This window comes from Thermobia domestica, chromosome 7, assembly GCF_964235325.1.
Source record: "Thermobia domestica chromosome 7, izTheDome1.hap1.1, whole genome shotgun sequence".
Lineage (NCBI taxonomy): Eukaryota > Metazoa > Arthropoda > Insecta > Zygentoma > Lepismatidae > Thermobia > Thermobia domestica.
This window is the reverse complement of record NC_137460.1, coordinates 133,553,901-134,075,801: the sequence shown is the minus strand read 5'-3', so window position 1 is coordinate 134,075,801 and position 521,901 is coordinate 133,553,901. Positions and strand designations below refer to the sequence as shown.

The following is a 521,901-nucleotide window of genomic DNA, read 5'->3' as shown; positions in this document are numbered from 1 at the left end:
CTATTCATCTCTTACCTTCTACCTCTTACTTTCGACTTTCGTCTTCCTCAGTGACTTGAGAAGTGACTGATACAATTTAATCGATTTCCTTATAATAATTATGAATAGACTTCAGTTTTCTCTATCTATTAAAAAACTATCCTTTAGAAATTGAATTATTATAATTATTATTGCTGTCAGGTTCTATTACTCTTTTAACTGTTAGAGGAAAGGTTCATTTTTTACAGTCTCACTTAATTCATAATGGTATTTGGTTATCATATTTAATGATGTTTAGTAAACTAATGAAGAAGCGGACCTGGTTTTGTGGAGCCTCCAATTCATGTTGGCCTTCAGTGATCATGTAGTAATCCTCAGCCACGTAATTTATCAGAAGTACAATGTTCTTATGGATTATTTGTTGTATTGTTATAACGTAGGGAGTGATACAAAACTGTGTTTTCTGAATGAAAGTTTTGGGAGTTCCTATTGCAGTGCTTCCAACCTTATGTACCTGGCACCCTCCTTCGTAAACCCTACATGCTTCACGCTCCTACCCCCATCAATCATTTATGGTCTTTGTCTCACCCTTTCATCAATTTCAGGTGCAGCATTGTGCTCTCAAATCATCGGTATTACTAATAATAATAACAATAATATTAATAATCTATGTTGCATATAAGACAGTAGAAGTGAGTTACTCATTATCGACCAAACCTTAATGCTATAGTTAGCAAGAATACTCTTTTTGACAAAAGGAAGGGATAAGGAAGGATTTTTGGAAATATGTATCCTTAGGGGCGTAAATAGTGTATATCGCATATCACTGACGGAAGGCAGACGTTACTTAGCACGTAACTTACCATCATACTTAACTGAACATATTTCTCACCGTTTCTGAAAATTCCGCACCTAAACAAGGAGCTATTTATATAACATTAAATTTTCCAACTTTAGTTTATTTTATTTCTGCTTAGAAAATGCCAAACGTAAGATGTGTTTAAATTGGAGATATGAAATTTGAAATTTAAACTCAATTAAAAGTAAACTAATACATGCTCAACGTTTCTGAAACTTCTGCTCCTAAGAAGGGAATGGGTAATAGTTTCTACCTATTAAATTGTTTTCACTATTTAGTCAGAAAATGCCGACTATAACAGATTTGCTTAAGTTTGAGGCGCAAGAGTTGGCATTTGACTTCTTAACTAAAAATAATTGAATGAATGTTACCGAAAGTTTCTCACTGAAAAAGAGAGAAAAGATATGATTTCTATAATATTAAAATTTACCACTAAAATGTCATAAAATGTGAAAATCTCTGAATTTTGTAATGTGATATTCGGTATATAAACTCTGAACTAAAAAGAATAGATACTATTTCAGAGCTTTCAAAATATACCTTTTAAACAGAAGGAGGGGGATTATTTTTATTGATTTCTCGACATTCAAATCGATGTTCCCTGTCTCATGATCACAGAATGTTCCAAGTGTCGAACTGTTCGAGGAAAATTACTGAACATATTTAGAACTATTCTACAACATGGCTTCATCATGTCACTTTCACTGAAATGCGTATCCAAAAAGAGATGGTGAAAAGCTCTAAAATATCTGCTAAAAACAAACAAACTTACAAGTCTATTATGTTATGAAGATGAAATACTTGATATAAAAAACAAGTAGGCACACAACATAGCGTTTCTGGAAATTCCACTTCTGTCTCATCATCAGGGAAAATGACTGATTATTTGAAATGAATTTTTGAACATAGTACTTGGCTGATCTGTTTTCTGTCGTGTCAGTGTCATTAAAATTCGTACCCGAAAAGGGAAGGGGAGTTAATATAAAAGCCGAAAATTAAATATCTTCCTAGGCAGAAAGATGAAAATAGATATATAAACTTTCGTTTAACGAAGTCGCCATGTCGATATACCCCAGTGTTTGCAAAAATTCTGCTTCTGAAAGGGGTTACAGGGCCAAATCTAAAATTTTTAACTTGCTATTTTATATTCGGTGCCTTCCATTTCAACTCAGGCAAAAATAAATAAATAAATAAATAAATAAATAAAATTGTACCATCACCATCTCAGATATTGTTGAAACTTTTTTATAGCAACTAATCATGTTTATAAGAGACCCATATTTTTTTGTTTTGTCGAAAAAAATTTTCCCGCCAAGTAATGGGCCACCAAAGACGGGGATTACAATTTATAAATTGTAAAAGACATGGAAAATGGTCAACTTCGGAGCTCCACCATTCAGCTATGGAGACAGGTAGAGTTATAATTCTTGTTGTGTTATGTACATAGGGATATAAATAAACTATATTTTATTGTAGTTAGGTTTGCGCATGCGTACCTTTTTTTACATAAATTAACAAATGAACGTCAACTTATCTGAAAAGTCAAAGTTTGCGAATTTTTTTCGAGGACTTCCGGTTCGAATTTTAAAATTCAGTTTTCACGGTTGGTAAGACCTGGTTACCCGCTTTCCGAAAAAAGTTTTGTATCGCTTCTGTGTGCAACCGTTTTGTCGCAAAAAATTCGAGAAATTGGAAAATTCTCAAAAATCGCCATTTTTGGGCGCCATTTTCTCGAAAACACCATCCTTTAAAATTCTGAAATTTTGTCAGATGGTTTAACTTTATATGAATAATAAACACACCGAATACCATTCTCGACCAATGCTTCATGAATTAACCTTTTGAAGTTAGCGAAGTTTCGTTAACTTTGATATCACAGTTAGCAACACTGGAAACAATAAAAATGCAATGATTTTATGATGTTTGTGGTTCACATTAATTAAATGAAGAATAAAAGGTTTTCCTGGCTGTTTTTTTTATTATTTTGATCAAAAAAGCGCTCTGGAATGGTAAAATGAGCCCCTTCCCTTACTCGTTCGTTTTCTTAAATCGAAGTAATCTGAAATGGGAATTACGATTACGAAACACAAAAATTTTAAGTTCACTTACTTAAAGTGGTCTTCAGAAGCAAAATTTCACTGATTTTTTTTCACATGGACCAATCATTTGCTTGCTTGGTGTCTTCTTCGCTAATAGCAGTAGTACACTCACAACTCGTCCAGAGGTGGATCCAAGGAGTCGATCGCCCCCCCAGAAGAAACTTTCTTATTTTTTATATAAATAAAACCCATTCCAGAGTTTGGAGCTCTTAAAAGTAGCTGTAAGTAGCAGTATTACATCCCTCCCCCCCAGAAGTTCGTCCTGGATCCGCTCCTGCGTAGCGTATTGTCGATAATCACAAAACACTTATTTTCACTTCTCTTACGCTCTTCTGGAAACCTGTACCCTGCTGAAAGTCCATGTGGAAGCATAAACAGCACTTCAACTGTACGTAATTCATGATTTATTCATAATTCTGCTACGCACCACTGGTTATCATAAGTATATGCAAGGGCACCGATCCTGGGGGGGGGACCGGAGCCCCCAAAGCTGATGTGGGCCCTCTATTGTATTTATGAATATACAATATTTGGCCTAATTTGAATGCAATTTGTCTTAAAATCCTCATATATATACCTTCTGCATCCCAATCCCCCCCTCAATCTACAGAGAAATCGGCGCCTTTGCGCATATATATGTAACCTTTTTGCAGACTTCTTAAATCTACACTTTGAATTGCAGAAGCTCGATTTTGGGGGAAGCATGAAGTTAGTTTATGGTCACCCGTTACTGCCATAGAAACTTCGCCATTTTCCGAAAGCCAAAGGTGACTTCGTTGAATACCAGTTACCGGTCGCATACTTTCCCATTCTTGCTTTTTTTTTTTTCTTCCGGAAGTTGTCGAATTCAGTTCCAGGCAACAAAACAAGAGTAATACCCGGAGTTTATACTTGCACTATACTCACGAATTCTTCTGCGGTTTTAATACTGTGTATCTGTTTTTGCCTAAGGTTATGCTGCGTTGCCACATTCTTTACCCCCTTCCCCCCAATACTGTCGCAGAGACCCTAGCATGGCCGGTTTCACTGCAAAACCACTCTTTATCGGACCTGTCTGCATCTCGAAATTCTGAAAGCGATTTTTTAAAGTAGGGATGCAGCACCATCAGAAATCACTGACACGGTTTGGGAAATTGTAGATACTTATTTCCACGTATTCGAACCTTTTTCTATAACCTATATTTTCGCTTTTCTTAGAGTATTTTTAGAATCTTGTCTATGGCTATGAGTACATGAGCCGAATCGTGTGTTTTGTCGTCGCTTATTGCAACAAAACTGTCAGTTGTTCCATATTCCGGTGATATAACTGAATTTCACTTTGCAGAATAACAGTCCAGTTTTCAACGAAGTCCACATGAAGTAAAATAGAATTTGTATCTTGAAATTTTATACAATGCTTTCGGTAGCAATTAATTCTCTTTGGATTTTCTTGATGTAGTCATGAATTACAATTCTTACAGTTAAACCAGCAATGTACGATACGAAAACGGAAAGTGGCACAGTTTTTTTTTTATTTTTTTATTTTTTATAAAAAGATCATTGTTTTCCCATGTGACGTACGTAACACTTTCATTTTCAGCAGGATTATAGACTCCACACTTATTCCTTTCATTCCAGGATATTCACTACATTCTTGAAGAAGACAGCTGTCATTTTCAGCGGATCATACCACTAAAGGAAATAGGTCACTCATGACAGCTTCAATACAGGTTGCACCTTTGATTTGTTGCAACGCAGTAGCAGATAACTTAAAATTTGCACAATACACACACACACACACACACACACACACACACTTCCCTAGCAGGTTGCGGACTGACCCACTTTAGTCGAATACTATAAAATTCCGAGTGACCCATTCTTATGCTGAGATTGTTCTGTTTAAAAGAAAGTCCGTAAATTTCTTTGATGGAGCGCGTAAGAAATTGTTTGGATTTTTTAAAAAGTTTTTGTCCTTATTCGATCACTGTAATGACATCACACTTAATTGAGACTTTGTCTGGATCATTCCAAGTCATCACTGAGGTAATAGTTCAGGCTTTTTATAGATCATCAGAATTTATTGGATGGCCATTTTAAGTAAACTTAAAATTTGTGTGTTTCGTAATCGTAATTTCTATTTCAGATTACTTCGATTTAAGAAAACGGATGAGTAAGGGGGGCTCATTTTACCATTTTAGAGAGTTTTTTGATCAAAATAATAAACAAACAGTCAGGAAAACCTTGTATTCTTCATTTAATTAATGTGAACCACAAACATCATCAAATCATTGCACTTTTATTGTTTCCAGTGTTGCTAACTGTGATATCAAAGTTAACGAAACGTCGCTAACTTCAAAAGGCTGTAGTTAATTCATGAAGCATTGGTCGAGAATGGTATTTGGTGTGCTTATTATTCATGTAAAGCTAACCATCTGACAAAATTTCAGAATTTTAAAGGATGGTGTTTTCGAGAAAATGGCGCCCAAAAATGGCGATTTTTGAGAATTTTCCAATTTCTCGAATTTTTTGCGACAAAACGGCTGCACACAGAAGCGATACAATTTTTTTTTCGGAAAGCGGGTAACTAGGTCTTACTAACCGTGAGAACAGAATTTTAAAATTGGAACCGGAAGTGCTCGAAAAAAATTCGCAAACTTCGACTTTTCAGATAAATTAACGTTCATTTGTTAATATATGTAACGCATGCGCAAACCAAACTATAATAAAATATAGTTTATTTATATCCCTATGACATACCACAACAAGAATTATAACTCTACCTGTCTCCATAGCTGAATGGTGGGGCTCCGAAGTTGACCATTTTCCATGTCTTTTAGAATTTATAAATTGTACTCCACGTCTTTGATGGCCCATTACTTGGCGGGAAAATTTTTTTCGACAAAACAAAAAATATGGGTCTCTTAAAAACATGTCTAGTTGCTATAAAAAAAAGTTTCAACAATATCTGAGATGGTGATGGTACATGCTCTGCCTAAATTGAGATGGAAGGCACCATTCATAAAATGGCCGACGTGACAAAATGTTTAAAACGTCTGAAATTATTTTATAAACATAATTAATATATGGGACATGGAATCGTATAAAACACATTTTCGAACATAAGTCGAGTTAGGGGTTTTCTTTCACTTTTGTTCAAGGAAATTGCATAACGGGGTAAAGGGCGATGAGTAGAAATATTCATATTCCATTTTTGACCTTCGAAGTACTTACACTCTAAGTGCATACACTTAGTACCCTAAGTACACTCATGTCCTAAATTATTGTCGCATTTCTATACATGTGTTGTTGTAGGGATATAATTTGATAACGAATTCTCCCGGCATTTCTTATAATGTTAGTATGTGTATAATCATTAAAGACATGTATGTGGAAAATTTATTGTCAAAAGAGCAGTAAATAAGAACAATAAAACGGAAATAAAATTTTCGTGTCCATTTTGCAACATTTTGTTTTACTCACTCTAATTTTCGTATTTATAACGCTTTCCCTATGAAATTTACCACAAATATACATTTTCCAATTATACTCATAGTATTAATATTAAAAGTACTGTAGTGCCGGACTGTACTCTAATTACTTAAGTGTTGCCTATTTGCGTACGTAACATTCAACATACTTAGTTTTGTACTAATAGTCTCATTACTATGTCACTTTTTGTATGTATAAGCACCTTCATTACTCGTATGCAGCTTACCTCTTAACGAATGTAGTTTTATTCTCGAACTGTAATTGAAGTACCCGTAATGTACGCTTTATTAAAATTAAACTTGTGGTATTATGCTAAATACTAACATTTCACCATTAATATTAATATACGTCTGAAGGACATTTATCCTTTATACTTACACTTCCAGAACAGCAAGAAGCAGTTTTTTTTCTTTGAAGACCATTAATTTCCAAGGTCGAACCTCATCAGTTTAAGTGCTTCGTACTATGTAATATTCATATACGAAATTGATTTATATGTAATAAATATTAATTATTTATCTTTGTAATTGTTTGGTAGGAATTATAATATTTCTATTTTTACATAAATTTAGACTCATTTTTTGTGTGTAATTACCACTTTTAAGTACACATGGTATGTATAAAGAATTTGTAATAAATTAATTTAGTATTTAAATGTATTGCTTGGACGTAATTCTCTTTACAGCACAGTAATTCTCTTTACGTGGATGGAAAAGAGGAAAAATCTTGTATGGAAAAGAGGAAAGACGAGGACGACCAGTGCGCAGAGAGACGGGATGAAAAAAGAAAGAATGATTCATTTTTACTTTCTTTGGCATAACTGAATGAGGTCAACGAGGGTTTTATGTTAATTTCTTTTTGTTTCGTATTGTCTGAGAGGAAACTTACATCTCAGAAATGTCTGAAGTAATTAATTTATATGGAATCATGTCATTGTATCAGCATAGTCGCTAAGTTATATACATTAAGAAAAAGATGATATAATAGTAAGGAAAGTTGATTGTGTATTCTTTAACAGGTCTTTGTAAAGGGAGGGTATTTCTGTTCTTGTGTGTATGTGCGTGTGTGTGATTGACTTTCAGAACTCTCGCAAAAAAGAATCGTTCAATTGAGTATTTTTCTTCGTCTTTTAGGAAGCATAATATGTTATATATGAGGCTAAGCAGTTGGTATGCTATGATTAAAAATACAATACATTCCTTATTAACTATTTTTGAATTTACGTAAACAAATTTATTTCGGAGTGAGTTAAATGGAAACAAATTTATTTCGTTGACGAAAACCTACGTATGTTTTTTTACTTAGGAGTTTTTTGACCCATGGTTATATCTTTTGGATAAAGGGAAGGTATTATTAAAGTACACATTTATAATTTGGTGGAACGAGAATATATTAGAAAACTGGAGACCTCTGGGCATGTTTTGTACTACAAATACACTCTGAATGAACAAAAGCATTTCGTTTCATAAGTGACTTTTTAGGACAGTACTTTTTAGTGTTTACAAAGTTTCGTTACCAAACATTTTATAAGTAAAGACATGTATTGTAAGTAAATACTCTTGCATGCGTAATATGGTACACGTAACAGATAAAATTCTGAATATGGAATTAGATTTTTATCTACCTGTATACATAGGTGCATTAGGTTGAAGGAAATGAATAGCAAATAATAAATTGTCTTATATTTTTGAAGTTGATTGCTTGACTGAAGGATATTTCTTTTAACACTGAAAACCCACAATTATTTCAAACTGAGAGTTCAATAGCGTAAAGGTAAAGGAGATAAATGTATTAACACGTAATGCACGTTAGTCCAACTTGGGCATCATCTAAACACTGTAGGTAGCGACATTAATATTGCGTTTATTTCTATCAGGATTAGCTTTATATACAAATTGAAACATTCGAAATATAATAAGGATACAACTTGGAACACTAAAGTTTGGTTAAATTATTTTAGAGCGTAAGGTAGAAGGCAAGCAACACAATTTGCGACAACTATTAGGCAACTGTATACTATGGGATTCAGTGAGAACGACAAACCGAGAAGTCTTGTGTATATAATACTCATAATAAGTATGATTATCTAATTTTGACACCTAGAAGATTAAGCAATTAACATTTCACACTTGTTTTGAGAGTTGCAGATGCTATTCACAGGCACTCTGATATGATTTCAGTTGAGAAGTCTGCTTAAGTATTAAATGTGTTAAACTATTTTCTTTGTGCTATGGAATTAAGAATAGAATATGTTTGGTAAATTAGGAAATATTCCGAACCATTGTTATGCTATTGGATTGAAATACTGAACTTAACTATTTTCATTAAATTATTTAGTTATTGTTTCACTGGTTCTTTCAATGATTACAATTTTCGATCAAGGCTACATGAGAAAGATTCTGTTATTTATAGTGGAATTAGAGCTATTACAATAATTTGTAACCGAGGAAAGTATGTCTATTGGAACATTTCCCTAAATAGGAAGAGGTGGACTTAATTCCAAGCAAATGAGAAGTGGCTTGTTTTAAGATGCTTTAACGGCACTACACACCATCTACAAAAAGATGCAATAAGTATCTAAGTAGCTCTATGAAGAGATTGGTTTGGTTGCATTATAAATATAACGAAAGCTTTACGCAATATACTTAACATTTATGCTACGTAAAAATAAGTTATTTTGTTATAATATTGCATCGAATATTTTTTGTAAGTTTGTGACTTTTGCGACAAAATTTGCATTAGAAAGCGTGCTGCAATCTATTTGTATTTGTATAATTATGTTAGCTATACTTCAAACAAAATTAACGAGACTTAGAACTAATAAATGACTGCTTATTATTTTATTTAAGAAAACATATTGTATTCACATTGTTTTGTTTGAAATGTATGAGAACTATATATAATTGTGTTCTTATACTTGGTATGGACGAACCTTCGGGTCTATTATGATCATAGGGCTTATGAGAAAGAAGTAAAGAACAGCAAGCGAAACGAAAATGGCGCCAACTGTGTGTAGATCAGTAATTCACAACTTCTAATGCAAATTGGCTACTGGTGTGCAACTGACAGAATGTGAGAGTCTTGCAGATGCTCGCTTCCTGCTAACTTTCCTTAGCACTGACATCTTTCAAAGCACTGAAATTCTGCAAGTGAAGCGCAAACTTATGGTGTGTGGGATGTGATAAACTCTGCAACGAAGCAGGAATGGAACAGGTGCGCACATACCCAAAACAGATGAAAGATGGACAAGATTTATCATACATTGGATTTTGTAGAGATAAGAAGCGAAGAAGGCACTCGAATACGAAGTGGATAGATATAACCAGTCGTTTAGCACAAATTATACAAAGAGAAAAGATCAGCTGGCGCATACATGCAGAAGAAAATAATGGAGACCTTTGTTCAGCGGATAACTGATAGTACTTGAATAATTATGAAAGTTACATATTTTATGTTTAAGCTGAATGTTATAATTTTTCTACAGCGGTAGAGAAATGTTCTATAAGTTGGTAGCAGTGACAAACGTTTAAAACACAGACGTTTGATGGTTCAAATGATTTATTTTATACGTCCTAATAGCTTTTGTCTTACATACCTCCTTTGTATTTACGTTTCTTTATTATAAACATGATCATGCAAAGCGTTTTGTTTATACAGTTAGTTATAATTATTTGATTATATTAGATATTGTATTGAATATTATTTTAGTTACAAGAAGATAGTTGAAACGTTTTGTGTAGCTAGGCGATTATGAAACATTAGAGTATAGTGTTAGAACATGTTTTTAAATTACATGAGAAGGGTGAAACAGAATCATGATGAAAATTAGTAGACGAAGATTATGTAAGGAAATAGATTCGTCAATTTAGAGAAAAAATTGAAATCATATTGTCATTAAACTAAAATATTTGATAAAGAATTTTTAACAATTATTCTCTATAATTTTATCTGACATATCCAGTTAAAAATGTGCAAGCTACCCAGAAGTAACAAAGGTAGACACGTATTTGAATACATTTAGTGGTATTTTGATACATTCTTTTAAGATATGCCTGAATATTATTTTCAACGATATAAGTTGGTCTTGATTATATAGCTGGAAAGCATTCATAGTGACATGTATTTCATGTATTTTGGCTATGTGTCTTGTTTTTCTAGGTTCTAATATGTGATATAAGCTATTCAACATTTCATGAACTTATCTCCTTCATCCACTTGTTGTGTGTATCGAATTTGTCTTAGAATTTCAAAAAGAAGAAACATGAATTGTAAGCATATCAGACATAACTGCGTTTCGGCACATTGTATGAAGTCAAATGAGATTCAACAGACATGAATCCTATGAACTTTTAACTTTCAACATCTGAATTATCACTGCTAAAAATTTACAAATAATTGATTTGCTCAATTCTGATTTATTATGATGTAATATGTTCTTCATACTAATAACTAGTTCGTTCATAAGTTAAGAATTTAGTGACTTAAATGTGGAACCGATGTAAGAAATTTAATATCTTACGTGATAAGAAAATGCAAAATAACATTAACCTTACAATATTACAAACGAAATAATTACAGAAATGAAAACAAACATCAAATAAGAAGTAAATCGGCAACAAAATGGCAAACATATACTAATTTAATTAGATTCAAATTTAACGATGAGATACAAGGATGCTGCAGAGGCCTTCTTCACATAACAAAATTGTAACTCAACGTCAATCAATGTTAATAGTGTTAATATAAATAATTATAAACTCAATTCGTACTTTATTTATGAATTTCCGTATGGCCAAACATTGTCTTAAATTATATAAAATGAAAAATTTGAAATAATTGTATAAGTAATCAAAGTTAAAAGTTCATAGAATTCATGTTAGTTGAATCACATTTGACTTCATATGTGTCAAAACGCTAGTTAGGTCTGATATGCTTAATATTCATGTTTCTTTCCTTTGAAATTCTAGTACAAATTCCTTACATACAAAAAGTGGATGAACGAGATAAGTTCATGAAATGCTGAAAACCTTGTATCACATAGGAAAGCAAGACACATAGCCAAAAGACTTGTCACTATCAATGCTTTTCAGCTATATAATCAACAACAATAGGTTTCGTTGAAAATAATATTAAAGTATATCTTTAAAAATGTACCAAATCACCACTAACTGTATTCAAATAAGTGTCTACCTTCGTTACTTGCGAATAGCTTGCACAGTTTTAACTGGATATGTCAGATAAAATTATAGAGAATAATTGTTAAAAATTTTTTATCAAATATTTTAGTTTAATGACTAAACATGATTTCAATTTTTTCTCTAAATTGACGAATCTATTTCCCTTCATAATCTTCGACTACCAATTTTCATCATGATTCTGTTCCGCCCTTCTCATGTAATTTAAAAACATGTTCTAACACTATAGTCTAAGTTTTTCATAATCGCCTAGCTACACAAAACGTTTCAACTATCTTCTCATAACTGAAATAACATACAGTACAGTATCAAATATTACCAAAAAATTATAACTAACGGTATAAACAAAATGCTTTGTATGTTCACGTTTATAATAAAGAAACGTAAATACAAAGGCGGTATGGGAGACAAAAGCTATTAGGACGTATAAAAAAAATCATTTAAAACATCCACCGTCTATACTTTAAACGTTTGTCAGTGCTACCAACTGATAGAACATTTCCCTCCGCTGTAGAAAAATTATAACATTCAGCTTAAACATAAAATATGTAACTTTCATACGTATTCAAGTACTATCAGTTATCCGCTGAACAAAGGTCTACATCATTTTCTTCTACATGTTTCCATCAGTTGGTCTTTTCCATGGCGCATCCAGTTCCATTCCTGCTTCACTGCAGAGTTTACCACATTCCACATAACATACGTCTGCGCTTCACTTGCGGATTTCCAGTCCTTTGAAAGATTTCAGTGCAAAGGAAAATTAGCAACAATGAGCATCTGCAAGACTCCCATTCTGTCAGTTGCACACCTGTAGCTAACTTGATTGCTGATCTCCACAGTAGGGCCATTTTCGTTTCCCTTCTATTCTTCATTTCCTTCTTAGAAGTCTTATTATCTCACAAGTAAACCTTACGTTTGGGTGAATCGAGTTGCTGACTGAGACACATATGAGAAAGTAGTACTAAATGTGGTCAGTATTTCAGTGAAGTTGTAGGTGCGAAGCTCCAGGGGTTTAGGAGATACAGCTACCAGAACATCACATGGAAGTACAGAATAGTCTTCATACAGTTGGAGATAAAAGCTCTGTAAGACCTCTTGTAACGACAAAAGGTGAATAACAAATATATGGGTACATATTAGGACTAGGGGGAAGTCATATAGTAAAGGTATACCTGACGGCGGCCTTCTTGAAATCCGCCATTTTGAATTAAGGTTAAGTTTCTAAAATAGGAATAGGGTCATGTGATACATGATTTAAGGCGCAAATTTAATCAGAAGAACAATGGTGACATTAATTTTGATTTACGCGCAATTGGTAAAAAGTTACAGGGAAATTAGGGACAAGAGCGAGCGAGAAATAGATGTGAACAGGATACAAGAAAAACAACGAAATGGCGTGCAAGTACAGCATCAAACAACTAACATTGTAACGCCACCATTGTATTTCTGATTAACTTCTAGCCCGAAGTCATCTATTGCATTACTCTATTCCCATTTAATTTTGTGCTGGTTAATGATAAAGCAAAAATGGTTATACCGTTGGATTTATGGTAAAATTTGCTATTAATAAGGTGTCACTGTTATGCGTTTTGTTTAAAACTTTTGTCTGATTCAAAATGGCGGACTTGAACATGGCCGCCATCAAGGCAACTCTTACCATAGACCTAATATTTATCCACCTGCTTTTTATTTAATTATTATCATTAACACAAAATTTACAAGGTGGGGTAAAGGACTAATACATATGCTGCAACAATATTGAATTTCCCTGTAACTTTTTACCAATTGCGCGTAAATCAAAATCAATGTCACCATTGTTCTTCTGATTAAATTTGCGCCTTAAATCATGTATCACATGACCCTATTCCTATTTTAGAAACTTAACCTTAATTCAAAATGGCGGATTTCAAGATGGCCGCCGTCAGGTATACCTTTACTATATGACTTCCCCCTAGTCCTAATATGTACCCATATATTTGTTATTCACCTTTTGTCGTTACAAGAGGTCTTACAGAGCTTTTATCTCCAACTGTATGAAGACTATTCTGTACTTCCATGTGATGTTCTGGTAGCTGTATCTCCTAAACCCCTGGAGCTTCGCACCTAGAACTTCACTGAAATACTGACCACATTTAGTACTACTTTCTCATATGTGTCTCAGTCAGCAACTCGATTCACCCAAACGTAAGGTTTACTTGTCAGTAGACCCGAAAGTTCGTCCATACCAAGTATAAGAACACAATTATATAGTTCTCACACATTTCAAGAAAGCAATTTGAATACAATGCTTTCTTAAATAAAATAATAAGCAGCCATTTATTAGGCCTGTTTCGTTAATTTTGTTTGAAGTATAGCTAACATAATTATACAAATACAAATAGATTGCAGCACGCTTTCTAATGCAAAATTTGTCGCAGAAATCACAAACGTACAAAACATATTTGATCAAACATTATGTAAAAAATACTTTATTTTTACGTAGCATAAATGTTAAGTATATTGCGTAAAGCTTTCGTTATATCTAAGATGCAACCAATCCTAACTCTTCATGAAGTTACTTAGATACTTAATACATATTTTTGTAGATGGTGTGTAGTGCAGTTAAAGGGTATGCTTTACCCAATCCTATCTTAAAACAAGCCACCTTTCGGTTGCTTGGAATAAAGTCGACCTTTTCCTATTTCGGGAAATTTTCCAATAGACGTACTTCCATTAGTTACAAATCACTGTAATAGCTCAAATTCCACTATAAGTAACAGCTTCTGACTCATGTAGCCTAGATCGATAATTTTAATCATTCAAAGAACCAGTGAAACAGTAAATGAACATTTTTTTGAAAATACTTAAGTTCAGTATTTCATTCCAATAGCATAAAAAGGGTGGGAATATTTCCTAGTTTACCTAATTCTTAATTCCATAGCTCAAAGAAAATAGTTTAACACATTTAATACTTAAGCACACTTCTTAACTAAAATCATATTAGAGTACCTGTGAATATCATATGCAACCCTCAAAACAGTTGTGAAATGTTAATTGCTTAATCTTCTAGGTGTCAAAATTAGAAAATCATATTACTATTATATACACAAGACACCTCGGTCTCTCATTCACACTATATCCCATAGTATACAGTGGGCTGATAGTTGTCGCAAATTGTGTTGCTGCTTGCCTTCTACCTGACGCTCTAAAATAATTTAACCAAACTTTAGTGTTCCAAGTTGTATCCTTATTATATTTCGAATGTTTCAATTTGTATATAAAGCTAATCTTGATAGAAATAAACGCAATATTAAAGTCGCTACCTAGAGTGTTTAGATGATGCCCAAGTTGGACTAACGTGCATACATGTCATTATACATATCTGCTTTACTAATCTACTATTTCCATACACATATGTCGCTATTAAACTCTCAGCATGAAATAATTCTGGGTTTTCAGTGTTAAAAGAAATATCCTTCTGTCAGGCAATCAACTTCAATAATGAAATGAAATGACATGAAATCTTTGAGTTTTACGTCCCACGATTATGCGGTTAGGCCAAAGTTGAGTTGAGTTGATTTTGAGTTTAACGTCCCGTTCAGCAGCGAGGCTATATAAGACGTGGACCTACTGATTAACGTGGAATCCGAACCACATGGGTTAGGCTAAAGGAGAAGGTGATTATGAGAAATGAATGAAATGATGGAATGAAGAAAGTGGAATGAAATTGGAGGACCCCGACAAAACCAACGCACACGTTTGTTTTTCCATCACCAATTTCACCTGGCCGGGACTGGGATCGAACCCGGAACCACAAGCACCAGAGGTGAACGCTCTACCACTGAGCCACCGCGGCCCCAACTGCAATAATATAAGATAACTTATTATTTTAGATTCATTTCCTTCAACCTAATGTACCTATAAATACAGATAGATGAAAATCTAATTCCATATTCAGTATTTTATCCGTTATATGTACTGTATTACGCTTGCAAGAGTATTTACTACAATTCGTTTCTTTCCTTATAAACTGTCTGGTAACGAAATTTCGTAAACAGTAAATAGTACTGTCCATAAAAAGCCACTTCTGAAATGAAATGCTTTCGTTTATTCAGAGTGTATTTGTAGTACAAAACATTATGCCCAAAATTCTCCACTTTCGTCATCTATTCTCGGTCCACCAAATTTTAAATGCATACATTATTAATCCATTCACGTTATCCAAAAGATATAATCACGGACAACAAACTCATAAATACAAACATATATGTAGGTATTCGTCAACTAAATAAATTTGTTTCCATTTAACTCACTCCGAAATCAATTTGTTTCCGTAAACTCAAAAATAGTTAATAAGAAATGTGTTGTATTTTTAATCATAGCATACCAACTGCTTAGCCTCATATATATCATATTATGCTTCCTAAAAGACGAAGAAAAATACTCAATTGAACGATTCTTTTTTACGAGAGTTCTGAAAGTCAATCACACACGCACATACACACAAGATTAGAAATACCCTCCCTTTACAGAGACCTGTTATAGAATACAGTCAACTTTCCTTACTATTATATTATCTTTTCTTAATATATATAACTAAGTTACTATATTGATACAATGACATGATTTCATATAAATTAATTACTGCAGATATTTCTGAGATGTAAGTTTTCTCTCAGACAATACAAAACAAAAAGAAATTAACATAAAACCCTCGTCGACCTTACTCACTTATGCCAAAGAAAGTAAAAATGAATCATTCTTTCTTTTTTCATCCCGTCTTTCTGCGCGCTGTTCGTCTAAAGAACTCATTTAAGCTTTTCTTCCTCTTTTCCATCCAAGTAAAGAGAATTACTGTGCTGTAAAGAGAATTACGTCGAAGCAATACAATTAAATATTAAATTAATTTATTACAAATTCTTTATACATACCATATGTACTTAAAAGTAGTAATTATAAGCAAAAATTAATGCTGAACTTATGTAAAAATATAAATATGATAATTGCTACCAAACAATTACAAAAGATAAATAATTAATATTTATTACATATAAATAAATTCCGTATATGAATATAAGATAGTACGAAGCATTTAAACAAATGAGGTTTGAACTTGTAAATTAATGTTCTTCAAAAGAGAAAATCTGCTTCTTGCTGTTCTGGAAGTGTGAGTATAAAGGGTAAATGACGTATGGCAAGATAGCCCCCCCCCCCCCACACACACACACCTTAGAAAATTGAACCAATGACTAGATCATTCGTTTGTACTACGTTTGTACCGTTTGTACCGAAAATATTTTCGTTTGTACCATTTTCGTTATAGGGTTACTTGAGAGGTCGACTGGGGGGGCTATCTTGGCGCCAAGATAGCCCTCCCGGACCACAGCACAAAAAATTGGAATTCACCATTCGAAAGCAAATCGTTTGTACCGTTTGTACCGAAAAAAGTTTCTTTGTACCCTGATAGTTTTCGAGAAACAGGGATGTGATTTGGGGGCTATCTTATACGCAAGATAGGCCCCCTAATGTCTACTTTTTCCATGTCCATTAATAAGTATTATGTGTTTATCCATGTGAATTGATGTGTATTTAGAATTCTGGTTGTGCATATCAAATAAAAAAGTGAATTTTTCAGTAATAACTCAACGTCAGAATTGAGTCGGCGAGTGGGAAAACAGTGTGAGTCCAAAATAAACCATTTTTAAGTAAAGGCAAAAATAACACTAATGATATAGATCTAGAACTACAAGTTGTAATGCAGAGCAGTGCAATTTGCAAGACCTTGCACGTTATAACAGAATGTTATAATGTCGACTGTACATTTGTGGCGTTAACAAACGAAAGTTTTTTTTCAAATATCTGAAAATGCGTTTTGTGGACTAGTAGTGGTTTTCCACTCACCGATTCAATTAATTTTTCTCTATTTCTGCCTTTTTTCTTAAGTAAATAAGTATTATTCAGCAATGGCCTATTTGCTTTCGTCTATTGTCTATGAAAGCGACAAACTTCTCGAGCCGTTAATGTGACAGATGTAAACAGCTAATTTTTTTCAGTTGTTGTTGTTGTTGATTTAATTTAGCGTCCTTTTCAGCAGCGAGGCTACATGAGACGTGGACCTACTGATTAACGTGGAATCCGAACCACATGAGCTCCCGCCTAATTTTTTCAGTTGGTGTAAAGCTGAAACGTGGAAGGGCGCAGTTTAGGTGAGCAAACATTTCATCTTTTAGCTTTCTTTGTTTAAGATTATTTCTGTAAATCCAGTTTCTTTCTGAATTTGTACACACTTCGTTATTCTTTTTACGGTATTTATTTACGGAAAAGGGCACAAATAGAGAAAATTTAATTGAATTGTGAGCGGAAAAACACTGCTAGTGCACCAAACGCATTTTGAGATATTTGAAGAAAGGACTTTCCTTTGTTAATGCCACAAATGTACAGTCGACATTATAGCATTCTGTTATAACGTGCAAGGTCTTCCAAATTGTACTGCTCTTCATTACAAACTGTAGTTCTACATCTTTAGTGCTATTTTCGCCTTTTACTCAAAATGGCTTATTTTGAACTCACACTGTTTTCCCAATCGCCGATTGAATTTTAACGTTGCGTTATTCCCAACAAGTGCTTTTTTTATTTGTATATGCACAACAAGAGTTCCAAATACACATAAATTCACATGAATAGACACATAATACTTATTAATGGGCATGGAAAAAGTACATATTACGGGGCCTATCTTGCGTACAAGATAGCCTCCCAAATGCCATCCAAACTTTCTTGAAAATTATCAGGGTACAAACAAAATATTTTTCGGTACAAACGGTACAAACTATTTGCTTTCGAATGGTGTATTCCAATTTTTTGTGCTGTGATACGGGGGCTATTCTGGCGCCAAGATAGCCCCCCGCCCAAAATATCTTTCCCTGTTTCTCGAAAATTATCAGGGTACAAACAGAACTTTTTTCGGTACAAACTATTTGCTTTCGAATGGTGTATTCCAATTTTTTGTGCTGTGATACGGAGGGCTATTTTGGCGCCATGATAGCCCCCGCCCAAAATATCTTCCCCTGTTTCTCGAAAATTATCAGGGTACAAACAACACTTTTTTCGGTACAAACGGTACAAACGATTTGCTTTCGAATGGTGTATTCCAATTTTTTGTGCTGTGATGCGGGGGGGGCTATTTTGGCGCCAAGATAGCCCCCCGCCCCAAATATCATCCCCTATTTCTCGAAAACTATCAGGGTACAAACAAGACTTTTTTCGGTACAAACGGTACAAACGATTTGCTTTTGAATGGTGTATTTCAAATTTTTGTCCTGTGATACGGGGGGCTATCTTGGCGCCAAGATAGCCCCCCAAATGTCATCCCTTGTTTCTCGAAAACTATCAGGGTACAAACAAAACTTTTTTCGGTACAAACAGTACAAACGATTTGCTTTTGAATGGTGTATTTCAAATTATTGTGGTGTGATACGGGGGGGCTATCTTGGCGCCAAGATAGCCCTCTCAAATGTCATCCCCTGTTTCTCGAAAACTTTCAGGGTACAAACAAAACTTTTTTGGTACAAACGGTACAAACGATTTGCTTTCGAATGGTGTATTTCAAATTATTGTGCTGTGATACGGGGGGCTATCTTGGCGCCAAAATAGCCCTCTCTAATGTCATCCCCTGTTTCTCGAAAACTTTCAGGGTACAAACAAAACTTTTTTCGGTACAAACGGTACAAACGATTTGCTTTCGAATGGTGTATTTCAATTTTTCGTGCTGTGATACGGGGGGTATCTTGGCGCCAAGATATCCCCCCCAGTTGACCTCTCAGGTAACCCTATAAGGAAAATGGTACAAACGAAAATATTTTCGGTACAAACGGTACAAACGTAGTACAAATGAATGACCTAGTCATTGTTTCAATTTTCTAAAGTGTGGGGGGGGGGCTATCTTGCCATACGTCGGTAAATGTCCTTCAGCCATATAGTAATATTAATGGTGAAAGGTTAGTAATTAGCGTAATACCACAAGTTTAAATCAATTAAAACGTTCCTTACGGGTACTTTTGAACTTCAATTACACTTCGACAATAAAACTACATACTTTAAAGGTAAGTTGCATACGAGTAATGAAAGTGCATATCTATAAAAACTATAAAAGATATTTGTATTTAGTAGTAAATATAACAATCTTGGCGCATTTTAAACATTCCTTTATCGTAAACATATATGTCAGAATTCTTTAAAAATATGTATAATTTTATAAAAAAAATACAAAACAAAGCTTACAAATAAAGGTATTATCCACAAAACATATTTTTTTCTTTCTCACTATCAAAGTTTGATTACGATTTTGTGTAATTATACATATATGTGCTATTTACATTCATATAATTTTATTTTTCTGTTTTCCTGTCCATGTCCCTCTGAGCATGTTCTGGACACAAGTAATGAATGGTTACTTTTCTTCAAGCACACTTTTCTTCAAGCATTGGCTACTTATCAAAAGCATCAAATTGCCAATAAAGACGTGTATTTCAGTCTCATGAAGGGTAAGTTTAAAAAAGAAGGAATGTCACAAAAGTGTATTTTCGAGGAAACTGCTATTTAATACCGCGTAAGAGGAATAGGGTTAGTTACATCTTTTGCCCCTTTTTACATGGACATTTTTACATCTACGTATATATGACATATACAGTCAAATAGTACCAAGAGTCACGAATAGATAGGACAAAGCACCCGAAAAAGTACATATATGGACATTCCTTGTTTTTTGCCCTTACCCTTCTTGCATCACTGTCACATACACATCTCCTTATAACACTGTCAATATAAATATTGATACAATCAAATATAAATCTCAAAATATTTGCATTTAAAAGCAATTCCAAGCATTCAAGTTGCGGCAACGCAGAGCTAGCCTCAGCTTTAGGTTCTGGACAACGAAGCGGAATATTGTGAGTACGAGTACAAATATTACGAGTAGGAGTGTTTTTTTTTATTTGAAACTGTCTTTTGTTATATAGTAATTTACTTCACAAATGTATTTACTACCGTTCATCAACAGGTATCAGTGATCCCTGCCGCCCGAAATTCTCAGTCACACCCTCTGAATTTTTCAATATTTTTGTGTCCGAAAAATGCACTTCTTCGATTTCAAAATGTTCTTCACCAACACTATCGCCATCTAGAAAACATTCCTAATCAAAACTGGCATTTTGCAAACTCATTGACCATCTGGTCAACACTCAAACTATGATGAAAAATGTTTCGACGTTTTGGTGTCAGCAATAGTCGACGGTCTACAGATATAGCCCATGAAACTCTCAAACATAATAAAATGAGATCCTTCGATTTTACGTTCGACCACACGCTAAACGCGCAGAATGATCTGTCATAGAAAGGTACACAGACACCCGTTGTGTTAGCATCTCGAACTACTTTGTGGCAATGAAAACAAAACCGCTGGGCTATAATAGTATCCAGCGCATGTATTGCAGGGTTAAAAGTTACATACATACAAAAAGTGACATAGTAATGAGTATATTAGCACAAAACTAATTATGTTCAATGTTACGTACGCAAAAAAGCAACACTAAAGTAATGAGACTTCTGTCCGGTACAGCATTATCATAAATAAACGTAATTACATATCAGTAATTGTTCATAAAGTACCGGTAAAAAAGCCAAAATAAGTCATGTTAAATTACAATTGAACCTTTGTACTTCAAACATATTGCTTCAACGAGAGTCCTTAGAGTAATTAAAGTATGCATTACTTGAACGACAGTACTTAGATTAATTAACGTTTAAGTACTTATAGTACTAAGTGTATGAACTTATATTGTAAATAATTTGAAGGTCATAAAAGGATGTATGCAGATAACTCTACTGTGATCAAACGTAACTTTCAAATATTTCTCATAAACTTATTCTACCAGTACGAAGAACGTGCTTGTATATAATTATATAAATAATAATAGCGATATTCTTACCAATTTATATTTGTTTCCAGCAAGACTCCTATAGCAATATTATATGTTACCAGTTTTGTCCTTAATGAAACCATAGTTCTTACTCAATAGTTAGATTTGTGTTTAAATGAGATTTAATTTAATGTTTGTTAAAACATTCGTAATATTTGTAATTTTGAATTTAGTTCTGTCGGAGGCTCGCGCCTACAGATCGGGAACCACTGCTCTAGGGACTAGCTAGAAACTTGTAATTTAGACCTACATAGGATTTGTGACGTTGGGTACTACAAAGAAAAGATTTTTGAAAATTCACTAAGAGAGGGGAAAATGGGATGGGAGATTTTTAATAAGGTAGCTTTACCTTCGAAACCTATACTCTTGGAGACTTGAAATTTGGTATTTTCATTTCTCATTTACAATAATTAGATACGTGTTTCGGCATTCTTTTCATATCTTACAAGGTACATCCGCGAAGTGATGCTTCGGGATTCGTGTAAAATTGATTCAAATGCAAAGTTCTCAGTAGTCCAATGTGTATTGAGCTAATTATTGCGTCCTATGCGGGTAATTTACATATTTATGGGCCTTCATATTTTCAGAATTCATATATTACTATAATGCTATTACGAACATTGCTTTTAGTTTCGTCTTGTATAGGTGGACATGAATGTGGACATGCGCAAAACAAATTGGATCAACTACTGCTTCTAGTGCACATGCTATTCACCCTGGCCGCCATATTCAGTTCACTTTTGGTTTTTCGAATGGGAATAGGTGCAAGTGATGCATCAAATTCATGTACAATTTTCTAAGAAATTCATTGGTGTAGTTAGTTTCACCGTAGCTTGTATCGTTTGCAAGGTATTGCATGTTAAATGTCAGGCACTTCACGAATATTAGATCAAATAGAAAGTTTTGCGGTGCTCCGTGTGTATATGTAATCTTTTATGCGATTTATCGTTGACGAAATATTCTTTGAATATACATACATACAGACACACAGACGTCAATACGGAAATGGTAGGTCATCACCCAAATCTGGCAGTATCTGCATTTAGATTAGGCATTTTGACCTAATAGAGTATCTCCTTGTTATAACATGGAAGTAATAACAATCACTCATACAAATGTAACAAGATTATGATACTAATGTAAAGAGTTTGCTTATATCTACAGTAAGTATCCTGTTGTAATTGTTTTGTTTTATCAACATTAAAAACACAAGCGTAGAATCTGCAATTTCTATTCACGAAATGCCTAGAAAGATTTAACATGCAACCTTCCAAACGGTACAAGCTACGGTAAAACTCACTGCGCCAATTAATTTCTGAGAAAATTGTACTTGAATTTGATGTATCTCTTGCACCTATTCCCATTTGAAAGACTGAAAGTTAAATCCAATATGGCGGTCGGGTTGAGTAACATGTGCCAGAGAAGCAGTACTTGATGTAATTTGTTATGCATATGCCCTCATTCATGTCCACTTACATCTATAGAAAATAATAGCAATTTTGAGTCCAAGTGATATAGTAGTATATGATTGAATTGCGGATATATGAAGGCCCATAAATATGCAAATCACCCGTATGGGCCGCTAAAATTAGTTTAGTATACATTGGGAAAACTTTGCATTTGCATCAATTTTACACAACAATCCCGAGCAGACTTTTCGAATATACCTTGTTAGTAATAAATCAGAAGGAAAAAGGTGAGAATATAAATTATTACCCGTATAATAACATGTCGGTATCTCGGCATCTATGAAAGTTAGGAACGTGAAATTCAGTTTTAGGACTTCTCATTTAAAACGAACTGTCGCAAAGACAGTAAAGAAGACCATCCAATATTTTTCTTAAATTAAAATTGAAACCAAAAGTTGCAGTAGATCTCTACCGCTTAGTGTTATAGTAGATGGATTAGAGTGGTAATGGCATATATTCTAAGGATGTTTAATCGAATGAAAAAAAACGTGTCGCGCTATCCATTACCGTATGTCATGTACAGTCTTCTTCAAGAAAACCTCGCCACTCATCTGTTTTTGAAAAGGCCTGTAGACTTACCTACAGTTAGAATGAAATTAAGCAAATGTGGATTTTCTTTGGTCGATTAAGACGTTTATTTAGAGCCACAGCATTATAATTTCCCATTGCGGTTCCAAGGATATGATCTTTCAAAGCAGGGTGGTTTGTCAAGATTTATTTAACAAGACTGTATAACGATGAACGTTAAGACCGGAAGTAGTTGATTTCTAATCTTCGCGTTTTGATTACAGGATTAAAGAAGAGATGGTATCTATTCAAAGAACGCTATCTCAATTTAAGGAGAAAAGCTCTTCTTGCTATCTCGTATAGGTTTTTTGCTCTATGTAGGTTAAATTGAAACCAGAAGTCATAGTGGATTACTATCATTTCTGAATTTATTAGAATGTTAAGGATAAACGAAATGTATTCTTAAAATCCTCGGCCTATTGTTTGTAAACACCTTCTCGCTATCTATTACAGTTTTTGCTCTACATTAATGAAAAATAAAACGAAAATGGGCGATTTCTATCGTTTTTCGTTTTATCAAAGTGTTAAGGATAGGAATGAAAGGTGTTCTTAGAATGTTTAGTCGTTTCCCGGAAACTGCTCCTCACTATATATTACTGATTTTGCCCATTCAATGTTAAAGCGGGAAGTAGTTTATTTCTGCCACTTACGATTTTAATACAGTATTAAGGATGGAAATGAAAGGTATTCTTGGGATGATTAATTGACTGTCGGAAACCATTTTTCTGCAATGTATTCTACTTTTTGGTCTACTGGGATAAAGGGTAAAAGCAAAAATGGTTGATTTCTACCAGGCCTAGTTTATGATTCTCCTCTATTAACGAGAACGCTTTCGACATAATCAATCTAACTATCAATTCCAAAAAACAGAATTCAAAAATTCTGTTTCCTTCAAGAGTTATCGTGCGGAGTAACGGACGGACGGACTAACTGTACAATATTATTATAAATCTTACTGCGTAATTCTAATAATTTGATGCATATTTCAGTGCTTTTGTTTGTGATCTAGAAGGGAAGAAAATGGTTTGGAAAAGATTGATTGATTGATTTTAAGTTTTACGTCCGCAGCGAGGCTATGTGAGACGTGGACCTACTAATTAACGTGGAATCCGAAACACATGAGCTCCCGCCGGGAATCGAACCCGGATCTCCCACGCCAAGGTTTGGAAAAGAAAAAAGGTGCAGATTACAATTATTGTTATTATACTAAGATCTTCATAACTCGCTATCCTGTAAAGTTGGAGACATGAAACGTGGTATTTAAACTTAAATTGGTATGGTTGCAGATTTATAAGGCTTTATGCAGAATCGTTCTGAAGCTTGATTAGTGGCGTACTAAACGGTTCTTCTGACATGTGTTTCATGTAGTAGTCAGGCTTTTAGTATGACACTAATCTTACGTCGAAACGACTCTACATAAGGCGGATAAAGTGCAAGGCTATATGCCGAATAAGTGCGGTGAACATAAATTCAGTATACTTTCAGGTATCTGAGGTGCGAGGCCGTAGGCCGACCTCCAACTGAACGAATTTGAGAGTCTGAGAGCAAAGCCCAGTACCAGCCGAAGGCTAGTATTGAATGAACTCTAGTGAAAACACTAAGGAGGCACACGCAATATTTTCTCAATTAATAAAGAAATCGGAATTCATAGTAGATTTATACCATTCCAGTGTTAGTAGAGAGATTGGATTGGTGACATAATTATATTCTTGAGATTACTAATTGATTGCAGAAAATCTCGTCTTGCGATCTAACTCGAAAACGGTGAGAGCAAAAAACTCAGAGTTACTGCAAAAAACTAGCACAAAACATCTGCATAGGGAAAAAGTATCAATGCTTAGTTGGAGGGGGAAGGAAAAGATGACGACAAGGACATAAATCCATAAACCGCAATTGAAATGGCAGTTAGTGATTGTCCGGGACTCAGGGTTTCGAAATTTCCTTCAGGCCATTTTCCCAAGCGTGCTTAATGTGGGTACTAGGATTTAGGCAGTACTATATTCAACGATCGTTTATTTAACCCCCACCCCGTCCGGGGAAAACCTGAAATAAACATTACCTCCAATCGTGCTCAATGTGAATTACCAGTAATTTCACAGTACTGATTTTCACCTCTAGTATAATGAAATTCCTCCACGAACACATTTGTAATCAGCAATGTGAGTAGTTACGTCTCGACTAATATACACTTACAGGTAGAGCTTTATTTTCTCATTTTTTCGACAGTTGATCAATTTAATACTGTATTATAATTTAAAATAACTATCATATTTCTTTCGTAAATAAGTATATATCTCCAAATTCGTAAACATTTCACTCCGCAGGAATCACTTCAGCGCGTACAAGCAAAACAACAGGTCTGGCGCCTCAGAAATGACAAAGGAGGAAAAAGAATGACAAAGATAAGGAGAGGGAAGGAGCCAAAAGCAACACAGCATTGTCTTATTGCTGTCAGTGTTGACAACGTAGTTTTGGTCGTCATTTACACCGCTAGACCTAAAACTGTGCCATATACGTTGTACCACAGTAGCGCTACAGAGGGAATGTGCATGAGCTTTTACTTGACCACCGAACGAGTGCGAGCGGCCGGTTTTGGAACCAAACTACAAACAACAGTGTTTCTAACCGGATTACTTATAACTAATCTATCACAGCTATTTTTGTCCTGTTCGTAATAAACCACTTGAGTCATATCTTCAAGTTAAGACAAACACAGCTTCAAAAGTTGTAGAAATTATTTCTAGAACCCTTTAAGGGACTGCAAAAAAAGTACATACATCCTTCATATTAATTTAGCAATAACTTGCGAATAAACTAACCTCAGTGTTGTACAAAGAAACACTAAGAACTTCGCAGAATTCGAGTGTAAGGAATTTTTACTTCTCCTCCAAGTTTGTTGTACTTCTCCTCAACAATACCTCCAAGTTCGTTGTTGTGAATCAAAGTTATACTTTGGCAACTGTGCTTTCATTGTTTAAAGCAAGTTATAGTTTTCAGATAAAAAGTCTTCCAAATTGCTACCAAGTTGGACCATGTGATCTCCGATCGATTGTCTAAGCAGTGTCTTGAGTAACAAAATTCTTTTGCATTGATATTATTTTCGGATGTGCTGCAAAAGTCCGGTTTGAGAGAAACTGAAAATCTTTCACCTCCACACTCCTAACCGCCTCCGAAGGAGACTTGGATCCGCCCCTGATTGAGATCATAGATAAATATAACCTGTCATTTGATTTGCCTTTTGATTTCTAACCTGTCATTATTTAACATGGTTTGGTAATTTAAAAAATCCAGTATTTCTGTCATATTTTGAAAACTTTATTTAAAAGAAATATACCCAGTGTTACATTGAAGGCGATAAGGGAGAGATTAAAGTTTAAAGTGGGGTGCCTGACAATTGAAGGTTCCCTGGCTTCGAAGGAATTGAACTCCAGTGAAATTCAGGGGAAAAAAATGAATTACGTATTAAAAAAGAAATACAAAATACATTTTCAGGTAACTCTTACAGACATTATATTATTATAAAATTAATGCTACTTCTGAAACTGGTTTGAGTGAATAGATATGTATTTAAATAACAAAATCACTTGTATAAGTTTTTCAAAGTATCAATGTTGAAGAACGAAGTTTGCCTTCCACTGTTATATCATTGCTCAAAAATACCGGTGATGAAACAATTTGCCGGAAATCACGCGGTCACTTCTTTTACTAATTCATGAAGAAGAAGATGAGTGCCAATGTCAGATACCTAAGTTCAGTATTAACAAAAAAAATTTGCAACCGTGCGTAGCACATTTTAATACTTAGAGTTGAAATAAAAATACAGCGGTTTAAAGATGATTGTCTTTGGCTTTGAATTCCATATGTGGACAACAATGTAGGGCTTTTCAGATAGAGTTAGGGGATGGGCATATGTCATTATCAACAATACATCTGCATTACCGCAGGAATAACCATTCATGCATTCAACAACTATATAATTTATGGTGTTCTTTATTAAGCGAAACATTAGGCTATTTATTATATGTAAATTACAGCTTTAAGAAATCGTTGGATACACTGCAGAGTGACGCTCTCTGCTCCCCTGTCCCACCGCGGTTACCTTGAAACTGATGTAAACACAACACCAGCGCCCTCCGCGAAAAACCGCACTAATATCCTGGTCAGGTAATACAAATGAATAAGTTTCTTACCAGTGTCAATCATTGTTGCATCCACAGTACATTCTACACATACGTTTTCTCCCATTTGTTGGTCTTGACAAGCAGAAGTATCAGAGTTTACGAGTTCACAACCATAAACTTTTTGTGTACGTGGTATGCTTTCAGGTCTTCGAATGACTCTGGGAGAGAAGAAGAAGGATGATGATTGTACGACCGTATACAGTAGCTAGAAGCACCCAGTTGTCATAATAAATAAAAATTACAAATATAGAACCTTCGGAACGCAGTCATGATATATAATCTGTATTATATAAGTTCTCAATAATTAATTGGGTTATTGTAATTTGATCTATTATTGCATACAGTGGGGAATAATCATTTCTTTATTATGTTGTCTTGATCTCCAGGTTTCGCTGTATCTTCATTTTTCACATCTAACAAATTTTATCATACCTAAAATTAATATAATCATTGGCTTGAGAAAGATGAAGTATATGACTTCCACCACACTTAGTACACTTGCACCAACAAACAAACTGAGAACACCTCCAACAGACACTGTAAAGAAATATTAAACAATTACACTGAAAAATATATTATACTAAATATATTGAAAATACGTTGGGCATACGCATAGTCGTTACCAACATTTTCTAAAACCGTAATCCTTATTTATATGTGAAACAACATATATTATCTCAATCTACAGATCTTTCTTTAAGTTTTCCACATAGTCTCCGTATTCTTGCATACATCTTCCCCATCGTTCCGCAAGTTTGAAAATACCCTTGCGATAGAACTCCGTTCCAGCTGCCCGGAGACACTGACACACTGCTTGCCGAATACCCAGTGTCTCGTAGCGATAGCCTAGCATATGTTCCTTTACAAAACTCAAAAGATGGTAGTCGGAGAGTGCCATGTCGGGGCTATAGGGAGCATGTGGAACTTTTCCCATCCAAACCTCATGATCTACTACATAGTGGCACGTGCAGTATGCGAACGCGAATTATTCTGTTGAAGGGTAATCTTATTTCAAGGATGTTTATCACGAAAGGCACGACGGATATTCCAAGGTATCTGGATCTACCGGGCAAAGTTTATGGTTTGTCCAGGCTCAAGAAAGTCAACAAGAATGTAACCCGGATCATTCCTAAAGACGCTCCCCATAAATTTCCCTAAAGATTGCTCTGTCTTCGCTTTTTTCTTCGACGGTGGCGAATTCAAGCGGTAACATTCCAACTTCTGTCCTTTTGTTTCATGTTCATAATGATGGAACCAACTTTCATCTTTAGTCACAATATTCGTCAAAAAGTCATCATCTTCATGTCGAAATCTCTGAAGAAGGGTTTGGGGAATGGTTAGTCTCTGACGTTTGTGGTCCTAGGTGGGACACAACGTGGGACACAACGGACAAAAACGTGCCAATAACCTGAGCTGTGAATTATTTTTGCACCGCACTATGTCCAACACCAAGTTTTACAGCGATTTGTTCACAGTGAAATGCCTATCAGCTCTAACCAGCTACTCAACCCTTACCTTGTTGCGGTCTGTGGAGGCAGTTTGAAGGCGCCCGATGAGAGTCTCATCTTCAATACTCGTGATTCCATCTTCAAAATGTTTCACCCAACTCCTAACACTGCTGCCATATATGCACTTATGTCGATTGGCACGCTGCAGTCTACGATGAGTTTCAGAAGCAGATTGGTCTTCTTTAACTAAAAATTCAATCACAGAACTTTGTCAAAACGAAACATCGCCGTCCACCATTTTGGAAATCCTGCCTATGGTCACGTACTAACAACAAACAGCGTCAATGTCTGGAAAGAAAAAAGAAAGGTTTGTAGATTGAGATGTTATACTTGGCTTCACTTCAAGGAAACATTACGGTTGTGAAAACATGTTGCTCACCTCCTTCAGTATGCCCCTCGTAGCTTACTCTTCTCAAAATAATGTTAAACGTTTAACATTTGCAGAAAATTCTTCAAATTCAATCTGAAAATATATAATGTTTACATACTTATCCCTTCAAACTATATCATGCTTGTGCGTAACTACACAATTGAGTAGCTTGTCCGTAAATTTTTCTGTCTGTACTTATCACAGGGAATGAACAGTGAGTAATGGATTTAGAATTAATTCTGGGTTTCATTAATAGTGAATATTTTCGTCTTTATTCCTGAATTGTTATCAGACATTATATATATATATATATATATATATATATATATATATATATATATATATATATATATATATATATAGGGTGTTCATTTCTTATGTAGCCAAAATCCACTGGTGAAGTCTATAAAGTTAATTCAAGATATACTGATAGGTACCTAGTATCACTTATGCTGACTCTAAAAGGGATACCTCTCTTTCTTAACAGAGTGCTATTCAAGAAAAAATACATATTAAATAAGAAAAAAATTAGGTGATTGCAAAGCAGTCTATCCTCTCTATACCTCATACAGACAAGCGTAATAGCTATACTAGAAACACAAACATGTTATTCTAGATGTATATGCAAGAAAGGGAAATACAATGTTTAAGCTAAATATGAGAATAAATTTCCTTAAAGAAATAGACGTACAATGTATAAAGTATATACATAAAAATAAAAATAAAAAGTTAAACACGTTATCACTAAATGGACATTGTCGAAGCCTATAATTCTACCATAAAATGTCCTTATTCAAATTTACATATGTGTATATTGTGTGTACTTGTGTATTTTAACAAACTATTAACACCAATAAAATGTAATCACGTGGTACAAACTCTAACTTGGACGAGATGCTACGTAACAAAAAGCTTCCAGACTGCTTTCCTTCATTCCGTGTTCGTCTCTTTCTTTCCAACTACGCTGGGTAGTGTAATCGACTACGGATGTCATCTTTCATAAATGACGGACTAAAATACAGTTGCCGATGATTGAGAAATATATTACCTATTTTTTATAAATTACCTGTAATGTCTACTAGACTTCGAAGCACCTTCACTCTTGTTCTTGTTTTCGATACACTGTACATGAACGTTGCTTCAAACTGTTCTCCAACTTTCGCAGGGTCCTTATTTGATCTGAGAATGTAATGGTGATAATGATAATGACAATAATGAAATAATAATAATAATAATAATAATAATAATAATAATAATAATAATAATAATAATAATAATAATAATAATAATAATATAGAACCTAAAGAGTAAATATAATATACTTAATTGGATATAGATACTAACATTACAAAAAACCGGCTGTTTTTGATTTGTTTTTATATACCCAATAAGCTGTTAAAAGAACTTTCAAAATTATCTTCAAACTTCCAATGTAGTCATAATAAATATGGTTTTCGTGCTACATTAGACATTCCATTGTTTAGCTTTTATGTATGCGGTCTCTGGCTGGCTACGTTAGTTGCCCGGTGATTGCCGAAGACTTTTAGACTCAAAAGTTTAAAGGAAATATAGCGGACAGAGTTTGTAAACAATAAAAGTACCAAAATAATAAGAATGGTGATTTATCCTAACTTAGAGGAAATTGACTCCTATGCACTCACTGAACGAAATATGTCCTTAATTTAGGGATGGCCGATTCTTCAGTAAACAACAACTTGTCAATAGTTGTCTCTTTACTTCAACAAAGAGTTGTGTACGCTATTCAATCGTGTCGTAATATGTGCGAAATTTGGATGCAAATCTGTGACATGAGGTTTTACTATTTTTCTTCGCAAGAACCAGTCGAATACTCTGAAGAACATGGTATTACTATAAATTGCAAAACAGAAAATAGTAAGAGTCGTACCAAGTGATTATTTTAAGAGAAGAGAGACATCCTCTGCGGAAAATCCCACAGCAATCGGAACAGTAATTTGAACTCTTGAAAAATATAGTTAGAAAACGGAGTATATATTACACACAGGCGCAACAATTATCCAAAAGTAAAACCTTGCCTTATAGACATGATCACTGAAATATCAAGTAAACGAAATTTATGTTATTCGCACCAGAAAAGAGAATATCGCTATGGAAAACCATTTCAATTTAGTATCAAATAAAACAGTAGTCCAGCACATTCAGATCTATGATCATAGAGTTAGGATTGCGGTGAAGGAACCACTTCTTCAAGCAGGGAAAGTTACAGGATACTCCTGACCCAAAAAATAAAATAAAAGAATGAGTGGAACGATAAACAGTGGAAGAGGGCTTTCTTAATCGACGAATCAAAATCCAATTTTTCGCGTTCCATTTCTAGAGGTATACGCATCATCGTCCTGAAAAGTGCTTTCATCCCGACTGTGTAATTCTTACAGCAAAGCACGGGCTAAACAGCTTCACTGTTTAGGAATGCTCTAAATACCACCACGTCGACACTTTAGTTCCAATTAATAGAACAGTGGACAGAAATGTGCTCAAGAACGTTTAATTTAGGCATAGAATTCCATGCTAAACGCCGCTTAAGGGTGTAGCTTCATGCTACAGCAATATTACCATTACAAACATTATAATTCCAAACTAGGCAGTAATCTGCAGTACAAGGAAGGTGTGACATCATCAACAATTCGACTCGATCTGCCCCCACACTCTCTGAATTTGTAGAATCATCGAGATCTTGTAAGATGAAATTCACAGAAAAGTCCTTAAATAAATTCCAACAAATACTTAAGGTTTTTTGAAGGCTCATCTGAGATACTGGACTCTCATAGGTTTGCTAGAGTTCGATTAATTAATCAATCAAAAGCCTGAAGTTTCTGATGCATTTGTCAAGGATAAATGTAGGCATTTCATTGAACGTGAACATACTGAATAAAATTGTCTCAATCGAAACAGGACCATATACAAGAGTGGTTCAATAATTATTGATCCTAACTTATAAGCAGTATTAGTTTTCCAAAAAGTCTCCTTTCATAGTAGTGTACGTATCCCACCTATGCTGTAAAGCCACTATGCCTGCTTCAAGGAAAGTTTGTGGTTCGGTAGTGAGCAATTACTCCACAGCTTCAATAACAGCTGCATTTGAGTGAAACGTCTTCCGCTTGAGGTGCTCCTTCAACTTTGGAAACAGATGAAAGTCACTAGAGGTGAGGTCGGGTGAGTAGGGAGGATGTTCCAACACATCAAAACCAGCAGCATGGATTGCGGCACCAGTAAAGTGGCTTTTGTGGACCAGAGCATTATCTTGGTGGAACAGCACTGTTCGCCGCAACATTCCGCACAGTTTTTCCTTTATTGCTTCGCGTAACGTAGGGATTAGGGCTGCACAATAGGCGCCCGTGATAGTGTGTCCTACCTCCAGGTAGTCAATAAGGAACACACCCTTCGCATTCGAAAAAATGTGTTCATAACCTTGCGTGCTGATGCTTGCACCTTGAACTTGCGTGGGGGAGGCGAACTGTTTTGCCCCCACTCCCTGGTCTGTCCTTTGGAATCGGGATCATAATGGTGGAGCCACGTTTCATCCACTGTTACAAATCTATCGCAGAACTGTTTCAGGTTTGCCCCCATAACCTCCTAACCAGCCCTTGAACATCGAACTCTCTTTCTGATTTTCAGGAGATAACATTTTGGATACCCATCGCGCTGACACCTTCCTGAATCAGAAGTGTTCATGCAGAATGGTTTCCACTGAAACTACAGAGTGGTTCATGCTGACTGCTAATTGTTGCACCGTGATTCGTTTGTCTGCTATAATCGTATCATGCACACCGTGAATGTATTATGGGGTGCATGCTGTTGTTGGAAGACCAGCACCTGGGGCCGGTTGACAGCATTCCCTGCACCAGTGGAAGTCGCGGCACCAGTTATTTACCACCTAGTAGGAAGGAGCCCTATCACCCAACACACTGATTATATCCTCATGAATCTCCTTTGGGTTTAACCCATTTTTCTGAAGGTACTTGATGACAGCTCGCTGTTCGGTTTTCTCCATTTGTAAAGCTAGGTGGTACCTCTCACACCTGAAACGACAAAAAAGAATATTAACATAGCAGCTATGGTTCTGAAATTTAGCATATGGGCATTTAAGTATTTTAAATATGCCGGGGACAAAAATTATTGAACATCCCTCGTAATTCGATTTATGTGAACGATAGTGTTTCTTTTACAGAATAATTCCAACAAAGTCGGTTTTGTATGGATACATGTCCTCTTTGAGTGAGACAAATCAATATTATGTGCAGATTTTAGTAATTATTGTATATATATTGCAATTCGTACTATTAAATACATTTGCATTATGTTAGCCTCATCAAATGACAAAAGCGATTTCAAATTCTTGTCTTGCCTCAGCACCGCAAAAGTAATTATTTATATCGACACGAATATGAGTGCTGTGGTTTGCAGCTTAGGAAAACTTTTCATATTCATTGTAGTTGTTAAAACTTAGCTGATTGATATGAATTATTGGGGAAATTGTAAGCACTTCTGTTTTAACCGTGGTTCTCTTAGTAACGTGAATACCTTTCTTGGATCGTACAGTTCTCTCATTCTGCACAGCCGATTGCTATCCTCAAACTAGATACTATTGCTGCACAAAAAGAAAGCTAATATCTCACTCTTTTAATACACAGGTGCATGCATACAATACTTTAAAACGAAGGGTTCATTTGAAAGAAGTTCCATGACATAGAGTATCCTAGGGCCAATGAAACTGATAGTATGACGCTGTATATACATATGCACTACATATTTCTTTATTTGTTTCTATATTTACATTTACCAGAAATAAAGATGTATGTTATCTCTTAGATACACATTGCTTAAATCGTGTATTTCAACCATTCTTAAATTAGGTATAGCAATTATTGATTCGAATTAAAATATTTTATACACGCATTAGATAAAAATTAGTACTGACAACTGTAAATAATACTTTTCCTTTATAGATACGTATATGCGTAATTAGTCATTGAAATTAGTAAGATGTAATAAATCATGCATACAATACAAATGAAACTAAATAAAAATATAAATGAATGAAGAATACAGAATTGGGGAGCGAGCATAATATAGCCAACCAGCTTTCACTCACAGTTAACACGTTAGCTGCGATGTGGGTCCGATTGCACCCACTAGAGTGGTCTAATAAAATGTGTTCCTACGTCCGATCGGATCCACAATTTCTAGTTCATCGAGTTGTCGTTAGAGTATTTGTATTTTAATGTCCCCCAAGTGTTATTGAACTGTAATGTTTCTATCGCACACAATATAGTTGATATTTATGCTGAAGGTGTGTTGTTAGATGTTGCTGATTAACGCCGCTAGAGATGCTGAATATCAATTGACAAATATTTGCTGTTTATATAGGGCGATCGAACCTGCGTGTTGGTTTTTGAATTACATACTCTAATTTGTTCTGATAAGATGACAGTATTGTGGTGAACCGTCAATTCGATGAAGTTTTAGGAAGTTCTAGATCACTCTGTTACAAATAACATCAAGTTCTCCGCAATTTTCTTTATGCATTGCACAAGGAAACTACTTATTTGCACCAAAGACAACAGGAACTCATCCACACTAGCTTCTTCATATAATGTGCAAATGATTATCAAATTGAGTTGCCAGTTAAACTATAGTTTATCACCTTGCCCTAAAACAAAAAAATACAGAGGTATTTCCGATCGAATCCCCAACTTTCATGCCTAGAGGTTCAACAAATCGGCTTAGATTATGTTTCAAAATTAACATTATGTTATAAAGTATGAACAAAACAAAAATAATGTAAGCAACTGAGTTTGCCATTCTAGCGGTGAACAATAAAATTCATCTTTGGCAGTTAACGTGTTAATATGTTTTCTATTGTAGAACATTTATATTTTAGATTCCTCCTGTTTAATATAAATTTTGTACTATGCTTTCTAAGAAGAAATTGATTATTAGTCTCAAGTTCCTTTACATAAAAGTTCAATGTTCAACCCTAGGTATAAGTAATGTTCAACTTTTGTTTATACCATCTTGGACGTAGTCTGCAATTCAACTATCGACACATTTCCTTCTACTTGATAGAATTGACTTTTACGAGGGTCGGCTGATAAGGTCACGGCCCGACTCCGAATGTACTACCCTGATATAATTAATGTCATGTGAAAAGTTGATCTTTTATGTGTTTAAGTTCCAAATTTCACGTTTCAACCGTGAACGGTTTTTAATATACAGTTAATTGAATGAACCATGTCAAATTCGCCAAAGAGGAGTTGCGAGGTGTAGTGAAGTTCTTCTTCCTGCAACAGAAGTCGCCCAAGGAAATCCACGGTTTAACGCTACACACATTCGGTCGATAGTGTCCTTCATACTTCACTGCGAAGAAATGGTGTGTGAACTTCGAGTGTGGTGAATTTTCAACAGAAAATGGTGACAGAAGTGGCAGTGCCAACCCCGAAAAAAGTGGTCTAGATTCATGACCTGATTTTGAGCAGCAGATGGATTTCGCTTCAGAAGATAGCTGACAAAGAGCACATATCCAAAGAACGTGTTGGGTCAATAATCTATGAACAATTGGACATGCGCGAGCTTTATACGAAACGGATCCCGAAATATTAGAATGCAGATCAGAAACGCGAACGTGTGAGATTATCGCAGGTGATTTTACGGCATTTTTGCGAACTCCAAGGACGATTTTGTGAATCGGCTTGTTACCGAGGATGAAACACGGTTGCATTACTTTGATCCGGAAACCAAACAGCAGTCATGCAAGTGGCACCACTCAGGATTTCCAAGGCCCAAAAAATTCAAAGCACAAAAGTCCGAAGGAAAGTTGCTTGCCTCAATATTCTGGGATAAGGATAGTGTTTTGCTCTCAGACTACCTTCCAAAGATCCAAACCATAAGTGCAGATTATTTCTGCAATCTGCTGGCTAAGGTAAAGGACGCTATCAAAGAAAAGCGCCGGGGAAAGTTGACACAAGGTGTCTTGTTCTTGCAGGACAATGCTCCCGTCCACAAGGCTGGCAGAACAATGGATTTTCCGATGGACCTAGGGTTGCAGTGGATTAACCACCCACCTTACTCGCCAGACCCGCCTTCTGATTATCTGTTTTCAAAACTCAAAACAGCACTGAAAGGACAGAAATTTCACAGTGATGAAGAGGTGATAACAGCTGCGGAACAGTTATTTGCAGACCTTGAGAAATCTTTTTTTTTTTTTTGGAAGGGTTGGAGAAGTTGCAGTATCGAAGTGCCAAGTGTGTTGACCTTCGGGGGGACTATGTTGAACAGCCTCACACTTTCATGCCTTCAGCTCAAGTCCTTCTGGGTCGGGACAAGAACTTATCAGCCCACCCTGATAAAAAAAGATAAAGCATTGACTGTCAACATGCGTTTATGTTAGCGACATGAGTACATATATGTTTATAGAATAAAGCATAGAATGTGTAAGGTCGTAATTTGAAATGAAAATTAGCTTTTTCAATTATTTTCACCCGTAAACATTTTTAAATACAGTTCTTAATATATTTAAAAAAAATGATAAGTACTAAGAGAAGAAGGCGCAGAATTCAACCTCAATAAACAGGAATTAGCATCAAATCAAAAACAATTTTTCTTTAAGTTTTCAACAATTATCAAAACTCGTGCAAGTAATGCTATATACACTCTATTGCGTTGGTTTATTATTCAACCAGACCACTTGTTACAGGATTTAAGCTGTTGTTATTTACAGAAGTAGTCATAGATAATATGGTCATTTGTAATCAAATACACTAATTTTCAATAGTGTGTACAATATTCGCCACAACAACAGTTCATTGCTTAGTAGTTTCGTTAGTGGTGTCTGAATGATGAAGAAATCGAATGTGTGTAGCCTTTTAGACAGATAAATGCCAATTAACTTTTTATTGAATATTTCAGTTTTCCAATTTGGAATATATAATGAAATTTTATTTATTTTCCAACACTTGCATGTTTATTCTTGCGTTTAACCTAATAGAATAGTGAAAGTACTTACTCGAGTATATATCTGTCAATTTATATTCCAGTTTTATAGTAGTGGTCGAATGGATAATCTTGCGTTATAGGACAAAAATAATGAGTTCAGGGTTTGGAAAATTAGGATGTTTAGTTTGTTATCTTTTCTAATCTTATGTAATAATTTCCTAAATAGAAACGGCATAATATATGTATACTATATTAAAATTATTATTATTAGTTGTAGTAGTACAATAGTACAAGTAATACTAGTACTTACACTGTCCCAAATTTGTTTGTTGCAATGATTTGTGAGCAAAGTAATTTACAATTACAGTATAGGCCTTTTCTTGTTTCATCCTTAGAAACCAATATTTCCAGTTGTTCTGTAAAAAAAATGCAATACAAGTTTTGTTACGAGTAAAGTATCGTAATTTTTATACAGATGATGTATAGAGTTACAAACGTTAATACACTTTCACTATTACATTTGTTACTTTCCAACTAGATATATATTTCTTCTATAATATTTATGTTAATATAAATGTTCAAAAAATAAAAGTTCTGGATAATAATAAAGTAATGTATATGATTCATATGATAATAAAAAAAATAAAAAAATATTCTGAATAAATTATTTTTCTACCGAAACATTGTAAGTTATCTTATATATAAGTTCTAACGTTTTCGCTGCCTGAATAAGTTCAACACTGCTGCTCCATGACCTTTGGCACGTATATATGTACACATATACGTGCCAAAAGTTATGGAGCAGCAGTGTAGAACTTATTCAGGCAGCGAAAACGTTTCAGTGTTTTCAATTGAACTTTCGTGCGTGCAGTGAGTAAAATACCGTGTTTAATAGTGACTGCAACCCGAAAGAAATTATCGAAGTTTTAGCTCCGGATGGAAAGTTGGTGCTAGATGAATGTGGTATGCGATTTCTATGCCGCCACCATTAGAACAGAGTCAAGCATAGACCGTGAATAAAACGTTGACAGCATTTGAACCTATCAGGAAGAAAGTAGTGACAGCCGCTTGTGCTGAATGACCGCAACCAGCGATATATTGGCAGATTCATCCAGATACCGAATAGTGTACGCACTGACAGCATAAGTCTTGCAGGACGTCCAAGCATCGTTCGGGCTTGGAAACACATATATCGTGCCTTAGATAACTTCCAGCATAGTTAGAGTAGTTGAATTGATTGCGTTCCTTTATCAGAGGAGTAACATGAGACTTAGAGCTGCAACTAACATGGCTCCGAACCCGATGAATTGACGCTAGAAATCGAACCCGTGCCTTCCACGTCAAAAGCGTGTACGCAAGTCTCTTAGCCACGAGGGAGCTCTTGTTTTCAGTTTCGATGCGTGAATGATAGGATGTAGGAATGAGGCAGACCCAACCAAGTCATTGATCAAAGTTGTCAAGTAGGCACTCTCCAAGCAGCTGATAGCAACATAGTGATATTGGGTGTATTTACATGGCATGCATTGTGACTGCTGATGCCCCTGAACCAGAAATTGATTTATTTTCTCAATATCCACCTGCTTGGTATCTATCTACAGTACATTATTGACTTTCTGTACACTGCCAACAATGACACTTGCTCCGACAACGAAACACGATGACAATGCCCGATGTCAACGAGCTACACTGAAGAAGTTTTTGTGGTTACCTGCATATTGTTCGTAAGAACCAAGTGATGTTCCTGCACTTCTTCATGCTCAATGAAAGCCGAAACGTTATTAGATATGTATCTCGTAGCTTTATATATACATCTGTTAGGGAATTATTTTTCTTTGAAGATAACTTTACGAAACGAAAAGTGTAGCATTTCGTTCAATGAACGTTGTCCATTTCTCCGGCATTTTTTCCCTCATGGCTATGAAACTTCTGTGGTTTCTATTCAACAAATGATGTATAACACGTTGTTTTCACAAGCTTCTTTTAAAGCTAATTTAATATAACTCACAGATAGCTCTGCAAAAACCGAAATAGATAAACAATCTGAATTGCGAGTTCCGGGCTATACGAGATATGAATTTAAAACTTTTAGGAATGTACTCTTAATTCAAACCATATAGCATAATTTAATGCGAATATTTAATATGCTTTAATTCACAAATGTGTCTTAGCAATAAAATAAGGGCTATAACATTAGCTTAAATCCTTGTATTCCATAATAGAACCATTAAGTTGAGATAAAAAATAATAATATTTTTATACAGTACCGCCACTCACGATATTAACTTGTATTTTTTCACATTAACAACCTATTACCAACTACAAAGTTTTGCCGCTTTTACAATTTGAAGTTAAATACTTGCAATTTTTGCCCTATCCTAGTCAGTGTGGGCTTTACCGCAAACTGACACACAATCATTTACAAATGTGACACACACAGTCAACGTCTTCCGAATAAAATCAGAAAAATAAACACACTGCTTAACAAGACTGCACTTATTTAATATAAAAACACATTTACACGTGACGTTTCGATGTTCTAGCCAAGATCCTCATCAGACGTACACTCGCAAACTGTAAGGATTTCCTCACTTGGACCACGATTTTTCTCACATTTTGCACTTAGGTTATCCACTTATCTTTACTTGTTATCACCCACTTCAGATATGACTTTAGTTTGTTACGTCTCAGCATATATATGTTTGCCAACCTAGCATTTACTACCTGAATTTCCACTATGGAACAATATGGAATTTTATGTTGAATTTCGAATGTGGATTATTGAAAACTATAAAACCATTTACCTTTCAATTGTTCAATACATTCAAGTCCTTTTTCATCGCATAATTTCTGGTGACCTACGAAAAAACAGCACAATATTAATATGGGAAGCATTTCATAAATTAATGTCAAAAATCAAGGAACAAAAACAATATTATTTCTGGATTTGTATGAAATTCATACAATTACAGAAAAGTGTTTTAGCTTTGTGCTAACAATTTCGGCACTCTTATTAACTCAAGAAATATCGCAATGCCACCAGCGGGTGTGGCGATATGTTAATCCTGTATGTTGGATATTTTACTTTATTTAGTTCCTCAAGTCTGCTGGATTCCCTTACGAACTTTCGAAAAATCGTAGACTACACGCAGATGGTAACAGACCAACGCTTATTTCAGCATCGTTAACTCATAATACCGTGCCGTATATATGAGGAAATTTCTAAGAAGTATCTCTAAATGACACTGCACAAGTTATCGTTTTATATGTTATTCGCTCCTTGTGCTCTCCGTTGAATTCGAAGGACGACTGGATGTCTTGCATTGGTGACTTACAATGTTAGATGCGTTGCTCCTACATAAGAATATATTATCGTTACAACAAAAGGTTTTTATGATATTAATCTGCATTGATTGTTAGCCTTTTTTCACTGTGTTGCGAACATCAGTTTGCGATTATAGCGCCAACTAGTAACATCCTTATAGGTTCATGTAAAACGTCACATTCATGTATGCAGTCATTCCGAAGTAATGAATAACGATAAAGAAAGATGTACATCTTTTTTACATGCTCCTATCTTGGTACAACTTCTAACTGTTCATCTTTCTTTTCAGGATACGCAACGACGAGGCGTTTTCCTTATTTATTTGATGTGAATATTGCCTAATAGCAACATTTGCTGTTGCAGCAAACCTTTGTACATACAATATTATTATTTATTAATCCAATTGGTTATTTTGATGTACCAAAGAACGCATTTCTTCCATTACTTCTGGGAAATGCCCAGACTTTTATATGTACCATGCCTAATATTCGATTGCCCAGCTACTAAAGAAGTGCTCGTTTTCTTTTTTTGTTTCAACACGGGATTATTCAGTGTTTATATAATTGACTGTACTAATACCGGTGTCATGAATTGCATAAATGTAGCACGTTTCAAACACTGTAATTTTCATAAACATGTACTACTCTCTCACACACACAAAGACTGTTTTGCAAGTTTAAGTACTTTCCGACTACCGAAAATTGAAACCGTTCATGTTTACGCATGCTGCTATCTTGAGATCAAATTTGTACAATAATGCTAAAATACTTTCTCTACTGTAACATAAAGTTTTGACTGATAACATACTTGACTAAACACACAAATCACGACACACTTACTTGATATATATTTTTTAAATTTTATTAATAATAATGTGAGTTAAGGTTGTGTAAAGCTGTATGTTTCTATTAAGTTGTGATTAGTTAATATTGTCAACTGACGCAGCCACTCGCGGTGTCAACTAGAACAGTCTTTCTCAAATGCGATTTAATTTGTTATTAAATATTTTATGTTTGAGAGGTGAATGTGACACATTAGGTGAGACAACATGACACACCAGTAGGAAACCACTGGCGTATGTGAATGTCAAAATGCATAATAATGGCATTATTATAACAAAATACTGATAATTACGAATATTCTTTATTCCACCTCACAGAACTATTATTTCGAGGATTGGTGAAGTGCTGTGATATAAAATTATACATATTTAGACATGTAAAAGCCATCACCTATGACCACAATAAACTATACTGTTTTCTGGAGAGTAAGTCAAAACCCCATCATGATGCGAAACATTATAGCAAACTGAATGTAAATGGAAAGAATGAAACAATATGTGAATAGTGTAAGATGTTAGAAATAAGCAATCTGGTTTACTGTGTAAATTCGAGAACGTGTATAATGCGTATCATAAGGTGGCTATATTGTTGCAGATATTCTACCAAAGGCACACTCTAACTACAGACAGATGCATATGAAATACGTTAAACGCACTTGGATTCTGACCTAAAATGTGCGTTATCCCCACTATGGCTACTTGATTGACATACACATCTTTGATGCACAAGTGGAGTCGAGTTCTAGTGGAAGCTCATGTGGTTCATATCCAACGTTAAGCTTTAGATCCACTTCTCAAATAGCCTCGCTGATGATCAGAAGATAAACTCAAGACCAATCCATAATTCGGCTATTCGTGGAATTGGTTCCGTTATGCACTCCAGATATCAACTGTCGATTCAGAAAGTACCCAACATCAATGGAACTCAATACTAGTTCGGAAACTAGATTTAAAAAGGCAACATCAATTTATGTAATTTCTGTGAAAGTTGGAGGAATTTCATATGTACAATTGACTTGATTATGTGTGCAGCATGGAGTTTCTTGTTCTGCATTCTTTGTAATAGTGACAAAACAGATATTATATTTGTCCCGTTTCAACGATTCGCAACAAGAGGATGATTGCAGAAGTGATGACAGGGCAAACGAAATAAATTTGCACCCCAATAACCATATGGAACATTTGATTCTGCTTTGTCTCTGATCACTTCTGTTCCTTTCTACATCTTTGTTCTTTCTGTTTTCCCACTTTTGGTGTAATTCTCCGTCAGTTTAAATTCGGTGTGTTATTCAGCTGCTATGTGCAAGTTGAACATCCACTCCCACGATTCATATTAATTGCAACGGAAATAACCGTATCTGTAATGTTTCTACACGAAACAATTTTTTAATTATTTTCCCGAATTACCGGAATAAGTAACCTGCTTTCTCTCCCTATATTCTAGGCACATATAAACATGGGTGCCAAGTAGTCCCATCACGTACTTACTTCCGCACCTCGAATAATGTACTTTGGTATCATTTTACCTTTCTTACCGCCCTTGCAAACTTCCTGGTACGGTCGATAAAAATGTTTTTCGTTTGCTACAACACATCACTCATTTTTACCAACTTAGAATTTTTTGTAACTAAAATTAAGTTTCTGGATTTTCTAAACTTTGAAATGAAAATAGAGACAATATGCTGAGGGCGAGTGAAGATTCACCGCACTCCCATCACAACTAATCCCGCCTGGCAAGAATTTGCTCATAATAAACAATGTGTGTCAGGAAGATTTACACACGTGAAGGTATAAATTAAGTACTAGTTAAACATAGCTCCACTTAAGTAAAGAGCGAGAACTTTAAGTTTACAAATTCGCTTAGTGTCAAAATCGGAACAAATTTGTTCACACGTGTTAGACAATGTGCTCCACATATTGTTCATGCTGAGTAATGTACTTTTGCACATGCTCTTCTACCAGCAGATATGGGAGGAAATTTACACACAAGTAGAGGGGATACGTTGTTTCAGATGACAAAGATTCCGCGTTTTCAAAACTTGAGCCATAGGCTTAATATGTCCCCATAGAAATCACGTGCCTCTAGGTGTGTTGATGGGGCATCCCATTCGAATGGCCCACGTCGATAAACCCAGCCCCTGGGATCTCACAAGATGCCAAAATGGGAAGAGTTCCATTGTGTTGATATAACCGAGGAATTAGTCATCTTCGGATATCGCAACTGTCTGTTTCATTTCCTGTAACAACGGAAGTATCCTTCCTGAGTTAAAGTTTTTGAAATGAAAAAGGGATCAATTAGTTGTGCTCCCCATATGAACTCCACATCATAATCTTCTCGTCACTGATCATTTTGGAGGGATCAGCCCACGCTGGGCTCTCAGGTGACCAATAGCGCACGTTATCCTCCTTCACATTTACGTAAATGAAGTTTCTGCATAGCAAAGATAATGTTTAGCTCTCATTGCTTGATAGCCTACTCACGAAATTGCGCTCGGCGATATGATTCATTCTCGGACAGATGTTGCTGCTTTTGCACCTTACAAGGTGCCATTAATATCTAAGTAAGACCCTGTGCAATAAACTGTGAATCACCTCACAGTCCATTGATAAACGACGAGAGTTTTACTGGAATGACATCAAGTCCGAGGCCAGAATTACCGTAGTTGTTGCTCCGTCCATAACTGCCTGCAGACTTTTGCTACGAAGTCTGTCAAGATGTGAGTCGTACTCTTTAAATTTGCTAATAATCGCGACACCACAACACGTGACGCAAGGTCAAATTTTGTATCACAGTGGTTGAAATCAGCAGCCAATGCACGGATATTCCTTCCTCCCCACAGTTCGATTTCCTAAATGTTACATACGCGTTAACGGCATGGTTTCATATCTGCAAGAAAGAAGTAAACATAACTTTCAGTTTCTTATACATTTCTATCAAATTAAATAACAAAATCTGATTGTAAATGTGATGTCCCGTAAAATGTAGCCCACGGTCATATATCAAACTCTTCACCATTCGTTCATAATAAAAATTTCGAACACAAGATGACGGAAAGAAGATTATGGCCATCGAAGTAACAGTTTCCCGAAAGTGTTCCACTGGGCCTAATGTCTTTCTCAAATCTTGCCTTTAATTTAACTACATCCGCGTGGATCTTGAAAAGGGTGGTGAGGCTCATTTCAAATACCCTGTATATGGACCCAAACTAAATTAAAACTTTCAAATGCAGTCAAAACAATTTACTGAAGGACATATATGCAATTCATTCAATTACGAAAACTTCAGTTCAGAATTTAAAGAAATCAGATATTGGCAATTACATAATACGTACTACTAATTCATACATAGCTGTAGTAACTGCTTCATTGAAATCGAAAACTTCAAAATTTTTTGATTCATTGTTGCAAGCAAAACAGTTGATCAGACGAGCTCCAACATTAATGGATTACCATACTAAACTTCACCACTCTGAGGTTATAAATGTGTCCCATAGATGCTCAAATTTACTGTACATATTATTTCCCTCTGATTGGGAATATTGGACTTCTTTTGAAATATACGCAGTCAAATTTTAGAAAAAATCCACTATACATCTCTGATGTAATACACATTTAAATGTGACTACTCATGAAAGTAAATATCTGCTACAAGCGGCCAAACGGATTTGCTGAGAAGGACAAACAGTCTCTTATGAGTTTCACCTCTCTGAGCTAATATCAGTTGTTGGGTTTGATTTCGGTTTCACTGTCCTGCCTAAACACCTACAAAGCAGAGTTTCATATATTTGATGTTTCAAAGTGCTCTACCCGAAAAGGAATGAAACATCAGTATGAAGCTATTGTCTTCTTATTCTTTTCTGAATGAAACTAGAATTGAAGAGAATTTTCACTTACTTCAACCAAATAAATACAATAAGGAATTAAACAAAAATGAACTGATTGCAGATAAAACGAAGGGATGATTATTTTGATTATTAAGTAACCAAGTTTATAATTACAAGTAAGTATAGCTGAACTTCTATTAAGATAATTTTCATGGAAAATTAATGAAGTTTCTTAATATTGCATTTATCTCTAAACTAAACTAAGAACAACAAAAAAGACTTATAAAAGCTGAGACTTATCCTTACTACCTAACCGAGAAAGATTTAAAGCAACCCTAATTCTGCAATAAATAAAACTATGTTAGGCAGCGATTACATTTAGTGTTCACATTAACATGTAAACACAACTATTTTCACTTTGAACTCTAAACATTAAAATTCTCTTCATTTACGACATAAATAATACTGTCATAATATTTTACAATAATATGGGTAATTAAATTTTAAGTCATTTAACGGGAGTTCCAATTCAGAACAAAAAATTGGCAAATCTATTACATGAATTAGTGTATCGACATATAGTGTTGAGGGATTTATGACATGCTAGACATATGAATCGTTCTTTTCTAAAGCAACACATGTCAGAAAACAAAACAAATTGAGAAAAATGAGAAAACTATACTACACATTATCGTTTATCCAAAAAGTCTATTTATTTATAATATACCAAACGTAGACAATGGCTTGTCAGGTGTAGATATCTCACAAAATGTGTATTTACGCATACAAACACAATAGTGTCGTCAGCTTTGTCTGACAAAACTTCAGTTGTGTCGTTTTAGAAGAAAAACAAAGAATATTATTGAATACAACTATATGAATGTTTGCCAAATGAAATTTTGATATTAATTTAATTAGTCAATCAGATAATTCAAAAAATGGAACAGATACGGTAATGTTGTGGATCAACGACGCACAACTCGTTCGTATACTTTATGTTTTTTTTTACGATATGACATCTTTTGTTCAAGTATAACAATATTCTGTATATGTATTATTAAGTCTATTATGTTGTAGTAAATTCTCTATTCAACGTTTGCATACATGTAATGAAATATTACTGAAGTAATGTATTTACAAAAATTATTAACATCGTTAGGATTATTTATTTATTTAAAGTAATATTACATAATTATTACAATATATGAATGTATCTTAATACTTTTGAAAATATCAATAATATAAGGTAATTTTATGTATGTCCTGAGGGTATTATGTTTCCATTGTAGGTGCAATTACCTGTTTCATATCCGACAATAGCATCCGTGCAATTGCATATTTGCATCTTTTTCTCAACCCTGCACTGTGCAATGCAAGCAGAATAACTGTAGTACTTAAAAGCCCACATCTCCTCATTCTCCTCTGGGAATCTGCATTTACGAGATTCAATAGGAAGAGACCGAATATTTTCGTCTACTTCTAGTTCATTTAATATTTGCCAGCTGTTAAATTTCTTTGGATGGGATATAGTTTCTCCATAAAAAATTGATCCTATTCCTCCCTTTAAAGGTACATCATACGGCGACAGCGCATACAACTTTAAGAAGAAAACATATCTTTAAGATGCAACATAGGAACCTATCAATCATAAAATTAAAAATTATTTAGAATCACTGTTATTACACTTATGTTGCCTGGAAACATATTATAATCCATTTATCAACAATAACATATGTGGAAACCAAAGTGAATGACTTGCTTCAAAATAACCAGTTCAAAAGCATCTGAATTTAAAAAAATGTGTAAATTCGAAGTCTAAAATGAATCGGTAATTTGTCTTAGAACTTACAATTTTAAATGGAGATTTATATTTTGAAAACTTAACATATTCTGTGAGGAAATGTATGCGTTATTATTCACAAGTTGAAGCACTTTATCAAACCTTGAATTTTAAAACCAGAGAAGATGCTATTGCTGATTCGGGCACTCCTAGTGAAGCTCCTTGGACATATGCATAAAAAATACATATCCGTATGTTACCAGTGTAATTGAAACTATGAACAGATGGCATATGGAGATAAACAAGTGTTTCAATAGTTTCAAACAGTAATGAAAACTTAGTTACACATAACCTAATAACCTTAGGTTCATAACTCGCACTAACCTTCAGAATTAAGGTCTTGAGTAATAACACATACATGTTTGAGAATTTGTAAATTCGGGAGACATTTGGGAAAATGTGCAACACGTTTTAGTACACAAGACATTTATAAAATTTGAGAACCTCTTGTGAGTATGAGAGTTAGTTATCTGTACAGTATGTACACTCATGTCCAAAATGGTTTGTCGCATATCTATAACTGTTTTCTTGTAACCATATAATTTGATAATGATTTTTCAGGATACTTTTAATATTGATACTATGTGTATAATCGGGAGATGTATGTTTGTAGTAAATTTCATAGCAAAAGAACTATAAATACCAAAATTTCGAATGAGTAAAACAAACCGTTGTTAAATTGACAATAAATATTTATTTTCGTTTTATTGTTTTTATTTATTGCTCTTTTGGCGTGAAGTTTGCCATAAATATATGTTTACCGATTGTACACATACTAACATTATAAGAAATACCGGGCGAATTCGTTAGCAAATTATATTCCTATAGCAACATATTTTAGACATGCGACAATAATTTTGGATATAAGTGTACCTCTCAATATTTTACATGCACATATGTTGATATATTATTAGTATTAAATACCATTAGTAGTTATGGAGATAGAAAACGATTTCGGCAACATTTGTATGCAAAAATTGTATAAATTGTTGAGGGACAGAGAGAAGTAAGGAATTGTAAGAGAGAATTTGAGATAAGCGAGGAAACTCTATTAGTGTAAGTGTAAAATGGGTTGCATAGCAAACACTTAGAGCGGAACAAACTATATAACGGAGGCACCAATCATGGATTTTTTTTCAAGCTTCTGTGGAAATACAACAGTCTTAAAGGTCTAACAGTCAAAGACAACACACACAATATTTCATGAAAGCTGTAAAAGCAAAACGAAGGTTTTACTGATACAAGTTTTTGTGATAAATTTATACATTTCTGTGGCTTGAGTGTAAAAGGACCAATGTCACTCTTTGAGAAAAATGAAATACTCTTCAATTTTAACGTCTATAAATGGATATTGTCTTGCGCAAGAAGAGCAAATGTCAACAGGAAATAGCTTGGAACACATACCATTCATATTAACATTTCGACATGACAATATCCATTTATAGGCGTTCAATTTGACGTACATCTTATCTGTGCTGGAAAGCGATATTGGCTCTTTTACACCCAAGCCACAGGTTTGTTCCCTTCTCCTTCCGGGTGAGAGACAAGATTTTTGTTTCATAACAACCATAATAAAGATGAGAAGCTGGTATTTGATTGAGAAGTAACGAAAATTTTGAAAGAAAATTCATATCATTGAGCGCCATAGACTGATAACGTGAAAGCATTATTGCCATATATTTCACGTTGTAACATCAAGGAGTTTATTACAAATAATATAATTTGAACATATGATATAATTCTTGTTCTTCATTAATTCATGCAACACTTACATATATTTCTGTCTTTCTATTGTACCACGCAATGCAAGAATTCTAAACATGTTCATAGGCCTTCCAGATGCCATTCTATCAACCATGCAGCGAATGCATCAAATCACCGACACTAATCACCATGGAGAAAGTAAAACATTGGGCTTGAAACTTGTTAGATATAATATTGTTGTCAATATTATAAATAATGGGTTTCATTACTAAGTATATTTTAAAGTTTTTAACATGGGGGAAAGCGTTGTATCTGTGAACACTTTTAGAGTCTTCGAAATTTTGGTGCTAATATTCAGCACTTTTCCCCCAATTGTTGTCGTACATTTGAAGTGCCATGTCTTTGCTATCAGATAGGATGATATTTAAACGTGCTACATAATTACAGTAGCTTTTATAGGATATAATAAGAAAACGTCAGTTTTGTTCACAGGTACATTATGGTCATGTGGCATGGAACAAACCCTCCTGTATTTTTGAACATATTGATAATTACAACGTTTCTGAGGCAATTATATAAAAAGAAGCCACAAATATTTATAGTTATAATTTGAAATAAAAGGTTTAGCTGTAAAAAGCTCACCAAAATTAAATGTTTATTAATTAAATTAAAAATTGAAGAGAAGTTCTAACAAAAACTTGTCAACAATAAAGTTGAGCATATACAACTCTTTTAACATAACCTTATATATTATACAATAAGCGAATGTTTAGAAACTACTTAAAATTATAATTAACAACTTTATATCCTAACCTAACCTGCATCCTTTAACAACTTTATATCCTAACGATGCATTAATGTTCATAGGTTCAAGAGGGCCACCATTACAAAAAGAAGATCTTCACTAGCTTAAATATTGAACAGAAGTTAAAACTAAAAATATTACTGTATTCACCAGTGATTCTACCCCAAGTTGAACAAATAAATATCACAAGTTGCGAAAACCGAATAACACCAAACTCAAAAGGTAACAACAAAAATCTTAGTTTTGGGATTGAAGAAATTAAAAGGAAAATTACTCGGCACAACACTCAGTAAACAACAGCCAAACTCGTTTGTAGTGCTTTTTAAATTACTCTTTCAAACGAATTTTAATCACTGCCCCTAGGTAGCTCTGAATTCGAGAAAAGCGCAGGTGTTCAAACGTACATTGTTTCCAAGGTACAACACCTTTCCCTATTGTATAAAAACCTCACAAAATTGGTGAAATTATCAAACTACTTAAGGGCTGAGTTATTGGTATTATAACCCACAGGTTTGTGAATTTTCTCCTATTTGTTTTTAACATGAAAAGGATGTACAGATTCACTGATTATTATGTCACATATACATTGTTTGATAGCTTGTTGCCAGGCAGCCTGTTCTTAAAATAAAGGTACTGTACCAAGCTGAACGGGAAAAAGGAGGAAGTTAGAAAAGGAACCCATAATCTTCTATTGGGTTGGGATTTTATTAATACAATTTATGTCGGCCAAACTGTGCCTCAGGGCATTTGCAATTCGCATACTATGGGCCATAGAGCAATGGAAACGAAAGAAAGAGCACAGTCGTAAGAGTGAAAAACTCAAGAAAGTAAAGAAAATCAGTTCTTTTTATTTCCACCGCGTGGCTGCCGGAACAAGCTAAGAAAAGCCTAAAATATACTTTGGCTAAATCGGGAGCTAATGGTAGAAAACGGGGAGAAAGAGAAAGAAAAAGATGAAACAGTCTCCAACTGCTGGGCGTAGTTAGATACTCACTGTTGGCAATGAAAGCATTGGTTCATTTGTACTCATCAGGTATGGATAAAGAAAAAGATAGTTTATAAGGCGGCATGACACTACCCGAATGTTACTTAGACATTTATTCGCATAAACATTTATTCACATCACCGCAAGACCATACTTAGTAATTCTTCGTCAACGGTCTTGAAAATTATGATCCAGTCGGTCTTGTTAGTTTCGTCTTTTTTTAGCGGATTTCCTTCTTATCTTTGGTATTGATGTAATGAACTTAGGTAATACTATTTAGGGTGTAAACAGTGCGACCTAGGGTTTCATATAGTCCAACTACCATTTGGATCTTTTCTTATTGCAATAATTAAGAATAACCTTTCATTATGAAGTCTGTACATGACTTGAACCTAGGCCTTACCTTTTAATTTGTGTAATATTTTTGAAACTTTATTTCTCTTTCTTTGTTTCATAATAAAATCACTTTGTCACTAAATTGTATGATCACTTCAAGTCTGTTTATACCATATGTTTTTGGAGGTCTAGAGTAAAAGGCTTTAAGACTATAAAACTACACCAATATCGTATTGGTATACCAACACTATACCAGTACGTCGCATTTCTGACGTCAACCGCTCCTAGAAAGCTAACTAATACTCTTTGTTCACAGGAGTACAAGTTATTGCGAATTTCGAACTCGCAGTTAATGACTGTATTCTTCGCTGAAGCAGACACGAGTTTTTATTCAACTCGGTCTGCTCAAAGGAATTGGAAGACGAAGTGAAGAAAAGTCGCAGTGTTAGACTACTGGTACAAAGGTATGAAAGGCATATCGAAGAGATTTTCTAACTCGGAGCCGTCTATAGGAGGATAGCTTACAATTTTTGAATCAATGCCATCCTTTCTGGTAAAAATCATAAAGTGACGGGAGCTCCGAAACCGGTGGAACTCTATAACATCACAGAATTTGATGGACTAGCCGCAAGTAATAAATAATGCAGTCCTGAGACAAGCAAGTATAACGTAACAATGTTGATAGGAAAAAGTGAGTTCTTATACTCACACATATGTGTAAATTATTCATTTCAGTTAAAATGGGCTGAATATATTTCTATTTCAATTTCGCACTCTACCTACGTACATATACAGAACGGATATTCCAAATGATAATTAAGAAATTTTCAGATTCGCAGTAATGTACTCGGATTCTGATGATTTTTGGACGCTTTAGAAAATACTTTTCCCTTCTTTCTTTGACCGCATATAAATATTTTGTTAATCTATTTACTCTTCAATACTCATCCCTTTTTTTGAATTTTCAAAATCTTCTAGCTATTTATAACTGAAGCGTTCATTTTCAAAACGTCTCTTTCCCATTTTTAATTCAAAATTGAGGCAAGAGTTAACACTAGAAATGACATGATCTTTTTGTAACTAATCATGACGAGGGAAGCCTTGGTGGCTAACATGCTTTTTATGGCAATACAGAGGATCATTTGTGAATTAATTATTCTGTTTTATTATGATATTCTAGACACATCTAAAAATAATTTGTTTTACATTTATGTTTTTCAGATTGTAGTTTATACATATCTACAAACGATATGTGTCGCTACTTTTAATTGTAAAAACATGAAGATTATATTTGAAAATCACTTCATGCTGAAAATTAGACGACCCGCCGACAGTCCGCAATTTAGAAAGGTGGGCAAACGAATTTTGTACATGGGCCATTCACAAGTAATTATTATTTAGTTCTCTTGGAACTGCACAGTACACAAAATATCAACATTTTCTCATTTATAACTGGGTTCCTCAGTTCCTCTGGTGGTTGCCTTATTTTTTACAAGCTCAATTCTCCGTTTCCTCTGTCCATTAAAAACAATGCATTCAATATATATTATTGAAAATACCATATTGTAAACACTTTTACTAAACACTGATTTAGAGGAACCTAAAGCAACCACACCTATATACTATTCACTTCCTCTGACACATCCCACAAATTCTGCTGATTTTGCTGTGTTCTTTGCAGACATTTTTCTTGCAGGTATCGTATCCTTACTGCTGCATTCTTGACTTTCTTGGATCACAATGTGACATCTTCTATGCTTCTTTACTTCTGGTTGATTGTCAGTTTCATCTGAGTGTTCCTGAGAATCGTGGCATAGCTCAATTGCCAGTTTGGTATCCTTGTGTAGCCCAACAATACTACGCCGACCAACAATATGAGGTTTGATTAATGCCTCTGCCACCGAAATCAAGAACAAGCGCCTTCCAAATCACGTATGCTGCTATTCCACAGGCATCTAGAAGGTTCATGAAATAAGCAAAGAGCTGTCTATTTGCCTTTCTCTTCCAAGTGTAATTTTGAATCAGCTGGTCGAAGGAATCAACTCCCTCTTTTGATTCGTTGTAGTATATGATAATGTCTGGCCTATTCTTCTCCTTGGGGTAGATCGTTTTGTCATGATGCAAACCGGATGAAAGTACGACAGCAGAGTTTTTCTTCGGCACATACGACACAAGCGTAAATACCTCATCGAATCCAAATAGTGATGTCAGTTGTTCTCGACTTCTATTTGGAAGAAACTAAACTGGACCAAACCTTTTGTTCTTCTTAACTGTTCCAAAAATGATAAGCCCATTCTTTAGTAGAGTTTTACCATGTTCAAAGTCCGTGAGGTAGTTATCAAGCGTAACGTTCTTGTGTATTGTGTAATACGGTTCTACAAGAGAAAGCACTACACTACTTGCTAAATTTTCGGACATTTTCTCGTTTGTGTTTCCTAAATACGGGACTGTATTCAACGGATAAAAGGTCTCTCAATCGCAAAGCCACCACATTTTCATCCCATATTTGGCCGGTTTTGAAGGCATATATTGGCGAAACGGGCATCTTTCTTTAAAGGAAACCAGTTGCTCATCAACAGTGATAGTTGCTCCCGGTAAATAGTTTTTTAATGTTGTTATTATTATTTCCCACCCGTCTCGAATTGGGGCCATTTTGTTCTCTTCCCTTCTCACAACACGAGTGTTCTTATCGTCAATACGTATGAAAATACGAAGTTGCTTGAAGCGATTTAGCCCCATCGTAGCTCTGAAAATAGACGGTCCATACATTTTATCCCTTAATGCTTCTACGTTCAAAAATTTGATTTAAGGTATCCAGCAGTTAAAAGAAGACTGAAAAAGGCTCTAATCTCTATAGCGTCAGTTGGCTTCACTTTTCCTTTCAGATTGCACTTCGCAAATTCTCGATTGGCTCTTAGTTCGTGTGTACAACAATCTCACCTACTATGTCATCAAGCAAGAATAATTGAAATGCGTCCACACGTGAGTTAAATTCAATATCTGGTGGTAAAACAACACTATGTATTTTAATTTTCATAATATAATGGGCTTTCGTCTTTCCAGAGGCGGAAGCTTTTCCTTCGAAACTGAAGCATCCTTTCCTGTGAATGTTTTTGAAGGTGGCGCAGGGGCCGAGTAACCAGCATCTTCAATATTATCCTCTTCCTCCAATGCAATGCTTTCATGATCGCTATCACTTACTTCTCCTTCGGAGAAAGTACCAGCCGCACTATCAATTTTTTACAACTTTTTTATACGCAAGAGTGCACACTGATCTGCCTAATCAGCTGAATGCATTCAAGATGTTTTTGCACCTGCAAATTTAAAGTTTCTGGTTAAAAGTTAATTCCTGTAACATTAGGAGGAATATTTAGAAAATGAAACGACCGAAACGTGCAAGAGAAATAGCGGGTGAGATGATATTTTTTGTTTTCTGAATTTTATTCATTGTCTGGGTTTAAATAAATTACATTATGCGATTTTCAAGTTTTGAAAGACGAAAACAAGAGTGTAATTACACGTCAAATTTTTACATCCCTAAACGTTAGACAAGATCTTTGCACTGCTGTTGACTGAGTTCAGAAATAGGTAAGGCGATTCTTCAAGTGGTCTAGTTTGTTTAAAAGATGACAGTGTACCAAACTGCAAAAAGTAGAATAAAAGCCATGCCTTTGCAATGAATACACAATCGGGAATAAAACATACTTTAGTATGTACAGAGCGATTGATATCATGAGACAGTTACAATGTGATCTTATTTAACGATAGACATACCAAGGAGAAATCAAGTGAAGAAACAATATTACCTTCCATTGTTGTATTAATGGTTTCTAGGGTGTTCAAAAAATGCAATCGAAGAAACAATTATTGCATTTAATATCGAGATGGAGAAATTTCAGCAAGAGTGTGATTTAAACGACGACTTTCGGTTATTAGTTTCCAAAGCGTTGTCCTAACCGAGACTTGGCTTCTTAAATCTTCATTCGGGAAGCGAAAAGCATCTCGGTTTATTATTATTCCTTGCATTCAAACATTTTACATTCTCTCTCGCTCTCTCTCTCTCTCTCTCCTGCCTTCATTTTATAAGAGTACCTACCAAACGAGGAGAATTCGGCAAAAAGTGCAAGAATATTGGAGGCGTTATAGACGGTGCTGTGGTGATGCCAACGTCTTCAATTTAAAACCACTGTAAAGTACACTAATACTTTTCAATTTAGTTTGTTCTTACACGCTGAATGATATATTCTCTTTGGTGAATTTACTCATGTCGGGATGCAATAAACATGCACACATTAACTGAACCGACGGAGATAGATTTTATTGAAATAACACCAGGAAACGTAACCCACATTCGAGTATGTTTCTGTTTATTTTTACTTGAGGCGCCTACTATGAAAATCCGCGAAATACATTTTTACCGGAATTGAGTTATATATCGCTTGTTATATGTTTGATCTAAAATGTCATAAACAGCGCATCTCGCTTTTACTTTGTTAGCTCGTCTCTTTGTTTCTTTGATTGCGGTTTTCGAACACTCTGAAAATTAATAATAGAATAACGGAACAAATTCTTGTTAGCTTTAATATTTAAATGACATATTGATAATACATATTTTAGAAAAAGTAAAAAATACTATGGTTTTGAACACAGAAGAAATTTTTCCAAAACACAGGTGGGAAACAAATTACCTCGTACAACCTAATTCTTTTAGTAGAGATATTAGAACCGAAATCTAACAAGACTGAACGAAAAGGTGAAACGAATAATGTAAAGATTTTCGTATAAAGTATTGTACGGCGTAAAACGAAATTAAAGTTTGAAGAACGTTGATTTTTCCTTTTTATGTCTAAGGATAAATGAGATCACATTGTAACTGTCTAATGATGTCAATCCTTTTGTAAATACTAAACGTTGTGTTATTTCAGATTGTTTATTTGTTACAGAGGCATGGATTTTATTCTACTTTTTTGTACTTATTTACACTGACATGTAATGTACCATTACAGTTGAAAGTAATGGCAATTTTTTTTTACACACCCTGTACCTAGTAATTTTTTTTAATTCAATTTCGGTTTAGTTACACAATTTATTTACTCTCTCTACTTCGAATTAAATATAATGAACCCAAAGGTTTCGTTAGTAACCATATTCCCACTGTATAATATATTTATTTATATTTTGATTAAGTGTAAATCCCATTTCCGGATATATATCTTGAATAGTTACAAGGTTTACCATTCTGACGTCATACCGAAACATAGTTCTGTCATTGGATATAAATTTTCTTAATTTCAGACCAATGTAGAATTTAGTCAGGTACCTAATTTTTCCCTCACCCCCTCTCAGTAGTCCATAGTCACTTTCAGATCCGGTTATATCTGGATTTACCAAATTTCCATTCGCTTTGTAATTTCCGCGGCTAAAGTTTTCGTTCTGATTGGAGGAATTTTCCTACCTCTGGCTTTTTCGGCGCAATGTTATTAGAATAATCGAAGACACACAAGCAGGAGCAGCTTGTGATTTTCTTGCCAAATATTTTTCGGGAAGGATTTCCAATTTCCAAGGACAACTAAGGTAACATATAATGTAATCCAATAGTTAAAGATTTACAACGGAATAGGAGCCCGGAAAATCCACGAATTTTGGTAAAGAAACAATAAGTTAGTGAAGCATCCAGTTCTGTTTTTCTAGGAAGCCATGTTTGCTGCCCAGCTATAATAGCAGAAGTGAAAGAGTGACTTTATTTTTTTTTGTTATTCCAAATTCAATTAGGGATTAGGGACATTACGACCTGATTAGTGCATGTTGGTCGTGTATACAGTAAATGTGATTTATCATTATTTATTTCGTAATTGCATGTATGTAGTAGGTTTGATAGTACTGTAAATAATCATAATGGCAGCTTAATTTAGTTCAAAAGGGCTCCTATCCCCTTTTCTAAATTGAACCAGTTCTAGCGGGGGAATGGGTTAGTTATTGTTCGTTTTAGGGCCTTTTCCCCTTTCAGGGGAAGGGTCCCTCCATAAACCTCGTTAAGGTGCCCCCAGGGCATCAATTTTTGGCAATCATTATGTAAACAATTGGTCAGGTCAATTAGACCTAGTGTTACCTTTCTCATTTTTGACCCCCTTTAACTTAAATAGAGCCGACTGTATATATCGACGAGGGAGTAATGTATTTTAAATCTAATGTGTTAGGTTATTTTCGTCAACATGCATGTAACTAAATGGTGCATGTTTATTTTAGTTAGTTGTCTTTATGTATAGTACTAACAGTGGTGTATGTAGTTAGTAGTTTTGTGTGAGTGTGTGAATTTTCGATTTGGACAGTGTATAAATATGCTTTAATTTAGTACCATTTTGCTAACAGAAATAAACCAGAGTAAATATTAAATTTTTGATTAATGAGTACAAGTATAGATTTCAGTACACGGTAAATTATGCCTCCACTACAGCGCCACAGCGTCCGGTTTCGGTACTCAATTGTTTGTTGACAATACGACATCGCATAACTTAGTGATCTAGGTTGTTGGATTTTAGTCATTTATTCTCAAATTACTTCCCGTGGACATGGTTTTCGGTTCGGATGAGTATACCTTCGTATAAAATAGCATGAGATCTTACTGTACTGAAAATTTCAGCTTGCTAGGTCCAGTAGTTAATGAATAATCCGCTGAAATAAAGAACACCTATTTTCTTAATAGAAGTAAAGTCCATATGCTGTTACTGTTCGTTTAAAAATGTAGTATTAAATTCTCTTTTCCCGTGGCTGTAAAAAATTCCATTGTTGCTTCAGTTTTATCAACAAATCAGAAATAGATTAATCATTGACGATTTAACTTTCCGTAAATACATGTATGAATTTTTTTTTTTAAACCTGCAAGGTAAATACAATTTGGGTGCTTCGAAATAAAGAGTACGTGGTTCGATGAATGTGATCGTGTGGTGGTTTGAGCGTGATAGATTGTGATAGTTATATATATATATATTTATTACTGCGTAATGTAAATATGTGTATGGCCTGCGTGTAAAATGTACGAAATAGGGTGTTTATAAAATATTACTTCGTGCGAAAATTAGTAGATAATGAATGAATGTAATGATATGTTAATAATATGATATATAATATGAATGAAATGATGACCCCTATATTTAAATGGATAGGCCTAGTGAATTTTATATAGTGAAAATATGAATATGTTTACGAAGAAAGAAAGAGAAAAAAAAAATCTCTCGCGTTTTGACTTCCACACCAGTGCATTCATCCAACCGAGTTTGCTACTTGGATAGTAAATTATAGTTGGGAATTGTGTGTTACTTTGCATTTATGTACCTCCTAACAACAGCCCCAGATCTTAAGCCTTTCAATAGATAGAGTAGCATCATGTGGGAATTACTTCTAAAGGTTGACAGAAATGATAATTAAGAAAACCAACTGCTATATCCTGTGATCATCGAAAAGTACAGGTTTCGGTCATTTGTACCTTTAGCATTCATTGCCTCTCCGAGATTTTTTTTTTTTTTGTTGCTTACCTTATTTATTTATTGTGCAGTGTTCATATAACTCAGTTCGGACTATCCGATTAAATTAACTGCTACTAAATTAATATTCATGGATAGCGTACCCGGACGTCGACCCCTAGTCCCCTTAAGTATTTTTCATGTCTTTTCTTAGTTTAATTAGATGAGGGAAATTAACGACGTCCCAGACGGTGGCATGTCTGCGCTGGGTAGCCATCGGTGATGTTTCGGTAATTGAAATCACCGATCCAAAATTCAGTTTATTTATTTAATTTTTTTTTATTTTTGGCGAATTACTAATTAGGGATACCTTAGCTATTACTCTAATTTCATCCCTATTCTGGAATCTTCTAGTTTCCAAGAGGTCGGATGATTTTTTTTTTTTCTTGAAATTCTAAATTAGCGCCTTCTCTAACCTTCCGGACGATTTCCGGGAACCTGCTGGTTTGGGCCGGATACAGGGATCGGATTTCAATCTTACAACCAAACTCTTGTGGGATTGGGATCTGATGGACACAGAACTTGCATCCTTGGCAGCAGGGCGTTCCTTGAGTCTACGTATTTGAGTAGACCACCCTTTTGGCATGTTAAGAATATTTTGGCTATGGATTTTGTTGAGAGCGAAATTCGATTTCTGTCTTTGTAGCGTTAGTTATTTCCCACTTAAGTCTTTGGCGCCACTATTTCTTCGTCTTCCTTCTTCTCTATCTCTCTCTGTCTTCATTACTTCGAGATTTTTTTTTTTTTAAATTTCAACCTCCCCCCCCCCCCCGGTTTCTGAAACTCATGAAAACGTACAATATTTCATATCACCTATTTCGATCGTATGTACTAACTGAGACATCGAGGGATGCAATTCGTGGAGGTATTGCAGCACATCTCGGGACCATTTTCGCGATATTCAATCCACCACTGGAGAAATTGACGGGAAGGTACACTATGCTTTCGGATTCCTAGAAACATTCGTTATTCATGGATCATACAAATTATATCCATTGACAACTGATTTCTGGTTTTTATTTCTATTGATTGGTCATATAGTGTGTATGTATTAATAGTTTGGGCCCACTAGTTTCGAATAACATTGATTTTTTTTCCTGTATATACATCTATATATGTACTTACATAGTGTTAAAAGTTACGTGCCTGCTCTATTTGTTGCATTTTCCACCTCTTATGTCAACTCATTAAATAACACCAGCTATTTTGTTTTTTGTATATATACGCGGATCTTTAGTAAACTGAAAATGATTATTGATTATCGGGTTTATACATATAAATTACAATGTTGCAACCTTATGAGGGAAAAAAGGTGAATTTTTGATAGTCAGGGTTTTTGTTTTGTCTTTGAGCCAATAAAATATAAATATTTATAAAATATGAATATTTGTCGAATATGAACGGTTATGTAGAATTTAAACGTCGACAAAATACTACGATGGATATTAAAGTGAAATTTATTGTATTGAATAATATGAATATATATATATACGAGTATGTATGTAATGGGCTCGGTATTTACCCTGGTTTTGTTTAGGTTGCCATAGGTTTTTGACACCCGACCTTTACCAACTATTTGTGACATATAGTGTTACCGCGTATATTGTAATAAATTACATTTTGTTGAGTGATTACTGATGTCTGTAACTATTAAAGTTGAATATAATGTTAAATACCGCATGTAAGTAAAACGAGTAGCAGGTCGTAAGATAAGTAAAATAACCCTAATCCTCATCCAAATTTATTCGCAAGATCAAAGTGAAATTAATAACCTACAAAACAGTGTGCCCCACCAACGAATCTTCTATCAGTAGACTCTGAAACAAATCCTTCCCCTACGATCGGAAATTTAACTATTCAGTGACTAGAATCTTTTGACTACAAGATCTATACTATAAAGAAAATTACTGGTCTTAAATTTAATGAAGAGAAATTTAGTTGATAACTTAATGTGAATACCGGAATATGGAAATATGTTCTCAATATCTGTGACTGGATTCAAAATTTTTTTAACCTTGATAAACTTTGAAATTTTATATTGAGTGCGTCGAGTGACGAAATGAGAAATATAAATATATATATGATATGAAGCAACTATTTGTCTATAGTTAAAACAAAAATAATTAAACACTCTCATGGACACAAACCACAGTGCAAAAGAGAGTTGGAAAAAGGAGCTATTATCGATGTGAGAACAAAGACTCATAAAATCGTCGAAATGTCTCCTCTTGGGACAGAGACCTAATAAAATGCTATTAAAGTATTTTTTTTTTTTTAAGAATGATTAACCAATTATATATATATATATATATATATATATTTTTTTTTTAATTTATTTTTTCTTTCGTTTTCCGCAATGATATATATATATTCATTACACTGAATCCTAAATGAATTGATCTGTGAATCTCCTTAATTTTGTTTTTTTCATTTTTTTTTTGTCAAATTCTCTTTCATGTAATTCAACTTTTAATATATATATAGGAAGAGAAATGTGTTATTTGATCTTGTTGCAAGTAGCGAATTTCTGTGCATGTTAATGAAACATTCTTTCCATGTATTAAATTTTTCCATGTTATGTCCAACTAATTTTTCTTCTATTGAAATGTAATAAATGTATATAGTAATGTAGTTAGGTTAGTTTAATTTAACTAAATACAACCCGAAGTATACATTGTCCTGTATGAATGTGTGTGTGAGTGAAACGTAGGTTTAGTATTAAGTGCATCCATTATTTTGACATATATGTGTGATTTATTATAATTAATGGTAGTTATCAATTAAACTCATTGAAAGTTAATACTAACTTAAGTTGGCTCTATGAAGGAAGTAAAAAGGACTGAAGTAGCCTGAACGAATGATCAGCATGGGAGAACTGTGAAAGTCGAAATCTTCTACGAATATGTAATACTCTGATTTTTTTTTTTTTTTCTTTGTGGTCGATTCTAACATGCCATCAACTTCGTCCTCTATTTTTCAAGTATTGGATATTAGTCTAGAACTTCTGGAAATATTGAATAAACTGTAAACTTAAACTTTCTCGTCTATCTCAGATCTAGATCGGGATAATTTGGTAGTTGGGGTTAAATGGATCTAGATCGGGGATGTATGGGTTAACATGTGTCTACCCTTGATCACCTGAATACCAAATATTAACCCAATAGCTATTGGAATTCGATAATTATTCACTTTCTTTACCATATTTTTCAAAATATGCAGTAACAGTTTCCTTTTTATTACCTTCTTACTTTACCTCTTTCCTCTTCTATTTTCCTTTTCCTTTTTTTTTCATCTTCTTCTTCTATATTTTTATTTTTTAATAAAACTGAAAAGGGGGGTCGTGACTGGGAATCCTAGAGATAATAAACACGGTCATGTATTTAGTTATTTTATTTCATTCTCTTTAGAAGTCCGATAAAAAAGTTTTCTCGTTTCAATCGAATCTAGTATGTTCAAAATTAAGAAACGGCTAATATATTCCAACGTAATTAGACATAAGCTGATAGCTTCATGAACATCCCCACCAGGGGTGAAGGATTCCCACTTACGACTTATTCTTTTCTTCAAACAGTTTTAGACTGACAAGCAGTGACAGGATTCGTTGTTATGGAAACGTTTGTTTCTATGGCAACGGCCCCTCCTCCCTTTTTTTCAGTTTTAGAGTGGCGACACGTGACAAGACTGTTGCCATGGTAACGCATGTTTACTGTGGTAACGGATCTGAAAATGCTTATTGAATAATACCAGTTATCATGCCAATCAGTTTGAATTGGTGAACCGCGACAAGAATGTTTGTCATGGCAACGCTTGTTCCCATGGCAACGGATCTCAGTTTAAATGGCGACCGATAGATTTGAAATTTTTTTTAAGAATGTCAAAGAGTGAGGTTGAAGGCATGTTGAATTGATTACAACATTGAAATTAATAAGAGAAATTTTATAGTCAAATGAAATAAGTAAAGTCGTTGGCTACTTTGTCATTTTTGTTTCCTTTTCAAAGGGGGAGAAAGAGAAGGAGTGTCCAAATTTTTCTAAAATTAGAATTAAACGCTAGAAGGGTTTCAAGGAAGGAAAGAGAATGGGAGTCCTTTAAGTCATGAATAATACTTGTCTGGATAGCAAATAAGTATTTTATAGTATATGTGTATTTTTGCTATATATATCTTGTCTTTTGTAAAGTGTAAAGTGTCTCAAAACTATGGCAACAAAAAAGGTTGTGGTGTCACAGGGCGAGTGTGAAATCACGTGCACTCAATGCACATTAAATGAAAAAGAGAAAAGATCTCGCGCCCCGCGAAGATTAATTAGATGCACCGGTTGTGGACAAAAATGGATCCACTTTGCTTGTTCCAATTTAGAGGACACTGCTGAAAATGCAGAAAAGGTGCAAACCGGCGAAATAGAAAAATATTGTGAGGACTGTGAAAAGGACCGAAGCCAAATATCTCCAGCGGAGATATCTGACCTCGACGATGAGGAAAAAGATGAAAATCACAGTGATTCTCGGGATCAGACGGCAAACCCGAAGGAAGGAATGTCATCTGGAGGGTCTGACACGTCTGCATTAATTCGCCAGATGATGGAAATGATGCATGAAAAATTTTCTAACATGGAACAAAATAATACAGAAATGAGGCGTGAGATAAATCAGAATAGTGAAAACTTAAGGCGTGAGATAAATGAGAAGTTTGATACCTCGAAACGAGAGACCGACGCTCGATTCGAGGTATTAAACAATAAATTTGATCAGATTTGTTTAGACTTTGCCTCTTCGATTAGTAAATTGAAAGAGCAAACGTCTACTGAATTGGAGCAGGTTAGATACCAGGCCCAACAGTCTACCGAGCAGCTCAGAGACGAAACAAATGAGAAACTAAACGAAATAGATGTAAGGTTTGAGGGTACAAACAAAAGATTTGGTGACATCGAACGAAAGGTTGAACAGCAGCAGGCTGAAATAAGTAAATTGAATGTTGTAATATCCGACCTATCAATAGAAACTAAACTAGAGTCGGTTGATCAAAGAATTAGTCGAATTCAAACTGAGGTAGACAGTATTAAGGGGAAGATTACTAAACTGGAAATCGTCAAGTCTGACATCTCCTATCCTTTTCCTGATAGCGATTCTATAGGGAAAAATTTCCCAGAAACGAGTAACGTCCTCCCGGGAAAGAGTCAAGTGTTGCCTGATGCACGGGACACAACCATGTATTGTCCCCCGCATCAGCCAACCTCGAAATCATGGTTGAGTAATTTCGATGTACCGATGCAGTCGAGTGTTGTGACTACAACAGTCACTAGCGTAAATGCTCACTCTACTTTTGGAATGGTACAATCTTACAGCGTGCTGCCAGGAGGGGAAAGGAGATGTGCCGGACCGTCAGTTGCTGCAGTGGTGGGTCCTAAATTCGAACCTTACATGGTCAATACTAACTATAAAACCTCTCTTGGTCATATGGGAGCGTTCAGTTCAGTGACCACTTCGTCGGTGGCAAATCCGGTGACAACCCCAACTGCTCAGGATAATGCGTTGATTCCACTGGATTATTTTCCTGCCCCGTATAGTATGAGCTCTAAAGTTTCCCTCCGGGATATTGAACGTTTTCCCACTTTCGATGGGAACATTACTAACGGGTTACCTCGAGTTTTCCTGCGAAGATTGCAGCAATATCTAGACATGTACAAACTTACTGATGGGGAACGCCTACAAATAGTTGAAAAATGTTTGATCGCCGCTTCGGGCGCATGGTTTGCCTCGGTTAAATACCAAATCCGGACGTTTAGTGATTTTTTGATTCTTTTCAAAGAAGAATATTGTAATGAGCACATCGAACGACTCCAAAAAAGAAACTTACAATCACTCCGGTATGATCGCTCCAAGTATGGATCCCTCTTGGACTATGCTTGGAAAATTATCGAACTATATTATCAGATAGCTGAACATCCCTCTCAGGCTGAACTTGTAGATATTATAGTTAACGCTCTTCCACCCGATGAGTCCCGGGCCATAGCGTCCCACTTGTGCCAAACGGTGCGAGAAGTCACCTCACGTTTAGCTGCCTTGTGCGGTAAGGAAGTTGGTGGTCCACCAAAACGATACTTCGCCCGACAGGCAAAGATGCTAAAACCGACGAAGACGAAGGTAACGGCAAGTTGCCAGACAGATTTCCTGAGTTATACCCAAGCTGGATCTCGTTATCCTAGTGGGTATGGCTCAGAAAACAACAATAATGGCCGGCGACTGTTTAGGAATCGGCCCATGTTCAACAATCGCCGGAGTTATCGTCCCTATGACCGTACCAACATGGCATCGAACCCGGATAGGGGCGATAACACCAGGAGGAATTTTAACAGGACGTACGGAAGAAGGGAGAACGGTAATAGTCAGGGTAATAACAATAATAGTAACAATAATGTAAATCGACCCCAGAATTCAGTCCCTTCGCAAGTGCGTGGTAACGGTGAGCCTAGAACAATATTAAATGGGAGTGATCGTCGGGAAACTGCATCCTAATGTCATTTGATATGCTACTCGGCGAGTGAAGCCTCACGAGTTGTCTCTGTTGATGTCACAGTTAGAACTTCTGTCCGTTCTATTGCTATATGAACACTACTGAAAAAAAAAAAAAAAAGTATCGGAACTCACAATTTTCGAAATTTAAAGATTTTCAATTGTACAGAAGATACACGTAATGAATTACTCGCGCAATACCCCAAGTAGATATAATATACTGTCCTAGTGTGACTGGTAATGTTTGAATGAGACGAATGAGTGTGTTAATTTAACAAGCATCAGTAGTTAGTATTCCCAATTAGAAAAATTTTGTTATTCTAACAAAATTTTGTTAATGGGCCGGGGAAAACTGTAATGTACCATTACAGTTGAAAGTAATGGCAATTTTTTTTTACACACCCTGTACCTAGTAATTTTTTTTAATTCAATTTCGGTTTAGTTACACAATTTATTTACTCTCTCTACTTCGAATTAAATATAATGAACCCAAAGGTTTCGTTAGTAACCATATTCCCACTGTATAATATATTTATTTATATTTTGATTAAGTGTAAATCCCATTTCCGGATATATATCTTGAATAGTTACAAGGTTTACCATTCTGACGTCATACCGAAACATAGTTCTGTCATTGGATATAAATTTTCTTAATTTCAGACCAATGTAGAATTTAGTCAGGTACCTAATTTTTCCCTCACCCCCTCTCAGTAGTCCATAGTCACTTTCAGATCCGGTTATATCTGGATTTACCAAATTTCCATTCGCTTTGTAATTTCCGCGGCTAAAGTTTTCGTTCTGATTGGAGGAATTTTCCTACCTCTGGCTTTTTCGGCGCAATGTTATTAGAATAATCGAAGACACACAAGCAGGAGCAGCTTGTGATTTTCTTGCCAAATATTTTTCGGGAAGGATTTCCAATTTCCAAGGACAACTAAGGTAACATATAATGTAATCCAATAGTTAAAGATTTACAACGGAATAGGAGCCCGGAAAATCCACGAATTTTGGTAAAGAAACAATAAGTTAGTGAAGCATCCAGTTCTGTTTTTCTAGGAAGCCATGTTTGCTGCCCAGCTATAATAGCAGAAGTGAAAGAGTGACTTTATTTTTTTTTGTTATTCCAAATTCAATTAGGGATTAGGGACATTACGACCTGATTAGTGCATGTTGGTCGTGTATACAGTAAATGTGATTTATCATTATTTATTTCGTAATTGCATGTATGTAGTAGGTTTGATAGTACTGTAAATAATCATAATGGCAGCTTAATTTAGTTCAAAAGGGCTCCTATCCCCTTTTCTAAATTGAACCAGTTCTAGCGGGGGAATGGGTTAGTTATTGTTCGTTTTAGGGCCTTTTCCCCTTTCAGGGGAAGGGTCCCTCCATAAACCTCGTTAAGGTGCCCCCAGGGCATCAATTTTTGGCAATCATTATGTAAACAATTGGTCAGGTCAATTAGACCTAGTGTTACCTTTCTCATTTTTGACCCCCTTTAACTTAAATAGAGCCGACTGTATATATCGACGAGGGAGTAATGTATTTTAAATCTAATGTGTTAGGTTATTTTCGTCAACATGCATGTAACTAAATGGTGCATGTTTATTTTAGTTAGTTGTCTTTATGTATAGTACTAACAGTGGTGTATGTAGTTAGTAGTTTTGTGTGAGTGTGTGAATTTTCGATTTGGACAGTGTATAAATATGCTTTAATTTAGTACCATTTTGCTAACAGAAATAAACCAGAGTAAATATTAAATTTTTGATTAATGAGTACAAGTATAGATTTCAGTACACGGTAAATTATGCCTCCACTACAGCGCCACAGCGTCCGGTTTCGGTACTCAATTGTTTGTTGACAATACGACATCGCATAACTTAGTGATCTAGGTTGTTGGATTTTAGTCATTTATTCTCAAATTACTTCCCGTGGACATGGTTTTCGGTTCGGATGAGTATACCTTCGTATAAAATAGCATGAGATCTTACTGTACTGAAAATTTCAGCTTGCTAGGTCCAGTAGTTAATGAATAATCCGCTGAAATAAAGAACACCTATTTTCTTAATAGAAGTAAAGTCCATATGCTGTTACTGTTCGTTTAAAAATGTAGTATTAAATTCTCTTTTCCCGTGGCTGTAAAAAATTCCATTGTTGCTTCAGTTTTATCAACAAATCAGAAATAGATTAATCATTGACGATTTAACTTTCCGTAAATACATGTATGAATTTTTTTTTTTAAACCTGCAAGGTAAATACAATTTGGGTGCTTCGAAATAAAGAGTACGTGGTTCGATGAATGTGATCGTGTGGTGGTTTGAGCGTGATAGATTGTGATAGTTATATATATATATATTTATTACTGCGTAATGTAAATATGTGTATGGCCTGCGTGTAAAATGTACGAAATAGGGTGTTTATAAAATATTACTTCGTGCGAAAATTAGTAGATAATGAATGAATGTAATGATATGTTAATAATATGATATATAATATGAATGAAATGATGACCCCTATATTTAAATGGATAGGCCTAGTGAATTTTATATAGTGAAAATATGAATATGTTTACGAAGAAAGAAAGAGAAAAAAAAAATCTCTCGCGTTTTGACTTCCACACCAGTGCATTCATCCAACCGAGTTTGCTACTTGGATAGTAAATTATAGTTGGGAATTGTGTGTTACTTTGCATTTATGTACCTCCTAACAACAGCCCCAGATCTTAAGCCTTTCAATAGATAGAGTAGCATCATGTGGGAATTACTTCTAAAGGTTGACAGAAATGATAATTAAGAAAACCAACTGCTATATCCTGTGATCATCGAAAAGTACAGGTTTCGGTCATTTGTACCTTTAGCATTCATTGCCTCTCCGAGATTTTTTTTTTTTTTTGTTGCTTACCTTATTTATTTATTGTGCAGTGTTCATATAACTCAGTTCGGACTATCCGATTAAATTAACTGCTACTAAATTAATATTCATGGATAGCGTACCCGGACGTCGACCCCTAGTCCCCTTAAGTATTTTTCATGTCTTTTCTTAGTTTAATTAGATGAGGGAAATTAACGACGTCCCAGACGGTGGCATGTCTGCGCTGGGTAGCCATCGGTGATGTTTCGGTAATTGAAATCACCGATCCAAAATTCAGTTTATTTATTTAATTTTTTTTTATTTTTGGCGAATTACTAATTAGGGATACCTTAGCTATTACTCTAATTTCATCCCTATTCTGGAATCTTCTAGTTTCCAAGAGGTCGGATGATTTTTTTTTTTTCTTGAAATTCTAAATTAGCGCCTTCTCTAACCTTCCGGACGATTTCCGGGAACCTGCTGGTTTGGGCCGGATACAGGGATCGGATTTCAATCTTACAACCAAACTCTTGTGGGATTGGGATCTGATGGACACAGAACTTGCATCCTTGGCAGCAGGGCGTTCCTTGAGTCTACGTATTTGAGTAGACCACCCTTTTGGCATGTTAAGAATATTTTGGCTATGGATTTTGTTGAGAGCGAAATTCGATTTCTGTCTTTGTAGCGTTAGTTATTTCCCACTTAAGTCTTTGGCGCCACTATTTCTTCGTCTTCCTTCTTCTCTATCTCTCTCTGTCTTCATTACTTCGAGATTTTTTTTTTTTTAAATTTCAACCTCCCCCCCCCCCCCGGTTTCTGAAACTCATGAAAACGTACAATATTTCATATCACCTATTTCGATCGTATGTACTAACTGAGACATCGAGGGATGCAATTCGTGGAGGTATTGCAGCACATCTCGGGACCATTTTCGCGATATTCAATCCACCACTGGAGAAATTGACGGGAAGGTACACTATGCTTTCGGATTCCTAGAAACATTCGTTATTCATGGATCATACAAATTATATCCATTGACAACTGATTTCTGGTTTTTATTTCTATTGATTGGTCATATAGTGTGTATGTATTAATAGTTTGGGCCCACTAGTTTCGAATAACATTGATTTTTTTTCCTGTATATACATCTATATATGTACTTACATAGTGTTAAAAGTTACGTGCCTGCTCTATTTGTTGCATTTTCCACCTCTTATGTCAACTCATTAAATAACACCAGCTATTTTGTTTTTTGTATATATACGCGGATCTTTAGTAAACTGAAAATGATTATTGATTATCGGGTTTATACATATAAATTACAATGTTGCAACCTTATGAGGGAAAAAAGGTGAATTTTTGATAGTCAGGGTTTTTGTTTTGTCTTTGAGCCAATAAAATATAAATATTTATAAAATATGAATATTTGTCGAATATGAACGGTTATGTAGAATTTAAACGTCGACAAAATACTACGATGGATATTAAAGTGAAATTTATTGTATTGAATAATATGAATATATATATATACGAGTATGTATGTAATGGGCTCGGTATTTACCCTGGTTTTGTTTAGGTTGCCATAGGTTTTTGACACCCGACCTTTACCAACTATTTGTGACATATAGTGTTACCGCGTATATTGTAATAAATTACATTTTGTTGAGTGATTACTGATGTCTGTAACTATTAAAGTTGAATATAATGTTAAATACCGCATGTAAGTAAAACGAGTAGCAGGTCGTAAGATAAGTAAAATAACCCTAATCCTCATCCAAATTTATTCGCAAGATCAAAGTGAAATTAATAACCTACAAAACAGTGTGCCCCACCAACGAATCTTCTATCAGTAGACTCTGAAACAAATCCTTCCCCTACGATCGGAAATTTAACTATTCAGTGACTAGAATCTTTTGACTACAAGATCTATACTATAAAGAAAATTACTGGTCTTAAATTTAATGAAGAGAAATTTAGTTGATAACTTAATGTGAATACCGGAATATGGAAATATGTTCTCAATATCTGTGACTGGATTCAAAATTTTTTTAACCTTGATAAACTTTGAAATTTTATATTGAGTGCGTCGAGTGACGAAATGAGAAATATAAATATATATATGATATGAAGCAACTATTTGTCTATAGTTAAAACAAAAATAATTAAACACTCTCATGGACACAAACCACAGTGCAAAAGAGAGTTGGAAAAAGGAGCTATTATCGATGTGAGAACAAAGACTCATAAAATCGTCGAAATGTCTCCTCTTGGGACAGAGACCTAATAAAATGCTATTAAAGTATTTTTTTTTTTTAAGAATGATTAACCAATTATATATATATATATATATATATATATTTTTTTTTTTAATTTATTTTTTCTTTCGTTTTCCGCAATGATATATATATATTCATTACACTGAATCCTAAATGAATTGATCTGTGAATCTCCTTAATTTTGTTTTTTTCATTTTTTTTTTGTCAAATTCTCTTTCATGTAATTCAACTTTTAATATATATATAGGAAGAGAAATGTGTTATTTGATCTTGTTGCAAGTAGCGAATTTCTGTGCATGTTAATGAAACATTCTTTCCATGTATTAAATTTTTCCATGTTATGTCCAACTAATTTTTCTTCTATTGAAATGTAATAAATGTATATAGTAATGTAGTTAGGTTAGTTTAATTTAACTAAATACAACCCGAAGTATACATTGTCCTGTATGAATGTGTGTGTGAGTGAAACGTAGGTTTAGTATTAAGTGCATCCATTATTTTGACATATATGTGTGATTTATTATAATTAATGGTAGTTATCAATTAAACTCATTGAAAGTTAATACTAACTTAAGTTGGCTCTATGAAGGAAGTAAAAAGGACTGAAGTAGCCTGAACGAATGATCAGCATGGGAGAACTGTGAAAGTCAAAATCTTCTACGAATATGTAATACTCTGATTTTTTTTTTTTTTTTCTTTGTGGTCGATTCTAACATGCCATCAACTTCGTCCTCTATTTTTCAAGTATTGGATATTAGTCTAGAACTTCTGGAAATATTGAATAAACTGTAAACTTAAACTTTCTCGTCTATCTCAGATCTAGATCGGGATAATTTGGTAGTTGGGGTTAAATGGATCTAGATCGGGGATGTATGGGTTAACATGTGTCTACCCTTGATCACCTGAATACCAAATATTAACCCAATAGCTATTGGAATTCGATAATTATTCACTTTCTTTACCATATTTTTCAAAATATGCAGTAACAGTTTCCTTTTTATTACCTTCTTACTTTACCTCTTTCCTCTTCTATTTTCCTTTTCCTTTTTTTTTCATCTTCTTCTTCTATATTTTTATTTTTTAATAAAACTGAAAAGGGGGGTCGTGACTGGGAATCCTAGAGATAATAAACACGGTCATGTATTTAGTTATTTTATTTCATTCTCTTTAGAAGTCCGATAAAAAAGTTTTCTCGTTTCAATCGAATCTAGTATGTTCAAAATTAAGAAACGGCTAATATATTCCAACGTAATTAGACATAAGCTGATAGCTTCATGAACATCCCCACCAGGGGTGAAGGATTCCCACTTACGACTTATTCTTTTCTTCAAACAGTTTTAGACTGACAAGCAGTGACAGGATTCGTTGTTATGGAAACGTTTGTTTCTATGGCAACGGCCCCTCCTCCCTTTTTTCAGTTTTAGACATGTATTGTACAAACCAGATCACTTTTAGAATCGCCTTATCTAGTTCTGATCCCAGGAACATGAGCGCAAACTTGGTTGTCTAATGTTGAAGGATGTAATAATTGGAAATGTCAATCCACTTTTGTTGGCGCCTATACAATTAATTGCCACATTTGTGTGTGTCACTTCCTAAGGAAAAAAAATAATACTAGAATATGTGTAAAATGATACTAGCCTTCGACTAAAGTCATTCACTTTTCCATTCCAAGATGGCGACCGAGGCCCAATTACTCTCCTAATCGATTACGATTTTCTTATCTGATCGTCATTTTATTTTATGTAAGTACCCGTGCAGAAACCTTATCCAGTTATAACGTACACTCAGAGACCTTCACTACCAAACTGATTCTTGTTGACTATTGTCAATTGCAATTCTACTCTCCATTGTACTCTCCAATCGAAAAAGTAACTTGTCTCCAAATACATGACCAAGTGTCCAAGTTTTGTTTCTCAGGTCAGCAGAATATATTGTTGGTAGGGGTTCGTTATTAAATGTTTTGCCAATGATAAGAAACGTTGCAAGTCAACGATCTAGAGTGATTCCGTTCAATACTCATATCCCGAGTGCACTGTTTATGTCATTCACGACTATGTCTGTATAATGTCCAATTGGAGCACATCAGAGCATCATTCATAATTTTGTGTTCTGCGTAATACACTTTAAAGGAAAGTATTCGATAACACTTTGGCTACTGCAATCTGGTTTCTGAATATACGCCAGGCTTGGTCCATACATTTGTTACATTAAAGTGCCTGGTATCCCACTACACGTAAAATGAAGCATTTGAGTTACACAATTCCAACACATTGAATTTATTAGGAGATAATATGTTCCTCTTAGTAATGTGTGATTATTTTGAACAAATGCGTAACATACACTGTGTGTTATTTTATGCATGATATTTTTGCGGTAACATATATAATATTAAATGAACGACATATTACATTGATCACGATTAATAATAGAAGACTAAGAAGAAATAATCGTAAGAAGTATAAATTTCCAAAACAAATAAGGCTTGATGAGATATTCAGTACGAAAACATCTTGCAAGAGCAGGGGTGTTGAAGATGTCATCTAAACTAGAATAATTAGTCGAAGACGAAAGTTGGTGTGATGTCAATGTATGCATATATTATAGACTGGCTCATTGTTGAAGAAGATCACTTCCATCACCAGGCTTCGAACTTTGGTCGCAGTTAATAAGAACGTATCTTGAGTGTGGTTTATCGTTTCGCAACTATGAAGCCTGACCGTAGAGGATATTATGTCGATTGCTCTAGGAAAGCATTTTGAACAGACACGAAAGTTTGTGGAAATATCTCTCTCTGACAGAACAGTTACATATTAGATGCTGTTACACAGCACGCATTATTACGACGAACAATTCTAAATCGATTATAAATGGGGGCAAATTTGCACAGCACACATTGCTGGATCTTACGCTTACAAAGTAGCATGCATTTAGGCGACTAAAATGGTTTCGGAAACGCCTTGCGTACAATATGATTGCTAAGGATAATCTTTTTGGACGAATCTCGCTTTAGTTTACAAGATAATAATATCTTCATCCACATGTACTACTACCGTGGTACAAGGCTGGGCGATGCATGCATTTTACACTGTGAATTCGTTCTAATACTGGATGTTATGATATGGAGTGCTCTTGGATTAGTAGCTGGTGGTACTTCCAGTGAAGTGTACCGTAATGAAAAATTAGATCCCATTGTACTCCCATAAGCGCAGCTCCAATTGTGGATTAGATTCTAGCAGGTAACGTTTGTCTTCATTTGACAGTATTGCCCTTCACTTCCTAGCAGGAAAGAATGTTACTCTGCTTCTTTGAGCTACTGTTCCACCATCTCTCGCCGATTGAACACGACATGTCGAGGATTGCACATGAAAACTTGAGAAATGCATAACCAAATATAGTTATTGAGCAATTTCATTGTGTAAAAAAATACATCGTTTTCCATACTCAGGGAGGAAATGCAAGGGTTCATGTTAACGATAGCTCTCAATATTGTAACAATTATGACTACCCATGATTGTTTCACAGGCTACTAACCGAATTCAGATTTGCTGAAGTGTTGGCAGGTTGCCGCATTTCGCACACTGGTACGATTTACAATTTGCAATTTGTCTTTGCCTACCAAGTTTGTTGCTGCGACTTGCTTCCTTCTTGGTATTACGTGTTTGTTATTTCAAACAGTGTAATAGTGAGATGTGTCGTTTATTATAAGGAACATTTTGTTTATATTTGATAATAATGTTTCAGGATTAGTTACGTGGTTACATATGCTAATAATTACAGAGGAATAGTATACTAACTCTAGAGGAATCAGGCAGCTATTGTACGAAGAGATCAGAGGGAAGCAAGAATAAATAAGGGAATAAGACAAGGACGTGACTTTCACCTTTCTTGTTCAACGTGTATATAGAAGGGGCTGTGAAAAAATGATTTGATAAAAACAAGAAAGGCGTAAAAGTAAATTGGCAGATCTTCAGCACAACAAGGTTTAACAACACTATCCATAGCTTTTGATTGCATATTGTGAGGAAAGGAACACTAACCAAATCAAAACACACACAATAATGTGTTGCAGTTTCGGATATCTATATATCCTTCATCAAAAAATATAGACACATTATAGCTATAGTGTCTGATGAAGGATATATAGATATCCGAATATGCAACACAGGATAGTTTAAAATGCAGTGTGTCTTGAAACTTCGGTCAGTGTTTATTTTGTTACAATAACTTTTCCTGATGACATAGCACTGAGACAGGAGAACCAACAATATTTTCAGAAAGCACTTTCAAACTTGAAAAATCACCTGGAAAATAAAATGCAAAACGAATAAAACATGAAGATAACCAAAGTGATAAAATGCACAAGAGTAGGTCAGAAAGTGACAAAAGTGTGGTTCGAGAGAGAAAAAATCGAAACTGTTATGATTTTCCCCTATTTATGAAGTCTAATATCCTCCGAAGTGAAACAGATGTAATTTACAGAATGGCGGAAGCTAAACAAGCATTCAAAAGGAAAAGAGGATTGCAAATATCAATAACTGTGTCACTGAACTTTTTCCTATACGATTTATTAACTTCCTGGTATGGAGAGTGTCGCGTTGCTTATCAAAAACGTGGAAATTGAGAAAAACTGAAATATCCGAGCTCGAAGGATTAAAATGTGGTGTTGGTGAAGAATGCACGCATATCATGGAAGGAAAGGCAAAGGAATGAAGATGTACTAAAGGAATATAATGAAGAACCACAAGTAATGTAGGTAATAGGAAAAACAAGAAGCACCATGCTTGGCCACCTTATTCGGCACTCCGATTTGATCAAAATGTTGATAGAGGGAAAGAGAAAAGGAAAACCAGAAAGAGGAAGAACAAGGCTAGAATATCTAGATGCAGTTACGAACAAGATACCTTAACGAAGTATAAAAGAGCTCTCCCAGTGCAGAGAAAAGATTTCAAATTTTCATATTGTAAACCAAAGTTTTCAGATGAGAAAGAAGATGCGTATCTAGTGTCTAGTTGCTGGGATCAGCATTTCATTTAGTTAGCAGTAATATTTATTCCTTTACGGTGCATAACACAATTCCGAAGCTCGTCTGGCATGTATCCGGACTAAAACAACATCTGCTTTCAATTTTAGAAAGTGACTTCCTTCTCTCCAAGTATATTCTTCCATAGCGTGAATTTTAATTAACCCTTGTATGCATATGCAGGGCCTCTCAGACCCTGTGGGGTTTGATTTTCAAAGTTATTGCAAACCTATTCAATCAATAAGCCTTGCTCATCGTGTATTCTTTTAACATTCTTTTATGCATTCATGAGTAGCTTTAGAATATTTTTTGCATTATCTGGAAAACAGTAGTATTTGATTTAAATTAGTAACCCCTTAAATGCATATGCAGGGCCTGGGAGGCAATAATGATATAATGGTATGCAAATTATTTGACATACTTTTGTAAATAAAATTGGCCTTAAACGAATATGTTATTTAGTTTTATTACTTTTTTATTATTATGATACTTATTTGCAATTAATTCTATTTATAATTGCTTACTTTATGCTCAGTAGATAGCGCTGCAATACATATGCAAGCTTTTATCATTCGTTTGTATATAAGATTGTTTATATAATCTATCAGCCATTTCTTAGAGCTTTTTTCTAACTTATTTACTTTGTTCGAACAATTACAGCAAAAGAGTTGATACAATAAAGTTCTAATATATATATATATATATATATATATATATATATATATATATATATATATATATATATATATATATATCTTCCACTGTTGCTTTTATATTGTGACTAGGTGCAATTTGCAATGGCCAGCTACATTGATGTGCAATTTGTGTTAGTTTCAGCGCAAAATGACAACAACGGCTAGTGGAAGATGAACTACGAAGAGAGTGTGTGAGGATGATTTTGTCCGTTTTGTGAGTGATTGTCTTGATAGTGTACTGTCGAACAGTAATAGTGAGGAATCTGAGGATGAAGAATCCAATAATACAGTTCATCAAGGAAGTGTAAGTGTAACTGTAAGTGATGAAGATTTCGATGCGTCATCACGCTCTGAAAGCACCAGTGGGAGTGGAGCTATTAGTGATTCCGATACACATTTTAGTCCAAACGACACAATTTGGAAAAAGAAAACACCACCATCACGGACTCCAGCACATAATATAATGAAGTTTTCCCCAGGTGTTTCAAAGGGAGTGAAAAGAATACGAACAAAAGATGCGTTTGACTGTTTCATTTCAAAGGAAATCTTGAATGGAATTTTATACTATAGAAAACTACAGGAAAGAAGGGTTGCAACATTGAAACGAAAAGAGTGGAAAAATGATAATATGGACTAAATGAATGCTTTTCTTGGCATTTTGCTACTAGTAGGAGTAGGAAAAAAAAGTTGAGATGTGCCAATCATTGAACTGTTCATCTCTATGAAGTCAAACCAATGTTCAAGGGCATTATGTCTGTCAACAGGTTTGAAGACATAAAGAAAGCCTTACGATTGACCATAAACATACAAGGCAAATCCTTCTTGAAAATGATATACTGGCACCTATTCGTTTTGTGTAGGAAATATTTCTGTGAAACTGTACAAAAGTGATTGTTCCGTGTGAAGAACTTACTGCAGATCAACAGCTAGTGCCACTTCGAGGTAGGTGTGGCTTCATTGACACGTATAGTGACACGCTTCGAAAATCTTTAAAGTACGTAATAAAAATATTTTGGTTATGCGGCGCTCAATCATCATATGCCGTTGATGGTTTCGTATACACAGAAAGAAAAACAAAAGAAATCTGCTCAAGAGAAATCTGGGAAGAATGTGGTAAAACACCTCTGCAAAACCGTTTATGGAACTTCACGAAATATTACTATGGATAATGTCTTTGATAGTGTTGATCTGGCAGAGTATATGCTACAACAATGACTTACGGTTATGGGAACACTAAGGCGAAACAAATGCGACATTCCAGTTGAAATGAGAGCCTTATCTCTTTGAGGAGTAGGTTCATCAATGTTTGCATTCAAGCAAAATCTCACTAAGTGCCGAAGAAAAACAAGACAGTGATTTTGATAACCACCATGCATGATAAGGCAGTTGATGAAAATAGCCCCAAAAGAAAGCCAGTGATTATAAACTATTACAACAAAACTAAATGTGGAGTTGATGTTAGGTTAAGACGTTAGAGACTATACATGCAAAAGACAAACTAAAAGGTGATCCTTTGCTCTCTGGTCAAATATGATGGATGTGGCAGGTAAATAGCCACATTGTTTTCAGGATGCAGAATCCAAATTTCTATGAAAACAAGAAAGACAATCGTCCATTATTCTTGGAGGAACTGGCAGAAAATTTAATGAGAAACCAGGTGATTCTAAGATCACAAATACCCAACTTGCCACTAGCAATAATTAGTGTTTTGAATATATCCGGAACTGAAAAGGAATAAGCAGGTGAAAAAATAAGATAATATGAATTTTGTCCATACAGTATTCATAGGAAGAGAGCTTTGGTATGCTGCTAATATGGCAAAAGCATTTGCATAAAATGATTTGCAATTCATGCATTTTGTAGATACATTTTTTCTCAAAACTGCTGAACAATGATTTCATTTGCATAGAAGAATGCCAGAAATTATATAAATATTGCTCTTTTGATGATTATAGTACCATTTCACACAGGTGTGTTTAGAATTTTAAAATAAACTAGAAAATTATGAAGTCTATGAGTAAACTGACTAAAGTATATTTGAAGAAAATATTTTGTTATAGTGTTTTTTTGTATTTTCTACTAATTGGAATAAATATATAATAATTGTAAACGTTGGTATAAAACATATACTTTTGAAAATGACCATTGTTGTTCTATTGTGTAATAAATTAAGCTATCATAGGGCTGCAAGTAGCAATTTGCATCAAATTCAAAATAGAACCCTTTAAATATCATACAGGGACTCTGAGGCCCTGCATATCCATTAGCGTATATTTACTGAACCATGCGGACAAGGGTTAAACATATTATTATATCATATATTCTTTGTATATAGAAGTAGAAAGAAAAGTATTGCATATGAATGATCTATTATTTAATCGTTCCGGTTATGAAAACAACACAACGTAAAAGCCCTGGTATCTTCAAAGTAAAACGAACAAAATATAAAATAATATAAAAGAATGACTTATCTGTGTACGCAGAACTATCTGGGTCTGTAGAATATAGTAAAATGTTCTTCCTTTCTAGACACGACACTAAGATAAATACACAATGCACTGTAAAAACACTGAATATAAAATGTCCGCATATAAGAGATATCGCCAGCCATATTGCTAGCACACCAGACAGAAAAAAACTCTTGGCGCGATTACGTTCTTACATTATGAAAAGCTACAATACAGCATATTGCGCTTATAAAAAACTTAAGATGAATAAAATGAGAGTAAATATGAAATTAAGAAATAAAAGAATCAAAATAAGTGTAAATACAAAGGTAGTATATATCTGTGACATAAATGGTCCGACAAAGGAAATAATAATTAAAAATATAATTTTAACGTTCAAGAACCCTTGCAAACAAAAATACATTAATATTAAATAAGTATAGTATTATGTTGGGTTCAGTTTGTAAGGAAATGAATCACTAACAAAAGTCAATTCCAGTACGATTTACAGAAACTAAATTGTTTCATCAGTAGTTCTTTCTGGTCCATTATCCTCTGATTCGCATTGATTGCCTGTCTGGTTCATCTCATCTGGGTATGCGGAATCCTTGCTAACAATCTCCTACTAAATGGTATTGTTGACTTGTTGTCGTACATGTTCCATTCGTCTTCGTTTAGTGCTTGGGCTTGGCTTCCACTTTTTCAGATAATCAACGTTTTCTATCCCATAACTTGTTCCGTCCTTTAGATCTAAAAGTCCCAGAATTGTTTCATTTTTTTGCAATAGTAAGGACCTTGAAAGATATCACAGACTTTCGAAACTTTAAAATTAAGTATACTACTAAGATTGTGTCGTTTAACGAACAGAAGATTCTATTCATTAATGGTGTCTCCATGCAATTGCTGTAGATTATATTTCTCAATGTTCCTTTTGATTAGATTGGTGTGCTTGGTAAGTGCTAGGATCAACGTCTGGTTCCAATCTACGCCATGTTCAGTGTTCGTTTGTAGGTAAATTTGAAGCTTTTCCATAAGTGGAATTTGAGTACCAATATTTAGAAGTAATTCTGAAGGGATAAAACTAAAGATTCTTACACAGAGCAATTTAGCAATTTAGTGATGTTTTCTATTTCTTTGGACCAATTTTCGTGAACGTTATGACAATATAATCGGATGATTCTTTCGATGTCCGCATGCATTCTCTCCACAAGATTAGCTTCGGGATGATATCTGGTGACATATTTGACTTTAACTTCATATTCACATAGTCTTCGTAGGTACAGTCTACTAGTAAATTGTGATCCATTATCTAATACGATGGCTTCTGGCCTCCTTAGATGTTTCATATAATTCTTCAAGCATCTCAATACAGCTTTGGTAGTAGAGTACCTTAAAGGCTAGGTAGTTAGGTACGGATTGTATCCGTGCAATATTGTGAGCTCATACCTCTCATTTTTTGCTTGCCAGTACGGTCCCATAAAATCAATGAATGCTAACTTACGTTTGCAATTCATCTCTATAGTATGATGGAGTTTATGGAGTGGCCTCCGATTTTCCTTTGTTACATACGAGTAACAGTCTTCCAAATAGTTGTTGATGTCACATCTGAAGTTTTTCCATTTACATGATTGTGAGAGCATTACAAATGTCTTAGAAAATATGAAATGTCCAAAATGATCGTGATAATGTTCTAGAAAAATTTTCACTCAAGAGCAGGGGAGGCATATCTTCCAAACTTTTTCGTTATGATAATCTTTGACCAACAATATTTTATTTTCTACTTAGCAGAATTTGTCCCAGCTTCTGTTCCTTAATCACTGTGATGGTTGACCTTCCTGATACTTTATGATGATTGACAGTTCTGGATCTTCTCTGTACTTATTACAAGTTACCTCTCCTCGCTATCCGGTACTCAGATAGCATTGATTTGGAGAAGTGAACCCGTGCGATTTCTTTTTCAGTTGATGGAAAGGTTCTTGAAAGTTCATCAGATGCGGTATTTTCTTTACTTTACAATATTTAATTTCATAATCTATTCCTTTCAATTCAATCGCCCATCTATGGAGTCGAGCGTTCCAGCTACATACTTGTTTGAGCCATATCAAGTTTTTGTGACCTACTATTATTTTGAATTTAACTCCTATAAGATTATGTCGCCACTTCCTGATTGCTACTACTACTGCTAGGCATGCAATTTCTGAAATAGTAATTTCTTTCGTGTGCAGACAAAGTGTGGCTATAATACTCGATCACTTGCTTCCTTCCACCTACTTTTTGGAATAATATGCACACAACTCCGTGTTTTAACCCATCACTTTAGACGCAAAACATCTGTCCAAGCTTTGGGTACGTTAACAAAACATCGTCAGTGATTAATTTCTTTAATTGATTAAAGATTTCTTGGTACTTGCTCGTCCACTTCCAAGTCTGTTGTTTTTATAGATCATTTAGCGGTTTAGCAATAATTGCTTCGTTAGGGATGAATTTAGCGTACCAGATAATGAATCTGAGGAACTGTTGGATTTCCTTTGTCTTGGTCGGAACAGGGTATTTCAAAATTGGTTTGATAGACTCCATATCCTTGCTTATCTTTTTAGGTTTATTATAAGTCCCAGGAATTTAATCGGTGTTTTGCAGAATTTACATTTGTCGAGACTTAATGTCATATTGGATTCTTTGATTTTTTGGAATACTTCGCGCAGTATATTAAGGTGTTCCCCGAACGTTTTACCTAAAATACAAAGATCATCAATGTAACTTACAATTTTGGACCTTAGTCATTTTCCCAATAAAATTTGAAGGCACGCTTGGAGAGGTGTTGTTCCATTTTTTATTCCAAAAGGAACGGAGCGAACCTGAAAGTGTTGTCCGCTGAAAGAAAATGCTGTATAAGGTCTGGATGATTCTTTAAGTCCAACTTGCCAGTAATATCCTACGAAGCCTACGGTCAATACATAGAGATTATCCTGAAACGTACTAGTAAGTCATGTATCTTCTCTGATTTATCTTGTTGCAAAGGAATGTATGGATGGACCCAACTATACTCTATGCATATACTCAATTTTTCAGTACGTTTTGGAATTGCCAACATGAGGTGAGATGGACGCTTCGAAGACTCCATGACCTAGAATCGTCTCAACTTGTTTTTTTAAATCTTCACTTTAAGCGACAGATATAAGATATTGTTTCGATTAATTGGATCTTTCACATTGAATCTCAAGTCGTATTCAAATACTGTACATCTGCCAGGCTTATCTGAGATCAGGTCTCTATACTCGTACAATAGCTGATATAGCTGCTTTCTTCCCTCTTCTTTCAGTTGAGTGGATTGATATAGAAATTTTTCTATCAAATTATCATTCATCTCGGTTTCGGAAGATCCATTCCGTTCTATGTGATAATTATATTCGATTTGAGCTATCGATGCATCAATGTTCAATGGTCTATTTTTGTGACTCCTTTTTCAGATTCCTGTGTTCGATTCTGATCTGATATATAGAGAACTTTACCTATATTCTGTATACTAACATTACGGGCGTTGAAATCTTCTTCACTCTCGTCAATAATACCATACGAATGACTTGTCATAGGATCCATTATAATTTGGACGTTCGAATTAGTGAATTACACTGTTCTCTCCTGTAAGTTTAAGATGGTTTCCATTTGTGTTAAGAAGTCTATTCTTCAGATGAGTTGCTCATTCAATGAATCCACAATAACCATTGGTACATAGACTTCGATATCTCGAATCGTGATTGGAATTGCAGTTTTTCCTTTCACTTTTCGCTTGGTTGTACCCGTGAAGTCTAATAAAGTCATCTGATTACAATGCTCAAGTGTAGGTACATGAATATCTTTTGATATTTATTTCGATGCATCGAGGATCAGAATTGATGTATCGGCTAGAGTGTACAACTATGTATTTAGAGAAATACCATTCACGGGAAGTTGAATGTATACAGTAGCTTTTGATTTTAAAACTATTATGGATGGGTCTTCATCCTTCGATTGGTTAAAAGTAGATTCACAATTAGTTTCGTTACTTTCTTCTCTATCCTATATACAAGTTTTGACTTAAATTCTTGGGCCTTTTTCTCTTGCGTATTGTGCGTCTTTGGCCCTTAAGACCACAACTTATGACTTTAAATTAATTTCATAATGGTTCTAATTGCCAGGATGTCTTCGCACAATATAAGCTTCATTACTTCCAGGAACGCCATCCTCCGTGTATTTTCTTCATTCTGCATGCGTTGCCTTGTGTTCGCTCTTCCCCGTCGACTAGGTACGCCTCCTAGACTTGTATCTTTGTTCCTCTCAGTTTCAAGACCCTGGGTATCCCGCTTTCCGCCGAATTGCGTATGTTCCTGCCATTGCATATAGTTTTCGGAGCTTCTTTCCGTTTTCTCGTTATGTCTCCTTTCTTGTCTAGGTGCTTTTCTTCTCCAACAGTCTTTTCTGTTGTTAGGTCGTCCCCGAGAGTTCCCAGATCTAGAGGTGTTTGCGGTTGAAGATCGAATATTCTTCATTGTGTAGTTTCCATTCGAGTTATTGGTTCCGTGGTCTCTCGAAAAATTATTGCTGGCTTGAAGATTATCGTTATTCGGTCCTATATAATATTTGTCAAGGTGAGTTGAAAAATTTTTGATATTGCTTATATCTTCAACGAAGCCTTTTAAATTTGTGTATGGGATCCTAAGAAGGGCTCGTTGATGCTTATATGGTAATAGACGACGTAGGTCTGCAAGAAGCGTGGGGTAAGATAATTGGTGTTGAAGTTTCTTCATACTCCTGAATTTATCGATACAAAAATCCATCAATGACTTGTCCACTTTAGGATCGTATTTCTTGTTACGCAAAGCATCTAACTGTTGTGCAGTAGCCATTTTACTTTGAAATTGGTTGTCGAAAGCGACAACAAACTCTTATATCCATCATATCGAACAAAGAAACGTAAATCTGAGACTTTAATTGAGACTGTATGCTGTTTGACCTTTATGCGGTGAGATGTTGGTACGCTTTGAGCTCTTGACTCATACTTTGATTCTTCCTCAGTATCGCTGGATGAGGTAGTTGATGGTGAAAACTACCTTCTTCTAGAATGAACTCTACTATGGACAGTTTCTTTTCAGTGTTTAGAACTTAATCTTATTTCTTCTCTCATTCCTTTTTAGTAACTGCTCGGTTCGATCTTTACTATGGTAACGTCATATGGATTTGAAGTGAGTTTTTCTTGATGTGTGTCACGGACTGTCTGGTAATGTAATATCTCTTTGGCTTGCAAACTCTTGATATACTGTTGCATTTCACTTATGTCGTTATGAAGGTTTCTGTTCTCGAATTCTCCTTTAATTCGTAGTTTTTCCACTTCTTTCTTTATTGCAGCTACATCATTATTTATTTCTTCTTGGTAGTTGTTGAGACATCCTAAAGTGAGTTTATTTTGTTTCTTGCAGTCGTCTCTCAAATCAAGATGGGACTGAATTTAACTCTGTTTTACATTTTCAACTTCTACCTATAGCTGATCGGCATTTTTATGACAACTCTTGCAAACTTCATTTATTCCTTGGTTGAAATCGTCCATTTCCGACTTCAGTTCGTCCATAATATACATAATTTGTTCAATACTCGTTTCCTGTGTCTCCACTTCTAGTGAAATATCTTCCATTTCATTCCCGATGGCTGTTATTTGTTGCTCTATGGTGTTTGTCTGCTGTTCTATCTTGCCTTCCATCTTGTTTTCGATGGCTGCTGTCTGTTGTTACATCTTGGCTTTCATCTCCTTTTCAATGACTTTTGTTTGTTGTTCCATCTGGGCTTCCATCTTGTCTTCAATGGCTGCTGTCTGTTGTTCCATCTTGGCTTCTATCTGTTCAATGACTGCTGTCTGTTGTTCCATCTTGGCTTACATGTTATTTTCAATGGTTGTTGTCTGCTGCTGTATGATATTCGACTGTTGTTCTATTTTGGCTTCCATTTTGCATTCAATAGACACTGTCTGTTGTTCCATCTTATCTTCCAGTTGGTTCAGCTCTTGATCCATTCTTGCCGGCAGTCCTTGGGTTTATTCGGCTAACGATTGGATACTATTTTGTCATAATTGCCCCATGTTCTTTGCCGCGTTGTTACAGGCACACAGATTAAATTCACAACACAGCAATGACAGTCAATCACAAGAACACTTGATCTAATACGTAAGATAGCAAAATTTTCTGAATTACCGTTTCCAATGTGCAAACTTACAGTTCCGAATAAAATATGAAGTGAATAATTATCTTGAAAGATATTTGTTTAAGATACCAAGAAATACACAAATAGCAATAAAACTACATAATAGAGTTTGTTTTAGTTTTCAAAAAATGTAAAATGAAATATATAAATTTATGAGTAACACCATGCTTTTATAATGCGGCAAATGTTCTGCTTTCAAAACACTAGAATTATTTTAACTGTATATGGAAAGAAAATAATTTGTTTGCACTTCTTTATTAACTAAAATAAATAATGTTATATTTTAATACTCCACGTTCTGTATTTTTTAAAGCAAATTTCGAAAGAAAACTCATGTTACTATTGTTCTCGCTTGAAAACAAAAGGTTTTATGAAGAACTGAGAAATACGATACGTCTTGGTTGATTATAGTTGGAAATGTTTCAGGACGAAAAAAAAAACACTGGTGACGCATGACCTGTTACATCATGATTCCGTTATAAATACAATGGAAAGTCACTGTTTTCTTTTCTTTTCTTTTTTTTTTTGGAACGGATCAATTATTGTTGTTTATAAAAACAAGAAGTCACTGGGTCTAATATCAATAGTTTCAATCACTGATAGCTATGAGTTGAGTTGATTTTAGTTTAGCGCCCCTTTTCAGCAGCGAAGCTATATGAGACGTGGACCTACTTATTAACGTGGGATCCGAACCACATGAGCTCCCGCCGGGAATCGAACCCTTGTCTCCCATGCCAAAGGCGCGTATGCTAACCGCTTAGCAACGAGGGAGCTCCAGTGATAGTTATGTCAATGTTGTGACTACAATGGCGATTACCAATCATACACTATCAATCATACAATATTTGTTCTTTCTTCACACCTTCTAACTCAATTCGTTTTCATGATCACTCGCGGTAGCAAATTATATAACATGTATTATTTGTATATTGAATGTACAAAGAAAAGCATTTCTTATGAATGTATTATTATTTAATCATTCCGGTTATAAAAACAACACAACGTAAAAGCCCTGGTATCTTCCAGGAACAACGAACAAAATATAAAATAATATAAAAGAATGACTTACCTGTGTATGCAGAACTATCTGGGTATGTTGAAAATAGTATAATGTTCCTCCTTTTTAGACACGACACTAAGATAAATACACAATCCATTGTAAAAACACTGAATATAAAATGTCCAAACATACGAGATACCTCCACTCATATTGTTTGCACACCAGACCAGTGTTTGCACAACAGTCCTTTGGTGCGATTACGTTCTTACATTATGAAAAAATAATAGAGCACATTGCGTTTATGAAAAATTAAAGATGAATAAAATAAGAATAGATATGAAATTAAGAAATAAAAGAATACAAACGTCATATATATAATAATATATATCATATATATAATATATATATGATATAATAATAATAATAATAATGATAATAATAATAATAATAATAATATATCTGTGACATTATTATTATTATTAACTAGACAAATGTATAGTTATTAATCTACATAGGTGTATGACTTTTTTTCACATTCCCTTAATAATTAGATAACGCGACTTCGAAAACTTACCTTTAAACGAGATTGAGTTACTGTTATATATACCTTGGCTTCTGCGTAGTTTTCTATACTTAACACATTCGTATCTTCTGAAGAACTGAAATAACAAATGTATGTGTTAATAAAAATGTCTTATATCTACACATGTTTCTACTTTTCCTTGTTAAATATATAATCGAGCCCACAAACATTTGTATGCTTTCTAATTCAAGATTTATTTATATATATTAATTATTCCTTACATCGATTTTCAGTAAATTCTCAGTTTTAAGAGAACTTTACATTAGAAGGAACCTAAGGTGGAAACAATTTTACTTACAACTAGCATCATTTACCCGATTCGCATACTCAAATTAAGATACAATAATTATATGTTCCGTTAGTACCTCACTTTTTACTACTACCAAAGCGCTATCGAATGTGGGTCATTTTCGAGCAAGTTTCTATTTCTTCCCTCTAGACCCCAGGCTGTGTGGCTGAATTTGGATTTAAACTACATCAGAAGTGTCATTGTTAATAACAATAGCTCCGGAAACTATGCATTCGACACTAATATTGTTAATGTTCCATGAGTTTATAAATCCCCTCCTCCCCCATATTGCGAAGCACGGCTTCGGAAAATGTCAGTGTTCGCCTCAGCGACCACGAAAACTACGGATTCGAAAACAACAATGGACACTGTCGATCAGACTTAAATTTCCCTCCCATCCGCCTCCTCCAACTCTAAGCAACACCGTCAAATAATATGATAAACAACATTCCATATCAAAGCCTCATCAATGTTGGAAATTTGAAAATTTGATTGACATCTGTTGGGTGGTCCAAGAGTTATTAAGTCACAAACATATCATTTTTCATCAAACTTTCATTTATATATATATATATATATATATATATATATATATATATATATATATATATATATATATATGGATTTTTAACGTATCTTTCCTTCCTCCTATTCCTCCCGTACGTAGCTAGGAAAAAGTGAAATGATAAAATTTGTTGCGGGCCCGAACCTCAACTCTGTTGAAAATTTGACAGAGATCGGTTTGGTGGCTCAAGAGATTAAGAGTGACAAACACAGTCAATTTCGATTTTATAATATAGATTTCCAACTATTAATAATATAGATATAATATTATATAATATAAATATAATATAGATATAATATAGATTATTTATAATATAGATAATGAAGAGCTACTCCATTTGATTTGACTCAATTTTAAATCAGTTTCTCCACTGTCACAAAACTGTTAATATTTTCACGAAAGTGACGTTACAAGTAACTTGATCAAAGCTCTGCTGGCATTTTTGGTTCAAATATCTCAATCTTGTATTTACACTCATTTGTCTTCATTACAATAAGTGAAGACCAACCTTGCGATGCTGTGGAAAACAAATCTGTGGTTACTATAAACATGGTTTGCAAACTATGGTCTTATCACCTGGCCTTTGGGGAATGTAAAGTCCACTAAATACTGTAGTTATCAAATGTGCATATGTTGTCAGTTTTGTAAATCCATAAAATTAAACAGGACGTGGTTTGCTGACATGAAACGAGAATTTGTGGGAACCTTCGGGGACCAAAATTAGCTCGACTTTGAAGAACTTCGTACCAATTTCCTTCCAAAAATTTTAATTACTGAAGACTGCTTTATTAATTTCTAATTTACTTAAAAGGTAAAAAAGATTTAAATGTAGTGTTCGACCTAGATGCTTCTAATAGTTACTGCATAGAAACTATGGAATGTGTTTAGTGTTTAGTGGTACACTTTCGGGGGTTTCCAAATAGCGTAAAAACATTCTTTAAAGAAATGAAAAGAGTAATGAGAACTCGTTATTATTGCACACAGAAATCAATTCCTAAGCTTAAAATGTGTTTCATGTATCCACAATTTATTTTACTGTATGTCTTTTTTTCGTTAAATAAGCAAATAGAAAGTAGCATATTATGGTGGAATGCTTTTGTACTGGATGAAGCAGTCACTGTAAAAAGTTTATACTTAGATATTGTACTTCGAGTACAAACATATTGGTAAGGAATTATGGTGGAAAGTAATCTTTCCAATTCGTTTTTACGCGAAAAGGTTTTGAGTAAAAATGAAATTAAATCTCTCAGTTTTACTCCCACTGACGCCGTGTAAGCTAATGTACACAGTGATGATAAGAAATGAATGAAACGATGGGAATACGAAACTGAGAGGAAAGGGAAAAACCCTGAAAAATCTTTCGCATACGGTGTTTGTCCACCACAAATTCCACTTCTCCTTGAATTAGAAACAGGAACCCCACACACGAAATGTGATGGCTCTACAATTGAGTAATGGCAACCATTGAGTTACCGGTATATAACAACCATAAGTACGACACTAGAACTTTAATCTGCAGAGCACAACGTTTTCTCACTTTATAGCCCTGGCGATCAACACATGTGTGGACTCTGACAACATGCATACTTCGATAATTGGAAAATTGTGAGGTTTGTAGACGGAACTACACCTGGTTTCCTATTTTATGACATCGGATAAATCAAAATTCTGTCAGGTGCTCCTGAGATTTCCTATAAAATGAAAATCGGATACATCTGAATATTCCTACTCTTCAGGACCAGGTACGACAGTGCAACATGTGAGACTATGAACCTTCTTACTAGTCATTTTACTAGTGTAACGCGAGCATTGTCGCGCTGAATATGAGGTCGCATTTGTGAACGTACTGGTCGAATCTATGTATTCTATTATATGAGAGAATTACATTAATGATCAGAATTTATTATAATGTTCTTTTCCAGGTGTTCCATGTGCATTACATCTTAAATGGTTCAGATGATTGTTAGAATAGTTTAGCTTGTAAATGACATAATTTGAAATGCTTTCGCGCAGACGATCCTTTGGGAAAGATAATGTATGGACATAGCCTTCTTTCAGGGTTTGAACGATATAAAGCATTTGAACGATATAAACGATATAATGTTTTTAGAATTTTGTTGAAGATCTCATAACCTTCACTTTCGTAGAGTTGAAGCAAGACTTTATTAATAACGATTGGGTTAGGTTTCAGGTACGGTGTCATTTCTTTCAAGTCAAACAGTTGCAATGTATTAATGTCTCCAGTTTGAGACTGTCTCCTGCACTAGTTTCCATGATATACTGCACTTCATATCAAGCTCTGTCTGTTTGATGTGCCATTTTCCTCAATCATCTCAATCAAACTACTGTGAAGTGGTTAATCTCTTCCAATGGATGGCGTTCCGCTTTATTGTTAACCAACCAGGACAGGTTTTGCTTTCGAGTTTTTCTGTACAAGCATAAACAGAAATATTCTTATTTGACTGGTACACGTTTTAATGAGATCCACTTTCCCCTTATCCGCACAATAACTGTTGTCAAATTTGAAAAAGAACTTTTGAAGCTATTTAAATCATATTATAAATTAAGTGAAATGCAAAATATGAAATTCTATAACAAACCATGCTTGGTTGCGTAATAAAAGCAAATATCTTAATGTTTCGAATTCAAAATAACATGTTAATTTATTATTACTGCAGAATTTTTATCTAATAACATCAATATTTCTTCACATTCTATGTGTAATATGCACACACGGAATCTCCAACTTCATTTAAGCAATTACCTTTCATTACCTATCTAGCTAAGTGCACTACCTCTTTCGCGTGGAAGTTGAGATTCCCTTATTATCAGATCAACGGTGATGAATTGATGTATGTATAAGTTATATCTATTAATTGAGGGAAATCTTATATTTCGTAAGTTTGCTAGTGTAGTCAGTGCGGAACCGTTAATAAAACCTAAACGGCACAAAACCTAAAATTGTAACCATTATACCAAACTATATGTCTTTGGCATTTTAGGTACAGCCAATGTGTTTAGTCCTTGTGCCGTTTAGGTCTTGTCCCGTTTAGATTTTGTTCCGCATTCCGTCTTTAGTGTTGTCAACTGAGCGTTTCAAGACTTACTCTCTTTCTTCTTGCAACGATAAAGTCTGTATAATGTTCGTGTATATCCATCCTAATGGCGGAAATGTTTCAAGTATCCTTTAAAATAGGAAGAATAATAGAGAAAAGAAAATATAGCTAGATTATTCTGATTAATAATAATTTATATGTTGCTTGTTCCAAGTATTTAGATGGGTTCCTGTCATTTACCTGTTGTTATGACAACGAATATATATTGCCTTCCATCACTATGGATGCGATAGTGTAAATAAGTATTTGTCTAGTGTAGATACCGATGATATATCGAATTAGATCAGTGTAAGAAGAAGACGAGTGCAATCTAACTGCCCACTATATGCAAAATGCTTATGATAGAGTACATACTAAGTCAGAAATATTATTATTATTTGTGTTCTTTATGGTGCGTATCCGTAGCTAAAAACTAAAATATCGGATAAATTATCCTTCGGAACTAGGAGGGGTACGAATCCCACGGTAGCATGACCACAGTTTACAGATTGTATAATACCTGCTCTGTCTACATCATACAACGAGATACTTTGTATCGTTTAATAATTACCTGTACCTTGGGCAGAAAGTGCTCATACTCAAGCAATATACTTGATATAATGTTAATTTAAAATAACAAAAGAAGAATGATTTTAATATATGTAAAGAAATATGCATTATTGTATAATTCGTTGCTATGTAGTTGTTATAGTTACCTAATCAACATGTATGCTTGCAAGACAGTTTGAGTGAAAATACGTTAAAAGAGTATTAACTAATAAACCATTTAATACCGATCATCGACTTGTAATTTCGATAGAAAAGGTGAGAATAATAGTGTATATAATTATTGAAGATATTTTTCATGTGTAAACAATTACTACCACTCAAGATTTACTTATATCATTAGCCGAACCAGGTTGACGACTACCTTTGGTGAGTCGTTGTAAAATTTTTGGTTTACCTCACCCGGGAACTTTGTAAATTCATATCCTGAAGTACAAAGTAAGGGGGAATTTACTTCAGTAATAAGGTTCATGACTACGAACTTTACTATACTTAGAAGTGGTACAATAATCACAAGAAAAATGATGATCGGTGAGGTAATGGAGAAAGAAACTGGTGACAGTGGTAACGAAGAACAAAGTACAGCTCCTGTTGTACCTGAAGTGTAGACCTTTGAAGACAAAATCTTAATGGCTCTACAGCGACAAGAACAAAATCAGGCTCAGATGTCCAATGAACTAAAACAGACGATGGAGCGGAAATCCGAAGAATCTAGCAAACAGTATGAGGAATTAAAACAGACGGTGGAGCGAAAATCCGAGGAATCCGGCAAACAGTATCAGGAATTAAGTAAACGATTGGAGCAGACATCCGAAGAGACGAAACAATCTATTATCCAGGCGATGAGTGACATCACCTCACAGTTCGATGAAAAGCTTAGAAGGGTATCTGAAGATTGCCAGGATAATTACAACCATGTTATTCAAGAGGTCAATGGTGTAAAAAAGGATTTGGAAGTAATAGAATCTTCTGTACGGCAACAAAAGATTCAGGTCACGAATAATTCTACCAAAATACGTGCGAATACTCAGTTGATATCTGCATTACAAGAGGAAATCAGGATGCTACAGATTAAGGACAACGCATACCACAACAACATGGTTAATGATCATTTGGAGTTCCCTTGTTCACAGGAGATGACCTCGCATTCACCCGTAGCAGATCAATGTGGACCTCACATTATCTCATCTTCTAGTAATCCATCCGATGAGGACATTATTTTGGAAGGAATCCATCCAAGGAATACAGATGGGCGGAAAAGAGACGGTGGAACTACACATCACGCAGTAGGTAGGAATAGTCACTCAACACGAACACGGAAAGATGAAAGAAAGGTAACGTTAAGTGTAAAGATGAGTGAAATACGTGCTATGAGTAAGTTCAGTGGTAAATGTAACGAAAATGCTACTTCTTTCCTAGAAAAATTTCAGGATGAGTGCAATATAATGTGTATAGATAAATCGCAATATATGAAACTAATCCCTCATTTATTACTCCCACCATGTTCTTTATGGTTTAAAGCAGTACGAGATCACGTCAATACATATGAGGAATTTAAAGCTGCGCTGATTGCAAATTACGAAAATGACTTTTTGCTTGCAAACAGAGATGCCACGATTAGAAATCAACCTTTCAATCCTCGTTTGCACAAATCTGTTGTTGATTTTGTTGTAAATACATATAACGAATTAAAAGTCGTAAATCCGTTGCAATCGGAATCTAGAGTAATTGCATCAATTCGAAATTTGCTACCGTTTAAACTACAACAGATCCTGTTTTCTACCCAGTGTATGAGTTTTAATCATTTATTAATGCTTGTACAATGTTATGAAACTCAATACCACGCTCAGAATCATCAAGCAGGATTAGGCAAAATTAAAAACAATTCAGATCACTTTGTACCTGTTCGTAATCTAAATATCCGTAATGCGAACGATACGGAACACAACCTAAATCGAGTGAATTTAAGCAATCCGAACGAGCAAAATAGGCAAAGATATGATAGGAATCCACCTAACCTAACCAACCGTGACAATAATTATGTCAGATCACTTAATCGAAGTAGACACAAAAACAGTCGAAATACATGGCGAAATTCTAGAAATGTTATGAATCCTATGTATAGACATAACCATAGCTCAAGAGATGGCACTTCGTATCAAAATCAAGATAATGACGCAATTCATGTACAAAATAATGCGGAACCTAATCACGATTGTGCAGTACAACGTACTTTATTAGAATCATATGCAAGTGCGAATGTAAACTGACTGCAGTTGATGAAGTAAGAGTTAAACCCATATCAGCTACTGATTCTTATGAATATGTTTGTGTAAAAATAGATTTATTTTCTTCCTTTTGTTCGTCTGAACGTAGGTTACGTTTAATTTTTGATATTTACTTAATTTAATTTTCTTTAATTCTCATTAACCAATTATAATTTTCAAATGATTTTAATTCTGCCTTGTTAATGTGAAGAATTATAATTTGATTCATAATTGATTAAACAAAAAAAGGTTATTTACATTATATTAATCAGTGTTGAAACTTTGTTGTCAAAGATGAATATTAATGGAATGAAAGATTTATTATAAATGTATATATATATATATATGACATTTAATGAAGATACATACGAGGGGCGATCAAAATGTAAAGGACATAAGTAATGTAACATCATTATTGTAAACGGACCAGTGGTTCTTAAATATAAAAGCCAAGCTCGCTTGTAACTTTTATATTCAGTCCCATCGTCGGGCGACATTTTTATACAACGAGATACTTTGTATCGTTTAATAATTACCTGTACCTTGGGCAGAAAGTGCTCATACTCAAGCAATATACTTGATATAATGTTAATTTAAAATAACAAAAGAAGAATGTTTTTAATATATGTAAAGAAATATGCATTATTGTATAATTCGTTGCTATGTAGTTGTTATAGTTACCTAATCAACATGTATGTTTGCAAGACAGTTTGAGTGAAAATACGTTAAAAGAGTATTAACTAATAAACCATTTAATACCGATCATCGACTTGTAATTTCGATAGAAAAGGTGAGAATAATAGTGTATATAATTATTGAAGATTTTTTTATGTGTAAACAATTACTACCACTCAAGATTTACTTATATCATTAGCCGAACCAGGTTGACGACTACCTTTGGTGAGTCGTTGTAATCAGTCTGATTAGAACTAAAGTAACACCTATACTACTGAGACGAATTATTCGTTCTATTGTTTGCTCCATTAAACTTATATATTACCAATTTAGATTTCAATCTTAGTAATGCTGTGTTTTATTCTTATTCCATACTATGGTGCGTTTTTGGTATGTCCGACAAAAAATCTGATTTTTTAATATTTGATTTAGTTCTGTTAATTGACTGTCGAAAATATTTTGAGATATTTATTCATAATAGAAACTCACAGAGTAGTTCATATTTCCAGTAAGTAAGTATCCTACCTTTATGCCTAAATCATTAAAAGGCATTGACAAACTCCCAGTGCCCACTGAATAACAATGCAGTAGTGTATTCTGCAGAGCTTCACAACTAAATTGCTGGCTACAATTTATATTCTTTTGGTTTAAAACCTTACAAAAACTTGCGTCAGTGAACCTTTGTTTGTGAAAATATAACCTTAAACAATAGGATAATGTAGATATGATTCTTTTATATGAATTATGTTTAATGACGGAAACGTGACAAAATACATTACTTTCTATTCTTGAAAATGGGCTAGGAAAACTTCATATCAAAATAATATGTGGAGATACATGTCAACATACATTACACTGTAGAAAACTCTGTTAAAGACAGGCGTACGTCTTCGGGACTCTAGTCTTGTCCTTACGTATCCATCTCTTGCACTTACACCACAAACACAAGACGATGCTTCTGTCACCAATTTTACACATCGTTCTACAGCTTGACTAAGGCATGAAATATTCAGTATTTCAATATTTGTGGTATCACCTTGAATGACTCTATGAATATTCGCAGCATTGAGATCTACAATAAGTGTGTGTGTGGGGGGGCGTTATAGCCAAATCTGTCCATTTTATGAGTTCTGTGTAGTCTTCAGCTTCAAAATTGACTAATGGAATGTCGTCATTTCTGATTCCAGGCATTTGCGAGGTTTTTGCGAGGACTCGTCGAAACCCCAGTTCTCTGATATGTTTCTTCTTATCTGTCATCATAGAGAGGAGAATGTTTTCATGATGTGCAAAGTATCCATTTCTTTGAAGTACAGGATCAATGACAGCCTTGTACTTTTCAGCAAGGAAGCGCGATAACTGAATTATTTTGAAGAAATGTCTTCACCCATCTGTGCAAAAACTTTCTGTTTTATTCTGAACCAATCTGGCGCATACACTTTTACAACATACTGAGAGAGCACTTTTAATTCTTCTGAAGGGTTTGGTGTAGCTACATACAATCGAATAATTATGTTTGCTGTAGAAACCCACCTGACGTGCGAAATGTTTCCTGGATAGCGTTTTGCCAAAGAATCAGGAAAATGTCCATTTGAAACAGCTCTGCAAATCTCATACAAATATTTCTGATCCGTACTGAGATCATTATAATTTCCGAAAGCTGAAAGATGGCTCTCAAATACATCATATTCCACAACTGGTTGGTTTTCACAATTTAATAATGATCTTCCAATCTGTCCAGAAAATGCATGAGGACCTGTTGTCTCACCATCAATTGATTCTAGCAAATGTCTTAAAGGGAGCTCAATTACGTGCAGCAGACAAACCAAGCGTTGCAAAAGTCTCTAAACAGACTCTTCTAAAGGTCGTATTATTCCACCCTTTCTGCCAGTATTTGTAGCAGTCCTTGTATTTGTAGCACAAAAATTTGAAATATTTTCACTCTACGTATTGTAAAATGCTTTGGCAGAATAAAAACACATACTCTCCATTTCAATTATTTTTAGTTCCTGTTTCTAAGACAATTATTTGGCAGGATATCAACCATTCCTCTAGTCTTCTTGCTCGCCAACCTAAAAGTTGGACAATTTTGCGGAAGGAAAAGGTGGCACCCAAAGATAATAGATTTCAACGACAATAAATATTGATTTTTAAAATACTTACTAAGGAGCAATAATCTCCCACTATTAGAATAGCGATGTGCAAACTTCAATTTTTCACTCTACCATAATGTACATACAATGACGTGGTAGAAACTTCTTCAAATGTTCTGCATAAATCCATTCAGCACACAAAAAGAGCAGCTTCACAGGCAAATATATGGAGACATTGGAATTCTAAATTAAATTTGCATCCCTATATTAAATGTCTGTGTTCATTGTGGCTGGCAGAAGGTGATTACAGAATGTCAACCCTTATGGTCTGCTGTTGGTAAGGCATCGTGCTCCTGTCTAGAACTCGTATAGTGCAGTTGTAAGAAACAGTATTCATCAAATAGCAAGTTTGCAAAGCATTCTCTCCCTTGTACAGCCTCATGTGCACGCGATGCTCAGTGCTCTAGGAATAACTGATGTTCTATCTTTCCAATTGTACAAAGTAAGGTATTAAATGTTACATGGGAGCAAAGTGATCTGCTGACGTCTGTCTCTGAATATTGTACTTGATAAAAACAAAGTGATATCACTTCTATTTTTAAATAATATTTACATGTAACTAAATAAGAAAACTGTTAGCATAATGTGTTGTAATTTCAGATCCACATACAGTTCTCCGTTTATATTAAGCGTTAAAGTAATCACTATTTAGCATAAGTACGCTGAAGTCAAGATATAAATATCTTAAACTGAAAACATTTTGTTGTTGAAGAACTGATCTAATTATGTATTCCATTTTTATTTTCTATTTATATTTTCCTTGTTCTTCTGGAAGTTTTTCTTTTAAAGTGTTCATAATTGAAGATTTCTGAGATACGAGTATTCTGATTTGCGAGTCCATTGTGTCTTAAAATGCAAGAATGTGAACTAAAATGGATGTAAAAAATGAAAGTACTCAAATTTCTTCATGAAGATATTATTTTACCAATATGACTCTGGTATAATGATTTGCAGTGCTTCTGATTCCGGAAAAAACGATGTATGGATCAAGTATGTCCGATCAATAGTGTCTGCATTATGCACATTTGAAGTATTTGAAATGTCTGCACATTCCGAGGTTTAAATTATTTTTGCGACTGATGTGTTCTAAACATTGAATATGTCATTAAGTAATAAAGTCATAATAACCTGTTTGGTCTTGTTGGAAAGACTGTTTTATAAGCGATAATATATGTAATTAGGAGGCCGCGGTGGCTCAGTGGTAGAGCGTTCACCTCCGATGCTTGGGGTCCCGGGTTCGATCCCAGCCCTCGCCAAGTGAACTTTGTGGTGGAGCGTGGCTTTTATCGGCTTTTCTCGGGGTTCTCCCGTTTCCTCATACTTTCTTCATTCCACCATTTCATTCATTGCTCATCATCACCGTCTCCTTTAGCTTAACCGGCATAAACTTGGGACGTAAAACTCAAAGATTTGATTTCATTTTATATGCAATTAGTGCTTCCATCAATGTGAGTCCGTTGTGTGTTGAAATGCAAAAGTGTGAACTAAAAATCATGCAAAAAAATAAAATATTACAATTTCTCCATGAAGATATTATCTTACGAATATAACTCTCATATAATGATTTGTAGCATTAACCCAAGCTACAAAATTACGATCGCTAACATCTCATGTTTCGTTACCTAAATACCAAGAGTATCAACAGAGCTTCAAAAGCCTTGATGCTGAATCCTCGATGAGACATCATTAGTTATAGCTGCTGTTTCAATATACTTAGTTGTTCTCTACCCTTACACATTGCGAAATCACAGAGTCATTACATGACTCGCATGTTGCGCAGTTTCATACTGCCTCGGGTTTTCCTTCGAACGATAAAAAATTTAAATAGCTTCTAAACTTAATTATATTTGCCACCCACATTCTCATATAAAATTTGAACAATTAGATTTCACATTTCTTGGAAAACTTCATTAATTCTAAATACCCTTACTTCTACATTCTCTTAATTATCAATTTAATTTCAATATCTATTTAACACCAATGACTGCAATAAAGGAAAAATATTCACCGAAAAAAAGAAAAGTACTAGCTTTCCTTCTCTGGGTTTCTAACTACAAAATTTTACAGCAGTACGAACGCGCCTTAGCCCACTTTTTCTAAAGTTAACTGATTTACCGAACGTACTTCATTAAAACTTGCTTAACTATTTATTACTAGGTTTCACTTTTTTTACTCGCACATTGAGAAAAATGTATCTGGCGTACGTAAAAATATAGGTTACATCTGTAAAACCTGTAGTTTTTGGACTTAACGTACACTAAACGTATAACTGAAAAAATTATATTTTCTATTACTTCCGTATAAGTGTTTCGAAAAAACATACATCCTGTACGAACGAAAGACCTGTATATAGGCGGTCAGGATCTCACATACAGATGGACGTATGTAACTTCTAGTTGACGTACGCAACATATGTTTACGTATGTAATGCACTGAAGATGATAGATATCAGACATCATGCAACGACATAGTTTAATATTTAAAAGGGAAAGAGAGGAAAATGTATGTAGCATATGGATAAGGTATGCTAAGTACTGATCTTTGTACTAAACATAAGGTTCCCGTATATTTGTACAATGTACAGCTGGCCGGATAGCGGATTTTTCTCAGTGAGCTTAGCTCGTTTTCCTGTTAATCTAGAGCGTTATGAACACGAACACAGAAACATTGAGGACAGTCAAAATTCCAAAGTATAACCTATGGGAAATTGAACCCAGAACCTCGTATACCAAAGGGGCACTGCTAGCCCAGGGATCAGCGGGAAAGGCACCCACTCGACTACTCTGACGAATGATAGTGCAGTCAAAAACAGATTTGAGGTGGACATTTGGAATATAAAGATGGGGCCTTCTGGAATTTGTTCATGGTCTATTAATCATTAACCTCAAGAAAATCTCAAAAAAAAAAAAAAAAGTTTCAACAACATTGTCACTGTGCACGTGATGTGTTGAATAACGGATCCGTTCCCGATTTCTGATTGTAAGGACTGTTTCTTGCCTTTGAAAAATTTCCCAAAGCAAATTCCTCAAATTTCAAACTCAACCCGTTATAAGGTACCTTTATGGAGAGATTCAAATTTTTATCTTATTAAGAAATAGTTAATAGCTATGGACAGTTCTTCGCCCATGAAAATTCCCATACTACATTAATTAAATTTCGAACGCTTCCCATACTCAAGTCATTACGTTAAGGAGGTACCATCATGAGTTTCACGTCTCTATCTCATTAGGAAATACCTAATGAAGGACGAGAGAGTAAATGAACCGATCTCTCCTTGGGTACGGAAAGTTTTTCGGCCATAAAAAAACCCATAGCACATTCCTTAAATTTCGGACACTTTCCACACTTAGGTGATTATAAAGTACCTTTATGCAAAGTTTCACGTCTTATCTCATTGGCATGTATCTAGTCAATGTGATGAGTGAGTGAACAGATTTCTGTTTGGCTAGGGACAGTTTTCAGCCATAAAAAAATTCCATTGCACATTCCTCACATTTCGGACTTTTTACACACTCAAGTCACTATAAGGTACCTTTATCTAGAGATTCGAACTTCTTTTTATTTTTAAACTAGCTAAACATGTGAAGAATGGGCGAATAAACTGACACCTGTTGCAAGAAATGACATCTAACTATCAACGAAGAAGAAACACAAGCAAGAGTGCTTTTGCCACTTAAAAAAAGTTCCAGAATTCACAGGAACCCAACACTTTTCTGAGTCACTATAGATGGATATCTTACACATCCTACAGCGACTTCACCTATTTAGGCATGGTCTTCGATTCCAAGCTCACCTGGAACACCCGCTTGAAGACGGTAACAGATAAGGCTAAAAAGAGATTAAATCTCTTACACCGAATAACTGGAACAACTTGGGGCCTGAAAGCCGGCGTCTTGCTTCACACATAGAAGGCGTTCCTCCGCCCCGTCCTCATTTACGGACATACTGCCTGGTGCAATGCTTCTGCTTCTTATTACGAAAAGCTCTGTGTACTGAAGAGACACATTATTCGTTTAGCCTATCGCCTTAAACCACGATATCCCACATGCCTCACCTATGAATACATCTCCTTTCTGAAAATTAAAGAATATCTTGCAGAACTCCGTATTAGATATGTCAATTCGCACATACGCACAGGTCATCCGCTCTTTTTAGACATCCTTCACTCCGACGCTCTCACCGATTCCACCTTTCGGTTAAAACTTTCACCATTACATATATTTATATCTCTATATATCAACAATACACACCTGACACCGGACAAACGAGAAATCTACAGCATTTATTTGATTGCCGATCAGATTCCTCATCTTTTTCCATTATTGCACAAAGATCCTCTCCATTAACAAGGGCTTAATGGTTACCACCCAGTGATGACAACAAGGGCCACCTGTGTTCGTCAGTCCCGAGTCGCCCCGGGACAGAAGATATAACCCTGCATCTGTCTGATTCACACATTTATGTTTGTGACGTTCTAGCACTTGATCACATTTCTCATCTTCATTACTTTACAATTTCTCTGGCCACATGCTGCACCTATTCCATATCTTTGATTGTCTTGCACTATATCATATGTATATATTTGCACTATATTATTATGCACTGTTACAGTTATTCTAGTTCTACATATTATGTTTATTAGCATAAATAAAAACGAATGTAAATTGATGATATAAAAAATAAACGATGATGAGTCCACAAGTCTTAATAGATGTTCCACTTCAGCTGATAATAAAGAATTTCCCTTATCCCATCCCCTACCTTTTCCTGCGCCTATTTTGTATTTAAAAATCACATGCCAAAGAGAGTGCATAACAAAAAAGAATGAACCGATTTCTAGCCTGGTTAAGGACAGTTTTTCGCCCATAAAAATTGCCGTAGCACATTCCTTAAATTTCGGACATTTTCCATGCACAAGTAATTATAAACTACGTTTATGCCGAGTTCCACGTGTCTATCGTATTGCGAAATACCTAATGAATGTGATTAATGAGTGAGTAAAAGGATTTCTGCTTAGCTAAAGACAGATTTTTGCCGACAAGAAAATCTCATAGCACATTTCTCACATTTCGGACTCTTTTCATACTCAAGTCATTATAAGGTACCTTTATGCGAAGTTTCGACTTTATACTTCATTGGGAAGTACCTAATCAATGTAATGAGTGAATAAATGAACTGATTTCTGGTTGGCTAAGAACATTTGTTCCGAAATAAAAGATTCCCATAACGCATTCCGCACATTTCGGAATTTTCCATCCTCAATTCATCATAAGATACCTTCATGCAGAGTTTTATGTCTCTATCTCATCTTGAAGTACCTAATCAATTTGTCGGCTCAATGAATGAACCGATTTCTTGTTTGACTAAGACACTTTTTCGCCCATAGAAATTCCCATAACACATTTCTCACATTTCTGACTTTTTCCATACTCAAGTTATTATAAGGTGCACTCACGTCCAAAATGATTGTCGCATATCTATAACTGGCTTCTCGTAAGAATATCATTTGATAATGATTTTGCAGGGTACTTTTAATACTGATACTATGTGTATAATCCAGAAAAGTATATTTGTGGTAAATTTCATGGGAAAAGAATTATAAATATGAAAATTAGAATGAGTAAAACAAAATGTTTTTAAAAGGAGAAGAAAAATTTTTATTTTCGTTTTATTGTTCTTAGTTGCTGCTCTTTGACATGAACTGTACCACATACATGCCTTTGCCGATTACACACATATTAATATTATAAGAAATACCGGACGAATTCGTTATCAAATTATATTACTACAACATATTTATAGACATGCAACAATAATTTTGGACATGAATGTTCCTTTGTGCAAAGCTTCACGTCTGTATCTCATTGGGAAGTACCTAATCTATTTGTTGAGTGAGTGAATAAACCGATTTCTTGCTGGACTAGGGATATTTTTTCACCATTAAAATCCCATAGCACATTCCTTACATTTCGGACCTTTTCTATACTTAAGTCGTTATATCTTACCTTATGGCTGAGTTTCACGTCTCTATCTCATTGCGAAATACTGCGCCTAATCAATTTAATAAGTGACTCACTGAATAAGTGAGCCTGTCTAGTGCATATTTTAGGCGCTCCAGTACTCAAATATGGTTGAAGCTAGGAATGTAAGATTTGGAATATATGCACATCTCTCGTTTATCTCCTCAAATTGTGAACCTCATATTTCTAACTTTAATAGAATTATTTTTAAAGAGCCACTAATTCGGCAATTTTACCCCAAAAGTCTTGTTCGTGTAAAATATGCTTACGGCAGTGCAGGCTAGTTCTTCTTTGCGGAACTTGGCTGCCATGCACTGCCGTGCATGTTCATCTAAAAGGACATTCTATATACGTAATCTTTAAAATCATGTATGGGAGTATAGTAGAAATAATGGTTACAAATTTGATAAATTTTCCTCTGTTAGGGTATGTTGTTGTTGTGTGTACGTGTTCTCTTGAAAATATTCGATTTTAATATCTATATTATAAAAGAGAACGTACAAATCCTTTGTTCCCTCATCACGCTAATACGGCTGAACCAATTTCTTTTATTTTTGGGGGGTTATTAGGATTTGGACCCTAGATGGTTTTTATCATATCACTTTAATTTTTAATTACCAGTGTCTTGAGATAATTGACCATTCAAGTGTCCATACGTACAAATCCTTTGTTATTAGTTCATCATAGGTAAAAATAAACGTATTTATATGCAACCCGCATGACCGTGTCACTCGGCGGGTTAACATAAATGACAGGCGCTATAATGTTAACATTTACTGCAATTTGAAAGCGAAAAAGTAAAAATTATCTAAGTAACAAAGTTTATTGCGTTCCGGGGTGACCGCAGCGAAGCGGGGTGAACGCTGCTAGTAGCATATATTTGATTGTACTTCTGCATCATCTCTTGTGATTAAACCTCATAATAACTGTTGGTATATTTTTACTTAATACTCACTAAATTGCACAATATGAAATTATACATTTACTTACTCTGCCTGTTTTGAATTTAAGATGTAACAAGATGGCTCTTCAGACGGAAATTTCGTTAAATATTTGCAGCAATCTTCCCTAATTCCATTAAATGAACAGTTTGAAAACTCTCTTTCGCAGTTACTGCAAAGGGGGGAAAATAGAATAAAATGAAACCATCAGAACAAATTATTAAATATAATATTGACATTTAATAAGACATTTAGAATTCATAACGGTTATAAGAGGCAAGAAAATTATTATGTGTTCTGGTTATTAAAATAAATTGGATTAAGTAGAAATGGGACATAAGGTAAAATCTTATGGAACTTTGCAGCAACCTTGGCATTTACAGTTTGCATATCTATGAAAAGTAATATTTATGTATGCTTTAGAGATGATATGGCGTATAAACATACAGTCAGTTTTGCGTTGAAGACAAGTGTGGTATAGAAACACAACGTCTGTTAGTGGAGAAATAATGCACTTTTTGACCATTATTTTCAATTATATAATTGGGATACGATTAGGAGACACAAAGTACAAAGCATGACAAAAGAGAAGTCATCATCTTTGCCACCAGGTGGTCTCTCCGGGACATCGACAATGATGAACGCACTGGAATGTGTTCAAAGCCTTCTGCAACTGTAGCAGATGGTGAGAAAGATATCACTGGAGTTGTATAACGCTTGTTCTTCTGTGCATAATTCCAGGCACAAATTATTACAATGTTGCCCTTGTATTTTTATTCAAATTTTGTAACTTAATAAGTAACTCATTCAACACCCGATTTAAGCCTTGAATGCCTTTTAGGGGTCCATCATTCTCTGCCGCTTAACAAAAACTAACAGCCGTTCCTAAAAATTAAAAAATGCTTTCTAAGGTACCATAAATTGAAATTGGCCAGTTAAACGCAAAACAGTTCATGTAAACAAATCTCTAGATAAAGCAAAAAATATATAATATCTCCACTCAATATCTCAGATATTTATCACAACAAAATTTGTATTACTTTGTATTTTATTCCCGGACACTTCATTGTTGAGGAAAAATTTATATCTGCTTTCGAGTTATTATTGGGCATAAAAATTGTGAAGTAAACGATACCTAACTTATAACAGCTTTGTTTGTTTTGTGAACTAACGAACTAAAATTCTGAAGGAAACCAAAGTTCCTAAGACACATCCCACCGAATAAAAATATGTGAAAATAAATACTGAAAAGCTATAAGCTCTTAGAAATATAGAAATTTATTAGATATTTAGAAATTTGCAATTGACTTTCACTCATCTGATTACCATATAGAGAAAATGATTTATTAACATTAAAATTTCTTTCAATATCAGAAACTTATTGCTTATGTTTCTAGTTCTATACAATGAGTGCTTAACGCCTTTCGTAAACAACTGTCAAATGAATATTTCAAACAGTTTCAAAGTGTACTATTTATGTGATCAGCTCTTCAAGTTTTCCTTTGAAACATATGTTGTACTCAACACAATTGCGGAGCTCCTTCATAGCTGAGCGGTTAGGGTACGCGCCTTTGGTGCAGAAGCCCCGGGTTCGATTCCCAGCGGAGTTCATGTGGTTTGGATTCCATGTTGTTCAGCAGGTCAACTTCACATATAGCCTCGCTGCTCAACGGGCCGTTAAACTCAAAATCAACTCAACACATTTGCACTTGTGCGCTAAAAACATGAATGTACAAAACAATTAAATTAAAAAATGAGAATGTTATTTAATGTCATTTCACAGAAGGTTGTTCTGTTAAACAATTTGACATTTCTAGTAACTTAGGTAGCTTAATTAACCGCAACAGAACCAGTGGTTATGCTTAATATCGTAAAATTGTCTGTCAGCTCTGAATCTCTATCACCAATAAAGAAGACTATGTTAAAGCACATAGTCTATTGCTATTTGAATTCTTCTCAAAAATCGTGAATAACTGCAACAACATAATCCCTCCAAAATGCAGTTCATGTACAAGAAAAAGTCAAAAATTATCTACACTTTTCATTCTACAGTTTGTTTACATGAAGCTAGGGTTATACTATGCACATCATTTTTCTACGTAATCTCCCTCTTTATCAATGCAATTGGCCTAACGGTCAACGAGCTTACGTATTCCTTCCAAATAAAAGGTTTTCGGTTGGTCTTGAAACCACTTTTGCACCGAAATTTACACGTCTAAATCTGTGGCAAATCGCCGACAACGCAAAGCAGATGAAAGTCAGATGAAGCTGGGTCTGGGCTGTCTTGTGTCAGTATTGAATTTTTTCTGTGTCGAAATTCAATGTTTCAACTGCATACAGTGGCGCTTTAAATCTGGCAAATAATGACGAATTCATGTTTCATCGCCTGTGAATATTTTGCTTTAAAATTCATCACCTTCGTTGTTGAAGGGAGTGAGTAAGCGTTGACAGTCCCTATCACGAGTGAGCTTGTGTTCTGCAGTAGGCTTTTTTGGTACCCTCCGTACATATACTTTATGAAAACCGAGCTCGTCGGGGACGATTTGATGGGCAGATCCATGACTGATGTTCAAAGCAGATGCTACCTCATCGATAGTGATTCGCCTGTTGGCCACAACCATCTCTCGAGCTTGCTGAATGTTGTCATCTCTAGTGTAGGTTGATGGCCGTCCTGCTCCCTCTTCATGCATTACACTTTTTCGACAAATTTTAAACTTCTCGTGCCACAAAAACAGTTTTATGTGATAGTGCACTTCTGCCATATTGCGATGATAGTCTGAAATGAATGTATGACCCTTTGACACCCTCTGACCAGAGGAATCGGTTCGCTGCTCGTTGGTCCTCTTTGGTGCAAATTTCTAATGGATATAATATATGTGCAACAGAAGAAAGAAAAATGGATCACACTTTCACAGCTTTATCACAACAGTATAACAATAAAATATGCAGACAGAAGACAAATAAAAGACAGAATACAAATTGCGCAATGACCAAAGAGTAGATAATTTTTGACTCACCCTCGTATTTGTAAACTTCCTAGAAACATTTGTAAAATGAATCGTATTAATCCCTGTTTCTTATGTCACACTGTCTATGTACGAAAGCGTTCATTCTGAAGTTTGAGTGAATGTATATTACTACTAGTGAACGAATACATGAAGTATGTCGCTTCCATATAGAAATACAATGTTCCCGTAAAGCTCTGCACCCCAAAGTTTGATTGGTTATATCTTTCGAACAAAGAACGATATAGATCTGAGACCGAAACAAATGTAAAAGTGTTCCATGTAGTTATTTTTGAGATCATGATCAGTGTCGGAATTTGTAATTTTTTTGTGTAGTAACGAAAGAAAATATTGAAAGTGTAAAACAAAATGTACAAAATGAAGTAAATCAATATTCAGTTGCCGCAAATTGATTTCCTGCGGATGGATATCAGTGTATTTGTGCAATATGCATCAACGCTTATCCGTTGGTGTGCGAATGTGACAAAGTTGTTGCAGTGTTGTCATGTAAAAAGGCTATTTAATGCAAGTTTGTAAAATTGATTTTTTGACAGAAACGCGGCCCCTACTAACACCGTTGTCGTAAAATTACTGCAATATTTTATTTTAGGTTAACTAATGATAAGTAATGAGAATTTTCTCATAATTGATAACCTCAAGTTTTATGCCAAAATTTGCGATAAAAAAATTGCTCACTTACAGCTGGCAATCCTGGAATCCTCGTTGAAGAAGAAGGGTACTTTGCAGCAAATGCTCAAAGTAGCTCCCACGTTCTTTTAGACACACTTCACCATGTTTCTTGACATCTTTTTAAGAGTGTTCCTGGTGATTGATTGAATTTCTGTTTTAATGTTCGTCTTCAGTTCCTCAATGAAGCTGGTGCTATTCTTGTACACCACATTCTACACGTTACGCGATAAGAAAAAAGTGAGGTCGTATTAAGTTCGGAGAACGGGAGGGCCGCAAACGTTTGGAGATGATGTGTTCACTACAAAATTCCTCTAACATTTGCTGCAAAGTACCTTTCTCTTTCTAGGGGGAGACACAGCTTATATATTACGTGCAAATCCTCATTCCTTACCATTAATTGACCTAAAACGCATATGTGCCAATAATTACACGATAACAGTGTTTGCAGGGGGCGCGTTTCTATCAACACACCAATTTTACGAACTTGCATTAAATAGTCTACATGGCAACACTACATCAACTTTGCAACATTTTCCCATCAATGCATAAACGTTGATACATACTGCACACAGAGATTCACCCTCAAGAAATAAGTTTTCTACAACTTTACATCAATTTTCTTTATTTTGTACATATTTTATTTTGCACTTTCGGTATTTCCTTTCGTTACTAAAAAATTATTAGAAAGTCCAACTTCGGTTATGATCTCGAAAATATCCCCATAGACCACGCTTGCATTTGTTTGAAGGCTGAGGTATTTATCGTTCTTGGTTCAAAAGATATACAAAATCAAATTTTGGTTTTCACAGCTTTACGGACACAGTGTAGATTATAATGACAGTATAGTGACTCTATTACGTTTATCTGGTAATATGCTTCATTTGTATTGGTCCTTCTGTTCATTCGTCTACTATTAAGTTTACCATTATATCAGTGGAAAGCAATACGCGTATTACCTAGTGGAAAATGCTCACATATTCATGTGTCTAATCTGAACTACATCCAAGGTCGTAGTTCTCCCTTTCTATCACATTCCGGCCTTCTTGCACATACTTTGCCCAGAGTCAATACAAATGTTTACCTTCCTCGTAAAATATATCATTTTTATAGTTTTCTATTATTCTACCTTCTCTAATGACGCGGGGTGAAGAAGTATCAGGACCCAAGACTTATGCTTCTTTACTACATGTAAATGTCGCATAATTGTGGGATTTGCACATCGGAGCATTATACTAGTAAAGCTATTGTTCCAGTAGATGGTGTGTGGTCAAGTCTCTTTTATCAAATAACTTTGGATCACATTGTGTACGAAGTCTACGCTGATTGTGTACGTAGTCTACGATGCTCTGTATGTGAGCGTTAGGAATCAATAGGCCGCAATTTATTGTTTGCGATTCAAATGGAGTCCTTTCGTTGAAGCACGCAAACCTTATGTAATACACGGTTTACTAATTTTGGCAAATACTAAAACATATGCCTAAAAAGACAGAAATATAGCTCTCGGAAGAGGACAGAACTTTGGAGTAAAAAGACCAGTCACACCCACAGAAAAGCTCTAGTCGTGCATGAAACAAGCGAAACTAAGGAATTTCTCAAATACTTTATTGAAAATATCCATGTATGCTAAATAGTTTTAAATTAGGTAAATTCACCTGAATATCATACTATATATGTTACAATGGTAACTTAAATACAGGCATATACATTATATATTAGGCATATATAGGAATAATTGAGGAAGTATTTCTATTGAGTGTCTTGCTGATTAATATAATGCCTCTTACGTAGTATAAACCAGTAAGAAACGGATTTCATCAGTATTTCAATCTTCTTAAAATTTAAAATATTAAATGCACTCAACTGCGCTTGAACCATGACGTAGTTCTGCCTAAAACAAGAAGAGCGCATTTTAAACACAATATGTTAAGATGTCTGTAGCAAATTATCATTGGAATTTCTGTGTATACTGCTGTTTGCAATACTTCAAGGAGATGAGTCATATGTGGAATTAGGTTTTGACACACTCTTGTACTGTTTGGCAGGTAATAAATTATAATAATTTCATAATACCTACACCATTCGTAAATCATTACTGGATGAATACTTCAATGTGAAAATCAGTTTGCTTGTAGTGGCATTGAACCAAAGTCAGGAAAATGTTTCACAAAACATTGTAGCACGCTCTTCTGTCGCCAAACCCACTAGGAAGAGTCCCAAGCCCGAGTTCAAAGAGAGGGAGAAACTATCTGATGGACAGTAACAGTAACTATCTGATGGACAGGGGTCATTAGAACTCGAAAAGTACAGAAGCAGATTGCTGCCTTTATGTGTAGTTGCACCAGCTGCTACCCTATATAGACATCAGAATGGGTACTTGACAAGATCTTAACGGGGAATGATAGCTTGAAAGTAGTATCTCAAAGTGGCTTTCAAGCAAATGATTGCCATTTTCCTTAGATCTGGTATAGTACGTGATACTTCTTCATCGGGTCATTGAGGTAAGTAGAATCATGAGAAGTGAATGAATTTCCACTTCTACCGCCATAGGTGAGTCATCCGCTATCTCCCGAATGGCAACTGAGTCATATACTTGAGTCCAGAAGATAAGATTATTTGGTACCCCCACACTTAATATAAGAGTATTGGTTTTATCAAACTCTACCTTGAGAAGTTACGACAAGTCTAGAAGCGATTGCTGCGTCCTCTTGGGTTAGGAATAAAATATTGTTCTCCCAATGCACCCATGATACAAATGTGCACTGAGATAGTGGGGGTCACCAGGTCCCCTCCCGAAAGAATTCCCAAGACAATCTAATTGGGTCTTATACTCCCAAATGAAAATGTTAGCCTACTCAAAAGTCAATATCAGTAATAGAACTGGTAATGTACTGTGTAATCTCTATTGTAGTAAGTAGAGATTGTTTCACATTTCTTGAAAATCCCTAACGGTGAAAAGAGCGGTGTTGTATTTTCATATTGATATCTACGCGTGTCACTGTGTCTTGAATATAGCTAATCAGCAACATTTACATGGGACGCTCAGACGCAAAATTGAAGTCTCTTTATGCCTGAACGCATATACATTCAGAATATTCCAAAATGACAATGTCTGATAATTCAGACAAATTACATAAGTCATTGGCTTTTGTAGTGTCCAGTGTACGTCTACCGTAAATAGAGGAAGTCTCGTATTACTTGGACAATCCGACCCAGGAAGATTTTGGAAAATGTACCAATTTCAGGTTTCCTTCCTAATGGAAGGGAGGACACTAACTGTGTTAGTCGTTGGTCTCAATCCGAAGACGATGTGACAGGTGATAGTGACTCCATGATGACATAAGTGTATAATACGACGTATTCATCATACATCTACGCAACATTCACTAATATTTGAACGATATATGTACGTATGGACGGAAATTACTAAACTCCCGGTTGGGCTGAGGGTTCCGAATTTTGATTCGACCGGCCAAAGTTGAGATCAAATCGTAAAATTCGATAGATGATATTTATATTGACTACATGTGAGCTTACTCTATAACACTCGGACGTTATATGTGTAGAGTACGGTTGGCTCCTTCTCTCGCTACTAGAGCAACTTCCGGCAGTAGGTATAACTGAAAGCATTCAGGACGTATACTGCTTCCTTAATGTGAGATAGGGCATTCTTTCCTAACGACAACAAAGTCGACGGATAATAGTTAAAAGTGCACTATTTGTATGAGGATAGCCCATGAAATAGACCGACAGGAAATGTCTCGTCCATGTAATCGATACAAACATGGCAGAGGACCAGTATACATCAAATGTCACGCTTCTTTACGTATGCACACAAGACGTTCACAATGCTTGCTAGAGGACCGTAATGAATAGTGTACCGATATATTATATATTACACATATTATTCTATGGAAGACAATGTGCAGACCATAAGGAAGCAGCGATATGCATCGTTCCTCAAGAAAGATGTAACCATTGAAGGATAGATATAGTATTGAAGTATGAAGTCCAGAATTTGCAGAAGGTAAAGTATACCCTTGACGTGTACAACTTTTATAAGTAATTGTTAATGTCAAGTTGTAGCAGCTAACAAGGAACCCAAAGTATCTATAGGAGCCCGATTTTCATTGAACTTTGTATATAGAGAGAGTACCTCGAGAAACTCGCACAGCCAAAATTGTAGCTGCAGAGTCCAAGACGTTGGGACACTAGGACTCGAGAAAGATCAAAAGTGGAACGTCAGTACATTAACGACATGGTGAGAAAATGCACGTTTTCCTTTAAAACCAATCATTGTAGCGACACGAAGTGAGCATACATGGATACGAGATGGTCGATATGATCATTTAAAAGTTATGAAAATAACATCCGCCATCTTGAAAGGGGCCATGTTGAAATTGGTGCGATTGGTGTAAATAAGAAGAGGGTATTTCGATGCATTAATGTGAATGTAAATAGACACAAAAACCTGTTGGTGAAGTTTGTTGTGAGATTACATTATTCCTGTGCTTCTGGTAGAGTGGTTTAGGTACAAGCTGAGCAAAGTAGATTATGGAGTGCTATGAGTGGAATCAGTAAACCAGAAAACCTAGCAAAATATAATTTTAGCACTACATTATTTATGTCACAGTCAACATGTAATTGGTGTGGATGTGCTGATATGACGGGTTCAATCTTCATAATAATGACATGGTTGACATTAACTTGTAACTTTTCATTAGACTTAAATTAATTCGAACAGAACTCAGAACGTCATATCAGTCCACGTATAGCGCTCCATACCCTGCATCTGCTCGAGTGTCATGGGATACACTTTGCTTATCTTGTACCTAAACCAATCTACCAGAAGCACAGGAATGATGTAATACTACAACAGACTTCACCAACAGGTTTTTGTGGCTATTTACGTTCACATTAATGCATCGCATCACCCTCTTCTCATTTACACCAATCGCACCATTTTCAACATGACCTGTTTCAAGATGGCGGATATTCTTTTCATAATTTTTAACTGATCATATCGATCATCTCCTATCCATGTTTGCTCACTTCGTGTCGCTACAATTATTAGTTTTAAAGAAGAACGTGATTTTTCTCACCATGTCCTTAACGTACTGACGTTCCATTTTTGATATTTTTCGAGTCCTAGTGTCCCAACGTCTTGGACTCTGCAGCTACAATTTTGGAGAGTTTCTTGAGATACTATCTCTAGATACAAAGTTTAATGAAAATCGGACTCTGATAGATACCTATTGTTCCTTGTAAGATCCTCTGCTGTATATTCGTCGGTCCTACAACACCCAATAAGTATTCATCTGAAACAAAACTATATAGGATCTAAAGTTGATTTATTGTCGTAGATATAATAATGCAAAGTTACTAGTATTACAACAGCTTACAGGTTTCCCCCCGTCGCAAGTAGGTTTAGAGACAAGTACGCTGCCATCGATTGTGCCATGTGAGACAGAAACCACTTTTTATGCACATTACAAGATTCTGACTGCACTTACTTAAGACAACATCGAAAATATTCTCTCCTAAATGAGTATATGTTAATTGTGGGAGACTACTTGAGCTTAGAGATGCCACTAACAGTCGGTTGTCTGTAAAATACGTTTAGATGCTTTCCACATAGATTTAGATTGCTCGGGCAAATGACATCAGGTCTATTAGGATAGACCGACTGATATTTCTAACCAATACACCTGCGGTCGGTCGCGGCATTCAGGGTGGAATAAAGCATTGATGGGCCATTATAACAACACGAGCTATGGACTGATATTCTATGGAACAAATCTTCGGTTTCGCACAATCATATTATAGCCGGTCGAAGTAACTCAGTTACAAAATGAGTATTTGGTGGAACCGCAATGGAATGGCAGATATCATTGTTCAAATATGTATAGTCGTATGAGAACCAGAGAAACGTAACTCCAAGAATGAAATTTTTATTTGCTTGGGTTATGAATATAATTCTGAAAGGCCTACTTGGAGTTACTTGAGTGTTATTGAAGTCGACTTTCTCATTTACTTGTCTGCTAAATAATAATGTACGTACCATCTTATTAGGACAACATCTGTTTAAAAAACAACTCTCTGTCTCTCTCTCGTGTAAAGCTACGATAATAGAATTGCGTTCATCTGGTTCTCATACGACATAATAGTAGATATGCAATAAAACGCCATTTAAAGAAGACAGTGTGAATTGGCTATTCTTGTTTATATGCTATATAGATCATTTATGTTCTCAATTCCTAAGTAAACACCACTTATTGTTATCACTGTTATTCCAGAAGTAAACTACAAAGTGCGATTATAGCAAGATAAGGGTTGTAAAAAATAAATAAAAGAAACGCATTTTCAAATAAAATATGTGTTTGTTTATAACACTTCAGGAGTTGCTGTTTTATTCTATTTTTGTTCTAGGCAAATATGAAAACTCTATAAAACCAAATACAAAACGGAATGGGGACTATAATCTGATTATAATAACGTTTGGTTTCGATATACGAAATAAAGAGCAACAAACTTTTAAATTTAAGCCCTCATATTTTATGTAATCTAACGAATCGAAAGTTGATTTTAAAAAGTGTATTTGCATTTCTTCTATAGTAATAATTTACAGCGCTGAAAATTATAAGAAAATTGTACTAAGAAACATTAGTATTTGAGTTGAGTTGATTTTGAGTTTAACGTCCGGTTCAGCACCGAGGCTGTATGAGACGTTCACCTACTGATTAACGTGGAATCCGAACCACATGAGCTCCTGCCGGGAATCAAACCTGGGTCGTCAATGTCAAAGACGCGTACGCTAGCCGCTTAGCCACAGAGGAGCTCACACACATTAGTATTTTTACAAACATCTACTTGTCAACGTTTAAAAGGTATGTATGTTGAAGGAAAACATAACTCATTCTAAGGCAAACGTACATTTCTGATATTTCTGAAAAAAATTAAATGATAAATATAAATCTAGAAACACATTATTTCTAGGCTGTTTTTTTAGAAATTAAATGTTTATAAAAAGGAACTTGTTGCCATGGGAGATAACAAAAATTTGAAAATATGACGATGAGAAGCACATCGCACACTGTTAAAAAGAAAGATAAATAAGATAATACGATATTGTTTGTTTCAGTGTCTGCTGAGAAACACAGGTTACTAAGGTTAGTTATGCCAGCTCGCTAGAAAGAGGATTGAGACAGGATGGATGTTTTAGATATTTCATGGATCTACCAGACTTATTTAAACGTACTTTCACAGGTGGAAAGGGGAAATAAAGAGTTTGGCGGTTTCTAGCTAACGAAATGCCAGTGAAACAAAATTCAAAACACAGGTACGAATAAGAAATAAAAATGTATACTTATTGGAAAAAAGTATCTTAATACTGTATTCTGTATATATAGTGACTTGCCACTGAATTATGCACATCTACATATTTTCGGCCCGTAACTCCATCTGCTTCTGGATGTCCTCTGAGGTATCGCAAGCTATGTATCCTCGACAGCGACCTGCAGCTGGTTCATGTTTAATGGGAGCTATCACCTCCATACAATCCTTTCCAAAACATTCCAAATATATTCTACTGGACTTAAATCTCGACTGTGGGAGCAGGCCTGCATTAACTGAAGTTCGCTATAATGTTAATCGAATCACTGAACTTTGCCCTATCAGAAACAAAGACATGACATGAACCATGGTCATCAGCATATATACTTGCTCCACAAGATGTCCTGATACATGGTGACATTCATAAATTCTCTTACGGTGACTATTGATCCCAACGATGCCTACTGACTACGACTCAGCCCATAATACAACCCCCACCAGGTTGCATTGCACCAAGCTGACATAGGGATCCATGACTTCATGTTGTTGTCACAACATTCGGACTCTCCTATGGCGGACGCGGAAGGCGCGTTGCAACGCGATACTCATCCCTCCAAGCTACACGTTTTTACTGTCCCATATTCAATGACTTTACCTTCGAGCCTGTGCAAGGCTTTCCGTCTAATATCCAGGTTAAGTTACATAAAACCTCATCAATGGGATATTCTGATTTTGAAATTTGGAAAGGAAACTTGGACTCAGGAGTCCCTGCACCGTGGACGGTATCTGTAAAGCCTTCCGGTAGGAATGTTCCGATCTTGCCTTACCTGCAGTTTGCAGCAGCTTCACCCAACAGAAACTTCGATGCAGAGGGATAGCCCGAACTCATTGTCATCACGTTTGAAATTGGCGATGGAGGCGACATGATATTTCAGAAGAGTAGTGGATTGTGATAGTGAAGTAAGTCTTCAAATCTAGTAACTTCTTCTAACTAGGCTATGCGGATGTTTCAATCTCTCATTTCTTTTACAGAAGCTTAGAGAACATTCAGAAACTAACTTGGTTCCTCCTTTTACCTGTATAGATAAAAATGTAATTGCTCGAAAATTCAATGATTTTTAATTCCTTAACAGCTGATCTTGGGTAATTACAATTTCTTGCTATACAGCGATTCTCAAATTTTTTGTAGTTCATTTTCTGTTACATGACGGGCATTGCATTATGTGCGTTAAAACTCTTCTCATAGAAGTATTATGCCCTGACGTAGGTTTGAATGAGCCAGCAAAAGAATGGAGAACCTTGACAAGTTGTCAATAACGAAGGTGTACCGTTATAAATTTTGACAGTGGGTACGGGACCCAGTCCAACTTTCGAGAAGGATAAATTTCCTTGAATTTTGAAAATTGCAGAAACTAGGAACTTCTTATATGAAATCTGGCTTATGTCCGTTGTAAGATTGTGTCGTTCATCTATTTTCATTTTATAAGTGAAATAGTTGCTAAAAATGTAAATTTGAAAGATTTTTGACATTTTATTCCCTCTGATTAGGCTTTATTACCTTCCATGTTTATATGCTTAAGTACAGAGGGTCCATTTCCTTTGCTGCAACATGGGTATTGATGATTAACCCTTAATTTTTGGTATAGGTTCATAATTCATCACTTAACTCTTTCATTTATGGATATTAAATTACCAAAATTTCAAAGTTTGAATGTTTTTCATTTATTGATCACTCTTAAATTTCAGATTTGTCAAAAATGTAAAATCCATAATTGTTCCCTACGTATTGGATATATATATATATATATATATATATATATATATATATATATATATATATAGATAGATAGATAGATAGATAGATAGATAGATAGATTGATAGATAGATAGATAGATATGTATCTATATATATTTGTAATTTAAGTAGTTTTATCTAAGTATAAAGAATAAGGTTGAAGGAATTATTATACAGCTGGAAACGTACAATACTTACATAAAATCTTTGCTGCAAACAGCAATGGCTATGCTCGCATGTCTTTTCTGATTTTCAACCATTTCAACCTCGTAAGTTACAGAGTTATTATAGTATTCATTCCATAGAGACATTGTTAATACAATTCCGCATGCTAGAAAACTGAACCATGTAATTATCCAAAGTATTCTACAAAAAGGAAAGTTCGTTAATATATTATTTCATATCCCAACCTACAGAGATACAATAACTGAAATTATGATGAGTTTAAATGAAGCAAGAAGTGATATCAATATACCAAATAGTATGATTGTTGCCAATGCCCAGTGTACTAAGTCACAAGATGTCGAATCCCGTAGAAGAGTAAATATATAATAGTCAACAAGGAAGGAGTACGGCAGTATACATTATTGTGTATACAAATGGAGTAATGACTCTCGTAGTAATTCACAACACAATTAGCAGGTATGTGTACAACGTGGTCCACCGTAAGCATAGCATAAAATGTAAAACTCGAACAACGGGTTGTAGGTGTAACAAACAATCTAATACGGAGGTCACCACTCCATCTGAGTGTTCAGATAGTTTTAGTGGCAATGATGATTCGTGCACAACATCATCTGATATATGAACTGTTATTATATGACTTCAAAATCGGTCATAATGCTGCAGCAGCCTCCCAAAACAGTTGTCGTGCAAAATAGGAAGGTGCAAAGACTAACAGTAGAGCAATTCGTTGGTTTTAGGTATTTCGTACAGGTTATAAAAATGACGAAAATCAGCCAAAGTCCTACTGCTTCAGAATTATCGATTCTAACTTATACTCAAAATCAACTCCTCATATCCCAGTTAACTGCAGTCTGTGATTTTCACAAACTCGGGAATACCTTCAGGATCTGCCTCATTGTACCACATGTCTTCAAGCCAGCTCAGGCTCTGAGAAGAAAGGTTTTGTACTGACAACCTTTACAAAGTTTCCCTGATGTACGTATCCTGAAACGGATTGTCGCATGCTACTGAAAATGGGAGTGCGAAATATGAATGTACTACAATAGTGGTTGGCAAGGAAAGATTTTCAGAACAGTCATTTGATAGAGAGGTTTCTAGCATGTCGTGTTATGTGTGTGGTAAGGGAACCGCTTCAATTTCTCTTCTAAGAGTCCTACAATCAATTCCGTCCTTTATTCCGAGTAGTTGGAGTAGAAGTATCCTGCACAACGCTAAAAAGCATGTGTTTGGGCCTAAAATCACACCTTGCTGCAATATTGCTGATTGCATAAAAATATATCCAAAATAGTTCCAGACCTAGGAATGTAAATCTATGCCCCAAAAATATCAGCTGTAAATTTTTTGTACGACTTTCATGATAGAAACCATCTAGTATGCAAAGAATATTTCCTAAAGATATTTTCTATTGGTGTGAAATAGGTTAACATTGTCACAGAAAAGAAGAAAATGCCCTCTCATGTATTATTCAGTTCTGACAGCAGAGGACTTAATACGCCGACAAACAAGATATTAGGTAATAGGTTAATGACTTTGAATGCTCATTTTGAGAAACTCCCAACCTGTGAATTACACTAAAGGCGCCGATGAAGTAAAAAAATATTTACCAAGCTACTTAAACAAACAGATGATAAACTAACTTTACAAGAAGAGTGTAATGTAAGTAATGAGAAACCAGTCAGTTACACATTTAATAACATTTTCGGACACATGTGGCGAACAAAACTGTAATATCAATTTTGTTTCGATGTGTAGTTACGCATGATGTGAAAGAAAGAGACATTTCACATCATAGCTAATAAGTTTTTAAAGCCAGGTCACACCTACATGGAATGTTATTGCGATCATTCTCGAATATAGAGAGCAAAGGAAATCGAGATATTCTTACATTGATATAAAATTCCACAAGTATTATTAAATGGGAATGGCAAGGGTAAAGAAGGCAGTCACTGTTGTGGAAATGTGTCTAAAAGATTTTCTTCCTTTTTCTAATCTCCCACAGACCGCACTTCTTAATCACCACAAGGAGAGCGAAGGCAGAACATATAAATGTCTCAATATACAGTACACTGGTTACGACACGAACGAGTTTGATATAATTAAATACCAGGGGACTTGCAATGTTGAAGATCCGTTCAATACCCTTGATTTGCATCTCAGAGGACCTGTAGTCAATGATGTTCTGATAGAACCGTCAAATTCTGGACCTAGCCCGATAAATCAGGCTAAGTATGAAGATCTCTTTTCAACCCTAGCGCTTATAGATCCAAACTATCATTCATTTTTAGGCACTTGAGAACATCAAAAATGTACCATTTGTTGATCCAGGAACTCCTCTTTTGACGATACTGATTACGAAGATGAAGATTAACGCAGTGGTATCGACATTATTTTCTATGATAACATCTTTACAGTATTCCAGAATACCATTCAGTGATTTTTAACACGAAAGACAATAATAGAAACAAAACGATTTTTGTTGCAAGAAATATTTTGTATTACTCTCCTTTGATATTATAATAATAATTTTGTGGTTTTGAAAATTGTTTAGTTTAATATTAAATCCACTGGTACAACTTTCTTTGTGTATGTAAGAACTTTATAACAATAAAGTTTGTTCGTAGTGCGAAGTATCCCCTTTTATAACATACAGCCTAATTTGAGTAGAATATTTCAATAATAAAAGGCAAAGGCTGATAAGTCGAACATTGCTCGTTTTTTATATAAAAATATTTATCTCAAAGACAAAATAGCAAAATATTGTAATATACCATTACAGGCAATGGAACTTTTGTTTGGGTTCAGATAATTTTTTAACTCACTGTAGTATGTGATTTTTAAAATATAACTTTTTCCGTGTAGGGTATTCACTCGTTCTTTATCCAACCAAAATTAATGTGGAAGCTTTGAATAATTTAGTAGGAACCATATTTTGGGGAATAATATCTTTATTTATACATGATTTTATTATGAGTCCCGTATATGGACATTTCAGATGGATAAGCATTGTCCTCTTAATGCTATACGAAAACATAGGCCCGCTATTGACAGAAATTCTTGAAATTATCCATCAGTCTGATTTTTTTGGCAGAATAATTTAATCCCCCTTCGTTCCACTGAGATGCCCATATCCTACCAAGATCCGGGTTTATCCTGTTTTTGGTATTTTTCATTCGCTTGATAACTTTCTGCCGCCCAAACACTCTATTCTGACTGAACTATTTTCCTACGCTCCCGTATTAAGGCACGAGAATTCTCATTCTAGATCCGGTCACGAAGCAAGGCATAAAACGTATCCTCGGCTCTTCCAGATTTTTGAGATATTTAGAAGAAAAAGCAGCATAACCAAGGTAAAATCGGTTTCGTTTTACAAATAAACTCATTGGAAACAGAAGGATGCCCTAACCAGTAAAATTCAACAGACTTAAAACAGTAAGATATAAAATCCGAATAGGGGACGCCATGTTGCTGCATAGAAATAGTGATGGAAAGGTTTTGCAGTGCTGTGCGTTAATTCTCAGCTTCAAATGAAGATTTGGTGATTAAAACGTTTTAAATTTCCTTTTCATCCCTCCCAGAATTCAGTTTAAGGTTATGTTAGGCCTGTTCAAGTATAGTTTGTGTACGTAGAAACTGTGACATTTTTTTATTATTACGAACATGGCGGTGTATGATCTCGTGGTAGTTAGGGTAATTATCATTATGGTAATGTAAACAAAAAAGGGGCTCTCATTTACTCCTAAGTTCATCAAGCCTCGAACCGAAATGGGTTAAACGATTTTTCATTAGGGTTCTTTTTCCTTCAGGAAAGGGACCCTCACAATTAGCATTGTTGATATCTCTTTTCAGTGACATTAATAGTACCTTGGAAAACATGATTTAGTGTGAAGAAGAACTACTTGGCCCGATCATTTCTCCTCCCTTTTCCAGTTCAAGGAGCCTATTGATGAAATTAGATAATCTTATTTGGTTCATATATAATTCAGTGGTATGATAATATATGTATTAGCATGTATAGTTATATGTATCAGTATTTCCTTTCTTGGGTATGTGGAATGTAAGGGCGTGTGATTAAGTGAGTAGTATAGATTTTAGAAATAAGGTGTAAGTGAAAGTATGAAATATTTATCTATGGACAGTGTATTGTTGTTTATTTATTTATCTTTTTGGTCTGTCATAAGAAGTACGTTACCCCGTAGTAAAGAATTTCGTAATAATTCGTACCATAATTACCTAATCCATGATTTATAATGAACAATAATAACGCAAAACATGATTAACAGTGAAAAGATTATTCACTTTTGCACGTTTTTTTTTTTTTTCATATTCATATCATAACAACCGATTTACCACAAAATTATATCGAAATTATAAGAGATATCAATTTACAAACTAGCAACGTCATACGCTCTCCTATTCACGACGTCTTCAATATGTGCAATTAAATATCCAAACTTGTGATCAATTAATTGGCTCTTATGTGGTATAAATATTTCTCTTTTAAAAATGTATCCAAAAATTCAACAAAATTTCAAATCATTCTCCTGAAAAGTAACATTTTTTACTTATTCCCTTTTAAGTTGTAAGTCAAGAACTGAATACTAGACTCGTTTAATGAACTAGTGATCACGAAAATGAAACGTTTGATTTGAGTTTAGTTTGGCAACCCTTTTATTCACGAGGCTATGTGAGACTAGACCTACAATTTTAAGTGGATCCAAACCACATGAAATCATGTCGGAAATTGAATTTAGTTCTACGGTGCTAAAGGCGCTATTGTTGTTCGCATACCCAAGAGTGAGATCTGAAGTGAAACATCACTGAACCCAATCATATGAACGTTTCCTTAAAATAGTATTGTCTAGTATTATCGGGTATCTTCGAACCAGAGATTTAATTGAGCCAACATTACCTAGATTTTGATATGGTACCGGTACATCTATGATCGATCTTTCATGATAATACTAGCTGGAAATATCGGTTTAGTGGTCTTCTTAGTTTTTCCAGTTGCAAGCTGATAAGATCCCTCTAGTGCTTTGCGAAAATTGTCGGCACGAATTTCGACAATTCTCACTGAGCATCCATGTAACAGCTTGCAAATACCACCTAGAAAGGTTAATTTCTTATTAAATTTTGTTGTGCAAAATTTGTTGCTTGTCCATTATAATTCTCTTTTACCAATGTTGGCATTTCGTTGAACTAATTATTCATATACTACGAGATCTTGCACATTTAAGAATAAAAATTGTTTGGGAAAATGTAATACCAAAAAAATTGAACCTTTACAAGAGAAAAATATGTATAGACGAGGAACCGATTTGAAATTTTGAGAGAAAACATATTTGTTGATATTGAAATTGAGTTTAATGTACCTTTAATACGTACTAAGGATCTTCGGATTCAGGAATAGAATACTGATCATCCCTAAGTAGCACCGAAAATTCCTAGAAGTAATGAAAAACTGAAGAATTTGACTACGTTGATCCAATTTCCCCTAATTCGCCGATTTTCCATCTCAATTCTGCAACCAGTTGTGTACACCAATTTACAAAACCTTGTTTATTCTGAACTACTGTAAATCAGCATACATTGGAATATAATTATCAGATAGCTAACAACAATATATTAAATACCTCAGCTGAAATCACAATATCTTCCCTGAAATATACTAAATGGATAACCAAATACAGAATCGAGAAAAGTCTCTCTAGAAACTTAACCCAGATCCAAGACTTAGTTGTACCAAAAGAAGGGAAAATTTTAATTGTATAGTGCTTGAAAAATTGACTTGTCGCCTAGTTAAAAAGCATATTGGAAAAACTCCTAATATATACTGAGATTGTGAGAGGGTTTTTTGTTAATATGGTACAAGTGCACAATAGCGGCATTTACAACACATCTGCCAAATAGCAAATATAACCTTTGTCCTTATCAGAATCGTATAGTCGCTAGTAGACAAATGTAGAAGTGTAATGTGCGTAGTTGATAAAGGGAAACTGAAAGATTAGATTCTAAATTTCGTTCCACCACAAGTTATTAGAAAGTGCACGGAATCCCATGTAAGATTCTCAACGAACCTTCAACAGATAGTGTAATGTCAACTGATTGTACCGATAGTTTGAATCTCATGCTTGCTGGAAAGACTTTGAAAGCCACTGAGATTTAATTATGCATCAAATGAGCCAACACCTACCTAATTGTACAGGCTGACGTAGATACACCTCCTATGAAGGAATTAATGCCTCACAATCCTTTATCCAATAGTGCATTATGAACCAGAGACGAACTGGTAGAGGAGAGTTTATTAGCCACCAGGAAACATTTTTAGATACAAATAAAGACCATGTTGCTACGAACCAAACGGTATTAACAAACATCAATGTTACTATCCAATGAAATTGGAACCTAACACTTAAAAACAGTCAAGAGGATTCTAATGACAAGACCTAAAATCTTGTCATCAAACTAACGATAAAATTTAGTACGGAAGGGATGAAGAGGAAGCCCTCAAGGATCCTAAATGATTCCGAATAATAATCAATATAATAGGGAACAAACATAATTTTCTTTCAAATTCATATGTGTTAACAATAAAAACGTTCTGTTTTTCAATCACAATATAATTGTCAAGTAATATTGCAAAATATACCATTAATATGTAATCAGTGTAATTAAACAGAATCAACAACACAACCAATACCTAAAATCTAAGGTAACTGAGGGGAATTAGTTAACTCTCAACATCATGTTGCATAACAATCTCTCGCTAGTACAAAAAAAAAGGGGTTCTTAGTTGTTCCAAAAACTAGTTCCCACGTTAGTAGCCAAAGTACAAAATAAAGTAAACTTTCTATAAAAGAATTACCTCGCCCTTTTCAGATCAATTTTCTATTGAAAGACTGTAACGAAGACTTCTTAAAGCATTCAAAATTGCCTCCAACACTAAGACAAAAAACTCGAACAGGAAGATATTCAATGAAAAGTATCGTCTCACTTTAACACCTTCTCACGGATAATTTGCAGTCATTTACATGAAAAAAGTATCAATGAGTTCTTTCTTTTATCGAAATATATACATATCTGTTATATTTATTCTTTTTCTGAAGGAGCATATAGAGAGCGAGATAAAAAAACTCTGAAAGAAACTACTTTTACCTTTCCCTAAGTCGATAAGAATGATTAGCTATAGAGGTCCTAAATTCGCATCAAAGGCGTGGAAAAAATATTGTAAAGAAATATATATCAAACATTGACAAACGTCGCTTAATAATACGCAAGTCAATGAGGTAGTCAATTTTCAGGGGATTTCTTATTTGTTTAAAGGGATATTGTCTATGTATGTGTTATTTCTACTTTTGTGATTTTATTTTCAGCATTAATTTATTTTAAATATGTGTTACTAATGTGTCTTATGTTTGTATGTCTTGCATGCTTGCCATCTTTAGGACGTTATCTATGGGTGTATACGTCGAAGGTAAACATATATAACTTGTTTAATTTACCACTGATCTTCTGAAGACAGCGACTTCAATTTTTACTCCGATGAGGAAATTCTCCGTATTCGAATGGACATCTAGGGCATCTAGGATTAGCAATGCGATAGAACATCTAGGTTGTAAAGTTTTCTCCTTAGACAAGTCACGTAAGTCGACGTGTATTCGCTTAGGTAAGAATAGGTGACATGAGGCGAGGTAATTTCAGGGGAAATTAGTAGACGTTTGGAACTAACAAGATCACCGACCTGGGCTTATGTCCCTTCATTCTGTCTCTGTCATCTCATATACGAGTAATCAGCAATACAATAAACAATCCTGCATGAACGTATCTACTGCTTTAATGTGTTCAAAACACGAAGTCGTCGTTGTGCTCCGCATTGATGTATTCGGGCGGGCTGTTGTGTCCTAGTTTCATCATTTTAAGTTTCTTTGAGTGCAATTCTAAAAGCTAAAAAGGTAAAGCTTAATTATTGTCCATTTCGTTCATAATTTTATAATCCGACAGGAAATACATAATAGGAAGCACACAATCAGATATCATTAACCTCCAGTCGGCCTTAGGTGTTTTCGTTCTATTTACGATTATGCTAAACACTTACTAACTTTCTATTAGCTTCATCTTTAAAAATACTGGCAGTAAATACAGTGAAACGCTTGTTGATATAATCATAATGAAATGTGAACGACCCAAACATGTTTTATGTAATTATTGTAATTATTACTGTGAAACATTTAAAGCAATATTTTATCGCCGTATCTCTCTGCGCCAGTCCAAACAAAGTTACATGCATTTATTATGCAAGGCTAGCGTGCATTGTTGCAGAAACTTAACTCAAAATTACCTAGTACATATATATTAGGATATCGTAAATAATAAATTGCATGCCAACAGTAAACGTGTAATTGTTCGTACCTGACCATTTTGTTCGATGATTCTTTCAACTGCTTGATTGCATCAAAAGATGAATAACTGATAAATTCAGTAATTGTGTCTCTACAAACAATATATGAGTAACAGGATGAACACCTAGAAAAAGCATTATACAAAGTTTTAAATTCAACTATAGCATTACTTCTTCAAAATCTATATCACTAATTTGTTGCAAATATTTTGTAGTTAATTACCGTTTGAACAGTTTATTTCTTAATGAAGTTTGTCTGAACTCACAATTTTACTTTAATAGTGTGCTTACAATTCATCCTATTGTTAGAATTTGTAGAATGTTCTTTCCCGCGTAAAAGTCATACCTAATTTTGCGGTAAAATCTAGCTTCTTATATTGGCAATTAGTTATCTACTGTTTCACTGACTTTCCTCATCTTTGTCGACGTTCTTGAATATTGAATTAATTTTATCAGATTGGAATGACCGATGGAAAAAGAGGTTGAATGATTTTCCAATAAGCATATAATTTAGTCGTTTAAAAATCAACCTTTCCCAGTACCCTTCAAAGAACATTATTGTTTGTCTTATTTTTAAAAGTCTTCACTTAAAATTTCATTTAATAGAATTTAAAACAAATGAATTACTTACAGAATATACTATTTGTGTAAACGCTCTTTGTGTTTTATCTTTTTTTTTTCATTCGACAAGTAATATCTAAATTTACTAAGTTATGACTTTACTCAACAGAACATAGAACACCAAATCTAGATACCATCAATATTATTAATTCCTGATGCAGTCTATTCTTTGGCATGAATATCTTGTTTCTTTGGTAAGATTATGTTATTATAAAATGCTCTCTCGCCAAATTATTAACATTAGTATGCTTTTGATTTTGCTTAATTTTTCTAAAGATATCGTGGCCTTCTACGGAGTTCGAACTATGGATTTTGAGTTTTACCACTTTCGTATTTTCCATTCAGGTAAACGTTCTATTATTTTAACACAACGAGTTTCTCTCCTTGTTAGTGTAATTTGTGTCTACTAAAGCTATTTTCAAAGGTTTATACTATCTGATTACTTTGAAACTAATGTTATATTACTTTTACTATGCTATAGTGTTGTAAAACATAATTTCATTATTGCAAAAAGTATCAAAAAATTCATGAAAGATTGTCAGAATGTTCATTTCGTATGATCCGAGACTCGGAAGTTATATTTTCGAGTCCTATATGAAGATGCATTGCATTACGTTGTGCAACATAAAGAAAACATTATAAAATACATCAGTCTGAAATAAACAAAGAAAGGCAGCTGTAAATTTAAACATGAATGCAGTTCTAGACATTACGTTAACGTACACCTCAAAAAAGCAGAGAACCGAAAAGAAAAGGTGCAATATTTCTTAGGTTTTGATTGGTGCTTCAACTCATTATTAAAGTCATTTGTATTAAAAATATACAAATATAGTTTACTTAAATTCTAATAAGGAATTCTTCACAAAACTCCTATTTTTGTTCCAATCGTCGGATACTACTAATTTAAGATATATATGGGTTATTTTAAGATAATGTAACATCTACAACAAAATTTTTATATACATACTGCATCATTACAGTTTACTTTCCATTCATGGCTGTGGCAAAATACCATAAAATAATTCCGGCGTAAAGGGAGTTCTTCAGGAACTAGAGTCATATTTCTGGGCTTACATTTTGAAAGACAATCTAGGTTTTCGTGAAACAAGAAGTGTATCATTCAGGTTGCATTAATACTACGTTGCTAGATTTCATCTTTTGATTAAATTATTGATAAAATCTCTTAAAAGATATCCTGAAATTACAAATTACCCACATCATAGGGTACAAAATTGCGCATGATTCAGATATAATTCCTAAATTTTGTTCTTAAATGAAATGAGACTGACAATATTACCTGACGTATTTTTCAGTAATTATTCTCTATATTACTGAATATTGTTTGATTCGAGAGATATACAAAGTAAAGAAAAACGTTATTGCCGTTAGTGATTGCCAAGGACAGATATTGTCAGCGTTATGAATTGATGTAATCTCTTTTAGCATCCAGGACCATTTTCCACCGTACCAGCAACTTTAAAATGCACTGAAAAAATTCGGTGATTTAGAACGCAAATAATTTCAGAGTCCGTGCTACAGGTATGAGTCGGTTTCAAAGATTTCCCACGGTTTAGTTGCCCAGGGATTGAAATGAATGGTAATATCCCGGAGCTTGTTTCTGACAAGATGCAAGTGTCCCCTGCGGATTCGTCTAAAATTGATTTAAATGCAAAGTTCTTCGCGGCCCAAAGTATATTGTACTAATTTTAGCGCCCATACGGGTAATTTGCATATTTATGGGCCTTCATATATCCGTACTTCATACACTACTATAACGCTTATTCACAAAATTGCTTTTAGTTTCTTTAGATGTAACAGATCATGAATGTGGACATATGCAAAACAAATTGAACGTACTGCTTCTCTGACACGTGTTATCCACACCATCCGCCATCTTGAATCCGCCATGAGTTCACTCACCACACCAATGAATTTCCGAGAAATTTTTATATGAATTTGATGTATCACGTGCACCTATTCCCATTTGAAAAACCGAAAGTTGAATCCAATATGGTGGATACAAGATGGGGGGCCGGTGTGGATAACACGTGACAGAGAAGCAGTACTTGATCCAATTTCTTTTGCATATGTCCACATTCCTGATCAGTTATATCTAAAGAAACTGAAAGCAGTTTGTGACCGAGCGTTATAGTAGTGTATGATTGAATTTCGGATATGTGAAGGCTCATAAATATGCAAATTACCCATATGGACCGCTAAAATTAGTACAATACATACTGAGCCATGGAGAACCTTACACATATACATTACACATATTAAAAAAGCTATCATCAAATTCTAACAATTCGCAGATGTTTGAGTGAGAATTTGCACTATGTGGCCTGTCAATTAAAAGCAAGAACTGATGTAACCACTTCTGAGTCAGAATAACAATTATTCAATAAAATTAAAATCATTTGTCTAATTGTGATGAAACACTGAAAACATTATCTAAAAGTATACTGCTTAAATCTTCTTTCTTTCGTCGAAGTACTATAATAGAGATAAAACTATCTATGTAGTTTGAAACAAATACTTTACATTCGTTGCTTTGAATAACGTAATTCTAAGACCACTTATTATATTCAATTTCCTGTTATCATTAATATCTCTGTTCTGAGCCCGAAATAGTTTTTCTAATCTTCAAAGAAATTGTACAAGTGGAAATTTAGTTTATTACTTCAATTATATAATTAATTGTTAACATAGTACCCTTCAAGAAAGAGCATACACTGAAACGGTGCTAAACCAGATTATATTGTTTATTTAAAATTGCCTCTTTTCCTAAACAAATTTTTTTCACTATCATGGGAAACATGTTTATCTTCGCTACTATGAAGTTAATTTTTAATATCACTTCCTTTGTCTGCATAAGAATCATTTTTGAATTCTTTCTAACACTACATGTTACTGTCTTTGTTCAAGTTAAACCGATACATGGCACAGTTTGTTTATGATTAATTGTTTAGATCATAATTGTGGGAGCAACAAAGACTTATAGTACTTGCGATATTTTCTCTTAACATTTTTTACCTACTTACAGCCAAAATTAAATAAATGATACAGTCATTCTTAGTTCAATTTAGCAAAAGTGTGACAGAAATATATCTTACTTCGAGCCGTTCAATTGCTTTGTTCGCTCCACGTTCCTGTAGGCGCAGATCAATGATAGCATTAGTTAGTCATCGTTTTCCTAACGCTTAAGTCACTTCAAATAAAATACCCACACCAAACTGTTTAAGAAGCGATCAAATTGTTACTATTTACTCTAAATAACTGCGACAGATTATGTGCGTTAAAATTATAAAACCAATTGTAGTATGGTTCCAGATCTTTCTTTCCCGATATAATTGTAAGTTTAACGGGTTACGCAATTCAAGATTTGTATTTAATGCTTTTATCGTTCAAACACCTAAAATGTGCTGATTTTCTCTTTAAGCTAAATATGTGGAAGAGTTCGACATGTGACAAAAGGGCCACAGATAGAGATAGTATTCAATCGACTTTCTATACGTTCATGGAATGTGCACATTCTTAAGTAGTATTATGCTCTTTCAGAATAAATTGCTATGAGGAATATACATTCTTGAAAGAAATAATGTTCCACTTTCGGGTACAATATACTCTTACATGGTTATCATCTAATTAAGAGAGATCTCGTTGGCAGGAAAAAAACACGGCTAGATTTTGAAACAACCCTTCATAGCGAAATCCAATGAATAACCCTTTCACAGGGAATGAACAATAACCTGCTCCTATCTTAACTAATTAAATCACTAACACTGGAGACAATTTGATGTTATTAACGTAAGCATTTGTGGAATTTGTTACCATATATCGTGAAATCCGTATTATGTACTTAATTCAACAATTTCATAAAGCCGAATGTGCCACTCTGTTTATAAGGATATCTATGTGCTATTATGACTAGTGTAAGATAGAGTTGATAGTAATTCAATTTTCCCACAATTGAAGTTCAGTGGGGGCAAACGGATATGAGTGTTTAAAACTCTATTAAAATGAAGAATTTTCTTAATTCTTATTCCACTTCCAAATCTCAATCTGTTGTGATATATTTCTTGTTCAAGCAGTTGTGTTTGTGTTTGTGTAAACCAACTCTTAAGGTATTAGTGAATACATCAAAGCTCTAATGAATTTTCAGAATCATATACTTCAAATTGAACTCTTAGAGTTCATGAAAGATATATAAGTAATATATCGTTTTGCTTCTATTTTCGAAAAGATATTTAGTATGAATGTCTTATAATTATTAATGATACAAACCTTAAAGGCTGTCTAACTCTTCTTCTATTTCTACTCATATGGAAAGTCATTCTTCGGTGTTGTTGCAGCCCCATTTCTCTTCTTACAAAAGGTAAAACGCTTCTGCGATTTCTTACTTTCAATACCTTTAACACATACAAAACAAACTCTTGCAAACACAAATATGCCAATTCAACACATGCTACTAGGCTCCCTCCGAAAATAAGACTTCCAGTGCCTCCAAATGACACTGCAAAAATTAATTAAAAGTGTAATATTTATCAATTGAATAAACATAATAATGGTTTGAAAATGTTTGTAATATTATTTACTTTATTTAATTATAAATTATTTATTCATTTGTTTTAAGATGAAGTGTAAAATTATGTATATATACTGTATATATCAAAATTGCTATTTTCCTAAGAATTCTTGAATTCTCACGAGATCGCCCGTGAAAGTAAATCATTAATAATTTTAGAGGTACATCATTCCTCTGTACAGCTGGCATTTAAACCGTTAATATGGCTTAAACTTTCTTTCTAACAATTATTCAGTCTATAGCTCATAGAAAATTTAAACTAAAATGCATCTTGAAAAAAGTATTGCAAACCTTGTTTCTTCCGATATCGTGACATATGAATATTTCGATGGCGCAATATAACTATATACTAATTGCAGCAAGAAGAAGATTGACGCCATAATGACTAATTAAACAAAGGTAAGAAATAACTATAGTTAAGCTAAAAATCAGTAATATTCTCCTCTGCAGACAGGTGTTATCCTTCTCTTATGTATCATTATAAAACAATTTAATTACTGAATTAAATAAGACTACATATTCCGAAGACACGGTCAAAGTGTGTGATATCTAAGGTATTGGTAGGTGAACATTCCTGGTAGTCGTATACCAAAATTCAAGAAAATGAAATGAAATCCTTAAGTTTTACGTCTCACGATTATGCCAGTTAGGTTAAAGGAGACGGTAATGATGAGAGATGAATGAAATGGGGGAATTAAGAAAGTAGGAGGAAACGGGAGAACTCCGAAGAAACCCACGAGCGCAGTGTTTGTCCACCACAAAGTCCACACGGCGCGAGCTGTGATCGAACCAGGGACCCCAAGCACTAAAGGTGAACGCTCTATAACTGAGCCACCGCGCCCCCACCATAATTCAAATTAAGCTTGAAAAATGTAGGAGGAAGGTACAGGAAATTGCAGGATTACGTTTTTGTACTATTACAGAAATCACTATCGTGAAGTTTTAAATACTATACATATTGATTTGCAAATACGTAAAATAAATATTACAGAGAATACCACATAGTAAAGTATAAATAATAATATAAAGTTAACAGCTTAACGTTCAAATGGTCAGACAAAACATATTTGTAAAAGGTTTTTGAAGTTTACACGTACATTCAAGAACGGGTGGAAATACTGCAAGCGGAATAATATGTTTTCTTAAATATTATACAAGCAGGAAGGCATGAATCGACGTTTGAGCGTGTAAACATGTATATCCCAACATGTGATTTATATTCTTATAATGTCTATGTCGTATATATTCGACATATTTTTTTCATATTCTTTGTAAAAGTCACAAATACATTTCATTTGTATAGGAAAAAGTTGTATTTATCTGAAAGTTGTAGATGTAGATAATTCATATTAGGAATGTTATGCTTAACCCTGTTAAGTCCACTACAACAAATTTGGATCTGGAATATTTCTAATTTTGCTGGAACTACACTTCATTATTTTGTTAATGCAAATAGCTATATTGCGGAGAATATATTGTAGGAATACAAAAAATGAAGAAAACATTTTGACCGATTCTTCACATAGTTAGAGAACATCAGTCATCTCGTATGGTGAAGTCATTTCGGACACGATACCATTTCTGTATAATAGCCCGACTCTGTCTCACTGTGGTGGGACACAAGACCGTAAAGAACATTTCACAGCAAAAGAGAAAGTTGTCGGACATTTATTTCAATGCCTTCATAGTTTCAGTTACGCATTTACAATCATATTTAGCATAGTCACACACCAATATCCTGTAAACTTTCGAAACAAAAATACATATTTGTTTCAAGCAATAGAACGATTGAAAACAAGGAGAAATATTGCCCGAACAACCATGTTCCGTTTGTCAATTAAGGCTTCAGATTAAGATACGCTGTCGAAGAAGTGCAGTATATCTTAACCTTTACTTCATGACACTTAGCTCATACTCGGGAAATATCTCCTTTGCCAACCCTATTTTCACCAACCTTTCTTCTTCTCAGGTACAAAAGGAAAACCCCGATTTCCAGCTCTAAGAATTTCATACATTAACATGTCTTCCTCTTCAGCACTTAGAAAAGTTTACCCTCTCACAGTTCTGATGTACTTGTTTTCTGTTGTCGAACGTGGCATCTGATAAGCATGGTTCCTTTATGATAGGACAGTCTTAACTCCTCGACAACACGAATAGCACCTTCAAGACGCGCCGAGTAGTAACTTCTGTTTGGCTGTATGCCAAATAATAACGTGGCACCATCCGAAATAATCGCAGATCATTCCATTTCACTTCTAAACATGCACCACTTCGCAAGATGAGACGCTATTGCTTGCATAACCAACGTACATTCTTACAAGAAAGGGACCATATGGTTGTCGCGCAAATCAGATGCAGACATATTCCATCTGATTGAGCATGAAAAGATATGGAGAACACGCCAATTTAAGGTGCTAAGGGCCATAGGGGGTGGAGCGAGGAAAGAGGAAACATTGAATGTCGGCAAAATTGAAGAAAGTCAGGAATGACGGGAAGAGTTAATTTCTTGCAAACAAGGAAAGAAAGTCAACCAAAAGAAAGAAACTAAACATAACAAGGGCATCAAGGACGAAGAAAGATCATAATCAGGGTTGCCATCCGAACCGCAGTGTTGCCAGAGCTGCATAACATTGATATGGAAGATATAGCACAGTATACCAATTTATGCACAAGGAAAAATATTAGTAACACAAAAGACAATTGAAAACACTCTGTACACGTGCGTAAGAAGGTTTAACGTAGTCGTGAGTGAATATTATACTCGCGTGAATACAAGTGAAGGAAAATAGGGAATAGTACGCAAGATTTGTAGTTTAATTGCAGTTGACGCGAAGATCACGAATGAATGCGTGTTCAACACACAAACATTTCTCACAGTGAGTACAGCGGATGATAGCAAGCTGGTCACACGCGTCTCTGCAGCATTCCTCTGTGAGTCCTTTTTAAAGCAATATGCGGAAAGTGTTTCAAACTGTCCAGGATGTTCATTGGAGTAGCCACATTTGAAAAACTCAAAGCGTATCATCTTTTCGTATCGCCTGGAGGAAAACTGGTAATGAACAAATGACTGAAGGCGGAGAAAGTTCTCAAGTTGCTACACATTAATACTGGAGAACACTAACGTATCTGTGATGAACTTCACCTTGTTTTTGAACGGACGAAAGGAGAACACATCAGCAGGTTGTATAAGGCCTGTATATTTCGGAGTAATCCGCTTCTTGTAGAACTGAACACCATCTGGTTGTTGTAAAGAGTATCATTCTTGTTTGGAGTCCAGGAGTCAACCAAAAGCAAAACACGATCCTTACCCTGATCATGCCACAAAACCTTCCAGGAAGATTTGCAAATCCCGTTTGGTCATATTCGTTGATCTGCTTGCATATGCTTTCAGATCGGGGAATTCATCGACCATGCGCGTTGGAAAGTTATCACTGGGTGTCAAAACAAGAACATACATGTGTGGAAGCAATGTACCGTCCATCCCAATCGTCGGCATAATCATATAGGAATGCGTCGTTGCGGTAACTGAACCTACGACACCAAAGATTGGGTTGCTTCCTTTAATGGCAAGGGTTCTGCCTGAATGCAACTCTTTAGCAAGTCTCAACTAATCTGTATTAGGGACCTGCTCTGGAGTCAACTCGTGCTCTACAATGAAAGACTTGATCTCGTTAACAAAGTCTGTGGCGGATGCGTGAACTGCGACGGATACGTGATACTGCGAACAGCAGTTTCAACGGCGACTCGTGTACTAACTTGATGTGTAATCTTGCGTGAAACCAGATTGTTTTTTCGTTTGAAGCGTGTGACCCATGATCTGGACACTGTCAGTGATAATATGTTATGTGGATCAATTTCTTTCTTAATATTCATGGCCCATATACGTATTGTGCGGTCGTGAATAATTGCATTGCATTGTCTCATTGCTATAAAATGCCCTAGTACAGCATTATTTAAGCGTTTCTGAAGGAGTGCCGGCCTTTACAAGGTGCTGTGAGTATCTTTTCAAATTTTTAAAGAATTTTTTAGTTTTTATTTTGCATTTCTGTGCCATAACGCTACTGAATTTTAGACGCGGAGACATATCGATCGCTAACCCAGGAGGACACAGCTGGGGGGCTCCGACCCTGTCGCCTGCTTGGTCCAGATCTTGTATGTATCGACCAAGTAGTTGTCCGGGAATTTTGTGAACTATTTATTTGGTGGAGATGGAGCATAAAATAACGACCCACTACTTTCATGGTGGGTTGGTGGACTTCGTTTTGGTTGGTACATTGTTTCTTCTGCTAACACTGTATCATCACCGATATCACTTTCAATGTCCTCAACATCTGTTCCAGCTTCACATCCATCACTAAAGTATTAAACTCATCTACAACACTTTCGTCGTTCCACAACTGTGTTTTAATCTGCTCTGTAACGATAAGTTTCTCCCGCCTTGGTGATTCTTGTGAAATGCCGAACACATCTGCTAACAACTTCACAACTACAGATTCTCGAATTTTGCACACATATGACGCGCCTAGTAAATCGCACTCGTTCCTGCTGGATAATTGACAGAATTGCTTCAATATATGACGACAACGTCTCAAAATCTTTGTGCTCTACCTACGTTCAAATCACTCGCTTCTCCTATTCCAATAGCAGATCAATATTGATCTAGTGTGGTCATTTTCTAATATTAACAAAACCACACGCAACATGTATACAAATCAGTTTTCAAAGTATCCCCGCACTCGGTCCAATGCCACTTCCTGACTGCCTTTTGGTGGCACACACAGAACATAATCTTCGCTCAACACTTGTACGTCTACAACAACAAACACTAGTTGTGTCTCGCGCCTTTAAGTCCCACACTCTCTGCTCATTTTCTACAAATGCGCCCCTATGTACGTAGTTGCCTGTGGCCCATAGCATGACAAATTACTTCCTACATCTCTTATTTTGTAGTTTCACGCCATTTGATTTTGTATTGTCTCATTAGATCCCTGCTTGGACAATCTCCAAGGAATTAGTACACATGTGAAAAACATGTGCACATTGTATTTTATGAACAAACAAACGTTCGGTCAGCTGTTATAGAGATTGCCATGGAAAGAACAGAAACAAAAAATGTCCCCGTGTTTTGGAGGTGCTGATACACTTCTGTCCCACCAAGTTTGGTGACATATATCCTACCTACGGCGAGGCAGCGTTTGCGATTTTTTGTCTACGAAATCAGCGCATGCGCAATATACACTGCATCGCCAATTACCCGGGTCTTCTTCAAGTCTATTTATTTGTCTAGTCAAGGGTACAATCAGGGGTTCATATCTTTAATTCCGAGACCACATCGGCACTTTCGGTGAGACTAGGACAGATGAGGCAAGCAGGTTTGGTGCGTGCTACCATATATCATCCTGACATTCGCTTTGTGCAACGACGGCTTATAAGGTACAATATGCAGGATGGCCGGCCGAAATTTTTCTCTATTAATATCCACACTGGACCGTTACTGTCCCGGATGGGTGAGTGGTTAAGCTCTTCGCTTTGTATTCAAGAGGTCCCGGGTTCGATTCCCGGTGGGAACACAAAAGGTTCGGATCCCTCCTTAAACTGTAGCTCCCGTTCTTTACAAGTCATTATTATCCCATGGAAGGCAATAGCAAACCACCATAGGTTCATCCAGACCAGGGACCTTCAGGTCAAAACCTGCCTTCGAGCAGAAGACCGATCATCATCATCATCATGGAACGATGTTATCATGTGTACCCCCTTCACTTTCATGTCTATACTTGTCCTCCCTCATATACATTATTCACTCACGACTATCGTTAAATCTTTTTTCGCACGTGTAGTCTTTTCAATTGTATTTTGTGTTACTAATATTTTTCCTTGTGCATGAATTGCTATACTGTGCTATATCTTCCATATCAATGTTATGCAGCTCTGGCAACACTGCGGTCCGGATGGCAACCCTGATTATGATCTTTCTTCGTCCTTGATGTCCTTGTTATGTTTAGTTTCTTTCTTTTGGTTGACTTTCTTTCCTTGTTTGCAAGAAATTAACTTTTCCCGTCATTCCTGACTTTCTTCAATTTTGCCGACATTCAATGTTTCCTCTTTCCTCGCTTCGCTCCCTATGGCCCTTAGCACCTTAAAATTTGACTGTTCTCCATATCTTTTCATTCTCAATCAGATGGCGTATGTGCTGAATCTGATTTGCGCGCAACCATATGGTCCCTTACTTGTTAGCTACATGTAGTTTATTACTTTGATCACCAATCAGTTTATTTACCCTTACATTTTTCTTTCTTCCCACAAAGACATCACCACTCGTGTATACAAAGGTGGTAAATTACACTATTCCTCTGATATTTACATCTAATGTATCGCCATCTACTGACCACCAGCTGAAATCACGACTGTCTAGCTTTAACAACAGCAGATTAACTATAACAACCTAAAACTAACTTGCTTCTTCGTCCTATTTCACCCATTTAACGGTATGTTCTAATACTTAAATGAATAATATATAACATGTATTTTATTATCTTTCAACGCAGTTATCGATAATACTGTTGTATAAACCAGTATTTAATTCCTCGTAAATCGGACTTTAACTTTTTTCTCCTCTCAAATTTGCCAAGTTGGGGTTAGTGAATTTAGCTTAATTGAACTCATATAAGAGAAACCACGGGAAGTACTTAATCACAATTAACTACGGATAAGGAATCATGATTAATAGTAGACTTCGTTATATTTTATTAGTTAAAGCGATGTTCATTCAACTTCTCAGTGTATTCCTCTCTGTAATTCCTTACATTCGTTACATTTTCCTTTCCATTTTCCAATGCATTTTATCTCAGAATGAATTCAAAAATTAGATAGATACAAGACACTTTGTTAGTAAATACTCAAACTTTTGTGAAGGTCAGATGGCGAATTTGGAGAAGTAATTCTAAGAAGTGCTAAATATTTAGGTTCCTGAATCTATTATTCCATGCGAGAAAATGAATAATTTTCACTGAGATGAACAATTTTTTAAATTTCTAAGAGATATGCCAAAATGTTGCTTCCAACATTACATTATTATCTCTAATAACTTTGCAGGTAATACATTACGATATTAAAATACCAATTGTTACCTAAGATTTCTAAACCTCCAAAAACAACATCACGCATCAGTCGTTCTCGTGGAAATCTGCCCAAGTAAAATGAAATTCCTGGAACTTCGAAACTGGAATAAAAAAAAATATTTAAGCTAATCTAGATTCTTAAAATAAGGAACCTTAATTTTTACAAACAAAACATATTGTCAATATTTTGAACACGTCTTCCTTATTTCATATCGTACTTTCATTAAAGAAGTGTACAATTATTTTAAATTGAAAGTCCAAATAAAAACTATTGTGTTTCTAACCACAAACATTCTGCGATATGAACAACTTGTTATGAGAGTATCAACCCTAATTCAACAACTTACACACAAAATATTCAAAAATTATATCGTCGTGATACCTTATGTCAAAAATCTTAGATGCCTCTAATTTCATCTGTTTTCTTAAACAGTTAGATGTAGGTTTAAGAGTGTCTGTGATTCTTTATTGACTAAAGAGATAAATAATACTCAAATTATAACGACGGTACCACTGATTTAGGAGTACAAGCAATGGGCAGGTTAGATTGAACGGTATTTGTGCACTCCATGAAACGGATAATGACCGATATATCCTTGTCCAAAATTTATCATGGAAATTCTGCAATAGCGAGACCTGAATTCCACGAGATATGTTGTCTTCACATCACAATCTGACATTTATATCATACATAAATTTGTGTAGAATGTTGATGATAATCAGTAAAACAAATTCAAAGTTGAAATACTTAGATTATAGTTCTGTTTCTCAATATTAGTGTTACGAATATTTAATTCTTAATTACAATACTGGGGTCCACAAAACCTCATAAAGTACTGTTTAGTTTTCTTTTTGGTTTCTAGCTTTATTTCATGGCTTAATCCCGACCTTTGCAGGAGTTAATAGCTTGGCGAAAATGACTCTTGAAGGTTTAGAATATCAACAAAGTATTCGGAAATGTAGTTGGCTTTTGCCGTGGCGGTGGTAACTTTGAAGAAGTAATCAGACTCACTCGAAAGGTGTTTAAACGAATTCGAGGACGTGGTTTGAAACTTCAGTCAGACAATACAAAATTACCATATATTTTAACGAAAGTACTTGGTCATGATATTTCACATGAAGACATACGTATTTCTAAAATGATTACTGCTTCTCTTAGCAGTTATGAGCGCCAGAAAACGAAAAAAAAACACGTAAAGAGTCTTCCTAGATTGGGTAGCTTTGTTAGGCGTTTTGACTAATTTCTCAAAAAGTAGTAAACATTTAAGTTCTTTGTTGAAACAAAATGCGCTCCATTTCGGTATACACAAAAACAGCAAGAGTCGTTTCGTAAACTTTGAAAAGTGATTATATCTTCTTCACATTTGATGCATTACAATGCCTAACACCTTACATTTTTTTCTTTCGACTCTTCAGCAAGTAGCGTGGCTGCTCTGATTAAAGCCTACAACACTTTCCTGATGATATATAGCTATCACCTATACGCTATTGTAGCCATAGTTTAAGTAAGAGCAAAAAATCCAGTCACCAATATGGACTTGAATTTTCTACCATATTATATTTACTTAGATTCTTTCCATTTTTCCATTCGAGTTCTCATTTTTACTAAACACTGATTGCAGGGGTCTCGTTTTTAAGGCAAATGAAGAATGTACGTAAATTAGTAAGGCGGCTGGCTCATGCTGAGCATTTGACTTTACAGTAACACATGGTTTAAGTTTATTCAATGTAGAGGCCGATGCTTTGTCTCGATTTCAACATACAAAAAGAAATATTTATGATAAACAGAAAGGTGAAGAGTATCCTTGTGTATAAAACACCAGTATAATAATATGTTTTTAAAAACCATCTCTTCGAAAAGAGTAACTGAAAAATTCGCTTTTTAAATACTTTTTGATTGGTTTAAAAGCGAAGAAAAAAGAAGAACTAATGTTAAAGGCCAAGCGTTTTATTCTTTGATTAAAATGGAATTTTATTTAGAAAACAAGAAACTTACACGGAACCTTTGCCATTATACTATCTCCTTATGCTTCTCCTATCTCATTATGCTATAAAGATTTTGAACCTGCCCACACATCGGCTATTAGTTCCAATCAAGAATTTTGTAAAACATATGATATTTCAGTGAAATCTGCCTGTTTTCCTAAAATGAATCAGTATATTTATCAAAATTGCAAAGAATGCATTATATGTCAAATACCTAAGATTAGGACCAGTTGAACACATTGCACACACATTGCAGACATATTCTCAGGTCCCTCCATTTTATCGCCTATTTAATAGACATAAATATTTAATAGTTGTTATTGATGCTGTAACCCGTTTCGCAATTTTTTTGTAAATATGTAGTCGTTGTTAGTGATGCAGCAACCCGATTCACTTGCTGATTAGTTGAACACTTGCTAGTATCACAGCTGCTTCTGTGAGTAATTTTCTTTATGAAAATGTTAGTTTGAAAAACGGGATTTTCAAATAATTGAAGAAAGACAGACGGCCTTGATTTGTCGGCAATTTCTTCAAGGAATTACATGTAATGATTGGAGTGAAAACGCCATTTGTAAATATACAAGTTCATTATGCTAAAAAAACCGCTTAAATTGCAATAAAGAACACTGTACTATTCTGCATTGCCATAAAGAACTCTGACGAATTTTGTATTGACACTTGCCATGTGATTACAGGTTCAGAAATGATTGAAAGTGTTTCTAATTTTTTTTGCTGACAACCACGAGAAAGAGAATAAGGAGAACGAAGTATACTCGTAATAACTTAATTGTATTTTATTCTCTCTCTATTTGTACTTTTATGCTACTTAGAATTGCTGGATAACTTTGAGGAAGCGTTTTTCCTTTTGTCTGTATCAGTTCACGTTTAGTTTCGTATTAATTTTGGCATCTTGTTATTCGTCACCGAAACGAAATAACTATGAATCATCTGAGAAACGGAAGGAAGAGGAGAAAGGAAAGTAGCAGTGAACGTATGCAGTATTAATCATGTGATGACAAGAAAATAAGATATGCCTATAGTTTTACACTGCACGTTTCTCAATATGAATCCTACAACACAAATGTGAGTGTGAAAAAGGATTCAGTTCTTTACAATTAGTTTTTACTTAATAGTGTGAACAATTTTTGATTATTGTTAATAAAAATAGTGATAGTGTTTTCGTATCAAGAAGGACACTTTCTGCGCGATTATTTGATTTTATATATAGACAATTTTTCAATTGCGTGCATTGTGTTTACGTGTTCTTGTAGGGAGATGGATACTGACTATGACAGAATAAGTTTTTTATATATTACAGAATGGATTTCTTATAGTTAAAGGATTGACTTTATGAAATATTTTATTCTTGATCTACGTATCTTTGTTTCTGCGAATGATGAATATGAAAATAGAAATAATTTATATATTTTTCCGTATATTTTAGTTAGGGAATCACGGTAATGTTGATGATTGACTATCATATTGATTTGAATAAGCTCTCTCAATAGCGAGTGGAAGAGGTATAACCTCTCATATTTTGAAGAACATTGTGTGATTTAGTTCCTCTATTATTTGCTCTTAGGAGACCCGAAATCAATATTCTTTTATTATTTGCCTTATATTTTCTTTCTTTCTATGGGTAGATAGTTTAAATTTACTTCTAACGCGTAGACATCATATTTGCTTCCTAAAAAGAAAATTTCATTACAGTTTTGATTCATCAAGCTTTATTATATATAGCTATATGCATTATGGTTTATTTTTTTATTTTTCTGATATTTTGCTATAACTTCTATTCTACGTAAAGCACAATAATGAACATCCTTGTTAAGGGACTAGGGTTTTTTATTCGATTTCGAACGTCCAAATCTTCCCTTAGCGCAATTACACATAGTGTTGTTCCTCCTTAAACATATAATTAAAAAGCAAAAATTACTGTGAATATATGGTCATAATTTCACACGATAATACCCAGCTCTCTCAAATCCTATCAGACTATTGAAACGCAAAGTGAGATTTAATTAGTTGGAAATAGTACAACAGACTACTTACTTGTAATGAGATCTACTTTTTATACAAGTACGTTAGTTAATTTGAACTTAATATTTTTCTTGTTCGCGTATGAATGTCTCAACCTGAAACAGCTCTTCTACTTAAGTCGGTAAACATTGGGGTTATGCTGCGACTAGAAGATCGCAAATTTTCAATAAAATCAAACCTGTAATGTTCTCCAATTTCAGTAACTTCTCACAGTTACTCATTAGGCATTTTTAATTGCAATATGTTGTATCAAATTTCCTAACCAGTTAGACCGTGAACAAATTTACTCCTCTAATAATACAAAGAGACATACTCTTAATATAAATCGGGCTGTTTGATTCAGTATTCACATTACTATAACAGCTTTCTTTAATTACAAGACCTTCCACCACACAAATCATGATACTATCGTTTCCAACATTTTCTCCGACAAAGTTACGTCTCTACTCTGAAACTTCGTTAACAAAACGGTAACTGAGACACGACGTTATATTTTTCCTACCCTCTTAATTTTTTTTGTGTAAGATCTATATCAGGAGAATAATCTAGTGGTCACAAAAACAGTTTACCAAGGTGATCATACGAAGAATTAATGCTACTTCTTTAGAAATCGCGTTGACATGTGTTTTTGTAAAATGAGGCTTCAGCTGGAATATGAGACGTGGACGAAAATACCATAGTAGCTTAATACGAGAGAATAGCGTGGCAAGAAAGAACACAAGGTAACACTAATGAAAAGTAGAAGAACGTTCTTAGCAAATGATAAGAAATCTGACCTTAAAACAGGGCATCCTTAAGTTATATTTACTTACTTATATATTTGTGTTCTACTCTTTCCTACCTAATAAAATGTATACATTCGCTTCACGAAATAAGACAAGAATGGCTACATTCACTTTAGGAGGAAGAGAACGTTAATTCACCATCCACTTTTCACACTTCGAAAATTTACGATTCTGGTAGCTGTATTCGCAAGTTTTAGAACAGGCAAACTAGATGGAGATAAAAGAAAGTTATCAAATGATTCAATTTGAAAAGGAGTTCCTAGACCCTTTTTCAGGACGAGGCTTCAATTGTTGAATACAACTCTGGAGCGTGAGGAAGTGCATAATATTTTGTCTCGATTTTCCTTGATTTTTATGTTTTTCCCACTCGTTATTTCATTCAACTAGTTTTCGTTCCACTACTTATTTTATAGTCATTTAATTTGGTTGTATATCCGCTTTATTTAGTTCAAAAAAATTAATTATTGGAACTTCAATTAGAAACTTGGTTTAATTTTCCATATACAATAAAACCAACTTAAAAGTAATTATATAACCGAAGTATACAAAATAGATTGAAAAGTGAACAGATCACAACTAATCGACTCGAAACATTAAGTCTCATTTTAAAGTAAGACTCGAAACATTTTGACACATTTAAAGGTACTATTACTATCAAATTTAGCAGAATACAAATAATGAAGTGCTACTCACTCAATTTTAGCAAACGTGTTGATAGCAATTACTTGTCCTTCACATCCTTGAAAACATTCGATGCTTTCATGACGTCTTTGGATTCCTGAAGGTAAAATAGGTGAAAAGATAACGCTATACAGAGCAACATCACAAATGTTTTAATCTTTTTGAAATGACGGTTTGCAATTAAAATTAAACACAAGATATCATAAACTACATTAGCATTAAAACTTTTAAAATGAATATAATGACCCTTCAAACACGAAATATTAGGAATACATGTACTGAATGCCTTAGGAAAAGAAACTAGCTGAAAATGTATCTTTATTTTATTTATTAGATAAACGCTCGCTTCTAAGAACTGACTAATATAAATTTTGATTTAAAATAACGAGACTAAAACTTTCAATTTAGTATAAATATATTATACATAACATTGAAAATAATAGTTTTATTCTATCCAAAAGTGTCAGTATTCTCATTTCTAGAAATCAGCGGAAACGTTTTCCAACAAATATTTTCCTTTCTTCAAATTATGTTAATTTCATTTAAGGTCGTACTTTAATAATCATCAGAGATAAGCGAATATAAACGAGAAAAGATAGCATTTCCTTCTTCAACTGTACCGAAGCAGTTTCCGTACTGCTTAGAAACAATATTATATTGAACGATTAACCAATGCGTATCATTGTACATAAAATATTTCTGGAAACATTTGTCTGTGATTTATTATTATTATTATTATTATTATTATTATTATTATTATTATTATTATGACAATACTTCCTTTTTATGTTGTATTAGATCAAATACGGAAGTTTCACAGTGTTTAAAATGTAACGAATATATTTTTATCTAGATATTTGTATCTCATAATTTTACTACATCGTTTCAACTATTACCAAATTCAAGTGTACTTAAATGAGAATTAGCGTCAGTGAACAAACTCACTGCATGATAAACCTACTAGATAATACATAATATAGATTTTCCACACATTTAAGACTAGCGTTCAATATTTATCGATTGGTTAATACTGTGCTCATAATACACGGTTGTGAACTTAAACCCAGATTATATTCTTCAGTTAGTAGGTAGTTTCTCACTATCTCAGTTAAGAGTAAAATTTTTGTAATTTAGGGAGAATATATCTTTTTGAGTAATCTCAATTTTAATTCTTTTCATTATATATTTGCTGTTTTATGATTTCATAAATGTTATATAAACTGCATGAATACGCCTACGCATTGAAGGAGAAACATACCGTCAAAAATCGAGGAATAAGAGAAGTGAAAAAAGCATACATAAAAACACAGATTTGGTTTCAATAGGAAAAGGTATTGTCATGACTCATCACACCAAATATTCTATTTGTAGAATACGTCAGGAAAAGCTATTTCAGAGAGCAGGAAAATAAACGTAAATAAAGTACAACTAAAAAGGAAAATTTTCACCCACTACTATTTCGTTTCCTCCACCATCTCAATAATTCACTTCCCCAAAGAAAAGGCCTTTAACCCGATATACAGCATAAAATTTTGAAATGAAACTTTCTTTCCTCTACCTCCGAAGTATAAATTGATACAGAAACTATTGCTGTTAGAGTATGGTATTTGTATTAGTTACTTCAACTCACACCAAAATTATATTTTTATAAATCTATTTTCTGTCTTTTTTTTCATTTTGTGTCCTTTGAAGACCCTAAGACTGTCGCATCCGTTATACTGGTAGCCATACCTGTAAGCTAGGGGCGAACCCCCTTTATTGATTTCAGCGCCATTGATTTATGTAACCTTTTTCAATGATTTAAAAACATAAAAATGTCATACTTCCCTAAATTTCGCAATATATCTGATGTGTAATACCGGTTTCTTCAAGCTAATTCATTTCTAAGAAAAGAGATCTCGGAGATATGCAATTACTTATTCAAGCAGTAAAATAGACAAATATACTAAATCAAAATAAAGCATCATTTACTAATGACAATGAGGAAAATAAAATTGCCTGATCATTGTACACATTGAAAAAAGGATTAAAGTCGACTGTACATTAGAAATTAATTAGAAAATTATCTAGTTCGTTTAGTTGCACTTCCTTCTCTGTGCGTAAAAGTAATGGATTTTTTACTTTTTCAATATTTTTAACCTATGGTTTTCTGCCTTTGATAACAATGAGAGTTACGTGTACCTACTGGTTTGATATCGTCACTTGTTTATATCAGCTTTAATTTGTTGTTTTGGATATCCTAGGTTTACTATATACGATACAATTTACAGTATCTACAGTATTATTTCAAGTATGTGATTGTCTCATTTCTAAGAAATGGAACTGTACCATCACTTTTCCTATGTTTTCTAATCTTTTTATATACTTCACAAGGCTGGAAACTGTTAAAAGGTAGTTCATTCATGCCGAATTTTTTTACATATTCATAACAGCATAATATTTCCGTTCGTAGTACCAGATTTTTTACGGAAATAATGTACAATTAAATGCTATTGTTTATTCCTCACCTACTTCAGATCTAACATTTAAAGAAGTTTTTATTAGGTTAGGCTAATAAACAAAAAAATTGTTTTTACCTGTGCCTGCGAAAGTACAATAGTGCCATAGAATATTTTTCTTTTTTAAATTATTATTATTTGGTCCAAAACTACAGAACAAAAATACATTTCTATTGACGTCATTAACTATATGTGAAAATATAATATTAAGCTTTAGTTCTAGTCATATTTACTTCTTATATCAAATATTAAATTTAAGCTTTATTTTTCATTACAAAGAAATTGTTACCTTGCCCTCGAGCAACACAAAGGTGTCCCTGAAGATCACAGTTCTTATATTTACCTGCAATAGAGATAAAAGCTATGTAGAATTTCACATACAAAAATTAAATGTCAATAAATTTTAAAAGAGAATAACTATTTCACAATATTCAGATCGATGCTAGAATTAAGATATATAAGATTATGGAATTATGGGATCATTAAGTATTTTTCTACTATTTTACAGGATCAGAGTTTAGTAAGCCATTTAGTAATAGTCTGTATGAGACGTAGTAAGAAGTATATGACCACCATTAAGTAGTTTGCTTTTTAATGACGTATTACTAATGACAATTTTCAGAAATGAATTCACTAGTACTAACAAAACTGTTACAAATAAGATGAATTGGTCAATAATTAAGTAATAGTCTTACAAACAGCCCTATATATTTAGGAACTTTCCCTTCAGTTTTTCATTGACATATCACAAGCATATACCATGTGAGGTTAACACATAATTTTTTGGCACTTACTGCAAACTGATTTCAATTTCATGTCTCTTTCGTAGACAAACAACCCAATGTCTTCGTCCTGTAATCCAGTCTGTTTGTATGGCTATTTTGAATGTATTTCCCGAGGAATTCTTGGAATACATACAACCATTTTTCTAATACTAACGTCAACAGACTCATTCCAGCATATCGTCTAATTAGAAATGTTTATGATAACATAATTTATCCATTTACACAAGCGATCTTGAGCAATCTGTAGAAAAAACAAACTAGTGGTCATAGTTTACACCTTCTGGAAGTTTAATGTGTACCACACACACCTCATCCAATGTGTCTACCTCTCCTTATGTTACATTGTACGTAGCAACTGTTTTTGGCTTCCTTCCGTCGCTAGTTTCTAGATCAAACTTTTCATCATGATGCTTTGTAGATACAGATATTACATTTTTGTTTCTTCGTGGTACATATGAGGCTATTCTGGTGTCTGAGTTGAATACAATAAAATTGACGTTTATCTCCCGAGTTTTAGCTGTAAGTTTCAGGGAAGGTTTCTTTTTCAGGCTCCAAATGAAAAGAGTTCTGTTTTCATAAAACGTTCACTGATTGGTGCGCTATCCATCCCTAATTACATTGTGACCAGTTTTCTCAATTGGCATCATCAGACGCATAACTGCTTTATGAGGTTCATTTGATATTTTAGACTTTAACTTGCTAAATCTCGCTGGGGGCTTCGCCCTTAAACCCCCGGTCATGGGTTTGCAATGAACTGTGTCAGTTCCTAGAAAACTACTCTTGAGGAATTTACTTCCTTTACATCAGACACCTGTCATCAACACTTACTATAATTCAACGCGTATTATTTCCTGAATTCACTTGAACAGAAAATACAAAATTTAATATAACGAACTAAATTCCTACGTGTACACTGACAATTATGCAAAAGGCTTATTATGTGCGCTTTACGCAAATTTATACATATTAAGGACAACAACAGTACTTACTTTCTGCTACATAATTGACTACTTTGTCTTGGAATCTCCTATATTTTGAACTTCGTGTTCTCCACAGACTCTCACGGTCTACCAATATGAATTTTGTTTCAGAATTTTTAAGCGTTTATTCATAGCATTTTCGTGAGCACTACGATTAGCAGTGTAATATTGTACAAGGTATTATAATACTAAAATTCGGGTTAACTGTATATACATATTACCTGCAGCAAAAGTAATTCATATTTGTTATATAAGAGCATAAAAAGTGTTTGCAGACTTCCTACATGTTTATTTTGTATTTTCAACGAAGACATCAACAAAATATTTAAAAGTATATAAAATTCCTCTACTCATAAACTACTCCCTAACTTCTATTCATAAATACCTCTAATGTTAAGTACAAAGAAGATAATGCTCATAAATGAACAATCTGCATAAAAATCTTACACCGAAAATAAATGTAAGATTTTGTTTTGAAACAGAAACCTTCATACTGTTCTACGTGCCAATGTTTGGCTAACGGGGTGCCATGCAATGCGAAATGAGAAAGCGGATGACTTTATGTGTATAGGTGTCTAAAAGTTGTCAATAGAAAGCAGCGATTTACAGTAGGGGTTAGCGTGTGTGATTCTGTAACCACTCACAGTAATCTGGTCGCTGTTCGTGGTTCGTGGTCCTACCAATAAGGATTCTCCTGAGACTGGAACTTACCTGGACAGGACGATGAAGGACCTCTCCAAGAAGAGGTTACAAATTGTTTCCAAATCGCTCGTCGCTCTCAATGATGAGACGAGCATTAGGCACCGAGAGGTTTAGGTGTCTCGTCTCGAAAACCTCACGGACGATCAGACGGTCATCCAGACCATAACTCACGCAAACATCACTCACTCAAACAACGAAAACACACTAGATTAAATAACACTATACTTATTTTTTAGAACATTATTATATGAAAAATAATAATATAAAAAAATAACGAGGAGGAAGGAACACAACAATGAACACAGCATATGTATGATAATTTGCATCACTAAAATCACACTTTGCCTTTCTAATTCACTGTAGCCATTTATATATATAAGATTATAATTCAGATTTCACTGCAAATGCTTCTCACACGCCATTAACGCACTTTGGGGAATAGCACTGGGTGAAAGGTTGTCGGGACAATTCCACGTATGAATCCAGTTACTGCACCAAAAAGTCCTGAAGCCTAAAGATGAGTCTTCAGCAAATTAAAAAGAAAGTAGATGGTGATGTTGGAGGGCGCGTGTATAATTTTTAGCGCACAAGGTTTGAGAACCTGGGACTTCACTAGTTGGGGGCGAGCCGTAAGAAAACGTCCTTCGCTGGATAATAGCTAATGCCCCTTAACACAAAATCATACTTGGTTCCCGACGCAACGTGCGTGGTTGCTGCGTACAATACCGGAGTCCAACTCCCTGAGCACCAAAGCTCCAGGTGCGTGCTGCAATGTCGACTGAAGAGTGTTGGCAGTTAATTCCAAAAAACACTCAGTTAAAGCACCTGTATGCACATGCAAGCAGAATACGGAAAATAATTTATGTTAATCTTAGTCAACTACCCACAATGGACGAGACACTGCGATAACTCGGGCGTGAGAAAGTACAGTTAAGGGATTGCAAAACCAACGCAACCGGCGTCACTCCGGTCACTTGAATACCTGTTCTGGTCTAGTCTGCTCTAATCTATTCTAATGTTTCGCAAGCGATTAAAGAAAGCACTTGAGTCAGTTCCCAGTAACTATAGAATATATACTATGCATATAAAAAGTCAGGGAGAAACACTGAAATGGTTCGTCACTAACTGAAATGTTCGCACCAAAATCAATGTTTTAAATATATATATGAAAAAGCAACGAAAGACTTCTTTGTTCAATTGTGTGGGGAAAGAGCAATTCCCACCGAAGAAAGAACTTATATGCGTCGCCGAATAAAGTACAAATTGAAAATAATAATCACTGTCTTTATGAAATATACAGAACTCCCACAAAAAATACTTCTATATCCTCGTGGCTGTTATAGATTTGGGGTCCGAAAGGGAACGACCTGTTTAGTGCACATGGAGGCAGGTTGAGATCCTCTGGCCGTATAATGAGATATGAATAAAAATAGGTTTTTCACCAAAAATTTAAAATCAGTTAGTTGGCAACACTGTGATATGGTGTGAGACTTACTTGCATAAATGATGAATGGTTTTGCAACTGAAAAAGGGCTATTTAAAATAGTTAAAAACTTGTTCACTAACTACCACATGATGAGGTTCCTGCATGAACAATATCTAATCCAAATGTTTCATGGAGTGAGAAGATCCTCTTGAATGTTTGTAATCGGATTTCCTTATCTTCCGTTTCTTCACACGTTGAAACCATGTTGTCTTCCTGTGTTGAATATCTTCCATGTTTCTCCAACGATGAGTTGATGAGGGGAGAAGGGGATTTTTAACACTGGTGTGAGAAACGAGGTATGGTTAAAACACCTGTATGATAACTTTTTTTACTCAAAGTGCGTAGAAAGCGTTTATAGTGTTTTTTAATTCTTACTTTTTAAAAAAAAGAAAACACTAATCAATACTTTTCACAAAATGTTTTAAATGTTCCGTTTTCATCACTTTATTTAATTATAATATGAAGTAAATATATACACTCAAAACCTATTCATGAAATTGTCGACTCAAAGAATTATCAAACATCTTAATAAAAGTTAGTAAATGTCTTGTTTTAAATATACTGATATCTGTATTTAAAATATTAAAATATGAATGATTATGCAAATAGCAAACATGTTAAACGTATTGAGATATTAAGATTATTGTCAAAGTTTCATTGAAGCATTCTGAGGCTGAAAACAAAACGGAAAAACAAAGTGAGACGGGATAATGTCCCTATGTGGTTAAAAGTGGTAATCAATTAAAACAAAAACTGTATTTTATGTTTCAACGTGAAAAATATGTTGTCAACATTAGATTGCAGCTCGTTTTACGTATATCGTGAACAATTTATTTTAGACCCGTTTATATTACAAAGAAAATTTCAATTAAGTGCTCCGATATGAATTAATTTTGAAATCGGCCGTGCAATAATAGAAAATGTACATTAACTACAACATTGTACACGACAATAATAATATGTAAAGCAATGTTTGATAAGAAGTCGGAAGCTTAATTTTGTAAACAGTTCACTAACGATCAGCAATACCTTTGGACATTTAACGAATCGTTTTATTTGGTTTGTGTCCGCCAGATCTTCTGGAGAAACACCTAGACCAATTGTTATATTCCGATTGTAGACGACTATTTCTTGCATTACATATTAGCACCAAAAATCCTGAAGAATCACTTCGTTGGTTTGTTTCCACAGTATGTTAGCAATGTTGTTTGGTTTTAAAGCGAACTTTTTTCTCACCAACGGAACACGACACTTGTGGCTACATGCTCGATTTGCACTCATGCTTCCAGAGTAACTAATAAGAGTCGTGTATACTACGATTAGTTCCAACGCTTACTTTGCCCATCTTGGAAAACTTATTGTTGGCAATGATCACCGACAGGTGCCAGGATATTCGAGTTTTAAGATGGAGAAGAATAAAGAAATGGCAACAGAGAAAGAGATCAAGTCTACATAAATTCGTTCTTCCCAAAGCAAACTCACTTCTCACTTCGAAGAGTTCTCAACGGACATCTCTCATTTCTCTTCATAGATTTTTCTTCCATATAATGTATTTTTGGAAATAATCTGGAAAATGGATACCAAACCCATGCAACAAGAGGAAGTTAGGAAAAATGAAAGTAAATATTCATATTATTTAGTCGTAAATTGATTAATGTCATTTAGGAAGGGAATCGGGCATTGTTCTCCCATATCATACCATAGGCCTTTTTTCTAGTCATCAGATGGATCCAGTGGTATAAATGAAATTTGACATTACTTTTAAGTAGGCAAGTGGAAATGTACAGCAGTATTTTAATGTCCAGCAGCAAAATTACTTGTACGATATTTATGTAATTCTCATAGGGTCGAGATATGGTCAAAGTTAATAATGGTGTACATATTAAGTTGAACATTATAGCTGTTGGCACTTAGGCTATTTTGGCCTGTTACTAATGTCCAATTTCTGAGTGCTCATAAAGGTAAAAAGTTCATTTACAATGTCGTAATTTATTAAAGAAATATGAAAAATGTTTTTTTTTGCAATTTCCTAATTTTAGAAAATTAAAAAAAAAAGAAAATGGGAAGAAAACCCGTTAAGTCCAAAAAGTAAAAGTGTAAAGGAGATAGCTTCACAAGGATTTCTCCTCATCCGATTCTCTTCAAACTTAGTACATATATATACTAGACTGAAAGTAAATCGACACGCATTTTTTGTTTCTTTCGAAAAATACGTTAAGGGATACAAAGGGTCCCTTTTCATAAAAAGAACCCTTTGACTAAAAGGGTCACATTAAAAAAACTAAACTCTGACGATGCAAAGATGGCTTCAAAGTAGCAAATACGGTTTTGTCTTTTTTGCAAGAAAAGGGTTATAGGGGCAATGGGGCAACCGTAATACATATGTTGTAGATATTGTTATCCTGAGATAAAGTCTCAAGGTCACAACCACAAATCACTAATCGTTTGGTCACTGCAGGGTACTTTCTTGAAAACAGCCGATTATAATGATGCTCTGGATTTCGGTAATATTGAGTAAACTAAGATATGTTGAAGATCTTCTCACGATCAGAAAAAGTCTTAATGTACACAATAATCGAACTATTACGTTTGGCCACTATAAGTCCAGATTTTTTTAAAAAACAAGCGGGTGTAACGATATTTTTTATTTCGATGTAAATGAAACTGTGATTTGTTGTAGATGTCATGATCCTGAGAAACATTGTCTAGGGCTTTCCACTGTTTTGCTTTGTACCGCAAGATGAACATCTGAATGTTGTCTATGTTGAAATTATGTTGGCCGCTACTCTCCCCATCCCTTTTCCTAGTTGTGGGATAGAACATTTCAGGGTTTCATACAATTCTACCAAAATTGCAGAGTATCCTTACCTTCTGCTGTTTTAAAAAGTGTGGCCTTGGATTCGGAAGTGGTCGTACCACCTTTATGTTTCAACAGTATAGTGTTTGTTATGGTAGAATGTCTGTACGAAGTTACCTTGAACTCTTAAGAGTCTTAAGAGTCATAAACATTGGTATGATGACCATCCATGTCATAACACAGCTGAATTCTACGCCACGTTCTCGCAGATGTTTTGCTTAGATACTCCTGAATCACGAACCCCATAAAGCATTTTCTGATGTCGTTAGATCGGAAGTCTTGGAGGCCACGCAAAGGGAGCTGGTGGTGGCACAACCTCTTCCAATCCAGCGGCCAGAAAGCTTTCTGATTTAGGTAATTACGCACGTGAATCGCAGAATTGAGCTAGTGCTCCATGCCAAGCCAATGTTACAGAACAAATGTGGGTAATACCTAAACCCGTCAGAAAACACCAATTACGGGTACGCCCACATCCGGACTATGCTGTACAACATATCACAGTTTCAGGCAATTACACCGAAATCCGCAATACTTCCTGTTCGTTTAAAAAAGTGTCCTTGTATTGGCCAAACGGTCTATGATGGGTGATTCTGCCTCTTGAGACTTTTTCTCAGGAACACAATATCTACAACATATCACAGTATCAGTTATTTTCATCGAAATGCAGAATATCACTATCTTCCCTGCTTTCAAAAAAGTGGCCCTGTAGTGGCCAAACGATCAGTGATTGGTGGTTATGCACATTAAAACTTTTTCTCAGGACCACAACATCTGCGGCATGTCACGGTTTTATTCATTTTTACCGAAATCTAGAATGTTGTCATCTTCTCTCTTTCCAAATGTAGCCCTGTAGTGGCCAAGCAGTAAGTGATTTGTGGTTGTGCCCCTTAAGACTTTTTCTCAGGAACACCATATCTACAACATATCTCGGTTTCAAGCAATTCCACCGGAAAGCAATTTCCATAAGAATTGTGAAGTCCTTTGTCATTTCGAAGCGGGCAATTACCCACTATAATACTTTTCTCGCAAAAACGACAAAAGCTGTATTTCCTACTTTGAAGCCATCTTTGCCTCGGCAAAGTTTATTTTTTTAATGTGTCCCCTTTAGTCGAGGGGATCTCCTTTTGAAAAGGAGCCCTCGCACCTGTTAACGTATGTTTTGAAAGAAAGAAAAAATACGTTTTGATTTATTTTCGGTCTAGTATACATGTGCCAAGTTTGAAGAGAAACCCTTGTGAAGCAATCTCCTTTACACTTTCACTTTTTGGACTTAACTGGTTTTTGCCCCAAAGCTTCCAATTGTACATTTTAGAAAATTGATATTTCTTACCTGTAAAAAGATTGTTTCATGTTGAAGACAATGGACTATAATCAAAGTCTTTAAAATAAACAGTATTGTTATAGTAGTTATTTTACTGCGAGTCTACGATTGTCTTTATACTAACAGGTTTAATGGGCCCTAGGGACTTACTTCGTTGTCTATGGCACCTAATTTTTTTGGTACATAATCATATCTTTGTTATGTTTATCGAATGGACTATGTTTGACTCGGACTTCGTTTCATGCACATTCCTTGTATGTATTCGTATGTTTATTCTAGTACTCAATGGCGTGTTTAAGGGAGGGTTGCGGGCTGAAGCTCCCCGAAAGTAAATTAAATAGCTTGCAGATATTTCACATTTCTAGAAATAAAGTTAGAAAAGCCCCCAAAAACAAAATCCTAATTACGCCACTGATAGTACTTATGATTTAAGAAAATTATCATACGTACCGTGATATTGGAAAACAAGTGGTGAACATTGACACATTTCCATGATAGGCTGATATTCTCTTTGAAGCTTACATGAATGTTGTGTGTAAACTGGACTAACATCTAGTGCCTTTTCTTGCTTAAAGTAACATTTACGTTGTTTTGGAGTAAGATTCCTTATCCTTGGAGAACTAACGGTAGTTATAATGTCTACTGCAAATAAAAGAAAATTTCCGGTTCCGGTTGCGCCTTGGTATAAGATGTTATTTAAGATTCCTTGTGGATATTCGTAGGAAGAACTCAAAAACACCTAGAATTACATAAAGAAAGACATAAAGATGTGTAATATATACTCAGTTATATATATATATATATATATATATATATATATATATATATATATATATATATATATATATATTAGAATTGTATTTATATTTAAGTCTTAAAACAAAATTTCGAAATAACAGATTTATGTTTCTGTCAAATAAATATAAATCTTTGAAAGATTTGGATATTCAGTTATGAAAAATGTTGTTTTCCGAAACCGCGTTGTGCTTTCTTGATTCTATATTTTGAATAGTTTGTAGGGAATTAAGTATGTATAGGTATATCCAGAATTTAAAGGAACCCACTGATGTCGTTACACAAAGTTTGATTTTGTGAATTTAGAAAATGGTAAGTCATTCCTCTCACATCAAGCTTAAATTGTAACCCAGTGAGTAACTTAGGTATCTTTTACGAGCAGATTAAATTTAATTATCAGTGTATGGTGCATGTGGTAGTTAAGTGGTCGGCACTCTTGACGCGCGTATTTTGCAGGCAGTTATCATCTTAGATACTTTCTGCCACAACATATTGCATATTTTATTGTAAATTATTTTTGTTTGTGTATTTGATGCGATAGTGGAGGAAGCAGGAAGCGTATTGTATATCCTTCCTGCTTCCTTCGCTATCGCATCAAGTACACAAACAAAAATAATTTATCATCTTTAGTAATTGAAGAAGTTCCTCGTTTTACATTGTCACAATCTGTTCAGTTCATTGCACAGACCCGATCTGCTGTTTCTCATGTAGTACGAAGTTTGCCTTAATACATAACATCAACAATACAATGCTATAATTTTAATTATTTTTAATAACAGTATATACGAATATACAGGGTGAGTAGTAATTAATTCCCAATTGAAATTATTTTACAACATACATAATTGTTTCGAACTTTTTAAATACTTAAATAAATTTCATGAAACAAAATTAATTTTATTTTTATAATAGAATTTATTACCTGATGCCATTGCGGGTATCAGTGCGGTATACGGTGCAACGTCAAACCTGACATCCCGGTATGAGACATGTGATTCCATAATTGAAGTAAAGAGATGGAGGACAAATGTGAAACCTCGTGCCCCGATAAAAACAAACTTATAATTAATTTTCATTGGAGTTACTGTACGCAGATTCCGTAGCAGGTATTAGAGTGTTCACCCCTCAACATAAACGACGAAGAATATTATACATGTAGTTCAGAAATTGTCAATTTGACATCTTTACAAATCACAAAGACAAGCATCCCCTTAAAATGATTTAACTCAACAAATAATCCGAACTGTTCTAAGGAAAATCTTGAATTTTCGTTCATATAAACCACCTTACTGTCATGAAGTCTCGTCGAAAGACTGTGATTATCAATTGAAGTATGATAAGATTATATTTGTTTAGTATTAGGACTCCTCCGATCTTTCGTTTATTATCTTGTGGTGAAATGAAGCCGTGTTTCATGTTGAGACCCTGGTTAAGTTGCACAATTGTTAATACTGGGAGGTAGAGGATCTGAACGTGATTTTTGAAAAAAGTGAATATTGCTCAAAGTCACAGTAAGCCCTGCATAACATATACGAGAGTTGTAGATCCAGACGTTATTCGTAACGCATCGAATGCAAAACAGTGCCTTACTATTTTTGTATTCACGTCTTGTATTCACAATTATAATGACCTCATGAAAGATATGACCCCTTTTATGCAAGATATGACCCCTTCTCATTTTGCACGTCCTAGACGTGCATAGCTCGACATGCATTTTCCAAGAAGCTGGTTTATGTGTCATGACCCTTTTGAATGACTAGGAAGGAGTCCTCGCTTAACAGCCTGCAACCTCTTCATCTGTGGATGGAAGGAATTTTAAGTTTATCGTACAAAATCAAACCTCTTAATAAACTGGAGTAGCAAATTCACATATTAATTTTTAACTTATCGCTGATGTGTCTTCAGAAGTATGCTGTATAGTCTTCGAAAACTATTGGATAACCGTAGGATTTCCGTGGAATTTGTACCAATGCATACTAATTCTATCATTGAAGAAAACAATGTTTTTTTTCTTAAATGGATATTGTTTAAGTGCTTAAAAAGTTATAGACAATTTTGAATAGGGGCCTATGGAACCTCTCAGCAAGGGGCATTACCATAATTCACACAAATTTTTGCATACACAATACATAATTTACGTTACTTATCCCTCTATTTCACAAACACTCGTAGATATAGTAATGAACAATCTCCTTTTCCCTAAAACCTCTTTGTAACATCTTTATAACGGAAAATTACTATTCTGAATTCAAACGTATTTAACGCTGAGAACACTCTCTACAATTCGAAAAATAAATCTGAATACAGTACACTATACAAAAAAATCATTTCAAATACTTCAACTGTTTTGACGTAATGTTGAGGGTAAGAAAGTCAATTTGAATGTGGTTAGAAAATAAAATATTGCCCCTTTCTAATTAAAAGCAAAATGCCGGAACATACTGAGATATTTGTTCACTTATTTCTCACATTTTCAGTTTCATTTTCTTAAATTGATGCGCTTGCTACATTGTTTTTTTTCACAAATTTTGAACTCACTCTTCTCCTTTAGGATACGCATGTACTGAAAATGATATTATTAACAACAGTAAAGGAAATAAATTAAAATGTTGAAAAATCTTCAACTGTTGGTCCGTGATAATGAGAAAGACATTGGCGCTTTGAATGTTGTAAAAATAGGAGAGGTAGACTCCTTTTTCCTAAAAAATAGAATCGATAACTTATTATAGGTTCAATTTATTTTAATTGAGGGACTTATAGACAGAAATATATCTCTGTAACCGAAAGTATTTTGGTGATCTCAAATTATTTACCCTTCACTTTGAATTTCCGGCGACAGGCTTCACAACTCACACACACAAAATAGCTTGAGCAAGGTGATTTGAATGGGAACACTTCCCCTTAATATCGTTATATTTTACAATTATATATTCATTCGTTTATAACAAATCGATATTGTACAGTTCATTGTCTACATTAAACGTTTTTAATCCCTTGTTACCTACGTCTTCCTTCTTACTCCTTTCCATTATTATCAAATGTTATTTTTGTTACTATTTCAACCCAGAAATTTTTATATGGTGTAACGAGATGACGGACAAATTATAGTCTATGTAGATGTAATTTTACTCATCGAGGTTTTGACTGTGGGATTTTATTCATAATAAGCCACATACAACCTCCTCTATTGGTACATCTACAGTGTCGGAGCACGCTGGGCAACCAGAATAGCCATTTTGGATGGTCACATCTTATACCAAACGTTTCTGGCAATATCAAACGAGAACGATGTGCAATGGGCAGGATGAACTCACATGAGACATGAATTATAGTTGACAATTGCTGTGTGTTTCTGTGCCACTTGCTCTTTCATATATTGGTTTTGGCCTCTTGTCAAACATCGTATATTACTTTTCCATTGATATCACGGTACACTTGATATCACGTGTAACGGTCATGTCCTAACTAGCTTAAACTTCTAATTCTCAATATAAGCAGAAAACGTATTGGTGGTAAGAGGCTAATTGTGATTGAGAACAACATACCAATAAGACACGTACAGCCCCTTTGAGCTGAAAAAATCGATGTTACAACTGTATAAGCATTCCTTTCCCTGACAAAATCTCACATAAACATTTTTAACAAGCACATACATGAAATATATTTTATTAATGATAGTGTAAGAAATTAATGATACCAAATCGATACAAACAGCACGTTCAACAAACTAAAGAGACTGCAATACAGATGGTTAAGAGATAGTTTCGGTTAAATGTATTATGCTAACAAGTGCCCAGAATGTTTAATTTTAATAACTAAAGTTAAAATAATAGTATTTTCCCTCTTCTATGTGATTCGTTACATTTTTCGCTACTTTCAGCAAAACCGTAATAAACTTGGAAAAGCATGTAATATTCTTTAAACAAAAAGTGTTTGGGAATGGGATTTGGGAGGAAATGGTTTCTGTTTCTGCTTAGATTTAATTTCTTCTTAGATGAACTATACACAAATCATATAATTATAAATTAAATTCAAACATACTCGAAGAGGTTTATAACGTAATAGAAATAATATAAATAATTATTATGTACAGGAATAATTTAATATAAATATTACAATATTTTGATGTTTTTATTAGTACATTTGACTACCAAATGATACAGAAATGATAGTATTGCTTACCCTCGACCCTGCTGGTGTATAAAAAAGAGCCATTGCGGGAGGTATATCAGTACTCTTAAGTGAATTGTTCTTTACCATTTCTTCCGCATATTCATAACCACTTCTGTAAAAGTTAAGGAAATACAATTTATAGTTGTGTCATAAAACGGATATTTGTATTAAAACCTACATTTTCACAAATAAAGGGACTACAAAACATTTTAGTATTTAAAAAGTTTTAAACGAGTTTTAAACGAGTTAGAAAATATGGTATGCTTTACCTGGTAATCGCCGTCAAAGCTGAATTATGAGATACACAAGAACCAAACAGAGTGTTCATAAAGTCTCCTGGAATGGTACTTTTGGTATCAAGATTCATGTATGATACTTTAGGAAGTCGTCTAACCTGCAATTAAAAAGGTTGATGAGAATTACAAATATTAGTTCGTGTCTAAGCTTGTTGAAAAGATGTCGGACTAAAAGAATTATTATTCTAATTTAACTTATTTGATGAATTGCTAAAATACTTTTGCAGGAAATAGTTGTAATCTTCTACTAGATTATTGTCTAGCATAGCTAGGAACTATTCATAAAAAATAATTTTGTATAAGGTTGTGGTAGGGTTCTTGTATGTTATGTAGTGCCCTCAGCAATAGTAAGAATTTCTAGTAATATTTTCTAAATTCATTGGTGTAAATTTTCTATTATAAGAGCTGGCAACATTGTAGCTTCCGGCTTCGGTGGAGCAAAAAGGGAAGTTGCTCGCTTGGAGGGAGACTGTTTGTTCGGTATGGCAGTATAAAGTAATGTCTGAATTTTGTGTCAAATAATTCGGGATTTTTCGCCCTGAACCGGCATCATCCAAAAAACAGGCTGAATCTAAATGATAGCTGAAGTCTTTCTTTCCCTGATTAACTTGTTAGTAGGCAGTTTAACATAAAATATTAATTATAGTGAGTGAACGAAAATTCTGCTCTTTGTCTGAGCCAGTTGTCACATATGAAGTGATAGTGCTAAACCATGTGTTTAACTGTTGCACAACTCTTTTCTTCAATAGTGTAAAAGTGCATATCAAAACCTAGTTGTCAGTGTTATTTAACATACGTTAGAACTTTTGAATAGTACTTTTGATGATGTCTTTTAGTTTATAGTGCCATGAACAACTAAAGATGATCGAGTAAATTCTTGAAGAAACCCCGACTCTACGTTCCATTCTTCTTAGTAGCTAAGCTCTTTACAGTTGAAACATCATCTCAGCACCAACTAATGATTATTTCATCTTTTGGTTTATTTGAAATCTAATCTTGACGCTATTAGTTATGGCATTCACTGAATCACTGTTACTCATCATGAAGAAGCCGCATTGTAAGGTGGTCGATGTTATATGTGTTTTCAAGCTAGTTTGACTTTTCTCCGAAAGGCAATACTATTTCTGGTGGAAGACGTAATAAGTTCCAACCTAGGAGCTGTCATATCGTCTGTGCTGTGTATTATTATGACCTACTTTACTATACTCACTCCTATCAAACTCAGCGCTTGTGTTTCCGTGTGCTATCAAGTGTAATACTGGAGCAATCATGGCGTAATTGGTCCCTTAAGGCCATAAGCAGTGATTTTAAGTTGTTCTAGAGTGGGAACATTACTTTTGGAATGTCTGGTGGCGCTCCAGCTGCGTACAGCCCTGGTCGCGGAGTCAAGTTCCGCTTTGGATCCTCTGCTTCAAGGAATTATCACTATACTCTGCAACAATCACCTATAGTTGTTTTATTAAGGATGTATATTAATTTCACCCTTGTACTTTCGTGCATAGTGAATATAGGTCATCATGTTCGTAACTACAATGTGCTTTGAGAATCCCACTGGGTAAGTCCTGCCCGTGATTGTGTGATTTGCACAGGATTCATGTACCTACAAAAGGGTCAATAGAGGCATTATTGTGTTGATACGAAGGTAGTCTTCAAGAATAGTTTTATTAATGTTCGGTGTCAACCTTCGTAGCGACTTTTGTTAAGTAAATGCTATCGCTCAGCCTTTGTACTGAGCTAGTGCCTTGAATGAAACGTATTCTTTTAGTGAAGCTTAGCTGTTTCGTGCAAGCTTTCTTGGCCCGTATGCAATGATGTTTGCTCGTTAGCATGTTGCATCTTGTTCGCCCCGACAATATGTTTATGCTGGCCTTATCTATCTTCTTGCACTGAGATTTTCTTTAATTTTATGTGTGGTGAATTCAAGTGCTGTTTATTAAGTAATATCCAACCAGTGCTAACTGTCACTCTCCTAGCCTGCGAGTTAATCAAGTAATAGTGTGATTACAAGTAAAATTTCGTAATATTATTCACAAAGTGTGAACGCAGCCTAAATTCCTCTAACTGGTGCTAGATGTCCCTCTCCGTGTACACCGGTTCCTAGTAGCAACCTTTTGCTACTTGGCTTCATAATATATTGCATGGGACATCGTGCCATTCATAAGCCTCGAGTGCTGTGCCGTTATATTTTCTTTGTGCCTGCTCGAGATAAAGTGCGTTATTCAAAAGGATATATTCAGTTTTCTTTTTGCACATCTTTTAGTGAAATGTTCTGCACTATCTTTATGTCTACCCAGTTCCTTTTGCATTCTACGAAGTATCCACTTTGTTTTAATATCACGAGCTACCCGATCGGTATTTTCCAGATCAATAAACCATTTATTATAAGTTTTACGTCCGCTAGTATGCAGCCTTACATATGCTTTCATACGACCTTTCATAAACAATTATGCTGTTCATATAATAGCGGAAGTTACACCAGCTGCGGTCATTTATACCTATTAACTCAATATTATGGAATAATATCTTGTAAGAATGGTAATGTGTATTGTATGACATCATACACAGGTAAGAGGACTCATTTCTGTTATAGTGTTTTTTTGAGTGCCTCAGTTTGTCTCTTTACTTATTGAATGCCCCTCGTACTTTTGGGAGAATATGGCATTTAATTTACTGGATTTTTCAAAATATGAGTCAGAGAATATATTGTATATTCCTAACATTGCGATTATAAGTTTTACTACTAGCACTTCAAGCTAGAGCCCTCTGTATACAATGATCATGAGATCTTTTATGCCTGTCCCATTATTAATGAGGGTATTCTTAGGTATTTGCGATTATTTAATTTTCTAATTCCTAAACAAAACATGCTGGAAATTTGATATCATTCTAAAATGATGATAATATTAATTCGATATTTATTACTTATTCTGCACATAAACACTCAAGTAAACAATGTATAGTTTCTGTGACATTGTGAGGTTTCTATAAAAAAAAGTGTATATAATAACTTTGGAATATCTTTTGGTATGAAAGGTTGGATTTAAAAAAAAGTAAAAGCAACAGTACACAGGTAAGGCATCCTTGCACTGAACATCTGCATTACTGTCACTTCAGATTCTATGATTCTACAGAATATGTGCACTAGTAGACCACATGTAGTTACAATACGTACAAGCAAGATAGCTTTACAACGAGGAATTATTTCCTAGACGTCAGATTGCATGAAAAAGGATTTCTTCCAGGAAATCATTGTTTCACAAAAAGTATAAGGAGACACCCCATTGTACTCGAGTACAAGGTACTTGTTGCACCCTACCACATTATGAAACTCAAGTAGGAAGTTTCTTGAAGCCATGTTTCTTCTGATGCTTCTCAAAGGCAACCTAACTGGCTCTCTATATTTATATCTGTGCATGTACCCTAGTGGACAAAACTTTGCCTTAATCGTGCTCGTAGAGAATCCCATCACGATTTATTTAAAGTAAGCACAAATTGCATAAGAATTGGTTGTGGACTATTTTTAAAATTTCTACTAGGGTGTTAAAGAGCAAGTCTATACAATTAACACCCACATTAGTTGCATTAATGGAGTATCATAATAGAATAGATATGGGTTCAAATTTCTAAATTTGCTGTCTAATACATTAACCCAAATACCGTAATATGGATTCGTAGTATGTACATTGTCTTATTTTAGAAGATTTACGTTTTCTGCCTGTCCTGTCTGTGTTGATAATAAAATCAATTGTCTCTTGCAATAATTCTAAATTCGGATGGGAACACAGATTTGATGACCTTCCCGAAACATTAAACAACGACATATTAAATGCACCATCTCTACAATTTTGATAGCAACTTGGAAATCGAGTCTTATTCTGATGGATCCATTGTTCAAGTCGGATATTTTCTCTTTCTCTACCCAAGATCTGGAGATGAAAACTTAACCTAATATTGCTGTCGCAATCGAGATAAATCGTAACTCAGTACGTTGGTGTAGAAATAGAAACTTTATGTACCGATATACTTCCGATGAAAATTCCGCTACTTATTACTGACATATTAAATACTACTTATTGACTGACTTATGACTGATATACTTACTGACTTGTTATTAATTATTAAATATAGATGCAAAATGTCTGACTTCTAAAAATACAAGGCCCGATAAAGTTGAAAATATACTCCATTTATCTCCTTAGTGGGTTATCATTTTAAGGTTTGTAATTTACAGGTAACACTTGAAAGCCACGCTGACATTATGAATCACTTGGAATCGTGAAAGACCACTACAAAACGAAAACCGATAATTTTTTAGGAAACTGAAAATTCTCATGCTTTTCATTCCATTCTTTAATATAACAGTATCATAGTTAATAGTTTGTTGTGCACAGGAATTTACAATTTATGAAAAGTGATCTTCAGTGTATTTATTTCTCCACAGTGCTCATCATTAAATGGCAGTATAATGCAAAAACACTATCCAATTTATTAGAGGTTGAGTTCCCTTGATGTGATTGGCAACTCGACGTGCATGATATAAACATAAACAAACGCAGACAGCGTTTCAATCAGCACGTGACCCGAAGAAGAGCACCAAAGATTGGCGAAAGAGCCAAATAAAGTCACCTTTATATAGAACTGTTGCTGCACATGCTGGTTCAAACGTTGTCTGCCTTTGTTTATGTTTATATAACGAACGTGGGGTTAGCGTTTACATCAAGGGGACATAATCTTCAATAATCTGGAGATTATTTTTGCATTATACTGCCATGGAATGATCCTGTATATAATTGTACCTATTTTTGTTCACCGTTTACTTTTAAGTAATGCATTCACTTTGTTTCGCAATATTGGTTTTCGTTTTGCCGCAATTAGTTTAAATGGTCAAAATACTTTTTGTCAGTAATAATCTTGATCAAGAGTAATATAACGATCCCTTTCTTTGTATATTAAAAGGAAAATTTTAATTCATTTTTGACACAAATAAACATGAATCCAACTATACATGTTCATCCACTTTAATTGATCCTCATGATCTTGTAATTGGTGGTGTGAAGTATTCCTTATATGTCTGGCCATATTTTAATGACATAGGCTCCTTGCATCAATATAAAATGAATATATTATTTCTCTTATCTAGTAGGTTCAAACATAAGACTGTCATTTCGCTCATTTTCAATGGTCATTACGCTGTACTCATGACCATTAGATTTCTAATCCAAACACTCATAACCATAGCACATTACGCTTGAATAGTTGTCTTAAACCAAAAATATGTTCTGTGACCAAAAATAGTGTGAAAGTCGGAAAGACAATTATCGAATACAGCTATGCTACTGTATAGCATTGTATTCGATTTATCTTTAACATCTTCGTGTACACACACACACACACACACATATATATATATATATATATATATATATATATATATATATATATATATATATATATATATATATAGTGCTTTTATGGTTCTAGTTCAAATTCAACTATATTTGTCTGTAAAAGACATAGGTGCGGAGTTTATAGACATTGGTGTGCAGTCTCGTGCTCTTCTTATGAAACGAAGTTGTAATACATTGTATTCTCATAATAATTCTCTGACTTACAGTTTTCAAGGTATATGCCTAATATATCGCTTGTAATTCTGCTCCCCTCCTTTATTTCGTCGATTACATTCAGATACCTTAATAACGTTGTCGTTAATGTTTTTTTGTATTAGTAGATCAACACCACATCAAAATTTAGTCGCTTGGGAAATTTTACGAGAAAACATGAACACTCGACCCATGTTCTTTCTCACCTAATAATTATTGTCCCCTCACAATTATGCCTACAAACCATTTATAAGGAAGTTGTTTCTTATATTAATGCTTTGATACTCATATTCTCTGTTAATACACTGCTGTCTACTTTGTTCTAAAAGTATCAAAGCAAAATTTTAAATACAAATCATCTTATTGTTTGTGCATTAGATCCGACTGTATTTAATATATGTATCCCGTTACACCGTCTTCCTGATCTATACTCGTTTCTCTATTTTCGCTTATTAATGGTGGTGCACGCCATCTTATTAAGGACCAAACATTATAGGAAAGAAAACCTGAAGTTTAGAATTCCACACATTCCTCAAAGAATGTATGCATTAATCTCACCTGCGAAATTTGTGATTTACCTCATAAATTCACAGTTGATTATATTAGATATTTCGTCTTACCTTGTTTTGAATATATGTCATATTCATTCTTCTAAGTTTTTTATCCTCAGCAAAATAACTGAAATTCTTCATTGTTGTTTCATTTACATTAGCTACCAATGTTATGAAATCTTTGTAGTATGGTTTATGTTTCTTGTCAAATTCTCCAAACAATCTTAAAATAAGTAAACGAATATTTGAATATTTATCAAGATTGAAAATTATCTGTGTACAATTTAAAATAGAGTTGTACTAATCAAGAAATACTTTGATAGCTAACATTAAATCTAAATTTTAATACTATTACACACATGTGAAACATAAAATAATTATCAATAAAATTGAATACTGAACAAAATAGATGGTGTTAACAAAACTTAATATATTTATGACTACACGCAAAATAAAAAAGAAAGGTTATTAGTAAACAAGAATAATATGGACAGTAACCAAAACGAGAGAAGTTGACCACAATCTTGTGTTACAGATTAATATTGCTATGTTATATACACTGTAATTAACTCACAGGGGTACGTTAACCGATCACGTAGTTACCACTACCAATTATAGCCTGTAATCGGTAATCAGCCAGTAATCATAGCGAAGTTAGCATGTAAGAACAACCGACTGTTAGCTTAACGAAACAGGGTACATCAACTTTCTAAGAGCGTATTTTGATGAATATAACATATTTGGAATTAGTTACAATTTTTTTTATTATTCTTTCAATCATATCTTTGAAAGAATAATAAAAAATAACGTCAAAAAATACAGTATTAAAGTAGGTAACAACTACTTACAAGTAAGGGACCATATGGTTGTCACGCAAATCAGATGCAGACATACGCCATCTGATTGAGCATGAAAAGATATGGAGAACACAGAAATTTAAGGTGCTAAGGGCCATAGGGAGCGGAGCGAGGAAAGAGGAAACATTCAATGTCGGCAAAATTCAAGAAAGTCAGGAATGACGGAAAAGTTAATTTCCTGCGAACAGGGAAAGAAAGTCAACCAAAATAACGAAACTAAACATAACAAGGGCATCAAGGACGAAGAAAGATCATAATCAGGGTTGCCATCCGGACCGCAGTGTTGCCAGCGCTGCATAACATTGATATGAAAGGTATAGCATAGTATAGCAATTCATGCAAAAGGAAAAATATTAGTAACACAAAAGACAATTGAAGACTCTTTACACGTGCGTAAAAAGGTTTAACGATAGTCGTGAGTGAATAATGTACATGAGGAAGGACAAATATAGACATGAAAGTGAAGGGGATACATATGATAACACAGAAACAAAAGTGTTTGGGAGCATCGTTCAATAATGATGATGATGATGATCGGCGTTCTGCCTATGTATGTTGTTGTTTCGGAACCCAGTGGTAACTTTCCAGCACGCATGGTCGCTGAATTCCCCAATGTGAAAGCATATGCAAGCAGATCAGCGAATATGACCAAACGGGATTTGCAAATCTTTCTGGAAGAAGTTTTGTGGCCCGATCTTCAGTGTAAGGATCGTGTTTTGCTTTTGGTTGACTCCTGAACTCCAAACAAGGATGACACTCTTTACAACATGACAGTTCCTAATGGTGTTCTGTTCTACAAAAAGCTGATTCCTCCGAAATGTACAGGCCTTATACAACCTGCTGATGTGTTCTTCTTTCGTCCATTCAAAAACACGGTGAAGTTCATCACAGATACGTTAGTGTTCTCCAGTATTAATGTGTGGCAACGTGAGAACTTTCTCCGCCTTTAGTCATTTGTTCATTACCAGTTTTCCTCTAAGCGATTCCAAAAGATGATACGCTTTTCGTTTTTCAAATGTGGCTACTCCAATGATCATCCTGGACAGTTTGAAACACCTTCCGCATATTGCTTTGAGAAAGGACTCACAGAGGAATGCTGCAGAGACGAGTGTGACCAGCTTGCTTTCATCCGCTGTGCTCACTGCGAGAAATGTTTGTGTGTTGACTTTCTTCACTCACGACTATCGTTAAACCTTTTTACGCACGTGTACAGAGTCTTGTCAATTGTCCATTGTGTTACTAATATTTTTCCTTGTGCATGAATTGATATACTATGCTATACCTTCCATATCAATGTTATGCAGCGCTGGCAACACTGCGGTCCGGATGGCAACCCTGATTATGATCTTTCTTCGTCTTTGATGCCCTTGTTATGTTTAGTTTCGTTCTTTTGGTTGACTTTCTTTCCCTGTTTGCACGAAATTAACTTTTCCCGTCATTCCTGACTTTCTCCAATTTTGCCGACATTGAATGTTTCCTCTTTCCTTGCTCCGCTCCCTATGGCCGTTAGCACCTTAAATTTCTGTGTTCTTCATATCTTTTCATGCTCAATCAGATGGCGTATGTCTGCATCTGAATTGCGCGACAACCATATGGTCCCTTACTTGTTAGATTTCTTTTTCAGTTGTACTTAATGTAATACCCTTGCATGGTACCCATATCAGAAATATAAAATAACTAAGAGTGATAATTTGTTTGGGTGTTACTCTTTCCTATATGCAAAGCTGTAAAACGTTTCTGCTATTTGCATCTTAAAGCAACATACAACATGTTATGTTTACCGTAAACATCACGAAACTATTGTTACGATTGTATGAATTATTTGACGCCAGTTGCATGGTTAGCAGTGCTATCATCAAGTGTGATTATTTGTACTAGAAAGATGTTTCTGAAAATTATTTTTATTTAAATGTCAGAAAATGCATAAACCTCCGTAAATAAACTTTCCTTCACATTTCTTTCTTATTTCATGTAGAATTCATAATTTAATAACTGTTTTCCTATTCCCTTACATGAATTCATAATTGTTAAAACTGTTCGTTCTTAAAATTGCAAATGGTCATGTTGCTGTTTGTGCTTCTAGTAATGCAGTGTTACCAGTAAGCAAGATCTGAGGGTTAAATTTACCTTGTGTGAAAATCGGTTGATAACAACAAAGTAATGTAGGTTAAATTAACCTACTTCAATTGGTAACCTTCTTCTAGCCTACTTTATAGGTTAATAATTACCAAACATTGGATTGTTTCTATTCATTTTTCGGTAACCGTTTTCGATTGATTACCAGTGATCTCGTAAAATTTACCATTTTTGTATCAGAGAGGTGGCTGCATATTACTAACTGGTTCTAGCAACCAAATTGTCCGTTAACCTCCACTAAGTTAGTGCTTATTTTCCTCAGTGTACATTTTCATTATCAGTAATGGTTAAGTACTAAGTGTACCTGACACTATTGACAACCAAATTTCAGTTAGATACAAAATAAAGAAAAGATAAAAATATGTGAATACCAAACTATGGATGTGCAACTACTAGATAAGCTTATTGCTATTGATGGTAGTACAATATATTGATACTGTACAGTACGAACATCAAAGATGTACACAAACTCCGGGAGGTGATTCGTGACATCAAAAGAAGGCAAAAATATCTTGTAAAGGTGACAGTGGTATCAACTTGGAATCAAAAATCAAATTGTGACAATTCGAACGGAACACAAAGATGTGCTTATTCTCCGGAAGGTGATCCGTGACATCAGAAGAACACGAAAAAGTCCTCTTGCATGTTGTCGAATTCTGCGTCGTGTATATTGTACACATCTTTCTATTCCTTCCAACTTGTCAGGATATGAGTTTCGATTTCAAGTTAGTACCCTCGTTACTTGCACACAAAGCGGAACTCGGCAACATGCAAGATGACTTGGTCTTCTTTTGATGTCACTTTACCCAGTATGTACCCATCTTTCTACTAGTTCCAATTGTCGTGTTTCGATTTCAAGTTGGCACCCCTGTCACTCTTACACGACGCGGAATTGGACAATAATTAATAATAATTGTTTCAAATAAATATTAGTAATAGGTGTTTATTTTCAAAATTTTCAAATTATTTCCTCGCATCTGTCAGCTTAGAGTTAAATATCAACATGAATGATCCGAAGGTAACTTGCGAACCAACTAAATTATCTGCTACAACGAATCGTCCCGTATGATATTCAGAAGAAGAGGGCGTATTGTAAGAATATTTTCACCTTGAACTTCTCTTAATTTATTAGATTATATGTGTGATATGTATTGTGGAATGTATTTGTATGAATAACTTGATTCAAAGGGTCCTTGTCAACAACCTTATATTCATAAGCCAATACAACATGTTTGCAGTTGAGGGCACATAAATGATGTTGAAAATTAGAGATCTGTGGACGGAAGTGCGGTAAGTTCACTCTCTTGTATTCTGAGGACAGTGTCCTGTCACATATTGCTTTATGATTCCTGGCACTTGCATTTCACACATTTTAATGTAACTACTGTTGTCTATTATCACGTAAATTGCCTAATTGTTACACTACAAATTAAAGCAAATAAATTACAACTAAGTGAAATGACGGTTCTGTGGACGGGATAAGGAAATTTGTGGAAAAACGTGAAAGCTTTTTTTAAATCACTATTCAATCCTACGATACGTATTTCAACGACCCCACATGCATTTAAGCGCTAACTACTTCCGAAGATGTACTACAAATAAATTAACTTAATTCATGCAATTCATTAAGCAAAATATTCATGAACAAAATCGGATTTATTATTATAGTAATTATCTCTATTCTCCTATGTGGAAGGAAAGGTTTCGAAATGTCGTGTACATTTACTTTTAACAAAAAGTATAAGGAAATTTTGTCTTCCTAGTTTGGAAACTCATGGGTTATTTTATTTTCGTCAAACAATTAAAACTTCGTTTGTTTCTCTTTAAGATAAGCATTTCAAAGCCGACATGAAAAAAACTCACAAAGCAAGTGTTAAGTATCTTCGAAAATTCATATCAAATTATTCATTCGTTTCCTCTCATTGTTCATTTATAAATACGAAATTAGAAAGAATTTCTTTTAAAAAAATCTCCTCCGTTTCTTAGAATTGAAATTTTCAATATAGCTCGAATTTATATATATTTATTTCTAAGAAGTAGTCCATACACTGAGTTCCATCTCTCGGTCTTGAGGTTTACGTGACACATGCGATTATTGAAATATAATTTAAACCCCCTTGGATTCTCTTGCAAACGCATTTTTGAAACCAAAAATAGCGTAATGTAATCCTGGTTTAAACCCAGTGCTAACTATATTGAATTATCCTTTCAAAACGTTCAACCATTTCTCTTCAAAAGACAACATGCGACATTTTCTTTTTCCCATTTTTATGATAATGGTATCTTTCAATAGATTAAAAATTACATTTGTCGATTCTTCATTGATGACTTGAGAATAAGTTAAAATGATATTTCCTACTTTTACTAGCTTACTTACAGCTCTTAGTAGATTATTTCCGTCGCACGAACACAGATTGCTTAAAGTACATTCGTTCCAAGTATTGTAGGATGAAGTTCTTAATATTAGTCCTGGACGATTGGCAGACTTTCAAAGAGAATGCTCACATTATCGAAATATTATTCGTGTTTTAGAAGGAACAGTGGACGAAATAGAATTTCGGAATAGTAGATCTTGAAAAAAAATATTATAAACTAGAAAACACTATCCTGCTTATTAGAGACTTTCATCTTCGCAATAAATGGAAAATTTGCATACCACCAGTATTGGTGCACAACATACCACGTACCATACCGTTGTAGGACACCCAGGCAAAGATCATAAAATAGCACTCATTTCGAAGGCATTTTATTGGAAAGGATGGAAAAGCTCAGTTAAGAATTTTGTTAGAGGTTGTGTTATGTGTGCTCGAATGAAACCAGATCAACACCCACCGGCCAAGTTGTTAAGTATGATTCCATCACGAAGACCGCGAGATTGTATGTCCATTGATATGTTGGACGCATATCTAGTTGGAAGGTTAATGAAGCGCTTCGTTCTTGTCATCATGGACTTGTATACACGATATTGCACAACATTTGCGTTAAGGAGTTCAACTGCCAAGGCGAAGATGCTTTGAAGAATATTATTTCCCCATGCTTGGGCTGCCTAATTTTATTTTGTCAGACAACGCGCCTGTCTTTCACTCCAAATGTTTTGTTCAGGCTATGAAAAAATATAATATTCGCGTTAGGTAATGTACTGTTTACCATGTGCAGAGTTCTCTAGTGGCGAGAGTAAATAAAGAGTTAGTGCAGTCATTAAGAATTTTGTGCTTAGTTACATACGGAATGGACTGAAAATTTGACGCAAGCCTTGCTTTTGTATAACTATTCTACTTCACAAAATTTAGGAGTTTCGCCAGCTAATTTGCACTTAAACATTAATTCTTCCCGTCCAATATTTTGGCATTTCGGTATTAATGTTCAAGAAGATTTGTCCAGTGAAGATAGGATAAATTGGAGCAATAAACTAATTTTGGCTAACGTAAAAAGATCTGATAAAGTTGAAAGGAGAAACGAAGAATGGAATCAAACTCCAAAGCATAGACGTGCAGATTTTGTATTTGTGCGGCAGCACAATGTGAGTAGTCTCATAAAGAAACAAATTGCAAAGTTCTTTGACCTTTTTGAGGGCCGTACATATGTACTAGCGTGGCTAGCAATGAAGAGCAGTTGAATTATGGGATCCTTTAAATGGAGAAAGTATAGGATATCAATCTATGGATAGAGTTAAGACATGGACGCCGACGCCACTAACGTATAGTACTTGGTTATTGTTAGCTAAGAAACATTTACCTGAGGATGAAATTGGTGAACTCAAAGATCTCCCCATAGGCTTGCGGCAATTGACAACCCATTACCTTTGTTAAAACCTGAGTGTGAAATTCGTAATCATTAGGAGCAAGTGAGCGAAAACATTGAAGAGACGCAAATTGAATAATATTGTGTTCGATTAGAGGAGATACCTAAGTTACATAACTTTTTCTACAAGATATTCGACTTATATGTTGCCGATTATTGCATGTGTTCACCAGAGTAAACCAGCGAACGTCCTAAGGCCATAGTCCATTTTTCTAGTGGACTCCAGTTATGGCTTTAAACACACACAATAAAGGAGCGGAAGGGGAAATTTGGGACTAATAGAAAAGTGAAATTAGCACTTTCTTTCTTTGAAGCTATTAGACAAAATGTAGAGGACTACTACTCATTTATTTAACTATTCCTAATTTCGAAAGTTAGGAAATTGTTTTTCAGCTTTGAATCGTTGTCCCACAGTCGTCAACGTGCCAATCCAAGGAATATTCACAATCAGGTACGTTTGTTTATATGTTATGTTTTATGATTTATTTACAGTACTTGGAGATGGCAGATGAATGTGGAAGGCGGAGGAAGGACAACATTGAAAATTTTAAACAAGTAAGTGTTTTAGAACGCGAAATCGGACTTTGAAATTTTACTAATGCCCCAATACTTTCAAAAGTGTGATTATCACGTTTTGGATATGGAACTTCTGTATTGAATTTTGCTAGGATATTTACGCTCTGTACGATTTATTTCTTTTCAGGTTTTTCCACCTTTGAGGCCAAAAATCATAATAAAATTTTATTATTTAATCTTGTTTTGAGTTTTATTCATTTTCATTTATATCTGTATGAACATTTAGTTGTCCCCATAAAATTGTGCATTTAGAGAAATATTAGGCATTTAGAGAAAGGTATTCAGAAATCTAAAGTATAGAAACATTAGTAATTATCATATTTGATAATGAAACTTGAATTTCGGGAAATTAAAAAAACAAAAAAAAATGTATATTCCTCAGTTAATGATTTTTTGCATTTGGTGTTGCCATTGAATAATAGTAAAAGTATATGTAATTTGTAATGTAAAATTAATTCAGCGTTGAAATATTGTAATTTAAGCATAGTATAGTACAATATTGAAACTAATTGATAAATAATGTTGGATTTGATAAATCTGCTAGTGAAATTGTTTATATATGGTGGCTATGGAAAGCTAATATGTATTCACTGTAATCATAATGAGCCTTGAAGTTTAGTTGGGTTAACAAACAAGGATATTGTAAGTCGAGAAATTGTTAAGGTTAAGATATATATCTTTTACCCGTTAGGGCCATCGTTATTTTTCAAAATTAAACGATGAAATTGGAGTAGTGCTCAATTAGGTTCCCAGCCATGCAGTATTTTTGGACGTACTGCATTTCTGAATTACATTTCAGCCAGTACATAATTAGTAAAATTGAAGTTCGGAATTAAATATTAAATACAATATGATTTATGGTTAATGTCGACAAGAGAATAATATCGATATTAACCCTAGAACGCAGAACATGGGTCAAAAATGACCCAGCAGTAATTTATGTATAGATTTTTGTCTGCAATATTTGTTGCACAGTAGTTTTTCTCCGTGACATATTCTATTGGTTTGTTTACTACATAAAAATAATGTATTTAAGTTTTTGGTTTGGTAATTTTTTTTACATATTATTATATATATTTCTCTACGTAGTATACATAACATGGGTCATTTCTGACCCACGGTATATTTTAGTATTAGATTACTATTATATATTAGTATTAGTATATAATACTAATACTAATCTTTATAGTAGTATTAGATTAGGTCTTTACTATAACAAATTAGTAGTTGTTTTACTAAAATGTTATTATATTTGTAGTAGTATTATTACTACTAGTCTTGTACCTTGAATAGGATTTTTTTTTAGAAATATATACTCTGAACAGTCTAATCTTATGGACCATGTTATGGACCCATGGACCCATCATAAAGACCGATGTTGACAAGGTACAATTCATGTCATGCGTTTAAGGATTAAAATGGCATTTGCATTTAAACAACACCTAATAATAATATTTTGTATTTTACATATGTATTATGATGAAATCTGAGAAAAGAATATGGTTGTTCATTGACAGTACCTGTGAAGGGTAGTGCATATCAATCTTGACCACCTTTGTTATCATAGAAAGCTTTACCAATAGTTAATGGATCGGGATCATTATAAGAAATTTGATATTAATAATTATTATACATTAACCATTATTTTTAAATTTGATTTAAGTTACATTGATTTAGGTTATGAAAAAAAGAATTTTAATCAAATGTATGATGTTTTTCATTGTATGATATTTTATTTCATTAGCAATCGGTAAACTTTTCTGTTCCAAAATGGAACCTGCTTGGTTGTGGCGATTGTAACTTTGCCATTATTTTGGAATCCAATTTATACACTACTGGTTTTAGTTATGAATCAAAACAGATAAACAATATTTTTGAATTTGTTTTCATGATGACTCTTCTTTTGGTATAACAAGGAATGGTGAATCAGAGTTGTTAAAAGCGGACTTAAATATGCAACGTATCTGCAGTACCCTGTTTATGACAAATATTCCTGGATGTGACTTTATACCGACAGTAATAAGTGCATTTGCCAGTTAGGCGGCACATCTATATTGGCCAGTGCTCTTTAAAAGGTTACATTCCAGAATCTACTAATTTTGTAGATATGAGCAGGCCTTGAGTAATACTAATGGTTAAATGAGTGATGAAATTCAAATGCAGAGCTATAACATTAAAATTCCTCCCCAGGGTATATTTCTTGTTGTCCTCTTCATTATATTTATTTTCTTAAAATGCTTCCTAAAGGCCTAAATGTTGACAGCCCAATTGGGGTTGGGAAATTTACTGAATGTCACGGCTGGAGTTAGTAAAGCATTTAGCTTGGGTGGTATATATAATGGTTTTAGTGTAGAAGCAGTTCATCTGAATCGTCAGGGAATTTAGCACTTCAGCTATAGACAATTGAACATCAGCGCCTTTATTTTTCATGACCAATGCAATAACCTATTTTTTTATGAATGACTTACAACCTAGGTTGTTAACCAGTGACGCACAGGGTGGCGCCTCGCAAAGTTTAACCGCCGTTTAACTCGTTTATATTAGTGCTGTTGGATTTTTGTGACATTTACGGTTTTCGGTTTTTGAGAAAACCGAGACTGCAAAAGCGGTTTTCAAAACCGAAACCGCAAATACGGTTTTCAAAACCGAAACCGCAAATATGGTTTTCAAAACCGAAACCGCAAAAGCGGTTTTCAAAACCGAAACCGCAATAGCGGTTTTCAAAACCGAAACCACAAAGCGGTTTTTAAAACCGAAACAGCAAAAGCTCTTTTCGAAAGCGAAAGCCCCCGAAACCGTGTTTGCGGTTTTATAAAATAAACCTTGTTTGTCCTTTTCAAAGCAGAAACAATGTTTGATGTTTTTAATTATACTTTTTAACAATTGTGAAAGGATTTATCGATCGAGACAATTGTATTGATTTATGTCTGTGTTTTAACTTTTTTTATTTGTTCCAAGACTATTATGGTAATATATGTGTGCGAAAGGGATAGTTCGATGGTTGTACAAGTCACAGCTAAATTAGTGTTGCAATATTTTAAAACCAGAAAAGTGGATAGTTCTAAACCGTAAGTACTGATGTGAACTTGTGTGTTACAAATGCTGACCTGGGATCCTTCGCACTTTTTTTGTTTTTGTTTTGAATTACTTCTTTGATGAAACTTCCAATGTAACCCTACTTTTCGGCTGCAGGGAAGCAAACTGGACCCCATCTGATTTTCATATATTTTGTAAATTAGACAACGAGGAACACGAATCTGAAGGAATTTTGACATTTCGAATTTCGGAACTCGAGATATTCGAAAATGACCATGGAAGCAAACTGGACCCAACCTGATTTTTATATATTTTGTGAACTAGACTACGAGGAACACGAATCTGAAGGAATTTTGACATTCCGAATTTCCGATCTCGAGATATTCCAACATAAAGTGACCACGGAAGCAAACTAGACCCCACCTTATTTTTATATATTTTGTAAATTTGACCACGAGAAACATGAATCTGAAGGAATTTTGAGATTCCGAATTTCGGAACTCGAGATATTCGAACATAAAGTGACCACGGAAACAAACTGGACCAAAACTAATTTTTATATATTTTGTAAACTAGACCACGAGGAACACAAATCTGAAGGAATTTTGACATTCCGACTTCCCGAACTCGAGATACTAGAACTTATACAGTAGTTTTACATAGTAGGCTATGTATAAAATTAACGAAGAAAGTTCTGTCGCTTTTTGACCTATCACCTTAGAGCATCGATATGTCACCTAAGATCAGGGGTGTAGCCAGCGGGTTTCTGTAGGAGGGACTCGTCGTTTTTGAAGGGGGGCCAGCTACAACCAAAAAAATGTGTTGCAGTGTTTTTGAAGCCTGAAAAAAACTGGAAAATTTTGGTTTCCTTCCAGAAAAATAAAAACACTGTTTTTAGTTTAATAATAATAATAATAATAATAATAATAATAATTTCATAAATTATATTACAGATAGTTTGTATTTCGTTTAACCAAGAACTACTGCCCCCGACCAAACATTATACCTTTGTGCATAACTATTTCAATACACAGAACCGATCTATAAAGGTAAACAAGAAAGTCCTATCGCTTTCTCACCCACCACCTCCGGACATTCATGTCACCTAACACGTATCTGGAAGATTAAGAATAGATCGACAACCTTCTGCAAACATTCTGGAATGTCATTTATTCCATCGCGGTAGAGGTTGGTGTTCCGTGAAGCGAAGAAGGTATCAAGTGCATTTTGCGCCTCTAGTTGAGATTTGAGCTGGCATCCTTTAAGGTGATTGTGCAAGGAAGGGAACAGATGATAATCGGACGGTGCAATGTCCAGTGAGTATGGCGTATGCAATACTTTTAAAAACAAATTTAAATATAAATTATAATTTCTAAATACCATAAACTACATTTCCCACATGCTTTAGTTATAAAATTATCTTTCAAATAAAATTTATTTTTATATTCCAGCACTAGTTCCTGGTGGTGGAAAAAATACCCCAAAATCTAATCATCTATCAATCTCATAATAACCAAAAAAATAAATAAAATCAAGCTAAACATAACTACTATTTAGTCATGTTTCATTAATATCCAAGGCATAAAATGGTGTCCCGGGTCATCCTAGCCACGAGGGGCTTAGCGTTGTCCTGTAACATAAAGACCTCTTTGGGATTCAGAAGTGCTGGCTCCAGAGTTTAGAGTTTGTCTTGAACACGGCTCAACTGCTGACAGTACACAGTTGGATTGATGCGATGACCAGCTGGTAGCAGTTCCCGATGTACTATGCCGCGAGCAGTTCATAATCACACAGGAGGACTTTCTTCTGGTGTAGTGCTGGTTTCGGCTGTCTTGGAACCGTTCATGGGATGCTAATCAATTATGACGGCGCCGTGTAACTTCGTACAGGACCCATTTCTATTCACATGGCAACACCTTGTCCAGAAATGGCTCCTTCCTCAAACGAGACAGCAAAGAAACACAGGTGTCTGCTTGCGTTGCCTTTTGACCCGGAATCAAGTTATGTGGGACCCATCGACCAAACTTCTAGTGTTTCCTCATTTGATGAAGGTGCTGCTGAATGGTTTCGTCACTCACACTGAATTGTTCCTATGCCGTAAGCGTCGGTGGACCACAAATGGGCAATTAGCGACATCTCGCCAAACATTGGCGGCGCCGCAGCGACGATCCCCGGTGGCCCCTCTACCGTTTTGAAAATTATACCACCAGCGGCAGAGACGCGACAAAACGGCAATGAACCACAAAATTACTCCCCCAAAATGTTAAATCGGCTATGTGTGTGATTTAGTTACATTAAAGTGAGTCTAAAAAACACTTTAAAAATGTATCAAAAAATTTCACCGAAGGGGACTCAAACCATCAACCTTATGATTACTAGGCAAGTGTTCTTCCTACTTCGCTACGAAGGCGATGAAGGAAACGTTGCTTGTAAAGGGATAAATCGTTAAGATCTTTTTAATTGGGTCAATCAGAGTGCTCCTTTAACCGCGAATATTCGACGATAACTGTTTGGAATTAGATAAAATATGTGTAATTTTGTAACAAAATGACGCGTGTCTATTTAATTTATTACATAGTTCTCGCATACTCACTTTCTAATGATCGACGAAAATTGTCATCTAAATTCATACAATTATTGCACTTATCTCAAGATTTTTCACTTTATGATGTGGAGGCAGAGGTTATTCTTGACCCTCGGTGCTCACTTTAGGGACAATTCGTCTTGAAAAATAATATATAATAATAGCCCCATGCACATGACTGGCGATAGTTCGTGTTGGTCCCTTCACGATTCTCCGCGAAGAATCTAAGAAGTGCGGACGAAAACAAAGTTCTCGCTGGTCGCTGCTACGCGGTGATAACTTCAACACCCCGACACGAGATATATGTTTCAACTCGACGAAACCCTGCCGCCAGTGAGGGCCAATTATCGCAGACCTCCACAAAAAGCGACAAAACTTTCTCACTTCCTGTTTTACACGAAATAGCATTTAAAAAAGCGAATGAAATCAAAACTGAAAAACTGAATAAAAACGTTGCTTTTCACCATATTTTCCATCTGATAAAAAGTTTTCTTAAAACATTAATTACACCATATACATAATACAATGTACTTACGATTTAGTTTAGTTCCATTGTTTTATCATAGAATTTTATTATACCTTGTCAAAACGTTTGTCTTCAAATTGTCAAATACAAATCGCTGTAAATTGTGTACTCTGCTGTCACAAAAGTATACCATACTATTTTCGGATGGCTATAAGGAAGAAATACCATACTAGTTTGTGATCGGTATGTTAAATACTATTTTTCCATATTATTTTACCGTAAATTATTAATTATATGTAAACTTAGTTATTTTTAAATAACTGAAGCGAAGCAATCTCACAATGATGTTTTAACATCTGGCCATTAGGAGGACCAGGAAATCATTTGGGGGGCCTGGCCCCCATGCCCCCTCCCGTGGCTACACCCCTTCCTAAGACGTACCTGGAAGATCAAAAATAGTACCCATCAGTATCAACGATCTTCTGCCAACGTTCGGGATGGACATGGATTCCTTCGCGGTAGAACATGGTTTGCCGTGAAGCGAAGAAGATATCAAGTGTATTTTGCACGTTTAGTACGGAGTTGAACTGGAGTTCTCTAAGGTGAGTGTTCAAGGAATGGAACAGGTGATATTCGGACGGTGGAATGTCCGGGGAGTATGGCGGTTGCAATAGTGTTTCCCATCCAAGGCGTAGGATGGTGTCCCGGGTCAATCTACCCATGTGGGGCTTAGCGTTGTCCCGTAACGGGAGAACCCCTTAGCGATTGAGAAGTGCTGGCTCCAGAGTTTTGAGTTTTTCTTGAACACGTTTCAACTGCTGAAAGTAGACAGTTGCGTTAATGTTCTGCTCTGACCAGCCGGTAAGAGTTCCCGATGCACGATGTCGCGACCAGTCCACCAAACACACAGCAGGACTTTGTGCTGCATTACTGGTTTCAGCCGTTTTGGAACCAGTTCATAGGATTTTAACAATGATGACGACGCCATGGAGCTTCTCATCATATATCAACATCCTGTCCAGATGGCTCCTTCCTCAGACGAGACAGCAAAGAAACACAGGTGTCTGCTCGCGTAGCCTTCTGGCCCGGAGTTAATTCATGTGGGACCAATAGACTCAAATTGTAGTGCTTCCCAAGTTGATGGAGGTGCTGCCGGATGGTTTCTCCACTCACATTGAATGTTAGCCCCAGTTTGTCACAGGTCTCTCCACTGTACGCCTCAATTGCTACCTGAAGATTTTCATTTTGTACATGTGTTGGTCTTCCGGCACGTTGTGCGTCTTTCGTGAGTGTTTTGTCACCGTCCTTAAACTTTCTAAACCACCCTTGCACTGTCTGCGTAATCACGACACCCTCACGAAAGGCCTGAGATATCTTCCGCCCCGCTGCAGTGGCGTTTACCGAAGTTTGAACTCGTACAGCATACACGCCCTTATGACGCTCTGTGGAGGTTCCATATTCACTCTGTCCTTACACAAGTTCACGTTGTAACTGAACTGCCACAAGCAGGTAGAATGTTGGATATACCCACACCAACATCAGACCTTCGCCTTCTCTCCATTCGCATTCAACTCACGGTGTCAGGATCAATTGAACACAGACCTCCACAAAAAGTGACAGAATTTTCTTGGTTACCTTTATATATCTCACAGGACATAATATGTTTCGTATAGAGAATATATCTATATTAAACTTAAAGTTTCAATATCTCGAGTTCCGGAAGTCGGAATGTCAAAAATCCTTCAGATTCGTGTTCCTTGTGATCTAGTTTACGAAATATATAAAAATTAGGCTCACTTCCGTGGTCACTTTATGTTCGAATATCTCGAGTTACGAAATTCGGAATGTCAAAATTCCTACATATTCATGTTCCTCGTGGTCTAATTTACAAAATATATAAAAATAAGGTGGAGTCCAGTTTGCTTCCTTGGTCACTTTATGATCGAATATCTCGAGTTCCGAAATTCGGAATGTCAAAATTCCTTCAGATTCGTGTTTCTCGTGGTCTAATTTACAAAATGCATAAAAAATCAGGTGGGGTCCAGTTTGCTTCCCTGCAGCCTCCTTTTCAAACGAAACTGAGTTTTCCAGAGTGTACATTTTGTTTCAAACTCAGTTTTGCCCTGGCTAACATACGTAAATTTGCTTCTATAAGAGTCATTAAAGTTACACTTGAAATTGTTGTTCGTCATTCTTATAGCTCATGAAGGCATGAATAATTCAAGTATGTTTGTCACAACATCTACAAACGAATATTCATTCGTATAAAACCTCCAATAAATAAAAACACATGAACTACACAAAGAAAACTATTGTGCATTAGAGCAGATCTCTTATTAGCAAATGGCCCTACACCCGCGCACTACTCAGATAGCTCACAGACTGAACCTGAGCGCGAGTCCAAATTTAACTCAATCGCGATTAAAATTGTCAGAGGTGTAGCGGTTTACGTTGAATATACCAACACTTCATCCATTAAGTCGTCTTAGATTTTTCTTCAATCCCAAAAAGCGGGTGGTTTTTCGTGATTAAGATATGTTTAAGCGAGGGATGAATATAGAACCTGAAAATCGGGTGGTAGCCGCAAAAATCGGGTAATATGACAACACTAAGCTAAATAGAAAATAAGGTATATCCCTATTTAAGATCACTACACCTGCAACTCATAAAATACAACTTGAAATCTCATCCACTTAGACTGAGATCTTATATATTATCATTACTCTTTCATCCTTGTTTTTAAATAGTACTGCCACTCTTTCCTTTGTTAACAAAATAACACCACCTCCCTTTCTTAAAAAAAAAAGAAAAGAAATTAGATTGCAATACACAATTGTATTGTTAATTTGTTGCCATTCCGATAAATGTGAATGTTGTGGTTTTGCATGTGTTGACTGGTTTCTTATCGCAAGTCCCAGACACCTGCAATAGTTCATACGTGAAAGGAACACCGATCATATTTTATTCTATAACTTTTTACTTCCCAATAACGATAGCCGTGCCTCTTTGTGAGAAACTGCAACTTATTATTTTTATTCTGCCAGTTGTAAAAGTATACTAAACAAGAATTTCCCTACGCCGAGGGAATTTTCCCTCCATCTGGCAACTGTGAGTAGAAGATGGGAAAGATTCTTTGCTGTTTTCTCGTCGTTACTTGATATTAGTGCTGTCAAATTTTTGTGACTTTTGCAGTTTTCGGTTTTGAGTAAACCGGTTTTCTGAAAACCGAAAACCGCAAATCCGGTTTTCTGAAAACCGAAAACCGCAAATCCGGTTTTCAAAACCGAAACCGCAAAAACGGTTTTCAAAACCGAAACCGCAAAAGCGGTTTTCAAAACCGAAACCGCAAAAGCGGTTTTCAAAACCGACATTTCGGTAATATGAAATTTCACTTTTTTCAAAAAATCGGTTTTCGGTTTCTTCAAAAAACGATTTTGACAGCACTAGTTTATATGTATTAAAATATTTAAAGGGTTAATAGTTATGCTATATAATGCAATATATATATATATATATATATATATATATATATATATATATATATATATATGTTGATTATTTTGTGAGTATTGATATGACACACAGGAATGATAAATAATATATGTAGATTTTTGTTTAATTTTTGAATTTCACTAATGTCATAATAAATTTTGCATATTTAGTGATGAAAATACAATTAATATCTAAACTCTTCGTATGTTCTATACCTATATATACATTTGAATATTATGTTAGTACATTTTATTTATTTTTCTGAGTAATGTATATCTAAAACAAAGATAGTAAGTTTAGTGCGGACAAGATATTTAAAAAATAGTTTAACCTTCATAATTTTTCATGAGTTTGCCCATAGCTCAAAGACTTACACACGGAGGAGAGAACGTAAATTTTGTTTCGTTTTCTTTTGAACATTCACACAGGTGAAAATTTTGGTTGATTCAAATTACTACAACTTTTACCTACTTCGATACGAAAGAAAGTGAGAGTTGAAACTTTCGCTAAATAATTCATTTGAATATAATAGTCATAACTAACAAATTACTTCGATGCTTAATAGATTGTCTTATGTTTATTTGTTTAGAAAGGAGAGACAATGTCATTGTAAATTAACTAACACAATAATAACAAAGTGTAACAAAATTTAAAATGAATTTACTGAATTTTTAATTAAAAGGGAGAAGACATAATAAGAGTTCCCGTTTCCTAATGGAACTAGGCATAAATAAACTAGGGACATGAAGATTGATAATGTAATTTAACTACTAAATTACAGATAGCCTCTAATATACTAGCTTAATTAAAGAAAAAAACATTTACCAAAGCATATTACCAACATCAAGTTCATTTATTGCATTTAAGTTGAAGTGGAAAAAACGGCTTTAATTTAAAACTACGATATTCAAGGCTCGTATATGAGACACGTCTACGAAGCCTTTTTTATATGTTTGTTTATGTGTTGATGCTTTTAGTTTTAATTAAATCGACTACAACTTTTTTACATGGTAAAAAAATCGCTTAGCGTTTGTTTTATTAGAAAGACTTACTGACAATTTTAGCTATAATTTTGGTTTTAATGTAACGAGTGAAAATCGGAATTTTTGGCTGACCATATGCAAGCCATAGTTAGCTAAAAAAAACATTCCAATGATGTTTTTGTATGCGTTAAACACGATCCCTGTCGATCGTTGTTCTGTAAGCCGCTCCCGAACATAAGTTGGATGTACCGTTTTCATATAAGTCGAGCGCTGATGGGAGTAATAGCCGTACCTGTAAGGTCCGCGCCAATACAAGCTCTATTTATGTTTTATGTAAAGTAAACAAAGTTTTAAAGTCTACTCTTTTATGTTATATTTCGTAAATTATATCAAGTTGTGTGCATTCCCAAATAAACAATGTATCAGCAATAAGTAGTCAAAAATTTAACTTCCAACGAGGTCCTCATCGAGCGAATAAACTGGTAAATTGTGCCGTCGCCTTCCTCCGTACTTGCAAAAAACAATTTCAAATTTCGTAAACAAATTTGTGGAAACTAAAAAACACACAGTAATAGTACACACAGCCATTTTCAATAATTGAAAATAGTTTTAAACGCATATAGTATACTCCAAGGAGTAACCTCGATTCGCGCATGCACGTAAAAGTTTAAAAATTGTAGCTTTATGTATATGTAATATTTGTGTTTATGTGTAGTCTCCTTTTGCTTGAAAATAATCTAAATCTAAAATAAATAATTAATATTTTTACTTCGTGTTACACATTCATTAACTCTAGCTTACGTCGCTTATGTCTAAGAATCTGTCGTTTACCAGCTCCGGTAATGGCTAGGCTAAGCATGTTGGTGACAGGTTATTGTGACTAGCCAAAAAGAAGGAATGAAGTAGAATAAAAAAGATGTTGTGGCCATTGTTAGTTGTGACTCCCCATATTAAAAAAATACTGGAATGATATTTGTTTTTTCTTTTGTTTGAGGCATTTTAAGAAAATAAATACTATGAAGAGGACGATAAGAAATATACCTTGGGGAGGAATTTTAATGTTACAGCCCTGCGTTTGAATTTTATCAATTATCTAATCATTAGTATTATTTCAGGCCTGCTCATACATAGAAAATTAGTAGGTTTATAAATATAACCGTAAAGAGCACTGGAAGATACTTATGTGCGGGTTAATTAGCAAATGAACTTATTACCATTAGTACGAAGTCACGTTCAGGAATATTTGTTATATTTGGGAATATTAGTTATAATCAGAGTATAATGGATTTGTTACTTAATTAGCTTTACTTTTAATAAATCTAATTTATCATTTTTAGAAGAAAGAAGAGTTTCTATGAGAAACAAATATAAAAATAATGTTTTTTTTTATTTATTTAGTGATTTATTTATTTATCAATAAATATAAGATCATATTAACCAAATCCGAATGCAATTGCTAATACACAATTACCAATGCCAGTCGCGATGGCCGCAACATGAATTACAGTTAAAAGTTAACTTATTAACTTTTTTTGACTTATAATATCGTTTTTTCTTGATTCAATTCAATTTCACACCTTATTATGATCACAGTGAATACATACTGACTTCTCATAGTATATATAATATATAAACAACTTTATAATTAGATTTGTCAAACAGAGAATTAATTATCAGTTACTTTCAATATTACTTTAAACTATGTTTAATTTAGAATATCTCAACTCCAGATTAATTCTGCATTACAAATTTCACATATTTTTATTATTATTTTATAACAACACCAAACAAATATTTATTATGCAAGGACCATTTTTTAATTACCCAAATTTAAATTTTATAATCAACTTTGATAATTACTAGTATTTTTAATTAGGTTCATGAATACTTTTAATTGTCTAATAGTTTTTAAATGTGTAATTAAATGGGGACAGCTAAATGTTTATGTAAATATGAAGGAAATTGAATAAAACTTAAAACAAGATTAAGTAATAATTTTTTATGAAGTCTGGCCCCAAAGATGGGAACACTGAAAGGAAATAAACCAAGCAAACAACAAACATTTCAACAAAAATTTCATACAGAAATTTGTATTGAAAAGAGGAATCCATACTTCTGTCTTTAAACCTAAAAAGTCAAATTTGGTATTTTTGGTTTTTCGTCTTTTCCCGGATTTACTTCAAGTGTGTTCAAAGTTCACGCTTTGGTTGCGCTGAAGTTTTAATTTTTCATCTGTGCTGGATACACTTATACGCCTGCAGTTTGACGCATTTACGAGTAATTTGTTAATTATTTCCTTTTAATTGGTGGGGCTTCTTTTAAAGCGCGTTACGAAACTTTTACGCAACTGGACGTTTTCGTTTACAACGATTTGATTTCTGATACCTGTGAGTGCATGTTACGGAGGTTTTTTTTTTTTTTTTTTGTATTTGTGTTTGCTGCCACTATGTTTACCGTGCAATTTACTACAAAATATTAGTATGCGCTTTTGCTTGTACTTTTTATTATTTTTTGGTGTTGATATACACTTTCTTAACATTTTATATTTTGCGCCATCTTGCTGATACCCTGATTTCGGATTACGTTTGGATTGCTTTTTGCTATGATTAATTTGTTTCTAATTTAAGTTTTTAGGTTGTTTTTCCCTACTTTTTAGTACACGCTTAAGGTATAGTTGTGTGCGTGGTGAATTTACTTTGAGCTTAAGTTGACACTCATTATGAAATCTACGAGCAATTAGCTGTTTTCCATTTTAAATAGTTATACGTTGAAATTTTTGCCTTCTGTGATTTTCCCTTAGTGGAGGACTAGCCTTGAAATTTACACGTTTCGGAAACTTAGAGTGACTACATATCGGATCCGATGTACTGATATTATGCTTACATTTGCTCACTTTGACTTTACTACTTGTACGTTTTGAAATTAAATTTACGCGAATTACGATGTCACTAAAACCCAACTAGTTGCTTTCAACTATTCTACTTTTCTTTTTCACCTTGTTATTACAGTTTAGTTTTTTGACTAAGGGCAAGTTTCCTTCGTCTGCATGCACTTTATTGGAGTCGTTGCTTTTAGAGTCGGTTACGGTAAACATTTTTGAACAATTAGTTACGTATGAGGCATTTACCATAAAAACAGTATGGTTTGCGGGTTTATACTTTAAACTATTAAATTGAAATCGTTTCTTTTTACCATACTTAATGTTGATAAAGTCAGACTGGATTTGCAGCACAAAAATGAAATTGTCGTTGGGCGTACATGGTACCAAAGACGAACATGAAATTGTTAAGTCGCGCAAAACCTTTTAGCGGCAACATAAAAACAACACTGATAATACGCAAAAGCAATTTGACTTTTAAGCCTTTTTTTGGCTTTTGTGAGAGGACGGGTATGCGCAACCTTAATGCTACCGCTCATTATGTTCGAAACGTCGGCATTTTTGCAGGCAAAACAATCACGCTAGAAGTTTTAATTCTTTACAGGTAAACGTAACGATTATTCGTTTTTTGTTATTTTTACACTACATATTTTTTGACTGTAATTAACGTTTTTGTTTATTGAACATATTTTCCGCAACGTGGGTCGCCGCGAATTAATAGAGTTTACGGATTTTGCCTTGCACTTTTTCGCGCTGTTGTATTTTATTGGTTTCTTTCGATCAACCTGTGCTGTTTGCATGCTTTCACGAAACTTAATTAGACTTTTTAAAAAAATCCGCTACAGTATTTTTGAGAGTAGCCGTTTCTAAACAAACGTGATTGGGAGCGTTAACTAATTTGAAACGCACTTCAGTTAAGGAGTTGTTGGTTGTTGTGATATTACTTTAATTAATTTACTATTAAATATAATTTTTTAATTTCAGTTTATTTTGCGTGCAATTATTCGCAAATTTAACCAATTTTGGTTTTAATAGTAAGCTACTGTTTTTTTTGTTTCTGATTTAATTTAGTGGACTATTTCTTTAATTGCTCTTTCAACATGGTTTGAAATTCTTTTAAAATAATGGTTTTCATATTGATATAAATTACAAACAACTAACTCAAAATACAGAAGTGCAAAATATAAGCACTTAAATTTAATAAGTCGTGACCACGCAACCTTTTACAACATAATTATGCTATTATTTTAATTAATAATTACGAACTATTTTAAACACTTTACTTTAAAGCAGGTTTTTTCTTCGAAATGCTTTAAAGTAAAATGTACTACTGTAAGCAGATTTATTATAAACTAACAACATGCACAAAGCAATTTTTATACCTATGAATTCATTTTTTACATTGAAGGTGCATATGAAGTAAATTGTATGTGTGCATTTGTGTGATTGATTAGCAGCTACTAAAATTATCAAGAATATTTTTTCGCAAACTGTGATAAGAATATTTTACGAAAAACTTGTAATATTTTATCGTAATTAAATTTACGTAAGTACTTTATTTTATCTAAAACCAACTTACTGTTTTTTTCAACTTTAAATAACTTAAAAGGGACTTAATTTGAAATTGTTTGCTACATGTAACTACGTGACTTAAATTCTAGCTTTTGTGCGCAAAAACAACTATGGCTATTTTAAATGCTATTAAATATTAATAACTGAAACAATAATATGTTGGCGTACAATTACATTTGAAGATTGATGATTTCGTCCTGTCACGGTCGACATATGTTGTGGCGGCTGTTAGTTGTGACCCCTCAAATTTAAAAATTACCGGAATGCTATTTTTTCTTTCTTTTTTTCTCTTGATCTTACTCTATTCCCTTGCCCCAGCTAGTCACAATAACTAGTTTTCTATCACGCTCAGCTTAGCTTTTTCCGCAGCTGCGAGAGAACAGATTCTTGGACATGAGTGCCGTAAGCTAGTGTTGATCAATGTGTAACAGAAATAAAATTATTAATTATTTATTTTTGATTTTAATTAAAAACTAAGCAAAAGGAGACTACACATAAACACAAATATTACATATACATGAAACTACAATCCTTAAACTTTTCCGTGCATGCACGAATTGAGGCTACTACTTGGAGTATACTATATGACTTTGAAAGTGTTTTGAATTACTGAAGGTGGCCATATGTACGATTCTTACGTGTTTTTATAGTTACCACAAATTTGTTCACGAAATCTGAAATTGTTTTGAGCAGTATCGATGAAGGCGACGGCGCAATTTACCAGTTTATTCGCTCAATGATGGCCCCATAGGAGGTTAAATTTTTCAACTGTACTTAAGAATAATGCTGATACATTGTTCATTTGGGAATGCACACAATTTGACACAATTTACGAAATATAACATAAAAGAGTAGAATTTAAAACTTTGTTTACTTTACACAAAATATAAATAAAGCTTGTGTTGGCGCGGACTTTACTGATACGGCTATTACTCATACAAGCGTGCGAATTAACTTAGAATGGAACACCCAACTTATGTTCAGGGGCGACCTAGAGAGCAACTATTAACACGGATCGTGCATTGACGCGAGCAGAAACACCACTGGGATCTTTAAAGCTAATTATAGCTTGTATATGGTCAGCCGGGAAATCCCGATTTTCACTTGTAACATTGGGACCAGAATAATGGCAAATATATATATATATATATATATATATATATATATATATATATATATATATATATATATATATATATATTGATGAGTTTTTAGTGGAACGAACGCTGAGCGATTTTTTTACCATGTAAGGGAGTTTTGGGCGATTTGATTGAAACCAGGAACACCAACACATAGACAAACTTTTGAGAGAAGGCTTCAGGACGTTTTTTGTATATACGAGGCTTGGTTAGTTAAGTTTGAAAAATGCGTTTCTATTTTTTACTTTAACTTAAATGTGGTAAATGGGCTTGGGGTGGTGATACTACTCTTGTTGCAATAACACACGATTCACAAAAATACTGCCAACTGATAATTTTAGATTTTCTTGATATAGATATAACGATCCTCGTGAATTAGTAGTTTGATATCACAAAATACAACAATTTTCGCTCTGCGTAAATCTCCTTTCTAAAATCTCATTTTCAATGCCAACTCGTATTGATCGCCAATATCGAGCATAGCTAGTAAAAAATACTTTAGTGTGTGAAAATTTAAGAATTTGTTTTGCGAAGATATTCTAATCGCTATATTTTCATTCATAATGGTTCGTATTTAGGATTGGAACTACATTTAAAGAATATTTAGAAAACTGCGCAATTTTTATTTCATCTCTACTGAATATTACTAAATAAACACAACGTTAACTGCTAAGGAAAGCAACTTGTTACAGTTAGTGACATTTCTACAGTTAATTTACTGTTCAAAATGTGGTTAAATTGCATACATATGTTATATGTCAGTATAATTCTTATTTGTTAATAAAGATATTTTTAAGGGCAGAATCTGTATGAAATACTACAATAAATTACATTGATATTTGAAATAAATCTCAGCACTTGTGATTTATTTTAGTTTGTTTTGTAGAACATTAGTTTCATTTTCTTTGCAGCCATATATTTTTACGTATAGTACATTAGCAGAACTTAGTATCATACTTATGAGATGATAAACATCCAAATCGCTGTGATTTAAGAATCAATATTTATCCCACTTACCTCTAATTATTTTTTTACGAATTTCAGGGCAATTCAGATCCCACATGAAACAAATGTTCAACTATTAGTTCCCAAAAAGGAGATTATCATGAAACACAAAGTGTGTTTTAATAAGGACGTTTCGAAGGTGCGCTTTTGGTGGAGTTGGCAAGACTTAAAATTTAGCCTAATATCGGAACATACAGGGTTTGTCCGGGAAGTAATAGGACTGATTTTATTCCGCCATGACTGTACTTCGGACCGTGCGCGCACCGACTGGATCTTGTAGAGGACGTTCCTAGCTAACGAGCGAGCGGCTGGTCAGTTGTCTCCGAGCACACGGAGAGTCAGGACAGGCTTTTTCGCGCGACGTGTTTCTGTGAGTGGTGCAAGCCGAAAATGCAGCGTTCGTTAGAGCAGAGGTACGCGATTAAATTCTGTGTTAAACTCCGTAAATCTGCGACAGAGACGTTTGATATGATCAAGCAGGCTTACCCAGATGATGCTTTAGCAAGAAGTGGTGTGTTTCGGTGGCACAAGGCCTTTTTGGAGGGCCGGGAAAAGGTCGCCGATGAAGACCGTGCTGGAAGACCTTCGACTTCGACAAACACCGACAATGTGACTCGTGTGCGCGAAGTTTTGAACTCAGATTGTCGACTAAGTATTCGTTTAATTGGCCAGATGTTAAATTTACAAGAAACTGTGGTTCATGAAATTGTGACGGAGCATTTGAACATGCGCACGGTGTGCGCGAAGATTGTCCCAAAAGTGCTCACTGACGACCAGAAATTGCAGCGAGTGGAATTGTACCAAGAAAATTTGAACATGTGTGAAAGTGACCCCCAATTTTTGAATAACGTAATCACAGGTGACGAATCATGGATCTTTGAGTATGATCCCGAGACAAAGAGGCAATTTTCCGAGTGGCATATGCCGGCGTCTCTTCGCCCAAAAAAGAGAAGAATGAGCAAATCCAAAGTGAAAACGATACTAATTGTCTTTTTTGACATCAAAGGCATCGTCCACAATGAATTTGTTCCTCCTGGACAAACCGTCAACGCCACGTTTTACGTGGAAGTGCTCAAGAGACTGAAACGAAGGGTCAATCGGGTCCGACGAGACATTGGAGTCGATTGGAAGCTGCACCACGACAACGCCCCGGCTCATATCGCCTTTCTTGTGAACAACTACCTGACCAAGGCCGGCATCCCAACGCTTCCGCAGCCGCCCTACAGCCCAGATGTGGAACCCGGACTTCTTTCTATTTCCTCGCCTGAAACGCCCGATGAAAGGCAAGCATTTTGAGACGACAGATGGGATCCAAGCAGCTTGCACCGCGGCTCTCAAGGCTATTCCGGAGAAAGACTTCCGTGACGCCTTCAATGCTTAGAAATCGCGCTGGCAGCGCTGCATCGATGCAGAAGGAGCCTATTTTGAAAGTTTTTAAAGAATTGTAACGATTGGCTCAATATATGTTTTTTAATCGACTCAGTCCTATTACTTTCCGGACAAACCCTGTATTTTAGGATAACCAGTGTAATAGTTGACAAAAGTCACACTAACTCTGCGGGCCTTATGCAGAGTTGCTCTGATGCGTGATTAGTGGCATACTAAAGAGTTCGACTAACATATGATTCCTGCAGTAGTCAAACCTTTAGTATGACGCTAATCATACGTCAAAACGACTCAGCATAAGGCCTTATAATCTTATCATTGAAAGCTAAAAGAAGATGCTTAACTAAACTAGAACTTCTGATATTTATTTTTTGAAACTGGATGAAGCTTTCCATGTAGCTAAAAGAAATCTTATTTTTTTACCATGCTTTATTTTTTTATTTATTTGCTTAAAGAGTCGTCACTAAGGACAAGTTTCCTTGAAAAATTATTTTAAAAAATTGAGAATAACTTCTTTTTGATTACGGTTGAAATCGGTTAAGAATTAGGGAAGAATTTTATCTTTTATATTTGGAAGACTAATACACTATAAATTTTAAATTAGGATTTACCGTTTTTAATATATTATGACGTATATTTTTTTTAATTTTATTTTGTCTCAATTGTTTGGAGTTTTGTTTTTACAAAAGTTTCATTCATCTCATTATGAGAAAAACGGTCAACGACAGTTTTCTTCAAAATTACTCGCTTTTATAAAACGTATCACTTACTTTCCTGAAGTTTTTCCTTGGAATCAATTACCTCAAGTGGAAATCAGCCATGAATTTTCCAGTATTGAGTATAAAACACATATGAATATACTCTCCATAAGAATTACTTTACTCTTGTGTAACAATTAGACGTCAAGTAGCTTAACTCCAAAAATGAAGACATTATAACTAAAGCTTTCATTTACTTCTATAAATGGGTATCTTCTTCAGTAAACTTTTCTAAATCAGTAAATCATAAAAGCATAAACACATTAATATAAATGAAATACTAATATTCATTGGGGAATATTGTTCATTGTATAAACTTTAAATTTCATTCCTAGAAAATGTCAATGTTAGGGTTAGATCACGTGCCACTCAAGAGTTCTAATTTCTGTCATTTCATTTGTGCTTATGAATCAATATTTATTTGTAGCTACTATACTGTATTTCAGAACAAGAGAAAAATTCCAGAAACAATTAAAAAACAAGTTGTTTTTAAAGTATGCTTCATAAAAGAAATGCATATGCGTATGTGAATTGGCTTTCATTCGAATGTAAATTATTGTTAGAGATTAAACCAGTCAAGGGTAGAGAATTGAGTGCTACTTATATTAGTGAAATATTTTTTCTCTGTTCTGAGCTGCATAATACCACCTGAAATGAGTAGCACATGTGCTCAGTATTGTACAGCAATGTTTCTTTAAATATTGTTATAAAGTGCTTACTCTTTCAGAATCTTGTTTATACTTTTCGTTAACACATTCTGAGGGCACACAATAGCAGCTGGAGCAGGAATTTTCCATTCTAAATAGTTCCGTTCCAATGTTACAACTGTTGGATTCTCTTGATACTTCTTCCACGATACAAGGGAGAAAATAGCGAAAATTGTTATACCGATAATGAGAAAACCAATCCATATCAACCTGTGAAAGAAAAAATTAGGTTTACAAATATAAGCAAGAGCATACATATCAGGTGATACTAAGGATCTATTTGGAAACTCCAAACGGGTAAGATGTTACGATACTTTCAAAGGATCTTCCCTGGTAAGATAGTGAAATCGGCCCTTGTTACAAATTGGGCCGTTAATACCCAAAGTGTTATTCTTGACCTTAAACTGCCTCAAACAATTTTTGATCCCAACCCCCCCCCCCCCCCACTTACCAAATTATTGCATCATACATTCTCAAAATTGAATGTTTCGGGTGTAGGAAATCTAAATATTTTGAAAATTTCAGAAATTGTAAATACTATGTATGTAGGTGTAAATGTGTAATTTTCTTTCAAAAGCATTGATGCATAGTTTCTTTGTTTGTGTGTGTGTGTGTTCAAAATTTAAAAAAAAAATCATTTTTAAAAAGTTTGGGGTGGCACGTCGCTGATTTTGTTTGGGTACAATCTTTTTTTTCTAATTTTTTATACCCATAAGTACAACATATATTTTTTGGGGGGGGAGTCTGAGAGTGATGGCAACACCGTAGAAAAGAACAAAACTGAAAACAAACGTGTTTTCGGATAGTTTAACCACCATTTTATTGTCCTTATGGTCAAACTTCAAACATTTCTTTCCATTTTCCTATCTCCTGCGTCCCTTCCGCTTATGTTGTGCTTCTTCTGCTTCGATTGTGTCCGTCTTGGAACAGAAGCGCCAAATATATCTCTGTTGCAGTGCTTCCACTTTAGTGATTCCTGCACAAATAAGTTACATACACCCAGCGTTGCCTACTCGTATCTACCAGTGCTTGCTTCACTGGAGGCATATAGTGGAGCTGGCTGTTACTCGTAACGGGGAAACGGCGACTTGCTACCGGTAAAAACTGTCTTCCTGCAACTGACGTTTCGAATACGCCCTAGAGACAGTAGAAAAGCAAGGTACGCTCTCTATTTCTATGCCTTACCAGGAATAAGAGTTACTCCACGTACCTTGTTAATGAGAGAGAATAACTATCTTATAACAAAACATTATTTTGGTTCAGATATTCTTTGTTCCTTATTTATGAATTTACTTTCTTTGTTATAAGTCTTAGACAAAGTACAAGTTATATAAGTTACAAACTCTTTGGTGATATGAGCTGCTTTTTTTTCTGTTTAGTTTCTTCATTTACAAGTATGTACACCTTATTTCAAAACGTTTGAGCACATTGGTTATGCTCGTTTGAAGGAAAAACCTTTTTAAGTTCATCTACGGAAACAGTAAACCAAAGATGGTAGGTTCCAGCCTCCAATTCAACTTTAGCAATCAGGAGAAATTGTGCAGAGGTGTTCCTTACTTTTAAGTATAATAAGGCATGTTGAAATGTTGAAGTGAAAGAAAAAGGTAATTTGTAAACTTTAGCAAACGAATGTTTGAAGTTGTACCTTGAGGGCAATAAAATTGTGCGAAAACTGAACGAAAAACATATTTGATTTTAGTTTTATTTATTTATTTATTTTGACAACGTTGCTATCACCTTTTGGCCCCGAAGAAATACATGTTCTACCTAAAGGTATTACAACATTTTTAACAAGCAAATCGGTTGTGTGTTCCCCCCCCCCCCCGAAAAAAAAGATTTCAATGATTTTTAGTTTCTCAATTAGTATAATCATCATATTAATTTATATTTGAATTAAATAATAAACCTACCAATTTATACATATTGGATATGATAAATCGGAGCTAAGAAAATTGTAATATTTGCGAATATGTTAAAATATTAGAAAAAATGTTCAAAGAGAAAGTTGAAATCATCCTTTACTGTCATTAAGCTGTTTCTGGAAACACTGATTACATGTTTGAAAAGTTATATGTAAGAATTGTTAGATTAATACTTAATCGGAAATCTTTATATCTTATCTAGATCACTTGTTTGTATCTATTTTACTACAACAGTAATCTATACAAAATCAATACTTAGTAAATCTTCTTGAATCTTGTTTATTCTTTATATGTACCTTTATCCTAGTTTCATATAAATCTCTTAAATCTTCAAATCCTAAATCATATTTTACATAACATCCATAATCTATATCTTCGTTAAAACTTGTAACTTTTATTTGCACATACTCATGCCCAAATTACCTTAGGAACGGCTAGTGCACATTTTTTAAACACTTTTTATCTATGTATTCTCTTATTGTAACATTCTCCCCTCTTTACAAAATAAGACTTATACCTTGAAACCTAATCTAACATCTTATGTAATCTTATATATCTTGTAGCCTAATCTAACAACTTACAACATAATCTAACCACTTGCAACTGAAACGTATCACAGAAACAGAAATCAAATCAAAGAAATCTAGGAATCCTCCGAATAATCTTCGTTTCCTTTCCATCTTCTAAACTTCCTTCTTCTTTGGTGCGCCTGCCATCTCTCCTGCAGAAAATCTATCTGTGCCTGCATGCACTTTTGTTTCTCCATCAGCTGAGCAAGAATTACGTCACGCTCTTGCAGCTCCTCCGTCCACGAAGTGTTCTTGCCGGCTTCCACAGAATCACCGTTCTTCTCCTTGCTATCAGACTCTTTCCGATGATCTCGTGACCTTTTCTTGTACCACCAATTGGCCCAAAAATGTTTAACTGTCTTGGGAGAATTCGTGTGCTTATCCTCTAAAACTCCTATATCTGGGTAGTTCGGTACCTCTACTTCATGCAGCTCTGACATATGCCCTTGTAATCCGTCGGTTGCCACTGTTGCCAACCCAATCCTGTCTTGCTGTTGATCCGTGCATTTGGTCCTGTCACGCTGTTCATCCTTGCACTGTGAATTCTCTTGGTTCCACTGATCATACCACAATATGTCCGTCATGCCATAGTGTGGATCACAATCGGAAAGTGTGCGTTCCTCTTCCGTATCACAATATATGTGATCTAACTTCAGCTGATTTGCCATTTCAACTAGTTCGTCCTGTTCTGACTTCCTGATGGTATTTTCAGAGGCTTCAAAAGTGTCATATTGACAGGCTAATGCAAAATGATTCCTACGTCCACATTTTAAACATTGTTTTCCCCACGCAGGACAAGCTCCTCTCTTGTGTTGTAATCTACAGAAACTACACCGAGCAGGAAATTTCGGTGACGATCTTGGAGATGATGATGATTTTGGAGATGCTGAAGTGGAACTAGACCCATGCCGCTCGTTAACTTTTGCAAAACGATTTTTTGTCGGATGCACCATATTTATACCAGACTCTGGTTTAGGCTTATATAACCTCAACTGTTGTTCGGTGCTTTCCATAGTTAACGCAATGTCTATAGCTTGCTGGAAGGTCAAATCTTTTGTGTTTAACAGCTTACGCCGAATCGCTTCATCAGTGACTCCAAACACAAACTGGTCTCGAAGATTCTCATCCAAGCAACAAGTGTAGCCACAAAATGATGATTGCTTTTTTAAATCTAGTACAAAGCTATTAATCGACTGATAAGGCTTCTGCTTCATGCTGTGGAATTGAAATCTCTCCGAAATAACGTTCACTTTTGCTGCATAATATGTTTTCATAGCTGTCTTGATTTCTTCATATGACTTTTCTGATGGTGAATCTGGCCAACACATATTACAAATTTGCTCATACGCTTCGGAACCAATAATAGCAAACAAAGTTGAGACCTTTCTGTCATCTGGGATTTGTGTGGCTATACATAAATGTTCAAAACGATCCAGATATGCTTGCAGGTGATCGGTTTCACAGTTGAAAGGTGGAAAACTTGGCAATGAAGACATTGTGTATCCTAGCTCTCTCTTTTAATCCTTCAATACAATCTGTTAACTTTACTTCTTCTTGGATCAATACTGGTATCCTAGAGCTTGAATCCTATCCTACCGACTGCGCCAAAATTGTTAGATTAATACTTAATCGGAAATCTTTATATCTTATCTAGATCACTTGTTTGTATCTATTTTACTACAACAGTAATCTATACAAAATCAATACTTAGTAAATCTTCTTGAATCTTGTTTATTCTTTATATGTACCTTTATCCTAGTTTCATATAAATCTCTTAAATCTTCAAATCCTAAATCATATTTTACATAACATCCATAATCTATATCTTCGTTAAAACTTGTAACTTTTATTTGCACATACTCATGCCCAAATTACCTTAGGAACGGCTAGTGCACATTTTTTAAACACTTTTTATCTATGTATTCTCTTATTCTAACAAGAATTTTGAGCTACACTAGTATGGGAAGGATTGTGTGAGAATTATAGTCTCACTTAAGTGACTTGAAGTATTTTCAAAGGATTTTTGAATAAATTCGTCTACGTTTGTCTGTAAAACTGGCATCAACATTTATCATTCATTGAGAAGTGAAAAATATTGTCAAAGATAGTTATTTATATTATAAAATATGGAAAACCAAGTATTATCAAACAAGAATTAAAAAAAAAAATCTTGAATTCTAATGATTACCTTTTATAAAAGAAATCACGGAATATGGAGACATCTTTAACTTTATAGCATTAACTACTTACAGCAATTATAAAAGGAAATAAATATAAATTATCAACTATTAATATAAGCATTATTGATTTAATTCATAACAACTGGTTGATATAATCATTAGCAATTTTGTGTGATTCGTGACATTGAGGAAACTATAATTTCGTATTACTCAGTATCAAACTTCTAATACATAATAAAACAAGGATTTTATCATGAACGTCTTGGTTAAAGGTTATTTCTCATAAATTCCGTTTTTTATAAAAAAAATAAAAATGTTGCAGTAGAGGGAAAATATTTAAGTACGAAATGAATTGCGCCTTTCTCAGGTAATGCAATAAAAGCACAAAGTAATTTATTAATAGTACGGAATTATTTTTCTTTATTTATCTCTGAATGCATTAGATTTCTTTAGATATGAATGTTTATCAATCTTTGATTATATATACGTTACAAATATCATCGCAATATAAATGAATATAATAAAACATTTATATAGTCGTTACAGATTTATATCTGCTACTTTACATAAAACATGATATAAATTGATCCTGAACTTAAGTAATACATCTAGTAGATTAGGATAGTGTTAAAAGGACGAGACCCAATAGCGTTCTTTAATTAAGTTTGATAGGACAGATGGTTATTCTATAGTATTGTTGAGGATAGAAAAGAGAGTGTAAATAAAAGGTAGTGGTGATAAATTCCAGATTCAGATAATCGTCCAGTAACAACCAGAGACTTTTGACTACCTAAGGTGCTAACAGTTGTAAACATTATGTTAGGTGTTTATGATTACCAACAATTTATAGTAATAATAATAATAATAATAATAAATTTAAGAAGAAGAAGAAGATGATGGGAAATAATATCAGCATTTACGTAACAATAAAACTAGATACATCACTTACATTGAAAAGCTACAGTTACTAAGATTATGGAAATAAAACAATATTGTATATGAAAACAACATTATATATGTACATTGTGGTTTTAGAAGTAAATATAATATACATAATTTAAAAACAATCAAATAATTAGCTTATCATTAGTCGATAAATTTCCAAATCTATTTTTTATTGTGCTATATGGTATACCAGACCTTCCTACGAAAAAATCGATTACTAACCAACCCGACAAAGGACCAGTAAATTCACTAACTACTATATTGGAATAAAATATCAATGACAATAATAATGTACGATGTGGCGTTTAGCTAGGCCTATTGAATAGTTTGTAGGAAGTTCAACTTATAGTGACGGAAAGATGCATGATATAGTAAAATGAGTTTACAAATACTTTAAACAAATTACAAATAAAAAATAAATTGCATAAATAAATAAATAATTAAACTATTAATGGATAACGCCATCACAGAAACTACACTCGAAACAGGAAAAAACACAAACAAGTAACAATGTATGAGAGATCCTTTTCTAAGAGGACTGTTTGTAACCATTTATAATTTACAATTGTAATTTAGAAGAACAATTTTGGGAATGATTCTCCCATGTGGAAATTATCTTACTCTTGTCAAACAATATTCATTAATTCCAATCTATGACACATAATTCAGAACACTTTCACTAACTTGAGGAATAATCTCTGGTTTTAGTCGCTTTGTCACCAAACATTTAAAACTGAAAATGTTTGTATTTCCTTATGTATTAAATTTTAAGTTACTCATAAGTAGTCATTTTACCTTGAGAGCAGAGTTTCTTTCTCATTGACAATATGGTTGAATCCGTGGAAAGATGTCCGTGAGAAAATATTCTTCAAAGGCATCATTTACGCATTATATTCTACCTAAAAATAACAATTGAGCTTAAGACATACAAAAATAAAAATATTCTCTAAAACACACACACAGACAGAGAGATATAGATAGATAGATAGATAGATAGATAGATAGATAGATAGATAGATAGACATGAACAACTAATAGAAATAAAATGATAAGTGAACTTTTTCTAATTTTCGAGTAAATTGGAAAAGAAATACCAACATACTCTTGGAATTCAATGCAATGGTTCATAGCAAATAACATTTCCCTGCTATCTACAGGTATGTTTCCGAAGAAAACTACTTGCATATTGTTCTGTAGTTCGATCTCAACCTATTGCATGTAATAATTTAATTTTACCTGACGTGGTGCTTATCACTGTCTTTCCCCGAATCGCTCATATATAATAAATAGAGTGCAATAGCACGTTCTCGATCTAGGTAATGGTGAAAATTAAGTTCTTATTCCTTAGTCGTTTCATAACGATGGATGCCATCACTTACAAGTTAGAGTATGCGAAATCGGAAAACGTGAGAAAAGAAAGATACGGCTGGGTTCATTTACTAAGTAGATTCCGTCATTGAGAATGAAAGATCGAAGTACACCCATTTCAGAATCATTGACTAACAATGGAACACTCCCCCCCCCCAAAAAAAACAAAAGTAAACTACACCCAATTCTGGATATTCTAGGAAGTAAATGTAAAATGGTCATAAATGAATAGAGTTGTTATTGGGAAGCAGTTAAGATGTAATGATAAGTTTTTGTATCAAGGACCATACCTTAAAGATGATGATGGGTGTCTGATAAACTGTTTCAGGATGCATAGCTTCCAGGGAAAGGTCCTTCCGTTTTCAGTGGAAATAGTATTTAATTTTATGAATATGAGGAATGTTATTCTTCAGTTAAGTGATTATGAATAACAATGTCAATTCCAACGAAACTAAGAAATAGGTAAATAATGGTCAATAATGGTCATAAATCGAATTTCACTAGGATGAAATAATTCAGCGTGCCTTCGAATTTTGATATGTAAAATTTAAAATGCTATCAAGTTTAATAAACTATCAAAACCCAGGTTTTCCATTTCTAGCAGTACCGTTTAAACTGCTTCCTGATATGGTACTAGTCGTGATCGGCTAGCGAAATAAAACGTTGAAACTTTAGGTTATACGAACTTTTATTTAATAAAAAAAAAATGAAATAATAGCTTGTTACCTGCAAGAAATAATGCAATTTCCGAGTATGAATTCTCTGAAGTTGAACTGGGGATCATCACTATATGAGCAAATTCCTGCATTCTATATCACAACCTTCCTAAAAATGTATTTACACCTTATTAAAAAATGTATTATAATTTTTACTTCGGTTCTTTCTGAGACGACAGTCTATGTCATATCATTCTATTAAAAGATATATGGCTAATGATATAATATATTATGCTTATGATATCTTATGTAAGATATATCTGAATTAGGAAAGTAAAATGCTACTCCATTTTCCGTCTCTTCTGTGATACTGTGATCCACATTTTTCATTGATAGATATTTCAGCCATTAATATGCAATTGTACTTTTGTTTCTAATATTTGCTTTGACATATAAAAGAAACTGAAAATGGTTAAGGAAGTGGCACTGCTTTTAACTTTGTCTTGCTTGAGAGCAGGATCTATCTATCTATATTTCTGAGACTTTTTAATATACAGGGTGAGGAAAAAGATAAGCACTACCCTTTTACTTTTGAAATGGATTGAAAAAAGATGATGAAACTTTGGAAGAGTAAATGGATGGGGACTCACAAGATGGTGCTACCTGACATCATGACTACCATATTTAAATCCGACATTTTGAATTCAACACTAATATTTCAAATGTGAAGGAAGTATGTGATGAGCAGATGCTCCCTTCCGAACCTCCGATACAATATGCTCCGTAAATCAAACTCTACCTGCCCTCCACCAAGCACCACCAAGCTCCACCTCTTCACAATCCCCTTCCACCTCTGTTAACTCTAGCCTATGTCCGGCAAATAATTTATGTCCATTGGCAGGGTTGCCAAGCAAATGGAAGAATTCTATTTGTTAGTTGCGCAGATTTCCATGATTGGCTTGAAATTTAGAATAAACAGCGGCTGCCAAACTAATGGTGAAAAAAGAAATAGGATAACGGAAAAAGCACAAAAATATGTGGTTAAAATGATCCAAGTTTGATTCTTTGGTAATACCAAAACATTTCGTTAAAATAATCCAGGTTTGGTACTTGGAACTAAATAATTTTGTTTTAAATATTAAAATCTCCATTTAGTGATTTTTCTACCACATTTCCTATTCCAAACTTGATTTACCAAAACATTTGATTAAAATTACCAAATACTTTGGCTACAGATACTAAACTGAAAACAATACACATAGTACTCGATAACAAGTCATAAGGAAGTAAAGTGTTACGACAATTCAGTATACAAAGTTATCATCCAAGTGTAGTAAAGTTATACAACACACAAGACTTGAATTTTTGCATTATGAAGTGTTTTCCCAGTATCGTCGTTTATGAGTACACCCAACGTCACTGACATGAGTGTTCGCTACAGACGCACTACTCGTTGGTTCCCTGCTAGATTCCTGCCCCCACTTGGTTAGATACCATTCGTGCTTTTTTGTAACAACATATCACAAGTATTTTATGCACTTTATATTTTTGCTATACGTGCAAATTGTATTATATTCAGCCATGTTAAATAAAACAGATGGCGGCTCAGAAAACGGAATTAAAATGGGTGATTTTTAAATTTTCGCAGGTTTTATTACAATTTTCGTCGAAAACTCAGAGGGCAACCAACATCCGAATAAGTGCAGTAGTTCCTTTAACAATTCACGGGAATGAGTAATGCAACTTTAATAATTATTTCTCAAGAAATTTCTAAAAGGTAACGGTTCACATATTTGGATTCTTTACAGAATGTGTTTTGAAAATTATATTTCGTATTTCTTCATAAATTTTAAATTTTGTCCATCTGTAAACTGTGTTCCACCAATTATTGCCTCAACCCCCAACTTTACAATTTTCTACCCTGCTATAGCGTCGTCACTAGATCTGGCCTTCATTTGTATAATGGTCTATTTGATTCGCCAAATGTACGGCCAATAAAATAATCAATACACATGACCTAACAGTAAAATAACATACACGAAAAAGTAATCTTACCTCGAAACAGGTCGATTATCTGCGGTGACAGGACTATTATCTGCAGCCAAAAAAATACAAGTTTTTTTTATATTATACGGTCTTCTGTTCCTTTATGCACTAACCGTTTCTCTAGTCAAGCAGCCATTTGCTTAATGGTTATCCAAAACTCAAGTAGATCCATTTGACTTTGTAAACAAAAAATTCAGTCAGGAAAACCAAATAACTTAAGATTTGGTTGGCAACAGAATGTATCAACCAAATGTCCTGACCAAACAAATTTGGTATTCCTGACCAAGTAATTTCTTTTCATTGAGCGTAATGGATACAAAACAAGGAGGATCGCAGCGATGGATTGTTATTGATGTTGTTAGAGCAAACTCCGTACTACGTGAGAAATACTAGAGCAGCAGCACACTGTGAGCTAAGCACACAGTAATAGTGTTTAATGGATGGCTTCTCTGATTGTCAGAAAAAGGCAAATTGTTGGTTTTCCCTTAGGCGGTTCGAGTGTGATCAAAGTGGCAAATGTTTGAGTGTGACGTGAAGAACAATGTGCAATATTATAGCAGGCTATAAAAAACGGCGAAACCACATGGACGAAGTGTAATAATGGTTGGACGGGAGCCCTCACTGACATCTCCCGCCGAACATTGAATCAGATTGTCACTCAGAACCGTTAAAAGCATAGCCATAGAACCATCGAGCAACTAAGGCCCAAGTGACGAAGGAACTCAAGCAGCATCTCCAGAGCCTGCATCGATAAGCACACTCCACCGCGTGTTGAATGCAATGGGTCTAGAAGGTCAGTTTGCGTGAGCGAAACAGCTAATGAACTATAACGCTTTAACACAACGCTAATGGAGACCCGAACATAAAACAGAGACAGCTGACGACTAGAAACGTGTGATATGGTCGGATGTGATAACCTTCATCTTATTACAACCAAGAGGCTGTTTATATTTGAGGTGGACGCCCAAAGACGTATATAATTCTCAGGCTTCTCATAAAACCGTGAGACACGGTTGAGTTTTCGTAATACTGTGGGCTGCAAAATTCTTGCTTTCATTGAGACCTCTGGAGTCACTTGCCGATCGCGTCACTAATCGTAATTATATAGCCATTTTACAACCCTTCGACAACTTATTTTAAATATGTTGTTTTGCGGTTAATGATTCATAGTTTCAGGGTGATAATGCACTTATTCACACACCTGATGCTGTTGTAGTGTGATTTGAGGGACATTGGAATCAAGTAAAGCATCTCACTTCCCCTTCCCAATATCCGAACCTGGACACTTGTGATCCGTTTTCGAGAAAGTTATCCGGCGACATTTCTCCCTCTTTCTTTCATAAAATTGTGTGATACACTGGATAATGAATACTGAATATTCCACTTGATGAAACTCATGACCACCATAACTCCATTTTACGTCCCATCAAATCTATTTGGGTTTCAAAAAAATGATCAAACATCAACTTAATATGATAAACTATCCTTTTTAAATGTTCAAATTAAATTGAAAAATACTGTGTATAAATGTATATAGAGAGAAGGTAAACAAGTTATTTCTTTGTTGCCACAATAACTATGCAGATTCATCTTAAAGATAATATAGAGTTTTTTAAACGAGTACATATTTCCCATTGATTGTAAATACTGCTTTGTGAGATACACGTATATGTGTGAGTATTAAGAAAATTGCCATACATTAGAAGAATAAATTGGTGTAATAAACAGAATACATTGTATTGAAAGTGAAATCCAAATACACATTAGCGTTTGAAACTAGTTCATTTAGGGACTGAACTCGGTACTCAGAACAGCAAAGTTGAGTGCTGTATGAGGCTATGAGTATAATAATCTCTAAAATAAAAATCCTACCCTTGATCTTTACCTCTCTTATTTTTAAATGAACAAATAAACATTTAATTTGGGATTCAAAATGGGTTTCAATTCCGACCATGACATTAAACTCAAATGTTGGTTGCAAACTTAAATAGAAGAAATGAAGAAAAACGAGTAAAAAATCTTCCACCTCTATTTCCGAACAACTTGTGCACAATTTGTTAACTGATAATTGTTAACAGATTCTGTATATAGAGTAACATTAATTCAGTGTTTCAACACAATTAATAGCAACCACTTGCAGATTTCAGTTGGAAGTTTTAAATGCAAGACTCACATTTAAATCAAAATACCCCTAGGAATTGTCTTCTATTTAATATTTAATTTATATAAAATTTTAACTCTAACAAGGAAATGGAGTGTGATGAAAATTATTGTAAATCTCCACTTTCTCTATGTAAGTTAACAACATTAACATCAACATCAACACATACCTTGCACTTTCAAACGTGATTTTCTGTTTTGTTATTGTCGCAACTTAACAGATTTAGAAGCGTGGCCATAGATTTTCTGATGTAGGTTGATTTGACATTTTGACCAGTTGTCCGTTTGCACAGGATTATCGTAGAGGGTTAAGATTTGTTCTATCTTCTTTCATTTAACAATACCTTTCATACAATATGCTACTTGATCCCAGGTTCCATTTCAAATTTTGAGTTGGACCCCACCTGGGACCCTGCGATTGCGGCGGGGACACAAACTTTTCATTCCAAAGATGCTGTGCTCCACACTAATTTGATACGTATTCGCTGAGTTTCCTTACTCGACCGTTTCCGAAAACTCTGACCCGGAATATAACTTTGTAAAGCATAGTATGGAGCTCAATTTGTAACTTTTCACGCTTATAACTCCGCAACGGTTGCGATCGAGAATGTATCCCTTTTCGTGTTATGTTCTTTTGGGACAAGGTATGCAACGGCCATAGTCTCTACTCGAAGTCAGAGATACACTTGGATAGGTTCCCTCGTAAGTCTAGAAGCATACGCTGAACAGTATTGCCATCAACAGAAGGGAAAAATTGAGTTTGGAAGAGATACAATAACTCGGAAAAGATCACTAGTGCTGTATGGTTTAAAACCTATAATGCAAGGCAGAAGAGCATGAGGAGTAGCACCATGGTTATGTGAGATTGATAACTCACGTACTGACAGATATATTCGGCATCTTGTTAAAGTACAGAACTAAGGTTTGTAAAATATTGCAACGTTCCACAGCAGCAGCATTTTTACTCTTGATTTCATCATGGTTACCAGCGTCCTCAGAAGCCCATGAGTACATAAACCCATGCAAATTGAACGTTGTTTACATATCTTAACCAGATTGTTGGGATTCTAACCCGCTCTACAGCGTTAGTACTTTCGCAAACCTTACTTCTCAGCTTCTACAAAATATGGTATATATCGGCCAATTATCGATCTCACATAACCATGGTTCTATTCCTCATGCTCTCCCACCTTGCATTATTGATTTTAAAGCATACAGAACTAGTGACCTTTTCCGAGTTATTATATGATTTCCAATGTCAATTTCTCCCTTCTGTTGCTGGGAACACTGTTCAGCGAATGCTTCCAAACTTAGAGTCAACGCAAGCAATTCTTACCAATATCTGATTTAAGCTGTACAAAACGTTAGTATCTCACTCCGTGTGTTCACCAGCACATATTACACGTTATTTCTCGAAAGGTTTGCAACACTGACTTGTCTTTACAATCTCTTTTGCCTTTGTTTGCATTGCAGTTTCTAGTGAAGATATTCAGTTTTGGTCATTCCATTTACAAAAACAAAATTTTGTCTTGGGTTGGCAACACTGTTCATCCTGTGCGGTTTATCAATAGACGAGCAGATGTTGTTCTTCGTCTAGTTGCTTCGTGCAAAGTTTCGTTTCTCTCTCTCCTTCAGTTTCTCCGTTATCACGGATGGAATTTCTAAATTATATTAAAATGTGGAAACGCCATTTCGTGATTTTGTCGTCAAGTCGGCAAGACGTTCTCGTAGGGACCTGCTATTTCACAAATGCGTGTTTATGGTCACAAACAATACATTTGAGGGGTTGCGTATCGCAACACGAAATTACCCAAAATAAGGGACACCCTAATATATATACAGGGTGATTCAATAAGCAAGTACAAGGCCTATATCGTAGCTAATACTGCAAGTAGAACGTTCAAACAAAAAATCGCGTTACCAAATCGTATGTGTAGAATGCAATAAAAATAGTAGCGAGGCCAGTGGCGTCTCACAAATACTTACAACGGGGGGCAACTTCAAAATTTGAAATGGAAATTGGTTTAACTGTTGGAATCGATCGAAAGTACATTAAATGTCATGCAACTTTTAGAGGACAAACTTTGTCATATCCTTTCACATTTAGTTGCTAGAGGAGTTGTTGCAGACTTGTATCTGACTACCCGTAGCAAGCCTTTATCTCAGCTACTAATGCACATAGAGCCGTCAAACAAACAATGGAACTTCCAAATCGTATGTGTAGAGTGCAATAAAAATAGTAGTGACACCAGTGGCGTATCGTGAATATCTTCAAGGAGGGTAATATGCAAAATTTGACATGGAAACAAAGGCTGGATGTGCCTCGATTGAAACAACCGCAGAATGGGAGAAACATCGAGAGGAAACACGTTGGCATATTTTTTCCTCTGTCGCAGCAACACGATCGCATTACGAGGTCAAAGTCAGATGATGCGAGGGTTTCTGCATGTGGAACAAAACAAAATAGTAAACACTGACCTGAAACGAACGGAACGTACAATTGTACATATGCGGAATCACACCGTGTAAGTGGCGACAACAATGGTGTCAGCAAGAGACCACGACGGGGGAGAAACATACTGTAACAGTAATTAAGTAGAGGTATATTTGCTGATATTGAATGAAGCTCTAAATAGGGAACCAATGACATACGCAACATTTGAAGAAAGTGGTTTCCGTATGGCAGCGACAGAAGCGCAGTGGATTTGGAGAACTATGGTGAGGGACAATGTACGATGTTATAACAAAAGGGAAGAAACTATTGGTTGCAACGAAGAAAGACGAACCGAATGTGCTGTTCCCAAAGCATGGAACAAAACATGGGGACAGAAAGCTGAGGCGTTGCATTCAAGCCATTAGAGAAAGATGAGTAAAGAGCTAAAGAATCAGCTTACCTTCTGCGGAATGCAGTCGAGGCCCCTGGCTTTCACAAATGTTCAAAGTGATGGCCCCGAACAGCAATAGAGCGATTTGTTCGCTGTACGTAAATGTGAGCAACAGCTTCCAACTCGGCCACGATGCTGGTCTGGAATGCTGTCTTGCATGTTGCGAATTGTAGTTGGTAGGTTGACATACACAAGATCCTTAATTCGACCCCAGATAAAATAGTCCATACAAGTACGGTCGGAGGAAACGGATTGGAACCTCTTCCGATCCAGCGTTGCGGGAATAGAAGATTTAGCTCTTCCCTTCGCATGTCAGCATTATGGGCTGGACAGCCATCTAATTGGAACCAGACCATCTGGCGTATGGAGTGGTACGTTTTCCACTAGCGGCTGTAGAAGAAATAGCGGTGTCGTAAGAAATGACGAAAAACTGCACCTGTAAAATGACAAGCAAAACACCATGGCCCAATGACCTGAGTCCCTAGAATGCCACCCCACACATTAATGCGCCATCAATGTTGCCAATTGACTTCTTTCATCCAGTGGGGGGTCTCTGCTGCCCAATAATGTGCATTGTAGAGATTCAAGTTGCCACCACTGCAGAATTGCCGCGAAGATACATGAGGATTTACTGCAGTAGCGGCAAATACATCAATGGAAACGTCCTCATTTTGTACGACACTTCTCCGGACACCATAGCGTCCACGCATGTTGCCTGTTTGCCGCAATCATGCTGCTAATCTCCGCAGCAGATTGTGGGTAATACCTTGTCGCTGTGGATAGCGTTCAGCGTATAATCGAACTGTAGCCTTATAATTTTCCCGGCATTCCCCTAAAATCATGAGAATTTGGAATGCCTTCAAATTCGAATACCGCATGTATGTTATTTACTACCGACGCTTCGTACTACAGTCACTCAGACATCAACCCAATCAAAGAGGTTTCACTGCTTATGGAAGTTTCGTATTCGTCCCGTCACGAGCTTGTAATGTGTAGGGGTAGTGGAACTCAATGCACGACAACTTGTCCAGTACACGGACGACTTTAACTCACTGCAGAGGTTAATCACTCTCGGACTCTACACGCTTTTGTTACCTGTTTTGGCTACAGCATCGCTCCTTCTACCCTGTGTCTGACATAGCAGAAATGGCCTGTTCGAGGCAGCATAGACTATGTCTCGAGCAAGGTCATGTCCATGTTAGCTACTTGATCTACAAGAGTACCACCACAAAATCACTGGCAACAATAAATGAGTGTGCTGTTCGAAACAACGACAAAAAAGGCCCAAACACATGCTCCCGGATTTGGGAGATATTTCATATTATACGTATGCACACAAGATACATCGCGCGTCCACGTCATCGTGGGTATGGGCTACCCTTGCCTTAGGCCCCGACTTAATCCTGCAAAGGCGTGAGCAGTTGTTTGCCATGGCATGGTTTGCACTTACCCTCCCGTCATTCGCCTGCTGTGACTGGGCACAAACTAGTAATGCGACCGCGTTGCTGCCAACAAGGAAGAAATATGCCAACGTGTTTCCTCTCGACGTTTCTCCCATTGTGCTCTTGTTTCAATGGAGGTACAACCATCCCCTGGTTCCATGTCTAACTTTGCAAATGACCCCGTTGGAGATATTTACGATACGCCACTGGTGTCGCTACTATTTTTATTGCATACGATTTGGTAGTTCAATTGTTTGTTTGATGGCTCTATGTGCACTATTAGCTGAGATAAAGGCCTGCTACTAGTAATCAAATACAAGTCTGCAACAACGCCACTAGCAGCTAAAGGGGAAAGGATATGACAAAGTTTGTCCTCTAAAAGTTGCATGGCATTTAATGTACTTTCGAGTGATTCCAACAGTTATACCACTTTCCATTTCAAATTCTGATGTTGCCCCCGTTGAAAATATTCACGAGACGCCACTGGTCTCGCTACTATTTTTATTGGATTCTACACATACGATTTGGTAATGCGATTTTATTAGCTGCTATATAGGTGTGGTACGTTCTTATTGAACCACGCTATATATATATATATATATATATATATATGTGTGTGTGTGAGTGTGTGTGTGTGTGGCTCAAAAAATCTGGGTACCAGGGCGGGCACGGCGCACAGTGGTCGGAAACTGGGAAAAAGCGGTCAAAAATCGATTTTCTCAACTCCGCAGCCTATGAAATCGATATTGACATTTCATTATGAGTATCTCTCCTTCTTCCAAAACCGGAGTTTCAGACATATTAATATTTTCGCTGTCCATGAAATGAATGTAAACATGAACTATTAAAATTGCCGAAAAATCTGTGAAAACTGAAGCTAACAAAATTATATGTTTTAACTATTTATATCGTCTCTGATATCGATGAAAGCGGTTGGAATGGTACATTGGACTCAAATACCATGTGTTTAGTGCGGAGTTTTATTTGTTATCCATTCTTTTATAATTTATATGATAGTTTTGTTAGTGTTACGGAAAAGTTACATATACACTGATATTAGTAGCTGTGTATTCTAAGCTTCTCCTTGCTTACCTGCAAAATAAGGTTTATTGAGTTGACTATGAGTAGTACAAAGGTTGAGCATTGGAAGTAGCTGCAGCCAATTGCAGCTGAATGACTCATCCCCATCTAGCTGCAAATGCGTTACGAATAATGCTGTGGTCGCAATCGAGATCAGCTATCTGAGCCTTACAAAAGATAAAAGACATATTGTCGGGTACGTAATTTGGATTTCCCTTCGTCCCTGAATCAAAGTTATAGTGAAAGCCTCATACATAGTGCAGTGATAAACTATTAAGGATATGGAGCTTCTTTATACTATACATCAGTGCAGTAGTATATAAGAAGATTCTATACTGATTTTTTTAATCTTACCGAAACAACGTAATCCTGACTTAAATCACATTCCAGTAAGTATTAGTGTTTCTTCGATGATGGTGGGAGTGCAAAACCGCGAACTTTAAGTTTGTATCTTAAAGCCAAACGAACATTAGTTTTAGATTGTCTCTTCATTAGCTGCACATACAATTGAAAAAGAGCACATTGAACCTGTAACCGCTACTTGGATGAATATTAACACCGGTCATAACTTCGTACTGGCTAGCAATGTCCAATTTACATAAGCTGTCAACATGTTATATTTTCAATTTATAAACTGAATGTATGATTCATGATGGTGGATTTCAAGATGGTGACTTTCATTGTTCTGTGTCGTTCCCAATTTCTTCTCACATTTATTACTCCCGTATATTGTTCTCTTGGTTATAGTTTGCAATATTTGACATTTATATAATGGTTTCCACACTTTTGGGCCACCCTGTATATATAACTGATCGTATTGTAACAGAGGTTCTTTGAATCACTTTTGCAGATGTTACAATCGATTTAGCAAGGACAACTACGTATAGAGCAATAGAAAGACGTCCATCAACTTCCATTCTTTCAGAATAAACGATTTTTGTCCATTTCTTCCAAGTTTCAGACCACTGTGCGGCGAGTAGAAATACGAATTTGTCGTATTTTTAATTAAAGGCCTAAACATCTAATATTATGTATCAAATTGATCAGCAGAACGAAATTTTCGATCTCCACTGGTCATCATTGGTTAAGTATTTTAGTGGGACAATAAACCAATTGCACAAATTACATGTGTTTAATTTAAAATGGCGACAAAACTGTCTGAGCTGGCAACGAGAATCGAACTTTTGAGTCCTGCTCAAAGTATAGGTAACAATTATATATATATATATATATATAGGTCTTGTGAACGGGGGGAAGAATTAATGTATGTGATGCATAAATTTGAAAAATAATTAATTTATTAAAATGGTAATGTGGGAGGAAACATCACACACAAGCTAATAATTACTATGATTATGCGCACCCTTCCACTCACAAAGTAAACAAATGAAATTAGGTCAGTCGGTAGAGTCTGAATTCTTAACAACAAAATTTTGAAAAGATAATTTAGAATATATGCAACATGAAACTCTTGATTACAGAGATACGCAGTTTTAACATCCACCCTGAGTGTGAAAATTACCCACACTTACATGAAACATGCTCATCAGATTCACGGTTTATGTTTAATCCCGGCATCTGGCCTGAAAAGAAAACATAAGGACAGGAATTTTTTAACACATACCTGACGGCAAAGCTGGGTGAAGAAAAGGGAATCCAAAATTTCCACTCCAATCCTTTTAATGAGCTGAATGAACATTCCAATTGTGAAAATACATTTTTTTACAACGCACTCGCGCGCAGACACGAAGATGAGAAAGAAAAAAAAATAATTTTAACTTTTGAATCACTCTGATAATGAAGCGGAGCTCTCGCTTTTAATACCGTTTGTGCACACTATTGAACCACTTTCACCAATGTCTTCATTCTTGAAGTGTCCATCTATGTGTGTTCCGATTCTACTGCAACTCAACGCTGATTCCTTCGGCTCCCTATAGTTGACGGCCAATGCAGGATTGGGTTACCATATCACCTCTTCTTCTGGATCTCTGAATCTCAGCTGTTCTCCTTCCGCAGGTGTCTGTCAGCAATAGCATCTATGTCTCGCTACTCCAGTGGCGGCAGTGTAGGTTGTACCTCTGATCATTGTGCTATTATAATATATACTTGCACTGAAGGTTTTACTCATTCGCAGCAACACGAAATCACATGTATATTATAACTATTTACACGAAGCATGAGTACAAGGCTATAGACTTAGTCTCTTGTACGCGGGTACTATGTGATCGAAACGAGCTGCGAACTTACTGTATAGAAATATTGGTCACGGGCCTAAAAATGACTGGCGCACTAAGTTCGTCAGGACCAATGAATCAGAAGTTGTATAATATTCACTACGAATAATAAAAAAAACATGCTCTCCGGAGCTTAGTACATGATCCCCATGTCTCGAATCTTCAATTCACTTCAACGGTTAAGTAAAAACTGTCACTTCAAACCGAACTTGCCGCAAACGATGTCAACACCACCAAAACCATCAAACAACTGCCTCGAGTGTCACTCACTCTTTCGTTTTATCCAAACGGAAGTTCATTGTTCGTTCAAACTCCGTGTTGGGTCAAACCACTTTCAGCCACTCTAACAAAATAGGTAGGGTAGGTACCACCCTCACAGGAAGCTTACCTGTGACCTACTTATTTCTTAAATTAAACAAGTTTGTTTATTTTTCTTCGCTTTATAGCTCACACCGGTCAAAGTGTTTTATGTCACTATAATCGTTAGTTAGCTTACATAATAAGCTTTAATTTGACATATATAAATCACACGCACTATATCATGTTAATTTGCAATGTTTAAGTAAACACACAAAAAAATACTGAACTTGTCACTGGCCATGCTCGTTGACCTGTCGAGACGTGTGCTGCCATCTCGTTACGAATTACTTAAACTCTTGTCCAAGTGACGTTTAGAATGGCGTCAACCTGCATTGATTACTTTTAATGTTTTTAACTTTAGAATGGTTTATCAGCGTAAATGAAATAACATAAGCAAACTACACATATTACTTAATCTGAGGACAGTCTCTCAAGGGCTGTCATACACTGGCACCTGAAAACAAGGATTGTTTCTTGGGCTGTGAGTTCCCTTCTTTAGCGTCCAGCATTGGCATATTGGTGGAGGTTTAAAAAAAAAAATAAGGTTTGTGTTTGCCCATAGGTCACCTCTCAAAACCATCAACCAGGCTTATGATTGTTATTAGTACAAGCCATTACTATCATAACAAACATAATAACGATTTAAGATATATCTAAATAATACGGATTCATCCAGAAAGTTTATTTACACAATACTAAAACATACTCTTGTAGCAGACCATGCTGGGGAAGGCAGACGAAAATTATCACACACCAGAGACATCTAACGGATATTTCTGAATTATTACAACTAGGACCAAAGTGAACTCTTCCAAAATTTCAAAATTTTCAACTTCTCCGCTCAGGCAGAAATTCGTTGGTAAAACGACGCATCTTGTATCTGGGACGTGAAAAGAAGGCGTGGCTAGTAAAGTTCCCACTCTATTGTGTCGTCGTTTTGCCATGGACACGCTAAAATTTCGTTTGCTTCGAACCCATTGTGAACAATGACTTGCCGTCTACGCAGAAGCAGTGTATATTCCTCACAAAAAACACACTAGGAAGTGTGACTATCTCTGCTTATAGACAAAGTTTGAAGCTCATGGTTACTATATCAAAATAGGGTGGCTACAGTGGATAACTGTACATACCCAAGCTTCAGTCAGAACAAAGCCCCATCAGAGAAGCAAGTTTTTTTGAAGTTTTTTTTTTCTGAGGGCTTCTCTGCCTCTACGAAAAGCAAACACTAGCGTATATCAAACTAAAATGTTCTATCTTCTCCATTATTATATGTAAATCATATTGAAATATCGCTGTCCCAGTATCATGGCCAGTCCTGATGTTAATCTACATATAATCAAATACGCTAAACAAACAATATATATATACATAAAATACTAATATGTCGTCTGCTCCCTCTGCTACATATGCAAATAATATAAAATGAATATGAAAATTGTCCTAATTAAAAGATTAAATATTCCCATAATATAGCAAAAATTTAATATGCAAATTATATACGAAAATACTGTTAATGTGCTGTTCACAGTCTTTACATATTCTGGCCTGATAGAGGCAGAAATATAGCATTTGACCAAACGCTGGCCACGTAGAGGGTCGAATCAGCACAAGGCTATACTTCAGACACCCTTCTCTCTCAAAGAATTTGTAGTTAATGTGTTGTAAATTACAATGGCTAATTTTACTTCAACATAGGATTTAATTGAGAGTTAAACTATTGATTCCATACTATTATCTTCACTTTTTATAATTTTTCATACCTCCATTCTCCCCACCAGCAGGGTTACTAATGTTGCTTAATCTGGGCTTGAGTCGTATAGGAAGAGTTGCTATTTACTAGACTTAGAATCTGTATACTCTACACTAATATATGACTTTTTCGATCATTTAATATTCCTTCCTTCCATTTTCCATAGGTGTACTAGAGGGTCTTAACCCTTCTGGAGCTACTGGAGTTAAATTTAAGGTGGATTACCACCCGGAAATCAGTACATATTGTAGGTCATTCCCTTAACTACTGCGCAATGAAACGTTACATATTATAAATATTATACTATAAGATAGAGTATTGCTTCAGCGACAGCAGAAGACACTAATTCATTTGGTTTTGTCTCCTGAAATAGAAATATGTAACAAACAAAAGCAAATATTTGTTTCGTTTTACAATGAGGACACAAGATGGCACTTGCTATTAGATCTTACAAGAAGTGCTCCGTTTCATGAAATGTTTATATGTGTGTGTAAAGTATTTTGAAGTAACAATCTTATCACGAAGTAGATATATTGTTGACCGTTTTTCCTATTATGTTTCGTATTTTATTTAAATATTAATTTGCATTTAAGCAAACAGATTTTGAAACGAAACTTGCACAGAACGCCATACTGAGTTGTTGCCAAATTTGTACGTTTACTGTAGTAATTACAATAAGAAAATTCCTGGATTCTAGCGTTCCAGTTCGAGAAGAGAAATAGCGTTAAGGGTCGAAAAATAATTTCTTCAGTAAATATTTAAGCAAAAATTCCATGATTACTCCCTTTATTATCTGCTATCAGTAAACACTCGGCACCTAGTGATCCACCTTAAAGGTCATTGAAACTGCTACAATTCTACTTAGATGAATGAAAGCTATGTATTACACACTAATATCGAAACATTTTCAATTATTTTCACATGTCACAATTTCAAATTCTCCTTCTATGTGATAATGGAGGTTAAAGTTGGATTTAAATTCCATCTCGTATATACTCTTTATCTAAGTGACCGCGGAAACTAAGGATTGGACATTAATATTGATCATCTCATTTTTATGTATCCTCCTTGCACTCCCCCCATGAGGGCTAAAAGGGTTGAAGTTGGACTTAAATACATCAGAACTGCTATCACTTGACATAGAGACAATGCAAACGTCACTAATGATTCGGCACTAATATTGTCGATTTCGACAATTTTACGTCACTATGTCACCGTATCGCTGGGTGTAAATGAGTGCTTAAAAGTAGTTAATTGCCATCGAGAGTGTCACTATTCGTCTTCACACGTGTTTCACACTCATGTTGAAACCCAGAGATATACTAGAGATAGATAGATAGATAGATAAATAGATAGATAGATAGATAGATAGATAGATAGATAGATAGATAGATAGATAGATAGATAGATAGATAGATAGATAGATAGATAGATAGATAGATAGATAGATAGATAGATTGATTGATTGATTGATAAGAGAGAGAGAGAAAGCGACCAAATCAACATCACTTCCACATACAAAAGCATTCCTGAGTATTGAATTGAAAACTTATGAAAAGAAGTTCTTTTCTGCTTCCTTACTAAAACCACAATTAGTCGGTGACTATCTCGTGACATCTTATCTCATGACATCATTAGATATAGGGTAACTTTAGTATATTTACAAATCATCATTTGTTATGCTTTATCAAAATACGTCATGAATTTAACGACAATCTGATATTTCAGATGTTAATACTTCAAGTGCACTGATCTCGTCACATATTCAGTTATTCTCTTTTGATCATCAATATCTATAGGGTAATTATCGTAGATATAGAAAGGTAAAATTTAGTACCAGGCATGGTTTAGCGTGGAAGTAACTTTAAAAAAATATATATATATATATATATATATATATATATATATATATATATATATATATATATATATATATATATTTCATCCCCTAAACCCTTATAGAGTAGTGTGTTGATTCTTCAAAAAAGACTTGAAACCCCATCGAAAACTTGTTGTAAAGGATGTACCCAAGTCTGGACTTTAACCTTCGTTCGGTGGCAACATTAATATGCAATGAATCGGTCGCAATGTATCAAAATGATACATTTCTGCTTAATGCTCAATATCTTGCCTTTAAAAAAGTTAGATTATTTTATGAATCATTAGTAATAGACTTTGTTGATTTTTCTTTCATGTGGTAACAATGATTTTTCCAATTTAGACATATTAACATGGCAGCATTGTAATCTAAAAAAATGTCGTCATGACCACAGAAATGTGTTAATAATTTGACTAATATAGACTACCGTCATCGGTCGAAATGTATCAGAACGATACATGGCTTAATATGAACTGTACTGTCCAAGTGATATTCAAGATTCTGAGTCTGTTACTGTTTAATTATTTATACTTACTATATTTTTGCCGTTACTAAAATATTGTTATTCGTATATGGAAATATTATTATGCGTAGGTGCAGAAGTGATGGTTCAAATAATATAACATTTTGATAATAGATACATTACGTATCTACATCTCAGTAAATACAAAAACATCAAGCCATTAGTTTTCTCTGTCCGTTCACAAATTTTCGGCATCACTCAAAGTCTCTGTGTTTCTCTTTTCCTTCAATCCGAGAGTAGTACACTATGCAGAACACTGTTGCATGTTCCCCGCAAATATTTTGACCACATTCCTCGCAAATTGTCTTAGTGAGCCTGGTCTTTCCGGATGAATAACACAGGGCACAACGACGGCGTTTAGCTGGATTATCGGAATTCCCTCTCGATGATCCTTGTTTATCTTTCTTTTCATACTCAACAGAAAGTCGAAACCGTTTGAGAGATTCGCTTATAGATGGTGGAATTTCCTTGACCTGAAGACTTCTTCTTTCTAGCTGTGGAAGAACTAATTCATGAACAAGCTTCCGAAGAAAAGGAGGACGTCAGATGTTGTCTTCTCCATTTCCAATCCAAATCAGTTGGGCATTAATACCAGCAATGTTCATCATAGCATAAAATACCACCATTGGCTATCGCCGTGAGTTTATAACTAATTTGTAGGCTGCACATAGTTTGTCATCAACGTCAAGTTCTGATTTGGTCCTGTTGTAATATGTCATCATCTCTGGTTTTGCAGCTACTCCAGTTTCTGCGGCTATCGCATTATCAAAATGCTGGATCCATATGGCAAGAACATTCCGATTTCTTTTCGGTACGTAAAACACATTTGTAGAGTTCTCGCCAAAGGCAAACATGCTTGAGTTCACTGGTTGATTCTTCACATTCAAGAGTTCTAGTGGAAGCACTTTTTTATTTTTCTTCAATGTTCTCACGAATGAGATTCGTTTTTCTTTGAGTTCCGTAGCCATTTTTACATCAGAAAACCATTTATCAGCTGTTATGTTTCTTCCTGTGCCATAAATAGGTTATGCTAATCTTTCAACGACTTCAACAGGTTTGTTACTCTGCTGGTAAAGCCCTTCAGGCTGCTTGCCGGCATATATCTCTAAATTGTGTGTGTAAAATACAGCTGAGTCACACATTGCATAAATTTTCACACCGTATTTTGCAGGATTGAAGGAATATACTGCTTGAAGCAGAAACGGCTGCGGCAACTTTCCAGCTTTTCGTCAATAGTAACATTATTTCCAAGCGAGTAACTCTTTTTACAATTCCCCACGAACTTTTGGAAAAGCTCACGAATTTGTGCAAGATTGTCAACAGCTTTCTATTGTGGCCTAGTGGTACGGTCATCGAAACGGAGACACCTTAGAAGGAATTTGTAACTTCTGAGACTCATTACCAGACGGAAAATTTCAACTCCATGGTCGTCAATTCCCTATAGATCTTCCAGCGACATCCTGTTGGCATGTAAGGAACCTGCTATGTAAAGCAGTCCTACAAAAGATTTTATTTCTATCAAATCAGTATAATTTGCGTCAAGTTCTCGTTCGAACTTCCCTTGAGCTTCAAGATGAATATATTGGTTTGTGTACTCAACTACATTTTGTAGCATTTCATCAGTGAAAATATTACCCGAACACTCAGTTACTGATTTAGATTGACGTGCTTGAAGGCGTGTTATAATGTTCTGTGGCTGAGCGCGTCAGTTCTTTTTAGGTGGTACCTTCAACCACTTCGAAGTTTTGTCCTTTCCAAGATATAAAAAAGATCACTATTTGGATTTGGCTCATCCTCGGTTCCACTCTTTTCAGATTGGGAATCAATTTCCCTCTCTTCTGCTGGTTTTCCTTCTGGCTCCGTGTTCGCATCGTCGTGAAAATCTTCAATGTCAATATTGTCTACTTCATTATCAAATACTAATCTTAGAGCGTCTTCTAAATCTATTGGATAATCTAAATTATATATGCGATGATCTGACATGTTGATAAACGAAAATGTTAATATATTGCATTTAATTTAGACTGTATCACGATCGGTCGCAATGTATCTACCCGATACAAGCCCCTCGCAGCTCCACATGACCAAACAATAAAACAACTTGAGCAACACTGATGGCTTTTAAACCGCGACGCAAGAAGGCACTGTTAGGGAAAACAGTCAACAATAGAAAGTTAAGAAATGGCGGGAAAATGAAGCGTGCTTGTATCGATCTGATACACATGCGATCGACGGTTAAAATTTAAATTATTATTAATATTAATAATAATAATAATAATAATAACAATAATAATAATAATAAATGAATAACAAAATTACAAGATCAATTACGTAAACAATATATTCTTATAAAGAAAATATAATTGCTACTACGGGGTTAGAACTCGAGTCCGTACAATAGGAATCGCCTGCTTTTCACTACTCTACAAATTCCTCATAAAAAGCTAGGAAAATAAAGGAAAGAAAGTAAACTAGTAGTTACTGGAAGATTTCGATTTCTACACGTGTTCATACAATTAAAAGAATTCGAAAATAATGTCTGCTATCTTTTCTTCTTTGGAAATTAGAAGTTAAGGTGAGGAAGCATTGTAATGCAAATCGGGATCATCGTTAAAAACAATGAGGTAGCTTGAAGAACGTTACGTGATACTTTCCTCGTTGAGGAAGGTCTATATATCTTGTTTTTGAGTTAAAGAAAGAAATTTCGAGTAATTTATTCTGACACTCACATAAGGTACGTTTCTTCATAAGAGAAATAGTATCTACTGTATATTTTTACATAAAACGATTTTAACTAGCTAATAGTTTGGATGGAAGGTCAAATTGAGGCAGTAGGTAAGTGGATAGCACATCCAAATTCTATTGGGATGACTGCGGGTTCAAGTTCCCTCCAATTTTAAACTTTTACAGCAACGGACCAAGATTAGAGCCTTGAGGCACACCAGATGTTATATTATGAATAGAAGACATATTGCCATTATACCTTACTTTTAATTTCCTATTGTTTAAGTACGAATCTAGCCACTTTATTATTTGATTCGATAATTTGTGCTTATACAACTTACTTATCAATAAGTGATGAGGTAATTTGTCAAAAGCTTTGGCAAAATCAAAATAAATAACATGTGTCTGACCACCCGATCGAATAACAGAAAACAAACTATGTACAAAGCATGCCAAATTTGTAGTAACTCATTTACCATTTATAAACCCATGTTGATTTACATCCAACTGATCACGTACAGCATTATACAAGTAGTTGTACATTATTTTTTCAAAAATTTTAGGAATAACATTCATTATAGATATTGGTCTTGTCACCTTTAGTCTTAGGTATTGGTGTTACGGCTACAATTTTCCAGGCTTCAGGGTAAATGTTTTCATTTAAACTCCAATTAAACAAAGATGCTAACACTGGTGAGATTACCTCAGCTACACCTTTTATTATAAAAACAGGTATTCCATCTATACCTGACGCAGATTTAGTCTTTAAGGATTTAATAGCATCTCTTACATTTCTAGTTGTAATAGGATGTATTTTCGTTTCACAAAAAGTATCTGATGATGTTAAATAATTATTTGTATTGCCAATATTTGAAAATGTCTGGTAGACTGATGCGAAGTACTCTGCAAAAAATTTTGCCAACGACTTGCAGTCGGTAACCAGAGAATCATTTACTACTATTCCAGTTGCAGTCTTGTTTTTACCCTTAGATACATATCTCCCTGAGATAATAATAATAATAATAATAATAATAATAATAATAATAATAATAATAATAATATACGTCTAGAAGACACCAAATGCTTCAAGGTACCAATGGAAATAAAACATCTTTAACATTTAGCCCTACTACTTACATTTTCTTATTGCATGGAAAAAGTTATGAACTAATTGGGTTTAAAAGATCTAGATGAATTTTTTGATACCAAGATAATTTTTTCACAAAACTTGCAGGGCTCAGCAATATGCATTTCTGTTGATTTCGTTAAAAAGTAAAATAACCTTCGAATTATACACAAAGCAAGTCATTTTCTCTGTCTTTGGTTCGAAGATAACTATGGTGTTTTAATTATGGACACAAATTAAAAATATGTTTTATTCCGGCAAAGAAACAAATATCACTTAAGACAAATGAATGCCTAATCCCTTCAGCTATTTTGAACGCTAACCTCCCTAAGCTGCATCATTTGTTTAATGAAAAATTAATATTTAAAATCTCTTTTCGGAGATCAGACCGCAAAAAAATTACAAATGGAGGATTACGGTATTTTGTGAAAATAAAAATATCCGGTACTGGGCAAGAAATTCAGCGTGTTTGACTCTCAAATTCTCTATAATTTGCTCATTTATAACCCGGACTATGTGACACGTGATCTCTTTCTTAAAGTGGGATCTGCATGATTATTTGTGCTAGTTAAACCAGAGTACCTTCATAACAACACTTAATGTGAATTGAAACCATGAACACATGCACGGAACACATGTAGCTATGAAGGAGTGTGGCATACGGTAATTCTACAATCAAGAATAAAGTAATGAACTAAAGCGAATATAAGCTGATAATGATTAGGCCCAGATATTTTTGTTTTAACATTATTTATTTCGAGACTATCGATTCGTGATCGAGACATGGCTCTCGAGACCGAGATCAAGATCGAGGTAATCATCTGCTGATCGAGGCGAGATTGAGACTGAGATGACGGTTTTAACTTGAATAAATTAAGACTGAGAAAATTATTTGCCGATCCAAACCCGACCGAGACTGAATCGTGTCGATACCACCCATAACCCATGCATCACTTCTCTACAAAGAAGTTCCCGTCCTACTATAATTTGACACACAAGAGTGAAGGGAGAAAATAAAGAGAAAATTATAGACGATTGAGTTATGCTATATATAATTTTGCATATGTTTTCAAGACTATCGACATTTGTCCAGCTTTCTAAAAAAAAAAAGGACCTAGATCGGCATAAGCATCTATTGAAAGAGGGGGAGACCAGGAATGAGATAACAATTTACAGTTCAATTTTGAACTGATAATGAAACCGCTGTTAGTCGACGGGCACAAGACCGAGTCTGAATACAATTTCTGTTTCACTTGGATATATGACTGTGCCACTCAAATGAAATAGCTCTAGTTCATACATTATTCTGTCGTACAAATCATGCGAATTGAGACCCATAATCATTGATTCTTTGTCCTGTTGAAGTTTTCAGAAACAATGTTGTAAAAAAAAAGTTCAATTTATCGTACTTACCATAATTCTTCCAACAAGATTCAAGCCAATATACTATTGATAACTATAAAGCTATTTCATGACAAAGCTCCCTCATCAAACTAACATTTTGTTGCTATGGATATAAAACACAGTAGGGGGAAAATAACAAACGAAATATTTATACTGAATATAATTCAAAGAAAACGCTGCAAAAGTAGTGTACGATATCATTATAGGCATCTAGAATTAGTATTTCAATTTTTCCGTAGCTTTGTGTTTGGTTTCCTAACATTTATTATTTACATAAAACTGACAATATGTTTGTTTAACTACAAAAGGGAGTTCTGCTCATTGACGCAGATAAAATAAATACCATTTATTGTCTCGTGTTCGTGTTTTGTTATTGCATTTTTAAGTCTTGCTTTTTTCCTCCTTTTATCGTATTTACCTGTAGCGGAATCGTGGCGACATAGTCGATTGGTTGCCTAACTACGAACGACGGAAGTTCCGATAATCGATTCTCGTTTATGGCATGATATATTTGTCATTGAAACCCCGTTTTAGAAGCGCCTCATAAGTGCAGGCAGCTAAATGTGACCCCAAGCAATTTTGGAAAGTAAAGACCAAGGGCCTTAGCTAGAAACCTTTTACCCACACAAGCATATATATATATATTGTGGCATCCACCGTTTTATGACGACTGTATACGGTCGTCGTATCATTTTCCATGCTTTTTCTACTCTTCATCCTTCAGATTGCAGCCAGCGCTTGTCTACAGTGAACTTATACGGTCGTCAGTTTAAATTCTGTTCCTCATGCTCCTCACGTGCCAAGTTATAAAAAAAACAACCTTACTTGAAAAAATTGCAGTGGTAACAATAAAACATACGAAATATGAAAAACGTATATTTTTTTACTTCCAGTACATTCCGCTTGTAGCGTTTCGATCGGAAACTGTATACGTATATGGCAGACAGCGAATCCATAGTAGCGGCTGAAACGGCTTTTAATTATTTCATAGGAGGGACTAGCGAGAAAAAAGCCTGCCCAGGCACACGTGATCTCTTTCTCTCTCTCTCCTTTCATCTGCCTCAGCCCGTGTGTGTGATTTCATTCCACAGGAAGTAGTTGGTTGATAGGTATTCGTGACGCCATACCGTGAAAAATGGAGGCTAACGAGAGACACTTTCCGCGCTAAAGAAAGACATAGTTTTCGAGGGTGCTGAGCTCAATGGTGAAACTTAAGATCTCGTGCACTTTGAAATTTAACTTTCATCTGCTAAAAAAACGGACCACAATAGAGGGATCATCAAGACATGTAAAAATAATTTTAAAAATTGACCGATATTAGCGTGCGTTCATTTAGACACCCCCCCCTTTTCAGATTCAATCGGAAATTGTCTCAATACTTTGTACATCGTCTGTACAGAAATGTGCAGCTGAAAATGTTGTTTGTACAGAATTAGGGGCGCCGCCAGAACGAAAAAACTGGGGGCACTGTCTAAATGGTAGCCCCCCACCATGTTCAGTTCAATCACAAATTGTCGCAATCGTTTGTACATCGTTTATACAGAAATGTGCAGGCGAAAATTTCGTATGTACATAATTAGGGGCGCCGCCAGAACGAAAACAAAGTGGGGGCTATCTAAATGTTAGTCCCCCAACATGTCCAACTCAATCACAAATTGTCTCAATCGTTTGTACAGAAATGTGCAGGCGAAATTTTCGTTTGTACACAATCACGGGCGCCGCCAGAAGGAAGAGAAAGTGGGGGCTGTCTAAATGGTAGCCCCCCACCATGTCCAATTCAATCACAAATTGTTGCAATCGTTTGTACATCGTTTGTACAGAAATTTGCAGGCGAAAGTTTCGTTTGTACACAATTTTGGGCGCTGTTAAACGATAACAAAGTATAGGTTGCCTAGTTGATAGCCCCTTCCCACGTCCGATTCAAAAGAAAATTATCTCAATCGTTTGTACATCGTTTGTACAGTAATGCGCAGGCGAACATTTTGTTTCTACGCTGTCAGGGGCGTCGACAGAACGAAAACAAAGGGGAGCTGTCTAATTGGTAGGCCCACCATGTTCGATTGAACAGCAAATTGTCGCAATCGTTTGTACATCGTTTGTACAGTATTGTGCAGTCGGAATGTTCGTTTGTACAGACAATTAGGGGCGCCGCCAGAATGAAAACAAAGTGGGGGGCTGTCTAAATGGTAGCCCCCTCAACATGTCCAATTGAATCACAAATTGTTGCAATCGTTTGTACATCGTTTGTACAGAAATGTGCGGGCGAAATTTTCGTTTGTATACAGTTAGGGGCGCGTTCAGAACAAAAAAAGTAGGAAGCTGTCTAAATGGTAGCTTTCCCAACATGTCCAATTCAATCACAAATTGTCGCAATCGTTTATACATTGTTTGTACAGAAAAGTGCAAGCGAAATGTTTGCTTGAGCACAATTAGGGGCGCCGCCGGAACGAAAACAATGTCGGGAATGTCTAAATGGTAACCCCCGCCATGTCCAATTCAATTACAAATTGTTGCAATCGTGTTGTACATCGTTTGTACAGAAATGTGCAAACGAAATTTTCGTTTGTGCAGAGTAAGGGGTGCCGCCAGAATGAAAACAAAGTGGTGGCTGTGTAAATTGTAGCCACCCAAACATGCCCAATTCAATCACAAATTGTTGTAATCGTTTGTACATCGTTTGTACAGAAATGTGCAGGTGAAATTTTTCTTTGTACACACAATTAGGAGCGCCTCCAGAACGAAAAGAAAGTAGGGACTGTCTAAATGGTACCCCCCACCATGCCCGATTCAATTATAGATTGTTCCAATCGTTTGATCATCGGTTGTAAAGACAGGTGCAGGGAAAATTTTCGTTTATACACAATTAGGGGCGCCGCCAGAATGAAAACAAAGTGGTGGCTGCCTAAATGATAGGCTCCCAACCATGTCATATTCAATCACAAATTGTCGCAGTTGTTTATACATCGTTTGTACAGAAATGTGCAGGCGAAATTTTCGTTTGTACACAATTTTGGGCGCTGCTAAACGATAACAAAGTATAGGCTGCCTAGTTGATAGCCCATTCCCACGTCCGATTCAAAAGAAAATTATCTCAATCTTTTGTACATCATTTGTACAGTAATGCGCAGGCAAACATTTTGTATCTACGCTGTTAGGAGCGTCGAGAAAACGAAAACAAAGGGGAGCTGTCTAATTGGTAGGCCCACCATGTTCGATTGAACCACAAATTTTCGTGATCGTTTATGCATCGTTTGTGCAGAAATGTGCAGGTAAAATTTTCGTTTGTACTAAATAATATATGGAGCTGAGTATTTTTAATATTTGACCTAAAATTGAAGAAAAGGGGTGGGGATTGCAATTATTATAATTATGTATATATCTCGGAATTGCTCAGAGATATGAAAGTTATTATTTCGACTCCTCATTTCAAATGTTAAACTAGTGTATCGTGTTTTAACGTTTTTTTTGATACTTAACCTAGAAAGGAAGAAAGAGGGTGGGGCTAAAGCTGTGTATTACCGTTTTTGCTGTTTAGCGATCAACGTTAACCGGTTTGAATAACGGTTGTTGAGATTGAAAATGGTACCTATTATTGGAACGCTAAATCGATTGAAAAACACCAGTTCTCACTGTCTCGTATTGAGATAATCGTGAATCTACTGTGAATGTATTAAGGGGAGTGGGTAAAACACGTACGGACTGAAAAAATACCGTAGTTGGGAAGAGTAGAAACCGAGGGACAGTCTGTGAACCGAACTCAGAAGCTCTCGATTTACAAAGCGTGAAACACAAACTGTGTGGGTCCTTATTATACCCATTTAAACATTAATTTGATTGTTTCTATATGCCACTCTAAGTCAATACGGGCTGAACTTGGACTTAAAATGCCATTGATACTGTTACTATTTATCTCAGTCATCCCGGAAACTATTCCTTTGACACTAATATCGTCTGTTTTCGATTATTCCTCCCTCTGAACCCGCATGATGTTGGGGGCTAAAATGGTATTTAAATGGCATCAAAAGTATCATTATTCTTCTCAGACCCAATGAACTATGGATTCGACACATTACTTTTACATGTAAGTCACATCACTCCTAGGAGGTCAGAGAGGGTTCGCAAAATGTAGCGATCTTTATTAATTAGACGATAGGCTACTTATTCACTGAATTTGATTTAGATCTGAGCAGACGTTACCAAGAAATAGAGTATCGCATACACACATATCAGCACCCATAGGAGCGTCAGAGCGGATACAATTTACAGTACAATTTATTTTGTATGGTTTAGCATACGGTAGGGCTACCATATTTTTTGAAAACAGAAAAAACGGGACATCTTACAAATTAGTAGTAAATATTGCATTTTGTATTAATTTTATCTTTCGAATTTTACTACAGCATCTCACTAATTACACAACTTAAAATAATGTATTATTATAGTCCATACTTAATCAACAGTGCTAAAAATTATTATAGAAGCTGTTGTACAATATAAACGCAATCGATGAACATACGCTATTTAGGTAAAAATTATATTTTCCATATTATTACACATACCACCTCACATGCTCTTTACTTCTTTATAAAGAAAAAATCCAGATTTAAGAAGTTGTTTCCAAATTTCAATGGACTTATTTATTTTTGTTAACCTAAAATAAGGCGAACTAAAAGAAAGCAATTTGCATAATTGTTTTTCTAAAGGAGATAAAAATGTGTTTTCGGGGCTGGTCTGCAACGTCAAAAGAATTTGTCGCCATCTCGGGGTATACATTCTTACTTTTGTTAATAAGAGTGCTAGTTAGGAGGATTTAAACATTGCATGTTATATCCAGGGAAGCAGCGATTGGAATAATAATAAAGATTATAATGAAATTGTTCCTATAGTATTGTCGGAATCGAAAGCAAAAGGAATAAGTCGATTTCATTATCTTTTAAGAGCTTTTGATATGTAATTAATAATAATAATAATAATAATAATAATAATAATAATAATAATAATAATAATAATAATAATAATAATAAAAACAGGACAAGAAGGAAAATATCTGGACACTGGACAAATTCTAAGAAACCGGGACGTTTGGTAGCCTTACATACCTATGTGCATGGGTAGTGTCAGTACGGAGCCACTACGTAGCAGAGTTGAAACAAAATATATAGGTTGCCAAATCAGGAAAACAAAATTACCGGCACACCCTCAAAATTATCTGTACAAAAGAGAAAATGAAAACTGTATTGATGATTATTGTATTTACCAGCAATTGCCACTTCTTTAAAATTATCCAAAAAGATGAATAATACTGTATATTAATCCTTACGTAAAAATTGTTGATTCATGAAATGAAACTTACTCTATAAACTTACACTTCAACCAAAGGAAAATGCTTTAAAAAGTAATTTTCTACTCTCAATAAATGTATAAAATTCTTTTACAATGGAATCAAAGTGTTATCAAATTTCTTATGTTAAATAAATAAACAAGAAAAAAACTGCCATAGATTAGAAAAGATATCGATAATGCATAATACAACGGAAATTCGTTTTGTATTCTATAGTTTTTGTAAAATGAGATTAATGAAGATGTTCCCATAAAACAAGATACCGTGTTATAATTTTCCCTTTAATAGTCTACTTTGTGAATATGTTATATCTTGCACTTATCAATTTCCTGCGCGAAATGAGGATAACGGTTTCTGTGCAAGCTAGAAAGAAAAAATTGCATTTTTCTCATAAGGATTTAGCTCCCGTAAGGAATAGTGAATAAGTTTAATAGTAAGAGCCGAGGAGTGATTAATACTCAACAATAATGATTGTTAAGTATAAAAATAAATATAAAAACAAAAATCAACTTTAGATTCCAACATCGTTAGAATAAGATCAATGTAATGAATCACACGATAGTGTGAACATACCAATCGACACAATACTGTCTACAAAGTCTTGGTAGCAAATACTCCATAGTATGTAACACATGTCTTTAATGTTCCACTAACCAGTACTTTTCAAAGTTGATTGCTTCTACTATATTATTATTATTATTATTATTATTATTATTATTATTATTATTATTATTATTATTATTATTATTATTATTATTACTATTACTATTATCTTAGGTCTAGCAGATGGTGCAACGTGCTACTGTGATCAATATTTTGTCTTCATCCTGAGTCTTTAATATAGAACTAATCCGAAATCCAAAATAGAGAATTTCGTGAGCATTTTTGTGAACTCCCTTTCTTACTTTCTACCTTAAGTATCAAACAATGTTAAAATACGATACACTGGTTTAACATTTGAAATAAGAAGTCGAAATAATAACTTTCATATCTCTGACTTTGAGCAATTCCGAGATATATACATAATTATAATAATTGCAATCCCCACCCTTTTCTTCAATTCCAGGTCAAATATTAAAACTACTCACCTCCATATATTATTTAGTACAAACGAAAATTTTACCTGCACATTTCTGCACAAACGATGCATAAACGATCACGAAAATTTGTGGTTCAATCGAACATGGTGGCCCTACCAATTAGACAGCTCCCCTTTGTTTTCGTTCTGTCGAGGCCCCTGATAGGATAAAAACAAAACTCCGCATTACTGTACAAACGATGTACAACCGATTGCAACAATTTGTGATTGAATCGGACATGATGGGGGCTACCGTTTAGACAGCCTCCACTTTGTTTCGTACTGACGGCGCCCCTAATTGTGTACAAACGAACATTTCGACTGCACATTTCTGTAAAACCGATATACAAACGATTAAGACCATTTCCGATTGAGTCTGAAAAGTAGGGGGGCTGTCTAAATGGACGTTATTAGTGTCAAGTCCATAGTTTTCTCGGTCGCTGAGATCAATGCTGATACTCCGATCGCATTAAAAAGGGGGCGCAATGAGTCAGTGGTAGAGCGTTCACCTCCGGTGTTTGGGGTCGCTGGTTCGATCCCACCTCGCGCCGTGTGGACTTTGTGGTGGACAAACACTGTGCTCGTGGGTTTTCTCGGAGTTCTCCCGTTTCCTTCCACTTACTTCATTCCGCCATTTTCATTCATCTCTGATCGTCACTGTCTCCTTTAGCCTAACCGGCATAAACTTAAAGATTTCATTTTTTTTCGATCGCATTAACTTCTAAAAGTACCTCATTCGGCTGCGGGACGCGGTTACCGGGGAGGATACCGAGATATGTAAAAATAATCCAAACTGACCGATATTAGTGTCAAATCCATAGTTTTCGCGGTGATTGAGATCAATGGTAAAATTGGGATCGCATTAACTTCCAAATTTGATCCGATTGGGCTACAGACAGAGGGTCATTGGGGGAGGGGCACATACCGAGACGTGTAAAAATAATAAAAAATGACCGATATTATTGTCAAATCCATAGTTTTCGAGATTGCTGAAATAAATGCTGATACTCCGATCGCATTAACTTCTAAATTCACTCCATTCGGCTGCCGACGGGGTTACCGGGGAGGATACCGAGATATGTAAAAATAATCCAAAATGACCTATATTAATGTCAAATCCATAGTCGTCGAGGTCGCTGACCCCAATGGTGAAACTCAAGATCGCGTTTACTTTGAAATTTAGCCTCCATCAGCTAAGTAACGGGGGCAACAATAGAGGGGTCATCGAGACATATAGAGATAATTCAAAATGACCAATATTAGTGTCAAATACATAGCTTCCGCGGTCGCTGAGATCAATCGTGAAACTTTTATCGCATTAACTTTCAAATTAACTGCATTCAGCTGCGGGCCGCAGATCACCGTGGGCGGGAGATACCGAGACATTTAAAAATAATCCAAAATGACCGACATTAATGTAAAATCCATAGTTTTAGGGGTCGCTGACGTAAATGGTGATACTCAAACAGGCGATGACTTCCAAATACAGCCCCCATCAGGTGGGGGCAAGATGCGTCAAGGGTCTCATGAAGCGTTGACCAGGATATATAAGAGCAGTAGAAAATGACCGATATTTTTTCCTTTCGTTGTGCAGTTTGTTTATATAGATATTGTATCTGACCAATGCGAAAATGGGTATTTCAGCTTGTTATATGTAAGAAATTTTCAGAAACTACTGAACCATTTTCGAACATTATTTCGCTGTTGGAAAACTTGTCTAACGCCAGTGATGATAAGTTACATTTTTCCCGGAAAATAGGTCTTCGAGCACTGGAAACGCTATTTTTGATTTTTTATATACCTATGTATATATGATTTTTTTTTTAAAAAGAAAACTATTCAACCGATTTCAACAACACAGAAAAACACGGACACTAAGCATTAACACGAAGTTAAAAAATGTGTTTGGTTGGTCTACTATAATGGATGTTTTACAGCTTCGTGCGTCCTTTCACTACTTACGGTGGTATACAATTTGGGCTAGTTACCTTTTTCTCTGACTTATTTATTGCCTGTTCTGTCTCATATCTATCTGAGAAACCGATAGGCTATCCACGTAGTTATCAAAATTACTTATTCCCAGTCCCATAGGTATGCATTCTTTATACTCCTTCTTATGTACACCCAACTAAAATAGTCTGCAAAACAGTCGGCTATCTCTTCGACAGACATCTCGATATCAATATTTTTGGCAATGAAAATCATTCCCCTTCCCTTTTGTTGAATAATATATTGGAAATCAAGAGAAGTAAAGCTGCTGAAAGTAGTTGATACATTGTCTCACAATATATAAAGATAAGTGCTGTATGAAGACTCATTTTTTAATACATGACGGCCATATTGGCAAAATTAACAGAACTATTAAGCGCTTCGATTTGCTAAAAGTTTATTTGATGATTTATCAACGATGAAAATAAAATTCTACAAAATTCCCATATAGATTGAATTATTAAAGTCTGAAACCTATGCAAAGAAGAATTTCAACAACGGCCATTTTAAGAAAACGTGGTCATATTTGTTAACCATATATATGAGGGTTTGTTTACGTTTGAAACGTTATTTTATTCTTAACCAATTGCAACAGAAGAAAAAGACAACCCTATATCGAGGGCCATTTTGGGAATGGCGATCATATTTCAGTTCTATCGAGAAATTCGAGTGGCTTCATATCAGTTTCTTTCCTGCTTATGTGCAAAAGGATTTATGTGAAAATCACTTTTTATCCCGACAATTTGTGTTTTGTGCTTCTTCCGCAGATTGAGCTGGGTTAGTAAAAATGTTCTCTTATTCGAATTTACGTTTCTTAAGATTTCCAATAATATATATCTTTTGATCCTATATAATAACAAAAGATGACTAGAGCCATGAAAGTGAATGTAACCTTATGCACTTTTGTACAGAGATGTCAGATAGTAATATTGGTTATCAATTTTTCTCAATTTGTATTGCACTTTGTGTGATTATAGGCTATGTTTGAGAAAAATATCAAGAACATTTGTTGTTGTTGTTTCGTTGATGTGTAATAACTTTCAGTGTTGCAAACTTCCCATGATTTCTGAAAACATGTCTTTCTTAATTAAAAAAGCTGTTTTCTTCTTCCTCTTCTTCTAGAAATTTAGCAAGGCGTTCATATATGTTATTTACTTATATTTTGTATTTTTCAAGCGTTCCAACCATATATGATCCATGGCTTTGTGATAATTAGAACGGTGACTAGAGGAATAAATGTAAAGAGGCATGTAAGATTCCCATAAAGGCATTGTCGTCATCTAAAAATGGCGACCATTTTTCAAAATTGCGGGAAAAGCTACAATGGGATTCCAAGGGAACCAATTTTCAGCTTGCTACAAATTTGTTTCTTTTTTGGGCTATTTGTCTGGGAATCCTAACCTCAGCCGCTTAGCCTGCTACGGGGTTCTGTTGACCAATTAACCATCCCTCTGCTTGCCACGGAGCCTTGGTCCCTAAATCCACTCTGCTTTACCTGCTATGAGGGTTTGTAGAAATCCTCTCAGCTATCTTACGCTAAAGACTACCTGTAACTAACCTTGCAAACTTAGAGGCATTGTTTGAATATTTTGTAAAATACTTTTTATATTGTAATCCTTTATAATAAAAGCCGGTAGTGGGAGTCGATTCCGGACGCTCTTTTTATTAACTCTCTAATTATAACCTATATGGGACAAAGTTTTTAGAATATACAGTGCTTGTCTGAAACGGCTAAATATCTCGAATAGAATGCGTTCTTTTTTTAATTTAAAAAATACAAAAGTTGCAGGAAGTCAACAGATCTGCCTATCAAAATATGTGCGTCACTGTATGAGCCCCACGGGGTCAAACTTTGATTTTTCAAAGGAAAACCCCCATTTTTAATTACAAATTCGTAATCTCCGATACAAACTAAATCAGAATATGTAGTGTTCACAATTATGGAGTATGAGTACCAGGCCCTACAGGACCGCAAAGACTATCAGGGTGAGTAGTGCGGAAAGATCCGAAACGGCTAAATATCTCGGATAGAATGTTTTTTTTAAATCTTTTTTAAAATTAAATTTGAAAGATAAAAAGCTGCACTATATCAACAGACCTATCGTAATCTCGTGTCTGTCAAAATATGTGCGGCTTTGTGTAGGCCCTGCGAGGCCCAACTTTGTTTTTTCAAACAAAAGCCCCGATTTTTATTGTAAATTCTGTATCAGGAACAAACTTAATCAGACTATGTACTGCTCAAAGCTATAAGATGTGAGTACCAGGCCCCACAAGGCCGCAAAGATTACACTAGTTAACAAATTTAAACTTTTTGTTTGTTACATGAGAAAAATCACCTGATCTTAAAGGAACTTTTTGCGCAGAATTCGAATATGCACTCGGTTTCTCTCCATCACGTACAGTTTTCCCGTAACAGAGGGATTTTCGGGAAATTCCCTCAAAAATTTCCCTTTTTCAGATATTTTATTCCCCTAGCTCCTGTCCCCTTACATATTGTAACATAGAAATTATACCTAAGTATACCTTGATTTATATTTAATAAACCCTAAAAGTTTCGTAAAAATCGCTTTGTTCTTTCTAGAGAAATAAATATATTTGTATGTATACTGTGTGCACTGTTTATTGCACCTGATAGTAATGCTTTCAGATCTCCTGAGTTGGGGTAAAAACGATTTGTTTTATTACTACAAACACAGACATAAAAATGAATATTTACAATAGTCAACAACACACTTGTATTGCTCTCTGTAAATTAGAAACGTGTATAAAAATAGAATGTACTTCCAACGTATATTTTTTTTAAACGTACACTATATGTATATCTTAATACATACATATACAATTCTCCAAGTTTTTTCGTTTTGTTCATGAAATGGTTATCAATACTTGTTATCAAATGTAACAGAATGCAAAAGAAAGAAAGAATGTAATACAGACTCATTGTTGACAACAATGAACTAATGCAGTCTGAATTTTCCACTACGGTATCGTTTCCCCCCTCCCCCGGCGCATTTCTTTGTTTCTTGTGTTCTTGACACTTGGTGAGGGAGTTTTGTACATTTTTATATTGACGTGTGGTTTAACACTACTTCCCTTTCAAAGTTGTCTTTGCTCCTAAGAGTGCTTTCATGTTTGATCTTAACGGCATTATACCCAACTAAGACCAGAAGTTTAGTTTGTGATCAGTACAATGGAGTCAAGAGGACGGCGTTCGTGTGTTAACTCACCAAATAGTTTTTGTTATGTGTGTGGCCAGTTTGTAGTTAAAGGACAGTGTAGATCCATTACGCCATCGGTGAAACTAGCATATTATATATATTTCGGATGTCGTGTGGGAGATCAGGACAAAACTTGGGCACCCAACATAATTTGTGCGTCGTGCTACGTCACTTTACTTGCATGGGCCAAAGGGAAACGGAGGTTCATGAAATTTGCTGTACCAATGGTGTGGAGAGAACCCACCAACTATCTGGATGATTATTATTTTTGTCTCACAGTAGTTAAGGGACATTCTAAAAAAAGCAAATACACAATAAGTTATCCCAACATTAAATCCGCAATTAGACCTATTCCGCACGGGGATGAACTTCCACTTCCCGAGCCCCCTACCAACTGGGAAGAGATATAGCCAAAAGACTCTGATGATGATCATGACTTTGATGAACCATCGACATCAACATGTACATCCAAGGATCCAACGTTCATCCCTGACTGTTCTCGCGAGCCACATTTCATCCGGCAATGTGAACTTAATGACCTAGTCCGTGATTTGCACCTGACAAAACAAGAGGCGGAACTTCTGGGATCAAGGCTCCAGCAGTGGAACTTATTGGATGCAGAAACGAACATATCAGTGTACAGGAAAAGGCATGTTCAATTTTCAAGCTATTTCTCAATGCAAGATAATGTGTGCGTATGTACGGATATAAATGGGTTGATGGCGGAGCTAGGAATTCCTTACGTTCCAGAAGAATGGAGGTTATTTATCGACGCGTCAAAGGTCAGTCTTAAAGCTGTCCTTTTACATAATGGAAATAAAAAACCTTCTATACCACTTGCGCACTCAGTGAAGATTAAGGAATCCTATGACACCATGTCAACTTTGCTAAATCTTATAAATTACAAGGACCATTGTTGGCAAATATGTTGTGATCTCAAGGTAGTTGGTATTTTATTAGGACTGCAGTGCGATTACACGAAGTACCAATGTTTTTTATGTTTATGGGATAGCCGAGCTGATGACAAACATTATGAAGTGAAGGAATGGGAACCTAGAGTGAATTACGTACCTGGAGAATGCAACGTCAAATACGCTCCTTTGGTAGATCCTAATAAGATATTACTACCGCCACTTCATATCAAGTTAGGACTTATGAAAAACTTTGTCAAAGCCATGGACACATCTGGTGAAGGTTTCAAGTATTTGCGAGATAAGTTCCCTAACCTGAGTGATGCTAAGATTTCAGCGGGAGTGTTTATTGGTCCCCAAATTAGGAAATTAATGCTTGATGATAGCTTTGACAGCAAGTTAAACAGTGCTGAGCTAGCTGCCTGGACAGCATTTAAGTGTGTTGTGCGCAACTTTCTTGGCAATAACAAAGCTTAGAGTTACACAGAAATCGTACAGGACATGATACAGAAATACAAAGAGTTGGGTTGTAGGATGTCTTTAAAAATCCACTTTTTGCACTCCCACCTCAGCTTCTTTCCTGCTAACCTAGGTGCTCTCAGCGACGAACAGGGGGAAAGATTCCACCAAGATATAATGGCAATGGAGAAAAGGTACCAGGGACGATGGGATCCTTCAATGATGGGGGACTATTGCTGGGGTCTTGTTAGAGAATGCAACATTTCTTACAAAAGAAGGAAGTAGTGTAAGTTTTTGTAACCCAATGAAAGTTTCATATATTGTGATAGTTTTGATTGTCTTTTCATGACCTTTTGGTACATTTTTATTATTGTTTATTGTAAATTGTCATACTTGTAAATTATATTGTATTATATTTTATATATGTGTTTGTGGTAATAAAGCAAAACGTTTTACCTCAACTTAAGAGATCTGAAAGCATTACTATAAGGTGCAATAAACAGTACACACAGTATACATACAAACATATTTATTTCTCTAGAAAGAATAAAGCGATTATCACGAAACTTGGAGGGTTTGTTAAATATGAATCAAAGTATACTTAGGTATAATTTCTATGTTAGTATATGCAAGGGGATAAGATCTTGGGGTGTAAAATAAACAAAAAGGGAAATTTTTGAGGGATTTTCCCGAAAATCCCTCTGTTTCGGGAAAATCGTACGTGATGGAGAAAAACCGAGTGCATATTAGAATTCAGCGCTAAAAGTTCCTTTAAGAACAGATATTTCCTTTTATGTAACAAAACCTTTGTTAACTAGTGTTATCAGGATAAGTAATGTGAAAAGTTGCGGAACGGTTAAATATCTCGGCTAGAATATATATATATTCTAGCCGAGATATTTAACCGTTCCGCAACTTTTCACATTACTTATCCTGATAACACTAGTTAACAATATATATTTGAAAACGTGAAAGACACAAAAGTAGCAAAATATTAACAAACCTATCGGAAGTCCTTGCCTGTCAAAATTGCGCCACCCTATGTGGGCTAAACGAGCCCATCTCTAATTTTTCAAGTGGGAACCCTTATTTTTTATTCCAAATTCGGTATCTATGGAACAACTAAATCAGAATACGTACTGGTGAAGGCTAGTCCCATTCCCAACACTGCCGGAAAATGTATCACGATGAGAAGTGTCAAAATTTCCGTAACGCCGGAATAGATGCAAAAGTTGCAAAAAATCAATAATACGTAATACAGGAAGGCAGGTTAATCGAAATGGATAGCGCTCTGCGTGGATCGATAGGATCCCAACTTGATTTTGCAATTGGTATCTTAAACTTTTCACTGGAAATCGTTCTGTACCAAAATATGTGAACATACTGTCCTGCATGCTTCTGTTGGCATTTGGACGATGGGTCCCAGAATGCTCGAAGGTGGATTAATGATGGAAAGTCCCAGGATCCTGAATTTGCTAAATGGAGTCCTTCGAAACGTACTGGTAAGTAAATTCGTAGGTCATGAAAGCGGATACTTTATGGTTGATACAGGACACCACTCTTAAAAATCTTGCACAATTTGCCTGTAAAATGTAATGCAATCGTAGCTTTCTGGGCATTTCCAGTAACTTGGATAATAAAATGCAACCACCATTTAGTATTCAGGAATACTGGGAGAATGAGAAAATAATACGACATTTAGTAAGGTATTGCAAATCCAGGGTCCTATTGATTTCACTACATTCCGAAACACAGAATTTCAGATCCAAATAGTATTGAAGGTTGAAAGTGTGTTCTCTGAACCTCGAGAACATAGACTGCATTAAGCACACGACTTAAGCCACATTTTAATCACATTTGCATTTGCTACCTAGAGATCGAATTTGTTATTCACTGAATATTTTTCCAAATTCTACAACAATAAGGAGCAACCATGATGGTGGCAGCAAATACTAGATTAGAATTGCATTGACGGCTACGATGAGAAACAGTTTCCTCATTCTGCACATGTATCAAACTGACAACTCTATCCATATGGCAACTGGATTCATATGCTCCCTCACGTCAATGAAAACATGAAATAATAATACTTATGCGGTACTTTACTGACGTGTGAGTTCATAACGCCGTGTACACATTTCTAGCAGTGTGTAGGGGTCCTACAAACTCCAAGTTTTCTTTATTAAATGCTACTCACTAGAAATCATAGTAGATTCTGATGCTAGGAAAGTATAGTTCAGTATGTAGTTATATGTAGGGCTCCACACGTACAAAGTAAATATGGGACATTGGCCAGTGGGGTTGTCAGAAATGAATAACAACGATAAATGCTCTTATGTCTAAGAACTGCAGAATGAGTTGCTATGCAAGCCTAAGTGTGAAGAAATTCTGAGGGGATCAACAACATTGTTCCTTTAAAATGTACCTCATATCCTTTCAACTGTATCTACGGACAACCTGTTATGTACTGTACAAGATGTCGCTACAGAATCATGGACCCCAACGTTCGTCACTGCCTTAGTATTTTTCGACTCCAAATCCTCAATATTGGAGATGTTGTGTTTGCTTTCGAGAAAACGTACTATTTCATTATGTGTTCGAATTGATGTCCTTCTGCGACCTGACAATGACCCAAACGTGAATAAAATTCATTTATAACTGTAGCTAATATTTCTGGTATAATTGAGCTCGTTCTTTCCTTCAGTTGTTCAATATTATAATATTTCTGATCATACTCTTTGCTTTTTAGATAACCCCAGTAAAAAATGTTAAGCGGAGTTAGATCAGGAGATCTAGCTGGCCATTCTATGGCACCTCTCCTATCAATCATTTGATTAGTAAAAGTATAATTGAGGTACTTTCGAACATTATAACCGAAATGTGCAGGAGCTCCATCTTGTTGAAACCAAACATTAGGAAAATCTCGTACCAAATTTTGAATAGCTGGTATTATTTCGTCTCTGAGTAGGTTCAAACATTTCTCTGTTGTTAAGTTTCTATCAATGAAAAACGGTCCTGTAATGTGGTTGCACAATATTCCGGCCCAAACATTTACCTTCTCGGGATATTGTGTGTAACAATCTCGAAACCAACGTGGATTTTCGTCAGCCCAGTATCGCATTTTGTGTCTATGTACACAACCGTTTAATTCCAAGGTCGCTTCGTCAGAAAAACAGGTCCAGTAGAAAAATTGGCGGTTACCACCACATTTGTTCATCATTATATTATAGAACTCAACCCTTCTATCATAGTCATCTTCTGTTAACTGTTGCACGAGGAGCATTTTATAAGGATGGTAATGGTAATTTTTCAATATCGTATGAACGGTTCTAGTACTGACCCCATGGTTTCAGCTAGTTTTGAGAGTTACGTGTCTGGAATTTCAACAACCGATTGTAAAACGTCTATAGCTTTCTCACTATTAGTCGCACTATTGGGCCTTCCTGATCTTGGTTTATCCTTAATTAAACACATGCGTTTAATCGTTCAACTGTTCGATACACGGTAAATTTTGAAATTGGAGGGTGTTCCGGAAATGTTGCATTAAACAACTACTTGGTACAATCTTACTCTATCACCTCTCATCATCAGAATAGTAACTCTTTCTTTTTCGGTTAAATTCATTATGCCTAACAGAATGCAATTAAAGAAACTATTCAGAACTGAAGACTCCTATATTTTCGTAAATATACATTTAAATTCTCCTAAAACTTTATTCTTAATCTGTCCCTATCTGCACTCTATTATCTTTATCAATCATACACCACAATTACACTAACCTTGTTTTAATACATCAATCTATATCTCCATAAATGGTACGTTCTTAATCTATACTTTCAGAATTAATATCTTCATAATCTATACTACTATCGTCTAACTTATTCACACATAGTATTTCTTTTAACAACGTAAAATTCTGTGTCTTATTTGTAAGCAATCTTTGTCCTGTTCCCATATCCAACAAGTACAAAAGAGGACGAGGAATTGAGTGAATCCAGATCCTTTAATACTTGAAGGAATAAACCGAATGCTGTTAGAGAAACAAAGGTGCCAGATCGGGACGAATTGAGCAAGATGATCTGTCGTTGAAGGACCTACCGCTTTCAGTGCAATACTAATAATGATGAGGAACACTACTAACAAGAAACACAAATAGCGTGCCTATTAACAGGTTGACTGCCATGAGCATCATATGTGGTGTTCACTTATTTCTCTGTGGGGCCATGAGCACCACATATGATGCTCATGCTCGATATCACAAATTACTAACCTATCCTGTGGATAAAGCACTAATATTGGAAAACTTTCATAGTTGCAAAGTTTTCAATCGATACTTTTGAACTGCAATCTAGAGGTAGAAAGAACAAGTCTGATTTAACAGTTAGCAATGTTCTATTATTTTAACTCAAAACCAATTTGCTGCTAGCACACTGCCCACTTGCACCACCTATACGTAGCAATGTCTCCCACGTAGCACGACATGGAAAGCAAACGCCAGTGACCCTGCATCTGGTAGGGTATTGTCACTGTTGCCAACTCGCCAGTGTGAAATGTCGCTAGTTTAGTACTCTAAAGTCGCTAGAAGTCGCTAAACGCCTCCTGCCAAGTCGCTAAAAAAGTCGCTATATAATTTTACAAAGAAGTTAAAATAATTTAAATATATTTCACGTACAATGGAAGACTCGAGTATTTTTACTTTAAAAAATGATGATCTTGACAAAATCACTGCACTATCCGCTTTCAAGAATACAAAATTAATAAATAAAGCATTAAAAGTTTGCAAATACTTAAACTTTTGGATCACTTTTTTCCATTCCTTCTTATAGAGTACGATTATATTTTTTGGAGGGGTTGGGAAATTCATGTCGCTTTCGTATTGGAACAATTCACCGAACTCACCCCACGAAATTTCTGTTTATTTATATTAGGAACAACCGCAGTTAAATTAATATATAAATCACACGTACTACACTTAACCAGAAAAGCACAGCGTTCTCCAAGGTCACTGTCACTGTACGCACTGTGCAGTGCAAGAGGTTACCAGCTATTACGCAACTAGTTAGATACGGGAAATTCCCGGATTTCCGAACCGCAGTGAAGAAGGGCATAATCCTCATAGCAGCGGTGAATCCAACGAAGTAAGTCGCTCATAGCAGTAGTGCAACCGAGTGTGTAAATGTAATTATTAGTATCACAAACTGCAAAATTTGGAAACGTTAATATAAATATAGAACAAAATATTTGAATTCCTAAATGTCGCTAGATTTGTCGCTAGGCGCTAAATAAAATTTTTTGTCGTTAGACACTTCCAAAAGTCGTTAGTTCTAGCGACAAAGTCGCTAAATTGGCAACACTGGGTACTGTATTGCTTCACGCTCCAACTACCTAATAAGCCATCAACACAACGCCAGACGTTGAAAAGTATTTGTAAACGCCGGTTGAAATCGATTGTGTATTTTTTTTAAGCTTAACAAAAAAGCAATTCCCTTATTCTCTGTAAGACCCATGAACACTAGTGTGAATTTGTGATCAGTATTTACTATAGAATGTATTTTTTTAAAGTAGAAATACAAGCAACAATGATTCAGAGTGGCTAACAATCAAATAATTGGAGTAGGATTCCAAACAATAGTAATCTGCCGATTCCTTCTGATTACTTTTGCAGTGGGTTTTCATTAACACTCTAGACCAGGATTTCTCAACCTGGTGGCCGCGAGAGTGTTTCATGGGTTGTAGAACATAAGAGGAAGAAATAAATACAATTAGAATCTAATACCGGAAAATATTTTAAATATTATTTTGAATTTTGTTCCGATAGGCATATTTTTATTGTATACATACTGTTAAGAACAACAAAAAAGGTATTCTAAACAAGATTTATAGGTTGTTTTAAAATATATAAGTAAAATAAATGAATATTAATCAGTGTAATGTCGCTGCTGAAAGGGACGTTAAACTCGAAATCCACTCAACAAAAATAAATGAAAATTTTCTTCCGTTGTGATGTTGAGGTAATCACAGAGCCTAAACACTAATCCGCAAAAGCTCTGTTCCGTTTGCTGATAATCAACAATGGACAAATTATTCTGTCGCCAATGAAAGGCATGCTTTTCTTTTTTAGGATCCCTTGTTGTTGTTTTGCAGAATTGTACACGTATGTGCGTGCGACAATGGTCATTTTTTCCAGCAAGCTGGCCACAATGAAGGTAGATTTTTGGTGTGGGATTTTTTTTATCTGTTTCCTAAGTTTTAAATGTAAACAAGTTGCTTGTAACAGTTTTTGGAGATATTAAACACAAACAAAACAGTGTGAGGTAACTCAAATTGGCGCCCTAGAAAATTCAAAAACTCAGAAACTTTTTAAACAACTGTTCAAGTTTTCAAACAAAATTAGAAATCACATATTTTTTAATATATGACCAAAATTGAGGAATTATGAAGTTATAAAAATTTCAAATTGTCTCCATTTTGAAACAGTATAACGGAACGGATTCGATATCAATAATATGGATGAACTGACAAAATTTGTTTTTAATCAAGTCGCTTTTATGGAAGTTTCTGTCACTCCTATATAAGAAATGGTTTCTACTATTATTATAGAAATAGATGGATATAAGGAGATTTCCGCAATAGATATATCGAAAATCTTACACAAGCTTATCACAAACCGTAAGGGGGTCCCAGGCAAGAGGATGCGATAAATGGTGGTCGTGATAAGAATCAGGTTGAAATCCACTGCTCTAGACACTACAGGATTTCGCGACACCGAATCACTTTTGCATAACATGTTTATAACCTATCCCACACATTCACTTTGTTGGTACAGGGTTTCTACTTGCAAAATAACAGTTCGGTTCCCTTTGCCCCATAGGGTCTAAACATTTTCATTTTCCTACCAGTGCAGTCCAGCAATCCGGTTGATTTTCCTGCAAATTTTGCATCTTTCTAATTTTGAGAAAAAGCACATTCTAACCGATATATTTAGCCGTTCCCCAATTTTTCACACACTCATCTTGATAGTCTTTCCGGCCCTATAGGACCTCATACTCACATCCTACAGCTATGAACACTACATATTCTGATTTCGTTTGTTCGGTAGGTAAAGAATTTGGAATAAAAAATGGGGCTCTGATTTTAAAAAGTAATGTTTTGCCTAGATGGGCCCACACAGGGCTGCACATATTTCAAAAGAAACGGGCTTCCGACAGGTCTCTTGATATCTTGCAACTTTTGTATCTTTCAATTTTTTAGAAAAATGCATTCCGACTGAGATATTTAGCCGTTCCGGAACTTTTGACAAGCACTGTATCAATCTATTTATCTATCTATCTATCCATCTATATATACATCTATCTATCTATCTATCTATATATATATGTGGGGGGGTGCGGGTGTAAGGTGTGCTTTGTAGTTATGGGAAAGAAGACTAATAACTGTTTCCAGATATAATAAAATATTGCTCACTAGATGTCTCTCTTACTAACATTTTTGCTATGTGTTCTTGAGTTATCAATCGTAAATCGTTTAGTATTGGAGTACCAAATACAGTGAAACTTCTATATAGCTAACACCATTGGGGAACGTAAAAGTGTTCGTTATAGAGAAGTGTCCGCTATTCGGAGAAAAGCTTAGGATCCTACGCAATACGAAAAAAGGTGACTATAAACACGCTAATATGGCTATTAACACAAATTAAGATGGCAACATCTTTGTTTATTTTAGTAATAGAATCATGAACAGTACGTACGTTTTTTGTGTATTTGTTGTGAACACAAACTTGTTTCTACAGTACTAATACAGTATGAGCTTTTGAAAACTGTCTTTTATAGCGTATAGTTTTTTCATTGAACTACTTTAGGGCAGATCCAGATGGTTTTAAAAAAAATCTTCTATCTTTCTTTGAACTACAATATCCTTTGCAATATTCTTCTCAATTTGTGATTCCAGTGCAAATGTTAAACTGCTCCAAGCTTCATCTTTCTGTTTAAAAAATAATGTTTTAGTCTTCTTACTTCTTCAAGTGCTTGTTTATTGTAACAGGAGAATAGTTCGGTTCGACGTCATCTTCATCTTCTTCTCCGTTCTCGACTCTTTCTGCTGAAGATCTTGTACCAGTTCAGCGATGTCAGTTGAAACATCTTCAGTGTAAAGTGCATCATCAAAAGTACCATAGTCTTCACATTCACCAAATGGCTCTGTCAAACGACAAAGTTGACGTTTATTTAGACCATGTTTCTCGACATTGTCATCAAAACTGAACCACGGTCATCCTTGTAAACAAATCTTGCCTTTTCAAAACAGTTTCTAACAGTAGTAGAGAATACTTCCTTCGAGGTCGAAGATATCCACAGAGTTGCATCCAACACACTGATACATTTTGCCAGCTCATATGCAGATTCAACACTGTTCATACGAGACAAAATATGTCTCAAACTGTTTGTCTATAAAGAACTTTAAAATTGTAAATAATACCTTGATCTAAGGGCTGGCAACACGAAATTGTGTTCGGTGGGTGAAAGACTAGTTTTCCATTTCTTAAAGTAGCGTTGCAATTGGTAGTGGCATAATACAAGAACAAAATTACTTTCCTCTTTTCCCTTCCCATTTTTCTATCAAATGCTTGCAACCAATTAGCCATGATTTCTCTTGTCATCCAGGACCATTTTTTTGAATACCAAAGTACGTTCAATTTACTTAAATCTATTCCCTTGAAACACCTAGGTTTTTCAGTTTTACCAATAATAAGTAGGTTTTCAAATTCACCTTCCGTGCTGACACACAATAGGACAATAAATCTTTCTTTTGAAATTTTTCCTCATGTAAATTTTTCACCTCTCAAACACATTGTTTTACTGAGAAGAGCTCTAAAAAAGAGTCCAGTCTCGTCACAATTCAAAATGTTTTTCTCTTCATAACCTTCACAGATTTCGGATATCTTTTTGCGCAACTCCGGCACAATGTTTTCATCAACTGAACTTGATTCACCGCACACGTTTTGAGAAGAGATATTGTGTCTAATTCTAAATTTGTCAAGCCATCTTATGGATGCTTTGAAATCTTGAAATTCTAATCGTTTGGCGATTTCTAGTGCTTTTTCACGGCTAAGAGGTCCACTCACTGGTATACTGTTGCTACCAGGGCCTAAAATTCAACGAAATTACAGCTCCACACTGGTAAAAAATTTTATATAGTATAGAAAAACTAGTTTAGTCAGCATTTGTTTTGACATATAATCAGTGTTCTGTCCAGTACATCATGTTTACCTGCGATCAAAATTATTATTATTATTATTATTATTATTATTATTATTATTATTATTATTATTATTATTATTGTGTAGAAAAATTTTGGCATATTTAATTGTATTGTATTAAACCATAAAATATAGGAAACAAACCGGTAAGAAAAATAGTCACACTGGAAGAAAAAAGTAACTTTTTCTTACATAAGAATTTCACCCTAATTTTTCCGTGATCATCACGCTGTCTCAGTCTGTTTTCTGCCGAGGCAAATACACAGTTATACCAGGGCTGTTCCTTTGACTTCCTACCAGGGAGTAATCTACACACCCCCAACACCCCCCTAACACCCCTCCAAATTTCTTTACACACACCCCTGGATGGAAAAGAAATAGTCCCCCAAATCCAATTGTATCAGTCAGTATTATAGGGTCAATAGGTTATTTATTACATCAAGTTAAAAAAGGTTTATCGTTTAAGAAAGTAGGCAATATTCTTATTTATTTATTTCACTTCAAAATACGAAGCGACCTCGTTCTCATGTACGGCTTCGAGAACTACATGATCTCATTGTTTCGGGTGGTGTTTCGATCGAAACAATTGACAAAGCAGACCAGCTGATACCTACCCTTCTGGGCTCCGCGGTCGTTTCCGAGGAAAGATATTGATAGACAGATGCAGATGACTGAAATTGGCAACGTCTTCAGCGGTCATTCACCTACCTCTTCCTCAATAAGGAAAAATGTGACAATATAGTAATAATCCTATTCCAGATTCAGTTGTAAGTGCTACTCTGCAACAGGCTCACAACCAAAGGGGGGCTAGGGAGGGCCTGGCCCTCCCTTAATTTTTCATGTCCCCTTCAGACCTCAATACAATACACAATTTAGATATTTGTAAGATAATTTTTAATGACTTGGCCCCTCCTAACATATTCATGTCCCCCCCCAAAGCTCTGTGGCCGGTTTCGAGCCTGCTCTGCAAGAGGTGTATCAACGGACGGGTGTAGTCAAAACGTTTTTAGAAATGAAGAGATCGATCGAAGTAAGAATTATATATATTTTAGACTGAGTCTAGTGTTATGCAGGAACGCATTTGGGGCTAGCTTAATTTTTTATAAAGTATATTTTTATTCACGTAAATTCATTGAGTGGAATAGGGCTCATAGCGAGTCACTTTTTAAACTAAAATTTATTTTTTTTTCAAGTTGGTCACTAAAAGTTACTTTTTTTTTTCAAATTTGTCACTAAAAGTTATTTTTTTAAGAAAAAATATAAAAACAAATGGAAAAAGGCAGAAACTTGTTACTCATTACTCTTCTGAAAGCTTCAGTACTTGCTGCCACATGTGAAACAGTCAGTTTATTCTCACTTCAGCTTTTATTCTTTCTAAAGCACAGTGGACGGTTGGTGGATGCTTAAACTCTCAAGGTGGGGTTGAGAACCCTTCTGTGCCTATTCTTTCTTCTATCATAATAATCTTTTAGTTTTCTCTCGTAATAGTTAACGCTCTGTTGAACGTTGTGTGTGTGTGTCTGTGTGGTTCATCATGTTCGTCTTGTGTTATGCTTCTTGTATGTTCTTCTGAAGAGTAGGTGATGAATTTGAATATTTCATGTTTTTGAGAACTCTTAATACGAAGTTAAATATAATGTCTGGGATAAAGAAATTCGGAAATAGGCCAGAACTAGTTCCACTTACTCAGAAGCTTTTTACATCTGCTAAGTCTGCTTTCCGTAACTACAAAGCATAGTTTGAAAACCTAAGAAAGGAGGAAGCTCAAAAAGAAGAAGTAAAGAAGAAACAAAACAACAAACAAAGAGAGAGGTGATGGAGAAATTGACAAAGGAAAAAAGGGTCATGATGAGATTTTGGTCACTTTCTCGTGTGCTTTTGGCCATTTTTGGACACTTTTCAACTATTTACAAGAGACCAGACCACTATGAGCCCAGGGATTATTAAAATTAGGGTATATTAAAGAAGGCAAAACAGAAAGATACAAACTATTTGTGAATTGAAAAACTGGATTTATAGAAAACAACTAAATCAATGAATAATTTTCTTTTGAAAGATATTCAGAGCGAATAACGTAGCCAGGAAGGGACAGGAACGGAGATTAAGAGATCAAATAATATTACAACAATTAATGTTAACAACAGGGTTAGAATATTAAAATAATGAAATTAGAACTATGTACAGTATAAATTACTAAACGAATGTAATTTCAGCATGGGACGAGGGAATTTTTTCCGAATTAATATTTTGGAAAACTTTCACCCACTAAAACTTGCTGGGGGTGAATAAATTGAAATAATGGCAGAATTTTGCAAAATAATTACAATAATTCGTATGTAATCAATTCACGTGTAATTACTGGGTAAAACAGTGGAGGTTAATTCTTAATACAGTGAAACCTCTCTTAACGGGCATCTCTCAATAGTGGACATTTCATAAGAGGACAAACTTTCTTATTCTTCCATTCCATAAATATGTCTGGTGTGGTGTTATGAGAGAGAACCCTTCCTTTTAGGGACACCTCTCATTTACGGACAAATAATCGTGTTCCACCAATGTCCGTTTTAAGAGGTTTCACTGTATTACTTAGTTTCATAATAGTAATAAATGTTCAAATGTGTAAACTTACTTTATTGAACCTACCACTGCGAAGAGCTGACATTATTATTATTTGTAGTAGTATTAGTATAGTAGTAGTACTAGTAGTAGTAGTATTGCAATAGTTGCGTAACAAAATATACTGTTTTCTTGTTTGAGTTTGTTTAAAAATTATATCACTATTCTGGGAGCACACCCCCCCTTTTATTTTGAACACTCCCCCAAGTAAAAATTTCTGGCGTACTTACTGCTTCCTACCAACTTCAAAACGCCTTTCCTTTCTGACCAGCCATTTCATAGCAGCAGGGGTTGGGCTAAAATCTTCCAACGGACTCATATCTATATTAACGTGGAGGTAATTTTTCACAGTAGTGGGAGCCAAAGGGAGTCTGTTATCTATTTTCAATATGTTGTAGTCACTTATAAGTCTTTCAAAATCGGAAGAAAATGGTTTCGAAGCAACAACTCGGGCTAGACTTGTTTACAGAGCATGAAATGACTGATTTCCACAGATTTTCATGAGAAGGCTTTTAGCGTCCAGACCTTTCAACATACTGCACGATGTTCCATCTCTATAGCCTATTGCATTGCGAACTGCAAAAAATCTCTATCAGGACAAATAACTTTGTGGCGACTTAGGAATGGGTTTTCAGATTTGACAGGTATTATACTGTTTGCGATTGTATGTTGTACAGTCAAAAATTCAGATTTTTAACTGTTTATCATATGGATTTAAGTAATTTTGCACTTATTGTGTTTTTGCACTCACATTGACACATGTTGTTTTCAGCTTGCAAAAACACAGTAAGTGGCATTTCTTGAAGTAAAACCATTAAAAAACACGTAACAATATTTAACAACACTTGTAAACTCAACATGGGCCTATAAGTTTGAAAAAAAAAAGAAATATATAAAATAGGTTCATAAAAGCGATACGGGTGGGTCTAATCTACAGCATTCTACTTACTCCCCATTATCACTGTAGCATACACAAAACGATGGAAAGTAACGACGAAGGAACAGAAAAAGATGTTACGTTTCTTATATTAGTAAGCGTACCTATTTTCAGGAATCCCTCCACTAGGGGCGTCGTTTTCCGCACTTAACATCGCCGGGACGCCGCCCCGCACCTTACCCGCACTTAAAATGTCCGCGTTAATACGTGAAAAGAATAAAAATACTCCGAGTTGGTGAAGTACTTCTCCACTGACAAGACCATGTACTCTCTTCCCCAACATGCCCAACTTGGCTCAAATTTACTGCCTTATAGGCTACTGCCTTGTGTACCTGTTCATACTGCTAACTGTGAGCGCGATTTTTCAAAACCGGGTAATATTTAGTCAGTAGTGGGTGCCCACACTAAGAAATTCCTGGAGGGATCCCTGTATAATTTTACTGAGGCTTTGAATTTCAATGTTCCATATAAACATATATATACCTAATGTCCAACGCCCAGCAACATGGAAAATTGAATACCCTACGCTGCTTGTAGGCACAAAGTACCGGTAAATCAATTAGATGAGAACCATGTGTCAGGTGTCGTGTCTGCAGGCATAAAGACGAGGAACATTGGCTTACTTTTTGTTTGTTTATTTCCTTCCTCTGTTCCATTTTCGTTATTGTTTCTAAAGTGATGAAATTACTTTACCGAAGACAACAATGCATCGTCACCAAACAGCGAACACTGATCTATAGACAAAAGAATTAACCCGGGCCGGCTAGCGAGATTTTTTCCCCATGCAACTTACGAACGGATAATATTTCCTGTTATGATTGGTTGTTGAGAGTCTACGGTGCTTCGGCTAAATTTTTGGCGGTTATCGATGTATGTTATCTTTGGTAGTACATATTTCTATAACGGATTCAAAGGATCGTGTAATTTTTATCTACAAAACAACATATTTCATTATATCGGAAAAGTGTAATGTCCTATTGAAACAATAGATAAACGTGCAGTTAGTTGCATATTTTAAAACTATATGAATGCAAACCGAAAACGTTTGAAAACTAAACATAGTTAAAAAGTTCCTTCACCTCAAAATTGGCAATGGTTTCCCCTGCCATCCAGGAGACACCTATACGTATTAACTGTGGCTTAATGTCATATACTGGCAGTTATATGGAATTGAGTAACCCATTGCATAATGAATGTATTGAATCAGTAAGACTTAGTTTGACACACTAAACGCGTTTAAATACATAATCCGAGAAAAGTAAGGTACTCACATTAATACCACTCCACACTTTAAGAATTACAGTTCCACACTCCTTTCCTACAGTTCCACAAAGTGTGGAGTACTCCACTCAATTTTAGGCCCTGGTTGCTACGAGCACGGCAAAACCATTCGAAAGTTAACTGGTCAACTTTGAATCCAGGAGTGTTTGGAAAAGAGCGTTTTCCAGTAGGGCTTTCATTACAATTCCACAACTGAAGAATTTCCTTTTTATTTCTTAAAATATCACTGATTTGTGTCTTTCCAATTTGAAACCGGCGACCCATGTCTCGCACACTAACTGTAAGTTACTCTTTTTCATAGATATTTATGATCTCGTCTTTCTCACTCAATGTTAATCGTTTCTGTTTCTGTGACATTTTGACACATGCGTGGCAAACATCACAAGACACGACTTTTTTCTACACTCTATAGCTCGTCTTTTAAATACGTAGTTAACTTGCAGTGAGACGAAGTGAGATACACGAGAAATAATTCTATTATCCGAACAATGCCGGTGAGGATTCCCAAACAATGTGTACTAAGAAAAAACATTTACGTTATACTAGCCCATTGTTGCTTGAAATATAGAAAGTGGGAGTTTTTTTCTTGGCTGTCCGTTATTTTCAAATTCTACATAGGTGCTGGAGAATAGATTTCAGTGTCCGCGTCCGTTATTGAGAATGTCCGCTATTCAGAAGTAACCTTTCCATTATTGTGCAATGTATTTCTGCCGGGGAATTAAAACTGTGCGTTATTTAGAGGTGTCCGTTATAAGAAGTTTCACTGTATAAACAAATTTATCCCTTGTGTAATGTTCCTCCAATAAAATTTTACGCTATTGATTCATTATCAATATTTTCTTTTGGTAATGTCCCCAGGTAACTTCTCGTACAGTATCGTAATATTTATATCATTCGCAAGGTAACCGTGTGGTTTGTTTCGCTTGCGTATGAGCAAAATATAACAGAAGAAATTATTCACACTCTTCAAGACTTGGATAATGGCCTGAGTGTGGGGAAGATATAGAAACGAAAATGAAATGAAATCTTTGAGTTTTACGTCCCTCGGTTATGCCGGTTAGGCTAAATGAGACGGTGATGATGAGTAATGAATGAAATGGTGGAATGAAGAAAGTGGGAGGAAACGGGAGAACCCCGAGGAAACCCACACACATGAGGGAAAGATACACGGTCTGCAGGTGAGTTCAACCGTGACTTAGTATGCCGCCATCCTTGCCGTTTCGAGAACCCAGTAGTATATACATCCTCAGAACATTCTTCGATTGAAAAAGGAACATCATATACCAATTCTCCCAATTGTTTCACAGAGCGTAATGCAACAGTGTGGGTGTGAGTGAACAATAACGCAACTGGAACTTCACCTGCTAGGACTTATTTAAATAAGTTCAAAAAATTTCGCGGGAAAAGCCCATCCCATCAATCGTTCTGTGATAGATGCCTTTCACGTGTCCCTCGTTGTGTGATAAATGGTGATCTAATAAATGCTTTCCATACTTTCGTCGATGAAAATTTATTGAAGTGTATTATAATATGCACAATATCCGAGGCGCATACCAGCAAAAATGACTGGGTTGGGGCCTATCAGTCTCTGAGTTGCAAGCATTCTTGGGCATTAGTATGTTTCATGGTGCAACATGAAGTAGTGGCCTTCCAGTGAAGTGTTTATGAAGCATGCAGTACAAAACCAAGTTTCTTCAGCAGACAAAGGGCAGAGAAATATTCACATTGTCTTGAAAATTTGGAGTCGATGTCGTTGACCAGATGCTTTGAAATGCTCTGTGAAATCACCCAGTAAGAGGTGGTTGTTTCGTGTGTTTATAATGTGATGGATAAGAATGTCTGAATTCTAGGATTGTTTATAAGGAAGAAACGAAAAGATATGTAAGTAGAAGGCTACTCCACAGGCAGCTCGCAAAATGTTTGACTAAAGCTGAACATGTATAGCACGAGAGAGATTGTTTCTTGAATAATGATGCGCAAAGACAGTGGAAGAAGAGAGAACAATTCCACATTATTTTATGTAATATACGAATGGAACCATGGATATGTGCAAGATGTGTAAGAAGTGTGTGAAGTGTGTCAGTAAAATCAGGAAGCAAGTGATTTTTGAGAAGTGTGTTTCTCATTGAGTGTACAATTTGAAAGAGAGACTGCAACAAAAAGAGTGATTGATTTATGTGTAAACTCGAGTTCTGCAATGAGAGTTATATGTCCTTAAAGAGTAAGAAATAGTTAGCGAATTATCAACAGGAGTTTTTAAAAAGCAACAATTAGTTAGTTAATTACCAAGTTATTAGGTGCAGACCGATAATAGCGAAAAAGTAATGGGATTTCAAAGGTACAAACACGAAAGGAAGCATTTCTCCCGTCTCCCTTAGTACTTGGGAAGGTGAGATAAGGATTCAAATGGCGTGTTCGAGCCAACACCACTAATTAATGTGAAGAGTAGAAAGGACCAAGTGGTCCGAAGGAAAGCAGTTGGTACAATGTGCTCATATTACAATAACGATCAAAGACAACAGATTTTCCGACAAATTTTTCCTGCTTGTGTCATATTCAAGAAGAAAGTGATCCGGCTGCATGCATACGACTAGTGCTCACAAGAACTTTGTAAAGTTTCTCACTGACATAATCGTACTTTCCTAGGAAACGAATATCTGGCATCGTGACAAGTTCTTAAATCTCCAATCGTTTAGGCTGTATCAGTTTTGTGCTTCCCCCTTCCACAGCATACTTCGATTAGCTTTCTACAAAGCGGAATGCCTGGATATCGAGCCGGAAGCATTCCAGACACCCACTCAGTAGTCCTTCGACTCCCTTACCACTGAATTGTGGTATCACTGCGAGTTGATGGCCATTGTAAGATGTACACATTGTACAAACTGCTTTTATATGGCTCATTAGCTCCTCTCTACTCTCCACATCAACTGTGTGATTTGGGCATGTTATTTGAATAGCTATCTCACCTTCCCAAATGCACAGGAGAAACGCTTTCTTTCTTGTGTTTCCCACAGACCCACATGTTACATTTGAAGTCCCATCACTTTTTCCCTATTAGCGATCTGCAGCTACTAACTTGGTAATTAACTAACTACTTGATCCTCTAAAAACACTCTTGTTGCCCAACTCGAGTCCTGATATTGTATCCTCTGCTTGTCAGAAATCACCAAGACATGCACGTCACGCATGTCTTTTAATTCAACATACAATCCGAAGAGTTGGATTTTGGTACATGTTAACCACATTAGTGTCAGAATTAACACCGGAAGACTGTGATGATCGTTTGGAGCATAGGGAGATAATACTTGCTTGGTATGAAGACTTGTCCGATCTTTTCGTAATACCTTGTGGCCAATTAAAGTCGTTTTAAGTTATCAGATTTTTTAACCGCCGCAATTACTGTTATTGGCCAGAAAAAGATTTGAGGTTGGTTGTTGGAAATAACCAATGTTTCTCAAACGTTGTGGTGTGGTGTAACATTACATCCACGAAACTATGGGTTTATTCGTCATTTGGACCACAATGAATGTATAACAGTACTTTCCGATGTTTGGATATTGCGTTTGTATTAACGTGGGAAAGTTACAATGACCTAGTCTTTATGCAAGATGGGAACCAGCCTCATTATAGAAGTCCTGTCAGTAAGTGGTTTTCATCCATTTTTCAGGAAACTAATTAGAACGTCGTGGCACCATTGAATGGCCAGCATAGATTCCTGACCTAACGAGCTATGACTTCTTCCACTGAGAACTTTATCACACACCAAAACAATTTGATGAGTTGGGGGAGATAATTTGACAAGTTCTTGAAAATGTACCGCTGAAATATTTGCAGAAGTTTGCCACAAACATCCCAAATTTCTACGAAAATTGGTGAATAATGTTGGTGCTTACGTGAAATTTTAGGAATATGAACCCATTCTACCGTAAAAAGATTTTTTCATAAATCTACGTTAGATTTTAAAGAAAAGTTACAAACAATTTTCAATAGGTGCTCAAAACCGCCCACTATGGACACCTTTACCATATACCTATATATACAAGTGCACCATTTATATTGATAGCTCCTGTAAGTTTTAAACTAATACACACAACCATGCACAAATCGCCAGAGGGATACATTATAACATACTTTGAGATACCACAAGACGAACGGTGTTGCCAACACAACCTAAAGTTGCATTTTTGCAAGTAGCACAACTTCAGGTTACTACAATTTTCAAATGTACATGTAAAACGAAAATACACAATATCACACGCGTCTGCCACTGTTAAAACTGAGGGAGCTTCCAAATATGTTATCATTTAAATATTTTGGAATATGTACTTGTCGTAGTGTAATTCGAAAGAAAAATTACAACTTAGGGTTGGCTTGGCGACAGTGTTAACTCCGTGGTGTCACAGAGTATAACAAACAATGTACTTCTGTCGATATTTCGCTGGTACAAAATTTTAGCATTTTTGTTCATTAGTTTAAAATTTACAACAGTAAATCAATAAAATAGTATGCCAAATTTGCTCTGAGAAAATCGTCAGGAGAAATCTCACCCCAAACATTATTCTTTTAGAGGTAAAATGAGTTACGCGTCAGGTAAGTAGTGAAACATTTACAAGTAGCACTCTGTTATCGTTAGGAAAAGAAACAATTTGCTAGTTGACACTGTATTTTGTTACTTATATAATACAAAAATAGATCTGAATAACATTATTAGTAAACAAAGGAGAAGGGTTAGAGGGAAGCAAACTGGGCCACATCATTTTCTCTTGATTCTTGTACTATATGACTAGTCAAACACGATTGTACCAAAATTATGGGATTTGCACCGGGGGAAGATGAGTAATTTGGATAAGTTTGTAGTTCGATATGCAAAACCAAGGTTGTGAGCAGACTGATCCCCATCTTTTTTCGCTTGATTCTTGTAGTCTGTGACGAGTCAAACATGATGGGTCCAAAATTTCAGAAGCTACACCGGGGGAACATGGGTAATTTGAGTACTTTTGTAGTTCGCTACGCAAAATCAAGGGGAGGGAGGATATTGGGCATATCCTTTTCCCCTTGATTCTTGTACTACTTGACAAGGAAAACACGATGATAAAAATATTTGGAAGTTGCATCGTTGGAACACGGATAACTTGATTTTACATACCGAACTTTAAAAATACCAAAATTATCTATGTTTCCCCGTGCAATTTACACAGTGTTGGCGCAATCGTGCTTCTCTTGTCGCGTACTACAAGAATCGCCGAAAAAAGATGGGGCACAGTCTGCTCCCTCCCCTTGATTTTGCTTACTGAAGTACAATATTACCCAAATTATTTTTGTTCCCGGACCAATTTCCATAATTTTGGTACTATCGTGTTTGACTTATCACCTGGTATCATCAAGCCAAAATGTTGGGCCCAGTCTGTTCACCGCACTTGATTTTACGTACCGAACTACAAAGTCATCTAAATTTCCCATGTCCCCCCGGTGTAACTTCCAAAATTTTGGAACCATCACATTTGTCTTGTCACAGACTACAAGAATCAAGCGGGAAAAGATGGGGATCAGTCTGCTCACAACCTTGATTTTGCGTATCGAACTACAAACTTATCCAAATTACTCATCTTCCCCTGGTGCAAATCCCATAATATTGGTACAATCGTGTTTGACTAGTCATATAGTACAAGAATTAAGAGAAAATGATGTGGCCCAGTTTGCTTCCCTCTAACACTTCTCCTTTGTTTACTAATAACGTTATTCAGATATATTTTTGTATTATACAAGTAACAAAATACAGTGTCAACTAGCAAATTGTTGTCCTTTCCTAACGATAACAGAGTGCTACTTGTAAATGTTAAAAGAATCAAGCCAAGAAAGTTGGGGCCAAGTCTATTCCCACGCCTTGATTTTACATAACGAACTACAAATTACCCATGTTCCCCGGTGCAATTTCCAAAATTATGGTACTATCGTGTTTGGCTTATCACATTCTACAAGAATCAAGCCAGAAATGTTGGGTCGAGTCTGTTCTCCCCAATTGATAACTACCAAATAACCCAAATTATCCATCCCTCCCCGGTGTAAGTTCCAAAATTAGTACCATCATCTTTGACTCGTCACATACTACAAGAATCAAGCGAAAAAGATGGTGCTCACTCTGCTTCCTCCCCTTTACCGTACACTGGAAAAAATCGTTGTGTTATTTCAACGGCATTAATATGTGTTAAGACGATTGTGTTAAAAAACAAACCGGTGGTTAGAACAACTCACTCTCCATTTGGAGTTGTGTGTCGAATGCCAATAGCTGAAATGACACACAGCCTGTGTGGTAAATTAACACAAATGTAGAGCCTTCGGTCTTATTTTCTCTGTGATTGCCACATACTAGAGCTCCCTCGTGGCTAAGCGGTTAGCGTACGCGCCTATGGCGTGGGAGACCCGGGTTTGATTCCCGGCGGGAGCTCATGTGGTTCGGATTCCACGGTAATCAGTAGGTCCACGTCTCATATAGCCTCGCTGCTGGAAGGAAAGCTAAACAAAAATCATCTCAACTAAACTCAACTTGCCACATACTGTATGTTGAGCACCTAATTATAATGGCTTATGAATTGAAGCTACAGACAAACACAGTAGAAAAAATACTTAAGCAAATCCAGGTAGTAGCAAAATTTCAACATGCAAACCCCGATGTGTTCTCAATTTTTTTTTAAAATACTGTTTCTGAAGAAATATGTCAAGAGCGAGAAACAACACGCACTAGAACTCACCCATTCAACACCGGTGACTGTGTTTCAAAAATGGCGGAAAACAAGCAGAAATACGATTAAAAGGCAAAATTATTATAAGGATATAAATAAGAGTTTCCTGTTATTCTTGAACAAGATGTTGTTGAAGGTTGTGTTGGAGGGGACGACAAAAAATCTTATGAACATTGTCTAAATGAAGTGTTCTGTAGTTTACAATTCTTATTTTAAATTCAAATCTTCAGTAAGCGTAAGCATGTACACCAGAAGTTTTTTTCAACTCAGAAAAATAGTTAGATCAACAGCACACACGGAGTTATTTCAACACCGAAATAGGTATCGGAGTAACACAGAACTGGAGTCGAAGTAACACCAAAAACGGTGTTAATGTGGTGGTCTGACCTTCAATTTTAACACATGGAGTATTGAATTAACACCAAAACGGTGTACTTATCCGGCTTTGACCTTGAGTTATGACACAGATTGTGTGTGGAAATAATAAGGAGATGATGCTCCAATAACACAGGGACTGTATTATATGGATACTTAATATTAACACGGTACATACTGTGTTACTTTCTTTGTGTTGGTGCAACACCACCACAAGTAAAACTTAACACTTTTCCCACACTACCGACCCTCACATACGGTCGAATCAACACCGAAAATACTAACACAGATCCGAATTTAACACCGCTCAACACCGGTTGTGTGTTACAAACGTAAAACTCCCGTTGTTTTAAACGCCAACACCACGCGGTCTGCGTTGGACTAACACCACATAGTGGTAGTCATGCTGGAACCACTGCCCTGTTTTAAAATTGAGTTGAATTAACACAACCATTTTTTCTACTATAGTACAAAATTACCCCAATAACCCATGTTTCGTGGCCCAATTTTGATAATTTTGATACCACCGTGCTTGATTCGTCAGATACTACAAGAATCAAGTGAAAAAAAGATGGGGCCCAGTTTTCTTTCTTCTAACCAAGAAAAGCTCCTTAGTGCTATGGAAACAAATGGAACATTTTACCGCCACAGAAGTTACTTTATCCCGATCATTACAGATTAGAATTTACACTTTGTCATTTATCTTATTTACTCGATATGGATCTATTGACTCTATATGAACTATATTTGAACAGTGTTAGTTCAACAAAAATTAAAATTTGAGATTTTATGATAATTTAAGGCTATCTCTCATTAACTATTTTGTTGTGTCTTTTTCCTAGTATCATAATGAAGAAGTTAATGGGAGTGTGTTTCAGTGTCAGTTTCACTTCAATAAGTGGAATGCTCTTCATACAGCTTCAAATTTTAGGTTTACAAATTAGTTTTTTTCTCTATTTAGTCTGGAGGTATGCATGCTTTTCCATTCATGAGTATTATTTTATCCAGTTCAATCAAATATATTGATTGATATACAGTAAATTCGGAAAGTAACTATGCAACTGCATGATTACAAAATGGACATGATTATACGATGAGATATTTTTCCAACATTCCAGATTGCTATTCGTGACTTCACTAAGAACGTTACACAAACAAAACTTGTCAATGTCTTCGAGAACATGAATAGACTTGTGCACACATATCTGGAGGCTCGTGGTGAACATTTCCAACAATTGCTGTGAGGTGCATATTTAATTTCCGAAAGAACTATATATCTCGTATTCGGGCATTTCGTTTTCGTTAAGCTCGAACAATATTAAGCTATGAAATATGATCAAAATCAACCGTTATTTCTAAAAAAAAAAAAAAAAAAAAAAAAAAAAATCTTGGAAGAACACACCCCAAAATAAACCACGACTTGTGGATTTTTAAAAGAGAAATGAATTACACTATACTCTAAATATGAAAATTTGCTTCAGTCGTATTTTGCAGAAATCTTTTCTAAAAACTCACCCTAAAATTAAACTAACCCTTATGGATATTTTCCTGAACAAACGAGGTATCACATTGCCAGATTCTTAATTTACGTTAATATTAAATCTTTATTTATGAAATACGAATAGAGAAGTCTTAGTTCCTTTTGAGAAAATTGTCCGAAATTAACTGACCCCCAAGAATAACTACGACTTCTGGATTATTATTATTATTATTATTATTATTATTATTATTATTATTATTATTATTATTATTATTATTATTACTTAAAAATGGCCTATTTCACTTTGTTGGGTTGTTAATGAAATGTTGATGAACGTACTACAAACAAAATCGTTACAGTCGTTTCTGAGAAAGTTGCATTTTTTCTTTTTCTGTTTTCTTTTCTTTTATTTTATTTTCATTTCTTTTTCTTTTTTCTTTCTTCTTTTTTTTTTTGTGCTAGAGAGAAAATTCACAAGATCCTCTTGGAAAATCATACAAAAAACACGTTTCAAACTTGGCGCGAACACATTGAACAATATGGGCTACAGGCAAATGTACACTCATGTCGAAAATGATTCTCGCATATCTACAAATGTCTTCTTGTAAGAATATAATCTGATAATGATTTTTCAGGGCAGTTTTAATACTGATACAATGTGTATAATCGGAATTTGTGTTAAATTTCATAGAAAAAAGAATTATAAATACGAAAATGAGTAATAAAAAATGATCCTAAATGGAGAAGAAAATTTTATTTTCGTTTTATTGTTCTTATTTACTGCTCTTTTGACTTGAAATTATAGTCCAGTAAAGATAGCCCATTTTTCAGCCAAGAAAGGAACAAATTAGTAACAAGCTGAAAATTGGTATGGAAGTAGGGGAATGTGTCAGGAATAACATACTAAAAGTCCCCTAAAATCCCACTGTAGCTTTTCCCGCAATTTTGAAAAATGTCCGCCATCTTTAGATGACGACAAGGAATTTATGGAAATCGTCTCCCTTTATGTTTATTCTTCTAGCCACCGTTCTAATTATCACAAAGCCATGAATCGTATATGGTTGGAAAGCTTGGAAGACAGAGAATCTAACTAAATAACATATATGCCCATCGTGCTAAATTTCTAGAAGAAGAGGAAGAAGAAAACAGCTTTTTTTATTTAAAAAAAGATATTTTCAGAAATCATGAGAAGTTTGCAACACTGACAGTTATTGCACACCAACGAAACACCACCAAAAGATATCCTTGACATTTATCTCAATCATAGCCAACAATGACACAAATCGATGCAATACAAGCCGAGAAAAAAATATAACTTATGTTACTTTCTGACCTCTTTGTACAAAAGTGCATAAAATGACATACACTTTCACGGTTCTAGTCACCTTCTTTTATCACATAGGACCAAGAGTTATATATCATTGGGAATCTTAAGAAACGTAAATTCGAACGAGGTAACACTTATACTAATAAACCCCAATTTGTGGAAGAAGCGCAAAACCCAAAATTTCGGGACAAAACGTGATTTTCGCATAAATTCTTCAAACCTTGCAACACTGATAATTATTGTACGTTAACAAAACTCAGCCACCATTTTCGCTATCGTCATTATTAATTTACTTTTAAAATGGCCAACATTTTTCCCAATGGAGTAAGCTTTTATGATACATAGTTTTACATCACTTAAATATAGCACAAAAATCATTTATTGACAGCATTAGAAAGTAGCAGAAATTGGTAGTCCCCTATTCATAGGAAAATCGTAATTCACGCACTTAAACTCACTCTCAACTACAGTAGCCATTTGAGTGTATTTTTTAAAATGTCTTGTTCATAACTAGAATGCAATTTTCCTCCTAGTATCCTTCAAATCAAATTAGTATTTATATTAGACGTTAGTATGCACTTTAAGAACATTTTTGTAACTAGTCCATTCGGACTTATTTTATTAGAAATCAATGAGGTTATCATTATCTCTTTCATCTCCATGGTCTTCATCATTTGGTTCTGCATTCATACATCCAATTCCTCGAGAATGACATAAATTAGAGCACACAATTCCTGCTTTCCGACAACCGTACATACTTTCACAGCCCTTTTTACAGTTACAGGATATTACACGGAGCGGGTTCCTTGGTCATTCTTGCTGGTGCGAGAATACCTCCTAATGTTGTCCATCCATATTCAGTCGCTCGCGAATCATTTCCACGGTACTATTGAACCTGATTATATGGTGTTTCGCAGCATCACTGGTGGGTGGCAATTTTGCCAATAGTATTTCGTTCTGAATTGAGAGCGACTTACTGCAAGGATGTATGAATGATACTGGAATTCATCCAGTAAGGTTACTATTGCTGGATAATCCTAGTGTGTTAGTAGAAATGATGTGCCAGCTTCATAGATTGTACACTAGCATCATCATGGTTCGATACAAACCACATGATGTGTCGCATCCAGTTAAAGCATGGTAACTGAGCAAAACCGTTAGTATATTTGTCTGTGTATCTTACAACTAATTAGTACTAAATTCTTTACTCACGTCTTGTACACGTCCAATGTCGTACTGATTATCTCGAAATGTGATGTCATACTGATTATTACCTTGTTCAAGCAAAATGATTAAAATTTCAACATCCTCGCCATTACTACGACGTGCCTACAAGGGTTTCAAGACTTGGCTACAGCAGTTTTAGCTATAGGTGCGTCAGCATCATTCCTTGCTTGCTGAGTTTGAATTCCAGCTTGTGTCAAATGAACCATTAACTCACGGGCGAAACAATTCTTATTTTTGAAACTACCTAAGAATTTATCTTTTTTGTTAATAATATGGTTTCGTTTGTGAATAACACCAAAGCTGATTGAACCTTTGACTCACGTTGCTCCCGCTCAGCGGCTTTTGTACAGTTTTCAGTGCAATACGGTACCCATAAAAAAAATAATTGTTGCTTTCCTTCCTGAGTTTGTGAGTACATAGGACACATACGAGTTGTGCAGGTCAAGGTATGTTCCATGTTGTGGCCAAAAGCAAGCCTCCATCTATAACGTACACAGTGTTTTTAATTTGAGTTTTAAAATTTGTCCGATATTCAAACATGTCGTACAAAGCGGACTTTTTCGTTTTTCTCATAGACATTTCTGTGAAGGGAGAACGTGAATAGGGTGCAAGCTCGTAAGCAAAACACTGCTGGAGTTCTTTTTCGGACTTCTACTCATATGATTCAGTTGAAGTATGGTGTTTACAGCCAGTAGCTCATCACGGATACGCACTACATTGTGCATTACGGATAGTGGGATGACTTTATTTATTTATGTATTTATTTATTTATTTTTTGTTTGTTTAAGTTTCACATTTCCCAAAGTCTGTCCAAACATTCCTTCCATAGCAGCCAATCCGATTTCCTTAGATTTATCAGTTGACCATTTCATTACCTACCATGCCAGTGCTTAGGGACACGAGCTCCGGATATGAAGAGAATGGAGAATGCTGGCAAAACCAACGCAAGAACTTCTTTAGATGTAATATATCACGCGATTGACTGCTTTGGTACAGGTCCACATGCCGACCAGTGTGAAGTTCATGCCTATCTTTGTTTAATAATTTTTCAAGACATTCTCGTAAGTGGCACGCTGCTGGCACACTTGACACACACCTAGATATTATCTTTTCAGTCATGCCTCTCCCATGGGTCAGTCCACCGCTGCTCTTCATTGCTCTCGCTAAAACCTGCTCAATCGTCATATCAGACCATGTACCACTCCAAAATATATCTTTTCTACGAATAGTGAAGTAACCGTCTCCTGCAAATAGCTGGAACTGATGAAGATCCATTTCATCCTCCAACCGCAACATTTCTTGTAAGTACAGATGTGCGTATTTGGCATACAAAAGATGCTCAGCTGCATAGAAGTATGGTTACATTTCTTACATGCAGTGAAGATGAAGATTCAAGTCTCCAGTTCTTTCGAATTAAAAGACGCATAATTTCTACAAGCTGAAAGTACAGAGCGAATAACTTAGAGATACGGCTTGTTTCTGCAGCAGCGTCAATGAATAACTTCAGGTCATTTGCAATCTTGATTGACTATGAATGTTGAACAACTGCATCAGTATCGATATCTTCTTCAGTCATGAGAGGAATACAAACATCTCGCAATTGACGCACAAACTCCTCAGTGCCGTCTGATTCATTCATTAAACAGTATATATTGCAATTGCTACGGACCGTGTTGTGTTTAAAAAAATGAGGTCGCAAAGCACGAGCAATAAGAATGGCCTGACTTTATCTGTGGCATGGAGTTACTAGCATACACACAAGACCAAAGTTCTTCAATGCCACTACCTTTCATTATATATGCAACTGTTTCCATAAATGACATTATAGAGTGAAAAACACCGAAGTCTAACAACCACTGACGGTAATTCACCAGAATTTATACATGCTGCTACAATGCCACATGCTTTAGAGTACAAAGGTTGATCCAATGTGACTAAGCACGCTTTTTTGCTTATTTCCTGCACATTCTTTGTTGGCAAACATAAGCGCCGAGTATACAGCATCCATGCTTATTGGTTGAAGATTGATGAGAGGTTGAATTACTACTTAAAATGTTTGATACTTATGGTTGTTGCTTGTCACCAGCTGCATAAATCCATTCCAATGGGTCTAGGTCAAAACCCCCACAGCCAAAACCCCCACACTCAAGAAATGTCAAAACGCCCACACGATCGGTCATAACCCCCACACAAATGGACAAATCCCCCAAACGCACGAACGGTCAAAACCCCCACAGCCAAAACCCCCACACTCAAGAAATGTCAAAACGCCCACACGATCGGTCATAACCCCCACACAAATGGACAAATCCCCCAAACGCACGAACGGTCAAAACCCCCACAGCCAAAACCCCCACACTCAAGAAATGTCAAAACGCCCACACGATCGGTCAAAACCCCCACACAAATGGACAAAACTCCCACACATAGCAACGGTCACAATCTCCACATAAATGGACAAAACCCCCACACAATCGGACAAATCCCCCACACTCTGCACGTCTTTGTTGCGGCTCTTTACGACGCCTACCTTAGTGTTTCTGTCGTTACAAAACAGTGCAAGAAGAATAGTGCAACATCGGTTTAAGTGGAATAAAAATGTTATTAAAAAGTACAAGGGCAAGACATACAACCAGGATCATTTCAGAGTGTGGGAGATTTGACCGATTGTGTGGGAGTTTTGTCCATTTGTGTGGGGGTTTTGTCCATTTATGTGGGGATTGTGACCGTTGCTATGTGTGGCTGTTTTGTCCATTTGTGTGGGGGTTTTGACCGATCGTGTGGGCGTTTTGACATTTCTTGAGTGTGGGGGTTTTGGCTGTGGGGGTTTTGACCGTTCGTGCGTTTGGGGGATTTGTCCATTTGTGTGGGGGTTATGACCGATCGTGTGGGCGTTTTGACATTTCTTGAGTGTGGGGGTTTTGGCTGTGGGGGTTTTGACCGTTCGTGCGTTTGGGGGATTTGTCCATTTGTGTGGGGGTTATGACCGATCGTGTGGGCGTTTTGACATTTCTTGAGTGTTGGGGTTTTGGCTGTGGGGGTTTTGACCGGTTCCCATTCCAATTCGGGCAAGTTAGTGTCTTCAACCACTTGAGAATCATCCCATGTTACATCGTACAGAAAGTAGATTTCAGTTTGGATATTCAGAACACGAAGGTAACTTATATCTTCAATGATTAAATCCGAAAGGACATTACCTCTGCGTGTATAGGTTAAAAGTGGTATATTCCATTCATTCTTTGACAGTGTACGTTTTTTGAACCCAGGTATTGCTCAATGATATGCGAGCGACTGAATATGAATGGACAACATTAGGAGGTATCCTCGTACCAGCAAGAATGACCAAGGAACCCGCTCCGTGTAATATCCTGTAACTGCAAAAAGGGCTGTGAAAGTATGTACGGTTGTCGGAAAGCAGGAATTGTGTGCTCTAATTTATGTCATTCTCGAGGAATTGGATGTATGAATGCAGAACCAAATGATGAAGACCATGGAGATGAAAGAGATAATGATAACCTCATTGATTTCTAATAAAATAAGTCCGAATGGACTAGTTACAAAAATGATCTTAAAGTGCATACTAACGTCTAATATAAATACTAATTTGATTTGAAGGATACTAGGAGGAAAATTGCATTCTAGTTATGAACAAGACATTTTAAAAAATACACTCAAATGGCTACTGTAGTTGAGAGTGAGTTTAAGTGCGTGAATTACGATTTTCCTATGAATAGGGGACTACCAATTTCTGCTACTTTCTAATGCTGTCAATAAATGATTTTTGTGCTATATTTAAGTGATGTAAAACTATGTATCATAAAAGCTTATTCCATTGGGAAAAACGTTGGCCATTTTAAAAGTAAATTAATAATGATGATAGTGAAAACGGTGGCTGAGTTTTGTTAACATACGATAATTGTCAGTATTGCAAGTTTTAAAGAATTTATGCGAAAATCACGTTTTGTCCCGAAATTTTGGGTTTTGCGCTTCTTCCACAAATTGGGGTTTATTAGTATAAGTGTTACCTCGTTCCAATTTACGTTTCTTAAGATTTCCAATAATATATAACTCTTGGTCCTATGTGATAAAAGAAGGTGACTAGAACCGTGAAAGTGTATGTCACTTTATGCACTTTTGTACAAAGAGGTCAGAAAGTAACATAAGTTATATTTTTTTCTCGGCTTGTATTGCACCGATTTGTGTCATTGTTGGCTATGATTGAGATAAATATCAAGGATATCTTTTGGTGGTGTTTCGTTGGTGTGCAATAACTGTCAGTGTTGCAAACTTCTCATGATTTCTGAAAATATCTTTTTTTAAATAAAAAAAAGCTGTTTTCTTCTTCCTCTTCTTCTAGAAATTTAGCACGATGGGCATATATGTTATTTAGTTAGATTCTCTGTCTTCCAAGCTTTCCAACCATATATGATTCATGGCTTTGTGATAATTAGAACGGTGGCTAGAAGAATAAACATAAAGGGTGACGATTTCCATAAATTTCTTGTCGTCATCTAAAGATGGCGGACATTTTTCAAAATTGCGGGAAAAGCTACAGTGGGATTTTAGGGGACTTTTAGTATGTTATTCCTGACACATCCCCCTACTTCCATACCAATTTTCAGCTTGTTACTAATTTGTTCCTTTCTCAATCCTATCTTTACTGGACTATTAGTGAAATACATATCTTTGCTGATTATACGCATACTAATATTATAAGAAATACCCGGCGAATTTGTTATCAAATTATATTCCTATAACAACACATTTATAGACATGTGACAATAATTTTGGATATATATCGGAACGAACGAATGGACAGATCGACATTCTAAAAGAAATTTTTTGCCATGTAGTTCCATGAAACGTAAATCTGTTGAAATCTCGAATTTGATTTTTCCTCGCTTGTCATACATTTTTGTCTGCTGTCATCCCTCGAAAGTAAAAAAGACGGACTAATATATAATTGGTTGCTTGTAGTAACAATATAATAATAATAATAATAATAATAATAATAATAATAATAATAATAATAATAATAATAATAATAATAATAATAATAACTTACGCATAAAATACATCAAAAGCTTGAAGTGTACCAACTGAAAATATGACGAAAGAAAATGTTAAAAATTTGTCCTAAATTTTATTACATAGAGAAATTGAAGCAATAATTGATATAAAATAAAATATAAAGATGATATAAAGATGATATAAAAGATCATATTTAAAATATAAAGATGATTTTTTGATACCAATATCATTTTTCTTTACAAAACTTGCAGGTATCAGAAATCCTCATTTCTGTTGATGTCTTTAAAACTAAATTAACCTGAAAATTATACACAAGTTGCTTACTTTCTGTCATTAGTTCATACATAACTATCATATCATAATTACGGACACACATTAAAATATATTAAATTTAGCCTCATAAATAAATATAACTTTAAAGAGACAAATTTCTAGTCCATCCAGCTATATCTAGTGCTAACCTCCCTAACCTGCATAATCCCTTTAATGAGAAACTAATATGTAAAATCTCTTTTCGGAGATTTTGTCCGTTTACTGTAGCTTGGCGCTGTGTTTTGACACGAAACCTGGCCAGCGCATCTTAGTAGTCCTTCCCCTACTTTCCCTTTATAGCAGTGGTAACAGTGGCACTAACTCATCAATTTTAGCACTAGTAGGGTTTGGTATTTGCAAGTTGCGTAAATTTCGAAAGAGTTTACTTTTTCTCTAATCAGGACCGTAACTTGTGTGGGGCATGGGAGGGGCAACTGCCCCACAGGGAGGTTCCCCTCCGTTCGAAGGGGCCCATTTGGAGACAAAATTTTCTTAATCCATATACAATACGAACATGAAATTATAAATGAAGCATCAAACAGTTTTACTTCATTACATAAAGCAGGGCACAAAAGGTAAATAAAACAAAAGTGAGCCGTGGGCCGACTTCAGTAAGAAACGTCTATTATTAGGGACCCTAGAAATATAATTTATTCGCAAGCCTTTGAGATTTGTCAATATTGTCCCCCGAACTAATTTTTCATCTATGGAATGGGCCCAGGGGCGTAAGTAACGGCCTCGCAGATCTTGCTAAGGGAGAGCCCACAGGCTCCGGGGGCATAAATAGTAAGAGAAAGATAGAAAGAGGGGGCCCCAAGAATGAGAAAAACAAGTTTTTCCAGGAGGCCCAAATACACGTATTAATGCTTTCCCCCCAGAAAAATTTAAGTTACGGCACTGTCGTTACTGTGAATTTATTGGTACACTTCTGCTAATAGTTAACTATATCAGGTTGATCTCTTTAAACCTTGGGCCGTGGAGAGAAACAATCTTACAGGAGGATAGTACTTAAATTTTAAGAAGGCGGAGAAAGGAGAGCGAGGATGAGAAAGATAATAAGAAAGAAAGAAAGAGAATGAAAGAAACACTTCTACATTTACTTCATAATGAATTTAAGCACATATAAACGAATCGTGGCGATTGCCGCCCAGGAAAGGAAACTTTCTTACTTTATATATTTAAATAAATCCCAATCCCAGAGTTTGGAGCTCTTAAATGTAGCTCTAAGTAGCAGTATTAAAACCCACCGCCCCCCAAGAAGTCCGTCCTGGATTTCCCCTTCCTTACAGAATCTACCATCTAGGCATTCACCTCATGGGACTGAAGAAAACCTTAATAAGGAATACCGGCCAGAGCCCGGTTCATGCCCACGCTCGATCTCCTATTTTAATGCCTTTTTTTGTGTTGCACAGTGTCTGGTAAGGGCACCCAAACAGGGCAAATGTGTACAGCTTTAAAATGTTTAAATGTTAAAATTCGCTTTATACTGTACTTTGAACACGTAATTCAATGTGTATTATATTCTTCTTCCAGCATCTTGGCTTATTTCCTAATACTTTAAGTCTATGGTTGTTAGTATTTATAATTATTGCATCATAGTAATCCTTCTCAAAGCTCCTTCAATTAGTATGAAATTCTAGACTTAGCAGTTTGCAACATTGCAAACCTTCACCAACAGGCAATATGTGACGAGAATATTTCAACCTATACTCGCATCGAAATTCCCAGCCCTTGTTTCTGTCGCCTTGTCATGAAAACAACGCTGTCCAGCGAACCTAACGGTCTTTGTTCTCTCTGTTTATTATTTACAACACAAACTGCCATCTTCCAATATTGCCAGGCGTACAAGGTTTTCGCACACTTTCGAACAAGAACACTTGTACAAAATTGAGTGTGCATTATATGTAAGATTGTGTTACATAATAACTAACTCGATTTGTCATAACGTTAATATCTGAGTCATCTCAAAAGCAGCAATTTATGTAGTAATAGCACTTGGTCCATGACTGTGCAGAAGTAAATATATTCGGTTCGGCGAGTCATGTGCCTGGCAACCATGAATTAACCATGTAGGGGTGAGAAGTAAAGTTTTGACGCTCGCACTACAATTGTTGTTTGTAAACAATTTTCCATCCTAGAGTGAACAGACAATACCATAATAAACGTACAAATGGACAATTACTTTATTTTGTGAAAATAAAAATGTCCGTATTGAGTGTGAAATTGAGCGCGTTTGACGCTCAAATTCACTCCCACTTCAAGTTAAACTAAACTCACGCCCACATTAAAAAAATAATGTTAAAACCCACGAACAACAAGCACGCTGATGTGAGAACACTCATTTACAACCCGGGCTATATGAGACAAGATCTGTTTCTTAAAGTGGGAACTGCATGATTTTTGGGCTAGATAAATCAGAGTAGGCTTGATAAACAATGGACAACCTTGATAAGCAACACCCAATGAGAATTGACCGCGGTGGCAGTCCCGTGTTCGATCCCAGCCCCCGCCAAGTGAACTTTGTGGTGGACAAGCACCGTGTGCATGGGTTTCCTCGGGGTACTTCCGTTTCCTCCCACTTTCTTCATTCCTGCATTTCGTTCATTTCTCATCATCACCGTCTCCTTTAGCCTAGCCGGCATAACCTTGAACGTTAAACTCAAAGATTTTCCAATGCGAATTGAACCCTTGGGTATACGTATGAAAGACATGTATCTGCGAAGGAGTGTGTGGCCTACGATATTTCTACAGTAAAAACTGGAGTGAAGAAATAAAAACGCCTGTAAAATGGTACTAATTAGGCCTACATATTTTTATTTTCACATTATTTATTTCGAGGCTATCGAGACGAGATCGAGATACAGCCCTCGAGAGAGAGGCCAAGATCGAGGCAATCATCTGCTGATCGAAGCGTGACTGAGACTGAGACGACGATTTTTGATTTGAGATAAGCCGAGACTGAAACCATTACTTGCCGACCAAGAACAGACCGGTCAGAGAGACTGAGAGACTGGCTGAGAGACGGAGAGACTGATTTATGTCGATATCGTCCACAAAGCATAAAACACAACTATAAAGGGGTACCCGACCTACAGTAATTCTACACACAAGAATGAAATGAATAAAGAAAAAGAAAACTACAGCCTATAATATTGTCCTATTTATAATATTTTGCATATTGTTTCAAAACTATCTAGTCGAGATGGAAACTTGTCCGAGTTTCTAAATCAAGACCAGGATCGGCATTAGCATCTGTTTAAAGAGGCAAGACTGCAAGGAAGACAACAATTTATAATTCAATTTGGAACCGATACTGAGAGCACTGTCGACGGAGACCGAGGCAGAATACAATTTCAATTTTACTTGGATATATGTCTGTGTCATTGAAATGAAACGGTTCTAGTTTATACAAATCATGTACACTCCGCATCAAAAAAGTGCGACAGCTAACGCCGTGCAGTTAGGCCACCCAATATAGACATTCATATCCCATAATCGTGTCTGGTAGAGATACTCCCTCCCTCTCCTCCTTTCTGCTCTCCCATTCTAAAATTAGCTAACAACAAGAACGCAATTGGAATTTAAAACTTCACATGTATTAGTATCGATAAAATGAAATAACAAAACCTAGACGAAACAAGATTCGTAAGTTGATTTAAGGAGAAACTGAAACACACGTAATGCAAAATTGAAACCAATGGATGTCAATTACACAAACATTCAGAAACGAGGAAGAGAGAAAGAGAGAGAAGGCAAGAAAAGAAGAAGAGAAAGGAGAACAGATAAAAATGTGGAACCTTAAACGTAGTAAGAAAAGGACCTAACATTATAAAGTTCCTTTACCAGAAATCCAACAGTAATATAGAAATAACGTTTGTTTTTGTATATTTTTTAAGGACTATTCGAATATATAGAGGATGCTTGAAACATTCATTAAGTCACTTTAAAAAAGGATAGCATACTCAATTTCCAGTAGAATTGTAGATCTCACAGACACATCTAAGATAATGTCAAGAGTGTAACACATGCCTTGCTTTCTCGTGGTTCAGTCGTAAATTCGGTAGTGTTCATTGCACGTACTGATGCAAACTACATTCTAATAAACCCAGTAGGTAGCGTAGGTCATACCTTCCATGCCAAACTACTAATGCAAAGGAACAAAAAAAGAAAAGAAAAAGGAAGGAAGAAAGAAATATAAAATTGAATGAGTGTTATTTTACTGGAAAATATTTATCAGAAATATGCTATATTAAAAGTCCAAACAGTATCATAGTGAAAAGTTACAAATGTTCAAATGGATAATGGGCTGTTACGTATAGATGTAGCAGACCTTTCATATTTCAAATTTCAACTCAAATAAATCCCATTGAATTATAAGAGGGAAACAAATTTGCGTCGAATTAGTATAAATAAATTTTTGTTTGCAAATAACCAAAGAGGTTGCCATTTTGTAGTGTTTTCCGAAGATTTATCTGTACCGAACATCCAGCATCACTTTCATATCTTCCGAATATAACGCTGTAATTTGCACAGAGAGAATGAACACGCTAGAGCTCAAACGGATCATAGTGTCAGTAGGATGATGTTGGTTACCTTATGGACCACCACTGGGTCGAGGATTCAAACCGGTAGTAACCCGGTAATTCGACTGAGACTCGGTAACTCAGATGATAAAAGAGATATTTTGCTTATTCCCTTGCGTTTAAACGGTATTTCTTTCAGATATGACCAGGACTGGATATGTTATGTCCAGAGCACGAAAAACTCGACACTGAAGTTCCCAGTTAATTACATTCTCCAGACCAGGTCTATCGGTCTCTTGCTCCGTTTTAACTTTGGAACACGCACACGCACATGAAGTCCGTGTGTACGTGAGAGAGAGTGGGAGACGTGAAAGATGCAACGATAGGATAGGGAAACTCAAGAAACAGAGTTCGAGAGAGAGAGACGAATATAAATATGAAACATACTTATCATTGCAGTGTATGATGAAGAACGCACACACTGTTTTTTTCGAATTCTCGCCAGTGATGTTTTGTAAGTTCTCCAACTGAAGATAAATCTCTGTTTGCAGCCATTATTTATGCGAAAAGTTATACTACCTGGTGGGTAATCGAATACAGATTTTCCACTTGCAAGTCTGGAACTTTACCACTACACCACCGTTTGCTTTACCCAAACTTTGTTCAACAAATGCTGTAATATTTCTTTCCAAGAACGATAACACGAAAAGTGTTTACTGTAGATTAATGAAGTGTTTCGAATGTCCTGGTAAATCCCTTCCCCTTTCCCAACGAACATTTGTAAATCGCTTCTATCATGATAAAGGTGTTTGCTTCCACATTCTTAAGCATTGCATGTCGAATATGAGAAACGATTCTTCTCTATCACTTTGTAAAATATGCAAGTTTGGCATGAAAAGGATTTGAACCCATACTGGACAGCTTTATTAATCGTAACTCCATTACGTTACCGGTACACTATCATGCCACCTGAAACAAAAAGCCAAATATTACTTACTTTAACCTTGATTATTAAAATCAAGCTTCTTCCTGTAAGTTTATTTGCACCTAAGTGCACAACGAAATTCATTTATTCGACGACCTAGAGAGAAAATAGTGCCCACTAATAAAGGAAAAAACATACAATCCAGGAAAAAAAACACAGAATTAAAAACATAGTATGCAGTAATTTCGCCGTGCAAATTCAAAAGTATGCCAATAATAATAATAATAATAATAATAATAATAAGAATAAGAATAAGAATAAGAATAAGAATAAGAATTATTATTATTATTATTATTAGCATCAATTGCTCGCTTTGCTTAAATTGGTTAAATTGAGAGAAAAGAATAATATGCTACGTTATTCAGTCACTTTTTACTATTACTAAAGCGCTCTTTGATACCGGTCAATTTCGATGAGTTTTATATATCCCCTCCCCTTCCCCTGGAGCATGGCATCTTCAGTGCTATTGTTCATCTCAGCCACCCGGAAAACTACGAATTCCACAATGATATTGGTTATTTTAATCATTTTTATATGTCTCCCACTCTTCCATGTTGCGGGCTGAATTTGGAGTTAAACGTCATCAGATGTGTCACTGTTCATCTCAGCGACTCCAAAATTATAGATTCGATACTAATATCGGTCATTTTACTTTCTCTTTTAAATGTTGCTATTCTTCCCTCTTCCTTTAGTTACACCTTCAAAATGATATGAGAAAAACCATCTCTGGTTCGTACTTCATCTAGGTTCAAAATTTTATCGAGATTGGTACGGTGGTTCAAGATTTATTAAATTTTATTTATGTGTATATACAGTGCTGTGCCGTGGAAAATCAGCGCCCGGGGGGAGAGTATACAACGGCGCCCCGATACATATATTCTAAGTAATTTTTCCTTTCATTTGCCCCTTTTCTCCCGATTTTTTCGCCCCCTTACCTCACCCCCCAAGGCACGGCCCTGTATATATATATATAGCTTTTGCATTCCCCTTCTCTAAGTTCTAACGTCAAAGTGAAATAATTAAAACCATATCAGGCCCGAACCTCTTATACGTGAAAAATATGATCGAGATAGGTCGCGAGGTTCAAGACTTATTAAGTTTTATTTATTTTTATATATCTTTCCCTTCTCCTTCCCCCCCTACGTTTTACCGTCAAAGTTTATTATGAAAACCACTCCAGGCTCGAACTTCATCCATGTTGAAAATTGCATGCAGATATGTCGGGTGGTTCAAGACTTATTAACTCATTAAACTAGTCATTTTTATTTTAATTTATATTAATTTTTGTATATCTCCCCGTCCTCCCCTTCCCTACATTCCACCATCAAAGTGAAATGATTAAAAGCATTCCACTGCACAAACGTAATCTATGTTGCAAATTTCATTCAGATTGGTCGTTTGATTCAAGACTTATAAAGTTTCTCTTTTATTTTTTATATTTTTCCATCCTCCCCGTGCCCTAAGTAACATCATAAAAACGAATAGCTAAAAATACTTCCAGGTACGAACATTATCAATGTTGAATATTTGATCGAGATCGGTCGGGTGGTTCAAGAGACTATAAGTCAAAGTCCTTTTCAATTTTATAATATAGATTCTTCTTCTTCTTCTTCTTCTTCTTATTATTATTATTGTTATTATTATTATTATTATTATTATTATTATTATTATTATTATTATTATTATTATTATTATTATTATTATTATTATTATTATTATTATTGGCATACTTTTGAATTTGCACGGCCAAATTACTTCATAATATGTTTTATTTCTGTATTTTTTCCTGGATTGAATCTGGCTTCCTTTATTAGTGGGCACTAATTTCTCTCTAGGTCGTCGAATAAATGAATTTCGTTGTGCACTTAGGTGCAAATAAACTTACAGGAAGAAGCTTGATTTTAATAATCAAGGCTAAAGTAAGTAATATTTGGCTCCCTGTTTCAGGTGGCATGACAGTGTACCGGTAACGTAATGGAGTTACGATTAATAAAGCTGTCCAGTATGGGTTCAAATCCTTTTCATGCCAAACTTGCATATTTTACAAAGTGATAGTGAAGAATCGATTTCTCATATTCGACATGCAATGCTTAAGAATGTGGAAGCAAACACCTTTATCATGATAGAAGCGATTTACAAATGTTCGTTGGGAAAGGGGAAGGGATTTACCAGGACATTCGAAACACTTCATTAATCTACAGTAAACACTTTTCGTGTTATCGTTCTTGGAAAGAAATATTACAGCATTTGTTGAACAAAGTTTGGGTAAAGCAAACGGTGGTGTAGTGGTAAAGTTCCAGACTTGCAAGTGGAAAATCTGTATTCGATTCCCCACCAGGTAGTATAACTTTTCGCATAAATAATGGCTGCAAACAAAGATTTATCTTCAGTTGGAGAACTTACAAAACATCACTGGCGAGAATTCGAAAAAAACAGTGTGTGCGTTCTTCATCATACACTGCAATGATAAGTATGTTTCATATTTATATTCGTCTCTCTCTCTCGAACTCTGTTTCTTGAGTTTCCCTATCCTATCGTTGCATCTTTCACGTCTCCCACTCTCTCTCACGTACACACGGACTTCATGTGCGTGTGCGTGTTCCAAAGTTAAAACGGAGCAAGAGACCGATAGACCTGGTCTGGAGAATGTAATTAACTGGGAACTTCAGTGTCGAGTTTTTCGTGCTCTGGACATAACATATCCAGTCCTGGTCATATCTGAAAGAAATACCGTTTAAACGCAAGGGAATAAGCAAAATATCTTTTTTATCATCTGAGTTACCGAGTCTCAGTCGAATTACCGGGACACTACCGGTTTGAATCCTCGACCCAGTGGTGGTCCATAAGGTAACCAACATCATCCTACTGAAACTATGATCCGTTTGAGCTCTAGCGTGTTCATTCTCTCTGTGCAAATTACAGCGTTATATTCGGAAGATATGAAAGTGATGCTGGATGTTCGGTACAGATAAATCTTCGGAAAACACTACAAAATGGCAACCTCTTTGGTTATTTGCAAACAAAAATTTATTTATACTAATTCGACGCAAATTTGTTTTCCTCTTATAATTCAATGGGATTTATTCACGTTCAAATTTGAAACATGCAAGGTCTGCTACATCTATACGTAACATCCCACCTTCTATTTGAACATTTGTAACTTTTCATAATGATACTGTTTGGACTTTTATTATAGCATATTTCTGATAAAAATTTACCAGTAAAATAGCACTCTTTCAATTTTATATTTCTTTCTTTCTTCCTTTTTCTTTTCTGTTTTTGTTCCTTTGCATTAGTAGTCTGGCATGGAAGATATGACTTACGCTACCTACTGAGTTTATTAGAATGTAGTTTGCACCAGTACGTCCAATGAACACTACCGAATTTACAACCGAACCACGAAAAACAAAGCATGTGTTAAACTCTTGACATTATCTTAGATGTGTCTCTGACATCTACAATTCTACTGGAAATTGAGTATGCTATCCGTTTTGGAAGTGATTTAGTGAATGTTTGAAGAAGGGTGGAAAATAATCATTTTTTTAAAAAAATCATTTTTGATGATTTTTTTTATTTAAATCGATTTTTTTGATTTAAATCAAATCTTTCTCCTCGTATAATACAAGTCGCGAACTAAAGAAAAAGCATTACAAATTAGTATTAAATGCCAATTATGCCATTTAAGTGAAAGTATTGGGGTTGAATTTTGAATTAATCCCCAATCGTTAACGTATATCAATCCAAACCATGTTTCTTAATTTTAAATTATGGCTTTTTGGGGGGGGGTAAATTATGAAGGGGGGTTGAGCATCGTCCCTATTTATCCTAGGATGATGGTTCATACCTCATTCTCTTGAGAATAGAACAGCCTTTAAAACGGTAACACTCACATTTGCCTATCATGTCCCTGAAGCGGAAAATTTTGAGAGATGTCGGGATTTTTTCTGATTTTTTTTTCAAATTTTTATCATCTCTGGACTCCCCTGTGTTAACGCCAGATCTCAAAATCAACTGTTAATTACTAAGGGTGTACTAAATGTGTGTACAAAATTTCAAGCTTCTATCTTGGATAGTAAGTGCGGGAAAAATATTTAACAATGAGCTAAGAACATCCTCGCCATACCGCAGATGACCCGGATCTAATATAAAAAATTCCTCAGACATCCCTATTTATCCTATAATAAGACAGAGTTGCAAACGGTACCATTTAAATGTCTCCATCGTGTAGGTTATCTGGGGCTGGAAAATCACGAAAAAGGGGATTTTCTGTTAAGAAATGTCCCCTTTTTTACTTTTTACCCCTCTATACCGCCTGCGTTTAAAGGCAACAATCTGAAACAAATCTGAAAAATACTAAAGGGTGCAGTGAATGAGTGACCAAAATTTCAAATTTCTAGATGCAAAAAATAAGCCCGCAAAAAATAATATCCCCAAATAACCCAGATTCCCATATAAAACAGGATCTTAGGTAACAGTTTTCTGAGACATCCCTACTTATCCTAAGATCATGGTTCGTACATCATTCTCTTTAGAACAGAACAGCCTTTCAGATGGTACCATTCGTATGTCTCCATCTTAGGCGGGGAAATCGCGAAGAAAGCTATTTTTTGTTAAAAATATCTTTTTTTTTACATTTTTGCCCCTCTGGACCCCCCTGTTTTCACGCAGAGATCTGAAATCATCTGAAAAATACTAAGGGTGCACTGAACGAGTGTGCAGAATTTCAGTCTTCTGAATGCAAAATGTAGGCCCGCCAAAAAAAAAAAAGTACTTCTTCTCTTACCTTCTGTGTCTCTTTCTCTCCGCCTCATTTCTGAACCTCTGTCTAATAGACATCCATTGGTTTCAATTTTGCATTTCGTGTGTTTCAGTTTCTAACTAAATTAACTTACGAATCTTGTTTTTGTCTAGGTTTTGTTATTTCATTTTATCGATACTAATACATGTGTAGTTTGAAATTAGAATTGCGTTCATATTGTTAGCTAATTTTAGAATGGGAAAGAAGAAACGAGGAAAGAGGGAGTCTCTTTACCAGACACGATTATGGAATAAGAAGGAGTGTATTGAGTGACCTAACTGCACAGCGTTACCTGTCGCAATTTTTTTGATGCGGAGTGTACAAATACGTCGTACAAATCATGTGAATTGGGACCCATATGCATTGTTTTCTTCTCATGTTGAAGTGTTCACAAACAGAGTAGTAAGGAAAACAGGTTCAATTAATCGTACTTACCATAACTCTTCAAACAAGCATCTGGCCTCAATACTATTGATAACTATAAAGCCTATTTCATGATAAAACTCCGTCATGAAATTAATATTTAGTTGCTATGGATATAAAATACAATATTGGAAAACAAATGCAAATCGAAATGTTTTTTTCCACACTGAATATAATTCAAAGAAAATATTTCAAAAATTGTCTATGATATCACTGTAAATATCTGGAAGTATTATTTCAATTTTACGATAGCCTTTTGTTTGTTTTTCACATTTTTATTTACATAAAACTGACAATTTGTTTGTTTAGCTGCAAAAGAGAGCCAAGTTCATAGATCTAGATAAAAATAAATACCATTTAGTGTTCAGTGTTCGTGTTTCCTTATTTGAAATGTTTTTCGTTGTTTTCTTTCTTTTATCGTATTTACCTGCTGTAAAGCCGTGGAGATAAATAGATTAAGTTCTACTTACCAACCGAAGTCCCGATATTGGATTCTTGTTTACAGCATGATATATTTGTCATTCAAACCCTCATTTGAAGCCCCTCATGAGTTCACACGACTAAATAAGTCCTCAAAGAATTTTGGAGGGTAAAAACCAAAGGCCTTAAACATAAACCCATCAAGGGGAATCACCCACTCATTCACACACACACACACACACACATTATATATATATATATATATATATATATATCCAGTGAGTTCCACGAATAACATTAAGGCCAGTCTTCTCAAATCAAGGCAAATAGAAACATGAAAGACAACACTATGCTCATAAGGAGAATCCCTATGAGGAGGACCCAAAGGGGCTACGGAGGGTAATTACAAAAGTTTAAGTAGGAACCTATATTGCGTTGTACCTCGTTTGAAGGATAATCACATGTGTAGAGACCAGTTCTGGAAACTTCATGACGTTAGCGTGTCCCTAGCCAGCGTGGCGGTCATCTAGAAACTACGGTCGAAGAAGCGTTGCAAAGTTATAAGCAGAGAGGAACATGGTACCGTTTAGGACATATACATTAATGCAGGAGATATTCAAAATGTGCACCTGGCAGGAGATATTCAAAGTGGCCATCTTCTGGCAGTAATATAAACGTTGCTCAAACCTCTCTCGAACACAGGAAATAGTCATGACAGGCATCAATTATGCGTTTGCGGAACTCCGTAGTGTTGTTTGGCTGTTTGCGGAACACCATAGTCTTCAAATATTTCCAAAGAAAAAGTTGGGTGAGGAAAGTCATGGCGAATGTGCTGGTCATTCAATGGTGCCGCGACCAATCCATCTTCGCGGACACACACCGTCTAAATAGTCATGTGCAAAGCGCTGAAAATGGGCAGGACAGACGTCATGCTTAAAAACAGGTAGAATCTCTCCAAATTCTTGCTGATTCTTTTCCACCGCCTTCACAACCAACGGTACAGTCAAGTCTTGCAGCATCCCCAGATACTACTCACCTGTTAATATTCCATTGATGAAAAGGGGTCTGATTATGTGTTTACCGATTATACCCTCCCGGACATTCAGCCACTGTGGGCGTAGCGTGTCACCTTCACGAAATACTTGCGGATTTTATCACATAAGTATCGGCAGTTATGCATGTCGACCTTGCAGTTGAAGTAAGATGTACTCTTATTGCTGAAACCCACGTTTGTCAGCACAATACTCGCACGCGCCAATGTCACACATTCGCTTACAAAACTCAATATACATATCGGGATCAGGTTTACACAATATAGATTTAGGATAGAAGGTATATTTTTTAAGAGTCTGTGTGTCCTTGTGAGTGTTCACGTTTGAGCTATCGTTGTTATGGGCTGTTGAGGATGAACAGTCAGTTTCGACACCACTTGTATCTGTGTCTCCTTTATAGCAACACTGGATTTCGAGGCGTTCAGGCGTTGATCACACTGCCTGTCCTGAAGCATTTGAGTAATAAATTGCGTACAGAAGAAACACGAATCGGGTTGCGCGTTTTGTTCATTAAACAAGCTTGCTGTTGTACTGTACGAACGATTTGTTACACTAACGAGTAACACAATTTCAATTCTCTGCTCAAGAGACCACGTTATGTCTGCAATGAAGAATGGTCAAATGCACCAGCAGAAACACACGTGTTCGGCCTTTAGACCTCCTGCTCTGAGCTGTAATGTAGCACACCGTTGGTCGAAATACCATATCTGATAGTGGTGCATGAGTAAACAGATCGTCTTTGATTAAGTAAGTGCGTTCAACACCAAAGCGCCAGCACGGCAACTCGTCATCATGAAAATTATCCACTGACATAAGAGTTTCACTTCTTTTGTTACTATTGTATTATTCAATTTATTAAAACACACATGTATCCGAATCCCACTTATAGAAGCAGTCGAGGAGAGTCAAATATTGATCTAACAATAGCATCAACGAAGATGTATAGCCTAATAAAAAATTGGAAAGTTTTAGATGCGGCCACTGAAAGTGACCACAATATAATAATCTTCGACATAGTAAAAACAAAAACTCAAGAAATAGTCACAAACGAGGGAGAGGAAAGATTTCTATATAACCCAGATAAAATAAATTGGGAAAAATTTTGGAACGAAATAAAATTACCAAAAATAGAAAATTGGAGCAACCTAGATCAACTAGCCCAACAAATAGAGGAAGAAACAAAAAGTGCAATAAAAAATCAACTAAAACTAAAACAACAATAAGATTAGAAATTAATAATAATACATTTTGGACAAACGAATTACAAAATTTAAAGAGGAAGACGAGAAAAGCGAGAAAATTATACCAAAATACTATAGATAATAATCTAAGAGAAAGAAGGTTAAACAAGTACAGAAATTTAAAACAAAACTATCAAAATAAAATAACAGAAAGTAAGAAAAGAAGCTGGCAATCTTATATTGAAAAACATCTAAATATAGATCCGTGGGGAGAGCCTTATAAAATAATAAGCAAAAAAATAAAAACACCTACCACTCTTTCAACCTTCAGAAAACAAGACGGGACGTACACAAAAGACTGGAAAGAAACAGTGGAATACCTGATGAACATCTTGCTGCCAAAAGACGATCAGCGAGAAGACAATGAAACACAGACACAACTACGAAATTTAATGATGGTGACTCCAATAAAAGATAAAAGTGAAGAAGTTAAGAGTGAAGAAATAATAAATCACATTAAAAGATTAGAAAATAAAAAGTCACCAGGTCCAGACTGCATAAAACCAGAAATTTATAAGAAAAACGCGGATAAGTGGGCAACATACTTGTCAAAGCTGTGTAATCTGTGTTTTAAAAAAGGACAAATATCCAGAAGATGGAAACAGGCTAACTTAATAATTTTTAAGAAATCTGACGATAAAAAAAGATGACGATCCGAAATCCTATAGACCTATATGTTTACTAAATATTATAAGCAAACTGTTTGAAAGAACAATAACGGAAAAAATTAATCGGACGAGAGTTTTAGAAAATGACTTATTACAATATGGTATTAGGAAAGGTAAAAACACAGAAACAGCTATTAAAAGAATGATAGACCTGATAGAAGAGGGAAAAGTAGAAACATATCAAGTAGTGATTTACGCTGACATAAGTGGAGCATTTGATAATTTATGGTGGCCAGCTTTCTTCAACGAATTAAAGAAAATAAACATTAGTAAAACACTGTATAATATAATGTTAGATTATTGTAGCGGAAGACAAATACAAATACAAACACGGGGAGAAACCATTAAAACAATAAGCACGAAAGGCTGCCCACAAGGCTCGATACTCGGGCCCTTAATGTGGGATGTTACACTACAGCCATGTTTAAATCACTTAAATAATATGGAAGAAACAATCGGTGTTGTGGGTTATGCTGATGATCTGGCAGTTGTATTTTCAGCATCATCAAGAAATGAAATAGAAAGAAAAGGAAAAATAGTATTAACAGAATTAGATATTTGGTGCAAATAAAATAAGTTAAATTTATCAGCAAGTAAAACTAAATACACGGTCTTTGGTCAAATTTTAAACAGGGATCCAATAATAAAAATTAATGATACAAAAATTGAACACGTAAATGAATTCAAATATCTTGGCGTATGGATTGATAAAAAATTAAACTTTCATAAACATATAACAGAAATAACAGAAAAAGCAAAAAAAGGTAGCCAACAAATTACTAACAGTTGCAACAAAGGACTTTAGATTGGACAAGAAGATTTTCAAGTTATATAACAAGACAATATTAATGGCGATCTTAAAGTACTGCGTGGGCATATGGGGACACCGAATTTTTATGAATATTAAACTAAAAGAAACATTGACAATAGTACAGAGACTTATTTTAATAAGGATAAATAATATAATGAAGACAATCCCAGCCGAAGTACTGCAATTACTTACATATCAAGAACCGATACATCTCCAAATATTAAGAAAATGTATCAAGACTTGGATCCAAAATAAAGAAATGACGAAGATATTAGCAATCACAGGAGAAATACCAAGCTTCGATGAAGACATTGAAAGAATCATCCGAACAAAATGGGAAGAAGAATGGAAAGATTCCAGGAAAGGTGCCAGGACTAGAAATATTATACCAGATTTAAAAACAAGAGAAAGGATGGGAAATATAAGTAAAGATGTGATAGAATATATATCAGGACATGAACCATTTAAAACACATTTTAAAAGACTAAACTTACGAAACGATGATAAATGCTTTTGTGGCGATCTTCACACTCCGGAGCATGTTTTCTGGTCTTGCGACAGATATATAACAAACAATACAATAAAAGAAATAAGGAATGAACTGAAACAAGATAGTATAAAAACGATCATAGAAGAAGAACAAAAACTAGAAAAATTTAGTACTCTGGCTAGGCATGTTTTGGAAAACCTTTGGAAAGAAAGACGAGAAGAAAGAAGAAGAAGATACATTTTGTGTGATACACTAAAAATAAAAATAAAATAAAATAAATTTGATATCAAAAAAATTAGCTCTGAGGAAGCCAAGAGCTAAAAACTTTATCTGTTTAGTGTTTTAGTGTTAGTGTAGTGTTGTAGTACAGAATGTGTAGTGTTTGTGTTCTGTCAAGAGGCAAAATTCAAGTCTGGATGAAAAGTAAATAAACAATAAAGATAAGTTAATATGAGAAAATTTTTGGGAAATCTGGAGTACCAATTTCCCAATAAACGAGAAGGAAAATTTTGTGTTTTTACTATCATAACTATCATTTTTAACATTTTTATATATTATATTAATATTTTTTATTTTTAGTCTCTTTTCAGCTCTGTCTCTTTTCAGGTTTTATGTCTGTGATCGTCTGTGTATGTACTTTTGTAAAAGAAAATAATAATAATTGTAATAAATATAAATAGTAATTTTAAAAAAGAAGAAAATAAGGCATGGTTTATATAATTAGGCACCATGCCATAAAACAGAGCCTCACCTCAAATTTGTCGAGGACGAAAGCCGAATAGCAGAGAGAGAAAAAATGAAATAAAAGAGTATATGAGAGAGAAAAAAAGGCAGAGGCAACTTGCGACTGCCCTATAATAAGACCATAAGAAATCGGCCAAGGCAGGGGGAAGTGGAGGCTTAAAAAAATAAAATGTATCTGAATCTCAGGTAGCAATTGCCCCTTCGCTCTCCAAATGAAGCTACTTCACTTTCCTACTCAATATTGAGAAACTGATGAAAGTTTGCTAACAGATAGAGCGAAACTACTAAGCTTCTACAATCCATACAGATCTATGGGCGCTTGTTCATGGATAGGGCTTTATTTTGTAATATTCCAGTGCTACTGGCGGTAGACCTGGTAACCCACAAAATACCCCACTGCTATTTTGTTACTTTTGTACTTCGGAGGTAATAGAATTTTGGTCTGTGTAGGTGTTTTTGTTATAAATATTTTATAATTGTTTCTGCATAACCGGAAAATTAGTTCATTATAAGTCTTACTTTTCATTGATATTCTGTATTTTTTATTACAGTTCCTTTTCCTGGAAGCGTACAGTAGAATATTCTTCGTAAAGCTTTAGTGAAACGCTTTCGTTTAATAATTAGGTAGTTGCAAAAGCATACGTAGAGGTGTCTTTTGAGGTGCGGAGCCCAAACCCGAAATTCCGAATTATCTATAATTTTGCCAAAACTTAGGGAACCCTTAAAATTATTATTATTGGTACTTTGTGAATTTAATTGTTCACCTAGTTTTATGAAAGTTAAGCGCTTTCTTTATGTTTGTTTCACTGGTATAACGCTCTCTCAAACAAACCCAACTTCCGCAAAGTGGGCTTTGTGTGGGACAAATACCATGTGCGTTGGTTATCTCGGGTTCTCTTGTTTCCTCTCGTCTTCTTCATTCAACCATTTCATTCATTCTCATCTTCATCTTATCCTTTAGCCTAACAGGCATAATCATGGCATGTAAAACTTTAAAAAAGTAATTTCACTTCCCTTAGGACTCTTGTGAGTTCAGTAGTCTACTTGCAACAAGTACGAGCATAGTAAATAGTACAACAAGAATAGTAAAATGGCCCCAGATGCTTCTCGGAACGACAAACGGGTAGATTTTAGATATTCCGAAGATAATTTTATCCTTCAAGTATCAGACCTCAACTCTGGTTCGTGGGGAAAATCGGAAAAGTGGGGATACTTTCTTAGGCAATATTGGCTCCAACTATTCTGTTCAAACATAGATATATATGTATGAATGTACAGAAGACGTTCTCAAAAATGTATGAGTTCTGCCCCAAACATTTCCTCCCCTCAAAATATTGATACAAGATGGGCATTTGTGATGGATATGGGATGGTACACTTGTCTCGCCACAGAAAGATCTAATTCTACCACGACGTCACAAATAAGGCAGAAAATACAATTAATGGTCCTTGCTCTCAGTTACGTCTTAGGTATTGTTGCCATCACTGTGGAAGGTCTCTAACAAAATCAGAATTGGGAGAATTCAATCACTTTCGGTTCTAAATTCAAAGCTAGGGAGATAGAAAATGAAACTGTAATAGATAGAAAAAAGAAGCTTTAGTAATGAATTCAGTGTCCTAGAATGGTATTCCTTCTCGGCTTTAATGTCTTTGCTAAAACAGAAAGTGTCAAAAATCAACTACTTCCGTTTTTCACACTGATCGCTATAGAGTAAAACGGTAATAGGGTAAGGTAAACCCAATGACCGGGCGCCTTAGGGCTTTAGATGGTTTGATCAACCTGGATAAATTGATACTTCTTGAGGCGTCCTCCTGTCTTTTATCCTAAAATGTCGGCTACCTTCGGTGATCTCCGTCCTGCCGACTGCTGGCGATTGTGGGCAACTCTTTTTTGGCACTGTTGTCTACGTTGTATTTGTTTACTGTCAACACGTGTAGTACATGCATGGTTATCGCATGATATGAAGACATGCGGAACCTTAAACCCCCACGGGATAGAGAAAAAAATAGGTGAAAGGATTATTTTTTTTTGCCATTATTGGGAATCTGCATATTGGTCGCATTATGCACTTGAAAGTTGAAGCACTAACAGTTTGTCCTCTAGCCTAAGCAGTATCCGTATACATTACTTCATCTCCCTCAAAGGAGATACTGTCGAAGCTTTGATGGTTATAATTAATAATTATAACTACGTCACTGATAGTAATGGCGGTAGTTTATTTTATGAAGTTCGCACGACATAGGGTGCTATTATAGAAAAGTGTCTAATATCGGTCTATTTCTTACTAGTCGTAGCAAATAGATGACAGACCATACGTATATAATGGTAAAAGTTACTACTATGACAAACGAAGTCATGCCGGTAGAAAGTTTGTCAATTGAAAATTCCGATTTTCTGAACACTCTGTATATGTAGTTTATTATGTTAGTGACAAGTATATGATTCGCAGCGGAGAAGCGGAAAAATGTTGTTGCTGGCTTTGTGAAGTTCATTCTCTCGAGGCGGAAATAAAAATGCTGGCTTGCAATTTTGTTCGTTGAAGGAAATTGTAAGTATGCAGACAGTCTAAATGACAGAATGCAATGATGTGAAGAATTATAAGAGAGAGAGAAAAAGACAAGGGATATGTTGCAATGGAAATACTAAGATACGTACTAGATTTGGTCACTTCAGATAATTAGGCTTATTATATTGCATGTCTTGTTTTGTGCTATTCAGTGTTTTGTTTCGTTTCGTTTCTTTCTTTCAATATGACAGATGTCAAAATTATAGTCGGCTAAGAAAAGTCTATAACGTGTGTATTTTCCTACTTTGTCCGGATGCGTGTGTAGAGATGTAAGATATTTAGCATCTGTAAACAGCTTAAACTTACGGTTAAGTAGGAAATATCTGAATTTGCGTAAAGCATATATAATAACATATAGTTCCTTTTTCCTGCCTGAACTTTTAGTTTCGGTAGTTGTAAGACGACGGCTGCAATATGAAACAATTCTTTCTTCGTCTCTTTGGGGGTTATAACAAGCCACCTCCCCCCCCCCCAAGTTGGTGTGACTTCGCGTCAATATAGAGCCTTATCTCTAGCTTTTCGTCGAAATGATAGAGAGTTGGGGCATTGAAGATGTCTTCTTTCAGTCTCCCAAATAATTCATCGTGTTTTTCGGTCCATTTGAATTTAGTATATTTATTAAGGAACTGTTGAAACGGTTCTACCTTGGTCGTGAAGTCCTTAATATGACTTCGAAGATAAGAGCAAAGACCTATAAAGCTCTTCAGTATTCTTCAGTAGTTGGTTTCTTAAAATTCTTTATCTTATTTGCTATTTACGGTGAGATGCTTATTTTTTCTCCGAATACAAGAAATCCTAATACAGGGAGTTTTCTGAATAGCAAGTGTGTCTTCTTGGGAATGCCTTTAAAGTCATGCTTCCGTAATATTTGGAATAAAAGTTCCAAATCTGAGAGTTGTTACTTCCACGTATATAAGCCAATGACGAGGACAGCTGGCAATGCATTTTGATAAGCCGTCTAATATCAGTTTAATGACAATAGTCAAAGATTGGGAAGTTGAGCAGTGGCTCATTAAGCACCTGAGAAATTTATAACTTTTGCGTATATGATTCACCTCAAAAGTCATGTATTTAGTGCTTTTTAGATGCAATAAGACTTGAAAGCATGATTGAAAAATGTCCAAGGTTGAAATTAGGTTTTTCCATTTTAAAACCTGCAAAACGTCTTCTGTAGACTGAAACGGGATACATAAATATTTGGTATAATTATTATATACTTGTAATTTCAACACAAGCCTGAATTCTGAACTGTTTGGTTTTTTGATCGCATTAGAGGCGAAGAGTAATTACTCGTCTGTGTCTCAGTTTTGATTTTGTCATCTAACAGTTGTTGTATCTGCTTATCAATTTGATATCTTATTCCCAATGGAATAGGTGCGGAACGGCAAGGGAATGACGCAATTTTATTTATGAGTAATTTATGTTCGTATCCCCTAAAATAACCTATAGCCTCCGGACTGTGAAAAAACATCCTGATTGTATTTGTATAATAAATAGCTTATAGCTATTCGCTGGTATTCCGGTAAATCGAGATTTATATTAAAAAGTTCAATGCTAAAAGTTTTAGCGGTCTGTTTTAATCTTTTCTTTATCTTTTTTTGAGTTCCAAATTGGTGTTTTTCTATTTTGAAAGAATCTTGTCATATGATCTATCTTGTCATATTCTATTTTGAAAGAAAATTTTTCCACGTCCTCCTCTGTATACGCCACTGGTGCGCCTTTACTTAAAGTTATTACGCGTGCCGTAGGGTTTGAGATTAATAACGTAAAATCGTTAGTCAGTACTTTCATGGTTATTGCCTCCAGTCCATATCGTTCTAACAATGATTGTATTGGCGTAATGATGTAAAATGCTGAGTCATGATTTTTCTTCGGAATTGAAACAGGAAAGTATATATGTGATTTTGCTGGGATAGTAATTTTACTAGCTGTGAACACATTCGTATTTCTCTGCAAGTACAATGAAAGAATAGTTGCTTGCGACATTTCCTCCGTCTCATTTTTCCTTGGGAATAGTAGGATTTCTAGGATTTCTATATAATGATATAGAATTATGCTCTAGGTATATTGGAGAAAAGAGTCTAGTGAGAATGTCATTCCCAAAAATCGGACCAGGTCTGCATCTATAATGCGGAAATAATGTGAAAAGGTAGTGGTGCCAATAAATTTAATCAGAACTATTTCCTTCAAAGTCAGAGATTTGTTAGCAATGCCCTTGATACGAGCCTGAAATGGTATTAATTTGCAATTGGGAGGTATGACTCTTCTGGACGATAAACTAAGACTGGATCCTGTGTCTATTATTACTGGCAGACTGCTTGAATTTACTTTAAAATTAAGTAACAATTTATTATTTTCTGTCCCCACCTTGACGTGTTTTCGGCGATCATTGTAGGTGGTGGGTCAGTTGGTCATGGCTAAAGTTTTCATTGCCCCACACCCTCTCTGAACTACAGTGTTGAAAATTAATCAGTGAAAATCAATTGAAAGTAATTGCTGTGGAAATCAATTGCAATTGAATTAATTGCCAATTAATTTCAATTGCAATTGAATGACTGAATTCAATTGCAATTACTTTCCACTGCAATTACTTTCAATCGATTGATTAATTGAAATTGATTCTCCTTTATTAATGGCCAACTGGAATTAACAATTAACCATTACTTACTTCAGTTGTTAATTGCAATTAACAATTAAATTTACAGATTAATTGTTAATTGTTAATTCAATTGAAATTTGCCTAACACTGTGAATCTTCTCTTCCCCTACCCCGATCCGGCCCTTCAAACTCTTTTTTTTTCCTTCTATCGAAGCCAGTACTGAATATTTGGGAAAAGTTTCAATGTAGAGGATTGCTAGTGGTAAAAGCGATGCATCCGCCGTTCTGTTGGAAGGGGAAGAGGGGCTGGTGGAAAGTGCCGTAAAATTTTACCTTGCCTCCATAGGAAAATATTTAGATTCGACACTACTAATATATATATATATAAGCGACCGCGAAAACTATGGATTTTACACTAATTTCAATATATATAAAATTGAAAAACACTATGTTATTGACTCTAAATCTCCCGAACCGCATAACAGATCTTGATCAAATTTGTAACATGGAGGAGTTTCACGGCTGGGTTGGTTAGGCTATCCACTTTGATGGTAGAACTGAGAGGGAGGAATGTAAAAATAAATAAAACTTAATAACTCCTGAACCACTCGACCGATCTTGGTCAAATTTTCCACATAGATGAGCCTCAGACCTGGGATCGTTTTTGTGATTTAAGTTTGACGGAGCAACGTGGGGGCGGAGAAGGAGGGGAGATATATTAATACCAATTTATATAAGACTGAAAGTGACTATTTTTGTAACTTAATAACAATTGAACTATCTGACCGATCGCAATCAAATTTTCAAGATATATGAGGTTCGGATCTGGAAACGTTTTCCTAATTTCACTTTAACGGTACATCCTAGGAGGAGGGGAGGGGGACGTATAAATAAAAACTAGTAAAACCTAATAACTTTTATAACAAAATACTTTGGATTGAGTAATAATTACCTGTACCTTGGGCAGAAAGTGCTCATACATGTGCACTATACTTAATAGAATGTTAATTTAATATTAACAAAAGAAGAATGTTTTTAATATATGTAAATTAGTATTATGGGATAGTTGTTGCTATGTAAATGTTTATGGATACCTAGTCAGCAAGTTTGTGTGCTTGACAGTTTGAAGGAAAATATATTATAAAGTATATCAACTAATAAACCATTTTTAACACCGTTCACCGACTTTATGATTCTAATAGAAAAGGTGAGAATAATAGTATATAATTATTAAAGGTATTTTTACATGCAAAGAAATACTACCACTCGAAATTTGTATATCTTACTTAGCCGAACCAGGTTAACGACTACCCTTGGTAAGTCGTTGTAAAAATTTTGGTGCCTTCATACCGGGAATAGTTAAAAATTTTGGTTTACCTCACCCGGGAAATACGGTAAATTAATACCCTGAAGCAAAGTAAGGGTGAATTTACTTTTATAATTAAGTTAATGAATACAAATTTGACCATACTGAGAAGTGGTAGAATAATTGTAAGAAAAATGGACAATGAAACAATGGAGCATGAATCAAATAATAGTGACAACGGTGAACATAGTGTAGCACCAGGAATGACATCATCAGAAGATCGAATCTTGTTAACTTTACAGCGACAATTGATTCAGATGTCTACCGAGATAAAGCAGACCATAGAACAGAAGATAGAACAGAACTCCGAAAAATCCAACAAGCAATACGAAGAATTGAAGCAGACGATAGAACAGAAGATAGAACAGAAGTTTGACGAATCTAACAAGCAATATGAAGAATTAAGTAGACGGATAGAACAGAAGTCAGATGAAACGAAACAGACAATTGTCCAGGTGGTGAATGACATATCCTCACAGTTCGAGGAAAAGTTAAAAAGAATATCCGAGGATTGTCAGGAGAAGCACAATCACCAAAACCAAGAAATCCGTGATGTAAAAAAGGATTTAGAATTAATAGAATCTTCCGTCCAACAGCAAAAGATCCAGGTCATTAATAATTCTAACAACATACGTGTAAATACACAATTGATAGCTACTCTACAGGAAGAGATTAGAACGCTACAGGTTAAGGACAACACATACCGTAATAACATGGGTAGTGATCGCTTGGAGTTTCCCCACTCACCAGAGATGAACTCGCCTTCGCCGGTGTCTGATGAGGATATTATATTGGAAGAAATACATCCGAAGAGTACAGATGGGCGAAACATAGATGGTGTAACGACACATCACGTCATGGATAGGAACTGTCACCCAATAAATACACGGAATGATAAAAGGAAGGTAAAGTTAAGTGTTAAGATGAGTGAAATACGGGCTATGAGTAAATTTAGTGGTAAGTGTAACGAGAATGCTACTTCTTTCTTAGAAAAATTCCAGGACGAATGCAATATAATGTGTATAGATAGATCACAATATATGAAATTAATCCCTCATGTATTACTCCCACCTTGTTCATTATGGTTTAAAGCAGTACGTGATCACATCAGTACATATGAAGAATTCAAAGCGGCACTGATCGCAAATTATGAAAATGACTTTTTGCTGGCGAATAGAGATGCCACCATTAGAAATCAACACTTCAATCCTCGATTGCATAAATCTGTTGTAGAGTTTGTTGTAAATACATACAACGAATTAAAGGTCGTTAATCCATTGCAATCGGAATCGAGAATAATAGCATCGATTCGAAATTTGCTTCCATTTAAGTTACAACAGATCTTATTTTCCACCCAGTGTATGAGTTTCAACCATTTATTAATGCTTGTCCAATGCTATGAAACTCAATACCATGCTATGAATCAACAAGCAGGAATGGGTAAAAATAAGAATAATTCAGATCATTTTGTGCCTGTTCGGAATTTGAATATCCGGAGTGTGAATAATATGGAACATAACCTAAGCCGAGTGAATTCTAGCAATCAAAATGAGCAAAATAGACAAAGTTATGTAGGGAATCCGCCTAACCTAATTAATCGTAGCAATCCATATGTTAGATCATATAATCAAAATAGGTTTAAAAATAGACGAAATGTATGGCGAAATTCCAGGAATACAGCGAACTACGTGGATAGACGTAATGGGAGGACAAGAGATGGCACTTCGCATCAAGATCCAGGTATTGAAGTAATTTCTGTACAGAACAATAATACGGGACATAATCATGATTGTGCTGTGCAATGTACTTTATTAGAACCATACACCAGTATGAATTTAAACTAATTACGGCTGATGTGGTAGGGGTTAAACCCATATCAGCTGTAGATTCTCTTGAACATTTATCTAAAAATTTAAGCGATAATTCTTATGAACATTTATCTTCCAATTTACATGTTCATGTTAATGATAAAAATGATCTTTCACATGACGTCTCTGTAAATAATTATTCGGAAATAGCAATTAATAGATGTCAGTACCAATTTATACCTGTTGTAAATCGTTGTTGGTTTGAAGATGATATTGTCAATGATGGTTTTAATATTGAAGAAAATTTTGTATTTTTAAAATCTTATAGTACAGCTAAAATACCTATTAAAGTCAATGGATTAAGTACTGAAGCTTTACTTGACACAGGAGCAAATGCCTCTTTATTATCGTATTCATTGTGGAAAGCAATTACTAGTAATTATTCGAATCCTAAACTACAAAAGGCCAAGAACCTTATTATAGTTGATTTTACCGGTAAACATAAAAAGAGAGTAGCTGGAATTACTTGTGTGACAATAACTATTCAAGATTTTGAACTATCAATTCCTATTCTGGTAAAAAAGGAACTTAACGAGAAATTAATTATGGGGTTAGATTTATTATCTCAATTACGTGTCATGCTTGATTTTAAAAACCAAACGTTGACTATACCGGGTATACCTCAGGAAATCGTTCAGAAACTGCTTCCAAAATTAGATAATATTGCTTGTCAATATAATGATATTTCTCCTGTAGTGAATAATGTTTCTGTTAGTGCAGAAAGTGGTAAATTAAATGATCAACGAATGGAAGACACACAAAATTTGGTGGATGTAAAGGACGATGTGTTGTTTTCTGAGCGTGTTAAATCACTCGAAAGCAGCCTTGATTTTGCTGATAATACAGTAAAAGCTGATTTTAAGGATATCTTATATAAACATAGAAATGTCTTTTCAGAACGTCCTGGGTGTTGCAAGGATTTTGTTTATTCTTTTAAAGTTAAAACAGACAAACCCATAGTAACCAAGCCCTATATAATTCCATATAGATACAGGGAGAATGTACGTCAGCAAATTACAGATATGTTAAGAGATGGGATCATTAGGCCTTCAAGAAGCGTCCACCTTAATCCATTACATGTTGTTCCAAAGAAAAATGGTTCTCTACGTGTGGTATTAGATTTGAGACGCACGAATAGTCACATTGATCTGGAACAAGTGAGGTATCCTCCAGTGGAAGAAATACTAGCTTCTTTACAAGGGAACACTGTATTCGGAAATTTAGATCTAGTGATGGCGTATACTCAGGTCGAATTACATGAAGATTCGAAACCGTACACAGCATTTAGTTTTGAAGGTCACTTATACGAATACAATCGTGTAGTCTTTGGGCTTATCAATGGTAGTGCGGCATTAGCATCCTGCTTGAACAAAGTTCTAGGTCAAGACTTACGTAGCAACGTGATAACTTATGCTGATGACATCTTAATCATGGGGAAAAATCCACATGAATACTTGAAGTACTTAGATATAGTTTTAGACAGATTGGAAAGTTCGGGCCTTACTATCAATCTACAGAAATCTAAATTTCTGCAGAATTCTATAGAATTTCTTGGGTACCAAATTGATGCCTCTGGTTTACAATTCAGTCAATCTAAAGTACAAGCCATAGAAGATCTGCCTGCTCCAGTAAATGTGAAACAGACACGACAAATATTAGGGCTCTTCAATTGGTTTCGCAAAGCCATCCCGCGATTCGCTGAGATAGCCCAGCCTTTATTTATGATTATAAAGAAAGGAGTACCATGGCAATGGGGTCCGATTCAAGAACACAGTTTTAATAAGTTGAAGGAGTGCGTAAAACGAAACATCCATTTGAATCACCCCCGATATGACGTTCCTTTTTATGTTCAGTGTGACGGTTCTCAACTTGGAATCTCTGCAGTACTCTGGCAACCTAACCCAACTATTCAGGAACCGGCTGTTATTCATTGCGCTAGCCGTACTTTAAAGAAAGCTGAAAAGGGATACACCACGACAGAAATTGAACTTTTGGCTGTACGTTTTGCAATACAAAAATTTGCTCCATATCTTAGCGGATGTCATTTCATAGTACTTAGCGACCATAATTCATTGCGATACCTTAACAGCGTACAGGGATATAATAACAGATTACTTGGCTGGTCGTTAGATCTTCAAGCTTATGATTTCGAAGTACAACACATTAAAGGGGTAGATAATGGACCCGTAGATACCTTATCACGTCTGTTTCCTGGAGAAGAGCAACATATTTTGTCCATTAACGAATTTAAGATCTTACAGGATGAAATAGCTACCATTTCAGTAGAAGATTTACGAGAACATCAAATGAAGTATCATGAATATAAACAAATCATGGAACATTTATCTTCATGCGGTGAGGGATGTAATTGTCCCAAACACTGGGATCTCAGATTTAAATTATCTAATGGAATTTTACTTATTAAAGATTTTAAATTCAAATCTAGAAACAAAATTTGCATTCCACCTACGCTAACAGCACGCATATTAAAGGCCTATCACGACGATTTTGGACATTTTGGGTATGTAAAGGTATGTGCCTTGGTTAATAAATCCTTTTACTGGAAGGGAATGAGAGCTCAAGTCAAAAATTATATCAATGACTGCATTGAGTGTATGCGAATCAAGCATAATTACCAGGCTATACAAAAACCAATGCTCTCAATAACGCCTGAGAGACCGCATTCATTTCTGTCGATCGATTTATATGGACCTTTACCAAGAGCAGCTACTGGAGAAACTTATTTGTTAACAACCATGGATATCTTTTCACGATATGTAGTAGCCTATCCCTTGCGTAAAGCAACTTCCGCTGCTATCGTAAATAAAATTCTGAATGTATATATTCCACATTGTGGCCCTATCGAACATATATTATGCGATAACGGTTCACAATTCAAAAGTGATGTGTTTCTCAAAGCCATGAACAAGGCTAACATTAAAATTCATTTTGTAACTCCGTACCATCCTAGTAGTTCTGTGGTAGAAAATGTACATCGCAATTTTGGTATGTTGTTTCGACACTTTTGTAAAGATAAACACGCTGAATGGATTAAGCATGTCAACCAAATTACGTACCTTTTGAATCATTCTATATCAGACACTTTAGGTGTGTCTCCTGCTAATGTGCATAATGGCTCTGATTTGATTTTCCCTGTGGAACAACATTTTGATGTCAAATTAGAAGATTCGACAATTATAGATTCTTCCAGTTTAGTGAATATGGTAAAAATCCGAAGACATAACAAATTTTTGAAACGTAATTCTCAAGTAGAGTCTTTGCAAGAAGGAAAATATCGGATCAAGGTCAATGACTTAGTTTTTGTTAAACAACATCCACAAAGTAATATGTTGTTAAAGAAGATTTATAAATTTTGTGACATTTTCTCAGGTCCTTATTTATGTTTTAAGGAAATAAATCCTACGGTTTTTGAATTGTTGAACGCTAAAACAGGTACGTCAATTGGACTTCGTAATATAGATGAGTTAAAGGTTTGGAAACCTACTCAGTATACAAAGGAAAGATGGATGCATCTAGTGAAAGAGTTAGTTGCGCCTGACATTCTTGCTCAAATAAATAGGAATGAAGAAGACTGAAAGGAAAAAAATATATAATACCAAAAGGGCGTCTTCTGTTTATGTGAAAATAGACTTATTTTCTTCCTTTTGGTTATTCAAACGTAGGTTATGTTTAATTTTTGATTTTTGTTCAATTTTATTTTATTTTCTTTGATTTTCATTAACCAACGATAAGTTTACAATGATTTTAATTCTTTCTTACTAGCGTGAAGGATTATAATTTAATTCATGATTAATCAAGCACAAAAATTGTTTTCATTATATTAATTTGTGTTAAAACTTTATTGTTAAAAATAAGTATTGATGAAATGAAAGAGTTGTTATAAATATATCTATATATATAGGAAATGTAATGAAGATATATACGAGGTGCGATCAAAATGTGATGGACATATGCAATGTAAGAACACTATTGTAAACGGACCAGTGGTTCTTGAAGATAAAAGCCAAGCTCACACATGACTTTTATATTCAGTCCAATTGTCGGGCGACATTTTTATGTAACAAAATACTTTGCATTGAGTAATAATTACCTGTACCTTGGGCAGAAAGTGCTCATACATGTGCACTATACTTAATACAATGTTAATTTAATATTAACAAAAGAAGAATGTTTTTAATATATGTAAATTAGTATTATGGGATAGTTGTTGCTATGTAAATGTTTATGGATACCTAGTCAGCAAGTTTGTGTGCTTGACAGTTTGAAGGAAAATATATTATAAAGTATATCAACTAATAAACCATTTTTAACACCGTTCACCGACTTTATGATTCTAATAGAAAAGGTGAGAATAATAGTATATAGTTATTAAAGGTATTTTTACATGCAAAGAAATACTACCACTCGAAATTTGTATATCTTACTTAGCCGAACCAGGTTAACGACTACCCTTGGTAAGTCGTTGTACTTTTGAACCACTCAACCAATCTCGATCTAATTTTTTATATACATGAAGGTCGGGCCTTGAGTGTTTTTTTACCGTTTCACTTTGACGAGCCAACGTAGGGGAGGGGGAGGGGGAAATATATGTAAAAAAAATAAAATATAAATGACTTCCTTTGTGACTTCAATCTTGAACCACCTGACCGATCTAAATCAAATTTTCAGCATACATGAGTTTAGGGGCAGGGATTACATTAGGCTATTCACTTTGACGAAGCAACGTAGGGGCTGAGGACGGAGAGAAATTTAAGAATGATCAAAAACGACCGATATTATTGTTGAATCTCCATAGTATTCGGGGTCAATGAGAAAAACAGTGACACGTCTGACGCTGTTTCAAGCTACGTTCAGCCTTAATTATTGCGCAGGGGGAGGGTGCAATGGAGGAGGGAGGATAAACATTTTAAAAATGATCGAAAATGACTAATATTAGTGTCGAATCAATAGTTTTAGGAGTAGCAGAGATTAACAGTAAATATTCTGATGCCGTGTGCCGCAGCACGGGGGTAGGGGAGCTATATATAATAATAATAATAATCGAAAATGACCAATATTAGTGTCTAATTCATAATTTTCGGGATCATTCTGATGAACTGTGACATTTTCGATCCGGTTTAAATGCAAGATCAGCTCCGCCCCTTGCGGGAAGAGGAGAAAGAGATATATTAAATGGTCGATAATGGCCACTATCAGTGTCGAATTTATAGTTTTCTGGGTCGCTTAGATGAACAGTGGTACTTTCGATCCCGTTTAATTTTAAATTCAATCACAACTTGGGGGAGGTGGAGAAAGAGATATTGAAAAATGATCGAAAATGACCAATATTAGTGCTGAATCCACATTTTTGGGGGTCGCTGAGATGAACAGTGTCACTTTTGATGCCATGGCCCGCAAAATGTGGGAGGAGGAAATATACATATAAATGACCGAAAATGACCATTATTGGTGTCGAATCCATGATTTTTGGGGTCGCCGAGATGATCAGTGATCTTTCCGATGCTGTTTAAATCGATGCCATTAAAAACGAAAACAGCGTATTTCACGGGTACTAAACACATGAAATACGGAGTTGTGCATTTAAATTTTCATTTCAACTCAGGAAAGCGGGTAATATATGCTAGTAATATTAATAAAGCTCAGGCACTGTCCTTTCTCTATTTCAAAACCAGCTACAAATCTCTTTCCTAGAATATCTATTACTGGAACTATCGTTATATTTTTGTTTTTCGTCCTTATACAACACCAAGGTTATAAAGGAAGGTCTTTTTGATGTGGGTTCGCAGCTTGAATCTGATCGACCGTTTTCAACCATACTATCTCGCCTCCAGAAAAACTGGATTACAGGACAGAGTCTAAAGCAAGAAATGTATATCTCTTTTGCTAAAAAAAAACTTTAGTTCGCATACTAGTCACAGCACATGTTTTGAGGTTTTTCAACGAATCTGTATGAGACGAGACCTGCAAATGACACGGGACTGAAAGTTGAGCTTACACCAGAAGTCGAATCTGGTATCATTCTAAGACAAAAAAATCATAATGGCTGACTACTTTAATGGTCATATTTTATTCTCATGTAAAAATTTAGGGTGAGCCCGGCCCCCTAAACTGCCCGTGGATTCGGGTCTGTGTGACCCCCAACCCTAGAACACAATTTTCTGGAAGAAAGCCTCTATTCTTCCTTTTGTCTGTCTAGTTTACTGAAAACATGGAAAGCAAACTAGGTCACAGAGCATAGAGTTGGAAATGATTGACATGTTGCATTGCAGACATATTTCGTACCATTGATGATTTTGGGAGGTTTCCCACGGACAAAATTCCCCTCGGAGTTATATCTCCTATGGTGCTCAATATGCGTTGAGTTGATTTTATCGTCCCTTTCAGCAGCAAGGCTATATGAGACGGGACCTACTGATTAATCGTGAAATCCGAACCACATGAGCTCTCGTCGGAATCGAACCCGGGTCTCTCACGCCAAAGGCGCGTGCGCTAACCACTTAGCCACGAAGAAGCTCGGTGCTCATATTAGAAAAGAAGAAAGCACATTATGGGAATTTCAGTGCAGACAACTAAGTATGACGACTGTTAAATGAATATTTTTCATCTTGAATATATTGTGATAATGGTCAATCTTATTCGATAATGTCATTCTCTCTTTAAAGAATAGCATTCTTTTTTCTGTACCTTACTACAGTATACAAGTTAAATTTCACACAGCGTGCAAAAGAGGGGAAGTGATTACAACGTATGATGGACTTCGCTTCCTATCCGATGAACAAAACCTTTCTTGTAAAATTCAGCGTTGCAAAGAACCTATGTGATTCACTGATAGCTACACATAAATTGACCGAATGAAAGTCTTAATTTTAGTACTGAATCTGCCCTCAGGGAAAAAAGCAAGCTGCTCGCACTCGTGGTTTCTGTGTCTTGTAACATTGTGTTTAAGAAAAACAGACACAGGGTCAGTTGTGAAACAACTGATAAGGCTTTTTTACTTTTATACAAATCATATTTGTATTTTGTAGCCTCTTTATTCCTTATAAAAGCAATATAACCAGATTCACGGAAACCCACAGAAATTGTAAAGAAATTTTTAAAAAATGCCTTTATCATTCATATACTTTATTATTATTATTATTATTATTATTATTATTATTATTATTATTATTATTATCATGAAAATTTTTCGTTAGTCCTTACAGCAATTAATACTTAGGAGCAGGGGTAAAAGTGCGTGGGAACGCGGGGGACCCCATCCTCACCTCCAAAAAACTGTGTATGGCGTCCCTTCAGTTCTCAAGCAATTACAATGGGCAAAGATAGGCATGGGAGACATCGTGACTCATGCCGCTACCTACCGTCCCCCTACCTTTTCACATGATTCCATCCCATCTAGCCTAATCCCACTTCGCCTAACGATTTATCAGCCACTTAGATCTCCAAGATAAGAATGTCCACCATTTTCGGATCTCACGTTAATCCGTAGCTCCATATCTCATGTAATTTTGCTACCGAAGGGATGTTAAACTGAAATCCGATCCAATAATAAAGAGAGATAATAGATGGAAGCTAATTTTTGGGAAATAATTCGTGAAAGGAGAATGTAGGAGAAAACAGAATAATCCCGAGAAATCTCACGGGTACGATGGTATTCACTACAAACTTTAAGTCTGGGATCGAACGAGGTCCATCCCGCACCAGAAGTAAGCGCTCTATCACTAAGTCACCCTGCCCCTACTTTGGAGGAAACAGTATGATTCTGACAGATGTATCGATATACTAAATATTGCGTATGGTAAACCAACCTACAAGAAGTACAAACGATCAGAATGTGGGATTCGTGGAGTTTCCTTCGTGCGAAAATGGTAAGCACGTTTTCCTGTCAGTTATTCTTAACTGGATGCCCGCGTCTCTTAGGGACTGGGGAGGACACGGTGGCTCAGTGGTAAACAGCTTGTCTCTGCTACGTGGGGCCTGTGGTTCGATCCTAAGCCAAGAAACTTTGGACACCATCGTATCGTGTGTCAGTTTTCTCGGGATACTCCAATTTTCTTCCACATTCTCATTCCATCATATCTTCCATCAACATTTACTTGCCTTAATCATTGTCTCCCTTAGTCTAAAGAGCATAATCGTGTTCGTTAAAATGAAATACTTCATTTCATTTTACAGGGGTTGCTTACAGTTTATCATCAGTGGGTTACCGTTAAGATACTAATACTTGATACTAATATTTGTAAGAAAGAAGGAGTCTATGAGGCTCATAATTATCGAAAGGCTGATAACTACAATTGTACGTTGATTGTAAGAAATGCTAAAGGTACGAACTAAATTTGATTTGTGAGTCTTTTAGCGTTATTAGTCGTATTATGGAGAAGAAATAATTCACATACCTACAAACCAAGAAAAATAACACTGAAATTTGATATTCGACAGTGAAATATAATAATATACAACTTGGATATCAAATATCGAGGTTAGTTTTCTTGACTTTGAACATGTTCAACTTACATGTGTTTTCGTGATAATCAAAACTTTCAACGTACGAGTATCAGTCTCCTAAATTTTCGTAAATAACTATGACGATTATCCTAGAACTAACAAATAAGTACAGATAATGATCAATAAAGTTCATAATTGACTTTTGAGAACATGCTGGCCCTAATTGATATATCCATTTCCATTTCCATTTCCAAAATTATCACAAATTTCAAAATGGCGGATTTCAAGGTGCAGCCGGAAGTTCGTGATTTACTCTGCTCATTATAGATCACATTTTGTCAATATGTGAAACTACCACCGTTTGCATTGTCTATCTTTCACTATTTTCACGATTCAACAGTTTATTTGATGTATTTCAATAACATAGCATAGCCCTTCTCCCATCAATTTTGACCCCCTCTGTTTCTCATGACGTTTAGCCCTTATAACTTTGCACATTTACATATTTCCACATCCTCTATCAGTCACACTACGTCTCATTCCGCAACTCGATTCATCCATTTGGACCCTATACTTGTCAGACAATTTCTTCTTGGTGGAGAAACAGGGAAAATAATTCTACAATGACTGACAAGTAACACTTCCCCAGTGTAACACTGCGATTTAAATAAAATTGGGTAGGTAGATACTACACATAAAATAAACGAATACCGGTACGTGTATTTTTATTTTCTCCGTTAAAGCTGTTTCAGGGGTCAAAAACCCACACCCAAAATTTTGAAAGTTGACGCCCGAAAGGCAAGAACAAATGGACCGAAGTGAACGAAATTGTGCACAGATATTGTAGACATAAAATGAGGGAATACAGGTTTCGTATTTTACTGGAGAAAACGGTTAGGTGGGGCACGGACCCCTCCAAATCTTTGATCACGAAATATCAAAAGTGCTAATAACTGTATGCCAGAAGTCCTAAAGAACATGAAGAATTGCGACGAAATTTTGCGTAGTGGCAATATATAAAAAAAAATACGTTTTATTTTCTGCGAAAAAAAGGTAAAGGGGCAAAGGCCCCCACCGAAAAATTTGAAAATTGACGCCCAAAAGGCAAAGACAAGTGGACCGTAGTGAATGAAATTGTGCACAAATATTGTAGAGGTAAGATGGAGAAATACGTGTTTCGTAATTTCCTTAAAAGATAAAAAAACTTTAGCGTGGATCGAGGCGTCTGGTGGCGGAAGGAGTGGACAGAAGCGATGAAATTTTGTGTAGATATTGGATATGTAAAATAAGACCTTTCGTGTTTCACAAGTGTATCCATCTGGTTTTTCAAATTTGGAAGATCAGCAGTGAGCTCAAACAGTATATATATTATGTTATAGTATTTCAGGAGGCACCTTTAGCATTTCAATGTTCCGTGCCCCACCCAACCGTTTTTTCCAGGAAAATACGAAACCCGTATTCCCTAATTTTATATCTACAATATCTGAGTACAATTTCATTCATTTCGGCTCACTTCCTTTTGCCTTTCGGGCCTCAAATTTCAAAACATTCGGTGGGGGCTTTTTGCCCCTTAAACTGTTTTTCCGCAGAAAATAAATAAAATGTATACCTTCCTTTTTTGCACATCGTCCATGCGCATAGTTTCGTTGCAATTCGTCATGTCGTTTACACACATCTGACATACTGTTACTAGCACTTTTTATATTTCGTAATCAAATGTTTGGAGGGGTCCGTGCCCCACCTATCCGTCTTTTCCAGGTAAATACGAAACCCGTATACCCGCATTTTATGTCTACAATATGTGTGCAAAATTTCATTCACTTCGGCTCAATTCTTATTTTTCGGGTGTAAACTTTCAAAAGTTTGGGGTGGGAGGTTTTGCCCCTAAAACCATGTTTCCACAGAAAATAAAAAAAAACGTATTCCTATGTTTTTTGTGTATTGTATATACGTAAAGTTTCGTTGCAACTCTCCATGTCCTATCCACACTTTTGACATAGTGTTACAACAACTTTTTCTATTTCGTGATCAAATGTTTGGAGGGGTTCGTGCCCACCTAACCGTCTTTTCTAGGTAAATACGAAACCCGTATACCAACATTTTGTGTCTATAATATCTGTGCAAAATTCCATTCACTTCGGTTCGCTTCTTCTTATCTTTCTGGCGTCAACTTTCAAAAGTTTGGGGTGGGTTCTTTTGCTCCCTAAAACCGTTTTGGATGCCGGATGGCGGGATGGATCCCAGACTATAAAAGTTTGTAGTGGATACCATCGTACCCGTCAGATTTCTCGGAATTATCCTGTTTTCTCCTACATTCTCCTTTCACGAATTATTTCCCCAAAAATTAGCTTTCATCTATTATCTCTCTCTATTATTGGATCGGATTTCAGTTTAACATCCCTTCGGTTGTAAAATTACATGAGACATGGAGCTGCGGATTAACGTGAGATCCGAACTGCTTATGCTCCCGCTGATAATTGGAGCCGGGTCTCCTATGCGAAAGACGCACACGCTGATCTCTCTGTCTTCCTTAGCCTAGAAGGCATAACATGTATACTTTATGGACTTCAAATAACTTCAGTTATTTTTCGAAAGTCAATTGTATACTGAGACAAAGTAGATCAATCAAATATGTGCATCTTCCCTTTTTATAATTTTACGATGTTCTTGTAACTTCGACCGTGTTCTAAGATTCCTGTTATTTGAAATATCGTATTTAATTGTAGTTAACTTGCCTCAGACAACATTTCATAAAATATCCCAATAATTATTCAATTTCTTTGGGGTGATCTTTGTGCTGCCCCTGTACCATATCGAGTTGTGCATTAATGGAAACTATGGCTAAAAATAATATACATTTCCTTTGCCCCGACTTCGATCCGACATTCTGTTCTCGGGTTACATTTTGGGCATTTTCCCGACAGGTTTTTGGCTGGTCATAGCGCCAAAAGGAAGTATTTGTGCACCCAGGTTCTTATCTTGGTATCCAGAATCAGCTCCCAAAGGTTCTCGGTGTTGCTTTGAAACACCTTGTATATTTCTATCCTGTTTCTGATTAGCTCCTGTTTGCCAATCAATTTCCAGTATTCCCAAAACAAATCAAAAGTGAACTAAATTAACTAAATCGCCTTCCCCTATGCTTTCTTCTTGTATAGTAATTATTATATATTTATATTGTAGTTTACAGAGATTGCCAATATTGATTGAAATATCTGGTTATAATGCTAGTAGTGGAATTCCCTCTTTAGTACAGAAATTTCCTCCTTGCATCCTACCGCGATATTAGACGAGATGGGATTAGGCAAGATGGGAATTCTCATTTCGCCTAAAATGGTGGACATTCTTCTCTTGGAGATATAAGTGGCTGATAAATCGTTAGACGAGGTGGGATTAGGCGAAATGGGATGGAATCATCTGGACTGTAGGTAGTGGCATGACGTCACGCCGTCCCCCATGCCTATGTTTGCCCATTGTAATTGCTTAGGAACTCGGGGAACGCCGTACACATTTTTTGGAGGTGGGGGGCCGGGTTCCCCCGCACTTTTACCCCTGATGCTAAATATTAATTGCTGTGAGGACTAGCGAAAAATATTATGCGGTAATAATAATAATATTAATAATAATAGTAATAATAATAATAATAATAAAGGACCTGAATGATAAATATATTTTCATGATAAATATAAATCTGGATATGTTGTTTTTATAAGGAATAAAGAGGCTTCAAACAACAAATTGGGAAATATAATTTTTATAACAGAAAACTAGCGTTATCAGATGTTTTATCTTGTGTCTGTGTCTGTTTTTTAAACACAATGTTACAAGGCACAAAACAACGCCTGAGGGCAGGTTGCTTTTAGCCTGAGGCAGCTTCAGTACTCAAATTAAGACTTTCGTTCTGTCAGTTTATGTGTAGCTATCAGTCAACCACACAGGTTCTTGGCAACGCTGAATTTTACAAGAAAGGTTTTGTTCATCGGTTTACAAGAATGGTTTACGAGAAGGTCCATCGTACATTGTAGCCACTTCCCCTCTTTTGCACACTGTGTGAAATTTAATTTGTATACTGTAGTGAGTTACAGAAAAGAGAATGTTTTTTTTTAAAAAATGACAATATCAAATAAGATTGAAAATTATCACAATATATTCAAGATGAAAAATATTCATTTAACAGCCGTCTGCACTGAAAGTCCTATAATGTGCTTTCTTCTTTACTAATATGAGCACAGAGCTTCTTCGTGTCTAAGTGGTTAGCGCACGCGCCTTTGACGTGAGAGACCCGGGTTCGATTCCCGCCGAGAGCTCATGTGGTTCGGATTTCACGATTAATCAGTAGGTCCCGTCTCATATAGCCTCGCTGCTGAAAGGGACGATAAAATCAACTCAACGCATATTGAGCATCATAGGAGATATAACTCCGAGGGGAATTTTGTCCGTGAGAAACGTCCCAAAATCATCAATGGTACGAAATATGTCTGCAATGCAACATGTCAATCATTTCCAACTCTATGCTCTGTGACCTAGTTTGCTTTTCATGTTTTCAGTAAACTAGACAGACAAAAGGAAGAATAGAGGCTTTCTTCCAGAAAATTGTGTTCGAGGGTAGGGGGTCACACAGGCCCGAATCCACGGGCAGTTTAGGGGGCCGGGCTCACCCTAAATGTTTACATGAGAATAAAATATGACCATTAAAGTAGTCAGCCATTATGATTTTTTTGTCTTAGAATGATACCAGATTCGACTTCTGGTGTAAGCTCAACTTTCAGTCCCGTGTCATTTGCAGATCTCGGCGACCCCAAAAATCATGGATTCGACACCAATAATGGTCATTTTCGGTCATTTATATGTATATTTCCTCCTCCCACATTTTGCGGGCCATGGCATCAAAAGTGACACTGTTCATCTCAGCGACCCCCAAAAATGTGGATTCAGCACTAATATTGGTCATTTTCGATCATTTTACAATATCTCTTTCTCCACCTCCCCCAAGTTGTGTGATTGAATTTAAAATTAAACGGGATCGAAAGTACCACTGTTCATCTAAGCGACCCAGAAAACTATAAATTCGACACTGATAGTGGCCATTATCGACCATTTAATATATCTCTTTCTCCTCTTCCCGCAAGTGGCGGAGCTGATCTTGCATTTAAACCGGATCGAAAATGTCACAGTTCATCAGAATGATCCCGAAAATTGTGGATTAGACACTAATATTGGTCATTTTCAATCATCATTATTATTATTATTATTATTATTATTATTATTATTATTATTATTATTATTATTATATAGCTCCCCTACCCATCCTCCGTGCTGCGGCACACGGCATCAGAATTGTCACTGTTAATCTCTGCTACTCTTAAAACTATTGATTCGACACTAATATTAGTCATTTTCGATCATTTTTAAATGTTTATCCTCTCTCCTCTATTGCACCCTCCCCCTCCCCAACTATTAGAGCTTAACTTGGATTGAAACAACAGCAGAAATGTCACTGTTTTTCTCATCGACCCCGAAATCTATGGATTCAACTCTAATATCGGTCATGTTTGATCATTTTCAAGTTTTTGTTTTCCTCCCCCTCCCTACTTTGCATCGTCAAAGTGAATAACCTAAAGCAATCCCTGTCCCTAAACCAATGTATGTTGGAAATTTGATTGAAATCGGTCACGTGGTTCAAGAGTGATGAAGTCACAAAAGTAGTCATTTTTATTTTTATTTTTTACATATATTTTTCCCTCCACCTCTCCTACGTTGGCTCGTCAAAATGAAACGATAAAAACACTCAAGGCCCGACCCTCACATATGTTGAAAATTTGATTGAGATTGATTGAGTGGATCAAAAGGTATTAGGTTTTATTAGTTTTTACTTATTCGTCCCCCTCCCCCTCTCCTAGGATCTACCGTTAAAGTGAAATTAGAAAAATGTTTCCAGATCCAAACCTCATACATCTTGAAAATTTGATTGAGATCGGTCAGATAGTTCAATAGGTATTAAGTTACATAATAGTCGCTTTCAGTCTTATATAAATTGATTTTTATATGTCTCCCATTCCTTCTCCTCCCTCACGGTGCTGCGTCAAATTTAAATCATAAAAGTGATACCAGGCTTGAACCTCATCTATGTTGAAAATTTGATCGAGGTCGGTCGAGTGGTTCAGGAGTTATTAAGTTTTATTTCTTTTTACACCCCCTCCTCCGTCCCTCAGTTCTACCATCAAAGTGAATAGCCTAAAACCAGCCCAGCCTTGAAGCTAATCCATGTTAAAAATTTGATCGATATCGGTTGGGCGGTTCAGGAGATTTACTCACAAAAGTTATTTTCAATTTTATATATATAGATTGGTAGTGTAGAATCTAGATATTTTCCCATTGGGCAACGTAGAATTTTGCGGGACTTTCCACACCCCGCCACCCTTTCCAACAGAACGGCGGATGCATCGCTTTTATAACTAGCAATCGTCAACATTGAGACTTTTCCCAAATAGGCAGTCCTGGCTTCGATAGAAGAAAAAAAGTTTGAAGGGCCGGATCAGGGCAGTGGAGAAGAATCATCTTTTATTAGCTACACAAAACGACTAGCCGACGTGATGGCCACTATGGCCTCGCATCATGTAGTCCATTTTTTTAAACTTTCAATGGAGACCTGCCTACGTATTTTCAATTGCAGAGGAAGGTACGTTGTATGCATTAACATTACAAATATATGAGCATACTGGCATTGAAATTTGAAAGACGTTTAGGCCAAATTGAATTCAATAGGTGATTGTATTTCCTTTGTAGGAGCTTTTACTTTTTACTTTTGCAGCTTGTCGTCCCCTAAATTGCCGCTCGGAGCGTTTGTCTCTTTTCCCAAGATCTGGCACTGATTATTAAAGATGACTGTGATCTGCAGAGGTCATGGCTTAGTTATAAACAATAATATAGTAAGAAACTAAAACGTAAATATAGTGAGAATAATAACAACTCGCTGATTGTGCGAGCTGTTTTTCTCTTTTTTTTCCTCAGCTGATCTAATAGTGACTGTGCCGCACTCAGAACACGTACAGGATAATTGACAACACCGCACGCGAGCCCACCTGAAATAAGTTCGAGCTTAAATTTCTGAATGATTCTTTCAACCTACATTCAAGGTTTCTTTATAATGTCAAAAATTATATTGTATATTTTATGTTGAACTTCGCTTACAAAAGTTTGCTCTTCTCTCCAAGGTTTTAAGTTCAATCCCCTTCTTTCTCTTCGTTCATAAAACCTAATGACCTTCTTACTTATTCGTGGCATGATTTTTTTCCACACAAGTATTAAACTTTGAATTTAGCGCTTGAGAGTAGCAGAAACATACGAGCTTGATATTCCTCCGCGAGACCAATATCCACTCATCACTGAGTTCTGTTGCTTGCCACTAGATGGCAATATAAGATGCAGTTACGAAAAAGGAGCAATTAATGATTTAAATCAATACAATCATAACCTTGAAATTCAGTCTCGTTTCGGCTCAAAAAGTGGAATAGTTTCCCGTATGGATCAATGGGGATCATTTTAAAAATTCCGTCGGTATTCAGTCTTCTTAAATGGAAATTGTCGCCGATCAATAGAAAGTTAATATGGGAGAACTATGAAATAAAACAAACAGACAGGCGTCATTTTGTGATAAAATTACATGGCGAGTGCATTTTATCTGATTCAAAGCTGTTATCGTCGAATATACACAACTAAAGGAGCCCTGATTGGCCAAATTTAAAAAACCGCAGCAAATTATCCCTCTACAGGGGAATTTTTTTCGTCACCACCGGTGGGAATACGGGTTTCTTATTATCCTAAAAAACCGTTTAGGTGGGACCCAGACCGCTCCAAAACTATGATCGTGAAATATCAAATGTGCTAATAATAGTATGCCAGAAGTGCTTGAAGAACATGAAGAACTGAAATGACACATTGTGTAGGGACAATACGCAAAAATAAATGAAATACGGTTTTTTATTTTCTGTGGAGAAACGGTTTTCGGGGGCAAAATACCCACCCAAAATTTTGAAATTTGAGGTCCAAAAGGCAAGAAGGAATGCATCGAATTGAATGATATTGTGGGTAGATAGTGTAGTCATAAAATGAGATAATTCGGTTTCGTATTTTCCTAAAAAAAAAAGGTTGGATGAGAACGGACCTTGTAACCCGTTGATTACGAAATATCGAAAGTGCAAATAAGCATACGTCATAGCGTCGTAAAGACTGGAAAATTGGAACGAAACTTCGTATAGGGACAATTTGCAAAACAATAAATTAAACGTGTTTTAATATTTGAGGAAAAACAGTGCTTTGGCCTAGGCCACTCCGACAAAAAAGTAAATATTGCCGTAATAGCACAGGAAGGAGTGGAATGAAGCAAATGAAATTATGTGTAGATATTATATAAACCCAATGTAAAATAAGGCCTTTCGTCTTTCTCAAGTGTCCGAATTCGTTTCGCTTTAAATTTGGCAGATCAACAGCTAACTGGAAATAAATTGACATGTTTTTTTTATGCGCAAAAACATTGTAAGGGTTAAACATTCCTCCTGAAATACTATAAAATACGTTATACTGTTTGTGCTTGTAGTTGATATGCCAAATTTTAAAAAAATCGGATTAATACACGACACTTGAAAAACACGAAAGGCCTTATTTTACATATCTAATATCTATATACAATTTCATTCGCTTGGGCTCACTCCTCCCGAAACTCAACAAATCGTTCCACTCAACAGTTTTTTTTTTCTTTCAGGAAAATACGAAACACGTATTCCCTCATCTTACCTCTACAATATTTGTGAACATTTCATTCACTTCGGTTTACTTCTTCTTGCCTTTTTGGGTCAAATTCCAAAACGTTTGACGGGGGCTCTTGCCCCCCAAAACCGTTTTCCCCTCGAAAATAAAATAACGTATTCGTTTATTTTTTGCCTATTGTTCATACACAAAGTTGCGTTGCAATTCTTCATCTCTTTTACACACATCTGACATACTGTTACTGGCACTTTTGATATTTCGTGATCAAAGGTTTGGAGGGGTGCGTGCCCCACCTAACCGTCTTTTGCAAGCAAATATGAAACCCGGATTCCCTCATTTTGTGTCTACAATGTCTGCACAAAATTTCATTCATTTTGGTTCACTTCTTACCTTTCGGGCGTCAACTCTCAAAATTTTGGGGTCTATTTTTTGCCTCTGAAATCCATTTTCCGCAGAAAATAAAACAAACCTTATTCGTTTATTTTTTCGTATTGTCTATACACAAAGTTTCTTTGCAATTCTTCATGTCTTACACACTTCTGAAATACTGTTATTACCACTTTTGATATTTCGTGATCAAATGTTCGGAGGGGTCGGTACCCATCCTAACCCTTTTTTCAAGGAAAATACGAAACCCGTAATCCCTCATTTTATGTCTACAATGTCTGCCTACAATTTCATTCACTTCGGCTCACTTCCTTATGCCTTTCGATCGTCAACTTTAAAAATTTAGGTGGAGGCTTTTGCCCCCTAAAACCGTTTCTTCGCAGAAAATGAAAAACATTATTCGTTTATTTTTTTGCGTATTGTCCATACACAAGGCTTAGTTTCAATTCTTCATATCCTTTACACACATCTGACATACTGTTACTATCTCTTTTGATATTCCGTGATCAAAGATTTGTAGATGTCCGTTCCCCATTCAACCATTTTTTCCATGAAAATATGATACCCGTATTCCCTTATTTCATGTGTACAATATCTGTGCACAATTTCATTCACTTCGGTACACCTATTTTGATTTTCGTGCGTCAATATAAGAAATTTTGGATGGGGGCTTTTGCCCCCGAAAATCATTTTTCCGCAGAAAATAAAAAAAAACGGATTTGTTTATTTTTTGCGTATTGTCCATGCACAAAGTTTCGTTCCAATTCTTCCTGTCCTTTAAGCATATCTGACATACTGTCACTGGCACTTTTGATATTCCGTGATCAAAGGTTTGGAGGGGTCCGTGCTCCACCTAACCGTCTTTTCCAGACAATACGATACCCGTATACCCTCATATTATGTTTACAATATCTGTGCCAAATTTTATTCATTTCGGTTCATTTCTTCTTACCTTTCGGGCGTCAACTTTCAAAATTTTCGGGTGGGCTCTTATGCCCCCTTAAACTGTTTTTCCGAAGAAAATAAATAAAACGTATACCTTCCTTTTTTTGCACATCGTCCATGCGCATAGTTTCGTTGCAGCTCGTCATGTCCTTCACACACATCTGACATACTGTTACTAGCACTTTTGATATTTTGTGATCAAATGTTTGATGGGTACCCTGCCCCACCAAACCCCCTTTTCAAGGAAAATACGAAACCCGTATTCCCTAATTTTATGTCTACAATATCTGTGTACAATTTCATTCACTTTGGCTAACTTCTTTTTGCCTTTCGGGCCACAAATTTCAAAACTTTCAGTGGAGGCTTTTGCCCCGTAAAACCGTTTTCTCCTAGAAAATAAAAATGACCGTATTGGTTTACTTTTTGCGTGTTGCCCACACGTAAAGTTTCGTATCAATTCTTAGTGTCCTTTACACACATCTGACGAACTGTTACTAGCACTATTGATATTTCGTGATCAAGTGTTCGGAGTGTACCCTGCCCCACCTAACCCTTTTTTCAAGGAAAATACGAAACCCATTTTCCCTAATTTTATATCTGCAATATCTGTGTACAATTTCATCACTTCGGCTCACTTCTTTTTGCCTTTCGGGCCTCAAATTTCAAAACTTTAGGTGGGGCTTTTGCCCCCTTAACCCGTTTTTACGCAGAAAATAAATAAAAAGGTTACCTTCTTTTTTTGCACATTGTCCATGCGCATAGTTTCATTGCAATTCGTCATGTCCTTTACACACATCTGACATACTGTTACTAGCACTTTTGATATTTCGTGATCTAAGGTTTGGAGGGGTCCGTGCTCGTCCTAACCGTATTTTCCAGGAAAATACGAAACCCGTTGTCCCTCATTTTGCGACTACAATACCTGTACAAAATTTCATTCACTTTGGTTCACTTCTTACTTTTCGGGCGTCAAATTTTGAAATTTTGGAGCGCGTTCTTTTGCCACTGAAACCCATTTTCCGCAGAATAGAAAACAAACCGTATTCCTTTTTTCTGCGCTATTATCCATACACAAAGTTTCCTTGCAATCCTTCATGTCCTTTACACACATCTGACAGTGTTACTAGCACGTTTGATATTTTGTGATCAAAGGTTTGAAGGGGTCGGTGCCCCATCCAACCGTTTTTCCAGGAAAATACGGAACCCGTATCCTTATTTTGCGTCTGCAATATCTGTGAAATATTTCATTCACTTCGGTTCACTTCTTTTGGCCTATCGGGCTTCAACTTTAAAACTTTAGGTGGGGCTTTTGCTCCGTAAAATCGTTTTCTCCCGGAAAATGAAAATGCCCGTATTGGTTTATTTTTTGCGTGTTGTCCACACGTAAAGTTTCGTTGCAATTCTTTCTGTCCATTACACACATCCTACGTATTGTTACTAACACTATTGATATTTCGTGATCAAGTGTTTGGAGGGGTCCGTGCCCCTCCAACAGTTTTTTTAAGAAAATACGAAACCCGTGTCCCTCATTTTATGTTTTAAATATCTGTGCACAATTTCATTCACTGCGGTTCAGTTGTTCTTGCCTTTCGGGTGTCAACTTTTTAAATTTTTGTGTGGGTTTTATATTAAAACTTTACATTATGTAACTTTTTCGTTTTTATGAGATTATATTTTGCGGGAAAGAGAAATGCTTTCCTCTGGTATCTGTTTGTTGTTATTCATTTTGTTTGAACTGCTTAAGTAAGATCATTTCGTAACTTTCAATGTCATCCAACTCCGTCACAGTAATAAAATTGTCATTCTTAACAATTTATTTTATTCTCTTATTTGGAGTTTGTCACACTAATATATTTGTTACAAAATTCAGGTTTGGTCCAACGCCTTTCGAATTCGCAACCAACCTGACCGCCGAGCTTTCTGGGTTGCCTGTTATTGCAGGAAAAAAAGGAGAGCAAGTGGTAATGCACTTTTGGAGTCGTGTATACATTCCGAACAGACATTCATGTCAACAATCGATATCTCGAATCACTGATCGACTCCGGAAATTAAGGCTTACTGATATGGCTTCTCTGTTCAGCAATGTAAACAAAGAATCAAAGCGAATTATAATTACGTTATATACTGCCGTACCATATACTTACTGATATAATATGCTCAACAACGTTACTACCGTATATTCATAGTATACTACTGTATATTCAAATATTCATAGAATGTGCTGTATTGTTGGGCAATCACAGTAGGGAATGTGCTATATTGTTAGATAGCTCGCTTAGTAAGAAATATCAAGTGTGAGCAAAAACGAAACAAATTCTGGAGACAAACATGGCAGAAATAAGGAAACTGGGTCCCGAAGATTATTTGGTAATTTGTTCGGGATCAAATGATATTGCTAAGAATGAGGCAACCAATGTACTCAGGGAACTTAATAAACATTCTCAATACTGGAAAGATACAAATGTAATAATAATGTCAGTACCAAAGAGCCATGACCTTTCTGATTTTTATGTGTTAACGATAAAATTTTGTCAACAAATAGGAAACTTAGAAAAGTAGCTACAATTCACAAGATCACTGTCATAGATGTAGAGCTGGAAAGAAAGGGATTCACAAAACATGGTGTGCACTTAAACAAAATAGGGGGAAAGAAAACTTCTAGAGAAATAATGCAAATAATTTTGAACAAAACAGAAAAACGCAAAAGGATTATTCCTCTTAGTTCGGTAAAGTATACAGTAAAGGAGAAGTTCACCGATCAGCAAAAAAAAAAAAAAAAAAAAAAAAAAAAAAAAAAAAAGTATTCGTTCCAGCGGGAAATTTTGTGTAACAGAAACATCTACGAAAATTCCAATCACCGGAACAAATGCAAGTGATGTGAACAAAAGCGAAAATGAGGGCATTCAAGCAACACAGAGCATTCGGAAATCGACCCGCTGTAAGAAACTTTAGTGAAGATTTTTTATGCTAAACAAACCTAGCACGGAGCTAGGTAAAAATCAACATAATGCTATACAAGGGTGCACGAAAAACATTAAATTGGTTTACGCAGTGATATAATGGTAAAGCAAAAGACATTGAACTTATAGATAACTAGCAGCGTTCACCCCGCTTCGCTGGGGTCACCCCGGAACGCAATAAACTTTGTTACTTAGATAATTTTTACTTTTTCGCTTTCAAGTGATATGATAAAAACCATAGAAGATTGCAGTAAATGTTAACATTATATCGCCTGTCATTTATGTTAACCCGCCGAGTGACACGGTCATGTGGGTTGCATATAAATACGGTTAGATTTAGCTATGATGAGCTAACAAAGGATTTCTACGTTATGGACACTTGAATGGTCAATTATCTCAAGACACTGGTAATTGAAAATTAAAGTGATATGATAAAAACCATCTAGGGTCCAAATTTTAATAATCCCCCAAAAATGAAAGAAATTGGTTCAGCCGTATTAGCGTGATGAGCTAACAAAGGATTTGTACGTTCTCTTTTATATATATAGATAATGAAGTTGGTCGAATTAAACAGTCTAACTTAACTAGACTTCTTAACGTTAGAAACATAAATGATACAATTCAAGCACAAAGTAATTCTGATCTGTTTTCAAACATGAAAGGTGTTATAAATTGTGACTTTGAAAATATCTTGATGTTCCACATTGACATACAATAAATAAGAAACAAATTAATAGTAATTGAAATTTTTATTGACTCATTTCCGTGGAATATTATTTGCGTTAATGAACACTGACTTAGAAATGAAGAAATACTACTATACGTACCTACAAATTATATCATGGCAGAAACACTGGCTTAGAAATGAAGAAACACTTCTATACGTACCTACAAATTATATCATGGCAGAAAGCTATTATAGAAGTACAATTTCCCATTGAGGAGTAGCAATTTATTTAAGAGATGGCTTCACCATTGACAATATTGTAATATGACTAAAGCATTTTGGTGAAGGGCGATTAATATTTTATTGGTTTTGGCTTCAATATTTTGTAAACCTTTCTATATTAAATGTAAATAAAATTCAATTCCCAGTCTGGTGCTGTAGGTCATTCACACGTGCAAAGAAATTAAGGAAGGCTCATAATAATTTAAAACTATGTCCAGTTAAAACATTCTTTTAAATAGGAAATATAAAATTATGTTATGTAGCAAAGTATCAAGGAAATAATAACACTTCCTACTTCACGTTATGAGGTAATTATAAAAATGTAATGGTAAGCGGAAGAAATGACGGTACCAAAACTAGGAAGAAAAGGTAGGTGGACAAAAAAGAGTAGGGAACTGGAGGAGTTTTGAAGTGACCATCTGACTAGAAGGATCGACATCTCAAAAATCTTCACTCGTCAAAGTCTGGGTGAGTACAATGCTGGTTACTATTTGATATCACACTTTATTATTCGACCTTGTCACAAAATTCGTTTAATTCCTATCCTATCTTCAAAATTCATTATGACAGTTATTATAAATTTTAACGTAAGGCCTCAGCACCAGATTTGGGTAATTATCTGATCTGATATCTCTACTTTTATATCTACAATTATACCATTCATCTTAACTAATTATTTGCTCTACGTAAAATTAAATGGTTAAGGTTATTCTAAGAAAACTTTCCAAATTGCCCCCATGCTAATATGGTTATTAATACAATGAGTTATGTGTGGATAAGATTGTATATGTCAACGTCCGGATTTCGGTCCAATATATTGGTGGAATAAGCGCCGAATTTTGTGGCTAGCGCCGTTGTTAAAAACATGTTATAGGAGTGAACATAAATGATAGTGCAATTTTTCCGTTTAAAATATAAATTTCGATCCCGAAGCCACACATATATGAGTAAGGAATCAAATCATGCAGAGAAAAATTACATGGCCTATAAGATTTGTTATTATCCAGGATGGTGCTGATATATATGTTTGAATATGTGCATACCATTTCCTATAGAGAATTCTGTGGAATATACCTTACAACAAAGAAATATTACTTATACATATAGATACGTTTTGCGTTTATGATTGAGTTGCTTTTCATATGTCAGGCATTTTTAGGATAACGTATTGCAGTGCATTGTAACAGGAAATGCTTATGTAGACATTAGCGTGTGCGAAGGCTATCTTGAAACACGAAGTTAGTTCAGTACAGAAATCACGTTCAAGGATTAAATATTTATTGTTACAAAAATTATGAACAGACGTAGAGTGAAGTTAAGATCATACATGGCGACCCCTTCATCTCCCTCCCAAGCACATAATAGACGTGGTGAAAATGTTAACCAAAATAATGTTTCTCAATCTAATTCTCAGTCAGGAACACCCAACCAAAATTCACGACCTATTGTAAATGTGTATACAATAAATGTGTATAGCAAAGCCCCTCCCGAAACAAAATCGTAAATACGCCACTGCCTATAGCCTATAAATATGTACCTGACGGGACTCACTGGGACTTTGAAGCGGAAGTTCATGTACAGGCCACCCTGTGGTATTGCACGATAGCTCTATCGGTAATTACAGAGTGAAGCTATTGGTTATTTTTAGGCTCTGGCTTTTCAGAGGCGCCTCTCAAGTAGCTACACGTGAAATAACACATATTCCGTTTGATTTGCACTGTACATTGTGTTTGCAAATCTGAAACCAGAGCCTGAAAACAGTCAATAGATTCACATCGTCATTTCTGGTGCAATGCTACACGGTTACACATGAGCTTCCGTTTGAAGTCCCGTAGGATTCTCATCAGGATTTCACGGATGTCTCAGGAGTCCCACGGGATCGTCCCGGGATTATCCCATTCGCGTACGTGGTTCTGCCTGAGGATATCCTCTTGTTTCCTACGGGATTCTTCCTGCATGACTCCCGCTGGAGTCCCACTGGTCGTCCCGTTTCCCGGGACAAACGCGGACATCTGGAACTCCCGTGTCAGTCCCATGGATGTCGCAGGAGTCCTATGGGAGCGTCCCGGGATAGTCCTGTTTTCCCGGGCGGGAGGGCCATGGGACATCCTAGGGAAGATTTTGTGCTATTAGGGGCCCAATATTTGATGCAACGAAGAAAACAACTGACAATCTATAAACCACAAATCGTAACATTTTGTGCATGGAGGTCTCAAAGTTACAAGAAGAAATTGCATCACTACGTTCAATCGTTCAAATTCTATAACGAGGAAGTGTGCAGTCTAATGCTGCTTGTAGACGATTCAAGAAATCTTGGACAAGACCATTCAATACAGCAAATTTACACTTTCAAAGGAGTATTGTTCAAGATACTTGAACTTTAGTCTCGAATAGCCTTGAACCAACTTTTACACGATCATAGAGGTATTGAATCTGTTTTCCATTCTTGTTAATAGATGGCAGTCCAAAACAAATGACTGTAACTATGGAAAAAAAATGAAAGCGAAACTGTGTACTGATTTAGTTCAGACCTGCGTATGAATAGCTATAATATTAGCATATTTTTCGTTACTTTCTGCAGGCATTTGTAATTTAATAGATTATATTTAATTATTTAGAAAACAGGTCAATTGATTTTCCATCAATTCCATCAAATTTTCACTAACTATTTTGTCCCTTTTACATTAAATGCGGGTTAGGTAAGCTGACGTTAAAAAAATAAACTGCTGCTAGGGTATAAAATCATTCCCTATACTAAGCTTTTTCAAAAATCTGATTCTTCAAATAGCGTGCTGATGACAGAACTACACTAAAAAAGAAAAAAAATCGAACTGCTTCCTAAAATTGTATCATGAGGAAATGGCTGCCTTTTGATGCCATTTATGCTATGGCAGTGAATACTGTTTAAAAAAGCCTGAAATCACAAAACCAAACGAAGCAATGATAATTTTTCAGCTACTGAACTTGCCGCCCATATCTGCATCAGACTTTCTTCACAAATCTATCCCATATTTGGTACTGGTTAAGAATAACCTGTGAAACGAATAGTAATTTTACTGTTAAAATGTGTGAGTGCGTATGAAGGAGGATTGTCTGAGAACATGTCTTTATAATGTAGGAAACTTGTATTTCATGTTTACAAGTTCAATATATTATCAGTATCAAATCATTACAAGGGCTATAGTTCAGTTCAAATTAGTGAATACGATGTCAAGGGTTTGTTGCACTATTCTTATCTATCCATGATTCTTATTCTTATGTTTCTTGCCCTATAACCTCCGTCGATGATGCACCTGCTCCGTACGGGGGTACTCTTTCGTGGACCTTCTTCAATGCTCCTGCCCTGACACTGTTAAATAACATTCTTTCTTTTATTTATTTTTATTATTATTTGTACTGTCTTGTATGTAGCATATCCCAAGATGAACATTTGTTCCTTACGGGAAAGCATTAGTAAAATTAATCTGCATGAGTGAAAGCAACTTTTGCCTTAAGAAATTACTCTTGAAATACTACGTGTGGATTTCGTGATTTAAAAAAATAATTACAATAGGATAACATGTAATAATTTCCAGGATACTTCAGTTTCTGAGCATATTATCAATCTGTCCGCAATTATTTGATATTATCAGAGATTAATAACAGTGCAAAACGTCTTATTAAATCAAGAAAAGCCAGTTATATATTTCTATTTATTTAATGGAAACTTCTTTTTTAATCTACACTCTGTATTCTTGTATATTAAATTCTCAAATTAATACTTGTACTTCTCATTGCCTCAAAATTTAACAAAACGTATGGGCATGCAAGCATTATAACTATATAAATCGTGCATGTTACGAACAAAAATACTAACAATATCTTCCGGCGCAAATATTAGCTTTGTTTATTATTATAATGCACACTTGGAATATCAGATAATTATGGAAGAGTAACGAAAAATATTTATTCAACAACTGCAGCTCTGCGTCACGACGCAATAATAGTTGTGCATTTTCCTGCACTCAACTCGAGCGCTGATCGGCTATTGAATGCTCTTGAATAGCATTGTTTAGAACAGGACCGAAAGAAAATTTATTGAACGAAACTATTGAATTCAAGACAAAAATGACTTCAGTGCTGACGTTTTTTTCATCAAATAGTAGGGGAAACTACTGTACCTAGGGACAAATGTACCAGGGGATATCGTTGATTTATTGTAGAAATAAAGGGATAATATGACTGGTTCTTATCAAGTAACATTGCTTAAGTTAACACCTGACTGCCTAAAGTCCTACAGCTTGTTGATGTTCACGCGTTTTCCTAAGAAAATACGAAGTTTAATATTTGTAAATTGAAATTGGAGATTTTGAGATACGTTTTTCAGTTATAGTATTACTAATTTGATTTTGTCGAAGTACATTTGGTGTGTTTTCGAAAGATTACGTACTCGAGTATATATCATAGAATAAACGCAAGGATATCCGTAAATAGTGAATAGTTTTGACTCGCGATGTGATTCAAGTGAGGTTGATGTACCTGTGGACAGTGTACCTAGGGACAGTGGCGTAGGAAAGGGGGGACCCAGAGGGGCCGGGCCCCCGTAAAGAGGTCCGACACTGTACTTCGGTACTTTGACGTTTGTAATTTTCTATATATTTTTATGTTTATATATTTCTTTGTTTGTAATGTTTCTATATGTACCTATAACAGCACTTGCCCCCCCCCCCCAAACACACATCCTGGCTACGCTGCTGCCTAGGGACATGGTTCTAGGTACATTGTTCTAAAACTCTCATTTATTTTAAGGATATTGAGGAATGTCTCGTAGCAAATCAGGGATAAAACTTCCAAGTCCTAACAAAGAAGACGTGGAGAGGGCTGTGAAAAAAGTTATTCAGAAAAAAATATCAATTCGCACTGCAGGAAAAAAATATAATTCTAGAGATTTCGTTCTAGTGAATTTAACAACTAAAAAACAAGTAAATATTTGTAAAATTAGATAAAGTAAAAAGTTGGATACGATGAATTCAGCGTACAGTATCTCTGTAAAGGAAAGTCTCGTGATAGTTATTATTTTACTCTTCAAGAAAGCTCTGAGATCTACAATATTCCTCTTGAAGATATTGTTGTAAAATTACTCCTTCCAAACATTCTTGGTGCTTCAACTACAAGTAGTTTGATAAAATTTGAGTTTCCAGTGTTTCTTAGTGATTATGACTTAGGATAGTTATTGTAAAGTCAGTTGTGTCGAGTGCTGCCGAAACAGATATTTTTATGGTTTCAAGAACGAAATACTTTAATTAAAGACTTTAGTTTATTGCAGTGTTCTGATACGATTAGTTCCTCTTGCATATATGTTTACACTAAAATGCTATATATGGCTTTTATATTGTTTACTAAAGTATACATTGTGTAAGAAATATAAAAATTACCCATTAAATTTGTTCTTTTTCTTTTACAAATATAGATTTACTTTTTGTGTTTTAAAAATTCATTACTATCCCTTGGTACATCACTACCTGCCCATAGGTACATCGGCTACATGTATTATCTGTCAGGAAAGTAAATGTACACCTATTTTTAGAGTCTGGCATTCCTGCGCTCCATCCGTGGAGATTATGAGAATTAAATCAATCAAATGTTTACTGAGGGGCAAGAAGAAAATTCTAATCTGAATAAGACATTGCAGAGGGGCACAAGCTGTGAATACGAATAGTGCATAGTGTAAATAAAGGACGACACTGAAAGAGAAAGCCAGAAACAGATGCTAAACAAAAAAAAGGGTAAAAATTGTCGAAGTGGGAACAAAAAACACAAATACAAGAAATACGCCGACAACCAACCGTTTACCACGACATGATCTTGCTGCAGTGGTTAAAGTGCTGGTTTACAAATGCAAAGGAAGCCAGTTTGAATCTTCGGTGAGGACATTTTTTAAATTTTTTTAATAATACATACAGCTCATGAGAGATGTTAAAAGAGGTCGTATTTAGTCTTTCGTAGCAATTATTATTGGTAATGTTTAGTACTAATAATACTTTTTGTCTTTGCGTATTCCTTTTATTCTTGTCTTCATTTCGAAAGAAAATAATATCCGAACAAATGCCATCAAAATCCCTCTTATTTTGAATGTAAACGCCATTTGCAATTAGTAAAGAATAAAAATTGAACCTTCCGACGTAGCTGCAAAAAGTAAAAAAGAATATGAAGTGGAGGAGTTCGAACCCATACTTATGATTATTAAAAATACAATCTTTACATGGCTTTCACCTCTCGACCACGTATCTACTTTAGCAAATAAGAGGCTTGTGTTTAGGTTCGACTGGTCAATACGTTTTGCAAAGAGGCAAGGTTTAGCTCTGACGCAGCAGAGGTGCGAGAAGGGTGCAAAGCACTTTTTCTCTCTCCCTCTGTGTGTCTCTTTATCTATCTATCTGTATATATATATATATATATATATATATATATATATATATATATATATATATATATATATATATAACGCTATTTGAGAATGCCATAACCACCCTAATTTTCAAGGATTGAGACGAAACTTGGCACAAACATTAACTGTTGGAATATCTTGAAGAGTTCGTTAACCAGAATAATCAGATAAAAATGTTCAAAATGGCGGCTCTTCAAACTCTTAAAAAGTTCGAAGGGAACCAAATTCCACCCATTCAGAAAGTTTGAGTAACTTTTCCTTTTCTACTGAAATATTTGTGTGCAGGGATTTATCCTCTCTTATTGAACTATTGGACCCGATTAATCACCTAAACAAGGTTCACGCTCTTTCGCTACGGTTAGGCTTTTTTTTGGAGGAGGGGGATATTTTCCTATCGGAACAAGATGATTGTTAGTGGTGATATGAAATTACACATTGAAAGTGAAGTAACTTGTGAAACGTGTTATTTGAAAGAATAATATAATAAATGTGCTTTCCCCTAACACAGACAAATGTAAATCATGTATTTCGAGCTCGGTAGCGTGATTGGCGAGGAGTGTTATTTGATTTGCTTTTTAGTAACACATTCCATTGCAAATAAATGTAGGCAACATTAGTGGTAAGTAAAATAATAATAATAATAATAATAAGTGTTGTTTGTGGCAAGGCAATATCTTCCTCAATTCTTCAAACGTAATGATTGTAACGCCATATCTCCCTTACAAACAAAATATTAGCAATTTATGTCGAGAGAACGGGAAATTGTAGAGTGACGGGAGCAACGTTGGACAGTATGCAATCATAGTAGTCAGAAAAATAAGCGATTTCAATACAAAATGAGCGAAGAGTCATTGTCATGGGGCCACGGCAGAGCCTCTTTAGGCAAAATGTCGATAAAATATCGAGAGAATAGGAGATGATAGTGGGATGAGATCAACGTTGGATACCGTGGACCCATAAGGCTCATCGAAAAAAGTAGGGGGGGCGCCAGTGAGCCTTATTTATATCCACATAATAATAAGAAATTAAATTGCCGAAATTCACACACGAGTTAGCTAGTAATATTTCATATTATTATTATTATTATTATTATTATTATTATTATTATTATTATCAACAGCGTCTTTTCATTACGTGTGTGTGTTTGACATGAAACCAAAGAGAAGATCCATCATTCGTAGAAAGAATAAGAATAGTCAGTTAATTTAACTGCGAAGGACGGCGAAAAGGATACGAAAAGAGTGATTACCTGTAGCGAAAAGAAGCAACACTTTCTCTCAAATGGATAAAAATTCAAGCCGAGATAGATTCGAATTGCATGGACGGCGCGGAAAGCCAGTGCTTCGTCTACTTTTTTTTGTACTGACTCACCGAATGTGTTTCAGTAACTTGCTTATTATTAATTTTACTTGCTCCACTCGTTTAACTTGCTTTTTCTAATAACTTATAACGACTGGGATACGAATACAGAAATATCGAGGACAGTTAAAAATCATAAATGCTCTCACGCCGGGAATCGAACCCGGGACACCATACACCAAAGGCGCACGTGCTAGCCACTAGACCAGCGGGGAGGGCACCGCTCACTCCCTGTGTCGTTAGGGATTACGACCACTGTATTATCAGCTATCACTTCCGTGGGTTATATACAATGATCATATGTTCCTTCTTTGCTGGAAGAGTTAAACCTACATTATATGTAATACATGAGGTATTTAGACCAACATGCTCTTCAATGTAATAAAATGGTTATGCTGGGAATAAGAAAAAGAACATTCCTTGAACAAAACGGAAACTATTGGCATCAGAAATATTTATCTACGAGACATGCGCAGAAGTATAATTCAGAATAGTTACTGTTTAGTTCAATAAACGAAGAAAGGGGTATAAAAAAGCAAACATGTCGCGATCAACGAAATCGACCAGAGCTAACAGGGGCGGAAGCAGATGTGTAGTAATACAACAACTTGGTTAAATTGATAACTCGTTCTGTATCATGTATTAGATCGTATCACAACTTTACCGGAGAGCAGAGAAAGACTTACTACCGCTATCATATAATAAGCTTTAGTAACACGATCATATAGACACAAATGGATGAAATTCTGAGTACTATAACTTGGATTTAACGGAAGCCGTTTAGATATTCAGTGGTTTGCAGGGTTGTATAAGACACAAAAAGATGACACAATACAATTCTTCATACCTCAGCTTCCAGTAGCTAGATACATGCAACTTCTGGTTAGATACTAGAACCGCTGTCGGATTTGACATGACGTATTGGAGGATACAAAATGCTTTGCATTACTTGTTTGTTTGTAGACAGCTACTAGCTTAGTGTTCTAAATGGTTGTGTATAAACTAGGGATGGCTAATTACGGAATTTTTACTTTCCGGACTCCCGAATGTAAAACCGGACAAATTCCGGAATTCGGAAAATTCCAATTTTTGAATAATTCCGGAATTCGTAAAAATCCGAAATCTAGAAATTCCTGATTTCGTTAGCATTCCGGAATTCGAAAAAATCCGGATTTTTTCGAAATCCGGAGTTTTTTCAATTCCGGAATTTTCTAAATTCCGGACTCTTTCCGAGTTCCGTAATTCTTCTGAATTCCGGAGTTTAACTGAATTCCATAATTTTCCGAAATCCGGAAAGTGAAAATTCCGCTTCCGAAAAGTGAATTTATTTTTGTTAATATGAATCATGGCGGGAATAAGTCTTTGAGCAGGTAATGGCGGCTGATTTGAAAGAAATGGAGAGTATGAGAATTCAATCTGTCATATCTGTAGTTTCGTGTGGAGAAAAAACAAACTTGTGAACCAACGGTTTAAGAACAACTTAAGTAATTAATAAAAACTTTGCCGACATTTTAAAAGAAATATGAAAGACATTTTGAATCGAAGAAATATAACATACAAGTTTGCAAACGGAGACAAGAAACGTAACCAGACTAAAGACGAATCGTTTACCGCGTAGCGATCGTGATTCAGTGGTCAATGTTCTCGTGAGAATCCACGTCGCAATTATTTTTACTTTATCATTTTTGATGGCGATTGATCGGCGATGGCATACGTTTTATTATATTCAGATATTTGAATACTCGGATGTTTCAATATTGAACTATCAAATCTTCAGGAATAATAATAGTAATAATAATAAACTAATAATAATTATTATTATCTCGTAGAAGATTTAAAAGCTAGGAGCTAATTATTGCTCAGGTCATACCATTACAAGCAGAAACGTGACATTTGGAAAGAATATTTCGGTTTGGTTTAATGTTGCCCACGAGAAGAGAAATTTCTCATATCGTTTCTAAAACAAACCAAATAACATGAGAATTAACATTTTACATTCGAGACGGGACAAGGCTAACTCAACGTTTTCGTCTCGCTGTGGAGATGAGAATCGAGACGAGACGAAAAGTATCGTAAACATTTCCCGTCTTGTCTCCATTTTCGAAATAGTGTATGTCCGTTCTTTAAGTAACAATTGTTCTGTAGACTGAATCTCATAGGCTATTTCGTTATATTGTATTTCAGAGCTCATTGGATTATGGTCTGTGTAAGTATTTTTGTAGCAAAGCTTTTATATTTACCTCTGCATTTCCTAAAAATTAGTTTATCATATGCTTTACTGTTGAGTGATATTCAGTTATTTTTATTACAGTTATTTTCCTTAAAACACACAGTAGAATACTTTCTACATGAAACTTTAGTGGAAAGCACTTGCTTAAAATGTAGGTAGTTGCAGAAGTGTGTCTCGAAGGTACGGAACCCTTTCCCCGAAATCTCTACTTTTAAGTAAGTTTTGCCAAATTTTAAGGCAAGTTTAAATCTTTTAATGCTATTATTATTATTATTATTATTATTATTATTATATCAATACCGTGTATAATCTTTAAAAGATACGCTGACTGTCGATCTCGGTCGTCCAGAAGTCTTGGGAAGGCAAGGACATCGGTCACGTTCTGGGTTTGAGTTCCGAAGGGACAAGTATTCGGGCTCGAGCCAAAAATTGTTAAAAGTTATAGGCTTCAGCCAAACATGTTCAAAACAGCTGGGACCGGGTTTAGGCTCGAGCGGCTCGGCTTATAACCGAACCGAACCGAGAAGTGAGCCGAGCCAACAGCTCACCCAACCAATCCGATTTGAGCCATCTGCTTAGTTGAGCTGAGTAGAATCGTGCGATAGACTAGTTTCAACTTAGCTGGCTCGAACCGGTTCACATGACCCGAGTAGGTGACCCATCGCAACCGAGAAGGCTCGAGGCATCGGCTAAATTGAGCCGAGTCCATGGCTCGTTCCAACTGAGCCGGCTCAGGTCATCGGCTCAATTGATACGAGCCGAGCCGGTTGATATCCATAGCCGGGTTGCTCTTCTGCTTGGGCTCAAGAATTCGACCGTGCATGTCTCAGCCTTGATTTTAAGGACTACAGTATATACTTATATTGGTGATTACGACATTTGAGGCTGTCTCGTAATAATAATAAAAAAAACTCTTGTTCTCTATTTATCTAGACGAGACGAGATACACTAAACTTACCCCACGAGATGCACTCAAATTACGAGAAAAGATGCATCCCTGTCGTGAGCAACACTAAAAGTACTCCACATTATTGCTTACATTTCTCATGGCTTTCGCTTTCGAGTCTAATCAGGCCATTATTTCAAAACGAGTTAAAACAAGCTGTACGAGCGAGCGAGCCATTATCAAACATGACTCAACCAGAAACTCGACCTCGAAAACAGCAACTTGGCTCGGAACTCAACTCAAGAAAATTACCTTTGATTCGACTGGAATTGAACTCGAGTCGAGTCGAATTTTGGCTCGACTCGTGCTCATCCCTATTCGAATTTGTATTTTATGTTTCCACTTCAACAATTTCTACTCTTTTCTCTCCGTTTACCTGCTGTCTCTGGATTTCTCTGTCGGTGTCGTCCTTTATTTACATCATGCACTATTCTTATTCCCAGCTTGTGATCCGCTTCAATGTCTTATTCAGTTTAGGCTTTTCTCCTTACCTTGACTACACATGTGATTAATTTAATTCTCACTTTCCGCGCAGGACCGATGAAAAATTATTATTATTATTATTATTATTATTACTATACTTTTGAATTTGCACGGCGAAATTACTGTATAATACGATATCATTTCTGTAATTTTACTCCATTGTATGTTATTTAGTTTATTAATGGGCACTAAATTGTCCCCAGATCATCGAATAATTAACTTCGGCATGTACTTTGCTGGAAATATCATTGCCGGAAAATTACCGGTTCTTTCCAAACATCAGGGCTGAACTTAGCAATATTTAGCTTATGATGTTGCATGAGAACATAATGTAGGGGTGATGTGCTGGAATTGTGAGTAATACAGCTAATCATTATAGCTTCAAATCCTTTTCAAGTTATTTTATTTTCAAAGCAATCGTGAAGAATCGAAGAGTGACTTCTCATACTAAATGAACAATCCTTAAGAAAGTTGACGCAAACACTTGTATCATGATAGAGACGATTTACGCATGTCAATTGGGAAAGGGCAAGGAAATTACTAGGACATTCGAAACACTTCGTTCATCTGCAGTTTTTAATTTATCGTTCTAAGAAATAAATACTACACTATTTGTGATTGTTAAACTAACTTTGGCTTAGCGCAATCGGTGGAATATGATGGTCTCTGTAATAGGCTTATTTCTGAATAAGTTTGCCTATTGTAGAGACTCACATGTGTGAAATTCGGAAAATTTTCGTTTTATCGATCACCGCCCTCTGATTCATACCCCTGATTAGATATACTTGCTTCCTCATTTTCATTGTATCACTTCTCTAATAAATGCCAGTGGAATTTTTACCAAGTTTTCACTTAACATCTCAAACGGGTAATACGCTCTCTTTTACCACCTCTCACGTGCTGTATGCATTATTAAAAAATCATTCTACTTGTAATGGATTCGAACTTACGTCCTTTGTATTTTAAATGTAGCGTCTTAGTCACTACATTTCTGCCTTCTAACCATCTAGAATATGACAATTAAATGAACACAAAGAAAGCGGAGATAAAGAAAGTAGAAATTGTCGAAGTGGGAACATAAAATATAATGCGAACATATATTCCGTAACTAAACGTTTATCAAGCAACAATCTTCGTGTAGTGGTTAAGGCGCTAGATTACAATTCCAAACGACGGCGATTCGAATTGCTCCAAGGAGTATATATATTTTTTTAGGTTTTTAAAAATAATGCATAGAGCACATGCGAGGTGATGAAAGAGAACGTATTATCGGTTTAATACGTTAAGTAAAAAAGAGTTAAAATTTCGGTGAAATTTATTAGAGAAGTAAAACAACGAAAACGAGGAAGCAGGTATATTTAATCAGGGGTATGTATCAGAGGGTGGTTATCTCAAAAACTGCCAATTTTCCAGAATTTCGCACATGAGAGTCTCTACGATAGGCAAATTTCTTCAGAAATGTGCCTATTGCAGAGGCCATCTTGCCAGAAAGCCGTAAAATTTCTATGCAATTTTGCCCTTTTGTCTATCTTCACCTCAGAAAGGGAAAGAGAGACAGAGAGAGAGAGAGAGAGAGAGAGGTGTTCCCGGAACTGAGAGGGAGGTGCTTCCATTCAAATCAACGAGATGACAAATAGACGCTTACATAATGAGAATGCGGATTACAAACAACTATAAAACATCAAAGTGATAATTGCAAGCATTATCACCTAAGGTTCCGGAACCGTGACGGCCAATGAAACATGATCCGGTGACGGACGTCGAGAAATAATTTGATAATGAAATGAAAACAGAACTTTAGGAAAGAAATTATTATGAAGCACTAGACACAACATGACTGCCTGTTTCTTCTCCTCATGTTACATTGTCTCATTTTAGCGAAGTGAAACGGAGCCTGTGTCTCGTCTCGTGGCTATCTCAGTGTCATCCCGTGTTTCCGAAACGAGAAAAATTGCTATCTCGTCTCCTTTCGTCTAATTTCTTTCGTAAATCTCATAATAATAGAAGTAAAATTGGAAGCCATGCGACTTCGCAATGTAACGAAGTTTACAAGTTAGAATTGATAATCGGACAAGAGAGGGCTATGGAATGATTTCGAGACATTTAAAACGCGACGAGTCCAGACAAGGACATGTCACGTCTCGTCTCGGAAAACGAGACAGACGCTTTGTCTCGTCTCATCTCGGATTTAAGAAAGCCTATATTGTCTCCCCATGCTGAATTGGAAACCTGTCACCAGAATTGAAGTGGGTCTTGTGTCAAGTGAGACATGTGGGTCAAGATGTGTAACTCGGTTAGTGGGTCATGGATCAACAGGATGTGACCCACTGCCATTCACCACCTCTCGCGACCCACCATAAACCAGCGATCCACCATAACCTACAGACTCACTACGACCCACCGACACACTCTGCTTAGTGCATTGTATATAGCATCCTCTGAACAGTGGTGAATATGTCTACATTTTACTTTTAGGGTCTCTATTTTCTTTTTTTTCTTTTTTGGCATTTGTTTCTATTTACTTACCTGAGATGACTATATCTTACAAGGGAAAAGCAGACTTTGTTAAATGAACTTTCGCGAGGTAGTTGTGCATATTTAAAGTGTTAATATTACAAACTGGGAGAGCGCAATAACCAGAAATAGCCTAGAAAATGCGTCTAAACGTTTCGACTCGCAGTATATATGATACGACGCCTAAAGTTCCCAAGTGACGGTATGGCAGAATGTGGAGCATTCACGATTCACGCGTAAAGGATCGCGAGTTCGATTCCCGCTCGAGTCAACTTGCTTTTACCAATAAAGTAGTCATTTATAACTACAAGTAAAATATTAATTCACCATATGTTTATAATGCATGAAACAATAGGAATTTTTAAATCAGTTGTAAAACTTTTCAATGTTTCATGTGAACAAGATACAAATATAACCTATTTCGTAAAGTCGTTAAATGAAAAATGTTCTTGACGATTCGTATCTATATCTGTGGACAGAGTGCGATTTGCGAGGGGGATAATTCGGAATCTCCTTTGGCTATAGCATTCATCCAGTATTCCCTAGCGGATTTCCCCCTCATCCCCCTTGCAATTCGCATACTGTCCATAGATATAGACACGAAACTTTGGACACGATTGTGGTAACCGTAATACAGCTAGTGATATCAATATATTTATGAAATATATTATATTTTGTATCTAGTTCACATAAAACATTGAAAAGTTTTAGAACTGATTTGAAAATTCCTATCATTTAGATTATATCAACATATAGTGAATTAATATTTTACTTGTAGTTATAAATGACTACTTTATTGGTTAAAAGCCAAATCAAGTTGACTCGAGCGGGAATCGAACGCTAGACCCTTTAAACGAGTCGTGAATGCTCCACACTGTGCCACGCCGCTACTTGATAATTTTAGGCGTCGTACCGTATATACGGCGAGTCGAAACTTTAAGACGCTTTTTCTAGGCTATTTCTGGCTATTGCGCTCCCCCCGTTTAAATGCGCAGTACAATCTCGCGAAAGATGGCCCGTAAGTTCATTGAACAAAGTCTGCCTTGTCCTTGTTAGATATACTCATCTCAGGTAAGTAGAAACAAATGCAAAAGAAGAAGAAGAAGGATGGAGCACAGGAATGCCAGCCTCAAAAAATAGGTGTATATTTACTTTCCTGACATAATACCTAGGGACAACTGACATGCCCCAGATAGCACAGAAAAATTTTTAAACATGTTTAAAAATTTGCAAAGGCAAACTTAAAGTTTGCAAAAAACTTGCCTTTTCAAATGAGAAAATTTGCCGAAAGTTCAATGCAAATAACGAAGTTGACGCTGGCTGAGTTTGCAGCAAAGTTGCCTCAGAAAATGAAAACATCTGCCAATACAAACGAAATGTTTGCGACTGCACAGCAAGAAAGTTTGCCAGGACTTTGCTGCAAATATTTTGTGCAAATTTTCTTTGACAAAATTTCCGAAAATGAGCTGATAAATTTGGTGAAAATATTAAAAAGTTTGCAACAACATTGCAGAAAGTGTTTTCACGATCGCAAGATCATGTTTGTTGCAAATGTATCAGGTAATGTTTGCTGCAAACTTATAAAGTGAAACCTAACTTTATGAAACATCAAAATTTTTATAATGTGGATCCTTTTTTTGTTACTGGCAAGCATTAAACATCTTTAGCTACTTGCCAAAGATAAGAAACTTACGAACGATAAACACACAGACTAAGGATATCGCAATTTATCTACTTATTCAACGAAACGATCATATCTCTCACACACATCCACAAAATAACGTCAGGCTGCCTGGGTCAATAAAAACATCTGATAAGAGACCAGTGAGTTTATTCTGGAGTCCTTTGGTGCATTGGTTTTTCTCGATTCTCACTTCCCGCTTGTTTTGTCACAGTTGATGTAGCGCAGTGAATTTTGGGTACGATGCGCGTGCACTCGGTAATATCATCACATATTTGCTTTCAGCAAGTTTTTCGAAACAAGTTTTTTTTTTTTACAGAGTTGCAAACTGTTCGCGACGGCAAACTTTCAACGCTATATTTTCAAAAAAGATGCAAGTTAATTGCAGTAGTGAATTTATTTTTACAAATCAGCGAAAATTTGCAGATCATATTGAAAGCTTTTAATAAATATTAAGAAATTTTGCCTTCGCAAACTTTCAGACTGTTTGCTCCACTAAACGAAGCAAAAATTTGCCGCAAGTATTCGTGCTATCTGGGGCTTATACTTAAATTGAAATTCTGTTTCTGCTATTAAAGAAAGATTTCCTTTGGTTGTCTGACATACTTTACAAAACATTTACCTATTAAGGGAATATATTGCATGTTGTAAAAAAATGAGTTGATACGGAAAAAATACAAAATAAAAAAAATGTCCCTAGGTACAGCAGCTTCCCCTATTGAATGGTGTTGAACAAGAGTCTTGTTCAAGCTTTCTTGGATCGTCTACAAGCAGTATAAGAAATAGTAACATGTATGACAGTGGTACAGTTCAATATCAAATCAACATGTTACATCACACTGAGCCCAGGTAGAGTGACGTGAAAGTAACCACACTACTATCACTGCTGCACAGAATGTGAAAACGATGCTCAAAACAAAATGAAAAGAAATGAAATCTTTAAGTTTAACGACCCAGACTTATGCCGGTTAGGCTAAAGGAGACAGATGGTAATACTAAGAAATGAGTGAAATGAAGAAAGTAGGAGGAAACGGGAGAACCCCGAGAAAACCCACGAGCATGGTGTTTGTCTACCACAAAATCCACACGGCGCAAGCTGGGATCGAACCAGGGACCCCAAGCACAGGAGGTAAACGCTCTACCACTGAGCCACCGCGCCTCCCGATGCTCAAAACAAGTGTAAATACAAATCAAGTGAAATCAACTGTAAGGAATAATAATAGTTTTCCTGTTCATAACACAAATCGCAAGGGCCATTACCTTCCAGGGGGGGCGATAGTACCCCCCAGAAGACGAAACTTTCTTGTTATATATATATAATCCATCCCACAGTTTAGAGCCCTTAAAATTAGCATTATGACAGCCACTGCCCACCCAGAAGTCGGTCCTGGATCCGCCCCTGTTACCTTGTAGAATAAATAGAAAGACAAAACATTTTCAAAACCATCTAGTGTGGTACTCAGATGGAGTGTCAACAGCGTATGAACAATTTCAGGTGAAAAAACCTAAAAACCTGTAGCACGGTGTAATTAGTGTAAAACAGTCAGTAGAAAAGAACAAAACTAGAATGAAGTATGAGGCAACTTCAAAATCTACTTTATTTTATCAACAAAGGAATGTACGCGTGTCGGAATCAACACCAGAGCGAAACATTGAGTATAATATGGTCAAAAAAAGGGCGGAAATTAACAGTCAATGCGTGGCAACGAGAAAAAAGAGTTATATTCCTGCGGGCAGTCACAGTAGGGAATGTGCTGTATTGTTAGATAACTTGCTTAGTTAGAAATATCAAGTGTGGGGTTGTGTGAAACCAGGAGGAAAAAATCCGGAAATTTTGGAGACAAACATGGCAGAAATAAAGAAACTGGGTCCCGAAGATTATCTGGTAATTTGGTCGGGACTAAATGATATTGCTGACAAGGAGGCAACCAATGTACTCAGGGAACTTAAACATTCTCAATACTGGAAAGATACAAATGTAATAATAATGTCAGTACCATAGAGCCACGACCTTTCTGACGATTCATGTGTTAACGATAAAATTTTGTCAACAAATAGGAAACTTAGAAAAGTAGCTACAATTATACAGTAAAGTTCACTGATCAGCAAAATTGCATTCGTTCCGGCGGGAAATTTTGTGTAACAGAAACATCTACGAAAATTCCAATCACCAGAACAAATGAAAGTGATGTAAACAAAAGCGAAAATGAGGGCACTCAAGCAACACAGAGCATTCGGAAATCGACCCGGTGTAAGACACTTTAGTGAAGATTTTTTATGCTTAACGAACCTAGCACGGAACTAGGTAAAAATCAATATAATGCTATACAAGTGTGCACGAAAAACGGTAGAAATTTGTTTACGCAGTGATATAATGGTACAGCAAAAGACAATGGAACTAATAGATAATAATGAGGTTGGTCGAATTAAACAATCTAACTTGACTTAACGTTAGAAACAAATGATATAATTCTAGCACAAAGTAATTCTGGTCTGTTTTCAAACATAAAAGGTGTTATAAATTGTGATTTTGAAAATATCTTGCTGATCCACATTGACATACAATAAATAAGAGACAAATTAATAGAAATTAAAATTTTTATTGACTCATTTCCGTGCAATAGTGTTTGCGTTAATTAACACTGGCATTGAAATGAAGAAATACTTCTATACGTACCTACAAATTATATCATGGCAGCAAGCTCTTATAGAAGTAGAATTACCCATGGAGGAGTATGGCTTCAGCATTGACAATATTGTTATTAACGTAGATAATTTCTACTATGAGGGGGAATTTGAAGTAGTTGTAATTTTATTTCCTATCGCAAAAACAATTATGGTATCAATTTATCGAAAACCAGATTCCGACGTCAATGTCTTTTTTGCACTCTGGGAAGACCTTACTAAGTACTTAAGTAAGCATGATAAATATAAAGTATTATATCTGGGGGATGTAAATACCAATATTTTAATTGATACTCCAACCAAGAGTTATTTTCCTGCTATACTTAGATCATATAACTTTTATTTTTTTAAATGATCTGCCAACAAGAAAGAGAGCTTGTTTAGATAATATTATTACAAATGTATTTAGAAACGATATATCGTGTGGTGTAGTACAGTGTTTATTATTAGATCATGATGGCCTATGGATGTTATATCCTTTGGCAAACACAATAATACTAGGGTGGTGACAAAGAGTTTTCGAGTACTTAGCTTAGATAATATCTGTAGTTTAAGACAAATTAAAATAAATTGACTGGCAGCAAATATTCTTCAGATGTAAAAATGTAGTAAAACGCGTGTGAATTTTTATGTATAATTTAACACGATCGCTAAATGAATGTTGTCCAAGAAAATTTAAATGCTATAACTCATCTGCAAACAAATTACAGCAAAATGTTAGTAACTGGTACACTCCGCAACTAGCAGGGCTTCGTAAGGTTGGCATTGCTTGGCTCAATCGGGCTGTCTTGTGGGAAAAGAAAAATACTTCAGAGCAAAAAGACTAACAGAAAGGAAATAAGTGCGGCAAAAATATGCTAAGTAGTAGTGCTAAGTACGTAAATGGCAATTCAAGCAATATCTCTAAGTCCACAGAAAACGGCGTTATAGACTTTAAAAATATACTAAGTTCATGTAGAAATCAAAGTAGTGACTAGATATTTAAATGGACAAACGTAATACCTGAAGCAATTTTGTCAGTGGTTCCTAAGTTTAAAACATCTGGTAACGTGGGTTTACAAATAGTATATTTAAAAACATTATAGACGTAATAGTGGAACCCTTTACACACTTAATAAATCGGATACTAGTAGAAGGAGTGTTCCCAGATTATTTTAAGATTGTGGTTACTATTCTCATACACAAACAAGGGAACAAAAACTGTCCCAGCAACTATAGACCAATATCTCTCGTACCAATTGTCAAAAATTACACTAGTTAACAAATTTAAACTTTTTGTTTGTTACATGAGAAAAACCACCTGATCTTAAAGGAACTTTTTGCGCTGAATTCGAATATGCACTCGGTTTCTCTCCATCACGTACAGTTTCCCGTAACAGAGGAATTTTCGGGAAATTCCCTCAAAAATTTCCCTTTTTCAGATATTTTATTCCCCTAGCTCTTGTCCCCTTACATATACTAAAATAGAAATTATACCTAAGTATACCTTGATTTATATTTAATAAACCCTAAAAGTTTCGTAAAAATCGCTTTGTTCTTTCTAGAGAAATAAATATATTTGTATGTATACTGTGTGCACTGTTTATTGCACCTGATAGTAATGCTTTCAGATCTCCTGAGTTGGGGTAAAAACGATTTGCTTTATTACTACAAACACAGACATAAAAATGAATATTTACAATAGTCAACAACACACTTGTATTGCTCTCTGTAAATTAGAAACGTGTATAAAAATAGAATATACTTCCAACGTATAGTTTTTTAAACGTACAGTTTATGTATATCTTAATACATATATATACAATTCTCCAAGTTTTTTCGTTTTGTTCATGAAATGGTTATCAATATTTGTTATCAAATGTAAGAGAATGCAAAAGAAAGAAAGAATGGAATACAGACTCATTGTTGACAACAATGAACTAATGCAGTCTGAATTTTCCACTACGGTATCGTTTCCCCCCTCCCCCGCGCATTTCTTTCTTTCTTGTGTTCTTGACACCTGGTGAGGGAGTTTTGTACATTTTTATATTGACGTGTGGTTTAACACTACTTCACTTTCAAAGTTGTCTTTGCTGCTAAGAGTGCTTTCATGTTTGATTTTAACGGCATTATACCCAACTAAGACCAGAAGTTTAGTTTGTGATCAGTACAATGGCGTCAAGAGGACGGCGTTCGTGTGTTAACTCACCAAATAGCTTTTGTTATGTGTGTGGCCAGTTTGTAGTTAAAGGACAGTGTAGATCCATTACGCCATCGGTGAAACTAGCATATTATACATATTTCGGATGTCGTGTGGGAGATCAGGACAAAACTTGGGCACCCAACATAATTTGTGCGTCGTGCTACGTCACTTTGCTTGCATGGGCCAAAGAGAAACGGAGGTTCATGAAATTTGCTGTACCAATGGTGTGGAGAGAACCCACCAACCATCTGGATGATTGTTATTTTTGTCTCACAGTAGTTAAGGGACATTCTAAAAAAAAGCAAATACACAATAAGTTATCCCAACGTTAAATCCGCAATTAGACCTATTCCGCATGGGGATGAACTTCCACTTCCCGAGCCCCCTACCAACTGTGAAGAGATATGGCCAAAAGACTCTGATGATGATCATGACCTTGATGAACCATCGACATCAACATGTACATCCAAGGATCCAACGTTCATCCCTGACTGTGTTCGCGAGCCACATTTCATCCGGCAATGTGAACTTAATGACCTAGTCCGTGATTTGCACCTGACAAAACAAGAGGCGGAACTTCTGGGATCAAGGCTCCAGCAGTGGAACTTATTGGATGCAGAAACGAACATATCAGTGTACAGGAAAAGGCATGTTCAATTTTCAAGCTATTTCTCAATGCAAGATAATGTGTGCGTATGTACGGATATAAATGGGTTGATGGCGGAGCTAGGAATTCCTTACGTTCCAGAAGAATGGAGGTTATTTATCGACGCGTCAAAGGTCAGCCTTAAAGCTGTCCTTTTACATAATGGAAATAAAAAACCTTCTATACCACTTGCGCACTCAGTGAAGATTAAGGAATCCTATGACACCATGTCAACTTTGCTAAATCTTATAAATTACAAGGACCATTGTTGGCAAATATGTTGTGATCTCAAGGTAGTTGGTATTTTATTAGGACTGTAGTGCGGTTACACGAAGTACCAATGTTTTTTATGTTTATGGGATAGCCGAGCTGATGACAAACATTATGAAGTGAAGGAATGGGAACCTAGAGTGAATTACGTACCTGGAGAATGCAACGTCAAATACGCTCCTTTGATAGATCCTAATAAGATACTACTACCGCCACTTCATATCAAGTTAGGACTTATGAAAAACTTTGTCAAAGCCATGGACACATCTGGTGAAGGTTTCAAGTATTTGCGACATAATTTCCCTAACCTGAGTGATGCTAAGATTTCAGCGGGAGTGTTTATTGGTCCCCAAATTAGGAAATTAATGCTTGATGATAGCTTTGACAGCAAGTTAAACAGTGCTGAGCTAGCTGCCTGGACAGCATTTAAGTGTGTTGTGCGCAACTTTCTGGGCAATAACAAAGCTGAGAGTTACACAGAAATCCTACAGGACATGATACAGAAATACAAAGAGTTGGGTTGTAGGATGTCTTTAAAAATCCACTTTTTGCACTCCCACCTCAGCTTCTTTCCTGCTAACCTAGGTGCTCTCAGCGACGAACAGGGGGAAAGATTCCACCAAGATATAATGGCAATGGAGAAAAGGTACCAGGGACGATGGGATTCTTCAATGATGGGGGACTATTGTTGGGGTCTTGTTAGAGAATGCAACATTTCTTACAAAAGAAGGAAGTAGTGTACGTTTTAGTAACCCAATGGAAGTTTCATATATTATGATAGTTTTGATTGTCTTTTCATGATCTTTTGGTACATTTGTATTATTGTTTATTGTAAATTGTCACACTTGTAAATTATATTGTATTATATTTTATATATGTGTTTTTGGTAATAAAGCAAAACGTTTTACCTCAACTTAAGAGATCTGAAAGCATTACTATAAGGTGCAATAAACAGTACACACAGTATACATACAAATATATTTATTTCTCTAGAAAGAATAAAGCGATTATTACGAAACTTGGAGGGTTTGTTAAATATGAATCAAAGTATACTTAGGTATAATTTCTATATTAGTATATGCAAGGGGACAAGATCTTGGGGTGTAAAATAAACGAAAAGGGAAATTTTTGAGGGATTTTTCCGAAAACCCCTCTGTTACGGGAAAATCGTACGTGATGGAGAAAAACCGAGTGCATATTCGAATTCAGCGCAAAAAGTTCCTTTAAAAACAGGTATTTCCTTTTATGTAACGAAACCTTTGTTAACTAGTGTTATTGAACATTGCATGAAAGAACACCTAACTCAGTACTTTGAAAATTACAATCTCATTAACTGTACACAATATGGGTTTCCGACAGGTATGTCCACAATCAAAGCTGTTGAAAAAGTTGTATCTGAGATAATCGATGCTTTGAAAACAGTTCATTCGCTTACGCAACATTATTAGATTTAAGTAAGGCTTTTGATACTCTTTCACATGAAATATTGATTCAGAAATTACAGTATTATGAGGTCAGAGGAACTGAGCTCTTATTGATCAGGTCCTATCTAGAAAGTAGAAAACAAGGTGTGTGTATACAATATAAAGAAACATTTTTGAAATATTAACAGGAGTGCCACAGGGAAGTGTCATTGGACATTTTCTATTTCTGCTATATATTAACGATTTACCTGACTACTTATTAGAGACCACTGTTATGCATGCCGATGACAGTACTTTCATAACGAAAGATAATAATATCAATGCAATAGACATAAAAAACAATTAAGCAAGACATAAATATACTATTTGGCTATTCCACAATAAATTACATTTTAATCACACACACACACAAAAAAAAAAACAGAGAAGTTACTTTCATCTCAGCTGCTCCACAACTGATACAGAAGAATGCTCCTCAGTTAATCTGTTAGGGATATACTTAGATACGAAATTAGCCTTATGACGCCAACCTGGGGTCCGTGCGGACCCCAGGCTTCATTATATTCATATATTTTCTCTGTTTGTTTCATATTCTTATCTACGACTCAGGACATCTCTTTTTAAGATGTTTTCAATTCATTCATAACAATTTACTTGTTGTACACTTTTGTATTTAGAAATTATAAGAATATTTAAGAACCAAACGTATTTAGCACACCTGGGTCCGTACGGACCCCATGGTTTTCCATGCTTTCATATGCGCAGATAGATATATAAAGCTTCCTAATTGGTAATTCCTAGAAACGGCAACATAAATAAAAGTAAATATTTATTCCTCTGACAAGTGAGTTGTGTTGTTTTAAAAATTGTCAGAAGATGGCAGCACGATCTTTGTTATTATTATTCTATTACAATTTTGATATCTTACTGCATGTTCCCACACAGCAATGAAATATTTTCAAAACGTTTCTAAAACGTACCATCATTTTCCTTCAGAAAATGTATCCTACTTCCCTTAAGGAAATATATTCCATATGTTGTTGAAAACATTTTCCAAATAATACTGAAAATATTTTCGCAATATACTTAAAAACGTTGTAGAAATATTTTATACGCCGTTAGAAAAGTTTTCCAAAGAATGTTTTCTGTACCATTTCCACACATTACTGAAAATGTATTTGAAACGTTTTATACAATGTTAACGGAATGGTTTTTAAAATGTTTCGCATGGAATATTTTAAAATCATTTGCCAATAACACTGAAAATCATTTGTCTAGAATAAAGAATTTTTTTCTAAATATTTTTACAATGTATTGGGTACTTAGTTGAAATGTTTTGTGAAGATTTCTAATCTATTTTTAACAAAAATTAATGTTCTGTAAAATAATAATTTTAAAATATTTTCCACTCATACCAAAAAATATTTTCTATACATGACAAAAAATATTTAGTGAATATTTTCTGTACATCACAGAAAATATTTAGAGAACATTTTCTGTGCATGACAGAAAATATTTAGAGAATATTTTCTGTACATGACAAAATATTTAGAAAACATTTTCTGTACATGACAAAATATTTAGAGAATATTTTCTGTACAAGACAGAAAATATTTAGAGAATATTAGGTAGACATATAAAAAACATTTTCAAATTAGTTTCCTTGGTGTTTTGTAACAGTAGAAAATGTTTAGAAAATATTAAACTAGTTTCAGATATGAATTTGTGCTAAGATAGAAAAAATATTTAAGATTCATTTTTCAAATAGCAAATGCTGTTTTTGATTTGTTGTTGTATGTAGTTTCAGAAGGTACTTAAAATACTTTCTAATGAATTCTGGTTTTCACATAGAATATTTTAAAATTCTTTCTGAATATTTTTTCGTCATTACCACGATAACACCTACAGTTTGAAATACATTTCTTTCTTCAATACTGAAGGAAATGCATACTGAACAGTTTTCCAACTCTTGTAAGTTAAAATATCTGGATTTCATTTTTACGAATTGATGGGGTGGTAGAAGTCTGTGTATGATGGAACCGGTTTAGAACACACGGAAACTTCTATCATCACATAAATTTGTGGAAATAAATTCTAGTGTTCTAACTTATAGGTTGAACAAAGAAATGTATTTCAAACTGTAGATGTTATGGTGGTAATGAAGGAAAAATATTCAGAAAGAATTTAAAATATTTCTCTGCGAAAAGCAGAATATGTTAAAAAATATTTTAAATACGTTCTGAAACTACATACAATAACAAATCAAAAACATATCAATTTTTGAAAAATAAATCGTAAATATTTTCTTTGTTAGCACAAATTCGTCTGAAACAAGTTTAATATTTTCTTAACATTTGCTACTGCTACAAAACACCAAGAAAAGTAATTTGAAAATGTTTTTGATATGTCTACTTTATATTCTCTGAATATTTTCTATCATGTACAGAAAATATTTTTAAATATTTTGTCATGTATCCGGGATCCCGTAATATCACAAGGCGACATCACAGGGGGCACTGTGCAGTATAAATGGAGAAAAATAAATTATCTCGGACACACTACATTATATCAATGCCAATATTCATTGAAAAATGATATGGAGGATCAATAACAATCGGAACAAATCACATGCATTTTGTGAAAAGTATTCTTAATGGAACTCCTAAAAAAATGCTATAGTACAGTTTCTTACAAAAGTATTAAAAATATACGAAACTTACAAACACGTGTATATAGTGAGTTTTTCTTATAAAGAATCACTGTAAAAGGTGATCATATCATCATGAAACCATTTTATTGCACCATCACTCTTAACACAAGGACGACGTGGACCACTCAGATGTTCACAGTCGAGGTGTCTTAATTGTGCTCTTCGTTGTACGTTTTACACAACACTAAAACAGCTATTGTAGTGCGTAGAATAAATGACAGAGCACAAGAAAGACATCCCAGGTATCAACATGTAAGTGGTTCATGTCGTTCTTGTGTTAAAAGTCATGATGAAATAACTCGGGTATAAAGAAATCAGCTCTACTAAGTTAAAGTACATAATTACAAAAGGAAAGAAACTGCAAGAATGGACTAAGATTTGAACCTGTAATTTCAACTTACCGTGTCGATGCATTAACCACTAGGCTACTCACTGTTTCCGAATAGTCATTCATTCTACCACTCCTGAAGTCAGTGCTCAAGCAACCAGTGAAGTACTTCGCCAACCAGTGTCTATACTACAGAACCCCACTGGTGGTAAGATTTATACATGATAAATGGGGAAAATAACTTATTTTATATCATGTAAATATTGTAAATGCGATATACAATCGATTATTTCCTTGAGTTATCGTATATAATAGAGAAATTATCCTTAAAATGATCTAAATTCCACCATCCTATATTACTTATGATTACATTACAAACCGAAAGCCAAATAAAGGAATGAACCTTTAAAAGAGAATACATAAAATAAAATCGTGTAGATTTATTGAGAATAATTACAGTAATAATTACTTAATTTTACATTAAGTATACATTTGTAGTACACAATATATTTAATGTGAATACATAAACAAAAAGTCTATATTAATTTAAGTCTACTAATTGCATACCGTACATTATAATAGTTTGAAAAGTATATACACCTCATCAGTGTATCAATTTTAACAAGTGTTATATAACATTTAAAAAAAACACTTACTTTGTAAGAAAAGCTCGAACAGAGTTGCACCTTACAAACTCTTCCCCACACCCTAGTATTGTAGCTCAGAAGATGACTATGCCAATCACCGAAAACCAAGCAGCAGAATCATGCGTTTACTTACGTCTCCCCTCCCCTCAACACATACAAAATAAGTTAAACTATTTCTTGAAAAGTCCTCTGTCACCTTCATCTAAGAATATATTTAACGATACGAAGTAGGTATATTATACATTACTTTAGAATCTGAAGTGTGATTTAACTGCCATAAATTAAAACTCAGCATAATATGCACGCAAATTAGCTTAAATGAGTACCATACACATCACACGAAGCGAGCTACGCCAATAAAAAAAATCACAGTCAAATAAGAATTAATTAGATCTTCAGTCTAGATTTTTAAATTGGTGTTATGTTGACGCTATGAATTTTGGGCTTCCTACACTAAATGTCTCTATGCCAAACTCTCTCTATATAAAACGTTTTTCGTCGAATCTGCAAATTGAGCAAGCCGCGCGCTAATGATGGGAGGCTGATGATAGTTCATCACCCAGGAAGACACTTTGAAATGCTAGGTGAGTCACAACACTTTCTTCCTTTTTCTGGGATTCATCCTTACTTACGGTCAAATTTGGTACCGTCTATGTAGTACCTGTGTGCGGCGTACCTTGAAATCATCTCGGTTGATAGCCTCCAAACACAGGGGACTCCTAAAATAAAGCAATTGTTGTAAAATTACTATTTGTAGAATGTGTGGCAAAATTTAAAAACGAAAGATATCTCACAAGGAAGGGTCACGCAATGGCTCCGCTGAGATCCGAACGAGACAATTATGTTTGCATTTGATATGTTATAACTAGATGAATCCCAAAGTTATACGTGCCACCGGGCGGAATATCGTGAGTTACAACATATTTTGTAATGTAAGAACTACAAAAAATTACCTGGCAGAATAGTTTGAACCGAGTCACTTGTTCGGAAACGGTTGGGTATGTGGAAAACTCGGACAATACGTATTCCATCATTTCCAAATACACACTTTTTTCGGATAAAAAAGTTTGCCCCAGGGTCCCAGACGGGGTCCAACTCAAAATTTTCAAATGGCAAGGGGTGTTAAGTAGCACATCGTTTGAAAGCTGTTGTAAAATGAAAGAAAATGCAGCAAGTCTCGACTCTCCACGACAGCCCTGTGCAAAATGGCGGAGGGTCAAAGTGTAAACAAAAACTTAATTGAAAAGTCCATGGTCACCCCTATAAATCTTAAACAGTAAGACAAATGTGAAAACAGGAAAGGAAGTGTGGCACTATTTTCAAAGTACAACAATATAAGTGAAAACGTCTTGTCCCAGGGTCCCAGGTGGGGTCCAACTAAAAAGTTTCAAACGGTAAGAGAGGCAGAACATCGTTTGAAAGCTCTTGTTAAGTGAAAGAAGATGGAGGACATCTCGACTTTCTACGACAACCCTGTCCAAAATTGCGGCGGGTCAAAATGTAAATAAAAGCTTAATTGAAAATCTATGGCCACATTGAATCCAAGATGGTTGCTTAAAACCTATATCGAAAGGATAAGCATACCAAACTGCTGAAGCTAGGGAAGCTAAATTTGGTATTAATGTTGATTAGTACAGTAGGTGACGAAAATATGCGAAATGTTTAAAAACGCGACATCTTGAGTTCAAAATGCCGCACTATGTATCGAACGCATGTCCAGCTCACACTAGTGTTGGAGAAGCGAAATGTGGTATTTGCGTTTATGGTTAACAGTAGGTATCCACAAAATATTAAAGAGTATAATCTGTAATCCAATATGGCTGTCAGCGTAAAAAATGGGTTCGTATATAAATGTTATTTCTTGGAATACTGTGACCAAACCAACAAAGTTTGACGCAGCTCGATGTACTAAAATGACTTACACATGATTTAGTACTACTCGCCAATCTTGTAATTTTTTTTTTTTTTGTATATTTGGTATTGCTTGAAGTATTGCGATCAAACCAACGTATGCCATGCAAATGTAACCATCACGAATACGTTGCAATAGAGCCCCAACCTACTGGTCCAGCAAGTCCTTTATGCATGAACTATGTATGACAAAATTAGAAAAAATACTCGAAGGTATTCAACTTTTGTTTAGCAGTATGAGTAGGAAGTCAGAGTTGTGTGTTCATCGCTATTCGTTATATTCAAGTAAATGATGTCGAGAAAACCGTGACGAACGTGCATTAAGAACAAAACGTATGTGTTGTTACCGAATTAAATAATAGTTGCAGTGAATCAAAATTCAATTCTTCTTTACTCTTCCTATTGTTTCTAAATACATAATAGAGAAAAATACGTACTGTTATGAATGACATAGATTTTAAGCGGCCATCTTGGATTCAAGGTGGCCATAGTTTTTTAATTAAGCTTTTGTTTACATTTTGACCCACCATAATTTTGGACAGTGTTGTCGTAAAAAGTCGAGACTTGCTCCATCTACTTTTATTTAACAAGATCTTGCAAACGATGAGATACTTTACCCCTCTTGCCATTTGAAACTTTTTAGTTGGACCCCACCTGGAACCCTGGAACAAGAGGTTTTAACTTAAATTGTTGTACTTTGAAAATAATGCCACACTCCCTTTCCTATTTTCACATTTGTCTCACCGTTTAAGATTTATCGGGGTGACCATGGACTTTTCAATTACGTTTTTGTTTACACTTTGATCCTCCGCCATTTTTCACAGGGTCGTCGTAGAGAGTCGAGACTTGCTGCATTTTCTTTCACTTTACAACAGCTTTCAAACGATGTGCTACTTAACACCCCTTGCCATTTGAAAATTTTGAGTTGGACCCCGTCTGGGACCTTGGGGCAAACTTTTTTATCCGAAAAAAGTGTGTACTTGGAAATGATGGGATACGTATTGTCCGAGTTTTCCACTTACAAAACCGTTTCCGAACAAATGACTCGGTTCAAACTATTCTGCCAGGTAATTTTTTGTAGTTTTTACATTACAAAATATGTTGTAACTCACGATATTCCGCCCGGTGGCACGTATAACTTTGGGATTCATCTAGTTATAACATATCAAATGCAAACATAATTGTCTCGTTCGGATCTCAGCGGAGCCACTGCGTGACTCTTCCTTCTCAGAATCAAGGTTAAGTCAAACGAAGCGTTTTATGCGTTTTTAAATATATATATATATATATATATATATATATATATATATATATATATATATATATATATATATATATATCTTACCTCAGGCTATCCAAAACACTAAAACATTGTTTCCTATACTTTTGGAAGTTATATACTAAATATCTTAATAACTGTCACTCAAATTTGGTACGCTGAATAAAGTTATAGTGTAGATATAGAATTGAAACTATGATCCAAACTTAAAATAATGACATTACAGAACACAATAAACTTAACTTAGGATGAAAATGGAAACTGTAGATGCATGAGTATTACTGAACGAAGGAAGAAAAGTAACTCAGCTGGGTTACGAGTTTGACAGAGTTCATACACAGAAATCATTCGGTGGTTTATATTTCCAGCTTCGACTTAAGAGATAAAGAAGATAAACTCACTTTAAAAAGTTAAAAAGAAAAAAACTTTTAAAAGATTTAATTTATTCTGAATTTTTGTTCAGTATTTGTAAATAAATAATGTAGAAAACCGACACAGAGCTTGCCCGCTGGACTCTGGCGCCCTAATCCCAACTCCGCTATTAGCATGCCTGCCATAAAATAATAAAGATATAAACTTTTTTAAAAAAGTGCAGATTAAGGGTAGCTTAATATTTACATTTTTTTAACGATAGTTACAGTATGGCGCTAAATTTGTCGTACAAAAGCAGAGGACTGTTTCCTAAGAGTAAAACAAACAAAAAAGTTCCAATAAACTTAGGGCGAAAAGCCTTTCGTTCACGTGTTATAGGCTGGCGAAAACATGAAAAAAATAAATTCTAAAGGTCCACAGCTCCAAAACTATGGGACCTACCAAAGTCGGGTCAAGACTTCACTTAGGAACTAGTATGTGCTCTATCTAAAAATACATGTTTTAGAATCCTAAGGAATCACCCCTCTGCTTTCGTACACCGAATTTAGCACCATACTGTATAAATTAATAAGGTAGAACTATATGTGGTCCTTCTCACTATGCTCACTTATATATATATCTTAAAGGCTAGTGATAAATAACACCAGCCCTCTGCTTCTATACCACCCTGTGATACCGGAGCAGGACATTTGGACGCAAAGCCGTATACCTAAATAGGTTAATCTACTTAAACGGGTTATAATGCATTTCAAAAATAGAAACCGGATGATTACGTACTAAAAGCCTTAAAAATAGGCACTAATATCACTAAAACTCAAAAAAAAAAAAAAAAAAAATGCACAACCTAAAATTAAGAAGTTCGGAAAGGTTAAATTTGATGCAAATTTTCTTTAAAATGCCATCTTCAAAACTCTAAATTTTCGTTACGTTATAGTCCTATGGCAAACAGTCACTAAAAGTCTCAGTTGAAAGGGTTGCAACAAATGCTTAATTTAGTTCTATTTTTGTATAATGCAGAAAAAATAGGTCTAATTATTTTGTTTTTAGAATGATATATCCTAATTTCCGGAAAATCGGAGACAATGACTTGCAGAACTTTTTTTTCAGCATGAATCTATATTGGGCTAAAATAAAATTTGCTGTAGGCATCCTACAACACCCCAAAGTAAACTTCTGTGAAGTTATCTTTACAATATCTCTAACGTAAAGGATATTCATAACTTCATACCAATTCATAAGACTGCATTACTGCTTATTACTACGTATTTGCAACACAGATAATTGGAAAGGAAACAACAGTGAAACAAGAAGTAAACAGTGAAATCTAATATACCTATTGAATAATTTACTTTGTCTTATGTTACAATTACCATGACATTAACATTCCATGACGGAATTATGGGCCAAATCCAGCATTATTCTGCAATGTCAACAGTTTCAAAATTCTGTACGGCGAATTCTTTCATCAGCTTGAATATATTTTCTTCTTTCAGTTCAGTTGATTTTGAGTTTAACGTCCCGTAAACAGCGAGGCTATACAAAACGTGAACCTACTGACTAACGTGGAATCCGAACCACGACGTGAGCTCTCGTCGGGAATTTTCTCCTTTTCTTGGGCGGATCGTCTTCTCGAAGCATTGCCTCGTGTCCTGCTTCTCTTTTTTCCTTCGAAATGCATCAATAAAGCGCCAAATCAACCAATGTCGTTCCTTTACGTTCGATATATTATAAAGAACAAAAGTTTGTTTATTTTGGGGTGTCATTGGCTGCCTACAGTAAATTTTATTTGACCCATTCTTCCTATTTAAATGTATAGTTAGTGCCTATTTCTATGAAAGTTTATTAATATCATAGTCTCAACTTTCTATTAATACAATAGTCTCAACTATATGATTTAATGGGCATATCGACCCATAATAATAAAACATTCAATAAATACTCATTTCCTGAACTACCCAATACATAGCATAAAGAACACCATTTTCATTCCAAAACCAGCTCGTATTCATTTTTTCTGATCTCTTGGAACAGGTCAATACTTAATAAACATTTTTTATGTTTTGTACCACGTGTTTTAATAATCTATTATAGAAAAAGAAAATGCAAAAAATTAAAATATGTACAGTATTTTACAAATTTTAAGTCACATCTTTATAGTAACTAAAAATTAATGAGAAACTTAAGTTGTTTATAACTTAAATTAGATGTCCTTATTAGATATCTGGTGCCTTCCATTTCAATTCAGGCAAAAAAAATAAATAAAAAATAAAATTGTACCATCACCATCTCAGATATTGTTCAAACTTTTATTTATAGGAACTAGACATGTTTTAACTTTGGAACTTTTTTTTTTTTTGTCGGAAAAAAATCCCGCCAAGTAATGGGCCATCAAGGACGGGGAGTACAATTCATGAATTGTATAAAACATGGAAAATGGTCAAATTCGGAGCCTCACAATTCAGCTATGGAGACATGTAGAGTTATAATTCTTGTTGTGGTATGTACATAGGGATATGAATAAACTATATTTTATTACAGTTTGGTTTGCGCATGTGTATCTTTTTGTACATAAATTAACAAATAACTTAAGTTTATGTGAAAAGTCGAAATTTGTGCTTTTTTTGAGCACTTCCGGTTCGAATTTTAAATTCCGTTTTCACGGTTGGTAAGACCTAGTTACCCGCTTCCCCCCCCCCCCCCAAAAAAAAAGTATCGCTTCTGTGTGCAACTGTTTTATCGCAAAAAATTCGAGAAATCGTCAAATTTTCAAAAATCGCCATTTTCTCAAAAACATTATAATTTAAAATTCTTAAATTTTGTCAGATGGTTCAACTGTATATGAATAATAAATACACCAAACAGCATTCTCGACCAATGCCTCATGAACGAACTACAGCCTTTTGAAGTTAGCGAACTTTCGTTAACTTTGAAGTCACAGTTGGCACCAGTGAAAACAATGAAAGTGCAACAAAGAAAGTGTAAAAAAATGCTACCGCAAAGCATCGTGTAAAATTTCAAGATACAAATTCTATTTTACTGCATGTGGACTTCGCTTAAACTGGACTGTTATTCTGCAAAGGGAAGTTCAGAGTGATCACTGGAGAAACGAGCAAATCTCCTATTTTACGGGAGTGATGTATTATTATGAAACAACTGAGAGTTTTGCTGTAATAAGCGACGACAAAACACACGATTCGGCTCGTACTCATAGCCATGAATAAGATTCTAAAAATACTCGAAGAAAAGCGAAAATAAAAGTTATAGAAAAAGGTTCGAATACGTGAAAATAAGTGTCTACAATTTACCAAACCGTTTCAGTGATTTCTGATGGTGCTGCATTCCACTTTAAAAATTGCTTTCAGATGTCCAAAACGCAGACAGGTCCGATAAAGCAGTGGCTTTTCAGTGAAACCGGCCGTGGTAAGGGTCTCTGCGACGTATTGAGGAGAGGGGGGTATAAGAATATGGCAACATGGCAAAACGAAAAAGAGATTCACAGTATTAAACCTGCAGAAGAAAAATGAAAATGAAATAAAACCTTTGTTTTACGTCCCACAATTATGCCGGTTAGGCTAAAGGAGACGGTGATGATGACCAATGAATGAAATGGTGGAATGAAGAAAGTGGGAGGAAACGGGAGAACCCCTAGAAAACCCACGCACACGGTGTTTGTCCACCAGAAAGTTCACTTGGCGGTGGCTGGGATCGAACCCAGGACCCCAAGCACCAGAGGTGAACGCTCTAACACTGAGCCACCGCGGCCCCTAAACCTGCAGAAGAATTCGTGAGTATAGTGCAAGTACCAACTCCGGGTATTACTCTCGTCTTGTCGCCAAGAACCGAATTCGGCAATTCAACAAAAAAGTGGGAAAGTGTGCGGTATTTACCGAAGTCATCTTTGGCTTTTATTGCAGTAACGGGTCATCATGGACTAACTTCACGCTTTTCCCAAAATCGAGCTTCTGCAATTCAAAGTGTAGATTTAAGAAATCTGCAAAAATGAACTTTTGTTACATACAAATATGACAACCAGTGATGGATAGCAGAAATATTATCAATAAATCATAAATTACATGAAATTGAAGTGTTCTTTGTGTTTCCAGGAGGCGCGGTGGCTCAGTGGTAGAGCGTTCACCTCCGGTGCTTGGGGTACTTGATTCGATCCCAGCTCGCGCCGTGTGGACTTTGTGGTGGACAAACACCGTGCTCGTGGGTTTTTTAGAGGTTCTCCCGTTTCCTCCCACTTTCTTCATTCCACCATTTCACTCATTTCTCATAATCACCGTCTCCTTTAGCCTAATCGGCATAAACGTGGGACGTAAAACTCCAATATTTCATTTTATTTTTTTTCTTTGTTTCCACATGGTTCTTCAACAGGGTACAGGCTTCCAGAAGAGAATAAGAGAAGTGAATATAAGTGTTTTGTGACTATCGACAACGTGCTACGAGTTGTGTGACTATCGACAACACCTATTGGAGCATCTGAAATGGTTGCATGCTATTAGCGAAGAAGACACTAAGCAAGCAAATAATTACTGCAGTGTGGAAAAAATCAGTGAAACTTTGTTTCCGAAAACCATTTTAAGTAAGTTTAAAATTTGTTTCTTAATCGTAATTTTCATCTGAGGTTACACCGTTTTAAGAAAACGGAGGAGGAGTAGGGGAGGCTCATCATATTTCAGAGAGCCTTTTTGATCAAAATAATAAAAAGGAGCCAGGAAAAACTTGTATCCTTTATTTAATGAATGTGAACCACAAACATCATCAAATTGTTGCACTTTCATTGTTTTCAGTGTTGCCAACGGTGATATTAAAGTTAATGAAACTTCGCTAACTTCAAGAGGCTGTAGTTCGTTCATGAAGCATTGGTCGAGAATGCTATTTGGTGTGTTTATTATTCATGTAAAGTTGAACAATTTGACAACATTTCAGGATTTTAAATTATGGTAATTTCGAAAAAGGTGATTTTTGAAAATTTGACGGTTTCTCGAATTTTTTGCGACAAAACGGTTGCACACAGAAGCAATACAATTTTTTTTTTCGAGAAGCGGGTAACTAGGTCTTACCAACCGTAAAATAGAATTTTAAAATTCGAACTGCAAGTGCTCGAAAAAAATCGCAAACTTCGACTTTTCAGATAAACTGACGTTCATTTGTTAACTTATGTACCAACAGATATGCATGCGCAAACCAAACTATAATAAAATATATTTTATTTACATCCCTATGTACACTCATGTCCAAAATGATTGTCGCATATCTATAACCATCTCCTTGTAAGAATATAATTTGATAATGATTTTGCAGGGTACTATTGATACTGATACTACATGTATAATCGGGAAATGTATCGTCGTAGTAAATTTCAGAGGAAAAGCATTACAAACACGAAAATTAGAATGAGTAAAACAAAATGTTGCTAAATGGACAAGAAAGTTTCATTGTTCTTATTTACTGCTCCTTTGACATGAAATTTGCCACATACATGTCTTTCCCGATTATACACATACTAACATTATAAGAAATACCGGAAGAATTCGTTATCAAATTATATTCCTAAAACAACATATTTATAGACATGCGACAATAATTTTGGTCACGAGTGTACATACCACAACAAGAATTATAACTATATGTTTCCATAGCTGAATGGTGAGGCTACGAAGTTTACGATTTTCCATGTGCTCTAAAATTCGTAAATTGTACTTCCCGTTTTGATGGCCCATTACTTGGCGGGAAAATCTTTTCCGACAACACAAAAAATACGGGTCATTGAAAAAACACGTCTAGTTGCTATAAAAAAAGTTTCAAAAATATCTGAGATGGTGATGGTACTTTTTTTTTTTTTGGGGGGCTGATTTGAAATGGAAGGCATCAAACAATTATGTTATTTATATGTTGATTCAGTTTGCAATAGCAATCTACATGTAAATATATATCGGAACCTTACACCTAATATAATATTTATCATAGGTAGAAATACGTAATACGTAATGCATAGTACTCCGTAACGAAGGTATTATGAACTCAAGGCATTATGTAAAGTGATTATGCAGAACCACAGGAGTGAAGTAAAGCTATATTAGATGTAAGGCATAGTTGTATGGGATATAAATTTTTTGCACTACCCTCGGTTACGTGCATATCCACCGTCGCTGACATGCCCGCTCCATACGGAATGACAGTGTGAATATAAGTAATTACTGTCAGTGCACACTGCACAGCATATTGAAATGAATCTTGAGTAACAGTGAAAGCATTGTATGTGTTAGTGGGGTTAAGTTCCAAAGTTGGTCGTCCGTATCTAGTAAAATTTTGAAAATTTACCGGCAAGAAATAAATTTGCTTGTTCGTGTGCTTCATAATGTATAAGGAAAGCGAAAGTTGTGTTTATTTTCTTATATAAACGGTTTTAAACATGGAACTATTTGGCAAGCGGAGGGAACTACTTGGCGCAAGGTTACTTCATGGTAGGATTATGGGAATGTAATCAGCACTTGTTTTTGAAAACATTGCTGGTGCTAATCAGGAAAAGCCATTAAAAGTAAGTAAAAGTCATGGCTTAAAAAACCTAAAAATAAATTGTAGAGAATGTGGTAAGCAAATAACTATAAAGAAACGTGGAGAAAGTTATATTGTTTACTGCAACGGTAAGTGACAGCAATTGAACAAGGCAGCAATTTTCTAGAACACAGGCCCCTCTTCCCATTTAGCTGTAATAAAAACAGAAAACAACATGCCCTGCGGGGCACTAACCCGTCTCCACTCGCTAACGGTCACTCGGCATTATTATGTGCATTAAATGTAAAACTTTGGTAAAGAAAGGAACCAATTATTACACTTTTAGCCAAAGCCTAGGTGGACGACCAACTTCGGAATAACTGCCTGTTAGTGTGCTATTCCACTATCATCGTTTATGCGCATAACCCACGTCGCTGACGCGCCTGCTCCCAACGGACGCACCCTTGTCACTCGGGTTTTCGTGCTGCACTCCTGGCCTGTCTCAGTTAGATAGCACTTGTGCTTTTCAGTGGCCACCTAGCACAAACTGGTTTGTGTTTTATGCACGAGTTAATTTACAACGCTCGCTCCAGCAGGTATACTCACTCAGAAAGGAGAAATTACACATTAATAATTTTATGAAAATGGATCAAAACTTACCTAACCTTAAGCTAACCCCTACCCTACCCTACTTATTTATATCTTACTGTACTTTACCTTACCCTACTCTACTATATTTTTTCAAAGGGCCCTACTTATCGATGGGCAGTTGGAGCGTGTCTTGTAGTGCTTTCGTGGTAACCGCTACTATTTTCACTTTAAAATAAATTAACTAAATAAAATTAGAGATTACAGAATCAATCTACTTTCTAAGAAACTTTTCTCCATGAGTAAAAGAAACCGTTTTTGCTATTTCAAACATATTTGTCAATAATTACGTATATTCCTAAAATCATCACTTGAGGAAAAAAAAGGAAATATAAATTGAATAAAAAGTTGGGGTTCATGTATTAACTAAATCTTCATATTTTAAACACAAAACAAAGAAAAATATACATACCTTCCGCACCAAGTTCCTTGCGTCGTCTGCTTTCACGCAAAACAAAATTTATTTCTTTCGTAGCGCTCAATTCCTCTACCAGCGTTGCCAGACTCACAGCTCGGAATTATTCCAAAACCTGATCGAAATTATGCTAGATTCGGTCAAATTATGCTAGACCCTCATAATTACTAATTCAGGAGTTAAAAAAAAAACGAAGCTGAGATACGATAACGTAACTTAAAACATGCAGAGCGCAAGAATGCGTGGATAGAACTCAATACTTCACGCACCAAAGCTTTAACTCAACTAAACTAGTGCAGTCGTTGACAGACTCAATGGCGTATATATCGTATAAATGAATGCAAAGTGTTTGTTTACATATTTTGGAAGAAAATTACCTCGCAGCATAAGCAGAGTTGGGAATTCTCTGCCTGGGGTTAGGGGGCAGATTTTTGGTCGGTCTCGGACCTTTAATTTCAGGAATAAAGATGGTAATGAGGTCAGAAATAAAGATGGTGAAGTTGTCAAAAAATTGAGGGGAGAATGGCCCCCATAGCTCCGCCCATGCCTCGCAATTAAAGGATGAGAAAACCCTGGGTGGAGCCACAAAAAAAAAAGCCGTTTCTAATTTACTTCGGAAAATAAGACTGCCTGTATGGTTTACCGACTATATGAATCAATGGAAGAGGATGCATTCTTTGTTTTTCTTCCCAAGACCAATTTCTTTCTCATCTCCAGGTTTTACGGCTTTTTGATAAACTTGCTGAAATTATGCTAGATTTGGGCAGGATGCTAAAAGCTAGAAGCTAGATAGTAAAGAATTACAAATTATGCTAGATCTAGCATCATTATGCTAGATCTGGCAACGCTACCTCTACAGACAACTCTCCTTCGCACGTATGCGGACGAACAATCCCAAGGTTGGGATCATTCGCATCTTTTCATCGGTTTTCGCAATTTGCTGGTCGGAACTATTCGAGGCCTCTCTAATTTATTTACACGTGCTGGGAAATTCGCATTCGCAATCGCATTCGGAAGTAGCGTACATAGAGGCGCGGCGCGGCGTATTAATAGAGGCGCGGCTTAAAAGACGTCCACATGTCGTATCTCCGTTATATTTGTTACCATTATTTAACGTAACAAATGACGCCATATTTCTTCGCTTGACGTCTTTTGGAATTTAAGGACCAACATTTGACGTCGTTATGACATAAGTGTGCTACTTGAGCCGGGTTCGATTCCCAGCGGGAGCTCATTTAGTTCGGATTCCACGTTAATCAGTAGGTCCACGCCTTGCTGCTAAAAGGGACGATAAACTCAATATCAACTCAACAATATATATATATATATATATATATATATATATATATATATATATATATATATATATATATATATATATATATGTGTGTGTGTGTGTGTGTGTGTGTGTGTGTGTGTGTGTTTGTGAATTTGTTCGCGTTTGTATGGTTAGCATATACGCCTTGAGGACGGGAGACCATGGTTCGATTTCCGCTGGGAGCTCATGTAGTTGTTATACCACTTTAAACTGTAGACCCATGTCTCAAATGCGCACACATATAAAGGCTTTTCAGGCTATGCCTTTGGTACACTTATGTTCTTACTTGGGAGCCGTCGAAAATTTCGGAATACAGAGTCCCGTAGACCGAAAAGTAAGAAGCATGGGTACAGTAAAAAACTGCCATGGAAAAAGCTTTTTAGGCTATGTTAATCCTTCTATATAATGTACCTTGCTTGGCCAAGTTAGAATGGAGGAAATGCAATCACCTTCAATACTCTCTGATAGAAAATATTTTCCAGGTATTATTATCCTCCTCTCCTGCAGAATGAAAACCCTGACGAAAACGCAATATCATTTACGTATCACCACAACCATATATATTGTGTAATATAACAAACAGTGGCAGTTAGAATCCAGTGTTTTTTTTTTCAGAAATCCTTCCGAGGGTTAGATTTCATCTCCCCCTCCTCCCAAGGACTAAAATAAATAAACATTGGGATTACTTGTTATTTTTGTACAAGGGATGCAATTAAAGTCCCAGTTCAGCACATTCACACTTAGACTTTGATCCTGGAAGAAAACCTGTTAGTATTGTCTCTCGGTTTCTTATGTGGTCTCACATACATAAAGTACAAGAGTGTAGAACTTCATATGACATCGTTAACGGAATTTTTCCTGAAATCAGGAATTGTTATACGGATAAAATTAAAGGATGGAACATGTTAAGAGGACTTGCACGTGACATCCAACTATAGTTCTCAACAAATGTGTTACAGATGAAAATGTCTGTATTGACTCTATTTTCTGGTACTTACGTTTTATTTATTTATGTTCCTCAAATTCATTGGGAAGCAAGTAAAGACTGTGCCTGTAAGCGTGATAAAACGTAAATGTACCGTATAATCAAGGGATTTTTTTTACTTTCTTAAAATAAAAACTACAATTTTAGTCCATCTCATATCTGCTAAGGAGGTAGCGGACCAAACATAGATACTGTTTATTAAAGGTCATTAACAGCAGGGGTTTCATTCAGTCAGAGGGAAAAAAAAGAATAATTGGAAGTTTCTATATTCGTTTCTATATTCAATATAAAAAGTTAAACAAGTTTCTTATGTTCAGTTGGCAGTAGAAAGTTGATAAGACTAACGTGGTTGAAGCTATAAAGGTTTTTCTGAAACCTATCAAATTCATGAGTCTGAAAAAAGATAGCCTAAATCAGCATCCTCGTATATTACTAGCAGTGAGTTACCTAAAAATTACCAAATAAACTGAAGAAAATTAAATATGAACAGATAATGACGTACCATGACTTTATTTCAGAAAATATAAATAATTTGACTGATAAAACACATAAAAATGTTGAAGAAATATAAACATTTTTATTTTCATTGTATGTATGCGCTTCTTGCGTAAACGTTCAATATAATTATGAAAACTGTTCAATAAACAAACAAACAAAAAGCACCAATCACAATCATCGATAAACGTCACATATGTAATCGTCTTTGTCAGCTCCAATACATTCAACATGTGCCCAGTCTGAACACATAAGACGCATAACTCACATTTCATCATTGTCTGAACAGAACATACATGAAACATCATTTTCTGGTGAAGCAGTGTATTCAATGAGAATTTCAAGTGTTGAAAAGAGAGCTGAATTCTGAGATACTGAGCGTTCTTTCATCACATTTCCTTCGATCTCACAGCAGTTATGGCCTCAGTCATATTTTCTTTTGGCCAATTGTGATTATAGTGCGTGGTTTTCTTTCCGTTTCCCTAATTAAGGCGGCTTCTTTTCGGCGCTGCAACAATGAAAAACTCCCTCAGAACTCGAGCAACTCTATTTCATTTTATATAGGACTATAGCCTATCAAGATTAGAAGCTATAGGGTCTACTAATGACATATATGCCATTAAAGAGGGTGCCGGTTTAGGGCACCAAAAGGGGTGCCGGATTAGGATTTCAGCACATGGCGGAAACAAACGTAATAGTTTCGCAATTAAAGTTTATAATGCATTACTAAACACGTATTTACTAACTTTGTAGTTCCTTAATTAGCTACTATAATGAAAATTTTGCCTACTCATACTCATTTATCGTGAAACTTCAGATTTCTCTGACACTACCAAAACTTGCAAGTCACTCAAATCACAATGCCTACTGATTCTCAGCCCCCAAACTGTGTAGGATTACTTTCTAATATCAACGCCTTTTCTTAATCGGAATAAGTAATGTGCCCAGCACAACACTTGGCTGTTTACGCTTCACAGAGACGCTAGAGACTGGGGCGCCGGATTAGGGATAGGGGGCTGATATTGGTAACTTTCCTCTCTCTGTCTCTCTCTCTCTCTCTCTCTGTATGTACGTATGCATGTATAATCTCCAACATATTTAAATTAGAAAAATGTTTCAGAAACATTTCCGGTAAAATTCATTTTTGGTATAACAAGGAATATGTACTTTTATTGTAACTGAATCATATATTATGAGAATAATGTAAAAGTATTTCTTTGATATATAATAAAATACTATCAGCTAAAAGCACAAACTATATTTCATAAACATGATAGTAAACAGTTTCTATTCATTTTTAATATCTGTTTTAACTTTTTTAAATTAAACATTAGATAAAACACTCTGCAAATAATTCTAAAATACTGTATGAAAATATTTTATTTAACCCTAGGAAGTCCAAGGGAGGGGGCTTCTCGAACCCACTCGTTTGTATTTCTTGAAAAAACCCCGTCGTAAGTCTTGATTAAAATATTGAGAATTTTATTTGTTGTCTATTATTACTTCTTTGATAAATCCACATCATCAATGTGCGTTATTATTTAGTAACGTGTAAATTAAAAATTATTTCTAAGTAGTGGGCTCATCGAACCCCCTCCTTGGACTTCCATGTGACATATTTTCTACAAGTATATTTCCTGAACTTAGATTTTTTCGTTTGTATTTAACAAGGATTGTGTTCTTATGTTGGGAAACAACATATCAGCCACGAGTAAGTTCTGAATGCTTATTCTATATTCATTTGTTGTTAGATGGCATTATGTGAATTATAGTATGTTATACTGGGGATTCGAGGAGCCTCCTCTTGGACCTACTTGAGAGAAAAAACATTCTTGGACTTCCTAGGGTTAAGTTGCAGGAGAAGGTAACAAAAACATTTCCATACAAAATTAATAGGCGTTTTAAAAATATTTCTGGAAAATATTTCTCATATTACGAACGAATTTATTTTTAAAATATTCGAAACATTTTTAAAATTATATTTCATACGTTTTCTCGTAACAATAGATAAGATTGCAAGTAACACGTTGGACAACATTTGTAAAATCTATGGAATATATTTCCTATTTTTTTTATATCATGTATGTAAAACATTTTCAGTATTACTTTGAAAACATTTTCTCTCTCAACATTGAAAACATATTACATTACATTCAACACAATAGTAGAATTTGTGAAAATTTTCCTTAGATTATTTTCCTTCTAACGTTCTAAAAATATACTTATTGTACTTCATAAAATGTTTTCCAAACATTTTTAAAAAACATTTCCGGTAAATATTTGGGATATTTCTCAGATATAACAAGGAATATATTTTCTCCAGTAACGGAAGAGTATATTCTGAAAACAATGTAAAAATATTTCTATAATATATCAGAAAATGTTGTTCACTAAAAACACAAAATATTTTCTAAAACATAACAGAAAACATTTTCTATTCATTTTTAATATGTTTTCTTTTCCCTGTTTTAAAGTTTTATATTCAAAATTCGATAAAATATTCTGGAAATAAGACTAAAATATTGTACGAAAATATTCCGTTTAAGTTATAACAGAAGGTTACCAAAATACTTTTGTTAAAATCAAGTAAACCTTTTTAAAACATTTCTGAAAAATATTTCTTATATTACGAAAGAATTTATTTTTTAAACATTCTAAACGTTTTAAAAATATATGTTCAATATGTTTTCTTGTAAAAATAGAAAATATTTCAAATAACCTATTAGAAAACATTTTTCAAATATATGGAATATATTTCCTTTCATTGTTTCCCATATCATATATTAAAAACATTTTTATTATAATTTCGAAAATATTTTCCTTCTCAACAGTGAAAACATATTAGATTACATCCAATAAAATATTTCTAATACATTTTGTGAATATTTTCCTAGATATACTTTCCGGCTAACATTCTCAAAATGTACTTTCGGTAATTTCTAAAATGTTTTCTAAACATTTTTGGGAAAATATTTTCCGGAAATATTCGGAATACATTAGGGAAACCAGCATGGAAATCTCCAGAGAAGGAAAACCTTTTGGAAACCAAGGAAAATATTTTCTTTTGGTTGAGAAAATATTCCTTGCTGTGTGGGTTACTATACACATATTTTTGAAAGAAATAAATTCTCTTTAACAAAAAGTGTACTTCCTGTATAATATTTGTGAGGAAATTGTTCAATTTTATTTGTATTTGAAAGTTGCTGGAGTATATTAGTACTCAAATATACAGAAAATGATGCGTTTCAGGTCAAAATTATGTTGAGAAAGTTCTGTTATTTAGTTGCAGTGTCTTGTCTAGGACTGCCTAAAGAAATCGTTCTGTGGATGTTAGAAGTAAAAGTAACTAATAGCGAAGCAACTGAGGTTGAATCGGACGACAGCCATTACGAGTATGAACGTGAATTGTCTGGGGAAGGGAAAGGAGACTAAAGGACCGGTAGTTCCAATGAAGGTGAACTGGACCTGTTTTCTGGTTATGACCCTCCGCAGCGTTCTAGCCGAATTTTAGACATGTCAACAGAGCACGGAACAAATACAGAATTTACAGCTCCACGTGGAAGAAAATCAGGTGCACAGATCCCGCCAGAACAGCAGACGTTGGCAAAAAATGACGTCAAGGAATTCAAACCAGCAGAATTCAGAATGAACTACGTACCTTACAGGTTTGCAAACTCCAGAATCAGCAAATCTAATTGTGCAGGAAACAGAAACTCGAATCTATTTTGAAAAAGTAAAGGAGAAAAACTCAGAAAAAGACGAATTTGAAATATATGCGTTCATAACGTCATTATTTTGGCAGTATTGCCAAAATCGGCAGGGGAAGGCTTGAATGAATTGTGGCCAAATAAAAATGAACATCCAATATTCCAAGCAACGATGTCGCTGAATCGTTTCAACTGTCTATTTGGCTTTTGTTGATTTCATAATATTCAAAGTAGTCAAGAGAAACTAGAGACAGACAAGATACCACCATTCCGTGAACTCTGGGAAATAGTCGTTCTGAATTTCCTTGACTTGAACAGATCTGGAAATTTGTAAGCTATGGATCAGTAACTGGTACCTACATATGGAAGATTTTTCTGTATGTTTACATTCTAAGTATGACCGGAAATTACGGTATAAAATTATACTGAATATGCAATACTGAAACATCATAATCAATCAGAGACAAAATATGTTTGTCAGCACGTAGGGCATGAACGTGACTTGTAAAGCCATGGTTAGATAAGCGACGAAACATAACCATGGAGATTTATTTCAGAAGTGCCGCGCTTACTGAGAGTTGTGTCTTCAGATAACAACAGTTGTTTGTACAATGAGAAGGTACAAAAGGGATATCCATACGAAATGGTTGAAAGCCGTGAGCGATCAGAAAACACATAGAAATAAAGAAAATGTAGTACAAATAACATTTCAGTAGAATGTATTGTAGTACACAAATGTTGCACTATATTATATATATATATATATATATATATATATATATATATATGTGTGTGTGTGTGTGTGTGTGTGTGTGTGTAGTTTACTTATACTATATTGTAGTAAATAAAACTAAGGAACTGTATTTAACAATACAATAAAAATAAAACCTAATAAAAAGTGCCTACTAACAACGTTATTGTTTGGGGTCCGCACGGACCCCAGGTTGGCATTAACGTAATCTTTGAAAGGTTGACGTCATAAGGTTAAACTGGAATGTGCATACTGTGCAACTTTGTAAAAAAAAATATCAAGGGCAGTATATGTGTTACGTAAATAAAAATATTTCTAAGTAAAAGTCTATTAATCACTACACATTATGCTTTCTTTCAATCTCATCTGTCGTATTGCATTTTATTATAGAGTAATCCTTCAGGAGCAAAAACAGTATTTAAGTGGCAAAATAGAGCGATAAGAACGATAACAGGTATTCCGGAAAGAGAATCATGTAGACATTCTTTCAAAGATTTTGAAACAATGACCATCTTGTCCTTGTACATATTATCGTGCCTCATGAATATGAAAGAAAACTACAAATTATGTTACTCGAGGTAGGGTTAACTCACACAATACAAGGCGCGAAAATGAAATAGATATTCCCCATGTGCGGTTGTACAAAACGCAAAGTAGTTATAAATATATAGGGATGAAATTGTACAACCTATTGTCACTTAGGGTGAGAGAAATGGAGATTAAAAATTCTAAATGTTTTGGTAAAAAGTGGCTTTAGAAAAGTGCATATATAGTATTTCAGAATTTCACGACTTTAATAGAAAAGTAGTACTAAGTTAAATATAAAGTATTGTATAGTTTAATTATAATTGTAAATATTACATTAAATACAGAATTTAATTTTTACGTTCTCTATTACATTATGTTGTGTAATGACAATAAAAAATTCTTATTCTGATCGAACGGAAACCAAAAGAACATATAGTACTATAATCCGGCTCTATTTAACTCTCTGTGAGTAGATGAGGGTTGAATTATGCGCGTTTTCGGAAGAGAAATAAGGGTACTGAATTAAAAGTAATATGGAAAACCAGACGATGTGAAAGATGTCTTCGAAGTGAATGAATGGTTTTCTCAAAACGATATTTAACCTTCCTGGACGTCAGTATGGCCTTTGCTGCAGACTGCGAAGCATCTCCTCACTTTAATAACAATCTTTTTCGCACATTCTTGTAGATTATCTACTTTTCGTCAATTATGAATAACAACTTTAGCTATCATTCGACTTCAATATTTGAGTAGAGACTCATAGATAGAAATTTGATCTAGTAAATGTGTTTCAGGCAGATAATGGTGCACTCAAACATCGAACTTGTTAATGTACCTAGCTTTCTTAACCTTCGGATTCCTAAGGGAGTACAAATGTACAACATGCATATGTTTTTCTGTTTTATGACACCAGAGGGAGACTAGAGTTCTTTACATTGTGGATCGGACTGTAAGGGAACTTATTTCCTCAATAACAATTATATAGTAAGGTGATCTGCTTACGTATGTGGTTAAAACTACATTGGGGTGCATTTGTAACCCCCATGGGTACCTATTTTATCCCATTTGTTTCAATATTTTAATCTATGATATTTTATCAACGAATGTAGAATAAAGAACAGGTTATATTAAAGCCTATTCCAATACATCATTGCAATATTTCAACCTTTCCTCTTAGAAAAATATTACGAAATGAATGCAGTACTAAAGCGTGTAAAGAAATTTCCGTTTCGCTTACCTAACCTATCTAAACTTACCCTAAACCTATACTAACAAAACCAATATAACCTAAAAACGCACATCCCAACATATACTAACATAACAAAATTTTCGATGCCACAAATAAGGATGTTTATAATTGCAGAAATTTGTGTTGGGGTACACTTGTACCTCTGTTGGGAATCCTGAGTTATAAAATAATATGGGAATGCGAGGGTTAAAATGATTTCCACTCACTGATGATGGATATCTAAGTTATTGGGGATGTCATGATTTTCTACACACGCCTTGCTCCTTATTTCTCAGTATCATATTCCTTTCCGCGATATTTGCCTGCTGCCAGTAGCACTCTAGACATTGAAATCTTCAGAACGAAAGCTACTGAAATATATTTTGATTCTTGCTTTCTGATAAACATTTGCTTTCTGGTAAACAATCTTCCTCATAAAGAGTACAATTTGTTCATGGCTCATGAGTTTCAAAATTAAAATCTCGGAAATAGATGAGGCCATTTTCATAAATAAATTATCATTTAGTCTGCGTTATTGGATTGGCACTATTATAGTGTTTCCTAGTTTAACACATATTAATTGAATGTTGTTGAAGAAACGGGCTAAAGTTGCATTTCAGAGAATTGTATGTCACATTGTATCAGCGATTCTTCTTAAGTAGGCACATTACTTCTCCTTTACGGTCATTTCTTTTTGTGCTGAAACTGTTGAAATATTCCAAAAATCCAAAGCGAATCTTTGTGAAAATATAAAAGAACGTTTAGCTGCAAAATTTGTAAACTGCAAAAGGAGTACTTCTAGTATAAAGTAGCAATGGACGAATCTGACAATTGTTGTAAATGTTTAATTAAATAGGTCCTTAATGTTAATTTTCAGTTTCACACAAAGCGTTGAATTTCCCATTTAAGATTGATTTGTGTGGAAAAACAATTGAATGAAAATATATTTTCTATAGCATTCATGAGAAACCGTAGTGCCCTGACAAAACCAGTTTCATTTAGTGTCATATCTCGTTTCAATGCTTCTTTGCGGAAATGGTTTACTTTGTTCTAGTTACGAAAAGCCCAGTATCGCGTCTACGTCAGCTAATTGGGCGTAACCGTTCTATACTACGAAACTTATGTTGGCAAAATATTGGTGTGGCACCTTTACTTCCGTGAACTGTCGAGGGTATTGCCATAGACTGAGCCTCACAGCCACAATGGAGAGAAAATGAAATCACATTATATTACCACGCGTAGTAGGAATCGAACTCGGCTAGCTCAATTGCTAGGTAAACGCCTTACTGCCTACGCTATTGCACAGCTTTACATCAAGCAAACTGTGTGTTATCTTAGACTTACACTGTTACTACTATTTGTTGGAATGCCTTCGGCAAAACCGTAAATCGATGTAAACGTAAAAATGTAGTTAAATGCTAGTGTAGTTAATTGTTAATAAAATCAGATTGTTAAAGCGGTGGTTCAATCTCGATTACCACCTGTCTTTATTCTAAAGAGGAAATAGCACTGCACATTGATGACAAGTCCATCTATTCCGAATCTGTCTTCACTAGTGTAGTCAAAAACTCATTATGAATGGGCTTGTACACACAAGTATAGATATACGTACAGTGCTTGGAAAATGGAAACTGGAAATACGACTCTGAAGCCTAGATAATTTAAGCGTAAATATGTAGTACTATCCAAAGAATTGGTCACAAATCAGAACATTTCAATCGTCATGTCGCAAATCGGGACTTCATCTTTTATTTTGTGGAAAACCTTTTGCGTAAAGTAAACTCTGCGAGATAAAATGGTGATGAAAGTCTCTGATTTGGTAACTGCCACAATATATAGCAGAGCATTGTATAAACCTTTACACATATTGCCTGAGAAAGTGAGAAGTACAACGTTCGAAGCCAAAAGCTGACCACGTATACATTCAAATCAAAATAATCTGGCGCCCACAGCTGTGCTTCAGGACTCTTCCCTCTCAAAAAAAAAAAAAAGTAAATTTATATAATCAAATTGTCATCGACATTCGATTCAGTATTCAATCGCAATTACACAAAATCCCACTATCAAATGCACGTTTATAAGCAGGATCAGTAACAAAGAGGAAAGAGTAATATACAATATAGAAAAAGTCATATGGAAATTTCAAGCACACGATACCAATCTATTCTGTAATATCAAAATAGCTTAATCAAGTATGTGGCCCTAGGGTGCAGAACAGTAGTATCGTTTCAGGTTTTGCCAGTCAGCAAGATTGCCAAACGACATGTTCCACAGTTTTAGCTAGTATATGTGCACAAAATTTGATAAAACCACGTTTCTAATATCCAGGAAGCAATTGCTTCCTACTTCCTCCCAGACGTTCCTGTTCGTGTCTAGTCAGCATGGAGAAATTTTCTAACAGAGGTCAGTACTAAATGCTCTCTCGCAGTCCATGCAGATCTATGATCGGTGAGATGCCGCTCGTTCCGTTGGGTGATGTGTGTTCAGTCCTTTGTCAAGCGTCAGTATGTCTGGCTTTCTGGAATGTAATGCAATACATCTTAAATCAGATTGCTCCCCCATTGTCTCATAATGCAGAATCAGCACGAAATTAATGTGTGATCCCATTAAAACAATTCTCCTGAACAGGACGTGAGATCATATATTTAAATATTATTTTGCTTACTTATGATTTATTTGCAAACACAGCTAGTAAATTTAGATGAAGTCAAGAGAAATAAATCGAAATTTTTAAAGAACACTGCGAATAATTAAACGTAGAGTTTCTACAGCTTTTCATTTAGCATTACTATACATTGTTTCTTGTGCGTATGTGTAATAAACTATAACAAGAGGAACACAGCCAGTAAATCGAACTCAAATGCTCTCGGCGCAGAAAGCTGTGGTAAACAGCCTCTGTTTGCGAACGGAGCTCCACCATGGCTCGGCAACCAAATGTAGTGATCTTCATTGATTAGAAAGTGGGTTTCTTGCCTTTTGAATTTCGTTGGGATACATCTACTAGTTACCCAAAGAGAAAGTATATTATGTACAATCACAGCGGAGCGTGACAAATATACTGATCTTCATTACCCAGACAATGGGCTCTTTGGCCACCAAATTTCCTTCAGATCTAAGAAGTATTTACCAAGAAATTAAGTAAGCATATGAATAGAGACGACCTGAAATACCGTATTTACGCGTGTGTGCCTCCCCCCCCCCCCAATTTCTGGAAAGTTAAAATTAAAACCAAAATAACTCGTGTAATCAGCGCACATCAATTTTCTCAAAAAAAAAGGTACAATGTATTTTTCATCCTACTTTTAATTATTAAATCGTTATAAACAGAGACAATCCGACAATACTGTGATTATTAACAGAAATCACTCCCGCGTCTAGCTTTCTTCGTCGCCGTCGTCTTTCGAGGAGCTGCAACACGTATTACTATCGGACTCAATAAAGTCTTCGCTCCCATCGCTGATATTGAAAATACAGCATTTTTTAAAGCTGTGGACGATAAGATCCTCTGGAATTGAATTCCGTGCTTCAATAATTATTCGCACAAAAGGCGAAGTAAAGGTTTCTTAAATTGGCCTGTTGGCGTAGTTTCGTGTACTGCAGTCGCCATACATTCAGTGTAAAGTCGCCGCAAGTGGTTCTTGAAAGGCCGGTTGATGCATACATCCAAAAGTTGCAGTAGAGATGAACATCCACCGGGAATAACAACCAAATCTGTTCCCTTTCTGAAGACGTTTCTTAACCACATCAGTTAAGTGTCCACGAAAACTATCGAGAACCAATATAGAAGGCAAGCGATGGAGAGCACCACGACGTCTCTCCCAAACACACTGCAGCCAGTCTACTACCAACTCGTTATCATCCAACCTTTTTCCTGTGCTATTACAATAATTCTGCTGAGAAAATCCATTCCTTTTTGCAGTGCTTTCCTTTTGAACACATCAAAGGTCTGGAGTTTCTTGACATCAGCTAATATGCAAAGCATAATAGTACAACGCTGTTTCTCGTTACCGCTTGTTACAATGGAGACTGTTTTTTGTCCCTTATTCTCGACAGTAACATCGAGAGGCATATCAAAAGACACAAGTGTTTGGTCTGCATTGGCGATTTGCTCTAATGAAGAGGAACTTTTATTCCGAAGTCTGATAGGGTGACGCTGGAACTCTTTTTCCTCGTATGTCTCTGGCAATCGCTGAGCGACTGTTGTTTTCCATTTGAGTAAGGGACCATGTCTTTGAAAAAACGTTATATCCATCCTCTGCTTGCTTTGAAGTATCCTGGATTTATGCCCATTTCCTTGGAAATTTCAATGGCTTTCAATTGGCACATTTCTGCTGACACTGCCTACCCAAATTGTCTTTTGTTCATTATAAAGTTACGCAACTGCTCTTCTATTGCGGGGTACTTTGCCTTTTTACCTCGAAAAGCCATTGAAATTTCCTTTTCACGCGAACAGTTTTTAAGCTTGTCTTTATTTTTCTTCAATCTTGAATGCACGAATGAGATACCCCATATTTTCTACCAACGACACGATTCCCATCAGCTTCTGTTATCAGTTTCAGTTTTTCTTTCCCTGTACATGATCTTATCTTCCTCGCGGCACACATGTTTATGTTCTTAACAACAGAACGTAAAACCACACAAATAACAGACTTTCATGTATGGTATATCGGTACTCACCAACGTAACACGGGGTACTTGAATGTTAATCGTACGTGCTTCACAGAATAACAAATCCGACTGGGCTGTAAATACACTAGTGACATGAATGTACAAAAGGCTGTCTTAGCGCCAAAAGTGGCCATATTAAGAATTTGCAAGTACGCTGGATGCTAGTCAATTGCCATCAGTTGCAATAGCCATCCATTGATCCTTGTTGGAAATTAGTGCAAGGTGGAAGAGTTGGCCAATAGATGGTAGTACATGTACGGTATTTTTGTGATCGGCCGATCATATAGACGTAAGAAAAAAAAAACTCTAACTTTCCAATTTATATTAAAAATTTTCTACTCTTAGAATTACTCACAATATTCCAGTATTAGGTTAATAAAAACTCCCCGTCATTTTAAATGCTTGGTGGCTCAGTCAATTCTACATTTCCTCGTGTATGCTGCGCCTCCTGTTCTTTGACTTCGTTTTTGTACAGAAAAGGTGTGCGGCATACACGGATAAATACGTTAAGTATCTTCCTATCAGAGTTCAGCTATCAAAGATACCGTCTATTTCCTAGACGATGTAATATTTCCTCATCAAATTTAGTTCAGATCCGGCCGCTAATTATCGTACCACACACAGACCCACACCTCTTTGTCTGTCTACGTATATATATATATATATATATATATATATATATATATATATATATATATATATATATATATATAGGGCGTAACAAAAAGGTACGGCAAAATTTCTGGGGTGGATTCGTTATGGCTAGACAAGCAAAAAAAATTCATATAACCATGTCAGGAAATGCATCGTGACATAGTTACGACCATTGGACCGTCTAACGCTGTGAAATAGTCGCATCTTAATGCGACAATTTAAACTGAATATCTTACTCGCTAAGTAAGCTAGGAAAACAGTCTTGGTATCAAAGTGTTCCCGAAGGATGATGCTTTCGACTCATATCTATTTTATGTACGTGGAAGGTACCGTGGCAGAAGGGAAAGGTAAGATACATGATGCAAAAAACAGGTAATTTCCATCCTTCGTCAGCCGTGTTACCCCCTCATACATCAAATTCATACCAGTCTTAAGCTTCATCCTTCGCGAATAATTTGATATCAACATTAGGTTTTTACATTAATTGGGAGGTGAGCTATTCAAGTTTAAATTGAATCACATTAAGGGACCACCAGAAACTATTTCACAGCATTAGACGGTTCAGTGGCTGTAACTCTGTAACGATGCATTTCCTGACATATGTTTATATGAACTTTCTTGCTGTCTACCCATCAGAAAACCACTGGTATTATTATATTTTCTTTAAAATGGCAATACGTTAGATTGTCACACAGTTTAGAAGAGCATGTCAAACGAAAATTTAAAACAGCAGTTACAAAGAAAAAAAGGAATGTTCTGGCACATTATGTGGAGTTCTATGTCCAATTGACCTTCACGCCGTCAGTTGGATGCGAATGGAAATAAGGTGTTGGTGGTATATCCAACACACCTGGGTGTGGCCGTTCATTTACACCGTGAACTTGCGTAAGGACTGAGTCAACATGGATTTTTAGACGATCATAAGGGCAAGTATGTTTTACGTGTTCAAACTGTTGAAAAACCCTACTGCAGCAAGATGGAAGATATGTTAGGCGTTTGGTTTAGGTGTCATGATTATGTGGACAGTGCAGCGGTAGTTGTAACAAGGTGCAGGATGATGACGGAACTGTTGAAGACGTACCATGTGCCGGAAGACTAACACATGTACAACATGAACATTCTAAGATAGCAATTTAGGCGAGCAATTGCTACACATGTGAGGAACTGGTACTAGAAATCACTGTGAATGGAGAAACCATTCGGCAGCACCTCCATCAACTTGGGAAGCACTAAAAGTTGGATAGATGGGTCCCACATGATTAGATTCTAACTCAAAAGTTAACGTTTACTGATACCTGTGTTTCTATGCTGTCTTGTCTGAGGAAGGAGACATTTCTGGACTGTGTCGACAGGTGATGAGAAGTTAGTGTTACCGTAACATGAACCAGCTGGAAAACAGCCGAAACCGGATTTTGTATCGGTCGTGTGTTTAGTGGACCGTTTACGGCATCGTGCATCATGAACTGCTACAAGGTATTCAGAGTAACAAAGGAATTATGTACTGTCAGCAGGTGAGACATGTTCAAGACTCAAAACTCTGTCGCCACCACTTCTAAATCGTAAAGGTGTTTTCAAGTTAAGCCACTACACTAAGCCCCACGTGTATTTGATGACTTGGTACGCCGCTCTACGATTTGGATGGAAAAAACTATTGCATCTCCATACTTCGCGGACATCACATCGTCCGATTATCACCTGTTTCATTCCTTGGACACTCACCTTTGAGGACGCCAGTTGAAATCTCTAGTAAATGTGCAAAATACGCTTATACCTTCTTCGCTTCACGGCCCACCAATTTCTACCACGACGGAATCCATTCTCTTCAAGAATGTTGACTCAAAGACGTCTATGTCGCTGGGAGTATTTTTGATCTTTCAGGTAAATTTTACGTGTTATATCGATGGTCAAAGGTAGTGTGAAACAGCGGTAGAACTTTCTTGGTTATCTTATTATTTAATGCTGCAAACTAGTTACTCTATTACAAACATCAAGAAAATTTCTTTATCCGTCGCTTGCCAGAATGTCTTAAGCAGTGTTGCCAAACTTGATTTTTAACTAGTTCCTAAGGTCACACTCTTGGCACATCTGATGGTTCATTTTTGTATGCGTTAACATTTTGTTACAAAATATAATGTTTGGCTAAAAGCTGTTACTCTTATCTCGTGTCCGACATTATGCATGTGTATGGGTGAACAACTCTCTTGCCGAAGTTGAACTTCAACTAAATCTTTCTACACTTTTGGTACTTACGAGGATTCTACGGTAACACGTGTTCATGTATATTTTAAGATATGCAACAAAACCGATTTCACAATAAATACTTTCCCTGAATTTTGGCACGTAGGAGATTATCTATCTCTATGCGTTCACTGAAAAAAAATTAATTTCATTAAATTGCGATTTTCAACAGCATACATTAACAGGTGTGTTGCCAAAACTGAATTCTCCGTAAATCCCTTCACAAACTCTTGAGACATATGACCTTTTCCATCTGTATGTGTTAACATGTGCTTTACAAAAATTGAACAATGGCTTGGTCATTTTGGGCACTATTTACACGTGTACGGTTTTTTTTTGAGTGATTTTTCAAACATGAATTTCCATTAAATAATTTTCAACACTACGGCATATTTTAATTTTTTCTCAACCATGTACCAACAATTGCGTCACCAGGCATAAACTTCGAATCAAACTCTTTCCAATCTCTTGCATGTGTGATGCTTTTCACGTGTCTGTAAAATAAATTGCCTTCTCAAAAGTGACCATTGCTAAATTCCTTTCCACACTATTAGGAAGTATAATGTTCATTTACCTTTATGAGTTAACATATCCTTGCAACACTTAAAGTTGTGCTAAATGCTTTACAACTCTCGTAGAAGTGTGAGGTTTAGAACCTGTATGTATGAACGCCTTGACAAACGCGAACTTTCAAATCCCTCATGACACTACTGCACCTATATATTAACGTGTGTCTTATTAAATAGTAACTTCTCGTTATTTCTTGTCCACACTCATGAAACGTAAGACGATTTTCATCCGTACGTACTAACATGTGCTTTTTAAAACTTGATTTGTATCTAAATCCTTTGCGATATGAATATTTACTGTCGTATGTGCTAACATATGCATTGCCAAATGTGTACTTTCACAAATCCTTTACCAGACTCTTGTTATGTATGGTTCTTCAACCGCATCTGTTAACATGTATATTGCCAAATGCGAGCTTGAACAACATCCTGTGTGTCAGTATGTTTTGTCAAAACTAAGCGGGTCCTAAATTACCCTCCACACTCTTCGCAACTATAAGGTTTTGCATATGTTTGTATTTACATGTGGGTTGCCAAATGTGAACTTTGAATATATCCTTTACCACACGCTTACATTCTATGAGGTTTTTCACCTTTATGAATTGCCAGGTGCGTCTTCAAACTTAATTTCTTTTTCAAACCTTTTCACACTCTTGAGAAGTATGAGATTTTTACCCGTGTGTACTACCATGTGTATTGCCAAATGTGAACTTCGAATAAACACTTTAACACACTGTAGGCATGTATGAAAATTTTCACCTGTATTAACATGTGCGCTGTCAAAGTTGTACGTCGTCTAAAGAGTTACACACTCTTGGGAAGCATGAGGTTTGTCACTTGTATGTATTAACATGTGTGAAGCCAAATGTGAACTTTGTCTAAATGCTTTTCCACACTCTTGGCACGTATGAGGTTTATCACCCATGTGTATTAACATGTGTGTTATCAAATGTGAACGATGTCTAAATTCTTTACTACACTCTTGGCAAGTATAAGGTTTGGAACCTGTATGTATTAACATATGTTTTATCAGATGAGAATTCCGACTAAATCCCTTCCCACACTCTTGGCAAGTATGAGATTTCTCACCTGTATGTATTAACATATGTGTTGCCAAAGTTGAACGTTGTCTAAATGCTTTTCCACACTCTTGGCACGTATAAGGTTTGTCACCTGTATGTATTAACATATGTGTTATCAGATGTGAACTGATACTAAATCGCTTCTCACACTCTTGGCAAGTATGGAGTTTTTCACCTGTATGAATTGACATGTGTGTTCTCAGATGTGATTTGCGACTAAATCCCTTCCCACACTCTTGGCAAGTATGAAGTTTTTCACCTGTATGTATTAACATGTGTGAAGCCAAATGTGAACGTCGTCTAAATGCTTTTCCACACTCTTGGCACGAATAAGGTTTGTCGCCTGTATGTATTAACATGTGTTGTACCAGAGATGAAGTGCGGCTAAATCCCTTCCCACACTCTTGGCAGGTATGAGGTTTCTCACCTGTATGTATTAACATATGTGTTGCCAAAGTTGAACGTTCTATAAATGCCTTTCCACACTCTTGGCAAGTATAAGGTGTTACACCTGTATGTATTGACATGTGTTTTATCAGATGTGAACTGCGACTAAATCCCTTGCCACACTCTTGGAAGGTATGAAGTTTTTCACTTGTATGTATTAACATATGTGTTGCCAAAGTTGAACGTTGTCTAAATGCTTTTCCACACTCTTGGCAAGCATAAGGTAACTCACCCGTATGTACTAACATGTGTTTTATCACATCTGAACTGCGACTAAATTCCTTACCACACTCTTGGCAAGTATGAAGTTTTTCACCTGTATGTATTAACACGTTCACTGCCACGTGTATACTTAAGTATACACACGGCGTAGATAAGTACAGGCCACGTGTATACTTAAGTATACACACACTAGGTTTCCTTCTTAGTCATGTGTGTTCTTAACTATTGACTATCCTACTTTGCCCTTAGGAGAGATATCACATGTGACCTGAGAGTCTTTCATTTTGCTGTCAGTTTATGGAATTTGTTTTCTGGGGAAGAGGGATGAAGTTTTGAATCCAGTCATAATTTTCTTTTATATTGAAGCCTGCTTGTTGGTACAATATCTATATGTATCATTTAAAAACAAAAAACAGCAAGCAAAACTAACTTATAGATATATGGGTATGCTGTTTTCTTTTTACATTTTGTTTGAACAATGTATATAATGTAATGTATTTTTGCACTACAGTACATAAAACATTATTTCCTAAATTGTAATACATGGAGAAAACGCACATAAATCTGATAAATGTCAAACAATTAAAGCTTTCCTGAATTGTAATTAGAAAGAAATATGAATTAGTAATTTCCTTCTCATATCTAATATCTGATATGATCACTAATCACTAATATCTAATATGATTTCCTTCTAATATCTAATTCCTGTTATTAGAAGGAAATATGACTAGTCTAATGAATCTCATTGAAGCAGTCTCTACACATATATGGACTCTTAGGGCGGATGTCACAATAGGTCACAACTTGAGGTGCACGCTTCAGTTTGCCATTTATTAGCTGACCACTTCTTCCATACTTTTTAAACAAAAAACACATCGCCCCTTTTTGGATTTTTTCCAGAACTTTCTGTCATCCAAAGAGTGAGACTTCTCCTTTCTTGCCATTGGGGTTGTTTCTTGAGGTTGGGGTTGGTTGTTTGGGGTTGCCAACGCCAGGATAACTTCTTCTCTAAAATCTTTTATACTAAGAGATTTCTCTGGAATAATAGGCGGAGGTGTCAAAATGAGCAAGTGGAAAGACATGAGGGAAGTATTGATGCCTTCAACAAAGCACTGCACAACTGTCTGCATCCAAACAAACTGGAGAGGTGAAGGTAAAGCAAAAGCTCAATACATTGTCGATTACAATATAGGGAAGTCTTCAATGGATATATATATATATATATATATATATATATATATATATATATATATATATATATATATATATATATATATATATATATATATAATCAAATGGCCTTGCATGATACGCTTTCTGGCGCTGTAGCAAGTGACAGAAAAATCATTGTTGAATTACTGTGGGAAACAAGATTAGTAATATTCCTTTCAACAATATATTATACCAGCAATAAAAAGATAGTATAAAGAGCAACTAACCCATGAAAACTATATTATACATTGTACCATGCTAAAGTATTTGAGAACAAGATCCTGAGACGAATATTCGGACCCAAGAGGAACGGGAATGGGGAATGGCGGAAACTTCATAACGAGGAACTACATAATTTATATGGTTTACCCAACATTGTTAGGGTCGTCAAGTCTAGGAGGCTTAGGTGGGCGGATCATGTAGCTAGAATGGAAGAAAGTAGAAACGCTTTCAAAGTCTTGACTGGAAGACCAATCGGAAAACGACCATTAGGAAGACCTAGGGGCAGATGGGAGGACAATATTAAGATGGATCTCGCAGAGATTGAATACAAAGTAGAAACTGGATGCAGTTAGCTAAGGATAGAAGCCAGTGGAGAGCTTTTGTGAACGCGGCATTGAACCTCTGGGTTCCATAGGCCATAGAGCTAGTTAGTTGGTTTACCATGCTAAAGACACAATAAAAACATTGAATAAGAGTGAACGAAACAATATATTATCCGTGTATACTTTAGTATACACGTGGCTTGGAAAGGACTATGAACCGTCCCAGGCCATGTGTATACTAAAGTATACACGGCAGAAAACGTCTCGAAACATCAAAAACAACACTGAAACCATTAAAAACTGAAAAATCAAGTTAAAAATGTCACAAAAGTTAAAAAGTAAGAAAAATGAACGTTTGGCCTGAACCCACCCATAATCCGAAATTACGCTTGGCAGTCAACGTGTTAACATGTGTAAAGCCAAATGTGAACGTTGTCTAAATGCTTTTCCACACTCTTGGCACGTATGAGGTCTTGCACCTGTATGTATTAACGTGTGTGATGCCAAGCTCGAACGTTGCCTAAATGCTTTCCCACACTCGTGGCAAGTATGCGGTTTTTCACCTGAATGTATTAATATGTGTGTTGCCAAAGTTGAACGTTTCCTAAATACTCTTCCACACTCTTGGCAAGAGTAACGTTTGTTACCTGTATGTATTAACATGTGTTTTTCCAAATTTGATCTTCGATTAAATTCCTTCCGACACTCGTGGCACGTATAAAAATTTTCAGCTGTAAGTGTCAACATGTGTCTTACGGAAACTGAACGCTGCCTATATTCTTTCCCAGACTCTTCGCACTTATTAGGCTTTGCAGCCTTATGTGTAAATGCGTGTGTTGCCGAATCTGTTTGATTATATCGTTTGTGAAATTCGTTTGAACTATGATATTTCTCAACTGAATGAAGAAATAAATCTTTTCGTATATTAAACGTATTCGCTTTTCTGGAAACAGTATGTCTATGGAATCTGTAACAATTTCAATAAACAAGGAAATGGAAATATATATATAGTATGAAACGGCAAAAAAAAAAAAAAAAAAAAAAATCTAGCGTTTGCATGTAAAATACAAGCAAGATGGGATAATACTATTTTATTTATTATACATGTTACTACATCTTAAATATGAGGTTATTAGGCAACCATGTGATATATTTCGTATAAACTGAAGTCAGTTAATATTGTGCTGTTACATAAAATGTTGTTGAAATAGGGAACCGAGAACTATCAAGGCGTTTTCATATTTCTATTCTCCAAAGAGAATGTCCTTTCTTTTTTTCTGTCTCAAATCGTACCTACATTTATATGTATGATATCAGGCTTAAGTATATACCCGAGTTTCATAGTGTACACGTATTACACTATGGAACAAAGATTCACTAGTGTATGGGATAACTGTAGTACGAATACACTGAAGATATTTATGTATTAGATCATCAATTATGTTAGAAAATTCAGGAGTTGCGAATCATATTAAGGTAGACGCAAGACCAACAAGTTTTTCCAACTTGACTAAACAAACATTCGTTGTATGGAAAGTACATGGACCAGCATTCATTAAATGGGGAAACACCAGTTAGTTATACCTGCTACAATGAGTTTAAGAAAAATTCGGACAAATTGTTAATAAACCTCCCAAAGTTGGGATATGTAATATATGCGATACACTAAATATGAAAATAAAGTGTGCTGTAGAAGTTGTTTTCGTGTTCAGAGAAATATTTAAACATGAACTGAAAGCAGAAAGAGCTTATGATATTAAAAGAAGAAATAAGGTAACGTTTATAAGTGACAATGCTGAAGGCTGCTCATTTGACATGCAACACTGTGTGCCAACACAAAACCTTTTTACGAGTATTGCATTTTACACACAACTTCTGTGGACTTACGACTTGACAGTACATAAATTTAATGATAACACCACGACATGCTGTATGTGGCATGAAGGAACTGCAGGTCGGGGCTCTGATCAGATGGCATTTTTTATGTTAATGTACATCATTAATTTGCCATCTTGTACAAAGCATTTTACATTGTATTCAGATAAACTTGTGGATAGAACAGTAACATCACTTACGCTGAAATGTGCACATACGCATTGAGTCTAAAAAGACATTTTGAAACTACCGACCATAAATTGATTGAGTCTGCACAAGAAATGTGACAGTGATCATGTTCGTGTAGAAAAAAGGCGAAGAAAATTTCGAATATTGAAATACGGATCATCAAGTGTTGAAAATCAAGCGAATTTACGATCATTTTGTCAAGTTTGAAACATCACTTGTTACCCGCCATCATGACACTGTTAGACAGAAATAAAGTGGCATGATATCCAATGGCTGAGATATGAAAAAGTCTTTGGTGTAATTCATTATAAATTACCCTAGCTCGAAACGACGTCTTTGACACACTGCAAATATTGTTATCCGAAACCGACAAAGCATCAGAAATTCAGAGACCTCCAAACATTGGTCCTTCCTATTGCTCATATTTATCATGGATTTTATCAACATTTGACGACATTGCAAGTTGCTCCTTTTACAGAACTTCATATTGCGGGTGCACTTCAACATGGTTGTAGTTCTGTAAAACTGTTCAATCAGCGGTACTGCAATATTTTTTGTATGTTTTAATGTAAAAATGAAGGCCTTAAGACGCTATTTTTTTTTAAATTTCACCTAATGACTTATTCCCTTTAATATCATCAAATTTCTGATTGCTAAAATGTTGCATTGTTGGGTAAATGTCATATTTCCAATCTATGTTAGAAAGTCAAACATATAGTATCAAAGTATCGATTTCACATCACTTATGTGTCAATTACGTTACGTAGAATGAGTAACGTTATATTCGAATTAGTTTAAGAATAATGAATCGTTAAAATTCTTTAGAAAATTCAAATCTATACAGTAAACTAGGATGTTTGATTTTATCTCTTTGACGTTGCAGGGCTAGAATTTTAACACATATTACGATCTTTACGTATATTCAAATATATCCACGCGGGCGCGGTGGCTCACTGATGGAAAACACACCTCTTGTGCTTGGGGTCCCTGGTCCGATTCCAGCTCGCGCTGTGCGGGCTTTGTGGTGGACAAACACCGTCCTTCCGGGTTTTCTCGGGGTTTTCCCGTTTTCACCCACTTTTTTCATTCAACAACTTCATTCATTTTCTAATCTTCACCGTTTCCTTTAACCTAACCGGCATAATCGTGGGACGTAAAACTAAAAGATTTCATTTCATTTTCAAATATATCTATGTGGTTAGATGAGATACATATCCACGCACTTTTAAGAATTAAAGTCTTTTAGAAATATTTAGCTTCCAGAAACACTTAGCTTAGGAAATTTTGAAAATAAAATAATTTCATGAAAACAGTTTCTAATTATATTATATAGTAAAAATATGGTCGTGCTAAAATACACAAAGAGAAATCACAAGCTGAGAAAACAGGGGATCTATTAGGTCATTAAATGTTACAATTCTTTGAAATTACACGTTTCAGAACAGATAGCGTACAGCAGTAATAGATATTCTTGCTGCGTGAGTCGTTAGTACATCTTGTTAACTCTTATCCGGGCAACCGGGGCCTTCCAAGGCCAGTAGAGTCATTTCTTTTTTTCAAATTTCTCAATAACTATTCAGAATTTCATGTAATCGAAATATGTATTCTTCTACACTTATCTGAAGTTGAAATCTTTATGCTGTTGATAAAGTTAATGCATTTCTTTTCTAAAGAAAATTGAAAACCTATTCCTGAAGTAACCGGGCAACCGGGGCCTAACAAATATTGCTTGAATGCAATACCTGTGAAATATAAGATCAAGTGGTCACAATTATATACTGAACACGTGGCTATTATAACCTAATAGCATGTGTTCATATTATTATTATTATTATCTTATATACTTCGTAGAAATGCTTAGAATAAGCAAGCAAAAATAATGAACCAATATTTGTTTGCTATTTGCTGTGCTAAGAACACTGCCGTGCCACGAGGGGAAGAGCGAGGCAAAGGCTCCGAGCGCCAGAGTAATTGGGGCGCTAAATTTTTACATCTGTGCGCATATATAAAATGGAAGGAAGAAAGTAATAAAAAGTGCTAAGATCAAGATAAAGCGGGGTTTCTTTTTGAAAACTTTTAACGCTTATCGACAAAAACGTTGGCGCTTTCCGGTTGGTTTGCCGACATCGATCATATGTACGGGGACGCCGTCGTATATTCTGCCCCCGGGAGCTGATTTTTCACGGCACGGCACTAGATAACAATAAGTGTACAATTACGAGTGTTGAAAGAGATTGCAATCAGGCGATCCAAAGGCAAATAAAGCTGTTGTTCTTTATGTACAATGCACCAAGTAGAGGAAAATGATAATTCTACAGTATAACAAAACGAAGCAAGGTGTAGATTCTTTGGACCAACTTGTGTATGCATATATGCCAAAAGAGCGAAATAATCGATGGCCTTATACAACTTTTATGAATTGTTTAGATTTATTTAGAAAACAACACAACAGGCTTAATGGCTAATTATAGTGTCGTATAATGCATACATATTCTGACATACTGAATATATCTAATACATCAGTTTTATGACTTAATTCATTGTAGGAGTCACACATTCACCAAAGCGGAGATTTACTGAAAATATTTGCTCGTGCGCTTTCACAGAAAAATATACCAGTATTCCCTGGTCTTGTTCTGCCTGTTGGAACGTTCAGATATATTTTTGTGAGTAGCTCTGGACAGTCAATTTTATTATTTAATACTTTATATGAAAATAGTAAATCAAACATCTTTCGTCGATTCGTCAACGTTAGGAAATTCAAACTCCTTACTAATTCCACGTAGGGAATCTGGGATAGAAAGCTGTTTTCTTGTACGTAAGCATTTTTAGAAATTTAAATTATATGTTTTCTATTGCTTGTAAGTATTTATTTACATTCGGTGTCCAAATAACTCACGCATATTCTAATCGGTGCCTTACGTACAAATTACAAAGTTTAATGAATGTTGACTCGTTTCTGAACTCTTTACCCATTCTAGAGATGACTCTGACATGTCTGCTTATGTTGTGTAGACAAAAAGTCACCCCGAATGGCATATTGTTGTTCATACCTTAAGAAGAATTTTCCTGAATAATGTCTTAGAAAGTCTTGTTCTACATCATATTTAAAGATCTAAGGGTCTGCAAAATACAATTCTCAGAACTATATCGCAAATCTCGCCTGAAGTACATCCATCATCATCAACAAAGACGGATACTAAGAAGAGAAAGTGATGCCATCTTTGCCAGTGATCGAAAAGCAGAAAACAAAAGCAAGTTTGTTTGTTATGTTTGCTGTAAACCCGTGCAACTAACCAGCAAAACAACCATAACCTGTAAAAAATGTAAAACAGACAAAGAAATTCTTCTTTGTGGATACAAGACATACGTGTGAAAAAGGACACTTGGAAGTTGATATGAAAAACAAGTAAAAAGAAATAAAAAATGGTGAAAACAAGAAAAACTTATTATGTATATTTATAATGTTATTTTTCCATATATATTTGTACCCTGTAAATTATATAATTTAAAAAAATATATCTTGAATTAAAAATATATATATTAGATTAGTCGGAACAGTATGTGATATAGGCACTGCATTTTGCGTGTTCTGCATTTAAAATATATACTGGTCCTTACTGGACCCGGTTGCCCGTCTGTTACAATATTGTCTTGCAAGGAGAATGGTTAAAACGTTATGCCAATTTGTGAAAATCTCTGTAGTTATTGCCCAACAAATGTTTCAAGCATGGCGATGTAACGAATCAATGTGACTATAATTGCATGACTATCCTCGTTCTCAAAAAACAAGGACCCATCACACCGAAACACATTGAGGCTCACTTCAATCATCCATCACAACTAAATGACAGGGAGTCGTACAGACAGCTTGTGTACGTTATTCAATGTTACAAAACGACCACTGTTGCCAACAAAAAAATTAAATATATATCCCATTTCTTTGAATCAACCTGTGCAATTTCTAAAATGTTTAGTGCATACATTCAACGGGGTTTCTATCATATTACCTTTGCTGGAATGGATATCATAAGGAGAAGAGGATGTTTAAAAATGTAAGACAAAGTTATCTCACGAGTGTGTTTTGTTACAGAGAGAGAAAATTTACCACAAAAGCTTATCATTTAAAATAAACTCTTGCGTGCATGTGTTTTGGGAAATACAGTATTTAAGAGGACCGATCTACATAACTGTTCCTCCACACGCAAATTTGTAATACAGCTTGTCTATCAGTAGATCACGAAAGGGTAAATCACTTGATATTAACTTTGCACTGCAGTTAGCGCTCTCTCACGTCCGGCTTGTTTCTACATTAGTTTCGATAGAAGCGGGTGCTATAAGTAAAAGAACGAGTTTAAATCGACGCTAAAAATGAAGCATCTGGCGGGAGTATTATGTAAGGGGGTGAATTTTTTTACATTAAATCTTTACTACAAACCCTTGGGCAAGTATCTATGCTTTAAGGGATGAGAAAACTTTGTGTAGTTTTCTTAGTAGATAAATTTACAATATATTATAAAATTACTATAATATACACTTATCCATCGAACATCATGTGATGCAGTTTCATGATTATTGTTTTGCTAGCACAAATTAGATTTTCATGCTGAGGTCATGAAATTTTATTCTGCAGTGAACCTACGCATCTTAAACACAATATATAGAAAAGTTTGGATATTCTAAAATGTGAACCGTCTAAAATGTGTGTCGTGGAATAGGACATAAGAAATCGTTTCAGGCAACAAAGTATTTTCACCATTTTTCTTATAATTAAAGCTATTTTACGTTCTTCAGGTAACCTTTACTAATTTCGAGTATTTCACTCCCTGGAAAAAATAGGTCACGGAATAACATTTTCTACGTGCGTAATTCATATTAAGTGTTTCGTTTCCGAGGTATAACACCAGAAAATTCGCGGAACGAAACTTTGTGGATACTCTTCACTAAGTATACCTAGAATTGAAAGGCATCAAGTAGTTTCAAGAGCTTCATACCATGCAAATTGTTTTCTCAAACATATATCTAAACGAGTAAAAATAACATGGTAACATATGCCTTATGTTGCGACGTTCACTCAAGATTTTTAAACCATTATACGAAGAAACTAGAGGACTTCATATAGAAGCATATTAAAAAAATAGAAAGGAATAGAGATTCAGTTCAGGGATGGAAACATTGATGAACATTGCTGCTATAGGTTACAGTGCTGCCACCTATAAACTTTCGTTAAATGAAAGGACCTATTGAACCTTGCAATAAAACAAGGTAATTTGACCAGTCAACATCGTTGCGGTTGTGAAGAAATTGTTTTAATATTGTGTCGAGATGAAAAAACAGAAATAGTGTAAAATAATTGGTTTGTATTTGGAACCAGGAGAGTTCCTAGTGTGGGATTAATGTTCTCTAATTTCTAAAGTATAACTCATTTTTGGTTTTTGATTTTGGATTTAACGCTGTGGTGAATATTGGTCGCCCACTTGGGAATGACCCTGATTCCTCTTAGATCTGAAGCTAATTTGATTTATATTATTTGGTTATATAATATTCCGAAATAATCTATTAAAGCAAAAGTTAATCTATAAATTTGATCAAAATTACCCATTCTATGAGAGTTTATAAATGTAATATAATTTCGCCTTCCGACACTAAACCGTGACGTAGTTGAAACAGTTTCGTACAGTAATCGGTTAGTTAGTTTACACATATATATAATAAATATATAATAAATATATTTATATAATAAATATGTTTACACATATATATACATATACATATATATATATATATATATATATATATATATATATATATATATATATATATATATATAATAAAATTATATTTGTTCAAATTGATTCCTTCCAACCCAGAAATTCTAATAACCCTTCACCAAAGTCTAGTTTCCGAAACCACTCGGAAATGGAGTGTACCTTTCGTTCCCTTGATACGATTGCTGCATTCTACTTTCAGTTACCTTATCTCATTGCCTGAAATAGTAAGACTTGGGTTAGAAAGGAAGGGACATATTGAATCACATTGGAATTGAATCTGGAAGAAAAATGTATGTATGCATTGTAAGTCATATTATGGAAGTGCAAAAATAATAAGTGGAAATAGCGAGAAGGTATTTAGGTCTAGAATTAGAAAGTATAAACGTTTGGATTTAACCTGGAAAAAATGTCAAATCACCTTCTTGATTGTGATCCACCGGCGGAGTATGACATAGTTAATTTTCTCTTACTTGAAGTAGTGAATGCTTTCGAAAGCAGCCGAGAAAGGGAGAAGGATTCCTTGCCTGAATTCGCAGGTGTTCTCCCTTCAAATCGTGTGTCAAAGCCAGCTGTTTGACCAGCTATAAAATGTAATTTTGATAAGATTTAGGTGATATGTATAAAGCTATAAAGCAGCAGGTCCGTAACTTACCGGAAACTGATGGACGCAATGGGTTCAAAATATGTAAATTCTTATTGAAGTTTGACTTGCTACAAGTCCAACTAGATACTCGAATAGAAGCCTTGTTGGTACCATCATTAAGTAAACATACCGGCAAAGCAATCAAAGAAATACAGCGGCTGTTAAACGTAACTACCCATTCGGAAAGAATTATAGTGGCATTTCTTGAAAGATTCCTTACTCGGCTTGTTAAAATGGAATTTTAGTAACTTATGTTGTATAGAATAATGCAACCAGAGGAATCCTTGGTAGATTTTATTAAAGAAAAGGTAAAGATTATTTATTTTTTGGTATGAACATGTCTGATGGTGAATTGTGTGAAACGATAGCTAACCTTGTAACACTTGAAATACGTGACCTAATGCTAATCACTAATGTCCCTCATTCAGAAAAGGAATTAATCGCATTTGCCGAGAGTTATGAAATGAATCGTCGTTATAGCTTAGAATATAAATTTGTTTTGCACAAACAACAACATGTAAAGCCCCTTGGTTATGTTAGTGAGAGGAATAGGCAGACAAATAATTTAAGTAAATGTAGTTTTTCTGGTCTTAATCATTTTTGGAAAGTGTGTCCTTATAATAAGAGAAATATTCGTGGAGAGAAAACTTTCAATGTTAGGGAAGAACAACCTATTTCTTTGTTACAAATGCCGATATCTGTGGGTCGAGAGTTATATCCGTGCATTATGGATTGTGGAAGCAGTCTCTCGTTAGTTGAAGAATAGGTTTTGAATAAAATCCAACAATAGTGCCGGCCTAAGATTAAAGCGGTGAATTTTAACCTGTTAGTTATGAATTCTGAACTTATTAAGAACTATAAACAAGTTGAACCAATATATTTCATTAATGGAGTTAAGTTTGTTAATTGTTTTCTGTGGTTCGTCATCCGTCTTTAAAACTGTTAGTGGGACTTGACTTTTTACAACAGTATAATGTTAATATAAGCGTTTGTAATAGAGAGTTAAATTTTACAGACATTAACTTAACCGTAAAACTATCTGAATGGAAACAACCTAGTTGTGAATGCAGTGATCTGTGCCCCGGGTCTGGTCCTAAAATCTGTGTCCCAACACGACCTTGACGCAGGGTAGCGGGGGAAGTTAGACCTAGGCAGCGAACGTTCAAGAGGTGCGGGAAAGACAACTAACCACTTGTTAACATAGAGCAGCTGATCCATGGAATGCAGGCAGGTCGTCATGTCAGCAGTGTATCCATACGCAGCGCAGAACTAAGCGGATTTTTATAAGGGGGAGTCCAAGGCGCTGACACCAGCTCCGGTCACTAGTCAACCATCATCCATTGCTACTTTGAAACATGGGTCTGATGTGAGAGGTGCGCAGTACCAGGATGTTAGAGCGGGAGTACCAATTTCTAATCCCACCATCCATGATATTTATCAGGAGAAAGAAAAAAATCAGGTACGGTAATCATACTCATAATTATTGCATCCGTTCATCGTCATACAACGAAATTGGACATGTAAATATTCATGAAAACGTGTGATTTAATCCCATATGTAGAGGATTTGTTTGTTCAATATAAAGACGTTATTAATGAAGAATTAGGAACTGTGAAGGACTGTTTATGAAATTAAAATTAATGATCCTAGTCCTAGTATAACACAACCTTATCCAATGCCGCACCATAAATTACGCAAGTTAGATGAATACTTGAATGAACTGATAGAGAAAATGTTTTAGAGGAAGTTTCAAGTTCTGCGTAAATCTCCCTCCCTGTTTTTGGTTAATAATCTAGATGGAACCAAGCGGCTCGTAGTAAACTAATCTTGTATCAATGCTAAAGTGCTTGTATATGCCTTTCCAGCGCCTAACGCTAAAGCAACTATTGCTAACATAGGTAAACATAGAATTTACTGCGTCCTGGATGCGAAAGAACCTTTTCGTCAATTAGTGTTAGATGATGTTGCTCTCGTCAATACACCAACTAGGTTATTAAGATATTTGAAAACGCCTATGGGTTTCACAATATCACAGATTATTCTTTCTAGTATCATGAATAACCGTGTAACGTTGGTTCCTGTCACCACGGCATGGCGCGTCCTCAGGTTGTGGATCGAGGAGAAGGCCTCTAGATATAGAGGTTAGCTGCGAATATACTGATTAAGCAGTCGCGGACAGCCAACTAGGAGTGGTCCTCCAGCTTGGGGGTTTGGGTAGGGCTAACAACCTCATCCTGTAAAAAAAACCCACTTGTTCAGAAATATTCACAAAAGCCTCGGACAAGGACTGATACCTTCGCACGACCTCAACAAATAAAATGGACATGAGATTTGGAACATGGAATATTAGGAGTCTTTATAGGGCAGGCGCGTTAAAATCCGTAACGAGTGTGTTAGAGAAATACAAGATGCACGTAGTAGGAGTTCAGGGAGATAGCTGGGATGGAAATGGAGCTGTGAATTCCGGAAATTTTACGATCTTTTACGGGGAAGGAAATAAAAATCACCAGTTAGGAACAGAGTTTTTCGTTCATAAACGCATATTACCAGCAATTAAACGGGTTGAATTTGTTACTGACTGACTTTCTTTTATTACTCTCAAGGGACGGTGGTGTGATATTATTGTTTTAAATGTACATGCCCCAACTGAAGATAAGGATGACAATATAAAAGAGAGATTTTACGAAGAAGTGGAACGGATATTTGACCAACTCCCGCGATACCACATGAAAGTTCTATTAGGGGATTTCAATGCGATGTAGGACGAGAGGATATTTTCAAACCGAATATAGGGAACGAAAGTCTGCATAAGGAAAGTAATGACAACGGTGTTAGACCCGTGAACTTTGCAACATCCAAAAACCTAATCGTGAGGAGTACAAAATTCCCCCATCGCGACACTCATAAATACACTAGGACATCACCAGACGGGAAAACACATAATCAAATTGATCACGTTTTAGTAGATAGAAGAAGGCAATCTCGCATAATTCATGTCCGGTCGTTTAGAGGGGCTGATTGTGTCACCGGTCACTACCTGGTAACAGCGATAACACGATAGAGGTTATCGTTGAATAAAGGTAATATTCATTGTCCGAAAACGGAGAGATTTATTTTAAAGAAACTAGAAGAGAGCCAGGTAAGAGAGAAATACCAGCTTGAAGTTTCGAATAGATTCTCGGCTTTAGTAGATTCGGAGTGCACTAGTGTTAAGGATATCTGGATTGAAATTAGATAGCATTAAAATCTCAGCAAAAGAAAAATTGGGACACGCGGAAATATGTAGGAACAAACCATGGTTCGCCCAGGAATGCGCAAAACTAGCAGAGAAGAGAAAACAGGCAAAATTACGCTGGCTACAAAATCCGAATGAAATAACTACACAAAATTTCGAAGATATCAGGCGGGAAACTTTCGAAACTTCTAGAACAAGGAAACGCGATTTTCTGAAAGCAAAAATTAAGGAACTTGAAGATAATAGTAAAAATAAAAACGTCCGGGACATGTATAAAGGAATCAACGAATTTAAGAAAGGCTATAAACCTCGTGCTTATATATTACAGAAATCTGACGGCACAGTTCTCACTGCCACGGATAGCATCTTAAATAGATGGGAAGATTTCTTTGACGATTTGCTTAACACGCAACCGAAAACTAGTGTGCGTGGAGAAAAGGAGATACACAGCGCAGAAGCGTATATTCCAGAACCCAACTGAATAAAAGTAGAAACTGCTATAAAGAAATTAAAGAAACACAAATCTCCGGGTGTAGATGAAATTCCGGCTGAGCTAATTTTAGCTGGAGGCGAAAAATTGTGGAACAAGATACACAAACTCATTCTCCTTATCTGGAACAAGGAAGAACTGCCACAAGAGTGGAAAGAATCAATAATTGTTCCAATTCACAAGAAAGGCGACAAAACTGACTGAATAATTATCGAGGCATTTCTCTTCCGTCAACATCCTATAAAATCCTTTCAAATATTCTATTAGAAAGACTGACCCCATACGCAAATGAAATTATTGGAGATTATCAGTGTGGATTTAGACGAAATCGATCAACTATCGACCAAATACTTACCATTCGCCAAATACTCGAAAAAAAGTGGGAATACAATACCCCGGTACATCAACTATTTATTGATTTTAGAAAGGCGTTCGACTCGGTTACGAGAGAAACATTATACAAGGTTCTTACAGAACTTGGAATACCGAGAAAGCTAATTAGATTAATTAAGATAAGTTTAAATGAATCCCAAAGTAAAGTCCGGGTAGGAAAATTTTTGTCAACGAGCTTTCACGTCGAAAAGGGACTGAAACAAGGAGATGCGTTGTCGACATTATTATTTAACTTTGTTCTGGAATACGCTATAACGAAAATCAAAGATACCAACCAGGGCCTACAGTTGAACGGTATTCACCAGGTTATGGCATATGCTGATGATGTAAATTTAATAGGGGATGATAGGAGAATAGAAAGAAATGCAGAGATCTTATTAAACGGTTCCAGTGACATGGGTTTAGAAGTAAATGCAGAGAAAACTAAATACATGGAAGTGCGTCGGGAACGTAATACAGCAAATTATAGATGCGTTAAAATATTAAATAATACTTTTGATAAAGTGGATAGTTTAAAATATCTAGGATCAATATTAATAGAGGAAAATCATATCTACGAAGAAATTAAATGTCGACTAAAAACAGGGAATTCGTGTTAATATTCGGTTCAAAATCTCTTGTCGTCGCGAATTCTGTCGAGGAATTTGAAGCTTAAAATATACAAAACTATAATCATGCCTGATGTTTTGTATGGCTGCGACACATGGTCACTTACTCTGAGGGAAGAACATAGACTGAAAGTAATTGAGAACAAGATCCTGAGACGAATATTCGGACCCAAGAAGAACGGGAATGGGGAATAGCGGAAACTTCATAGCGAGGAACTACATAATTTATATGGTTCACGCAACATTGTTAGGGCCGTCAAGTCTAGGAGGCTTAGGTGGGCGGGTCATGTAGCTAAAATGGAAGAAAGTAGAAACTCTTTCAAAGTCTTGACTGGAAGGCCAATCGGAAAACGACTATTAGGAAGACCTAGGCGCAGATGGGAGGACAATATTAAGATGGACCTCGCAGAGATTGGAATACAAAGTAGAAACTGGATGCAGTTAGCTAAGGATAGAAGTCAGTGGAGACCTTTTGTGAACGCGGCATTGAACCTCCGGGTTCCATAGGCCATAGAGTTAGTTAGTTACTTGGTATCATGAATGAAATCTTTAGGGTTCACTTAGGAGATTATTCATACCTATTTCGTGATGATACGGATACGGATACTATTGGAAAGCTTAAAGAAATATTGGAGTTAGTGTTTCAGAGACAAAGACAATGGGTTATAACAATATCAAAAGGAAAACTAAACTATGTAAAAATAAAATAAAATTTTTAGGCTATGTATTTTCAGGTGGATACATGATGATAGATGAGGTCAGAGTTCAGGTGATTAAAAATCTATCTAAACGTAAAAATTAAGAGTTTAAGTAAAATGATTAGCTTCTAGTCATATTATTTAAAAATTTGTAAAGGATTATCGTGAGCTGTTAGGTGCTTTGCATGCCTTAAAGTCAAATAAAATACCTTTTCGTTGGGGAAAAGACGAAATAGTAGAACAATAAACGACGCAATTATTAATCATAGTGTTGAAAGTTCCAGACTTGTCTAGTCCTTTTTAATACATATAGATAGCAGCAGCCCTGCCTATAGTTCGATATTAAGTCAGTATGATGAGGAAGGGCGACTTCGTCCTGTTTATTTCTTTTCTAAGATGATTTTTCCGAGTGATTGGTAGAAGAGTATCTTTCATTTAGAGGAGTCTACTTTACGCACTTGGTAAGTTTGACATCTATTTACAAAAGAAATTTACCATTTACAGAGACAATGCTAGCTTATTGTAGATTGTAAGAAATCATAAGAGACAAAAGAAGTATGGTTCTTTAATTGAGAAAATAAGTAAATACTCCTTTGATATAATTCACCTGAGGTCTTTTGAAAATCATCTCGCGCATTATATTAACCGTATGTATAATTACGTAGATTTTACTGCACCGAACAGTGAAATTATAGAATTTAAGAAAGTTAATGGACAGAATATCCATCTTTCTTTTGTTAATTTTTGGAGTCATTCTATCTTTAATAAACGACTTGTTGAACACCAAAGAGATCCTCAGTTAAATGAGAATTTTGGGATTAGAGAGAAAAGAAAATAAGAATCCTTCTGTATTAAAGGAAACAGTGTCATTAAAACGAACTAATGGTAAAAAAAAGATGGTGGTTTACGTGTGGTAATCTCTCAGTCTATGCGCTAATATGTTATTAAATAGTGGCACGGAGAATTATTAGGGGGATGTCAAGGTGGGATCCAGAAAACTATATCTTAAGAGGCATCAAGGTTTACGTGAGAAAAATTTATTCTGAAAATACTGATTACGTAAGACGATGTAGAATTTGCCAAGAGCCAAGAACTTAATAGTAAACCTTATGGTACATATTCAAAGGAGCCTAGATACCCAAATAATGTAGTTCATTTGGACTCCATGGCAGCTTGGCCTACTAGTAATGGATTTAATTATGTAATGGTTTTGACGGATGGTTATAGTTGTTTTTATATTTGAATTCAAAATTAAGTTGTAGTAAATTAAATCTTTCTTACTCACGGATATCCATTCTCACTTCTACATGACAATGCGTCATATTTCTCTAGTGGGTATTTCAAACAATATTTGTTTAGTCTAGGTATTAAGAATATCCGTACGTCACCATACTCAATGTTTTCGAACAGGACAGAGCGTCAGTATAAGACGATTAACTCGATACTCTAAATGTGTATTAATAAGAATCACACAAAATCGGCTAATTATATCTATCAGATCCAACACACATTAAATATTACTGAAAATAGTGAAACTCAAAAAACTCGAAGTGAGCTTTATCTTGGTAGAAAAATATTCAATCCGTTGGACATCAATTGGATATTAGTCTTGGGTATAATAGAAAAGGATCAAAATAAAAAAGAAAATCATACCATAGTAGATAAAATAGAGAAAGCCTCGAAAAGGAGACAAGCAGCTTATAATAAAAAGCACATGTATATAGTAATCTGCTATAGATGAATTAGTTTCTTGTAAAGAAAGTGTTAAAATCATTCTTGGATAAGAAATATTATGCAAAGTTTGATATTAATTTATCTGCTCATTTTCGGATCCTACGCTATCTTACACAAAATACTGTTTGGGTTGAATTATGGAGTAATCTCAATGTAAAGTTAAAGGGTCGTGTTCAATTTATCAAAAAGTATATGCCTCCAAGATATCATAACAATGTTACAAATAATAGTAATGATAATTCAAATAATGACTAAACTGAAGAAAGAATTTTGTAAAAAAAAAAATAGTTCAGGTTCATTTCTAATAAGAAATTGTACACATATATACTTGTGTGTAATGTATGTTAACGTGTTTTTTGTAAGAAATGTACTGTTGTAGATTTTTATAATTCTGCAGGTACATAATTATTGGATACACTATATTTATGTATTCGTCGGAGAAATCTGATTACCCTGAATTGTCTGCAACGTCGAGAAAAAGCAATTCTGTCAACGCTCAGGCAATATTTGTTTTCCACTACTATCAGGATCACGCCATTGCTGATGGGGTAGAGGTTCTCATCTTTTGTGATCAACTACTTCTGGAACTTTGAGATAGGAAGTGCGAAGATAATAACTCTAGTGATAGCTGGAAGTTTTTGGACTACGATTGGTGAGTCGAACTATCATTATTTCTGCATGGAGTGATTTGAGTTCTTCAGTGAATTCCATTATTTCTTTTTTTCATTTGTTATACCAGTGTTTGGAAAATTTCCCAGAGGTGAGGAATTTAAAATGAAGCATAATGAAAAAAGTGAAAAGGAATTGGGATTCAATTCAGGGATAGAAACATTGATGAACATAGCTGCTATAGGTTATAGTGCTGCCACATATGAACTTTCGTTACATGAACAGACCTATCGAAACTTGCAATAAGACAAGGAAATTTGACCAGTCAACATCGTTGTGGTTGTGAAGAAATTGTTTCAATATTGTGTCGAGAAGATGAAAATGTGAAATAGCGTTATATAAGTGGTACGTATAAGGAACCAGGAGAGTTCCTAGTGTGTGATTAATATTCAGTAATTTCTAAATTCTAACCTCTTCTTTTGTTTGGGATTTAACGCACTGGTGAGTATTGCCGCCCACTTGTGAATGTTTCCTATTAGAATTGAAGCTAATTTATTTATATTATTTGGTTAAATCTGAGAGTTGGCAATAACCATGGTTTATATTGAAAAAAAAAATTCTGGATGCGCCTCGTATATATATATTGTTTGGCGTGCGTAGTCCTGGCCCCCCCACCATCACGCAATTCTTCGAAAACAATTTCAATCGTTTGTACTTGGTTTGCTCGCATTTGCTCCGCAGTAGCTCCGTTTGCTCCCTTACCGTTCCCGAAAAAATAGAAATTCAAAGTGGGGGGGCCAGAACAACATCGTCCCAGCCCCCCCACCCAATAGCAGAGAGGAACGGATGGTGGCATTCGTTTGTACTTCGTTTGCTCCCATTTGCTCCTCAGTTTCTACGTTTGATCTCTTACCGTTCTCGAGAAAATATAAATTTAAACTGAGGGGCCAGAAAAAGGTGGTCCTAGACCCTCGAATTGAAAACAGTCAGAGACAGGAACAGATGGTCGCATTCGTTTGTACTTGGTTTGCTTCGCGGTAGCTACGTTTACTCCCTTACCATTCCCGAGGAAATGGAACTTTAAAGTGGAGACTAGAAAAAAATTGTCTCAGTATCCCAGTCAAATAATCATAATGTCATAGGGGAGCGGATGGTTGCATTATTTTGTACTTCGTTAACTTCGATTTGCTTCTCAGTTGCCTGGATTGCTCTCCTAGCGTTCTCGAGTAAACAGAACTTAAACACGTGATCTCAGCCACCCTCCCAACTAATTTGATCGCAGCGGGGAGTGGATGTTGGCTATATCTCGTTTGCTCATATTTGCTCCACGATTGCTCTGAGTACTCGTCTACTCCGATTTTTTTAAGAAAGAGGAATTTTGAAGCGGTTGGTCTGTTAATGTAATCCCAGTCCTCAAGCCCCTAAAAATTGTAGTAAGAAATAATTGTTTGTGTGATTTGCCCCGAATTGCTCTGGAATTGTTTCACTTTCTCCCCTACTGTTCCCTGTAAAATGCTCTTTCAAAGTGGGAGGTGGAACAACATTGACCCATGCCCCTCGTTACTAAAATTAATCGCAGATGAGAATAGAAAGTGGCATTTCTTTGTACTGCTCCCTTCGATTTAGAGTACATTTCCTCTTTTTTCTGCCTTATAGTTCTCCAAAAAATGCAATTTTAGATTTCTTCTAGAATAAGATATTCTGAGCCCTCCCCCTATCTCACTACATGTAGATCAGAAATAATGGAAGCTGGTGTTTGTTTTTGCTGCGTATCCTCCGATTTTCTCCGAAGTTGTTTTTGTTTTCCTTTAATGTTCCCAAGAAAATGCAATTTTATACTCTATATGCAAAGCAATTGGTAACTATTGATTTTGTGTTTATTTTGATTTTGTAGGCGGCCGCGGTAGTTCAGTGGTAGAGCGTTCAACTCTGGTGATTGGGTTCCGGGTTCGATCCCAGCCCCCGCCAAGTGAACTTTATGATGGACAAACACCGTGTATGTGGTTTTCCTCGGGGTTCTCCCGTTTCCTTCCACTTTCTTCATTCCACCATTTCTTTCATTACTCATCATCACCGTCTCCTTTAGCCTAACCAGCATAACCGTGGGACGTAAAACTTTTCATTTCATTTTTGATTTTAGTAGTTTGTGTGTTATGGCCGTTGATGGCAGCGATTGTCATGGGATATGAAATATTAATGACATACCTGTACATGTATTATTTCAACTTGAGTTTTGACTCCAAAATATTGAAAAATACACAGCTAAAGAGGGCGTTTCCCTGAAGGTTAGGAATGTTTTGTGCGCCATTTTGTGTTCGTTCCCTCAAAAAAAATCAGCCTTGAATCCTAAAAGACATGTCACAGGAACCTATGTACCATAGCTCTACGGTGGATGCCTCCTCCTATTTCAATTCTTTATAATCTTACGACAAAATAAAAATTAAGAGAATTCTACAATCTGGAAAATCAGTAGTTTTGAAAACACGCCAGTCTATAAAAAAAGAAGATGGCGCCCTATGCATACAAACTACGATTCAACCATCTTCTTTTGCGCCATTTTGAAGATATTCAGAATTAAATAGTTTATAGAAACAAGTTTCTTTCCTAAAGAAGTCGACATTTCATATGACAATATTAAAACTCATTAAAGGAAAAGAATAGTTTTTACATATATGCAAATTTCGTGTCCACCGTCCTGCTTTCCGCCATTATGAAAATCTTCAGAGTAGAGCAAGTGATATGAGCGAATAGCTCGCATCCGGAAACCCTAAGTTTGGTGTCAAAATATTGGAAATCCATCGCAAAAAATGGAAGTTCTTGTATAGAATAAGAATTTGGAGTCCGCCATTTTGTTTAAACCATTTTAGGCACTTTCTCCCAAAAATTCAGCCTGGCATCCGGCAAGGAGTGTTACAGGGATCAATGTACCATAACCCTACGGTAGATACCTTCTCCTAACACACAAATGCCATCCGTTCATTTTTTTTTATTGTATTTTCGAGGCTTGGCTGGCTGACTAAAAAGGTAAAGTACATAATTTTCAGAAACCTCTTGCAAGTGTGACAACGTGCAACAAAATTCGTTAACATTATCCACTGCAACAATAACTATAAAAATATCCTTTGCACTAAAACTAAGTCACTGGTTCTAAATGAGTATTAAACAAAATTCCTACCTTCTCTATATGTATGTCATTAATATTATTTTCATATATCATGACAATCATTGCCATCAACGGTCATAACACCCAAACTACTAAAAACAAAATATTAATGGAGAGCAATCCAGGCAACTGAGAAGCAAATCGAAGTTAAAGTAGTACAAAATAATGCCACCATCCGCTCCCCTATGACATTATGATTATTTGACTGGGATGCTGAGACAATTTTATTCTAGTCTCCACTTTAAAGGTCCATTTCCTCGGGAATGGTAAGGGAGTAAACGTAGCTACCGCGAAGCAAACCAAGTACAAATGAATGTCGCCACCCGTTCCTCTTTGAAATTATTTTCAATTCGAGGTGCTGGGACTACGTTTTCCTAAACCACCAGTTTAATGTTCCATTTTCTTGGGAACAGCAGGGGAGCAAATTGAGAAACTTCGGAGCAAATGGGAGCAAACGAAGTACAAACGAATGCCACCATCAGTTCCCCTCAGCGATTATTTTTCGTAGGGTGGGGGCCTGGAACGACGTTGTTCTGGCCCCCCACTTTAAGGTTCCATTTTCTCGGGAACGGTAAGGGAGCAAACGGAGCTACTGCGGAGCAAATGGGAGCAAACGAAGTACAAACGAATGCGACCATATGTTTCTGTCTCTGACTGTTTTCAATTCGAGGGTCTAGGACCACCTTTCTCTGGTCCCTCCGTTTAAATTTCTATTTTCTCGAGAACGGTAGGGGAGCAAACGAAGAAACTGCGGAGCAAATGGGAGCAAACGAAGTACAAACGAATGCCACCATCCGTTCCTCTCTGCTATTGGGTGGGGGGGCTGGGACCATGTTGTTCTAGCCCCCCCACTTTGAATTTCTATTTTTTCGGGAACGGTAGGGGAGCAAACGTAGAAACTGCAGAGCAAATGGGAGCAAACGAAGTACAAACGAATGCCACCATCAGTTCCCCTCAGCGATTATTTTTCGTTGGGTGGGGGGGGGCTGGGACGACGTTGTTCTGGCCCCCCCACTTTAAGGTTCCATTTTCTCCGGAACGGTAATGGAGCAAACAGAACTACTGCGGAGCAAATGGGAGCAAACGAAGTACAAACGATTGAAATTGTTTTCGAAGAATTACGTGATGGTGGGGGGGCCAGGACTACGCACGCTATTGTTTGTTGAGTAATTTGTTGTAATAAAATTATATTTGTTGAAACTGATTCCTTCCAATTTGGAAATTATAGTAACCCTTTCGCCTAAGTCTAGCTTCTGAAACAACTCGAAAATGCAATGTACTTATCGGTCCCTTAACATGATTGCTGCAACATTTAAAATAAAACTTTGGGAAGCATATTTTTTCTACACCTTTACGAACGTATTCTGAAAAGAGGAGACATTTTATTTATATCTAAGATAACGTCCTTGTGCTTTGTAAAAATGCTTCCGGAAACGGGTGAACACTTCACTCCAGCAAGTAAATAAGATTGAGAAACTACAGATAATGAACCTGAAACAATATTGATTAACTTACGCCTGTTGTATATACTGTACGATCTGCGAAATTTAAATTTAAAGTTATGCATGGCTTTATTGGGCATTCTATTGCAGAGATCTACCCCGGTGATCACGTGTATTTTGCTGGCTACAAGCAGATAAAGAATATATTGTGCATAGGTTCGCAAAGTATGAATTAATACTGAAAATTGTTAAATTTTACAACAGCCCTGATTTGAATTTGAACTTTTCATAGGAATTTACAGAGTGTAAGCTTAGCAGCATATGCTCAACACTGAAGAGAATAGGATATACCCTTCACCGTTAAACGTTAGTACACATTCGGTAAGATACGAAATTCACTCATCCTGCGATCGAACGATCCCAAAGGCTTATAGATTTAGAAATAGATCTTTTCAACTTGATATCATCCTGCAGTATAAAAGCCACCCTAGATTCCTATCATTCATAGAATCCTGTTGTATAATATCCTCTTATCGTATTGACGTCTACCAAAAGGCCTATATAGCGTTATATTGAAGAAGAATTTTACGATTCCTATGCCTATTACTCACGCAAGTGACGTGGCCCACCTTTCTCAGACATCTCGGTTAGAATATTTGTTTATTAATATTTGGTGTATTTCTATTGTATAGATCATCTGTACCTACACCAACGTAGATTTTCTTTTAGTTCACGCTAGGAAACTTACTCAGAACTTTGTTCTCTTAATTCGTAACTTCTTTTCTGTGTTAATAACCAATTCTATAGTACAATAGCCTGGACTTCTGAATATTCTACTTAATCTGGCTTAATTGAAAGTGAGATATGTGAGAAAATCGTCCTTTTCTGAACCTGTAAATTGTTTCCATTTAAGAAGATACCTTGTGAACCTGGTCAACACACAGTATCTCGATTCCAATTAGTGTAGACAGCTCATACGTTAAAAGATACAACTATAACTGTGTCATGATCCTATACCAATATCTACATTAATGGCTACGATTACAGCAAAAACTATCACTCAGTTAAGTATTTATACATTCTAAGCAAATTTCTCCTACAACGTGACATCATTCGTAATAATCTTCAGAATTTTACAATTTACTAAATTTTGATAATAAGCATATAAATAAAAGTTAACTAAATGGGGCGCCAGGATCACTAACATATGTGTTTTTTTTTCAGGTTTCCAGATGCCCTTCTCTGAGGGAGGAACAAATGCTCGACAACACCATACTCAGCTATGAGGGAGTGTCGTATTTCAGAAAGATTCCCCGAAACCTGTTTACTTATTTTATATTTTATTTTATTTATTTATTTATTTATGTTCCAGATAAAGCAGTTTCAATAATCAACGGACAGTTAACAAAAAATGAAAGGAAGAAATGTACCTTAATAATGGCAATGATCACACGAAGGTCGGAAACTGGAACACTTTTCGGAAGAGCATCCTGAACGAACATGCCTGCCACTGCAAGATGTCTATTTAATAGAAATCGGTAAGCATGAATTCCCCTTAGTTCAGGCATACCATATAAAATTATCGAATGCAAAGTCAATATTTCAGCTAAATCACAACTTATCAATTAAAAAAGTAAACTAAGCTTCATTAACTTCTGTAAAGTTTCTTTCTTCTACTATAAAATTGTGTTGACAATACTCAAGCTGTCTAGTTTTAAACGGAAAGACCTCTTATTCAGCCTGTGTGCAAGCTGTCTTCAATACTTAAACAAGAGTCTTCAATTCGCGCCAAATATCACGAGAGTTTTCATACATTAAGATCTTGTATGATAGCTACTTGCGTACGCTATTCATTTCACATTGGTTTATCTGTTCAGTTCTCTCGTTTAGCAAACATAAATAAAATATAATTCACTTTAACCCTTAAATTCACTTGGCATTTTTCCTACGTAATTACAATTGGTGGTTCAAAATGACCCGGTGCTCTTTTTGATGTTTAATCTTTAGGAAATTGGAGATTTTGCTTCGGAAATGATGTTTGCTATATTTCTAGTTTATCATATGGTTTTAATATGCTTGAAGTTTGTACAAGGGCTTATGTGTACAAGAACTTACTTGTACAAGGGCATATGTGTACCTGTTTACAGGTTTACTATTGTAATCAAAGAAGATGGAAATTTTGTTTCAGAATTGATGTTTCCTTCATCGCTATTTTCTCACACTGTTGTAATGTGCTTGAAGTTTGTACAAGGGCTTATGTGTACAAGAACTTATTTGTAAAAGAGCATATGTGTACCTGTTCACAGGTTTAGTATTGTAATCAAAGAAGCTGGAATTTTTATTCAGATTTTATGTTTGCTTCATCGCTATTTTCTCAGACGGTCGTAATGTGCTTGAAAGTTGTACAAGGGATTATGTGTACAAGGAAATGTCTACTTGTTCATAGGCATGCTATTGTAGTAAAAATACACTATTGATTGCAACTGAGAACAATGTTTCATTATTCATATCGTAACATGTTGTACAAAGGTGAATTTTAATGCTATTAGGAATTATCAACAAGTAATAACGTACTTTCACCACAGAAGTACTCTACATTCTCACCGTACGCACATTCTTCACACAAAGACACAGTATGAACTGTGCAGATGAATCTTTGACATTTATAGCAGACAGTAGACGTTTTCTTATCCGCTGACGTAGGACAAACTGACCATCGCTTCCTTTTCCTTGAAATTCCGGCACGGTCTTCCTGTGGTCCCCGTCTTATACCACATCTTCTCAAAGTATCTACTACACTACTCTTCAAGTCAGGAATCAGCACTCGTCTTTCCATCTGAGGTTCCAACATGTCATGCACAAGCTCTTTCAAGAATTTTCTGCGGCGGACAGTAGCGTTTCCTTCGTAGTCAGGATTGCAAGCTATGTACGTTATATATACTCTTATTTCCTCCGACATCTAGCATGTTGAAAAACAAGATCATAGGCCACCGCCTGGTTTGCCTCTTTGTTGTGTATGTGCGTACCAATTTGTCCATAGTATCGACACCACCCTTGGTTTTGTTATAAAATGTTATTATTTCTGGCTTTTTTTGGCACTTTCAGAATCTGTTGAAGCATCTCCATGCATAGAAGATAATAAAATAACAGCTTTATTTTTCGTCGTTACCAAACAAACCATTGTCGCTTGTGGAATGAAAACAAGTTCAGACGAATAAATTTCCTCCTGTGTTTCCTAATTGTTCAAACTAAAGTAATCTTATTACGTAACAACTCTTTAGCAAGACATAAACTTGTGAAATAATTGTCTGTTGTAATATTTCTCCCTGGAAAGTTCTTCAAAGATTCAGATAGCTTTAGAACAACATATTGTGATAGGTTAGTTTGTACTTGCTGGCCAGGTTTGCGACCTGTGTACACCATTCCAATGTATGCATTACCAGATTTAGCAAAACACATCCAGAATATTTTGATTCCGTATTTTCGTGGCTTTTGGGGCATATACTGAATAAAACTACATCGACCTCTGTATGGCAGCGACTGCTCGTCAATGGTTAGATAAATGTCTGGAATCATAGCTTCGGAGCAATTCTTCATGAACATACGAAACTTATGGCAGCAAGGCGGTCAGTTTTTAGCCTAGTATCCCGTGTACGCTTGTCATCAAATCTCATTAATCGCAGTATATTAAAGAATCTGTTTACCGACATGGTAGCTCGATAAAGTGGATTTGCATACATGTCAAAAAATAATTATTTTACCGGTACACCACAATTTCTTTCTAGGCCAGCAAGAAGAAGTAATCCAAGAAAAGCAGTAAGTTCCACCATATCAACTTCTTTCCACGTAGTTCTTTTTTTCTCGATCAAAGCGTTTGCCTTCTAGATTTGTACACAGTCTAATTTCTTCCAACAAGTGTGGTGAAAAGAACATATGAAACGCAGCTTTAGGTGAAGTGAGATGAATGTTTTTGACAGGTCCAGGATTCTGTCTTACAACATTATGTACAAGGATTTGACTTGAAATACGGGGATTCGTGTTCCAAATAGTACCGTCTTTAGAAATATATCGAGCGTTTATATCATAACTACAAGAGGGAATGCGCACATCGTTAGTACTTTTACTTTCACTGTCGTCCGTAGATTCACTTTCATTATAGGAATCCTCTTCATTACTCTCGGGAATAACAGTTACTCTTTCTGCCTATAGTTGTCCAGTATCTTCCGTGTCATTATCGTCATCCTCACTTGCATCTAACAGAAGTTCATCTCTTATAGCCTCATCTGAAAGTCTGCTCATTTTCGCCGTCTAAATTTCACCTCACAAATAGGCGCACTAATACGCAAGCTGACAACAATTTTCATACGACAAAGATCAATGTCCTTGGCGCAATCAATGAGCAAGGGGTAACTAGGATAACCCCTCAAAATTTGACAGGGGTAACTTGGCCCATTTCCTAAATTTTGGCAGCGGTACATACGACTACCATCTTAGATTTTAAAAATTGCCAAATATGAAAATTTGGTATGGTAGCTTATGAGCCAGGTGTGTACCCTTGTAAGTTTCAGGGTTCCTCTCTTTCACTTTCGTGGGTAAAAAATTACCAAAAATTGAAATTTCGGTAGTTTTGACTGTTTATCCCCTTTGATGATGTCGTCTTGCCTTATATGGGCGTGTAAAGGGATCCATTCTTTTTCAGAAAACAAAAGTACATTGGCGTCCTCATTTAAAATTTTGGAAGGCGTAGATTGACAAACACATTTAATTTCCATCTCGTTCCCTTTTACGGTTAAAACACTGCGAAAAATTAGTACCACGACGTGTTCGGTTAATGACCCAATTTATACCCTTTGATGAAGTAGTATTATCTTATATGGTTATATGAGCGTATACAGGGGTCCATTCTCTCTCATAAGAAATAGGTACAGTAGTGCACCACTTTGAATATTTAGGAGGGATATATTAACCCACCCCTTAAATTTTAAAAATTGTCCAATTTAAAAATGTGATATAGTATTATTGGGCCCTAGTAAACATCACTATAAATTTGGTGTTCTTCTCGTTTTCTTTCATGGGTAAGAAATTGCTAAAAATGTAAATTTGGGATATTCCCTTTGATAAGGATTTAGCGCAGCATACGGATATGTACAGGCGTCATTTCCTTTCATTTACAAGTATACTTTGACGCTCCATTTTTAAAAGTTGTTGGGGTACGTAGGGCCATTTCTTAAATTTCAGAATTACCGAATAAAAAATTCGGTAAACGTTCTCTAGCACCCATCCTAAATTTTCGTGTCTGCTTTGTTCCCTCTTCTGAATACAAAAATGGGTAAAAATTCAAATTTCGAAGGATATTGACCCATTTTATCTTCTTTGATACGGCTGTGCTATCTTAATAATTATACGAATGAGTGCAGGGTTTACTACTTTTCATAAAACATAGGTATATTTGTGCAAGAACATTAAATGATGGAAGGGGTACATTCCTTCATCATTAAATTGTGGGAATTGTCAAATGAATAATTGGTAATTGCTTTTAGAATATGAATATGTATCATTGTAGAAAATTGGGTGGTTCAGTTTATCCCATTCTTAGGGTAAATAATTTCAAATATTAGTTTGGTCACATGGTCATTTATCTTCTTTGATGGGACTTTATTATCTTATATGGTTATATAGGGGTCCACGACATGGGTACATTGAAACGTTCCTCAAATTTTGGGAGGAGTACTTAGAATCACTCCACTTAAATTTGACAGTTGTCAAAATGAAATTTCGTAATATACATTTCTGTGCATTTCATCGGTCTTGATTATTCCCGCCTATTGGTAAAAGAAATAAAAAAATACATAAACGCAAGGAATACGTTGTAACACGTGGTAGGTGTTCGATTCATGTTATTGACCTTGATGATGTTTAACAAGTTATACGAATGTATGGTAGTGTATCGGGATTCATTTCCTTTTATTGGGCATGAATACTTTAGTTTTCCTTTTCAAAATTTGTTGCGGTATATAGACCAATTCTTAAGTTTGAGAGTTACCAAATAATAAAATTCGGTAAACTTGCTAGATCACAGCTGGTTCTGCTTGTTTCCTTCTAAGATAAAAAATTGCCGGAGGTTACTGACCTAACTGATGTTCTTGGATGAGACTTTCCTACACATATAATTATCTGGTTAAGAAAATGGTTAACTCAAGACTTAGGCATATTGATACACATTGGAACTTACGTAAGATCATTCATTAAATTAAGAATTGTGGTAAACAAAACTCTACTATGAGGCGTGAAGTTTGAATGATATACTTAACGTTCAATATTCGATAGATGTGAAACAATACTTTGAACTTCAGTCACACTTCATACTCTCTCAAGATCATTGGTGGAAAGTTATCTATAATGAAATCTCATTTGCTGTTTTTAACCAAGAGTTTTTTTGAATTCTACACTTAAAAATTAATAGGTGATGCAATCTCATTGGCTGATCACTATCTGTCATGCAATCTGATTCGTTGATCACTATAAAATCTTTGCTGCAAACAGTTTTAAAAAAAATGCTTAATATTTTACCTTTTACCAATTAAATATTTATTTGATAATCATGGTTTGAAATGTTTATTATTTTTTATGCATTTTAGTTGAAAATTTTGTTTTTGAACATTTTGCTTGAAAAATTATGGTTTGAAAACCTTTCGTTTGAAGATTTTATTTGCGAATTTTAAGTTTCAATTTTTTTAAAAAAAAATCTTTAGTTTCGGAAATTTTTAGTTCAAAAATTTTGTTTTGAAAGTTTTTCAGTTTGAATTTTTTTAGTTTGCAAATTATTGTACTCTTGGTAAAGAACAAAGTTTCCTCCTACAAAGTTTCAATTAAGAATCGTACTGAAGCTTGAAAAGGATAAGATTACTTTTTACCAATAAGATATTTACCCATGGAAACATCCAATGAAGAATTATTCCGCTTCTTAAACACTGAATATGTAACTTTATCTTTCAAAGCATTCTTGGGCCAGAATCATCAATTTGAACTTTGTACACAGCGTGATCTTGATGTTTAGTAGATCTGGTTTGGTGAACACATTACATGTCACCATGACGGCAGCAAAAATTCTATGATGTGATAATATTATCAATTCAATTCAATCACACAATGTGATTTGTGAATTTGCTTTTATATTCTTACGTCAACAAATTCCATTCCAACGAAGTGACGGCACGTAAGCAATAACCCTAAAATAAATTCCATGAACAGTATCCAGATCCTTTATCTGGAATGGATGTATGTAGTTAACCATTGCAGTGTAGTAAAATTATCAATTTCAGTGATTTGAATTTTTATTTCAAGTACAACCTAAAGCAAATATCACGTTCCAATATGTACTATTGCAACATGATAAAGCATTCTTGCCAGATCTTTCTGCTCTAAGCGGTACAGGTAGTTTTCGATAAGGTTTTTTACCAATGAATGCAAGAATTTGTTAACTAAAAAAATTTCAGAAACTGAAAGAATTTGTTTAAAACAAAAACCTTCGAAAAATACTTTTTCAAACTTAAAACATCAAAAACAAACTTTCCCATTACGAATTTTTCAAACTATTTTAAATCTAAACATTTTTCCAAAGAAATTCAAAATAAATTTTCGAAAGGAAGAAAGTTTTAAGAGTTTTTCAAACAAAAAATTACTACGAAAATTTTGGCACTAAAATTTTCAAACTAAAAAATTTGAAACAAAAATTTCGAAACTAAAATTTTCAAAAAAAATTCACAACTAAAACTTATCAAAACAAACTTTTGAAATAAAAATATCGAAACTAAACATTTGGAAAGAAAATTTTCAAACGAAAGGTTTTTAAACTAATTTTTCGAACAGAAATTTCAAAAGCATAATTTTCAAGTAATATGCACCAAAAATAAACTTTTCAAACCAAGATTTTCGAATAAATATTTAAACATCAATCGATAAAACGCTTAGCAAAACTATGTGCTGCAAAGATTTTAAAGTGATCATCCCATCAGATTCCACCTAAAAAAGTGATCAGCCAATCAGGTTGCATCAACAATAATTTTGTCACCGACTAAGCAATCGGATTGCATCACATTAGACAGGGAATTGTAATTAAAGTTCTTACTGTTGTTGCACATCAGATACCATAGGTTAATTTTTTTGTTTTAGACTGACAAATAAATATAAATGTTAAGATTCAAAGTGCGAAAAACAGTGCGAATTAAAAAAAAAACAGGGAGCATGTTCGCTATATAAAAATGCCAAATAGAGGCAGGGAACGCAGAAAAGTCTTTGTAGCACACATGGAAGTACTGGGATGCGAACTGATTGCAATCATAGACGATTATTATTTTACTGCCAACTCCCTCCTCCCCACGTAAGAAGTACGCGGAAATCAGTGTGTTAAATGTAGTTCGAAAACTTGCTGCGAGCACGCTTGCTACGCTCCGTGTTCTTATGTATTTTGTCGCAAAACCTCGTTACCTCTCTTTCTTTGACCTCTAACATTATCATTAGTTATTTTACACTCTTTTCCTCATTCTCTTACACGGATATTACGTTATACACTCTTATCCTCATCCTCATCCTACGTTATAACAACGCCCTGACAACTTACACGTAACTTTTTTCGGTACTGACATCAGTTGGTAGCACTGAGTCAGGTCTTTATGCAAGTAAAATTGTAAGTAGATCACGCACGAAATATTTCTCCATTCTGAGATGAATCTGTTTCAGAACGTGTTGTCCAAGGAACACCTTATATTAATCACAATATTGTTGTGTATGTATTATTTTATTATATACTGTATATTCAAAGAAACAAAAACAATGATCAGGCATGAATCAGAAAATGATTGGAAGTAGACGAAAATATCAAATCTACAACAACTGCTAGAAATAAGTTTGTAGATCACTGTCTCCATTGAGACCTTCTCCTATTCTCCTTATTCCAAGATCTTTTTTTCTTTCTATGGAAGAGAAGAACTTTCTTGTCATACTGAGTATGCACTGTAATTAAAACATTTGAGAAAGTTTAAGCCTGGCCGGGATTTGAACCCGGGTCTATCGAATGTAAGTTAAATGCGCTAACCACTCACCTATCGCGCTACTTCATCTTTCACGCAAACTAATACCTAGTTAATTCGTTTCATGGAATAATATAGAATATACACAAAATACTAATGCTTATGTGTCACAATTACTCGACTTTCTTGTTTAACTCCGAAACCAGTTACACAGACGTTCCTTATTCAGAAAAATATCACGAAACGTTCATGAATTTGCTACGTCATCGGTTTCAGGAATGGGACCGATTTATATTAGACTTCTTTACCATAATTTCTAATTTCCAAAGAGGAAAATACAACATAAATTATTTTCACATTCTTTGAATTACATCAACACGTGTAGAAATCAACAGTTCTATTTTTATGTTTCCTAAACTGCTACTTTATTTTCTTATATTCATATAAGGAATTTGTGGCAAATTGAACCGGTGGCACTAGCGTTCTGCTTCTGATCATGAGGTGCAATCCAATGGAGTTTCGAATTCCTCTGAAAAGCAAGGTCGGAATTTTAACTTTCCTCGGTATTTCTGAGTCCGTGTCCCAGTAGAGTTTAGAATACATCGAAAGGACATGAAGTGCCAGTGGCGAACAATACTCCGGTTGGGCGATTTCTTTAAAACAAATTACGAAAGCAGGAAACTCAAATTGCAGTTACCTGGGTTCAAATTCTGTCTTTGCATTTATTAATTTTTCTGTAGGTAATGTTTATGTTATTGTATTGTAATTGTTATTTCTTTTATATTATTATTATTATTATTATTATTATTATTATTATTATTATTATTATTATTATTATTACTGTTATTACCACAGGAGAAAACAAAAAGTCACATAGTCGAAGCTATTCATACGAACAGCAAATATATACAGTATGTCAGATATGTTTTACGTTTATACATGAACGCAATAGTATTATTACGTTTTCGGATTTACACATAGAATTGCCAGTTTATGACAACAAAAAATTAATATAAATATTTGTTAGCTGATACCATTAATGCATTTTGATTTGCCCTTCTAGGTAGAAAGGTGAGGTGACATCTTAAGTACGATCATTCTCATCAGTAGAGTTGTAAGTTAGATTATTATTTGCAATTTGTGTACAAGTATGAACAATTCCTAGGAAATCATTTTTGGCCCATACTAAAGCAGTAAGGACGTGTTTAGCCCTTATGAATTAATCAATTATTGTCTAAAAACGTCCCGTTCCCAGATAGTACGAATCAAGGTTGAAAAAGAATGACGTAATTTTGTGTTGTTGGCATCTCACCTGTGAAGGAAGTCTCTCAACTAAGACGCCCACAGAAGTTGAATATTTTTCATGTTAGTATGCATCGGAAGTATCAATATTGCAAATTATAAATATTCCTTTTATTGCCTCAGCGGAAGTTGAGCCCTCGACCCCAAAGTTATAAACTAAATTTATGCCACTAGTCTAAGACATCACTGTTCTGGAAGAAGCAAAACCCTGGATGTGGAGTGAATTCAGTAAATGCGCACCTTTACGATTAAAATGTAATAATTGTGGAACTTCCTGATATCCGTCGCGGTGAAAAAGTAAAATATTATGAACAAAGAATAGTCTAGAAAATTCAACTTTAAATTGACAACTACAAGAACTTACTAACACGGATGCTATGAAGGAGAAACTGGCCTTCAGAGTGCTTTAAACCATTAACGGGCACAGTACCGTACCGTGAGGGGAGCGAGCGGGGCTACAGCTTTGGACGCACAAGTAAGGGAACGCAAAATTCGGGAAGAAAAAAAGAAAAGGTATTAAAAGTGCTCAAAATCTAGGAAAAACAAGGTTTATTTTTGAAAATTTTCTAACGCAAACATAGTGGCGCTTCGGAGCTTTCTACCGACCTTACTCATATATACGGAGTCGATGCCGTATGCTCTCGCCTCGAGCCCTCATTTTTCACAGAGCGGCACTGGACAGATACTCATATTGATTGGAATCTGGTGTTTGAGGGCACTGGATTATTTTTTAAAGCTAACTAATTAAACGAACCTTCCTTAGTACCATGTTTCCTATTTGTATGTGTTTTACTCACTTTTAGTTTTTCCAGTAACTTTTTAAGAACAGGAATAAAAAAAGATCGACGAGAGTGAAAATCACAAACACATTCGCGTGTTCTTCCCTTGCCAAAAGTAAAACAATAAAATATAGTTAGCATGCAATTTTGGTCTTCCATCTTCTGTGTGTTATCAACTTTGTAAACCCAAACAGCAATATTAATACACAAAACGCTCAACATCTCAGCTATTCATGACAACCACTTCATGATCCGAATAACTCTAGTATGTCCACAAATACCTCTAGTATGTCCACAAATAACCATTTGTCATATTTTACCGATATACGTCCTGGCTTTTCTGACAGCCTGATACTTTGAATGTTATTAATATGCAAAGTGGATTGATCTCATCACTTATTCACTTGCTCTCTTATGAGCATCAAGAACCATACGGTATTTTACCGTAGACATAAGAACGTGAATACAGTATCCAGGCTTGCTGTAGCGTGCAAGTAAACAAATAAAAAGCAGCAAATGATATTTCCCTCCGCCAAACCTCCTACAATGGAGCGAGTTCATTATTTAACAAAAAGACTTGATATCCAATCAGAAAATTTATAAAATATAAAATATGTAGCCAAGTCTTGATTTTGCAATAATAATAATAATAATAATAATAATAATAATAATAATAATAATAATAATAATAATAATAATAAATAATAATAATAGAGGGAAACAATTACAATATCAATTAAATAAACAATACCTTCCAATAAAAAACAAAATAATAAGCGTCACGACGGTATTCGGACCCGGGTCGCTGTAATGGCAGTTCTGTACTTCCAAACTTTACCATCAAATCCTCGTACAAATATAAGAAAATAAACTAGTAGATATGTTAGATAAACATACCACACCCTATTTCCACACGTGTTGATGTAATTCAAAAATTGTGAAATTAATATCTACCGTTTTTCTTCTTTGGAAACTAGAAGGTAAAGAAGAATTGTACTGTAAATCGGGACCATTAATGAATACGATGACACAGCCTTAACTTCAAGAACGTTTCGTGATATGTTGCTCATTGAGGAACGTGTATATAACATGTTTTTGGGTTAAAGAAGGAAATCTCGATTCAGTAATTGTGACACTCACATAAGCAACGTCTAGTTACAGAGGCATATATCGTTGAGTCTTTTTAATTTGACCAACAGAGTGCTCCTTTCACTGTGTATATTCCACGATAACCGTTTGGGATAAGAAAAACGCGTTTGATATATAATTGGATACTAAAATTACGGAGATCTTTTTATGGAAACTGGACTCGCAAATGGACACTGAGGTATGCAGCATTGACGATAACGCCCTCTAGAATTGATATGGCAGCACAACGCGTTCGTGGTCGTATGACATAGTCATCACCTTCAGGTTTTCTGGACCCTCCCTATAGTTTTTTGGTCGTGGAGATTCTGGGTGGTGCCATTCAGTTGACTGACGTTTCAATTCAGGCTCGTAGGATCTTCCCCACGTTCCGTAACTTGCAATAATGCGGTGAAAGAAATCATCACCTTTCTCATTGTAACACTGAAGGTATACGAGCGCACATTCCCATCTATGCCACTTTCAAACATCGGCCAGAGCATGGGGTACCCATCTGGCCGAAATCTTCAGCTTTCCTAGATCTTGTGTTAGCACGTGGAACACTGATCCGGAAGAAATGATCAGCTCCTGCAGCAATTCACTACAAGTCCAGCGCCGATCACCATCAAGCAGTGTCCGTAATATTGCAACACGAATTTCGTCCATAGCTGTTCCCATATGCCCTCCACAGTGAATTTTACCTGTTGACTATCGTCCCGCCTGAAAAGTGCACCGATCTTACCACTGTCCAATGCGGTAGAGCAGCTTCAGCACAGGCCTCTACTAATCCTATGTGAATCGTCCTAGGCTTTTGCCCTTGTGCCACATGGAATTTGATAAACACACGCTGTTCTGCACGCGTGAACATTGCGTTAGGGAGGTATTTCACACAACAATCACTTTAACAATGTATATTCACCACACACACCGTAATATGGGACCGTAGCAGCGTTGAACTAGCCCGTACGTATTCACGGAACACACTATGTTCGTTATTTGTCTCCTGCCCACACGATACTCCGATCTTAGCAGTGTTGGCAGTTCGACTTAAATGACCCTTGTATATAGCAGAAGTTACGAAGGAAGTTCTCATATCATATATATAAAATTTAAGTATCGAACAGTAAGTACACAAAGGAAACTGAGAAATAAATCTGAATAATCAGACAGGAAGCGTTAACCAATAATGTGGTGACTTTTGATCCTCAACTCTGCAAAATGTTATTTCCTAAGATAGATATTTAGGTTTACGTAACTTGAAGCCCAAATCGTTGATCACTACAGTAAAAAATAATTCGAAATACTCGGAGGCATATCTGACAAATACTCGTATCTCTACCCTGTATTTGACTAAAATTCACGTCACAGTATGTGTGAGCGAACCCAAAGATGAAATGTTGCATTGTCTGTACTGATAAAATACCATTAATAAGACACAGACATAGGAAAAATTCTGAAATTGGACAAGGAGTCAAAGATTAACTTGGACTATTTATCCGTACATATCATGCATACCATGTAAGATTAAAAAAAAAAAAGCACTCACAACATGCTAACTAAGACTATAGAAAAAATAACGCGATAGTGTTCCATCGCATTATATGAACTTTTATTCTCTCCAGAAATAGGCAATAGCATATATGTCAATTAAAAATGCATGAATATATCTCGTTTGACATTCGGTGTACAATTAGAAAAGAAAACGACAGTCTATTTTTTTTTTAGGTCTATGCTAGAAATGATAAACTAAATATGTTATTCTTAAACACGTAAAAAGTAAACTCATCCATAATCAATCACAGAAAAGAAAATATTTATTATTCATGCATGGAAATTATTAGATAACTGTAGACATAGGACTTAGGATTAATAAACTAGCGTTACTAATTTATTAATAGAGTTGTTAGAACGAATTGAAAGGAAAATACTACATAAAAATTTAACACTAGGTGCATGTAGTACTACTTACTGTATACAGCTGCGAAGAACATATCACCACATTTACCACGTAAATAGCAATTGCTCTCGTTACCAAATGTGTGTTCGTGGTATCCAAGAATAAGAAACAGAAATTACTTTACAACTTGTAGTAATCTTTTCACTATCTTTCTTTCGTCTGACGTTTATCAAACAGAAACCAAAGCGTGGTAAAGACCTAAAGTAATTAACTTCTTTTAATTAACTGTGGATTTTATGACGCTTAAATCTTTTCTTAATCTCCGAAAATATGAGAGTGGGAGTAAAAATCAGATGTGAAAGAAGTACTAGAACTGAATGAATGGACTTTACAAAAGAAATTTAGACATAATTACGACTACAATAATGCACAGATGCACTCTTTGGCATTAACGAAAATTATAAATGAAGACAGAACTTAAAACTGAAGGAAAGAATTACACAGAGTCATCAGTTTCAAACATCCAATACAAATCACCTTAATATATACTTCATTCATTTAAGGAAGTTATACTGAATACGTTTATCTGGTTATTTTTGTTTGGCTCTTAAGCTCCCACGCAGATGCTGTACACGCCATAGGTGTGAGAGATCTGGGATTTATTCCCCGTCGGAAATTATATGGTTCCGATACCAGGTTGCGCTGTAGCTACACGTCTCATATGCCCTCCCTGCTCAAACGGATGCTAAACTCGATTCTAGTCCAATACACTCTTCGTTAGACTCATTAATTGCGTTTACATGACACTTTCAGTTAATCACAGATGTTCGTACATTGTCTCGTTACGTTTTGATCCACTGCTTTGAAACAGAAAATGGTGCAATGGATCCGGAATCCTCATATTTTTCTACATATCAGATACATAATGAAACTATAAAGCAATTGTTCCAGAACCGGATGTACATGAAAGAAATAACAGTACTTCAGTTACTTATATGTACTCGAATGGTTTACATTTGTTTCAGGCGCCTATGTGCAACATACGTTCAAACAAGTTTTACTAACATTATCAGATTTTTTTGCGCATGTATCAAACATACAAATATCTGAAAAGTATTTTTGACTTAATCGGAAACAGACGAAGAATTCTTTAAACATGCAAGTGCTTCTGAAATGTACATGTCCCTTAGTAGTAGTTTAAAATGATGTACTTTTGTCTTTTGTGTGAAAGATGCTATGTAATTAATCCCAGATGCTATGTAATTAATTATTAAAATTGGGGAATCCAGTTGGAGAATTACAAATGAAACAGCAATGAAGGGAAATTCGCAAGACATCTATTACCCTGTATTCCACCATACATTCACAATTTAGTTTTCTTGCTGCAGAAGTATGCAAACTTACTGATGAACTATTATGCATTTCAGTGCTGGTTTAATTTGTACGTATGACGTAAATTTTGGTCAAATAAGGGAGAACACGGTGAGTGTCTTGCACAGAGATGTTTCCCATTATTTTGTCTTAATTGTTACTTAGAGATTAACAACATTCTCGCACCCAGTTACACAAATTCAGTCATATATCTTATGGCTTTTCTTTAAGAATCAGAGTCACCACGCTTTTGATTGAACTCCCTGTCTAACCAGGCAAAACTTTTCTCCTTACTTTCGTTTGACCGCTTAGTGCTGAATAACTAAGAATTTTGATACTTATGACGTGTCAAGTTTCGTGCTTCCGCTCTAAGATGTAGCCTCAAGAAAAGTCAAACATTTCTCTGGCGGGATGAAAAGAAATTTATCTAATAACAAACTAATTACTTCTAATAACAAACGTGTACAATAAGTAAATAGAAACGAGTGTAGTTTAGTATCATCACAAATATCGGTTAGAAACACTACTGCTACCAATAGCGGTGCAAAGTCATACGATGAGACCCGCCATCATATGGTGACCACTAAACAAATACTTCCTATAGCACTTAGTATTTCAGAATACTTTTATTAAGTAGTTTTTGGTCTTGGGAGCTGTTTATATCTTATTTAAATTAATGCTGAGTGATCGTTTTACACGAAAGCACGTGTTTATAAGAAGAATCGATCTTGAAATTACTCAAAAGCTTGTGAGTATAATCCTGACACTCAAGGTTTGAAGAAAGGAGGAGGTTTATAGCAATTTACCGTTACATTTGAATACTTACTTCAAGGCTACGCATTAGGTTGTGTTCCTTTATGTGTTCAAATATTTGCAATTCCAATAACTCAGCTTAAGATAAACGAAAAACTAATATTTAACCTATTATTACATCTGTTGAAAAAGATATTTATACAAGATATTTTTGAAAAAATAACAGGTTATACATACCTCAGGTTTTCAGTATTGCTACCTCCTTCTCGATTATTTTCTTCAACGCCATTTTCATTATCCTTTATACTTCAATAGTGGCAGACTCTTTCGTATTGTGTGTACTACCGGTGGATATTGGTTTGATATTACTGTGAAAATGGTTGGCATTTACATCAGCTCTTGACAAACGCTTGACCAAACACATTGCTTTCGAAGTTAGTTTCCAATCTGATACTGTTACATCCTCATTACTTTCTGATGCGATGTTCTCTCCTTCCGTCGCACTTTCTTTCTTCTTACATTCCAAACGTATTGGTATGGGATCTTTATGATCATTAGTGTTACTAGTACACAGTTTATAATTACATTCTTTAGATGACTTGATTTCTGTTTTCATTTCAACTTTAATAGGAACATTTTCTGTTTTTATTTCAACTTTATTACAAGCAAGGTCGAAATAATGTAAAGCCATTTTGCACTCACATAAAGTATTCACGTTGGAGATTTGAAACCTTCAGCATTTCATCCTCAAGAGATACAAACAAAACTGAAAGCAATAAGAAAAATGCAATTCGTTTATCTAAATTTATAGGCGGGTCTGGGGAAGAAAATGGTAAGTGCAACTTCTAGTGAAATTGAGTTAGTGAGTGAAATGGTTTGGCATTACACAAGGAATGTAAAAGATATTGAAACCAGTATTTTAAATATCGAAATTTTGCTACTAGTAATACTAAATTACCCATATAACTAAATACCGAAAATACGGAACGATACCGAAATATCGAAATATTGATACTGTAAAAACACCGACGCAATATATTACAACATCTCCTTTTGCTTTACCAAAGTACACTCAAAGTACGATTCCTGCTTTTTCTTCTTAAATAAAGTTACAAGTTCACAACGTACGACCAGTGTTGCATAAGGAGATAAAACGCCAAAACCAAAATTTCCTCTGCTACATTACTAATTTATATTTCATAAATAAAATGTGAAAAGTAATGTTATACCGATTTTCCACTTAAAAGGGTATAACGTTTCCAAGGCGCAGTGCAATATTTTAAGGAAAGCTTCACTCGTTTTTCCCACTCTTTCGTCTTTACTTAAATACATTCAAGTTAAATTTATTTTGTAGTCGTTTCTCCGTATTTTAATTTACTGGCTTTGGTTTCCGGTCTTTGAATGTCACTGGATTCTTTCCTAGCATGTTTTGGTTGTATTGGAGTTTAGCGCCCATTTTAGTATGAATGTTATATGGAACAAGAACCTACTGCTTAACGTTGCGAATGAACTGGATTTTCGCGCAGAAGGCGTACACGCTAACCACAGAACATCTAGAGTTTTTATATAAGGGAGTAATGGGTAATATACCTACTTTATAGAGCAGCGCATATATACCTTAAATTTACGAAAGAGCAAACGTATTACATTCAACATGCGCTATACTGGACTGAAATATTTTATAAAAAGATATCGGCTCTTGTTATTTTTGCTTTGCCTATCGGCCTATATGCTAATGAATAATTTTATTTCTTTTGTAAATTAAGGTAAAATAAAATGTTGAGAGAACTGATTTATCTTTCTACTAATCCAATTTTTATAATTAAACGCCTCCTCATATTATGCCGCTTTTTTTTAGGACTTAAACGGTTATATTTCTTACTTGATTGCAGAAATCTTTTTTCTTTTATTTTACAAATAAACAATAGTTTATCTTCTTCTTCTTCTTTTATAACTATTGGCTTGAATCAGACGTGACTTTCGTACTTTATATCATACTTGTTAAACAACCTCCTCCTAAACTGTGGAAGGAGTTTCTTCTACGACAGCGAATCTCTCCTTCCGGAGCTACAAAATTTCCCAGGAGGATTTTTCCGATAGGACTCAACTAGGGTAACCAGTGCGTTTGCACCAATACTTTCACACTCTGAAATGAAATCATCTGAACTCATCCCTGATACAGTTATTTAAACAAGCCATATATTAATACTTTCAGTGCTAATCACGTATACATATGAAGTGGCCCAATTTATGGAGACTGTGATCACCTATAAAGATGTCTTTCAAATCAAAATTTATTTTGTTTCACTTCATACTTGTACGAAGTTAGCTTGGATTATATCTTGGGTTACATAAACCGAATTTAGTTACTAGATGATGTGCAAATGTATTTGTGTTCTTCTTTTTTCACACATTAACACTGTATTACAATGCATCTGGAATGTACAAGTCATTTATATATAAACACAAAAGTCAAAGAAACCATAATAATGTAAATTACATTCTCTAGGTTAACTACTATGCTTTTTATTCCGCATCATTATTATACCTTACATTTTGCATCAAATCATTATAAAAAATAAAGCTACAAATGTAATTATTAGTAGCAGTGTATGTAAAAATCTTAACATATATATCTAACACTAAAAACAAGTGGCGATACTTATTTACTATAGATAATGTGAAATTTTATGCAGTTAGCAATTCATGTATCCCTCTACCGAATAAAAGAAATGATGTAATATATATATATATATTAATTGAGCAACAGAGTACTGAGTATTTATATCTTTCGGAACTTCATTATCAAGCATAATACCTGCGTATTTACACCCTTGTTCATATAATATAGTTGTGTGTTCTATAACAGAATTGTTTTTCTTTGTTTCTTGTATCATGATTACGTTGTTCTTCTATCCCATGTCAGGATACCCTCTAAGTGTCCTTTACAATATCAGTAAAATCAAGATATATCTAACAGTCTATAAAAGCAATTTGTGTTTTAGAATCAAACCCAACTTTCAATCCTTGGTCTATTTTTCATTAAACGTCACACATTACTATATAATTCTACAAACAAGACCAAAGCCATACAAATTTACTGAATGTCTTCAAAATTAAAAATATTACCGATACAATCATTACCACTTTTTCTTTACCTTCTGCAGAAATACTACGGATTATTACAGTCAAGTGTTTATAAGATTTTAAAATGTTGCCAGATACAGAACTCCACATCCTCCCACGTTTTGATATATGACAAATCAAAACAAAATCACACTAAATACCGTACAGCTATCCTCACCTTTCAACCTTTTCTTGTTGTGACAACACGTTCACCCTTCTCTTCAACTTTACCTAAATTGAAGTTTTTTAGGCGGACATTCATCTTTCGTTTGCACAGCACCTTCTTCGGTTTGAACAAAACTCATTTCCAAGGGGTAGACCGCTGGACAGGCGTTATAATTTCTCAACTATCAGTCTTAATCCTAACTACTCTTATAACGTCATCCTTCCCAGGAAACACCTCTGTAACTTTCCCTAAAGGTCAGCCTAATATTCCTTTATTGTTACTTCCAGTAAGTACAACGTCTCCTTCTTTCTTTTCTCGACAAGTTTTCTTTCCAGTTTGCTTCCGTACTATCTGACTTAAATACTCACTACGAAATCTATTTCCCAATTGTGTTCTTATGTGCTGCAACCTCCTAAATCTTTTTTACTTATCAACTGTCTTTATATGATCCAGATCAGGCACTCCTAATTCCAAATTATAATGTGAAAAATTAACTGGACTAATGGACGTGAGATTGTTTGAATCTTCTGACAAATAGCTCAACGGATGTGTATTCATAACTCCTTTTATGACACATAACACTGTACTCAATTCTTCATAATTTAAAGACGCTCTGCTCAACGTTCTACGAAGAAGCTTCTTGATCATTTGTATAATTGCTCCCACTATCCACCTCACCAGGCAGCGGTAGGTAGAATGAATTTTCACTGAATTCTTTCTACTGATGAATACAAATAAATTTGTTCCCAGTAGACTGAGATTGTCTATACCTACAAAATTCGTTGCTTTACCAGAATAAGTGACTTTTGGCCTTCCGTACCTATCAATAAATCTACTAAAAGCTGACAAAAAACTAGAGGTATACAAAGACAGTACCAGTTCTAAATGCACTGCACGAGAAACAGCACTAGTAAAGAAGACAATCCAACATCTTTTCCCATCTTGGAGGAAGAGAGGCCCAGATAAATCCACTCCGGTTATTTCAAAAACTAACGGATCTCTAACTGCCTTCTGGCAACGAATCTGGTGCAACATTAATACTTTTAGCATCGTACCATTTATATTTAACACATCGTTCAACAAAATTATAGTTTTTCTCCCACGTAAAATCCAAAATCTTTAATGCAACTTTGTCAATACTTGAACTTCAGCATGCCATGATTTCAGATGTTCCTTCAATATCGACATCCTTACAACTTCATGCTCAGATGGTAATACAATTGGACTCCGAAAAATATCTTCATCTAATTTTAGTCTTTAACCTAATCAAACCTTCACCATCAACAAAAGTACACAATTGTTTCAAGCGACCTGGTTCAATAACAAAACATTCTTTCTAAATAGTTCTCACTATAACCTTCTCAGCGGATTCTATTTCAAATACCAATAGCTCACCAGCTTACTTTGAACGATAATTATTGATAAAACGTGAGATCCATGCAACCATACGTATTAATTTCTCATAATTTAAAAAATGTTGTATATACCATTTTGGCTCATTTACAACACTTAATGAAAAACTGTTTTCCGTTTTTCGTTATTTATGTCAAGCACATTTGGTTTCATATCAGTTTTCGGCCAGAATTCTTCCGTCTGCCGTAACCAGACTGGTTCTCCCCACCATTTATTCTTCAGTAACGGCGCAGCGTTGCAGCCTCATGAGGGTAGATCAGCTGCGTTAAAATTTCCAGGTACATGTCTCCAGCACTTTACATCGAGTGATGACAGAAATCCTAGAGTGTCAAATAACCTATGAGCAGTAGATAAAATAACTCGTTTTGACACTGGTCCTTCTACTCTACATAAATTCTTTGTTTCACACAATAAAGTGTCTGTACATGTGTCCCATAACATACCTAGAACTGGAGTGTAAAACTCATTACTACGTATAGAAGTATCACTATATACCCATCCACGTAAGTCGAACTTACCTTCACTGAGAAGTGTCTTTCATTTTTTGATCAAAGCAAAGATATCATCTTCATCGTCAACTCACGTGACAATTATCGATATAAAGGGATTAATTTACTAGCCACTTCTTCATATTCACGAGTATTTTTTAAATGGTAATTCAGCACGGCTCCCAACAGAAAATAACTACAATTCACACTAAAAACAACTCGCATATGTCTAAAAGTTTTGAACTTCCTTTCGTCAAAATTCTCCCACCAAAGAAATCTTAAATAATCATGATCGTTTATATTTACCGAAATTTGAAGGAAAGCTTTTCTAATGTCCGATATAACCACAATATTTTTACTCTCTAAACCTATACATAAGTGTTGGAATTTCTTCAATTAAGTTTTGACCCTTCTCTCAACATTCAATCAATATGCACTCTTTGTTTTCGAAGACGCATAAAAAACTGATCTGATTGAGGTAGTGGAATTATCTTTTATTACTGCCCTATGTGTAAATAGTAACTTTGATTATCCAACTACTCCTCCTGTACTACTTCTATGATTCCTTCTGCCAATCAGTTTCGAAAGACGTTATCATACTCTTCGTATCTTCCTTCTTGCCACAGCTTGTCGGTCATCTTCACACATCCCTTTTGACCTATTTCCTTGTTGTCATTTAGTTCCATAGGTCCTTCCTTCTATGGCAATTTAACTTCGTAACGACCATATGAATTCACAGTTCGCCGAATTCACACACCGATTAACAGTTCGATTTCTCCCGTACTATCTAAATGAGACAGCCAAATTATTCTCTTCATTTCTTTTAACCAAAGTCCACATATCTCACCACAAATCACTGGTTTCTCTAAAACTTCCATCCTACAGGCATAACTGTCACTAACATCAGCTACAAGTATACTATATTTCTTAATGGATTTTCTTGCGTTTTGACTCCACAAAAAAAAAAAAAAAAAAGTTCTAAAGTTTTAGTATATATTGGTTGACAACACAGTACTTCCACTACTCGCTTAGAACCACTATCATAAAATGCATGCACTACGTATTCTTTCCCGTTTGTTTTCACTTTTAATTTAAATGTAGTAGAAACTCATCCTTACCATATTGATTCGTTCACATTACGTTATGTTGTTCTGAATTTTGTTTTGTTTTGTTTTCTAATTTTTCCGAACACAAAACAGAAAAATGTTTTCCCCTTACACAAAAAAACAAACAACATTAAACGTACAATTCTTGGCAGTGCTTTTTCGAGGTTTCAAACACCGAAAACAACATTTTAGACAGGATTAACAGTTGTTTTTTCTCTTCCAGTTTCATACTTTTGACTTTTTACACTTTTGTGGTAAATAATACTAGTCACAAAATAATTGTATGTCCTGTTTTACCTGATTTTGTCCAAAAAAAAAAGATTATTAACAGTGGGCACCCTTTTCTCTTCTTTATTCTTTTTAAAATTCACTTTAAATCCTGCTAGAGCTAACGCAATCCGTTTCCTTCCATCCTCTTCATTTGTCAGAAACTGTAACAACTGTTTTAGTTTATTAATATACGTATTTGCTTTAATGTCACAAAGGCAGTTGCTGTATGCCTTACCCAAACCCTCAAAATTTTATCAGATAAACAATATTCTACCTAGTGAAATACCATAGCTGCATACTTTTCATTTGTCATACCTATCGATTCCAGTCCACGTAAATATGACTCAAGTTTGTCACATAGGGAATACAATTTTAACTTATTTTTGTGATTCGAAACATTCCCTATAACAAGTCCTAACAGTTCACGTATGTGGTATTCTACCAACAATTCTTCCCTACCAAAACGGTTGTATGAACTTTCTATAGCAATCTTTCTTTTTTAGGCTGTTGGTGGATAACTATTCACTACGTCCCATGAAATGTTACCGGTACTAATCGCTTGTAGCAGGTATTGCAACCTTGTCCTCTATCTCGATTTCATCATCGTTATGAATTCGTTTAAACTGACTTCAGAAACTTATCTACTCACTTATTTCCTCACTGAAAGTTTTCAACTCAATTTTTGGTAATTTAATTTTCCTTTTACCTGTATGAGCACCTGAACTAATAGAAGCAGATAATTTTTCAAAATGTTCCCATGTTGTACACGTGATTCGTCGAACATTTCCCAGGAACTTCTCACATTGTTGTACTCTTCCATGTAACGTGTTTCACTTTTTTTGTATCAGTAAGCAACAGTTCATGTATGTTTTCATCATAGGTTGAAAATTTGGTTATAAGTCTCTCCAACTACGTAAAATATAACTTGATACTTTCCACATCTACACTGTCCATTTTACAATCAGCCAGTTATAAGACTTTGAAAACGATATCTGCACAGGTTTCGAGCCTTTATTAATTTAACATGATTCTTCCGTTTTTCGCGCCTCAACTTGGTGTGCCAGAATGTAAGTTTATAAAAGTAATTTGTGTTTTAGAATCAAACACAACTTTCAATCCTTTGTCTATTTTTTATTAAACGTCACACATTACTATATAATTCTACAAACAAGACCAAAACCATACAAATTGACTGAATGTTTTCAAAAAAAAAAATATTACCGGTACAATGACTTCAACTTTTTCACTCTACCCTTCTGCAGAACTACTCATCATTACAGTCAAATGTTTCTAAGCTTTCCACAATGTTGCCAGACAGAAAACTACCCAATTTACAAACAGGGTACTGGAAGTATACGCAGTTTATTTATTTATTTATTTATTTATTTATTTATTTAAATATTGGTTTGCAGCGACCTTTTGCTTTAGTAGTTACCATGATTCCTATTATTCGTTTCTGTATTGTAAATATTATTTTGGCTTTGTGTGCATTTCCCTAAAATATAATGTTATATGTTTTACTCGATTTCAATAATCCAAAGTAAAGAGTTCTTAAAGTAGAATCTTTCAATACGGTTTTAAGTATTTTAATTGAAAAATAAATCTAGTTTAAATTTTTACTAACCTTAGTTGTAACCACATCTCAGGAAAGATTTTTACGTATCCATGTACCTAAGAACCCGGTTGAACTAAAATAATGCCAATGCATAGTCGACCGCGTATGAGTCCCATAGACGAACCATATTTGTGGGCTACCCTAACCCATTTGACGCCAATATCCTATATACAGGACAGTGATAAAATATGTCAGTATGCGACACTGGTTAATCAACTAAAATTTGTTCTGTGTGGGCATGCTCGGAAAGGCACATGCTCTCTTCCAACGTCGTTTGTGGGTTATTGGTTCTATTTAAAGGGAACTATTGTACCTGAAATAGTTTAAACATTTACTGTTGATCAAGATTGACTTGTCGTATGAATAAGGCATGGAAAGAACGAAGAAATCAAACATAAACATTTATTTTATATTCTTCAAACATTACTCTTCCTGCTTTTATTATTGTTCAAATGCACAATATAAAGTATTTTGAAATAAAGGCCTTGTTTTTCTAGTGTCCTATATACAAGACACTGGACACTTGACTTACCGGTTTTCAAGGTATTTCAATTCTGACTAAATATACTAAGTAAATTTTATGTATATAGCAATTACAAAACACATAGTTGTTTTTAAATTAAAATACAACATGGAAAAATCTACAACGTGAATTAGCAACAGGTGGGCCTTCAGCATGTACTACTATGCCTTCACAGTATTACTATGCCATTGCTTTCGTCGTCTTCACCAACAAGAAATTACACAGGGACTGTAGAAAGTGTGCAGACACGAAAAGTAAGCAAATATACATTAATACGAAATCACCAAAAAAAAGAAGGAAAATGCAAAACCGGATAAACCGGTAACATCGTACCATCAATGTAATGTTGGTTCTTGCTTCGTACACACAAACGAACTCTTTTCTCTTATCGAATATGTGTTTCGTGTATAAGAAAATATGTAACACGGAATCAAATATACATAGTAGAAAAATTATGGCGCCAAATCAGTTAGACTTCTATTTGAAAGTGCAACGTGTAAAGCTACCAAGTAATCCCTCAGGTATGATATATGATCCTGATAAAATTTGGGGAGAAATCCCCCCGGCCGTCATGGCTCTCGGGGAGAATACCCCTCGGCCAGACGACTTCTGAGATCACCTCTGGTCTTCGTAATTTTTGAGCCAATTGACAATCTAATCTAAGCTATTCTATCCATATTGTAACACCAAGCATCACTTGCTAATTTTACTTTAGAATGGATTTAGTACTCCAGTTTTCAATTTTGTACTCAGTATTTCTACTAGCGGAAGCAAAATATCCTGCAATCTTCTTAGAAAAATCAGCATGTAAGATTAAATTCATTACCACCAAAATATGTAAATTCAATAAAACTCAAAACTCATTAACATATTCAAATATTTGGTTTGCGCGAAGCATATGCATTTAGACAACAGGAGCTGCTAGCAAAGGGTTTTTAAAACATTCCAAGCCATCGCATGAACTTACGGACATGTTGCGGGCTTGTTCGACAATGCGGAGGAACTGTGCAACACAAATTATCAAGTGTACCATACATAGTCCTTAAGTAGCCCGCTAAATATCTATGGATATGCCTCATAGTATATTTCATTATTTTCAACCAAAATATTCACAGGCTTCCATGTTTGTTCCACAAGTAATGAAAAATCATTGTATTTTCTCATTGTTTAATTTAGGCTTAATTTCTTGAATTCTGTGCGATGGTTTACGAAGGATTTCATTTGCACTTCCTTCAACATTCTCATTTTTCTCCTTTACAGTGTGTTTTGTTATAGAAGATGGAAGTGCTTGGTGCAAAAGATGTTTTATAATAATTTTGAAGATTTTGTTGACTTCGTCCAACAAGCGGATGAAATATCCAGAAGATATGTAACACCGAGAACGTTTTATTCCCACTAGTATATCGATTGAGTACAAGATCTGAAATGCAACTGTTATGTATACTCCCATCCTAGAGTACTGGTAAATAGCAGGTGAGTGTTATGGTCAAATTCTACATATATAATATTGACAAGATTGTGCGGGCATCATGCACAAACTTACAATCAATGTTAGACTAATATTACTGTTTATCAATGAAAATAAGTTAGGAATATCTTTACACTGTACTATATCATTTCTGATTTTCCCTACATTAGCACTTAAGTATTTGTAAACTTAAAAAGAAAGATGTTTGTGAAAGGATTACAGTGACATGTTGAATAAATATATCAATTAACAGGGAAAGGGATGCCAATAGAAAATATCAAAAGTAAAAACGAAAATATCAATTCTAATATCTGCAACAAAACAATACATTTAGGTAGAAGTAGTATTGCAGATTACTATTGAGCAAATTTTGAAAATATAGAGTAAAATGTGTTAATTCACAAAATAGAGAACATATAAGTCATCTGCACAGATGGAAACAGCGTTAAATATGTTGTTCAGTACTATGGAATAATAATATAAAGCTAGCTATATTGATCACGTAACACAAGTTGGTCTTTCATTTTCACATTTGTTTTCCTTTATGCGCATATCCGCCATCACTGACGTTTGTGTTCTCTAAGGACGCAGCCCTGAGCACGTCGCCTTGCTCTGATCCGGAGTAGATACAATATTAGCTTCTAGTGGGCACCTACCACAAGGTGGTGTGTGTTTTCGCATCTGTTTCTTTTTATATAACAAATTTGCAAGTATACAATAAATCCGTGTGTAGTTAGTGGGTACTCGCGAAGAAAATAAAAGAGCAGAAAGTATTAGGAGATAAACAGTGAAAGACTTGTAAACAGTAGCAGCGCTTGAGGGAACTTACAGCAGATAAAACTAAATTCTTATCACTTCAAATTAAGAGAAGAAAATTTACCGAATTTATTAACCATTGTATAGTAGAAGACCCAACATTTGTAGGTCACAATTGAGAGTAAGTTAACAGTGGTTAGAAAATGTGAAACCACATTTGCACCAGTTTAGTCCATGACTTTTTGGCATTCTACGGCAACACCATAATCCTCTTGCCATATAACTTCTGTAGTTTCTGGTCAAAAGGTGTGAAATTTTTTTTTTAATCTAACACCATTCAAGGAAATCTTTAGATACCGAAATGAACAATAGCCTGACTGATATTTTCGTGTTATACGGTGGATAAATCTCCATATAGAAAGAAAGCTTTCGGCCAGTTAACACGTGCTTGGCTTTTGGCTTTCTACGCTTGCTCTTTTAACGCGTGCCTTCATACAATCTGCCGTTTCCTGTTCTTCCAAGCGATACTTTAGACCATTCGCAGAGCGTCATAACATCACTGTTCCTTGATTGACTATTGTCTTCCCGCCAGCGTAAAACGCTTGAGTCAAGCTTAAGTGGAACACTGAATGCCAGGTTGCCCTCATGTAACTTCATTGCTGTAATCCATTTTGCGGCATGCAATGAAGCCGGATGGAAGCTTCCCGACTTCGAACGCAAGTTTACAGCAAGCAGATTGCAACTTGTCTCTGCTACTAGGGTCCTATCTTCTGAACCAAATTCTCTCAGTTTCGGACAGGTCCTCAGCATGTATAAAGTTCGATGATAGTGTGGTATACCAAACTCTTTCTGTTGATTATGTCTGCCTGGCAACAGCAGTTCGTGGTGAAAGATGCTCTTTCAATTCCACCAAACGCATAGTTTATCTAGCGGGGCACAGTGTAGGGTTTGCAAAAGATTATACAATTTCTCCTCGGTCCGACCTTAATCTTTCCTGTACACTGGTGTTGTTTGTTATCCACTTTTCATCGCTCGTGATCAACCGCTTCAGAAATGTCTACAATTCGTTATACTTCAGTAAGATTCTCAGATAGAAATTTAATCGTATCTCTTTGAGTCAAATAACATGCCACCCAAGTTTTGAGCTCCTTTTCGACCCAGTTTTCTCCAAATGGTTTAATACGGTATGGGGATGGATTTTAGGTCATTGGCGATGTCATTACTGCTTACACGCCGATCCTGTCCCGCGATTTTTGCCAGAATATCATTCACTTTCTCTGTGATTGATCGCTCACCGCGAGTAGAACCCTGAACATCAACATTTCTAGAACGAAACCGACTGAACTGTGTTTTGGCTGCTATTTTTTATAACATATCTTCTTAAAAACACCAGTAATTTCTTCGCAGGCCTGCGCAGCATTTACTTTTCATTTTCAATAACGTCGAAAAACGTAGTGAAGCTTTGCGGCTAACTCACTCATTTTCACGACATAATACGTTACGTCTCAATGCGATAATTTCAATACGTCTTAGATTTACTAGCTTCAACTGTCAGCTAATGAATGATTTTAAGCCTTGCCCGCTGAGATTTTAGATACTCACACCATCTTTTATGCAAAACGGTCACTACTTTTCAATTATCTGATAGTGAAAAAGTACTCCTTTTGTATCCCCGGACTTGAGATTCAAACAGCAAACTGGTTTAGTTCTTCCCTTGTTCCTTTGTCAGTACATTTTCTACTACTTTACCGCTCACTAAAATGTTTCTATGAGCTTTGCTCATCAACAAAGACCTGTCCTTTAATATCAGAGTTTTGTACAGAGACGTTACATCAATTTATTCTTTATTAAAATTATTTTGGTACTAGGTCACATTGAAAACGGTTAAGGAAGTAAGCTTCACACTTGGAAGTAATTATTCATTCATGTAGACAGGATGGTAATAGAATGTAAAAAAATGAATGTAATTTGTACTTACAAATATAAACATAACACTAGCATTTTTGTTAGAGACAAACTCTCACTTAAGGGTAAGAAATTAGACCTTTATTTTCTATGTACTGAAATCGATTTCAAGACCACCGGTTAAGTCATTAATTGTCTTAAATTGGTTTTTGTATCACTACACTGATCCCTAAAAGGGTAATTCCCTAACAGCACAAGATGTGCTAGGCATGTGCCATTTAGGTGTCCCAGCTACTTTTTGGTATCCGACACTTGGCATATAAGATATGCATGTATTAAGAATGTACTTCAGCTACCTAGTTTTAGGTACTTGTTACACCTAATTGATATTTACAACTATGTACCAAAATATAGCATTATATATCAGACTCAGTTTCACACTCTAACATTCATTTGGTTTTATGTCGTCACTTGGGACATATATTTGTCAAGTTCAAGGTACGTGCTTTAGGTACATACTATTTCAGACACATTAACAGCAAAAGATGTGCTACGCATGCGCCATTTAGGTATTATAAATTCATCTCACACATTTGATCCATTTGTTGCTTCAGTTTCTAAGCGATAGTGTACTAGAAGCAACAAACGCATCAATTTTATTACATGACAACTGTTGCCGATCATTTTAAAGTAAATATGGAACAACCATGAAATAAAGTAAATAGACACCCGTCATTTTGTTATAAAATTACATGGCGAGCAGATTTTATCTGATCCGAAACGGTTATCGTCGAATATACGAGGCTAAATGAGCACTCTGATTACCCAAATTTAAAAGATCTCAATAATTTATCCCTCTACAAGCGAATTCTCTCCATCGCCTTCGTGGCCAAGTCGGAAGAGCACGCGGCTAGTAATTCAAAGGTTGGTGGTTCGCGCCCACCCTGGGGTAAATATTTTTTCACTTGTTTAAAATGTTGTTTAAACTCACGTTAATGTAAATACATTATGCATATAGGCGATTTAACATATCTTGGGGGAGTAATTCTGTGGTTCATTAACACTTACTGCATGAGGAACATACCTAGAATATACTAGGCAAGTTCCTCAGGTACATGTCAGGCATGTACCTAGGGGCGGACATAGAGTATGACTATTACTTGCCATCCATGTGATTTCTCTCTCAGAGGTACATAAAGCACATACTGGGCACATTCGCATGTACCTGAGGGAAGATGATAGGCACATGCCTGCTAGGAGATTGTGCTGTTAGGGTTCAATAGTCTTTTCAAGATATACTCGCGTAACTGTTAAAGTTTTTGAGTAGGCTTAGTTTTGGAAATTCTAAGAGAGTCAGAGGTGATTATGTAAATTCGGAATTTGACGTAAGAGCAACACAGAAGAGTATAGATCAATCGAAAAATCTGTTAGGCAATTTAATTATAGTATCACAAATATGAAGCCAACAAGAGGTCTCGGTTATCTTCGTAACATATTTATAAATTTCAATTCATATTAAACTTCTTGTGAAGTATCTGTAACTTTAACATCTTCATCCGACAAAGAATTTGTAAAATTAATCAGTGTGTGCTTAAAAAGCCACATAAAAAAATTATTCCATCCGGTATACCCCTCAACTTTACTCAATGATAAGTGAAATGATGTTACATTTAAACGTATATAAGAGACACAAAAATGAAGTGACTATGTCACTCTTTCTGAAACCTAGGAAAACATAAGCAAGCTGTTAATGAAGCGAGAAAGCAGTATTCTTCAGCAAAATTCAAAACGTCTGCTAATAAGTATAAACAAGCCTAGAATGTAATTAAAGCTATAGTTAAGGGTAATCGGGGATAGGCTTACACCATCCACAAGATTTTAGTAATTATTTCGAGAACTCTGTACATAAGGTGCACAATAATATTGACAAACCTGAAATAACGGCAGTCAATCTAATAGAACAATCTGTAAATCTTATTTGGGATAATTTTGTATTCAGAAATATATCTCCCCAAGTAGTTCTCAACAGGGTAAATAATTTTAAGTCTTCTGGATTCTAACACTGTTTTTTAAGGATTATCGAATAATGTAATTAAAAAGGTATTAATTGTATTGTTCTGCCATTTACCCATTGCATTAACCAATTTCTAACACAGGGAATCTTCCCCGAAGTTTAAAAATTATCACGAGTGTTGCCTGCTATAAAAATGTGCCCGAATATCGACCCATTTCTCTGGTACCAGTCTTCTAAAGATTCCTGAAACTGTGATACATATACATTTATGTGATTATCTTGAAAAGCATATCGTAATTAGTGATTCACAGTTTGGTTTTGTAAAGGTGGATTTACTACTGAAACGATCGATTAGATAGTAAAGAAGGTTATTACAGGCTTTGAAACCAAGGATTTTGTTGAGGCAACATTTTGGGATTCAATCAAAGTCTTTGTGTTGAACACACAATTCTGCTTAAAAAATAGCGTACTACATTATCAATGGTTTAAGTTTCAGATTATTTACTTCTAAATTAGAAAACCGTAAACAAATTTTCTTTGTAAACAACAACAAATCTGGTATTGCATCAGTTAATTACGGAGTACCACAAGGTTCAGTATTTGGGCGACTTTTACTAATGATAAATGATCTACCTTACTATAAGCCGACGATACCACCTTCCTAAATACTAGCCCTGATCTTAGTATACTTAATGCTATAACTGAAAACACATGGGGTCAGATTGTTATTTCGTTTAAGGCTAACGGTTTTTTACTTAATGACGATAAAACTCAATATATGACATTTACTCCAAAAAAAGTGCCTGTTGAAAATAGGTTAACATATGTAAAGTTTCTAGGTATTTACACTGACAATAAGTTATCGTGGGAGTAGCATATTAATTATGTTTTCAGGATAAACTAAAGAGTAATATATCTGTTAAAACAACTAAAAATCATGTTCTTGATAACTATGTCAGATCAGCTTGGTTTGCTATTTTTCTCAGTACAATTTGGTATGGTACATTATTTTGGCGCGAAGATTGTCCTATAAATAGCATTCTTTTAATACAGCGGATTTCCAAATGGAGATTATCGATAGTGTTGCACATAGGTCAATAACACGCAAGGTAGCAGTTTTTCAAAGCAGTGCTTTAAGAAAGTTGAAAGATTGGATGCAGGGTCCTCTGCTCTGTGACTATAGGTATTCGTGTAGAAGAAACGATTCACCCCCATTGTAAATCAATAGAGAGAGAGTCATAGTGGAGATATAATAATTTAATCATAATCAATAAATATATGTGAATGATTATTTGAAATGTAGAAAACTAAGTTTTCGTATTTGAAGAAGGAATTTTCTGTAGAACTAGAAAAAACAATTATAAAGTTTTAAGATGTACAAGCATTGCACTTTATAGATTTATAATTAAACTACTCGCTGAGTAAAACAATACGGTTATTGAAAAATTATGAAGTGTAACAGTTTCACACTATCCACTTTCGTTTCGTAGCAAAATATATTATTGTAAATTAATTGACGAGCTGATTTCTTGGTGGTGGTGATGATGGTGGGGCTACAGAAATTGAACGTGAAGACATTTTATGCGAAATGTGTTTGGAATGTAAAGAAAAAATAAATAAAAATATATAAATCTATTGAAATACAGTGAAACCTCCAGTAACGGATACCTCTATAATAAGGACAGACTTTTTGTCCGGCAAAAATATGTTCCCTTACGGAACAAAACCTTCCTTTTTACGGACACACTTAGATAAGGAAGCGGACAGTTGTTTTACCCTGAACGTTTCAATAACCTTTTCATAACGAACAGGAAATATTCTCGGTTCTTGGATATATTACAGTATACAGAAAATTCGTTTTTCCACAAGCGTATCTATCATGGGACTATCAGTCTGATGAACCATCAAATAAGACAGCTTCAAGCTGAACATAAAATTTCTCTCGTGACTGTACTGAAAGGGGCCAATGCAGGAAAATTTCTAAGAGATAAAATTACCAGACTGACTTCAGGATACCATTTTTACACAAGATTCCACCACAAAAGTCGCACCTTTTAAAGAAAATTGCTTCATATTCTTGCATTTACGAAAAGGTCTCACATAATAAATGAATACAATGAGTGGCATAAAAATGCTGAAAATGTTTTTAGAAAACTGCTATCAATAAATATAATAAGTAAAATATACTACACGTGGTTCTTTTCTAAATATTTGTCTCGTTAACCTTTTATTTTTATTTAATTTTATCCAATGCGTAATTTACTTTCCAATATTACCATAATATTATTCCAATATAAAAAAAATGAAACACCAAAAAAAAAGAGGAAACGTTAAAATTCTCACGATGTATGATACATAATTTTTCATTACTACTTTTGGTCGATGTTTAGCAGAAGGGGTCCATATTTTCAATTTATTTTTTTTTAATAACAGAATTTCGCTGATTTCAGTGAATATTAGGTTATTTAGCTCATGCTAAGGTTAAGCACTTGCATCACTGTATTTATATTCCTTTATGTGTGCCTCCAGTAAGTACATATATACTCTACAGGTCTTTGTAATTCTGATTTCTATATGTAGTGCGATTCGAACCATAAATGACAAAAATGAAATACAATACCCTTACTACAAATCATTGCTTCTGTACACTTGTATTAATTACGTAAGTTTGGACGGCTTCACCTAAACATTCTCGCTAGTTCTACAAACCTCAAGTAGGCAAATCTTTACCTAGACTCAAACAGTGACTGCAACCGATTCATCTGACCCGGTTCCCGGAGCAGTTTAGGAATCATTCCTAAACTGCTAAGGGAACCGGGTCAGATGAATCAGTTGCAGTCACTGTCCAAGTCAGAGTAATGTACACTATAAGTACAAGGGCCGAAATGTTCTAAACACCATTCCTCCTATAAGTAATTCACTATTTTTTAAACAAGCTGATGTGCCCCTTGTACTTAAGATTATAGGGCAAATTTTTACTTTGAGCCAAACAGTGACTTGAACCGATTCATGTGATCCGATTCCGAGAGCAGTTTAGGAATCATTCCTAAACTGCTCCCGGAACCGGATCACATGAATCGATTACAATTACTAACACAGTGAAAGTAATGTACGATGTTAAGAATTATACTATAAGTACAAGGGCCACAATGTTACTATACGATGTTAAGAATTATACTATAAGTACAAGGGCCACAATGTTACTAAACATCAATCCAGGTGAAGCGGTGACTATGAATTTTCAGATCTAAATGGGGGGCTACCGCCCCCCAAATCTCCCGCTCAAGTACCATAAAAACATCCAAAATAATAATAATCACACCACTACTATAAAGCTAAGATAAGAAGGGAAAAATTAAAAAAAAAACACTCGTCTCTAATCATAAATCAGTGCATGACAAAGAAAAAAAATTACATCTCAACAAGACAATAGGACAAGCAGCAGCAAACCAAATACTTTGCCTAATACTCAAATGCAAAACAAATCAAGAATAAAAATAATAAAATTAAAAAAAGAAAACACTCACCATTTCGCCATAGAAGAACACTCATGAATAATGAACTCATAACTGCTGATTCCACACACGAAAAAATAAGATACCAAGAACACATGAACAATACTCAACATTACTGAAAAATGTTCCTTTCCGCACACACGTCGTTTTATTAAACCGAGCACACTTGCTATTATTACAAACAAGAAACCAATAAACGTCCACTTTTACAATACGTCGAAAATATCTTCAGCTTTAGACCACAACTATGATAGGTTTTCTCTAACTCAATTCAACCAATTCAACTACGCGCTTTCCGCATGCCACAAACAGCAGCACACACACATACATGCACACAGAACATGTGACATCATACTAACAAACTACCATATGACTACACAGACACCTAGTGGGAAAAATATGAACTAAGACGTCACACCAAAGGCACGAACAGTTACAACAAGTGACTCACGCACAAACAGTTCCAGGAAGTAACTGAACCTATAAGAACCGATTAAAGTCACAGTTGGAGTCAAAGTAAAGACTTACCGATTATAGTATAATTCTTAGTATTATACATACTGTTCTATACAAAGGAAAATCTTGGCAAATACTCAAATGAAAAAAAAATCAAGAATAAAAATAATATCAATTAAAAAATGAAAACACTCACCGCTAATGATAATCAAATTCAGCATAGCGTAAAAATTGAAAATATGGCTCTCCAAGCGACAAACTATCAGCAAATTTACGTCGCCATACATGCGAATAAAAATACATAATTGCTGATTCCACACACGAAAAAATAAAATAGCAAGCGCACATCCGCAATACACAACTTCACACTACTGAAAAAATTTCTTTCCGCACAGAATTGGATTTATTAAAGCAAGCACATTTGCTATTATTACAAACAAGAAAAATCAATAAACGCCCACTTTTACCATGCGTGAGAAATGCCTTCGACCACGTGCTTCCTCACACTTCCTACAAGGAGTCAGAACATGTGACATCGCACTAGCAAACTATCATATGACTGTACGTAGACACCTAGTGGAAAAAATATGAACTACCACCAATCTTTCACTAACGTCACACCGAAGGAACGAACAGCTCCAACAAGTGACTCAGCAGTAACAGTTCCAGGAAGTGGCTTAACCTATAAGAACCGATTAAAGTCACTGTTTGAGTCAAAGTAAAGACTTGCCCTTCCGATACTTAAAAAGAATCGCCTCCAGTAACTAAACATTAAGCTTGGAAAAAAGCTGAACAGTAGAGTCACTGATGTCCTTGCTGCTACGGAAGCACACTCGAGCTGCAACTCTGTTCCACAAGATTTTCCCTGCCTGACCTAGTAACATAGCGTTCGTGTAAATCTGCTGTGAGTTTAAGTTAGGTTCGTTTGTGTGTTTTCAATTGCTGCTTTCTTTCTTTGACTAGACCAAATATTTAGACGGAAAACGTGAAAACCTTTTTTTTTTTTTTTTTTTTTAATTACTTCTGATGTATACCGCGAACTTCATCTACGCCAAGTAGGAGATTGTCGTGTAACCCAGGAAAAATATTCCGAAGAACAATGAGAATGACCGAAAGGGGTAAAAACAAATCTTTGCGTGAAACACTAACCTGATTTATAAATACATAGACATCCACGTTAGCACTTTTTGAATATATATTCACATAAACTTACCTTGCAAATTCACGATGGCATATATTTCTTTTCTTCTCCTCTCCCCCCCCCCCCCAAGAAAAACGATTTAAAAAGTCCTCAGAAGTACAGCCTACAGGATATAAATTTAAATTTGTGATATATATATATATATATATATATCAGAAGATGATGATTTTTAAAATTAAAAATTACCTTCGGCGTGTTCCTAGTTCCAATGACTGTGTCCAGTGATGCCAACCTCAAACGTTAGAATATCCCATCTCGTGAGGCAAAAATTCCCATTTTGTACCGAAAATTCCCATATTACACTAATTACGAAATATACCTTTTTAAACTCAAAATATAACATTCAATGTAAGTCTAAAAGTTCGGGGACGCGCTCTTTTGGTGTAACATGGGAGACAGACGAAAGACGCGCTTCAACATAACGCTACCTCCCAGCAGTGGTTTATCCAGAATTTTGAATTAAGAGAGTGTTCGAAAAATATTGGGTGGTGCAATCTTGACTAAGGTCGTATAGGCCTACTATTATTGTCTTTATTATTATTATTATTATTATTATTATTATTATTATTATTATTATTATTATTATTATTATTATTACAAACTTTAAAATTCGTTGATGCAACGAACGATTGCATTGGATTTCCTTCCTCAGCCAGAGCCAATTAGCGTCAACTTTCTCATGCTTTGTGTGACGTCGAGAGGAAATCGTTGTCAATCGATTGATCAAACTTTGTTCTGACGATCACAGCCGTGTAAAGATTGATTTCCATTTCATCTTTCCTTGCGTGCTTTCCTTGAAAATTTATCTTGTCGAAAGTAAGTTGTTTTATTCTATTCCCACTTAAAAACAAGAATTCAAAATTTAAAAGAAAATCAAAATAATAAGATTTTTAATGGTGTGTTCCCGTTTTGACTACAGGCCCTCCAGCAGTTTGTAGAAAACATATTTTCTTTAGGCAGAACAGGAATAAGCGCTCTGCCTCATCTTTCGAGACGAGGAATTTTGTTCAGGGAGGGATTTCTTCAAGGGAATTTTTCTTTGGTAATTGTTACAGATTCTGTAAGAAGAATAACTGTTTAAGTTTTATAATAAATTTTAGATGTTATTCTACTTGTTCTTCTCGAAAAAAGAAACACTAAATACAGTTCTGTTATTAACAGTGTTATTCACATATATTTCAGTAAATATGAATATGATTACAGCAAGAAAAGAAAGCTATCTGCAGAGAAATGGGAAATTGATTGGCAGTTGCAGGAGAGCCGTTTGCGATTGTAGTTGAGAATAAAACAAACTTACTTCGGTCTAATAAAGTCATTTCATAACAAAATTTAATTCAGTTTTCTAGTAGTTCAGCTCCAACATGCTAAGGCTCGCTGTCAGGGGCGGCCTTAGGATTTTAATTTTGGGTAAACTCGCTCCCTCGCGTATGAATACATATAATTGTTTGATGGGTTAATGACAATAGGAAATTACTTTTACTGTAGTACTTGACGCTGTTTTCTAATAATTATTTACCGCTAATATAAAAGATGGAAAATATATTTACTCTTCATTATTATCTTTTAGTGTTTATGTAATTTTCAAAATTTTTGTTATAGTTACGTGCCTACCCGGCCTACCCGCTCAAACCGCAGTACTACTGGAGCATAGTCGTCAATAACGGAACAGCACGAGGTCCATTACATTGTTACTTGACTACTTTTATGTCAGTGGGACCGAACGGGCCCTGGGTACATCCCTGGGAGAGGAAAATTTATTACCTGGGCAATAGAAGGGGGATGAGGTGATTCCTGGAAATTGGAAAAACCTCTTTTCTTCTTGAAGCATGATGCTACACGATTTTTTAATCGAAATTTTAAAAATTATGATTAAATTGAGATTAAAGGTATGTTTCACATTACTAAAACTTCAGTATATGGCTTGAAACGCGATCCCTAGCTCCCACAAACTTTTTTCCCCTTAATTTAATTATAATCTTAATTAAATACTTAATTTGATCCATCAAAATGATGTCATTTATTTTAATTTAATTAGTTTCTATTAAAATTTTTTCTCTCCTTTTTACGAAATGCTTCTATAAGCTCTGCTTTAGTGTTATTTCGTTTCTAAACGTATTAAGAACTTCTTGTAAGAAAATGTTTTGAAAATATTTTTAAAATATATTAACGGTGGTTTGTTTTTCTACGTAGTTTTAAGATGAGCTACGGTAACTTAGAAAATATTACCAGAACATAACAAAATAGAACTAAGATATGTAGGAAAAGAGAAAGAAAGGAATGAATATTTATTTATTTATTTTTCATTTTTCCCCTTGCGAATCGCACTCCGCAATCCTTCTAGCTTGCTTGTCAAATGAGAGACCCATCCACTCCAAATAACAGATACGCAGATCCACGCATTCTCTTCAGTTGCTAGCTCCCATCTAAAATGGGTCTAGGTCAAAACCCACACAGCCAAAACCCGCACACTCAAGAAATGTCAAAACGCCCACACGATCGGTCATAACCCCCACACAAATGGACAAATCTCCCAAACGCACGAACGGTCAAAACCCCCACAGCTAAAATCCCCACACTCAAGAAATGTCAAAACGCCCACAAAATCGGTCAAAACTCTCACACAAATGGACAAAACTCCCACACATAGCAACGGTCACAATCCCCACATAAATGGACAAAACCCCCACACAAATGGAATAAACTCCCACATGCAGAAATTGTCACAACTGCCACACAAATGGACAAAAACCCACACAATCGGACAAATCCCCCACACTCTGAAATGATCGTGATTGCATGTCTTGTAAGTTTCACACGTTGAAAATAATAATAAAAAAGTCCAAAAATCGCTTATAATCCAAAGTGGACAAGGTGATAAGTGGACAAATCCCCCCCACGTAGAAACGGTCATAACGCCCACATAAATAGACAAAAACCCCACCCGTCGGAAAGATCAAAACTCCCACATAAATGGACAAAACCCCACACGTCGAAACGGTCATAACTCCCACACAAATGGACAAATCCCCCACACGTCGAAACGGTCATAATTCCCACACAAATGGACAAATCCCCCACACGTTGAAACGGTCATAACTTCCACACAAATGGACAAAATTCCCACACGCCGAAGCTGTCATAAGTGAACATCGGATTTTTATGCACTTAAAATTCATTAAATATACATGCAACTCGGTTTTCAAAGGTGTTAAATTATGCATTTAATATGCACTAACAATGCAATAAAAGAGAGCATTTTCAAAATTGAGCAGCAAAATTGAGACGAAGTTTTCTAGGCGAAATATAAAATCGAAAGTGTACTTTAATTGTTACTTTTTAGGGACTTCTCTTCAGAATTTACTTTTATGATAGTAACAGTTTACACATTCTTAACTTGATAAAAACATTCAAATTACGAGATTAAAATAAACTCAGTGATATGAAAACACGATCTGTAGTTTTCCTTCACACTTGTATTTTAGAGTGCATTTACATTACACGAAATAATAGAGCCTCACATTTTTATGTTTCTACTGATCAAAGAAAGAAAAATGTTTTCGCTTTTAAGGATTTACTCTTTCCCATAATTAGCTTTAAAGTATATTATGAGGTACTCCTCTATACTTTTCGTGTCTGTTTGTAACGTTTGAAGTCAAAATTAACCTCTCAACATCAACAAATGATATTTAGCAATATTTATAGAGTTTAGTTTAGTATCTGTGTTTCCTGGTAAGTTCAAGTCTAACCCTTGAAGGTATTTTGCCATGGTTTCAATTATTTATTTATTTATGTGAAGCTTCCGGCAAAAACATCAGCCAATTTCTTTTTCACGTAGTGCCCGATATTACCAGAAGCTTACTGGAGCTCTGCTGAACTTCATTAACTAGAGCTAAGCATTCATTGGGCACCATTTCGCGCGTCTCTTGTTGTTAAATTAATGTCGACATGATAGTACAATGATTCTTTGTCATTATCAGTTTTTCCTTAACATTTTGACAATTGAAAGCGTGTCTGTTCTGCAAATTGGTTGCTAACATTATTGGTACTTCGTAAAATACACGTTCTTCCATCCTCCCATGAAAAAAAATCATTATATTGCATAAAAATTTAAATATTTTGAAAATACAAAGTATAACTGGATATATTGCATGCTATGAGCATGCATCATAAATAAAAACTTATAGAATATGTTCAATTTGCTCTTAAGCAGCAAACTATGCAATAACCTTTGAAATATGGATTTATATGGACTATAAAACTTTAAATTCGAGTTGTATTATTGTTGTTAGATTCCACTACCAGGTTTAACAGAGATGCATATAAACAAACAAAATTTGCATTTGCATAAAATTCCGATGTCTAGTCACAAGTTCATGAGTTAAGTATTTAATGTTTTTTCTGACTTGTGAGTGAAATATCGGTCACTTGGTCTCCTTCAAATTGCGACGGGAGCGGGAATTTTGGTCTTTGTCTTACATGGAAGACCAAGACCAAAAGCCAGACCAAGAATCCCGATGTAAGGCCAAGACCAAGAAATACTTGCAAGAGTCTTGCAGGTACTACTTTAATAGCTTTTCTGAAGTGATTATATGTCGTTGAAGGAAACATACGTAAAATTATTCTATTAACAATTGAAATATTTCCTTTTTACCAACTTCAGAAAGATCATAAGAAGTACGAATTTTAAATTTATATACTGTATCAAGCAAAGCTAAACATAAAATGTATAGATTTCATGCAATTATATCAGGTTTCTTTCTGTTTTATACACTATACATAATTAGTTTCCAGACTTCCACATTTCGCTCAATAGAACACTGGAAAATTCACGCTGTGCTTGCTTTTTACTGCTCTTTACTTTTATACATTTAAGCAACTTACAATAAACACCAAACTGTATTTAGAGTAAGTAAAGTGTAACAGACGGCTTTATTGACCATGAAAAGGGTTCAAATTCACAACGCTTACATTATACATTCGTATCACTGCATATTATTACTCTACAATCTCTAAAGTTATTTTACGCGTTCGATCACTCGTTTCTGCTTGCCATAACTATCTTAAGCAATGAAAAAACTTATTGTCTTAAAGAGTATATCTAAGCTAATGTCTTAAAAATATCTAGTGGCTACCAAAACTATTGTATATAGTTTTATTCTACCTCAAATTCACACTGTCACAAATACAACCAACAATATCGTTTTCTTATTAGTAGGATAGATCGTTGAGTGTAATGCTACTAATAATAATATTTGTAAATTAGATGTGAACATTTGTAGTATTTTAAATATTTTTCTAACACCAAGATTATAAAATATACTGTCTTGTAATATGGGATCCAAACAATATAATCTTTTATTCGAATCTAAATTTGCTTCTCCAATCTTGTTTCTTAAAATGTATTGGAATGAATTGAAGGTTGATGTCTCATTGAATGGCAGGGCTGTATGAAACATTGGTCTACAGCTTAATACGAAATTCAAATGATGTTTAGAAAGGAATCAACATGATTAATTTTTAGACGGAGATAGACCTAACTTTATTGTTCTTCTTAGCACGGAGACTAAAAGTGAACAGGGACCTACAAATTAGCAAAGGAATCGAACAGTATTAGGTTCTATTGAGATGGGAATTTAATATTCTGCATTTTTTTAATCTTGACTAAATTTTAACGTCCATTGAACTTCAGGACTATTTCACATTTCTTATGGACGTAAGGTATGATACATATGAAGGATAGCGTCAGTTGAAAACAATGTAAATGTATGATTTAGAAATGAAATGGAGTTTAACATTGTTTTCAGCAAAGAAATTTGAAAGCTTTTAGCACTACTGGGAATTGAATTTAAACATTTTACCTGTAAAGACATATTACCTATACCATGTATTATAGTATGGAAAATTTTATTTTCTTGACACACATACACAGAGTATATAAAAGAACATATGTACCTACATTAGAACCCGTGAGAGAAAATATGAACATGTAACGAATAATATACTATATGTTTAGTACTTACCGTACATGATGTTCGTGAGATATTACGTTACTTTAATATAAATTTAATCACATGCGCAGATTCACAATTTTAATTAGGCAAACTTTTCAAAAATAAGAGAGATTCATAATAATCTGTGTCTGTCATGGCAGGCATCTTGGTGAAACTTCATGCTTTGTTCTATAACAAATTGAAACATTTGTACTGTTCATTTCGTTATAAACTTTCTATGGCGAGGTTACATTTTAACATCGGTTTTAGCACAATGTTCATATAAGACAAGGGACTAAAGCTAAGCATATAGTCTGATCAACATTACATCGTGTTGAGAATTCAAACTTAGTTATTAAAATGCCATTTTTTATTTGATTCAAGATTTTAGCAACTCCTTTAACACTGTGATATATGAGACATGGAACTATAATTTAACATGGAATACGAAACATATTGATGTCATTTTAGAGTTCCGAATTTGTTGAAAATTGTTGCCTTAAGGTATAGGACTGTATTTGGAGGGTTTTTTTTAGCACCGAGGTTAAATAAAAAAATAGATATAAAATTTAATGTTTGAGTGTTAATCATGCTACATCGCTTGGTTCCTTGTTCTGGACTAGATTTTAGGAACCCTTTGACCAACATGAACGTAGGAAACATGGGATTAGAACCAAAATGGGGATCCGAAACACATTCAGTTCATTTGAAAATTCAAATTAGATATTGAAAATCTTTACTTAAGGTAAATGACTATATTTGGATTTTTTACACCGAGATTATATAAGAACACGGACATACAACTCATTTTTGTACGTTTATAATGTTGTATATTATATGATGATAAATATTTGAAGTACATTAGAGTGAATTCAGAACAGAAATTATTTGTTAATAACCGATTCTTTAATGTGCGGCCTCAATTAGAGTTTTTGTACCTTTTGAGTTAAGATTGGACGAATCAGATATTTACAATTTATTATTTCAATATTTGATTGCTCTACATCGATAGTAAATGAATCATGGACCCACAACTCTTAGTCGAAATCCTAATAGTTTTCTATAGAGTGTCCCACTCTTAGATTGCAGTACAGAGTAAATGGAGCGCGCTGTTGCCACATTTCTTCCGCCGTATATTTTCTTTTGAAGAAAGAACAAGAAAAACAGAAAGAGTGATGAGTCTGTAAATAAATCCTTCTTAAATTCATATATTCAACTCTTTTCTCATTCAAATCGCGCAAATTCATTTAGAACGGCGAATTGGAGGGTACGAAATAACAGTCTAACAATTGTGTGTTAGAAATTTTTTTTAAATGATGGTTTATAAATCGTTGCAATAAAATTTTGATGGAAGCAATACGAAATCGAGAAAACATATGAAACGAATAGAAAACATATGATTGAAATAAATGGCAGGCTAAACAGTTCCACACACAAATTTCCTGCACCGATTGTGCGGCAAACTAACGAATAGCAATGGGTAAAATACTGCTACTGAAGTTGGATAAGAGTGAAAACTGGAGTAGGGTGATAGTGATAAGTGACGAGAAAATGTGACGTACGAGAACTCTCATTCGTCTGTGTACGCAAAATATCCGGTAATCCAACAAGTTACATCATAAAGTATATTGTGAAGGCGGCTTCTCCCCACTTCCGATGTTTAAGACTGTATCATGAAGGACGTGCTAGAGGGTATGGTGGCAGGAAAAAGAGGGAGGGGACGAAAAGAGACTACAATTACTGGACGATATCAAAACAGAAAAATCATGCGTGAAGACGAAGAGGTTAACCGAAGACCGTGGATCATGGAAGCTTCTGAGTTGCAGCAAGTGACCTGCCAATAAAATATGATGATGATGATGATGACAAATGCAATGGTGAATAGGAACTTAACCTCCCTAGTTTCTATACACACTTCTGACACTTTAGACACACAATATCAGTCTGGAAACAGAAGAAGAATGAAAATAAACCTCATTATATCCGTTCTAAACAGACGCGCAAGTTGTGACTTTAAATCACGTATAGTGACAGCCAACAAGATACAAATCATTGGGCGAGGAAACAAAACCAAATCAAATTATCAAACCCTGCTTCCAAAAGGAGCATGGGGGGGAGAATAAAGAGGCCTTTCATTCTGCTTTGTGAGCTCATAAAGTTATTTGTTATGGACGCTTTTGTCGTTTTCATCTGTGTATTCAAAGTAAATAAGAGAAGTGGAATTGCAAACGAAACCAATTTTTATTGGCAAAATTGTCAGCATCTGAAACAGCATTAAGGAGTACAAGCGAACCATAAATGAATCTATTACAAAACTAATAACTTTTTATCACCAGGAATGAGGAGATTTATTATTAATAGATATTTGTATATATATATATATATATATATATATATATATATATATATATATATATATATATATATATATATATATACAGAGTGAATCAAAAGTCTGGACACGGTGGAATAAATCGAGAACTTAACTTCGAATCGAAAAACCAAAAAACACGTGTTTAGTAATATTAAAAAACTATCTGATGAAACCAAACTCGACCCTCTAGACCCACCCCCTGGGGGCTGGGATGGGGTCAACTTTGAAATTTGAAATGGAAACCCCAATTTTTGATTGCAGATTTGGATTCTACGGCCCAAACTATGTATGGTTTCATCAACACTTTTCCGTCGATGCATTATATGGCGCCATAATCGGCGAAAGTAAATTAACTGTTCGGGGTGAAAAAGAAAGACATTTTGCTGTTAGACCGACAATCGTTACCAACAGATCCGTCACCGTTAACGACCTGCTACTTATAAACGAATCGCTCAGGTGAACGTCGCTTTAACATGTGAATGAACGAACGAGCAATGCCATCCCAATGTTGCAATCCCATGTCACGTGCCACTAAACGTGTTATAATTCACACATCCATACGTTGCATGTGAGAAGAGAAAACAATAATGAAACGAATAACACAAACACACACTCACACACAGGTATCACGTCTTGTACAAATGCTCCACTATAATGCCCAAATTACAGGTTACGCCTATAACCTTCGTCATGTCTATCCCGAACTAAAGTTCGATCAACGTACTTAAGAGGACTCCATGCCACGAAAATGAAATGAAATTTTTGAGTTTTAGGTCCCACGATTTTGCCGGTTAGGCTAAAGGAGACGGTGATTAAGAGAGAGATGAATGAAATGGTGGAATTAAGAAAGTGGGAGGAAACGGGAGATCCCCGAGAAAACACACGCACACGGTGTTTGTCCACCACAAAGTTCATTTGGCGGGAGCAGATTTTGAACCCGGTACCCCAAGCACCAGAGGTGAACGCTCTACCACTGAGCCACCGTGGCCCCATCCATGCCACGAAATTAAGGTGGTACCGTACATATGTATTGAAATGTGCACTCTGTTCACACAATGCTCTTTAGTATGGTAACTCCTTTAGTTTTGAAATTATATTGGAACGACAGAATCTAATCTTGTCTAGGGTCCGATGTGATCAATTTATTGATGACACATTAATAATGTCGTATTTACGATTTTGTTTCGGGAGGGGCTTTGCTAACTTTCGGGGGTACTTTGCCTGGAAATGTGAAAATTCTGCAAGATATTTCATTTACTTTACTATACTAAGTAAGATTTCGGGGGGGGGCTTAAGCCCGGAAGCCACCACCCTAAATACGCCACTGCACATTATAGACATTTAAAAATTAAAGGATGAAAGGATTAAAAATAAAAATAAAACATACTACTACAGACTACTACAACTACTAGCAGATAATAATATAATATAATATTAATAACAATAATAATAATAATAATAATAATAATAATAATAATAATAATAATAATAATAATAATAATAATAATAATAATAATAAGGAGAAGAAGAAGTAAAGAAAGAATCAATAATAATTTCACCCATCTATAACTATGCAAGACTGCGAGCAGTCTCCTGAGTCGCAGTCCGACTATTCGCACAAATCAGGCGAAATAATAGCGAAAACCATGATGCCGTCGCTTCGGGGGACGACGTCGTGCCACTGCTGGGCCAAGACAACCGTCTGTCTAATAGCTGCCGTTCCTGAACAGCGGCGGGGCCGTCACGGTGTTCGCTGCCAAGCCGACAAATAGGCAGCCGCCTTTGAACCAGCACTAGCACATCCTTTTCGCTGCTGTCACCCAATAATTGACGACGGTCGGACAAACTTCGTCGGCAATTGTTCATGGGGAACGTCTCGGTTCCAAAACCTAATAGAGGTTCGGAACTCACTTTCAACTGTAGGTCCCGTCTCTCTCGTCCCACTGCGGAAAAGGAACGATAAACACCCTAACAAACCCAATAGTCACACATTTTCTTTTGTTTTTTGATCACATGTATACTTCTTTCATCACGTCTACAGCATTGAAGCTAATTAAAGTTCATATAGGAAGTTCTGATTTCGCCATTACAGCGCCACGTCACACAGCGACAACGATGTTTCGACTAAATCTTATACAGGTTTGTGCGCAGAATCCGACTCTGCAATAAGAAATAAAAGCTTCCATTTCAAATCTTTCAGCTAACCCCACCTAGCGGTAGGGTGCGGTATCGTGTTTGGTACCATTGAATAACTTTGTTGATCCGACGCGTATTTCTCAAAATACTGCACCTTGTACAGACGGTCGGAGCTAATATCAAGCTCATAAACGAAGAGGGGAGCATCTAATTTCGCCGATTACAGCATGATATCACACATCGACGAAAAAGTTTTGATTATACCTTACATTATTTGGGATGCAGTCTCCGAATCTTCAATAAAACATTGGAGTTCCCATTTGAAAAATCAATGCCCCCCACTCCTTTTCAGAAGGTGGGGGCGGAGTGTTGCGTTTGATATCATTGGATAGCTTCTTGAAACATATTAAATACGTTTTTTTTTTTTTTTTTGCGCTTTTATGATCAGAAGTGTATTTCTCCAGTTACTCTACCGTGGCCAAACTTTTGGTTCACCCGTTATTTCAAACATAAATTAGCTTGACAGTTACAGGCTATTTTTGATAATTTCACACCATTCAAACATTTGCACGTTATAGGGCCAATTCTACACTATTCTGATATCTTTTAATCGTCAGATAAGATAACACTGGTCGCAGTGGTCATGTGTTATTTTGTGTAAGATGAGATCTACTACCGCGACAAGGTTGGATCATTCCGATAATTTATCTTTATCAGAGAATGGTACAATCGACCCTAATGAATGTCATATTTTAGCGATTAGAAAACAGTTATATCAATACATTTTCATCTTAGACACAGAAGTCAAATAACACCATAGTGCAATAAGCAGATACTTCAATAGCTATACTTTTCTTCAATTTTCCTTTTACTTTTAATTATTTTATTTTTTGTCCTCTACTCGCCGCTTTTGAATTTTCTGGTTTGCAACACTGATACTGCCCGAAGCCCGAATGAAGAAGGTGTGCCTTTCTCTGTGTCTTCTGTCTGTGTGTAGTGTGCTTCTATCCAGTGACGTGAAGGTACAGAGAAATGAACCAGTGACACTGAACGAGAACAGAGGTCGGAAATACTACCAAGCTCATGAACGAAACGGGAGTATTTAGGGGCCATTTATTTTCCCCGATTACTGCGCCATGTTATGCATCGACGGAAAAGTGTTGCTGAAACTTTACATAGTTTGGGCCGTAGAATCCAAATCTGCAATCAAAAATTGGGGTTTCCATTAGAAATTTCAAAATTGACCCCACTCCAACCCCCAGGGGGTGGGTCTAGAGGGTCAAGTTTGGTTTCATCAGATATATTTTTTAATATTACTAAACACGTGTTTTTTGATTTTTCGATCCGAAGTTAAGTTCTCGATTTATTCCACCGTGTCCAGACTTTTGATTCACTCTGTATATATATATATATATATATATATATATATATATATATATATATGTGTGTGTGTGTGTGTGTGTCTGTGTGTGTGTGTGCGTGCAACTCAAGGAAAACGAGCGAAGTAAGTAGTGGAACGTAAGATTGAGTGGAGTTGATGCAATATTTATCGTACGTGAGGTCCAGGATTCGATTTTGCGAATAATATGCTTCCGTTAAGCAGTAGATTCGTGCTCGCATAGCATCAACAGTGAACACTCATCGGTATAGCACAATACTCTACATCAGTAACTTTAAAACAAACATTATAAGGAAAATAGCATCGGCAAGATTTATCACTGCGTTTCTTCTGGTCAGATGCGCGCGTTTTGGAAAGTTGATGCTTAACACTAAAAGTCATAAAACCTAAATGAAGAAAGATATTGACCTGCGAATTGTTTTAAAAATAATTTCAATCTTTTCTCAATATTTTTCTCGCTTTGCAGCCCCATCTAACCTGAAAAAAAAAGTTTCTTACTAGTCAACTTTTTAGATATACTTGAAAATTCTTCTCGATGTGAGAAAAACAGATTATTTGATAGAGAATACAATGTTCTACAATAATTTATTCATACCTAGTAAAAGAAACTATTTCTAATATTCAGGCTAAGTTTGGTAACAATGGGCATAAGGAAAAGCATTGCCATTTACTCCTGTACTGCAATCTAAGGGTGGGATGCTCTATAGACTGTAACATCTTTTTATGATAGCAGATAAAATGAGAAAACTGATACTTATAACTTCATTTAAAAATTCAAATTATCTGTTGGACTTCATTTTTCCTTTCATCTAATAGGATAAATTGGACTTTAACTTCTTTTTTCAGCATCCAATCTAGTTGAGAAGTGGATCTATTTTAAATTTAAACCGCTACTATGGACTTCGGTGACACTCAAACGTTGGGGTTTGGGGCGCTTCTGTAATTAATTTCATTTAAATTTAATATAGAATTAGTCCAAATTCTATATTAAAATTAAATAGGATTTGTAACTTAGTTGTTCCAGGAGAGCTTTCGGGTTCGTATAGACAAAACCTATGGGCATCTATGTTGTCATTCCGTATTCTTCACACTTTATAAACAACTTTCTTCATAGTTATTCAAGGATTTCGTTATACAGACAAGCAATAACACATGTAGCAACATGTATTGGCATCAGGCAAATAATGAGCTTAAGTATCATAACGGAGGCGAACGAAAACGAATATAATAATATCTTCTGATTTAACTATGTATTATTAGGAAATAAACGCTAACTTCTATTATTATTATTATTATTATTATTATTATTATTATTATTATTATTATTATTATTATTATTATTTTCATTTTTTTCAAATCTTAATTGTTCTATTCATGTAGAATAGCTGCTCTCTGTCTTGTGATTTTTTTTTTAAATCATTCTAGAACCAAATAATATTAGTGCAATTATTTGGTTGATACTCTAATTGACAATGAATCCTTTAAGACCTTATCCACAGTTTGAAGTTTGGACTCCAAACAATATTTGTAGCAGTAAAAGCTTGATTCATTAAATAAAAAAAACATAACGATAAGGAGCTAATTGGCTGGCTCCAGTGAATAATTGACTAATTCGGGAAAAATAAATCTTACAGGAGAGCAGTTTAAAGGTAAATTTTGCAGCAGTTATCTGGTTAATTTTGACATAACTGGTTATGCAAAATGTCCTCAATTTTATGAATTCGCCGTAGCCGCTTCTACACAATGCTTCATTTGGACACACTTCCTGCTGATGTTTGGGGAGTGGTGCTACCATATGTCGCTTTTCAGAAGTGTTGCCAGCAGAAGAAGCACGCTATACAACGAACCGCAGTAAGTTGTGTATCATGTAGGGAAATTAAGATGTAATTTTCCTTCATTTTCATTGAAAGCTGCGATATTTGTTGTTATTCTTGTTTAGAAGTATCAAATGTAATATTAAAATTAAATTATCAAAGTTTTGGTCCGATGTCAACTCTTAAAAGTATTTTTAAATCCATTGTAACCATACAGTTACAATGTGAAAGTCGGAGAAAATGTAAACATGATTCACAGAAGTGAAAGATATAAAACGTGTTTATTTTTTCTAGTTGTTGAGAGCTCACTGCGTATTGTTATGGAATGTATGTACTTACCTAATTATTAGCAATTCTGAGAGATATATTTTTACTTATATATAGTCGATTACTTGTAGTTTTCTAACATTACTATTGCATTTATCTGCATATACAAGTGAGCAGATGAGGCATAGAGCCTGGTTTATCTGTCTGCACCAAGCGTCCTTTCGCTTTGTTCTCCCTTCCAAATAAACAATACATGCAAAATTTCAAATCAATAGCTCAACATTTAGAGGTTGCGCAATCGACTTAAAATTTAACAAAATTAGGGCTTTATTGCCGCGGTATAGACAATACGATACATTCTGGTTTTGAACATTTGTTCTCCTCTGTAGAAGATGTTGTTCATACAATGATCAATAAAGGCTGGTATATGATTCCCTTTGATACATCCATTGCATTTTGTATTTATCATGCAATAGAAACAATGTAAACTTTACAAATTTTAAACAATATTCAGTGCAATGACGAATTTGTCCCCATCTACGTTACAAGTTGACCAAAAAGTAACTTGATTTCGTCTCAATTGATAATCGTCTCTCAGTCACACTTCATTTTTTTCCCGTTGGGAGACTCGCATTTAGTTTGTTTAACGATTATAATCCAAGAACACAGCAGTCGGCGAGACATTTGGTGGCAGTAAGCTGATAATACCGAATTGTAGCAGATGATTGTTTCCGTTTGCATACCAGAACAGAAGCTAGAAGTATGGTGGTGCAGTGTTGGCTTGGCTATGGCGTGATTGAGAATTTGGGATAAAGTCTATATGTACTTCGTTACTGTCATAGCAGAAGCCACTAAAATAAGATTAGACTTTACTTACTAGGAACAGTTAAGGAAACTCTGTCCGGAAGTAAGTTACCTTCGAATGGCAATGTTTTGCGTGTATTTTTTCACCATTATCTAACATTTGAAAAAGACAATCTATGGTAGTGATCAAGATGTTATACGAGAAACTGTACAATTTGGGGAAAAGCCTCTTATTCTATTTCGTGAGCAAAATCATGCAACTGCGAAACTCTAAAAATCGAAGGACCAATGGGAAAATTTAAAGGAAAGCAAGGACCCAAAATCTATCAAACAGGCAAAGAACGAAGCTAGGGGGAAGAGGAACGACGTGGTTGTATGGTATCAGTGGACAGAACTCTTGATCAAAAGGAAGCCACAACTGCATGAATTGACGGACGAAGGTACTAGTGCTAATAGTGATACTAACGCAGTTACGTTGTTTGTTTCGAGTGATAGTGACAGTAGCAGTAATTTGGAATAAAGTGAAACGTACTTTGATGACTAATAAAAACCCACGCAGCAGCATACCCTCCAGAAGTCCTCAGACACAAAACGAAACCAGAAACTTCGAAGAACGTTGTTACTCACAAACTTGCTTCTATGTTAGGTAGATCAAAATTAACTGACAGAGAAGGAACTTTTATTATAGCAGCAACGGCCAAAGGTTTGGGCCACAATCTCGACAAAGTTACCCTCAGTCATTCATCCATCAAAGGAGCTCGCGAATGCAATCATCTTGAATAAGATACCATCATAAAGAGCAAGTTCCAAGCTACAAGCGCCCTCGTTCTCCATTTGGATAGAAACATTCTACCAGACATAACAGGGAAAGAAACTACCGATCGTCTACCTGTAATAGTATCTGGAATGGGAGAAACTCAATTGATCGGAGTCCCAAAACTGAAATTTAGAACTGGACAAACTCAAGGCGATTCCGTGCTAGCTGCATTGATGTCACGGAATATTATTGTCCATGTAAATGTAATGTGTTTCGATACAACTGCCAGCAATACTGGTCGCCACAGCGAAGCTTGTGTCATAATAGATCATAAAATTAAGAAAAGCCTTTTGTGTTTTGCTTGTCGTCACCACACACTGGAGATAGTTTTGGCTGCAGTTTCGAAGGGATATCTTCTGGGAGGTGTGTCTTCCGGTTCACACGAAGCAATATTCAAGCGTTTTAATGAAGCTTGGAACTCCTTGGATCGCACACGCTATGATTCAGTAGAAAGAAAAGGACTAGGAACAGAAATAGTACCCATTTCAAGTTGTTGCGGAACACAGAAAGCAATATTCAAAAACACCTACCCACATAAAACATAATATGTGAAAGTGAAATGTAAAAATATGTTCAACAAATAAACTTTACAAAGTTTTAATAATGTACATATAATGAATAATGTGCTTTTACGAGGGTCACTACGAAAGTTTTGATATACGCATTGTTGTGGCACAGTATTTGAATTCCAACAATTGCGTTCAGTAGTGGTATTCAGAGCGAAGAAGCGAAGCAAGTTTCAACTCGTCTCGCTTATCGCCGTGGCCGTATCGCCTTCACTTGTTTGTTGATGTGAGCAGTATTCGGCTGTCTAGAATGGAGCTCGAAAGGGAACATTTCCGAGCAATGGTCCTTTACGATTTCAAAAATGGTTTGAACGAGACACAAAGCCTTGACCGTTTGCAGGGGCATTTGGGGTCCTTACTCCTTCCCGTGCTACAATATTTCGATGGTTTGTGGAATTCAGAAGAGGCCGGACATCGCTTAAAGATGAAGAGAGAGCTGGACGTCCGGCAACAGCTGTATCAGATTAAAACATTGTCGCTGTGGAACAAATGGTTCGAGAAAATTCTCGAATATCTTTCAAGGGCATTGAATCTACAGTGAACATTGGATCGCCAGCATTAACAAAAAATCTTCATGATCATCTTCGGATCAGGAAGGTTTCGTCTCGTTGGGTACCTCAAACTTTGACTGAACAGCAGAAACGCATGCGTCTGGAATGGTGTGAAGAAATGCTTGCAAGATTTGATGGAGGCAGTTCTCGAGGCGCCTCTGACATTGTTACTGGTGATGAGACTTGGATCTATCAATTTGACCCTGAAAATAAGCGCCAGTCTACAGTTTGGATCTTTTCAGACGAAAATCCACCCACGAAAGTGAAGCGACCGCGAAGTGTGGGGAAGAAGATGGTCGCAACTTTCTTCTCCAAATCTGGCCATGTTGCAACTGTTCCACTTGAAGAACAAAGGACTGTTACTGCTCAGTGGTACACGACTATTTGTCTAACAAAAGTGTTCCAGAAGCTTCGGGAACGGCGTCCAAGATCTGGATTGCGTGGGATCCTGCTTCATCATGACAACGCATCCGCACACACGGCCAACATCACAATTCAGTGTTTAGAATCTACGGAGGTCAAACTTGTGACTCATTCATCATATAGCTCTGACCTGGCCCCATGTGATTTTTTTTCTGTTCCCCAGGATCAAAGATCGCATGCGTGGGAAGAGATTTTGCAGCCCTGAAGAAGCTGTAGTGGCTTACGAGAATGAACTTTCAACACTTGAAGAAAAAGACTGGCAACACTGCTTCCAAAAGTGGTTTTCGAGGATGCAAAAGTGTGTACAGTGTAATTGTGAATACGTTGAGAAAATGTAAGTGTTAAATTGATTTTAAGTATGTAAGTTATTTCACATCTCAAAACTTTCGTAGTGACCCTCGTAAATATAATAACGAAATATATAACAATATATATGTATATGTATAACAATGCCCAGATAGCACAAATACTTGCGGCAAATTTTTGCTTCGTTTAGTGGAGCAAACAGTCTGAAAGTTTGCGAAGAATGAGGGGTGAATTCAACCCTCTGATATGGTTCGGATTTTCTCTTCGACCTCAATTTAAAGAAATATTTCTCTCGATAATTTCCCTTACAACTTTTCGATTTTAGTGAAATATGTTGCATATTCTCAATAAGGCTTTACAATCATTCATCTACATGAAGTTGAAATTAGTAAAAAGAGCGTAATGGTATTACCATCCTCCCGATTCTTTATAGAGTTCCACGATAACTGAGTAAATCTCATTCGGTTTTGATACAATATAATGTATATTTTCTTTGACTTTTTCCATAATCTTCTGTGCTTTTGATTAGAATCGGTCAGAAATTGGCAGTACATTTAGTGCCCTAATGTTGTATTACTCCCTCACCGATTCACATTAAAAAATATGTCCAAAATATATTTGGTAAAATATTAGATTTTCGTGGAGTATAGTGTATACTTTTGAGGCTTTACATTCATTTCCACTACTTATATTTAAACCACAGAATGAAATTATCTTCCTCCCATCTGGTTATAAGAAATATACGATAACTTCCGTTTAAAGGGCGGAAGTCATGTGCAAACATTTTGTTAGAGTGACAAAAAAATGTCCGTTAATGCTAAGTATGAGCATCAGATTTTTTTTTTCTTTCTGTGAAAAATCATAGTAAGAGAAAAAAGTTCCTGCGAAAAATTTTGGAGCTAGCCTTAAATGATATAGAAAATCGCATCTAATTTACTTGTAACTTGTGGCCGCGGTGGATCAGTGGTAGAGCGTTCACCTCTGGCCCATGCAGTTCGATCCAAGCTCGCTTCAAGTGAACTTTATGGAGGACAAACACCATGTGCGTGGGTTCTCTTTTGGTTCTGCCGTTTCCTCCCACTTTCTCCATTTCACCATTTCATTCATTTTTATCATCAATGTCTCGTTTAACCTAGCCGGTATAATCGTGAGTCGTAAAACTTTATGATTTCATTTCATTTTCATTTTACTTGAAATTTGGTGCAAACATAGAAAAAATAAATAAGTGATAATGTTTATTTTCATTTTCTGTAAAAACTAGTGTAAAGAGTTAATAGCCTCTCTAGAAATATTTTGCAGCTAAACCCCGAAACTAGTAGAACAACATGTCTAATTCAGTTGAAGCTTCGTTTGTACATCACAACGATGAAATAAGATAACATGAAATTTATCTTTTAAGCAACAAGCCTTTTTAAGGGGGCAAAAACTCCTTCCGAAAAATGATAAAGCTAGCGCGTAAAACGCTAGAACACCTCTAACTCACTTGAAACTTCTTATACAGGGTGTTTCAAAACAACACCGACAACGTTTGGGAGGTGATTCCTTACACCAAGGTGAGACAAAACGTATAGACCAACCTGGGTTAACAAATGCTTCTTTTCGGAGTTACACGCTGCCGAAAACTTTAAAAAATGAATTTTGAATGTCCATAGCTCCAAAACTATGGGACCTACCGTAGTCGGGTCAAGACTTCACTTACTAACAAATATGTGCACTATCCAAAAATACAGGTTTCAGAATCCTAAGGTACTCATGCAACATTTTTTGTTAGGGCGAGTTTGGCTACGGGCATTTAATTTGAAGTAGTCACCAACTACCTCTATAAAAATTGCTGCGAAAGTATCGCATTATTCTGAAACATGTATGTTTGGATAGTGCACATATTAGTTTATAAGTGAAATCTTGACCCGACCACTGTAGTTCCCATAGGTCTGGAGCTATGGACCTTCAAAATTCATTTTTTCATATTTTCGGCAGCATATAACTCCGAAAGGGAGCATTTTTGCACCCAGGTTGGTCTATACTTTTTCTCTTATCTTGGTGTCAGGAATCACCTCCCAAACGATGTCGGTGTTGCTTTGAAACACCCTGTATACATGCTAACGATAAAGTATGACTACTTTTTTCCTTTTCTGTCGGAACGCCCGAAAGGGACAATAACACTCTTGAAACACTTTACAGCTAACTATGAAAATGGCAGAATATCAGTTTAGTTCACTTGAAATTTGGATATATAGTACCTAACAATGAAATAATTGTTTGCTTTTAATGTAATAAGAAAATTAAAACAGCCAAATCTCCTTCGGATTATTTTACAGAGATTGCCGACTGTCATCAATATGTACTGTTAACTAGTAACATCGTACAACAGCTGAACAGGAATGAAGTCAGGGGTTAGCCTGAGGCAAAATACTCTCAAGATTCAGCATTCCCCCGGGAAAATAATATAACAATTTTATATTATGTAGGTTTTAGTTTTATATATTTTACACCAAATGAAGTAAAATCATTCCTATTTCTGTTACCTTATTTACAGTATAGTAGAATCTTACAATGTAAGGAGCGAATTTGTTTGTAACTATTAATAATATATTACAATATCTTTGAAATTTTACTGTATTTCAGTTATTTTTAGAAAAATGGAGTACTATATTATTCTCTAAGGCAACTAAATCCATCGATTTATAGACAACACTCACTCCTTACAGTGAGTATTGTCTTAGTATTCCTGTCCTGTACTAGTAACCATGCTTAAATGCGTGGTAACAAAGATTTGGAACACGTAGTCTAATACTCGATTCGGGATGAAACAGAGACTGGGCTTTATATTGATCTCGTCTCGAATTATGCAGGGTGTTCACATGAAACCTTCCTAATTGCAAATATTAATTGCATGGAAATTGTTAGTGCCAGAGAATAACGATTGCGGCATCTTGAAGAGCAACTCAAGCAATTTTTTTTTTTTTTTTTTTTTTTGTCTATATATGAACTTCTATATGGGCCCGGTTAGTAGCTCTCAGAATGTGCAGTCGATATTGAATCTCCTGCCATGTGTTGTGTAGCATGTCCGATATAGTCGAGTTGATGGCTTCTTCAATTGTATGACAAAGTGCAGGAATATCACGTACAAGTGTGGAGTAAACTATATATTTGGCACAGCCCCTGTAATTTATAAAAAAAATTAACTCTTTATATATATATTTCGCCGCTACTAAGTAGTATCTCTAATACTACGTTGGCACAAAAAAACATTTAATTCCTCTCTATCTCACAGTCTTCTTAAAACTGAAACTGTAAGAACAATATACTACATAAATGAAAAACAGAATGAAAGATTGTCTAATTAATCCTTCTTCACTGGTTCCTCTCAAAAAAATTAATTTGTCTAGGGTATGATTAATGTTATTACATCCGGGCACAGGGAAATTTTTGTTTTAAAGAACGAAACATTACTTAAGCTTTCTTAATATTTTATTCGTAGACTAGATATGAGCAAAAAAGTAAAAATTTCTCTACGAGAAGCAGCAAAAGAGTTCTCTTTCAGGACTCTGAAAACTTTACCCGTGAGGGATCGAACTCTGAACCCATCACTCCCTGCTTAGATACGAATACATGCTAGTTTATGCTCTAATTTATAAGGGTTCTGTGGCATAAGTTTCTCTGCCCGCTCTAGCGGAACAGCTCCACTCTGCCTTCACTTTAAAAACAATTCCTTGAATCAAAGAAAATGCTTGGCCTATCTACACAGGTCTCCAGAACTCTAGAGAGCCTGCGAAAAGGAAACCCTGGCTGAATAACAATACAAGGTGAAAGCTTAAGTTAAGGTAAGAAATAAGTCTCTTTAATGAGACTATAAACTGGCCCGTGCTGTGGACCTTGCCCTAACCAAGTCTCTCTCTTCGAGACAATAAACTGGCGACCAAAATTAGGCCTTGCCCTAAATAAGGTCTCGCTCTAAAAGAGACCAGAAACTTATCTCTTTCTCAAGAGATAATCACTGACACAGGATTAGGATCAGGGAGCCAAAAAGAAAACAATAAACTTTAACTCGAGAAACAAAGTTTTTAATTCAGATTGGCCTCGAACCCAAAACCATTGGAGTTCGAAATTAGCATTCCTTAATGGCCTATCAAAAGATTAAAACATATCTCACAATACAAAATCTATCAAATACGTATTCCCACGTCCACGGCGTGATTAAAATTAAACTATCAAACAAAAAGAATTCTTCCCAGAAAAATATTCTTAAGTTATTTACAAAAAATCCTATTCCCTATCCTTTGGTCATTCCGAGAGACCATCCTAATCTGCCAGCCTTAAACAGCATAGCTAAAAAAATTGGTTGATCCAACAGACAATAGGACCGTCGGTCGAACGTAACCATATCGTCCAGAGCGTCAGAAGAACTTTCCAGAGCGTCAGAAGAGCGTCAGAAGCGATACAGCTCGGTATATACGAGGGTCACTACGAAAGTTTTGAGATACGCATTGTTGTGGCACATTATTAGAATTCCAACAATTGCGTTCGGTAGTGGTATCCAGAGCGAAGAAGCGAAGCAAGTTTCAACTCGCCTTGTTTATCGGCGTGGCCGTATCGCCTTCACTTGTTTGTTGATGTGTGCAAAATTCGGCTGTCTAGAATGGAGCTCGAAAGAACACATTTTCGGGCAATAATCCTTTACGATTTCAAAAGTGGTTTGAACGAGACGCAAAGTCTTGATCGTTTGCAGAGGGCATTTGGGGACCTTGCTCCTTCCCGTGCTACAATTTTTCGGTGGTTTGGTGAATTCAGAATAGGCCGGACATCGCTTAAAGATGAAGAGAGAGCTGGACGTTCGACAACAGCTGTGTCAGATGAAAACATTGCCGCTGTGGAACAAATGATTCGGGAGAAAATCCTCGAACAACTTTCAAGGACATTGAATGTACAGTGAACATTGGATCGCCAGCAGTAACAAAAATTCTTCATGATCATCTTCGGCTCAGGAAGGTTTCATCTCGTTGGGTGCCTCACACTTTGACTGAACAGCAGAAACGCATGCGTCTGGAATGGTGTGAAGAAATGCTTGTAAGATTTGATGGAGACAATTCTCGACGCGTCTCTAACATTGTTACTGGTGATGAGACTTGGATCTATCAATCTGACCCTGAAAATAAACGCCAGTCTACAGTTTGGATCTTTCCAGACGAAAATCCACCCACGAAAGTAAAGCGACCGCGAAGTGTGGGGAAGAAGATGGTCGCAACTTTCTTCTCCAAATCTGGCCATGTTGCAACTGTTCCACTTGAAGAACAAAGGACTGTTACTGCTCAGTGGTACACCACTGTTTGCCTAATAAAAGTGTTCCAGAAGCTTCGGGAACAGCGTCCAAGAACTGGATTGCATGTGATCCTGCTTCATCATGACAACGCGTCCGCACACACGACCAACATCACAATTCAGGTTTTAGAATCTACGGAGGTCAAACTTATGACTCATTCATCATATAGCTCTGACCTGGCCCCATGTGATTTTTTTTCTGTTCCCCAGGATCAAAGATCGCATGCGTGGGAAGAGATTTTGCAGCCGTGAAGAAGCTGTAGTGGCTTACGAGAATGAACTTTCAACACTTGAAGAAAAAGACTGGCAACACTGCTTCCAAAAGTGGTTTTCGAGGATGCAAAAGTGTGTACAGTGTAATGGTGAATACTTTGAGAAAATGTAAGTGTTAAATTGATTTTAAGTATGTAAGTTATTTCACATCTCAAAACTTTCGTAGTCACCCTCGTATACGATTCGGCTCAGACGTGGCAGCATCCAAGAACGAGAAGATTTCCAGCTAAAATAAAGAAAGTACGTTACCAATTTGAAAAAACCGACGCTACCAACCTTCCCCCTTGAAATTCTAACAGTTAACAAGCACGAATCCGATTCTTAAACTACGGAAGCAAATGTAACAGTGTATCTAGCTAAGATGTAAATCTTTAAAGGCAATCTCTCTAAGACTATATGCAATATTTAAAAAAAAAAATCATAATGATGATACAAATTATATACACATAAGTTATACAAATTATATAAACATTAGAAACTATATAAATATATAAGTACCTAAATAATTATGCAGGCCTGGAATTTAATGAACTTAAAAACTATTAGATTATATATATATATATATATATATATATATATATATATATATATATATATATATATATATATATATATATATATATATAAACCAGATATTTTTACACAGTTAATTCATTACAAGTAAGTGGATCAAAAATATCCACTTATACCCCATAGGAAGAAATCCATAGGGGTTATGTCGGGAGATAGCTGTGGCCAAGGAGTAGGTCCATCGGGTCCAATCCATCGCTGCGGAAATGTTCGGTCTAAAGCCCTGATATCCCTATATCTAAACACTAGCGCGGAGGGTCACCATCCTGTTGGAATATCACGTTTCGTTGTAAAGGGAGTAGCTGTCTGAAAGCAAAGTGTTCAAGCATGTCCAGATAAACAGGATCAGTTATTGTGTGCTCAATGAAGACAAAGCGTCCGATAATTATTTCGCGTTCCAAAGCACACCACACATTCACTTTCTCGCTATCTTTGACATATTCACGAACAACGTATGGAGGTTCGGAACCCCAAATGTGCACATTGTGACGATTCAACTTTTAAATTGTATGTTTGTTTATTTCTTCAATTGTCATGTATTCTAACGTTTTATCTGTAATTCTTCAATTTATTGAAATTACATTTCATTTACGTTTAAAGAACTGAAAATCCAACAAAACATGTACGATTGTCACTGTAAGAGTGCAGATGTGCTTTAATTACTCATAAAAATATTGTGGCTTCTGCTAGGACATGTCAGTTAGAGTGATCAAAAATATTTTGACTAAAAAGTGTATATTTACATAAATCAACCAGACAATGAAAGCACATACTTGCTAAATTAGAGATAACAAGTAACAGCAAAGCAGCCCAGTCTTAAGAAGAGTATACTTAATTCTATACTATTCATAGTACACTTAATTACATTCTATACATAGAGAATTAAAATAGAAATAAAAGTTAAAAGATATAATTTAGATATAAACAAATTTACTTCTCTGCCCTATAAAGTATTTTATGCTTTACCCTATAAAGTATAAAGTATTTACATAAGTTACACTTATCAAAATAACCAATAACATATGCATTTTCATTTAGTTTGTCTAGACACATTTTCACATTTCGATTTTCTAGATAACACTTTTACATTATTTAATTCACACGCATTATTACATTATTAAAAAAGAACATTTCAATAGCATTTAAACATAATAAATGGTGGGTGGCAACGGTTAAAAGAAAAACTCTGCATTGTACCCTTACAATATTCACCTTTTCATCTTGATAGGTACACTCATGTCCAAAATTATTGTCGCATGTCTATAAATATGTTGTTGTAGGAATGCAATTTGATAATGAATTCGCCCGACATTTCTTATAATGTTAGTATGTGTATAACCGGCAAATACATGTATGTGGCAAATTTCATGTCAAAGGAGCAGTAAATAAGAAAATGAAACTTTCTTGGCCATTTAGCAACATTTTGTTTTACTCATTCTAATTTTCGTATTTACAATTCTTTTCCTATGAAATTTACCACAAATACACATTTCCCGATGATACACATAGTATCAGTATTAAAAGTACCCTGCAAAATTTGTATCAAATTATATTCTTACGAGAAGACAGTTATAGATATGCAACGATCATTTTGGACATGAGTATACATCTATATTTTACTTATTTAGAATGGATACGCGAATCACGAGAACTATGAAAAAAAAAATCATTCTACTGCTACCGTACATATTTCACATTTTGATCATTTCTGACGAAAATTTGATCAGTATATGAGAATTATTATTATTATTATTATTATTATTATTATTATTATTATTATTATTATTATTATTATTATTATTATTATTATTATTATTATTATTATTACATATTCTTAAAACATTACCAACAAACAAATGAAGACTTCTCTATGCCACCTCATAATTCTACTAATATATTCCGATGAATAGCCGGCGAGCCGCGGTGGCTCAGTGGTAGAGCATTCACCTCTGGGTTGATCCCAACCTCCGCCAAGTGAACTTTGTGGTGGACAAACACCGTCTGCGTGGGTTTTCTCGGGGTTCTCCCGTTTCCTGCCACTTTCTTCATTCCACCATTTCATTCATTTCTCATCTTCACCGTCTCCTTTAGCCTAACCGGCATAACCGTGGCACGTAAAACTCAAAGATGTCATTTACTTTTTTTCCATGAATAGTCTTATAACAATATGCTGAGTCTCTTAAATGTATTATATATATAATAAAATTGAAATGAAAATACGTACTTTTACAATTTAATGTACGTCAATCACATACTAAAAGCGTTTCAATCTAAACGCATACAACGGGATGCACTTTTCAGAAAATGACTTACACTTAGTTTATTGGCAATTAGTCTAGTGTACAGATTCTGATTTTTTTTTTTTTAACTGAACTGTTGACTCAAGCGTTCAATGGCTAACGAGGACGAAATTCGAAATTCCATTGGCTGGTTGGTTTTAATGTAAACTCAACAAACTCGGGAAATTATTGTATACTGGTAACAATGTGACAGACCTTTGCAACCTTCATGTTAGACAAACTAAATGAAAATGTATATGTTGTTGGTTATTTTCACAAGCTTAGCTGACGTTTTGCAAAGACAATTAAAACAAAACTTTTAATATGGATGTGGTAATTAAAGATCATTTGCACTCTTACTGTGACAATCTTACATGTTTTATTAGATTTTCAATTCTTTAAAAATGAATGAAATGTTATTTTAATAAATTGAAGAATTACAGATAAAACTTTAGAATGAATGACAATTGAAGAAAGAAACAAACATACAATTTAATTAGAGTGTTCACAGGCACATACCACAGCTACACACATGATACTGCTCCTTGGATTTTATCCGCTTGGATTTTGTCCGCCTTACCAGAATTTAGCTTGGATTTTGTCCGCGCCTTAACCTATATATACCCTATGATTTTGAGTGGTGTATTATTAAACACAATTATGCTATTACATTTGGTCTCTTACAATATATTGAAAGAACGAATTTTAAGCTTCAAACTATGCTTGCATAAGTACCGGAAGTCTTAAGAATTTCTGTGTCTATCTGTCGACAGGTATCGGACGAACACGGTATGTAATTTCGAGAAGGGCTTCTCTGGAATCGATTCAGCGTTTCAAGAATAGATTCCATTTCCTCCGTTAATCCTCTATTCAAACAGAAAGTGGTTGAAATCAACCATTTCCGGCTTCAACGTTTATCGCTATAGTACAGAAACAGTAATAGATAGCAACATTTTTTTTAATTTTTTAAATAGTTTCAGTGTCTCAAGATACCATCTTCGCAAATTTACTGCTACTTCCGATTTCAGTATTGATCTCCATAAAGCAAAACGGTAAAATATATATATAGTGAGTGCTTTCTAATTTGAATTCTACTTTCGAAGAACAAGGTTTATCCCAACTTTTATCCCTCTTTCAAACCGGAAATATTAGAAAAATACAATTTCGGTTTCAACGCTTCGTTTCAGGTTCACGTTTTTTGAAAAATTTTCTAATTTAAATTGACTATTTTCCTTCTCCCTGCCCTGCGAAGCGTCGAGTGCATCCCCAAATGTCCTACAGATTTGATTAATAGGCATGATTTAGACTTTGGATTTCGACAAGAAAACAATGAGGGATAAATTCTAACAAGCGCGTCAGGATATGAGGAATGTAGTATAGGAAAGCAATACATGACTGTTCAATTAATTAAGAATTTTGAGGAAACGAAGAAAAAAGAGAGAGAGAGAAAGAGAGAATTTCATACATGTCATTAAATATAAAACATTACAGAAATGTACCTCTTTTTTTCCTATAAATTGCGATGATGACGTTGAAACAAGAAATATTTTCAACTACGCAACAAGGTGCGACTAGTATATCTATACAGTAGTTTATAACGTTAGATCAATATAGTAGATAGTATTTTGAGTAGTGAGCCTGAAGCTATATAAATAACTTAAATGGGAAAATTATATTGCTTACATTATTATATCACTTACAAAATTATATTATTAAGTAAAAACAATTTTGGTTACAAATATCCTATTTTAGTAGGATTAGGCTTTCTTCGACAGAATTTAGACGGGGAAGGGGGCAACATCAAAATGTTAAGGAACTGCACTGGAACACTAATTGCTAAAACAACGTTCACAAATCTATTTTAAAATCTGTTCACAATTTATAATCTATACTAGTTCCTGAGATTTTGCCACAACCTCACCCGCAAAGCGCTTAGAAGAAACAGTGAGTAGCACTAAGAGTTCAGGAAATATAAAGAAAGAACTAACAAACTTATTCTGCTCTGATAAGCCACCATGTAAATGAAGAGGTTAGAATTGAAAAGAAAAATATGAGTTTCATAATTTTGAGCGTGCAACCGATTTCTAAGTTAAAAACCCGATGAGTGAAAATTCATAGTCAACCCACAACTCAAAATAATACCTACTAGTATTTACTAAAATCATAAGATAATCAATGCTTAATATTACCATGAATATGTTCAGGTAAAATTTGAATAGAGATTCCTTTACATTTTTTGGTTTCGTCTCGTCTCAATTCTCGAAAACTGCTTTCTTATCTCGTCTCGATTGTCGAGGAGAACTTACTTCTCGTCTCAGTTTGTACATTTATGTAGAAAATGTATTCCCTTATCTGCAAGTTCTCAGAATTCTGCATCACGAGAAGTCTAAGAAAGGTATAATCTAACCATTTAAATCACATTTCTTATTGGAGTATATTATGTAATGATCTCATTCATTATCTTTAAACGTTCACAAATGCTTTCCATTGTGAAGTGTTTGAGACCTAAGGCTTGGGTGAACTAGCGTTGCTCACGAGATTCGAAAAAAAAAAAAATCTCGTCTTGTCTCGTAGTGCAAATTATAAGAGTGATAGTGGTGACGGAGTTTAAAAAGTGTTGTTTTCAAAAGTAACATTTAACATATTCTAACAATTATTAACATACAAGGAGATATATAAGATTTACATAAAGGATTGTGTTAGTTATTTGCACGAAATTAGTTTGGTGAATTCCGTTTAAAACTTCAGCAACAACACCCTTTATAATATGGGATAAATATTTCTTATGTGCAAAAATCTTTGACCCATTTTTAAAAGTCTGAATACAAATGTCACTTTTGTGTGTAGAAGTTATTTGTTTCTATTTTTACGCATCAGAGAAGACACCTACACAAATTAAAAGAAAGCTCTGCGTCATCACGAAACAAAGTGTCATTCGCCCTCCCCCTAGTGATAACACTTTGCGGGCAGCTTCAAACCATCGGAGGAATCTTTCACTGTCTCCCCAGCGGTCCTTCCTAGATCAAGGCCTGGTTTGCAATCATAGATTGCCTTAGGCATTATAGCTGCAGATAAAAGATTTTCTTCGGGTATCGTAAAGTGGATGATCCTTCAGAGGGCTTTTCCAGGAAATGCGTACGGGTTGGTGAGTAGATGATATTCCTAAAACAATAATGACCCAGTTCTTCATTGATACATTACAACAGCATGTGCCCGACCGAACTTTATAACTACTGCATAAGTTTCGATTTTGTTCCGTGTAATTATGTATGCATGCTCAGTTGAACGTAAAGTTTCTGAGATGTGTTCAGAAGAACTAAAAACTGTATTAAGCAATGATGTACATAGGAACCCTACTTCTTTAGAATCTTCTAACAGTTAAGAAAACAGAACAACAAAGAAGAGAAAAATAAGTGATGAAAGCATTGAAAAGCGAACTATCATACTTAGTTCTGGCATACAAAAACATTTCACATATATATGACATGTGAAAATAGTGTACATGTACAGGTACCCCAGGACACACTTCCTGTAATCCTTCAACTCGATACTGTTTTGACTTCTTGTTTTGGTTTAATCTTGGGTACAGGCCTGCCAAATACGGTTTTCTTACATTTTGCTATTTCCCTTCATGATGGAATTTTTAGTTTATTTGAATTTTACGAAATGGTAGCTAAAGGAGGCGTGGATCTACTGATTATATTGGAATCGTAGACTTTTTTCGTTCAACGTACCAACACCGAGAATCGAACTCAGGACCATACGCATCAAAGGCAAACGTGTTAACCACTAGACCAAACGGGAAGCCCCATCATAATCGAGACATATTTCTTTACCTATACGTACCTAAAGAAATAGGCTCAAAGTAGGCCATTAGTAAGACCAAAGCAGAATTCCTAAATTGAAAATCATACCCTACATGCAGGAAACAATATCGGAGATCATAATAACATACACTTGTAGTATTATCACGATTAAGTTACTTTCCATCATAAATCTTACTTCAGTTACTACAAGGCCCAACTGAAAACACATTAGCACTAGATTTTTTTTACACTCAATATTTACATTTTAAATTACACTAGTTAACAAAGGTTTTGTTACATAAAAGGAAATACCTGTTCTTAAAGGAACTTTTTGCGCTGAATTCGAATATGCACTCGGTTTTTCTCCATCACGTACGATTTTCCCGTAACAGAGGGATTTTCGGGAAAATCCCTCAAAAATTTCCCTTTTCGTTTATTTTACACCCCAAGATCTTGTCCCCTTGCATATACTAACATAGAAATTATACCTAAGTATACTTTGATTCATATTTAACAAACCCTCCAAGTTTCGTAATAATCGCTTTATTCTTTCTACAGAAATAAATATGTTTGTATGTATACTGTGTGTACTGTTTATTGCACCTTATAGTAATGCTTTCAGATCTCTTAAGTTGAGGTAAAACGTTTTGCTTTATTACCACAAACACATATATAAAATATAATACAATATAATTTACAAGTGTGACCATTTACAATAAACAATAATACAAATGTATCAAAAGGTCATGAAAAGACAATCAAAACTATCACAATATATGAAACTTCCATTGGGTTACAAAAACGTACACTACTTCCTTCTTTTGTAAGAAATGTTGCATTCTCTAACAAGACCCCAACAATAGTCCCCCATCATTGAAGGATCCCATCGTCCCTGGTACCTTTTCTCCATTGCCATTATATCTTGGTGGAATCTTTCCCCCCGGTCGTCGCTGAGAGCACCTAGGTTAGCAGGAAAGAAGCTGAGGTGGGAGTGCAAAAAGTGGATTTTTAAAGACATCCTACAACCCAAATCTTTGTATTTCTGTATCATGTCCTGTACGATTTCTGTGTAACTCTCAGCTTTGTTATTGCCCAGAAAGTTGCGCACAACACACTTAAATGCTGTCCAGGCAGCTAGCTCAGCACTGTTTAACTTGCTGTCAAAGCTATCATCAAGCATTAATTTCCTAATTTGGGGACCAATAAACACTCCCGCTGAAATCTTAGCATCACTCAGGTTAGGGAACTTATCTCGCAAATACTTGAAACCTTCACCAGATGTGTCCATGGCTTTGACAAAGTTTTTCATAAGTCCTAACTTGATATGAAGTGGCGGTAGTAATATCTTATTAGGATCTACCAAAGGAGCGTATTTGACGTTGCATTCTCCAGGTACGTAATTCACTCTAGGTTCCCATTCCTTCACTTCATAATGTTTGTCATCAGCTCGGCTATCCCATAAACATAAAAAACATTGGTACTTCGTGTAACCGCACTGCAGTCCTAATAAAATACCAACTACCTTGAGATCACAACATATTTGCCAACAATGGCCCTTGTAATTTATAAGATTTAGCAAAGTTGACATGGTGTCATAGGATTCCTTAATCTTCACTGAGTGCGCAAGTGGTATAGAAGGTTGTTTTTTTCATTATGTAAAAGGACAGCTTTAAGGCTGACCTTTGACGCGTCGATAAATAACCTCCATTCTTCTGGAACGTAAGGAATTCCTAGCTCCGCCATCAACCCATTTATATCCATACATACGCACACATTATCTTGCATTGAGAAATAGCTTGAAAATTGAACTTGCCTTTTCCTGTACACTGATATGTTCGTTTCTGCATCCAATAAGTTCCACTGCTGGAGCCTTGATTTGAGCCAATATTTGTTACATTTGATAACAAATATTGATAACCATTTCATGAACAAAACGAAAAAACTTGGAGAATTGTATATATATGTATTAAGATATACATATACTGTACGTTTAAAAAAATATACGTTGAAAGTACATTCTATTTTTATACACGTTTCTAATTTACAGAGAGCAATACAAGTGTGTTGTTGACTATTGTAAATATTCATTTTTATGTCTGTGTTTGTAGTAATAAGGCAAATCGTTTTTACCCCAACTCAGGAAATCTGAAAGCATTACTATCAGGTGCAATAAATAGTGCACACAGTATACATACAAATATATTTATTTCTCTAGAAAGAACAACGCGATTTTTACGAAACTTTTAGGGTTTATTAAATATAAATCAAGGTATACTTAGGTATAATTTCTATGTTACTATATGTAAGGGGACAGGAGCTAGGGGAATAAAATATCTGAAAAAGGGAAATTTTTGAGGGAATTTTCCGAAAATCCCTCTGTTACGGGAAAACTGTACGTGATACAGAGAAACCGAGTGCATATTCGAATTCAGCGCAAAAAGTTCCTTTAAGATCAGGTGATTTCTCATGTAACAAACAAAAAGTTTAAATTTGTTAACTAGTGTTATCGTAAATAATTCGATTGTCCTTCAATTCTTCAATTGATAAAAACATCAATCACGACAATACGAGTATATATCGAGATGAAACGAGAAATTTCATGAGTCTGGTAGACTACAATAATTCAACTAAGTCTTAGATCTGAAACATTGTTTTACTGTTAAATAATTGTTACTATAGTATGAAACCTATAAATTGATAAAGTGAGCACTAAGTACGAACATAATGAAGAGTATTTATCAACATTTAATAATACTCAAATCATTATACAATATACTACAGAGTATATGGTTTAAATGTTGTTAAACACCCTTTGCAAACCTGTAATGTTGCGGAAGAATTAAGAAAATAAGAAAAACCAGGACCTATATTTTGTATATAAATTTTAAAAACGAGGCGAGAAAGTTTTTGAACGAGACGGGAAAAGTTTTTTAAGAATCAAGAAGGAATGAGACTTCTACAAAATTTAAGAGATGAGACAAGAGTATGTTTCGTCTCGTCGGCAACAGTAGATGAAACTCATCCGATCTTGATCAAAATTGCCATAGTGGTAGATCCCATATTACTCATATGAAATGTTAGTGTGTGCAAACCAATGGTTATCGCGAGCTATTGGCCTGCAAAATTGGGTTTGAACTTCGTGAATGGATATTACTGTATATATCACGATATCGAGGCATCTTATTTAATTTTAACTAACTTATGGTGATATTTCTCAATTAGCTTAGTACGCATATCATATGTTATGATATGCTGTCCTTTGATTCCCGTGTTGTTTACCATTAAATTTGGAGTTCTGAGTAAGTGATATATCAGAGATGGTGTTGGTCAGTGGGTCGTAGGTCAACAGGGCGTGACCCACTGCGACCCACCACACACCATGACCCACTTTGACCCACTGACCCATTCTAACCCACCCATCTACTCTGACTCACCGACCCATTCTGCACAGTACATTGTAGACAGTATTTTCTGAATACTGGCGAATTTGTCCACGTTTTACTTTCAAGGCTTCCGTTTTCAACCTTTTCTCATTTGTTTCTATTGAAAAAAATCAGGCATTTTGGATATTGATATTTGCAATTGGAATAATGGCAATAAAATTTATTATTTGGCTTTTGAGACACATTCTGTGAGATTTTAGAGGAGCTAACTACTGAAAAATATTATTTTTGAATCACCTGTAATATATGTACGTATTATTATATAAAAAATCGAATGTAATTATTTGTGCGTGATCATCACGACCAAATTGTAGAGTCAAATAAAATGTCGTTTGGTATATAGATAGGCCTGTCCGGTAATTTTGTCACCGGAAAGTTCGTCACGGTAATTTCGTTACTGGTATTTTGCCACCAAATATTACCATATAGGTAATTTCGTCACCGAAAATTTTGTCACGATAATATCATCACCAGTGTCTTTTAGAACATAATACAAGTACAATGAATGAATCGAAAAAGTTTTTGAAATTGCTTTCTTTAGTCTTCAACTGAAGCAAATCCAGATATAATAATAATAATAATAATAATAATAATAATAATAATAATAATAATAATAATAATAATAATAATTATTATTATTATTATTATTATTATTATTATTATTATTATTATTATTATTATTATTATTATTATTATTAAATAAAGAGTTACATATTTCAGATATCGTATTTGAGATAAGGGATAAAAGTTTCTAGTAATTCTATCACAGAAATATTATCAACTCGTGTACAGCATTGCTTTTTTTTTCACCTGACTCACTCAACGTGGAGAAAGGTTCAAGAGATTGGATTCACAGAACGGTGCAAGAGCAATGACTATTATGGGAGAAAATGAACGGATTGGCATTTCTTCCCGCAACAGATGTGCATCAGAAATACAAGAGGCTTCGGAGGAAGAGCTGGAACTTCTGGACTATTTTGATAGTACTTAATTCAACAAGTTGAAGAAACGGTTTCAACTTAGCTACATCAAGATGCGTGGGTCAACCACCAAAAAAGAAACTAAAAGAGTGTTTCAGATTTTGCAGAAACGGCTCCAGTCTTTGTGCATAACGTATAACACTGGAACTAAATGTTTGGAAAAAATTGCTTGTTGTTTCCTATCATGTTATGAATAGTAGAAAATCAACCTGTAAAACACTTATTGCATTATAACAAGTTATATTTTTTTCTATTTTCTGTTCTGAAATTTTGAAAACTTAATATTTGTAAATAGTGTTATATAAATCCATTAGCTACACATTTTGCCTGTGCTTTTAGCACTTTCTGAAGCTAACATTATGTTCTTTTATTATTGTTTGTTCTTGCGTCAAGTATTCGAAACTTCGATTTTCCAGAGTCGAACACCAACTGAATTGTTTTCCAAGTTTGATTAAGATAAGATTAGCTGTTTTGGTCGTTTACTTTCTCTCTACTAAGTTCAACAAAGGTGAAAAAATGACCATGACAAAATTTCCTACATTTTACTATTTTGGTGACATAATTACAGGTGGCGAAATTACCGTGACGAAAATTCCGGTGAGGAAATTACCTAAGTTCTGTCCCAACTGGGAATTATCATACGCGTATCGCTTTCATTATAAACATATCCTAAAAGCAATCGAGATCAGAATTTTTGCGAAAAATTGAGTATCTCACAAGCCGTTCAAGTTAGAGAGCTGAAATTCAGTACATTCTAATTATTTATTATAATAAACAGAAAATATCCTAGCACTTTTTAAAATCGTCTTTTATTGGGGGGGTGGGGGCATTTTCTCTATATTAGAAATTGGTAGTGGATTGATTTGTAAAAATAATCGTAAACGATCGATGTTAGTTGAGAAAAAAAAATCAGAAACAATTATTAATAAATAATCAAAAACTACAATGCTTCGCATTTTATATATACCGGTACTGCTTTCTATTATTATAATTGCTGAAGCTTGCATTTAATATATGGAGCGTTCAGAGCATAAAGCAATCAAGCCATAAATTTATGAGAAAAATGTACAGAAAATTTGTACTGTAAGTTTAATTACATGGGAACTTTAAATTTGTACGGGATACTTAATTACAGGGTTGAAAAAAAAGTTTTTTTTTTTTAAGAAAAAGAACAAAACGGGTTTAAAACATGAGGAAGATGTTTAAAATGCTTTAAACATGTTTTAAAACACACACGAAGAAAAACATGTTTTAAACATTTTGAACAGTTTAAAACCTGATTTTAAACATATATTTCAAAATCGTATAGTAACTTATTTAAGATTTCTTGCCCTTTACTAGCAACCAGTGATGTTATTCTAATTGTTTAACAACCGATTCTGTATATATACATACATATCATTTATATATATATATACAGTGGCGGATCCAAGCAGGGGGCTATACGGACCCCCCTTGTCGCTCAGGTATACACTGGATAAAATGGGCTTCAATCCTGCTTTACACTGGATAAAGCGGCAAACTATGATTTAGCCTTACCTTGATCATATCCTCGATGCACCACTATATATATATATATATATATATATATATATATATATATATATAAAGAGACAGAGAGAGAGAGAGAGAGAAAGAGAGAGAGATAGTAGATGGATAGGTAGATAAATAGATATAACTCTCTTAGGAAACAAACCGTACAAGGTAGACAAAAGCAATTTTTTTTTTACTGGATACCACAAGTGACAAGAAGTGACCTACACAGCATCCTAACACAAAGTGGTGTCACGAAATTAGGTACTACTGCAAATATCTAGGAAACAAATTACCCAGCATAGATGGTTATCAAAAAGTATTTGAAAGACCTTAATATAGCAATGGATCAGCAAGTGTTGATAATATGTATGCGTTTCAAATATACGTAAATGACCTTCATCACTACACTCATGTGATCCCAGTTTTCATTCTTGATATCTGAGCATTTGAGATTAAGAAATAAACCGCTTATACTTTGTTCTACGGAATCATTTGTTTAACCCTTTAGCTGCAAGAATTTTTAAAAACAAAGTTAACAAAAATTTACTGTTGCTGGGTATAACTGGATAAAATTTACTATTATGTCTGGTTATAACAAACGGTTCTGCGAACTCGAAATATTTAACAACCGGTTCTAGCGAACCGGTCGCAACCGGCTAAATAGCACCACTGCTTGCAACCGACTTTTTCATTTATTTTATCCCGATTAAGACTACACTGTATTGGGTAAAGAATATTTCAGTATAGATTAGTAATTCTCAACTTAATTCATATCACGGCCCCTTTTTATTACACCCTCTTGCTAGTAAATCTCATAAGTACTTACTTGGTTGTAATAAACTTTTTAGATTGATTTTAAAATCTATTTACTATGGAGATTTCACACAGTCTATCGATATACATAGCAAAATAAAAGTCCTCAGCACCCTTGTGTGTTGAGAACGGGTTGAGGGAGGATGATGAAACTTGAAAGTGGTCTGATACAACTGATGGTGCGATGGCAAGTATCATTGCGGCCATCTTTGATTGCAGTTCGAAATTTCAAATCCAAAGGAGTCATTTTACATGTTTTAAGGCTAGAATTTTACCAGAAATACGCTTGTGCAGTTATTTAGCCCTAAGACAAGTCATTTTGGGGTTACTGTTTCTGAACGTTTCCTAGTTATGCCCTTAGGGGTTAAACTCACGTTTCATGGAGGCGGGTGAGTTTAAAACTAATCAGGAACGTGCTGTTTCCTACTGTAGTCGTCGCTTTACCAAGATCGAGGGAAAGGCCTCAACATGGCAGAAAGAACTAACAGCTTTATGTCTTTAGAAAATTTCGATATTTTCCAATGAATAGAAAATTCAAGTTATTTATAGATGCTAAATGGTTAGCTTCATTGAACATCCAACCCGACAAGGTCGCAAAATTCACTCGCTACAAGATATTCTTAGCAGATTATAATTTTGAAATTCACTACATTAAAAGTCAACAGCATCCTGCAGATATTTTTAATCGTTTAGAAGACAAGCAAGACATGCAGCGGGACGAAAATTACGAAACTGATAAATTTTCGGACACGGGGACGCTGAAGGTTTTGCTTCTCACTCATTTTAAGACACCTTTCCAATTGACCAACCTGTGACATTACCCAATTTGGAGGAAGAGCAGAGGAAGGACCCTTCATTTCAGATATCATCACTGTCTTGGAAAATAAATAACCTAATCAATTGTCTACATTCCATGCCACGAAATATTTTTCTCTTAAAAATGGACTGTTATATAGAACTCAGAAACATCCTCAATTAGGATTTCTATATTTACTTTGTGTACCAAAATATTTGCTAAGCAAATGTTTCGATGCGATACATAACAACCCAATGGGACCTCATTTCGGGTATATTAAGACACACCAGTCGGCACTCAGAAAGTATTACTTTCCTAACACGAAAGCTTATATAACAAACAAAACAAGGAAGTGCAATCTATGGTAATAGCTCAAGAAGTTACCAACCAAGCCATCGAGCCAATTGCTCCATCATCATCCTACACCTATCGCTACTGCGTGGCAGTACAATTCAATTGGAAAAATACCGGTCGGACAAGAAAATTTTAAACATATAGTAGTCTCTATTGAGATGCCCAACTGCTTTTTGTGACGAAGATTTTAGACAACATCACATCCGAAGAAATTGAAAAATTTCTTATATATGAAATTGTTCTTAAATATGGAGCTTTTTCCTACCTGTATTTAAATAGACACCCTGTACATAACGCTAAGAGACTACAGAACCTAGCAAAGTTCTACAACTTTGAATTTAAATTTGGTTATATGATCATAAAACCTTTGGTGTAGTGGAGACATTCAACAGATTTACACAAAATGCTTTTAAATTTTTCGTACAAGAAAATCGAAAGAAGTGGCCGAGAATTATCCCATATATACAGCTTTTGCAATTAATACATTCGTCCGAGCTGGAACCAAATATTCAAGCTTTTTCCTTTTGCAAGGATACGAACCTAAGACTATTTCTTATATTTGCGCTTGCATCAACCCCTACGTTATGTGTTGACAAAGAACACTTGAATAAAATACTTGGAATTGTACAGGACACTCTAGCTGAAAATTATACGCAGCAGAGAAAATATTATGACGTTAAAACAGATTAACTTTGACAAAGGGCAGAAAGTACTTGTATTTTATCCCAACCGCGAGATTGGAGTACGAGAAAGTTTTTTTATGCAAATTCTCGGAAAAATCAATCCAAACCTTTATAAGAACAAGTTTTCTGATTCATATCGTCAACCCATAAAGGAGATTTCCGTGGACAGAATTAAACCGTATATGAAGATATAGACGATACTCAGCAAGAGGTTAGGTAATGTTTTTCTACACGAGCGAAGACAGTTAATCGAGAAGAAATGATAACGAGTTAGGCAGAACGAAAGATATAAGATAGTATCTGGCATATCGCATCTTTTAAATATTTCTCTTCTTTGAATTGGAAGCATAAAGAGGAGAAGAACAAGAATAGAAAATAAACGCATCTAAAGGATTTAACTCAATAGGCTTAGATTGGCATAAAAGAGCATTTTAATCATTTTCACTTTTACTTTGGAAAAAAAGTAAAAGTACTTACCTAGGAAGGGGAAACCATTGAGATAATATATAGACCTAGAGGTGCCCTTCCCTATGTCGCAGTGTTGATTCGAGCGAACTCTCGATTGTAGCGTTCGATTCGACATATCCCTTCCCAAGATGGCGTATTCCGCAATGTACAGTCAGCTGATATATGTAAACAAAGAAAACGAACTCTATTTGTATACAATGTTAAGGATTAGATAGGTCAAGGTATCGACCAACCTTAAGCCTTCCTTGAGTTCTTTAACACTATAGTCATTCGTTTTTTGACATGGATTTTGTTGAATGTGGAAGAACAAATATAAAAAATATTACTTTGCGATGACTAATGATGCGTCAAGACATACGAGGCACATGGAAAATCCACTGGAACTGTATAACGATAATCAATTCTTTGAGAGATACAGGTAAGTCAACTATGCGTGTTGATTTTAACTTTTATGCTAATTTAATAACAGTGACATAATGACAAAAATAACAAATATTCATTCTACACACGAAGTATGAGTAGTTTCACTCATTTTCCTTTACTTTTCTGGCAATTTTTACATTTGTATTCTCTATTGATCGTAGAACCTATTTCTTGGATTTCTTGGTACTTCTCTCTTTGGACCTTTCGTTTTAACTTTTTCGTCACATTTTTTGAACCAAGAAACGTCCACTTCTTGGTGTTGTATACTATGTTTTAATTGCTCTAATCATAATTTTCATTTATCCTATGCCTAAAGAATCCCAAGTATAATTTATAGTTTCAAGTTTACAGCAAACTTCTTAACACAATAACTACATATTATTTTAAATATTAACTGCAATAACAAAATAGGTTAGGGTGGTTTAGGTTAGGATAACTTAATTTTCACAGCAGATCCTTGTAATACATCTAGTGCAAGATACAATAACATAAGAACCATACGCATGGGTGCTGCACAAGGTTAAGACAGAAAATCATGCAGCTCAGGAACAAAGGAACACGAATAGAAAGGAAAGTATGACTTTATATATAGTCTATTACCAAAATTCATTACTTGTGTAAACAAATCTTATACTTAATACTGGTTTGTGTTTGTGTAAAATTAAATTGACAGAAGGAGATTATTTACGTGCTCAACTTGTATCTCAATATATCAGCACGTTCGTATCATTAGATTAAGAATGTAGTGTTTTGTTGTCTTTAGCCAAAAAGTATAATGCAATTCGGAAGCAGACACTAATTACATAAAATATAAAATGTTTACGATTTGCTACCGAAGTAGTCACAAGATTAGGTTAGGCAGGCATTAATTGTACACAATGTAAAATTTTCACAATTTGATACTATTCCAGATTAAGTATACATGTTTGAATTCATTAATTATGACTTCTTTTGGTCCGGAAATGGATCTTGTAAATTGTTTCGGCCTATGTTTAGCAGGAGGAGTTCAGCTCTTTTCTCTAAAAAATGTTGCAATTTTGGTAATTTCTGTTCACATTCGGTTAGTTTAGGATAGGATAGGTTAGTTTAGCTTAGTTTAGTGTAGTTTGTAGTATATTAGTGTAGAGGTTCTGTATAATTTTCCAAAAAATGATCGAATTTCGTTTATTTCTACTAATATTAGGATAGTTTAGGTTAGTTCAGGTTAGTTTATGTTAGGTTAGGTTAGATTTGGTTACGTTATGTTACGTCTAAATACTTGCATCATTCATTTCTCCTGTAAATTTTGTGTTTTTACGTGCTTCTGGACCCCTTGTACTAAACATACTCCATTGTTTCTTATGGAGGGAATTGCATTCATATGTATAGATTAACTTTAGGGGGACATAAACATTATATGACATACCTTGTGCAGACATGCCGTAAAAAAGACAGTTCAAAAATCAAATTGTGTTAGATAGCCTTTAAAAAGCACGAATGCTATCTAAACGAGTCAGGCCAGGGCGAAACTAAGAGCCCCGTTCTGTAGCACGGGGCTACGTCCGAAGGGAGCAGGCGCGTCAGTGACGGTTGGTAGTTTTTGAAGCTTTGTTTTGCTCCATTCTCTTGTACGTCACATACACGCTGCTCGTCTTGAGTGTCATTTACCATTGTAATATTCCTCGTTTTTCATGAAATTTTCAGCAGAGATACAGGGACCTTCACAGAATGCACCTGTGTAGGAGTGATGTTACGGAAATTATGAGGGGCGGACATAAAGGCGTAAAGGCCATATCTCCGCGCCTGGTTATTTCCGTAGCATGTCTCCTGCACATGTGTATTGTACAAAGGTCCATGTACTCAAAAACCGGTCTCACTTCCATTGTTCATATATCCGCCCTGGTCATTTCTGTAGAATTTCAGTTTGAAGTATGAAATAAAACGACAGTAACCTAACCTAACTACTAACACCACACTTATTTTCGTTCTCCAAGCTGGTCATGGCCTTTCTTCCACCTTTAAAGTCCGCTAACACGCTCATTTGATTTTCAAGTATTAACTGGAAATTTTTAGGTTAGGACTTATTTCTGTTGATAATATTTTTATTACACAAAGTGTGTCGATTTTGGTTTTAGTTTCAAACTGTATTCTTTTCTCGTTTCAGGTTTTCGTTTTAAACTGTATTCTTTTCTCGTTTCAGGTTTTCGAAACTAATAGTTCTGAGACAAATTTTTCCATTACTGGGAGATGATTTAGAAAATATTATTTTGCCGAAACGTTCACTACCAGCAATTCTGAAAGTACTCACGATTTTAAGATTCTATGCGAATGGGAACTATCAGGTAGGCGCTATTTTCTTTGAAGTACATAACATATGAATTTAAAAATGTAGTTTGCCATTTTCACTATGTTTTCTTCAAAAACTAGTTTAATATTTTATTGCTCAATATTACTAGTAGTAAAATCATGATTCTCTTTCATTATTTTCAGACCATACTATTATACAGGGTGTATCAAAAAGATTCATCCACTTTGGCAAGTCTGTATTTCTTAAACTAATAAACATATACAAATAGTTTTTATTTTGCATGACAGTGAAACTCAAAAAGTTCTTATTGCACCTGTTCATAGGTGTTCAATGTGCCCCCGTGAGATGCACGGCATATGTCCATGCGGTGTTCAAATTCGTCCCAAACTGCAGCTAGCATGTCTTCAGTTACAGCTTCCACAGCTGCCATTATGGGATGTCGCAGTTCATTCAATGTGCTTGGTAACGGAGGCACATAAACGGAGTCTTTTATAAACCTCCACAAGAAATAATCACATACAGGAAGGTCAGGTGACCTTGGAGGCCAGTAATGTAACGCTGCATCATTTGGTCCAGTGCAAACGATCCATCGTTGTGGAATCGTTCGATTTAAAAATCCCCGCACTTTCCCATGCCAGTGTGGCGGTGCCCCATCCTGTTGGTAGATGAAATCATTCGAATCAGTCTCCAACTGTGGCAAAATATAGTACTGAAGCATATCAAGGTAGGTTATCCCAGTCACAGTGTTCTCGGCAAAGAAAAATGGACCGTACACCTTTTTTCGGGGAAACTGCACAAAACACATTAACTTTTGGCGGGTCCCTCTCATGTTTTACAACTTCATGTGGGTGTTCCGTTCCCCATATTCGCACATTATGGCGGTTCACATTTCCATTCAAATGGCATGTTGCATCGTCACTAAACACTAAGCGTTGAACAAAACTGTCGTCCTCTGCAATCTTGCCAAGAATGAAATTACAAAACTCCATACGTCGTTCTATGTCACCTTCACAAAGAGCTTGCAGTAGCTGAATTCTGTATGGTTTCGTGTGTAAACGACGACGCAATACACGCCAGACGGACATTGAGGGCATGTTGAGCTGTCGAGCTTCACGACGAACGGATTTCTGCGGACTGCGTGTAAAACATTGACGGACGCGCTCCACGTCTGTGTCGGGCACTCGAGGACGTCCCGATGATTTTCACTCAACCACACTGCTGCTACCTAGCGGAATCCATGTACAACTAGAGATGTTTCTCTTTCCAACAGTACGTTGTTCACTCACATCTCTGAAAAGACAGAATAGATATTATTGTTTAAAACTGGATGATTCTTTTTGATACACGCTGTATACTGGGTTACACTTCGTATGATAGAAAATATAAAGCTCTGTAGTCTCCAACAAAATGTTACATCACCAATCACACGATGCAATTTCGATTATTTAATGGTGTTGTACGTTTCACAGCAAAATTTTGTGACATAAACAGTAGGTACCAGCGATTATGTGATTATATTTTAATGGCGAATTATACAAAAAGGGTTTATGCTGTTATCTTTGTCTTATCTTTCCTAATAATCAATATTTTAATCTCTTCCATAATTGCTCTTTTTCTTTCTTGAAAGTTTTGCAGCTGGAAACCACGATTCAGTGCTAGATATCAAAGTTTATCTCTGATGAATCAACCGCACAATTCGCAATACTGTTTGTTAATATGAAAGTCACTTTCGTAATTAATTTATATCATACTTTTAGAAAATAGCTCAGAACACAAATAACAGATGAAATCAATTTATTCATGGTTCAATGATTTTCAACAAGATAAAGAACTATACAAGTTGCTAAAGAAAAGAACATACACGTAGGTATTTCTTCCTACTCTCCCATTCCATCTTCATAATTGATAATTGATAAAATTATGTAGGTGAGTCTTAGCTACAGTATTTGATGCAAAATAACATAATCTAAGAAACTTAGTTATAATTTTCATTTTCTGATTAATTTAATTTATTTTACAGACAATAAACAAAGAAACTGTAAATTAGAGTTGTTAAACTTAACGGCAATGAGGCTGCTCCAAAAGGGATTTTATTAAAAATTAGCTAATCTTTTACCATTTTCCATCTATTCATTCCTACAATCAAAAGTAAACACAAATGCGACTTACCATAATTATAGGTAGCGTTGTTTCTCACGGGAAAGGTGCATCTAAATAATTTTCAGTTTTATCATCTGAATAAATTTTGAAGTTGCTAAATTAGCAAAAAGGACTCCAAAAAAATATTCCTGAATTTTTTTATGTAACATATTTCTGTGCTTGTTTTACAGATACACATTGAAGATAACCAATTTCATGAGCCACCCAACAATTTCCTAGCTTGTGAGGGAAGTATCATCAGTCTTTGCTCATCGCCTGATATATGTGATTGATTCCCCATTCCTGATTGTTTGAGGACAGTTCAAGTTCAATTTCATCAAATGGCTAGATTTCCTAGAGTTGTAGGATATATTGACTGTAGCTATATTCCAAAAAGAAATCCTCGCAGGAAAAGCAGTGAAACATTTAGAATAAAGAAATGCATCTTTAGTGTTGATGTACAAGTGGTGAGTGTCCCAAATAAAATGGACAACAGAAAATATTACTTAAGAAATATTGGAAATGGTTGGCTGTTCTAGCACAGAGACCAAAACGTTTAGAACAGAGGAGTGTCCACGTATATGTGTCACACAAAGGCTTCAATATATTAATGCTTGTGCGTGCGTATTATGTGAAAACCAGGAACGTTCTCTGTCACCGGATTCACCTCGTGACAATGATTCTTCTAATGACTTATCAGTTTGTATTGCTAATTTGACTGTAGTCCTTATTCCATCTTTATCTCTGTGCATTCATACTATGATAACTATTTTGAAAGTAAGCATAGAGCAAATATCTGTGATATTGCAGCGCCAAATATTCTAACAATATGAAGTTTTAATATCAGTTATTGATTACTATATTCTTAAGAAATTTACCACAGTAAATAAACTTCTTTCAGTACATTTGTAACTATTTGTTGTTCGAAATTTTATGTTTTATAACTTCATGCAGAGCAAACATTGTCGTACAAATCATTGCTACTCACAATGTCCATGCTTGGCTACTCGGTGTCCATATCGTTCGTTTTTTTTAAAATGATTGTCAGACGTTTTCATAGGACGGTAATGTATATGTTCAATACCTTTTCAATATTGTTTTCACAGCAATCAATTGTAAAATCTATTCTTAAAAAAAAAAAATGCAAAGTAGGCTTCATTGTAACCAAACGTCACAAACTTTAACATCTTGTTCTACTGTATGCGGCAAAACAAATAGTACTGAAATCACATCGTTGAAATTTATCTATTTATTGCACAACATAATGAAACATAAGAAAGGTTGGCAAATGGATGTCAACTAAATGTTACTCAACACATATCGTAAATTTACAAGGAATCGTTCCTGTATATCATGTGTTCAAAATGTTGAACATTGTGTCGCACATATTCTTCATAGCGGCCCTGTAGATCGATGAACATGTTAGTGAACACGGTTTGCTAGAATGACAAAGCAAATGGCCGAATCTTTTCTATTAACTTCGGTGTAGTGGTAGGAACTTATCTGTTAGGAAAATTGCTTCCTTCAGCATGCCCGTATGTAGGCATCTCGAGTCATGAGGTGAGGGAAGTGGGAAGGATATGGAAAATCCGTTCCACAGCAAATCAAGCGATGTCCAAACTCTTGTGAGCAGAAGGGTGACTCACTTGCAGTGTGGACCTTCCTTTAAATCTGAGAAACTAAATAAGGTAGGAGCGTCTCGGTGCAGTAATTCCTCTCCTAAGTAGTTCATATAAAAAAAAAAAAAAATCTCGCAGACGGGGTATATTATTGCATGTTTCTGCGTTTAATGTTCATAACTGTCTTTTTTTTCAAAGCAAACTCACAGCGTTTAATATTGTGCACAACAGCTCCTTAATGTGTTTTTAATTAATTCAGTCCTCTGATTTTGTGTTCGAATCGTTAGTTTATGAAACAAAAACTCCAGAGACAAAGCTTTTTCGGGAGAGAAAAATAATTTAAAAAAAATCAATTTTTTTTTTACCAGGATAATGATCTGAAACTCATAACTAACTTTCTGACAAAAATGTAGTTACGTTCTTTCATAAATAAAAGATAGGTTTCTATATGAACGTGCCTGAATATTCTCCCGAAGACGGTTCATTCCATTTAATTGAAAAATCACCTAAATGTGGTCTCTGGAGTTAACGTTGTTCCATAAATAAACGATTGAAATGCTGAATAAATAAAACATTTCACGTAGAGAGCTATTGTACAGAACATTATACGCTGTAAAATCTGCCCTAATACGTAGTAAGTTTTGAACATTAAATGCATAAGCATGCAATATTATGCGCCCCCGTGCTAAATATGGAAAGTTTTGAGGACTGAATGCATGGACTACTTACTGGAAGAATTACTTTACCGAGAGGCGCGTAATATAGTGAGGCCATCTCACTTCAGAGAAAATCATGGACACTCGGATTCAGTGTGAAAAAAAGAAATAGAGTATCCTGAGTCTGTATGCAAAGCGAGCAAAGGTGGTTATTTTCCGATCCGGGATATATATATATATATATAAACTAAGAAATGAGAAATAATCGCACTTTTACATCCGTCGCAGGTAACCTTTATCTCAATTCGTTGCTATTTTAAGAATTTCGTAGGCAAAAATCATACTCTCGCTATGAGGTAATACCCTCCTTCCTTTATTGAAATTTCCTACCTTGTATTAGATTGTCTTAGAAAAGGAACTTACGGAGACAACTTCAGCCTTTTTAACTTTACAAACACTACGAAGCCCAATCCCAACATAATGACATAATAATTAAGTGTGAAGACAGGAATTAGGTCCCTAGTAACCATGAGGACTACTCTTAGAAAACTGAATGTTACTTTCACATATTTGAATAACAAACCCAGGATTTACCCGCTGGCAATCAATGCTTATTTTCACACACAATGCAGTAATCTGAATTGAGTACCATACATGATTCTGCAATATCTGTACACTATTACAGTACGTTATGCATTCCATAGCATTTTCATGAGCAGAACTATATTAGTGGCAAAGCGGCGCAAATTTTTCGTTCATTTCAGTTATTACACTCACTACTGCCTAAATACTGTCATAGCAATTCATTCATTGTAATTACATTTTGTTTCTATCAAAACGACTAGAATGAAGCCAAATTGGCAAATGTATTTCCATGAACTTGGTTCATAGAAGTAATTCATATACGTCAATAAACGAATACATAATTTACTTTTCATAATAGTTATATTCATTAAGTTGTTCATTTAGGTTTAAGTACATTTATATATACACAATGCTTCAGAAATACAAGAAATACAGAAATGTCGTCGCTCTTAGAACAGCATATAATGTCTTATACTTGTCACATATTCTCCACTTTAAAGGGGGATGCGTAAAGATCGGTCTTTTTCGCCTATTAAAGTCATTATTAATGAGCATTCATGAAAGCAAGTAAATGTCATAAATGTGAAGTTAAAGCTTTAAATATTGCATCTGTGTATGATGTAGAAAGTCACAGAAAGAACTCCACAAATAAAGCATTTTTTCTCTCTTTTGTCAATTTAGACGTTTTCTAATGCTTTACACCAATTTTTGTATGAAGCGTTCAATAACCCATATACATCTAAACATATAAAAGCGAAATACAGATTCGTTAACACATTCACTCAATGATCAACCCCCAGCAAAAAGCACTTAAGCTAGAAGCATGAAATGTGAACAGTATGTTCATTTTATAATGTAGAGGCGTACTGAAACCGGATTTTGCAAAAATCGAACTCTAAGGAGATAAATAAGGAGGGGTGGACAGAATTTACACACTGATCAACAAGCAGAGAAAACCACTGATGCTTAGAACCATGAAATTTGGGCATTAGGTTCCTTTTATAATGTACAGACGTATTAAGAACGGATTTTACAAAGCCTCAAAGGGTACCTGGGGGATTTACGCACTGATCAACGCGCAGCGAAAACTACCATAGCTAGAATCATTACGTTTGGTCAGTAGGTTCATTTTGTGATGCAGATGCATACTATGAACATATTTTACAAAATTCGAGCCCTAAGAAGTTACATAGGTTTACCCTTTAATACTTGAACTTTGAATTTATACGACATATTTGCTTTCATGAACACTTTCGGTTTTCATGACAGTCAATAGGCTTAAAAAAATCTTTACCCACTTCCTTTCTATCAGATTTGATTTTTATTTTACATAAGATTGACCTACGCTTCATAAGATCTATGAATTTAAAGAAAAAAATAACTGAAAATAGCTTAATAATAAGTATACAAATTGTCAGTCCTTGTAATATTAACAATCCAGAATAAATTCTTGATTAACCTTTCTTGAATTCTACATGTCAAGGTCACCAGTTAATGAAAAATTTACACTAGCAATATCATTTCGAAAACCATAAGAAATTGAATCAGATCATTCAATAAACAATGCATTCATATATCAGCAAAAAATAAGGAATATACAATAGGGATGGCCACAAAGTTCCGGTTCCGGCGGAACTGGTTCTCGGAGATCCGGTTTTCAGAACCGGTTTCAGACCTGGATCCGAAAACCCGGTTCCAGAACCTGATCTTAGGAACCGTTCCAGACCTGCATCCAAAAACCCGGTTCCAGAACCGGATCTTAGGATCCGGTTCTAGACTTGGATCCGAAATCCCCCAAAGACCCGTAAAGGAGGCACAGTTCCCCTTCAAAAAAAAAAAAATACAAAGAGGACCATGCGCTTGTGCCTTCCCCGCCCAGACCCGCTTGTGCCCCCCCAAAAAAAATGTTGGTCCACCAGTGGGTGTTTAGCCAAATGAGTTTGCCAGTTTGCGTGTTTAACCAATGAGTTTGCTAGTTACCGCCTGGGCGCCTGCCTGTCCCTTCCACTATTTCATCTAGCACACTGTTCACAGCCTGCTCGGGTTTAGCGTAGGGATGGTCACAAAGTTTCGGTTCCAGCGGAACCGGTTCCAGACCTGGATCCGAAGAACCGGTTCTAGACCTGGATCCGAAAAACCGGATCCGTTCAGACCCGAAAACTGGTTCCATTAGGAACCGGTTCTGGCCATCCCTAATATACAATGCATAGCTATCATCATTGGTATATATGCTGGTACCAGCATTTCTATTGGTATATACGTGAAGGACAAACTCTTTTTTCTGTGATTTCGTGAGTAGCACAAACATCCTATAATATATTATATCAGCAAGAAAATAAAGGACTTACAATGCATAGCTATCGTTACTTCTATCAGTACATACATGACAAGGATAACAGTTAGTGCTTCATTACTTTCATGAGCACCACTGAAATTTGACGAAGCTCCATCAAATGTTAATGCTTGAACTTCAGCTTCTATTTCATACAATCTGTTGACGCATTTACGCGTAATATTTGCAGGTTCACTTCCATTCAAAAAATCTATGAAGTAATATGCACAAGGAATTTTCCACGAATCGTTCAAAGCCACAACCATATAGACCGCAGGGTTTTTTGCTTCTGGCATACTTTCATCACTCACTCCAGTACCGCAATCTACGTAACCCGACAATTCTTCTCCAGCAAATTCGACATGTTGTTTTATTGCCATATCATCTACAACTAATGACACTTGAATGCATTTGTTCTGTTGTTTTGCTATTTGCACCTTTTCTTTCATTGCATTGAAGGCTTCTTCACATAGTCCAGGATTTCCACTCACTGAAGAGTACCATTTTCTTAAAGTCCGTGGGTGCGGTAACACACAGTTAAATGTTTTACGAACATACGCATATGCAGCTGGGGAATAGAAGTCAAGTGTTAACGCAAAATTTCGGAGAGCCGGATCAAATTTTTTGTTACCCGACGGACTCAAGAGCGACTTCATCACTGCAGTACCTTCAACACTGAGAGGTACTGATTTTAACATTTCTAAAGTAACTTATGTTATCACACACTTCTCTCTAAGATTTTGCACAATATTCTGAATACTTGCACATTTTTCTCTAAGACGTTTTTTCTTCAAGTGCAATGCTTTAATCTTTTTTCTTGATTCCATACATTTGGTTTCTGTTTCAAACAACTTCCTTTTCAAAAGTTTTTTTCGTGGTGTTAATTCCGTTCCACTGCAAGAAGGGTCAAGTGACTGCGTATCAACATTAGAAACACCATGGGAAGGCTGCTTTAAGACAGGTAGAGTTGTGTTACACGACTCCAACACCATATTACGATTGTCGACTTGTCTGGGAATTAACTTGCTTGATTGAATAATCTCACTCTGAATGCTCTAATCTTCAAAATCTACACATCGGACGTTTGGAGATTTCCACTTTTTTTGTTGCCTGAAACAATGAAACAAAAATCACTGAGTGTTGATATTTTTTAAAGAAATAAATCAATACATAAAAATTATAATTACGTCTATAGAAGTGCCACGATATTTTGAGAAATTTCCAAATTAAATTTATGTTTTGTAAAATAAATGGTTTTATTGTTGGAAGTTCACTTCCGATACTTTGTGCGTTCAATTACGGATATTTTACGAGCACTTTTTTTTTTTCGAAAATGCAGCTTTATTTACTCATGTATTTTTCTAAAATCTAGTAAAAATCACTTTCAATGAGGTCAGCTTAGTTGTATCAATAATATACTAACCAAAATATCAAAAATCCAGGTGAGTTTTAAAGGGTCCAACCCGGAAAAACCTGGTGCTTTTTCTGAGGATGTGAATGAGTGATGAAAGAATTGGTGAAATGAGAATGCGGGAGGAAACTGCAGTGTACTCCGCTAAAAGAAATACAAAGCTCCAACCTATACTGAAAATGTAAGATATGTGTAAAAATTTGGTAGAACCGTCTGCTAAAGTGAACGTGAACCCATTTACAAATAACTTTTTTTGTACAGAATAACGATAAATAAGTGATGAAAGAATTGGTGAAATGAGAATGCGGGAGGAAACTGCAGAACCCGAGGAAACCTGAGAGCACCTTGTTGTCCACTAAAAGCTCAAGTTTGAATTGGACATGGTTTGAACTAGGCACCCTACCTTTAAGAGTGCCCTACCACTGAGCTACGATGCCCTACTCTTTCGCTTAATAGAAAGTAGTGGCGTTAAGATCGACTAGTGTTGCTAGTGTTGCCAGTGTTCTTCAAGAAAAAATATTCCAACACAGTTAAAAAATTGCTACATTATTATGATTTACACTGTCAACTCTGTCGAAGTGTGAAGGACCTCAAATGTCTTATAAGCGTGTAGTGGGTGAGAGTAGTCGGAGTAAGACGTGTTTAACCCCCACTATTGTTTATACGTATAAATAATGGTGCGGACCCCCAGTTTGCGAGCTCTCTAATTTGTAATACGAAACCATAGGCAATGCTGTATGTGAGAAGTGCGTCAACTTCACAACAACCCTGCGAAACTTGCCAATAAGTAACTTTTTGGTCCTTTACATTTTAGAAAATACTACACTTACTAATGGTACACATATGATGGACTAGTTATGTACGCCACTGCCATATATTGTATTACTTGTCATATTTTTCAGCGCTCTGCTCTTGAGGTATTTAACTCAGTTTAATCCCTCAAATGGTGCAGATGAAAGAAAAGTGGAAGTCAAGAAAATCTGTGGAAGGCAAACTTGGAACAAGTGCCTAAAAATTACCGTAGATTTTGAACAATACCAAATGCAACAACCCTTTACGTTATCCGTTCTACGCTTTACAACACTAAATCAAAAATTATTATTTTTGAAGATAATTGTAACGCCTTGACTTTTAACTAAAAAATACCACCAATACAAACATATATATATAATACTGTACATGAAATAGTATTATAGGGTTTATTCAAGCAGACGGTTCTACTAAATAGAAAATTGATAGGTGAAACATTTTTCGTGAGGGAATGCAAGTGTGAATATAAGTAATTACTGGAAGTGCACAGCATATTGAAATGAATTTTTAGTTATAGTGAAAGTATTGTATGTGTAAGTGTCCTCTTCCACTTATGCGTATACCCTCTGTCGCATACGCGCCTGCTCCCTACGGAAGCACCCTCTCGCTGCCTCTCGGGCCCCCTTGCTGCGCTTCTGCTCAGACTCGGTTGCATGGCGGCAAGGTTCTACAACATAGGTCCCCCTCCCATTTAGCTGTAATAAAGACAGAAAACGTGCCCGGCGGGGCTCTAACCCGCATGCACTCCCTGGCGATCGCTCGACAATACTCTGTGAATTAAAATTTAAACTTTGGTACAGAAAGCAACCAACCTAGGTACTAATCTTTATGGGGGACCTGTGTTCTAGAACATTCCCTAAAAACTGCAGTGCATAAAACACGAACTTCGGTAAATGTTTAGCATTGGGGGGCCAAGAATTTCAAAATACAACAGACTTCTATTTACAGGAGACATGAGTTGATAATGGTGTTCAAGTAGTCAAAACAGTATCGTACAGAATTTTATGTAGGCAGTATGGGAACTGTTCCAACTATAAAGGTAAGTGATAGTGATTGCGCATTTCATGTCGAGAACAGAACATAACGAACCCCTGCGGGCCTTCTCACCTGTTACTACTACTACTACTACATATGCTATGGATCCTAATTTAAGGTATGAAACCATACAACGACCGGAATGAGACCGAATCGGAATAAAATATCGAAAAAAAGTAGGTGAAAAAGCTGCTCCCCGAAGCTTAAACAATAGCCCTAACTTGTGCTAGGTGGCCACTAAATGGCACAAAGGGAGGGTTTTAGAACACAGGTCCTCCATATAGGTTAGTAGCAAGGTTGGTTCCTTTCTATACCAAAGTCTAAATTCTAATTCACAGAGTATTGCCGAGCGAGCGCCAGCGAGTGCAGGCGGGTTAGAGCCCCACAGCGTACGTTGATTTCTGTCTTTATTGCAGCTAAATGGGAGGGGGGCCTGTATTCTAGAACCTTGCCCAGTTTTTATGCCATATGTCCACACTTTACCTATACAGAGCCCTCCTGAAGTCAATTTACAATTAGTAATGGAGCTCCTAATTCAGTGTACTCCGCTAAAAGAAATACAAAGCTCCAACCTATACTGAAAATGTAAGATATGTGTAAAAATTTGGTAGAACCGTCTGCTAAAGTGAACGTGAACCCATTTACAAATAACTTTTTTTGTACAGAATAACGATAAATAACGCGCGACTTGTATGAGAGATATGTCTATTGCTGCTTTTAACACTGAGTGAGGATTATTTTATTCAGTAATTGACATCATTAGCAATTTTTAACATAGGCAAAGTAGGCCTACTCCCTCCACAACCATACAGTTTCCTTGCCAAGGTGTCACAGAACACTTGTAGGTTCTATAATTTTGGCAAAATTACCAACAACTCATAAACATACAATTTAATAAATAAGCAAACTTAATAAGAGTTTGACAATTCTCTAGGTAGTAGTCTTTACGAGCTTTTTGACAGTATAAATGCAATGCATATGCCTATTCACCCAATATTATTACAAGTACACAATCGCTTTTTATTATTTATTTAAACCTTACAGGAAAGAAAATAACTTACCTTTGAAATATTATGAAATTCCAAAGAAAGTTTATTCATTCGGCATAAATTTCTCTTCAAACACAGATAATCAACACATAACCCAAATATACATTATCATTATCTATTATTCCCTTCACAATATGGCGGATCGATTCGATTTTTGCGAGTTCGATACCATCAAAGATCTCGCATTAGGGCACCTCTAGGTCTATATATTATCTCAATGGGGGAAACACGAAGACAAGCATTCAGATAGATAAAAACACTTTTCATTGTGATATAAATATTTCCTTTTCTCTGTTTTTCAAACAGGTGATTCATTATGCTTCAACTGAATGAAAGAATGCTGAAATTGCATTTCAGCATTTAAAAGGCAACTGATCTTTACAAGGACGACTAACCTATAATTCTACATTTCCTAGATTATTTTTTCTTTTTCCACTGTGAACTACGTATTATCACCGCCATTATGCAACATAAACATTATACAGGATGTTACACTCGAGGAATTTTAATTGATTGTATCAATGCACAAGCAATTGATGAAGACGATGGAGGTGAACGAGATAACAATGATAATCTCATTGATTTCTAATTAAAATAAGTCTGAATTGGCAAATTACAAAAACGTTCTTGAATTTCATACTGACGTCTAATGTAAACATTAAGTTTGAATTGAACAATACTAGTAGAAAAATTGCATTCTAGTTTTAAAGAAAACATTTAGAAACAAAATTACATTCAAATGACTATTCTAGTTGAGAGATATTTTAGTATGTGAATTACGTTTTTCCCATGCAAAGGAGACTACCAATTTCTGCTAGTTTCTAATACTTCAATAAATAATTTTTGTGCTATATTTACTTGTGTAAGACTATGTGTCATAAAAGCTTACTCTATTGGAAAAATGTACGCCATTTTTAAAGTAAACTAATAAATATTGTAGTAAAAAATGGTGCTGAAGTTTCGTTAACATACGATAATTATCAGTGTTCTAAATTTTAAATAATTTATGTAAAAATCACGTTTAGTCCCAAAATTTTGGGTTTTGTGTTTTTTCCACACATTGAGCTTCGTTAGTAAAAGTGTTACCTCATTCGAATTTATGTTTCTTAAGATTTCCAATGATATATATCTCTTGATGCTATATAGTAACAGAAGATCACTAGAACCATGAAAGTGAATATTACCTCATGCGCTTTTGTACAGAAAGGTCGGAAAGTAATATTGGTTATCATTCTTTCTCAGTTCGTATTGAAGTTTCTGCCATTCTTAGCTATGTTTGAGATAATTATCAAGAACATCTGTTGGTGTTGTTTCGTCGATGTGAGTAACTTTTAGTGTTGCAAACTTCCCATGATTTCTGAAAATATACTTTTAATAAAAAAGCTGCTTTCTTCTTCCTCCTCTTCTAGAAATTTAGGAAGATGTTCATATATGTTATTTCCTTAGATTTTGTGTTTTTCCAGCTTTCCAACCATATATGATCCATGGCTTTGTGATAATTAGAATGGTGACTAGAGGAATAAATGTAAAGGGTAACGATTCCCATAAAGTCCTTGTCGTCATCTAAAAATGGTGAACATTTTTCAAAATTGCGGGAAAATCTACAGTGGGATTTTAGGGGACTGATACATTTCCCCTATTTCCATACCAATTTTCAGCTTGCTACTAATTTGTTCTTTTTGGCAGAAAAATGAGCTATCTTTACTGGATTATCTGTCTGGGAATCCTAACCTCAGCCGCTTAGCCTCCTACGGGGCTCTGTTGGTCACTTAACCATTCCTCTGCATGCCACAAAGCATTGGTTCCCTAACTCCACTCTGCTTAGCCTGCTACGGGGCTCTGCAGTGATCCAGTCTGTTACCTAAAGGCCAAAAACTATCTGGAACTAACCTTCCAAACTTAGAGGCATTATTTGAATAGTATTTTGTAAAATATTTTTATATTGTAATCCTTTAGAATAAAAGGTGGTATTTGGAGTCGATTCCGGACGCTTTTTTTTTATTAACACTCTACCTATAATCTATATGGGACAAAGTTTTGCAATATACAGTGCTTGTCAAAAGTTCCGGAACGGCTAAATATCTCGGATAGAATACGTTCTATTTTTTTAAAATGAAAAATACAAATGTTCCATGATATCAACAGATCTGTCGGAAACTCATGCGTGTCAAAATATGTGCGGCACTTTGTGAGCACCACGGGGTCCAACATTGATTTTTCAAAGGAGAACCCCAGCTTTTTATTACAAATTCTGTGTCTCGGGAACAAAATAAATCAGAATATGTAGTGCTCAAAGCTGTAGAGTATGAGTACCAGGCCCTACAGGACCGCAAACACTATCAGGGTGAGTAGTGCGAAAAGATCCGAAACGGCTAAATATCTCGGATAGAATGAGTTTTTAAAAAATTTGAAACACACGAAAGCTGCAGGATATCAACACACCTATCGTAAGCCCGTTCCTGTAAAAATATGTGCGGCCCTGTTTGGACCCCGCGAAGCCTAACTTTGATTTTTCAAATAAAAGTTTTTTTTTTTTATTGCAAATTCGGTATCTACGGAGCAAACTAAATCAGCATATGTACTGTTGGAGGCTAATCCCAGGCCCAACAGGGTCGGAAAATGTATCACGATGAGAAGTGTTAAAATTGCCGTAACGGCGGAATAGATACAAAAGTTGCAGAAAATTAATAATAATATAGGACAGGCGGGTTAATCAAAGTGGAGCGCTCTGCGTGGCTCGATAGGATCCCAACTTGATTTTGCAATCGGTATTTTAAACTTTTCACGGAAATTGTTCTGTACCAAAATATTTGAACATACTGTCCTGCTCACTACTGTTGGGTTTTGAACGATGGATCTCAGAATGCTCGAAGGTGGATTTGCTAAATGGAGTCCAGCGAAACGTACTGGCAAGTAAATTCGTAGGTCATGAAAGCAGACACTGCATGGTTGATACAGGACACCACTCTGAAAAATATTCTAAAATTGTCTGTAAAATGCAACGCAACCGTACCTTTCTGGGCATTTCAAGTAACGTGGCTAACAAAATACAGCCACCATTTAGTTTTCAGGAATACTGGAAGAAAGAGAAAAGAATACGACAACCTCCAGTAAGGTTTGAAAAATTGCAAGTCCAGGGTCCTATTGATTTCAGCACATTTCCAAACAGAGAATATCAGATCCAAATAGTATTGAGGGTCAAAAGTGTGTTATCTAAACCCCGAGAACATAAACTGCATTAAGCACACGACTTCTGCCACACTTTAATCACATTTGCCTTTGCTACCTAGAGATCGAATTTGTCATTCACTAAAAAAATTTCCAAATTCTGTAAAAAAAAAAAAAAAAAAAAAAAAAAAGTAGTAATCATGATGGCGGCAGCAAATACTAGATTAGAATTGCATTGACGGCTACGACAACAATCAGTTTCCTCACTCTACAAATGTATGAAACTGACAACTGGATTCATATGACAACTCTCTGCGATGCTTCCTCACATGAATGAAAACATAAAATACTAATACTTCTGCGGTACTTTATTGACGTGTGAGTTCATAATAGCGTGTACACATTTCTAACAGTGTATAGGGGTTCTATAAATCCCAAGTTTGCTTTATTAAATGCTAGGAAGGTAGAGTACAGTATGCACTTATATGTAGGGCTCCACACGTACAAAGTGAATATGGGACATTGGCAACTGGGGTAGTCAGAAATGAATTCAACGTCGCAAAATCCTTTTGTGTCTAACAACTGCAGAATGAGTTGCTATGCAAGCTTTAGTGGGAAGAAAGTCTGAGGGGATAGAAAACATTGTTCCTGTAAAATGGACCTCATATCCTTTCGACTGTGTCTACGTGCAGCCTATGTACTGTACAAGATGTCACTACAAAGACAAGGACACCATGGTTAGTCACTCCCTTAGTATTTTTCGACTCCAAACCCTCTCTATTGGAGATGTGGTGTTTGCGTTTGAGAAAACGTACTATTTAATTAGGTGTTCGAATTGTTTTTCTGCGACCTGATAATGACCCAGACGTGAATAAAATTCATCTATAACTGCAGCTAATATATTTGGTATAATTGAGCTGGCAATATGTACTGTTCTTTCTTTCAATGTTCAATATTATCAGATATCTGTCCATATGCTTTGCTTTTAGATAACACCAGTAGAAAAAGTCAAGCGGAGGAAGATCAGGAGACCTAGGTGGCCATTCTATGGCACCTCTCCTACCAATCACTTGATTAGCAAAAGTGTAATTGATTGAATTTCGAACATTATAACCGAAATGTGCCGGAGCTCCATCTTGTTAAAATCAAACATTAGGTAAATCTTCTCGTACCAAATTGTGAATAGCTTGTATTATTTCGTCTCTGAGTAGGCTCAAATATTTTTCTGCAGTTAAGTTTCTATCAATGAAAAACGGTCCTATAATGTTGTTGCACAATATTTCGGCCCAAACATTTACCTTCTCGGGATATTGTGTGTAACAATCTCGAAACCAGCGTGGATTTTCGTCAGCCCAGTATCGCATATTGTGTCGATGTACCCAACCGTTTAATTCCAAGATCCCTTCGTCAGAAAAACAGGCCCAGTAGAAAAATTGGCGGTTAGCATCAAATTTTTTCATCATTATATCACAGAACAAAACTCTTCTATCACAATCATCTTTTGTTAACTGTTGCACAAGGAGCATTTTATAAGGATGGTAATTTTACTTTTTAAATATCGTATGAACGGTTTTGGTACTGACACCATGCGTTTCAGCTAGTTTTGAGAGGTACGTGTGTGGAGTTTCAATAACCGATTTTAAAACGTCTATAGCTTTCTTACTATTAGTCGCACTGTTGGGCCTTCCTGATCTTGGTTTATCCTTAACTAAACTCAAGCGTTCAAATCGATGAACAGTCCGCTACACGGTAGATTTTGAAATTGGAGGATGTTCCGGAAATGTAGCACAACAACTTCCTGGTACGATCTTACTTTATCACCATAACCTCTCATCATCAGAATAGTAACTCTTTCTCTTTCGGTTAGATTCATTGTGCCTAACAGAATGCAATTAAAGAAATTATTCAGAGCTGAAGACACTAATATTTTCGTAAATACACATTTGAATTCTCCTAAAACTTTATTCTTAACCTGTCTCTATCTGTACTCTATTCTCTTTATCAATCATACACCACAATTACACTAACCTTGTTATAATACATCAATCTATATCTCTATAAATTATATCTTCATATCTATACTTTCAGAATTAATATTTTCATGATCTCTACTATTATTATCTAACTTATTCCCATATACTATTTCCATTAACAACGTAAAAGTGTGTGTCTTATTTGTAAGCACTCTTTGCCCTGTTCCCATATCCAACAAGAACAAAAGAAGAAGAGGAATTGAGTGAATCCAGATCCTTTACAACTTGAAGCAATAAACGAATGCTATTACAGAAACAAAGACGCCAGATCGGGACGAATTGACCAAGTTGAACTGCAGTTGAAGGGCCTACCGCTTTCAGTGCAACATTAATAATGATGAGGAACACTAGTAACAAGAAACACAAATATAGTACCTATTAATAACTGGATCAAGCTCTAATATTGGAAAAGGTTTTATAGTTACAAAATTTTCAATCGATACTTTTGAACTGCACACTAGAGGTAGAATAAACAAGTCTGATTTAACAGTTAGCAATGTTCTACTATTTTAACTCAAAATCAATTTGCTGCTAGCACACTGCCCACTTGCACCATCTATACGTAGCAACGTCTCCCACGCAGCACGATACATAAGGGGAAGCAAACGTCAGTGACCCTGTATCTGGTAGGGTACTGTATTGCTTCACGCTCCAACTACCTAATAATCCACTATAACTTCAACCCAACGCCAGGCGTTGAAAGGTATGTTGTAGAAGCCGGTTGTAATCGGTTGTATAATTTTTTACAAGCTTCATACAGTAACAAATGCCTTATTCTCTGTAACACCCATGAATTTACTATAGGCTATATTTTTTTCTGTTAGTAAAAATATAAGCAACAATGATTCAGAGTGGCTATCAGTCAAATAATTGGAGTAGGATTCCAAAGAATAGTAATCTGTCGATGCACTATGAATTACTTTTGCAGAAGGTTTCCATTAACACTCTAGACGAGGGTTTCTCAACCTGGTGGCGGCAAGAGTGTTTCATGTGTTCGCGAACATAACAGGAAGAGATAAATACAATTAGAATCTAATACCGGAAAATATTTTAAATATTATTTTGAAATTTGTTCCGATAGGCATATTTTTATTTTCTACATACTGTTAAGAACAAGAACAAGGTCTTCTAAACTAGATTTATAGATTGTTTTAATACATATAAGTAAACTAAATGAATGTTAATCAGTATAGTCTCACTATTAAAAGGGACGTTAAACTCAAAACCCACTCAATTAAAATAAATGAGAATTATTTTTTCGATGTGATGTTGAGGTAATCACAGAGCCAAAACATTAATCCGCAAAAGTTCTGTTGCGTTTCCTGATAAATCAACAATGGACAAATTATTCTGTCGGCAATGAGAGAGATGCTTTCTCTTAGGATCCCGTGTTTTTCTTTTGTAAAATTGTACACGTATCTGTATGAGTCAATAGTCTTGTTTCCAGCAAGCTGGCCACAATGAAGGTAGTTTTTTGGTGTGGAATTTTTTATGTTTCCTGAATTTTAACTGTAAACAAGTTGCTTGTAACATTTCTTAGTGATACTAAACACAAACACAACAGTGTGAGGTAACTCAAATTGGCGGCCTCGAAAATTCAAATACTCAATAACTTTTTAAAGAACTGTTCAAGTTTTAAAATCAAAATTAGAAATCACATATTTTTTTTTATTATATGAACAAAATTAAGGAGTTATGAAGTTGTAAAAATTTCAAATGGTCTCCATTTTGAAACAATATGACGGATGGGATTCGATATCAATAATATGAATGAACTGACCAAATTTGTTTTTAATCAACTCGCTTTTAGGGAAGTTATTGCAACTACAATATAAGAAATCGATTCTACTGTTATTATAGAAATACCTAGATAGATATCACGCAATAGATATATTAAAAATCTTACACAAGCTCATTACAAACTATAAGGGGGTCCCAGGGAAGAGGATGAGATAAATGGTGGTCGTGATAGTAATTAGGTTGAAATCCACTGCTCTAGACACTACAGGATTTCGCGACACCGAATCAATTTTGCAGTACATGTTTTTGACCTATACCACACATTCACTTTGTTGGTACAGGGTTTACCAACCGGAGTTCACAAGTGTGTAAAATGTAGTGTTTCCGTGCATTCTCTTCCTGCTTGCTCTTTACCAGTAGGAGAGGAAGGGTATGGACAATTGAGGATGTGCTCCAGATGCCTTAAGACACATAGCCAACCAACAAAAGATAATAATTTTCCAAAAGATGTTAAATTTACAGGAGAAGAAGAGTCGGAAGAAAACTAGAAAGGACAAAACATACAAACTAAGAAAAGGAACAAACCGAAGTTTTCTTACCTTTATATCCAAAATCCGATTGGCTGACTTCATGTAGAAAAACACAATACAAGAACATTGGCATTCTGAGGAACCTTTGTAAACCTTTCAAAACAGAGAAGAAGATTTACAATGTTACAAACACATGCTCGTTTGACAGTTTTGTTTAGTGCCTCGTGACACTTTACTGTGATATCAACTCCGTGAGAACTACGATCAACAGAAACCAAAACGAACTGTTGTATCAGTTGATAAAATTATTAGCATCTAAAGCAGTATCTAGAATGGTTTATCGTCTTCGAATCATGATTCTAAGGAACTTATTTACCGAAATTGTAAATTATGATGCATCATCCATACAATGTGAAGCAACAGTTTCAGCTCTGGTACAAAAGTTGATACCAGCTGAATTTGCAACATACTTAGAAATTCGAACTTGTATTTCTAAATTTTGCCCTTCACCAGAGGAAATAAGAAGTGTGCCAATTTAAACAAGAAGTGAGAATTTAAAAGAGACCATGAAAACTTTGCAAATGTGTGTTAACAGTTATATGGAAGAAAGAATATTACCATATCCGAGGGTAATCAATAATGCAGATATTCCTAGAAGCAGTTATATTTGTGATCCTTCGTTATCAAGTGACATGCTGTGTTCCAGAAATATCTGCTTGGTACGGAAAATGAATGGTCCACTGTTGATAATAGAAACAACTTGCCCAGAATACAATGCCATTGAGGCTGAGAAAGAGCTTTCATGCGATATGTCAACAATGACAGCACAACTGAATGTCAAGGGCAATCACTTTGACCTCACTAATATAATTAAGTTTTCCCACCACCTAATAATTTAACACTAGGACACTATGTAGCTCTTTGTAAACGCCCGGAAGGAAGATGGCAAGTATTTGATGGCAACCTCCAGCTCAAAGAAAACTCGCTCGAATTCGCTCGTGCCCATCCCTATCTGTTACAATAACGGTGTATCTGACCTTTACGATATAAAATGGTAAAGTGTTTATCAGTGAAGAAATTGAAACAGTTCGAGGTGGGGGGAAATTAGTGTGTGTCTAAAATATGCTTGTACTAAGAGAGTATTCTTGCAAGTGTTAATTTCTGAACGCATTCCACAAGAAACTTCTATTCGCAGGAAAATACCCCTGTACAATATGGAAAAGGTTATGGTTTCTCAGTTCGGCTACCCTATGTGAGAGCATTTCCATAAAGTATGCTCATAATTGTAATTTGTGTAATCACTAAAACACCACGTTAAATTTAAGTTACAAATGTGCATAATTGCAATTATTATGAATATTTATTCAAAGTAGTTTACCTAAAGCAAAGAAGAGACTAACTAAAAATGGTACAAAGTTGAATAACACAAATAAGCCATTAGTAATACAAGTATACATTTTCCAATATACAAGTATATCATTTTCCACCTTAAAACAAATCTGCGTGGTAAATCATCCGCAGCGGAATGATGTTCATCCTTCAGCCAAGAAATAACTCGCTCGTCTACTTTGAGCTTGTCTAGCGGTGGGGCATTAACATTGATGAACAACAAGTTAGACAATGTTTGAGCACTTAGTCTATTTCTAATATCAGTCATCTGTAAATTCATAAGGGGAAATCCCCGTTCGCACTCTGTCGTGGAAATTGATAATACTTCCACCCGATTTCTGCAACTCCTCATCGACAATCTGCTTGTTAGACTTAAGTCTGATAACGATTTTTCTTGGTCAGGTTTGAAATACTCAGCAAGAAGTATCATCTCTCTATCACCGTACAACATCTTTTCCATATAGACCATGCCAGTTGGCAATGTCGACCCATGTAGAACAAAAACTTCATCTACCACGCCCTTGATAGGGAATCTTGTGAATAAATTATCAATTAAAGCCTGATAAACTGATGATTTCTTATTTGTTTATAAACTTATTTTTTGTAATTACACATGAAGGTTTGATACCATGACCAAGTTCCCTCCCTCGTCTAGGAAGCGAAAAGAACAAGGTTCCTGGAAAGTGTTCAGAGGTGAATGGGAATTTCCCTCCTTCTTCAACTTCAATTACCACACTGCTGTTTGCCATGTGCCAAATTACGATGAATTTCAATTAAATTATCATAGTATAATTATTTCCTTGTTGAATTATCAATACTTTTCAGTGGAAAAAAGGATGAAATTTCAAAGTTCCAAATCAAAGTAAGTAGACCAACGTAAAGGGAAAAAAAGTAAAATTTTCCATACAATTATGCGTATAATCCAAACTTCAAATTTCCGTGTAATTAAGCTTACAATACAAATTTTATGCCTATTTTTCTAATAACTTCATGGGTTGATTGCCCTGTGCTGTAAGCGCTCCATATAATAAACATAAGCTTCAGCAATTATTATAGCAGAAAGCAATGGATATATGAAGCCAAGCACTGTATTTTTTGTTTCTGATTTTTTCTTAAATAACATCGATCGTTTTCGATCATTTTTACAAACCAGCTCACTACCAATTTTCCATATATAGAAAGTGCCCTCCCCCCCACATAAGGGAGAATTTAAAAAATGCTAGGACACATTCTGTTTATTTTCAATAAAAAGTTATACACTGAATTTCAGCTCCCTAAGTTTAACGGTTTGCGAGATACTCATTTTTTTTCCTCAAAAATTCGGATACTCACTACTCCTTAGGATATTATGCACTATAATGAAAGCAATATAACATCCCAATTTGGATTAAGGCCTAACTATATACCAAAAGTAATTTCATTTGACTTTGCAATTTGATCGTGATGATTAGGCACACATAGTTACATTCAATTTTTTATATAATAATTTATACATTACAGTGATTCAAAAATGTATTTTTTTCAGTAGTTAGCTCTAAAAACTCTCAGGTCTCGAAAGCCAAGTTGTAGTGTAAGTCCTATTGCTATTATTACTATTAAAAATATCAATATCCAAAAGTGCCTGAAGTTCTTTTTTCACTTGGTTAGATATACTCACCTCAGGTAAGTAGACAGAAACAAGTGGAAAAGGAAGGGAAATGAAGGTCTTGAAAGTAAAACGGAGACAAATTGACCAGTCCTCAGAAGATACTGTCTACAATGCAGTGAACAGAGAGGGTCGGTAGATCATACTGGGTCGGTGGGTCGCAGTGGGTCACGGTGGGTGGTAAGTCGCAGTGGGTCATGGTGGTTGGTGGGTCGCAGTGGGTCATGGTGGGTGGTGGGTCACAGTGGGTCATGGTGGGTGGTGGGTCGCCGTGGGTCACGGTGGGTGATGGGTCACAGTGGGTCATGGTGGGTGGTGGGTCGTCGTGGGTCACGGTGGGTGGTGGGTCACAGTGGGTCACATGATGTTGAAGCACGACCCACTGACCCACTCAGAAAACTTGACCCACTCCATCTCTGTTAGAGGCAATTCGGTAGAAGGCATTAAATTTCTCTTTCAAGTGTAGAAAGTGTGGTCGCTAAAATCTTAATATTTCCCTCTACTTTTCATTTATGCATTATATGTGGTTGACAGTGCGAGCACAAATTCTGCTTTCTGTTGCACAAATACAAACATCGAGAGACAATTCCATCGGATGCATTGATTTTCTCTTAGAAGTGTAGAAAGGGTGGTCGCTGAAATTTTATTATTTCCCTCTACTTTTTATTTGTGCCTTATATCTGGTTAACTGTGCGAGCACCATTTGTGATTTGAGTTGCACAAATACAGGCAACTATATGCAATTCCATGCCAAGCATTAATTTTCTCTTTCAAGTGTAGAAAGGTTGGTTGCTGACATTTTAATATTTGTTTCTACTTTTCATTTATGTCTCTCTTTAACATTTATGTCTCTCCTTATATCTCTTTAACAGTGTAAGCACAAATTCTGCCCTGTGTTGCGCAAATACAAGCAACTAGAGGCAATTCCATAGCAAACATTAATTTTCTCTATCAAGTGTAGAAATGGTGGTCGCTGAAATTTTAATATTTATCTTTACTTTTTATTTACACCTTATGCCTTATCTATGCTTAACTGTGCGAGCACAAATTCTGATTTGCGTTGCACAAATACAAGCAACTATAGGCAATTCGATAGCAGACATTAATTTTCTCTTACAAGTGTACAAAAGGTGGTCGATGAAATTTTAATATTTCCCTCTACTTTTCCTTTGTCTTATATCTGGTAAACTGTGCGAGCACAAATTATGCTTTGCTTTGCACAAAACAAGCGTCGAGAGACAATTCCATCGTAAGTATTAATTTTTTCTATCAAGTGTAGAAAGAGTTGTCGCTGAAATTTTATTATTTCCCTCTACTTTTTATTTGTGCCTTATATCTGGTTAACTGTGCGAGCATAAATTCTAATTTGCGTTGCACAAATACAGGCAACTATATGCAATTCCATAGCAAGCATTAATTTTCTCTTTCAAGTGTAGAAAGATTGGTTGCTGACATTTTAATATTTGTTTCTACTTTTCATTTATGTCTCTCTTTAACATTTATGTCTCTCCTTATATCTCTTTAACAGTATAAGCACAAATTCTGCCCTGAATTGCGCAAATACAAGCAACTAGAGGCAATTCCATAGCAAACATTAATTTTCTCTATCAAGTGTTGAAATGGTGGTCGCTGAAATTTTAATATTTATCTTTACTTTTTATTTACACCTTATGCCTTATCTATGCTTAACTGTGCGAGCACATATTCTGATTTGCGTTGCACAAATACAAGCAACTATAGGCAATTCGATAGCAGACATTAATTTTCTCTTACAAGTGTACAAAAGGTGGTCGATGAAATTTTAATATTTCCCTCTACTTTTCCTTTGTCTTATATCTGGTAAACTGTGCGAGCACAAATTATGCTTTGCTTTGCACAAAACAAGCGTCGAGAGACAATTCCATCGTAAGTATTAATTTTTTCTATCAAGTGTAGAAAGAGTTGTCGCTGAAATTTTAATATTTGTCTCTACTTTTCATTTATGCCTTATATATTTTTAACTGTGCGTGCATAAATTCTAATTTGCGTTGCACAAATACGGAGAACTACATGCAATTCCATACCAAGCATTAATTTTCTCTTTCAAGTGTAGAAATGGTGGTCACTGAAATGTTAATATTTTTCTCTACTTTTTATTAATGTATTATATCTCGTTAACTGTGCAAGCACAAATTCTGCTTTGTGTTGGTCAAATACAAGCACTGAGGGACAATTCCATCCCAAGCATTAATTTTCTCTTTGGATTGTAGAAGGAGTGGACGCTGAAATTTTAATATTTCCCTCTACGGTTTATTAATTCCTTTTATATGGTTAACTGTGCGAGTACAAATTCTGGTTTGTGCTGCACAAATGCAAGCATCAAGAGACAATTGCATAGGAAGCATTAATTTTCTCTTTCGATATAGAAAGGGTGGTCGCAAAAATTTAGTATTTCCCTTCCTAGCTGTACATCATCTTGATGACCCACCAGTTTTATTTTTCTTCATTCTGTAATTATTGCAACAAAAATGTTAATAACTGCAGATAAATCAGCACAAATTGAGCACAAAATAATTTGTTAATATCTCTATAGTGGGAATTGTTTTTCAGAATTTGGTCTCTAACTTGACATCAAATTGGCGACCAACTTTCTTTTTCACTTAGTTCCGTAACTATTGTAGCACAAAATCCAATAACTACAGCATAAATTAGCACAAATTGAGCACAAAAAAATTGTTAATATTAGTTTGGTGGCTACAAGTGTGGTCACCAACTTGACGGAAGTTCTACTTAAGGGTATTTTATGATACTTTTATAACATAGACCTATATGGAAATTCTTAAGACTGTGATGAACAAAATTCAAAACGTGTTTCCCGGAAGTTGTACCTACAATATAACTTAATTTTATGGATGCACACACGGTTGGGATGGGTGGAACCGATGCCCCTGTTAGGGTTTTTTGTACTTAAAACAGTTCTTAAACCGCAATGTTATGTTATTGACACAATAATTCTATTATAGAAAAATGACAACAATCACGCCAAGGGAAAACAGCTGAACCGTTTAAAAATATTTTTTGATATAGTTATTAACACCTACTTCGAATTCAGTTTTTATCATGTTACTTTGATTTGATTCAGGTCCGCATCCGCATCAGGGACCGGGCAACTTCTAAATTTTCACTGTCTCCCCTAAAATTTTCACGGTAGGCTCGCAAATGGCCTATATGGTAATGAACTATAATATGATTGGGTCGTCTTCCCTAACATTCACCGTAACGTGCCCCCTACACCTTTGAGCTGGATACGGGTCTGATTTGATTTGGTTTTGAGTTTAGCGTCCTTTTAAGTAGCGAGGCATTGTAGCTCAGCGGTAAAGCACTTATCTCTGGTGCGTGGGGTCCGTGGTTCGCTCCCCGGCCAAATAAGTTCATGGCGGAAATCATGCCCGTGGGTTTTCTCAAGTATTCCGTATCCTCCCACTTTCTCATTCCACCAATTCTTCCATCATCATTCAGTTGATTTAATCATCGTGTTCCTTAGCCTACGAGGCATAATCGTTTGCCATTTAAACAAAATATTCATTTTATTTCAGCAGCGTGGCTATATGAGACTATTTCAGCAGCGTGGACCTACTGAAAACGTGGAATCCGAACCACATGAGCTCCCACCGGGAATCGAACGTCGGATTTTCCAGGCCAAAGGCGCGTACACTAACCGCTTAGCCACGCGGCAACTCGTTACTTTGATTAAAACGTGTATTCTAAAGGGAATGTGGTCGCCAACACTTTAAGAAAAAAATTAGTTTCTCACGATGTTGTAATAAAATTATATTTTTGGCATTGAATTGAAAGTTGTAACACTTTTGCTGTAATTCTAAAAATGTATTGTTATAGCACTGAGTCTAAAGTTGTAATATTTTGCATTCCGTATTTTGATTCGATTAGGCTGTAATTTGCATATAGCTCTTTTACATTTGTGATGTATTTTCACACTTATTAATAGTAATTCTATTTAGTCTAATTTGTATGTGTATTTTGTATCTGAATTGCGTTTGTGTGTGTTACATCTGTTAGTTGTAATTTGCATTAGTTTAAAAGTGTAACTTCCTGTGAATTTTTAAAACTACACTTGTTAATAGCAGTATGCTTGTAATCTAAAATTGGAGTTATACCGTTTAATTTCATTTTATGTAATGTATTTAGTCTGAAAATACAATTTCAGTTTTTAACTTCCCCCTCCCCTGTTGTAAAAATATAAGTGAGTCACTGAGTTGTTCAAATGAATCGATTCATTTTAGTGAGCGAACTAATATCGGAGGTGAATCTGTTTGCCTATTACTAGGCCAGCTGTTGAAGATATAACACAAGGAACATTTTTGTTAATGGAATTTTTCTCTAGTGGACAGAAAAAGAAAAAACACATGCAACTATAGTACAAAGCCAGTGGAAAAGGACGAAGAAATCAAGGAAATTTGTATGAAAACCGTAAGCGATTGCGGTAAAATTTTCAAGTAGTTGAAGATGTGTCTAATGTACATTTCGATCAAATAACCAGTGGCGAAGGGTGGTAAGAGGCCCTGAGGCCCGGCCTACCCATTTACTTTCAGAAATTATAATTTATAATTAATTCATTTTCCTTGCACAGAATGCATGATATTTTCTAAGTTGAAAAAAAAAGTTCGATAAAGAAATCGTGGTTGGCACCACTGCTGGGAGGCTCACCGAGCAGTGTCTCAGGCGGCAGTAGAACTCCCGCCAAGCTACTCAGAAAATCCCGCGAGAGAACGTGTTGGAAATGACGTTTTCTTCACCAGCGTATAACCTGCGAAGAAGATCGGCCTCAGCGCTTATCGACTTTCGTTTCTATCTACTAGTCTCTCTCGAGACCTTCGATTTCGATTCGATATATCAAACAAATATAGAGTAAGATAACGTGGGCTCCATTCCGTTCCAACTTTGCTTAATTTTACGGACTCTAATGCAACGCAAAAACTGGAACAGGAAATTCTAAAGGCGCAACGCCTATTATCGCAAACTAATGCCACTTTATTCCGTTGCGTTGGCGCAAACCTGTACGAAATCAGACTCGTTGAGTTCATTATAAAGGGTGTGTGGGCCTTATGCAAAGTCGTTTTGAAGTATGTTTAGCGTAATACTAAAGACCTGACTACTGCAGGAAACATATGTTAGTAGAACTCTTTAGTATGGCACTAATAACGCTTCAAAACGACTCTGCATAAGGCCCTGTGTTTTTAGAAATTTTGAGAGATATTTTTCTTACATTTGCAAAAGTGAATGAGAGAAAATGTCAGTAAGTGGAGAACATGAACTCCTGCCATCCAGTCCCTAGGCGTTTCTTGTGTGCGCGCGTGTGTGCTACAGGAACTGTTACCTCGCTAGGGACTGGATGGCAGGAGTGTCTCAGAATGGAATAAGGTTAGCCGGTGTGCGGATCTCAGTTCGGACATAGGTGGTAGGACACAACGGACCAGGGCCTGCACTAAGTGGGCTCTGGACCTCAAACTTGTATCACTGAGATTACTCGACAAGGATACTCGACTGAGAACACTCCTTCATTGGACAAGCATAAACCACTAGGATCAGCTAAGACTAATGTAGCCATAGGGAAATCGTGTATGATTATAAGTATATTCAGCAGAAGCATCCCTTTATGCAGATGACGCTAATATTATAGTAAAAGGTAAAACAAATGAGGTTGTTGAAGGTAGTGCAAACGAAATCCTTTGTAAAATCTCTCACTGGGTTAAAGAAAATAAGCTTAAATTAAATATTGAAAAGACACACTAGGCGTTTCTTGTGTGCGCGCGTGTGTGCTACACGAACTGTTACCTCGCTAGGGACTGGATGGCAGGAGTGTCTCAGACTGGAATAAGGTTAGCCGGTGTGCGGATCTCAGTTCGGACATAGGTGGTAGGACACAACGGACCAGCGCCTGCACTAAGTGGGACCTGGACCTCAAACTTGTATCACTGAGATTACTCGACGAGGATACTCGACTGAGAACACTCCTTCATTGGACAAGCATAAACCACTAGGATCAGCTAAAACTAATGTAGCCATAGGGAAATTGTGTATGATTATAAGTATATTCAGCAGAAGCATCCCTTTATGCAGATGACGCTAATATTATGGTAAAAGGTAAAACAAATGTGGTTGTTGAAGGTAGTGAAAACGAAATCCTTTGTAAAATCTCTCACTGGGTTAAAGAAAATAAGCTTAAATTAAATATTGAAAAGACACAAGCAATCAATTTTCATCACATGCGCAACAAACATGCACAGCCTAGGAACATTATAATTCAAAATAATGAAATAGAATATGTAAACTCAACTAAGTTCTTAGGAATTTGGAATTTTGAAGGTAGGCAGTTAAGAGACATGCAAATGAATATAGCACTTAGGGAAATTATTGTTTTTTGTTTGTTGTTTTTGTGTGTTGTGTGCTGTGGTGTTTTCCTTTTTCCTTTTACTGAAACATAATGGATAATGAATAAAGAAAAGAGAAAATGGCAATGATGATAACCCGTTGCGGTTTAATTTTTCAGATACTGGATCTGAAAGACGGGCCTGAGCAAAAAAAAAAAAAATCTCAAAAACTGCAAATTGTCCCGAATCTCGCACATGTGAGTCTCTACGATAGGCAAATTTCTTCAGAAATGTGCCTATTGTAGAGACCATCTTGCCGGAAATGCCGTAAAATGTCTATGCAATTTTGCCCTTTTGTCTATTTTCACCTCTGAAACGGAGAGAGAGAGATGTTCTGGGAACTGAGAGTGAGGTGCTTCCATTCAAATCAACGAGATGACAAATAGACGCTTACATAATGAGAATGCGGATTACAAACAACTATAAAACATCAAAGTGATAATTGCAAGCATTATTACCTAAGGTTCCGGAACCGCAATGGTCAATGAAACATGATCCGATGACGGACGTCGAGAAATAATTTGATAATGAAATGAAAACAAAACTTTAGAAAAGAAATTATTATGATGCACTAGACACAACATGATTGCCTGTTTCTTCTCCTCATGTTAAATTGTCTCATTTTAGCGATGCGAAACGGAGCCTGTGTCTCGTCTCGTGGCTATCCCAGTGTCATCTCGTGTTTCCGAAAGGAGATAAATTGTTATCTCCTCTCCTATCGTCTAATTTTCTTTCGTAAAGCTCATAATAATAGAAGTAAAATTGGAAGCCATGCGACTTCGCTATGTAACGAACTTTACAAGTTAGAATTGATAAGCGGACAAGAGAGGGCTATGGAATGCTTTCGCGACATTTTAAACGCGACGAGTCCGGACAAGGACATGTCACATTTCGTGCTTGAAAACGAGACGAGACAGACGCTTTGTCTTGTGTCGGATTTAACAAAGCGTATATTGTCTCTCCCATGCTGAATTGGAAACCTCTCAACAGAATTGAAGTGGGTCTTGTGTCAAGTGAGACATGTGGGTCAAGATGTGTAAGTCGGTTAGTGGGTCGTGGGTCAACAGGATGTGACCCACTGCAGTCCACCAACCCCCGTGACCCACCATAAACCAGCGATCCACCATAACCTACAGACTCACTACGACCCACCGACACACTCTGCTTAGTGCATTGTATATAGCATCCTCTGAACAGTGGTGAATATTTCTACATTTTACTTTTAATGTCTCTATTTTCTTTTTTTCTTTTTTGGCATTTGTTTCTATTTACTTACCTGAGATTACTATATCTTACAACGGAAAAGCAGACTTTGTTGAATTAACTTTCGCGAGGTAGTTGTGCATATTTAAAGTGTTAATATTACAAACTGGGAGAGCGCAATAACCAGAAATATCCTAGAAAATGCGTCTTAAAGTTTCGACTTGACGTATATATGATACGACGCCTAAAGTTCCCAAGTGACGGTATGGCAGAATGTGAAGCATTCACGATTCACGCGTAAAGGATCACGAGTTCGATTCCCGCTCGAGTCAACTTCTACCAATAAAGTAGTCATTTATAACTACAAGTAAAATATTAATTCACCATATGTTTATAATGCATGAAACAATAGGAATTTTTGAATCAGTTGTAAAACTTTTCAATGTTTCATGTGAACAAGATACAAATATAACCTATTTCATAGTCGTTAAATGAAAAATGTTCTTGACGATTCGTGTCTATATCTGTGGACAGAGTGCGAATTGCAAGGGGGATTATTCGGAATCTCCTTTGGCTATAGCATTCATCCAGTATTCCCTAGCGGATTTCCCTTTCATCCCCCTTGCAATTCGCACACTGTCCACAGATATTGACACGAAACTTCGGACACGACTGTGGTAACCGTAATACAGATAGTGATATCAATATATTTATGAAATAGATTATATTTTGTATCTAGTTCACATAAAACATTGAAAAGCGTTAGAACTGATTTGAAAATTCCTATGTTCAGAATATCTGAACATATAGTGAATTAATATTTTACTTGTAGTTATAAATGACTACTTTATTGGTTAAAAGCAAAATCAAGTTGACTCGAGCGGGAATCGAACGCGGACCCTTTAAACAAGTCGTGAATGCTCCACACTGTGCCACGCCGCCACTTAATAATTTTAGGCGTCGCACCGTATATACGACGAGGCGAAATTTTAAGACGCTTTTTCTAGGCTATTGCGCTCCCCCAGTTTAAATGTGCACTACTACCCCTCGAATAAGGCCCCTAAGTTCATTTAACAACGTCTGCCTTGTCCTTGTTAGATATACGTGGCTTGCAATTTTACTTCTATTATTATGAGGTTTACGAAAGAAAATTAGGCGAAAGGAGACTAGATAACAATTTGTCTCGTTTCGGAAACATGATATGACACCTGGACAGCCACAAAATCAGTGGCGGGTCTAGAAGGTAAAAACTGGGAGACTGCCTGAATTTAGACTATGATAAGTATATCATGACCTTACTATAAATTTTCAAAACTATATAAATAATAGCTTAAATTATTTTCGACAATTTGAAAGTGGGGGGCCATGCCCTCCGCCCCCGAGCTAGATCCGTCACTGCACAAGACGAAATACAGGCTTTTTCTCGACTCACTAAAACGATACATTTTCACATGATGAAACGAAACAGACAGCCATGTTGTGTCTGGCGCATCATAACCATTCCTTTTATAAAATTCTGTTTTCATCTCATTATTAAGATATTTCTCGAAATCCGACCTCGGATCATTTTCCTTTCGTTGGCTGTCATTGTTTCCTTCATTAACTTGTGTTCATAGTTGTATTTTTTTTTAAATCATTCTATTTTTTACGGTTTTCATTCTATGGTCAGTCCACGGCTTTCATTCTACCACCTGTGAAGTGGAATGAACATATGATAGGTTATAATGGTGTTGTGAATGTTTGTTATGTGTCTAATTGTATGAAACTAGTTTATATTTAAACAATCGATATTATGTGGGGTTAATTGCATTCATCTATTACTACTTAACTGGCTATGTATGGTATATCTATAAATGTAGTGTTCTACGTTTTCCTTCGTAGAACAAAGTTGTTTGAAGGCTCTGGATTAAGTGTTAGAACTGTATAAGCAGGCATGTAACTCTGATGGGGAAATAGAAGCTAAAACTACAGCATGTAGTGTGGATAAATGGATGTTTCTTTTTTTCCTCTTGAAATGCCTGTAATGCATTGCTTGTTCCGTTCACTATATCGCTATCTGTCCTCGCTGCTTCCTTCAGGCGTTATTCAGCGTGCCTCGGTGGCTAGCCTCTGCATAGCAAAGCTCACAAGTGTAATATGCATGATTCACTGTGTAATGCAGTGTTGCAATAACTTCGCTTTGTCGTTAACAAATATTCCCTAATAGCATTCAATATCCTCAGGATGTCCAATGGGATGTCCCGATGGGATATTTGCGACGTCCATGTGACATCCCACGATATCAGCAGGACGTCCTGTAGCTGTTGATCAGATGGCCGAATGTCCGCTTCGTGGATATCCCATGGAAGTCCCGCGAGACGTCCGTGTGATGTCTGTAAGACGTGATTTGTACATCGCGATGGGACGTCCGGTGGATGTCACATGGATATCTCAAATCGCCTAGCTGGACGGAGAACAGAGGGAGCACCCTTTGCCCTTCCTTATATTACTAAACGAAGATATAAATGTCCTTTATGATGCTTGAATACCCTGCTTCCGAGAGACGGGCTTTCCATCGTCAAAAGTCCTAGTTGAATGTCCATCCAACTATGACTCCTGATATAAAGTCCGTCACTCGGAAGCAGGACATTTCCCGCACCATAAAGGAAATTTAATTAAATCTTCATTTAGTAATAAAAGAAAAGACAAAGGGTGCAAACAATGTAATTTCTGTAATTAATTTCGACGTAGCATTCTAGTGGACATACTAATTGAGAACAGAGAAAAAAGTTTCTAGGAAAACTGACTTAACCATACCAGCTTCGTGGAAATGTGGTGTAATCTATAACATACCAAAAGATCCAAAATAACTAGTTGCGGGTTTAAAATATGTCGCGATAACCAACGAAAGCAGCTCTGTCAACCATACGCCCTGAGCGAGAGTAGTGAATGTTTTTTAAAAATTTTAGTTTAGTGTCGAGAGGATTTTAGTTTGCGAACTATCAGCCACCGGTACCGAATCCTATCAGCTGCGCAACAAAGTTACAGATAATTAATGAAGAGAAACGGAACTATCAACTATCAGATTATATATATATATATATATATATATATATATATATATATATATATATATATATAGTACAGTATGTAATACTTAATTGAAAAATTGATTAAAATTTTGTTTTCAATTTCATAATTTACATTGAGACTAAAAACCAAGTACAGTACATTTCCTTTCTTTATTCCAATAAATGCTAAAACTACGCTAAATTACTGTGTACAATCATTGCTTCCACATAGTATTATTTACATATGCAAATAATGATACAAACACAAAATATGACATACATCACAAAAGGTTTTTCAGTATAAAAATAAATGCAACATGAATCCAAGAGACTGGTTCTCAACCTTTTCAATTCAACACCTCGATTACCAAAAGTTGTTGAAAAATATGCTAAATTCTGAGTGAATTTCAAAACTTACAAAAAAGCAGTTACGTACAGTACCACAACGAACTGAATCTCATAAAAAGTCCTGTAATTCAAGTTTAATCCATGTAAATCCTACACTTCCATTAAAAATAAAAAAGAGGATATGTAACCTTATAAAAGGTTATCCCAATGTCTTTGCCTTGACCAACGAATGTTTTTTTTTTTTTTTTTTAAAAAAAAACCTTTGATTCAACATAATCTGTTTGTGACTAAGTTGTAAGAAGGAGAAGAAGACCGACTTTAATTTAGAATAAATAACTGGGGTATTATTATCACTCAAACACATTTCTTGAAAAACCTACAATAAAAAAAAAATCACCCTTAACTGCAGATTTCACAGATCAATAAATCTGCATGACAGAACATCAAAACAATGCGTTTTTAGTTTTATTTTACATCTTTTCTTGCATAATTAATCATTGTTAGTGTTGTTCTTGTGCCTGAGAGCCCGCTCTTTAGCATGACGAAGCCACTTGTTTATTACATCTGATATCTCTGCATCGTTGATGCCTTGCAATGCTTGTGATACCGCACAGTGCCTGCAACAATAAAAAGAAACTATTAAGTAATTGATTATGTACAATATAAAAGATGTTCAGAAAAACGGGTCACAAACTTTCAGGGCAGATCAAAAGAAAAGTTCTTTCAGTAAAGAAGCGCGTCGTTTCGGAGATAAAAGCTGCCGAAAACGTGGGAAACTGAACTTCAGAAACTATTTAACGTTATGATGCTAATTAGTGTGGTGTAAAGCTTAACACTTGAAGTCATACCTACATTAGTTAGAAAATGCGTGTTTCAAATCTGTACAATGCGTTCGGACGGGATTACTCCGAAAGGCGATATAGAATTTTTTAAGGTGTTCCTTACGCACACATTAGAGTTTTGGATTATATTTATATATATATTTTTTCACATCGAGCAGGTATGACTGAGTGCGAAAGCTTAAACCGCACTCTGTACATTGAATAGTTTATGAAATTCGATTTTCCACATTGTCGGCAGCTTATATCTCCGAAACGAAGCGCAAAAGACATGTTTAGTAAGGCTTTTCCCTTCTGTTGATGAATCTTTCTGGCCTGAAACTTTGTGACCCTTTTTCCTGAACATCTTTGTACTTAGTACAAATCTAATAATTGTCTACAATAAGAATGAGAATTTAACACAATTGTCAATCTTGTAATATTTGAGATTTCTGAACTTCCTTTTTAACATTAACTCTCGTTATCCAGGTTATTTCCAAGAGATCCGGACGTAGTCATCAGATGAAACTTTTCTTAAGAAACAATACCATTGAGCACTTTTCCTATTTTTTTTTCAAGGTATTGTTAAGTATGTATCCTACTCCCATAAACGGAGTTCAGGAAATAGGAATATTGCTGCTGTCCATGAAGTGCACGTAAACATAGATATATGACATATAAAGAATGGATATAAAACATTGATACATTATTAACTTTCGGGAATAATCCTCCCTTCTGTTGAATGAAGTCCGAGAGTCACACGGATTTAAAAAGTCATAATAACTAAGTGGACTAAGACGTGAAAACACTGAACTGCACTACTTTGTCTCTGTTCAGTGTTTTCTTTACATTTGTTTGTTGCCTTCTTAAACGTAAATAACAGTGACAATGTTTCTTGACATCAGTTGTTTAGTTCAGCTAGTTTCCTTAATTATTTTAATCCACTTGATTTTCCTACTTGATTCAACAGAAGAAGGAGAATTGGCTAATTTTAATTTTATATAATGGAAATTGGCTATCCATTTTTCTTAAGAGTCTTTATCCCGGCGAAATTAAAATACCGCTAATTTTACAGTAATTATGCGATATCTTCAAATAGATAAAAGATAATTAAAATATGGAACAAAAGCGCCCTAGACAATATTATTTTGCGTAAGGTACCGTTATCACAAGTCACCTAGTGGCTTTCCGTTTTTAGCTGTTTAGAAACGCGAAAATAAATGCCGATTTTCAAAATGGCTCGAAATCGAAAGCAGATAAGTGAGTCGTGATAACGGTATCTCTTGTAAAATAATATTGTCTAGGGCGCTCTTGTTCTACATTTCGATTATCTTTTATCTATTTGAAGATATCACATAATTACTGTAAAATTAGCGGTATTTCAATTTCTCCGGGATGTATCCTTTGAATTATATTCCAATAAATACGAAGTGATTTACATATAACATGCTTGTCGTTTACTCTTCATACAAAGCTTTACAAATGAATTAATTACATCTATAATGTTCTGCAAATGGATTAGTAGCACGTCAATCATATTTTCCAACGTGGTCTCTCATTGCATCATTAAGATTAATTTCTGGAATAGTTAATATTCGTTTACAAATTGAATGTCGGGGTTCAACAACCAGAGATGCAGAGGTGGGCGCGATATCTAAGTGAAAATACCTTGTTTTATCTGTAGTAACTGCTGCGGGATCTTGGCTAAAGGTGCTAGCTCGATCCATTTCCTAACCACTGATGCTTGACAGTTTTTTTTTTTTTTTTTTTTTTTTTTTTTTACAACTGCACCCCATCAAACGGTCCTGTGTCATTCTACCTAGAGAGAAATATACCTGTCCCTTGAGGTTCTGTTAAAAGGAGTATTTTAAAGTACTTACCAGCTTTGTTCTGTAATCTTTATCCTTTCGTTTGGATTCTATGGCATCCATTTGTTGAACAGAAGTTATGGGGAAGTAACTGGACAAAATCGAGGCTTCTTGTAAATCCAATTCAACAGTCTTTTTCTTTTCGTCTATTTTGTTCTCAATCCTAGCTAAAGATTGACACATACCGGTATCGTTTATAGTGTATTTGATACTAGCCATTGTTCGAAACATCTGCTGGTGAAATCCAGTTCACCCTAGCAAAAAGAAAAATACAGTAAATTCTTACTAGTTGGTAATAAAAATTACGTGCAATACACTTCAAATAAAAAAATTAAAGCTTAGCCGGTAGAGTGCAGGATAATGTATGAAGTACATATACATCATATGGAAAACAATATCGAATCTGAAAAGATTTCCCTAACAAGTAACCTTACCCAGTTTCACGCCGACTTGCATGGAACTTGGAATTTTTTTAAAAATTATCAACCGAATATTTTGTTGCTTCGTCGTTCAGTAACAACGAAATATAGAGCCCAAGAAAACAATAACATGATATTTTGGAAACATTAATGAACTATTGAGAAAAGGTACGTTTTATTATTACAAAGTCTTGAAGCATATAAAAGAAAAAAATGTACATCAGAAAAATCTATTACTCCAAGTAGCGCGACTGACCCTGGGTTAATCCCATCGTAACATAAGTTTCAAATCCTAATGTAATATTTACGTCGCTTATATATATATATATATATATATATATATATATATATATATATATATATATATATATAATGTATATATATATATATATATATATATATATATATATATATATATATATATGTATATATATATATATATATATATATATAAACTAGATAGTTGCTGTTCTTTCCGTTTACAGCAGGCTGAGGCAACTTTCAGCTTTTGGAAATGGGGTTTATTTGCTTTTTGAATAATGTTCACATTCTTCGTTTTAATTTAACTGTGTACATTAATTCCTCGATTGTTCACACTTCGCTAGGAAACTGTATGTATGTGAATGATTTTGTGCTCCAAACCGTGTGCTTACATATTACAATTTTGTCAATAGTTAAAATGCTGCGAAAATATTATTTAAAATACCTTTTCGAAAGCTTTTTTAAAAGGTAGACCCTTTATTGGACACTTTCGCAGGTTTTCAAAAAAAAAAAAAAAAAAAAAAAAAGGTGGGTTTTTTGTGTAATCAATTCTGGAAATTTGTCCAATTTTTTAAAGCCCTGCCTCGTTTTAAAATTCAGACATTCCGCAGTTCAGTTTGCTGTATTACCACGCGCTTACCACTACTAAATGTGGACAAAATTATCTTCCCAAGGGTGAAGAAGTCATTGCTGTATCTTTTAACGGTTCTAGTTATGGTCGATTTCTTGTACTTTCATAGGATTAATTTTGCATACACGACGCCATCTTTAAATGTGAATAGCCTTGCTCCGAATGGATTGTTTTAATAAATAATTTGGGATTGTTCATTGCACACATGAGCCATTCACATATGTTTGTGTGAACAACATTGCTCATGGTCACTTGACACATGTTCCGACCAGTGACAGTTCCAGATTAGAACTGCAAGGAGCGGGTTACACAAGCCGTACCTCATGTTGAAGATCGTTGGCATACCCAAAAGGGATAGTATACATGAAGCTGCATCAGTCCCCGAAGGAGCAGGACGCTCATACTTTTAGGGATTATTCATTGAGTATGTACGAACTTACAAAGGGGGTAACAAAGCGACTTTTATTTACTTATCGTCTGATACGAAAATAAAAAAAAAACGTACCTATACTTTATATCTGCATGTGTAGTGCCCTTGTACTTTATCTATGACTGTGTATGGAGGGGGGAGGGGAATTTAACGCATATCGCATGTCTTGTGCACATGGATACTTCTTACTACTGCACTACGTAGAAAATTTATGGTATTTCATATAGAACTGGTAATAGAACACAGAAGAAACGCAGATCAGGGGGTTCTCATGTATACTATTACCCCAAAAACAACTTTTACTTACACCACAGGCTATGCTGTTTGCGGAATGATGCAGATATCTACTCTCTATTAACATTTTTATAGTATTTTTACATACAAGGACCAAATGACAGGATTTTAGAATGTGCAGGCTAGTGACTGATGCAAATTTAATTTTATATTCTTAAGTACACTGACTAAAATGTTACTAAATATAACTCTCCATGTTCACATTATCAGATAGCCCTACCAAATATAGTCCAGTGTCCAGGTGAAATATGTTTTAAGTAATTGTCAGTGAAGTCAATAGAGGGGATTTATAAGTAATTATGATCAATGTGCCGTTGCGGGGGTCCAGTGTTTTACGTGCGAAATTTAAATTTTTTCCACTTCCCTTGATAGATTAGGTTATCATTGCTTTACTAATAGTGATAATAGTAAATAATCATACTTATGACACAACGAATGACATTTACTAATTTTGGCCCTGTACTTAAGAAATACGTCAGAATACTTAATGCCAATCATACTGGGAGGCACAAAGTGGACTTTTACCGGACGGTGTTTTCCTGCTTCACTGAACATCGAGACAGGTATTCCGGCAAATATCCTTCGGTAATTGCCTAGGAGAACCCCTTCTTTCATACAGAGTCGAATGATGCAAATCATCGTTCTTTCGTTCCTAGTGATGTACACAACGCTTAAAAAGGGGGTGCAGTGTGAGTAATACAGTTTTGGCAAAGTATCCTTGCAATCAAAACACCCGACTCTGCACCCTCTTTGTGTGCTATTTCCTTCTTTCGCTCCAGGTGATGTCTAAAATTCTGAAAGTGGGGTATACAGCCGAGTGTTTCGAATGCAAGGACACTTTATCGGGACCGTGTATGTACTCTTGTAGTCAAAGATACACCATCTGCACTGCCCTTTTAAGCATTGTTGACATCATTAGGAACGAAAGAACGATAATTTTCATCATAGTGGACTTCTGGCCAATTACCTATCTTTCCATGGGTTCTTCCTTTTTTTTTTTCAATTCACCTTACATCACCAACTCTTCCTTCCGGTACATCATACTGTTTTTCTGCTACTTTTGGACCCCCGTAACGGCACAAGCACCGTAATTATTAGCAGAATCTTAATCTAACCTACCCAACCTAACCCACCAAACGAATTGTATCGCAGAAGTAAACATAACGTAATATAGTCTAACAGCACGAACATTTTCCAAAAAAAAAAAAAAAAAATAGAAATGTCGATAAATTTGGTAGAGCCATCTGCTACCGAGTTTCAGAAATAATTTTAGTAACATTTTGGCGTAAAAATATGCTAACATTATTACCATTGCACGATTATTAACATTATTAACATGTGCAGTGGTCTACACATTCAAAAATCTTGCCAGTCGGCAAATTGTTACAAAGAACAAAATTGTCACGTAAATAAAATGTACTATTTCTAAACCAATAATTTTCACTGACCGGCATTAATATGTTTTTACTGCTTCTCCCACAGCTCGCTCCTTGCTGTTCATTGAACTGGAAGTGTTACAGATCGGAACATATCATATCACTGTGTATTTTCTTTAAAGTAGTACACAAAAGGGTTTACATCCCATTTGTCGCATTAGAAGTGACATTTTTTTTATCGCTACAGTAAACAAACCTAACTTTAACTAACCTATAGTCAGAAATCACAGTTTACGGTATCAAAAACTACATTTTTCTTTTTCTTTTTTTTTTAACGTGACATATTCGATTCTTTCGGGAGGATTGAACTGCATAAATCTTTAAAAATCACTGCAAGTTATATTATCTAGAGTTGAATCGAGCTATGTTGCATAAATTATCACATTAAATACCTCAATTTTGCTTCGCTCAATTGCATCAGCAACTTCTGTTGTTTCTCGTAACTGCCGAAAATACACGCTGCGACTATCTAGTTCACAAGCAATGAAATTACTGCACATTTACACTTGATGTGTATTAATCTATTTGCAACAGAACTGTATTGAATAAACTGAAATTACTTACCCTATATTCTTCAGCCCACTGACTAGTTACTTCCATCACGGCCCACCTTGCGCAGTGCATCATGGAAACAACTGCTTAACGTTTCGCGGTCCTCAGCTTAAACAATGAACGATCGCGCCGCGCTGGAAATTTCTTGAAACATAGTAAGAAATTATTATATAGTGAATGAACTTTATTATCATTATTAATTATCTGAACATTATTACTTCGTTATTGCAGAATTATATACAATACGATGGACCAATATAGTAATTATATAATACATTTATATTATTATATTATTATTTAATAAATAATAATAATAATAAAAATAATATAATAGAAAAGTATTATATAATTACTATATTTACTCTTTGAAGAAGTATTTTATAATAATAATAATAATAATAATAATAATAATAATAATATCAACAACCGCGGGATTATCCTGGCAGGATATCGCTCTACTGACAAAGTCGGGATTATCCTGCCAGGATATCCACAGGATATCGCTCTACTGACAAAGCCGGGATTATCCCGATAGGATATCCTCAGGCTATCCTGACTATGTCCCAATATCCCGTATTACATAGTGACATCAATGGGACTTGTTCAGAACATCCCATGGATATCGGATGCTATTAGGGATAGTGCTTTTGCTGTCTCGAATATCAATAAAACTGGTTGTGGAAAAAAATAACTGAATACGAATTTGCTAAAAATCAACTTATATAGTTCAATATTGTAGTCTCAATATGGTCCATCCCAAAACTTGTGATTGTTTTCGTAGGACACATTTGGGGAGAGGGGGAGTTGTGTAAGTCACAATATTTTGGCATTCGGGATATTACTGATATATTGTTCGGATCTTGGAACATTAGGTGATAACGCTTGCAATTATTACTTTGCTGCTTTATGGCTGTTTGTATTCGGCATTCTTATTATTTAAGCGTCTATTTGTCATCTCGTTGATTTGAATGGAAGCAGCACACTCTCACAGTTCCGGGAGCATCTCTCTCTCTCTCCCTCTCTGCAATAGGCACATTTCTGAAGAAATTTGCCTATCGTAGAGACTCACATGGGCGAAATTCGGGAAAGTTTCGTTTTTCCGGTCCCCACCCTTTGATACAACCCCTGATTAATTATATTTGCTTCCTCATTTTCATTGTCTCACTTCTCTAATAAATTTCACCGAAATTTTTAACTCGTTTTCACTTAACATATTGAACGGGTACTACACTTTCTTTTACCACCTTTCATGTGCTGTATGTATTATTTAAATATATAGGGGAGAGGGGGTACCTTTGAACATTTAAGATAACTGGCTAGCAATAATAGCATATCTGGTGGTTTCAAAATTTTTTGTTTGGCAAAACTGCGTTGCGTGACGGTCAACTGTTATCTGACATTTTAGTGTAACTGTTGATGAACAGCAGTACTTTGCTACATTTGTGGGGTGGAAAGTTGGAATTTTTGTGAAGTTTTGTAAGATTTTTGACAATTTTGATATTATCTGCCATTCATTGCAGAAGCAAGTATATTAATTTACTTATCTAATGTTGCCCTTTGTATTTTACAATAGTTTGTACTATCTGGGTATTACCAAATTCTGCTTGGTCATGCCGGTTGGGGCAGTTTTGAACAAAAATTCGGGGGCATATTTGAACGTTGTTCTGCCTATACTTTTCTGAAACTTATAGGTATCAGTAACATGTTTGTGTTCTCAGACAAGGAAGAAAAATGTTCAGTGCCAACTGCTGATATTGTGTGTAGAGTTTCTAATCCCACAACTTCTGGAGAGACAAAGCGTACTGCAAAAATTCTGACATATCATGTTGATTTGCAGAATTTTAGAGTAGAATAAATTGCATGTCCAGTACCCGGTTAGTAGTGAAAAAAATGTAATTTCTTAGATCTCTTAGATTGCTAGTAGTAATAGGTTCTCCATTAAGCCTATCAGGTATGACGAGCTAAATTAAAAAGTGAATCATAATCATATTTTCACAGATAGGCTACGATGATCATATTTTTTTAAGTTTTCTTCAGATCACACTTACGCCTATAGATATGTTGTCCACATATCCTTTGTGTGTGTGTGTGTGTAACGTATAATGTACAGCATATATGCAGGCCCGCATTTAGGTAAGTGCTATTCTGTGCTGAGCGAGAAAATGTTTAATTCGCTCTAATTACAGTAGTTACTAATTAGCTAGCTTACCTGATTATTTTTAAAAAAGTCATCCTCTCCTACTCCCACCCAAAGGGGTGAGGATGAACTTGAACATCATGAAAACTGATACCGTTAAACTCAGCGACCTCGAGAACAATGAATTCAACACTAATATCTGTCGTTTTCGATTACTTTTAAACTCTCGCCCGCCTCACTTCGGAGTTTAGTATGACCTTAAACTTGAATTGGATTAAAACTGTTACTATTCATCTCAGCGACCCCAAAAACTATGAATTCAACCCAATTCAGATGTGCTTCCGAAGGGGGAGGCAAATTGTTTAGAGCACAGAGGCGCACAATATACAAATACGGGCCTGCATATGTTTTACCAATTATTACTATTATTTCTTTGCCATACGCGATTGGCTAATTCTTGTGCCTTAAACCGTTAATGCTGCTTTGTTACATTAGCCTTGTTGTTCGTGAACGAATTCATCCTGAAAAAAAACTATTACTGTAGTAAAATAATGGTTTGTTCAAAACTACCCCACGTAAGTTCAAATCTACCCCCCTCTCCCCTATATATATATATATATATATATATATATATATATATATATATATATATATATATATATATATATATATATATATATATATATATGATACTTGGAGCAGATTCGTACCGCCGTGTTTGGGATTTGTAATCTAGCGTCTTAACCACTACACCAAGATCGTTGCTTGGTAAACGCTTAGTTGTTGGCATATTTGTTGTATTTTTATTTTATGTTCCCACTTCGACAATTCTGACTATTTTGTCCGTTTAGCAGCTGTTTCTGGTGTTCCATTTCGGTGTCGCCCTTTATTTACACTATGCAGTATTCGCATTCACAGCTTGTGCCTCTCTGCAATGTCTTATTCAGATTAGAATTTTCTTCTTGTTCCTCAGTAAACATTTGATTGATGTAATTCTCACACTCTCCATGGATGGAGCACAGGAATGCCACACTCAAAAAATAGGTGTACATTTACTTTCCAGACAGATAATACCTAGGGACAACTGACATGCTTATACTTAAATTGAAATTCTCTCTCTGCTATTAAAGAAAGATTTCCTTTGGTTGTTTGACATACTTTGCAAAACATGTACCTATTAAGGAAATATATAGCATGTTGTAAAAAAAATGTGTTGATACGGAAAAAATACAAAATAAAAAAAATGTCCCTAGGTACAGCAGCTTCCCCTATGGAATGGTGTTGAACAAGAGTCTTGTTCCAGCACTCTTGGATCGTCTACAAGCAGTATAAGAAATAGTAACATGTATGACAGTGGTACAGTTCAATTTCAGACCAACACGTTACATCAAACTGAGCCCAGGTACAGTGACGTGAAAGTAACCACCCTACTATCAGTGCTGCACACAATGTGAAAACGATGCTCAAAACAAAATGAAAAGAAATGAAATCTTTCAAGTTTAACGGCCCAGACTTATGCCGGTTAGGCTAAAGGAGACGGTGATAATGAGAAATGAGTGAAATGAAGAAAGTGGGAGGAAACGGGAGAAACCCGAGAAAACCCACGAGCATAGTGTTTGTCTACCACAAAATCCACACGGCGCAAGCTGGGATCGAAGCAGGGTCCCTAAGCACAGGAGGTGAACGCTCTACCGCTGAGCCACCGCGCCCCCCGATGCTCAAAACAAGTGTAAATACAAACCAAGTGAAATCAACTGTAAGAAATAATAATAGTTTTCCTGTTCATAACACAAATCGCAAGGGCCATTACCTTCCAGGGGGGCGATAGTACCCCCCAGAAGACGAAACTTTCTTGTTATATATATATAATCCATCTCACAGTTTAGAGCCCTTAAAATTAGCATTATGACAGCCAGTGCCCATCCAGAAGTCGGTCCTAGATCCGCCCCTGTTACCTTCTAGAATAAATAGAAAGACAAAACGTTTTGAACACCATCCAGTGTGGTGCTCAAATGGAGTGTCAACAGCGTATGAACAATTTCAGGTGAGAAAACCTAAAAACCTGTAGCACGGTGTAATTAGTGTAACACAGTCAGTAGAAAAGAACAAAACTAGAATGAAGTATGAGGCAACTTCAAAATCTACTTTATTTTATCAACAAAGGAATGTACGCGTGTCGGAATCAACACCAGAACGAAACATTGAGTATAATAGGATAAAAAGGGCGGAAATTAACAGTCAATACGTGGCAACGAGAAGTAAAAGTTATATTCCTGCGGGCAGTCGCAGTAGGGAATGTGCTGTATTGTCAGATAACTTGCTTAGTTAGAAATTTCAAGTGTGGGGTTGTGTGAAACCAGGAGGAAAAAAAACGGAAATTTTGGAGACAAACATGGCAGAAATAAGGGAACTGGGTCCCGATGATTATCTGGTAATTTGGTCGGGACCAAATGATATTGCTAAGAAGGAGGCAACCAATGTACTCAGGGAACTTAATAAACATTCTCAATACTGGAAAGATACAAATGTAATAATAATGTCAGTACCATAGAGCCATGACCTTTCTGACGTTTCATGTGTTAACGATAAAATTTTGTCAACAAATAGAAAACTTAGAAATGTAGCTACAACTCACAAGATCACTGTCATAGATGTAGAGGTGGAAAGAAAGGGAGTCACAAAACATGATATGCACTGAAACAAAATAGGGGAAAGGAAAATGGCTAGAGAAATCATGCAAATAATTTTGAACAAAACAGAAAAACGCGAAAGGGTTATTCCTCTTAGTTCGGTATAGTATACAGTAAAGTAGAAGTTCACTACTCAGCAAAATTGCATTCGTTCCGGCGGGAAATTTTGTGTAACAGAAACATCTACGAAAATTCCAATCACCAGAACAAATGAAAGTGATGTAAACAAAAGCAAAAATGAGGGCACTCAAGCAACACAGAGCATTCGGAAATCGACCCGGTAAAGACACTTTAGTGAAGATTTTTTTTATGCTAAACGAACCTAGCACGGAGCTAGGTAAAAATCAACATAACCTAAAAGGGTGCACGAAAAACAGTAGAAATTTGTTTACGCAGTGATATAATGGTACAGCAAAACACAATGGAACTAATAGATAATAATGAAGTTGGTCGAGTTAAACAATCCAACTTGACTTAACGTTAGAAACAAATGATATAATTCTAGCACAAAGTAATTCTGGTCTGTTTTCAAACAAAAAGGTGTTATAAATTGTGATTTTGAAAATATCTTGCTGTTCCACATTGACATAAAATAAATAAGAGACAAATTAATAGAAATTGAAATTTTTATTGACTCATTTCCGTGCAATATTCTTTGCGTTAATTAACACTGGCTTAGAAATGAAGAAATACTTCTATACGTACGTACAAATTATATCATGGCAGCAAGCTCTTATAGAAGTAGAATTACCCATGGAGGAGTAAGGTAAACGCACCGGATTTCGACAGGTTAAGGATCTTTTTCAAAATCAATTGCCTATTGTGGCCATAATATTGGTCGGTGTTGGCCCATTTTTTTCCTAGAAATGTACAGTCTCTACTAATACTAGAAACCACTTCCAGGCTCAAATGCTAATGTTAAATTTTTTTATGAAACTGGAACTAGCCAATGGAACCCGAATTCGACACACCACCTGGTTTCGACAGTTGCGGTATCTGAATTCGACACCTTCAATTATATCCATGTAAAATATTAAGTCGGCATTATTAGAAGTAGTAATCTTTTTTCAGCTTCAAATATTTTATTATTATTATGCAGAAATTATGAGACGGGCAAAAGAACACAACTTAAATTTTCTGAAGTGAGTAGTTACTTCGATTATCCTCAATTCGACATGTTGGAACCTGATTTCGACATTCCATGTCGAACTGACGTTACAACTATCGGAGAATTATGTAACAAATAGCTTTATGAAAGACTTTGAACATACTTGTACGTTTAGATATTCAGTTAAAATTATATTTGCACTATTGAGCATGAATTCGACAACCTTGTCCGAATCCGGTTCACGTTACAAATAAAGGCTCGTGTTTTCGACAACCCCCCTTTCATGTTACATCACAACCTTTGTCCTCACAGAAGAAAACAAAACGCACTGATTGAAACTCCATTACAACATTAAAGTACCACTATTTGCTTGAAGCAAATCTAACTTTAATAAAAGTCTTACGAAAATAACCTGCCGTCTTATGATTTTCTTAAGATTATGTGTTTTTTCTCGAAGAGTGTATCACACACACAACAATGTACTTCTTTTCTCCATGTATAACCGCACTTTTGACACGAGAAAAGACACTCCCATAATGTTGCTACTTCTATTTACGATTGCAGGGATGATATCTTACGCTTATTTCACAACATTTAAGCACAGGTATGTCGAATTCGGGTGCCTGTCGAATTCAGGCGCGTTTACCTTATGGCTTCACCATTGACAATATTGTTATTAACGTAGATAATTTCTACTATGAGGGGGAATTTGAAGTAATTGCAATTTTATTTCCTATCGCAAAATGGTATCAATTTATCGAAAACCAGATTCGGATGTCAATGTCTATTTTGCACTCTGGGGAGACCTTACCAAGTACTTAAGTAAGCATGATAAATATAAAATGTTATATCTTGGGGATGTAAATACCAATGTTTTAATTGATACGCCAACCAAGAGTTATTTTTCTGCTATACTTAGATCATATAACTTTTATCTTTTAAATGATCAGCCAATAGAAAGGGAGCTTGTTTAGATAACATTAGTACAAATGTTTTTAGAAACGATTAATCGTCTGGTGTAGTACAGTGCTCATTATCAGATCATGATGGCCTGTGGATGTTATAACCCTTGGCAAACACAATAATACTAGGGTGGTGACAAATAGTTTTCGAATACTTAACTTAGATAATATCTGTAGTGTAAGACATAAATTAAAATAAATTGACTGGCAGCAAATATTCTTCAGATGTAAAAATGTAGTAGAAGCGTGTGAATTTTTTATGTATAATTTAATACGATGCCTAAATGAATGTTGTCCAGGAAAATTTATATGCTATAACTTATCTACAAACAAATTACAGCAAAATGTTAGTAACTGGTACACTCCGCAATTAGCAGGGCTTCGTAAGGTTGTCATTGCTTGGTATAATAGGGCTCAATCGAGCTGTCTTGTGGGAAAAGAAAAATACTTCAGAGCAAAAAGATTAACAGAAAGGAAATAAGTGCAGCAAAAATATGCTAAGTAGTAGTGCTAAGAACGTAAATGGAAATTCAAGCAATATCTCTAAGTCCACAGAAAACGGTGTTATAGACTTTAAAAGTAGGGCTATACTAAGCATGTAGAAATCTAACTTGACATTTAAATGGACAAACGTAACACTTGAAGCAATTTTGTCAGTGGTTCCTAAGTTTAAAACATCTGGTAGCGTGGGTATACAAATAGTATATTTAAAAACATTATAGACGTAATATGGAACCCCTTACACACTTAATAAATCGGATACTAGTAGAAGGAGTGTTCCCAGATTATCTTAAGTTTGCGGTTACTATTCTCATACATAAACAAGGGAACAAAAACTGTCCCAGCAACTATAGACCAATATCTCTCGTACCAATTGTGTCAAAAATTATTGAACATTGCATGAAACAACACCTAACTCAGTACTTTGAAAATTACAATCTCTTTAACTATGCACAATATGGGTTTCGGAAAGGTATGTCCACAATCAAAGCTGTTGAAAAAGTTGTATCTGAGATAATTAATGTTTTGAAAACAGGTCATTCGCTTACGCAACATTATTATATTTAAGTAAGGATTTTGATACTGTTTTACATGAAATAATGATTCAGAAATTACAGTATTATGGGGTCAGAGGAACTGAGCTCTTATTGATCAGGTCCTATCTAGAAAGTAGAAAACAAGATGTGTGTGTACAAAATAAAGAAACATTCTTGAAATATTAACAGGAGTGCCTCCGGGAAGTGTCATTGGACCTCTTCTATTTCTGGTATATATTAACGATTTACCTGACTAGTTATTAGAGACCACTGTTATGCATGCCGATGACAGTACTTTCATAACGAAAGATAATAATATCAATGCAATAGACATAAAAAACAATTAATTGGTAGGTACCAATTGCTAGGTAAACGCCTTACTGACTACGCTATTGCACAGCTTTACATCAAGCAAACCGTGTGTTATCTTAGACTTACACTATTACTACTTTATGTTGGAATGCTTTCGGCAAAACCGTAAATCGATGTAAACGTAAAAATGTAATTAAATGCTAGTGTAGTTAATTGTTAATAAAATCAGATTGTTAAAGCGGTGGTTCAATCTCGATTACCACCTGTCCTTCTTCTAAAGAGGAAATAGCACTGCACATAGATGACAAGTCCATGTATTCAGAATCTGTCTTCAGTATTTAGTCAAAAACTCATTAGGAATGGGCTTGTACTCACAAGTATATATATACGTAAAGTGCGCGGAAAATGGAAACACGACTCTGCAGCCTAGATAACTTAAGCGTAAATATGTAGTTGTATCCAGGGAATTGGTCACAAATCAGAACATTTCAATCGTCAGGTCGCAAATCGAGACTTCATCTTTTAGTTTGAGGAAAACCTTTTGCGTAAAGTAAACTCTGTGAGATAAAATGGCGATGAAAGTCTCTGATTTGGCAACTCCCACAATATATAGCAGAGCATTCTATAAACCTTTACACATATCGCCTGAGACAGTGAGAAGTATAACGTTCGAAGCCAAAAGCTGAACACGTATACATTCAAATCAAAATACTCTGGCGCCCACAGCTATGCTTCATGACTCTCTCCTCTCAAAGACAAATGTAAATTTATATAATCAAATTGTCATCGACATTCGATTCAGTATTCAATCGCAACTACACAAAATCCCACTATCAAATGCACGCTTATAAGCAGGATCAGTAACAAAGAGGAAAGAGTAATTAATATACAATATAGAAAAAGCCAATCTATTCTGTAATATCCAAATAGCTTAATCAAGTATGTGGCCCTAGGGTGCAGAACAGTAGCATCGTTTCAGGTTTGGCCTGTCAGCAAGATTGCTAAACTACATGTTCCACAGTTTTAGCTAGTATATGTGCACAGAATTTGATAAAACCACGTTTCTAAAATCCAGGAAGCAATTGTTTCCTATTTCATCTCTGATGTTCCTGTTCCTGTCTAGTGAGCATGGAGAAATTTTCTAACAGAGGTCAGTAGTAAATGCTCTCTTGCAGTCCATGCAGATATATGATCGGTGAGATGCCGCTCGTTCAGTTGGGTGATGTGTGTTCAGTCCTCTGTCTGTCAAGCGTCAGTATGTCTGGCTTTCTGGACTGTAATGCAATACATCTTAACTCAGATTGCTCCCCCATTATCTCATAATTCAGAATCAGCACGAAATTATGTGTGATCCCATTAAAACAATTCTGCTGAACAGGACGTAAGATCATATATTTAAATATTATTTTGCTTACTTATGATTTTTTTGCAAACACAGCTAGTAAATTTAGATGAAGTTAAGAGAAAGAAATCGAAAATTTTTAAGAACACTGCGAATAATTAAACGTAGAGTTTCTACAGCTTTTCATTTAGCATTACTATACATTGTTTCTTGTGCGTATGTGTAATAAACTATAACAAGAGGAACTAAGCCAGTAAATCGAACTCAAATGCTCTCGGCGTAGAAAGCTGTGGTAAACAGCCTCTGTTTGCGAACGGAGCTCCACCATGGCTCGGCAACCAAATATAGTGATCTTCATTGATTAGAGTGTGGGATTCTTGCCTGTTGAATTTCGTTTGGATCCCTCTACTAGTTACCCAAAGAGAAAGTATATTATGTAGAATCAGAGAGGAGCGTGGCAAATATACTGATCTTTATTACCCAGACAATGGGCTCTTTGGCCACCAAATTTCATTCAGATCTAAGAAGTAGTTACCAAGAAATTAAGTAGGCATATGAATAGAGACGACCTGAAGTACCGTATTTACGCGTGTATGCCCCCCCTCCAATTTCTGGAAGGTTAAAATTAAAACAAAAAAACTCGTAAGTACCGCACATCAATTTTCTCAAAAAAAAGTACAATGTATTTTTCATCCTACTTTTAATCATTAAATCGTTATAAACAAAGACAATCCAACAATACTGTGATTATTAACAGAAATCTCTTTTGCGTCTAGCTTTCTTCGTCGCCGTCGTCTCCCGAGGAGCTGGAACACGTATCACTATCGGACTGAATAAAGTCTTCGCTCCCATCGCTGATATTGAAAATACAGCATCTTTTAAAGCTGCGGACGACAAGATCCTCTGGAATTGAATTCCATGCTTCAATAATCCATTCGCACAAAAGGCGAAGTACAGGTTTCTTAATTCGGACAGTTGGCGTAGTTTCGGGTACTGCAGTGGCTATCCATTCTGTGTAAATTCGCCGCAAGTGGTTCTTCAAAGGGCGGATGACGCATACATCCAAAGGTTGCAGTAGAGATGGACATCCACCGGGAATAACAACCAAATCTGTGTCCCTTTTCCGAAGAAGTTTCTTAACCACATCAGTTAAGTGTCCACGAAAACTATCGAGAACCAACATAGAAGACAAGCGATGGAGAGCACCACGACGTCTCTCCCAAACACACTGCAGCCCGTCTACTACCAACTCGTTATCCATCCAATATTTTTCCTGTGCTATTACAATAATTCTGTTGGGAAAATTCATTCCTTTTGGCAGTGCTTTCCTTTTGAACACATCAAAGGGCGGGAGTTTCTTGACATCAGCTAATATACAAAGCATAACAGTACAACGCTGTTTCTCGTTACCGCTTGTTACAATGGAGACTGTTCTTTGTCCCTTATTCTCGACAGTAACATCGAGTGGCATATCAAAAAACACAGGTGTTTGGTCTGAATTGCCGATTTGCTCTAATGAAGAGGAACTTTCATTCCGAAGTCTGATAACGTGACGCTGGAACTTGATCACTTTTTCCTCGTATGTCTCTACCAAACGCTGAGCGATTGTTGTTTTCCGTTTGAGTGAGCGACCATGTCTTCAAAAAAACGTTGTATCCATCGTCTGCTGGCTTTGAAGTCGCCTGCATTTATGACTATTTCCCTGGAAATTTCAATGGCTTTCAATTGGCACATTTCTGTTGACACTGCGTACCCAAGTTGTCTTTTGTTCATTATAAAGTTATGCAACTACTTTTACTGTGGGGTACTTTGAAAAGCCATACGATCACGCGAACAGTTTTTAAGCTTGTCTTTTTCTCCAATCCCGAATGCACGATTCAGATACGCCATACTTTCTACCAACGGCACGATTCCCTTCAGCTTCTGTTATCAGTTTCAGTTTTTCTCCCGCTGTACATGATCTTATCTTCCTCGCGGCACACATGTTTATGTTCTTAACAACAGCACGTAAGACCACACAAATCACAGACTTTCATGTATGGTATATTGGCACTCACCAACGTAACACGGGGTACCTGAATGTTAATCGTACGTGCTTCACAGAATAACATATCCGACTGGGCTTCAAATACCACTAGTGACATGAATTTACAAAAGGATGTCTGAGCGCCAAAAGTGGTCATTTTAAGAATTTCAAAGTACGCTGCATGCTAGTCAATTGTCATCAGTTGCAATAGCCATCCATTGATCGTTATTGGAAATTAGTGCATGGTGGAAGACAACCATTAGATGGTAGTACATGTACGGTATTTTTTGATCGGTCCATCATGTAGACGTAAGAGAAAAGATGAGCTGTAAGTTTTCATTTTATATTAAAACTTTTCTACACTTGTAAAATTACTCACAATATTCCAGTATTAGGTTAATAAAAACACCCCGTGATTTTAAATGCTTGGTGGCTCAGTCAATTCTACATTTCCTCGTGTATCCTGCGCATCCTCTTCTTTGACTTCGTTTTTGTACAGAAAAGGTGTGCGGCATTCACGGATAAATACGGTAAGTCTCTTCCTATCCGAGTTCAGCTATCAAAGATACCGTCTATTTCCTAGACGATGTAATATTTCCTCATCAAATGTAGTTTAGATCCGGCCGGTAATTATCATACCACACACAGACACACACCTCTTTATATGTCTACCTATATATATATATATATATATATATATATATGGCGTAACAAAAAAAGTACGGAAAAATTTCTCCGGTGGATTCGTTATGGCTAGACAAGCAAAAAAAGTTCGTATAACCACATGTCAGGATATGCATCGTTACAGAGTTACGACCATTGAACCGTCTAGCGCTGTGAAATAGTCACATCTTAATGTGATAATTTAAACAGACTAGCTCACTCGCTAATTAAGCTAGGAAAACAGTCTTGGTATCAAAGTGTTCCCGATGCATGAAGCTTTCGACTCATAATGCAAAAAACAGGTAATTTCCCTCCCCCGTCCGCCGTTTTACCCCCTCATACATGAAATTCATACCAGTCTTAAGCTTCATCCTTCGCGAATAATTTGATATCAACATTAGGTTTTTAAATTAATTAGGAGGTGAGCTATTCAAGTTTAAATTGAATCACATTAAGGGACCACCAGAAACTATTTCACAGCATTAGACGGTTCAGTGGCTGTAACTCTGTAACGATGCATTTCCTGACATATGGTTATATTAACTTTCTTACTGTCTACCCATCAGAAATCCATTGGTATTATTATATTTTCTTTAAAATGGCAATACGTTAGATTGTCACACAGTTTAGAAGAGCATGTCAAACGAAAATTTAAAACAACACAGTTACAAAGAAAACCAGGAAAATTTTGGCACATTATGTGCAGCTCTGTGTCCAACTGGCCCTCACACCATCAGTTGGATGTGAATAGAAATAAGGTTTTGGGGTATATCCAACATATCTGGGTGTGGTCGTTCATTTACACCGTGAACTTGCGTAAGGACTGAGTCAGCATCGGATTTTTAGAGGATCATAAGGGATTGCATGCTGTACGTGTTCAAACTATTGCAAAATCCTACTGCAGCAAGATGGAAGATATGTTAGGCGTCTGGTTTAGGTGTCATGATTATGCGGACAGTGCAGCGGTAGTTGTAGAAAGTTGCAGGACGTTGACGGAACAGTTGAAGACGTACTACATGCCGGAAGACCAATACATGTACAACATGAAGATTCTAAGATAGCAATTTAGGCGAGCAATTGCTACACAGGTGAGGAACCCGGACTAGAATTCAGTATGAATGGAGAAACCATTCGGCAGCACCTCCATCAACTTGTGAAGCACTAAAAGTTGGATAGATGGGTCCCACATGATTAGTCAGAAGGTAACGTTTACTGATACCTGTGTTTCAATGCTTTCTAGTTTGAGGAAAGAGACATTTCTGGACTGTGTTGACATGTGATGAGAAGTTAGTGTTACCGTAACATGAACCAACTAGAAAACAGCCGAAACCGGCACTGTATCGGTCCTGTGTGTTTAGTAGACCGTTT

The 521,901-nt window shown here is 35.4% G+C and overlaps 5 protein-coding genes and 1 non-coding gene across 7 annotated transcripts; all 6 read right to left on the bottom strand.

Moving 5' to 3' along the window:
• Positions 1 to 46,776: 46,776 nt before the first annotated feature.
• Positions 46,777 to 427,303, bottom strand: LOC145689343 (uncharacterized). Its single transcript, XM_081763491.1, has 16 exons — positions 427,087 to 427,303; positions 407,116 to 407,644; positions 198,028 to 198,131; positions 191,629 to 191,826; positions 164,310 to 164,463; positions 158,063 to 158,187; positions 157,803 to 157,905; positions 153,276 to 153,564; positions 144,984 to 145,037; positions 142,209 to 142,293; positions 136,704 to 136,805; positions 133,878 to 134,128; positions 129,286 to 129,514; positions 124,392 to 124,505; positions 86,403 to 86,487; positions 46,777 to 47,209 (listed from the first exon to the last, which is right to left on the bottom strand). The coding sequence occupies exons 3-16, from the start codon at positions 198,111 to 198,113 to the stop codon at positions 46,865 to 46,867; spliced, it is 2,220 nt and encodes a 739-aa protein (XP_081619617.1). The 5' UTR covers positions 198,114 to 198,131; positions 407,116 to 407,644; positions 427,087 to 427,303; the 3' UTR covers positions 46,777 to 46,864.
• On the bottom strand, positions 216,245 to 216,583 carry LOC145689342 (uncharacterized). The gene has a single exon (XM_081763489.1). It carries the CDS (start codon positions 216,581 to 216,583, stop codon positions 216,245 to 216,247), a length of 339 nt encoding a protein of 112 aa, XP_081619615.1.
• TRNAR-CCU (transfer RNA arginine (anticodon CCU)) lies at positions 328,193 to 328,264 on the bottom strand. The gene has a single exon. It is a non-coding gene; the product is annotated as a tRNA-Arg (tRNA).
• Positions 410,594 to 411,220, bottom strand: LOC145689341 (uncharacterized). Its single transcript, XM_081763488.1, has one exon. It carries the CDS (start codon positions 411,218 to 411,220, stop codon positions 410,594 to 410,596), a length of 627 nt encoding a protein of 208 aa, XP_081619614.1.
• A 46,811-nt stretch (positions 427,304 to 474,114) lies between the features above and the next one.
• On the bottom strand, positions 474,115 to 480,240 carry LOC145690406 (uncharacterized). Its single transcript, XM_081765252.1, has 2 exons — positions 480,026 to 480,240; positions 474,115 to 476,818 (listed from the first exon to the last, which is right to left on the bottom strand). The coding sequence occupies exon 2, from the start codon at positions 476,404 to 476,406 to the stop codon at positions 475,696 to 475,698; it is 711 nt and encodes a 236-aa protein (XP_081621378.1). The 5' UTR covers positions 476,407 to 476,818; positions 480,026 to 480,240; the 3' UTR covers positions 474,115 to 475,695.
• A 21,119-nt stretch (positions 480,241 to 501,359) lies between these two features.
• On the bottom strand, positions 501,360 to 508,226 carry LOC145690404 (uncharacterized). Of its 2 annotated transcripts, none has more exons than XM_081765251.1 (3): positions 508,097 to 508,226; positions 504,246 to 504,487; positions 501,360 to 502,164 (listed from the first exon to the last, which is right to left on the bottom strand). In XM_081765251.1, exons 2-3 carry the CDS (start codon positions 504,462 to 504,464, stop codon positions 502,081 to 502,083), a joined length of 303 nt encoding a protein of 100 aa, XP_081621377.1. In that variant the 5' UTR covers positions 504,465 to 504,487; positions 508,097 to 508,226; the 3' UTR covers positions 501,360 to 502,080. The 2 variants fall into 2 exon arrangements, with proteins under 2 accessions (XP_081621377.1, XP_081621376.1); XM_081765250.1 differs by lacking the exon at positions 508,097 to 508,226 and adding an exon at positions 507,717 to 507,877.
• Positions 508,227 to 521,901: the final 13,675 nt, after the last annotated feature.

Excerpts from the sequence above, each read along its gene's own strand:
- LOC145689343 (XM_081763491.1), bottom strand. The coding sequence starts at position 198,113 with ATGATGCCTTTGAAGAATATTTTCTCACGGACATCTTTCCACGGATTC. Across the intron at positions 164,464-191,628 it reads ATAAACAAGATTCTGAAAGA|ATTGTTTGGAGAATTTGACA; the intron begins GTAAGCACTTTA and ends ACTTATTTTAAG. Across the intron at positions 145,038-153,275 it reads ACTTGTTTTCCAATATCACG|GTAAATATAAGAACTGTGAT; the intron begins GTACGTATGATA and ends TCTCTATTGCAG.
- LOC145689342 (XM_081763489.1), bottom strand. The coding sequence starts at position 216,583 with ATGGCTACGGAACTCAAAGAAAAACGAATCTCATTCGTGAGAACATTG.
- LOC145689341 (XM_081763488.1), bottom strand. The coding sequence starts at position 411,220 with ATGCTAAAAGTATTAATGTTGCACCAGATTCGTTGCCAGAAGGCAGTT.
- LOC145690406 (XM_081765252.1), bottom strand. The coding sequence starts at position 476,406 with ATGTTAAAATCAGTACCTCTCAGTGTTGAAGGTACTGCAGTGATGAAG.
- LOC145690404 (XM_081765251.1), bottom strand. The coding sequence starts at position 504,464 with ATGTTTCGAACAATGGCTAGTATCAAATACACTATAAACGATACCGGT. Across the intron at positions 502,165-504,245 it reads AAGATTACAGAACAAAGCTG|GCACTGTGCGGTATCACAAG; the intron begins GTAAGTACTTTA and ends TTATTGTTGCAG.